We start from the raw sequence: 525019 nt of genomic DNA on the forward strand, positions 1-525019 counted from the left end.
TCTTGTCAAAAAGACAAGTTGTAGCTGCCATTGGGTAGCTGTGTGATGCCTGGCATCCCAAAGGAAAGAGAGTAGGTGCTAATTTGTAGGAATGGTAAGAATGGCATAAGCTTCTGAGAAATAAATAGTTACTAAATGAAGGACTCACCTTAGAACACTGCTTTGGGGTTCTGAGTGTTTATCCATCCAGCAGAAGAAGATAACCCTAAAAATAGATGGTGGAAGTGGTCAACTGTTTTCAGTAACTGCTTGGTGAAAGGACAGCAGAGCAGAGCAGTATGAGCACCAGGCAAAGTCTCAAAGACTGAACTTCTCATTCCAGATCTCCTACTAGATGGCACTGTGATCTTGGGCAATTGCCTTAACCTTCTGGATCTGTTCCTCCTCTCTAAAAAGAATCCAGTACCAGGGCTTCATTATCTGTAATATTCTTTCTATCTCTAAACTATAAGCTATTCAAGAGGCAGCATTCAGAATTAGTATTAGAAGAATCATTTACCTAAGAAAGAAACTAGGAAAACCCTTTGTTCTTTGCCTTGAGGTGGTCCATTTAGAGTAATAATTCCCTTTAGAAGACTATGTTTCATGACAAAGAATTGATTTTTTACCCTTTTCTCACAAACCAGAAAAGATTAATCAAGGCAAATGGCATCTTCTAGACTTTCCACCCGATTCCACATCCTTCAGTACTAAATGAAATTATGTAAATAATTTCACCACAGAACCTGGCTCTTAGTGGCTGCTCAATAAATATTATTTATTCCTGCTTTCTCTAAGGGTGTTGGGTATCTAATATTTACTGCATTGTTGAACTTGTCCATTTGAAGTAGATATTCTTTAGTCTCTGGTTAAAATTATAACTAGAGATACAGGGAATTTGTTCCTTACCAGAGATCTCCACTCAGCTAAAGAGATCTACTTTGCCAGTGACTCTTAGGTTGGCCAACATTGGCTTCCTACAAGACCCTCCAAAATTTCACTCCACATCTCTTTCTGAGTTCCAAAAATTTTGAGAAATAGAACCAAGAGTAAATCAGAAGTATTAAACATACCAAAAAGCATAAAATACGATCTATAAATAGAAGAAATGAAGAGAGGATAAAGGAAGCAGTTAAAGACTTTAAAAGTTATAAATATCAAAAAATTAAGGGAAAAAATAAACATAATAAGGAAATAAATGCGCTATATAAAAAAACACATGGAACTTTTAGAACTGCAAAATACACTTCTACAATGACAATTTTATTGGATGGGCTTATGATCAGATTAGATGTTGCATAAAAAGGGATCAGTAAATTTGAAACATAGCAATAGCAAAAAGCCAAACTATAGAGCAAAGAAGAAAAAAAAATTTTTAAAGCCATGGACTCAGTGACCTAGGGAACAATAGGAAGCTATCTACGACACATAAGTTGCATCTCTGAAGGGAGAAGGAGGAAGAAGTGTGGAAAAATAGGCAGAAAAAAAAAGTTTTGGGTAATAATACCTGAAATTTTTTCTAATTTGATAAACTATAAACCTATATATTAAAGAAACTCACTGAAACCCATGAAGGATATACCCCAAGAAAACCACACCAAGGTATGTCATAAATTAGCATAAGTTCAGCAAAGCCTACTGCAAATTAGTGATAAAGACATAATCTTAAAAGCAGTCAGAGGAAAAAAGACACATTATATTGAGAAGGAGAAAATATATAAGACTACAGTATTCTCTTCAGAACAATGGAAACAAAGAAGATAAAGTGCTGAAATAAAACAACCAATGAACAAATAATAAACTTGCTAACCTAAAATTCTATAACCAGCAAAAGAATCCTTCAAAAATTGAGTTAGGACTTTTTTTCAAAAAATTCTACTTTTGTTTTAGATTCAGAGGGTACATGTACAGGTTTATTATGTGGGTATACTGCATGATGCTGAGTTTGGGGGTATGTGGTATTATGATTATACACTGGTTTTCGTCCATGGTTTCCAGCTCATAACTCTCATAGCCCTTTTTACAATCTTTTATTATAAGTTTGGGTATGTTAAGTCTCAGGGGCAGGCCTCTGATCTGCCCTCCCTTCACCTGCCCCAAAGCAGGACTCTAACGTTCCTCTGCCTTTCTGATTGTGGATCTTAAGACCTTCTCATGAGAAGGTCCCATCCTACAGCCTGAGGAAAGAAATGCTTCCATAAAAACCCAAGAGGACAGGGTTCAGTGAGATTCTGGATAGCTGAACACATGGATGTTCCTGGAGGGTGGCACACCTAGGGAGGACATGGAAGCTCCACGCCCCTTCTTCCATACCTCACCTTATGCGTCTCTTTATTTGTGTCCTTTGCAATATCCTTTATGATAAACAGGTAAATGTCAGTGTTTCCTTGAGTTTTGTGAGCTGCTCCAGCAAATTAATTGAACCCAAAGAGGGAGCACCCCAACTTGAAGCCAGTCAGGCAGAAGTTCTAGAGACTTGTGACAGGGGTGCTGGGACAGAGGGATAGTCTTGGGGACTGAGCCCTCCACCTATGGGATCTGACACCATCTCTGGGTAGATAGTGTCAGAACTGAATTACAGGACACCCAGCTGGTGCCTGCTGTTTGGTGTGTGGGGAAAAATCCCGACACATGTGGTCACAGAAGTCTTCTATGTTGATGATTCTTATGGTATGGGAGTACAGGAAGAACACAGGTAGAGAGAGTTTTTCTCTAAACAGGGTACAATTGATCCCATCACCCAAGGAGTGAGAATAGTACACAGGTAGTTTTTCAACCTTTGCCTCCCTTCCTTTCTCCTCCATCTATTTGTCCCCAGTGTCTACTGTTCCCAACTTTATGGAGTTAGGTTATTTTTAATAAAGTTAAGGTTGAGAGAATGTATTGTTAGAAAATGTGCATGTCAAAGAATTTGAAAGGATGTTTATTAGGAACACAATATTATCATTATTTTATATCAGTAGGGAAATGACATAATGTGTTAAAAATGTAAATATATGGGTAAATAGAAATGATTTTTCTACATGTTTTATTTTAAAAATATATAATTGACTATTTAGAACAACGATAATAATGTAATGGGGGATTAGGACAATGTAGACGTAAAATAAATGACAATAACACAAAGATGGGGATGGAGAAAAATGGAAGTATACTGTGATAACAGTGGTCCCCAACCATTTTAGTACCAGGGACTGGTTTCATGGAAGACAATTTTTCCACAGACTGGGTAGTGGGGTGGGGGTGAAGGGCAGGATGGTTTGGGGATGATTCAAGTACATTTATTGTGCATTTTATTTCTATTATTATTACACTGTAATGTATAACGAAATTACAAATCATCATAATATAGAATCAGTGGGAGCCCTGTGCTTGTTTTCCTACAACTAGGCAGTCCCATGTGGGGGTAATGGGAGACAGTGACAGATCATCAGGCATTAGATTCTCATAAGGAGCATGCAACCTACATCCCTCACATGTGCAGCTCACAATAGGGTTTGCTCTCCCATAAGAATCTAATGCCACCACCGATCTGACAGGAGGCGGAGCTCAGATGGTAATGCTTGCTTGCCCATTATTCATCTCCTGCTGTGTGGCACAAAGATGGGGATGGAGAAAAATGGAAGTATACTGTTATAAGAGTGGTCCCCAACCATTTTGGTACCAGGGACTGGTAGACAATTTTTCCACAGACCAGGTGGTGGGGTGGGGGTGAGGGGCAGTCTCTACTAAAAATACAAAAAAAAAAAAATTACCCAGGCATGGTGGCGGGCACCTGTAATCCCAGCTACTGGGGAGGCTGAGGCAGGAGAATCACTTGAACCTGGGAGACGGAGGTTGCAGTTAGCAGAGATTGCGCCACTCCAGCCTGGGCAACAGAGTGAGACTCCTTCAAAAAAAAAAAAAAAGCCAATAGACTTAAAAAAAAGACTTTTCTTTCAATTTTTAAAAAATTTTCAATTGTTATTGAAAATTTCTGCATTACTCTCTCAGTAATTAATAGAGCAAGGAGGCAGAAAATGAGAAAGTATATAGAAGAGTCAAATAACACTATCAATCAAGTTAACTTAATTGATGTGTGTAAAACATTTCACCCCCCCCAAAGAGTGAAATGCACATTCTTCACAAGTGCATCCAAACACTTAATGAGATAATATTTTATAGGCTAAGCTATGAAATATGCCTCAACATTTTTAAGTTGACAGAAATTACATGAAGTATGTTTTTAAGACACAATGAAATTAAACAATCAAATCAACAATTTAAAAAATCTTTAAAATCTTCCAAAATTTGGAAATTAAGCTACCTGCCTCCAAATCAAATGATCCATGGGTCAAAGAAGAAAGCATGAGAAAAACAGAAAATATTTTTAATGGAAAGATAATAACAACTCAACATGAATTAAGATTTTGAGATGCATTTAAAGTGGCACTGAATGAAATTAGATGTGATTGTCCTTAAATGCTTATGTAATAAAATAAAATAGGCATAAAATAAATTATATAAGCTTTCACCTTAGGAAATTAGAAAGAGTAAATTAAACCCAATATAATTAAATAATATACATATACAATTTAAAAAGTGTATTTCATAATAAAAGTAGATATAATTTTATAACCATATTTGACACTACTTAGAAAAACTGGAAGGAGCTATATATTTTTTCAGAAATTACGTGTATAATTTGATTAATAAACACTATGTGCAATTTAATTATAAGTTCATTCTCTAGCTGTAAATAGATATTTATTTGTCCATATATGTCCATTTCTAATGGTTTGCTACATACTTGTAGCTTTAGTTTTGTTTACTAATCAACATTAATGATGTGCCTATTATGTGCAGCTTTTGCGAGATGCCAAAACCATGCATGTGTAAGTATCACTCATGCCTTCACATACAGTATATTACAATCCACCACAGAAACAGACAAGAAAACAAATTACTACAACACAGCAGGTGTATGACTAGGTGCCAAGGCAATCTGAGGAGAAGGGAATGACGAAGGCTCTCTTTCACTTGGCTCCCTTGCTTCAGGTACAGTTAGAGATAAGGCCGTGCCTGACATGGGGTCATGAAGCACAAAGTCTTTACATGCTGTTCCTTCTCTTTGAAGGCTTTGGCTCCATAGTAGGTATGAGGAGGAATGAATCAACAGCACATATAGGAGATTAAAGACAGAGTAATGATCTGTGGTTAAATTGGCAAGTAGGATTGGGATTAGGCAGGCCAATGGGGAAAGCAGCCTAAGGAAGGAATATGGTAAGGCCAGTGATGCAGATGGAGGCAGATTATAAAATTCCAATCTGATCTTTGGGAAATTTATTATTCATCTTTATGACCTACCATTCTCAACATGGCCAAAAGCAATGCATAGAAGGGATTCTGAGTTCACCAGATTAAAGACACCAAAGGAAAAGTTGCAGTCATGTTTAAACTAGCAAGGAAAGGAGAGGATGTGCTATTATATTGAATAGAATTCTGAAAGATTATCTATTTTAGCATTATTTTTCTTAATATATTGTGTTTAGGCAGGTCTAACAAGGTTTGATCATTTTATCTATTTAAAGACTTGCTCATTTAAGCAACGGTTAAACCCCAGAACATTTTAATACCCAATAAATCCATCAGATGTTAGGTACATGTGATTTTTATATGGTAAACTTGAGACTTGCCTCTGTCTGTATCATTCCTAGCCAAGCCAGTAGACTACAGGTCTCTGATTCTACAGGTATCAAGTGGGGATGCTTATTTTTGAAATTACTTATTTGAAGGACCTAAAAAAATTGAGACTCTCAGTGAAGAGCTTTTCACTATTGTTTTGTAGGGAGTCCAGGCATGCCAATTTTATTTCTTAAATAAAATTTATGTATATATTACAAGTAGGAATAGCAAGCAACTGATTTTATAGACCAGTTAATGTGGCCTTTAAAATATACTTTAAGTAATCAAATGTGAACAAAAGTATATGTCTATATTTTGGTTAAACTAAAAAACAAAAAAATGAATTATGCATAAAATGTATTTTAGTAAAATCAAAATAGTTATTAAAACTAAGAATGAAGGGGACACTTATAACAACATTTGCCTTGCTCCATACTAATTACTTTCATATTAAAATAATCCTCTTTGGCATTTTAATCCTTGAAAAAATCTCCACTTAATTATATGGGAAGTTCTGACCTGTAATGTGTTTCTCTTTTGCCAAAAAGCACTTGCTGAAGCTAAATATGATTGTGGAATTTGGGGAGCGCTAATTTCAGTTCAGTTTGGCTAGGCCAGTGTCTGTAATAGTTGCAGTGCTTTGGGTTTATAATTTTTTGCTTCCCAGCCCAGGATGTTTTGTTTCCTTTCCTGTTGCTGAAAAGCAATCTGAAGCAATAGCTTTGAGCTGACCAACATTACCATTGCAGTACAGAAGGAAGAGAGTTGCTTCTATATAAGCAGCAGCACCACTAGATGTATGGGCTACTGTTACACTCAGGTGGGAACTTTGCTTTGCTGCAAGTGAAGGTGCTAAGGGTCTGTACAAGGAAACATTCATAAGTCCCACTTTACCAATATTTTCTCCCTCCCAAATAACAGCCATGAGTCCCTTAGCCAACACTGTCTGCCTTGGGATTGAGGTTAATTACCATGATATCATTTAGATGTTTGGGTTTGGATTTGTTTTGGGTAAAACAAATTTGGGGCAGCCCAGATTGATGTGAATGAATGATTTAATGTGCCAACTCTGCATTTCAAAAGAGCATTTCCATGCTAGATTTACCTATTGAGAGATAAACATTGGCATGGGTACATATCCATATTTAATCATGGAATATGTCAATAGTCTCAAAAAGCCAGTTGCAATAATAAAAGGCATACCTCTGCAATAGGGATAGTACCAAAATGCATTTCAAAGCCAAATTAAAATGGAAGCACCCAATTACAAAATTCATTCTATTGGCCTGCCTGAATACAAATGCTAACAAGCAGTCTGAGTACAATCAGTCCTTGTAAACTGTTCAAACCAAAATGAATAAGCAAACCCACTCCCCTCTTTATGTTTCCTTCTTTATGAGAACATCGAGTGTGGAGGCATTAAATCATTTGTCCTCATCCTCAACAGCTTCTTCATAATAGATCAGTTAAACTCGGGAATGTTCTTCTTTGGCATTTTTTATATCATCTGGCTGACTGTGCAGGAGCTCCATAAAATGAAATTGAAAGTGGCTGCATTTTAATGAATATACTTTATTTGATAGTAAATGAACTTAATCAATAAAATTCAGCTTACTACATAGTTTACTGCACTTTTGGTGGGAAATAGATCCGGAGGTCAGTTAGAAAAAGGAATTAACCAGCAGCCCCTTTTCTTCCTTAAGGCCATTTATTTTTCTCATTGGACAAGTAAAGGTGTGGGGAAAAAATGGCCTCAGTTAAATATTCTGATATTGAAACTGTGTCATACACTTTTGTATTAGGAACCGTGCAAACACAGAATTTAAGGCAGAGGCAAGGAAGAACCTAAAAGGCAACAGAATGCCCAGAATCTCATATGAGATTTCCCAGTATTTTAAGCAAAGTATCAGTGCCTAAGTTTTTGACTCTTATTTCTCTTTTAAATAGACACGGAAAAGAGTTTTCAAAAATATCTTTCTGAACAATTAAACCCAAGTATTATATAATTTTACCTGTCATAATATAGCTTCAGATTAGCAAGTACAAAAAAAACTTAAAGTTCAAAAGGTCATATTTTCTTTATGCCTTTATCGTTATATCCTTTTGTACCACACACATTCAAAGTTTTTATAGGATTTCAGAAATATTAAATATGGGGGTACTATCATGGTCAAATGGAAGAAGGCAGTTTTATTGTCTATTAACATTCACAGTACAGTTCAGAAAAGTGGCAAAGCATATAGTTCCTTTATCAGGTCAAGTTTCTTGTGCTTAAGAATCCTAAAAGCTGTTCTTCAGGAAGCAAATATTAGAGCAAGCAGTATTAAATTTCTTTCTCATTTTGACTAAGTGAAATGGAAATTTCAGGCCTGGGGCCCAGCTACTGCTCCTTCAGTAAAATGAAATAATAAAGGACAGCGGACATTTTGGGCTACCTACCCTTGTCCTGAAGGACCAAGATACTCAAAAAGTTTGTGTGTGTGTGCAATGTGCCCAGGGTGCAAACCTCTGGGCCAGGGGATTGTCAGAACCTAGGGATCCCTAGTCTACTGGCAGAGGGAACTCCAGGAATTGAGAGTGCTGGGGCCAGGACCCTATCACCGCTCAGCCCCGTATCCCTAGATCTGGGCTCTGCAAGTTTCATTCAACCCGAATTCATGGACTATAAGTTGTCTCCAACTTTTTATAGACTTTGAGGTCCTCTAGAGCAACCTCTTAATTATATAGATGAGAAAACCTAGACTTAGGTCTCCTTGGGCAAGAGAATTAAATGGAACATTACCTCCTGTTAGATTGTATGGCCTGCAAGAGCAGGGCCAGTATTTCTCTAGTGTTATGGAGCTCTATGTCTCATTGTTTAATTATTGAGGGGATATTCAGGAAAGAAGGGTAACGGAGGCAAAAGCATTCACTTTACAGCTTACCCTCAGAGGTAGTGCCATCACTTCCATCTGCCTGTATTTTTCTAGCAGAGAGGTTGTTATTGATCCATAAGGGTGGGAGCTGGGGTGAAAGGGTGGTAAGCCAGGAGGCAGTGCAACCATTTAGGATTTACAGCCTGGAATATCACGTTTTAGCAATTTCTATTTCAGATTTGAATTAAGAGCCCAGGTGAGAGATGTTTATTTGGGTTTGTGGAAATTCAGTTGCAAAACCAATGAATATTATTTCCTGAATTGTTAGTCCCTACATATATCACTACTGTTAAACATTGGCTAAGAATTTACGGCCTCCTGAAAAACTCCCTCTCAGGCAATAAGATATATCACCTGTCACTCTGCCATCTGGACCATAATCTCCCTCCATTGGTGGGATGGAAACCTTAGTTGAAATTAACTTTTCAGAGGGATAGTTCTCCTCAAAAGTGTTGGAAGTCTAGAGAGAATAACTGTATTTTCTTGGCTTTCTCTACATCTGCTTTATCACTTGACTACATGTTCTCCCAAATCTATGATATCTTTCCAAAGAGTACACACTGAAAAATGCCTCATGACTCAAATTGCTTTTAAAGATATTAACTCCTTTTTACCTCTACTTTGAAACATACAGATCCAAGATGTTATTCACCGAAGGCCCAACTTTAGAGTTTTCCACATTCTGTAACTACTTTCACATGACAATTGCATGTGTATTTTTATAATACTGGTGGGGACATTACTAGATTGATTTTTATGATTCTGTAAATATCATCTGTGCCCATTGTTCACTTGGAACAATCAACAAGAATCCTGCTGGATTTTAGTGGCCACCTTTTCTTCCCTGAAATAAAACTACCAAAAATTGCTTCAGTGAAAATTTCTGTCATTTATTTAAGTCATCACTTCCTTATTTTATGCCTATTGCTCCCATCCCCTAGTGTACATTAAATTTGATTTATTCTCAGAAAGCCCTTAGCATATCTTGTTTGCCTGCAGCTTAGACTCAACGGGAAGTCTTCCTTATAACTTTTGAAATCTAGTTAGGCGCTAGAGCTAATATATTTTCCAGTGCATGGATATGAAGGATTATTCTTTCCAAATGACTTTTTTTCCATTCAATTTGAAATTCTCAAATTGAGTACATATTATATCTGTTGGCCTCTCCTAAGAATCATCTAATCTGTCTTGTCCTTCAAGAATAGATTTAATTATATTTTTTGGTTGTCCAAAAATATGACGACAAAATAAAAGTTGAATCGAATCATGAAGTGGAGACAGGACTGAAAGCCATCCAGTTCAATATTGTCATTTTCTGGATGTTATCACTGAAACCTGAGGTCACATAGGCTGTTTGTGATATGATCAGAAGTAGAACCCCACACTCCTTCTTAGATTTAGCTTCTCTTTGGACTCTCACACCATGTTATGAAAACACTTTCTCAACCAAGTTAGTTTATTTAAATATGGCTATCTAGAAAGTGCAGATCATTGCATACATCTGTCTTCCCTACAACATTTTTATGCCACATTAGGCTGCAGCTTTGAAGATCAAAATAATAACAACATAGTGTCTCTATGGAAACAGGAGTTTCATCAACTCTGGTAAACCCTTGGCACTTATTAGATACCATTAATGGGATAATTAAATTGGATTGATGTAAACTAAACTGAGAAGCTTTATCTCCTGAAATTTCCATCCAGTTTATCTCCGGGGACCATCCAAACCAAAATTAATCTCTTTTCGGCTTGAACACTATTCCACTAATGAGAAAACCCATGTTCTTCCTTGTAGCCTGAAGAATAGCAGTTCATTAAACTATTCTTTGAATAATCCAGTTTTCAGTCAAGCTCTTCCACAATCCTGATCAATATTCTTTGGTGTTAAGAGCTTATATAAAGTATGGGAATTCATAAAGGGCAGAATTGACCTAGACTCAAGACATTGAATACCTGCAGACAATTGTTTTGTATGAGAGGTCTTTAAAGTATAGAATGTCTTACCATTATGCCTTGAGCAAATGGTCCTTTGCCTGACACATACTAGGCTCTGGTGACTATGTCTAAATGACTGGATCTAGCACGGTCTTACTGCTCCCTTAGTTTTTCATGTTGAGCCTGTGGTCAAATACCACTCCCTTTCACATAAACTTCAGTTAATTTTACATACTAAAGCTTAAAGCTTTTAAGGCTAAGCATTTCACCCATCTCAAAGATGAGCATTCTTTTCCTGCTCTCAGTGTTACTACCTGCCAATGTAATTCAGTCTACTTCCTGAATTCAGATTTTATATAATTTATTCCTTCCAATTTCTTTTCTCCTAGAAAAACAGGAAAAAATATTCAAGACAAGTGAAAGAAGGAAGTGAAAGATCTAAGACCTATGGAAATGTCAATATTTTGCTAATGTAAACACAGAAACTTTGTGTACATACCAGGTGCCATCCAGAGAGGTAGCCAAGGAATACTGGCCTGAAAAAAACCTGAGTGACTAATAGGTAATACAGTAGATGATTTAGAGCAAAAACCTGAATCGAAATCCCGGCTTGGCCCCTTTCTGTATGTTATTGGGCAAACTATGTAATCTCTCTGAGCTTTTGTCCTCATTTTAAAAATAGAGGCAATATTTATATAACTATCTCACAGTAAGAGCTAACATTTATATAGTAGCTACTATGAGCAAGGTACTATTGATTTATTAACTCACTTAATCCTCATGTAGCCTTTGAAGTGGGTATTGAATTCTCATATATCCCCTAAATAGTGGGTGTTATTACTGTCTTCATTTTATAGAAGAAAAAAGCAGGTTCAGAGGGGTTAACTTTCACTAGGCACACAGCTATTAAGTGGTGGAGTTGAGATTTAAACCCACGCAATCAGCTCTAGAGTCTTTGCCTACAGGCAGTACACCATACTGCCTATACCAACATGAGCATGAACTCCAGGATATCAACTTTATTATTCCTTTTTTATTGCCATCACTCCCCTCAGCAACAGGAAAGAAAAGAGAGCACTAGGCTAGAAGGAAGACTGGAATCCATTCACAACTCCTTCCTGACTAGCTCTGGGACTGTGGGCAAGTTATTTTATCTCTCCGAGCCTCAGAATCCTCATCTATAAGATTAAAAAAGCATGTCCAGGAATTCATGAATTCATGCTTAGAGATACCCAAAGAGTAAGGCAATGAATGGAACAGGCTAAGGTAAACTCTGGCAAAAGAGAAACACTTTACCTCCATATTTAGTACATAAATTACATGAACACATAGAAGCACTCAATAAAATAGTAGCTAACATCATCATTATTTTTACCTCTCTATTCCAGCCCTTATACCTACAGACTTTTTAACTGCAGGAAAAGTTAGAAATACTGTTATCTCTGTTACCATCACCACTGCACGATTCCAGAGAAAGCTGTTGGTATAGAAGAGAAAGACCTTCAAGAGAAAGACCAGAGGAAGGCCAGCCACCAGCCCATTTCTGAGCCTGTTTAGTCTTCCAGCAAATTGACCTTGACTTTTTGGCCAGCTCTGAGCCAGCCACACAAAAGACTCTTTAGACCCAAGACTATAAATGCACAGTGTTCTGGAAGCAGTCATAACCTCCTAAATCTACTTAATCCCTTAATCCCCGCCTCCCAGCAAGGCAGGAGCCCACACAGGATGCCTGCCTCAGCTTTCACCGGAGAGCATCATCAAGGGCCAGAGCCCAGTCTCAGCCTCTCTGCTCCACTCATGAGGCCTCTGCTCCAAACTTCTCAAACCCTACACTTCCTGCTTTCAGAGGAAATGTTCTTGTGCGTTGCTGGAGTTTGCTAATATGTAAGTGATGAAATCCAAAGTACATTTGGTATTTGGACAAATGTCAAATGTTTTCCCTGTGCACCAGATATGAAATATAAATGAGTTAAGTAAAAAAAAAAAAGTAAAAAGCTAGCAGGCTGCTCAGTGAAACACTGAACCTCCTATCTGCACTGCTTCTCTCCTCAAATAGAAGACTCTAGAAAGGTGAATAGGATTCCCACTACATTTCAAAATATTATCTGCATTATACCCTCACTATTGTCATTAGTCCCCATGACAGCAGGAACAAAAAGAGAACACTGGCTAAAAGTTAGTTAGAAAGCCTAGGTTCCATTCACAGCTCCTTCCTGAGTAGTTCTCTGACCCTGGGCAAGCTACTTTACCTCTCTGGGCCTCAGAATCTTCCCTTGTAAAATGATAACATCTGGAGGTTCCCTAAGCATGGAACTCATGCTGAGAGAAGCCCAGAGAATAATGCAATGAGTGAAACTGACTCAGGAGTCTTCTTTTGACAGAAAAACACTTTGCAAATTTAATACATAATAATATTCTCCACTTTAATAAAGAAATATGCTCAATTTCATTTCTTAATAAATGTTTTGTTTTAGAATAGCTTAAGATTTACAGAAAGGTTGCAAAAATAGTAGAGCCCCCATATACCCCACTCCCAGTTTTCCCTTTTGTTAACATCCTGCATTAGTATTGTACATTTATCAACATTTCTTTCTCTTAAAATATGCCGCCCTCTGAACCTATCTACAGAGGTGGATGCACAGGAATATTTCTCTGCTATACCCAGATAGAGAGACAATAGGGAGTGGAGGAGACTGCAATTAGCAGGCACAAATCCCAGCTATGGGAAGAGCTGCAACTCAGAGTCAGCTGCTGGCTGTGCTGCCACACCAAAATGGAGGTTATATATTTCTATGTCTCTGAGGAGGGGAGGAAATTATTTGTTTGTTTGTTTGTTTGCTTGCTTTAAGAGAATCTAGAAATGTAGATTTTTTGTGTGTGTGAAATGTACCAGTTTTTAAAGTTTGGCTCATTTTTCTTTTCCTTCTCAAAACACTATTCTGGCCAAACAAAACAGACATGCTCATGGAATTTTGCCTGTGACTTTCCTTTTGTGATCTCCAGTCACATTAGTTTTGATGGGCTAAGGTCAAGGTATCAGCAGGGCTGGTTTCTTCTGGAGACTCTGAGGAAAGAATCCATTCCTTTGATTTTTTTCAGCTTCTAGTGGCCACTTGTATTCCTTGGCCTCCTTAATTCTTGCTCCATCTTCAAAGGGCACCACTCCAATCTCTGCTTCTGTTACTAATTACATCATCTTTTCTTCTGACTCTGACACCTCCTGTATTCTTCTTCTAAGAAGTATTATGATTACACCGGGCCCATCTGGATAATTCAGAATAATCTCCCATCTTAAGATGCTTAATCACATCTGAAATTCTTTTTTGCCATATAAGGTAACATTCACAGGTTCCAGAAAATTAGGGTATGTGGACATACTTCAGGGGGTCATTATTCAGTCTACCACATTAGTTTAGAAGCAAAGTTCCCTTCCAGCTTTTATAAGAAAATATTCTCTCCCAGCTCACTCCTAACCACAGAAGTCATTCTTATGATTCCATCTTCTTGGACTCCTATCAGAAAAGCCACTTTGGCAAGTATTTGTAGGGCAGATGCCGTGTGCCCAGTAGTGTGCTAAGAACACAAGGGAGGAATGATTATAAAAGAACAAATATTCTCTTCTGTTCCAAAGGTTTCTGCTGTACTTGTGAAAGGCCAAGAATTACAGAAGGTGCAATGCTCTAAGAACTCACTTGACTTGAAAGATTTTCATTAGATCTAGAGGAAAAAAATTAGAAGGTACACATTTATTTTTGTAGAAGAATAGTGTTTCATATCATCCATTTACTGACACTTGACAGAGCACTCATGAGTCACCATTCCCACATAATAGAAGCTCAATAATCCGCACTAGGGAAGAGACAGACTGTGAAAACATAGGCCCAGGATGAGGGTTATAAGAAAGGTCAGCATCTCTGAGACGAAACTTTTGAGGGTGACCCAGCCAGGACCACTTTATTCCTCTAACCTAAGCCTTATACCTGAATACTTCAGCCATAAAATATCAAGCAGGAGGGGCATCTTTTCATTGGAGCCCTGAAATGGACATCTTTTGGAGTATCTGTACCATATGTAAATCAATTGGGCATTTTTTGGAGTATCTGTACCATATGTAGATCAATTACCTACCCATTTTTCTCAGGAAAATACAGCTCCTTCTAAGTCACCGAAATACATTCTTGGCATTTCTTTGTATTGCTGACTACACTTGATTAAACCAAAGTAGGTAACTGATGCATACAGTTCCAACCCTGGACATTTAGAATCAAAACCAGGAGTCAAGTTAGTTGAGGCCTTTAACATAAAACTTTGGAAGTAGAAGCACCATCACCTTTTCCCATTGTAGACTGGGGATGTAAGAAGATAATCAATTGAGAGAGCAATCAAGGCATGAAATCATCACACACAGAGAGTAAAGTGATACACAGAGAGGCTCATGGCTTTTACGTTTCTACTTCCAGTCACTTCCTGAGGATTTGCTGCAATATTACCCAAGTTCCAAGAGCCGGCCCTGTTTCTTCAAAATAAATTTCCTGTCTTTCCTTAGATGAGAACAAGTTGGCTTCTATTACTTGAAACCAAAAGTCATTATAGTCTCCTGAGATCTCTCAAAGAGCTTCCCGTGAAGGCTCCCACCCATGCTGTCTCCACTAAAAATGTCTTCCACTATGACTGCATTCAGATCTCTGTCCTTTAGGAACTATTTCAAAAGGATTTGACACCTGGCGCCTGTAAGGCTGGAGAACAGAGGACCCTTAGCCAACAAAATTCTCACATCAGAGTAGCAGCAGTGAAATGTTTGGCCTAATTTCTCAAAATAAAGTCATTTTTATGAGTGGTTAATTTTCTCAAGCCCCAGTAGCTGAATGCTTTCAGGTAAACCTTGAAAGTTTGCAGGGAATTTATCTACAGAGTCTGGACACTGTCCAAATTCTAAAGAATAAACTGGGGCTTGATATACACTTATTTGGTGCTTTCACTTATTAAACAATTATTGAAAGTATGTAAAGACAGATTTACTCAGTGTATTCCACTTATAGAATATGTTCGCCTACAGTGCCACATTGATACACACAATTGTCCAATGAGAAAGATACGGCAAGATCCTGTATTCCCATTTTATAGATTAAGGAGGAGTTAAATAATTTGACCTAGGGAAATGGCACTGAATAATATGGCACTGAGCCCCTAAAGAGTAAGTATCAAGTTGAGCTAATCTTAATATGTGTATTAGTCCATTCTCAAGCTGCTATGAAGATATACCTAAGACTGTGTAATTTATAAAGAAAAGAGGTTTAATTGACTCTTGTTTCCACATGGCTGGGGAGGCCTCAGGAAACTTACAATCATGGCAGAAGGCACCTCTTCACAGGGCAGCAGGAGAGAGAATGAGAACCAGCAGGGGAAATGCCAGACGCTTATAAAACCATCATATCTCATGAGAACTCACTATCATGAAAATAGCATGGAGGAAACTGCCCCTATGATTCAATTACTTCCCACCAGGTCCTTCCCGTGACATGTGGGGATTATGGGAACTACAATTCAAGATGAGATTTGGGTGGGGACACAGCCAAACCATATCATTCCACCCCTGGCCCATCCCAAATCTCATGTTCTCATTTCAAAACACAATCATGCCTTCCCAACAGTCCCACAAAGTCTTAACTCATTTCATCATTAACTCAAAAGTCCAAGTCCAAAGTTTCATCTGAGACAAGTCTGTTCCACCTATGAGCCAGTAAAATCAAACACAAGTTAGTTCCTTCCAATATACAATAGGGGTACAGGGATTGGGTAAATACACCCATTCCAAGTGGGATAAATTGGCCAAAACAAAGGGGCTATAGGCCCCATGCAAGTCTGAAATCCAACAGGGTAGTTATTAAACCTTAAAGTTCCAAAATGATCTCCTTGACTCCATGTCTCACATCCAGGTCACACTGAGGCAAGAGGTGGGTTCCCACAGTCTTGGGAAGTTCCACCCCTGTGGCTTTGCAGAGTACAGCTTTCATGGGCTGGTGTTGAGTGTCTGCAGCTTTTCCAGGCACATGATGCAAACTGTCAGTGGATCTACCATTCTGGGGTCTGGAGGACAGTGACTCTCTTCTCACAGTTCCACTAGGCAGTGCCCCAGCAAAGACTCTGTATGGGGTCTCCAACCCCACATTTCCCTTCTGTACTGCCCTAGCAGAGGTTCTCCATGAGGGCTCCACTGCTGCAGCAAACTTCTGCCGGGATATTCGGGCATTTTCTTACATCCTCTGAAATCTAGGTGGAAGTTCCCCAATCTCAATATTTGACTTCTGTGCACCCGCAGGCCAAAAACCACATGTAAGCCACCAAGGCGTGGGGCTTCCACCCTCTGAAGCCACAGCCTGAACTGTACCTTGGCCCCTTTTAACCTTGGATGGAATGGTTTGGAAACAGTGCACCAAGTGGGATTATGGGAAATACAATTCAAGGTGAGATTTGGGTGGGGAAATAGCCAAACCATATCAATATGTTAATCACCCTGCACAGTAACTGACACATAGTGTTTCAGGGGTGACAAAGTAATTGTATCTCACGCAGAACCCTAATTCCTAGATAGCAGCTGCCTGCAATACTGTATTAAGAAATATTCCAACAGTGTATCTGGACTCTTTGGGAAGAGGTACTGTGACTGAGTTGAGGTGCCTGGTGACAGGTAACAGAGCGGAAAGTAACAACACAAGCCTCAGTATTTCCATCCCTATAGTAAATGCTCAATAAATGACCAAACTGGCAGACTCAGGACTGAATACCATGTCACTTGGCCTTTTCAATTCCAACACACTATGAATGTCTCCACTCCTGTCCCTAATGTCCTAAACCACGAGTAAACAAATTATAACCCAAACACCAAACCTGGGCTTTTTAATAAAGGTTTTTAAACCTTTGTTAAGGTTTTTAAATAAAGGTTTATTTGAATACAGTCATGTTCATTTATTTATGTATTGCTCATAGATGCTTTTGTGCAACAATAACAGAGTTGAGTAGTTGAAAAACACTTGGGGTAGCATACAAAGACTAAAATATTTACCATCTGGCCCTTTATAGAAAAAGTCTAGCTAGGAGGAGCCAAGATGACCGAACAGGAACAGCTCCGGTCTACAGCTCCCAGCGTGAGTGACACAGAAGATGGGTGATTTCTGCATTTCCAACTGAGGTACCGGTTCATGTCACTGGGGAGTGCCAGACAGTAGACGCAAGACGGTGGGTGCAGCGCACTGTGTGCGAGCGAAAGCAGGGCGAGGCATCGTCTCACCCGGGAAGCACAAGAGGTCAGGGAATTCCCTTTCCTAGTCAAAGAAAGGGGTGACAGACGGCACCTGGAAAATCGGGTCACTCCCACCCTAATACTGCACTTTTCCAAAGGGTTAAAAAAGAGCACACGAGGAGATTATATCCCTCACCTGGCTCAGAGGGTACTATGCCCATGGAGTCTCGCTCATTGCTAGCACAGCAGTGCCAGATCAAACTGCAAGGAGACAGCGAGGATGGAGGAGGGGCGCCCGCCACTGCCGAGTTAGTTGTTTGAATAGGTAAACAAAGCAGCCGGGAAGCTCGAACTGGGTGGAACCCACCACAGCTCAAGGAGGCCTGCCTGCCTCTGCAGGCTCCACCTCTGGGGACAGGGCACAGACAAACAAAAAGACAGCAGTAACCTCTGCAGATTTAAATGTCCTTCTCTGACAGCTTTGAAGAGAGTAGTGGTTCTCCCAGCATGCAGGTTGAGATCTGAGAATGGGCAGACTGCCTCCTCAAGTGGGTCCCTGAACCCCAAGTAGCCTAACTGGGAGGCACCCCCCAGTAGGGGCGGACTGACACCTTACACGGCCAGGTATTCCTCTGAGACAAAACTTCCAGAGGAACGATCATTTGCGGTTCACCAAAATCCGCTGTTCTGCAGCCACCGCTGCTGATACCCAGGCAAACAGGTTCTGGAGTGGACCTCTAGCAAACTCCAACAGAACTGCAGCTGAGGGTCCTGACTGTCAGAAGGAAAACTAACAAACAGAAAGGACATCCACACCAAAAACTCATCTGTACATCACCATCATCAAAGAACAAAGGTAGATACATCACCATCATCAAAGACCAAAGGTAGATAAAACCACAAAGATGGGAAAAAAACAGAGCAGAAAAACTGGAAACTCTAAAAATCACGGCACCTCTCCTCTTCCAAAGGAATGCAGCTCCTTACCAGCAATGGAACAAAGCTGGACAGAGAATGACTTTGACGAGTTGAGAGAAGAAGGCTTCAGACGATCAAACTACTCCAAGCTACAGGAGAAAATTGGAACCAATGGCAAAGAAGTTAAAAGCTTTGAAAAAAAAATTAGATGAATGGATGACTAGAATAATCAATGCAGATAAGTCCTTAAAGGACCTGATGGAGCTGAAAACCAAGGCAAGAGAGCTATGTGACAAATGCAGAAGCCTCAGTAGCCAATGAGATCAACTGGAAGAAAGGGTATCAGCTATGGAAGATGAAATGAATGAAATGAAGCAAGAAGAGAAGTTTAGAGAAAAAAGAATAAAAAGAAACGAACAAAGCCTACAAGAAATATGGGACTATGTGAAAAGACCAAATCTACGTCTCATTGGTGTACCTGAAAGTGACGGGGAGAATGGAACCAAGTTGGAAAACACTCTGCAGGATATTATCCAGGAGAACTTCCCCAATCTAGAAAGGCAGGCCAACATTCAAATTCAGGAAATACAGAGAACTCCACAAAGATACTCTTTGAGAAGAGAAACTCCAAGACACAAAATTGTCAGATTCACCAAAGTTGAAATGAAGGAAAAAATGTTAAGGGCAGCCAGAGAGAAAGGTCAGGTTACCCACAAAGGGAAGCCCATCAGACTAACAGCTGATCTCTTGGCAGAAACTCTACAAGCCAGAAGAGAGTGGGGGCCAATATTCAACATTCTTAAAGAAAAGAATTTTCAACCCAGAATTTCATATCCAGCCAAACTAAGCTTCATAAGTTAAGGAGAAATAAAATACTTTACAGACAAGCAAATGCTGAGAGATTTTGTCACCACCAGGCCTGCCCTAAAAGAGCTCCTGAAGGAAGCACTAAACATGGAAAGGAACAACTGGTACCAGCCACTGCAAAAACATGCCAAATTGAAAAGACCATCAAGGCTAGGAAGAAACTGCATCAACTATCAAGCAAAATAACCAGCTAACATCATAATGACAGGATCAAATTCACACATAACACTATTAACTTTAAATGTAAATGCGCTAAGTGCTCCAATTAAAAGACACAGACTGGCAAATTGGATAAAGAGTCAAGACCCATCAGTGTGCTGCATTCAGGACTCCCATCTCACGTGCAGGAACACACAAAGGCTCAAAATAAAGGGATGGAGGAAGATCTACCTAGCAAATGGAAAACAAAAAAAGGCAGGGGTTGCAATCCTAGTCTGGGATTAAACAGACTTCAAACCAACACAGATCAAAAGAGACAAAGAAGGCCATTACATAATGGTAAAGGGATCAATTCAACAAGAAGAGCTAACTATCCTAAAGGTATATGCACCCAATACAGGAGCACCCAGATTCATAAAGCAAGTCTTTAGTGACCTACAAAGAGACTTAGACTCCCACACAATAATAATGGGAGACTTTACACCCCACTGTCAACATTAGACAGATCAACGAGACAGAAAGTTAACAAGGATACCCAGGAAATGAACTCAGCTCTGCACCAAGCGGACCTAATAGACATCTACAGAACTCTCCACCCCAAATCAACAGAATATACATTCTTTTCAGCACCACACCACACCTATTCCAAAGCTGACCACATAGTTGGAAGTAAAGCATTCCTCAGCAAATGTAAAAGAACAGAAATTATAACAAACTGTCTCTCAGACCACAGCGCAGTCAAACTAGAACTAAGGATTAAGAAACTCACTCAAAACCGCTCAACTACATGGAAACTGAACAACCTGCTCCTGAATGACTACTGGGTAAATAACGAAATGAAGGCAGAAATAAAGATGTTCTTTGAAACCAATGAGAACAAAGACACAACATACCAGAATCTCTGGGACACATTCAAAGCAGTGTGTAGAGGGAAATTTATAGCACTAAATGCCCACAAGAGAAAGCAGGAAAGATCTAAAATTGACACCCTAACATCACAATTAAAAGAACTAGAAAAGCAAGAGCAAACACATTCAAAAGCTAGCAGAAGGCAAGAAATAACTAAAATCAGAGCAGAACTGAAGGAAATACAGACACAAAAAACCCTTCAAAAAATTAATGAATCCAGGAGATGGTTTTTGGAAAGGATCAACAAAATTGATAGACTGCTAGCAAGACTAATAAAGAAGAAAAGAGAGGAGAATCAAATAGATGCAATAAAAAATGATAAAGGGGATATCACCACTGATCCCACAGAAATACAAACTACCATCAGAGAATCCTATAAACACCTCTACAAAAATAAGCTAGAAAATCTAGAAGAAATGAATAAATTCCTTGACACATACATCTTCCCAAGACTAAACCAGGAAGAAGCTGAATCTCTGAATAGACCAATAACAGGCTCTGAAATTGAGGCAATAATCAATAGCTTACCAACCAAAAAAAGTCCAGGACCAGATGGATTCACAGCTGAATTCTACCAGAGGTACAAAGAGGAGCTGGTACCATAACTTCTTGAAACTATTCCAATCAATAGAAAAAGAGGGAATCCTCCCTAAGTCATTTTATGAGGCCAGCATCATCCTGATACCAAAGCCTGGCAGAGACACAACAAAAAAAGAGAATTTTAGACCAATATCCTAGATGAACATCAATGCAAAAATCCTCAATAAAATACTAGCAAACCAAATCCGGAAACACATCAAAAAGCTTATCCACCATGATCAAATGGGCTTCATCCCTGGGATGCAAGGTTGGTTCAACATATGCAAATCAATAAATGTAATCCATCATATAAACAGAACCAACGACATAAACCACACGATTATCTCAATAGATGCAGAAAAGGCCTTTGACAAAATGCAACAACTCTTCATGCTAAAAACTCTCAGTAAATTAGGTATTGATGGGTCGTATCTCAAAATAATAAGAGCTATTTATGACAAACCCACAGCCAATATCATACTGAATGGGCAAAAACTGGAAGCATTCCCTTTGAAAACTGGCGCAAGACAGGGATGTCCTCTATCACCACTCCTATTCAACGTAGTGTTGGAAGTTCTGGCCAGGGCAATAAGGCAGGAGAAGGAAATAAAGGGTATTCAATTAGGAAAAGAGGAAGTCAAATTGTCCCTCTTTGCACATGACATGATTGTATATCTGGAAAACCCCATCATCTCAGCCCAAAATCTCCTCAAGCTGATAAGCAACTTCAGCAAAGTCTCAGGATACAAAATCAATGTACAAAAATCACAAGCATTCTTATACACCAATAACAGACAAACAGAGAGCCAAATCATGAGTGAACTCCCATTCACAATTGCTTCAAAGAGAATAAAATACCTAGGAATCCAATTGACAAGGGATGTGAAGGACCTCTTCAAGGAGAAATACAAACCACTGCTCAATGAAATAAAAGAGGATACAAACAAATGGAAGAACATTCCATGCTCATGGATAGGAAGAATCAATATCGTGAAAATGGCCATACTGCCCAAGGTAATTTATAGATTCAATGCCATCCCCATCAAGCCACCAATAACTTTCTTCACAGAATTAGAAAAAACTACCTTAAAGTTCATATGGAACCAAAAAAGAGCCCGCATCGCCAAGTCAATCCTAAGCCAAAAGAACAAAGCTGGAGGCATCACGCTACCTGACTTCAAACTATACTACAAGGCTACAGTAACCAAAACAGCATGGTACTGGTACCAAAACAGAGATATAGACCAATGGAACAGAACAGATCCCTCAGAAATAATGCCGCTTATCTACAACTATCTGATCTTTGACAAATCTGACAAAAACAAGCAATGGGGAAAGGATTCCCTATTTAATAAATGGTGCTGGGAAAACTGGCTAGCCATATGTAGAAAGCTGAAACTGGATCCCTTCCTTACACCTTATACAAAAATTAATACATGATGGAGTAAGGACTTACATGTTAGACCTAAAACCATAAAAACCCTGGAAGAAAACCTAGGCAATCGCATTCAGGACATAGGCATGGGCAAGGACTTCATGTCTAAAACACCAAAAGCAATGGCAACAAAAGCCAAAATTGACAAATGGTATCTAATTAAATTAAAGAGCTTCTGCCCAGCAAAAGAAACTACCATCAGAGTGAACAGGCAACCTGCATAATGGGAGAAAATTTTTGCAACCTACTCATCTGACAAAAGGCTAATATCCAGAATCTACAATGAACTCAAACAAATTTACAAGAAAAAACAAACAACCCCATCAAAAAGTGGGTGAAGGATATGAATAGACACTTCTCAATGGAAGACAGTTATGCAGGCAAAAAACACATGAAAAAATGCTCATCATCACTGGCCATCAGAGAAATGCAAATCAAAACCACAATGAGATACCATCTCACACCAGTCAGAATAGTGATCATTAAAAAGTCAGGAAACAACAGGTGCTAGAGAGGATGTGGAGAAATAGGAGCACTTTTACACTATTGGTGGGACTGTAAGCCACTTCAACCATTGTGGAAGTTGGTGTGGTGATTTCTCAGGGATCTAGAACTAGAAATACCATTTGACCTAGCCATCTCATTACTGGGTATATACCCAAGGGATTATAAATCATGCTGCTATAAAGACACATGCACATGTATGTTTATAGCGGCAATATTCACAATAGCAAAGACTTGGAACCAACCCAAATGTCCAACAACGATAGACTAGATTAAGAAAATGTGGCACATATATACCATGGAATACTATGCAGCCATAAAAAATGATGAGCTCATGTCCTTTGTAGGGACATGGATGAAACTGGAAACCATCATTCTCAGCAAACTATTGCAAGGACAAAAAACCAAACACCGCATATTCTCACTCATAGGTGGGAATTGAACAATGAGAACACATGGACACAGGAAGGGGAACATCACACACCGGGGACTGTTGTGGGGTGGGGGGAGGGGGGAGGGATTGCATTAGGAGATCTACCTAATGCTAAATGACAAGTTAATGGGTGCAGCACACCAACATGGCACATGCATACATATGTAACAAACCTGCATGTTATGTACATGTACCCTAAAACTTAAAGTATAATAATAAAATTTAAAAAAAGAAAGAAAAACCCCAATTAAAAAGAAAACATAGATCCAAACAGATGACACCTCACCAAAGAAAATAGATGAACTGTAAATAAAATATGAAAAAAATGCATATATTTGTTACTGGGGAAATGCAAATTAAAAACAATAAATGAGAAACCACTAAAAAAAAAAAAAAAAAAGAAAAGAAAAGTCTAGCTAACCTCACTCCTAAACCAAATTAAAGTTCAAAGGAGTTCAAGAGAGATAAATCTAACCCTATATTTTCTTTTCCATGCAATAAAGTTGCCTACATTTTTGCTTTGATGACCAGAGTAAAGCACACACTGCTATCACTAACCTTCTAAGATAAATCAGGCCAGTGTGTATTCCCTATTGGGCTATTAATAGATTGGCATTTAAAGAAGAATTAGCTCTAATATGAATTAAGGACTTTAATTACTTGTGCCTAAGGTGTTTAATTCATTGAAGGGTAAAAGAAAAATACAATATAAAATGGGTAACAAAGGAATTTAAACCTACTGTAAACTCCTATTCACCCAGAAATCAACCAATCAGAAAGCCATAACTTTATTTTATTTTCCTTTTTGCTGGGAGATCACATACAAATTCTGGCTTATGAACTTGATAAGAGAATCAGTTTTCAGCATACCTACTGAAAATAACTGATTGTCATAATTACAACACCTAACTCTTATGGGTCATGTAAGAAAGATTTGGTAATCTTTGTGAGATTTAGATGGCAATATTAAATTAACCAGAGTTAATGAACCAAGTTGTCCAAATCCTGAACAGAGAGAATAGTATATTGGGTTATCTTACAATTTTAGGGTTTTATGCAATATTGTAGGAGTTAAGCCAAGAAGTACAAATAAGTAAAATGTATTCTGGTTAGTTCTCTATTTGTCTAATAATATTGTTAGTTACAATACCACACATAACGATGCTCACATAGGTGATCATTAAATACTTTTGAGATAATTTAGAAGGGGCCACCAACTACAGAAGGACTCCTAACCCAATTTACCTACTGTGATGGAAGAAAAGGGTTGGCAAGATACGGTCCAGTGGTTCGTTCCATAAAACTAAGCAAGGTGTAAATAGCAGATGCTTCAATCCAGTGAGCACTGTGTGTGTCATCAGAGTTTAAATACTAGAGTCTTTTTTTCAGAGGGTTATGAAGATTAGCGCTGGGAAATCATGCTCTAAATAGGTCATCATTCTCAGGTCCTGACAAAGGAGCTCAGGTATGGAAACTGAATGAGAATCATGAGGAACTAAGAAAACCTAGAAACAAGGGAATGGTTAGGGAATTAATCAGGAGGCAATGGGCTAAATTCATCTGTACAATCTGCAAAAGTTTATAAAATACCCATGTTTGGGGTTTCAGAGATAATATCTCCCTCTTCCACTTATAAGGCTAGAATCAATATAAAGATAAATACAGGAATCAGGCAATCCAAACCTCACTTTTATTATTGATAAAGCTTATTAGAAAATGTAAATTTATATCTGTGACAAAGTCTTAATACTTTGCTGAAGTAAACAGACAATGATCTGGTCATTGCCTAACTGGGGAACTGCAGATCATACTGATAGGGCCAGACCCCTTACCACATGGCAGAAGGAAGACTAGAATGCAGATGACTGGGTAGCTCTGAGAAGGGGAGAGAAAAGAGTCCGAGATGAACATTATCAGTTCATTTCAGCAGAACCCAATCAGAAAAGTCATTTCACTTCTCATGGGGAGAAGTAAGTGAGAAGTAGAGAGAAGCAAGGGAGTTATTCAAGAGGAGGACACTCTCAAAACTCAAGGGGAACGAGTAGTCACCCATTAGCACCAAGTATGTGCCAGCACCGTTTTGGGTGCTGGAAATATAATGGTGAACAAACCAGACAAAGGCTAAGTTCTCATGGAGTTTATAGTCTAGTAGGATAATGTGACAATAAAACATCAAACAGAGAAATATACAATAAAGTATCTGATAGTTATGAATGCTGAGAAAAAAAAAACACTTTGCAATAGAGACCTTCCTGGGTTGCTTGAAAATATTGCAGCAAAATAATTCCTCACATCCCTGTACATGCATCTCCTTCCTCTGAATAAGCAAAGTTATCTTCTTTCCCCTTGAATCTGGGTGGGTCTTGAGACTTACTTTGACCAATAAAATGTAGCAGAAGTGACACTCTAGAATTTTCCAACCAGGTGTTAAGAGAAATCTCTCTCTCGGAACTCAGCTGCTGTGCTGTGAAGACGCTCAAGACAAACTCCCAAGAGGCCATGTGGAGGACATCAACACTCCAAAAAGCTCTTAGTTGAATTCAGCTGCCTATACTATGAGGAGCAGAAGAATCACCCAGCTGAGCCCCGTAAACCCACAATAATAAATTGTTATAAGCCACTTTATTGTGGGTTGGTTACACCAAAATGGATACCTAAAACAGAGACTGATTTTGTGGGGAAGATTATTTAGGCTGTTGGTCAAGAAAAGGTCTTATGAGAAGATGGTATTTGAACTAAGTGAAAAGAAAATAGCCATGAAACTCTGGTGTCAGAGTAATCCAGGCAGAAGAAATAGCAAGTGTGAAGGACCTATGGCAGAAATAACCTGGGTGTGTCTGAGAAACAATTAAAAGCCTGATATCACTGCAATATAATGAGAGAAGTTGAGTCAGAGACAGAGGAAGAAGCTAGATCATAGAGGACCTTGTAAGCCATAGTAAAGGGTTTGGAATTTTTTAAATTAGTAGAAAACCACGGGAGTTTTTCAGCAAAGAAGGACACAAACTGACTTCTGTTTTAAAAATATCTCTGGTTTCTGTGTTGAGAATAGATTGGAGTAGTGCAAGAGTACAATTGGAGAAACCAATCCTAGCATCCTGAAAAGGGAACGCCAAACAAACCTCATGGTAGCTTAAAAAATTACAAAAATAAAACAGAATTTTTGAAGCCACCATAAAATCCATCCATTTCAAATGAGCAATTCAGTGAGTTTTTGTAAATGTATATAGTCATGCAATTATCACCACAATAGAATTTTAGCATACTTACATCACCTTAAAAAGTTCTGTAATGTTCCTTTTCAGTCAAACCACACTCCTACCCTTTGCCAAAGCAAACACTATAATTATTACTTTCCATAAGAGTAAAGATTTACTTTCTATAAGGATACCTTTGCCTTTCCTGGAAATTTCTCATAAATGAAATTAAACAAAATGTCTTTTTTGTCTGGCTTCCTTCACTTGGTATGATTTTTTCTGAGATTCATCTATGTTGTGTGTGTCACTAGTTAATTCCTTTTATGGCTGGGTAATATTCCAGTGTGTGTGTATATGTGGGGGTGTGTGTATATGTGGGGGTGTGTGTATGCCACATTTTGTTTATCACATTTTATATATACATAAAGAATTATATATGCCACATTTTATAAATATATATAATTATGTATATGTGCCACATTTTGTTTATCCATTCACCAGTAGATGATCATTTTGGATGTTTCCAGTTTGGGGCTATTATGAATAATTCTGCTGTGAACATTTACATAAAAGCCATTTTGTGGGCATATGTTTATATTTCTGCTGGGTAAATATCTAGGTAAGTGGATGCTTATGTAAAGGCATGTTTAACTTTTTAAAGAGACTGTCAAACTGTTTTCTAAAGTGGCTGTACCATTTTACATTCTTACCAGAAGTGAATAAGAGTTCCGGTTTCTCTACATTCTCATCAACACTGAGTATTTTCTGTCTTTTCAATTTTATCCATTCCAAGTAGGTGTACTGTGGTATTTCATCATGGTTCTAAATTGCATTTTCCTATTGATGAATGATGAAGATTCTTTATTTGCTTTAGTGTGCTTCTTTGAAAAAAATCTATTTAAATCTGTTTCCCATATTCTATTTTTTTGTTTGTTTGTTTGTTTTGTTTTGAGACGGAGTTCCACTTTTGTTGCCCAGGCCAGAGTGCAATGGCGTGACCTCAGCTCACTGTAACCGTAACATCTGCCTCCTGGGTTCAAGCAATTCTCCTGCCCCAGCCTCCTCAGTAGCTGGGATTATAGGCGCCTGCCACCACACCCGGCTAATTTTTTGTGTTTTTAGTAGAGATAAGATTTCACCATGTCAGCCAGGCTGGTCTCGAACTCCTGACCTCAGGTGATCCACCTGCCTCAGCCTCCCAAAGTGCTGGGATTACATGGATGAGCCACTGCGCCCAGTCTTTTTATTGTTATAATATGTTGTTAATACATGTTCTTCATCAAATATATGGTTTACAAATATTTTCTCCCAGTCTGTGGCTTGTGTTTTTATTTCTTAATGGAATCTTTAAACAGAAAACATTTTAAATTTTGAAGAAAACTACATTTCTATTTTTTTGGTTATTGTTTGCTTTTGTGTGCTATGTAAGAAATCTTTGTCTAACCCAAGTTCACAAAAAATTTTTCTCTATATTTTCTTCTAGAAATTTTATAGTTTTAGCTCTTACATTTGGATCCATTATTCATTTCTTTGGAAGCATTTTATGTGCTATGAGATCACATTTTTGGGGTAACCCTGCTTACTTTAAGGAGGCTAAATTTGGGGGATATAATTTATTCCATCTTTAACCTACAAATATTTTAACCTATTTTACTCTAACTCAAAGAAATAAAGAGTCATTTTTAGAAAAGGAGAGACCCATTCATTTTTTAATCATTCTATCTTGGTCAAGACTGTATTGTTCCCTGGTTATGGCCTCATTTGCTCTATGACAAGCATCTGGAAACCAACTAATGCCCTCCAACCTAAATCTTCTTAACACTGGGGGAGGGTCAGGAAAGGGAGTAGGGAATGTTCTTCCTACTCCTGATATTCCTTTCCTGTGGTGGGAGATCTGCTGGCATAATGCTTCTGAACTTCTTTGGCCTCTTTGCTTGTCTACCAAGGAAGAAGAGTGATATCCCTGCTTATACATTTCTAGCCCTGTTCCTTGTCTCCCCTCTTCTTGGAAGGTGGCCCATATGCAGAGAATATGTGTTCTTCACTGCCCTCAACCATCCAGGAAACATGGCCTTCATGGTCCCACTGACCATGGATGTGGCTTCAGAGACCCACACTGCCTGTGACCACATGGTAAGTCTCTCTACACAGGGACATATGCCCATTTGCACATAGCTTTATAAATATAGATTCAATATCAGCTTTAACTGTAATAAAGATAACATTTTGGTTCCATTTGCTTAATCCATTGTCTTTTCTTTTTAACTTTTATTTCAGTTTCAATGAGTACATGTGCAGGTTTGTTACACGAGTAAATTGCATGTCACTGAGGTTTGGTGTACAGATCATTTTGTCACTCAGGTACTCAGCATACTACTCAACAGGTAGTTGTTCAATCCTTACCCTCCTCCTGATCTCTACCCTCAACAGGCCCCAGTGTCTATGTATCTCTTCTTTACATCCATGTGTACTCAATGTTTAGCCCCCACTTATAATTGAAAACATACAGTATTTGGTTTTCTGTTCCTGTGTTAATTCACTTAGGATTATGGCCTCCAGCTCCACCCATGTTGTTGCAAAGGCCATGATCTCATTTTTTATAGCTGTGTAGTAATCCATGCTTAATCTTTTCTCTGGTTTCTCATTTGGCTCAGAACTCAGATTGGGAAGAAAGCTGTTATTTATTGGAATACTCTCAAATATACCCCAACCTTCTATCCAGTGGGTTTCTTAACTCTATCCCTCTGACCTTGGAAATCCTCTTTGTCCCTTCCTGCCTTAACCAGATTGAAAATTCATTTTGATAGACAGTGGAATTTTTGTCTTTAAAAAATTATTACAAAATTTTAGACTATTTAGAAGATACAAATGCATAAAAGACTATTAATTTTTAGAACTGTGCAATACAATAAGGTAACCATTTGCTCTCTATAGCTATTTAAATTTAAATTCATTGTTAAAAATTAAAAATCCAGTGCCTCAGTCACACTAGCCACATTTCAAGTACTCAATAGCTACATGTGGCTCATGGCTACTGCATCAGGCAACAAAGATAGACCATTTCTATCATCACTGGAAATTCTAGTGGGCAGTCCTGCTCTAGAGAAAATTTAGTATTTAATATGACCTTCCATATTAAATTATATTATCTATATACATATATACTTATATATGTGCAGGTTTATACATATATAAACTTACATATGTATATAGATATAGGCTAGGATCCTAAAAAAATAGGTTCAATTGTACATACTGTTTGTAACCTCACATCTCTCCTAATTTGTCATGAACATCTCATACATTCATCCTTCTATAATATTATTTTTGGTGACAACAAAGTATTTTTCTGTATCGACATACTGTAATTTCTGTAACCAAATGTTAAACATGGCCTTTTCCCCCCATTTATTACAGCCAAAATTACAGTGACTATTCTTGAATATCTTCATAACTGTCTTAAATTCTTAAAGTAATTTACAGAGTCAAAGGGCACTCACACTTTTAAACTTCTACAAGGCATTGCCAATTAGAAAAGGAGCCCTGGCTTGGAACACACATCCTGCCCTTGTCATCTGAAAGAAATAGATGAGTTTGCTTCTCTACAGAAAGCTGTTTGAAAAACAGTAAGGCCAAAATGTTAGCTGTTAAGCTAATGTGCTAAGGAGTCCTGGGAGTTTGTAAATGGCAATCACATGAGCACACCTCTCAGAAGCTGCTGTTCTTTTTCATTCACACTCCAGTAATGTTTCTAGAGTTCCTTTAACACAGTGAGAATCAGTTGATCTCTTAGAGATGTTTGACATTGTTCTCACTGGCAACTTGATATTAAACTTAAGGCTAACCACAGATATGTTCTGCCACTGGCATGTCCTCATTCTTTAGCATCTCCTGCTACTTCATATGTGATACTGTTGACACTTTGGTTTCACTAGGGTGGCTAAGTGTGGCTCTCAAGGTGGGAAGCATCTTTCCAGCTGTGGTAGGTAAGCATACAGACCCTGGGGACCTGTATAAGTCTGTTCTCATGCTGCTAATAAAGACATACCCAAGACTGGGTAATTTATAAAGGAAAGAGGTTTAATTGACTCACAGTTCCACATGGCTAGGGAGGCCTCACAATCATGGCAGAAGAGCAAGAGACATCTTGCATAGCGGCAGGCAAGAGAATTAGAGCCAAATGAAAGGAGAAACCCCTTTAAAAACCATCAAGTTTCACGAGACGTATTCACTACCATGAGAACAGTATGTGGAAAACTGCCTCCATGATTTAATTATTTCCGACTAGGTCCTTCCCACATGTGGGAATTATGGGAGCTACAGTTCAAGATGAGATTTGGGTGGGGACACAGCCAAACCATATCAGAACCAATTGGTCAGGTCGGGATCCTAGTTCTGCCACTTGCTAGATGTGTGACTTTTGCCGTGTTACAAAGTCATTCTTGTTTAGATTTCCTCATCCACAAAATGGGATAATTAATAGCATTATTATAGTATGCATGACACAGAATAAACATTGTGTATGTGTCTGATAAATAAATAGCCTAATCAGTTAAAATAGAGTAGCATTATCTTCTACCTTTATACATTATACTTTTGGTGGAATGAGAGAACATCAAGTGCACTCCACCTTACCAATATGCCATATCATTAGCTAAAACTGAACTTCAGTCAACTAAACACCTAGATCAGCATTTCCAGGAGTTTGCCACGTGAGTGGTACATTCTCCCTGTAGGGAAAAAGGGTCATAATTAAATACATTTGGAAAATGTTGTTCCTCCTCTAGAGTTGCAATGTATGTTAGTATATTTTGGGTTCTGAGAAGTCCTGCAATAAAGAAACCTGTTGAATTTTATTGAACTAAGCATTTTCCAAAACTTTTTGCTATGGACACTTCATTTAGAACAGGCTTTGGGCAATACTAGCTCCTATTAACACAGTGTTTTTAAAGACATCAGTTTGTGAAATCAAGCCATTAGCTGCACTTTTCCTTAGAAATATCTGTTAAACCTCCCTCCCCACTTCCATCTTGGGCTTGTATCATTGGTTTGTTGAAAGTTTTGGCAGAACTTTACATTTTTTTCTACTCACTCTTATCTTGTTAGCTTTTATCTTGCTGTTTTTTATTCTAGCTTATAAAATGTGGGAAGATCTTATGATTAAGTGTTCATCTCAGGTTCATCTCCTGAGAAACTATTAGCTTAATTTTATTTTGTCTCCTCCAAGAATTTGGCAAAGATACTAGGGAGAACAGGTTCAAGGATAGGACAAGTGCTGCTCTGAATCATTTTCTAATTGTCTGTGTCAGTGATATCTAACAACTGTGAAAATAATTCTCACTAACATGTTGGCAGGGACAAATATTAAAGTTAAATATTCTTTCAAATATTTCAAATATTTTTATAGGAACCTTATGAAGACATTAGCTTTGATGGAAAGAAATATTGGTGTTATTACAAGTACCTACTAATCAGTTGGTGGCTACCAGGGGCATGCTTTAAGACAGATTTGGAAGCCACCTCTAGGATCTATAGTTCCTGTCTAGATATGAAAGAGGAGTTGGAGTGTGTCACAGTATATATGTCACGTATTTGCCAATTCTGCCTAAGGACCTTATCCGAAAACAAAGATTTTTTTTTTTTTTTCTACTCAGCCCAATGGCAGGCTTTGCAGACATTTTGGATAAAATAGGATTTTGGAAACTCTTAGCTTGCTTTCACCTAATCTGTCCATACCTAGCATTACTCCCAGCAATGTTTCATTGATTAGCTGGATAAAATTTCTTTAGCAAAGCACAATTTATATTAACAAAGCATAAATTATAGTTTAATAAAACTGCCTTAAACCCAAAGCAATGTAACCAAAGTCATCAGAACCTGTAGTCATAATAATGCATAAAAACAAAAAACAGAAACCTAGGTTGCTGTTTTTTCCATTTGCAAAGAGCAATGGAATTCTATTAAAATAGAGCTTATAGTAGTATTTCATATTCAAGGGTGTTAAGGTTAAAATTATGCCAGGGTCCCTTCTAAATAATATTATCATATTTTAAGAGGTATATTGAAAGTTTGTTTTTAAAGGAATATTGAGAAACTACAGTGTCTTTGCACCACATGAGTAATTGTGGAAAAAAAATGAGCAGGATAAGACAAATGTCCTAAAATATTTGATTAATGAAATGTGCTTTGTTTCAATTGTACTGGCAATCACTAATGATAACCAAATCCTTAGGTCAAGCCCAAACATTTCCCTTGTTCTCCAGACCTGTATTTCCAACAAACTACTAACATTTGTCTCTGTGGGATTACAGAGACATCAAAATCCGCATGTCTGAAACTAAACTCATTATATGGCTCCTCAAACTAGCTCCTCCTTTATTATCTATGTTGGGAAAGCTACTGACTGCTCCTCATGACCAAATCAGAAACATGGTATCATCTTAGACACTGTCTTCTCCTCATCCCCACCACCAGTCCTAAGAAAATCCAGGTGCTACAAAAACACTGAATAATAATAACAGCAGTAACTTATACTTTCTGAGTGCTTCTACATACCAGGCCTCATTTCAAGTGCTTTACACACATTAATTTATACATTGTCTTAAATATTATCCAAGTCCACTTTCCCTCCACTCCATTCCTACTGCCAACTTCCTAGTTCAAGGGTTCATCATTTCTCCATTCAATCATGACAATAGCTTCTTAATCACATCTCTTGCTCTGGCCATTCCAATCGATAATCTCTCCTTCATGCTGTGGCAGAGGCACTTTCTAAAACCAAACCGTAACCTTGTCATTTCTCTGTTCAAAATCCTTACCTGGTTTTCTGTGGGCTATAGGGTAAAATTCAAATTCCTTAGTCTGATGATGAACAAGCCTTCTTCAGTTTGCATTCTTTTTACTCACCACCTGCACTTGATTTATAAATCACTTGGATTTCCTAAAACACAGGTGCAGATTCACTCCCCAACCCCTGCCTTCTCACATAAGTCTCTATAGAGTGATATGCCTTTCCCTGCTCTATCTTGTCTTAAAAAAACTCAGAAAACTCAAGAGATCATTTCATTCTTCAAATTCCAGTTCATACTTCACCATCTTTTTGAAACTTTCTTTGGCTCACTCCAAAGTGCTAGCTCTGTATTTGTATTTACTTTCTTTACAAATCAGCCTCCCCTGATAGACAGTGAGCTCCTTAAAAACAAGTTTAAAAACTTTGTATGTTTTGATATCCTCAGGGCCTGGCTGTGCAGCCTCCTTTCAGAAATTAAAGTTATACTTTATGGACAGTAGGACTATATAACCTTTCTTCTGGTTCTAATGTTCCATAATAATACATCCTTCAAGACATAACTATATATAGGGAATGCTTGATATTACAGAGATATGAATCCCACCTATCCCTCCAGTTGCTCATCCACAGCTTTCTAAAGATAAAGTGTGGGTAAGTGTACCAGACTGCATTTCCCAAAAATTGCCACAACATCTCCCATGCCACATGTGCTTCTTACAAGGTGACATTGACAATTTTCCCATTGAGAGGCGTGACTTATGTTCCTTCCCCTTGAATCTGGGTAAGCTTGTGACTACAGATGGAGTATACTATGTGACTTCCAAGGCAAGATCATAAAAGGTGATACAACTTCTGTCTGGGTCTCTCAAGATACTCACTCTTGGATTCCAGCCACCATGCTGTGTAGAAGCCCAACAGTCACAAGGTGCTGCCATGTGTAAGTGTCCCACCAACAGCCCCAGCTGAGCTCCCAGCTCCTCCAGACATATGAGGGAAAGAGGCTCCAGATGATGCCAGCCAGCAAGTCACCCAGAGAGTCAGAGTCTTTCCAGCTCAGCATCCAGACATCATGGGACAGAGACAACTTGACCCTGCTGTGCCCTTTTCAAATTCCTGACCCACAGCATCTTGAGTGTCATATAATGGTTGTTCTTTTATGCCACTTTGTGAGGGGTGGTTTATTATGCAGCAATAGAAAATGATACAACAAGCAATAAGTTAGGCCTACATTTCTTACACGACTCTTAGAGAAACCCTAGGGTTCTGGGGGATACCACTAAGATTCCTAAGGAAAAATCATAAAGGCAGGGGTGAGGTAGTAGTTCTGTGGTCACTGCTATTATGTCTGCTTCTTGATCCCATTTATGCCTAGTGTTCCATTATTGGAATGCTAAGCATGTGGGAGTTATTTATTTCCTACTGCTCAAGGTCATCGCCAAGGTCTGATTGTAAAAATTCAAAAAATTGCAAACTCAGGCATAAATGGGTTAAAGATTGCCATTGTACAAGAGCAAATTAATAGTTTTGAGAAGTCCAGAAGGTACAACACAAAGCACCACTTATGGAATTCCCCAAACGGATTTGATAACGGACTCCTTTTGTTATAACACACAAAACTTCCCCAAAGAAACAACTGTTCTAGCATTCGTATTACAGTCTGAAACACTGGGATACATTAACTCAAACTCACCAAACCAAACTATCCCAAATGTTGGCCAATTATGTTGTTGCTAAGGCCCTGTACTCAGGAGGGACAGCCTTAAATAAGAAGCATTAAGCAGTCAGGTTGTGGTTGAAATGGCTCAGCCACTACATTGTGCTTCCCTTCAGCGGTTACTATAGGAAAGCTGCACCTGAGAGGTAAGAAGAGGAGGGCGGGAAGGCATTCAAAAGACCCTGTGCATGCATATTTTTGCACAGAGTGTGCACACCCCAGTTTTAGCTGTACTAATAGTAGCATGGGGCAAGGAATGGCAGGTCTACATGTGGTCAAGGAAAGGAAGGAAGGGAAAACAGAGAGAAACTTGCTCAAAGGGAGAAGGAATGCACTTTCAAACTGTGGATGCCCTTGTTTTTCTGCACAGCTCATTTTTATTTTAAAATTAGAACAATTCAATAGCCAGAGCTAGAAAGTGATCCTCAGATGGCCCAGAACAGTTAATCTTGGTTGCTTACAGGCAATGGCAGCCTTGGAATCAGTGAGCTGGTCTCACACTTGGGGCTTGAGGCTAAAGTGGCATTTTCAGTTCTCAGGTTTCTCATCCACTTATGTTATTAATGTTCTGCATCAAAACACCAGAGCCTTGCTCTTTCAGCGTGATTCAATGCTGATAGCCAGCAAGGTGGTATACAAGGTTATCCAGCATCTCGTTCACAGACCCTGGCTCACAACAAGGATTACCTCTGCTGTGGGTGTGCACCACTGCCACCTCGTGGCCACCTTCCCAAAGCTCACTCATTCCTCAACGTGGCCTTCCAAGAGTCCCGACTGCTGCGACTTTAAGGGGGTGAAATTCTCCAGGCCAAGAAAGGCAAAGTAAAATATCTTCAGCTTTATTTCAAAAATGGCCACCTGCTAGCACCTCAAGATTACCTTTAATTTAAAAATCAAGAGGCAGACCATATAGCAGAAAGCTCCTGGACTTTGTCTAAACAGAGCTGGATTTGGAGTTTAAAGATGGGTGGTTCTGAGCAAATCACTGTATACCTCAGAGGCTCTATTTCTTCTTAATATTTCCCTTCTTAAAACCAGGGAAATATTATATATTAAGAAGTATTGTAAACATTGTTAAATATATGTGTGTATACACAAGTTAATATACACATATATGTGTGTCCATATATATTATATATGTGTATCTAGAATATATTTGTATATGGAACAAAACATTTAACTTTCACAGTCAGTAAATTCAGTAAATGGATATTTGCAGTATGTGTATGATGTTTCAAGAACAGAAGGGGAACAAAAGCCACTGTCAATGTATTACTCTGCAAAAGAACTATGTGATCTTCAGTCTTTGGCATGGGGTGAGGGTAGAGAAGAACCAGGCTAACTACTGATGCATCATTCTCTTTACTTCCCACAGTAGATCTGTGACTTCAGTATAATTTTCCCCCATTTGAGGGATGAGTACATTGAGGCTTAATGAGGCTGAACCACTTGTGCATAGTTTATAGTCAGTAATAAATGGTGGTATCATGATTCTAGTCTAATTGGTCTGGCTCCAAAAAGTGAACTCCTAAAAATTTGACCTTTTAGAAAGTATATTAGGCAAACTACAGTATCCTAGGTAGTGAAAAAAGGTCAAAACTGATGAGAGCTCAAAACCCAGTTAGTGCAGGGTTTGCAATCTGAGTTCCGTAGAGAGGCCTTAGTTGTCCTGGTCACCTCACTCCTGTCATCATTCTCCGTATCAATGATTTACTGTCACAATGATGCTGAGTATCAAATGATCACAAAGCCCTAATGGCACAAAAACCAAAAAGCATTTGTTGATCACAGGTCTGAAGTCAACTGGATTTTGGCTGGGTAGTTTTAGTGATCTATCTGGGCTCACTCACATGTTTGAGGGAGGCTCAGTTGCTAGCTTATCTAGGATGCCCCAAAGGAAGATGACCAGGCAACTTAGATCTGCTCCTAGTTCTCTTATCCTCCGGCAGGCTAGCCTGGGCATGTTTCTAAGCAAGAGAAGAGGCACAAAAGCAAAGGCAAGTCCAGTCACGCAAATACTTTTTTCAACCTTCTGCAACATCCACTAACTGAAGAAAGTCACATGGCTGAGCCCAGAGTCAGTGGGAGGGCACTGCAAAGTCTATGGCTGTGTTAGTCTCCTGGGGTTGCCAAAACAATTACTACAAACTGGGTGACTTAAAACAATAGAGACTTCTTCTGTCCCAGTTCTGGAGGCTAGAAGTCCAAAATCAATGTGTCAGTAGGGTTGGTTCCTTCTGGGGTCTGTGAGAAGAATCTACTTCTCTCCAAATTTACAGTGGTTTCCTGTAATCCCTGGTGTTTTTTGACTTGTAGACACATCACTCCAATGCCTGCCTCCATCATCATATGATGTTCTCCCTATGTGTCTGCATCTCTGTTTTCTCATGGTATAAGGACATCAGTCACTGGATTAGAGACCACCCTAATCCAGGATGACTTCATCTTAACTAGCTGCAACCACAAAGGCCCTATTTCCAAATAAAGTTACATTTGGAGGCTCCATATAGACATAAATTCTGGCAGGACATTACTCAACCCAGAACAATGGCAAAGGGTATGGATACGGAAAAGAATGAGGAATTGAGTCCTTCTTGCATAAATCACACTATCACATTAGCTATAGAGTCTTCATGGTTTTCTATTTTATTTGAAGTGGATTTGCTACTTTAAAAATTTGAAAATTAATGGTCAAGAGAATTTTTTTCTTTAAGAGATGAAGAAAATGAAATCCAGGGCTAGAAAGTAGATGGCCCAATTTAATGGCAGAGCCAAGAACAAGACTCAAGCCTCAGGACACCAGATCATCTCTCCTTCCACAACTCTGCAATACTATACAAGGAAGCAGTTCCATTGCTGTTGCTCCTACTGTTGTTGTTTTATAATAGAGTAAAACATTGGGCACTGTGCTAGGTAGAAAAATGCCCTCTCCTCCACCTCTAAGATGTCCACATCTTGATCTTTGGAACCTGTGATTATGTTAGGTTACACAGCAAAGGGGAGTTAAGGTTGCCATCGGAATTAACATTGTTAATCAGATGGCCTTGAAATAGAGGAGATTATCCTGAATTATCTAGGTGGGTCAAATGTAATTGCAGTAATTCTTTTTTATTATTATTATTATACTTTAAGTTTTAGGGTACATGTGCACATTGTGCAGGTTAGTTACATATGTATACATGTGCCATGCTGGTGTGCTGCACCCATTAACTCGTCATCTAGCATTAGGTATATCTCCCAGTGCTATCCCTCCCCCCTCCCCCCACCCCACAACAGTCCCCAGAGTGTGATATTCCCCTTCCTGTGTCCATGTGATCTCATTGTTCAATTCCCACCTATGAGTAAGAATATGCGGTGTTTGGTTTTTTGTTCTTGTGATAGTTTACTAAGTATGATGATTTCCAGCTTCATCCATGTCCCTACAAAGGACATGAACTCATCATTTTTTATGGCTGCATAGTATTCCATGGTGTATATGTGCCATATTTTCTTAATCCAGTCTATCATTGTTGGACATTTGGGTTGGTTCCAAGTCTTTGCTATTGTGAATAATGCCTCAATAAACATACGTGTGCATGTGTCTTTATAGCAGCATGAATGGCAATCATTAAAAAGTCAGGAAACAACAGGTGTTGGAGAGGATGTGGAGAAATAGGAACACTTTTACACTGTTGGTGGGACTGTAAACTAGTTCAACCATTGTGGAAGTTAGTGTGGCGATTCCTCAGGGATCTAGAACTAGAAATACCATTTGACCCAGCCATCCCATTACTGGGTATATACCCAAAGGACTATAAATCATGCAGTAATTCTTAAAAGTAGATGAACAAGGCCAAATAGAAGCAATCAAAGGAAGATGTGGCCACAGAAGAGAGGCACAGAGAGATCGATGTTGCTGGCTTTGAAGATGGAGGAAGGGGGCCACAAGTCAAGGAATGTGGGTGACCTCTGAAAGCAGGAAAAAGCATGAAAACATTCTTCTAGAACCTCCAGAAAGTAACATCGCCCTGCCAACACATTGAATTTAGCCCACTGACACCATTTTGCACTTCTGGAACTGTAAGGTAGTAAGTTTGAGTTGTTTAAGACACTAAGTTTATGATATTTTGTTACAGCATCAGTAGAAAACTGATTTTAGGTAGAAATGCTTTTAGCTGCAAGTGTCAAAAAAACAAATAAACACAAAAAACTAGTGACCTCAATAACTATGGACTTATGATTTTCAATAACGAGAAGCTTGGAGTTAGTGGCATGGTAGTTCAGCTACTCAATGATGTTACGAACGACTCAGGTTCCCCATTCCCCGAAGACTCTCCATCTCTTTTGCCAATCTGACTTTATGTCTTACTGGAAACTGGGTTATACAGCTATACCTAGCTGCAAGGGAAGGTAGAAAGTCTAGTAAACAGTAATAGCATTATCAAGACTAGATCAGCCCAATCATAAATAATTGCTTGGAGCTGCGTATATTGCTGCCCTGAAACAAACTAGCAAGGACACGGGGAGATAAGGAGGTAAATAATCTTTGGCAAAGACATGGTCTAATATCTGCCTGACTCTGAGCAACCTACAAGTCACAAGGGTGTTGGGACAATTATTCATTTCTGCAAGCTCTACAAATCTAAATAGGGCACTTAAAACCAGTTGCATCCAAACAGAGGCATACTACATGTAAAGGGAAGAGGCTAGGGTACATGAATAAATCATGCATAAGAATTAGTACTTAAAATAGATATAAAGGATGAAAGTTACCATTACCGTTTATGAGATAAGGAGACTATCTCCTAGGCCAAGAGAGGTTAAGTGATGTGCCCAAACCCACCTAGTGGGCAAAAGTCTAAGTCCAGAATCTCCTGCTTTCTTCTTCTGCTTTCTTCTGGTTGCAAGAGTAAGTGGATAATCAGTGCTAGCTGGATGCTAGTAGTTTAGAACTTCACAAATCTCTCTCAGAGAGCATCTGAAGGAGGGCAGCCAAGCTGCTATTACTGTGGCCACTGATTGAGGCCAGTTCTGAGGACTGACAAAGGAAAGCATGGAAAGTGGTGTATGCTTTTTGTCCACTTACCACTGGAACTCTTGAATCAGGGTATGATTCCCCTTCTGCCAAAAATAGTTAAGCTTTGCATAATTGCAAACTCTACAGAAATTGAAGGCAATTTATATTCTTAGTTATAAAAACTAATCATTCCTTTTCCGTGGTGTGATGGCTAATTTTATGTCTCCACTTGACTGGGTTAAGGGATGCCCAGATAGCTGGTAAAACATTATTTCGGGCATGTCTGTCAAGGTCTTTTCAGAAGAGATTAGCATTTGAGTCCATAAACCGAGTAAAGATCCTCCCTCACTGATATAGTCAGGCATCATCCAATTCTTTGAGGGCTTGAATGAAACAAACGTCAAGAAAGGGCAAATGTACTCTCTTCTCTTGAGCTGGGACATCCACCTTCTGCCTTCGGATATCAGAACTCCTGGTTCTTACGCTTCACATTCCAGAACTTACACCACAAGCCCCCTGGTTCTCAAGCCCTTTGAACTCAGGTTGAATACCACTGACCTTCCAGGTTCTCCAGCTTACAGATGGCATATTGTGAGACTTCTTAGCTTCTATAATCCTAGGAGCCCATTCTCATGATAAATCCTCTTTTATATATCTATATCTAGATATCTAGATCTATCCTACCAGTTCTGTTTCTCTGGAGAACCCTGACTAATATACCTGATATCAAAGAGTTATTTCAGGATTATGATCACTTCCAAGAGGGAAGGAAAAAGAATGGGATCAAAAGAACTCCATAGAGACTGTCAAGTAAAACTGTAATGTTTCATCTTTCAGAAAAATAAAACACCTGTATAAAAAACAAAACTGGCACAATATTAAGAAATATAAAACTAGTTGATGGGTATAAAGGGTTTTTTTATAGTACACTCTTTTCTACATACTTAAGGTATCTCCTTATTGGGAAATATTACAAATAAGAAGATAATCTAAACTCCACAATAAAAAGGAGGTTGTATTTATGCATTAAGTATGTGTGTGTTGGTGCTGGCTATGAGCTAGGCACTCTTCTAGAAGCTAAATACCTGCAAAGTCACTACCCTCATGGAGATTACATTCTAGGCAAGGCAGACAGAAATAAAACAAATTCACTTCAGTAAATGTTAAATAGTCTGAAGGAATAAAACAAAGGAATGTGATAAAAGTGACCCAGAAGATGTTTTCTATGAGGTGGACCGAAAGACAAACATCACTGAGGAGGTAGCATTTGTTCTGAGATGTGAACAATAAATCAAGTCATTCAAAAAATAAGAATAGTACTCCACAAAAAACAATCAGAAAATGCAAAGGCCTGGAGACCTTTTAATACTGCAAGAACCAATAACTAGCCCAAGGCATAGCAAGTAAGGTGATGAGAGATGCGATTAGAAAGACAGTTGTGAGGGCTTTGTGGTCATGGCAAGACATGTAGATTTTATTTGAAATGCAATGGGCTGCCAATGGATGGAGGGCTGAGGGAAGGGGTTGTAAGGAAGGGAACAAGAACATATTTTACATTAATATGTTATAATCATTTTTTAATAGCACTCTGCTCAATGGGCAATTCAGGAAAAGCAAGAAAAAACAGGTACATGATAATAGGCTATAGTAGTAATTCAAGCAAGAGATGACGCTGGCTTGGAAACAAATCTTAGATTTCTTGTACAGACTTACAAGTCTGACATATGAGAAGGTTAAAGAATAGTATGATAGTAACTTATCATGTTTCCCAGAAAAAAAAATGCATATTCTTTACATGGCAGAAGGTTGGGAAATATTTATATGAATGTGATGAGATTTCAGGTGACTTTATTATCTTCTCTAGATGATTATTTATATATTCTTACTTTTTTTTAATTGACCAGACGTTATTTCTGATTTCCAAATCAGTACAATGTCCAGGAAATCATAATACCCTCTTCCATCTGGCTGTCTTGACAAATGCCTTAGAGAGAGTTCTACTTACTGGCCCTTAGACTCGAACTTTGGACTTCATCCCTATGAGTGCCTGATTTTCACGGCCTGGGAGGGAGGTGATGGTAGGGCTTCATATTTATTTATTTATTTATTTATTTATTTATTTATTTATTTATTTTTGAGATGGAGTCTTGCTCTTTCACCAGGCTGGAGTGCAGTGACATGATCTCAGCTCACTGCTACCTCCACTTCCCGGGTTCAAGTGATTCCTCTGCCTCAGCCTCCCAAGTAACTGGGACTACAGGCACGCACCACCACGCCCAGCTAATTTTTGTATTTTTAGTAGAGACGGGATTTCACCATGTTGGTCAGGATGCTCAATCTCTCAACCTAGTGATCTTCCCACCTTGGCCTCCCAAACTACTGGGATTACAGGTGTGAGCCACCGTGCCTGGCCACGGCTTAATTTTAAATATGTTAAGTGTAAGATGTCCACATTGGTTTGCTAGGGCTGCCGTAACAAAGTACCACATATTGAGTGGCTTAAACCACAGAAATTATTTTTCTCACAATTCTAAAGGCTAGAAGTGCAAGAACAAAGGAATCTTCTGAGGCCTCTCTCCTTGGCTTGTAGATGGCCACCTTCTCCCTGTGTCTTTACATGATCTTTCCTATTTGTGTGTCTGTGTCCTAATCTCTTCTTCTTCTAAGAGCACCAGTCATATTTGATTAGGGCCAGCTAACGACCTTAGTTTAACTTAATTACCTCTTTAAAGAACCTATTTCCAAATATAGTCACATTCAGAGGTAATAGAGATTAGGACTTCAACATACAAATATGGGGGGTAGGGTGGACACAGTTCAGCCCATAACAAAGTCTACCCATGCTGGGCAGGTGGAGGAAGATTTTTAAAGGTTATCAGAAACATGACTCTGCAGTTCAGTTTAGTACACTTGCTGGGAGGTAAATGCGTTAGAGTCTTTCATCTATAAATATGAATGAGCTCACCCTAGGAGAGCTCATAGCATGAGAAAAGTCAATGACAGAAGGAAGCAGAAGGAAAAAGCCTGAGAAAGAGATAGACAAGCTGTGGGCCAAGCAGCAGGAGGAAGACTAGAAGAGAATAAGGACATGCAAGTTTCAAGAAGGGTGGTCAACAGTGTCAAACTGCAGGTCCTGAAAATGTACCCTACAAACAACCCATCTAAGGCCCCTCTTGGATGAAACTTCCAACCTCAGCTCAAACCTCCCACCATGGCTTCCACTGGCAATAAAACAAAATGTAAGCTCAGCCTATCATCCAAGGCCCTCCAGAGTATGATTCTAATTCCCTTTTAAACTTTATGTACCTTTAGTACCCTTCAGCATCCTTCAGCATTAGTGACACAGCATTGTTCCCTAGCTCTGACCCAAAGCTCTGTGGTCTCTTCCTTTTGTGCATGTTACCCCCTCACACAGGAATGCCCTTCCCATTCATCCTGCACACCCTTCAAGGACACCAAAACCCTTAGCAATTTTTCTATACCAAGTTGATTTCTGCATATGTCTATCTGCTGCACTGGGCTGTGGACTCTTTAGGGAAAATCTTGTCTGCTATTTATCGTTGGCACCTCTTGAAGCCTGCCATGGTTCCTGGTACCTAGCAGGTGCTCAAAAAATGGCTTTTTGAATCAATGAACTAATGCTGTTTTGCTCCAAACAGAATTAAATAATAATCCAGCAGCTGACATTTGAAAATGTCGATGCTATTGACTCACCTGTTTGGGGGAAGGGATAAGTTTTCTTTGATGACTTAGTGGCTTTCACATCTGTCAGACGTGTCGTATCCCCTTTAATGGTGGTTGCTTATTACAAGGAGAAACAGTTACTCAGGATTCAGGTAGTTTTGTACAGTGGATTATTATGTCTAGAATTTAATAGCACTCTGCTCTTTGATATTTATTTCAGGGTCAATAGAAATGTAACCATTCTCACTCCCTATTTGTGTTCAATCTAACCATTTAGCAGGAGGATTAGACCTGCCACACACTGGGTTTTGAAGATTTAAGAATGATTTGTTTGATTTTGATGCTATGTTTCCCAAATACATTCACAGGCAATAATTACATTATTAATATTTTAATCTTTTGAAAGTGTTAACATTCTTCTTAACATGTTAATCTCTGAATATTGAGGATGATGTGTGTATCAGGTTGTTGGCTTGTGTACAAATTTTTTTCTACAATGTTTTAGGGTGATTATGTGTAGAAATAACATAGGGTACTGCTTCCTTCAAGGCCTTTATCAAAATCAAATTGGAATTCTATCGTGAAGAAAGGGTGTTAAGGCATTCACTACTGTAATATGTTCTGTATGATATTGTTCAAAACCTTTCTGTGTCCATTGACACAGGTGACAATGCTTTGAGATAGTTTGGCTACAGTTATTGTCACCATTTTCTTACAAAAACCTTAGATACAAAGAAAGTTTATTTATTTTTCAGAGACAGGGTCTCCTCTGTCACCCAAGCTGGAGTGCAGTGGCATGATCACAGCTCGCTGTAGCCTCAAACTCCTGGGCTCAAGTGATCCTCCCACCTCAGTCTCACAAGTAGCTGGGACCACAGGTGCATGCAGCCATGCCTGGCTAATTTTTATATTTTTTGTAAAGAAGAGGCTTGACTATATTGTCTAGGCTGGTCTCAAACTCGTGGGCTCAAGCAATCCTCCCACCTCTCAGCCTCCCAAAGTGCTGGGATTACAGGCATGAGCCACTGCACCTGGCCAATGTTGCTGTTATTATTATCATCATTACTACATTCTAGGCTATATTTGTACTCTTAGAACAATGTTATAAGGGTATTAAGGATAAATTAGTCAAATGTCTTCCTTGTATGAATTTTATATAAACTAGGATCATGAAATATAATTAACTAATTGATGATATTCTAGAAGATAGAGTATTTAGATGCTCCGGAACTGGAATTCAATCAACTGTGAGAATTAAAATATCCAGTCTCCTCAATGTAATAGAGACAAATTCTCTAGTGGAAATGGTTCAGCAAGGATTTATTAAAACTTTTCTATAGGAGAAAAAGGCTCAGAGGATTTCACCATAAGTAGAAAATATGTAGAATCAAACTTAAACCTGAAGGCTTTGATCTTTCCTTTATAAAATTCAGCAGAAGTCCTTTCAAGAAATGTAATCCATTTTAAATATTTACCAAACCTTATTCTCAGCTGAAATGGGTGTCAAATCTCAAATTAGAAAGTCTCCTTTTTGGTTCTGGTCCCTTTGGATTTGGTTGCAGCATTTCCTATTATCTGTACTATAAAGAGAAGAGCCTTAGCACAAAAAGCTTCACTATCAGTGATGGAAATTGACAAATCAGTGAAAGAAAAACAAGGCAGCCAAAGAGGAAGTGGATCTCCTGTGTGTTCTTTAAAGGGGAAAACCACTTTTTTGACTATTAAGAACACAATGAAAGTAAAGCCTTAAGACAATATTTCCACCACAGACACAAGGGATGAATATTAAGCCTCTATTATGAGCCAGATAATACATATATCCTATGAATCTATCTTCACATAACCTTATAACAAAAGAATATTATTTCTCATCAATCTAAAATGCTTCAGAGACTCAGAGAAGTGAGTGGCCTGTGGTCACACAGCTAGTGAAACACAAAAGTGAATTTCAGTCCCAAAACCTGAATCCCCTCAGATACCTCAGGCTGTCCTTTTTCAACTGCTCAACAAAAGTTTACAGAAGTGCATCATTTTAAGCCGATTAGGAAACAGCTGGAGAAACGATAATATATAGATTCTACTCTCTGGGTGTTTATAGCCCCAGAAGACAGAACAGCAAATGTGTTAAGACAGCCGTGAGAAGACTAAAAAAAGGAAGCCACAGAAGAGCAGCCGAAACTCATACCTGCTCGGTCATTACAGGTCTCAAAAGGGATTGCACTTTCAAAGACACATCTGTGACACCATATAGATTTATAAGTATGCAAACTGAGAAAACATCATGAATTAATTTCATTAGCAGAACCCCAGAAATTCCATCCCTAAGCGGCCACCTAGGGTTGATCTCTAGGCATTTTTGAATTTTACTTATTTACTTTTTTGAGATAAAAACATTTTGCCTTTAATAATCTTTAAGGTATCGACTCTATTATTCCCTACACTTATGGTATTATAGTTTTCCACATTAGTTAGCAAGGTTAATTTATTAAAATACAATAAAAATTTATTGCCTACTAAATACATAATATTAATTATAAAACCAGTACCTACAGAGTTACCAACCCAGTATGGATTGCAGAATAAGGATGAGAAGAAGGTAATTGAATGACTACCAACCATGTTTTAAAACACAAAGACAACTTTCTTCTCAGAGATACCTGTTAACCTTCAACATCTCAGTTAAGTTTTAAAGGATACTGTTCTGTTTTGGTTAAAGAAAAGTATAGATTCATACAACTGTATCTTAAGCTTCAGACAAATTAGAATTAACTGCTTTATAATTTCTCCTACATTGGCACACCAGCCAGAATAATGAGGGCTGATGCTATGCTGAAATTAGAGTGAATCTAAAATCATAAGTCACAAAGAGTTTTTACAGTCTATAAATTGTCTCTTTTCCTGTCACGCCTACCCCATATGCAGTCACCATCATAGTAAACTATCATTCACAGTAAACTATCATTTTTCCTACCATGTTCTTTTATCTCAGTCAGGATGATAGGATTTTCAATTCTTCTGTCTTCATCCATCATCAAAACTTTATTGGGCTCCTGCTATGTGCTAGGCAACATACCATGAGCTGGAAATACCGGAAAAAGAATGAAAGGACCCATCTTCTCCCAGATATATACTAACTGTTTACCCCAAGAGCAAATCTCCTTGCTTAAATAGTAGTAGCAAGAGATGAGTAAAGTGGTTAAGCTAGCCTAGGAATGGCAAATAAGATAGCTCAGCAAAGCAATTAGGAGCCCTGGAGTCAGATTGTTGACACTCAAATCTTGATTCCACCTAGTTGTTTGACCTTGAACAAGTCACTAAAGTCTTCTGTGCCTGTCTCCTCATCATTAAAATATAAATAATAATAGTACTTAGCACATATCATTGTTCCAGGATTTAAAAAGAGAATACATGTTGATTACTTAGAATAATTTCTAGCACATAAATGTTCCATAAATGTTGGTGTGTCTTTCTTGCTAAGCTGATTAGTACTTATAACTAGTTGGGGTTTTAGGGGTACAGACATGATAAATAGGGATGCAAAATATTTATTAGAGAGTGATACCTGTAAAGGAAAATGAAGAAAAGGAAGGAATGGGCAGGGAGAGTGATCTTTACTTGCCTATCTGGGAGCTCTGGAGGACAGATTGTCCTTTAGAGGTGTCCCACATTGGAGAGAAATGGCTGGGTCCTTGCACCACAGCCCTGCTCAAGCATTGGAAAGGAGATGCCCATGGAAGAACCTCAACTCAAAAGCCGAGACAGATCCTGAAGGACCTAATAGCTGAAGGCTGCTAGTAACTCTACTCTTGGCAGGTAGGCAGCAAGTCCTTTCCCAAAGGGAGACCTGAGCATGCGTCTCCCTCCATCTTGGCTACAGGGGTTATTGTCTGGTGTGTTGGCCTGGAAGGGTTCTCAGGAAGTGTTGAGATTCAATGGACAAAGGCAAGTGGAGACATCATGATTGACTGAGACGTCAACCACAGGCCTTGAGCAAGAAGGAGAAGCCTACTTGCAGGAATTGGTTCTACTAGAACAGATTGTCTCAAAAGCTCCCCCACCTCTGACAAGCCCTGTTCTCTATTCCTTCTCCAGTAGTTTCTCTAAGACCCCAAGGATGGCAGAAGGGCCCGGACGCTAGGACCCTTCCTGCTTCCTAAACACTGTACTGCATATACCATGCTCTTCTGAGGGAGGAGTTACAGAATCCTAGAGTATCACCCAAGCTCCACCCTCAGCCTTGGCTATGTGTGCTCTTCCTGGTACCTCTTCTAAGGGCCAGAAATTCTCAGATGCATTCGGTGTCAGTCCACACCTGGAAGAGCCAGAGCTTGACATAGACAGAGCACCACTAATTATTTGCACCCCACTTTATTCCAAAATGGATTTACAGAATCTTCAAAAACAGTATACTGGCTCAGGAGATAGAGACCATCCTGGCTAACAAGGTGAAAACCCGTCTCTACTAAAAATACAAAAAATTAGCTGGGCATGGTGGCACACACCTATAGTTCCAGCTACTCAGGAGGCTGAGGGAAGAGAATCACTTGAACCCGGGAAGCGGATGTTGCAGTGAGCCGAGATCGCACCACGGCACTCCAGCCTGGGTGACAGAGTGAGACTCCATCTCAAAAAAAAAAAAAAAAAAAAAAGTATACCTAGGTGAATTCGTCTAATAAGGACTTTTATCTAAATTAATGGTATACAAGTGAAGGGAAACTAACAAAATATAGGCAGTGCAAATGTGGGGAAAGTTTCTGCAGAAAAATGGCTTTGGATAAAAGTAAAATGCTATCAGGGAACAAAGTCAGAATTATCATCTCAAATAGGTAATAGATAATTTAAACACTTGGGTATTTTCTTGTTTTGCAACTGTGCTCTCAGCAGTAGGAATCTGTGATTTAGTAATAGGGCTCATTTTTGCTGTCCATCGCATTTCATTTATGGATAGGCACAGTGAGCCTCCAGGTTGTGGCGGCTGCGTGTTCAGCTGCACCTGCCAGAGAGCAGGAAGGCTGAGCAGCTGATGGCAATATCTAGTTCTATCTCTCACCTGGTGGCAGCCACCTGCACTGGGGTAAATCTCCTAGGAAAAACTAGAAGTCTTAATTGCAGTTTTAAAGTCTTAAACCTCAGAACTCCAAGTATACAAAGGAAATAAGACAGCCTCTGATGTTGCTACCTGAATTTCTGATTCCAAATGCCAGTTTACATTTTAAAGAATATTTCTTTGTGAAGTCTAACTCTCATGGTCATAAGCAGTGCCTAGAATGGATCTGGTTTATCAGTTCAGTAAATGCTTGCTGACTGTTCAAGAAATAACAAGGCAAAACTGTTCCCCATCCTTGAAGTTCATGAAACAGGTTTGTTAAGTTTAAGACCAACACTCGTCATATATTATATGTTGGTCCTAATGTCCTGTTAATGAGTTTGAATCACGGGTATACCTTGCCCTTTTCCCCCTTACTCACCACCCTCATCTATCTAAACCATCATCAACATCTCACTGCCTCTCGAGCCCGTTAGGACACCTCCCCTTGATTTCTGTTCTCTAAAGCCTTTGATAACAACCTAGCACAGTCAAAACAGAGGTGCCAGGGCCTTCAGATTGGGCTTCCCACCCATCACCTCACCTTGGAAATTTAGACTGCAACTTACTTCAAAGGTCAAGAATGCAAATGGCCTGGAGGTGAGCTTTGGGATAGTTCCAACTAAACTGCTAATTGGATTCCTTCAAAATGCTACAGTCATGGTCGTCTTTCCCATTTCCAGGCAACAAAGTACCAGGGAATGCTCAGTGACTCATCCTCTGCAGCTGATTCGAAGGCACCTGAGCACCTCAGGCTGAACAGGTGGGGTCTGTCTTCTGTAATTTACTTGATAGAGCTCTTTGCATAGTCAAGTGCTAGAGGAAATGAAAACTACAGACATTAGTTCTCAAGCACCTTCTGAAGAAACCCAGGGATGACCTCAGCTACATGTTTGATACCAAGAAACTGGGTTTTAAAGGCCTTTCAGCTTTGTTTCCTGGCAGTCTTCTTGTTCTAAGATGTCCTTGAAGATCACACTCCACCTCTCCCCTGAACATATATACCCAGGTACCTATTAGAAAATATCTGTGAACATCTTTGGAGAAGGCTGCTGTGACCCTTCTCCTGACCCTAGGGATTGGTTGCTCCTTTCTCTGTGATTTTATAGCAGGCAGAACATCCTGTAGCCCATATCATATTGCATTATTATCTGTTATCCATGTATTTCTCTATCTTGATGGATTATAACTTTCCCAAAAGCAGGTACCAAGTATTGCTCGTCTTAACCTAGCACATGGTAATCTAGTCGAATTGAATTTTAACTCATTTCCATTGACTCATTAAAAGAAAATTATGAAGAAAATGACTTATATTTGGCTATATTAAAATTCTTTATTAAAATAAATGTAATTCTTTTGCACATGTAAAAGTGACCAAATGAGACGAACCAACAATTCTCCAAAGAAATGCAAATAAACAAATGAGAAAATGTTCACTAGTTGTTATGAAAAAATGCCAACTATAATTTTTTATCTCACAAACTGGCAAATATACACGCATGTATACATGCACTCAAATTGATGAAATTAAGATGACAAGCACCCTCCTATATGCTGCTGAAAATTTACAGTGACTATCTTAAAAGAATATATATTTTCCTGTAAGCACAAGATGGAGAGAAAAAAAGTATATATGTATATATGTGTATATATATGTATGTGTATTTATATATATAATATATATATCCCCATAGTAGATGTAGATATGGATATGGATAATAATATGGGCATAAATGTGTGTGTGTATATATATATTATATATATATATGTGTATATATATATATATATCTTCCTGCAATCCTACCTCTAGTAATGTGACCTAAAGAAAAAATCAGAAATGCAGATGAAGAATAAGGTAGTAAGGATGTTTACAATATTCCTTGTAATCATGAAAAACAAATGAAAATAACTTGTTTAATCATAAGAAAGTGGTTAGATCAGCCAAAGTTCATCCAACAATAGAAAATAAGTTTTATAAAAATATTCAATAACATGGATAACAGTTCATGATAAAATGTTAAATTTAAAAAGTGCAGGGGCCTGACACAGTGGCTCACTCCTGTAATCCCAGCACTTTGGGAGGCCGAGGCAGGCAGATCGCTTGAGGTCAGGAGTTCGAGACCAGCCCGGCCAACATGGTGAATCCTCATCTCTACAGAAATACAAAAATTAGCTAGTGTGATGGCGGGTGCCTGTAATCTCAGCTACTTGGGAAGCTGAGGCAGGAGAATTGCTTGAACTGGGGAGGCGGAGGTTCCAGTGAGCCAAGATGATGCCACTGCACTCCAGCCCTGGTGACAGAGTGAAACTCCATCTCAAAAAAATAAAAATAAATAAATAAAATAAAATAAAAGTGCAAGAAAAATTATTTTTCAAAGAGAAGGAAAGTAGTCAATAGTGAAATGATATGTGAAAGTCATGTAAGAGAAAGCCTAAAAAGTGAATAGCATATCAATTTGGCAATTTAGAAGGTTAAACATACTCAAAGTATTTTTTTCTTTGTCTATACCTTTAAAAAGAGCTGGTTGTTTTCTGAGTGTTTAACCTGCTCCTGTGTTCTCTGAAAACCAGATGCAGAGAGAGTGTAAACAATGATGTGAGATAAGGGTTTACGTCTTGATTCTACCACACATTATCTTGAGACCTTGGATACATTACTTCAGCATTGATCCTCACAAAGAATCTAGCATAGTAACTAATAAATATGAGACAATCTTTTTTCTTTTCTTTTCTTGTATATTCAATACATTTATAATTACTAGTCCCATTATCAGCTCCTGCTAACTGGACATTAACCAGGTGAACTTAATCCTTGATCATATTTAATAGGACAAGATTAACTGACCCTAGAGGAGGCACATTCATAAACTTATCTAAACATTTCTTTTCACCTGAAAATCTGTATAAGAGATGGAAATTCCAGCAATTGGAAGAAAGTGGGCTAAAATATCAGCATATAGACTTGGAGCCGATATCACAGAGTCATGTACAGGATAAAACGCAATGAAAGCCCACTAAGAGAGAAGAGTAGGAACAGGTATGAAAAAAAAGGAGTGAGGGGAGTGACTGTATTAGTTTTCCATTGCTGCTGTAACAAATTATCACAACCTTGGTGACTAAAGCATCATACATTTATTATCCTACAGTTCTGGAGCTCAGAAGTTAAAAATAGGTCTCACTGTGCTAAATTCAATGTCTTGGCAGAGCTGCACTCCTTCTGAAGCATTAGGGGAGAATCCATTCCTTGTCTTTTCCAGCTTGTAGAGGCCACTGCCATGCACTGATTTGTGGCCCCCTTCTACACTCCAGTGATGGATGCTGTGGCATCACTCCAGCCTCTGCTTCCAATATCATAGCTTGCCTCCCTCTATTTTTGTTGTCACATGATCTTCTCTATTATGTCCCTATTATAATCTCCACATTGCTCCTTTACATTGAACCCACCCAAATACTCCAGGAAAATCTCCTAGTGATTACATTGGACCTACCCAGATAATCCAGGATAATATCCCCATCTCAAGATTTTTAATCACATCTTAAAAGTCTTTTTTGTCCTCTGTAAGGTAATAAGGCAAGTTCTGGGAGTTAGGACACAGGTGGCTATTGTAGTCTCGTGTGGCAGAAACAATGCCTCTTACTGATCACATATGAAGACTATGTTTCTTGACCCCTTTGCAGTTAGGCTGAGACCAATAGAAGGCTTTGGCCTAATGAGATATGTGCAGAAGAGAGATAAGCCCTTGCTTCTAAGGGACAGTGGCATCATCATCTCCTTGACAATTGTTAGACATGCAGAATCCCGGGTTCCACCTGAGACCTCCTGAGTCAGAATCCTCATTTTAACAAGGTCTCAGGTGATTCTAATTCACAGTAAAGTCTGAGAAGCACTGATACAGGCCACTTCCAGACCTGGCACTTTATTTTGTTGTTGCTATTTTCCTATGATAATAATACATTTAGAGAACTCTTGCTAACTGGTCTAGCAGAAAATAAATTGCAACAGTTTTGCAGAATTATAGCCTCATTCCACATAGAAATAAAGGGCTATGCATAATAGAATGGGGAGCCTCTGGAGGGGCCGGATCAATTGGGAGGGAGGTGAGGGCCCTTGGCTGTTACCCATGTGCCAGCCCAGGTGACCACAGACTCTACTGGCAGCAAAACAATAATTTTGTTTATGTATTTTTTTCTTCCAACTTTTATTTTAGGTTCAGCGGGGTACATGTGCAGGTTTGTTACATGAGTAAGTTGCGTGTCACTGGGGTTTGGTGAACAAATGATTTCATCACCCAGGTAGTGAGCATACTACCTGATAGGTAGTTTTTCAATCCTCACCCCCCTCCCACCCTCCACCCTCAAGTAAGCCCCAGTGTCTATTGTTCCCGTCTTTGTGCCCATGTGTACTCAATGTTTATCTCCCAGTTATACATGAGAACCTGTGGTATTTGGTTATTTGTTCCTGTGTTAATTCACCTAGGATAATGGCCTCCAGCTGTATCCATGTTGCTGCAAAGGACATAATTTCATTCTTTTATATGGCTGCATAGTATTCCATACACACACACACACACACACACACACACACACACACATAACATTTATATATATTTATATATGTATATAACATATATACACATAACATTTTCTTTATCCAGTCTACTGTTGATGGGCATCTAGGTTGATTCCATGTCTTTGCTATTGTGAATAGTGCTGTGATGCACCTAAGTGTGCTGGTGTCTTTATGGTAGAATGACTTATATTCCTTTGGGTATATACCCAGTAATGGGATTATTGGGTCAAATAGTAGTTCTGTTTGATTTGAGAAATCACCAAACTGCTTTCCCGAATGGCTGAACTAATTTACATTCCCACTAGCAATGTATAAGTGTTCCCTTTTCTCTGCAACCTCGCCAGCATCTGTTAGTTTTTTACTTTTTAGTAATAGCCATTCTGACCGATGTGAGATGGTATCCCATTGTGGTTTTGATTTGCATTTCTCTAATGATTAGTGATATTAAACATTTTTTCATGTGCCAGACCTGGCAGTTTAAAACACTGTGGAAAATCTAACCCTACAGCTATCTTTTCCTCTTGTGCAGTAACCTTAGAGTCCAAGAGTTCCAGACATCAAATCTACAACATGGAGGTCTTCCAACCAACAAGGGACCACAGCATAAGCAAAAAATAAACTTCTAAGTAAAGGCACCAATATTTCAGAGACTGCCTGTTTTAGCTACTCATAATTATTCTGGTTTTCAGTAAGATATATTTGTTTGAACTAGATTAAGTAGATTCCTATTTTTTAAAACCAAGAGAGCTTTGCCCACAACACTGGTTCTCAATTGAGTATGTATCAGTATCACCTGAAGGACTTCTAAAACCAGATTGCTGGGCTCCACCCCAGAGTTTCTGATTTAGTAGATCCAGGGTGAGGCACAGCAATTTGCATTTTTATCAAGTTCCCAGGTGATGCTGATCCTGCTGGCCCAGGGACTACGTTTTGAGAAACACTGGTTTACAACGTTGCTGTTAAATGCTTTCCACCTAGAGAGAGAGAAATATTATGCAGCATTAAAAAAGAAGGAAGGAAATCCTGCCATTTGTGACAACATGGATGAACCTGGAGGACATAATGCTAAATATATATATATATATATATACACACACACATATATATATACACACACATATATATATACATACACACACACACACACACACATATATACAGATACATATATATGTATATGGCCAGGGAGAGAGAGTGAGAGGGAGGGAGAGAAATATTATGTTAATATAATGAAGTGGCATCATTGTCTGGGGTAAATACCTAAGGTTTGTCGTCTCATGCCAAGGCAATCAAGTATGCAGACACACAAGAAGTGAGTTGAGGAGTGGAGGTTTAATAGGCAAAAGAAAGAGAAAGGAGAACAGCTCTCTCTCCTGGAGAGAGAAGGGCGCCTGAATGGGATTTCTGGCCCACAGCAGAGTGCACAGGGTTTTATAGACACGAGTGAGGTGGTGATGTCTGATTTACATAGGGCCCAAAGATTGGTTGGACTAAGTGTGATGGTTACATAGTGCAAGAGGAAGCTGGCCACCACACTCTAATCTTTTATTATGCAAATGGAGTCTCCACTTGGCCAGCGCCATGTTGTCTGCTCCTTACTGTGCACGTGGTTGACAAGGAAAAGGGAAGATGGAGCCTCCATGTTGGACATGCCTAGCCCCCAGGTAGCCTTTTCCTATAGGCACAGCTGCTGGCATTCACCACTGCAAGCTTCCAGCTTCCTTATCTATGTCTATGGCTTGATTTTACAGGTTGCTTTTTGTTAGAAAGAAATTATTTTGGGGATGCTTTTCATTAAAAGGAAAACCTTACTGAGGACTTTCTTACTCTCACTATCTGCCTAAATAAGTTCTTTTTAACTCCTGCATCAATAATATTATATTTTGAAAATGTGGTCTGTGTATATATGTGTGTACATATATACATATATATAAGGATATACACAAACACGTATACACAGACCACACTTTTTTTTACCCATTTATCCTATCTATGATAGACACTTAGGTGGTTTTTGTATCTTGACTATTACGCACGATGCTGCTATGAACGTAAGGGTACAGATATCTATCTCTTTGATACAATGATTACTATTACTATTATGTTTCTAGAAAGAGCCATTTGTTATCAAGGGTAAGTCTCTCCATATATAGAACTGAAAAGATTCTCAGTAATCAGTAAGAATTTTCAGAGATCTACTTGTGCAAAAGTTGGTGTTGTTTTGTACATCTGAGGCAGGAGCAGGGGTGGCAAGAATGAAAACCAGGCAGTTGCTGCTGCGGCAAACACTCTTAATTACCTCACAACCTATCTGCTCAAGTTACAAATCACAATGGCCTTTTTATGTCTCTTATCATTCTAGGGTCAACTTAGTTTACTAAAATTAAGCTGCTTGTCATCTTCCAGAATAGTACACGAGACTATAATATATGCTCTTTCCACCTACTTCAAAAGCCCTATGACCTATATTTTTTTAATCCTTAAATGTACCAACTCACACAAAAGCACTCTTTAAAAAAAAAAATTATTCTTTCAGGATTGTCCCTTTAAAAATAGTAGTGTCTGTAGAAATGTCATATCAAAAGAAATTGCTCAGAGATAGAAGTACTTAGCTTTTTTGTTATTATATTAGAGATTTGCTGATCTGAGAATGGAAAAATGACTGATACTGAATAAAAATACCATGGTGCCAAAAGGGAGATGTATTTACTTTATTTATTTATTTGTTTATGTTATAAAAATTTCATTTCATTTTTTCTGTTTGTTTGAAAACACCTTTATTTTGCCTTCTTTTCTTTTTTCTTTTTCTTTTTTTTTTTTTGAGACAGAGTCTCACTCTGTTGCCAGGCTGGAGTGCAGTGGCACCATCCCGGCTCACTGCAACCTCTGCCTCCCAGGTTCAAGTGATTCTGCTGCCTCAGCCTCCCGAGTAACTGGGACTAGAGGCATGAGCCACCACGCCCAGCTAATTTTTGTATTTTTAGTAGTGATGGAGTTTCACTATCTTGGCCAGGATGGTCTCGATCTCCTGACCTCCTGATCTGCCCGCCTCAGCCTCCCAAAGTGCTGGGATTACAGGCGTGAGCCACTGCGCCCATCCTTGCCTTCATTTTTTAAGAAACTTCAACTTTTAAGTTCAGGGGTACATGTGTAGGTTCGTTACATGGGCACATTGTGTGATGCTGCGGTTTGGGATACGATTGATCCCATCACCCAGGTAGTAAGCATAGGACCCAACAGGAAGTCGTTCAGCCTTTGGCCCTCATCCCATTCTCCTTTCTCTAGTAATCCTCAGGGTCTTTATGTTCATGTATACTCAATGCTTAGCTCCCACTTATAAGTGAGAACAGGAGGAATTAGGTTTTCTGTTCCTGTGTTAATTTGCTTACGATAATGGTCTCCAGCTGCATCCATGTTGCTGCAAAGGACATAATTTTGTTCTTTTATATGACTTTGTAGTATTTCATTCATCTCATATTTTAAAATCTGAATAAGATTCTGTATTGACTGGAGCCTGGTTCTTTTTGCTTTTAAAAATGAAAACCCTCTTTGAATCTCCCCAGAATTGATCCCTAAAAGGAGCTAGAGCTAAGACATTAAGCTGGTTAGCTGGCATTCTTACTAGTTGCTACGTAAAGTTATGGTCTCTGCTGCACAATTGTCAACCACATGCCCTTTTAGAATTTCTTGCACTCTGAGCTCTGAGAAGGTGCTGTGTTCTCACTTTTCTCTAGGCCTTTGTACAGCCTCCTTTTGTCTAAAAAACCTTAAGTCTGCTATTTTGATGAGTCCTCTATTACCCTATGACACACCCTATGCCCAGATTTTGATGGCCCTTAGCCCCTCCTTTTCCCACCATCGCGGTGAGAATCCTAATGTTCCCTTCCCCAAAGTGTCCTCAACTCTTTAGGAGGTCTACAAAAGGGTGACTCATATGCCCATCAATCAGTTGTCAGTTTCATTCTCCCCCGAATGTCTGCCATGTTTCCTACCCTTGCTCTAGCTCTCATTCCCTAGGACCCGGGAACTACTTGAGAGCAGTCCTCACTGCACATGATGCCAGCTGCATGAATGCCAAAGTTCTTGCCAACAATGCTGGTGTTGAACTACATGAATGGGAGAGGGATGCTGGCTTCCCTGATGAAATAGAAGAATGCTCCTCTCCCTCTAACGCTGTGCCCTACTTTGTCACTGAGCCCCAAAGAAAACAGTTCTTTCATCTGCCTTGAGCAAGACCCCAAGCAAGAGCACACACATCTTTCTCCAACTATAAGGAACAGTTCTTCCTCATCAGGACAGTCTAAGTCTAGTCATTAAAAAATATATTGCTTTAAGTTCTCATTTTACCAACAGGCTATTTTCCTTCTAAGTGGTCCCCCCAGTCACACTGCCACAAAAATGTCCATTTTATAAGAAAGGCTCTACTCTATGTAACCCCTTTCCTAGACCCACAGCACTGAGCAGACATAAGGGCAGATGAATACAATACAGTAATGGAAGCAAGCTTCTTGTTAATCTCTCAACAACACACATAAAAAGTCATTTAAATTCTTCATTTTTCCTGATCACTTTAGACCTATACTGAGTCAGCACTTGGGAATCCTCTCATCTCCCCCAGCTTCCCTTTTCTACCCTTCTGCTCCTGGCTTGCTGTTTCCCTTCTCTCAGATCAAAGTCATAGATACATTTCTTCCTAGTTCCTCCATAGCTGCAGGCATTCTTCATAGCTGGGCATCTACAATCCAAATATTCCCTTCTTACCTCCAGCAGCACACATCAACATACTATGCTAGAAGACTGTTTTTCTACCAACACTGGAAGGAAGAAGAAGGAAGGAAATGGAGACAGAACATCCCTCATGTCACATGTATGTTCATCTAGAAAATTCTGCACCAAAGATGCATGAAAATATCCAGGTTTTAGAAGACAAAAAGCTGCAGTCTAGAAATGGCAATTTCATCAGTTTTGATATTTCTAAGATCACAGGGCCAGGATTCACTCTCAGGCTAATCTCAAGGGACCATAGGCATTCTCTGCCCTCCACAGACTCTATCAAGGATAATTATCGTACATATTTGACCTAAGAATCGGATCTCTGCCCTGAGATGATGACTTTGACTACATTATTTTGTTTGATTATTTTTATTTTTATAGAGACAGGGTTTTGCTATGTTGCCCAAGCTAATCTTGAACTCCTGTTCTCAAGCGATCTTCCAGCCTCAGCCTCCTAAAGTGCTCGGATCACAAGTATAAGCTGCCATGCCCAGCCAAAATACCCATTTTAAAATTATTATTATAGTTTAAGTTCTGGGATACATGTGCAGAACCTCAAGGTTTGTTATACAGGTATACACGTGCCATGGTGGTTTGCTGCACCCATCAACCCATCATCTGCATTAGGTATTTCTTCTAGTGCTATCCCTCCTCTAGCCCCCAACCCCCCAACAGGCCCCAGTGTGTGTTGTTCCCCTCCCTATGTCCATTGTTCGACTCCCACTAATGAGTGAGAACATGGGGTATTTGGCTTTCTGTTCCTGTGTTAGGTTGCTGAGAATGATGGTTTCCAGCTTCATTTTTGAGTTAGATTCATTCAACTAAAAGTAACGGAGACCCAAAATATTGTGACCTAAATAGAATACAGATTGTTTCCTGTCTTATGTGAAATTCTAAAGTTACGCAGTTTAAGGCTGGACTGGTAGTTTTGAAAAGTCCTTGGCAACTCAGGTGCCTTTTAGGTCACTACCCCACCCACTCAGTATCTTAGCTCAAGACGACATATCCACATTACGAGGAGCAGTATGGAGAAAGTATGAAAAAGAAGGAACAAAAGTTGCTTGCCACCTATCTCCTACAGTTCCTGAAAGCTGCCACACAGCATTCTACTTACATCTTGTTCCTCAACGCAAGGCCATTCCTGGCTGCAAGGAAAGTGGAAGGTGGAACATTGACTCTTTTTCTGGGCAGCCATATGCCTGCCTAAAAATTCTATTCCTATGGCAGAATAGAGGGAGATTGACTATCAAGGGACAATTGGCAGTCTCTGCCACATTGTGCTCCTAACGTTGCTACCTTTTTCTGTGCCAAAAATAGACTCCAGAGCCACCCAAAATAGAATGCTTTAAATTACATGTTTTTATAAAAAGTCTGCCATTCAATATAACCATAGGCAAGTCACTCAGGGTTTTAACTCTCTGCTCTGAGATGATGACTTTGACTACATTATTTTGTTTGTTTGATTATTTTTATATTTATAGAGACAGGGTTTTGCTATGTTGCCCAAGCTAATCTTGAACGCCTGTTCTCAAGCAATCTTCAGGTAATGTTTACCCTCCCACCTTAAAAGATTGCTCTGAGGAAATTCTGGGAGTAAACTGAGATTAAAATGTGAAAGCAATTTTTGAAATGTGATATAAATAATTCTAGAAACAAAGTAGAATTAAAGGAGTAAATTATTTCTCTCTCCTTTAAAATCCATTCTTTCATTCAAAATTATCTCCATTCTCTTTTGGGGTTCCTTAATGAATGTGGCAGATAAATGTCAAGAGAGCAAGGGACCAGAAACAAAGGAATTGGTCTAATATTAGATGATTCGGTGAGGGGCATTGGTCTATCAAAGAGAGAAAATAATTTCATAGAAATCACCAATATTTATGAAGACTCGTAGCATCAACCTGTTGTCTCAACCTGCTTCCTATATTTGATTGTTATTATTGTATACAGGATTAGATTTTTATAACATAAATTATTTTCCTTGGGCAAAATTTCAGATTCTAGCAATCTTGTTTGCAAAGGAGGCTACCGTTGGCCATTTAGGACAAGCAGAGTAGCTATAAAATCAGCTGGTAGTTGTTTTTCTTTTTATAATTTTCTGGAGTATTAAATTTTGCTGTCATTGTTGCTTCTGTTACTGTTTGTTTAAAAGCAATGGAAAGATAGAAAGCACCTAGTAATTCTAAACTGCTTTAAGGGAGGGAACAAATCCAGGCAATAGAGTTATGTAGATGCTATAGTTTTATTCCTGCTCTGCTGGAGGATCAGAAGAGGCACAGAGTGGACAGAGTCATGATATGGATTGAGACTTGGAAAAGCAAAGAGGACAATTCTGAAAATTATGTTACAGAAGATCCTGGCTATACATATATACACTGTATATACCTTCCGTCCCTGTGGTCTGGCATCATACAAAGTCAAGCACACTGCTGAGATGCCCTCCAGGTAAGATATCTATTAGTCGGAATATACTGGATTATAGTGCACTAACAAAAGAACCTGAAATTCTCAATGACTTAACACAATAAAGGTTAATTTCTTTTCCATACTAAATATCTAACATGAGTCAGAGGAGATTATGCTTCACACAGTCACTCAAGGATACATGCTGCCAGAATCTCTGCCAACTTTTAGCTGTAGCACCTGGAAAATAAAGTCCCTACAGTACTCACAGAAGAGACTTTTCCACCTCAGTCTATGTATAATACAATTCACTTCTGTGCATAGTACATTGGCTGGAACTAGTCACATGACCCCAATCTAAATACAAGGAAGCTAGATAACGCAGGCTAGTATATGGAATATTTAGGGTGACTTGTCTATGCTCTAGTGATAGTTAAATTATCTAAGAAATACTTCCCGCTCCATTTTTTTCCTCATGCATTCTGACAATGACAGGTTTTATTATGAGGAACTTTCTTTGGTAGGTGGAAAAACAGATCTTGGTCTTTTAGCACAATTTCCTCTACACACAGATGTGTGTGCACATATGCACACAGAGGAGTAAAAATTCACTGTCGAGGGCATGGAGAGGCACATATATTTATTCTAAAATGGGCTCGATTTTATTCTGAAAAGAGTGGGTGGTAGAATGGCATAGTGGTAAAAGTGCAAGCACTAGAACTAGACACCTGGAGTTTGAATTTCAGCTATCCTGTTTACCAGCCATGTGGCCTTGGTAAAGATATTTGAACTGTCTGTGTCACAGTTTCCTTATCTCTAAAATAGAGATGATTATAGAACTTTTTTAGGGTTGTGAGGATTAAATACATTTAAATGACACATATAAAGTGCTTAGCATTAAGCCTGGCACTTATATCTTAAAAGATAACTCATTCTTTAGTATCTAACTTTCTAATGCACCTACTTGGATTAATGATTCACTGTACAGTTTGCTTATCTTTTTCTTCCATTTTCTTCCTAACGTTCTGTTTCTCCAGTCTCCCCAGTTGGTCCTGCTTTTCCTGGTGAAGGAATCAAATAGAATTTATCCAAAAATTCAAAAAACACACCATGTTGATGTTGAATAGTAATGATGCCCTTCAGTCCTTGGATGCTTCTCATCCACTAAGTCAGTCTGTCTAGCAAAGTTTATGAGACTGAAGTAATATGAGGGATGCTGGAGTCTCCTTGCATAGTCTGGAATTAATGCTTTTCTACTTACTATTACATTGGCCACCTTAATGCACTTCCCTGACCCTCATTTCTTTATTTGTAATGTACAAATAATTATAATATGTACATCATACGGCTGGTGACAGCATTCAGTGGTACAATGCATATAAACATTTAGCACAGTGATTGCTACAGAGTAAGTGCTCAATCAATGTTTATACTGTGTAGCATGAGGACAACACTTTCCTCAAAGGATATGCACAAACTTAAGATGTGAACACACCATAAACTGTCACTTCAGTACTTTATATGTGTGTGTGTCTGTATGTGTGTGCATTATATATTCTGCTCTTTCCTAAAACACAAATATATGAAATCAACTGGCATTTGCATTTTGTACTGGGGGTAACTGCTGGCCCATCGGTGGATTACTGTCCTTTCAGCATAGCCCACATGAAGCATCAATATATTGTTAATCACTTGGATATACACATCATTCTCAGTGCTTTATGCTAGAAACTTGCCAACCAGCATCAAAACAAAATCAAATTCGTAAGTATTTATTGAATGCTTACTTTATGCAGGTTCCAAATGCTATCAAGCCTAGGAAATATTTTTAGCTTCATGCATTATCAGTTGACTGATACCAAATGTACTGACTTCTTACTGGAACATCATCATGGAATATTCTGAGTGCCATTACCTGCATTTAAAAGAGCTCCTATCAGGAGCACTCTATGCCATTTGCTCCATATTGCTCTAAGGAAAGAAAATACAGTAGAAATGGACAGCTGATTTTGTATTGTTTTTCTAGCGTCTCATCTGATGAAATAGTTCCATCTGACTGCCTCGATGGATGAGAATAAGAAGTTTTCCTGCTAATACGAAGATTGAATCTCACTGAAAAATATACAGTACATTATTGTGTCTTCATATTAATAAACATTGGCAACCAGTGGGCTTCTTATTTTATTATTTTTTATGGTTATATTAGTCCACCTAATCTGGCAATGTGTAATGCACATGTGCCAGACATTAGACCAGTAAGCACATCTTGTGACCACTGCAAATTTACTTATTAGCTGGCAAGTTCTACATCAGTGCTGTCCAATAGAAACATAATGTGAAAGACTTACGTGATTTAAAATCTTCTGGTAGCCACATTTTAAAGGCCAAAATAAAAAGGAATAGGTGAGATCTTAATAACAATTTTTTAGCCTAATATATCCAAAATATTTTCATTTCAAATATAATCAAGATAAAAAGTATTAATGGGATATATTATATGCTTTATTTTGTCTTTGAAACCCAGTGTGTATTTTACACTTATAGTGTATATCTTAATTTGGACTAACTGAATTTCAAGTGCTAATGAGCCACCTGTGGTTGGTGGCTACTACACTGGACAGTGAAATGTTATATTACCATTGTTGTGTTATTAGATAGGGTAAAAACTTAATAAAATGTTGGCACTTTCTATGGAAATGTATATCATATATGTTATTTATTACTTTATAATTTAAATAAAGTAGATATTTCTAAATAATATTTTAAATGACAAAAAAGAATAAAATAATTAGAAAATAAAATATATTAAACATTTAAAACCTTACATTGTAAAACATATATCACATGGGCAAAGGAAAGGAGGAAAGGATCCGAGAACATAGAAGGAGCAGGTAATTTATCAAGGCATGAACACGGGTGCTTAATTTCCTATTTTGAGGCCAGGCATGGTGGCTCACACCTGTAATCCCAACACTTTAGGAAGCCAAGGTGGGTGGATTGCTTGAGTCTAGGATTTTGAGACCAGCCTGGCCAACATGGCGAAATCCTGTCTCTACTAAAAATACTAAAATTAACCAGTCATGGTGGTGGTGTGCCTTTAGTCCCAGCTACTCTGGTGGCTGAGGCACAAGAATCACTTGAACCTGGGAGGCAGAGGTTGCAGTGAGCTGAGACTGTGCCACTTCACTCCAGCCTGGGTGACAGAGTAAGATTCTGTCTCAAAAAATATGTATATATACACACATATAATAGATACATAAACATATATAAATATATAATATATAAATATATATATTATATATAATATATAAACATATATAAAATATATATATATATATATATATAAACCAAACATAAAGGAATAATTTTGGGGGAAAATCTTCATAAATGAAAGAACAACATAGGCTGTTGAGTATATGCACAGAAATTCAAGAGATCTTCCAGCAATTGAAGACATTGGTTTACCAGAATTCACAAAAGAAGTCAGCTGTGCATTTAAAGTAGAATGTGATGAGTGTTACCACTGAGGTAGGAACTGGGAACTAAGGAAGCGTAAGACAGAAAGTGCTGAACTGAGAGTTGGGCATTGGAGGCTGTGTAAGGCAGGGTAAGTGAATGTCTCCTAGAAGCTACCTTTAAATGGAGTTTTGAAGTACTTGTAGGAGTAGCTTAGGTGAAAAGAAGAGGAGAAACATGTATCAGGCAGAGGGACTAGAACCTTATTACCTTCAAAGAAGAAGCAAAAAGAATACATGTGACTTTGAGGTGGTGGGAGGTGCTTTAAGCCAATATAGGTGAATTTGACATAGGACTTCCCTAAATAATGTTCGGTCATTTGTTAAATATTGAGTGATATATCACTGTATTAAAGCCCAAGAGTTGCTTTTATATAGAAAGAAGAAAAAAGCCCAAGAGAGTTTTATTTCTAGAGGGAATATTTTCTAGAAATAAAGGAAGGTGTATCAGCCAGTTTCTAGTCAGGAAAACAGAAATCACACCTGATATGCAAAATAGAGGAAAATCAGGGAATTCATTAATCCAGAGATTTGGTTGCTCAAGTATTAGATTGCTGAAAAGCCAGACAGGGAATATGAGGCAATCAGAGATAAGTATTAGTGACAAGCTCCATTTATGTGCAGGATTGGAGGGACATAGGTGGGGTTCCCAGAAGCCAGAAGGTGAGACCACCTAGCAGAAGCTCAAACCACAGCTGGGGTTTCCTCACAAAAGCTGGGACCACCAGGAGGAGCTGTCCAATGGGATCTGGAGCCAGGGAGATCATGCAGTCACTACCAGGAAGGGAAGCAGAATGTAAAAGGTAGAGAGAAATACTCCAACTGCTTCCTTGCATTCACTTTCCAATCTCCATTCACAAAGGCAAAAACCTGCTAATACAGCAGAGTGGGAAAAGCAGCCTGCCAAGGTCCTTTCTCCCACAAAACAGAGCACAAAACCAAGCAAAAACAAGGAATGCATTTGATAGCAAACAGGCTATGGACCAACCCAACATAAAAGAAATGATGAGTGATTTCTTTTTTCATTTGGTTCAAGAAAAGTATTTCAGTAACTATTATGTAACAGAAATTCTATTTATTTTGGGGAATTCAAAGGTGAATAAAAAAGAACTCTAAATTTTTATCAATAAAATATTTCAAAAACCTCAATGAGAGTAATGGCATTAACTAGCAAATATGCTAATGAGATGAGCTAGCCATAAGAGGCTTAGAATTGAGAGAAAGGTCTGGGGGCCTCTTGACAGGCCAAATTCAGAGCTGTTTGTGGGAATCTCTGACCTAACTGCAGGTGGAAATATAAATATGGGCATTTAGAATAGTGGCCCAAACTTTGGATGATTTCTGTCTTGGGGTCTCTCCAATTAATGGGATTGATGAGAACTGTAGACCACTGAGGTCACCATGGCTCAATGAATAGTCCCCTGGCTTTGGAGTCAAACTGACCTGAATATGAACCCCAGCTTTGCTACTTACAGGTTGCATTTATCCTCAGTTTTCTCATCTTTCAAAGAAGAACAGTAACTTCTTTAAAAGGTTATTGTAGGCTGGGTGCAGTGGCTCACGCCTGTAATCGCAGCACTTTGGGAGGCGGAGGCTAGTGGATCACTTGAGGCCAGGAGTTGGAAACTAGCCTGGCCAACATGGTGAAACTCTGTCTCTACAAAAAGAAATTTAAAAAATTTTGCTGGGTGTGGTGGCACACACCTGGAATTCCAGCTACCTGGGAGGCCGAGGCATGAGCATCACTTGAGTCTGGAAAGCAGAGGGTTGCAGTGAGCCAAGATTGTACCACTGTACTCAAGCCTGGGTGACACAGTGAGACCTTGTCTAAAAAAAAAAAGGTTATTGTGTTATTGTAAATATTGTATATGAACTTCTATTTAACATGTTTAGTTAAATGCCTGTGTAATTGTCCAATGTGCTCTTCTAGCTCACTGCACAGACAAAACTGATTCACTGAAATCATGGAATTGCAGCAAAGAACAAATCTAATTAATGTAGGTCAAACGGGAGGACTGGAGTTATTATTCAAATCAGTCTCCCTGAAAACTCAGAGGCTAGGGTTTTATGGATAATTTGGTGGGCAGGGGACTAGGGAATGGGTGCTGCTGATTGGTTGGGGAATGAAATAGTAAGATTGTGGAAAACTGTCCTCCTTCATTGAGTCTGCTTCCGGGTGTAGGCCACACGACCAGTTGAGTCATGAAGCATGCGTCCAAGTGGAGTCAGTTTGTTGCCAGAATGCAAAAGCCTGAAAAATGTCTCAAATGATCAACTGTAGGCTCCACAATAATGATATTATCTATAGGAGCAATTGGGGAAGTAACAAATCTTGTGACCTCTGGACACATAACTCCTGAACTAGTAAGGGATTATAAAAACCATGCCTATATCTTATCAGAATTCAGGTCCCCCCATAATCCTAATCTCACAGCATTTCATTTGTTTAGAAAGGCCATTTTCAGTCCCTGAGCAAGGAGGGGGTTAGTTTTAGGATAGGACTATTATCCTTGCTTCGTTAAACTATAAACTAAATTCCTCCCATGGTTAGCTTGGCCTACACCTAAGAATGAGTGAGAACAGCCAGCCTGTGAGGCTAGAGGCAAGATGGAGTCAGCCATGCTAGATTTATCTCACTGTCATAACCTTTGCAAAGGCAGTTTCACCTGGGACATAGGAGGTACTCAATGAAAAAGAAGCTATTAATATTAATATTTTAAAAATGAATTTAAGGAACTAATACTATGTACATATTAGTCATTAAAACAAAGTGGTTCATTTACATTCACACAAATAAATCTTGTGATTATACATAGGTAATATGAAAAACTTTGTTTTCTTTCATAATACAAGGTATTAGCAATAGATATAGTAATGTTAGCATTCCTTTGGAAAAAATGAAAAGATTTATAATTTTCCAAGAATCATTAGTATTTTTATTTAATATACATAATATAAAATTTATTCATTCTATAACTTGGAAATATGCTTGCTTACCAATTACTGACAGATTTCAAAATATTTCTATACTCACAATATTCATTTACATAAATATTGATTTGGTACTTACAATGTGTACTGCTATGCTAAGTTTTGTCTTTGTCAAACATATTTTATAAAATCATAATCCTAGATGAATCCAACTTTTGGTAACCCACGTGCCTGAACCCCTGCTGTTAACAGGCAAAGTGTGGTAGGTACAGATCTATACCTACCACCTTCCTCTACCCACCAGCATCTGCACCCACCACCCCTCCCCACCCACCATTATCTATACCAACCACCCCTCCCAACCTACCAGCATCTGCACCCACCACACCGCCCACCCACCACCATGTACACTCACCACACCTTCCAGCCATCACCATCTGCACCCATCACTCCTCCCCATCCACAAGCATCTGCACCCACCACATTTCCCTACCTACCAGCATCTTCACTCACCACCTCTCCACCCACCAGCATCTGCACCCACAACCCCTCCTCACCCACCAGAGTCTGCATCCATCACACTTGCCCACTCGCTAGCATCTGCACCATCAAGCTCTGCCTTCTTGCCTAATACGGGATGAGCTCTCCATGGTTCTGCCTAAAGACAATGCTTCCACTCCTCTTCTATAACCCATTTCCTTTTACCTCTTCAAGTACACTTCAGAACTTCTCTCTCCTTCTGATACCAACTTTTTCCACTTTACTCAATCATTCCTATCACCATACAAACGTGTTTATTTCTCCCATCTTAAAGTTAAAAATCAAAAGAAAATTGTCTGCGGCCAGGCACGGTGGCTCACGCCTGTAATCCCAACACTTTGGGAGGCCAAGGAGGGTTGGATGACTTAAGGTTAGGAGTTCAAGACCAGCCTGGCCAACATGGTGAAACCCATCTCTACTAAAAATACAAAAATTAGCCAGGCATGGTGGCACATGCCTGTAGTCTCAGGTACTTGGGAGGCTGAGGCCAGAGAATGGCTTGAACCCGGGAGGCAGAGGTTGCAGTGAGCCGAGATTGTGCCCTTGCACTCCAGCCTGGGTGACAGAGTGAGACTCCATCTCAAAAATAAAAAATAAAAATAAAACAAAAGAAAGTTATTTTTACCCAACATCCACATTAACCAAATACCCATTTCTTTATTGATCTTTGTAAAAAAAAGCTCTTGGAAAAATTGTCTATATTCACTATGACTTATCTCCTCCAAATCACTTAAACACATACCAATCAGGTTTTTGTTTTCATCATTCCAAAGTAACTTTTACAGCCAAGGACAGTAGCGAACTTTACATCGCATATGCATTGTGAAGTTCTTGATCCTCATCTTACTTAACCTGTCAGCAGTATCTGACACAGGTGTCACTGGCTCCTCCCTGAGATGCTCTCTTTATTTGGCTTTTGGGACACCATATTCTCCCCATTCCTACTTTCCTCAATGGCCCTCCTCAGTCTCCTTTGGAAAGAGGAAAAAGAAACTTCATTATCTCCTGGATGTAGTACAAACAACTCAAGCTCAACATGTGCATACTGAACTCCATTTCCTTTTCCCAAACTTCGACATTTACAGCCATCCCCTTTCAGCTGATAGCAAGTTTATCCTTCCAGCTACTCAAACCAGAATCTTTAGAGCCATCCTTGACCCTTTTCCTCCTCTCACACTCAACATCTATCCATCAGAAAATTTTGTTGGTTCTACTTTCAAAATGCATACAGAGTCAGAGCATGTCTCATTACCTCCAATAGCTACCATACTAGTCTGAACAAACATCATTTCTCACCTGGGTTATTGAACAAACATCATTTCTCACCTGGGTTATTGATAGCATCCTAACGGGTCTTCCTGTTTCTTGGTTCCCCTATATTAGCAACACAGCAGTCAGAGGAGTCCTTTTAGAACTCAATCAGATCATGTCACGTCACTCCTCTACTTAAAATCCTTCAATGGGTCCCATTACACAAAGAGTACAAACCAGAGCCCTTACACTGGTCTACAAGTTCCAACATTTGACTCCTGTTATCTCTCTGACATCATATTCTAATATTACTGCTGTTGTCCTTTTGCTCCAGTCACACTGTTTGATTAGTAAATATTTATTAAACAAAGCAATCCTAGTCTCCAAAGAGATCATAGTTTATTGGAGGAAACAAGAGCCTATAAATGGTTACACACAGAAGGTAGTGATTATGGTTCTCCCTCACCTCCCATCCTAAACTTTGACAGGTGAAACTCCCCTGGATGTTGAAGGTTGAGGAATTTGCCAGGGTTCAGGGTGGTGTTGGAGGAGGCAGGGAGGAAGCAAGGACATTTCAGGCAGGAAGAACATTACATGCAAAGATCTAAAGATATGAATCAGCAACATATTTATGGAATTACAAGTAAAGTAGAAAGTTCTTGCTAAAACATCAAAAAATAAAGATTTGTGATTAGGGGGCCAGAATGTGGGAGGGAAAGAGAGATACAGTTCACACTTTAGACAGGAGCCAGATCATGAAATGTTTTCTCTTTGTTTGTTTCTTCCTTCACAGCTTTTGATATGCTCTTGGAGCAATTTATTAACCATATTTTTTAATGCATCTCCTGAACAGAGTCAAAGCAATACTTGGAAAGGACTCTGAATTTCCTGATTTAAAGATACAAAAGAAAAATCTGGAGTCACAATTAATTTGAGAAGGTAAAGGAGTGGGTGTGCTACTGTATCAAATTTAATTTGTACAAAATCATCATCTCTAGTAACATTATTTTTTCTAATCTACTGCGTTTAGACTACTTTAGTAAAGCTTGATCTCCCTGTCTATCTAAACACTGATTCACTTACAGCAAGCTTCAGGCTAGCATTGGTCATATTAATACCCAACAAATCCACAAGGTGTTAGTTGCACATGATTTTGTATAAAAGGTGAACTGAGATTTCATTCAGTCTACAGCTCTTGCCAGGCAAGGCAGCCGACCACAGGTGAGTCTTGGCATCTACCGTTTTCAAGTGGTGACAGCTACTTTTGAAATTACAGATTTGTCAGGACATGGAGGACAAAACTAGAGCTTCTCACTACTGTTGTGTAGGAAATTTATGCTTGTCAACCTGGCTTGTAAAATATGGTTAATATAACGTAATCACTGTTAGCAAGTAACTGACTTTATAGACCAATATGCCTCTCTTCTGAAATGGTCTTATTTTAAACAAATGTGAGCAAAAGAAAATATTTATGAGATTCTAAAAATGAAGACATAATTTTGTAGTATAGAATTTTCTTGGCCAGGAATGGTGGCTCATGCTTGTAATCCCAGCACTTTGGGAGGCCAAGGTCAGAGGATTGCTTGAGCCTGGAAGGTTGAAGATGCAGTGATTCATGATTATACCACTGCACTCCAGCCTGGGCAACAGAGCAAGACCCTGTCTCAAGAAAAGAAAAGAATTTTATTTTTCTTTTCAGACAAAAATAGACTTTAAAATAATAATGGAAGAACAAATATGATGATCACAATTATCAGAGTAATTACTTTATGACAGTCAGCAATAAGATTCTAATCTTTAAATATTCCTCTGCTTAAATCATTATATTGGAGTTTTGATCTATAATATATTCCCACCCTGACCCAAAAATTGAAGAAGGACAAGGAAAAATGTTGTTCCAAGAAACAAAGATGTAAGTAAAAAGGCATAAGGAAGGAAAAAAAACTTTTGAAGCAAAATGTGATTGAGGAGGATGAGCAGACCAATTATTTTTGGTTTGGTCAGCTTACATAATGATTATCGTTCTTTGGTTTCTCAGTTTCTAGTGGGCTTCATTGTTTGCTTCCCAGACCAGGATGAAGACACTCCAGTTTTTCTTCCTTTTCTGTTGCTGGAAAGCAATCTGCTGCAATAGCTGTGAGCTGACCAACATCACCATTGCAATAGAGAAAGAAGAATGTCGTTTCTGCATAAGCATCAACACCACTTGGTGTGCTGGCTACTGCTACACCAGGGTAGGTACCATGTTTTGCTGGAAGCAAGGGTGTTGAAGGTCTGTATTAGGCCGGTTTCATTAGTTTCTACTTTATCAATATTTTATGTATTCTAAGTAACAGCCATGAGTCCTTTAGCCAAGACTGTCTGTGTTGTGATTGGGGTTAATGACCACGATATCACTTAGATGTTTGGGCTTGGATTTGATTTGGGTAAATTTAGGAAAGCCTCAGATTTAATCTGATCAATTTGGTACTAGTCCAACTTTGCATCTACAGGGAAAAAGTATTTCTATGTTACGTTTTTACACATAGAGAGATAAACATGGAAACATACATATATTTAATCATAAAGGACCTATAATATTCTCATAAAGGCAATTTCTTTAACTGACACTACATCTTTGACACAAAATCACACCAAAATATGTCTCCAAGTCACATAAAAACATAGACAGCCACTTAAAAAAATTGTCTTCCTGGCCCTACTAAATACAAATGCCAAAAAACAGCCTGAGAACACAATCAATTCTTGCAGACTGTTAGAACAAAAATGAATCAGCAAACCCACTCCCTTCGTTATAGCATTGAGAAAACCAAGACATAGAGGCATCAGTTGCTAGTCTGTGTTTGCAGTTTCCTTGCATTAATACAAGTAGAGAAATAGTTTCCATGGTGCTTTCTTTTTTCTCTGCAGCACCCCTAATTATCTATGCAGAATTTCATTCTATAAACTAAAATTGAAAATGGCAACTTTTTAAATGAACGATACTTTATTTGACGGTAAATGAGTTTGATCAAACTCCATTTATTACACAATTTATTGCACCTTCTTGGGATATACATTTGGTAGGATGATATTAAAATAAACAGAAGCCCCAATTTCTCTACGCAGTATAAATAATTTTTCCACTGGAAAGTGCTACTACAAATAATTTCTACCTGGATTAAAAATTCTTATATGCAAACTGCATATCCTTTGAAACTAGGAACCCTGCAAAGTATACAGCTTTCAAGGGAGAAAAATGTCCACAAGGAGTTGGAATATTTAAAATCTTATGTTAGCCTTAGCAAACATGTTAACTTAAGCATTAAAATTTAAAATTATATATTTTTGACCTTTTATAAATACTCAGGGCAGTGTATTTTAAAATATTTTTTCTGAGACATTGGATATCTTTGTTTATGGTTTGTTATTAATACAGCTTTCAATTAAATATGAAAAGTCAACTTAAAATCCTGTCATGTTTTTCATCATTTTTCTATGCTAAAATTCAAAGTTCCTTTATATTTTGAAAAATAGTTAATATTTTGATATAGCCATAGGAAGTAAGAAAAGAAATTACTTGTATTTTCTGGAAGATTTCAAGAACAATTTAGAAATGTAAATAGCATATAGGTCATTTATGAGGTCATGTTTTAATGGGTAAATGTTAGAGCAAGCAGTATTCAATTTCTGTCTCATTTTGACTAAGCTAAATAGGAACTTCCACAATACCATAACCTAACTCTCTTCTTAAACTCCTCAGGATCTGGTGTATAAGGACCCAGCCAGGCCCAAAATCCAGAAAACATGTACCTTCAAGGAACTGGTATACGAAACAGTGAGAGTGCCCGGCTGTGCTCACCATGCAGATTCCTTGTATACATACCCAGTGGCCACCCAGTGTCACTGTGGCAAGTGTGACAGCGACAGCACTGATTGTACTGTGCGAGGCCTGGGGCCCAGCTACTGCTCCTTTGGTGAAATGAAAGAATAAAGATCAGTGGACATTTCAGGCCACATACCCTTGTCCTGAAGGACCAAGATATTCAAAAAGTCTGTGTGTGTGCAATGTGCCCAGGGGACAAACCACTGGATCAGGGGATTCAGACTCTACTGATCCCTGGTCTACTGGCAGAGGGAACTCTGGGAATTGAGAGTGCTGGGGGCCAGGACTCCATCATGATTCAGCTCTATATTCCTAGGTCTGATTTCATAAGGTTTATTCAGTCTTAACTCACAGACTTGTGCCTGGTTTCTTCTTTAAAAATCTTAGAAATCTTCTCAGGCAATGCCTCTCTCTTAGGGGGAAACATAAGCCTAGAAGGAGGAAGCAGTAATGGGAGTGAGTGAAAGAACTAACTGCAGCAGTCTTCTGGTAGACTCTTGGGCCCTCTAGAGCAAGGTCAGCATCTTCAGCATTGTAGCGTCAATGCCTAGCACTCTGCCTGGAACTTAGAAACACAACAATGACTTCTTTAGATCAGAAAGGTCAAGGGTAGAAAATACTGGAAGACGATGTTTGAGGTAAGCTGATGAGGCTGCCCGCAGCCACACCAGTCCCATGAAAGTTAGTGGCATCAGTTCCACCTCGCCTTTTCTCCAGCACATGGAGTATTGAGACATGATGTATCTTTCTGAATTGTTTGGTACAGATGGGGAGTAACAGAGCTCAAGATTTCCAAGCTATTACTACCAAGCCTGTTAGTTAAGGGCAAAGGCAAGAAATTGTAATTTGGGGCTGTGGAAATTAGCCTGCCTCTATTCATTACTTAAACAAATTGATCACATGCTACTAGGCTCCTGCAAAACTCCTTTTTGAGATAAAGGGAAAAAACCAAACTATCTCACCCTACCCTCCCTAGGATCCACTTCTTTGGAATGACAAAGGATTTGAAAGTAGGTTTGAAAGCAGTTTCAGCAATTTAATAAATATAATTAATTTGTCTACAAATATATTTGTATAAATAAATAGCTCCTTTAGAAAGAATTAGCCATGGGGGACGAGGGGAAACTGCTGTTTTCTAGGATCCTGTCTACATCAATCTTCTATTTTATCCATCCATGTTCTCCCAAATCTGTGCTTTCTTTCAACAGGTTATATATTAAAACTATTTCATGAGTTGATTTCTTTTAAACGTGTTAACTGTCTTAGTTATGCACTCAGTTTCACACTCATATTGTTTAACTAATTTATTTAAATCTTATTTTTTTAATAAAGATGCTAGCCACCAGAGTCACAGGCTTGGATTGTTTTATGTACAAACAGATGACTTAGATATTCTGTATTTTATAATATTAGTGGAATGAAATCTTAAAATATAATTCCCAGTGTTTCTATAAATATTACCTTTCCTTATCTTTGGAGATATTAAAAATAATTTTGTTGGATTTCTGAAGTGTTTTGTCACTTAAATTTCCTGTCATTTTTTGAAGACATTTTCTGATGTAATTTGGGAGAAAAAAAGCATAGAGAGAATCACAGAATGGGTGGAGATACTAGAGTTTCTATAGTTTACTTCTTGAATTTTTGAGATGGAAAAATTAAAGCCCAGTGATATTAAGTGGCCCACCCAAGATCACTGTCCTAGTCCTTTTGGGCTGCTATGACAGAATACCTTAGACTGGGTAATTAATAAACAACAGAAATTTATTGCTCACAGTCTGTAGGCTGGGAGGTCCAAGATCAAGGTGCCAGCGGATTTCTTGTCTGGGGAGGGAGGGCCTGCTCCCTACTTCAATGCTGGTGACTTTTTGCTGCATCCTCATACAGTGGAAACAACGGAAAGCTCCCTCAAGTCTCTTTTATAAGAGCACTAATCTCATACATAAGAGGTCCATTTTCATGATCTAATCACCTCCTAAGGCCCAACTTCTTAATACCACCACAATAAAGATCAGGGTTCAACATGAATCTTGGAGCAACATAAACGTTCAGACCACAGCAATCACAAAGACTGTTTGTGGCAGAGCCAGGATTAGAATCCTAGCCTCCTTGCTCTTAATCCGGCTCTCCTTTGACTACTCCACCATAATAAGAAGTCATTTTGGTAAAGATTGAAGCAAAACTACAGATATTATTATAATAATCATCTCTGTCCCTTCTAATCTGGTATTGGGTGTGGCTTATAGCAATGCATTGAAATTAGGGCTATATTAACAATGTTGAATAAGATGCTTTAAATTATAGCCTTTTCCTTCTTCCTGTAGTTTTGCAGACCAAAATAATAAACCTTTACATTAGGGAGAGTAAAGGACAATGGCTTCAGATTTATGTTGTCTCAATCATCTTAAGCAGATGTGTCATCTCGAACAAGTTACTTAAATTCTCTGGACCTCAGTTTCCTCAACTGTATAATGGGGATAATAATATTTCCTGCTTTAGAGAGTTGTGTTCATGATTAATGAAATAACAGATAAAAGGGCTTAGAGCAGTACTTGGCACATAGTAATTCCTCAATAAATATTAGTTGATGGTTGTCCCTTGAGAGAGACAATGCAGTAAAATGGTAAAGTCAGATTTAAGTTAAGGACAACCCAGCTCATACTCTTTCTGGTCTGAGCAAACTAGTTAACCCCTTTGGGTCTCACCTTTCTCACTTTTAAAATGGAGTAAAAATGGTAACTATCTCACATAGTTGCTGGCAGATTTAAAAATATAATGCAGTTAAAGCACTTCAGAGGCCAACAGAGCTATAATCCTGCTGGAGAGAGTCCCCTTTACCACTTAGTTCAAATGGCCAAGGTCAAAATGCGAGTAAAAAGCAGAAGTTTCTTCTTACGGCACTCCCATGCCAAATAGGAGTACACTCCTTTCTGGAGCAGCAACAAAAACCTGTGAACCCTCCAGGTGGAGGCCAAGAAAAGGTCCATCTCCATGGGCTGTCATTTTAGTTGAAGTCTGATAATCCCTTCTCAGCACTATGGTGGACATCTCTTGGCTCTGGGCAGTCCTCGCATGACTTTAAGAATTGTATGTCTAGGCCGGGTGTGGTGGCTCATGCCTGTATTTCCAGCACTTTGGGAGGTCAAGGCAGGCAGATCACCAGGTCAGGAGTTCGAGACCAGCCTGACCAACATGGTGAAACCCCATCTCTACTAAAAATACAAAAATTAGCTGGGCATTGTGGTGCATGCCTGTAATCCCAGCTACTCAGGAGGCTAAGGCAGGAGAATCACTTGAACCCGGGAGGCAGAGGTTGCAATGAGCCGAGATCGCGCCATTGCACTCCAGCCTGGGCAACACAGCGAGACTCAGTCTCAAAAAAAAAAAAAAAATTGTGTCTAAACCACAACTTTGACCATGCCAATTAATTAATGAGCTTTCCAATTGTTTTCAGGAAAAAAAATCTTAATTCTTAGCTGAAACATGAGGCCTATCATGGTCTGACCTCTGATTATTTAACTTCTTACCTCTTCCGCTCCCCACAAGGGTTGCTGAATCTAGAGATTAGTTTTGAGGATTGAAGGATTGGGGGCCTTCCATTCCTGAAATGCTTTAACTAAAATACCATGCCATTCATCCCATGAGATATTTGGTGGACTATAATTGAAAACTGGTCAGTAAGTCAGCAGCACTTGAATCATAAAAATGTGAGGCCAGTACATAAGAATAATAAACACTGAGTTCATGGTAGTGAGGAAGGTGAAGGAGAAATGGAACTGTGGAAAAGTACCCAGAGAGCCTCAAACTGTATTTATAATGTTCTATTTCTTACAAATATGATATAATGTTAATATATAAAAAACTAGGAGACTGCTGTACAGGTGTTTACTATATTCCTGTAGGCATGTTCAGTGTTTACTAGTTGACAACTAACATGGCATCTTTTTATGCACTGTACATTTAATTTAGATTTTATGCCTAATATAAGAAAAGTGAAATGGGCCCGGAGCCTAGTCTGAAGTCACACAGCTAGTGTGCAAAGCCTCAATCATTAGTATGCATTTAGTGACAGAGGTAGAGAATTCAAATCTACTTACGAAGATATGTGCCTATGTCTTCCTGGGTATAAAGCTGGACAACATTTTCCCACCTTCTTTGCAATCAAGTGTATCTGTGTGCCAGCTAATGGAATGTGGGCAGAAGTACTGCACATATTTTCACACACAGCCCATAAAAACCTCTCATAAGTGATCATCTATTCTCTTCCTCTATTTGCTGGATGTCAATCCTGAAGGTGACTAGGAAAGTTTGTGTTGATGAAAACAGAACCATTGTCAACCTGGATCCCCGAATGTCTGCATGGAGCAGTGTGCCCAATATCAACAACCCCTTATAGCAGGCTGTGTGGATGCTATGCATCAACACCGTAAACTTCTAGTCACTGACATTTGTGAGTTTATTCGTTTTAAAAAATGCATTATTTTAACTTACAAATATTGGTACTGGAAGTGGCGTGTTGCATTAATGAAAACCTTAGCACATATGGCATTGGCTTAGTGGTTGTACAATAGGAGAAAAGAAAGTAGTAATCATAGTGGCAACCAAAATGAGTGATTGAAAGGCACGTCTCAGTCACCAAGGTTTATTGTGCCAGTTTGAGGATGCATCCAGGAAAAACTCAAGTAACAGACACATCTGTGGCTGTTTTTCCAAAGAGGTTCTCGGAGGTTTAATATTTATACATTTTCTTTTACAAAGGTAGAGGAGTCGGTGCGGCAATGAGACAAATGATTACATACTTGTGAGATTTTAGTTAGTACTCGGTAAATCTACATTTTATGTAAGATAAGGTGAACAAAGTAAATAGGAATGGAGGAAGCAGACATCTCAGCGTAGAGTGAAGGAATGATTACTCTCATCTTCTCTTTGTTCTGTACCTGGGAAAATAAACTAGTAGATATTATCAGAGTGGACTTTTTTTGAAAAAGCTGGTGTCTAGTTAGCTCTTAGGGAAGAAAGCCTAAGAGCTTGGAGGGAATATCATGAAGCCTTTCGGACCTCCCATCCCATCATGCCATGAACTTAGCTTCCAAGTTTTCTATGGGGTCCCCTTGGCCAAGAGAAGAATCTGTTCTGTCAGTTAGTGGTTTAGAATGTTATTATTTCTCAAGAGTACAACTTTCGGCTGGACATGGGGGCTCATGCCTATAATCCCAGCGCTTTGGGAGGCCAAGGTGGGCAGATCACCTGAGGCCAGGAGTTCGAGACAAGCCTGGCCAACATGGTGAAACCCCATCTCTGCAAAAAATATAAAAAATTAGCCAGGTGTGGTGGTGCGTGCCTGAGGCCTAAGAATTGCTTGAAACCAGGATGCAGAGGTTGCAATGAGCTAAGATGACACAACTGCACTTCAGCCTCAGGGACAAAGTGAGACTCACAAAAAAAAAAAAAAAAAAAAAAAGAGTACAACTTTCACCTGGGAAAACATGAAGGCTGGCCACATGCCTATTCAGTCCTTAGCTTTATGGCAGGGTCAGCAAATTATGCCCTGAAGGCCAAATCTGGCCCATCACCTTTTTTTTTAAACAAAGCTTATTGGAACACAGCCACCCTAATTTTTTACGTATTGTCTATGATTGCTTTTGTACTACAAAAGCAGAATTCAAAGACCATATGGCCCACAATGTAAATAAAATATAATTTGAAACTTTACAGAAAAATTTGCCAGCCTCTGCTCTAAGGGAAAGGCTTACAAAGAACCGGAACGTAAAGGGAGTTGGCTTTTCCTTTCTAGATATTAAAGAGATAGCTTTTTTGCAAAATGGAATGGAGAAAGTCCAGAAATTTTTGCCTCAATTGTATGTAAATGTCTATTGCTTCCTCATCCCAAATAGTAAGTGATAAGATGGATTTGAAAAACAAATACATAGTAAGACATAAGATGGATTTGAAAAACAAATGAATACTAAGAGATAAGACGGATTTGAAAAACAAATAAATAGTAAGAGATAAGATGGATTTGAAAAACAAAGGCTCATTAAAACTCGGTTCTGAGGTAAAGACAGATTTAGGGTATGGTCTTCCCATCTAGATCTTCTATCTCAGGTACTATCATGGTAGAACTACTAAGTTGTAAGGAAGCAAAAAAAAAAATCAAGATTGATAATTATGAATAAGAAAAAACTTTTAACATGTTTATAGGCACTAGAAACTAAATGGAAATATCTGAAGGAGCTGATTGTCAAAGAAACTAGGAGACCAGACTAAAAATGCCTTTCTTTGAACAACCTTTGGGCTCCTAAACTTGATGAGGAGAAAATAGACTACGAAACCTGTACAAGACCAAGGAGGATGACTCTCCAACATCCACTTTGAATGTGGTCATGGAAGGTAATGGATAAGGAAGAACTTTCCAGATGATAGAGCCAGGAGCCATGGAGAACAATGGACAAGGGAAGAATGTTGCCCCTAGTGAGAAGCAGCAGCATCTAATCCAGGAACTTCCTCCACTGGCCTGGCAAAAGGATTTCATAAAGTTTGCCCAGTAGGGTTTCATCATTGCTTAATCCAGTGAGCTGTGTCTCCCATTCTTTCTTCTTACGAATAGAAGTATTATTGTGAACGGAGTTATTGCGCAAAGTGTCCGTACTTCATCCCTGAATACCGGGGGGAAAGGGACAAGGAAGATAACAAGTCTTTTTTGTCCACAGGTTGAGTTGCCAGCTCATGAGAAGCCACATTTGGACATTATAAAGAAAACTGTGTATCATCCGGGTATTAAGGGCCTGGAATTGGACTAAAGAAGGGGAGGAGGTGGTTCCAGATGACAGAGAAAGATGAAACTGATATTTGTTCTCAGAAGGTTGGACTGTGACAGAGATTGTTACGTGTTCACAGAAACCTTCTCTATTTTTCCTGGGGACATAGTTTGCAGCCCCACTTGTAGAAAGGTATATTTATGTCACCAAGTTCTACCAATAACCAAGGTTATCAGAAATGATGTGTGCTACTTCTAGGTCTGGCTCATAAATCCTCTGACAGGTAAATCGTACTCTCTTCTACTCTCAGGTGACTGAGTACTAATGATTAAAGCAACCTTGGAAGCCATGCACAGAGAGCAGCAGAGGCTCTACAGCCTAAATCTCAGAATGCCCAGAGGACTCAAACATGCCTAAACACCTGTTCCCTCTGAAAGAACTTTGTATGAACAAGAAACAAATTTCTCTTGTGTTAAGTCACTGAGACTTGGGGGTTTATTTGTTACAGCAGGTAATATTACCTTAACTATTGTAGGGATCCACAGTACTTAAGGAGCTTAAATATAATGTTTCAGATCAACTCACATGAACCAAGTATAAAATTAGTTATCTAATAATGTATACATATATACCCAGATCACAATCTTCTGTTAAAATACGCAAAACAGCTTTGTTATTTAGTACTTTAAGTTTTTGCCTGGAGGAGTGTGTGTGTGTGTGTGTGTGTGAGAGAGAGAGAGAGAGAGAGAGAGAGAGAGAGAGAGAGAGAGAGAGAATTTCCCTAAATAAAATTTCCTCCTTCTTTCTGTCTGAAAGTGGCTCAGGGAATCACTGACTACTATTTCATATGAAATACTCAACACAAAAAGGCAAGCTAGTGCCTCCTACTGGTCCCGCTGATAAAGTACATATCCTTGAGACAGTGTATCACAGAGCTGTTAAGTGGGGAATCCAGGATCAGGGAGTTCTCATGACTTTAGAGCCTGTGTACCATCTACCATACTCCAACATTCTTTACAAGCATTATCATGAGGGTATTTCAGCGGTCCATGTAGATTACTTGGTAATGTTGGGCTGGGACTTAAAATTTGACCCTCAGTTTACTAATAAGGTTTTAAAGAAGCCAGACACTCATATCACACCAGGATAAAATGCTACCTTTCCAAACGAGATTACTTCAAAGCCTTAATGCATCTGGGGAAACAGAGGGTAACCCTGGGGGATATGTAATATTGACTAGACCAAATGCCAGAGATTAGGAGCAGGGAGAGAGTAGTGAAAGTACAGAGGAGACAGGAAACAATTAAAGTTATTAAACAATAATTCTTCAAGGAATCCCTTACATGGAGTATATTTATTTCCACCTTAAACATAATTTTCCAAAATCTAAAGCAAAAGACCTTTTTACTCCATTAGCATTTCTTTCTCGATTTCCAATAAAAAAGATCAGCTGAAAAGATCAGCCAGTAACATCTACAATAATAAAACAATCTCAGCCACCTTTAAGCAATGTACATAATAATCATATTTAAAGTCTATATATAGAAGGTGGTCTGCTTGTCCATGTGAAGACACAGGTATTTAGACAATCAATCCAGATTAAATTATTAAAGTAATAAATAACAATTGAGAACCAACTGAAATAATAGTAGGTGCTAAACAGTAGCAGCACTTAGAAAGTCAACTGCCCTTAAAATAAGCAGAAAACCAAAAGCCCATCACACAGCAGCTGAGATCTGAGTGAATTTTGAGGGTAAAATTGTGTGGGGTATGCAATGAAATCAGTGCCACCAAGTCAAGTTTATGGCAATCTTCTAATCAGAGGCTTTATTGGCAAAGGAAAGGAAGATTCTTTACATGAAAGGAAGGTTCTATTGTAATGATGTCCATGGAATTGGAACTAAAACTAAAATAGCTAAAGGACCAAAATGGTCATTCTTGCTTTAAGGGTTCCCAAGTCTCCTTCCTAACATTTCTCTTTCTCCCTGCACAGCAGTTCCAATCTCCACAGTATGGATGTGCTGTTAATTACAGGTGTCTTTCAACATAAGCACCCAGAATCAATCAGAACTTCTCTTTGAGTCTCTTAGCCTAAATTCCACTCCCCACCAAAAAAAAAAAAAAGGATTTGATTGATTCAAATGTTATCATTTCTCTTTGTGTAGAGTCTTTCACACAAGACCATGATGAAGGCCACTAGGTACCTGTGATGGTTAATATTGAGTGTCAACTTGATTGGATTGAAAGATGCAAAGTTTTGTTCCTGGTGTGTCTGTGAGGGTGTTGCCAAAGGAGATTAACATTTGAGTCAGTGGACTGGGAAAGGCAGACCCACCCTCAATTTGGGTGGGCATAATCTAATTGGCTGCCAGCGTGGCTAGAATAAAGCCGGCAGAAGAAGGTGGAAAGAGCTGACTTGCTGAGTCTTCTGGCCTTCATCTTTCTCCTGTGCTGGACGTTTCCTGCCCTTGAACATTGGACTCCAAGTTCTTCAGCATTTGGACTCTTGGTCTTACACTAGTGAGTATAAATGACTCTTGGACTTAACATCAGTGAGTCCACAGACTGAAGCCTGCACTGTCAGCTTCTCTACTTTTGAGGCTTTGGGACTCGGAGTGGCTCCCTTGCTCCCCAGCTTGCAGATGGCCTATTGTGGGACCTTACCTTGTGATCATATGAGTCAATACTCCTTAATAAACTCTGCTTCACTTACACATCTATCCTATTAGTTCTGTTCCCCTATAGAATCCTAACTAATACCCCAACAGTACACTTCTGGGTACCCTAATGATAGGCTGCCTTTGAAAGCAGGATACAACCATTGTCTCTTCAGTGACTTCCCAGGAGCAAAGAACAGCCTGATACTATTACTTTTTAGCAAAGGAGAGATTGAAAGACGGTTTAATCTAGAAAGAGAAGCTGACAATGACAGGCAGATTGATTTCCATATCTGAAACAAATATTTTTCTGAAGTCAGAACTAAGAATTTAGTGGCCTTGAAAAGCTCTAAGTAGTTTTTCTGTATTTGAAGAAAAAAGAAGTGATTCATCCTTTTGAAGATAGGCATATTGATCTGAATTCAGTCAATTTTGTGGGCATTGGCCCCAACATATACCTATTATTTGCCACTGTCATCAGTATGCTGAACAAACAGGACTCACAGAGTGAGATCCTAAAAGCAACTTTATTTTGCTCTCCCATTGTCCCTGTGAATTTGCTAAAAGGAAGCTGTCCTTCTCCTGCCACTGGATGGAAATCTATCAGGCTACATGGCCTGATGTATCAATGGTCACTTTGGGTAACAAAGTTTTCATTATCACTTCACAAGCACAATAGTAACCAAAAACCTTCAGTCTCTACTACATAAGCACAACAGTAACCAAAAACTGCCAGTCCCTACTAATAACAAAAGTTTCAATCAAACCTGAGTCAATATTAAACATATCCCATCCTTGGAGGAGTGGAGGTATAATTCTTTAACTCTCTCTCCCCATCTGGGATTTCTATTCCCTGTTCCTAGGTCACTGCTCCTTCTGGATTAGAATACAGAGTGGGAAAAGAGGAAGAGCCAAAGGAAATGGGTACATCCTCTCAGGACATGATAGCTGTTTGACAGTGACTCTTTTCTAAGCATGTGTCTGTGCTCTTTCAGAGGCACCTCTGCTGGGACCCTCCAACCATAATTCCATTGTCATGGGGAATGCATCTCTGGAGGCAGGCTTTCTTTATTTAACACTATATACCTCAAATCTCTGTAAAGAACTGTATTGAGCAGGAGCCTTTATTAAATAGACATTCCTAAGGTGAGGTTCCCATTCTGGCCCCAGAATTTTTGCCACATTGGCCCAATATTGGTGGGTGGAGAGGGTGGAGGGAGAGCAGTTGCTTTCTAGTTCCATTCCTCTACTTTGAAGCCACAGGAAGATTTAGATAACTTCTTCACTTTTAGCTTTCTCAGGCATGAGTCAGATATTAGTCACTGTATCTAACAATTCTAGGGACTGTTCATGAAGCTCTCTGAATGATCCCACTTAATCCTCCCTCCCTTGAATTCGAAATAAGGAGCACATACCTCTCCACCTTGCCTCCTTAGCAACAGGATATAGGGTGGGAAGTTTATACAACCTCCTCCAAAGCATTCCTCTTCATAAAATATTCTCATTTTCAAACACCCACATTTTTTTAAATCCCTTACTGACAGTGAGGCTCTCTGAGAATTTTTTGGCCATCTACTTTGAAATTCCTAAAGGATGGTCTGACTCACTTTGATATCTGAAATTTACTACATCTTGATGTCTTGAAACTTTGATTCTAACATCCTATTATACTGCCTAATACATTATAGGAAATCAATTGATCAAAAATGAAAAGAAACGTAATGCTTATGATTTTCATTTTTGCCCTATCTTTATTCCAGTGTTAGAAACTTCCTTCACCTGTACACTGACCTGCAGATCATTCTTGAGTTATCTATTCTTGATGGTCTCAAAAGAAATGTAGTGGGGGAGTTCTAGGACATGACACATGCAGGAAACTGAAATGGAAATGATATCCAGATAGACACAGTGCTGCTGCGAGATGACTGCTTCTCCACTGAAATGCAATTTCACTGTCTCCTAAATTACATTTTCCCCCACCAATTCACTTAATATGCACCTTCAGAATGCTGTCTCGGAATTTAATTTTCCTCTGGGCAAAATGTTACATTCTCATCTATCCTTGAGCATGTTTTATGCCCTTTTTTATTTTCTTAAATAAATGTTGGGACAAAGACAAATGAGCAGAAGCTGCAAGAAGGCGCATGGGCCAGTGAGTGAAAAAGGGAGAGAGACAAAGCCATTTTGGGAACTGTCTTACTTAACTCAGACTTTCATAACAAATACCATAGAACGGGTGGTTTAAGCAACAGAAATTTATTTTATCACTGCTCTGGAGGCTAGAAGTTCCAAATCAGGGTGCTGGCTAATTTGCTTCCCGGTAAAAGATCTTTTCCTAATTTGCCACCTTCTCTCTGTGTCTTCACATGGCAAGGAGATACAGAGATAGAGAGAGAGAGCAAGCTCTCTCTTGTCTCTTCTTATCAGGATACTAATACTTTCAGATCAAAGCCCCATCCTTATGACCTCATTTAACCTTAATTACCTCCATAAAGGCCCTATCTCCAAATACAGTCACATTGGGGGTTGTGGCTTCAAAACAGGAATTTTGAGAAGCACAAACATTCAGTTCACAGCAGGAATGATTATATAACCAGCTAGTTTAGCATTATTTTGCTCAATGTTGTGATAAGACTAGCAGTCTCTATAGCAGGAATGGCTAAATGCTCAGGCTCCATCGTGCTGCATTTCTTCTAGTGAATCACAAGCCATATCAGGGTTAACTTTAAGATTATGTAACCTGTGGCGGTAAGCAGGATAATGACCCACAAAGATATCTATGCTCTGAACACTGGAATCTGTGAATGTATTACCCTATATGGCAAAAGGGACTTGGCAGATATGATGACCTTGAGATGGAGAGATTATCCTGAATTATCCAAGTGGCTCCAATATTTTACAAGTGTCCTTAAAAGTGGAAGAGAGAGGCAGAAGAGTTGCATCACAGAGAAATGTGACTAAGAAAGAAGGTGAGAGATGCAATGTAAGAAGAAATTAACCTGCCATTGCTGGCTTTGAAGATGGAGAAAGAAAGCCACAAATCAAAGAATATGGGTAGCCTCTGGAAGTTGGAAAAGGAAATTGGTTCTCCTCTAAAGCATCCAGAAAGAAACACAACCTGATTGGTACCTTCATTTTAGCCCACTGAGGCCTTTATTGGACTTCTAATCTACAGAATAGCAAGATGATAAATTTGAGTTTCTTATAAGCTACCAAGTTTTTAATAATTTATAATAGCAACAATAGAAAACTGATACACATGTTAAAAGTTCTCACCCTCCTCCTCCTCAAAAAGTGGGTCTAACTCTTCCAGTCAAGATCCATAACCCAAATCTCAATTTACATGGGATTTACCTCCAGCTACACACCAGCACCACTAACTAAACTCATGATACATGGAACCTGAATCAGAGCAGTTTATGAGCTGTCTACACAATTCAGTCATAGCTTACAAAACAAATAGACTGGGGAAAGTGAAAACTTATTTGTTTTAAAAGCTAACGATGTTTTCAGGAGATAATTTATTGTTTGTTACTGATGCTAAGTCCTCTAGACTACAAGCATTTCTTGAGGATAGGGACCACTACTTGTTTGCAATTCCATCTTCAGAACCTAAGAGTTCAATGCTTCACACACAGTAGATGCTCAAAAATCACTAGTTGAATATATATATATATATATATATATTTGAGATGGAGTCTCGCTCTGTCACCCAGGCTGGAGTGCAGTGGCATGATCTCTGCTCACTGCAAGCTCCGCCTCCCGGGTTCACGCCATTCTCTTGCCTCAGCCTCCCAAGTAGCTGGGACTACAGGCACCTGCCACCAAGCCCGGCTAATTTTTTGTATTTTCAGTAGAGACGGGGTTTCACCGTGTTAGCAAGGATGGTCTCGATCTCTTGACCTTGTGATCCGCCCACCTCAGCCTCCCAAAGTGCTGGGATTACATGTGTGAGCCACTGGCGCCCAGCCTAGTTGAATATTAAAATAACTATCATAGACTCTAACTGGAATTTGACAGGATATGCCTTAAGGCACTTTATGATTTTTCACTCTTGACTTCATTTTACTATAAATAAAGCTATTGCATTTGTCAAAAAATTTTCAGTTTACAAGAACTAGAAACCCAAGCAAGTGAAGAAATTTGTAGGATGCATAATTAATAAGGGCCAGCATGGTGCCAGCTTTAAGAATTCCTAAGTTCAAAATAGTTCTTGCACTAGGTCTTCAGGATCTTCTCTCTTGTTTGAATAATGTTTCATGACTAAAATTTAAAATAGATATTAATAAACTGGGCAATCTTGATTATTCTATTTCATTCTAATGGCTTACTTTTCCTAAGAGAATGTCACTTGCTCACCCAGAGAAAACAACATTAAAATGTGTTTCCACCTACAAATCTGAAAGATCTCTCCAAAGATACACAAACAAAATAGAATTTGTCATATCCACACTTAAAGATATTCATTTCCCACACTTAAAGTCAGCAGATATAGAAAATTATTTTGTAAGATTGATCATTATAATATTGGATTGAATATTCCATGGGTGAAAGCATCTATCTTCTTTCCTCTCCTGTAGACTTTAGCAACAATGGAAACTATGCCAAATATAATACAGATGTTCTATCCTCTAACATCCTATAATGTAACAAGATAATTTACTAGTCACTGTGGGTATAACAAATGTATTTTCTGAACCAAGAGTTCAGAAACTATACCACTTGTATTAGTTCTCATGCTGCTAATAAAGATGTAACCAAGATGGAGTGATTTATAAAGAAAAAGAGTTTTAATGGACTCACAGTTCCACATGGCTGGGAAGGCCTCACAATCATGGTGGAAGGCAAAGGAGGAGAAAGACACATCTTATATGGCAGTAGGCAAGAGAGAACTTGTATAGGGAAACTCCCCTCTGTAAAACCATTGGATCTTGTGAGACTTATTCACTACCATGAGAACAGCAAAGGAAAGACCTGCCCCCATGATTCAATTACCTCCCACCGGGTCCCTCCCACAACACGTGGGAATTATGGGAGCTACAATTCAAGATGAGATTTGGGTGGGAATACAGCCAAACCATATCATCACTTTAGCCATTGCCTCCAATGTCAGCATAATTGTCTATTCTTTGCTTTAAATTTAGAACAGAAATTACATCTCTTTGCAACTATTAAGACAGTTCATCTCTCTCTGCAACTATTAAGACAGTTCATCTTACTAAAGAATTACAGTATTACTTCAATTATGAAATCCAGTTTGCTAAATCTATCTTATACATTACAGTGTTGAAATTCTGGGACAGGTTGATGGTTAGTGGAACAATGTGGTAGAACACTTAAAATTAGAACTGGACAGAAAGCCTGGAATATAAGGTCATTTTTATCAAGAAGAAGAGTTGAAGGAATGAAGGAGAAAGCAGATGAAGTATGAGGCTTCCCTCTGACGCATGAAGAAGTTTATATAGAAGGGTGAGTAAAATAACACTTAACCAGAGGAAATAAAGAGTAGAAAACAAAGTACAATCAAATGTTAGGTTTATAGTATAGATGATGAAAGTTACAGAAGAAAGGAGAAATACTCATTAATTTCAAATATTTGATATTAACTTCTACTTAAGTTCCTAGTGATGTTATGTTTTCTCTTTTCATAGCCATTCATCTGAGCATTCTGGCCAACTCAGTAACTGGGCTTCTTGTTAAATACTAATAACCTGACCCTTTATCTCCCTTTTTCCAAATGACAACCTGTGAGAATAGACTTTTCATTCTACTCATTTGTAACAGAACCATCTTAACAATGACTTCAGCAGATCCAAAAGTTAAATCTTTTAAGTGAAATGTATTTGCAAAAGAAATATGGTAACTGAAATATGTAGCCACTCATAATAATTCAGTATTTTATTAAATAATAATTTTTTCTTTTATTTTATTTATTACAATTATTTATTTTATTAAATAATTCTCACTTAAAATTGCAGTCATTGAAAAGCTACGATACACTAAAAACTACACTACGGACTGTGAAAGACGCTGAGGAGAATAAGGCAAATCTTACCTTCAGAGAATTTGTAATTTGGTAATTTAGCATATAAAATATCTCTTCCAGTCTGGACAAGATGGAATAAATCAATTTCTCTTTACTCCTCCCTTCTAAGCACAACTATAAAGCTGGAAAATAACATAAGAGATAATCAAAGGAGAACTCTATACGGTTGTAAAAAGAAAGTGAACTTATCTGAGGATCTTAGGACTGAAGTAATACAGCAGTGGGGCATTATACATCCATCCCTCTACCTAACAACAGAAGGCAAGCCAGACCCATATTTGCCAATTCCCAATGAAGTAGGCTCATTCCTCTCCATGATCAAACCATGGTCCCTCTGACAACATCAGGCAGGACCAACACCATCGAGTTGATCAGGAGCCCCTTTTGTTGTTTTCTGATTGAGAAAAAGTGGTCAAGGGAAGAATTCATCCCCACTCCTCCACCACCCCTTTCCATTTCACACAAGAGTGTATTTTAAAATGACCCAACTATATCTGTTTACAATAAAGCACTTTCAATCCAACAACATAGGCAAGCTGAAACTAAAAGGATGCTACATAGTATTCCATAAAACACTATGTTTTCATAAAATAAAAAAGCAGCCATGGCTACATAAATATGTGATAAAATAGACTTTAGAGCAAAGAAAATTAGTAGCGACAAATAGGGGGATGACATAATGACAAAATCACAATTAAGCTGAGTACACCAGCACCCCCTTCTCAGCATCTGAAAAACTACCAGAAATAAAAGCAGCAAGAATTTAAAAGATGTGAACAACACAATCAACTAAGAATTCCTAATGTACTTACATAGAACACTGCACCACCAACAACAAAATACACACTTTTTTCAAGTGCCCATGAAACATTCCTCAAGATAGAATATACACTGGAACATGAAGCAAGCCTCAGCAAATTTAAAAGAACTGAAATCACACAGAATGTGTTCTCTGACTATAATGGAGTCAAACAAAAAATCAATTTTTAAAGACAAGACTATAGGAAAATCTCTTAACATATGGAAACGAAACAGAAAACTTCTAAATAATCTATGGATCAAGGAGCAATTCTCAGAAAATTTTTAAAACTACATTGAACTGAATGAAAATGACAAGTACAACATTCCAAAATTAGCCTGGTCAACACAGGGGATCCTATCTCTACACAAAAATTAAAAAATTAGCCAGGTATGGTGGTGTAGGCCTGTAGTTCCAGCTACTGGGGAAGCTGAGGTGGGAGGATCACTTGAACCTGGGAGGTTGAGGCTTCAGTGAGCCATAATCACGCCACTGCACTCCAGCATGGGCAACAGAGAGAGACCCTGCCTCAAATAAATGAATAAACACATAAATAACATACCAAAATGTATGTGCTACAACTGAAGCAGTGCTAAAAGGGATATGTATATCACCAAATACTTACATCAGAAATGAGGAAAGGCCTCAAATCAATAACCTAAGTTCTTACCTCAAAATCACTAGAAAAAGAAGAGCAAAATAGGCCCCAAATAAAAACAAGATAACAAAAGTCAGAACAAAAATGATCAAAACTGAAAATAGAAAAAAAAAAATCAATGAAACAAAAAGCTGGTTCTTCAAAAAAATAAAATCTATAAATTGATCATCTCTAATAAGATTTTAAAAATAAATAGAGAAGATACAAATAAAAAAATTGAAATTAAATTGAGGTTGTGACTACAGACCCAGCAAACACTGAAAAGATAAGGAAATACAACAAACAGCTGTATGCTAAGATATTCAATAAAGTAAGAAAATTTGACCAATTCCCTGAAAGCTACAAACAACCAAAACTCAATAAAGATGAAATATGTAATATAGAGATCCTCATAACCATTAAAGAAATTGAATCTGTAACTTAAAAGCTCTCCCCCAAAATTTTCTAGGTCCAGATACTTTCACTGGAGAAGTCTATCAAAAATTTAGATAAAAATAGACTTTACACAATCTATTATAAAAATAGAATAAGAGAGAACACACACTAAACTCATTTTATTAAGCAAGTATACCAAATTAGACAAAAATAGGAAAAGAAAGAAAAAAAAACTACAAATCAATAATTCTCACCATCTTAGAAGGAAAAATCTTCAATAAATGTTAACAAACCAATTCCAAGCAATGTATAAATAGACTTATACACTATGACCAAGTGAGATTTATTTCAGGTACTCAAACTTGACTCAAAATTGAAAACCAGTGTAATCTATTACATCAACAGATTAAAAAACAGAAATTATATGGCCCTATCAATTAATGCAGAAAAGCATTTGATAAAATCCAGTAACTATTTATGCTAAAAAGGTAGCTACAGTAATCAAGAAAATGTGGTATTGGTAGAGAGATATAGATATATACTAATGGAACAAAATAGAAAACCAGGAAATAGACCCAGACAAATATGTTCAACCATTTTTTCACAAAAGTGCAAAAGCAATTTAATGGAGGAAGAGCCTTTTCAACCAATGGTACTGGGGCGATTAAACAATCACAAACAAAAGTAAAATGAATCTCCACCTAAACCTTACATTTATACAATAATTAACTCTAAATGAATAATGGAATTAAATATAAATAGTAATGGCATGAAACTTAAAAAAAAATTCAAGCAGTCAGATGTGGAGGTGCTCAATCAGGACAACTAGCCAAACTGAAAGTAACAATCCAACCTCTATTTACTTATAGTGACAGTGCAAGCAAGAGGCACTAGCTCCCTAATGTTCCATTTTTTTTCCTCTATTATTTCACTATGTGAGGGTCAGGTAGACACAGTACTTACAAAGGGAATTGTCTCACTGCTGAAAAACCCTAAACAAAAGATACTTGCCTCTCTATGGATTCACGGGCTGAGGAGATGGAAAGGGGAAAGGCTGGGAGTAGAAAGATACTGAAGCTAAGTGGAGAGAAGTATTTTAGCCAAGGCTCCCAATAAGGAGGTCTCAGCAGAGATGCCTGGGAAGTGCCTCAGCGTAGATCCTCAAAGAGGAGACCTCCCACTGGAGGTGCCCAGACTAGAAATGCAGATATGCATATAAATATGGTTGGCCCAGAAGGCCCTTGATTGCAACTTGCTCCAGAAAATTGCAATGCATTGGCTATATACAAAATCTGGTGTGGGGAGGTCAGCTTCTCCCCATGAAGCCTGCCAGGCTAAGCTTCGTAATTGCCTATAGTTGAATCTGAACAATCACGCCCATATCTGGATTCCTCAAAATATATGAGACAATCTTTAGGATCTAGAGATAGACGAAGATTTTTTAAATGATACCAAAAGCAAAAGCCATACAAGAAAAAATAGATAAATCATATGTCATTCAAATTAAAAATGTTTGTTCTGCAAAAGACACCATTAAGAGAATGAAAAGACAAGCTGGAGATCAGAAGAAAATATTTGCAAATCATCACTCTGACAAAGAACTTGTTTCTAAAATACAGAAAGAATACTCAAAACTCAACAATAAGAAAAAAACATGCACACGTATTTTTTTTCTTATTGTTGAGTTTTGAGTATTCTTTCTGTATTTTAGAAACAATTCTTTGTCAGAGTGATGATTTGCGAATATTTTCTTCTGATCTCCAGCTTGTCTTTTCATTCTCTTAATGGTGTCTTTTGCAGAACAAACATTTTTAATTTGAATGGCATGTGATTTATCTATTTTTTCTTGTATGGCTTTTGCGGCATTATTCACAATAGCAAAGACTTGGAACCAACCCAAATGTCCAACAATGATAGACTGGATTAAGAAAATGTGGCACATATACACCATGGAATACTATGCAGCCATAAAAAATGATGAGTTCATGTCCTTTGTAGGGACATGGATGAAATTGGAAATCATCATTCTCAGTAAACTATCGCAAGAACAAAAAACCAAACACCGCATATTCTCACTCATAGGTGGGAATTGAACAATGAGATCACATGGACACAGGAAGGAGAATATCACACTCTGGGGCCTGTGGTGGGGTTGGGGGAGCGGGGAGGGATAGCATTGGGAGATATACCTAATGCTAGATGACGAGTTAGTGGGTGCAGTGCACCAGCATGGCACATGTATACATATGTAACTAACCCGCACAATGTGCACATGTACCCTAAAACTTAAAGTATAAAAAATAAAAAATAAAAATTAAAAAAAGAAAAAAAACTAATAAAGAGAAAAAGCTATGAACAGACACTTTACATGAAGATACAGTTGGCAAATGAGCACTTGCAAAGATTTTTAATATCACTAGGTATCAAGGAAATGTAAATTAAAACTACAATGAGATATCACTACACATCTATCAGAATAGCTAAAATAAAAAATAATGAAAATGCCAAATGCTTATGAGCATTTGGTGGATCATTCATACATTGGTGGTGGTAATGTAAAATGGTAAAGCCACACTGAAAAACAATTGGCAATTTCTTATAAAAGTAAACATGCAATTATCATATTATCCAGCAATTATACTCATGGGCATTTATCTCAGATGTCTTTCAACAGGCAAATGTTAAACAAACTGAGGATATACATCCCTTGAATAACACATAGCAATAAAAATAACAGATTATCGACATATTCAACAACTTAGATAAATCTCCAGGGAATTATGCTGAATGAAATGGGTCAGTCCCCTAAAGTTGTACACTGTATGATTACATTGAAATAGCATTTTTGAAATGACAAAATTTTTGAAATGGAGAGTACATTAGTAGTAGGAGAGAAGGATGCTTGTAGTGTTAGAACTGATTAGTACCTTCACAGTGGTGGAAGACACATGAAAACTACACATTTGATAAAAATTGCACAGAACTAAACACGCATACACAAATATAAATGAGTGCAAGTGAAACTGGGGACATTTGAATAAGAAAGGCAGGTTGCATCTGTGTCCATATCCTGGTTGTGATATTATGCCACAGTTCTGCAAAATATTATCACTAGGGAAACAGGTAAAGTGTATAAAAGATCTCTCTGCATTATTTCTTACACCTGCATGTGAATCTATAATGCTCTCCATAAAAATCCCCAAAATATCATCAGTCTTTGCAACAAGGTACATATTTGTTCTTAAGCCAAATGTTTATCATAACCACTCTCAGTGCACTTCAGAAGCATAGACTCCTAGACATTAAAAGGCATTTATAGATTGATTATCCATAGATCATACTAACTTTTACCAAAATCGAGTTTCCCTTTCTTTAAGTTAAGCTTGGCCATAAGACTGGCTTTGATGAATAGAATATGTAAGGAAGTAGCTTGTGTCACTTCTGGGCAGAAGCTTTAAGAGTCAATGCATGCTTTGGCATCTTCTCAATTACCTTTGCTATGGCAACCATCAATGTTTCAGGAAGTGGCTGCTCTGTCAGCCTGAGTCCCAGAGTAAGGATGATAATGACTTGGGAACAGAGACCCCAGTTGACCCATGATGGTTATATAGTATAAGCAAGATATAAATGTTGATTGTTTCAAGCCCTGAAATTTGGAAGCTCTTCATTACTGCAGCATAATTTAACCTATCCCGTCTAATATAGTGCAACAAACTCTCATTTTATAGCCACTAAAATCAAGAGCAGGAAACTCTCATATTACAGCCACTAAAGCCAAGGATTATAGCTCATGCTACCTAGGAAGTTAATGATGGAGACATTACTATGACCTGCATAGCAAAAATCCCAGACTGCTGCCATTTTCCCATACACATTTTACCAGTGTGCTTCAGGCTATTTTGCTCATTAAGAATAAAACTAAAATACAAATAAAAGTTCTATACCAAATTTAATTATCAAATTAGTTTGCAGATTACTAAACCAAAAGTTGAAAGAACAGGTTTTTTAAAGTAGGCTGAATGAAATATTGGCATTTCTAATTTTATAATATAGTTCTGAATCAGCAGCCCATCATTCAAAGAAAAAAAGGGCACACGATTCACATGAGTCACACTGGAGAAATCCTTGATATTTTGAAAATTCAAATGTCAACAAGCCACATAATATGAGAAATGATAGTCACTGGCTCCATCCTTTTGAGCATTTCTACAAAATGAATCAAAATAAAATACCAACCCTGGAGGTTTATTAATCTACAAGATGTTTGAGCATTTCTGTAAAGAGATAACTTAATAATGGTCATTAATATTTGTGAAGTTAAAAGGGAGCTTGCAAAAATAAGCAGCATTTTTTTTCTGAGACAGGGATTGTTTTACCCAGCATGCTTTTTCATGAACATGCTAAGGACCTGAAAGATTTCCCATGGTATATGTTAAAATTTCAAATCTAATTTAAACAAACAAACAAAAAAAACAACACTTACAAGCTATGCCTATTACATAGATTATTTAAGAAAACAGCCCTCCATCCTTATTTGCTGCATGTCACACAGGAGAAAGAATTCATGCACTTCTCTGACTACATGACAGAACCTTTTAAAACCTGCCAGTCACTCAGTCAGTCAGCCATTCAGGTTTTATTGCAAATGTTCTGTTGGAAACAGTGAGCAGTTCATGAAACAAAAAAGATGTAGCTAAGATTTCCTTACGGAAAAACTTCACCTTGTCCCTGATTAACTATCCTATTTATTACTTCTCGAAACTACGAGTTTTTCCTCTGCAGTTTTAATTCTGATGTAAGTGTAATATGCTCACTGCAGATAATCTAGAAGGCTTAGACAAGAGAAAATGAAAGCAAAAAAGAGACAGAGAGAGAGAGAGAGACAGAGACAGAGAGACAGAGTTTTGCCATAGTCCCACTACTCCAAGTGAATACCAGCATAATTGTGGCAAATTTCCTTTGTCCTTTTTTTTCTGTGCCGTTTTAAAATACAGCTGAGATGATAACTCATTTATAATTCTGAATCCTTCTTGTGATCCAGTCGCCATGATGTCAAAAGTGTTCTCTCATATTATTAAAAACTCATTGTTAAAATCATTTTAATAGGCACCCAAAATTGAATTGTTTTGATAGACTGTCACCTATTTATTTATGCAATATTCCAACATAGAATATCTTGGTAACACAGAATATCTTGGTAATGTCTTCTTTTTTTTAATCACCATAATATATCTGAGTTTATTCAACCTTATTCCACATTTTTCATTATTGTTCTGATTTATCCTGGGTTCTAAAATGTATTTAATATGGTCCTTTCACTTCCATGCTGACCTGCTCCTTTCCTATAGCTGACTCTTCTCTAGATTGTCCTAAGAACCCTGAACAAGCTTCTTGCCACAGGTACATTTCAACTTCAGAATTCATCAAATACTTTCTGGTGCTCTCACTGGAACAGAGAGAGAGAGAGCACACATGAACAGTTCACATTCACAAAATAAATAAATATACAGATGATTACCTAAACAAAACAATCCCTCTTTATTTCTGAATATTTTCTAAACTTTTCAGTGATTTGAAGCTCATATTCATGTGTATTTTTAAAGGTAAATTATGTATGATAAAAATAAAAAAGCACTGGATTGAAATCAGATTCTTAATGCAATTCTACCTTTCTCATCTAAGTCACTATATTACATGAAGCCCATTTCCTCATTTGTAAAATAAGAAATTTAGATAGAGATCTCTGAGTTTTCTTCTAACTCTAACCTTCTCTGAGTGCAATTCTGGAACAGCTTCTGACTGTGCTCAGTTGTGTGACCTTAGGTATTAACCAGGCTTCAGAGGGGAAAACCAGAGCCACTCCTGTATTTCAGATAGGAAGGGTTTTAGTATGGGAATTCAAGCTTTTCCAAGGTTGGAAGAGTTGAGATGCAAAAGTCAGGAAAGCCACTACCAACTATGCCAGCCTGAAGCACCAGTGTGGATGGTTCTCAAGAGATGAAGCAAACACTGCTGCCAATCTGTCGAACCTCTAGAAAGCTCCTCACTCAAACTCTTCATTCTTCACCCAGGCAATGGGTGGTGATTGCAAGCATTCACTTAAAGCTATCATGAATCTCAAGAACCTCATGGACACCTCCACCAATCAGCTCAGTCTGCAGAATCAGTGTGACAATTCTCAAGATCACCTAGAAGCTGTTCGAGCCTCCAGTTGGCTCACACACCTGCTTGCAGCTGGTCCTGGAGCTTCTCTTTCTTTTCCACCTCCACAGATGCTCACTAAGGATCGTATGGCAAGGAGAATTCTGGGAAATGTAGTTCACACCTTTGAAAGCCTCCTAACTTCCTCTGGAAAATATTTATTAAGCAGATAGCTTAGTTTCTACTAAGGGCATAGTACTAAGCGCAGTACTGAAATAGGAATTCAACAGGACCAGTTTCCAAGACAATGGGTCACATAATCCTGCTGCTAAAATAGGAGACCCCATTGATAAGAGAGGATAAGTAAACAAACCAGCCTATGTCAGCTAAAACCAACATGGCAACTAAAACCAACATGGCAACTTCGCTCTGCTAATTACAACATATGCTAATTAAAACACTAGCACAAGCACCATGATAGTTTATAAATGCCACATGGCAATGTCCAGAAGTTACACTGTATGGTCAAGACTGGGGAGAAATCCCTGGTCCTGGGAGCTCCCTGCCCCATTCCCAGAAAACTTGTGAATAACCCACGCTTTGTTTAGAATATAATCAAGAAATGGCCATAAAATAGCCAGCTAGCAGCCCCCCACCTAGTGCTATTCTGCCTATGGGGTACCCGTGCTCTGCCTATGGAGCAGCCATCCTTTTATTCCTTTGCTTTGTAATAAACTTGCCTTTACTTTACTCTGTCAGCTCGCCCGTGAATTCTTCCCTGCATGAAGCCAAGAACCCATGTGGCCTCCAGGGGTGAACCTCAATTTTGGGATTCGCCTGCAATAGTACTATGAAAGGTACTAAGAAACATAACAGGCATGATCACTGCCCTCAAGAAACTCAAAACCAATTTGGTTTTGGGCTAGACACCCAGGATGTAGGGATCCCACATTTCTTTTAGTGCTACCCAGAACTCGTGCTTTTGAGTTACTGGATGTTACTTATAGGAAAAGGAGTAACAGGTGAAAATCAAGATAAACTCTCAGAGATTCCCTGCTGTGCCTGTCTCCTGCTTGAAGAAGCAGAAAGGAAAATGCTATGTGGAATCCCACAGTACAGAGACCATGAAACCTACAAAAGGGGACTCTTCAATTTGAGTTTTGAGAACAGAGACTAGTGCTTCTTTGTCATTCTCGTTCATTTTCCTTGCAATGTTGAAAATAATGTAAGATGTGTGAAAGTTTTCCAAAATCACTTCTGTGATTTATTTCTCAGGGACTTAACAAGTGATACTTTAGATACTCAGTGACTTCATGGCAGAGGGTCCTGGAAAAGCATGAAACTATATAAGGGCTGAATTATGCTGCCCTCACACCCTGTAAATTCATATGTTGAAGCCCTATCCTCCAGTACCTCAGAATGTAACTATAATTAGAGATAGGGCCTTTAAGGAGGTGATTAAGTTAAAATGAACTTATCTGAGTGGGCCCTAATTCAATCTGACTAGTGTTCTCACAAGAGAAGGAAAATTGAACACACAGAGGTGCCCCATAGGTACACACCCAGAAATAAAAGACCATGTGAGGACAGCAAGAGGCATCCACCTACAAGTAAAAGCAAAAACCTCAGAAGAAACCAAACCTACCCACACCTTGACCTTGGACTTCTAGCCTCCAGAACCGTGAGAAAATAAATATCTATTGTTTAAGCCACCCAGTCTATGGTATTTTGTCATGGAAGCAACCACAGGCATTTGCATGGGATTTGGAGCAGCAGCTGTGTTCATGGGTCTTGCAGCCTGAAAGAAGACTCCTTACAAGTAGGTTTTGGCCAATGATTAGCATAAATTAGTAGACTTCTATACTAGTTTTGCACCATATGTGGTCAAGTGCAGAGAAGAGAATATAAACTGGATGAAGACAAAGCCCTTAACCTATTTTATTGACTGCTGTATCCCCAGTGTAAGTGTACAGTTTTATTAGTTTTGAAAAACATAGTCATATAAAGCCATCATAATCATGAACATTTCTATCACCCCAAAAAGTTCCCTCATGCCTCTCTGCAGTTAATCTCCTTCCTAAGTCCCAGTCCTTGGCAACCACTGATCTGCTATCACTATAATATGCCTTTTCTACAATTTCCTATAAATGGGATCATACAGAGTACAGTCTTGGCTTCTTTTCATTTAGCATTTGATATTTATTCATGCTGCTTTGTGAATCAGTACTGCATTTCCTTTTTATTGTTGAGTAATATTTTCCTTATGGATATATCACAATTTTTTAATCCATTCACCAACTGATGGACATTTGAGTTATTTCTAATTCTGGGCCATTATAAATAATGTTTCTATTAGTGTTTGGGTACAAGTCTGTGTGTCTTTTCTTTCTTTACATTTTTTAAGAAAAAAAAATTGCCATCGATGATAGACCAGATAAAGAAAATGCAGTACATATATATATATACACGATGGAATACTATGCAGTCATAAAAATGAATGAGATCATGTCCTTTGCAGGGACATGTATGGAGCTGGAAGCCATTATCCTCAGCAAACTGATGCAGGAACAGAGAACCAAATACCGCATGTTATCACTTATAAGTGGGAGCTGAACAATGAGAACACATGGACACAGGGAGGGGAACAATGGACACTGGGGCCTGTCGAGGGGCGGGATTGGGGGAGGGAGAGTATTAGGAAAAATAGCTAATGCATGCTGGGCTTAATACCTAGGTGACGGGTTAATAGATGCAGCAAACCACCATAGCACACATTTACCTATGTAACAAACCTGCACATCCTGCATACGTACCCTGGAACTTAAAATTAAAATTAACATTAATTTTAAAAAGAGAAGTAGTATTTTGAATGCTCTGCAGCACTACATGGCAGAGGACCCTAGAAAAGCATGAAAGTGTATGGATCAGCTGAATTATGCCCGCTCCCTGCAAATGCATATGGTGAAGTCTATTTCCTAGTTACCTCAGAATGTGACTGTGTTTGGAGATAGGTCTTTAAAGAGGTGATCATGTAAAAATAAGTTTATATGGATGAGTGAATGCCTAGGAGAAGAATTGCTAGGAAGTATGTTAGAGTATGTTTAAATTGATAAGAAACAGGTAAACTGTTTTCTCAAGTTGCTGTACTATTTTACATTCCCTACAGCAATGTTCAAGGGTTCCAGTTACCCCTCATCCTCACCAATCCTTGTTACTGCAGCCTCTTTCATCGTAGTTGTCTATTGGTTGTGCAATGGCATCTTACTGCTGATGACTAATGATGTTCAGCCTGTTTTTCATATGCTTATTTGCCATTTGTGTATCTTTTGTGAAATATCTATCAAAATCTTAGCCCATTTTTAACTGAGTTGTTTTATTATTGAGTTGTAAAAGTCGTTTCTATATTCCGATATAACTTCTTTATCAGATAAAAATTTTGAAAATATTGCCTTCTGCCTATAGCTTTTTTTCCTATAGTTAACACTGTCTTTTGAAAAATACATTTTTAATTTTTATGGAGACCATATTGTCATTTTGTCTTTCATGGTTTATGTTTTTTGTGCCTTCTCTAAAAAATTGTTATCTAGCCCAAGATCACAAATACTTTTCCGACAGTTTTTTTCTAAAATTTATAGTATTAACTTTAATATTTATATTATACATTTAGCACATTTTCATATAAGTTATGAGGTATATTCTATACATTTAAGTATGTATCAATTTATTTCTTTTCATCTAGGTTTGATAATGATATAATTTTGATTTTTTAAAACTGTTTCCCTATCTTTTAGAAATCCATACGAAAAGTCTTAAAAATGAAATGATTACTGGAGGTGTGAGAGAGTAGGCACAAGTATAGTAGTTGTGGTAAAACAATGTTGACCACAAGTTGATAATTGCTGGAACTGAGAGATGGCTGTATGGGAGTATGCTGTACTAGCCTCTCACTTTAACATATTTGAAATTTTCTACAATAAAGTTTAAGAAAACATTTGTAACATGAAGAAACTAAGAGCTGAAGAAATATAATTGAGGATATTCATGGGTTTTAATTTATTCCTGGTGAGTCAGGCTTCAATTGAGTTATCTTATTAGAAAGAAAAAAAAAACAACCAAAACACACAAGGCACATCATGATTATGGTTTATGATCTTAAAATCCCAGATGTATTATTTACTAGCCTTATAACTCTACACAATTGCACTCTATGCAATTTGGTTAAAATGAGATTTGTGGTTATGCATTGTAAAGTCTTCACACTTGTGAAGATTAAAATTAGAAATAACAGCAAAATGTCTGACACATACAGGTTAATCTTATTTCTTCAATTTCATCCCTTATTCAAAGCCAAGCCAGCTACTGAGCATATGTTTCACATTTTAAAATGGATTTGAATAGGATTTAATAACATACTACTCTGATGGCCTATATTAGATGAGTGTAATATGAGTCAAAAGAGCATGCTTTTCAAGAAATCAAAACTCTTAACTTGGGTTTTGTTTATTTGCCTTAGAAAAACTCTGGTGCAGTCAGTGCTTACATTCTGAGCTCTTACTGTACAATTTCAGCAGCAGCATCTAATAGAAGTATTGAAAAAAATGATGCCTGCTTTATTTTTCTCCTGCAATAACAGTTTTATTAAAAATGAGAGAGGTAACCATTCCAAGAATTAATTTGATAATAAAAAGAAATATACATAATTTTCATTTCTTATAAGTAAATAGAAAATGCATAGTTACCTATTGGGCAACCTTTTACTATTTCTCATTTGTCTGTCATATCAACAGAAGAAAAAAAACACTAGTCCTGGGATCTGAGAGATATGAGTTCAATCTTGAGCTTTTTTCTTCCTGGCAAGCTTTGAAAGTCACTAAATCTCTTTTTTGCCACAATTTTCCCATCTGTCAACTGGAGTTTAACAACGAATGTTTACTGGATGCATACCATGTGCCAGGAACTCTTCTAGATGAATAAAACAGAAGTTCCCTACCAATGTACAGTTTACATTCTAGTGGTTAAATAACTTTCCTGGTCATACACTTACTAGGTGACAGAACCATGATTCAAAGACAGGTAGTCTTGGTATATAGAGTATATACTCCAAACCACTAAGTTATACCATGATTTGTGAAATTAATGAGATGATCTATGACAAATACCTAGATAGGATCTCAGTGAACACAGCAATTAAAATTACTTGTTTATTTTCTTTATAAAATCATCTTTACTGAGGCATAATTTACATAAAATAAAATGCATCAGTTTGTTAATTTTATGAGCTCAAAGTTGTTCCTAATATTACCTTGTTGTTATTTTCATATTTTAGTATCTGGTAATTGATAATTGGTATCTTTTTTTTTCTGAGCAGTCTAGCCAGATGGCCATAGATTTTGTTATTTTCCAAAAGACTAGCTTTTGGTACCACTGATTCTTCTGTATTGTTTTTTTCATTTTGTATTTTATCGTTTTCTATTCTTGTTTTTACAATTTTCTTCCCTTTACTTACTTTGGGTCTAATTCACTCTTTTTGCAGCTTCTTAAGGTGGAAGTTTAGATTATCAATGAAACCTCCTTTCTTTTCTAATGTAAGCAACTAAAGCTAAAAATTTCCCTCTAAACACAACTTTAGCTGCATTTCGCAAATTTCACTATGCTGTGTCTTTATTTTTAATCCCATTCATATAATTTCCTAATTTCCCTTGAAATTTGTTTTCAGGGCCCCCCCTCCTTCTCTTGTCATTCAGAATTTATTGATTACATTTTGGGTTTCATTTTATGTCCCCTATTGCATTTACTGACTATACATCTTTGTATTGTTTTAGAGATTGTGCTAGAGTTTATAATATACATCTTAAATTAACACAGTCTACCTTAAATACTATTATTTTATTTATAAAAATTTTACAATGGTATACTTTCATATCAACCTGCTATCCTTGCTTTCATACATTTTACTTTTATTTACATCATAAAACTGACAAAAAATTTATAATTTGTCTTTCACAGTTATCTTTTTTTAATTTTATTATTATTATACTTTAAGTTTTAGGGTACATGTGCACATTGTGCAGGTTTGTTATATATGTATACATGTGCCATGTTGATGTGCTGCACCCATTAACTCGTCATTTAGCATTAGGTATATCTCCTAATGCTATCCCTCCCCCCTCCCCCCACCCCACAACAGGCCCCAGTGTGTAATGTTCCCCTTCCTGTGTCCATGTGTTCTCATTGTTCAGTTCCCACCTACGAGTGAGAACATGCGGTGTTTGGTTTTCTGTCCTTGCGATAGTTTGCTGAGAATGATGGTTTCCAGTTTCATCCATGTCCCTTCAAAGGACATGAGCTCATCATTTTTTATGGCCGCATAGTATTCCATGGTGTATATGTGCCACATTTTCTTAATCCAGTCTATCATTGTTGGACATTTGGGTTGATTCCAAGTCTTTGCTATTGTGAATAGTGCCGCAATAAACATACGTGTGCATGCGTCTTCATAGCAGCATGATTTATAATCTTTTGGGTGTATACCCAGTAATGGGATGGCTGGGTCAAATGGTATTTCTAGTTCTAGATCCCTGAGGAATCACCACACTAACTTCCACAATGGTTGAACTAGTTTACAGTCCCACCAACAGTGTAAAAGTGTTCCTATTTCTCCACATCCTCTCCAGCACCTGTTGTTTCCTGACTTTTTAATGATTGCCATTCTAACTGGTGTGAGATGGTATCTCATTGTGGTTTTGATTTGCATTTCTCTGATGGCCAGTGATGACGAACATTTTTTCATGTGTCTGTTGGCTGCATAAATGTCTTCTTTTGAGAAGTGTCTGTTCATATCCTTCACCCACTTTTTGATGGGGTTGTTTGTTTTTTTCTTGTAAATTTGTTTGAGTTCACTATAGATTCTGGATATTAGCCCTTTGTCAGATGAGTAGGTTGCAAAAATTTTCTCCCATTCTGTAGGTTGCCTGTTCACTCTGATGGTAGTTTCTTTTGCTGTGCAGAAGCTCTTTAGTTTAGTTAGATCCCATTTGTCAATTTTGGATTTTCTTGCCATTGCTTTTGTTGTTTTAGATATGAAGTCCTTGCCCATGCCTATGTCCTGAATGCTATTGCCTAGGTTTTCTTCTAGGGTTTTTATGGTTTTAGGTCTAACATTTAAGTCTCTAATCCATCTTGAATTAATTTTTGTATAAGGTGTAAGGAAGGGATCCAGTTTCAGCTTTCTACATATGGCTAGTCAGTTTTCCCAGCACCATTTATTAAATAGGGAATCCTTTCCCCATTGCTTGTTTTTGTCAGGTTTGTCAAAGATCAGATAGTTGTAGATAAGCGGCATTATTTCTGAGGGATCTGTTCTGTTCCATTGGTCTATATCTCTATTTTGGTACCAGTACCATGCTGTTTTGGTTACTGTAGCCTTGTAGTATAGTTTGAAGTCAGGTAGTGTGATGCCTCCAGCTTTGTTCTTTTGGCTTAGGATTGACTTGGCAATGCGGGCTCTTTTTTTGGTTCCATATGAACTTTAAAGTATTTTTTTCCAACTCTGTGAAGAAAGTCATTGGCAGCTTGATGGGGATGGCATTGAATCTATAAATTACCTTGGGCAGTATGGCTGTTTTCACAATATTGATTTTTCCTATCCATGAGCATGGAATGCTCTTCCATTTGTTTGTATCCTCTTTTATTTCACTGAGCAGTGGTTTGTAGTTCTCCTTGAAGAGGTCCTTCACATCCCTTGTTTGTTGGATTCCTAGGTATGTTATTCTCTTTGAAGCAATTGTGAATGGGAGTTCACTCATTATTTGGCTCTCTGTTTGTCTGTTATTGATGTATAAGAATGCTTGTGATTTTTGTACATTGATTTTGTATCCTGAGACTTTGCTGAAGTTGCTTATCAGCTTGAGGAGATTTTGGGCTGAGACGATGGGGTTTTCTAGATATACAATCATGTCATCTGCAAACAGGAACAATTTGACTTCTTCTTTTCCTAATTGAATACCCTTTATTTCCTTCTCCTGCCTGATTGCCCTGGCCAGAACTTCCAACACTATGTTGAATAGGAGTGGTGAGAGAGGGCATCTCTGTCTTGTGCCAGTTTTCAAAGGGAATGCTTCCAGTTTTTGCACATTCAGTATGATATTGGCTGTGGGTTTGTCACAGATAGCTTATTATTTTGAGATACGTCCCATCAATACCTAATTTATTGAGAGTTTCTAGGATGAAGGTTGTTGAATTTTGTCAAAGGCCTTTTCTGCATCTATTGAGATAATCATGTGGTTTTTGTCTTTGGTTCTGTTTATATGATGGATTACATTTATTGATTTGTGTATGTTGAACCAGCCTTGCATCCCAGAGATGAAGCCCATTTGATCATGATGGATAAGCTTTTTGATGGGCTGCTGGATTCTGTTTGCCAGTATTTTATTGAGGATTTTTGCATTAATGTTCATCAAGGATATTGGTCTAAAATTCTCTTTTTTGGTTGTGTCTCTGCCAGGTTTTGGTATTAGGATGATGCTGGCCTCATAAAATGACTTAGGGAGGATTCCCTCTTTTTCTGTTGATTGGAATAGTTTCAGAAGGAATGGTACCAGCTCCTCTTTGTACCTCTGGTAGAATTCGGCTGTGAATCCATCTGGTCCTGGACTTTTTTTGGTTGGTAAGCTATTGATTATTGCCTCAATTTCAGAGCCTGTTATTGGTCTATTCAGAGATTCAACTTCTTCCCGGTTTAGTCTTGGGAGGATGTATGTGTTGAGGAATTTATCCATTTCTTCTAGATTTTCTAGTTTGTTTGCATACAGGTGTTTATAGTATTCTCTGATGGTAGTTTGTATTTCTGTGGGATTGGTGGTGATATCCCCTTTATCATTTTTCATTGCGTCTATTTGATTCTTCTGTCTTCTTTATTAGTCTTGCTAGCAGTCTATCAATTTTGTTGATCTTTTCAAAAAACCAGCTCCTGGATTCATTAATTTTTTGAAGGGTTTTTTGTGTCTCTATTTCCTTCAGTTCTGCTCTGATCTTAGTTAATTCTTGCCTTCTGCTAGCTTTTGAATGTGTTTGCTCTTGCTTTTGTAGCTCTTTTAATTGTGATGTTAAGGTGTCAATTTTAGATCTTTCCTGCCTTCTCTTGTGGGCATTTAGTGCTATAAATTTCCCTCTACACACTGCTTTGAATGTGTCCCAGAGATTCTGGTATGTTGTGTCTTTGTTCTCATTGGTTTCAAAGAACATCTTTATTTCTGCCTTCATTTCATTATTTACCCAGTAGTCATTCAGGAGCAGGTTGTTCAGTTTCCATGTAGTTGAGCGGTTTTGAGTTAGTTTCTTAATCCTGAGTTCTAATTTGATTGCACTGTGGTCTGAGAGACAGTTTGTTATAATTTCTGTTCTTTTACATTTGCTGAGGAGAGCTTTACTTCCAACTATGTGGTCAATTTTGGAGTAGGTGTGGTGTGGTGCTGAAAAGAATGTATATTCTGTTGATTTGGGGTGGAGAGTTCTATAGATGTCTCTTAGGTCAATTTGGTGCAGAGCTGAGTTCAATTCCTGGGTATCCTTGTTAACTTTCTGTCTCGTTGATCTGTCTAATGTTGACAGTGGGGTGTAAAGTCTCCCATTATTATTGTGTGGGAGTCTAAGTCTCTTTGTAGGTCACTCAGGACTTGCTTTATGAATCTGGGTGCTCCTGCATTGGGTGCATATATCTTTAGGATAGTTAGCTCTTCCTTTTGAATTGATCCCTTTACCATTATATAATGGCCTTCTTTATCTCTTTTAATCTTTGTTGGTTTAAAGTCTGTTTTATCAGAGACTAGGATTGCAACCCCTACATTTTTTTGTTTTCCATTTGCTTGGTAGATCTTCCTCCATCCCTTTATTTTGAGCCTATGTGTGTCTCTGCACGTGAGATGGGTTTCCTGAATACAGCACACTGATGGGTCTTGACTCTTTATCCAATTTGCCAGTCTGTGTCTTTTAATTGGAGCATTTAGCCCATTTACATTTAAAGTTAATATTGTTATGTGTGAATTTGATCCTGTCATTATGATGTTAGCTGGTTATTTTGCTTGATAGTTGATGCAGTTTCTTCCTAGCCTTTATGGTCTTTACAATTTGGCATGTTTTTGCAGTGGCTGGTACCAGTTGTTCCTTTCCATGTTTAGTGCTTCCTTCAGGAGCTCTTTTAGGGCAGGCCTGGTGGTGACAAAATCTCTCAGCATTTGCTTGTCTGTAAAGTATTTTATTTCTCCTTCACTTATGAAGCTTAGTTTGGCTGGATGTGAGATTCTGGGTTGAAAATTCTTTTCTTAAAGAATGTTGAATATTGGTCCCCACTCTCTTCTGGCTTGCAGAGTTTCTGCCGAGAGATCAGCTGTTAGTCTGATGGGCTTCCCTTTGTGGGTAACCTGACCTTCCTCTCTGGCTGCCCTTAACATTTTTTCCTTCATTTCAACTTTGGTGAATCTGACAATTATGTGTCTTGGACTTGCTCTTCTTGAGGAGTATCTTTGTGGAGTTCTCTGTATTTCCTGAATTTGAATGTTGGCCTGCCTTTCTAGATTGGGGAAGTTCTCCTGGATAATATCCTGCAGAGTGTTTTCCAACTTGGTTCCATTCTCCCCGTCACTTTCAGGTACACCAATCAGACGTAGATTTGGTCTTTTCACATAGTCCCATATTTCTTGGAGGCTTTGTTCATTTCTTTTTATTCTTTTTTCTCTAAATTTCTCTTCTCGCTTCATTTCATTCATTTCATCTTCCATCACTGATACACTTTCTTCCAGTTGATCTCCTCGGCTACTAAGGCTTCTGCATTCGTCACGTAGCTCTCATGCCTTGGTTTTCAGCTCCATCAGGTCCTTTAAGGACTTCTCTGCATTGGTTATCCTACTTATCCATTTGTCTAATTTTTTTTCAAAGCTTTTTACTTCTTTGCCATTGGTTCGAATTTCCTCCTGTAGCTCGGAGTAGTTTGATCGTCTGAAGCCTTCTTCTCTCAACTCGTCAAAGTCATTCTCCGTCCAGCTTTGTTCCATTGCTGGTGAGGAGCTGCATTCCTTTGGAGGAGGAGAGGCGCTCTGATATTTAGAGTTTCCAGTTTTTCTGCTGTTTTTTTCTCATCTTTGTGGTTTTATCTGCCTTTGGTCTTTCATGATGGTGATGTACAGACGGGTTTTTGGTGTGGATGTCCTTTCTGTTTGTTAGTTTTCCTTCTAACAGACAGGACCCTCAGCTGCAGGTCATTTGGAGTTTGCTAGAGGTCCACTCCAGAACCTGTTTGCCTGGGTATCAGCAGCAGTGGCTGCAGAACAGCGGATATTGGTGAACCGCAGATGCTGCTGCCTGATCGTTCCTCTGGAAGTTTTGTCTCAGAAAAGTACCCGGCCGTGTGAGGTGTCAGTCCGCTCCCACTGGGGAATGCCTCCCAGTTAGGCTACTCGGGGGTCAGCGACCCACTTGAGGAGGCAGTCTGCCCATTCTCAGATCTCGAGCTGCGTGCTGGGAGTACCACTACTCTCTTCAAAGCTGTCAGAGAGGGACATTTAAGTCTGCAGAGGTTACTGCTCTCTTTTTGTTTGTCTGTGCCCTGTCCCCAGAGGTGGAGCCTACAGAGGCAGGCAGGCCTCCTTGAGTTGCGGTGGGCTCCACCTAGTTGGAGCTTCCTGGCCGCTTTGTTTACCTAATCAAACAACTAACTGGGCAATGGCGGGCGCCCCTCCCCCAGCCTCACTGCCGCCTTGCGGTTTGATCTCGGACTGCTGTGCTAGCAATGAGCGAGACTCCGTGGGCATAGGACCCTCTGAGCCAGGTGTGGGATATAAACTTCTGGTGTGCCATTTTTTAAGCCCATTGGAAAAGCACAGTATTAGGGTGGGAGTGACCTGATTTTCCAGGTGCCATCTGTCACCGCTTTGACTAGGAAAGGGAATTCCCTGACCCCTTGCGCTTCCCAGGTGAGGTGATGCCTCGCCCTGCTTCGGCTCTCGCACGGTGTGCTGCACCCACTGTCCTGCACCTACTGTCTGGCACTCCCTAGTGAGATGAACCTGGTACCTCAGTTGGAAATGCAGAAATCACCCATCTTCTGTGTCGCTCACGCTGGGAACTGTAGACCGGAGCTGTTCCTATTCGGCCATCTTGGCTCCTCCCCCTAACAGTTATCTTTTAACAAAACTTAAATTAGAAAAAAATTTGATCTCTACTCTCTTATTTACCACTTCTAGCAGTCTTCATTCATTTTATATACATACAAATTTTCATCTGATAGTGTTTTCCCTCAATATTAAATTTTATAGTGTCTGGTGACACTATAAATTTTATAGTGTCTGGTGACAAATCTTCTGTTTATCTATTTAAAAAATCTTCATTTTGCCCTAATTTTCCAAATAATAAATATTACAGATATTGCATTTTTCTGCTGCGAGTTTTTTAATAGTTTATAATTCTCTTGTTATTTTCATGTATTTCATTATATCTTTAAACATTATTAATAATAGCTGTTTAAAAGTTTTGTACCATTTTAGTATATTTTACTGGATGTTGGCCATTACTAATTTTACATTTTGGAACACTGGATTTTGTTTCAGCCTTTAAACAGTGTTGGACCTGGTTCTGACAAGTGGTTAATTTATTTGCCAATAATTTTGATCTTTTCAAAGCTTCTTTTTCAGTTTGTTGTGGAAGGTCTTGAGTAGCCTTTACGATAGAACTAGTTTGGCCATACTTCTAAAGTATGACCTTTCTGAAGGGTCTACAGCAATGTCCTCGATGTTAAATGAGGACTCTCTGCTCTGGCCAGTCAAGATTTGAACATCTTTCAGCCCTGTGTAAGTAATGAGAACTTTCTCAGCATATTACCCAATTATCTTTCCCAGCCTCTTTGGTTTCCACTGTGTCAATCTGTGGATTTGTATTTAGCATCAGACTCAAGGGAACCCACCGATATGCAGATTTCTGGAGTTCTTTCTCTGACTAGCTCTTTCCTCTCCTGTAGTCCATCCTGCAAATCCTAGCTGCCCCATTTCTTCACACTGTGATCTCTGTGTTCTCAAATCAGTGTTCATCCTGGCAGAAAATGATGTTTCTCTGGCAGAAAACCAAAGTGATTTTAGGACTCACCCTATTTGTTTCCCTTCTAAGGGATGAGAGTTCTGGAATGTCTATTACCCAAAGTTCAAAAATATAATGTTCCATATATTTTATCCATCTAGTTGTTTAAAGTTGGAGGGCTAGGCTAGTCTCAATTATTCTGCCAAACCCAGAAGTCAAAATCCATCTCATTTTCTTTCTATATTGCAAAAACTATAGCCCCCAACCATCAAATGCCTCAAGAGAAACATCTTAGCAAAGGTGCAGAAGAATCATGTCTCTGGCACATACATTTCAGGAATTGATGCTGTAGAATCATGAGACAATCGTTCAGAGAAAGTTTAGGAGAAGAACAGCTGTTTTGGAATTCTTTGCTACCTGCTGGGAATCACAAGTGATTCATTGTTTTTTTCTGCTCCTAACTATTTTTGGCATAGGTCACTGAATCCAGGCCTTTTTTGTCAGTATTTTTTCTTCAGCTAGTAAAGCAAGTATATTCCACTGTTTGGCAGTTGGAACAAGCTGCTGATAGGCACTGTCACACTATCATTTGGTTTGCAACTTTGGTGATGGCACAAGGAAAAATCCCTCAACTAGGATAACCAGATGGAATACTCAAAGGCAGAGAAAACAGAGAAGACATAATGAACTAAAGATGAATTTATTCCCTCATTGTTTATGTTGTAGTGAAGAAATGCCATGAGAGGTGTTGGCAGAAGTTTGACATGAAAGAGCTGAGCATAATCACTTCATTCCTCTTGGCATAGGGCAGAGCAGTAGGCTGCTCTTGGAAAAGAAAGAGATGTTTCAGGGAAGAGCAACAAAAATAATCAGGCACTAAAAAAAAGAATCTGTGGGGAAAAAGGTTTATAAATTGGCATGGTTTATACTATAAAGAGCACTAAGGTGTCTTCACATTTGAATTAGGTTGCATTTATGGAGCACATTAAAGCCCTTTTACAATACACTGCCGTGTTATCTGATTTTATCATCATAATAACCTGTGAGCATAATGTATTATTTCTATTTTATAGAGACATAGACTAAGGAAAAGAGTTTAAGGGATTTCACTCCAGTCACAAAGCCAACTGATGGCAGAGACAAAAATAAAACATGGCTGTTCCAGTCCATTAGACAAGTGTATTCTTTTTTTTTTTTTTTTTTGAGGCAGAGCCTCGCTCTTGTCACCCAGGCTGGAGTGCAATGGCTTGATCTCGACTCACTGCAACCTCTGCCTCGCGGGTTCAAGCAATTCTCCTGCCTCAGTCTCCTAAGTAGCTGGGATTACGGGCACCCACCACCACACCCAGCTATTTGTTTAAATTTTTCGTAGAGATAGGGTTTCACCATTTTGGCCAGGCTGGCCTTGAACCCCTGACCTCAGGTGATCTGCCCTTGACGAGTGTATTCTAGCTAGTGATTCTTCATCTCAGTAAAGGATGCCACAAGAGAAAGTAGCTAAATAAATGGAATCAAAAGCATAACAGCATCACAAAAGAGTTTCTTGGCATTTTTTGGATTTCTAGGTAAAGATGGAAAAATGAATACACATGTTTACTTTCACTACCCATTCAAAATCTACTAAAATAGTGGAGAGATGTTTTTAAAGGACCAAATCCACAAAAAAAAAATAAAAAAACATAAGGAAACAAAAATAAATTTGGAGGAGATATAAAGCAGAAGAAAAATAAATAATATAGCAGATATAAGAAAACTGAATCCTTAGCTGGTAGCCATACACTCCAGGTCCCCAAAAGACTCAGAAATTGGTAGTATCTGTTATCATGAAAATGAGTGTAAAGGGGGAAAGGCTTCAAAAAGGGAATTATAGTAAGTCCTAGATCCCAACCTACTCTCTATAGCCAGGAAACTAGCAATGCTCTGCTCCAACAAAATACCTTTTTTGTTTTCTTTTTCTTTTTCTTTTTTCTTTTAATCCTTGAGAAAGGTAAAATAGAGGTACCTCCCTTCTTGACGGAAGTCACTGAGAACAATTATCCTCAAAAGACACCTTACTAAAAATAAAGATCTCTATCCCACTGGGCTCACCGAGGCTATCAGCTAGACTTCACCTTCCAAGAAGGAGACAGAAAATTTTTATTTGCAGAATCTCCCCAGCCCTAGAGGATATAAACATCAGCATTTCCTCATTCAAAAGGCCTAGTTAGAGCAACCTGCAAGGGAGCTCTCAGTTGACAAGCTACATCATGTTCATCATGTTCCTATATTTTTAATTAGCTTTTTAATTCCCCTTCTTAAAATCGAACAAAAAGTCACAGATTATACACATCTAAGGAAAGCTCCTAAATTAAAAGATGCAGGTGGAAGGGAGAGGGAGAGAGGAAGGAATGAGAGAGAGACTATGTAGAGAGAAGAACCCCACCACCACTACCCACTCACCCACACATAAACAAAAATCCCATCGTTGTGCTCAATCTCAACACTGTAACCTAGATAACACCGATAGAATCCTTTCTGAATTCCAAACAAAAATGATTTTCAACCTAGAATTCATTACCAAGCCACATTACTATTTAAAAGTGAAGAAAAAAATAAATATTTTTAAACATGCAAAATTGTTATAAAATTTGTCTTTTATGAGAATTAAATAGAAAAGACAAGAAAAATCAGAAACAGGCTATACAACACAGAGAAGAGGTAAAGGGCATCTCACAATGATTATGAACGATGGTCCCAGGTTGTCAGAGATATACCTAGCAGAAAAGGAACCAATCCAGTTCCTTAGGAATAAGTTAAAAGGATGTAGGAGAAACATCTTTAGGAAGGCAAAATAGAAAACTGAATATAAATTAATGCATTCAGAAGCATTCTAGACAGTTGGTGGATAGTCTGAGGTTGGATTAATTATAAGTACATAGAAAATTAAGCAAATAAAAGAAGACAAATGTAAAAATTATGTAGCAAAATAAAAGTAATCAGACTTTTCTACATGGTGCAGTTGTGATTAGGGAATACATTCAAAACATGCAAATGAGTATATTAAACCAAAGTTAAATCATCACCGTATTGGCAGAATGGGAAATAAAAAGGTTACATATATATAGCAAGGTAGGGAGAGGAAATAATTATATCTTTATTTTTCATAGAGAAAAATCCATAGCTTGGAAAATGAAAAAGTATCAATGAAAATATGTTATTTAGAGACACTCAGGAGGCACTGAAATAAATGTAACACCAGGTAGTCTGTATGTCTCCAGCTTTGCTGGGAAACATGGAGCCTACCCACCCTACACAACGTCAAAAAGACAACACAGTGTGTTTATTGAAAAGCCTAACCTACAGAGCTGAACAAATCTATATTCTAGTTCTGACCCCACCATCAATTGACTGTGATGCCATCGGCAAGTTCCTTAACCACTTTAAGCTGCTGTTTCCATTTATAAGATGAAAATATAATAATGTCTAAAACATTTTCAGGCACATAATTGGTACTCATACACATATTAAGTGTATATTAGTAAAGAGATAGTGCATATAATGTTTCTTACCTGATATATAATAAACATTAAATTAAAATTAGCTTTATGTTTAGAACTGGCCTGTTTATCAGCATGTTCTAAATCTAAGCCCTTCTCTTTTCTCATGGAGTTAATGGGGAAAATTAGTTATTGCACTGACTTTATTCTTAGAAACTTTGGAGGCATATTTGACTCCTGACATTCTTGACCAACCTCTTGCAACAATCAATCAATCACTATATTCTATCAATTCTTCCTTTATATCCTCTGCCACAATAGCTCCTTCCTCTTCTAAATACTTTTATTTTCTAGTACTTGTCTTCAACAAAATCTTCGTAAATGGTTTCACTGCCTCACATTATTTTCTCTTCAAATATAACCTCTATCTTTCTGTTAGAGTCATCTTTCTAAAAAGATAAATGTAATCATGTCACATTTGCACTAATACTTTCTAGAGCACCTCTTTACTTGTAGTAGGTAGCCCAAACTCTTCACAGCATGTCCACCAAGCCTCTATACAATCTAATCCAAATCTACCTTAATTTTGTCTCCTAATATTCTCAAGCTTTCTTCTGTCCAGCTAGCTTTCCTCCTCCATATTGCCCAGTCATATTCCGTTCTACAAGTCCATACCCATGCCATTCTCTTTCTCACTTTTGAGGCTTTGCACGTGCTACTGTCTCTGCCTGGAATGCTTTTCTTTCTTCCCTTTTTCACTTGGCAAACATGCTATACATTAGTTGATTGTTGGTCTCCCCAACTATACTGTAAATTCCTTAAAGTTTGCACTGTGTTATTTCTACATAGCCTGCCCAGCACCTAAGGCGGGCCTTTGCCCATAATAGGTGCTAAATAATTGCTTGTTGACTAAAGGAATGATAAAGTCCTATAATGAAAAATCACTCTTCTCTATTGTGTGGTTTCTGCCTGCCACTTCATACACAATAATTAAGGTGGTTGATTATTCATTCACTTTACAAAAAATCATATTCCTTTTTCAAATGGCGTAATCAAATTTGCAGGTTGCCTTATTTAATATTTAGTGTTTAAGATGTGGTAAATGTAAAGAAATCTAATTTACTTACTCTCTATAAATGGAGAAGAGCTTCCACTGTACCTTATTTCTATCTCCTCTAAAAATAATCCAACTGGTAAATGAAACATGCCTATTTTTACAAACATGAAATCTGCTTTTTAGGGCAATATTTTCTGTCTTTTCATTCTTTTCCTGGCTTTTTTTCCACCCACCCCACTCCCCGGAAAACTCACGTTAACAATGAGCATGTTTGCATTGCATTGTATTGCTATAACTCTATATATTTTTATCTCTAAATATTGAGATATATAGGTACATACCCATATGATATGGCTTTGTGTATATACAATAACTGTCTTTACATGCTTGTGTATGTCTTGCTTTTCTCACTCAAAGGAATATATCAAAAGTTCTCACACCTGGTATAAAAATTCATGTTGCATTGGCTGCATATGTCAACTCAGATTTTCCTGAAAGTTTCACCACCCTCTAAAGTTACCTTCTGGCCAGTGAGAATGAAACATGGTGAAACCTTCCTTACCAACCAAATGAAAGGCAAATCTATCATTCCAAATGGTGGGCAACTTCAGATCTCTGTTAGCCTTTGAGAGAAGAAAAATGTAAACGAACAAAATCTTAGCTGAATGTAATCAACTATGAAAGTCAGGTCAATGATTTATACAAAATGCTACTAGAAACATTTTTAAACTGCCTTAGAAATTTGCATTTTGATTCATTTATATTCCCTACAATGAAAATAGTACTGCAGTTTATAAGGTACCTTCAGGCATTTCATTTGTTAAAGTGATTTACAGTAAATTGGCTTATTCCAGCATAATAAAGAATAGTCTTTGCTACATGCCACTAAAATGAATTAATCAAGCAATTTAAAATTAAATTTGCACACCACAGTCTTGTTTCTTTACATATCTAAAATAATAGCATACCTCATCATTTAAAACCAGTAATATAATTTGTGCTTTACAGAAACCAACAACAAATTAAAAGCCAAACCTCTTTATTAGTTGCAACAGGAACAGCCAACAGTGTTTGAGAAATGAATATGGTTTTTCCTTCACTGTTACTATAGCACGTGAGATCTGGGAGCAAATGGAGCCTAGTGCAATCTCATGATTGGTTTAAAGGCTATAACACTTCAGGACAATGCAAATTGCTTCTCACATTAAAAAGACATTAAATCGTTCTGCAGTTTAGAAGAAAAGGCACACAACTGCTCTCAAATTTTAAAATACATTTCTGTGAAAAATCATCTCCGATTTGGAGGAACCCCTGAAGCTATTCTGATGTTCCTTTCCGTTTGTGTGGTAAATGATAGTAACCTTTCCCAGGTTTTCCAGGGTTGAGAAAGACAGTAGCCCTATAGCCTGAAAGTAAGTGATTAATCATGAGCTGTGTCACAGGCATATGCAGCAATGAAGATGGAAAAACTGAAAAACTGAGTGGCTTTGTGGAGGAGATGTAATCAACCCTTTATTAATTCTGCTAATGGAAAGAAGTCTTGTGGATAACACATCATTAATGCCAACAGAAAATCAGGCCTTGGTTTGCCACAAAAGTATAAATTGAAACTTGAAGATATGAAACACGTTTTCCCCCGAAGGAACTATGTTATCTTGGCAGTGGGTCTATAACTGAACCCAAACAATGCAGGAAAGAGTAATGCTTTAGAGTGTTAAAGAAGTTAGTGTAAGAACATTTCACAAGGAGAAACATACATTCCAGGTACTTCTTTATAGAACAAGAAATATTTCTCCATGGGCTGCCCTGATGCCTCTTCCTCATCCTTAACATAGAGAAACTAAAAACTGCAAAGGTGAAAACTTAATGGTAGGAAAATAAAAATTCTTCTAGGTTTTCCCAAAGTCACTGAAAATAGATGGATCTGCCACAGAGCTTAAAGTAATCCAGTTTTATTAGGGCTTTTCTTTTACAGGTATACAGATGTGGCTGCACCACACACATACATGCCAAAACAGGGAGAACAGCCCTGCTATTCACCAGCCATTGCTGTCTAGCCTGGAAGCATGGATTCTCCCTCAAGCTTTCAGCAAATAATATTCAGCAAGCATTATGTCCTGGGCAACATGCCAGATACTGAGGACAGGCTGGTGACCAAAACAAACCATGACCAGTGACCATGGTCGCCACCCTCATGGAGTAAAGCACTCAGCAATTCTTAGCATATAATAGATGCGCAATAAATATACCTTTTGTTTTCTCTCCCCTCAGCTTCTTTAGATTGTTTACTCTTCTGTTAAACAAGATTAATGATATATACCTTAGAAGATTACCAAGATTAAGGATTCTAATAAGATATTTAAAAATATTTATTGACTCTGAAATCTCTGTGGGCTGAACAGCCACCTGCTAAAATATCAACTTTATAAAAGCAGGGTGTGGAGCTTAAGCGTTTACGGCAACATGCTTGCTGTCACTTTCTCTATAATGGAAAATGCAAATAAGAAACAAAATCAAACCTAGTACAAAATCCAAGGGGAAAAATAAGATTTTAGAAGGGGAAAAATAAGATTTTAGGATTTCACTGGTGATTGTCAATATTTAGGATGTGAAATGAAAGGGCATCAGATTCCCAAGGAAACTGTTCTAAGTTTAGTGCCAACACAGTAGAAGAGTCCAAAAGAGGTTGGTAACATGTCAAGTGAAACATATGCAGAATTTAAAAATGATACTTGATTATGCCAAATGAATTTTGAGAAGTGAGGAAGAAGATAGGAAAAATCCTAGTCAATAAATCAGATATCAATCCTACATAATTTTATGGGATCCTTCATCATTACCATATATTGACTGGTTTTATCCTTGTAGAAACAAGAATAAGATTTTTGACAACCTACATGAAAACATCCATTCCTCTAGAATTTCATCTGCATGATTTTGCTATTTCCTTTTCGAGGCCATATATATGGAAACTGAATTTCCCAGATTTCAACCACCTACCATTTTGAGTATATATGCCAGTTAGTTATATTCTAGAAGGTTCAGTACCTAGTTGAAATGAACCCATGTAGTTGTTATGTTTATGTGTGAAGAAACACAGATTAGAACAAGCAAAGGTTTTTTAGTGTCCTCTCTGTACAACAAATAAGTTCAACTGGAAAAAAGAACAAGTACCAAAAGCCAGGAATATTATGAAAAAGAAAATGAAAAAGGATAAGCTCACTCTGATAAATAGATATGGTAAGATGCTATATTAATTAGTTTTAGGGACTAAAGAAGAAGCATATGGATCAACAGAATGTAAGAGAGAATTCAAAAATTGATGCAAATCCATTTGATAAATGAGTATTTCAAGTAAGTAGTCAAAGGAATAGATTGTTCAATAAATAATGTTGAGGCAATTAGGTAACCAATTAGGAAGAAAATATATTAAGATCCCTACTTGGTTTGTAGCAATTAAATCATTTCCAGAGAGATCTAAGATTTAAACACTCAAAATATGAAATCATCAGTGTTCTCAAAGAAAGAAACAGTGAATGCATTCAAAAATCTGAGAACAGGAAAGGTAAAACACAATTCAGAAGTCACATGACTACATAAGAAATTGTTTATAAAAGGCCAGGTGCAGTGGCTCATGCCGGTACTTCCAGCACTTTGGGAGGCCAAGATGGGTGGATTGCTTGAGCCCAGAAGTTCAAGACCATCCTGGCCAACATAATGAAACCTCATCTCTACTAAATTTGCCAGACATGGTGGCATACACTTGTGATCCCAGCTACTCCGGAGGCTGAGGCATGAGAATCCCTTGAACCCGGGAGGAGGAGGTTGCAGTGAGCCGAGATTGTACCACTGCACTCCAGCCTGGGCAACAGAGCAAGACTCTGTCTCAAAAAAAAAAAAAGGAAAACAAAAACAAAAAAAATTGTTCATAAAAATTACAGTTAAGACTTGGAAACACATTTATAGTACACATTACACAAAAATTTTCTTTAACGTATTCACAAGTTATAAGAATCAAGGGTAAGATAAGTAAACTAATAAAGAATAAACAAAAATATGAACAGATAATTTATAGTAAAATAAAAATAATGGCCAATATTTTTGGCCAAAAAATAGGCTGAGGAAAAATTTTATATTCATAATTAAAGAAATATAAATGAAAATAAGATGTTAGTTTCACCCACTAACTAAAAGTTTTAAAAGGTTTTAAAGTTTAACAATGACTAATGCTGACACTGTTGCTAGATATGTAAATTTACACATTTTAGAGGCAATTTGTGATATCTTCCAACATTTAAAGTGTGTTTACCCTTTCCCCTCTCACCTCTCAATTAATTGCAAGGAATTTACCTACATCCACACTTGCAAAAATTCATCCAGATAGATGTACAGGATATTTATTGGAGCTAAAAATGAAAACAACAAACGCTTTTTCAACACTCTAGTTCTTATTAAATAAAATATGACATCTCCAGACTATGGAATACTATGTAGTCCATGATACAAGGGGAAAGATCTATATTAGCTAATAACGGAAGGATGGCCAAGCCATATTACTGAGTTGCAAAATCAAGAGCAGAATAATGTGTAAGTATACTCTTTTTGTGTGAATGAAAAAATAGAAATATTTTATATACAGACAATGAACACATAATTTCTTTTCTGGAAGGAAACATGAGAAACTAATATGGTAGGTCCACATGTTCAAGAGACTATAAGTCATTTAGAACCTTTCCATACTGTTTGACTGTGCTTTCTATAAGCATGTCATACTTTATTTTCTATGTCATAGGCATTACGGGTCATTTCCTAAAATACACTTTTTCATATCATTAAAAATAAACAATGTTATTTAACATTTAAAAGTGACAAGTCAATTATTTGGAGCTCCACGTTATCACACGTTCTAATTTCTATTTCCAGCTGATTATGGGGAGGAACGAACACAGGTGGGATTTTCCGTTAGTAAAGAAATGGTAATCTCAAGTTCTCTCTGTCTCTCTCTCTCTGTGTGTGTGTGTGTGTGTGTGTGTGTGTGTGTGTGTGTGTGTGTGTGTGTTGGTATCTCTCTCTCTCTCTCTCTGTCTCTCTTTCCCCTCAAGAAAATAACTCAGAATTTTACTTCAAGAATGAAGAAAAGCTACTAGACTGTCTTTAGCAGGGGACTGATGTGATCAGATTTACTCTCTTAAGGGATTCCCTTAGCTGTTTGGAGAGAATAAACTTATAGAGTATATTAGTCAGGGTTCTCCTGAGAAACAGAATCCACAGGGTGTGTGTGTGCATGTGTGCATATGTGCATAAGGAGACTTCTAAGAAATTGGCTCTGAAAGTTACAGAGGCTGAGATGTCCCAACAACTATAGTCAATATGGTGGAGACCCAAAAGAACTGATGTTATAATTCCAGTCCAAAGCCAGCGGGCTTTAGACCCAAGAAGAACTGACGTTTCAGGTCAAGTCCAAAGGCTGAAGAAAACCAATGTCCCATCTCAAAGCAGTTAGGCAGGTGTGTATCCTCTTACTCATGAGAATATTCCCCTTTTTCTTCTACTCAGACTGTCAACTGATTGGATGAGGCCCACCTACATTAGGGATGGATGGTAGTCTGCTTTACTCAATCTACTGGGTCCAGTGTTAATCTCATCTAAAAACACCCTCACAGATACAGCCAAAATAATGTCTAACAAATATCTGGGCACCCCATGGCCTAGTGAAGTTGACATAAAATTAACTATCACACAAGGCAAGAATGAAAACGAGTAGACCAGTGAGGAGGTTCTTGCCATTTTCCAGGCAAGAGAGGATGATGGCTTTGACTTGGGTTGTAGCCATGGAAGTGGTGGAAAGTATTAGGATTCAGAAAACAACCTTAGAGTAAAATCAACAAAAATTGTTATTATTGTTCTGTTGTTACTGTTATCATTTTGGTAACAATAAATAATAATAACTAATAGTTAACCTTATTTTTAGTAGGGCTCAGGCACTTTTCCAAATGCTTTATATGTATTATTTCATTTGATCTTCTCAAACAAGGAAACTGAGGCACTGAAATTTTTAATAACTTGCCCAAGGCCACACAGTTAATCAATGAAAGTGTATGACCCCCGCTGCACTAAGAGCAGCTTCTTTTGTTTACTTTCCTTTGTATGGGGAGTGGGAGGGTGATGATAAAGTAGAAATCAAGAATTTGGTTTAAGACATGTTAAAATTAAGATGCTATTAGATATCCAAAGACACATAAAAGTCTAGACTTCAGAGAACACACTGGCCCTGGAAACATAAATTTGAAAAATACCTAAGTGGTATTTAAAGCTAAGGGATTGAATTAAGTGACCTAGGAAATAAACATAGAGAAGAAAAGAGGTAGAGGGACTGAGCCTAGGGAACCCCAACAGTTAGAGGTCAGAAAGATGAGGATGATCCCAGAAATGCAACTGAGAGCCAACAATACTTCAAGTAGAAAAAAAAGCCATAAGCATGGAGTATCCTAGAGGCCACATGTTCCAAGAAAGAGACCACTTGTGTCAAATGCTAAGAGGCTGACAGGAGTGACCACTGTATCTGCAACCTAGAGTTCTTGGGTATCCTAGCAAAAAAATTTACATTTTTTAGTTGTGGAATATTGCACATCATATAAAATTTATCATAGCATCACTGAATTTTATAAAGCTTATATTTCTTGCTTATAGACAATCTATAAACAGAAGAAAACTTCATAGTTTGTTTGTTCTGTTTTTTTTTTTATATATATTAAGGAGAAGAGCTGGCTAGCCACTCAGAAGGTCCTCATAATAGTATATTGGGAAGGGAGAGGACAAGATGGCTGATTAGATCAAAATATTGAGTAAAAAAACATATTTTAAAAAGATCCTCAGAGAGAAAACACTGAGAGTCAACAGAGAGACGATGCAGACACTGAGGCTGAAGAGGGAGGAAGTTAGGAACCCTGCACGGGGTTGCCAAGTGCTAGGACTAGTTCTCAGCCCTGAAGAGCTCCTAAGGGGAAGAGCAGAGTGAAGTGATGGCAAAGAAACCCATGATCGCAGAGGACCTCTGTGATCTTAACTACCAGAGATTCCACAACCCTCATACACATTAGAATTGACAGGGGGATCTGCTCAGAGAGTAGATAGAGACAGAGCTCCAGCCTGTGCAGAACCTAGGAGAGTTTGTGTGATAAGCAGCTGTAGCAAAATGCAGTAATAGGCATCGATTCCCCAAGGCTCTCCATCTTCCTCCAAGTACCTCTAACCCCATCTGATCACCAGGCCAGGAGAGAGCAGGGCCATCTCTCCCACGGGACTGGATCATGCCTCTTCAGCACATCTCTCCCTGCCCCTCCCAAGGCCCCTGCACGAGAGTGCTCCTGCAAGAGTGTGCATGCATCATAGCCTCCACCGCCCAGCATGGATGCTTTGCCAGTGGCCCTGTCTGAGTGCTTTCCCAGCAGCCTGGGAGCACTTTGGCTCCCTCAGCACAGCCAGTACCTGACCCCAAGGAGCCAGAGGAGAAAGCCATAGGTCTAGTCCCAGTGCCCCAGGCTTAGAGCATATAGCTCAGGGGTACCAAGCTGAGACCTATTACCAGAAATTAAGCAGGGGAAGAGCCCCCACTCTCAGAACACTGAGAAGAATGAGACATGGGTTTGTGGACTAGCATGGCAGCAGGGCATGCCTCCCTCTACAAGGCTGGTCCAGGAAGGATGTGGTCAGTCTGCCGGCCACAGCCTCTGCCTGAGGGAGCGCTGCATCCTGGAACACCTAACAAAGGAAATGCAGGTGCAGCACCAGTGATCGAAGGGGGCTCCCCTAAGGCACAGGAAAGGACATGGTGAGGGGGGTCATCTCTCCCTCTCTAGCAAGTGGTTCTTAATCAGATTAAAATGACTGAAATGACAGACAGAGAATTCAGAATCTGTATGGCAAGGAAGCTCACTGAGATCCAGAGGAAATCCAAAACTTCATCCAAGGAATTCAGTAAAATGATCCAAGAATTGAAAGACAAAATTGCCATTTTAAAAAAGAACCAAACTGAGGTTCTGGAATTGAAAAACTAACTAAAAGAATTTTATGATACAGTTGGAAGCATTAACAACAAAATAGACCAAGCTGAGGGAAAAAAATCTCAGAGCTCTAAGACCAGTTCTTCAAATCAACTCAGAGAAAAATAAAGAAAAATTAATTTTTTATAAATGAACAAAACCTCGGAGAAATACAGGATTGTATAAAGAAACCAAACCTGTGACTCATTGGCATTCCTGAGAGAGAAGTAGAGAGATTCAAATTCTTTGAAATTAATGAAAATAAAAATACAACATACCAAAATCCCTGGGATGTGGCTAAAGCAGTGTTAGGAGAAAAGTTAACAGTGCTAAACACCCATATCAGGAAGCTAGAAAGACCTCAAATTGACACTCTAACATCACACCTAGAGGAACTAGAAAAAAAAAAAACCCAAAGGTAGCAGAAGAAAAGAAATAACTAAAATCAAAGAATAACTGAATGAAACTAGGATGCAAATGTCCATATAAAAGCAAATTAAACCAAAAGTTGGTACTGTGAAGGGATAAACAAGATTGATAGACTGTTAGCTAAACAAAGAAAAAAAGAGAGAAGATCCAAATGGCACAATCAGAAACAACAAAGATGACATTACAACAAAAACAAAAACAAGCAATGCAGGGAAAGTTCCATATTCAATAAGTGGTGCTGGAATAACTGGCTATCCAAATACAGAAGAATGAAACTGGACCCCTACCTATCACCATATACAAAAATTAACTTAAATTAAAAACTTATATGTAAGACCTAAAACTATAAAAATCCTAGAAGAAAACCTGGGAAATACCTTTGCTGACATCAGCCTTGGCAAAGAATTTATGGCTGAGTCCTCAAAAGCAATTATAACAACAACAAAAATGGTAAGTGGGACCCAACTAAACTAAAGAGCTTCTGCACAGCAATAGAAACTATCAACAAAGTATAGAGACAACCTACAGAATGGAATGATAAATGTTAACAAACCATGCATCCAGCAAAGGTGTAATATCCAGGATCTATAAGGAACTTAAAGAAGCAAAAACCACTAAAATGTGAGCAAAGGACATGAACAGATACATCTCAAAAGAAGACATACAAGTGGCTAACAAACATATGAAAAAAAATACTCATCCTCACTAATCATCTGAGAAATACAAATCAATACCCCAATGAGATACCATCTCACACTAGTCAGAATGGTCTTTGTTAAAAACTCAAAAACATAACAGATTTTGGTGAGGCAGTGGAAGGGGCACTTATACACTGTTGGTGGAAATAATACAAATTAGTCCAGCCACTGTTGAGAAAAGTTTGGAGATTTCTCAAAAAACTAGGAACTGAACTACCATTTGGCCCAGCAATCCCATTACTGCATATATACCTAAAGGAAAATAAATTATCCCACCAAAAGGATACATGTACTCATATATATATATATCACAGTGCTTCTCACAATAGCAAAATCATGGAATCAACCTAGGGGCCCATCAACAGTGGATTAGATAAAGAAAATGTGGCACACATACACCATGGAACACTATGCACCCACAAAAAAAGAATGAAGTCATGTCCTTTGCAGCAGCATGACTACATTTGGAGGCCATTATCCTAAGCAAACTAACACAGAAATAGAAAACCAAATACCACATGTTCTCACTTGTAAGTGGGAGCTAAACGCTGGGTACACATGGAAATAAAGATGGGAACAATAGACAATGGGGACTACTAAAAGGTGGAGAGAGGGAGGGAGGCAAAGGCTGAAAAACTGCCTATTAGTATTATGCTCAGAACCTGGGTTGTGGGATCAATCATACCCCAAACCTCAGCATCATGTAAAATATCCATGCAACATACCTGAATATATACCCTCTGATTCTAAAATAGAAGTTGGAAAAGAAAAATAATATATTGGTAGATGAAGAAGATCCTTGGTTTTGTTGTCCTCTGAATTATATTTTATCAGTTTACTTAGAAATGCTTAGGCTCTAGAGAACTTGCCCTTAAAAAGTTGCCAGTTTAAATGGAGTCTGACTTGTCATTTAAAAACCAGTTTATCAATTTATATTAGGAAATACACCATTTTAAGACCATTGAAGGTAGAAGGAGCTAAATGGAAAGGCAGAATCTGCTTGCCACTAGTGAAAAGAGCCCTCCCAGGATCATATTACTTTGAGTAATTTACCATAGTGCAGATTCTAGTCCTTACCTTTCCTAATATTAGGTTGGTGCAAAAGTAATCGCGATTTTGCATTAAAAGTAATGGCAAAAACCGCAATTACTTTTGCACCAACATAATATAAAACTCCTACAGTAGATGTGACTTAAGATGGCTGTCACTAATCACATTCAAAGTATACCTAAATGTGCTAGAATGAAGTTGTTCATTTGCAAGACAAGCATTAACTAAAAATTCAGCAGGCAGATAATATGAGAAATCAAATCACAATCATATAGTTGTTTGGTGAAAATGGAATTTTCAAAAAATGTACTGGTTACATGATCCTTATGTTCAGTGACATATTTAATAGGCATCCCTGCCAGAATAGCCAAACAAATTGACTTTTGGACCCGAGCTGTCAATGTGTTTGTCATAACCCTGGGCTTATATGTGTGTTGGAGTCCAGTGAGTCCAGTAACTCACACATGTAGTCCAATAGGGTGAGGTATAACATTTTTGCATGGAGAGGGATTAGACTCCATGTTCTTATCACAGCAAAACATGTCACTCACATGGCAAACTAGGTAAGTATTTGGAATCACTTCAAAGCTACATATCATACTCTGGTTCCTTTGCCATCACTATGAGAACATGCCAGAGCTGGCCTGTGGATGATGAGAGACATGCAGATCAAGGACAAGTCATACCAGTCATCCCAGGTGGGGCCAACATACGTAGCTAACAGTCAGCCAAATCCAATGGGAATGATCTCAGGCAAGATCAACAAAGCTGCACACTGACCCCATATACATTAGCATTAAATGCTTTATTGTTTAACCTCAGAAGTATTGTAGGTATTGTGATGAAGCATTATATTACTGTAACAATAGATAAATGATACATCCACTGAACTGCAGTATAGAGGCCTTAATTGTATTTTGATTTAAACAGATTGTTTTTAAAAATGTGAGTCACTTGGGAAACATTAAACAGTGACTGCATATTTGCTGACATTATGAAAATATTCCTTTTTTCTGTGCTGAGATTATAGAGTTGCGCTCATTTTTTTGCAGTGTTAGTAGTATTCCAACCATGTATTTTTTAAAAGTCCTTGTCTTTTAGAGATACATCTTGAAATTACATGTCTTAGATTTCCTTCAAAATAACTCATGGAGGGTGTCGTGATAAGGATAGTGAAATAGACAAGGTTGACAATGAGTTGATAATCATTAAAAAGAAATGATGGTCACATGGGACTTAATTAATACTATTTTATCTACTTTTATAAGGTTGAAATTTTTAATAATAGATTGTACATGTGTGGAAAAAATATGCTTGCATCAAAAGAAGACAATAAAAACAACATACAGAAAGAGGAAAAAATAGGTTAATTAAAAAACAACCAGTTTATCTGAAATATACTATTTAGTCTTTCAGAAAATGTGGGTATGCCTAACACTTGTCAAGGATTGGTGATATAGGAGTGAACAAAACAGACAAAACTACTTGTCATCAAGTAACTTACATTTCTATTTACAGACAATAAATTAACAAGGAAAATACAGAATATATCAGATAGTGATCAGAGCTATGGAGAAAAATAGGGAAGTGGGGTTGAGAATACTGGGAGTTAGGAGAAGGTAGTTTGTAGTTTGTTTGATATTATTATCATGATAATTATTATTATTTTTAAGACGGAGCCTCACTATGTTGCCCAGCCTGGACTCTAACTCCTAGGCTTGAGAGGAAAAGTAAATACCTGGGTTTGGCCATAATTTTCATCAGAGAAACATAATCAACTTTCTATACACTTGGAGACACCAGCATTGACCTTTCATATGACAATGAAGCTCTCAGTGATTTTCATATCTCAGTTTGGGCAGTATGGGTTTACTATTTTTGCTTCACTCTCAAATCCTGATTGTTTACTGGCCATCTTTCCCAATTTCTCAGGATGCACTGCTGTCATTCTTTATGCACTACATTCATGTATACAGATAACTGAATAAGCTTTAAAAGTTGTATTTGATAGAGAATGCATAGCTGAACTACATGCTTTGTCTATAATATATTTAAAAAGTGACTAGTTTCCCTTCACTTCAACTGCTACTATAGGAATCCAAGCCACTGCCCATATGAAATTATTACAACAGCCTTCTACAAGTCATCATGCTTCCACCCTTTGGTACAATCTATTTTCAACACGATAGCTAGAATGGTCCTTTTAAAATATCAGGCTGATTTCATCACTCTTCTTTTCAAAACTCTCCAATATCTTTCTATTTTACTCAAAGAAATATCCAGTCTTTTACAATGTCCTAAGAAGCACTACTTAGCCTGCATCCTCACCACTTACCTCTCACCAGCTCCTACCACTCTTCTCATTGACTCTACTCCAGAGGCACTGACATCTCTGGTATTCCTCACCCTTTGCAGATATGCCTCCACCTCGGGTACTTAAACTGATTGTTCCTTCTGCCTAGAGAGTTTTCTCAGATAGCCCCATGGCTAACTCCCTTTCCTCCTTCAAGTCTTTTCTCAAATGACATTCTATCAGTGAAACCTTCTATGGATACATGGTTAATAATACCCTTTCTCTTTTTCCAGAATGACCTTGGGTTAACATTTAACACTGTTCCCCTGGAAACCTAATAAAGGCAGAAGAGCAACTCTGTTACCAAGCAACGTGCTTTTAGTTAAAAAAAAAAAAAAAAAGAAAGAAAGAAAAAGAAAAGAAAGAAAAAAAAATCCCTGATTCATACCCAATAACATCTGGAGTGGAAGCTATGTGTATGAACTATAAATACTTTATTGGAATACACATCTTCAGACTTCTCTGAAAGTGATAGTTCTTGTAATCAAACATGTTCCTTGCAAGAATCCTGGAAACTGTGCCTAAGAAAGTAATGTATGATACCAAGTCATATTTATGACACAAGGCCTTGAAGCTAGGTTGAATACAGTACTTACCCAGTTGGATCTCCTCTCTTCACAACTGAGCTAAAACTTGGGATGTGGGTATGGAACAAAAACGGCTGGCTCCTGGAAGACCGTATGTATTGCTGTGAAGATTTCTCCCACCAAAGAGAAACATTTGACTGCCCTCCTGGCATGCTATTTTTCCTGGCTATCCTCTTCTAGGTGAAGCTTATTTCAAGTCTGGCCTATGGTAGTTTTGTTGAACCAAAGAAGACTTTCCAAGTAGTAACCATGATAGGGCTGAACAGTGAATAAGCTGGGAATCTGCCATGTAGCAGACAAGCAGGAATACGGGAGAACTAGAAAGGCTCTGGAAGACAGAAGTGGGACTGATATGGACAGCCCAACAATGCAAGACCAGTAGGGAGCTGAAGTTTGCAGGCACTAAAAAGAGCAAATGCAAGTAAGCTTGTCTACACATCTACCCTCCTACGACCCACTCATGTCTAGGATGCTTGCATTCAGCTTCCTGGCCTTTGGACGGATACTAGGGAGCAAACTCATAAACTTCCTACTACTGCCGTTGCACCTACTGATGGGACTGGCAATTGTCTGAACCTGGCTGGAGTGGAAGCCACAGACAAGCAGCATCACCTCTTGGGAAGCCCCACCTAACAAACCACAGTGACTGAATCAGAGCCTTAAACTAAGGCCGGGCACCGTGAGCCAAGGCAACTCTGGAAAATGGGTGGGACCATGATAAATTGCAGTTCTCGTTCCAGGATATTGGATCCAGGGACTCAAGATTCATCTCTCAGACTCCTTCTGTTTCTTCCTCTACTTTCTTCTCCAGGTAGATCTTTTATTAGCTACACTCAACCCAGACATTCTCCTGCCATCACAAAGCAAGGGCTACATTCAGACATATTCCTGGCTCAGACTCTCAATTTATGAGGAGGGAATTTTTGAAATTGGACTGAGGAAAAAATACTTTTGAACCATATTTTGAGGAAAAAGGTAAAAGGCAACCTGTAAAATCTCCCTGGCACCAGCCCCTGTAGTTATATTTTTGTTTTCACTAGGGAGAAGTTTACATTGTTCAGGAATGTTTTGAAGGGTTTGGTTTCCTAATCAGTCAATAGGCCATACCTACAGGGGGACATCTGTTTCCAAAGATGCTTCACATTACAGCTCCTATCTGCTTCTCCACTCTACTCCAGGACCTTCTGGTTCTGCCTACTTCTTTGTTTTGTTTTGTTTTGAGGTGGAGTCTCACCCTGTTGCCCAAGCTGGAGTGCAGTGGCATAATCCCAGCTCACTGCAACCTCCACCTCCCACGTTTAAGCGATTCCCCTGCCTCAACCTTTCAAGTAGCTGGGATTACAGATGCGCACCACCGTGACCAGCTAATTTCTGTATGTTCAGTAGAGACAGGGTTTCACTATGCTGCCCAGGCTGGTCTTGAACTCCTGACATCAAGTGATCTGCCCGCTTCAGTCTCTCAAAGTGCTGGGATTACAGGTGTGAGCCACTGTACCCAGTCACCTCTGCCTACTTCTGATGCTGCACTTCACCATCAATTCAGTACATTTGGTGTTTTCACCCCTCCTTGCCATGTAAAATCTTATTCCCTCTGCCTGGCATAGAATTTTCCACCTACATTTTCTATCTGACTTGGAAAATGTCTGCAGGCTGGCTGTGTCCCTCAACCCAAAGTCACTTTTGCTGTAAGTGGCCCTCTTTCCAGGAACTACTTCCTTTCCTCCCCACCTCAGACCTGTCCACATCTTCATTAAATTCTCTTCAAACTATTCAATTTGTGTTTGCCAGCTTTTTTCTACTGGGACTTTGACTGCTAACATTTACAGAAATGTATTGAACTCATCAGTTTCTTCACTAGGATTATACTTTCCTCGAAAGTGAAGACTAAATTATTTTATGGTTTTGTTCAGTAGTTTGACAAGTATTTTTTTTCAATCCTGCTCCTTCTGTATTAACAAATATTGATGAGCTTCTCCACCATGTCAGAAATTGTGCCAGACCCCAGGAATAACTAACAAAAGAAAAAGATTATGCCTTCATGGCGCTTACTGCCTACTAACAGCATTAAAATACTTTCTTTGGTTGTTTTAATTTTGGAGGCCATACCACACATCATATTAAACATTTTTAAAGTAGCAGAAAAAGTTATAAATGTTTTTCAATTTTGTGTTTGACATCATTGGATATAAGTAACATATAATTTATGATTATGATTTAATAGCATTACACATACTGAGGTTTTGGAAATTAAGAAAGACACTTTTTGAATGCAGTGAAATATTTATGTATGCCCCCATTTAATGATGAAGTAACATTTAATTAACTATTAGTGTGGATTTTCTTTATTTTTATTTTGGGTTTTTATTAATTTGAATTATTAACTTGAATTTTCAGTTTTATTTTTATATTTTAGAACTTTTGGTAGATAAAATAATATCCACCAATCACTAGCCCTCCTCTCCTCTGAGCAAATAGAAAGCTACATGTTCCAGCTGAAAAGCTACATAATTAGTCCTGCCCAGTGAAAGGTAAATAGTGAGGCAGAGAAAAGTCCATGCCCAATCTTCAGGCTCTCTCTTCCCCAATTGCCTTGGCAATCAGGAAGGCTGTGTTTTCTAGATGGTGCAAATAAGACATGGCAGAGGTTCTATCAGCCTGGATTCTTAAGTGGCTTATTGAAGCCCAGAACCCCCAACCTTTCATCATTAACCTGCAAGGAACATGTAACATAAGCTAGAAATAAAGCCTTTTTAAAGTCGCCAACACCTGGGAAATAATTGTGATTGCAGCACAACCTAACCAATGCTATGAACACAAAGCCTCATTTCTGGTTTTGGGTTTTTTTGAGGGGAGGGGAGTCTCTTACACCTTCAGAGTCTCTGCCTCTTGGCTTTACACACTATGTTAACAGTACCTAATAAATAAGACAATCTTAAGTGCGTTAGGCCATTCTTGCATTGCTATAAAGGAATATCTGGGACTGGGCAATTTATAAAGAAAAAAAAATAATTGGCTTAGAGTTCTGCAGGCTGTACAAGCATGGATCCAGCATCAGCTCCTGGTGATGCTGGAGGCTTCCGATCACGGCAGAGGGCAAAGGGAGAGAAAGCATGTCATGGCAAGAGTGGGAGCAAGGGAGCAGGGTCGGGTAGAGGGATCCCAGACTTCTAAACAACCAGATCTCGCATGAACTGAATGAGATCTCCATCATCACCAAGGGGATAGTGCTAAACTGTACATGAAGGATCCACTGCCATGATCTAATCACCTTCCACCAGGCCCTACCTCCAACAATAAGAATCACATTTCAACATGAGATTTGGAGGTGATAAACATCCAAACCATATCACACTTGGGGAAACAGGAGATCAAATGAAAAGTTAAAATAAAGTTTAATAAACGCAATTTATTCAACAAAGATTTATTGAGCTCATATTACATGGAAAAAGGTCAATTTCTCTTGAGTCACATAGGCTACATGAAAGTATAGTAGATACTGGAACACATTCAGAGTTCTACTAAGCAGGAAAAAGAGGAGCTGATGCGCTGCAGGCAATCAGTCCACTACACAGCAGTAACTTCAAAGTTATAATGGACTTCTTTCACCAATGATCCCGAGTAAAACAAGGTAAGACACTTCTGATATGAAAGAAAGGACTATTTCTCTAGGAAGATAAACTAAGACACTGCACTGTATTGTTTAAGTCTGCAGGCTATTAGGAGAGGCTAAGGAGGATGGACTCCTATAAGAAAAAAAGAGGCCATTCCATTAAAGAGAGAGGAAAGCACTTTCTCTTCAAGTGGGGTATGAGAGAGAAAGAAGTTGCCTACCTAAGAGATGACGGTAACGAAAAAAAAATAAGAGACAGAATGCAAGAAAAAAAGCCCTCAAGGCTTCTGGCCTAGGAAGCTAATCTCTCTAGAGTATTTTCGGCTGCTAGGCATTCGATAGTTAAAACATTACCTTGTATAAGGCTCACAGTGAGGCTGAGAGACTGGGGCTCAGGCTCTTTTTTTCTATTGATATCTGTACCTTTTAAAATACAGTTTTCTGCATATACAACCAAAGCAGGTGATAATTTATTGCTTTTTCAAATGGCTTTATTAGGGTATAATTTAACTACAATAAAATGTATCAATTTTAAGTTTACAATTTGATGAGTTTTGAAAATATAAAGTCGTGTATTCAGTACTATCACCAAGATACAAAATTTTTAACTTGCCCAAAAAAGTTCCCTTGTATCCCTTTGCTAAGCACTCTTTTTAAAGTTTGGCCTTTGGCTGGGCACAGTGGTTCCTTCCTGTAATCCCAGCACTTTGAAAGGCCAAGGGGGGTGGATCACTTGAGGTCAGGAGTTCGAGCCTAGCCTGGCCAACATGGCGAAATCCCATCTCTACAAAATAATGCAAAAATTAGCTCAGAGTGGTGATGCGCTCCTGTAGTCCCAGCTACCCAGGAGACTGAGGCATGAGAATCGCTTGAACCCGGGAGGTGGAGGTTGCAGTTAGCCGAGATTGCACCACTGCACTCCAGCCTGGGTGATAAAGCAAGACCCTGCCTCAAAAATAAATAAATAAATAAATAAATAAATAAATAAATAAATATAATGTGGCCTTTGCCATCCTCAACCACATGAGTGGACTCTGATTACTGTTAGATTGCACCAAAAATGGTAATCTCATGCCACTTGCTGGTCATTGGTTCAGGAATTAATATGAAAATCTAAGTAATTCTGGCCTAAGAGAAGATGACTATAGACTTCCAGGAAAGAAAAACCATCCTCTTCTGGTCCTGACAGAGTAACTGATGCTGGACTAGGTATTTCAATATAAGCAAACAAAACTTGTGAAAGAAGTGTTTTCAGAGTCTAGACAACAGGTAGTGTAGGACTGTGATCCCTTTGTTTACCCCCAGTTTCTACCCTAAGGAACTGTCTGGATCACAAAGTGGAAAAGCGTAAGCCAAGCAGGGAAGACTCGTCTACAAAACCTTTGAGGTGGAGATCACAGTTTGGGAGGCTAAACAGCTGAAATTTGTGAGGCAGACCACCAGAAAGAAGGCAAGAGAACAAAGCAGAAAACATGATTGTTTTAAACAAATATCTCAACATAATGAAATGGGGAAAGGATAGTCTTTTCAACAAATGATGCTGGAAAATTGAATATCCATATGCAAAATAATAGTAATAATAACCTTTGTCAACATTTACTACAAACCCTACTGCTACATAATTCTTAATGCAGAATAAATAAGCATGCTGCCCCTAAGATCAGGAAGAAACTAAGTCACCTTCTATGTAATATCATAATTAATTAAGTTTCCTAGCTAGTATAATTGGCAAGAAAACAATTGCAAGCAAGTAAACTGTCCTTATAGATAGACATTACTACATAAAAAGAAAATTCTACAGAATGCACAGAAAACTACTAGAACTAATGAGTGAATTTAGCAAGAGTGCAGGATGCAAAGTCAAGATACAAAAATCAATTATAGTTCTATATGCTAAAAATAAAATAACTTTAAAAAGAAATTTAATAAAATATATACCTTATGAAAATATCAATAAAATACAAATTACTTAGGTAATAGAAATATGGGCCAACGTGGCAAAACCCCATCTCTACTAAAAATACAACAACTAGCCGGGCGTGGTGGCGGGTGCCTATAATACCAGCTACTCAGGAGGCTGAGGTAGGAGAATCACTTGAACCTGGGGGGCAGAGGTTGCAGTGAGCCGAGATCATGCCACTTCACTCCAGCCTAGGTGAAAGTGCAAAACTCTGTCTCAAAAAAAAAAAAAAAAAAAAAAAAAAAAACAGAAAGAAAGAAATATAAGCAAAATTTGGACACTGAAACTGTAAAACAATGTTGAGAGAAATTAAAGAAAATGTATATAGAGAAATATACCATGTTGGTGGTTGGGGGATTTAATATTTTTAAGATATCAATTCTTTATAGACACATAGATTCAAACCAATACCAAGCAAAGTTACAGGAAGATTTTTGGAGAAATTGACAAGGGAATCCTAAAATTGATACAGAAATGCAAAAGAGCCGGAATAGTAAAAACAATTTTAAAAATAAGAAACAATGTTAGAGGGCTTGCACAGTTAATATGAAGACTTATTCCAAAACTACATTAATAAGGATAGTATACTACTTACAGATCAGTGGAACAAAAATAGGTATATTGTTAAAAGACAACTGTTTTAAACAAATATCTCAAGGTAATGCAATGGGGAAAAAATAGTCTTTTCAACAAATGATGTTGGAAAATTTGAATATCCAGATGCAAAATAATCATAGTCGTAATAATCAATAATAATCTCTATTTAACATCAAATACAAAAATAAATTTATAAACATATATCAGCATAAAGGCTTGCATAAAAACATTTTTAAAGATTTATTTATAGTAGCCAAAAGCTACAAACAACTTAATTATAAATCAACAGGTTACATCAGGATTAACAAATTATGGCATTTCCATAAAATGACATACTACTAAACAGTAAAAAGCTATAAACTACTGATACATACAATTCGAGAGTCAATATCTATGACTCTCAAAAACATTATACTAAGCCAAGGAAGGCAGACAAAAATCATACTGCATGTTTCAATTTATATAAAATTCGAAGATAGGTGAAACTGATGTATAGTGATTGTTGTCTGGGCTGCAAATTGGAGTGGAAGATTGCCTGGCAAAAACCTTAAGAAAATTGTCTGGGGATAACAAAGATGTTCAACATCCCAGTCGGGGAGGCTATTACAAAGATGAATACATTTGTCTAGATCCATTGAACTTAAAAGTAGATAAAATTTATTGCATGTAAATTATATATCAACAAAGTTGATTTTTATAAAATACCTGCTAATGCATAATGCATATCTCTGAACAAACCACTCTAGTATACTTTCTCAGAATTCAAGGCTTGCCAATAAACTTAAATGTGATTAAACCCAAAATAATATAGCTCTCATCTAAGGAACATGGCCACAGAATTTCTCCTGTGTATTAAGATTAGAAAATATAACTTCTACAGAAGGGAAGTAAGCGGGGCACACCACACAGGGCTACCATGCATCAGGATTCATTCCTGGCCCCCAATGACTACTGGGGAAGGAGTAAGTTGAAAAGGTGAGGAACAACTCATACTTACCATGGACCTCTGGAATCCTGGCAGCAGGAGGCCCCATGATACCCATAGACACCTGAGCTGGCAGAGAGAGCTGCTTAGAGAGGTGGTAGGGACACAGCTCCTGCATGTGCAGAGCCCAGAGGGTTTGGTGCAAGACCATCTGCAGTGGAGCATGGTCAGGGATGCCAATCTCCCAATGCTCGCTATGCTCCTCTAGGAGACTTTAGCCTAGGGGAGTTGTCCAACTCAAACAAAGCAGGGTGGTCTTGCCCACGAGACGGGGCCAGTCAGATCTAAGCACTGGCCTGTCTGCTGGCCTCTTCCTGGGCCCCAGCCTGACCACACCCATTTGCAGTGCAGCCTCGGATGCCCAACCATGGTGCCTCCTAGGGTCCTGCCTCCTAGGTCCATCAACGGCCGACTGCAACTGACCATGGGGGAGAGCTCCAGAAGAGTGGACCCTGCAGATAGACATGTACCAACCCACCCTCACTCTCCCACCATCACAGCCTCTCCTGAGCTGCTCTGCCAGTACGCACTTACCCACAGCTGCACCCCCTTCTTTGTTTACATGTGGGTAGACCTTGCCTCCCTTTCCCAGCTGGCATGCAGTGCACCCCAATGCACCACTGCTGCTGGCATGAGCATACCCCACCCCCACATCACCACTGCCAGCATCAACTTGCAAACAAAGGCCGGTGGTCCCACACCCCACCCCCTTCCCTGAACTGCATCACCACTACCACTGGCAAAATTGCCCTACATAGAGGCCAGCAGTTCTGCATCCACCAGCACCCCAACCCCACACCAACCACCACCAGTGCAAACATCCACACTGATGCCAGTGGCCTTGCTCCCCTGCTCCAGGTTGTCACTGATGCACTGTGAATGCACACCTAGGGAGAAGCAGACTGGTGCCCACCAGCACCGTATCCCAGCTGATAAGCATTTACCCCACTGCACTGCCACTGATGGCACAGCACAGATCCTGCTGTAACTGCCCTGACAAAGCACTTTGGCTGGTATCATCCATCAGAGTGTTGTGTCAGTGGTCTGGGAATACCTCAGTCCCTTCAGCACAACAAGTTCCTAACCTCAAGGGACCAGAGAACAAAGCCAGTGGCCCTATACCAGCTACCCAGAATTAGAACACATAGCCCAAGAGTGCTAAGCTGAGCCTTGACCCCCTAAAATCTTTTTAAAATGAAGCCAGTAGACTGTACAAACCTTATATCACAATGAAACCCCCAAGGACATCAAAGGAGATAATAGAAAAAAAAAAAACATCCACAGGACAGCAACTTCAAACATTAAAGGAACATCTATCCACACAGATGAGAAAGAACGAGGACAAGAACTTTGGCGATTCCAAAAGCCAGAGTTTCTTCTTACCTCCAAACAACTACACTAGTTCTCCAGTAATGGTTCTTAACCAGTATGAAATAGCAGAAATGACCAAAATATAATTCAGAATATGGTTAGAAATGAAGATCATCAAGAGATTCAGGAGGAAGTCGAAACCTAATCCAAGGACTCTAAGGAATACAATAAAACAATACAGGAGATGAAAGACAAAATGGCCATTTTAAGAAAGAACAAAATTAATCTGATAAACCTGAAAAACTCCAAGAATTTTAGAATAAAATCTCAAGTATTAACAGCAGAATTGACCAAGCTGATGAAAGAATCTCAGAACTAAAAGACCAGTTATCTGAGATAATTCCGTAGGACAAAAATAAAGACAAAGAAGAATGAACAAAACATCCAAGAAATGTGAGATTATGTAAAGAGACCAAATCTACTATTCATTAGCATCCCTGAAATACAAAGAGAGAAAGCAAATGACTTGGAAAACGTATTTCAGGATATCATCCATGAAAATTTCCCCAACCTTGCTAGAGAAGCCAACATTCAAACTCAAGAAATGCAGAAAACCCTTATGAGACAGTACACAGATGACTATCCTCAAGACACAGAGTCATCAGTTTCTCCAAGGCCAAAATGAAAGAGAAAATATTAAAGGCAGCTAGAGAGAAGGGGCAGGTCACCTACAAAGGCAACCCCATCAGGCTAAGAGTGGATATTTCAACAGAAACTCTACAAGCCAGAAGAGAATGGGAGCCTGTGTTCAGCATTCTTCTTTTTTGAGATAGAGTCTTGCTCTATCACCCAGGTTGGAGTGCAGCAGCATGATCTCAGCTCACTGCAACCTCCGCCTCCTGGGTTCAAGCAATTCTCCTGCCTCAGCCTCCCGAGTAGCTGGGATTATAGGCACATGCCATCACACTCAGCTAATTCTTCTATTTTCAGTAGAGACAAGGTTTCACCATGTTGGGCAGGCTGGTCTCGAACTCCTGACCTCAGGTGATCCGCCTGCCTCAGCCTCCCAAAGTGCTGGGATTACAGGTATGAGCCACCCCACCTGGCCCTCAGCATTCTTGAAAAAAAAAAAAATTTCCAGGCCGGGTGTGGTGGCTCACATCTGTAAATCCCAGCACTTTGGGAAGCCAAGGTGGGTGGATCACCTGAGGTCAGGAGTTTGAGACCAGCCCAGCCAACAGGGATAACTCCATCTCTACTAAAAATATAAAAATTAGCCAGCCGTGGTGGTGGGTGCCTGTAATCCCAGCTATTCTGGAGGCTGAGACAGGAGAATTGTTTGAACCCCGGAAGTGGAGGTTGCAGTGAGCCGAGATCGTGCCACTGTACTCCAGCCTAGGCAACAAAGAGCAAAACTCCATCTCAAAAAACAAAACAAAACATCCAGACAAGAATTTCATATCCAGCCAAACTAATTAAGATTCTTTTCAGACTAGCAAATGCTAAGGGAATTGTTACCACCAGACCTGTCTTACAAGAGGTCCCGAAGGAAGCACTAAATATGAAAAGGAAAGACTGTTACTGGCCACTACAGAAACACACTAAAGTACACAGACCTTTGATACTATAAAGTAACCACACAAACATGTCTGCATAATAACCAGCTAACAACACGATAACAGGATCAAATCTGCACATATCAATATTAACCTTGAATATAAATGGGCTAACTGTCCCAATTAAAAGGCACAGAGTAGCAAGTTGGATAAAGAAGCAAGATCCAATGGTATGCTGTCTTCAAGAGGCCCATCTCACATGCAATGACACCCATAGGCTCAAAGTAAAGAGATGGAGTAAAATCTACCAAGCAAACAGAAAACAAAAAAGAGCAGGAGTTACTATTCTAATTTCAGACAAAACAGACTGCAAACCAACAAAGATCAAAAAATACAAAGGAGGGCATTACATAATGGTAAAGAGTTCAATTTAACAGGAAGACTTACCTATTCTAAATATATGTATACACCCAACACAGAAGCACCCAGATTAATGAAACAAGTTCTTAGAGGCCTACAGAGAGACTTAGATAACCACACAATAATAGTGGGAGATTTCAATAGCCACTGACAGTATTAGACAGATAATCAAGGCAGAGAAGTAACTAGGATATTCAGGACTTGAACTCAACACTTGATTAAATAGACCTAATACATATCTACAAAACTCTCCACCCTAAAACAACAGAATATACATTCTTCTTATATGCACATGGCAATACTCTAAAATCAACCACCCAACTGGCCATTAAACACTCCTCAGCAAATCTAAAAAAAATGAAATTATACCAACCACACTCTGGGACCACAGAGCAATTAAAATAGAAATCAATGCTAAGAATATCACTCAAAATCAATTACATAAAAATTAAACAACCTACTCCTGAATGACTTTGGGTAAACAACAAAATTAAGGTAGAAATCAAGAAATTCTTTCAAATTAATGAGAACAAAGATTCTCTGGGACACAACTAAAGCATGTTAAGAGGGAATTTTACAGCACTAAATGCCCACATCAAAAAGTTAGAAAAATCTCAAATTAACAACTTATTGTCACACCTAAAGGAACTAGAGAAACAAGAGCAAACCAACCACAGAACTAGCAGAAGACAGAAAAACACCAAAATTAGAGTAGAACTGAAGGAAATCGAGACCCTCCCCCTAAAAATACAAAAAAATCAATGAATCCTTAAGTTAATTTTTTGAAAGAATAAATAAGATAGATCACTAGCTAGGCTAATAAAAAAGAGAAGATCCAAATAAACACAATCAGAAATGACAAAGGGGTTGTGATCACCAAACCCACAGAAATACAAAAAAAAACCCTCACAGATTACTATGCATACCATTATACAAACAAGTTAGAAAATCTGCATGAAATGAATAAATTCCTGTAAACATATAATCTCCCAAGACTGAACCAGGAAGAAATTGAATCCCTGAACAGATCAATAACAAGTTTCAAAATTCAATCAGTAATAAAAAGCCTATCAACCAGAAAAGGCCCAGGACCAGACAAATTCACAGTTGAATTCTACCAGATGTATAAATAAGAGTTGGTACCATTTCTACTGAAGCTATTTCAAAAATTGAGAAGGGACTCCTAACTCATTCTATGAGGCCACCATCATCCTGATACCAAAACCTGGCAGAAATATGGCCAAAAAGGAAAACTCCAGGCCATTATTCTTGACCTGGATTCTTGACTAACTTTAGATACAAAAATACTCAACAAAGTACTAGCAAACTGAATCCAGCAGCATATCAAAAAGCTAATCCACCACAATCAGGTAGGCTTTATCCCTGGGATGTAAGGTTGATTCAACATACACAAATCAATAAATGTGATTCACCACCTAAACTAAGCTAAAAACAAAAAAACACACGATCATCTCAATAGGTGCAGAAAAGGCTTTTAATAAAATTCAGCATCTCTTCATGTTAAAAAAGAAAAAAGCCCTCAACAAACTTCAAGGAAGTATGTTCCTTGAAGGAAGGAACATACTTCAAAATAATAAGAGCCATCTATACCAAGCCCACAGCCAACATCATACTGAATGGACAAAAGCTGGAAGCATTCCCCTTGAAAACTGAAACAAGACAACAAGGGTGCCCTCTATTACCACTCCTATTCAACATAGTACTGGAAGTCCTAGCCAGAGCAATTAGGCAAGAGAAAGAAATAAAGGGCACCCAAACAGTAAGAGAGGATGTCAAACTATTTCTGCTTGCAGATGAAATTTTATACTTAGAAAACCCCAGTCTTTGCCCAAAAGTTCCTTAAGCAGATAAACAATTTTAGCAAAGTTTCAGGACACAAAATCAATGTACAAATTTAGTAGCATTCCTATACACCAACAACATCCAAGCTGTAAACCAAATCAGAAACTTAACCCTGTTCACAATATCCACAAAAAGAAAAAAGAATACCTAGGAATACAGCTAATCAGGGAGGTGAAAGATCTCTACAAGGAGAATTACAAAACACTAGTGAAAGAAATTAGAGATTACACAAACAAATGAAAAAACATTTCAAACTCATGGATAGGAAGAATTAATATTGTTAAAATGGCCATACTGCCCAAAGCAATTTACAGATTCAATGCTATTCCTATCAAACTACCAATGGAATTCTTCTCAGAATTCCAAAAAAAATACTATTTTAAAATTCATATAAAATCAAAAAAAGAGCCCAAATAGCTAAGGCAAACATCAGCAAAAAGAACAAAGCTGGAGGTATCACATTACTTGTCTTCAAACTATAGTATAAGGCTACAGTAACCAAAAAAGCATGGAACTGGTACAAAATAGACACATAGACCAACGGAACAGAATAGAGAGCCTAAAAATAATGCCACATACCTACAACCATCTAATTGTTGACAAAGTCAACCAAAACAAGCAATGGCAATGGGGAAAGGACTCCCTATTCAATAAATGGTGCTGAGATTACTTGCTAGCCATATGCAGAAGATTTAAATTGGACCACTCCTTTGAAACACATAAAAAATCAATTCAAAGTGTATTAAAGATTTAAATGTAAAACCTAAAAGTATAAAACCCATGGAAGATAACTTAGGAATTATCATTCTGGACATGGGACCTGGCAAAGATTTCATGATGAAGATGCCAAAAGCAATTGTGACAAAAGCAAAAGTTTGCAAGTTTGCTGAAGAACTCTGTAGAGCAAAAGAAACTACCAACAAGCTAAACAGATAGCCTACAGAATGGCAGAGAATATTTGCAATCTATGCGTCCAACAAAGAACTAATATCCAGAATCTATAAGAAACTTAAACAAATTAACAAGCAAAAAACAAACATAACCCCATTAAAAAGTGGGCAAAGGACATGAACAGACATTTTTAAAAGAAGACATACAGGCAGCCAAGAAGCATATGAAAAAATGCTCAACATCACTAATCATTAAATAAATCCAAATCAAAACCACAATGAGATACCATCTAACATTAGTCAGAATATCTATTATCAAAAAGTTAAAAACTAACAGATGCTGGCGAGGTTATGGAGAAAAGGGAACACTTATACACTGTTGATGGGAAAGTAAGTTAGTGAACCCATTATGGAAAGCAGTTTGGCAATTTCTCAAAGAACTTAAAACAAAATTTCCATTTGACCCAGGAATCCCATTATTGGGTCTATAACCAAAGGAATATAAATCACTCTACCACAAAGACATACATACATACAGCACTATTAACAATAGCAAAGACATGGAACCAACCCAAATGCCCATCAATGATGGACTAGATATAGAAAATGTGATACGTATACACCATGGAATACTATGTAGCCTTTAAAAAATAATGTGATTATATCCTTTGCAGCAGTATGGATGGTGCTGGAGAACATTGTCATAAGCAAACTAACACAGGAACAGAAAACCAAATACATATTCTCACTTACAAGTGGGAGCTAATCATTGAGTATACATGGACACAGAGAACAACAGATAATCCAGGCCTACTTGAGGGTGGAGAGTGGGAGGAGGGTGAAGATTGAAAAACCACCTATCAGGTACTATGCTTATTACCTGGGTGATGAAATAATCTGTGCAACAAACCCCTGTGGCATGCAATTTTCCTATATAACAAACCTGCACATGTTCCCCTGAACCTAAAATAAAAGTTTAAAAAATGAAAGAAAATGGAACTTCTTTTCTTCTAAGAATTTGGGTTATCGTTTTTGATGTTTGAAGCTGGTTTGTTCCCCCAGGCACAAAGAAAATAAGTATTATATACTACTTAATTCATGGAAGATTATCATGCTCAGTCTTTACAGGTTCCTTCTTTTATTTTATTAATTATTTTCTCCCTTCATCCTAGATGAACACATTTCCCATTATCCATCCAACTAGATAGCCAGTTTAGCATTTTAATTGAGGTCCTGACTATAATTATACAGCCTATAAAATGTGTTTTGTGCTTGTTTTTTAATTTATGTATTTTTCCCATTTATCACTATATTTTCAGATCTATCCATGTGGCTATATATAGATCTACTCAGTTGCTTCTAATGCTACATTCTCTGCAGCATCAATTTCTACAGTATGTGTCCCTCATATTTTACATATCAATTTCCCTAGTGATGACCACCTAGGTTACCTTTGAATACTAACAGTGATGAATATCCTTATAGATCCACATGTGGGAAGTTTTCCATGTAATACACACCCAGAAATGGTATTGCTGGCTCACAAGGTATAGTCACACTTATACTATTAGCTTAATTTCCAGAAATATTGTACTACTTTCTATTCCCACCAGTAATGCATTGTGTATTTTAACGTTAAGCTCATTTAAAATATATTCTGCCACCTAAAGTGGCAGATTACAAGATAATAGATTTTATTTTGTTTCTGGCTACTCTACATCAGTAAGAAAGAAAGAATAATTTTGTCTTGTTTCTGGCTACTCTATATTCATAAGAAAGAAAGAAAAGATATCATTAATTCCACCACCCAGGAAGGTAGTTCGGTCTTGACTTCTAAGGCATGGGCTGTTTTTAAGTTTAGAAAAAAATAAACAATGATATTGTGTTTTGGAGCCAGAAGGGTGAGTTGCTAGGCAGAGAACCACCACCATTGAAGACAGCTCTGAATAGGTCTTTGTGCTTCAAAGGCCTAGGTCCATTTGGAGAACCAAATATTTGGAAAGAAGAGAAGAATTGGAGGCTTTCTAGTGTTATCTGACAGGTTGATAGTTATTGATTCTCTAATATACACCTGCTTGCCATGGGTGTGAGGACTGATCCCACCTAAACTGCCTGTGTAGTGAAAGAACTGTAGAAGGCCATAATTAGGGAAGAAGCGCTACACTCCTTGAAGTCTAAGTGAGGGTCCATCTGGTTAAATTTGGTACAGTGGAAACAAACCATACACTGGAATGATTAACCTCAAATGAACTGTTGTGTCTGCCTTTAAGGACCTTCTAAGTCCCCAGGGTCCTTGTAAAACCCAAGCAAGGGGAAGGAGGCTGTGAAGTAAAATGTCTGATAACAAACTTTCAAGCAATCTTCGTGGATAAAACCAGATTTAGCCTTATTCAGACAAAAGAAAAAGTTTGCTTCTTAAGGGCTTAGTTTAGGAATCTCTTTTCTTATCTCTGTGTCTTCTTTCCCTTGTTGATCTTGTAAATTTCTACAACTTTAAATGCTATCTATGACTTTTATTTTTATATATAACTAATTCATGCACACACCACACTGCACATAATCCCTATGACCATACCCCTCACCTTTTCTTCTTTGCACTTTTTACTGTTTGTTTTTAACACGTTGGCTGTCTGCCTTCCCAATTAGGTTGTATATTAGCCAATGCAGGAGTCCCATCTTGTTTATTTACCAAATATTTACCTATTTGTGTCTGATGTAGTTCCTGATACAGAGTATATAATTAATAAATATTTTGGAATGAATAAATAAATGAATTAAAGCCCTAGAGTTGTAGAGCAATTCACATTTGTAACATAAAAAGAAAACACTTCTTCAAATCTCCTCCCATTAGTCATGCCATCTTGCTCTCTTCATTAATAATTCTGGAGCATAGGGGTCTCTATCTCCTTTACTCTGTCACTTTCCATTCTCATCTCTGATGCAGAGTCCTTCTCTCATAAAAATGCAACTATGTTAATGCTCTAAGGCTGCCTTATGATGCAAAGGAAAATTTTTTTGCTCTATACATGGTCCATTTAAGAAAATAGGAATTCACCATTGCCATCCAAACATGAAATGTGGCATAGGTTTCCTGGGGTAGCAAAATGTACCAGAACCTAACAGAGGATAGAAATGTGAAAAAACAGAGGCAATAAAAGAACAGAGAGTAACAGACTAAAAAGAAAGAAAGTATTTCTTGGTGACTATCTGATTATTACTCATTTTGGAGTGAAAGATGACCCCATGGCGACAGGAAAAAAATGTTTTGCATCATTCTCTGAACTGTGAATATATCAAAACAAGCCATTTGTATGATTCAATTTATTTCTTATTTGTAATATCTGGACTCTCACTTTCTAGATGTTTCTAGATGAAGTTACAGTCTCAAACAAACCTTGTGGCTCTCATTGAATTAGAATTATTCCTCAACTATCACTTTGCTAAGATCTGACTTAGGCACTGCAGGATATCCACCATCATAATTTAGGTTCTCATCACTCTATTTCAGATTAGAATAAGACATGGCAAAGAATGGAATAAATATGTAGGCCACTGTAGAAGGAGACTAGGGAGTACAAAGTCACAAGCAGTGATGGGTAGTTCAGAATGCGCACTTCAGCAAGGAACTAGGGAGGGAGATGAGTGGTTTTCAGATCCTGTCTTCCTTTCAGTGTTGGGGTCAGAGGACTTTCTTCCAAGCCAGCAAGTAAGACAGAAGATTCTGTCTGGCATCTTCTCTGCAGGGTACTCTGAGCTAAAAATAGCTACTCTAGATAATGAATGCTATGGCATTGCTAATTTATTTAAATGAAAAAGTCCTCATCTGTGATTTTCCTATTTTTGCCCAGCCAACTAAACTTTGCCTGAAGCAGACAACAAGCTGGTGGTCACTAGACTATTACTAATACTAGTAGGTTTAGCTCATTAAAATGATTTTAGAGCCTCTCAGTGCAATAAGCATGGCCTGTTGTCACTATTTCTATTTTTATTCCTTTGGGATATCACCTAGAAAGCTGAATTGAATTACAGCAAATGAGTCTGCAGCTAAGCTTGAGGGGATGTGAAGAACAGAGTATTCCTAAGGTTTTGGTACCTTCTCAAGAATAGGTGGAAAATGGCTATGAATACTTTAAAGTTAGTCAACCCTGGATCCTCTCCAAAGGGAAGTTATCTAACTATTCTTAGCCTTGGCTTTCTTATCAGTAAAGTTAGGGCAATAATATATATGGTGCAGAATTATTGTTAATAATTAGAAGCAACTTATATCCAACACACAAGGCATGTGATAGGTGGTTGATAAATGTTACCTGTTATTATAGCTCTCAGAAGTTTGCCCAAAATAAGGTTCATTAAATCATATGAATTTATCCAACACATTCCCAATATTTCGTTGAGGATTTACAGATACAAGCATAGTAGTAGTCATATTGATGCCACAGAAAAAAAGATGTAACTACACAGAAACATTGGTAATAATAAAATGACTCTCCTGTCAATATTGGTAGCTTGAACCAGAATTAACCATGACTGGAAATGAAGTGGAAGGGCTTCTATTCCCAGCTATTATATAACAGCATAACTTGGAGCAAACCAATGATGCTTCTGTCTTAGTTCATTTGTGCTACTATAACAAAATACCATAGAATGGGTAATTTATAAATAAAAGAATTTTATTTCTCATGTTTTAGAGGCTGGAAAGTTCAAAATCAAGGTGCAGACAGATTCCACGTCTGGTGAAGGCTTGCTCTCCACGTTCAAGGTGGCACCTTGTTGCTTCATCCTCACATGGTGAAAGGCAATGGGCAAAAAAAGGCCTGGCTACTTCCCTCCAGCACTTTTATAAGAACATTAATCCCATTCACCAGGCTGGAGCCCTCATGACATAATCACTTGTCAAGTACCCCACCTCTTAAGACCATCACCTTGTGGGTTAAGTTCCAACATGTGAATTTTGGAGTGACACATACATTCAAACAATAGCAGCTCCCACAAAGAAAAAAAAGAGATTTTTAAAAATCTCTATTTAAAAGCATTGAGAGCTAATTAGGCAGTTAGGACTTAAAGGCCCAACATCCTAAAGAGAAGTGAAGCAGAAAGATGTGAGCCAGTAAGAGTCCCCTTGGAGAATTTCCTAATTTTTGGTGCTGTGTGAAAGGCTATGTATCTAAGGAAGAGCATAATTGCTGAGAAGCAGAGTAGCTGAAAGAGTTTCTGGTAATTTTGCAGGGCGGAAAACACAAAAAGTGGAGTCTAGAGCTGCCAAGGCAGCAAAGACAGAGGGAGAAACAAGCCTAACACACACAGTTACATTTTTTTTTTTGAGACGGAGTCTTGCTGTGTTGCCCAGGCTGGAGTGCAGTGGCGCGATCTCTGCTCACTGCAAGCTCCGCCTACCGGGTTCCCGCCATTCTCCTGCCTCAGCCTCCCGAGTAGCTGGGACTACAGGTGCCTGCAACCACACCTGGCTAATTTTTTTTTTTTTTTTTTTTGTAGAGACGGGGTTTCACCATGTTAGCCAGGATGGTCTCAATCTCCTGACCTCGTGATCCACCTGCCTCGGCCTACCAAAGTGCTGGGATTACAGGCGTGAGCCACCACGCCTGGCCACAGTTACATTTTTAAGATACACAAAGCAACCGGCTAAGAATCTAAGCAGAATGCCACTTAAAGGAAAAATCATTTTCAATAGTCTGACAGTGACAAAGACAATTTACAGCATATGAATGAGCTAAAAAGAAGGGGACTTAATAAAAGATAAATACCCCAGCCTCTCAGTTAAGACTGTCTGAGGCTATGCTCCCAAGAATGAGGTTAAACAAGATGTATATTTGAGTTCATAACAACTGTAACACAGACAACTTAGGTTAATTCAGTTGTTGATTAAATTAAAGTGTATTTTCCTCACTGTAGTTTCCTGACAGAGAACAAGGTGAACCCTTTCTGGGGACAGACAAAATCATCTGAACACATGTAATTTTTTCATATAAAATATTCATCATTTAATAAAAAGATGCCAAGGAGATGGGGTTCAGGACACGATACACCAAAATATGGCACCTTGGATTTGAGAAAACAGCAAAAGGAATAAGGTAACTCTCACCCTCCCCTTGCCCCTTCTCCCCTGAAGCAGGCCATAAAAACCTAGCTGATCTTCCCCTGAAGCAGATCATTAGACCTTAATTCCATAGACCCCCTCCCTATACCTGGAAGAAAGGAATGCTCTTATCCTCAAAGATAAAGATGCCAAGAAGAATCTGAACAACCCTTCCTAAGTCTGCCCTCCGCCCCCAACTTGTAACCTTTAGAACACACCCCCTTTTGTCCACACTTCTGTGACTGTTCATTCTTCAGCAAACCTAAGCATAAAAATACAGTTCTCCCTATTTCTTTGAGTCGTCATTTCTGAAGGCTCCTGTGTCATAGAAAACTTACATTAGACAAATTTGTAAGATTTTCTCATGTTAATCTTTTATTATAAGTGACTCAGCCATGAATTTGTGATGGATGAGAAATCTTCTATTCCCTACAAAGGCAGACCAAGAAACAAGACAAAAATAAAGCCCAGATGATATAAATAGACCCACAGATTATCAAAATCAATGTTATCTAACAGAACTTTCTGCAATGATAGAAATGTTCTATGTATGTGCAATCCAATACATGAGTGACTGCACACATGTGGCTATTGAGTACTTGACATGAAGAACTGAATTTTCTTTTTTATCTTAATTGATTTACATTTAAAGAGCCACATGTACCTAATGGCCACTGTACTGGACAGCACAGCAGTAGCCACTAATGGAATGCATAATTCTCATGATGATAAAGGTAAAAGATAATTAATAGAAATATTTGATGAATTCATCAAAGGAAGAAAAAGGCAACATACAACAAATGAGACCCCCAAAAAAACAGATATTGTATAATGGTCAGCATCTACCCAAATATATCAGTAATAAGCATGTAATGTTACTCACAAGAAAAGAATATATACTCTAATCGAAAAACAAAGATTGTCAGACTGAAAAAAATAAACAAAGCTTAACTATATGCTGCTCATAACCGTGACACATTTAATTATGGGAATTTCTTTAGATATTGCCTCTTCTCCAATCTCATTTCTCATCTTCTACAACTCTTATTATATTAGACGCATGTTCAACCCATTTAGTCTGCCTCAATTTCTCAACCATTTTCCCCCTATTTTCCATTTCTTTATCTTTGCTGGATTTTGGTTAGCTTTTCCATCTCTGTCTTCTAGTTCAGTAATTCTCATTTTAGCTATGATCTACCTATTGTTTAACTCTTTCGTTGAATTTTTAATTTCAAAAATTAAAAAAATCATTTTTTGGAGTTCTTTCCTATTTTTCAAGTTCACATATTCTTATATAATAATATCTTACCCTTTCCTTGTGGTTTTTACTCCTTTATCACTTTAATTATGTTAAGCATAGTTATTCTGCAATACATTTCATATTGTTCTAGTTTCTCAAGTCCTTGAAGTTCTAACAGTCCTCTTCACTATGTCTAATTACTCTCTGTCATACTGAATTATTTTCTTCTATGATTTATAAATTTTAATCCCAAGCTCTTGTTGGTAGTTCTTTATCACCCTGGACTGTTGGAAGTGTAGCTATACAGAGTTTTGCTTCTGCCGGACACCCCAGAACTTCACTGGTGTGAAGGATTATTGTTTATTATAAAACCCTAGGAAGACTGTCAATTGAGACTTCACAGTTGAATATGGAAAAACCTTGAGCTTTGATTTCTCTGGGAGTTTTTTTTTTTAAGTTTTAGTGTTTAGTTTTTCTAATTCCTCCTTCACTGACAGACAGCAATTCTATGATTCTGCCTTTATGCTGGGGTCTCAGGTCCAACTTTCTGCCTCACACAAGTCAAAGCCTTATCTCTTGTCTCCAGGAGACCTTCAAAGCTACAGCCCCTAGTTCCTAGTGGCTAGATCCAGTCACCAGCCCCCTCAGCCTCCACAGCATCAGCTGGTAAGTTTATTACTCTGGCTTTAATTTTCCTTTTCTTGCACCCACTGACATCTATGTTATGACAAGTCAGTCTTTTGTTATTTTTTTTATTGATAACTTCCATGTGGTTAAAGGCGATGAGTAGCTCTGCTTAGACTCAGCCCATCAAGCTCCCAAAATTACCCCATGATTTTTAGACCATGATTTCTCCTTCTTCTGCCTCCACTTCTGAATTTATTCAGGTTACCCTGCTCCTGTGGCCCCTCATATCTAGAAGCTTCACCATCTTACACAAAATTTCCAATCACATTTATATTCTTTATAGATATTCTAAGGTTCTGTGCAGTCGCAGAGGTAAGAGAATCTCGTTGTGGTGCGCATTGCCATCTGCCATCTTGTTGCTCCAACCTTCCTTCTTTCTTTTTCTCAGCCAGACCCTGTAGGCTCTGACTTTTCCAAAATCTCGTGCTCCTACATGTCTTCTTCCTTAGCATGCATAGGAAGCTTAATTCTCCTAACAAAATGTAGACCTCACTTGACAAAAGCATATCTGTGTTCTCCAACGCCATGAACATTTTGGTGAATAGGATTTTCTTTATACCTTCAGACTCACAAAAGTCATGCAGAGAACAGAGACAAGACCAAACATTGCTAGAGACTTTTCTTTAATTGAGAAAACTGCAAGTTAATCTATACACAACAGAGAAAATAAGTTTCCGCAGCTTTAAGGATTGTTTTGATATTCACACACACACATACACACATTATAAAATATGTCTATTAATTCAACAAAAATTAAGCACATAATAAGCAATGTGCTAGGTTTCATGGATATAATTAAAAACAAAACTACAGTCATCCATCACTTAATGATGGGGATACATTCTGAGAAATGCATTGTTAGATAATTTCATCATTGTGTGAACATCACAGAGTGTACTTACACAAACCTAAATGTATATAGCCTACTACACACCTAAGCTATATGCTGTAGCCTATCGCTTCTAAGCTATAAACCTGTACAGCATGTTACTGTACTGAATACTATAGGCAATTATAACACAATGGTAGGTATTTGTGCATCTAAACATAGAAAAGATGCAGCAAAAATACAGGAATAATCTTTTTGGACCACTGCTGTATAGACACTGTGTCATTGACCAAAACATTGTTACATGGCACATGACTATATTTAATGGCTTCCCTTTCCTGCTAAACTGTAAATCCTAGGAGGGCAGGGCTGTGTTTTACTTATTTACCTCAAGATCCAAGTGCTTAGCAGTGTACTGGCACTTAACGATATCTGTTGAATACATAAATGATTGATTATATTAATACATCAGTGAGTTTTGTTGCAAAGATGAAAATCTAAAGGGAAAATGATATGAAATTGTTCCTTAAACCTGCAGATATATATTTAAAAAGACACTAAGCTCTATCCTTTTAGTTCACTCACATTGGCAACTTTTCCTATTTAGCAAGATCTTAATAACCTCTGCTCATTAGTTTCCTTCACTTTCTCCCAGTCATTTTCTCCTCCCCTGGTTTTGTTTCCTTGCCTGCCTATCCTGACGCTCATGGCTACCTTTCTGAAATACTCTCTTGTCAATGTACTTAGCACATTGGACAAGCTTGATTTATGGGATCCAACTTTGTTTTTTGCCTCTTAATGGCCCTTTAAAGTTATTCAGAGGAGAATCTTTCTTTGTGACTGAAAAGGAGACTTCATGGGCCTCATAACTTTCTCAGTTTAGGTAACCGATGGCTCTGTGGTCACTCAAGTTACAAACCATTGTCTCAGTTCAGAAAGTGGAACTGCCAAGTCCACAATATTAAACATCTCTTAAGCTTTCATTCAAAGCAGTTTCCCCTCCCTTCCTCTGCTTAAGGCAGGTGGGTAGGCAGGCCACTTGTACTTGTGGAATGGGGTAGGTCAGCTTCTACTCTCTTTCTCACCTCTCCTTTTCTCTCTCTCTCACTAGCCACTGTGATTTAAGTGCAACTTATAGACAGTAATATTCACCAATTTGTAAGTATACCATTGATGAGTTTTGACAAATAAATTCAGTCATTTGAATATCACTACAATGATAATACAAAACATTTGTAACATCTCAAAAGTTTCCTCATTCACCACTGCTGTCAATCCTCTTTGGCTCCTGGCAACGACTGATCTCCTTTCTATCTCTATACTTGGGCCTTTTCTAAAATTTCATATAAATGGAATCATGTAAAAGACTACATACTCCATCTGGCTTCTTTTTGTAGCATAATGCTTCTGAGATTCATACATGTTATGCTTATCAGTAGATTAGCTTTTTTCATTGCTGAGTGTTATTCCATTGTATGGACATACCATTATTTTTTTATCCATTCATCATTCAATGGACACTTTGGTTCTTTCTTTTTTTCAATCATTACGAATAAAGCTGCTATGAGCATTCAGATCCAAATTATTGATTAGGTAGGTGCTTAAACTTGTCCCTGATAAATGCCTGAGAGTGAGATTTCTAAGTGATCTGTTTAACTTGTAAGGATTGTCAAATGGCATTTCCAAAGTGGCTGTACCCTTTTGCATTTCCACCTGAAATGTATGAGAATGTCATTTGCTCCATACCTCCTCTTAAGTGCTTGATTTTATCAACTATTTTTAAAAATTTTAGCCATATAATAGATGTGTAGTGCTATCTCATTGTGGCTTTAATTTGCATTTTATAAATGATTAATGATATTGAACATCTTTTCACATACCATTGCCACTGATATATTTTCTTCAACAAAGTATGTCTTCACATCTTTAGCCAAGTTTGTTTTAAATTGTGTCATGTCTTACCATTATTGAATTATAAGAGTTCTTGATATATTTTAGAAACAAGTTCTTTATCAGACATACGTCTACAAGTATTTTATCAGACTGTGTTGCTTTTCTTTTCATTTCCATTGGTGTCTTTTGAAGAGTGAGAGTTTTTCATTTTCATGAAATCCAATTTATCATTTTTTTATTTTATGGTTCCTGTTTTTTTGGTTGTATCTAAGAAAAATTTTGTCTAACCCAAAACTACAATGAATATCTCACATACTTGCTTCTAGACCTTTTTTTATAGTTTAGATATATTTGGATATGTGATCTATTTTGTATTAATTTTTGTATGTGGTATGACATAAAAATCATTGTTTACTTTTTTGCATCTGGATATTCAACTGTTTCAGTACCACTTTGTCTTAGTCCATTTAGGCTGCTATAATAAAGTACCATAAACTGGTGGCTTATAAACAAAAGATATTTATATCTCACAGTTCTTGAGACTATAAAGTTTAAGATCAAGGAGCTGGCAGATTTGGTGTGTATTCTCACATGGTGGAAGGAAGAACTCTGACCTCTTCAGCCCCTTATAAGGGCATTAGTTCCGTTCATCAGGACTCTATATCTGTGACCTAATTACCTCCCAAAGGTACCATTTCCTAATACCATCACATTGGGGATTAGGTTTCAACATATAAATTTGGTGAGGAAACACACATTCAGTTTGTAGAGTACTTACTGACTCATTAACTATATTGGGCAAGTTATTAGGTGGCAATTTCATATGGTTCAAACTAGCATTTGGTCTCTTTAATCTTCTTTTTCCCCCATATGAAAAACAGGAAGAGCTGTGGTACATATTACACAGGTGATTGTTGTGAAATTTAAATAAGATAATGCATGCAAAGCACTCCGTCCCCTGCAGAGCACATAAGTGCTCAGTAAAGGAGGATATGTTATAAAACTCATCAAGTCCTGACTATTGCAAAATATATCTTGAATTTATCTCCTCCACCTTATCACTATTTACTCATTCACTCATTTATTCACTTAACAACTTTTTATTGAATCACCATGTGTTCTGGGTACTAAGATAGGCATTGGGAATTCAATGGTAAACAAACTAGACATGGCCTGTGCTCCAGTGGGACTTTCAGAATGCAAGAGAAGACAGACTGTTAAATAGCAATTAAAATGCAAATAATAAAAAGTCATAACTCTGGGCTTTGCTCTGGCTAGTGAAATAATACATTTTCTATGTCCCATCTTCTTCCCCCAGGTTCCTGGGTAAGGGAACATAGGATAAGCCCAGAGATAAGAGAGAACTATTGAAGAAACTCCTGCCAGTGTGATCTATCTAAACCACATATCTGACCAAGTCACTCACTGTCTAAACCAGTGTAAGGCTCTTCACTGCCTTCAGGGTAGAGTTAAACTCTTTAAAATGACATATCTCTCACCAAAGCTCTTAGCACTCTTTCTCTCTCATTTTGTTTCAAAAAAACTAAACTATTTATATTTCTCTATACATGCCATGCTTTTTTATGTCTCTGTGGCTTTGCTCATGCAGTCCATGAAATGTCCTTCACCCTTCCTCTGCCTTGGTAACTCTTCATACCAGCTGGGATTCTCATGGCTGCAGAAGAAAGCAAGCCAGTTCAAACCAACTGGAGGCAAAAAGAGAAATTTACTGTAAGGATACTGGGATGCTTCCTGAAACAGAGAGCAAGGACGTGATTGTATATCTATTGTAGGTAACAACAGAATGCATTCTCTGGAAGACGCATTCTCTTCAGTTTGTCTCTGCTTCTCCCTGTGCATGTCAATGTGACTCACATTGTGGTTATTATTGGTTTTCCTCTATCAAATGGCAGAAAACATAGCAATTGACAGTTCTCAAGCTTCAGTGAGTCCCATGTGGAAAAATCCTAGGGAGGGACATTGATTGCCTCAGCATGTTTCATGTACTCACTCATGGCCCAAACATTTGGGGCCCAGGGATGCAGTGTGATGATGTACAGAATAGCTGCTCTCACCATAACCATGTGGATGGGGGAGGGAATAACCCAGAAAATTTTTGGAAAAAATTACAAAAACATTATAGATATTTTTGAGATTCCTTGAAAAAATGTCATTTGCATAAATGAATTAATATAAATTAAGCATAAATAAGGAATCTCAGCTCAGATGACCCTCCTCCAGGAACCACTCCAGATTCCCTTTATTGGTTTGGGTGCCTGTGTTCTATGCCCACTTACTGCCTCATGAATATGTCTAACACTACTGTTAACATTTTTGATCATCTGTTTCTGTGTCTGTCTCTTACGAATTCTTAGAGGACAAGTATGTAGTATATTCAGTTTTGTACCTCAAAATTTGAAGATACAGAAAACAAAGCAATAGTGAATGTGGAAATGTATTGAAGATTTTTGGAAGAATGAGTAGGTGATTACTTCAACTAACTGGCACTTGAATTTTATTTCTAAAACTCTCATTATAAAAAGTCATCATTTTCAACTTTCTTTTGAGTCAATGTACATTTGCCCTCTTACATAGCAACATCAAGTCATTAATGAGATAATCCCAAACCTTGTTATTACATCGTAACTTTCTCTTAGCAGTAATTATTGGAGGTGAGAGAATCTATATTAATTGACTTGATTATATATAATATTTAAAATCACCTAATTGACACAATTATTATAGAGAAAAACATGTGAAAGCCACATAAATAAACTCCGACTATGCTTAAGAACTGTCTAACCCAGCTCATTTGATAGCCTATTGACCAGTGAGTTAAACAAAACTCTAATTCAATGATAGCAGCATCCTCTGCCCTTTCCAAAAGTGCAGGACAGGATAATATTATCTCATGGTCAAGAAATGTATTAAATATGTGGAAAAATAAAATGTAAAAGAGCATGAGGAGAAACTTAGTGAAAATTAGCAAAACAATGTTCTGTTCTCCCTCTGCTGGCTTTTAGGCAGTATTGCTCTTCAAAGATCTGTCCAAAGGCCCATATGAAATTTTTTCAAGGAATCTCAAAAATATCTATAATGTTTTGTAATTTTTTCCAAAAATATTTAGAATGCTCATAATGTTCATCTAAATAAGCTCCACCAAAGCTAGAGCATCCCCACCAAAGCCATCATTACCTTCTCTTCTTATCACAGATAATGACTAATACAAAATAGATAGAACAAGTAGAATCTAGTGGCTTGACCAATTTTCCAAAAGAGCAATTCAAAAGAAGTAATTGATATTAATATTATAAATAGATATTATGTTTTCTAGTTTTCTAAGAATATGATTCTTACAGATTGAGATGCAGCCTGATTGAGTAGGAAAAACACTGCATTTTTAGAAAGACAACCTGGGTGTGAGTCTTGACTATCCCTATTACTTACTGGTTGTACAAGCTTTACAGATTGTCATTTATATGTTAGTTGTATAACATTACCATTTACGGAACTAAGTCTCATCAACCTCTAAATGAGGAAGCTATGCAACAGAATTGTTAAATCCTTTTCCAGTTCTAGTTTTTTTGTTCCCAGTGCTGTTGAATTATTAATTTTTAATAATTAATTTCTGCATTTAATTCACACCATTTTGGTCATTCGAAGATGTAACCAAAATGGTTCCTGTAACCATCAGCTTCCTTCCTTGACGTTGTGCCAAACACACTGTGGACACCCAGATGAATCCTAATTGACACAATAATGATTGTGATGGCAATAAAGAGCCCTGGGGTTTTTATTTGAGCCAAATTCTTTCCTAGTTATATGGCTAGTATTTTGAATAGCAGCTGTGAACAAATCTGTATTTCCTTCCCCTACGCCACCCCCACAACAGTCTGAAATCTTTACTTTAAATGAGACAAATCAGAAGAACTGCTGAAAAACACAGTTTCAATCTGTCCTTCTGCCCAGTCATTAGTTAAATCCCCTATATCACATTTCTTTAAATCAACTGACTCTTAAATATTGTTATAAGGAAAGCAAGGCCAAGGTGGGTGTGAGGTTAGGGGATACTAGTTCAAATAATGACTCCACTTCTTTTAAATTTAATACCCATCTTTCCAGATTGAAATATACCATGTCATGAATGAGATAATACATGTGAGCTTATCATTCCAGTGTTTTCAGACATAACTGGAGGTCCATAAATAGTAGCAAGAATAATTATAGCTACCACTTATTGAGAACTCACTATGTGCCAGGCACTATGCTAAACTATATATATAAAAAGTTATACACAAACACACACACATACACAAACACATATTCATTTATTCCCCACAAAAACCCTATAAGGCAGATGCTACTTTCTCTATTTTACAGATAAGAATTTGAAGCTTAGAGAATTAATGTAATTTCTACACATTATCCTACTAGTGGCTAAGCCAGGATTTGAACCAGGCAGTCTGATTCCAGAGCCCACTTAGAGTTTTGTTTCATGCCCCAAGGAGGATACTGAAGCTTTAGAAAGCAATTAGTTACGCACCCTCCAGAATAACTAAAATGAAAGCCAACAATAACAACTGAGAACTCCAAGTGGTGGTGAGTATGTTTATGAGTGTAAATTGGTGCTAGAAGGAATGTAAATTGATGCAACCACTTTGAAAAACTCTTCAGCAGTATGTACTCAAACTGAACATACACATTGCCTATAATCCAGCAATTCCACTCCCTACTACATATCCAAATGAAAGTGTAAATGTATGTGGACCAAAAGACAGAATGTTCAAATGTTTGTTGCAGCATTATTTGTAGAAGCCCCAAATTGAATGAACCCAATGTCCATCAACAGTGAAAGAGATAAAAGAAAATGTTGTCGGTTTCACGTAATAGAAATACCACTCAGCAATGACAAATATTTAATTGCTTACGATGTCATACAGCATCAATGAATTTCAAGGACATAATACTGACCACAAGAAGCCAGACACAAAAGAATATATGTGGTACAATTCCAAAGCTCAAAGTCCAGAAATAACCAAAACCAATCTATGGTCAAAGAAGTTAGAATGGTGGTTACCTTTGGTAAAAGGTGCTCACAACTAGGAGACAGCATACAAGAGACTTCTGGGGAGCTCATAATTTCTTGACCTGGGTAGTGGTTATACAAATATAAAAATGTATCAAGCTATAGACTTAGAACTTGTGTACTTCTTTGTGGTATGTCAAAATTCAGTATGAAAGCTTACACAAAGGAAATGAAAACAATTACTAAGAATTCATTCCCCTCATTCCCTTTCAGAGTACATGCCATCTCATCCCAAACTTGGGATTCTTGCATGCAAATGTTTCTCTTTTTTCCTAATTCTTGGCTCCTTTGCACTTTCCCAAGTGCGTTTAATGAGAAGCTGTGAATTTCTCACAGGAAACTACCTCACTAGCTGATATCCTAAACTTCAGTTCCACTCTCTGACCACAACTGTTCATTGTTTCAGTTTGATCACAGATTTCACCTCCTTGCCTTCAATTTTGATTTTGAAAGCTCCATTTCTTTTCATTCTCAACCAGCTTTCCCTCTTTCGTTCATTTGTTTATTTGAAGAGATTTATCACTTCAACAATTCCACTTACTCAACTAATAGTGCTAGGCTCCTGGAATACTATAGTAAATTAAACTGACCTTATGTCTTATCTCATGATTCTCACCATCTAATGACTTCCATGAAAAAACCCTAAACTCTCTTGTCTCTTGTCCTTCTTACACATCTAACCGTCAACTGCTCTTGCTTAAATTAATTCTGTTGTCTGCCTTCACTGGTCCCACACAAGGGCAACTATACACTAGGAGAAAAATTGAAATTTTCACATCATTAATTTATGTCTCTGCATATTCATGGTCTCTAACTTCATCTAGGTCCTAAATGCTGTTCTATGTCCCTAGCAAGCTTTCTCTTTATTTTTCCTAACCTCTAATTGAAATTTAGCATTTCATTTATTTACAAAAGGCAGGCAACAAATAATAGTATTAGCAGTGCCTATTAGTACTGCTGCAGTACTAATAACTTTGTTTACAGTGTCTATAACTTTGTCACCAACAGAAATCACATAATTTTTTGTGTCACATTATAGTTGTTACAGATATCTCAGGATATATTCATATTCATTACTACTTTGCAATTATGGTAGTTATTAGATTTGACACCAGACCATGCTATTGTATGCATTAGGATAAGTATTGTAGCATTTTAAAAAAATATGTTTTTTGACACTCCTCCCATCAAGAGGTAAAGATTATGTTTCTTTCCTGTGAATCTGGGGCAAGCTCAATGACTCCCACATAACCAAGAGAATTCAGTGGAAGTGACGCTATGTGTTTCCAGGGGCTAAGTCATGAAAGGCAAAGAGGCTTTCACCTTGCTTCCTGGAGCACAAACCCTGGGAGCTCTGAGACACCATGTAATAAATCCAACTACCTTCTGGCTGTCATGCTGTGAGGAAGACCAAACTAGCCTAAGCAAAGAGCCCACGTGGAGACAGAAAGAGAGAGAGAAAGACCAACCTGGCCCAGCTCCTACTGTTACTTTGATTGGTAGAAACAAATAAGTGCTTCTTACAAGGTCTGTCAATCTGCTCCTGCTTATGGGAAGACAAACTATTCCCAGCCCTGTGTAAGTACTAGAAACTGTTTGGCCCACTGCTTTTTGGTGTCTTTTCCCTAGCCTCGTGGAGTTTCATCCTTCCATTGCACAGATAAGTACTCAGAGCCAAAGGGAAGTACGCAATACAAAGGAACACTCTTGCAGATGTCCAAGACTCTCCTGTGTGCCATGTCCTCCTCTCAGATACTCTGCCCATCAGCCTCTCCAACTTCCCATCTCTGTCACCTCCATCTCTGTCGCCTCCATTTAGTGAAATCACCGGTTTTTGTTTGGGTTCCCCTCCCTGTTCTAGGCTCTGGACACTGCCTCCAGATAGTAAGCTGGGGTCATTATGGAACTTAATTCATTCGTTTCCCTTCTCTCAGGGATCACGATACTGCACTGCCTGTTGGCTAATGTCTGAAAACAATGATTTCATAGATACATACATATATGTGTATATGTATATATACAACCCTTTCCTAAATATGTATAAGTATACATACTTATGATTTATATGAATGTATATATGTGTGTATATATTATATATCTTATACATATTATATATTTATAATATATATTTTATATATGTATATAAAATATAAATATTATATTTTATCATATGCATATATTTTATATATCTATATATTTATATATTATATATAACATATTCAGTATATAAATATATATAAAATGATATATACATATCATATATTTTATATTATATATATGCGTAAATACATGTATGTAATATATAAAATATATATTTTTTTCAAGTGATACTCCCATCTCAGCTTCTCCAGTAGCTGGGACTACACTTGTGAGCTACCGTGCCCAATTCATTTCACATATTATGCTCAATTTTCCAGATATTTCTAGTGATAGGGTAATTCTGCAGAAGCAGAAATCCAAATGTAATTGCTAAAACCTAAATTAAAACTGAATTGTGTTCTTTAATCTTAAAATTCACATTCAAAGACACAAAAAAGGGGTGCCTCTTTATACTTGACAGTAAAGCTTGTTGAAGATGTTCTCTCAGGTAGCTGTTAGCATCTCTAACTTCCCGCTCTTTAATTGGGTATATTCTGACTTCTACCATCACCATATCACTGAAACAGGTCTTATTACACCATCTATAACTATCTTATTAGTACAGCTAAGGAATATATTTAGTTCTTTTTATTTTCCTTCTAGTTCATTTCAGTCTGAGCTGGAAAATGAGTTATTTCCTTACTTGACTTTCTACACCTGTGCTATCCACTCTGGTAGCCACTAGGCACATGCGGCTACTGAATATTTGAAGTGTAGCTAGACCAAATTGAGAGGCACTGGAGGTGTAATACACACACCAGGTTTCCAAGACATAATATGAATTAAAGGACGTGACATATCTCATTAGTTTTTATGTTAATTGCATGTTAAAATGATAATGTCTTAATTATTGGGTTAAACAAGCGCTATCTCTAAAATTAATTTCATCTGCTTCTGTTTACCTTTTTATATCACTACTAGAAAATTTACAATGGCTTATGTGACTCACATTGTATTTCTAATGGCCAGTACTGCTCTATAACAACCTCTTGCACCGACAGAGCCCTGCTTTAAACTTTCCTTTCTTGGTTTGTGGGTCTCTGTTCTTCCCTAGTTTTCTTGCTACCTCGCTGTCTGCTCCTTCTCAGACTTTTCTGAGACCTAAATCTGTTGTTCTAAAATCGTAGTGTGCTGCAAAATCACCTGGGTTGCTTGCCAAAAATGCAGATTCTTGGATCTTATCTGCAGATATTATGATCTGGTAGACTGGCTTGGAGGACCGAGATTCTGATTCAGTAAAATAGAACGAGAGCTCAGAAATTTAGAATAATCTTTAGCCCTATTCTTTCTCATTTTACCCTATACATTCCATAGGTATCATCTTCCCTATCCCACCCAGCTCCAAAGATAGAACTACCACTCACAGACTAACATCTCCCAAAACTCTTATCTTCCAGCTGAGATCCCTCTCTTATCCTGCCCTCTTCTTCCAGCTGCCAGCTGTATATCTTCACTTGGAGGTACATTTGATAAGTTTGAGAAAACTTAGCGTATTCAGTATTTAAATTCTTATCTCTGTTCTCCCTAGCCCATTCCTCCTTTTGACCTCCCAGTTATCCAAGCTAGAAACCTGAAATAATTATTTACTACTTCCTAACCTCTATATCTAATCAGTTAAAAAATCTGACCAATTCTTACTTAACTTCTATCATCTCTATGCCTTTTAAATGTCCTTCATTTAGGGTTTCTCAATCTTGGCTCTACTGAAATCTTGAGCCAGTTAGTTCTTTGTTGTTGGAGGAGGGAGGTTGTCCTGTGCATTGTTAAGTGTTTAGCAGTTACCCTGTCCTTTACCCCTCTAGATACTAGTAGCACCCCTTGCTGGTACAGCCACAATGTTTCTAGACATTACCAAATCCAGTGGGAGGAGGTGAGTGGGAGGGAATCACATTTCAACCCATAGAGCCACTGCCTCACTTGATGGAGGCCCTCTTCTTAATCATCTGCGTTAGGGCAAGAGTTTCCACCTGGCCCTCTAGCCCAGGACCGCACCTCTCTTCTATTCTCTACACTCCTGATAGTTTTACAGTTTTCACAGGTTAAAATTCAGTATCTCTAATATGGCATAAAAAGGGCATTATTTGTTACCTATGCGCCTTTCCAGCTTTCCACTCTACCCATACTGAAAGGCTTTGCAGTTTCCTTAGGGATGGATGAAAGGCGTAAGAAGTGTTAACTATAGACAGTAACTAAGCTAGTAGCTTATGAGATAAATGCAAAACTCCTAGCATATTTTAAATATAGAATATGAGTAAGCATGTACTTTGTGAAACATAGGCAGGATTATGTAAAATATATAGAGTAAGTTAGTAAACTATAAGACATGCCAAAGTTAAATAGAAATATGATGGAATAGAGAGTCACTGATAGCCAAAAAGGGATGGAAAAACTAAGCAATGAGCAATCATGACATCTCTGGGCTATTAACTATGTCACCTCTAAATCAGCCACCCATTGGTCACACTTAGAATAGTCTCATATGTGCTCTGCCCAGGAAATGCAAATAAAACCTGTATCTGTTCAACAACTTACCGAGTAAGCTCTGGCTGTGACCAGGCATACTTCTCTGCGTCTATCCAATAAAGCAGGTGTGTACCATTGGCCCAAAGCACTTTCCACCTGTGGGCCTCCTTGCTGACACCTCACCTCTGGTCCTCGTAAGTATACCACCAGCGGAGAAGGCTGTTGTGGCAGATAGGATATATGAACATTACTTAACCCATGATTCAGGTGATGGCGTCCTTCCACTTGCTTGCACCTTATCCTAAGTGTGTCCACTTACCACAACTCTTTCACCTTTTCACTGGATACTTAAATTGAATAGGCTATATTATTTAATAATCTTAATTTGATCTGTGAGCCTTCTCTGTTTCATTACCTTTAGGATAGCTTGCCTAGTTTACTAGGAAGTCACAATTGCATCAAATTAAGTTCCATGCAGGCATTAATCTCCTCCCAGAACGCTCCTGCTTTAGCCCCTATCATTTTATCCTGTTTATATCCATGTGTTTCTGTTATGACACTTTTCACACCACACTGTGATTAACTGTTTATTCCTCTCTCACTAGTCTGTGAGCTCCTTGGAAGCAGAAATAAATTTTGTTTTTGTCTAATCATTGCTTAACAAAGTGCCAACCACAAAGTAAACAGTAAAAGAATTACAGAATGCAACCTCCTGCAGACACAGTTGAAGAAACTATTCATTGTTTTTTCCTTTCTGTCATTCCCTAGTTCTAGGCATCAAATCGCTTGCCTAGTCGGCGAGCAGTATGAAAGTGGTGGGAGGACCATAGACGCACTGCAGAAAACAGCTTACAGTAGATGCAGAGAATTACTAGCACGCTTGGGCCTTGGTGGGGCTTGTCTTATTTACCTGTTCCTCATTTTTCACTGGGAGTTTAAAACAAGTTTTTGTTTCCCTGCTATCCCGACCTTAAGATAATTAAAAGGCCAAGAATCTTTAAGAGACTTTCAGTTCTCCTGGATTCTAGATAATAAAACCCACTTTAAAAATTAATGAGCACCTATACTGTGACAGACAATAAGGATACAATAAAAATACCATTTCTGTTCTGAGAAAATTTACAAGCATCTTCCTGGAGCCTACATTTTACTCGAAGTAATAGCTATTTTTATAGCTTACAATAAAAGATGCATTTTGGAATATATTTCGCTTGAATTAAAGAAATAGAATGTGAGACCTTAAACAAAGGGTCCGTTCTTCAGATCCTTTTAACTCACACTCTCCTTCAGGGGTCGGGGTATTTGGGTGCAAAAGTTTACTATCACGCACAGGTGTAGAGATGTACAAATACGATCCAATTTAGTGGAAACTGTGTCTTGTAAGAGATGGCCCCCAGGGACCTCCCACATCCCTAACCTCTCGGAGGACTGCAAAAGACAGCATCTGAAGCACCTCTTGCCTCGCCTTGAATCATTTGCCACTTCACACCGCCCCGCCCCTTCCGTCCCCGGAGGCGGCCAGCCTCGTGTCCGCTCTAGGCTTCTCCCGGACGTCTCTTTGTGGTGGCGTTGAGCTCCTCTAGCCCGCGCTTGCCGTCCTCTCAGTGGTAGCGCGGGGACTGGCTGGGAAGCGGTCGGTCGAGTGTGGCCTGTGTGGACTCGCATCTTGCCCGAAGCCGGGCGGAGGAGAGCTCAAGCTAAGGTGGAAGGGGAACGGGGGAGGCCCTGGAGAGGAGTGGGAGAGTGGAGACAGGCCCCTGGGTGGCGAGGGAGCCCGGCGGCGTAACGGGGGAACCCGGGGAGAGGTGGAAGAGGAGGCCCGCACACGTGAGGGGGATTTCCAGCTGCTGGCCGGGGCCTCTCACCCCTACCCCCGCGTAGTTCATCTGCGACGCAACGCCTTGTGTCAAAGCCCAGCACAGGTTCTGCCGCCTCTGACCTCTCTGAGGGTCGTCGCCTGTCCTGTAGGCCCAGGACCTTCAAAGCTACGATTTTGACGTGAACTACTTAGGGTTATTGTGGCCTTGAACTCCGTAGACAGCCTTTATCTCTGCTATTTTTGTTTTTAATTTTTCAAATCAGAATCCTTTCAACCCTGGCCGTTTGAGGCCAAAGGCTAATGTTTATTTTTCCATCCCGGTACCATGAACTTAGTAGGTGCCCACTGGACGGATCTGGTGGTTTTAGTCATTTGTAAATAGCCGTGAACTAAGGAAGAAATGTATGTGGCCTCTTACAGGGTTGGGTTGGGAATCATTGCAGGGTTTGGGGGCACTCTGTTAGGCATGATAACAACAGCTCTAGGCTTGAGTTTCTTCATCTGTAAATGAGAATGATAGTACTTTCCTCAGGGTGGCTATGAAGGTTCCTGAAATGATGTTTGCCCTAAGCACTGTACCTGGCATGTCCTGACTACCACACTTGAACCAAATCTTTTCAATGGTGTTATGGACTATATTTTTGTTTTAAATTGCCTTTACCTTTCTTATTGTACCTAGATCTTCCTGAGGATTGAGACTCTCCTCTTTGCCTTTGGGCCAATTGTCATGTTATAGGTAATCAGTATTTGAAGATGACAGGCACAAAAAGTTCACAGTTGCAGGATGCGTGACTTTTGTAGGCGTATGTACCCATAACTAAAGCTCCTGATTTGGGGAGTAGGGGTAGATTAAATTATATTTTTATTAAATAAGAGATAATCTGGGAAGACGCTGTGTAAGTTGTAAGACCCTATGCCAAGAAAAGCCTTTAATTTTTTTCATAAAACATTTCATGAAAACTTTTTTTATGTTTTTCATAAAAGAGACATCAGTTGACCTAAAAACGAAGTAAATTTTTTGTTTTGTTAAATTTCCTCTAAATGTTACTTTTCCCACTAATAAGGAGACTGGTAACAAACTAAAAAACTATGTTAAGGGAAATTAACATATTGGAACGGGTATTTCTGCATCTCCCCTACAAATTTAGGAAGAAAAAGTGAGTTCCCTAATTAATCCTCAATTCCCTCTGCTGTTGTTTTGTTAGTGGCTGTTTTGCTGTTTTGTTAGTGGTGGGGGGGGTGTTCTGCATTAACACCCCGAAACCCCTGTGATAATGTCCTAGACCTTGCAAGCATCATGGCCGCGTGTGAGTTTTCTCAGCTTCCTCAACCTAATCTACCTTCCTTACCGTTTGGTAATGGGCAGCAAGAGAAAATGCTTAAGAACTCTTTAAAACTACTGATGTTTTAAAGTAAAGCTGGATAATTCCCTGAGCTGGCAGCGTTCAAATTGTATGAGGAGCAAATACTTTTGTTTACTGCCTAAGGTAGTAGGAGAGGTCTAATCAAAGTATTCTACATTTATTTCATTCTCTTTTGATTCTTAGGTAGTGCTACAAAAATATTAAATGTTAATCTTAGAATACAAAACATGCTGTATTTAGGCACTAAAGTAAAGTGATGTCAATCCTAAGGCAGCAGAAAGTCTTAATTTTCTCCTATGCAGAATTTTTAAAAGACAATGTCAGATAAGAAATCTGGACTTAGGAGAGACTTTATTCAAAAGGGTTATCACAAAAGGAGAAAAGGGACTTTTGCAATGGGTAGAACCAAAAGATCTGCAAGAATCTCCAAGGAGTGAACTGTGCTAGAAAGTTTTGGTGTGAGGAAGTAGGATATAAGGGTGGCTTGATCTAATAGTAGATCTGAGAATGTTATTCCTTGGCTCTGGCTGAGAGTTGGCCAAAGCTCAGGAACCTGGGGGAAGGAGAGAAACTAAAGTTTGATTAACAAGTATTTTGTTCCACTTGATCTGTAGGGCCAAGCAGATCAGCAAATTATTCATAAATTCATAGTTGAAGCAAAAAATGAGAATTTGGAGGGTCTTTCTTTTGCCTGGTCATAGGTAAACAAGGGGGGATCCTTGAGTCTTACCTAACTCAAGGGTGGGAGGATTTTTTAAATTATAGCTAATAAGGAGCCAGCACAGGGCTCAAGCAAAATTCAACTTGCCAAAAAGTGTTTTTATTATTTGACATTGAAAAGTATTGAAAACCTGGATTTTATTTATACCATGGTGAATCTTTCTAAAACTGGGGTTTTTGTTATTGGTTTGCTTGTTATCCTATAAGAAGCTGGATTTTTTTTCTTCCATGAAGAGTACTAGGTTTTATATTGACCAAAGTGTTTGGAGCAAATTAATCTTTTCTTGCGTTAAAAGATTATTAAAATAGGAACTGGTAAGATGCTATAACCAGTTTAAATGACAATTAAAAGTAGACATGTTTATAGAGCAGGAATATTGAAATAAATGTGCAAGTGAGGGCAAAATTGGCTGCTTCCACAGTCAGACGGAAGTCCATTGAACCTTCAGCAGATAGAATTTACAAGAATACAGACAATTATTTTGCATTGCTGTTGGTTATCTACAGTTGACAGTTGTAAAATAGCTCCAAGATGCTGAAAGAATCAGACTTCCCATGTAATCAGAATGTGAAAACCTGAAAGGCTGTGCTCTCAACAGTGCAGTTTTCTATTGAAGCAGATGTTTTTCTCTGTCCTTAGTGTATCGAATTTAAATCTCCTCTCCCTCAATAATCTTCCCTAGAGTTAGACTTCCTGTAAGGCAAATACATATCTGTGTTTTTCTTACTCTTTTTTGCTATCTTCTATAAAATATAGAAGATATCAAAACATTTTAAATTTAAATTTTTTAATTGAATTATCTGAAGCAGTACATAGCAAACTGTAATGTGCTTACAAATCACTTGGGTATCTTTTTGAAATGCAGATCCTGACTCATTGGGTCTGGAGCTGATACTGAGATTCTGTATTTCTACTGAGGTCTCAGCTGATGCCAGTGCTGATTCAGGGAGAGTAAACAGTAATGCATTTCCAACTATATTAAGGAAGGGGCCAGATAAATCATCGTTATGGAAGAACATAGCACTGTACTGTAGGTGAAAGGAACAATATGAACTTGCTGGACTGTCATTTGAAGAAAACAAAATATAAACTGTAGGCCACATTGCCAGAACACAGACCAAAATGAGCAAAAACAGTTGCTAGGAAACAGGCCCAAATGCAGAACTTTAGCTTATAGGAGGAAGTCAGAAAGAGCTGGAAATGAGAACATTGAGGAATATAACAGAGGAGGAACAACCAGAGGGTGTGATTTTTAGAATGCAAACAGTGACCACTTAGGATCAGTGTCTGAAATTTGGTGTTCCTTGAGCTAGCTGGACTTGGACTCTTTGACAGTATGTGAACAAACTGCCTAATCGTAGATCAGAAAGCTAACCTATGGAAGACTTTAAAACTACCTTGACTCAGGTGTGTGCAGTTTTACTCAGGTGTGTGCAGTTTTACTCAAGTGAGTGGGATTAGTTTGCCGCTGAATTTTAATCTGTGTAAAATTTAGTTTTTATCACAGTTGGCAATGTCTTCTATCAGATAGGATATTTTAATTTTAAAATGAGCTGATCCTGTAAAGAAGTAATTCGTTGTCTGAAATTCAAATCTAACAGGGCATCCTGCGTTTTTTATTTGCCAAGTCTGGTGACCCCATTTTCTGCATCCAGTAAGTAGAGATCTTTGGTGCTAGCTCAATGTGCTGCCTGTTACTAAGAAAAACTGAACTTCCTGTAAACAACTTACAGGACCCACCTACTCAGAAGGCTGAGGTGAGAAGATCACTTGAGGCCAGGAATTTCAGAAATAGGTATTCAACTTCACTGGCACAAGTTACAGAGTCTATTCCATTAGTTTCCTTTAATCATGATGAACTCTGTTGAATTTTGTAGTAATTTAGCCATGAATAAAGGAAACTAATGGAACAGAGACTCCCCAATAACTAAGGAAAAGAATTTTTTACCTAAAATTAAAATTAATAGAGTAAATGAAATTACCCTAAAGGGTAAAAATGTATTATTACTATGGACAGATAAGGTTTCTAAAGTAATTAGTTTCCTAAATCCAAGATGCTTTTCCTATCAAATATGACCATGGTAGCCCAAGTTTTGAATATTAGGAAATAGCTTTATGGCAAAAAAAGTTCCATTATAGATCTGTGGCTAAAAACTGGTGATGATTACCTCCAAATAAAAAGAATCTCTGGCATTAACAAAATACTAAGCATTATTTTCTGTACAGTGATGAGGGATAGTTGTCCTAGTTTCCCTTGTATTAAGAAAGGTCAGGCCAGGCACGGTGGCTCATGCCTGTAATCCCAGCACTTTGGGAGGCTGAGGCAGGCGGATCACGAGGTCAGGAGATCGAGACCATCCTGGCTAACATGGTGAAACGCCATCTCTACTAAAAATACAAAAAAAAAAAAAAAAAGCAAAATTTAGCCAGGCGTGGTGGCGGGCACCTGTAGTCCCAGCTACTCTGGAGGCTGAGGCAGGAGAATGGCGTTAACCCGGTAGGTGGAGCTTGCAGTGAGCCAAGATCTCGCCACTGCACTCTAGCCTGGGCGACAGAGCGAGACTCCGTCTCAAAAAATATATATAAAAAATAAGAAAGGTCAAAGCCAGATTGTGTCCCTTATTTGCTAATATACATTGCCACATAGTTCGTTGCCTTGTAACTTTACCTCTGATTTCCTTTTTCTCCTCCTTAATTTATCTTAATCCAATTATCTGTTTGAAGAAAAAAAAAATTTTTTTTATTTTTTTATTTTTTGAGATGAGAGTCTCGCTTTGTCGCCCGGGCTGGAGTCCAGTGACACGATCTCGGCTCACCGCAACTTCCGCCTCCTGGGTTCAAGCGATTCTCATGCCTCAACCTCCCATATAGCTGCACTACCACACCTGACTAATATTTTTGTATTTTTAGTAGACACGAGATTTCACTATGTTAGCCAGTCTAGTCTAGAACTCCTGGCATCAAGTGATCAACCCACATTGGCCTCCCAAAGTGCTGGGATTACAGGCAGGAGCCACAATGCCTGGCTAGAAGAAACTTTTCTAATTATTACTGTGATAGAAGCCATTTTATCTGATTTGATTGGGACCTGTATTAGTTCATTTTAAAAACTGACTAAAACACAGTAAATGAATATAAATATACTCTGTTTTTACCAGCTTTAAAACTTTTTTCAGTTAAAATGTTCAGTAACATATTTTAACACTTTAAAGTGTATTTTATTTTTTAACTTTGTAAATACAGTATTTTGACCTAAAACACAGACATTTATTCGCCATTTTTTGTTACCTGAGGCCAGAGTCTTCTTTTTATATGATTTTGCTGATTATTGTTTTTCTCTGCAGAAACCATATCAAAATGTGTTTAAGATTTCTCTCCAGTTTTTGTTTTTTTTTTAATTTTGCAAAGCTTAAAAACACTTGTAAAATTGCTGAATCCTAGACTTCACAGTCCCTCCCTACCACTCAGATTTCAGTGGTTCACATTTTTTCTCAACAGCAGATTTTTTCCTAATGAGTTGCATTGGTTGCATATTTTCTTGAGAATCCAACTTTTTTTTTTAATTTGCTTTGAAAATTATTTATGAAAAATTTCAAATAGAAAGTATGGACAGTAGTGAAGCACTTATGTACATGTCACCAAACCTTATTTTCTGTAAATCTTTTTGGGGAAAATAATGTTTTTTCCCCTCAGAAGTATCCACAAATGTGATATATGTTACTCTTATGTATATTTTAGTATATATTCATGTTTCATCTGTAAATCTTATGTACTATCTTATCTTTTTAAATTTTACCTTTAATGATGATACTATATAACCTTTACAACTTTTTTCACTTAAGATTGTCTTTGAGATTTATTCATGTTGATTCACGTAATTCATGTAGTTTATTCATTTTAACTGTTATGTGGGAGTCCCTTGTATGAGTAACGATTTCACATCCTTTACAATTAGGTTATTTGTCATCTTTCACTGCCAAAGGCAGTGAATGCTGAAAGTTTTCGTATATAACTTGTGCTCTTATTGGAGATATTTTTCTCCATCTGACACCCAGAACTGAAAAGAGCTGAGTCCCAAGGTGTATGCTTCCTCAGTTTTACAAGAAATTGCAGAAAATGTTCTAAAGCAGTTGCAGCAATTTACATTCCTACCAAAGTTATTATAAGGAGCATGTGAGAGTTGGACACATCTTAACCAGATATCAGATTTTTAAATTGATTTCAAGCAAATGTTTAATAAATGATATTTAATTTGCATTTTCCTAGGAACTATGGGGGAAACAGTTTGTATGCATGTATTGGCTTTTGTTCTCTTTCTCTGTGAATTGCCTGACTATATTTGTTTAGTTTTCCAGTGGACTCTGTCATTTTCTAATTGATTTTTGGAAGTGAGGAGTTACTCGAATATTTATGATAATAATCCTAACACCTTTCAAGTGTCTTTTTTTTTCTCCTTTAGTTATACAGAAATGTGTAAATTTTACATATAATCAAATATATCCATCTTTTTATTTATTTATTTTTTTGGTATCTGCTTGCTTGTTTGAAAAATTCTTCCATACTTCCATGTCAGAAAACCTTCTTTATTTTCTCATAAACATGTTTAGTTTTTCTTTTCATGTTTAAATCTTTAATCCACTTGTTATTGATTTTTGTTTGTGCAGAAGAGATCTAATTGTTTTTCCATATGGTTAAAGTCCCTTCTTCATTAGTGTGTGATACCCATCGATTAATAGTACCACATGTCATATACTGAGCCCTCATCTACTCATGGATCTGTTTGTTTATACTATACCAATACCATAGTTTTAATTAGAATAGGTTTAAAGTAAATCAATATGTTACTGTATTTTCCTTCAGGATTACCTTGGCTTTCTTAGACCTTTGCTCTTTCATATAGACCAGCTTGCTAAATTCCAAGGGGGTGGCAGTAGAATATCTGATGGAACTTTGATTGTAACAGAACTGAATTTACAGATGTATTCCCAGATAATTGACATATTTTTTATAATGAGCCACTCCATGATATATAGCTGCATTTATTTAGGGTACCGTTTTTGTCTTGCAGTTTGATAATTTTCTCCATGAAGGTCTTGTTGTATGTCTTTTGTAAGAGTCACATATTTTGTAAGATACAGTGTTTTTTGGTTTCTAGCATCCCTGGTGAATTCTCTTATTAGTTCTAATAGTTTGTTAAACCTCTTGTATTTCTCATGTATCTTAGGATAATATTTCTTATTTCCTCCTTTTTAATTCTTATGTGGTCTTAAATATAATCTGTAATTGCAGATGTTTTCGTGAAGTTCTGACTTTACAGGGAACGCTTCTGTTTGATTATTAAATGTCTATTATAAGACTTCGATAAATACCTTTTTTATTCCTTATTTTCTTTTAGATAGGTGTTGAATTTTATCAAATGCTTTTTCAGTTTCCTAGATAAACTTGCAGCACAAATTTGATTCTCTTTAATATTTTCTCTAGGGTGATCAGCCCATGACCTAAACCTCCAGACAAAATAAAACGGAAAATTTGCTAGAATCAAGAATGATGGATCCATGTTCAGTTGGAGTCCAGCTTCGTACTACAAATGAGTGCCATAAAACCTACTATACTCGTCACACAGGTTTTAAGACTTTGCAAGAATTGTCATCAAATGATATGCTTTTACTTCAACTTAGAACTGGAATGACACTTTCTGGGAACAATACAATTTGCTTTCATCATGTAAAAATTTACATTGACAGATTTGAGGATTTACAGAAGTCATGTTGTGACCCATTTAACATACACAAGAAATTAGCCAAAAAAAATTTGCATGTAATTGACTTAGATGATGCCACTTTTCTGAGTGCTAAATTTGGAAGACAGCTTGTACCTGGTTGGAAGCTTTGTCCAAAATGCACACAGATAATCAATGGAAGTGTGGATGTTGATACTGAAGACCGCCAGAAAAGGAAACCTGAGTCAGATGTATGTGTAATAGTCATTTTTTTCTACATTGTGAATTCTACCATGTAGGATTTTGCTTAACTATAAGAAAATCATATTTACATTATTACTAAATTTGTTAGCATACAGTGAATTAAAAGGAGGGGTGAAAGTGGATGATGTTTCTAAATATTATTCACATATACTGAAGGTCAAGATTGGGGGATAAAGAAAGTAGGCCTGGGAAAGTAATAATAAAATATGCCTAAGACTCCAAGCTACAACTTTTAGTGCGAAGACTTTAGGAGTGGGTTTTAGAATATTCTGGCCAAGCCAGGATTTAGTTTCTTTTCTGATACCAAAGTAACTACACGGGACATGGCAACCACCAAGGGTCTTTGCAGCAGGATGACTTCGCCTTTATATGAAGGACTTGGAAATCACTGCTTTAAAAGGAACATTAGAGAGGTGACTTACAGTAATTGTTTTTTATTTCACTCTTTTTTTCTCCTTTGACACTGTCTCGTTCTTGAGTTTTTTAAATGCTTGTGAATTTTCTTTGCTTCTAGTTCTGAATTCCTACTTGATATGGTCAAGGCTAATTTTAGGACTCCTTGAGGTAAAAAAAAAATAATACATTTTTACATTGTAAAGTATTAAATATTTTACCTCTATTCCTATTGACATGCCTACATGCATATTTAACCATATCAGAACAACTTAAGTTTTCATAAAGCTATCTTTTGTGTAGGACAAGTATATCAAAGAAGCACATCTCAGAATTTTTACTTGTAATTATTTCATAATTCTTACTGCTGGAATATTTTTCTCAGTTTTCTCCTTTTTATTAAACCAAGTTAAAAGATAGTTGAAATTTGAAATTATACTATTTTCCTGTTGTTGTCTTCTCAGAGGAACATCTTGAGGGCCCAGTTTATCTGTAGTTCATACTAGATACTTGCTGATAGTGTCATTGTAGATGTCTTCACCTTATCTATCCAATGTTCTTGTAGAATATATCAGCTGCAGCTCTTTCCTCCCCAAATAACAAACATAAACCCTTAAACACCGAAATTTTGTTTCACCAAAACTTTTCAAAAAGATTATAATACTATTCTAGAACTTGAAATCATATTCTCTGCTCTTAAAAATATATAAAATACAATAATAAGGACCCAGGATTGTTAGGAAATCAGTTATGTGCCACTGGATTATATAGCAGTTTTTGTGCCTTCTCTCCTGTGTTGGCAGCAGCCATTGCAGTTTTCACAATGCCTTCCTCCTCTGCTCCTAATATACCAGAGACTAAAATAAAATAATGGAAATGTTACTAATACATTAACCAATATGCTTTGAATATGGTCTAGGGCCATGTAAATTTTCTTGCACTTAGGCTCTAAAACCTTGTTTTCTTTTTTGTGTGTTCCAGACTGTCTTCCATGTTAGGGAATCGTCTGGTTTAACATTAAATAAAATGTTAATCTGTTGTCTGTTGTCAAGATTTGAGTTGATAATTTGTTTACCTTTCTTCAGGGAAGAACTGCTAAAGCTTTGAGGTCATTACAATTTACGAATCCAGGAAGGCAAACTGAATTTGCTCCAGAAACTGGTAAAAGAGAAAAAAGAAGGCTTACAAAAAATGCAACCGCTGGTTCAGACAGGTAGGCTAAGTGTTACTGAAGACATGTTAACTTGCTGCTTCACATCTGCATTGTTCCCCTATTTTTCTCTTAAATTTTGAATTTTCTGGGTTCATATTTTAAATTGGATAATGTAGAATTAGTAAAAACCTATGAAGGCCTTTGTTTTTATTCATATAAAATTAAGGTATCCCTTTCAACTACAAAAATTTGTTTCTAAGAAGGTAGCAGTGAACTGAAGAAATAATTTTGGCATGAGAGTTAAAATAATTACAATTAAAGTAATTCACTTATTTGAAAAGCATTGTTATTATATATATACGGACATACCTCATTTTATTGGTGCTTCACTTTATTCTTTACAAGGTGCTATTTATTTTTACAAATTGAAAATTTGTGGCAACTCGGTGGTAAGCAAGTCTATTGGTGTCATTTTTCTAACAGCATGTACTCCCTATCTCTGTCGCATTTTGGTAATTATTGCAATATTTCCAGCTTTTTCATTACTGTATCTGTTATGATGATCTTTGATGTTACTATTATAATTATTTTGAGTCACTAGGAACCACACTAATGCAAGGTGGTGAACTTAGTCGATAAATGCTGTGGGTGTTCTTACTGCTCCACCTACTGGCTGTTCTCTAGACTCTCTCCCTCTCCTCAGGTGTCCCTATTCCCTGAGAAACAAATATATTGAAATTGGTCCAACTAATAACCCTGCAATGGTCTCTAAGTGTTCAAGTGAAAGGAAGAGTCAAGTTTCTCATTTTACAAAAAAAGCTAGAAATGATTAAGCTTGGGAGTAAGGCACGTCAAAAGCTGAGACAGGCCAAAAGCTGGGCCTCTTGTGCTAAACAGCCAAGTTGTGAATGCAAAGAAAAAGTTCAGGAAGGACATTAAAAGTACCATTCCATTGAACACAAATGATAAGAAAGCAAAACAGCCTTATTGCTAATATGGAGAAACTTTAAATGGTCTGGATAGAAGATCAAACCAGCTACAACACATTCCCTTAAGCAAAAGCCTAATCCAAAGCAAGGTTCTAACCCTCTTCAATTCTCTGAAGGATGAGAGAAGTGAGGAAGCTTCAGAAGAAAAGTTTGAAGCTAGCAGAGGTTGGTTTATGAGGGTAAGGAAAGAAGCCATCTCCATAACATAAAAGTGCAAGGTGAAGCAGCAAGTTATTAATGAAGGTAGCTACACTACCCAACAGATTTTCAATGTAGACCAGCCTTCTTTTTTTTTTTTTTTTTTTTTTTTTGAGATGGAGTCTTGCTCTGTCACCCAGCCTGAGGTGCAGTGGCGCAAACTCAGCTCACTACACCCGCCACCTGCTGCGTTCAAGCGATTCTTCTGCCTCAACCTCTTGGGTAGCTGGGACTACAGGCACGTGCCACCACAGCCAGCTAATTTTTTGTATTTTTAGTAGAGACGGGTTTCACCATGTTAGCCAGGATGGTCTCGATCTCCTGCCCTCGTGATCTGCCCACCTTGGCCTCCCAAAGTGCTGGGATTACAGGTGTGAGCCACCACGCCCAGCCAACAAACAGCCTTCTAATGGAAGAAGATGCCGTCTTTCATAGCTAGAGAGGGGAAGTCTATACCTGGCTTCAAATCTTCAAAGGACAGGCCGTTTCTCTTGGTAGGGACGAATGCAGCTGGTGACTTTTAAGTTGAAGCCAATTATTTACCTCTTCGAAATCCTAGGGTCCTAATGATGCTAAATGTACTCTACCTGTCCTGTATAAATGGGACAAAGCCTGAATGGCAGCATATCTGTTTACAGCATTGTTCATTGAATATTTTAAGCCCACTTGAGAGACCTCCTGCCTAGATAAAAGGATTCCTTTCAAAATATTGCTACTCATTGACAATGTACCTGATCACTCAGGAGCTCTGATAGAGATGTCCCAGGAGATAAATGTTTCATGCCTCCTAACACAACATTCATTCTGTAGCCCACGGATCAAGGAGTACTTTGACTTTCAAGTCTGTTATTTAAGAAATACGTTTTGTGAGGCCAGAGCTGCCATAGACAGTGAGTGATTCCTCTGATGGATTTGGGCAAAGTAAATTGAACACCTTCTGGAAAGGATTCACCATTCCAAGAGTTTGGAAGAAGATTCGAGTCCTCATGGATGACTTTGAGGGGTTCAGGACTTCAGTGGAGGAAGTAGTTGCAGACGTGGTGGAAATAGCAAGAGAACTAGAATTAGAAGCAGAGCCTGGAGATGTGACTGAGTTATTGCAATCTTGTGATAAAACTTGAATGGATAAGGAGTTTCTTCTTAGAGATGAGCAAAGAATGTGATTTATTAAGGTGGAATCTACTGGTGAGGATGCTGTTAACATTACTGAAATGACAAAGGACTTAGATTATATAAACTTAGTAGATAAAGCAGAGGCAGAATTTGAGAGGATGACTCCAATTTTGAACATTCTACTGTAGGTAAAATGCTATCAAACACCATCACATGCTACAGAGAAATCTTTTGTAAGAAGAGTCCACTGATGCAGCAAACTTCACTGTAGTCTTTAAGAAATTGCCACAGCTACCCTAGCCTTCAGCAACGACCTCCCTGATCAGTCAGCTGTCCTCACTGGGGCAAGATCCTCCACCAGCAAAAAAACTACAACTCATTGAAGTTTCAGATCATTGTTAGCATTTTTTAGCAATAGAGCATTTTTAAATTAAGGTACATACATTTTTTTCTTAGACATAAGGCTGTTGCACACTTAATAGGCTATAGTGTAAGCTTAACTTTTATATGCACTGGAAAAGCAAAAAAATATATATATATATATGTGTGTGTGTGTGTGTGTGTGTGACTCACTTTATTGGGGGTGGTCTGGAACCAAACCCACAATACCTCCGAAATGTGCCTGTAATTCATATATCTCCGTTCTATGGGTAGCAGCTAAAAGGTAATTACATTTTATGAGAATGCAAGGTTTTTATTTTTTACATGTCTGAAATAGAAATGCAGTTCTGTATAGTCAACATAATGAATGGGAGAACTAAATTGTTTAGAATATGACTCTAAAACAAATGTTAATATAATCATTCAGAATTTTTTTTCTAAGTTCAGTCAACATTTCTATATATGCCATGTATTCCATCTGTTAAAATTTACCATTGAGTCATTTAAATATTTTTAGGCCAAATTTACTAGAGTCCATTAAAGAACAAGAAACATTAATTGTAGTATAAAAATCTATAGAGGTGGTATACTATAATAAAAATAAAACTGTGTTGATAAAACAGTGAAGAGGTTGGTAGCTAATAAAGTGAACCACTATTAACCTGTCATTCTTTTTTGTTTGTTTAAAGTAAAGGGAAAATTATGCACTTCAAGAAGCGTATTCAGAATTTTTAGATTTGTCTCAACACTCTATAGAGTTAGGTCTCCTCTTCTCACATGGAGTTCATTTACTGCTGACGATAGAATAAGCCTTGAGCCTGATAAATTATAGATGATTTTGGCATGACCTCATCTAAAAATATTTTATCTCCTTTTTTTTTTTTACTGTATTTTCAATTAAATCAAAAATAACATATTTATGAGGTATAATTCATTGTGTTTTATTTTACAGACAAGTGATACCAGCAAAGAGTAAGGTCTATGATAGCCAGGGTCTCCTGATTTTTAGTGGGATGGACCTCTGTGACTGCCTGGATGAAGACTGCTTAGGATGTTTCTATGCTTGTCCTGCCTGTGGTTCTACCAAGTGTGGAGCTGAATGCCGCTGTGACCGCAAGTGGCTGTATGAGCAAATTGAAATTGAAGGAGGAGAAATAATTCATAATAAACATGCTGGATAATCTGCGGTACCAAACTATGGAGCCTTTAAAGGTCTTTATTTCTAAAAATCTGTTACTCTAAGATACATTTTAAGCTTGATTATCATATGACAAAGATTTTAAAACCATCTCAGTGTGCCCTAATTTTTCATCTTGGGTGCTTTAAGATTCACTATTTGATATAAATTCAGATAGGCTATTTTTCAGTAGTCAGCGTTAAGCCTGTCTGGATCAATATAAACAAGTAGGGTGTAGGCAGTCCTCTATTTGCATGTTTCCCATGGGCACAAATTTCAGTGACCTAGATTTAGTTTAAATACCAGTTTCCTTACCAGGAAGGAAAGAAAACTGGTAAGGAAACTGTTGTTGTTAAAATCTAGGTTAAAATTTTAGTTAGCACATTGTAACTGAGTAATTACATGAAGTACAAACCTCTCTGCTAGCTCTTCAGTCTACAAATCGCTATGTAAATAACAGATATGCTTCATGATTGTGACCAGTCATGTTATTTCTTTCAAATTCTTCCAGTGGTTTGTCCCTGTGCATCTGTTAATTCAGTTCACGTACAGCAGAGCATGTAGTTATGCTGTCTCTCTGTCATCTACTTGACATTCTATAGAAGTGAACACTCGAAAGAACTGGTCAACAAAGATGAAAGTGCAGCAAAGCAATGAAAAATGATAACACTGGAAGTGAAATTTTAATCAAACATAAATGAATTTGTAGAAGAAGTCACTGACCATGGGAATGTTGTTCTTGCTGCTGTGTATTCATAGGAGCTTAGTGAAGGCAAACTTACCAACACAAATAAGCAAAGTGGTTGCAATAAAGACAGATACGTCCCAGAGGAAGTGATGGTTAAAAAAAAAAAACTTTACATTAAAAGATATTTAATGTGAATATAGAAATATTTCACAACATTGAAAGCACAAGCAATAAAAGGGTGGAAGCTGACCCAAACTTAGAAGGAGTATGGCAGTTTGCCGTGAACATAAAAGATGCTTACTCAGTATGGTAAGTTACTTGCCAGAAAAAAAGGCAAGCCCTATTCAAACTACTTTGTTTTTACAATGAAATAAAACACTTTAATTCTATTTCTAATGTTTTAAATTACAGTGTACTAAATATTTTTAAACATTTTTGCATTTTTTTCTACATTTATAACTGGTCTTAAGAGTTTTTAATATTTGAGCAGAACCTTAAAGGTCATGGAACAATCATCATTTTCCCTATTGATTATTAAGATTGCAGGACCATTTTTATGGTCCCACAGTACCATGTGAAATGAGGATCGCTTGTAGCTGGGAACAGTGCTTACTTCAGGGAAAACTGATTTTGATAGAACCGACTAGTTGAGTATTAAACTGTTTTGGAAATAATTTATATATCTAAGTGCTGAAATATATTTCTCTTCTCCCCACTTATTCAAATAAAAAAGTTTTAATACTATAAACTTTTCATTGTTAGCGCCACGCAGTCCTTGTCAAGATTGTTCTGGGGGACAAAAACTTGATGTATAAAGCATGAATATACACACAGTACTTAAACAGATACCATATCTGTGGTATTAAAATTTTGGGGGTGGTTGATTAGGATTGTAAAAAGACTCCTTAGGGAGTGAGGATGGAAAAGAGAAACACTGGTTAATACAGAGTATAAATAAATTTTTTGGAAATTGATTGCATCTTGATGTTGGAATTTGCTTGGATGCTATTTGGAGGATGGGGGAATGGTATCGTCTCTTTGCTTTTATTTTATTTTTTTTTGAGACAGTCTTACTCTGTTGCCCAGGCTAGAGTGCAGTGGCTCAATCTCGGCTCGCTGCAATCTCCATCTCCTGGGTTCAAGTGATTCTCCTGCTTCAGCCTCCTGAGTAGCGGGGACTGCAGGCGCGTGCCACCACGCCCAGCTTATTTTTTTGTATTTTTAGTAGAGACGGGGTTTCACCATATTAGCCAGGATGGTCTTGATCTCCTGACCTCATGATCTGCCCTCCTTGGTCTTTGCACTTTTTTAAAGACAGCTGTCATTTTGTCTAAAAGCTTTTTGTCACATGGGACATTGCCACTAATCTGGGTTTTGGGGGGTTTTTTGCATCCTAAATACAGTCCTTCAGTTAAATCAAATGTGCTCTTAGCAATTTGAAAGATTTTGTAGCCATTAAAACTCAATTTATGCAGCCAGTTTGAATTGACCATTAGAGGGTTTGTTTGTTTTTTAATTTTTTTGCTTTTAAAATGACTGGTTTTACTTTGAGGGAATGGCATATTCAGCCTTGGAATTACATATTTTTAATAATTTTAACTGTTCACTCACCTGTTACCAGAAGTACATACAGTTAGCTTGTCAGTTCCTTGATCTGTATGATTTACCTGAACACTGGCAAAAGAATATTTCAGCTTTATTCACTTAAGTCAGATGCTAGATTACTTTCTCTAAAGTAAGGAAATACTTCATTATTGAGGACATAAACACTCCAGTTTTATCTGAACATTAGGATCATTAGATCTTAATTGTTTCTACCATCTTTTAGTTTTTCTAAGTATGACAGTGCTTAGGCTTTTCGTAGGGACAAATTAAAATCAGGTTTTTTACTTAAAATAGGAATATTTTTGATGGAATGAATGACTTTAAAATTGCCATATTGCAGCATTTTTTAGAACAGACCTGTAATTTTTCAAAGACTAATACGTTTTTCAAAGGAAAATATTCTTGAGCAATTTTGCTAATATTTGTTCATCATGCCCATTTAGGGAAGCAAACTTTTAATGAGCATACAAAATGTTTACAGAGAAAGGTGTATCTGATTTACAGTAAGCTGTAATAAAGCTATGTTTTGGAAAAATTAAATAATGAGCCCACTTACTATTTTGTAATATAAAATTACAGAAATATGGAATATAATGAAATCATCTAGAGCCTCTTTATATTGTGCATAAATATTCCAGGTGACTATAAATTATTTTAGAATTAATCTAAAAAGCAAAGTTTTATAAACAATTTCTGTTGTGTGTAGATCCTAGTAGAGAAGTTAGGTCACAAATGTTGGTCTCACACAATGTTGGTCACAAATATTAAGGTAGAAATGCATGTATATATTTGAATAAAATGTCATCTCGTGATCTTTTCCTTTTTTTTAAAATATGGAAATAGCTATTTACCTTGTAACATCATATATAGGATTCTTCTCTTTTTAAAGTATTATGTTTAGTTCTATATAACAGGCTGTTATACAACCTGACAGTCTACTCTAAAACTGCCTCCCTGGCGTGATTTCAAGCAAGTAATTTTTAGCAAGTGAATTTTGAAATATCCATATATATATATACAGTGATTCATTATTAAAAACATAATTTTAGTGAGTTCTATTATAGTCTTAACTTTTTGGAAGTAAAAGACCCCTGTGAGAAGGTGATGAAAGCTATGAACTAACTTCCCAGAAAAATATCTGCATTCATGTACTCACAAATATCGATGTTCAGAATTCCTGAACATGTATTGCAGTACCTGGGTAGTATGAAATATTCTGTAAACCATTTTACTTTTTCAGTTGAGTATGGCTAAAGTGTCGGTTGGTTTGTTAAATAGTGTTGTGGGTGGCTGTTTTCAAGAAAAACAAAACCAGAACAGCTCAGTCCTTGAGCTATGACTGCCCTGAAAAATCAGATCCCACTGGCCTCATATACCCCTTCCACCTCCAAAAGGTGATTACACATTGAGTCACAATGTAGAAAACTGATGTCTTATCTGGACTGGATTTTGGTAGAGGTTTTCTACCTCCATGATGTTTGCCCTGCTTATAGCTTAACATTCTTGTGCAAAATTCAGGACACTGCCTTAGTTTTGCTGACATCTGGTATCTTCATGAAAAAAACTGCTCTCAGCTATTACTACTTTCCTTTAATCTCTTAACTTATAAATTTAACTGTGAACATGTAATTATATAATAACCTGCTGAAGTGGATGTTTTTCAAAATCAAATGGTTTCTCTATCATTCTTAGGTCTTGCCCAGCAGCAGTCAACCATATTGGGTGTTAATTTTCAAGAATGTGAGTGAGGATACAGAAATACACACAGGCAATTCTGAGTCTCTTTTCACTTATTTTTATAAAGTGGAGGTACTTGGGAAGTAATGCTCTTATCTATTTTTTTTAAATCATGAAACACAACTGAATACTTAGTTCGAAAGGTAATAGACCTCTGCAAAGTATATGTCCCAATGTGTATTTTTAATGGTATAGTTGTGAGGATTTACTAATCTTATTAAGATAATTTAACTTTTAGAAAAATACAGGAAATTTACTAGATAAAGCAGATTATTGGGATAGCAATAAAACACCTTCAAATACAAAAGGTATTTAAATTTGGAAGTATTACAGTTCTGTGAAATGCCACAACTAAAATGTGTTTTTTCCTCCTCGAAACTACAAGGGAGTGATTTCTTGGTTAAACATCCAGTGATTAGAAACTGCATTTCATGTCATTACAAGCAAACAAACGTTTTATTTTTTAAAGAGTTGCTGGCCAGGCATTGTGGCCCACACCTGTAATCCCAGCACTTTGGGAGGCTGAGGCGGGCAGATCATGAGGTCAGGAGTTCGAGACCAGCCTGGCCAACATAGTGAAACCCCCGTCTCTACTAAAAATGCAAAAATTAGCTGGGCATGGTGGGGCACACCTGTAGTCCCAGCTACTCGGGAGGCTGAGGCATGAGAATAGCTTGAACCCGAGGGGCGGATGTTGTGGTGAGCCGAGATCGCACCACCACACTCCATCCTGGACGCAGAGCAAGACTCTTACCTTAAAAAAAAAAAAAAAAAAAAAAAATGTTACCATAATCTACCTATCCTATCTTAGGTTTTGAAGCCTAAGATACGTTTTATAATAAATAGACTTATTAAAACTAATGTTTGCAAACATTGCTAAACTTAACAAATTGGCTAAGTTTCCCTTTGTTAACAAGCAATCAGTTACGCTGAAGAATTTGAAAAATGCAAATTAAATTGTTTTTTGTTATATTCTGACACCCCAAATTTATTATTTGGTCTTGAAGGTAATTGAAAATTAAATTGGTTATTTTGTCACATAAGATAAAGTAACCAATAGTAGCAGTACTGGTACCATGTAAATGGAGACTACAAGATTCTGGATAAAATACAAATTGAATTTTGGCATTAAGAGAGGTATTCAGGATTGCTTAGTGAATTGTGGTATATTGAGGTTTTTTAAAAATGCTAGCAAGCATCTAGCCATTTATGACTTAGTGAATGAGACTATGCAATGAAAATTTCTGCATAAAATACAGGCCCTACAGTTTGGTGTATGAAAATAAATTTATTATTCCAAAATAGCTCCTGACCTCTCTAAATTGGATGATAGACTTTCCTATAGAAAATGTTGAAAAAGAAACATTTTCTAATTTTTTCAGTAAAAGTTTCCATCTCATCCCCAAAAGCTGTAATTGAAAAAACATGCTTATTTTTTTCCTTGTGTCTTTTAAAGAACTACACATAGATTTTAGGGTCAGTGCTCAACTACAAATTCTTGGCAAACAAAGCCTCACACTGTGTGACATACCGACAACCCATGTTGAGAGGCTCCTTACACCTCTTGATGGGTGGGTGGATGGATGGATGGATGGATGGATGGATGGGTGGATGGGTGGATGGGTGTATGGGTGGATGGATGGATAGATCAATATATCAATTGACAGGCAGGCAGGCAGACACATCCAGTTGGTTCCCTTTCTCTGGAAAACCCTGACTAATACAGTAACCTAATTTGTTTCTATTTCAACTTGGTTCTCAGGTCCTGGCTCTAAAAATCAAATAAATTATAAACTATTAGATTGTTTGCTGTATCTGGCCTTAGATGAGTCAATAAAATATATAGTCAGTCATTTTTTACTCCTTTCTCTTGTTCATATTATCAAGTCCATTTGGTCACTGCTTGGAAAATTCTTGAATCTGCTTTGGGTTTTTGTTTTTATTTTTGTTTCCACGTCAGTTAAAGTCTGGTAGTGTTTTGCATGCCCAGTATCACTTCCCCTTCTGGAATTAGCACTCTGCAGTTGGCCTTTGAGAAACCACCCTTGTAGTCAGCCCATGTGGTTCAGATACAGTTGGCCTTACTTTGTGGTTGTAGGGTGGGTTTATCACAAGTCCTGGCCTTTGAGAATGTAGCATCTCACTAGCCTTAATGAATGTTAGAAGGGTGGATGTATGACTAGCCAGGTCAATCAAAGCCAATCAACTTCAGGCTTACTGAGACTAGAGAAGAAGTGATGCTTTTTTTCAATGAGGGTTGCTAAGTTTACAGGTTTAAGACCAGGCCTACTGGTGGCTAATCTTGGCACTAAGTGAGAATCTGCCTTAGAATGTAAACAACATACGTGAAAGTGGAAGCCAGAGACCAAGATAGATAGAATTTGGGTATCTCGATCCAGTTATGTCTGAAGTCAAACCTGGAATTTTCAGTTATGTGAGTCAATAATTTTGTCTTTTTGCACGATTGACCATTAAGTGAATACAAGGTAATGACTAGATGGAAAGTTAGCTCTACTCATTTGAGGATAAAAGATCAAGGGTAGAATGGCCTGTTTGAAACTCATGCCCTTGGGAACTTTTATCTTCTTTTTTTTTTTTTTTTTTTTTTTTTGAGACAGTCTCGCTCTGTCGCCCAGGCTGGAGTGCAGTGGTGCGATCTCGGCTCACTGCAAGCTCCGCCTCCCGGGTTCACACCATTCTCCTGCCTCAGCCTCCCAAGTAGCTGGGACTACAGGCGCCCAGCACCACGCCCGGCTAATTTTTGTATTTTTAGTAGAGACAGGGTTTCACCGTGTTAACCAGGATGATCTCGATCTCCTGACCTTGTGATCTGCCCACCTCAGCCTCCCATAGTGCTGGGATTATAGGCGTGAGCCACTGCACCCGGCCAGGAACTTTTATATCTTTTAAGGAGAGCAAACAGCTGTGACTTACCCCCACATCTTCAATCCTGCCCTGCAAAATCTTCTCATACCATTCTCATGGACCTTAACCTCCTTTAGACAAATGTAGCATGGCCTATGGTAATTTACCATGAGGGTCTGACATTCTGTAATAACAATAAGGCACTTGTAATTAAGTTACCAATTTAGGGTATTTGTATTGGTGTTACTTGCTTTTAAAGTGCTTAGCATGTTTGAAAATTGGAACTTGGACTTCTCACCCTCCAGAACTGTAAGAATTAAATTTCTGTTGTTCATAAGCTAAACAGAGAATACTTGGATAATTTTCTCTGTCATCCTATGTTTCATAGCTAGAACTCAATCCTAGGTCAAATGAATATAAATTTTTAATAGCTGTATCTGAATTAAATAACTTGTCAGGCAGTTAAAGGCATATCATTGACTTAAATTTGTGGTTTATAACACTGCTAGCAAAATGAAGTTAAAGCATCAACAGCTCCTGTTCTTCTTCCCTTTTACCCTTACAGGACTCTCAGTTCTGTGGTGTGAAAGAGGGGAAGGTGAAACTGGTTCCTGCCAAACAAAAGGGAACTCAGCACACACCTCAACATTTTCTATATGTCATTTCCAGAAATAATGATGCCAAAAAAAAAATCAAATGCATAATGACTTTCTGATACTTGACAGTGTATTTTATAAAGCTGGATATTCTTAATCATTTGTGATACAGGGATATTTAAATGCTTTCATCTTTTTTGATATTTTAGTGTATTGACATTTTTTAACTTTTTTTCAGTTGAAATTACATAAAAATATAGAGTATATTTGGTTAGACGTTCATAGGTTCACCTATTTCTGAGGTTCCTGCTTCAAAACATCTTTATGGTGATATCGACTTTCTTGAAAAAATACACAGTTCTAAAATTGGATAAATTTAGAGAAATAATTTGGTTTGCTAAACCTTGGCTATTAGCCAAAATTTGGGTGAAAATAAAGTAGGACACTTTAGAAAATGAAATTGTTTTTATACTTTATATGTTAGTCCTTTTAGGCTGCTATAATGAAATGTCATAGACTGGATAGCATACAATCCACAGGAATTTGTTCCCCACAGCTCTGGAGGCTGGGAAGTCCAAGATCAAGATGCCACCAAATTCAGTGTCTAGTGAGGGCACTTCCTGGTTCATAAACAATGTCTCTTTGCTATAAACCTCTCACAGTGGGAGGGGCAGGAGATCTTTCGGGAGCCTCTTTTATAAAGGCACTAATCCCATTCATGAAGGCTCTGTCACCATAAGCTAATCATCTCCCAAAGACCCCACCTCCTAATACCATCACTGTTGGCGTGAGGATTTCAATATATGAATTTTGGGGGAACAAACATTCAGACCCTAGCAGATATTACCACATTTCTTTATTCCACCTTTCCTAATAAGTGGCTATTTTTATCATTTCACAGATGAGGAAACTGAGAGCTAAAGAATTTAGATAACTTGCCTAGGGTCACATAGTTTATCAGTGGAAGAGAAGGGAATCTAAATAGATTGTTTGACGCCAAAGTTCCAATGCTGGTGGATATTTTTCTATTCTTCTTTGACCATTCATCTTATACATGTGAAATTCTTTCTGTTCAGGATTCATTGAAGCTATGTGATTCTGATGACTTAGGTATTATTGCAGTTTGGTTACTTAAGGTGTGTCCTGGAAGTAAAGATTTTGCCCACTTCCATGCCCACCACTCAGCCAGCTCCATAAACATGGATGGAATATGTTTCTCAGCCAATTCTAACATGTCTTTCTGTTTTCGTTCTGAGAAGTCACAGTGAAGAAGGTGTACACTTAGTGACAACAACAGCTATTTATTGTGTGTTTGGATACATAATCGAATTGTACTTTTGTCCTAACTCTTAAAAAGCCTTTGTATCATTGTTCTACCATAAAGACACGACACATGCATGTGTATGCTCATTGCAGCGCTATTCACATTAGCAAAGACATGGAATAAATCTAGATGCCCATCAACAGTGTACTGGATGAAGAAGTGTATTGGGACATATACATGATGGAATACTATGCAGCCATAAAAACAACAAAAAGAAGTGTACTGGGACATACACACGATGGAATACTATGCAGCCATAAAAACAACAGTATCATGCCCTTTGCAGCAACATAGATACAGCTGGTGGCCATTATCCTAAGTGAATTAACACAGGAACAGAAAAGCAAATACCACATGTTCCCACTTATAAGTGGGAGCTAAACATTGAGGACACGTGGACACAAAGAGGGGAACAATAGACACCAGAACCTACTTGAGGTTGGAAGGTGGGAGGAGGATGAGGATCAAAAAACTATCAGGTACTATTATAGACTACCTGGGTGACAAAGATTTGTACACCAAACCCCAACAACATACGATTTACCCATGTAACAAACCTGCACATGTATCATGCGAACCAAAAATAAAAGTTGGAAGGAAAAAATTAAAAAAAAAAAAAAAAAAAAAAAAGTCTTTTGTATCCATCTCCATTGAATGATACCCATCTGTCCAGAAGAGGGCGATATTTTACTACAAACTTCCAGTGAAGCGCTCAACCACTTTGAACAAAAACTATACATTTAGAAAATGAGTATCTTAAGGTAGAGTTGGAGGAGTGCCATTTGTTCAAGTGCTTTTGGGATAAAACGTTTCTTCTAAATATTATGGGAAGAAGAGCAAAATTTCCTCCTTCTTACCCTCCTTCTTATATAGATTGTTCTTTCAATTTGAAATCAAATATTCTACTAAAATACAGTTAAAGTGGAATATTCCAAAACTAGTCCATACTTCAATTATAAGTACTTATAATCCAGAGGAAAGAGCATGGACCTAGGTGTCAGGTGAACCTGAGTCTGAATGCTGTCTCCACTACTTGCTGGCTTTGGGACTTCAGACAAGTTATTTGTTTTCTAGAGGCCTCCATTCCCTTGCATATAAAATGTGGATAGCAATACCTACATTATAGAGATGTATAAACATTAAATGTGTCAGGTTAAGAGCCCAATGCAGGCCAGGAGTGGTGGCTCACGCCTGTAATCCCAGCACTTTGGGAGGCCAAGGAGGGTGGATCACCTGAAGGAATTTGAGACCAGCCTGGCCAACATGGCAAAACCACGTCTCTACTAAAAATACAAAAATTAGCCAGGTGTGGTGGTGGGTGCCTGTAATCCTAGCTACTCGGGAGGCTTAGACACAAGAATCACTTGAACCCGGGAGGCAGAGGTTGCAGTGAGCAGAGATCGTGCCACTGCACTCCAGCCTGGGTGACAGAGCAAGACTCTGACTCAAAAAAAAAAAAAAAAAAAAAGCCGAAGGCAAAGACTCAATAAATGGAAAATTTCTTATTCAATAGAAATAGAGTTGCCAGATAAAATACAGGACATCCAGTTAAATTTGAATTTTAGATAAGGAACAAATAATGTTTTAGTAATACTTGGAACACACCTATGGATATTTCATGAAATATATTTAAAGGTATTTGTTCACCTGAAATCCAATATTAATTGTGTGTCCTGTGCTTTTATTTGCTAAATTTAACAATGTTAAACAGAAAACTCCTTGGCACAGGGGGAAAACTAAACTAAAAATGGCTAGAGACTTCAAAAAACTTAGAATTTATTAGTAAAGGGCTTGACATTTCTAGTAGCTAGGAAAATTAATATATTCAATATTCTAAATTTTTGAATAAGCAGCCAATCTAAGCAAAGTTATGTAAAATTTTTCTTTCAGTAGAGCCTCAGTCATTTCCATTCCTATTGCATTAAACAGTGCTTTGTACATAATACACATTCAATAAATTTTGTTGAGTAAAATATTTTAAAATATGGAGAAAAAGTCATACTTTAAAGAAAAAAAAGCACAAAGCAGGAGGTGAAACTGGCAGTGCAGTCTAATTTGTGTGTTTCTACTTTCTCCCCTTCTTGCCACAATAAAAGAAGGTATGCCCCTCCTTTTTTTTTTTTTTTTTTTTAAGACGGAATTTCGCTCTTGTTGCACAGGCTGGAGTGCAATGGCGCGATCTCGGCTCACTGCAGCCTCCACCTCCCAGGTTCAAGCGATTCTCCTGCCTCAGCCTCTCAAGTAGCTGGGATTACTTTAGTAGAGACGGGGTTTCACCACGTTGGTCAGGCTGGACTCAAACTCCTGACCTCAGGTGATCTGCAGGCCTCGGCCTCCCAAAGTGCTGGGATTACAGGTGTGAGCCACCTCCTTTCTTTCTGATTAAGGAAGGTGAGTTTAACCAAGTAAGAATAAGGTTTGGGAATGAAAGAAGGGAAGAAGAAATAAAGTGTTTTGCTGTGTTTTATTTCCTGTTCAATGGGTTGGAAGTGTGCCACAGAAAGAGGGCCACACCTTGGGGTCTCAGGAAGTGCAGTATCCATAGCTCAGGCCCCACCAGGTGACAACCTTAGGTATTAAAGCAGATGCTGCCCTGTGTGGCAGCCAGCAGTGAGCTCTCAGAACAACACAGCTGTCTCTAGTCTGCTCATCCCTGCCTCCTGTGGGAAATCCTCACCAGGCTGAGCCCAGGACAGCACCAAGGGGAGGAAATAGCTGCAAGTCCTCTCACCTGGCTGGAGTTGGCTTTGGTCTGGACACTCACACCCCAGGTCTGGCTGGGTCAGTTCCCAACAAATGCAGTGTATCAGTTCCATCAACCTGGTCACACCATGCAGATCATTGTGACCGAACAACCAGAAAATGTAAGTGATGACACTTCTTGTGGAAAAGAAATCACCTTTAAATGACAAACACACCTGCCATTGGTGTCAAAAGTAGTGATTTTGTACAATGATGTTCATCACATTTGTAACACCAGAATTTGGTAACTGCTTAATTTTTTAACATGAGAAAAACAATTGGATAGCTAATGGGATATCATTATATATGTTTTATATATTATATTATGTATCAATATAATATAACCAAATAAGTTTTTGGCGAATTTTTAAAGTAATGGGGCAACATTCATAACAATGCTAATTATTTTTAAGGCAGAGTATAAAATAAAAAGAACAATTCCAAATTTGTTAAAAGCAGGAAAACACCCAAAGTGAGAGAGACTCTAAAATAATAATACAAGTTATATTTGACTTCATATGATTTTTCATTTTCTCCATCAAATGTTCTGTAATTTTCAAATTTCCTATACTGAACATGATTACTCTTATAATCATGAAAATATATATAACACTATTAAAAGGTAGTGGAAGTTGTTGGTGCTAATGATTTGTATCTTTTTCTTCTCATATAGCAGATAAGCCATGACTTTTGTGGTTAAATGTTGCAGGACCTTGGATGAATATCTTAACTCTTACCCTCAGTTACTGCATCCTTAAAATGGGAATAATTTAGGGGTTCAGAGGAGCTTCACGCAGTTGATGTGATGATTAAGTGAGGTGATATATGTAAAACTTTGTTTAGCCAGTGCTTCATGCAGAGGAAGCATTCAATAAACTGTAATTATCATTAAAGAGCAGAATATATGAGTCGTTACCTAATTCTAGCCCTCGCTTCCACAAGATTTTTCCCCCATTCCTTCCCCCTTTTTTGCTTCCTTGCTTCCATCCTCCTTTGCTTTCTTCCTTTAGGTCAGAAATAATTGACATTGGCAATTTCATAAAATTTGACCTTGCTTCTTATTTCACCTCCCATCGCAAAATGTGGGGGCAAAGAAATGTAAAAGGAAATGTTTTGCTGTTTTTTATTTCCTGTACGGTGGGTTGGAAGTGTGCCACAGAAGGAGGGCCTCACCTTGGGGTCTAAGGAAGTGCAGTATCCGTAGCTCAGGCCCCACCAGGTGACAATGATAGGTGCTAAGGCAGGTGCTACTGGGAAATGAATTCCAAAGGATGAAAAGACAAAGGAAGTAAAGCAGGAAAGCATGATACTCCAGAAGTGGGAGGAAAGGATAGTCCACTTGTCTATCAGAGACAAAGGGTCTCTGTATCTGTGTACCAAGGAAGGATGGGCCCACACACAGCCTTGGGTTCTGATGCGTCACAGAGAAGCCCAAGGAATAGCCAAGTACCCAGAAGACCTGGGCAGAAGTGGGTTAGGTTGTCCAACTCAACCCTCCACCACTGAGACCTGGTGGGCAAGAGGAAAGAAAATGAACTGGAACCACAGCATCAGGAATTTCTGTTAAATGCTTCATTTGAAACTCTTTAATAGTATTCCTGACAAATAGAAACTCTAGAGGGAAAGTAATCTCAGCACAATCCCTTCAGAATAAAACTGAAAATGAAGAGCCTCTGTGATGATCTATGCCAAGGCCGCCTGAACACATTCTGGCCATGACTCAGTTTACCAAATGCACTCATGCGGCCTGCTGCCCTGCCTCCTACCACAGCTCCTGCTTACATAGCCCAAAGAGCCAGCTACTATTTATCGTATCTGCCAGGCCCCATCAAAGGAAACTCCACAATAATTTTCTGAAAAACAGGGTTTGAAATGGCTCAAAATATAAACAAATGAACCATGAAGTATTTTAAATCTAGAATGGGGTAAAACATTATTTTGTTTTTATACTAATAAGTATGTGCCAGGTACCAGGCTCAGGTGTAATCCTTAAACAGCCTTATGGGCGAGGTGCGACAAATTACTGCTATATTTTGCAGACAAATGGAAGCACCCCGAGGTAGTTTTGTTTTGTTTACTCCTTTGTCTTCAGTACCTACGAAACTGGCTGGCATGTAGCAGGTGCTCAGTAAATATTTGTTGAATCAATGAATGAAGTTAAGTAATATAAATAAGCCACAACCAGGTTTATGCATATATGCACATACCCATATTTATGCAGGAATATGCAGGTCATGCCTAGGCTGGCTTAACTCCAAAGCTTGAGTTCTCAATCACTATCTCCAGTAACCTCTTTACCACTGATTATGTGAGTCTGGGAAGGAAGACAAGGCCTTGCTGGTGCAGGCACTTTCCTGCATGACACAAAGATAATATGTCCTTAAAAATAACTGGATGTGGAGCGCTTTCCCCAGGGTCAGTGTTTAGGCATCACTAATAATCCAGTCCTTTTCTGCCTTAGGAATATGTTTACATATCAGCTATGAAAGCTGAAGACTTCTTTATAATATGATTCTCCAGGCTTTCTGTTATACAGAATGATAAATTACAGGCTAGTACTCACCAAGTCTCTAGATAAAGGCAAATGCATTTCTAGTATCACTTTAGCAATTGCTTGAGGGTTTTGAAAGTCTCTTGAAAACAGGCAGTTGAAGAAGTTTCCCCTAAGAAATTCTTAAGATTAGGACTTGAGAAGTTAAATGGAATTTCTATACCTTTTAGGCGCTATCTATTCGAAGGTGAACAGATTGAGCTTGCATTTCTCCATGTGATTAACATCAAGCGCCCTGTGTTGGTTGAAAAGGTTCATTAGCTGGAAAAGAACTTAAAAGGCAGGATGGACAACTTCAATTTAGATAATTGTTGGATGTGATGGAGTGCTCTGCAAATGGGTCTGCATGGGGCTGGGGCGGGGAGGAGCACCATCTACTAAGCACTGTAAAGGGCTCTCAGAACCCACAGGCCAGTAAATGTTTGAGTGGAGGAAGCATGACATATGGGATCAGAGGCTCTGAGTTTCAGTCCCGGCTCCATCACTTACTAGCTAGGTGACTTTAGGCAAAATCACTGTCTCTTTGAGGTTAGTACATCATCTGTAAAAGTGACAAGGATCGTGCCTAACTTTCAGGTTGTTCTGAGGATCCAGGGAGATAGCTGAGGTGCCTTGCAAATGCTCTATACAAGGGTTGGAATGATTGTCATCATCATCATGGCAATCGTTATTACCAAGTGAGGTTGCAGAGGATTCAAACACGAGCAAGTACATCCATCCTGGGTTCTTTTAGGATCTGAAGTTAATATAAGTTTGAATGCTTCTTTTACAACAAGTATACAAAATTATAAATTGCTGCCTTGAAAAAAGCTTCATTGGCTTCCCAGTAAATACTCCTCTGCCTCCACAAAAAGAGGTATAATTGTGGTCAATAGCATGGACTCAGGGAGGCACACTACCCAGGATTCAATCTTAGGTTAGCTGTATGACCTTTGGCAAGTTACTAAACCTCTCTGTGCTTCTGTTTTTCATTTGGAAAAAGGTTGTCATGAGGATTAAATAACTTAAAATATGTAGCAGGGCTGGCAGAGTAAGAAATATATGTGTTTATCATCACCATTTAAAAAAAAATCTCATTTCAAGGATCTTTTCATCTGGGAGAATGAAATATAACAAGTGCAACCATGACTTAAGACAGAATGTGGTGAGTGCTATAAAGGAGTACAAGACATGAGTTCTGGGGATGAAAAAAAGAAGTCGCATTTACTTGGGGGGAACCAGGAAATGCTTTGTAAAGGATGAATAGGGAAGTTTTCAAAAAGCAGCCCATTACAGGCAGAAAAAAAAAAAAAATAGCCCAAGCACAGGCTCAAAGGTGAGACTTGGTTTGGCATATCAGGGGACAACAAAAGTCTGTATTTATGGACTTAGAGAGAAAGCAGGAGAGGAACCTGGAAAGGCAGATTGGGGCCATAGAGTGAAGGGCCGTGGGCGCCTGTTTGAGGAGTTGGCAGGCAGTGGAGAGAGGACATTTGGCTTTCGAGCAGGACAAAGTCAGGATTAGCACATGTGGGCTGGAGGAAAATTAGCCCGGCAGCATCAGCAGGAGGGACGGGTGGGTTCAATGCCACCTACTCATCCTGGCAGAAGGGGACAAAGATGACTGGAGTTCCTCCACATTAACAACCCAAACAATTTGGAACATGCCGCCAACATTAGGCAGGGCAATCATTTCTCTGAAGTCTGAAGAAAGAACTGTCGCTTTGTAGCTTTTCCTTTCTTTCCCCTATTCATATTGGTGTCAGAGTTTAATTTCCCATTTCATCTCATCAATATAAAATGTGGGGAGGGCACGCCTCTGAGAATGGAGCTGTCACCCATCCCAGTCCACTGCCTGGCACTCATGGGCTCTGAGCAAAGGGCTGACAAAGGCTTTTCTGGCACAGGCTTATCTTTTCCTCCAGTGGAAACTTCTTCCATCTTCTCTCATTTAGACTAACATTTTGCAAAACTTCTTTTTCTGCCACATTTTGGAGTACATTTCTTTTTAGAAATGAACTGTTTTTGTGCAGGCACCTTGCATTTTAGCTTTCTCCCCAGCCAGGTGGGGCTGCTGCATGCAGCACACTGCACAACCTAAACAACTGTATGTGGCAGCCAGTGACCTAGTCAGGGCCTTATTGCAGAGGACAACATTTGGCATCTGCTTCAAGGCGTTCCTACTCCTCTGGGAAAGGCAGTTCCTATGTGTCCCCACGAAGATTCTGCCTCCTTGGTTCCAGTTGGTCCAGAAGTGGGTATCTGACTTCAGCCAAACCAATCAGCATCCTTCCCTGGAATGTTCAAAACTTAAACAATAGAGAGAATCAGCTCCTCCTGGTTGGTAGAAACAACAGGATTTGAATGGTGGGAGCACACATAAGCCAGGTTCCCAGCACAGGGAAGAAGACAGTCTACATAACAGAAGAGGAAGCTCTGCCATGAGAAAAGTGAAGTTATGGTTCGATTTGAGTTCCTTTTCCAATTTTCCCTGAGGACCATCTCCCACCTTGTTCTACTCTAGGTTAAGTGTGATGCCCTTTTAGAAATTTCCTTCTTCTTTTGCCTAAACTATTTCAAGTTGGATTTCTATCCATTTTGAACAAAGGGACCTGACTCATATACTTATGCTCTCACCCCTTGCTCATCAATCAAAGTTTACTCAACCTGTCTCCTTTCTTTTCAGTGTTCCAAGGGGTGAACAGATAATTTTACTGCTTCTAACATAGATAATAATGTATTAACCCTTAATAATCACAGTAAGCACTTATATATTGCTTTTCCATTTTCAAAATGATTTTTCAATCAGTATTTCAGTTGATCCACATAAAGATGCAGAGGAAAGGAGGGCAGATAATATCTTCCTCATTTTATGGAATAGAAAAGTTAGATCCAGATAAATTAAGTGACTTGCCCAAGTTCCCCATTATTTTTTGCCAGAGCCTGAATTTCAGACCCTTTCTCTTGTTTCCAAATCCTGCATACTTTTCCCAACACCTTCTTGCTTTCGGAAGTAACTCCAGGCTTAGACTTTTGGATATTGGTGAAGGCCAGTGAGGAAGACAGTGTGATCAAGGGGACCTTCAGAGGATCCTCAGAACTCTGGTGAAGCAGCTGTCTACTCTGCCTATAAGGAAGGGGGTACTCCTGTGGCTTATGTTCAGTGGGACCAAGGAAATAACACATGGCTAGAACAAGGATGAGGCAAGGGAAGCGCCAAGGGCAAATGATTCAAGGAGATGCTTATTTTCAGGATTGTACAAGGGCCTGCCCTGGCCCCATAACATCATTAAGGCCATAGCTGCAAAATTCAGACTTTAGAAGTGTGTGAGATTCTTCCTGAAATAAACACACATCTTCTAGGCTGACTTAGTTATAGGAAGAATGTGGGATGGAAGAATCAGAAGACCAGAAACAGGCACTGGTGGTCAACTTTACCACGCCTAGCATCTAGACATCATTGCCCAACCCCTTTGCTCAGTGCCTGCCTATATGATGGATTCACTTGACTAACCATGCTCTCAAAAAACATATTTTTTCACTCACTCCAGCCCACAAATGTCCTTAAAAGTAGATTCTGAAGTAAAAGAAAATTACAATCACATTCTGTTGGAAACCCAGTGAAAGCAAAAGAAATGCTTTAAAAAAAATCAATATTTTTAACCCTAAAGTAGATCCTAGAGATAATCTATTTCACCTTGGATTTCTGTCACTTTTGACCAAAGGGTCCCAATTACTATACCCATGCTCCTAGGCTGCTTTCATCAATCAAAACTTACTTGTCCTGTTTTCCTTTCTTTCAGTGTCTAAAGGTTTATCAGATCAGAAAATTGAAGCTGATACAACTTAAGTGGCTTTCTCAAGGTCACCCAGCTGGTTAATGAAAGGTGCTGGGTTGGAATTCAGGTCTACTGAGGCACAGTGCTCATTCCACTATACTGTGAGTCCTACACTGAGTCCTGGACTGAAACAGTTATTTCTCAGCTTTAATACCAATCATTTCACGTATGTACAGTACTTAGAAATTTTCTGAGTGCTTTGCATTTATTATTTCATTTCCAACTCACAGACATTTTGTGTGTAAATTATACCTGTGATCAAGATAAGAAAATTGAGGCACAGAAAGGTCATATGACTTATCTGAGGAAACATACTGAGGCAAAAACACAGCAGTTGTCATCCTCCACCATTGTTTATGTTTTTTTCCTGCCTATGTGACAAGCCAAACTTATCTAGAATTATTAGTTTAATATTTGTTCTCTCCTACCCTATATTAATTATTTATTGCCATATAATAAATTACCCCAAAACTGAGCAGCTTGAAAGAACAAGCACTTATTACCTCACAATTTCTATTGGTCAGGAATCCAGCTGCCACTTAGCTGGGTGCCTCTGGCTGAAGTTCTCTCATGAGGTAATAGTTAGGTGTCAGCTGGGGCTGTGGGCTCATCTGAAGGTTCAACTGAAAGATGATTCACTTCCAAACTGTTGGCAAGATTCAGCTCCTCATGGGTTAATGGGCCAAAGGCCTCAATTCTCAACTGGTTACCGGCCAGAGACCTCCCTCAGTTACCACAAGGCCTCTCCATAGGGCTGCTCACAACATGGAGGCTGATCTCCCTCAGGGTGAACATGTGAGAAAGCAAAACAGGGAAGCCCAAAGCAGAAGCCACAGTACTTTGTATAATCTAATCTTGGGAGTGACATGCCATTACTTTTGCTGTGTTCTATTTATTAGAAGCAAGTCAAAATGTCTAGCCCACAACCAAAAGAGAAGAGTTTATAAGAGTGTGATATCAGGAGACAGAAATCATTGTAGCCATTTTAGAGACTGCCTAACACATGCTCCAAATGAAAATTACACCTTCAAGATGCCTAGGGTAAAATAGAGGTAAGTTTATGATTTTTCAGTTTTTAAGGAAAAGTGTTTTTTATATTAAGCATAAAGGATTATTCATCCAAAAATCATAGCTGGATGCTTGTTTGATATTTTGAAGCCACTGTGCAAAGTGGACACATATCCCAAAGGAATAGATCTGTGATTCTGCCATCCATCTCTCCCTCTCCTCAAAGCATACTAATTTCAGTTTGATTTTTTTTTTCCATCTGAAGTGAAAGTCTTGCCTTCCAGACAAAACCAGTGAATGACACTGCCTGCATGTCAGAAATTGCAACTGACATTTCAATTTTGCTTAATTTTTTTTCTTTCTTTGATAGTATTATGGTGAAAATTTACATTTGAATAAAAAGCAAATAGTGCATGTCAGAGTAAGCATCAGGGAATGTCAAATTGTTTTTTTCCAATTACAACTCTATTTCAAATAGGGTAATGAAATTAAAGGATAATTACTAGAAGCACAAAGCCAAGGTTACGATCAGAAATGGTTACCCTTTCACTTTAAGTCCTGTCTTGCTAAATAAAATATTCCTGAGGGGGAAGTTACTGTTTGCAAATAAAATACACTCATCCAGGACCACCCAAACACTTGACAATGTTGACCAAAACACCTATTTGTGCGTAAATACAAGTGTTTAAAAGAGATGAAAGGACACTAAAGGTAAGCTGCATTTTCCTTGGCTTTATCACTCTGATTAATAATGTGATAAATTAGCTGTAGGATGCAATATTAATTAACAGTATATTAGTTGCATTTTATTGCCAATAATATAACAAGCTCTGAAATAGTAGTCAGACTAAACTGCTGACACGGGCTTTTCTGCAAACTGAGCTGTAGTTTGATTTCTCATTTGTCCAAGTGAAGCATCAGCAACTGAGTAAAACCAATTACCTCAAAGCCCACCAAGCCCTCGGCAGCAACTTAGTGCATCTAAGCTTTGCCCAAATGTTATTACTTTCAAATTAGAGGCTGGTCTGAAATGGGCCATCGAAGAATTTCTACTGCTGAAAATAATTCAATATGGCAGTCCAGTTGTGGAACACTTTTCAGGGCCAAATAGAAACAAAGCTCCTTCCAATTTTGACACATCTTGAATCCATGGCTGTCCACTTCTGGAAGGCAAGCCTGGAAGTACAGAAGTCAGATATGAAAAGGGAGGCATTTTCCTGCCTTTTATGTTTATTTTTGAGATGAAGTCCTGGGATGGAGGTGGGGGACACTTTAGGAAAAAGGACCCAAGGTCAAGGATGAAAACAAATAAAGACACTCACCTAATGGGAGTTATCTCACCTCACTAGGTAAAGAGAAACTACAGCACAAGAGTTCATCAAGTACAGAGATATGTTGTTGAGTGAACACTTGGCCAAAGGTATTAAAACAAGTAGGGCAGATGCATTATAAGTACCTGAAGAAATCTCTGTTTATATTTATTCATTTGTCTCACCCATAGACCTTCACTTGCTATACTCTTTCTTCTTTCTTTCTCTTTCTTTCTTTTCTTTCTTTCTTCTTTTTCTCTCTCTCTCTGTCACACAAACATATACAAAATCACTTTCGATCCTCTTATCTTGCTTAATATCTTTCATGGAACTTATTACTATCCAAAATTAAATTTCAGACAGTTTATCCATTCATTTACTTCTCTGTTCCTGTATTCCCACCAAACTGTACACTCCATGAGGTCAGGAGGTGTGTCTGTGCACTGCAGAATAGTGCTTGGCATGTAACAGGCACAAAATTAGTTGAATCAAAGAATGAACCCATTCACTGAACTTACATTTACAAAATGCCCAATGTCTAAGTGCGAAGGATTCAAAGATGATGATAATCATAACTACCATTCACTGAAGGAGCCCTCAATGAGCTAAAAGCTTTACATACAGTATTTTATTTGAATCCCTCAACAACCCTTTGAATCATGTGTTTCTATTTTCTTTCTTTCTTTTTTGCAAATGAAGACATAGAGGCTCACAGAGACTGACTTATTACCACCAAGCTAGAAAGAGGTAAAACTATAAATTAAACCGGGTTTGTCTGGCCCTGACTCCAGGAATTGTCATATTCAAAGATTAATAAGAGACAAACATCCTCCCTGAGAACCTCAAAGTCTCATGCTTTGGATTTGAAGCATCATTGTCTTAGAGGATCCTCCTAATATTCTGTGGCTGGAGAAAGAATCTGACAATAATTCCTGGAGAACTGGAGTTGGGACATTTGCCATCCTGGGGCCTTCAGGAATGTCCTTGTCCATGGCAGGATCTGGTATGCCATGCTACTTTCCCTTTGGTGAGGTCAGATTCTGCTGTAGAGGTTTGCCAGGGCTACCCATATTCTCATATCCTTGGCTCCAGGTCTGCATATGAGCCCAGCAGCTGTCAGGGATCCTATTTACTTTTAATAAATCTAACAAATGAATGATAAATAAGTGGTGATTCGTCTGCCTCAGAAAATCCAGCAAGGGCAGGACCCAGCCAGGTGCATGGGAAGCTAAACTCTTTTCCAGCCTTCACAACTGAATTTTAAATTGCCAACACCAAGCTCCAAAGTCAGTTCAGACCCACAAAGTTTCTATGTATTTTAGAAGTCACAGAACTACCCCTCTCTCTGGTCTCTTGGAATAAAAGAAAGTTCCTCAGCCTATTCATTCCATGAATTAAAAAAAAAAAAAAGATTAAAAAAGGTCTCCTCGGTTACAATGCCATTCATATCCTTTGACCAGAAAGAGTTAGAGAAAAACTTCGGGATTGATCTGAGGGACACAGAGCCCAGGTTCCATTAAAGTGTATTAATGCCAAGGTCTGTGCAATTAGTGAAAAGTCAATTCCCATTACTAGTTAACACTATTGAATATCTGCTTTCTTTAATAAAAAGCCATGTCCAGTACAAAGAGAATAAATCAATAGGTTGGCTGCATTTAGATCTATTCTGCCTTCTTCTAAAATGCACAGAGAAACTCCCTGTCAGAGCTCCACTGTCTGTCTGCCAAGCTCAGTTTGTAAACTGGCAGCTGGCCCTGCCTTCTTTGCCTGGAATCTTTCATTAGCACTTTCTCACTTTAGCTCTCATTTCTCTCATCAGGAAAATTAAGTTTTATCCCATGCCTAAAATTCTTCTCTTTGAGCTTAATCTCGATCTGCCTCCGAATTGGACTGGTTCAGAAAACGAGCTGCAAAGCCACTGTGGCCATACATCTAAACCTCAGCCTTCGCCAAGCATCGGTTCTTCCTCAGGCCAGGAGAGTAGGGTACACACAATTTCTAACAAGGGTCCAAAGAGTCCCAAGAGCCTGAAAGACTTTTCTCCTCCAGAGATACCCTTTGCGTTCTTTTACATCTGGTAACCTTCCTTGCTGCCAAGGAGCTGGAATGTTCCAGATCCTTAACTGTGAAGAGCAAAAGAAGGATACACCTGTCCGGTGAAGTTTGCAAGCCCTCCCAATTCTCAGCACCACATGCAGAAGAAGGATGCATTCACCTCCTGTCTGTGGAGGCTGCCTTTCTGTAGCTAAGCCCATCTATTTATCTTCTTTGGTGCGGACCACTAAAAGGAGAAAGCTGTTTAGACACTATCTTCATTATAATGCTTGGTTTATTAAAGACTAAAAGGATACTTTGATTCCCACTGTACATATAAGTTACTCATAAGTTGGAAAATTGTGTTTCCGTGAAAGCAAATTACTGTACCTTAAATTATTTCATTAACCAGAATGCTCAGTCTTTGATGGGAAAAGGAGGATTGATATAATTTTACTTTAGTTCAGGTTTACTATGCAGAATTATTTGACATTCTTCTTTAATCCTTTGGTCCTTATTCCGCATCCTCTCTCCCTTCTCAGAGTGTGTGTTTGGTGGGGTGGGTAGGTTTGGTGGTGATATTGGTTTGGGTCATGGTTTCGGTAGATGAATAGATTTGGAATTGCATTCTTTTCAGGACTCAGCAAATTGGTGTGTATCGTTCTGGGTTTTTTCAATTGGTTCAAGTCTACTATTTCTCCACTTAAGCAGGTTGAAATATCTAATGAAACAAGCACTGCTAGAACCAAATCTGTTTATTCCTGTTGCTGAGATCCTTTCATGCCACTTTCCATGGCCCCATTTCTGGTCCAGAGGCCTGGTCTGCCATTAGAGAGAATCACAAACCAGGCCCTACACTGTGAAACCAACGAATGATCCCCAGTACTGTCATGGATGTTTCTTGAAGCCACTGGAGTCGTCCACTGTGGTCGGAGAACTCAGGGAGGGAACCTTCTGCATTGCTTCCCAGAGCAGCTGTGGGGTGACAGTAACAGGCAAACAGTGGAAATGCACACCATCCTAATACAAGGGTGGAAAGTGTTCAGTTGTGAAGAGGCATTTATGTTTACACAAACAGCCAGTTTTTCCTCACATTCAAAGTTACAGAGTTGGACAAGGCAGGCTCACGAGGTGACAAAGAAAAATTTAACTAATCAGGCAGGCTATCCCCAAGTGTTCCAATGGCATGGATGATTCTGCCAAAGGGACTAACTGATGAACAGGTAGCTGGGTGAGGAGACTGCAGATCTTTGTCATCCCAAGCAGATGAAGGTTCCCCACTTGATCAGAGGCAGTGATTGAATTCCCATTTGGGGATCCCACAAAGAAATGGATTGACATTGTCAAGCAATTAATCCAAGGTGAAGTACGATTTAAAAAAATTGGGAAATGAATAAATGCAGTCCCAAGCAATCTACCTGTGTGACACTGATGCAGGAAAATTGCCTTTGAAGAGGTTGGCAGTTGTCTTTGGTCCTTTAGCAAATCCTTCCACGATAACTCTGAAATGAATAGAAGGAGCAGAATTGGATTAAACAATTTTAAATTTTACTTTCACAAAACATAAACAAGGTTTAAAATTTTGAAATTCACAGAATCGCCTCGAATGTCACAAACCTTATGAAGCACCAAGGAGCTAATCCCTCTTATCTTTAAGACTGGGATCAAGGATTTTTTTCCACTCTGTAGGAGCTCCTGAGAACCAACTTTTGCAAAAGAGTCAAGTTGCCAAGCCAGAGCTGGCAGAAGAGTTGCTCCATAAAGTGAGAACAGAATGGAATGCACTCTCACCTTTGAGTTCAAGTGCATGTTGAGATTTTTATCTGAAATGAATTCTGATTAATATCACCTTGGACTAAAGGAGAAAAACATTCAAGCATGTGTTTATACTTGTTGACATGAATAAAAGATACACCTTAAATCTGAGTCATAATACTAGAATAAAAGATGATTATGAAATGCATACCACTGATATAGTCTCACCAAGAAAGTCAACATTCAAATTCCCTAAGACATAGAGAAATTTGTTTCAATAACTTGTCCAATCACTCTTTAGCCATAAGACCAAACTATGGTCCCTACCCATACCACTTTGTTCTTTTGAGTTATTGTCTGTTTCTCACTCTAATTAATCACTTCCCAATCATATTTAAGGAGAAAAAGAAATGGACATACCTTTCAGGGATGCTTTAAAAGCTTCATTATTGTTACTGAGAGAGGACAGCAGGTTGAATTCCATGTTCTGAGGAGAACATTGCATCCATGACAATGTCACACACACACGAGAGCATGAAGCACACCCAGGTAATCAGATGGTGATGCATAGTCCTGCAATCAGCTCTCCTTATTGACCCCGAAGCCTTGCCTTCAGCCAAGTTAGATCTTTCAGTGGAAATAAGATGGAATTATTTCAAAATAAGATGGAAATAATTTGGAAGTTGGCTGGGTAAGACCTGTTGACATGGAAAAGCAGGTTTTTTCCATTTTTCCACTCTCAACTCTATACCCCCTAGATAGACACTCTTATATTTCCTATTTCACCTTCCACAATTTCTTGTCAAAGATTACTTTAAAGTGTACAAAACAATGATATCTAAAGGCTTCCCATCTCACTTAGAGTAAAAACAAAGTCTCTATAATCCCTCATCACCAGGCCACCAGCCAACCACTCACCCAATGTCTTAATTCCTTCTCCAGCCTCCTCCAGGCACACTGGCTTACCTGTGAGTCCTTGAACATTCTGGGCACATTTCTGTTTCAGGGCCTTTGCACTTGCTCTTCCCTCCATCTGGACTGCCCTTCAGTGCCTACATGGCAAAGTCAAGTCTTAATTGTCCCTCTTCGATAGAGACTTCCAGATCTATCCTATCTAAAATTTCAACCTCTCCCACCTGCCAAACAATTTCTATCCTCTTTCCTAACATATCATATAATTAACTTTTCCAATCTCATTTATTGCCTGTCTCTCCACTCGAATATAAGCTCCATGAGGACAGTATTTTATACACTGCTGTATCCTTTGTGCCTGGAACAATTCCTGGCATGTAGTAATGGCCCAATAAATACTAACTGAATGAGTGCATAAATAAATGAATGAATATCAGTGATTCACTAAACCCACCTCTCCTTCATTCACACAAAAGCCAGGTCCTTTCACAGGGCACTTCCAGCATTGCCACCATGATCTTAATTGCAAATAGTTACTAGCTGTTACCAGGCTCCAAGCATTGTATGAAACACCTTACATACACTATCTTATCTTCACAAGCAACTCCTGAGCTGAGTGTAATCATCCCCAGTTTACGATGAATAAATGATGAGCCAGAGAGATCAAGTAACCTGCCCACATTGGCTTGCTAGTATGTGGTAGAGCTCAAATGAAAGTCAAAGTTAAAGTTTGTCTAACACATGAGGTCTTAACCAGGGATGATTTTGCCCCCAAGGATGCATGTGGCAATGTCTGGAGACATTTTTTGTTGTCATAACTGAGGGTTGCTACTGAATTCTAGTGGACAGATAGCGGGGATACTGCTAAACATTACTACAATACGTACGACAGCCTCCCATAACAAAGAATTATCCTGCACAAAAGGTCAATTGTGCTGAGGTTGAGAAACCCTGGTCTAACTCCATAAACTGTTTTTAGTCCCATTGCAGTTTTGCTCGATTAGCTGCTAGCGGCAGTGCAAACTGCACCAACCCTTTTATAAAGCAGTATGACAATATTTCTTGAGAGTGTTGAATGTTTTCATACCTTTTGACTCTGCAATTCTACTTCTGTAAATCTAGCCTAAGGAAATAATCTGAAATGTGGAAAATGCCCCCAAATATTGATCATGACATTATCTGTAATACTAAAAAATTAGAAACCAGTTAATGTCTGGTAATAAAGAGATCATTAAGTAAATTCTGGAATATCCACTTGCTGGAACATTAAGCAGCCATTAAAATGATATTTATTAAGAATTCATAATAACATGAGAAAATGCTTACATAGAAATGTTAAATTTTAAAAATTGTTTTCAAAAGTATGTAAGCAGTATGACCATTAAATAACTGACAAAAATTATGCATATAAAATAAATGAAACAGAAATACATTAAAATATTAATAGTATGGTAGCACTAAGGTTGGTTAATTTCTTTCTTTTATTTTTCAGTACAGTACTTCCAAAACAATAATATAATAATAATGTAAAAAATATAGCAACAATGTATTCATTTTATACAGGAGAAAATATCATTTAAGAGATCGGGGTTTTTTCTCTTAAAAAAACGTATTTTTGTTTTAGTCTCTCTAAAACAAAAAGACTGGACCTGATGGAGTTCGAGGTTACAGTGCGCTATGATCACACCATTGCACTGCAGCCTGGGCAATCTTGGATGAGGCTTTGATAGCTAGTGTCATAACTTTTGTGGGCTGAGCCTCAAGTTTTGTTGAGATAAGAGCGTCTGGAAAGTGGGTGAAGGATGAGAACCAAGGACTGGGCAACAGAGCAAAACCCCTGTCTGTGAAAAAAAGAATAGTAAATACAGCAACTGTGGTGGTGGATTTGCCTCTTATATGGATTAATTAACTGTTTATTTCATGTTTATTATTCCTCCTAAGTAACTGTCTTTGTTACAGGAAGCGAGAAATGCTTAGTTATGTAGTAGTAGCTGGAACTAGCTCCATCTTTGCCAGTTTATAGCTATCAAAAACATGTTACTCACTCATCTTAAGTGTTATCCTAATATTTGAAAAAGGTTTGATTCTATTAGGGCAAAGAATTCTCACACTTACAACCAGGACTGCCATCAATGCAGTTGGGGTTTGGGACGCAGAGGGACACGTGAAAGGTGGGTGCCATGGTCAACCTCCTTCACATGGGCATCCAAAACAGGGAGCCACAAGTCTAGGACTAAGAGTCCTAGACTCTTAGGGCTCTGGATTCCAACAGGCCTTGGATCGAGTCACAGCTGCACACCCACCACCATGTCTTTGAGTGAAATCTTAACCCCTTTGTGTCCTCTCTGAACTCAAAGTCCATGTTTAAAACTGCTGTGAAATGTTGTTAATGCTTGCAAGACTCCTTGCTCTTTGCACACTGTGACCTGGGACCATTCACTTGCAGGAACCTGCCCCCACAACTAGCCAAGTCCTTGGTTCTCATCCTTCACCCACTTTCCAGACGCTTTTATCTCAACAAAACTTGAGGCTTAGCCCACAAAAGTTATGACACTAGCTATCAAAGCCTCATCCAAGATGTTCTATCTTTGGACTTGGTTTTAAATTAAACCTGCCTTCACCCTCTGGACTAATAGAGATAAGGTTGGCTTTCCGGTCAGCCGTGGACTGCAGGCTAGAATGAGGAAGGACCACAAAAAGCAGCTGCAGAGACAGCATCTTCACTCATTCAGACACTATTTGGGCAATGAAAGAACAGAGAACTCGGTTATTTAATTAACCCTCCGAGTCTCTGGAATGTAAACATTTTCTTTTGTAAAGCTCTGAGACCTCTCTTGTTTCCAACCAGCAGGCCTTTATTTCTGCCTCTCCTTCTGTTTCTCTGCTCTTGACCCTCTTGTAATACATTGTTGGATGACTTGTTTGCACAGAGGGACAGGCTTATTTCCCACCCCCCTCCCAAATTCTTGAGGCATTAGAAATTTTCTCCCTTATCAATTTTCCACGGACTGGCCCTCTATTCCCTAATGGTGCTGGATTGGCACACACCACAGACACCGGCTCTGAAACAAAAGAAAAAGCAAGAAGATAGAGATGCACACAGCCAGCCTCCCTGTCTATTCCCAGTGTGTCCCACTGACAATGCTGTGTGGAAGGGAAATTGTTCTATCAGCGACTGTGTTAGATTCATGACCCCACCACAACCTTGAATTGGCCTTTAGTTGTCGCTGATGGGAACTGAAGAACAGCGCCTGTCGACATGATTGCTACTCTCCAATGAATCAGAACATACAGGGCGAGGAGCAGCACATTAAAGTAGCAACAGAAATATATCACTGTACTTTTATATAGATGTATTGCTTTTGCCCAGGCATATAAATGATTGGGCCAGCCACTTAATTTTTTTCAGGGACTATAAATTAAAAATAAGCTAAGGGTTTTAAAATTATGTTCTTTTTTAAAAACCAAGGTAGCTATTTTAAGGCAACAGTCAAATATTTAAAGATCATCTTATGTGGATATTTCAGCGACTGTCATTGGGAGGAAAATCAGCCCTTGCCGCCTGCACTCCGGTTACTTAACACATGGGCGCTGATTTATCATGGGTTGTCATTTGCTAATTGATCTTTTTTTAAAAGTAAATGTTCCCCATGTTTACTTCTCTGCCTGCTTACTGAAGAAAGTATAGTTCACAGATTTAAGTTGTGATTTAAATAGACAGCAAACATATTTACCAGCCTAGAGCAAGATGCTGGAAGAGTCAAGGTGTTCAGAGAAAGCTGAGAGCAGGGATCAATGATTCTGAAATTGGGAGGTGATAGGGCCCCATTGAGAATAGGCTGGAGCTCATGGAACCTCTCTCCAGGAGCACACGTGAATGCTTGCACTTCACAGCAAAATTTTTCCTTTTGCTTCAAGGACTCACAAACTCTCTGAAGCCCCTCCCTGGAGCCCCTGTTTTTGAGGTTATCTTGTAAAACTATAAATTTGTGACACACTGGGATGCGGTGATCAGCTGTGATGTATGTCTCAAGTAACTGCTTACTAATAACAGGTCAAATATAGCTGTTTGCAAATGATTTGCTTTTAGAAGTATACACATCTGAGAAGATTCAAAGGTTTACCAATAACAGCATTACTCTCACGTAGTCACCATAGCCAATAAGACCTACATGATCTAGCCCCTGCCTATCTCCCTGATATTACCTCTCACCACTTTTCTCCTCACTCTACAAGATTCAGTCACATGGCCTCCTTTCTGATTTTCAGCCCACTGAGTTACTTCCTGCCTTGGGGTATCTGCAGTGCTGGGCAATGTTCTAGGCACAGACCGAACAAGACCACAAGATCTGTCTTTTGTGGATCTTACATTCTGTGGAGGGAAACAGCCAATAGGCATATGATCAAATCCCTAAGTTTGATCATTTCAAGTGTTTTGAAGCAATTAAAATGGAATGAGGAGGGGCTAGAGTGTGACCGATGCATGGCCAGGTAAGGCCTCTTTGGAGAGATTGTAGCTGAGATTTTAACTGAGATGGAGAAGTGAGAAATAGCTGCAAGTCAAAGGGAAATATTTGTGGGCAAATCCAGTAGTAAGTGCAAATACCCTGAGGCTAGAAAGAACTTGGTGGGTTGAAAGGTCATCAAGTAGGTCATTTGACATCTGATATGCTCTCTCAGGGAGAAAATTAAATTATCCATGCTGCTGCCCAAATGATTGATATGCTATGAGCAGTGATGGTGACTACAAATTAAGTGTTTTTTTCTCTGCAATAATTTTGACTTTTTGTCAAATACTTGATATGCAAATTGAAGTCATTTAAGACCTAATTAGAGATGGGGGGAGCAGGAAGTCCAGAGAGGTAAGGTAGTTTACCCAAGGTCACACAGCTTTGTTATTAAATTAGTTTAGTGGACAGACCAAAGGAAAGCCCTGGCCTCTGCATTTGCAGGGTGGTATCCTTGCAACACTTTGCCTCCCTATTATTTTCATGTAATTTAACAAAGATCATTTTGTCTTGAAAACTAGTCTGGTGTCTGGTTCCATATGCTGTTATGGTCCAGAGACACACTATCATTACACGGTTTTCAGCTTTTACAAAGTTTTGTTAAATATCTAGCTCAGGATTCCTGATTTCTCCAGAGGTTGATGAAGCCAGTGGTGAGCTAAAAATCTCTCACCTCTAAAGAAAACCAAGTATCACTGTCTCCTCTGGGCTGAACATTGAGATCTGTGAGACTCTAATAAGTTCTGGGTCCTTACCTGCCTCTGGTGGAGCCTGTGGTTAGGACAGATAGACTCCTAGCTTTGTATGCCTATGTCAAGAAGGCTAACATTGGCACCCCCCATACCACTTTCCATGCGTCCCAGTGGCCCCCAAACAACAAGTGAATTGATAGCAGTCTTGATTTTAACTAAGTGTAGGAAGTCTTTGATCTGATGGAACCAATGTTTCTAAAATATTAGAAAAAAAATTGGAGACGAGTGAGTGAAATATTTTCAGTAGCTGTAAATTGGCAAAGACTGAGCTAATTCCAGCCACCAATACATAGCTAATCAACACTGTACTAGAACTGAACACTGTTGTTAAAAAATTCCAAGAAAGAGTGTGGCCCAGATTGATATCAAAATACCCTTTTAGTTAAAAAGTTTAGAAAAATGAACTCAGCCACTTCTGCACTACCTCTGACAAAATCTATATTCACAGTCCTCTCTTTCGACATCTGAAATCTATCTTCTCTCCAGCTAGTTTCTCTCTCTTTTCTTATACTGCTGGTGAGAATATAAATTAGTCATTCCTTCAGGAGTACAATTTGGCTAGTGGGTGTCAAGAAACTCTACAAACTGTGTAGTCATTGACTCAACAATTATATTTTTGAGATTTGATCATAAGGAAACAGAGATACTTGTAAGTTTTATACTGCAAGATTTATATGGCAAGATAGTCACAACAGTATTATATATGATAGTGAAATATTGCAAATTATCAAAAAGAGATTGGAATCTCCCAAAATGTGTTCTGCAGAAACAAATTTCATAAGATGCTCCCCCCCCAACACACACACACAGGACTGTGTGATCAAATAAATTTAGGACATACATACTATATATTTTGAGAAATCACAAGGCATATTAGCAAGAATCCTCTCAGAATTCTTACAAAAAAAGAAATCTATTATGTGACCTCATTTAACTCAGAGCTTCTCAAATTCCTTTGGTCACTGAATCCCTTTATTACATAATACTTCTTAATATACTACAGAAAAGAGGCTCTGCAATATATACTTCAGGAAATACTGAGTTAAATAAATTTACATATCTGCTTTCAGCTTTTGTCTCGAAGGAGGCCAAGGTGTAACTTTCTTCGGTCGTCCTGAATCCAGGTTCATCTGACACCAGCGGCCTCCACCATGCCACCGAAGTTCAACCCCAGCAAGATTAAAGTCGTATGCCTGACGTGCACCAGGGATAAATGTGGTGCCATGTCTGGGCTGACACTCAAGATTGGCCATCCTGGGTCTGTGTCCAAAAAAACTTGGTAATGACATTGCCAAGGCAATCGGTGACTGGAAGGATCTGAGGATTACAGTGAAACTGACCATTCGGTACAGACAGACCCAGAATGAGGTGGTACCTTCTGCCACGGCCATGATCATAAAAGTCCTCAAGGAACCACCAAGAGATAGAAAAAAACAGAAAAGCACTAAACACAGTGGAAATATCACTTTTGATGAGATTGTCCACATTGCTGGACAGATGTGGCACTGATCTTTCGCCAGATAACTCTCTGGAACCATTAAAGAGATCCTGGGGACTGTCGAGTCTATGGGCTGTGATATTGATGGCCACCACCCTCATGACGTCATAGATGATGTCAACAGTGGTGCGGTGGAATACCAAGCTAGTTAAGAAGCACAAAGAAAAATATTTCAATAAAGGATCATTTCACAATTAAAATAAAAAAATAAATAAATTTACATATCTGTATATGGAATGCTTTGCTGCTGTTTAAAACAATATTAAAGAATTTTGATTCTATGGGATAAATGCTGGTGATATTAAGTGGGGAAAAAAGCAGGTTACATACGAATGAATATTTTATTAGCATAATTTTGGAAACTAATGTATGTGTGATTATGTCAAAATAAGAACAGATTTGATCTTGTGGTGACGGCATTAGTGATGTTTGTTTTTAAAAAATTGTGCTTCTAAATTTTCCCAATTTGCTATAATTAATAAGCATTACTTTTATAAGGAAACATACTATATATTTTAAACTTTTTATCTTAAAATAATTTTAGAGTTGCAGAAAAGGTAAACAAAATAGTAGTTTTCATATGCATTTTCCTCAGCTTCCCCTTGTATTAACATCTTGCAAAACCACAGTACAATTATTGAAAGCAAGTAATTAGCATTTTATATGGTTTGACTGTGTCCCCACCCAAATCTCATATTGAATTGTAGTTCCCATAATCCACACATGCTGTGGGAGGGAGCCAGTGGGAAGTGATTGGATTATGGAGGCAGTTTCCCCCATGCTGTTCTCATGGTAGTGAGTGAGTTCTCATTAAATCTGATGGTTTTATAAGTGTCTGGCATTTCCCTTGCTTGTACTTCTGCTTCCTGCTGCCTTGTGAAGAAGATCCCTTTCTTCCCCTTTGCCTTCCACCATGATTGTAAGTTTCCTGAGGTCTCCCCAGCCATGCTGAACTGTGAGTTAATTAAACCTCTTTCCTTTATAAATTGCCCAGCCTCAGGTATTTCCTTATAGCAATGTGAGAATGGACTAATACAGCATTGATGGGATATTCATTTGAATTTCACCAATTCTCCCACTAATGTCTTTTTTTCTGGTTCAGGATCCAGTCCAGTGTCCCACATTGTACTTAGTCATGTCTCCTTAGTCTCCTACAGTCTGTGGCAGTTTCTGTTTTTCATTTTCTTTAATGGCCTAGACACTTTTTAAAGAGTTCTGGCTAGTTATTTGTAGAATGTTCCTCAATTTGAATTTGTCTGATATGTTCTCAGGTTAGATTCAGGCATTTTTGACATTTTGGGGAAAATGTCAAGAAGTCACGGTGTGTTTTTCTAGGTGCATCATATCTGGACTACATGATGTCAATATATTTCATTACTGGTCTTATTAACTTTGATCACTTAATAAATGTCCCATGGGAAGATATTTTGAAGCTATTCCTGTTTCTCATCACACTTTTTGTAGCCTACTAATTTTGGTATCCATTAATAATTCTTGTCTGCCAAAGTTATCACTGTTCTATTTTCCTAATGGTGGTTTTCTATTTTCATCATTCTTTCCACATTGATCTATTGGACATCTACTGTAAGGAATATTTATTTATTCAAATATTTTATGTAGGTGTGAACTAATGGTTGTTTATTTTATTCATGAGTTTTGATTTTTTTACTTAAACCATCCCAGATTTGGCCATCAGAACCCCTTCAGATTCATTCTTGCTTGTAACATGTCCCCATCCTTTTTTTGAGCACTTCTTTCCTTTCTGGCACACAAGATATTATAAGTCATCTTGTACTTTCCCTTTCTCAGCCCTGTAATCAAATATTTATCCAGGGAGTTCTGGTTCCTTTTATTGGAAAAACCAATATCTAGGCACTAAGTGTGCTCTTTGCTACTAGGGTATCATTGTTCTAGGCCTTCTCAGTGGACAGGGCTAGAAAATAGACAATGTGTACTCACACACATTCACACGGAAGCATCTTTGTTTTTATGTTTTTTTAATATATTTTATCTCTTTATTTTATATCTATTTTTATAGATTTTTATACTATCTATTATATATCTCTATAAATCCATCTTTTATCTATCTGTCAGTGTTTTTCAGAGAAACAATCAATAGGAAATATGTATCTATATATATAGAATCAGCAACAAAGATATATCTATATATAGAATCAGTAGGAATTATATATTTATATATAGATATAAATAATATATAGATATAGATAATATATACAATCTATTATAATATATAATCTATATAACTACATATATCTATGTATATAGATATATATTATATATAGATATCTATATCTATATAGATATAGATAATTTTGTGAGCCAATTCCTTATAACATATATATATATATAATATAATAAACCTCTCTCTATATCTATAGATATAGAGAGAGATTTATTATATGGAATCGGCTCACACAATTTATGGAGACTAAGAAGTTCTACAACCTGTTGTCTGTAGGAAAGCCAGTGGTGTAGTTCTAATCTGAGTCCCAAAGCCTAAGAGCCAGGAGAACCGATGATATAAGTCCAAGTGCAAGGGAAGACTGATATCCTGGTCAGGGAAAGAGAGATAATTCTCTCTTCTGTTACCATTTGGTCTATTCAAGCCTCCAAAAGATTCAGTGAGGCCCACCTACACTGGGGAGTGCAATCTGTGTTACTTAGTGCACCAATTCAAATGTTAATGTCATCCAGAAACACTTACAAATGTATGCTAAATAATTTTTAATCAAATATCTGGGCACCCTGTGGCCCTGTCAAGCCAACACATAAAATTAACCATTATTCTATCTATCTGTCTATCTATCTATCTATCATCTATCTATCTATCTATCTATCTGTCTATCTATCTATCTATCTAATTTGTCTACGTGATCTATCTAGAACCATGATTTTATGCTGATCCCTCTAATTTCAATTAAACTACAATGTTCATTCTAGCCTTTTCCATTGTCTTACTTGTAACCATTTCTCTGATAGTGAGGGACCTGGTATTCATTATCCACAATATATTTGCTTATTTGTTCAATCCTGGAGCATACATGAAGTGTTTCAGGATTGCTAGCCTTTACCTCTGTGGAAAAAAACAAAAACAAAAAACTTAATTTGCCAACTTGAATACAATTTTTTTGTAGAATTCGTTTCATTTTTAGCCTAATAATACACAGTCAAAATATTGTTTGACAAAGTTACTTAGGTTAGTTCTTTTCTTCTCCTTTCCTTTGGTGTAATTATATTATTAATTTGTCATATATTGGGATCATGTTTATTGTTTGTATTTCATTGGGAATCTCCTCACATCTTGGTTGATTTTAACTTTTTAAATTTGTTCTGGGGATATGCTAAATATACTAAGAGTCAGAGCTAGACACTAAAAATGATATACTCAGAGAAGAGTCATTTTCCATCATCTTTGCTACCCCATACCCAGTGCCCCATTCTTTCCACCCTGTTCCCACCCAGCACCTTTCAGTAACTATTGCCGGTAGTGTCTAGTTTATCCTTCCTGTATTTCTTTTTCACAACTTAGCAGATCCCAATATATTTTCTGATATCTCTGTCTTTCTTACATGAAGGTTAGCATGCTATAAATACACTTTATGCTTTGTTTTTTTGATGTAACAGGATATATAAAAATCAACTGTTTTTTTACAGTTACATGGTACTCTACTGAGTGAATGAGCCATAGTTTATTCAACCAAAACCACTCTCCTATCTGACCATTTTCCTTCCTAATATTTTGCAATTACAACCAATGCTGAAATGAATAACCTTTCATGTATGTATTTCCATAGTACTGAACATATATTTTCAGTGTAGGTTCCTAGAACTGGAATTCCTGGGTCAAAAGTAAGTGTGTATGTAGTTTTGTCAAGCATTGCCAAATTATCACCAAGGATGGTTGTGCCAGTTTGCATCCTCATCAGCAGTGCAGAAGAATGCTTGTTTCTCTACAGTCTTGCCAACAGAATATATTGTCTGCTTGTTAATTTTCACCAATATAATAGGTGAGAAAAGTTACGTAAGTTAAGTATTGGTTTAATTTGCATTTATCTAATAATGATTGGTGATCTGAACTTTTTTTGTATATCTAAGGGCTATTTTCTATATTTTTGTGTGAACTGTCTGTTCATGTCTTTTTTTTTTTTCATTTTCTTAGCATGCTTTTGGTCCTTTAACCCTCAATTTTCAAGAGTTCTTTATGTAGTAAGTAGATCAATTTTTGTCTGTGTTATATGTCACAAATATTTCACCCCTAGTTTTGGTTATCTTTTGGTCTTTTTAATATGGTGTTTGTTGTCCTGCAAACTTTTTCTCTATTTTTATGTGATCAAATTGATTAAACTTTTCTTTTGCCTATAAATTTTATGTATATTTTTAAACATGTGCCTGTTCCATCCCTGAAAGTCTTAGGCATTACTGCAGCACAAAAGAGAGGAAGAGCTTACTCTAGGAGATTTTAAACCAGAGAGAGTAGGGAAGTCGAAAACCCCAGGGCTCTGAAGTCAGGTGGATTCCATTCCCACCTACTTTCAGTGACTTCTATTGAGCTGTGGGACCTCTGGCGAAGTATTTAACCTCCCGGAGCCTGGTTTTTCTCATTTGTAAAATGAGATGATAGAACCTACCTTGCACTGCTATGAGGATTTGAAATGCTTGTTTCAATACATGGCACTAAGGAGACATGTTATTATTATTATTATATTCATAATACATCAAATGCCAAGTAATATTTTAATGAAAACCTTGATAGGTGTCTGATTTTTTTTTCTCAACATTGTCTCATCAAGGCACCACCACTTCCATAAGAACAATGAATCTGAGAGATTTTCACCCATTCACCACAATTGTTCTTTTTTCTCTCTGAAATACTTTGTCTTTTGAAATACTATCATGTCTCTGTTCTATAATGAATTCAGAGAAAAGTTATGAGGATAAAGGAGTTAACATCCATAACGCACGCTGAGCTGGCAGATAAGAGCATCAAAATGAGTTCCAGAAAGAATTCTAATTAACTAAATTTATTATCACCTTATCTCTCCAAAGCCCCTTCTTGCCCCCAACCTCAAGTTGAAAGTTTTGTGGTCATTCCCCAAAGGACACATACTCCTTCGAACCAGGAATCAGCTGGCACTGGTTATTGTCGGTACCACAAAAGTACTCACTAGAATTCCTGTTGCCAAATGTGTTCTTCCTTTAACAGGCAATTCCTTTTCAGTTTCCCTGTGAAACTAAACAGAAGCCCATAGGGAAGTCTGATGTCACCTTTGATGTCAATACCATTCAAAGCAAACACAACCAAGACTATTTCCTTAATCTTTGGCAGCTACTTCTTCTAAATTATTTGAACATGATGAAGTTCCCATCTACCAATAAGTTAATCAGGTGGGTGTGTACCTTGATAGAGTACAGATGTCTTGCAGGACAGAAAGAATATCTAAGGGTCCATGGATAGGAATATATATATTTTTTATATAGTTAACTGACGTTTGTTTTTCTCATTGCTTTATCCCCAGTGGAGTGATTTGGAAATAGTTGTTTTTCTACCTTTTGCAATTCCTCAGAGCTTCAGGGCACATGCAAACGGATGGGGAGGGAAAAGACAGGAAGGGAAAAAGGAAAAGCAGCTAATTTGGATTGCAATTCTGTAATCTATGCGCTACACTAGCTACTTAGAGACTGCATTATTATTATTATTATTATTGACATAGTCTTCCTCTGTCACACAGGCTGGGGTGCAGTGGCATGATCACAGTTCAGGGTAATCTTGAAATCCTGGGCTCCAGTGATCCTCCCACCTCAGCCTCCCGAGGAGCTGGGACTACAGGTACATGCACTACCAAGCCCGGCTAATTTTTAAATTTTTTGTAGAGATGGGGATCTCTCCATTTCCCCAGGGTGGTCCCAAACTCCTGGCCTCAAGTGATCCTCCTGCCTCAGCCTCCCAAAGTGTTGAGATTACAGGCCTGAACCCCAGAGCTTTATTATTTTAGTGGCTCTCAGTCAAGGGGATGCCACCTCCAAATGGCATTTTGAAAATTTGTGGAACCACTTTTTTGTTGTGATAAAAATGGAAGAGTACTGCTGCCATTTATGGGGTGGTGTATTATATAATAAAAATAAATATTTTGCTTTTTGTCCCCTTTTCTGGCACATAGCTTCTAAAACTCAGTCTCCTGAGTGATAATTATCTTTTGTATGCTAATGAGATATTTCTTGGGGTGAAGAGCCAGAGCTAGATAGCTTCAGGATGGGAGCTGGTCACCACAAAGACAAAACCATGATTAGAGGGCTGGAACTTTCAGCTTACTCCCAACCTGCTGCACCAGCCCTCTCTAACCTCTGGGAAAGAGAGAGAAACTAAGAGATTTGAGTTCAATCACCAATAGTCAGTGATTTAATCAATCATGTCTACGTTATAAAACCTCCAAGGAAGTCTGAACAACAGGGTTTGGAGAGCTTCCTGGTTGGTGGACACATCAATGTGCCAGGAGGGAGGTGTGCCAGGCCAGAGAGAGCATGAAAGCTCTGCCCCTCCCTCTCTCCCACCCCAAACCTTGCCCTACACATCTCTTCCATTTGGCTGTTTCTGAATGTATCCTTTATAATAAACTTGTAATAGGAAGTATAGTACTTTCCTGACTTCTACAAGTTGTTCTAGTGAATTTTGAAGGGTGGAAACCCCTCTATTTGTAGTTGGTTGAACAGACGTCTGGGTAGCTCGGGCACCCCATTTGCAGCTGGCATCTGAAGTGGGACAATTTTGTGGGACTAAGTCCTTAACCTGTGGCATCTGCACTAATTCCAGACAGTGTCAGAATTGAATTGAATTGTTGGACACCCAGCTGGTGTTGGAAAAAACTATACAAGTGGGAACCAAAAATGCATTATGCTCTATAACCTGCAATGCCTGGAACAGCTCTGCATGAGGAAGAATTATCCTGCATACTACATGAATTTCAAAGGGCCCACTGGAACAGCTTTGGAGGTAAAAACTTGTTTGCGACTATCTAGGCCTAGAACCTGCGTTCATTTTACTTACGAAGTATTTTTTGCATAGTTTTTACATTCACAGTTTTTACATACATATAACTTTCTAGGAATGCAACTATGATGTAAGCTGAAGGAAGACCGCACTTTATTTTGTGCTCTGTGATACTTGAGTGTTAATACTACATACCTGTGCTGGTCTGCATTTGTACCTGTCACATATATGGTGAAAAATGTAGGTGCAAAATCACATCACTTAGTTATATCATCTAGTGTAGTTGTGCCTCAGCATTTAAACTTTATTTCATTATAAATTTCTTTTATATCTTTATGTCACATGTGGGCATTATATGGATTTTTTATTATGTGTGTATGTAGGTTACATAATTTATGAATTTTCTGTCAAGATAGCAAAGGAGGTATTTGCAAAATATTTGCAATAAAATTATTACAGCATCTGTTCCAAAAGGGTTGAGACTCACTGTATTCTTTCATCAACTGAACACAACAATTTTGAGAAGATCTCTTATTAGCCCCATCTTGTAGGTGCAGGAACTCTAGCTCAAATGGTTAACTCTCTTGCCCAAAGCCACACAGCCAGTAAGTGGCAAAGCCAGGAGTCAAACTCTTTCTGTTTCCAAAGCCCTGAACTTGGTGAAAACAAGAGGACAAAAGACAGAGGGATGAATTAAGGCATAAGGATAGAGGAAGAAAGAGGAGAAAGGGAAAAAAGAGGAACAGTATGAGAACAGGAAAAAGATACAAATCAATTTTTGTTTCAATTTTTAAACTCTATAGAGTACTTTAAATATATTAAAAAGCTCTCATTAATAATGTTGTATGATGCCTGCTATATACAGGGTATATTAATGCTGAGGATAGAAAAATAATTTTTTAAGAATATGACAAAATCCTATCCCTGAGAAATCGGAAGCTGAGTTGGGACGGTAGAATACATTCTTTTTAAAATAAATAAATGAATACACAATATCAGCCAAGATACATTACGTGCAAAAGGAGAGAGGTAACATCATCTATTCATCTAAATGTATCTAGTTTCTAGATAGCCTTTCCCTTCTCATGCCATAGACAAGAAACAGGGAGCTAAATGGTTATGTGCTCAATGGAAATGTTATGTGACTAGCACATACATTTTTCCCTCCTAAGTAATATTGATTCCTGAAACCATGGTTGATTCTGGCTTTATAAGACACAATTTAACACCAGTTTTTCCATTCCACAGTTAAAGCCTTGAGGATGCAAGGACTTTTACTGGAAGAAAATACAACAGCCCCAAAAGTGCGGATCAGTCAATTTGCCAGTAAATGCATATCGTGTTTTGTGCCATGTCCAAATGTTGTAGCTATTACAGGGCACGTGACTGGCTTACTTCCTGATCCTATGCAAAGCTACTGGTTTTCTCACTCCTCACTAGTCCCTAGAACTTATTGTAAGGGGAACTGGAATCTCTTTGTCCAAGTGGGTTTTTTTTGTTTGTTTGTTTCAAGGACTCACAGGCAGAGGCAGATTTCTGTGAAGACAATGAAGCTCAAGATTAAGGGCCTCTTATTTACACAGGTCCCTCCTGAGGCCTAGGGAGAAGGCCAACAATAAGTTCACATGGTCACCAGTTTTAATAGCATTTCAAAAGTAAGATATTGTCACTACAACTGGTTAAGGCTATTGTCTCTTTCCACTTGGGTTCCCCCTCCTTCACATGCCCTTTTGTTTCAGAGGGCAATGGAGCAGCCATGGGTATTTTCATCTCTAGCTAGGGAGAACTTGAGATGAAGATACATTTAGTTTGAGTGTAGTAAGATATATCTTTGTGGTTTGCATTCACTTCGGTACACAGTTAAGTAGGTTTAGCTGTCCTGGGGTAAAAATGTCTTCCAGGAATATTTCTTTCCTTGACTGGCTGGCTCACCCATCTTCAACTGTGTCATGAAGATACAAGACCAGCAGCTGTGTGAACTACCAGTGTCATATAGTGCCTGGCATCTGATGCTTATGACTAGTGTAGAGAAGCAAGGTGTGAAATGTTTAGAGCCAGAAGTTGGTCTATGGAAAATTCTTCCAAATCTTAGAGCTCACATATAAAAGAAACATGTAGAGGCTTGCACGAATTTGACAACAATCCTAAAAATTTATTGATATTACTCATCACAACTGGTGTAGCTAAAAAAACTTTTCTAACCTACCAAAATAAAAAAACAAATTCTGATGATAAAGACAAGACTGAATTATCTCTTTATTTTTGCTTTAGAAAATAATACTACAAAATGATTGTTAAATAAGAGTTGATTCAAAAAATGTAGGAAATAAAAATAATAAAGAGATTAGACAATTAATAAAATTATGTTATTTTTCTGACTTTTGTGATGTCTGGATTATTGTTAGCTTTTTAAAATCTATACTTTATTATGTTTTTCTATTCAAAATAAAATTACTTTTGCACCTAACTTTGTAATTACTTTTATATTAGTTGTCTTAAAGAGAGCCTCTCAAATTGTATAAATGTTGGGTCTCATAAAACTTGAATTCATCCCTGTTCATGAGGCCTGCGTTAGCTATTTTCAAAGTGCTGTTAGGCAAAGATGGTTAGATTTGTTTTATACAGTACCAGAAGGCTAGAACTTTAATGATGGGAGTTACAGAAGGACAGATTTCAGGTCACTTTAAAAATATATTTTTAAATTCAGAGGCTTCCGAAGACGCAGAGGGAAGCTATAAGGAGCAATGAGTTCTGTGAACAGTGGAGCTACTTAAGTAGAGGCTGCACAGTCATTACCCATGGCCATTGTCTCCCAGGCTCAAGCTTGGAAGACTGGGTGTTAATGAGTTTTCAGAGATATCACGCTGCAGAGTCTCTGCTTCTACCTGTCTGTCGTACTCTCATGCTCCTCCTTCTGTCTCCAACTTTGTTCTCACAGTAGAATCTTGGGGAGGGGGGCTGAGAGAGATGGGAATAATGAGAGCAGAAAACACGAAACAACAATCTTTTTATGAAGAGGAACTGAGGGCTCAGAAGTGAGATTAATAGCATGGCATGTTCAGCAGTTGAGAGGGAATCCACAGCAGACAGCTTCCAGAAACACCTCTACAAGCTTCTCAAAGACCTAATCACATCCTGAGGGAAAGGCTCAGCGATTCACTAAACGGTGGAGGCAGTTGCTTTGACATTAGCCTTTTCAAAGTGTCACTTCCACACCATGAGCCCAACATGCCACCCAGAAAATGTAACTGAACATCAGTTTTGCTTTTCCTCTTGCTTAACTGTTTTAAATGTCCTTGAACTGCATTTCTCCACCAGGCTTAATTTTATGGATTGTGGATTACATTTACTGCTCAGCACTTCTTGCTCAACCCTGGGCAATCCCAGACCTACTGAGTTGTTAACTCACATGGTCAGCATTAATGTCTGAGACTAGTTATAGCAAATGACTGTAGCATAGCGCGAATAACACCTGGCCTTACAGCATCCCAATGAAATCAGCACTTTGGTTCTTCTTTTGCACCCAGCAAAAACCCAGGAGGAATGTGAGAGTAATGACTTGGGTTAATTGTGCTTGTCTTCCGAAGAGTTCAAATTTCTATCCCAGTCTTACTACCTCCCTTATCTTGGAAAATTGTATTTGAAAGCCGTAGAATGGATAGTTTCCCCATCTTACGGGCATGTTGTAGAATTCCATAGAAAGATTGTAACTTCTTCAAAATCACACAAAAAGTCATTATGTTATCCTGCTTCTTCTTTTGTCTTGTTATGTTTTCTTTCACTAGCCCAAGTCACTTGGCTATAATAATTCCAAGAAGTGGCTGTAGAAAATACAAATGGTTTTTGAACCATAAGAATCATAAAGCTGAAAAGGACCCTAAGAGATATTTATTGTTTGCACCTTTATGTTTCGAACATCTTCTCAGATAAAGTTGACTACGACTTGCTACATGTATGACCATCTTGAAGCCACCTTATCTAGTGATGGAAATGAAAAACCCACTCATGTCAGATGAATGAATCCAAGAAAGTAGAGTACGGTGAGTATAGCTAGTCTCTGAAGCTCACTAAAATCATTACTAAAATATTCCCAGTTCGGTGTTAATAACTTTACCAACTTTTCTGTTTTTTTTATTATTATTTTTTCAGCCCCATTTGGTATAGATTGTTGTACTGTGGAAGTCTGTCACGTGCTAGGATGCTCAGGTTAAGAATGTCAGCAATTGTATTTAGGAGGAGGGCTAGCTGCAGCTGCTGAGGGTGGGAAGAAAATTCTGAATGTCCTCTCTTGATTCACTCAACCATCCCTCCCATTGCTCCCGTGAAGGGGAGGTTGACAAATTCCTGATATCAAAACCAGCTGTCAGAACAACATAGGGTAATAGCTGTCCTTGTCAAATGTACCAATTAATTCACCTGACTGTCAATGCTGGGATTATTGATAGACTCCACAATCTGGCTGAGTAATGAAAGTTGAAGGCATTACTAAGTCCATTTCACCTCTGAACAGGTCTTGTAGTAGAACTGGGGCTGTCAGAGCTGGACAATATCAATAAACTTTTACCAAAATTGAAGCTTGATTTTTAAAAGTATGTGTGTAGGCAAGGGGTGGGAGTATCTCCAACCAAGTGTCAGTTACTATGAGACCAGTTCCCAAGAATATTACCAGAAAATGCTCAGAGGAAAGCACGGCAGATAAATAAACATTCTACTTGTTTATTCTGAAGTTTGTTTGCAAGCAGAAAAGAATCAACACCTCATTATTTGAGGATACTAGTTAAGATTGCAGTAACCTGGAACTTCCTGTACTACTTACTCAGCTAAACATGGAAAACAGAAGTTTAGATTATCAGGAGGCTAGCCAAATGATTTGGTAGGAAATATTCCTTATTCCTACATCAGGTTAATCCAGAGCCTATCATGAATGAGTACTCACGGCTAAAGATCTTTATTAACATATGCTGATATAATGTAAAATATTGTGAATTCCAGGATAAGGGTCACAATTAGATAGTACCAACAGGGAGGACCAGGGCAGTTAAAACCCTGATTGATTCTCCAGGAAAACAAAGGGTCATTTCTAAGGAAGTCAGCTAAGACAAGAAGGAGCAAGTAGGTACAATAGTATAGATGGATAAGATGTCAAATATAAGGATCATAAGATCAATATCTATGAACACGGTTGAACTCTGGTCTCTGCATTCTAACTTTGTTGCTTGTTTCTTCTACTAATTTATACTATTTGCCGAGCATGGACCATCATCAGCCCAAAGGTAATAGTAATAAAAAATACAATTTATTGAGCACTTGCTACATTCAAGCACTTTGCTTAAATTCTATATACATTATCTCATTTAATCATAACAACCTTATGAGGCAGCTATGAGAGCATAAACATTTTTAATGTTCATAGACTTCTAGCCCAACAAAGAGACATCTGTAATAGCCACCTAATCTTTCCTTGTATTCCTCCCTTTCAAAGGAGAAGGATTCTTTCTTGCTGGGAGAGAGGCCAAACATTGAGATAATTAATAAGATGCTGATAGAAGAGAGGGGTAAAGAGTGGAAGAATGACATGGAGATGGTGGTGGAGGATGGGTTTAGTTTTTCATAGTATTTGAAGGGAGAGTCTTTGGAGCAGCTGCAGGGAGTAAATTAAGTGGATGGGAAAGTGCAAAGGTTGATTTAATATTGCTGTAAACCAAGTATTAAATCCTCTATAAAGTCTGCAGGATTCCAGAAAAAATGAGGATATCTTTTCAACAACTTTTGGGCTGTTGAAATCAGTGCTTATGATATGTGACATTACTCTAAAGCAAAGCTACATGATCTCTGAGTTCATTAGGATTAGGTATAAATATTATCTGTTTAAAGACAATGATATCCAAACCCAGAGAAATTATATAATTCACCTAAAGCTTTCAGTACATCTGTGTAACTATGATTTAGCAATAGGGACAAAACTACCCATTTTTACATTCCTACCCATGCCATTCTGGAACAATCTCATATTCCAGGATGTTCTTTGGTCAATTATACAAATTTCCTTCAGAATCCCAACTCAGAATTGAACTGCTTTTCTCTCAGTAATAATACTTTCAAACATTGAATGCTCACTATGTGACAAGCTGTGCCAAACCCTTGACTTGCATTTTCTCACTTAATCTTCACATAATGCCCAGGTAGGTATGATTATCTCCAATACACAGAAGAGAAAGCTGAGGCCAGAGGAGATGAAGTAACTTCCCCAATGTTGCACAGCTAGCACAGAGCCGAGTCAGAGCTTAAACCCAGCTCTGTTTAGCTTCAAGCCTCTGCCTCCCTTTTATCTTTAGGTTCAGTTTCTTTTGCTCCAGGCAAATGCAAATTGTTGGGAGGAAAACATCTTGAATTTTGTTCATAAACACTGTAAGCATTCTTCTCACCTCTGCCTGTTTTTTTTTTTTCCAGTTGTTTGGGTTGTCTGTTGGTCTAAAATTGGCACACCATTTGAATAACCTGTGTACTCAGAGGAGAGAAGCATAGAGCAAAAGAGAGAGCAGTGAATGCCAGGCAGGCTGGGGCACAGGGGTCCAGCGCTTGGATTAGCTTCCTCCCAGCCGCCTGATTGATAAGCTGGGATTTGTCTAGGCAGGCAGTCTTCAATTTGGATTTGTCAGGATCAGGAAGATTTGTTTTCTTCTGTAGTAATGTGAGGCTCAGGGTGAGTTCAGTGTAAGATTTATTCACCTTGACTATGATCTTTAAAATCATGACCATGTTTCTCAAGTCATCCACCTAAGAAAACACAAGCATAGATTTTTGTAGCTTTTTCCAAGGGAAATAGCTTCTCATGAAAAGAAAACTTCCTTTTTTCTTTTTATACTTCACCTTGAGAGAAGTTATTTATTTATTTAAATTCATTAATTTTTTTCAGATACGAGGTCTTATTCTGTCACCAAGGCTGGAGTGCAGTGGCACAATAATAACTCACGATAACCCTGAACTCTCATTCTCAAGCGATACTCTTGCCTAAGCCTCCCAAGTAGCTTGGACTAAAGGCACGTACCGCCACTCCTGGCTATCACTTTTTTTTTTTTTTTTTTTTTTTTTGTAGAGAGGAACTCTCACTATGTTGCCCAGGCTGGTCTTGAACTCCTGGCCTCAAGCAATCCTCCTGCCTCAACCTCCCAAAGCACTGGGATTACAGGCATGAGCCACTGTGCCTGGCCTGAATTATTTAATAATAATAGTTTTTAAAAGATACAAAGGAAGGAAGAAAAAAGGGCGATCCTGTCCTGATTTTTGTCCCAAGGATCATGACTATGATATTTCCCAATTAGATTTAGCTTCATGTATGAATGAAAAATAGATGTTTGGTATCCAATAAAGTCATCTCTCTCTTCTTCCCCAATACCTCAATTCAGGAGGCTTTCATTTCATTTCATTTTATTTTTACTTTGGCCAACTGAAGCTGTCATGTTCGGGGGCTAAATGTGTTGTCCTGCGTGGGCATCACATCCATCAATTAACGTTTCTGCCTTCTGTGCTAAAGGAATTATCTCCAAGTTCATCTTGATGAATTTTTCTCTCTACCTCATTACCCAAGCTGGATACAGCAGACTTTTCATGTTTAATGGCTGCCATCTTACACACGTTCTGATTCTTTTGAACACACACGTGCCTATTTATGGAGGCCCATGAACATTCCATTGACTACTTTTTTGCATTAGAAACACTTAGATTACAATAGCAATACAAGTCCCTTATAAAATAAAATAAAACATTATATGTATTTTTTTAAGCGAGAGCCCTTGAAGAGATGTTCAATACATAATCAAGAGTGAAGTCATACTATATATATGTATACTATACTACATACTCCTGCAATTTGATTTTTTCACTTACTTTATTTTTCAAATCGGTGTAATGGCAAAAACCGCAATTACTTTTGCACAAATGATACATAGTAAATCAGAAGAACATGAGTAACTGACAGTTTTCTTTATAAATTTTATTACTTAATAAACCTTTACATCTTTAGAGTGCATTTAACTTTGAAACACATTTACATTTAATTTTCTAATTATTCCTTAGATGGACTTATGAGGTTTTATTAAATGACACCCTCAGTCACCAAGATTCTGAGGTAAATTTCTTATGCATTTCCATGTTTACTTGCTTAGTTTCTAACTATACCAATTGAATGTGGATTTTATGAGGGCAAGGGATTTTGTCTGTTTATGCCATGTCTGTTTTTCCCAGTGTAGAGTATGTGATCAATAAATATTTCTGTATAAATAAACAATACTTTATTCTAGATAGCTCTATTTTCTGGATAATTGACAGTTCACGTTTTAAAAATCTAAATGAGTTTATTGCTGAGACATGTAAAAGGCTTCCTTGCCTTTTAAAATAGAGCATATTGTCCATAATCTATTTATTTGGGGTACAAGATTAATACTTGGTTGTGTATTTTACTACCATGATTTTAGGAAACAAGCCATTTCAGTTTCTTTGCCCTTGCCCTAACTGACCTAGACATTCATTTAATTCTATTTGAATCCTTGAGTTTTCTGCCTTAAAAAAAAAGTGACAATTGATAGCATCAATTTTATTTCAGCAAACATCTACATTGAGTGCCTATTACATGCTAGATATCATGCTGATTACAAAAAACAAAGACACTCCCAATACACAGAGACATGTAATCTTATTTCCTTGATGTTAGTGCACAAGAATCTTTCTCACTTTGAATCTGCTTCTACTCTGTAATGTTATGTATTGAGTTCAGGAATCAATAACCAAGTTTGTTAGCAACATGTATAAAGTATGACAAAGCAGGTATGGAGAGAGGACCATTCCTATTAGTACTGTTAGGAAATTTTAAAATGTGGATTGAATAATACCTAGTTTGGTCTTTGAGGAGGATTTTTTTTAATTGCATTTGATTCTCAACCATGTTTAGGATACCCAAGTTCTTTTTTCTTTTTTCTTTTTTTTTTTTTTTTTTAGACAGAGTCTCGCTCTGTTGCCAGGCTGGAGTTCAGTGGCACGACCTCGGGGCTCACTGCTACCTCCGCCTCCAGGGTTCAAGAAATTCTCCTGCCTCAGTCTCCCGAGTAGCTGGGACTACCACGCCCAACTAATTTTTGTATTTTTAGTAGAGACGGGGTTTCACCATGTTGGCCAGGATGGTCTCGATCTCCTGACCTTGTGATCCACCCGCCTCGGCCTCCCAAAGTGCTGGGAGGCATGAGCCACCGCGCCTGGCCAGGATACCCAGGTTCTTTTAAAAGGAAGTATCACTCTATGTCCATATGACAAGATGAAACTGAGACTTGAAAGAATAAATCTCTTGTCCAAGATTGCATTGCTAGTTAGAAGCAGAGCCAGAACTAAATCTCACCTTTCTTGATTGCTAATTCCATATGCTTTCCACCAGACCACAAACTGACAAGAATTTGTCACAAAATGACAAGCCATACCAGTGTGCCCTGTATGTGCCTGTGTGTAATACTCCTAAAAGTTTTATAACATAGGGGGTGAGAGTCATTATTTCCTTTCCTACTAAGCAAGTACCCAATGTGAATTTGTTAAAGTCAAATCCTTTAAAAGCAAAGAATTGAGACAAAGTTTTGTAACGTGTGTGTAAGGGACAGGAACTTAGGGAAAACAGCCACAGACATGGAAGCCAATTCAAAGGATAATCAGGTGTCATCTCTTGCTTTTCTCAAATTGTAAGCTTTTACAGATTCTCAAGGTACTAGTTTAGGTGAAGCAAAACCCCTAAGCAGGTAGGGAATGCAATCAATGTCAATATGGTTTTACTTCAATGTGAACTTGTCCTGAACACATGCTTTTTCTGGTCTTGTTTATATTGCTTTCTAGGGGCTGGGTCTTTGTAGCTTCAGTTTCCTATTGGCTTGGCTTTCCAAATTTTCATGATGGGTGGGAGGGGGCATTTGTGTTGTCTGCTGCTGTGAGGGATCTTCATGCAAGCACACTGTTACTGAACACAGTCGCCAGATGGGCTTTTCCAACATATCAATCCAATCATGTCATTGACCACCCCCACCCCCGCCAAAAAACCTTCCACTGTCTTCTTATTGCAATTATAATGAAATCTTAACTCTCATCAAGGCCTGCAAGGATGTTGATGAGTTAGCACCTGCCTCATCCCCTATCTTTCTCCTTACCTCCTCTGTTCTCTGGCTATACTGGCCTTTTTGCTACCTTCTTATACAAAAAGCTCTGTACCTGCTATATTCTCTGCCTGAACACTTTTGTCCCAGGTCTTCAAGTGGCTGCCTCATCCACATCACTTAGACCTTTACTTACTGGGTTTTTTATCAGAAAGTTTCTCTGTTGTCACCCTCCTTAATGTCACTCACCCACTCCACCCTGCCATGCCAGCTAACTTCTATCCCATTTCTTATTTTCTTCATAGGGTTTATCAAAATTTGAGTTTTTTTAACTTATTTTCATTTTTTCTTCTTTCTTTCTCAATAGAAGATGAGTTGTAGAGGGGCCAGGACCCCTTCTTATTCATTGCTTCTGTTAGTCCATTTGCATTACTATAAAGGAATATCTGAGGCTGGGAAATTGATAATTAAAAGGGAAGCAGAGCATAAAAGTTTGGAAAATTCACAAACTGGTTGTGTGGTGGAGAAGGAAAGAACATTTTCAGGAGTGAAATATGAGCAGGCTGTGGAGCAACCACTTGCTAGACAGATTAGCATGGCTAAAGGGGAGCCAAGTGCTAATAACCAAGACAATGGGAAAAAGGCCTTGAAGGCATTTCAGAGATTTTCAAGGCCACCCCCCCATCACAGGCCTAGAGGCCTAGGAGAAAAGAATGGTTTGGGGGGCCACATTCAGGACCCCACTGCTCTGCACATCCTTGGGACACTGCTTCCTGCATCATGGCAGCTCCAATTCCAGTCTTGGCTCAAGGTATAGATTAGGGTGCTGCTTGAGAGGGTATAAGCTGTAAGCCTTGGCAGCTTCCACCAGGTGTTAGGCTTGCAGAACTGTGATTTAAATAAACCTCTTTTCTTTATAAAATACCCAGTCTCAGGGATTCCTTTATGGCAGCAAAAACAGACTAACACATGACTGTTTTCCCAGCACCTAGAACAGTGTCTAGCACAGAGCTGGGGTTCAGAATTTGGATCCCAAATAAATGAATGAACAGAACTCAAATCAGATGAACTTCAGTAACTCTTGTCGCTGCTTGTCCTGCCCTTGAATTCATTCACAACAGTCAAACCCTCCTGATTATGCTGGGTGCATAGTCCATGATTCTTGCCTTCACTCATATTAGTAGGATTATTATACAGGTCACACATAATAGCAATAGCAAAAGCAATAGTAGTAGTAGTAGTAATAATAATAGCCAACACTTATTAAGCATCTGCCAAATGTTGGGCATTGCACTTGCCTCATATATGCCTAACGTTTACCACAGTCCCGCAAAGTAAGCAATACAATCCATGGCTTGCAGATCAGAAAACAAGGCCACATAGTTAGTAGTGATGGAAGCAGATCTGAACCTGGGAGCATCTAACTGCACAGCGTGCACGCATATAAGCACAGCTGGATTTCAAAGCCACTATTATCTCAATACTACAATTAATTACTCTGAGCATCTAAGCCACTCTCTCATTAGTGAATCACACATAGACACAGTAAAAAACAAACGTCTACAGGGACCTCTGCTGTCAACAGGCACACAACATCCCCATGGCTGAAATGTGAACTCTGAATAATTCTATGACTAAGTTTTCCTAAAATCTGCAAGCAGATGCTGTGTGCTTGTCAGAATCTTTGAAAATTCCATTTTCAGAACGTTTCATTTCTTTGAAACATTCATTATGTTTCAGGCATATTCCCAGTCCCCCATATTCCTTTCAGCATGCTTATCAGTACTTATTGATAAATTCCTACTCTGAACAGATAGTCTGTCAGGGGCTGAGGATAAAGGAGACTGTCAGGGAGGGATAGGAAACGAGAGTAGCCTCAGTGCTGCTGACCACACGGGGTTGGAGAGACACCATCCCATGCTCTGCTCCCATCAGAAAAGGAACGGAGCAATGGGATCAGGGAGCATGTGGAGGTGGTCCCTAGAACACTCAACGTTAATGAATTTCATTTTGGGAGAAATATGTGGGAGCTTGGTAAGCATGCCAGCTTCTTTGAGGTTCTGTGGTGCATGATTCCATCTTCTTTTTTTGTTTATAGTGAACAGTCCCAGCAAAGCCCCATTTGCAACAGAAATTTCCATGGTCCCCCCCTCTCTCCAGGCCTCCACTCCACTGCATTCCACACTGTGACAGTGACAGCCCTAATAGCAAGTAAATACCCAGACCTGGCCCTTTTAGAGTTCAACAGTAGGGATCAGCAGGGGAGAGGCAGCCACATCGTGTCCTTGGCAGATGCCTGACGATGATGCTGGCTTTGTAGGAGGAAGGTGGGAGCTGGGGTGTGCCCAGCTGGAAGCCGCCCGTAATTTAATAATCGCAGATGGAGACTGAGGGTGATATGATACCCCCAGCTGTCTACCACTGCCGCCTTCAAGGCCCCCGTCGGCTGCCTGGGACTTGGGATGCTTTGGGAAGGGCCTGGTGCGGGTGGGGGCGGCCTAATAAAGCAGCTGGTCTATTAGAAGATAAGCTTTGTGGAGAATCACACAATCATCCTGAATCCCCCTAATCCTAAACTTTATTGCCCTAGATAATAAGCTTTGGTGGCGACGCTCCATTGAAATATGGAATTGTCTTCAGGCTGGAGGCACCTGCTGTGTCACTCAGCTCCAGGCCGGCAACTGCCGCACACAATTCAGGGGCAGGTGCACAGTGCCTGCCTTGGCTCCCGGAGGGAAGGGGGACAGTTAAGGGGGCCAGCCGCTCTCCCACAGAGGGCTCCAAACATTCTGTGCTGGGAAGGCCTGCCTTAGGCCTGAGAATGTTCTCTTTGTGGTTTGGGCATGAAGCTGTTTAGAGGACTTGGGAGAGAAGGAGCAGGAGGGACTGTTGGTAGGGGATGCCGAGGCTTAGAGAAGGAATCAGCTCTGTCTGCAGACCTGGGGTGGAGGGGGTCATCAGTGACTGATCTGTCTTTCCTTTTCTCCTACAACCCCTTCCTGCAGTGGCCCTTTATGCACTGGCCCCACCTCCCCAGTCTGTTTCCTCTTCCAGCAGAGCCCTCCTCCGCAGTCTTTCCTGTTGTCCACCAGGTGAGCTTCCCTGTCGCCTCCTCCTCATGCCTTCTTTGTCTTCACCAAGGAGAGGCATCTTCCTTCCTTCCTGTGTGCCTCTCTAGTTCTTGATTCATGCCAGGATTGTAGCTCACACAATGCTAATTCATCAGATCATCAATTAATTGTGTCTATGCCAGTTTCCTCTAGACTAGGAAGTTTTTGAAGGCAGAGAACATATTTTTGTCCTCAGTGCCTTGGAGATGCTCACAGGGTTTACTAAAGGGGAGAGAGAGAAAGAGAGAGGGAGAGAGAGAGAGAGATGAACATGACCTAAATTATTCAGTTTTCTCTCTGATGGTGTCTTGATTACCTTCCCATTCTCATAAACAACCCCTCAGCACCTCTCTAGAGGACCAACTGTGTTAGATTAAGTTCAGAGCAATCTTGGCTTTTAACAAGGCCCCTCCACCAAGCAGTTGCCTTGCAAAAGTGATTAATGAGTTTAGTGGCCTCTAGCGATGAAGCTGACCTCTTCCTCCAGCAGAGCCTTTTGACAGCTTAGACTGAATTCGGGAGCCTTGACTGAGGTTGGGTACATTCCCAACTACAAGAGATAGGATATGAGGTGGAACATAGTGTGTGTGGTCACCCGCAGAACCAAACTAAGAACTCCACTCAGGCAAAAGTGGCCAACCCTTATATTTGAAAATGATGCCCTGGGGATTGTCTATTCACTGAGGGTTAATATGAAATAGGAATTCTTTGTGGTCCTCCTGCTAAGCTGCTATGCCAGCTTTTGCTTCTATGTATTCATAAAATGTATGCTGGTGGTTATGATTCTGAAGGGCAGAAATTCAGGGACTCCCTGCTTCCTTTCCTCAGGTAGGATTTAGGTTTAAAATAATTCTCAGTTAACCAATGACAAATTTAATAATCCTGAATGGCTTCATTTACATATCCTATCATACACTGTGCCACCACAATCTTCTGCTTCTCTAGAAAATATGTTGTTACTTTTCTATTGTCACTCTGCCCAATTTGGTTGCCTTGACTCTGGATCAAGGAGTCTCTGAGAGGCTGAGGCAGGTGTTAGCCTTTTCAGAAACTGACTCAGGTAGATAGGGAGCCCTTAGTTTTTGGAACCTCACAGCTAATGTTCTCCCTAAAGACCAGATAACATAACACAGCAATAATTTGGGGCATCAGAGTACAAGTTAATGGTCAAATACACAGAGTTCCCAAGTCCATCAACACACAAAATACCCACAGCTACTCAATATCTTCATGGGCCCCAGATCACCTGCCTTTTAGGAAAAAAGCCTCTTATATCATCTATTCAAGAATAACAGTCCACATTAAATATATTTAGTATGTAAGTGTCGAAATGCAGGCATCTAACTAGCATTTCTTACATTTCACAGATATTCAACTAGATATTTACTAATTTTGATTCTCAGCTTCTTTTAAAATATGCCAGAAATATGAACTTCTAACTTCCCACTTGAGTTCAAATAACAAATTCAACAACACTTTTTGAGCACTGGCATGTAGAAGATAGTGATTGACTCCCCTCTAACAGTTTCTTTGTCTGATTTTGGGGTCTTTGCCAGAAGCCACAAAAATAGTAAGCCTCCACTCTCTTGAAATGTCAAATGTGTTTTTGTCCTTATTGACTGTTCTCACTGGTCTGTCTCTTTAAGGAAAAGTTACAGTACTTTTTCTAGGCCTCAAATGTTGACAGCCTAATAGTCTGGGTATCCACTTATGTTGGCCAAAGTATAAAAAAGCCCTGAAACCATCCTTTGGTCCCTGGAGGAGTTTATGGTAATGGAGGCCGGAGTCTGGAGAATATATCACTGCCATTGATTGCCCTGTGGCAGGCGCTGAAATATGTCAACCAAGAGTGCACCCTTATGCTGCTCTGAACTTCAAAGAAAGACTGTTTCGGTTAGCCTTTGCTGTGTAACAAAGTACCCCAAAACCTAGTGGCTTAAAACAACAACTTATTGTTATATCTTTTAGGATCCTTTGGTTTGGCTCCAAGGTTGCTGTGCCAGTTTTGCCTGGCAGCTGCATTCAGCTATAAGGTTAGCTGGGCCCAAAGGTTGAGATGGCTGCCCCTCTCACATGTTTGGCAGTGGTGCTACCTGTTGGCTAAGGCACCTCCCTTCCTTCCATGGGGCCTCTTATCTTCTAGTCAATGAGACCAGTTTCTTTGTATGGTGGTCTCAGGGCAGCATTCAAAGACGATGGAAGTGAACTGATCAAAGCAAGTCACACCACCAGCCCAGATTCAAAGGTGTGGAGAAATAGACTCTAGTCCCTGACAGGAGAGTGGCAAAATTATAGTGCACAGGGGCCTGGATCCTGGAATGGAAAAAATTTGCAGCCATTAAACAACGTACCACAACCAGGCCACAGATAGATTGCAGATCCCAGAAGTGAAGAGATGGAACTGTCTAGGGGCTTCAAAGAAGCTAGGGAATTGATTCTGAACTGCAGGCCCAGTGGCTTTGGGCCCCAACTCCCTTTATAAAGTGGCTTCCCTCTGGAGGGAAGCTCAGCAGCTTTTTTGCTGAATGGCCTAAAAGACAAAGGCTAATTGCTCTTTGGTGTGGTCATTTCAGTCTTTGTCTTGCACTGCTCATACACTCTGTACTTTGGACGTGATTGTAGACCAGCCCTCAGGTTCCTCATTGAGGAAATCTGGGCCAGGTACCTAACGTTATCAGTTGGTGGGGCAGGCAGTAGAAGCCATGGTCTCTGAATGAAACAGTTGGTGGGATAGTGGGCTCTCACATAAAATTGCTTGGGTTCGCATCCTGGCTCTACCACATATTGCCTGTGATATATGAACAAGAATTCTCTAAGCCTCAATTTCCTTCTCTGTAAAATGGAATGATTGTGTATGTTTCTAAATGTTTAATCATATGTGTACATGTGTGGATTCAATAAGATCATGTCATTTTGCTTCAATGTCTGGCATTTATTAAGTCTTAACTATTAGTTCTCATTATTTTCCAATCAACATAGAAGCCAAACTGAAAAGTGTTGTTTGAAATGAATTTCATAATATATATTTATAGAATCAAATATCAATTTAAAAATGGAAAAATTCAACCTCCCCAGTTACCTTCACATCTAAAGCCCCAACATTAGGCTTTAAATTAATGTGATTCAGGAAGTCACATGAAAAGGGTCTGCATTTTCTAGTCACACCAACCTGGATGCTAATCCTGGCTCTGCCAGTTACTAAGTGTGTAATCCAGAGCAAATTACCTCTCTAAGCCTCAGTTTCCTCATCTGCAATGGTACATATAATAGTAGTACATATAACTACTTCAAAGAAGTAGTTGTGAGAATTAAGGTAATTATGTAAAGCACCTGGTGTATGGTAGGTGTTCAAACTATACTATTTCTCTTCCTTCCACTTTGAATTTCTAACTTCCCACTTGAGTTCAAATAACAAATTCAACAACATTTTTGAACACTGGCATGTAGAAGATAGCGATTGACTCCCCTCTAATGGTTTCTTTGTTTGATTTTGGGGTCTTTGCCAGAAGCCACAAAAAGAATAAGCCTTCTCTCTCTTGAAATGTCAAATGCTTTTTTGTCCTTATTGACTGTTCTCACCGGTCTGTCTCTTTAAGGAAAAGGCCCTGAACAGGCTGCTTACCCCATTAATACTAAAGGCTGTGAGTTTTTCAGTTCCACTGAACTCTGTGTGACCTTCGCAGACAATAATTACTTTAACATAGGGTTAGGCAACAGCAACAAACTTGTCTGAAAATAAGCCAGGGCTTAAAATACAACTTAACCTGGGAGATTTAAGCAGGTAAAGAAGATGGCTTCTCTCCGGAATTGCTTCTTGATTAATCACCCCATCTGAGGTCGTTGGAAAAATGACAGTTTTCAAACAGGGCTTTAAATGTCTCCTGCTCTACTTTTCTACCCTGGCAGAAAGCCAGTCCCTGCAAGCCACTGGTTCTTAAAGGGGACGGGTTCCCTTGGATTTCCCTGAGCTGGAGCTCAGGAGCATGAGATAGTAATGGATAGACAGATGGGAGAGAGTGTTCATGCTCCCCACTTAAGGTTTGCTCACCTCCAAGATAGACTCAAGGAGCAGTCACTGAACCAGGAGGAAGGAAGCAGCAATATCTGAGGAAGAAGTGCCTATTTTAAAATGTGCTCAGGGTTTAAGGCAAAGTGTGTCCACTAGCTTCTTTCCAAACACTTTATCCGGTATCTTGCCTTCTATGCTTGGGTCCTGGCATTTTGTCAGCTTGGTTCAAGTCTTCCCTCTGTTCCTCTTGCTGGCCTCTTTCCATCCTAGGGTTCTTCCCAGCCACTACTTCCCTGAACATTCACTCCTTGTATTTGGGAACCTTCAATTTGTGCCCAATCTGGAGATCACCTCTCATCGACAGTTGTTTCTCTTTCTCAAATTAACTATGAGTCATGTGGGTCAGAGTCTTGCCTCTCCACCACACCTGCTGGGTACTCAGGACATCACTGGAAGCCCACAGCCAGTGTCCCACCCTCTGTGTCCTTCCTAATAGACAACCCTATCTCTGCTCTCACTACATCCTGGATACAGTCTCTAATAGACAACCCTATCTCTGCTCTCACTACATCCTGGACAGTCTCTGTGGTCTTTAGATGACTTTGGCTTTATCATCCAGGCCTAAAGCATGCCTCCAACTCAAAGGATTTTCAGACCAGAGTTCCATCTTGGCCTTGGGTAAGAGATTTTCCATAGAAAATTCCCTTCCCTTTATCTCAAACCAAATCAGCTCTGTCCAGGGATGGTTTGGCACAACCTCCTGCAATTTCCTATCCTGCTTACCTGAGTATGTATACCATCTGACATAGTATATAGTTACTATTTATTATAATATAACCTCCCAGGAGTTTTTGTTATGTTTAGAACTTCATCCTCTGTGCCTAAAACAATGTGAACACATAGGTAGTGCTCAATAAACATTTGCCCAATAAATAATAAACAAATTATATTTAAGGACTCCCAGAGTTCTGGGGTGTTATGCCTTGTTTATCATAAGTTAGAATGGCTTCTTGCTGGGATCATTTTTCAAAATATGTTTAATTTTATCCTGTTTTTAAAGTTAATGTACAGTTAATCTGACTTGTTTTTGGTGTGCAGTTCTGAGTTTTAACACAGTATAGATTTGTGTAGCCACTACCACAATCGGGATACAAAACAATTTTGTCAGCCCCAAAAACTCCCCTGTGCTGCTCTTTTGTAGTCATGCTTTGCCCCCATCCTAACCCCTGGCAACCACTGATCAGTATAGTTTTGTTTTCTTCAGAATATCATACAAGTGGAATATATCTTTTGAGACTGTCTTCTTTCACTCAGCATAATGTCTTTGCGATTCATCCAGGCTGTTGTGTGTACCAATAGTTTGTTCCTTTTTATTACCAAGTAGTATTCCACTTTATGGATGTGCAACTGTTTGTTTATCCCTTTACCTGCTGAAGGATATTTGGATTGTTTCAGTTTTTGGTGATTATAAGTAGAGATACTATAAGCATTTGTATGCAGGTTTTTGAGTGAACATGAGTCATCATCTCTCTAGGGTAAATATTCAGAAGTGAGATTGCTAGATCATCTGTAAATGTATCTTTAAATTCATGAGAAACTGCTAAGCTGTGTTCCAGGAGGCTCTACCATTTTTCATTTCTATAAGTAATGCATGGGGATTCCAGTTGCTCTGCATCCTTGTCAGCACTTGATATTATCAGGCTTTTTTTTAAATGGCCATTTTAATAGGGATGTAATGTTATCTCATTGTGGTTTTAATTTGCATTTTCTTAGTAGCTAATAAGGTCGGAAATCTTTTCTTATGCTTATTTGCCATCCACAGATCCTCTTTGGTTATGTGTTTATTCAACTTTTTACCCATTTTTAATTTGGTTGAATTTTAAGACTTCTTTATATATTCTAGCTACAAGATCTTTGTTTGATATGTGATGTGAAAATATTTTCTCCCACTCTGTAATTTGTATTTTTATTTTTTAAATAGCATACTTCACAGAGCAAGTTTTAAATTTCAATGAAGTTCAACTTACAAATTTTTTTCTATCAGGTATTGTATTATTGGTGTCATATGTAAGAACTCTACCTCATTCCAAGTTATGAATATTTTCTCCTGTTTTCTAGATTTATGCTTTACATTTAGATAATCCCTTTTGAGACAACTTACTTTTTTCTGCATGTGAAGTTAAATTGTTCAACACCATTTCTTTAAAAGACTGGACTTTCTTCTTTGAATTGTCTTTGCACCTTTTTCAAAAACCAATTCGTCATACTTGTGTGGCTTTATTTCTGGAATTTCTATTCTACTCCACTGCAGTATGTGTTTATCCCTTCACCAGTACCATAGTATCTTGATTAATGTGTATTTATCATAATTGTTCAAGTAGCATGAAGCCTCCAACTTTGTTTCTGAATCATTTTCTAACCACTATCATCCTGTGCTACAAAAGGAGAAGGAGAATGTGAAGAGAAAAATGGGCTTTTATTGAGTACTATGTGATAGCTAATGGACCATGGGGATTTACAGTATCATTTAGTTTTTAAAATAGTATATTCCAGGTCAGTACTATTTTCCCATTTTTGAAGATAAGATAACTGAACCCCAGATAATTTTAATAACATACCCAAGCCTACTTAGTTAATATAAGCCAGAGTTAGGACTCAATCCTAGGTCAGGTCAGGCTGACCCTCAAGTTCATAACCTTCCTACTACACAATGGTTCATGTCAACTCTTCTGGATTCTGGGGATATGGAGTAGACCTAAGAATACCTTGGATGCTCTGCATGGATTCAATTTTTCAAAAATCATTTATATTAGAAAGAAGCCTCTCATGAGTTCCCAAAGGATATTGTTCCCATGGTTGAGATGCAAACATATTCCTATTTATACAGTCTGAACAGACGGCTTAGTTTGGCCTCTTAAAAATACAGTGGTGAGTTAATAATCTAAGAGTAGATTGTCACACTGGCTACAGGAAGATAAATAATCAAGGATTATAAGTCTTTAATTTAATATAACTTATTCTCATTAATTAAATGCCAATTACCTGCTTGTCTTTCCTGGGAACTGGCCTTTGCAATCAATCTTTTCAGAAACGTTGTACACACATGTTCACGGAGGTATTAATATCACTCTCAAGATTTACAGGCACTGGACTCTTTGGCTTAAACCATCCTCAAACACTCTACACTGTAACCGCAGATAATCGTCATAAATTTCCTGATCTTTGACCTAACCGGTTCTTAAATTTCCATTCCCTAACGGGCTTGAGGAGATCGTATTTATCATACTGAGATGCTTGCTTTTAAGGACAACGCATTCCAGCAAGGCTCTGGATTTCAGATCTCTGATCCATCCTCCTACCTTGGGCTTTTGCTATTCACAACAGATGAGAATCCTTGGGGACTAAGAAAGGAACACTGTCCTCTGACTCCCCTGTGCAGGGACATAAAGCAAAATCATTCATTCATGGACAATATAACCTTGCAAAATATCTGGAGCAACTTGACCCCTCAGAAGCCTTTTGAATGCCCCACCTGCACTGATTTAAGCATTCAATGGCAGCAAATATCCACTGCTAAATATATTCCCACTCCAGCCTTTAGCAGCTGCCTGTATATACCTGCAGTTTTTCTTAAATTTCTTACCCTCTAGACTGCTTATTTCTTATGCTTAGACATAACTATACATTTTATGGTTGCTGTACATTTAAGTCTTGAAAGTTGTTGGTAGTTTGTGTTGCAGAACTGGTCTGGAATATGTGCCTTCTAATTCCATATTTCAGCTCAATGAAACAAGGAGAAAGAGAAGGAAACCAAATTTAATTAAGGAAAACCCAGGTTTACTTGCAAGCTCATAGTCACACCTTCCTACATCTGATCAGCTTCCACTCTTTTTTTCCCATAATTTCAATTTAGGTGCCTGAATAGAATTATCTCCATTTGAACCATGAGTTTGAATGCTCTTTTTTCAGTTTATTTTTAAAAATTAAAATAGTAATGCATACACATGCAAACTAGAATTCATAAAGTGTAGAAAAATAGAAAGGGAAAGTAAAATTCTTCCATTTCTTGTCCCAATCCTGGGGCAACTACTTTAGCAGCAATTAAAATTTACATGGTATGTTTATGCCTCAATTTCTGGATATATCAAATTAGGTAGTAACTAGTGATTCCCTGCAAAGAAAGACAAGACCACTAATATGCTCAATCTTCTATCTCTCTTCTTTATTCCTATATGTCACCCCTAATTTTTGTTAGGTATATTGTTATTGTCACATTTTCAAGGCTTATATTCTGTTCTGTAAGTGTAATTCAGTTTTAGTGCTTTGTATGTAAATTGTAACATTAAAAACCAACAATATTGTGGGTTGTGATTCAGAAAATATTATTTACTGTGAAATAAACTAATGTAATTAAGAGAAGTATAGAAGTTAAACCCTTAAAAGAGAAATTTCTAAGTTTCTCAAATGGATCCTCTTCCTTTTCTACCTTCTTTTCCATTTTCTGAGTCATACTTATCAGCCACTATTTCTTGTATGCTAGTTTGTTTTTCACTTTGGATCTTGTTATAAGTTTTCTGGAGCAACTCCTCTAGTAAATTTCATATGGAGTACACAGGTGGTAAGCATACTATAGTTCTTACATATTCAATAATGTATTTATTTTGCTGTTAAATTTGGTTGATATTCGTTGACTTCGTAATCATTAGGACTCAATTATCTAATTTTGGCGATACAAACTATAACATTGACTTAACTGTTTCACTGACTGCTCTAAGTTCATCGGATTGTTCTGAGATTCAAGGAAGATAAGTCATAAAACAACCACTGACATTCATAAAAGGTCTATATAAATGCTTGATAGTAGTAGCTCACATGTGTCAGGTACCATGCTAGGCAATTTACATTTGTTTTCTCACTGACTTCTTTCAACAATCCTGTAAGATCAGTACACTTATCACTCCCATTTTAATGATGAAGAAACAGGCTCCAAGAGATTAAGTAATTTGATCAATAAACACCTCACTAGCTAGTGGGGAGTAGAGTCTTGTCCTGCTGTTTTAACAAATCCCATGTTAAAAATATGATACTAAAAATGAAAGCTGTTTACCACCATTATCATCATCTGAGGTTCATTTTTTCAACCATGTACCCTGTGAACTGACAACCTTGTAATTAAAAATCAGTCTATTATGGGTCTTTAATGTAGACCAAACATCTTGCAAGATCTCTTAGCTTGACCAATTCCTTCCTTGACTTTGACCAATTCATTTCTCCAATTTGTAGGAAACAAAAGAAACTGGGATGGAGATTTGGTATTAAGTCATTATCCTTGCAGATAAACATGGTACTAATGATTCCTATCAGTACCTCAAGGGCTATGAATTATCACAGCTTTTTCTTCTTCCATAGCAGAGTTAAATTTGCCTCAATTCACTCATATTCTTTCAGCCAATCTCCACAGTCATGCTAATGAGTTACTAAGTGATAGGGCTGAAATTGTTTGGGACTGTGGATAAGAATAATGAATAATGAATAATGTTTATGAGATTCACCCTCAAAACTTGTCCTCATTAACACACTACTCTGACCCAAACTCTACCTACCCCACTCATTCCCATAAAGGGGTAGCTTTAGATCTCACCTTACTGGGGTTACCGTTTATTAGATCGGGGTGAACACATGACCTGGGGGTACCATTCATTCACTAGAAGAAAGCTGATCAGATGATTTTTTTACTAAGCTGATCAGATGGTCAGATGATTTTTTACTAAGAATCAGATAGAAGGTCCATGAACAACTACTGAGATTACATGAGGCTACTAAGTTGCCTGAAGATTCTTGGTTCTTTCCCTCTCTGGGCTTCTTGTTTCTTGAAATTTATTATGTCTGTATCCTGTAACAAACCTCTCTTTTATTGATCAAATTGGAGTAAGTTTTAGTTCCTTGCAATCAAACATCACCCAGCCAAGAGAAAGCTTTTAAACTTTCCTTAATATCAGAAAAAAACTCTCTGGAAGTACAAATATGCCAAAGTCCATCCAGTAAGGAGCATGAAATGGTATGTATCAGACTTGAAAGAGTTAACTTGCCAACCAAAAACTGAAAACTTGACTTCCTTCTCTTCAGTTGGGCCCAGGTTAATTTTGGTTGATGATAATGGTTATAAATGTTTTTTTATTTGAGAGGCATGGGACATACGTGATGAATGTGAGGACGATCATACATCTTATAAGGAGCTAATTGTTTGTGAAAGATGCTCCAAAAGTGACACACACAAGTCTGATATACCCTGGCGGCCAGCTCTTCTACAACAATTTCATTAAACCAACCACCATTACATGAAAACATAATGTGACAAAACAGATATTGTCCTCTTTGACCTTGGCAGGATATGGAAACATTAAAAAAAGATCCAATACTTTTTTTTTTAATAAACAACATTGTGAAGACCTAATCACCTTGCATACTAAATTCAAGCACAGGACTTATGAGTCAACCATTTTCTCATTAACACTGTTGTTAATTTTTCATGCTGCATCCAATTTTCTCCATGTCTCAGACAAACCACTTACTCTAATTTATTAGCCTAAGAATTGCCAAATTACAAAGGTAAGAAAAAAATATATGTTTCTCCTTTCCTCTAGAATTAAGACTTCCATCACAGAGAAATGGAATTCTTGATTCGAGAAATCATTTCTTCTAATCCTTTAAATTGGTATTTTATCAATACTCTGTCCTCTGGAATGTTGGCAGGCATCACACAGAGTAGAACGTAATGTACTGTTTTGTGTCTTTGTAAAAGTCATTTTGCATTTATCTTCAGAATTATTTTATCCTTTTATGAACAGATTAACATATTTACTCATGTGTAAATGGACAATGGGTGAAGATTAGAAAGGTTTCCTTTGTAGCAAAGACCTCATTCATGTAGAGTCTCAGTAAATAAATTCATAGAAATAGGTTGAATTACCAGCTAAAGTTTATAAACTGCAGATACCAAATTAAGGTCATAAACTCTAACCTTTAAGATTTTGTTTAAACAGAATAGATAAAACATATTGGGAGAAAATATATATATTACAAGGATATGTACATATTTAAACTTTTTAACATGTTTGTATCCATATATACTTTTTAAAAAAATACCAGTCTGACAGCAAAGACAGACTGAAACCTCAACACTGTATTTAAAACATTTAAAGTATTAAGCTTGTAGTAACATCTTTCACTGTAATTAGAGATAAGTATTTGTGGAGAGTCTATTTATTTATTTTTAACATTTTTTTAGGTGCAAGAAAGATTTTATGGCAGTCGAGAGATCAGGGTTATACAGCATATTACTTTTTAATTTCTTAGAGATAGGATCTTGCTCTGTCATCCAGGCTAGAGTAGAGTGGCACAATCAATTCACTGTAACCTCAAGCTCCTGCATCAGCCTCCTAATCAGCCTCCTGAGTAGCTAGGACTACAGGTTCCTGTCACCACATCCAGCTAATAAAAAAATATTTCTTTTTAGAGATGGGGGTTTTGCTATGTTGCCCAGGCTGGTCTTGAACTCCTGGCCTCAAGCAATCCTCCCACTCCTGCCTCCCAAAGCTTTGGGATTACAAATGTGGACCACTGCACCTGGCTCTATGGAGAGTATTTTAAGTGCCTTAATGGAATGAAAAGGAAAATACCCTAAAACTGTAGGAAAGTCTAGGATGTGTCCAAAGCTTCAGGATGATCAAGGCCCTAGCCATTCTTTATTATTTGGATGTCCATTCCAATATTACTTTGCAGATGTCAGTGTTAATATTAGCCAGACATGTCCTAAATCTTTGAAGACTAGAGCATGCACTCATTAACCTGTCATGAGACATCATCCAAAGAGTGAAAAGTTTAAAAGGACTGAAACTTTAATTCCCAAAATTTAACATTAGCCAGACTTCTCTGGCTTATAGACATGTACTCCAAACTACATCATTCAAGATCAATTACTTACCATTCATTTCTTTTTCCAATACATATCATCAAACATTTTTTTTTTTTTTTAGATATAGCATCTTGCTCTGTCACCCAGCCAGGAGTGCAGTGGCACAATCATGGCTCACTGCAGCCTCAACCTACCAGGCTCAAGCAATCTTCAATCTTCTTGCCTCAGCCTCCTGAGTAGCTGGGACTACAGGTGCATGCCACGACCCTCAGCTAATTTTTTTGATTTTTAGTAGAGACAAGGTCTTGCCAGGTTGCCCAGGCTGGTCTAGAATTCCTGAGCTCAAGTGATCTTCCTGCCTCAGCTTCCCACAGTGCTGGGATTACAGGTGTGAACTACTGTGCCTGGCTAAACAATTATAAATGAATTTACTGATACCTTTTTCCTGTTTATACATATCATGTCCCCCAAAAAGTGTTATAAAAATAGTTTGGTTTTCGAAAAATCAGTAGAGAAGATTGTGACTGTGTGTTATAGGATAGCAGATGGAGAAAACAGAACAGCACCACTGATTTTCATTCCCATCACTTGGAAAGAAACAGGCTTATTTGCCCTGGTGCTGTGGTTAAGGCTAGTAGTTAAGGCTTTGGTTGGGTTCTCTCTTTGGCCTAACTCTGGACTGAATCTTATGCTAAGTAAAGTGCCCAGCACAGGAGGGCCTTATGATATCATTTACCTGTTGCATGGCTGAGAAGATACAGATGTCCAGTGCTGACCTCAATCTAACTTCCTTTAAGTGCAAGTCACTGGACACTAAAAGCACATGAAAAGATATGTACTGGGTGTGCCATCACACTTCTGAGCCTCATCCCTAGAATAGGGCTAAAACCGAATATTTTTACCTTTCTCTGGGTAGCAGAAGCATTTTCTTACAAACTAAAGGAACTATATCCATAGATTCAACTGAAAGAAGGTCAATTGTAATTTTTCAAAATTTTCTGATGAAAGGGAACTACATAAGATTTTTTTGTTTGTTTGAGACGGAGTCTCGCTCTGTCACCCAGCACCCAGGCTGGAGTGCAGTGGCACAATCTCAGCTCACTGCAAGCTCCATCTCTCAGGTTCACACCATTCTCCTGCCTCAGCCTCCTGAGTAGCTGGGACTACAGGCACCCGCTACCATGGCCAGCTAATTTTTTGTATTTTTTTTTTTTTCTTTTAGTAGAGACAGGGTTTCACCGTGTTAGCCAGGATGGTCTCGATCTCCTGACCTCGTGATCCGCCTGCCTCGGCCTCCCAAAGTGCTGGGATTACAGACGTGAGCCACCGCCCCCGGCCTACATAAGATTTTTAGAAGGGCTAACGTATACCTCCTTTCAGAATTGCCTCTAGGTCAGCAATAATTATTTGGGGGGTTATGGAAGGAGAATGTCTCTACTGAATTGCTTTTAACATTGGTCCAAAGTGGTGGTGATGAAGGGGTTCTTTAAATAGCTTTGAGAATGCTGAGCTTTAAAAACAGTGGGTGATGTCCTCAGCATCCCAGCCAAGCTATTCACTGCAAATACTACGAACAACTGCAGCGCTACTGGCCTGGATATAAATATTCATATCAATAAATTGAATACTGCTGAATCCACAAGTATAGCAAGAATAACCTGCATATTGTCACTTCGCTGGAGATACGTGATTTATTTCTTGAGAAAAGTCTTCTTTGAGAGTAACATCCTCACAAAAGTCTCTTATGTGCCATTGTGTTGGAAAAGCCCATCACAGACAGATTGTGATGAGAAGTCCAGCTCTCCTGGTCCCCCATAAAAGCTAGCAGACCTCACATTAATAAAACAACCAGGCTACTCACCTGTCCTGAGATCAGAGAGACAAATCTATTAATTTATAATTTTGAGAAAGATAGTGATCAAAAGATGTACAGAAGTCATACATATTGACCTGGGAAATCTAAAGGTTCATTCAGTTTTGGGTCAGGACCATTTTCTCCTTCCTATTCCCATTCTCCCACCCCCATCTTAGCTTTTTATTAAGTAAACTTCTTTGCATAATCTCTGAACTCAAACACATTTTATTGTTATTCCTGGATGCTGTACTCATGGATATCTCACTTCTTTGGGAAAATGACCTATTAAATAAAAACGTGAGAAGTACAATGCCAACTTACCACAGTTTCTGAATCTCAGAACACAGATTCCATTCATAAGATGTGAAACCAACATATTGCTTCCACTGCAGCTTACGATTAGCTCTGGATTTTTAATTTTGGTTATTCAGCCCATTAGAAAACAATGTAGGCCGGGCGCAGTGGCTCATGCCTGTATTCCCAGCACTTCGGGAGGCCGAGGCAGGCAGATCACAAGGTCAGGAGATCGAGACCATCCTGGCTAACATGGTGAAACCCTGCCTCTACTAAAAATACAAAAAAAATTAGCCGGGCATGGTGGCGGGCAGCTGTAGTCCCAGCTACTCGCGAGGATGAGGCAGGAGAATGGCGTGAACCCGGGAGGCGGAGCTTGCCGTGAGCCGAGATCGCGCCACTGCACTCCAGCCTGGGCGACAGAGCGAGACTCCGTCTCAAAAAAAAAAAAAAGAAAAGAAAACAATGTAGGAAGTTGTTATCCTTTGTACACCTTATTTCAATTTCGCTGGTACTCAGAAATATAGCCAGTCACAGGAAAGAATTAATATATTAGACATAGCATCATTGAGGTAGATACACACATACATTCACCGAAAATACTTTAATGCAGAAACAATGTGTGATGAGTATTGTTATTTTTCTTGTTCCTACAGAATTGATTTCAACAAATTTTCTTAGGTGAAACCTTCCAAGTTACATGTTTCAGCTGTTTGAAACAAGAACTAAGGAGGCAAATATAGTATTTCAAACCTCATCACAATTTATTAATGCTACAGAGAGGAATACTGTGTTTAATGTCCCAGGATCTCTATGCCATTTGATGCTTCAAATCTTTTATCTTCATTATCACCATCGTCTAATGAAACAAAAGGTATGTGGAGTGGCCCCTTCTGTTATTTGAGACAGTAGTAGATCCTAAAGATGCCATACTTCGGCTTCTCTCAAGGAATTTTCAGCTGGTAAGAATTACCTTGATGTTCCTATTTATTTTCCATTTCTGATCTACTACTATGCAAAACTCACAGGAAGAAAGGGCTATATGTCTTCAGCATGGGGAGATGGAGTTCAAGGAAGTGAGATGAATTAGAAAAGGAAAAGAAAATGCACTCAGATATGTAGTACCCTTTCTCTTCCTGTTATGAGTTCCAGAGAGCTCATGAGGGAATCTCATTGCTTGTTCAAATGCCCACTCATAGCCAAAGGCCAAAGCCCTGGTTTTCATTTCTCATCATCCAACCCTAGTAGCCATACCCAGAAGAATACAAGGTCTTGCATCCAGGAGTTATATACCACCATGGAGACCTGGCCTAGCTTCCCAGGAAACACTGGTCAGGAGGATACCATTATAGCCCAGACCAAAGTCACCCTTCAATACAAGTTGAGAGATGCACAAAGAAATAAGTGCTCAGGGCAGTATTTCTCCAGAGAGCTATTTTGGATTCCACATAAGAGTAATGGTGGCCTTGGATAAATCATTCCTCTCATTTATGTGCTGAATGGGAGAAAACGAGTCAACAACTGATGCATGCAAAAGCATTTGGAGGTGATGGATGGAGACATTATGGTGCATTTCGTCAATGGCATGCCATTAGAGAAAACCATTTCATAGAGTAAATTAAAAAACAAACCAGCTACGTGACACACTTGGAATTGCCACTGGCCATGTGGGTTTTTCTCCTTCAGGAATGAAGCTACTTGGGATTGACACTGCCATTAGCAGGCAGACTCCCTTTCCTAGGCTAGCTGCCTGTGCTTGTCTGAGTTTTATGCCACACCTCGCACGTCCCCATATCTATGGCCACTCATGTAACTGGAGAAACCTGTGTATTCCAGACCCCAACTTTCTTTTATTGTTGTCTTAACTATTATTTACATCTTTTATTACCATTTACCTTCATGTGTCAATATCTTGTTTTCTTCATCTAGTTATAAAGACTCTTTCATGGTAAATACTGGGTCTTACAAATGAAGCTTACTAGCACAGCACCTGGCTTATGGTGTTCAGTAAATATTTGTTGATTTCATCTGTGATTGATTTTGCCTATTTTTCTCGCATACCTAGCTGTTATTTGCCAAATAGTGATTAATTCATTAAGAAGGTGTTTCTTCAGACCTAGATGCTGGGAATGCAGATAGAAGGCATGGTCTCTGACCTTGGGGAGCTCATATGCAGACACGCAACAATCAGAACGTGGCACAGCTGGACGTATATGTGGGAGGCTATGGCAGCACCAAAGGGGGGTGTTCTGGGTCAAGGTAGGTTGGGGGATCCAGAAAAGGCTTCCAGAAAATAGGAGTTCCTTTTAGGATTATGTAGTTGCTACCTAAACATGATAGCCCATTTATACAAAAGGCATGGTGGTGAGCCCATGCAAACAGGGAGCATTTGGGTTCAAGTCATTTGTGATTTCAGGATCTTCAACTGAAAAGCTCAACCTATTCCCAAAGTCATCAACTAAGGTTGGGACAGAAATGGGCTATGAAATCACAGGCCCTTTCCCCATGGCAAGCAGGCTCTGGGAGTGTTCAGATGCACCTCATGGTAACTATGGCTTCATAAAAATCAAAGCTGATTGATGGGAGGAGGCTCTCTGTGTTCATGTGTTTAGTCTACCCATGCTTTTAGTTCCACTGTGGCTGTGCTTCCTAATGGAAATGCATTTCTCTCTCTCACCATTATCCAGATATAGATGCTGTCAGATATGAAAGAGCCTTTTCACCTCAAGATTTTTGTCTTGTAAGGCAACCCTAATTCAGGAAGGAAATGAGGAGGAGTCGACAAAAACCCACCACAAATGTTTTGTCAGATAGTTCAGAGAGAGAGAAAGTTAAAGAACTCATTTTCTGTATGGTTTCTTACACAGTCCAGTTCAAGGAATTAGCTTTCTCTCGTGACGGGCTGTGGCCATCAGAAAATAATATACATTTTTATTTTTGCCCTCTGCCCCTGCCTTTTTTTCTTTTTTTTCTCTTTAGGAAATTACAATTGACAGAATAAAAATCCTCCACCCAGGGTCCTGTCGATATTAATGTATCAATTCTGACAAATCCACTGTGAGATGGGAATGATTCCTTTTCTACAAGTGTGGAATCTGAGGCTGAGAGAAATAAAAGAGCACATCCAAGGCTACCCAGCATGTCTGATTCCAAAGTTGGGGGCTCTTACCAACACCCAACAGCTTCCAGACCTGACATACACATGTATGTCAAAACGCATGACAAACAGCCATCATGTTCTGAGGTAGAAAAGGTAGAAACTGAGCACCCATCTCTCTTGTAGAAGGAGGAATTGGAAGCCTATTGGAATTGTTGCAGGTGGACGGGTTGAAGAAAAGGAAAATGAATCCTCATGGGAACATTCATGGGAAACCTCAGATTCTGAGGTTTCTTTCAAATAATCTTGTTTTCTCTTCACAGATTGGCAGCTGGTCCTGTGCTACAAAATCACACTATGTCAGGCCAAAACTGATCTCTCCATCTTTGATTATTTCTGAATGTCAAGCTGAAAAATCAGTTCATGCTCAAAATGGAATGTCCAAATGCCAAAGTGGGGCATTATCTTTGAATTGCTCTGTGACCATGGTGATACCACTGATCCTCTCTGAACCTCTCCTGATCTCCAGAGGCTGACTTTACTGGGGCACCAGGGAAGATTGGAGCTTCTTAGGGAGTTTTCTGAATCAGTGTTTTTCTCTCCCATGGAAAAGCAAAGTAAGAGGAGGAAGGTAGAGGGGACACTTAGAAAAGGGAGGGAAAAGTAGCTCTAAACTTCTGGAAGAGCCATGCTAGAAGGCCGACACATCCTGCTATTGAATGCAAGATAGGAGAAAACAAAATAAAACAAACAAACAAACACAGAAGCAAACAACAACAAAAATGTTTTGTGCTAAGAACCTGACATCCAGAAGTGGTCCTGGGGCCTTCCGTGAAACCACACATTAGGACCATCCCATCCTGGAACCTTCCCCACAAGCAATTGTTCCTACCCCATACCTAGCAGTGTTTCCAAATGCCTCACCTCATGGCCAAATCCTTAAAAGTAGATCTTAATTCACTTTTGTTTAATAATTACACAGAAAGCATCTTAAAACTTTCAGGAAAGTGGGAATAGAGCATGAAAAGAGACTAGGAAGCAAAATAATATCTGGATGTTGATTCTGCCAAAGCTGCACATCCTTGCTGGATGAGAGTGGGGAATGGGGCATTATTCTGAGACACAGCAAGTGTTTTATCTGCAATTGACAAATCCCAAATCCTCCCAGCTTCCGTTTCTCCCTACTTAAGACCTAGGTCACGGTATTTATTTACTTAAATGATGGAGATGAAGGCAGGCTTAAGGCTGGCCACCTGTCAGAATAACAGTGACCTGTTTCTAAAGGGATTTCAGCAACCTCCCAACATAAGACAAAAGGGGATTGTGTGAAAAACAGAAAAGAATTCACTAATTGCACTAAAAGTGGATGGTGAGGTGGAGAGGAAAGATTGCAAGGGCAGAGAGATGCTGTGAGAAATAAGCAGATCTGTGGGTGCCCTTCTAAGCAACTTGAAAGAGGAGAAACCCCCTCCTCTTTGGAGATTAGAAGTGATTTTGCAAAGAATGATAGCCAAACTGGGAAGTTAGGCTCCCTTATCCGCCTCCCACTAATGCCCTTGGGCTTCTTCCTATCCTTATGAAGAGAGGCTTGTTACGGTTCCTAAGCAATGCAAACAAACTTTCTCAGAAACAATACCGCTGCTGCTTTCGAGGTTGGAGAGTCAACAGACAGAACCCTGACTGAAGGCCAGGGACGGTGGCTCAGGCCAGTAATCCCAGAACTTTGGGAGGCCGAGGCAGGCGGGTCACCTGAGCTCAGGAGCTGGAGACTGTCCTGGGCAACATGGGGAAATCCTGTCTCTACAAAAATTACAAAATTAGCTGGGCGCGGTGGCACGAGCCTGCAGTCGCAGCTACTCAGGAGGCTAAGGCAGGAGAATTGCTTGAGCCCAGAAGGCGGAGGTTGCAGTGAGCTGGGATTGCACCGCTGCACTCCAGACTGGGTGGCAAAGCGAGACTCTGTCAAATAAATAAGTAAATAAATAAATAAATAAATAAGTAAATAAAATTAAATATATTTTTTTAAAAAGGTACAGAATCCTGCCTGGGGAATCTAAAGACAAAGCATGGGTGACCTTATTTAACAAATACATGTGCACCACTTACTAGATGTCAGACAGTGATCTCCAACAATGAACTCATATGGCACTTAGAACAACTTCCTCCTCCTCATCACCCCCGTTTTACATAGAAAGTGAGTACCCAGGCAAAGAAATCAGCACTAGTCCGAGGTGGGGCCAGTATGTGGGCAGCCACACTGTCCCAAGGGTCAGTGCTCTTATCCCCTGTGCTGTGCTGGGCCTCAGCTGAGAGGATGAGGTGCCATGTACGGCTGTCAAAGAGCCACATTGCAGGGTGTTTCAGCGAGCTGCTACTTGAGGGATAGGATATATCCCCAGGCTTGTGCCAGTCTCTCTTTTTTTTCTGACAGAGTTTTGCTCATCTCCCAGGCTGGAGTGCAATGGCACTCTCTCGGCGCTCACTGCAACCTCTGCCTCCTGGGTTCAAGTGATTCTCCTACCTCAGCCTTAGGAGTAGCTGGGATTACAGGCATGTGCCACCACGCCCAGCTAATTTTTGTATTTTTAGTAGAGACGGGGTTTCACCATGTTGGTCAGGATGGTCTCAATCTCTTGACCTTGTGATCCGCCCGCCTCAGCCTCCCAAAGTGCTGGGATTACAGGTGTGAGCCACCGTGCCTGTCTTATATCAGCTCTCAGAGGGCATCCATCAACTTATCCAGTCCAGACAAAGAATGATTAAAAGGGCATGGGCTATGGACAGATCTGCTTTTGAACCTTCCATTTTTCCTAGGGAAAGTTATTTAATTTTGGTACATCTTACTTTCCTATCTGTAAAGCGAGGCTTATGTGACCTTACGCAGGATTCTGTGAAGATTAGTAACAAAATACACAACCTGTTCAACAGGGTGCCTGGTGATGGACGGATAGGAAGTGCCCAATTTGTAAGAGCTGTTTTGAATATTTTGTTGTTGTAAGGCCCAGTGTAGAAAGCTCTGGGCATCTGGACAGTGCTTACAAATCCCTCAGAGGCAGCTCGTGCATATGAAATGGTGGACTGGCTGAAGAAAGCTTTATCCACAAATGAGTCTGCCTTCTAGTTTTAGTACACTGGGTAGCTTCCTGCCTCCACAAAATGGAAAGCAATTTTAGTAAGTGCTTAGCTCAATTAGTTTGTGCCCAGACGTACTCTCAAGGGCTGGGCATACATACTTGTGATCGTGATTACCCACCTATCTCTGGGAGGCTTGTTTTTCCAGAAGCCAGAGGCCTGAGTCTCTGGCTTCTAGTACACTAACCAGGTGAAATTTCCATTCAGTAGTGTACCTCTCACTCCAACCCCCTAGGATGGGGCTTGAAGTGAACACCCTCTTCTACTGATGTAGAAGGTCAAGGAAGTGTTGTCCACTTGTCATAGCACCTCTTTCGGTCCATGTTAGCTGCAACAGTCATGAGCTCCCTCTGGGAAGCCCATGGGAAGCTCAAGCATCTGCTCTGCAAGCTTGGACCCAAATGTCCAACACAGCCTATGGTGACATCCAAGATACTTAATAACTATTAACAACTACAACAGACCAAGATGGTTACATGTGACTCTGAGCAGGAATTCTGGCTTAGAACATTCTGTCAATTCTGCTGGTACTGAAATCAAGAACACCTTTCAGAAATTGCGCCAAAGGATCCACAATAGGTAGGGAGGAAGGAACATATATCCAGAATACAATCCAATGAGCCCTGACACATAAGACTTTGAGGGTGCACTGCAGATCCAAGATTATGCTGTTTTGCTTCAGTGGTTCTTCTGGGTGATGTCTTTTTTATTTTCTCTGGTTTTCGCCACCCTTCTGCTATCCCCTCTTGGTTGCCACAGCATTTTGTGGGTGGGCATCATTACAAAAGTGAGGAGGAGATGGTGACTGCTCTTGGGGAAAATGAGAATGTGCAGTGATTACTCTGTCATCAACGGTTTCCCCAAACTCACTATCACAAACTTGCCCAAAATAAATCCACAGCCTTAACTCCAGTCTCTCTGTTCCTGTAGAAATTACAACAGCCAAAGATGAAACCTAAGGCAAGACAGATGACAGCATGATGGAAGGAAAGAGTACACTGAGTGCCTTATCGATCTATCTGCCAGCCTGTGAATGGTGGGTAATAAAAATTTATTGAAAATTAGGGAAAAAAATCACTTATTCTAATTCTTCTGAAAGGCATTACTGATGTTGCATATGAATAAATCCCTCCTTCCCCAGGACGAAACTACCATCCTCCACCATCCAACCCTCTAAACAGCACGAATTTAAAAATCTTGCAATTTTATTTGCATATAAAGGCCGCTAGATATAGAATATCACAATAAATTTAAAGAAACAACTGCTTTCCTAAATTTCATTAACAAAGTAACATAAAATAGAATAAAGCTCAACAGCATTTACAATGGGAAAACAGAAATGACTATTAGCGACAATATTTTGTGCTAGCGAAGATTGCATCGACACACAGTGCAAAATGGGAGAGGGGAGAGGAAGTAAGAAGACAACTTGGGGTATTTAAATAGAAAGGACAACTAAGCCTTATTTTAGTTAGCTTCCATTGCATCCATTTAAGTCTATACATGCCTGTAACTGTACCTAGATTTAACTCAAGCTCTTTAAGACCTTGAGCTCTGAGAGAATGTGTCAGTTCCTTCCGACTTCTGATGTGTTGCTATACAGCATCCCTTTGCAGTTGTACTGTCCTTGACAATAATAAACTCCTAACGTAGTCATAATACACAAAAAATACTTATATATATAAACCCATATTGAAAAGGAGTCTGCATGTTCATTTTTTTAACCGTATGAAATACCTGCTCTTGACAGATTCCATTTCTGTATTTTTAAAGCTGAAATAATTTAAAAGAAACAAACAAACAATGAGACCTTGTATAACCACAATAGGAATCTCACTAGTTAAACCATCCTTTAAATGACAGCCATTTTCTTCTCAATGCAGCTTTCTTTATAGTGAGAGTATGAAAAGAAGTCTTTTCCATGCCTACTTCTGTTGAGAAGATTGCTATAAATTGGGACCACATCTGCAAAAAAGAAGCATTACCAAGAAAACAACAACAACAAAACATTGAAAATTAAAATATTTCAAACAATACTCTTAAACAGTTGTGCAAATCTGTGTTGGTTTTTAAAACACTGCCTGTTTCTTATTTTTTTTTCTTTCAGCTTAAAGCATATTAAAATAAGACTTTTATCACTTTTTAAAAGAAAGCTTGGCTGTCCTTTGGCGAACACTAACAATTTACAATGGCATGGCCTTTGAGAAAACAGAAGTCATTTTACAAATTCACAATGTTCCTCTGATTTCAAATGGATGCCCCATTTAAAATAAAATAAAATAAGAAGCACAACCTCTAGCATCATTTGTGTTCCAACAATTTACAAAAAGAACTCACAGGGTTTGTAAATAAGTAAGAGAATGTAAGTTTATAATTAGAAAAATGGCAGTTTATAGACCTTCCCTCACATTCCAATAGGGCATTTAGAGCTTCAGGAACCCTGTGGGTTTGGAAGGTCAAATATAATTGGAGGGTTGGTCGGTTGAAAGCTGACTGTACACGTCGAGGCATTGATGTACGTTGTGTAACCGTCGGTCATGATGCCATAACCTGTGGGGAGAGCGTGTCACATTTACTGTAATATATACAAATGAGAGTGATGGAATGTAGGGCTGTCAGGCAAGGAAAACAAAAAATTTTTGTCAGTGGGCAGTGAGATGAAATTCAGTTGAGCCTCCTCAGATATAATGACTTTCAGAAGCTACTGCCCAATTTTACTCTATTTTCTTTAAATGGTAGAATCTTCTCCTTCAACTAAGAGCAATTTTTTTTTCTTTATTTAAATGCTAAACTTGTTGAAGAAGGGCTGTGATTTCTTTACTAGGGAGAATAAAGAAAAACTTTTTTCCTCCTTTTAAAATAGGATTTTCATTTCAAAGCCTTGTGTTAACTATTGAGTTCTAGGGAATAAAATGAGTAATATAAGGATTACTCCTCAGGGGCAAACACAACTAAATTCCAAGTGGGATATGGGGCAGGTGAGGGGGGAAAGGATACTGCATTGAGAGTTAAGAAATGTAGACACTCAATTTACTTATTTATGAAATAATCTCTTAACTGCCTTTACGAAAGTCAACCATATATGATTTTTGAATTGTGTGGCTTTAATACTAAGTTCCATTTCATTCAAAAGTGTCAGCTAATCACATGTCGAAGTGATGTGTAGAAACATCACCCTAGGTCACTGTTTCCTAAGCTTACCTGGATACTAGATCAAGCAAAAACACTTCCCATATGCAATATAAACCTTTTGTGATTTATTGGGAGAAAGTTGTTTCCCTAGGTCTTTGGTATATATGTTCCTTTGATAATTTTCAATATGATAAAATGTTTAGCATGTTTGCAAGTTGGCACATTTCCCTGAATACCTTATATTTGCCTTATAGCCTCTTCAACTAAGATTCTATGTTGGTATCAGGCTCTTATCGCATATAAAAACATAGCTGTGAAAAAAATAAAATTACCAAGATATAGAGAAGTAACTGAAAAGGCTTTTTTCCACATTGGCTAAAATTTCTCCAAGTAAAGCCTGTGGAGAACTTAATGAGGGTCAATGGAAAAATCTCTTAAGAAAAGAAAAGAGGCATTTAAAATCTGCGCTGTTTAGTTCTGGGGTCATAAAGTCTTGTTATCTCTCTCCATCAAGAGGTTGGTATTTGCCCTCTTCCTGCCCTCTTCAGCTGTCTTAAGTGAATAAAAGTGAGACAAGTTTATATGAATATGATCTCCTCCCTTTTAGGCAAGTTTATTATTTTGGGGCTTCAGTGGAATTCCCCAATTGTCTGGCTAGTTTAAAGGTAATTAATGATTTTTTTCAAAGATAAAATGCAAACTCATAGGCATGCTGCACGAATTCAGACCTGTTTTCAGAATAACAGTCCTCCAGAAATGTTGCTTAGTTTAGATATGAGGTCCCACCTCCCTAGTCTCCCCTCCAGGCATTCCCCCATCACTGGTGTTCCCTCCATCATACCTTAGGGCAGTACCCTCCTTTTCAGGGAGCATAGCTCAAAGCCAGGGCAGGCCGATATCCACTCTCTGGGAGCTGCACCCTGCTTTCCACCCACTCAGCTGGTACCTGCCCTTGGAGCAAACTGAATTTTCTCTGGCCTCAGTAGGATGATTTTCAATATGCTCTTTATTACCCACCTAACCAGGAAGCCACTGAATTTGTGGGCTTTGAAAAAGCAAACTTTGTTTTTTGCTTCCTCAGGCACACAGCCTTAAACACCTCAACTTGACTGCATATTCATAAGTAACTCCAGAGAGCTGCCATAAGCAGGAGCTAGAGAGAATATAGCGGCTGCCCACGTAAACACGGCCATTGCACACAAGCGTGTGTAACTGGGAAAATCTGCTAGGGACAGAAATCCTTAGGCTTGCTGAAAGAGGGCTTTGTGTCTGTCTCAAAGCCCAGTTACCCATGATTTGAAAAAGGCAGGTCGGAGAAAACCCAGATCCCTTGAAGATTCCTGTTAGGCTTTCGGTTCTGTGAACCTGACTCAGCTTACCTTGAAAGGCAGAAAAATGGCAACTGGACCAGTTCCTATTTAAGAGAGATTTAATTATTCTGCTTAACCTCAGCCTGAGCTAATAGCTCCGATGATTTCTGAGAAGTCTGAAATAGTTTTCTGAGGTTAGTAAGGAAAAGTCTACCTGCAAATGTGCAGGTTCCCGCCACTTCTGTTACATATCTTTCATTGCATGTCCTAAGCTATTTTTCAGAGAATGCCTTGTCTTCCTGGGTCTTTGTGTTAATTCCATATGAAACACAATATTTACAGGTAGGAGGGGACTATAGAGGCTTAAAATAGCTTCTAATATCCAGACCATTTCTTCTAACTCTCTTAAGGAGAAAATGACTCCTTGTATACCTTGGGGTTGCTCTAAAGCAGTGGTTATCAAACATTCCTCGTTAAAGCCCTGAGATTCCAGAAGCTGCCAGGGGGAGTGCAGGGTTTGCAGTTAGTAGACCAGACGTGCTTCCTACTTTCCACTCTGTTTACAAGAGAGAAGGTCCATATAAAATATTTATCAGCTTTATATTCAGATGTTTCTCATAAGACTTCATCTTATAAAAGGGTCCCGCTGCTAAAAAGTTTGAAAACAACTACTCCACTTATTCCTAGTTGTAGACTGAGATAGTGGACAGGGGCACAAAATGTTTTGAATTCTTTTCCGCTGTTCTTACCTTCATGGATTCCACCAAACACATGGAGCTTGGGCCGGACTCGCCTCTGAACCGTGTTTAACAGCTCCACACAGCCCACTCTTTGAAGCTCCTTTGGAACCCAGTCTCGAAAACCTAAGGGCAAAATGCAATCAATACACTTAATTTTCTTTCTTCAGGTAAGGTTTCATTTAGACTTTCAGGAAGCCATAACTCACAGAAGGTTTATTACATTATCTGTAATCCTAGCCTCTCCATTAAAGCTCACAATGGCTTTTAAGAAACTTTTCACTCGTCACTTTGTCTTCTTTAGGTTCTTGAAATTTTTTTTTGGTTTCCATTTTTTTTTCTTCCTGTTAATTAACATTTTTTTTTCTGTAGGAGATTTGATTTATTCAGCCATGGGTTTCAAATCTTCTTCATGAGCTCAATGACATTTATTCCCGGCAGTCCCATAATATCTCTTTCTCCCTCAATTCAGTTACTTTCGCTATTTTATTATATCTTTCTTATAGCAGTTTACTTCTAAGATGATTCAAAGAAGGACTGAGAGGAGCTGCCTGTAAACTGGTCACAAGATACCCAGCTCTCTTTAGATACACTAAGTCTTACCCCTTGTGGTTCCGGATGACCAAAGCTTTGGAAAGCTAGGTTGCTCCTGTGGTCCTGTCCTCTCCAGCGACAGGCAAAAATGTGACCTCACAGTGGCATCCAGCAAGCTGGGGCTAATTGACTACTTTTAAAGTAAAAGCCACTTAGTTCTACACTTAATGCAGAAAATCCATAAAAACTGACATCAATTATAGCAAAAGTCAGCTATCTGGATGATTATGGCCTGGAATGGAATCCATACGCCTCAGCAGGATAGGGCATAAAGAAGGCAGGTAGGATGAAAGGCTAAATCGTAATCTCTGGAAACCCATTCCACAGCGCCATTAGGTTATTTCTATTATTTAGAAATAACTGGGCAGTAAGGAACAGCTTTCTGCTTTTTCGGGCCAAACTGCAGACATGAACGTTTAGTGTCTCTGTAAAGACATATTCGCTGGGGTTTAAGGAGTGACTAGAGAGTCTGAAAATAGATGAAAGTGGGGTCCCCAGCAAAAATCTATCCAGCGTTTTCAAAACTTTTTTAATAGTGGGGCAGAATTCTTAAGCTACATTGATTGGCATATTACCTCATGCATGTGTTTTTCCTGAAGGGGGAAAATATTCCATTTCATATGCAAACATCTGAGAAAGCATCTTGCTTATACCATAACAGTGAAGTCTCACGGCACTGTGGCATCCCTCACCAGCAGGAAGAAATTCAAGGCCAGTCTCTCCACTCCCCTCTCCAATGTCACGTTTTCACAAGAATCCCAATAGCTATATTAACTAAGGTTTAACAATACCTTAGGAAGACTTTGCCTGACCTTTTATTTGGGAACTCCTTGATGTAGCTGTCACTCTGCTCTACTCACAGCCACTCTCTCATTTACTCCACCTTTACCATAAAGAGAGGGATGCTAGCTTCCCTATTAAGAGTTCCTGGGATGTCTGAAATCCTTGGAGTCTACAATTCAGACTTACTCTTATTGCCATTTGCTTTTATACCAAAATCAATGACTTGATAAGTTTGTTCTGTTCAAAGTTGTATTCCAAATAATACTCGAGTCATGTAAATGTTTCTCTGCTGAAGATGTCCAAGTCCCTTGAAATAAATAGCCAAAGGGAAATCATGCCTGCACCCAATTAGGCTGCTCAGGCAAAAGGATGAAGGTAGCTGAAATGATAACTCTGTAGGATGCTCTCACTGGGTAACTCATGCTGATCACAATATTTAGCTAGCAATTTAATGATGTAGCTACTCTAATGGTTGTAAAATAGGGAACTTAGTTAATTATGACTTGATAAAGGTTGTTGACAAGTGTAATATTTTAAAACATGGGTTGAGGTGGTCTGGGGATGATGAAAAAGCATGGGAATGGTGATTCTGAAGTGTTAAAAGAAGTCAGGAACTGCTGATCCTGTGCAAATCTATATAATTCCCATGTCTGCAACAGAGCTGGCTCTTCTTTTCTTGCTTCCCCCATCACTAAAATGTGCCACTATGGCCTCCGCCATGGTGCTCACTTCCACTGTTTCTTTGTGAAACATGGGCCACTTCCCTTGTAAGAGAAGGAGAGCAGCACCAAGTGCCTTGGAGGAGAAAATATCTACAAAAATTAAACTTGCATTAGGAAATGAATGTTATTTTTTTTTCTTTTTATTTTTAGGGATGGCAAAGGAGGGGGGTAACATGGATAAAAACTCCAAACCACAGGAAAATTTGTGGAAATTATTTATATTTGTATAAAGTGTTTTTTCCCTCTCTCCAAACCAAGATGATTAAGAAACTCTTTTAGCATTGTACACTGAAAAATGTGTTAAAAGGGTAGATTTCATGTTATATGTGTGTATGTGTGTGTGTTTAGCCACAATTTTAAAAAGAAAGAAAAAATCGAACAGTCTTCTATTAAAAGTGAAACATCTGAATTTCTTGAGCACACCTTAGTCATTTAGAAAGGGTCCTGGCATAATGGGTACTGAGTAGATGTGGGATCAGGGCGGTAGTCCTTGTTGAAGGATGTTCTGTAGCTAAACCAACAGATAACAAGTTCGTGAAAAATTAAAAGGTAATAAGTCAACTGATCATTCTTTGGCCCATAATGTGGCTCACTAGTGGGTAGGCTTTGAAGCACACAGACAATATAAATCTGGATGCAGCCTCCATGTGCCTGTAGGGTAAGTATCCTTAAGTAACTTTCAGTGTAAGTTCTTACTGAAATACCTCAGCTTATAAAAAGGATTCTTTTCTAAAATTATCAGCTCAAATGTTAAACTTTAAAGGTCTTCCAGGTTCCAGCATTATATGGAAAAGGAAAATGAGCTCCTTTGAATAAAAATTTCCATCATTTCATTGCCATTCAAAAGCCCTGTGATTGGGAGGTCCGAATCTTCCTTCCTTTCTCCACCCCACCCCCTTACTCCAAAGTGAATACAGTTCTTAAAATAAATTATCAAGCTCAGAAGACTGTGGCACACCATACTCATTTGATTTTTCCCTGACTTGACTAAATCAAAAAATTTAATTTCAAGAACACCTGTAAGCCCAGCAGAACTGCTGAGTTTAATTATCATACTGAGTTTCTTTAAAGACATTGACTTTTCTTCTCGTATTCACTTTTTTTTTTTTTTTGGAGGAAAATGATTATGTCCCTGAAGCATTATTCATTATGCCTGGAAAAAAAGGCATCTGGATGACAAAGGACAACCTTTGCTTCACTTACCTAGAGGAGGTCCATGTGTCATGAGTATGTCAATGCCCTCAGGGATGAGGTTCCACTTGTCCAGCAGAGACTGACCTCTGGGTAGGTTAAAGCCCCATCCATTAAACCACGGGGTCCTTTGGGGGAGATAATGCACATGGTATCAGGCCAGCAGAGCCACGGCTCCGCTCTGCAATATTTCTCTCTCGCACATTCCCCCACGGTTTGCATTGCTCTCTTTTCTCTTTTTGATGGTTGGCCCTGGCAGCAGGATGCTTTTTTGTTGACTGCTTCAAAACCAATCCATTTGAAAGTAAGCGTGGAGCCTACGAATTGTTCCACTAGAAAGGGGCACAAGAGCCTTTACAGTGGAGACTTTCCCAGCAGGCCTCTATCAAAATCTTGACAATGCTTTGTCTTCCCCTAAATCTCAGTGCTTCCTAAGATACCCAGCCCCGATCCAAAGCATTTCCACCCTTCCTGTAGCATCTCACAGCTAAGAAATTCTGCAGTACTCCTTCTCCCTCACAATCACTGTGAGGGGAGGAGTGAGGAGGGAGGAGAAAATCTTTCTACTTTTCCAGAAAGATTCTCACTAAAGTCCTTGGAGAAAAGGATGAGGGCTCTGACACAGGCACTCTGTCCATTAAGATGGTTTGAATACCCTGGAGTGAGATTTCTGAAAAAATACGGGGGCTCTGAAAAGTGAGAAGGAACACAGTAAACAGAAAGTAAACACAGAACTTTTCTTCTGCCACCAAAGGGAAGATTTGGGGACATCCCTGGTCACTCTGGAATCCACTCTCCTGACAATGAACATGAGCCTTTTTCCATCCCAGGAACTTCTGCTCCAAGAATGAGTTTTTGAGATTGATGTTCCATGTAGAAGGGAATGAGTCTTTGTCCATCCATTGAGCATTTCTGATCGGTGCTGAAAATGTCTCTACCATTTAAGATACAAGTAATGGGAGACTGATCAATTTCTCTCTGCAAATACTACAGGCTAAATCACATTAGAACTAAGTAGTTCCCAGTGTTATCCTATTCCCAAACATCTAGATCTTATCAGTATTCTTTAAAACTGTTCTATTTTGTTCTGTGGGTAAATTCTAATTTGCTAAGGCATACATGTAACAGACAAGTCGGTCAATTTTCTGGCCAAGCCCAACTTACCCTTTCAGTTTAACCTGCCCCTTCCATGCCAAATGAAAGAGGTAAACCTGTGTATAAAGTGACCCTAACCTTGTCAATCACAGCTAATCAAATGGAGTGCACACTTACTTAAAGCCAGTCACTGGCCAGACTAATCAGATTCTTTCAAGAATTTGAATTTAGAAACACTGACACAGCTTTCATTTGGTGGTGGACATGTATAGTCAAGACCAGAGCGAGAAGAATGGTCATTGAAAGCCATGCAAAAATCTGTGGCATACGTGCAAACCTCAGTTCACGCTGATATGGTGGAGAAAGTTCCAGAGAGAAGAGACTGTGTAGCCCTAGCCAGAAAAGGAGAAACTAGGAAAGTATCAGACTTGCTTCCTAACCACTTTCCAAGTCCTTAAGCCATGCCCGGGGTGCTTGCTTATAATAGAAATAAGAATATGAGGAGAATAATTATATTGTGTTATTTAATGCTTTTTCTGTGTCAAGGTACTATTCTAAGCCCTTTATTTGTATTAACTCATTTAAGCCTCGCAGCAAACTCATGAGGTGGGCACTATTATCATCTCTACTTTACAATGAGGAAACTGAGGCACAGAGAGGTTAGGTAAACACAATTAATAACTTGGATATAAACCCAGGCAGTCTGGTTCCAAAAACAATGTTTGCCACCATATAATTCCTCTTCTTATATACTATCTGAATTAATTTACTCCTTGCTCTGGGTGAGACTCTTCTGTACTCTTTCAAGCTTGAGTATCTTGTTGCTTGAAGCCTAGTGAGCTCTGAACTGGAATAATATATCAATTTCATGGTTCTGAAATCCAGTAATAACATAGTGGAGTGGATACCTGTTGCTTTTGTCTGTTCAGATCTTTCCTCCGTCTTTTGGTGACAACATCTGAGTTTCTTTTGGAGAACCACTCCCTTTCCCACTCAGTACATGTGCTTCTGGTAAGACTGATTCCATCCCTGTTCTAGAATGAGTCTTAGGGATGTACATATGACCCAAGTTGTGTCAATGAGAGTCACCCTCAGGATTTGGCTGGTGCTATCTAAGAAGAGGTCAGGGTTTTCTCTCTGGGATCCTGAATCTTAAGACTTATATGAGCCTGGAATTGCCAGGGAGCTATTTTATCTGTCCTATAGATAGCCCCTGCTTGAGAAACCACCACAAAGAAACCCAAGACAAAAAAGAGAGGACTGTAATGATGTTGTTGAACATGTGCATCCAGCTGTACCTGAAGCCAACTGAACTTTTCCTTCTAAGGGCCAATAAAATCTTGTTCTTTTTATTAACTTTAGTTAGATCCTGTTTCTTGAAACTTAAAAAGTCCTAATATATACAATCATTGTATGTACCTGGGGTAAGCAATAATGTCTCCTCCACTCCAAGATGTCTACATCCTAATACCTGGAACCTGTGAATGTTACTGTACACGGCAAGGGGAAATTAAAGTCACTGATGGAATTCAGATGACCTGAAAATAGTAAGATTATCCTGGATTATCTAGGTCGGCCCAGTGTAACCCCAAGGGTCCCTAAAACTGGAAGAGGGAGGTAGAAAAGAAGATCAGAGTGATGCAATGTGAGAAGGACTCAACCTGCTATTGATGGCTTTGAACACAGAAGAAGGAGACTAGGAGGCAACAAACGTGGGCAACCTGTAGAAGCTGGAAAAGTTACGAAAAACCCAGATCTTCCTATAGAGCCTCCAAAAAAATGCAGCCCTGCTGACACCTGGATTTTAGTCCAGTGAGACCCATGTCAGACTTCTGACCAACGTACTTGTAAGATAAATATGTGTTGTTAGAAGCTACTAAAGTTGCTGTGACTTGATAGAGCAGAAATAGAAAATTGGTACAGTACCTACAACGTCTGAGCTGCCTATAAAATGCAGGGACCTGGGAGTGGCCCTGGGCCTCAGCTGACATATGGCACATGGTCAGTCAACACAGCCACACCGCCTTGCTCAGCTAGATGCAGTGCTTTTAGAGAGGAGAAGGTAGTGCTCTCTTTCCTACCTCAATTTGCTTGGGAGGCACCTGGCATTGGAGGCCTGGGGATAATGCCAGGTAGACCCTTCTAGAGTTCAAAGAATCAGTCTTTCTCTCTCTTGTCCTTTAAGATTCCTCACCTTCAGGTTCTTAAACATTTTTATTAGAGTCTAAAATACAGCTTTTCTCATTTGGGATGCCCATCCTTCCCCTTTATTTTACAGTGACCCTCTTCTAAGGTTTGTTTTAAAAGTAAAAACAAAACAAAAAGGCAACTTCGAAACCCAATGAAAACTCAGTGAGCATTTTGGACAAAGAGAGACAGAGAAAAACAAGCAAAAGCATCTGTTTTGCTAGATTTTGAAAACAAGCTTCTGGGCCTATGGTTCTCATCTGGACGTCTAATAAAGAAGGATTTTAACAAGTCTCAAGCACACTCAGGTAGTTGTTACAACGAGGAGATCTGATTTTGCTGTCAGCGAGGATAGTGAATCTCTGAACCCACAGGACACCCAGGGGCTTCCAGAGGCAAAGGAACAGGGCTTAAATTTTTCAGTCTTTCCTGTTTTCCCTTGCAGAATTTTCTCTTAAAACCCCACAGCCATATTCCCCCAGGAAATCCTCAGTTTTATAAGTGCTCTGTAAAAGATAAGACAAACCTATGGTCTATATTTATAGAGACCCAAAATTTCATTTGGTTAATGTTAAGCTGTGACAAAATCCAGAAGTTTCCAAGTTAAGGATGAAGTTTAACAATGTCTGTCTTTTATTTCAACTCAGATCCATATGTGTATGAGAAGAAGAGCAGTTATATTCCAGGAAAAAAAAAAAAAACATTTATCATGGCCTTGATGTGCTTTTACCTAGAGCTTTTACGTAAGTTATTGGATTTAGTTCTTCACAGCAATTTTTAAGGTAGGTATTATCAGCTCTATTTTTAGTTAAAAACCTGAATATCAGGGATATCAAGTAACTTGTCCATGTTCCCAGGACCAGTAAGTAGTAGAGCCAAGATCTGAACCCAGATCTGCTGGCTCCAAAGCCTGGGTTCTTCCCTTGCACAATGCTGACCAAAACCTACTAGCACAATTTCAGTTTTTGCTCTCATATATGTAAAGTAAAAGTAAGGCTGCTCCATACAGAATCTTAGTCTGTGTACTGTACAGCTCCAAGAGGTGCCATGGAATTGTGCAACCGAGGTGGCCTTTAGTAAAAACATAGTATGATATGGCTGTTCTGGGGGCTTTCCAGTCCTCTAAATCCTCTAGGTAAGGTCTTTCCACAAGACAGTGGCAGGCAATGGAAAAAGCAGCCCACTGATGGATTCCAGAATTATCTCAGCGTGGCATAACAAATGGGGCATACAGAAGTGGGGAGATGTGTGTGCTAATTCTCATGCTGAAATTAATTCACTGGCTCACCTGAACCTTAGGTTAGCAAAAGGTCCTCACTGGTTCAGTTTCCTCACCTGAGCAATGAATGAGAGTGGACTCAATTACTGGATTTCAAGATTGCTTTTAGGTTGTAGAAATCTTACGCAGAAATGCAATGCACAAAGCAGGCAAATGCAAAGGTGGGGACTGGGAAGAAGGAACTTGGAGCCTGCTTACTCACTCAGCTCCCTCCTCCTTTCCAACCTGCACCTCTGAACACAGCTGGCCAAAGCTGGCACTTGATGATCTTTCCATATCTAAAAATCCTAATATTTTATAGTTCTGTGCAGATTATCCATGTTCTGAGTAACTGCAGTGAATTGCTCTCAGTGAATTACCTAAACTGCTTGTGAGGGACCAAGTCTAGTGTGAGAGAAATATCTACACAGAGCAGAACACTGAATGTGTCAGTGCCAATGAATAATGCTTTATCCAGTTGAGTTTCAACCTGAAACATGAAACCCCAGCAGTGAGCCCATCAGGGGTTCACTGGAAAATACGTGCACAGCCAACCTCCAGAGCCCCACAATGGGTTTTGTTGTGTAGCAATGGGGGTGAGGGGGGAAAGGAGGAGGAGGGAATCCAAGGGAACAATGTCTATTGCTTCAGCCAAAGGACTTAATAATTAGCTGTGACTAACAAATACCACATGGGAACCAACTTGTAAAAAAATGTCCCACAAAGCACCCTATTGCCAGTGGGCCAATTTGAGCCTGCAACCTCTCCCCTTCTAGGGAGAGATTAGAAAACTAGAAGGAAGGAGAGCAACTCCATCTGCCTGAAGCCACTGGACCAAAGACTCAGATGGATGGAAGCTGGGGATGCTTTCAAAGCACCCTCCCCCTTGCTCTTGAAATTGTAAGCACTTGGCCTCCCTGGGCTGAAATTCCAGGGGCAGGGGCTAAGGGAGTTAACATAGGCAGAACTTACTCCAAACAATGTCAATACAAAACAGGTTTTCTTTATGGAAGCAAGTTAGGACGAAATCGCTGAAAAGGTCATCTGTGTTTGCAGTACACAGTACGGTGGTGCAGGCAGAAGGGAGGTGCCAAGCCATAAATCCAGGGAGGCTTGGACAGGTGAATAGCAATTTACTCCCCCACAAACTTCAGTGGGGGCTGGGTGCGTCCTAGGAAAGCAGGATTTGGAAACAGGAAGTTGGTGCCTGTTATCCTCAGGTGGGCTACTCAGGGTCACAGCCCTGGTGTTACAAATCAACGTCCACAAATTTTCAATGCACAGACAGGTCCTGAGCTGGCTGCATCAAAAAGACTTGGGTTCTTATTACTATAGTCTTCTGGGCACCTTCTGCAGGGATTACAGCTTGGAAGCCTTGGGGCAGCTGTGCTCGGATTTGGCACAGAAGCTGTGAAGGGGAAAGTGCAAAGATCACATAGCACCCAGACTTTAGGAGCTGGCAGGTTGGCTGTGCCAGTTAGCGTAACGAGCACCTGCAGGCTCTTTAAAAGTTAGCCATTCTTATTTTGAAGGCAACGGTTAAGAGCATGGATTATGGAGTCAAACAGACCCAAGTTCAAGTTCCAGACTGGCCAATTATTGGCTTCTCTGGACTTCAGTTTTTACAAATAAAAACAGAATGTTTGCCTATGTGGATAAAGTGAATGAACTTTTGTAAAATTTTTGGCACAGAGGGTTAATGTACAGCTTTTAATTTACATATGATATATATTAACACATACATGTATGTGTGTGTACATATATACATACACAGAGAGAATTGCTCACATTATTTTTTTCTTCCTAGAATTTCCCAAGCCATGGTCCATCAAATCATAGACCCTCCTGCTCCAGACTTTTGAAAGTCCCCAATGCATAGGCAAGCATTTCTAGATGGCTAGACAGAGCCTGATTTCCTCTGGCTGATTACTTATTAAAAGGTACTTCCTCAGTTCACTTTTGAGTGGAAGTTTTTCAGAAAGCCATTCGCTCACTCGCTCACTTGCTCGCTCCCTCACTGGCTCAGTCTTGCATGGACAATCCTGTGGAATGCAAGAGCACAGGGCAAAACGGTTAGTCAAGGCTGCTTAGCCAGCTAGTACAGGTGGTCAGATTTTGACAAGATCTTAAATTGGGGAAGTTCAGACAAGCGGTTACTTTGGGTCCTTGGAATATTTATAATAGGGGGTGAAGAGAGGTTCACCGAAGGAATTGACAAGCTACTAATTAATGCCATCACTGCTGCCTGGCACCTCTATTAAGCAAAACTCAGAAACCGGGAGCCAATTTTCACATACGCTTTCTTTTCTAAATGGTAGCCCTTCTGAATTGCAACCTTCTTCACGCCTGGCACTCCCAGCCGCCATCGGCCCCTCTCCGACTGCACATCACACCAGGTCCAAGAGAAGCTAATTTAACCACCGCTGGTTAAAATCATACTGCACTTCACAGCGCCTTTCACATGCCATGAAGCTGTCATGATAATTCTTGATCTCTAGCTCACCTGACAGCTCAGCCCTCCCTTGACTGCAAAGCTTCCCCGTCAGTTAGAAATAGCAGTTTTCCTGGCACCAGATGTGTCATCTTGAATATCCAGATGAAAGGCAGACACCTGGCCCCTGCTCCCTCCCCTCCCTGCCTCGTTTTCCCTTCTTAGCTCTGGATTTTGTTTAGGAAGGCCATGTACCACCCCACCCCCAACTCCCAAGTCCCTCCTCTGGGCAGCCTGGAAGTTCCTCTTCTGCACAATTCAAAAGATGTCTTGCATTAGCCCACAGAGCAACTTCACACCTTGTGCAGCAAAGAGACACACACACACCAATTGACATCGCTAGGAGAGGGAAGGAAAACTTAACATCAGGGCAAGATTTCCACCCCTTTGCAGCTGCTTGGGAAGCCTGGCTAGCCCAAACCACCAGCCCAGCTGCCTCCAAAGGGTAGTGCTGGCTTCTCTCTCACCAGCTGTCTGATCCCATCTCTTCACTACGACTTTGTAGCTTGGTCTTTCGTTATGAGATCCTTGGGATGAAAAGAGATATTGTTTTGATAAAGGGCAGGCCTGGGTGAATAATGTGGTCTGTGTGTCATGGACAGGAAAGGAACAAATTGTGCCTGAGGTGGTCACCTGAGCCCCATGAGCTACTCATGGGGGCTTCTTAAACCCAGGCAGCACACGTGGACATCTTTACAAACACACCCGCTGTGTCCCTTTTTTGTAACTAATAAAGAACAAGTGTCAGCATTAAGCCTCTGTTACCGATTTTCTTTTCCTCTGCTGGAAAGGAGGTGGTGTAAGCAGAGTTTACTGTAGAAACCAAGAAACAAAAGACAACATGACCAGTTTTCGAACTTGGCGTGCTCTGAATTATTAAAAATAATCTTATAGTGTCCGCCCAGCCCTCTCAAGCATACCTGCCTTTAATCTTGTAAACAAGTTCATAGCAGGAAGGGGAATATTTTCAATCTGTTTCCTTCTACATGGCTGTAAGAAACATGACGCCCATCCATCATGCAAAGAGAGCCTGACGAGGCAGAGGAAAGATCATGGCAGGACTTCTGTCTTGGTGGACAGGTGAGGCAGATTTTGGACATGACTTGGTGCTTACATAAGTGGCTCTTTGTTTTGCTGCTGCAGAAATCAAAGGACAAGGTACCAGGGTGCCTTCAGTTAAAACAAGGGCTGGTCCTGCTCAGCCCTGGGACCCTGAGGAGAGGAAACGCGGTGAACTTAGCAGCCCCCAGTGGGACCTGCACTAATGTCCAATCCTCAGCAGTGAGAATTCTTCAAAGAGGAATCTCACAGTTCCCATCATCCAGGTTTGAAAGAAAAAGGGAGGCTTAACAGATGGAGAGAAGTAGACGTAAAGAAAAGGGATATTTGTCTTCTCTTTTCCTTTTTTCATGGCAGTCTTTTTATTGTGGTAAAATATACATAACACAAAATTTACCATTTTAACCACTTTTAAGCTATAATTCAGTAGCAGTAAGTATTAGGTTGGTGCAAAAGTAACTGCGGTTTTTGCCATTACTTCCGATTACTTTCACCACCACTATCCATCTCCAAATTCTTGTCATCATCCTAAATAGAAGGTCTATACACATTTAACACTAACTCCTCCATTCCTTCTCCCCCAGTCCCTAGTAACCACTATTATACTTTGTCTCTATGAATTCAACGATTCTAGGTACTTCATGTAAGTGGAATCAGATAGTAATAGTCCTTTTGTGTCTGGCTTATTTCACCCTGCATAATGTTGTCAAGGTTCTTCCATACTGTAGCATGTGTTAGAAATTCATTCCTTTTTACAGCTGAATGATATGCCATTGTGTGGGTATGCAGAATTCATTTTTTTTATCTAAGAAGGTTTCTGAATGCTCAGTAGGTGCCAGGCACTAAGCTTGACCACAGGGAGACCCGGATAATAAGTCCCAGTCCCTTTCTTTGTGAAGTGCACAGTTACTGGATTGAAAGCCCAGTGAGGATGGGCTCAGTAAGGTACCTCCCAGGGTATACACTCATTCAACAGACATCACCTGGATGCCTATAATGAGCCAGGCTCTAGCATGGCAGGTGCTGAGAAAATGAAATTGAATACAGTTTCCAGAACAAATCCATAGCCAGCCAGTTCATAGGTAGCAGTGCCCTGGACAGAAGTCTTTAAACTTTGGCCTTCTTTTTTAAATAACCTAATTTCAGAGGAGCTTGGGGAACATCAGAATGATGTGAAAATTAATCCAGCAGTTCCAAATGCAGACAGGCCCTGAGGCCAGGAGGTGACCTGGGGCATCTGTGACAGGACTGGTGTGAGCGGGAGGGAGGTCCTTCCGTTTCCTCCTATACATTCCATAATAAGGCCCTGCAGCTGAAACCAGGACCACAACACACAAAAACCCACATCCTACCAGAGACTGAGCCTGCAAGGGTGGCGTGTGTCACATGCCTGGCTGGCTCCAGAGCACAGGACGAACAGGACAGGGGAGGAGGTAGGAAGACTGCCAAGTACTCAGGAAACTCACAGAGAATACCTGTGCCTCCTCTTCCCCATCCTACCCTTTAGACATGTCACGGCAACCAGGCAGGTAGATTGTTTTTCTAACTTAGATTTCCCAACAAAATAAGAAAAAGAGGAAAGGTAGGTTCGGGAGTAGCTGGATTTTGTCTTGTTACATAGCGAACTCTCAAGAATTGATGTTAATAAACAAGTAGGAACTGATGAAATCTCTGCCCCCAAATACAGGAGAATTCACAATTTTATTACGTTTGATTTCATTTACAATGAGTGTGTGTGTTGTCACACATTTATGTTGCTAATACTGGTTTCTTTTGTATGCTATTTAATATTCTAGGGCATTATCAAGGGGATATACAGTTGGGGAGCATTTTACTAGCAAGAAAGCCTGCTACCTGCAAAATAGACCCAAAGGGGACAATTGATAAGTGGACAATAAAATACCATACAGCCATTAAACATAAGGTCAATTGGAAACTCAATGAGTCTGGCTCACTACTGTGTCCCCATCACCTGGCACAGAGAAGATGTGTATTTGTCAGCTGAATTAAGAATGAATGTTCATGAAGAGTTTGTAAGTTCATGAGAAAATTCCTTGATGGTCAGTGGAAAAGTAAAGTATTACCTTTCGTGTATCAGTATGAATTCAAACATGTAAAAAATGCTTTGAAGAAAAAGAAACAGACGGACATGCCTAATGGTTAGGTTATCTCTGGGGGTGAAGGGAGAGGGGAAAGATTATGGGTGATGTGAATTTTTTTCCCTTTCTATTTCTTTTTTTATTTAACTTTTTCTATAATGACTATATATCATTTGGAAGAAAAATTATTCAATGTAAAACTCTCCAGATGGCTAAATGCAAGTGGAGCATGGATGGAAGAATTTGGAGAATTCAACATCTACTTCGACTCTACTTTTTCTAAGGTGGTTTCTTCCCTAGCTACATCCCATTAATGCCCTAGAATATTAAGGGGGTAGGGAAATTAGTGGGTGTGGGGACTTTTGCTCAGGAAGCTGACATACGGCCTGCCTTCTTTCTCTTTACCACCCATTTCCATATGTGGCAATAAAAAAGCATCTTCAGCAAAGGAAGTCTTAAATTCATTCATGGAATGAATATAAGCCACATTATTGAGCACCTGCTTAGTGCCAGACATCACTCTGTTGCTGGTATATATCTCTCATCTGACTGAGAAATTTCAGTTTAAATGCACACAACATTATATATCTGTATACCACTTTGCTGCTTACAAATAATTCTCACATTTATCAGTTTACCAAGAGGTGAGCAAAGTATTAATTTTGGGAAAAACAGTCTACATAAATAGGATTTTGGGGGCCAGGCATGGTGGCTCATGATTGTAGTCCCAGCTACTTGAGAGGCTGAGGTGGGAGGATCCCTTGAGCCCAGGAGTTTGAAGATGCAGTGAGCTCTGATACACCACTGCACTCCAGCCTTGGCTGTCTCTAAAAATAAAAAATAAATAGAAGTTGTAGCGACTTGTCTAAGGTCATCTAAGCTAAGTTGGCATGAACCAGAACTTTGTAGTGCAATGATTAAGTTAAGAGGGTTAGAAGTTAGGTCTGGATTCAAATTCCAGCTGCTTTCTACTTAGCAATATGACCTTGGACAAGTTCATCTGTTTGATCTCAGTTTTCTCATCTATAAAACGGAGATAAAAATAGCAACCATACACGTATGTTGTGCAGATTAAATGTGATAATATATGTAATACATTTAGCAGACAGCCTGCCTATATAGATTAAAAATTAAATGGTGACTCTTATCATCATCATTATGAATGTTAATATCATTATAGATATTAATATCACCAACCCTTTGGTTTTTGTTCCCTAACTTATCTTCTCCATACTTCATATGACCTCCAAGTTTACCTTTTCTCTACTTTTCAGATGTAGGATGTGGATACCAAAGAATTGAGTAGATCTGTCACAAAGCAATGGAAGATGACATTTGATATGGGTGGGCCAACTGCGAATAAAAAGAAGACGTTCACTTGGGAGATAGAAAAGAGAAGTTCTAGTCATGACTTTTCCAATTTACTTGCTATATAACCTTGAATAAGTACCCTCTCTGAATTCCTGTCTCCTTACCTGTGGAATGAAGACAAAAATTCCTAAGGCTCTAGCAAGATTGTCAAACAAAGGCCTATATGTGTGAGTTGCAAATAAAAGGAAAGCACCTTCTGATAAGTGTCTTCTAATTCCCATGTCATTTCTTGTCCCTGTGGCCTGTTTGTGCTGTTTGAAAGCTCGGGGGAATTGGAATAAGTGACAAGGAGGTCAGATGTAAGTTAAAGTGTTAGCCCCCATTTATCTACCATTTTGGCTCTAAACGACTAGTTTCAGTCCAGACCGATTTAGTAAAGTGAGAAAACTGTGACTGCAAACTGGCAGTACACACAATCAGAGGAATGAGTAAAAAGCTTAGACTGCCCTTCAATTCAGAGGTTAAAGCAAGCACACAGACCCGGTGTCTCCCTCACTGTGTGCCAGCCAACCATATATTATTAATTGGGCTCAACAAACATTATTGAGCACCTTCTACTGCAAAACTCTGGCAGGGCGCTCTGGGGAGATCTAAATGCAATGTGAGGCAATGCCCCACTCTTCACCAACCTGCCATCTGGTTGGGATAACAAGATCATCACAGGCAAAACTGTTCTCCCATATCTCTGCCCATTAAAATTTCACTGAGCCCTCAAGGCTCAATTCATAATTAGATTTTCCCCAAGAAGCTTTCCCCAATCCCCTCAGCCCTTTGTTTAATCCTCATTTCTGGAATTTGTCATGCTCTGCATTATAACTTGCTTGTGTGTGTCTTTTTTTCTCAAAATTATTTCCTATCTCATTCCGACAAGCATTTGAATCCACGTTGTGTTATGGGTATGTCTATCTTCTCCCAGTGGGTTGCAAACCATGTCCTATTTATCTTGGTGTCCCCCAAGATCTAGCACAGTGCCTGACACAAAATAGAGGTCAAGAAAATATTCATAACAATGAAAAAGTCAAGACAGCTTAAAATAAGTGCCCAAGGGAATGAGCCAGATACTACGTGTAACTGGAGGAGGTTAGGAAAGGGCAAGGCAAATTAAGATTGGGCTTTTAAAAAGCAAAGGTCATTTAAAAATACTGGATTAGACATATCACAGGCCTGTGCTGCCCAATATGATAGCCGTATTTACTGAGCACCCGAGATGTAGCTAGTCTGAAAACGGAGATGTGCTGTGAGTGCGAAACACACATCATATTTTGGATGCTTCATATTAAAAAAAAGAATGTGAAAATACTTTAATAGCTTTTATATTGAATACATGTTTAAATGATTGCTTTCTGATAACTGGGTCAAATAGAATATATCATTAAACCAAATTTTATTTTATGTTTTTACTTTTTAATGTGGCTACCAGAAAATGTAAAATTACCTATGTAGTTCACGTTATATTCATATCGGAAAATGCTGTCACAGGCCATATATAATGCTTATACTATGATTCAGTAATCCCTGTCTAGAAATTACATCCTAATGAAATAATCCAAAAGTAAGTAAAAATGCTATGCACAGAGTTGTTCACACAGTGTAATTCGTAACAACAAAATATTGGGAACAATTATTTCTAAATTCTGCAGAAAAAAGAATGGTTAAAAAATTTGCCATGATTGGAATATCCAGTAAAATACATATTATGCAAATGTTAATTCTGAAGACTAGGTGGCAACACAGAAAATCCTTAAGACATCATGTTGCTTGAGAAAAACCAGCCCACAGCATACACTGCACACCATGTCTATGTTCAATCTGCATCTGGGCATGCTCTTCCATTCACCCATCATACATGTGCAGAACTATGACTTCCCACCAGGTTCTGTATTCAGGAAAAATCAGAATTAGAGATGAAAGAGGATGAGGAGGCAGCCAGGTAAACAGACAATTGTGTATAAAATATATGCAATATATATATGCAAGGTGAGATGAACACACCTAAGTTTTCCGAAGCTAAGAAATGGCTGCGAAAAATGTGAAGAAAAACAGGAAAGCTATTCTTTTTGTCATGGATGATGTGGGGCTTTTTTTGCAGCGGGTTGGGGGGGATTCCTAAGCTTTCCTGGATTATTACGATAAAAAGGCAGACTAGAGACCAGCCTCTGTCTCTACATTGAGCCTCTGGCACACAGCGTGTGTGTATTCTCTGTTGGTTCACTGTTGGCTCCACTTAACACTAGGTAGCACTTAACAGTGCAGCTCTGAAGTCAGACCTGTGTCTGAACCAGCTTTAACACCTCCAAAGGTGTGAACTTGAGTAAGCTGCTGCACCTCTCTGAATCTGTTTCCCAATCTGTAAGATGGAGATAATTATATTATCTATGGCAATGACACATTGTTGGGAACATTAAATGAAATAATCCACATAAAGCTCCTAGCAGAGTGCATGGCACATAATAACCCCTAAATAAATGTTGGTTTTATTGTTATTGTAAAGATTAGGAAACAGCATGATACAAAATTGATCAGAATGATAAAGCAGATGGTGGAAACTGCCTGTTTCCTACACTACATTCTAGTTGTATTGGGTCATTACTTTCACTTTCTAGAATCTTCTATAGCCATTGAATTTACTCAACCACGTTTTCTTCTGTGTTGTTTTCTGTTTTGTTTTGTTTTTTTGTTAATGCCTTAAAGGATGATGAAATTATAAATGTTCTATATAATGTGATATTGAAATGACCTGATAATTATTTAGGTCCTCTGTCGCTTACTCAGTGGCATAACTCATAAAAGACAGACTGCATTTTCATTTCAAATTCCACTTTTTTTCAGCCGGGCACGGTGGCTCACGCCTGTAATTCCAGCACTTTGGGAGGCCAAGGTGGGTGGATCACCTGAGGTCAGGAGTTTAAGACCAGTCCGGCCAGTATGGCAAAACCCCATTTCTACTAAAAATACAAAAACTGTGTGGTGGCAGGCACTTGTAATCCTGGCTACTTGGGAGGCTGAAGCATGAGAATTGCTTGAACCCAGGAGGCAGAGGTTTCAAGGAGCCGAGATCGCGCCACTGCCCTCCAGCATGGGGGATAGAGCAGGATTCTGTCTCAAAAAAAAAAAAAAAATCCAATTTATCAATCTCCAGGTAACCTCTCATAGTCAAAACTAAAACCAGGTCAATTGCTTTGTTGTGTCTTAAAGAGATGCTGATGAATTCAAGGAATCTTGAAAACAGAAACATTTCATTTTTCCGATACTCAGTCTTGCTCTTTTCTCTTATTACTAAGCAACTTTGCATGAAAACAGACTCTGTTTTATAAATAGAACATTGTGCAAGGTTTTCTAGAGGTGTCTGCTAAAAATAAAGCAGGTTATAGTTTACTTCTTTATAGCTTTCAAAACAAAACAGCCTAAGCTTGACTAAATTTGCTATATTTCATTTTTGAAAGGTATCTTTATGTGAGCCAGGTCTGATTTCTTGAAATGAAATTCCCCAGAAGTTAGATTTCCTATATTTACACAAGGCATGCCTGTGCAAAGTAATGACACTAGTTTTTTTTTAAAAACATACGCCCTAGAATGAATACAACTTAGTGATGCTATACTTCCACCCTATAAAATACACAATTCTTTTTTGAAAATTGCTTATTTGAAGAGTAAAATAAACATTTTGATGTATATATTTCTAGGTTATCTGCTCACAAATCAACAGCATTACTTTGAAGCTAAAGTACAGGTCCCCAACTTGTGAATTACATTCTAAACTATTTCTAGGTTGCCTGGTTGGAGCTAAAGTGTCATGGTATGGAAACAATGCTAGGTTCCCAGGCAAGTCCCCAGGAGCCAAGCTAACTGATATGATAACATACAATGTTAGAACAATGTGAACGTGGAAAAAAGCCTCTAATCTTCAGCTTTTGATACTAGGCACATGTTTCTCCTTGCACTGTTCTGATGGGGGTCCCCAATCTCCAGTTCGGTGATGGCTCTAGAAGCTGGGTACAGGGACTATGAGTTGGAGAGAGGTGAACCAAGGTTTCCTGGTGTAACTTTTAAGGGTAGTGTTTCTCATACTATGACCAATAAATCTGATTTGCTGAGATTGTTACAGATCAGAAAGGGTTCTATGGTTAAATAAGTTTGAGAAATGTTCCTGCATTTTCCCTCCAATTTTAAGGTATAAAGTGAACATTACCATAGTAAAGATTCTGAGATACCCTGCAGAAAAGAAGCCTGTTTGATGTAATGGATCCTGTTCTAAACATATTGGACCCCCTATAAATTCTGTTTCACTTTTTTAAAATAATGGCTATTCATAAGAGCTAACATTTACATAAAGCTTGCCATGTAGCATGTACTATATGAAACATTACACACAGCATCTCTTTGAGGTGAATGCTGTGATTAACCTTATTTTACAGATGAGGAAACTGAGGCAAAAAGAGGCTAAAGATTTCCAAAGTCACAGGGAGATGTGCTTAACTACCATGCCAGAATAAACCCTGGAAGCCGATCTCCTTGAATGTCACTTTAGGAAACATTATCCAAAGGGCAGGTCCACCCCGTCACTGCTTTCTTTTCTCACATTGGTCCCTCGCTATCATGTCTCAAGCCCATGATTATTCTGAAGCTGTAGTGGGAAATTTTCAAAGGGATAAAAGTTTCTCTCTTTTGCAACAGAGATAGATAGAAAATTCGTTCACATTTCAGAGGAAATCTAGGCTTACTCTATCCTAGTATATTGGTTTCCTATGGCTGCTGTAACAAAACAACCCACATTTATTATCTTATAGTTCTGAAAGTCAGGAGTCCAAAATTAGTCTCACTGTACTAAAACCAAGGTATTGGCAGGGCTGGTTTCTTTTGGAAGCTCTGAGGGAGAATCTAATTCCTTGCCTTTTACAGCTTCTAGAGGCTTCCCACATTCCTTGGCTCCTGGCCCTAAATTACTCTGACTTCTGCTTCTGTGGCCACAACTCTCACTCTGACCCTCCAGCCTCCCGGTTGTGGGGACCCATGTGATTACACTGAGCCCTCTCCACTAATCCAAGATAATCTTCCCATCTCATGACCCTTAATTTAATCACACCTGCAAAATCCTCTCTTCCATGTAAGGTAACATTCACATATTTCTGGGATTAGGATGTGGACATCTTTAGGGCAGGGTCATTATGCTGCCTACCACATTGGCATGTCACTACTGATGAGCTGAAGAGGAGGTGGGCAGGGATCCAGAATTCGCAGGGGAAGGGGGAAGAGACAAGGTCATGGGGCATATCCCTTCCTCACTTGCCCCTCTTACCATCACCAGCTCATCCACAATAGCCCCTGAACAGCAGAGGTGAGATAAAAAGAGGAGTGCAGGGCTGTAATTCTCAAACCATGGTGTGTTTACCCCCAGGAAGTAACAACTGGATCCACAGATCATCCTGGTTTATCATCCTGGAGCAATAATTTTCATTTAAGATATTGAGAATTTTCTAATTTAAATCACAATTTTCATATTAATACAAGCTTGTGCATTTCCAGTTCTGCATAAAAACATTTAAAAGCTCTTCCTAGTTGCCAGAGTACACGGAGATAACACAGTCTAACTCCAATAATAATAGTGATATTTAAATAAATTGATACCTATGAAATGCTTAGATCAACCTGGCACATAAGAAGCTCTCAGTAAGTGATACCTTTCCGTTTTGTTGCTATTCACCATCACTGAAACAATTGTACAGTTATCTGCTGGGTACTTTCAATGCATTAGCTTCACAAGAACTCTGGAAGATATAAAGTGCTAATTTTTTTTTTTCAGTTTTACAGACGATCGAATGAGGAAAGGTCCACAGTGTTTAATCACTCGATTAGGGTCATGCATCTGACTGGTAAAGTTGAGATCCAAACTCAGATTTGGTTGCCTTCAGAATCCCCAGTTTCAATATTTCTTCTTCTCCTTCAAATTTGCTACCCAAGTTTCTCTGGGGCCAGGACAATGTGTCAGAATCATGAGTTAAACCAGAATTAGCATAGTTTGCGAGTGCATTCCTAACAGGCCCTTGTTTGTATGCTTTCTGAGTTATTAGTTCTGCAAAGAACACATTTCTTACTTCCTTATTTTGCCAGTGTTTTAGAAGGCGAGGGACCAGAATTCTGTTCTCTGGAAAGTGGGTTATAACTGCATGGTATCCCATTCTCCCCAGTCCCCTCTACTCTTTATCTGGTGACACACCATCTCTTATGTGAAATGTCTGCTAGCCAGTCAAATATCTTCTTCTTAAAGCCTTTTAACAAGCACACTATCAAAAGTGGTGCTGTCTGCCTTTTTCAATAAACGGAAATTTCCAAAAGTCAGGTTTTTACTGGCTTTCCCTGAAACAGAAAACTCTGAACCAGTGGCAGTGACACTCGATCACAGTGGCTATACATTTGGAAGCATATCTAATACACACACAAAATCTATGCTCCTTCTGAGGACTCTGGCTAAGCATACTGCAGTGAGAAGGAGAGAAAACTGTGTTTCAAAATCTCACAAAGTTGAAGAGCAGGAAGTTTTGTGAGTCCAAGAGCAGTGACAGACACTGGACCAACAAAGCCTGACCACCCATCATTCACATCCCTTCCCTAGACTGGAATCTCTCCCAGTTTTGTGAGCTGGCAGGAACTGTGGACTGGAATTTCCAGCTCTGCCTCTACCAACCACTGTCAACTCTGCCCCCAAACCCCAACCTCATGTCAATCTGTGTGCAATGAAATCAGTAAGTGGCAGAGCTGGGATTTGGTCTCAGGTCAGCCTGTCTATAAACCTCATGTTTTTTTCCCCCTAACAAGCTACAGGGCAAAGGAGATGAGGAAAACATGCTCAGCATAGCATAGGAGAGATGCTAAGATCAGGAACCAAGAGACCTGGGTTTGCAACCTCAGTAGTGTCACCTGAAGTAAGCTTCTAAACTCCTTTATGCGGTGTTCCTTCCTCTGGCTATTAGTGTTAAAGTTTAGCATCTTTTTTTTTTTTTTTTTTTTTTTTACTAACTGAGAATGTAATCTGCCAACCTGAGATAAGAGAGCTTAGTATTTTAGTATTTGAATTACTTAATTTTCTTTAGAGTCTGTAAACTCTCTAAACTGTAAACCGCCAGAGGGGAGGCATTTTTGCTTTTGCTGTATCTCCAATAGTCCCTGCCACTTATTGAGTACTTGATAAATATTTATGGAATGTAAGAACCAAGTCTGGAAAAGTAGCATCCTGTAATGCAATGTTTCTCAAACTTTAGACATCAGTCACTTGAAGCCACTCCAAGGTTCTGTGGCTATAGGATGGAGCCAAAGAACTTGCACTTCTAACAAGGTCTCAAGAGATGCAGATGCTGCAGTCTTGGGACCAGAGTTTAAGAAGCACTGTTGCCGGGGTTAAGAGCCAGAGTCTAAGGCAACCCTCCTGAATTCAAATCCTCGTTGTTAGCTTCATTTACCTCTCCAGGCATCAGCTTCCTCATCTGTAAAAATGCAGATAACAAAAGCACCTACCGCACAAGGTCCATGATGAAAAAGACTTTGAACAGCCTGGAATTTAATAAACATTTTGTTTGCTATTATTATTACTGTGGGAGTTTTCTCTCCTGCTTTGATGTTTTAGCCTGTGCTGTATTTATATTTGTTCTTCAAACAACAAAATGAGTATGTATAATTCAAAAATCCTGGACACTGCTGGGACTCACATTTTTCCCATTAAGTCCTAGATGGATTTAGGTCTAGCTGAGTAATGGAGGAGATTTCATATTCAATAAAGCAATATACTTTTAGACTTTGAAAGTGAGCACCTATATTTTCCAAATCAGGCAACTTCTAGGTTCTAGAGATAAATAAAGACATCATCTCCTGCCTAAAGAGTGTGACATGATGGCATTCTCTGGTTGGTGAATGCCGTGATGGCTGTCACCTCCCTGAAACTGCCTGGGCTGGCTGTGGGAGGGGCAGAGAGCTTCCTCTATTTAAGCGAAGGAAATTAGCAGTGAAACAAATTAAAACAACAATCAGATTTAAGTGGCCTCTATCAGGAAATTAACTTTAATGAATATTGTCATCACCAGGCCTACCTCAGCATCGCTGGGCTCAAGCATTAGGATGCAATAAAAAACTGGGACCTAAACACTAAGTTACCTACCCACAACTCAGAATGAATTTTCTTTTAACTCCCTTGTGTTTGTTTTAATACATCCCATTCCCTGTTCATTTAGGTTTTTCTATGATTCTATTAAACAGCTTACACATCTTTGCAAATACGTAAAAGTATGTTAACTGAACTAGAAGCTGAAAAAGGGACTGGGAGACAGATTTCCTTGTGTTGTCATTGACTCTTAAGTGAGACCTGAAAGCTTCTATTTTCCCCATCAAATTTCAACCCTAGAATGGCAAAGAAGACTTGGAAGGGGCTACTCTCTGTTTCTAAGTAAGTCCTTTCCTGTTAGGAGAATAAAAACCTGGCTTGTCACCTAGGCATGACTCTGAGCTGGGGCTCTTCTGGATCCACACTTATCTGAATACTAGCCTAAATCTAGTCGCCAGCCTTCCTCTACCCAGTTGACTTTTGCACAACCTTCCCTCTTCATTTAAAACACCTCTAGACTCTGTGCTTTGAAATTTAGTCCTATGGTTCAGCTATCATCTTGAATTATTAACCCTGGAAAATCAAGAGCAGTAAAAGGGAGGCAGATAGAAGAAATCTGACCTCACCAAAGAATCCCGACTTGTTAACAAAATGTGCCTCCAGAGCCAAGGAGCAGGAATCTCGGGGGAAGCAAAGCTGATGGGGCCTGAACAACCTAACCCAGTCCAACTGATAGCAGCCCAGGATGAGTAACAGCATAGACTCTGGAGCCAGACAATTGGGTTTGAGTCCTAATTCCACCACTTAATAGTTGGGTGAACTCTGGCATATCTTCCTGGGCCTCAGTTTCCTAATCTGCATAATGGGTATAATAGTAGTTCTTCCACTTCAAGGGATTATAATAAAGCTCAGTTAAAATACGCAAAGCACTTAGAATGGTGCCTGACACACCATAAGCGCTAGGTGTTTATTAAATGAACAAAGTATATTGAGCCCTACTATGTGTCAGAGATGACCAAGAAATGACTCTTTTTCTCAAGGAGTTCATGATCCAGTAAAGGAGAGAGACTTGAGAAGAAGTGTGGTGAGTGAGCATGGAGTGATATACTCATTTATAAGAGCTTCCATTTATTATTTCATTTATCCTATTAGGTACTTTCACATTTGTCCTCTAGTTAATCCCTGCCACAGTCCTGCAATTGACTTATTGCAGTCTCAAATTACCTATGAAGAATAGGAATAAGAAGGTTTAAGTTAAATTACTGACCTAACGGTCAAACCAAAGTGGCTGAGCTAGGTTTTGGATGCAAAGTTGTCCAACTTCAACATTTACACTCTTTCCCTTGACAAGATAATGGGGTGAGACACTTGGGAATCTATGTGCCATGTGCTGATGCATCATGGTAAAAAATAGGCGGGGCCAGGGGGCAGAAGACCTGCTATTATTTTTTAAACCCATACATAACTGCATAACCTTAGACAAATTGCCAAACTCTTCTGAGCTTCAGCTTCTTTAGGTGAAAGACATTACTATTCTCGATCCTATCTGTACTACCTGCCAGAATTATTTTGAGATCAATGAAGATAATAAGGGCAGCCCTAAAAAGCAATTAAAGTGCTAGAGAAGAGTAGGATGCCCTAACTCTAAATCTCAGAGCACAGCAGACTTAAGTGAATCATCTGCCACCCTATCTCTTCTTTGGCTGTTATCATGAAATCATATCTTAACTAGACTATAAGCTCCTAGCAGGCAGAGATACCATCTTCCCCTTAGCATTTGGCTCAGTGTCAGACTCAGAGAAGGAACATGCTAAATAGTTGTTAAAGTACAAGACTCCAGCCAAGGAGAAATATCTAAATAGAAGAAGACAAAATGCTTACAAGAAACTCATAGAAAGATGTGGAATTTGGTGGAAGAAGACAGGTAGGACTAAAACAAATGAATTGGGAAAGGAATGGAGTCTAGTTACGAAGTTTCCTGGGTTCTGATAAATTCAAGATTAGGCCCTTGTACTTCCAAATTCAGAAAAGAACAAAACCTTCAAACCTCTAAAAGTTTGCCAGTCACTAATTATATGGCAATTATTCTATTTTAGGCATTTGCTAATGAGATCTGGGAAGTGTCTTAATTACCCAAAATTATGAAAATAATTTCAAACTTGACTCTAGGGCTAGTTTTACTCCACTTAGGAAGTAAAACCTAAGTGGATGTACACAGGGTTATTTTTTATTAAGAAATAGTCTACATTTGCTGGAACTGTAGACTCAGATGTTTCCTATTACACACTCAAGTCTACAGCATCCTGGCACCTTAATGTCTGAAGGTTCGGGCACATTTGCAGTGTCACTATTATGTTCAATAGGCTGCTAGTGGATTTTGGTAATTTTCAGAAAAAGGCAATTTCTTTGAATTACGGTGCCCTAGAAACCCCAGTCATTGCTGAGTGAGGAGAAGGTAAAGCATAGTACAGAAGTGGCAGTGGAGACAAAAGGGCATAGTAAGCATACTATATAATACATGCTTCTTCTCATGAATTGCCTCCTATAGCCCAAGTAAACGAGAACTTCCTCAGATAATACTACATCCTATCTACATTTATTTACCTTTGTAATTTGTAACCTGTTTTTTGATGTCATAAGAGAAGGGAGTTCAGTATGGTAGCTAAGAGCACAATTCTTAGACCTACTTATTAACTATATTGCCTTAAGCAAGTTACTTAACATCTCTGTGTCTCAGTTTTCTCTGGTATAAATCTAGGTGTTCTGTTAATCCTACAGGCAGAATTAGCAGTAATATAGGTAAAGACCTTGACATACGTTAGATCAGGAATTAGCAAGCTATGGCCCGTGGGCCAAATCTCTCTTGTTGTTTTTATAAATAAACTTTTACTGGGGCTGGGTATGGTGGCTCACACCTATAATTCCAGCACTTTGGGAGGCTGAGGCGGGGGGATTACCTGAGGTCAGGAGTTCAAGACCAGCCTGGCCAACATGGTGAAACCCCGTCTCTACTAAAAATACAAAAACTAGCCGGGCGTGGTGGCAGATGCCTGTAATCCCAGCTACTCAGGAGGCTCGGGCAGGAGAATTGCTTGAATCCGGGAGGCGGAGGTTGCAGTGAGCCGAGGTCGCGCCACTGCACTCCAGCCTGGGTGACAGCGTGAGACTCCGTCTCCAAAAAAAAAAAAAAAGTTTTACTGGGACACAGCTATACCTATTCATTTGCATATCATCTACAACTGCTTCCACACCGCAATGGCAGAGGTGAGTAGCCATGACAGAGACCATATGGGCCGTAAAGTCTAAGATATTTATTACACCTTCTAGTCCTTTACAGAAAACATTTGCTGACCCCTGTTCTGGACTCTGGAGCACTGAATGAATGATGGTTATTAGGGCAGCTGTAGGGCAGGTAATAGCCATTTTACAGAGAAAAGAGAAGCTCAATGAGGTTAACCTCTTTACTCAAGGCAGCAAAACTGGTAGTGCCAGGCCAAGAATAGGTTCTGACCATCTGACTCCAAGCCCAGTGTTTTTTCCACTGCAGTCTACTGCTGACACGTTCATTTCACTCAATAAACAATCGGAGCTGCCACTAAATCTGGCTGAGGCCTCTCCTTTGACTTCTGCATGAGGCATGACTGCTTCTAAGTCCTATCAGCTCAGAGTTACCACAATGATGCATGCAGAGGACGCTAAGAAATACCATTACTACCATGTTTCCCAAAGTGTGTTCTGTGGAATCGTAATATGTCTGGGCTTAAAAACGGGTGCTTTGCTCAAACATATATGTGAAATGCTGAGTTAAAGAGGTGTCTTTACTGCAGGACTTCTCAGAGCCTTTAGTACATTGACAAACTCGTGAATCTCCAAGAGGACAGAGTGAGCAGCAAATCTCAAACCAATCCATTCTCTGGGTTACCGAGCAGAACTAGTGGTCTTCAGAACACTCTTTTGGAAATACTGCTTTTTGGTCTCAGAAATCACATTTTTCCACATCTAGGAAGGGACTATAACTCCCCCTACACAGACGGCATATTTTTTAATTAATTAAAAGAAATTAAAACCAAGGAAATGCCCTTTTAATTACAGCTGAAGCATATACTGACCAAATAGTTCCCAGGAGTTATTGCTGGAAACACATGCTTTCCAATGCTGCTGAGAAAAGGTTTAAGTAGCAGTTTATTCTCCTCCTAATCTTCCCAGACTGTCATAATTCTGGGTTGACCATGACACAATCAAGATCATCTGTTCTATGTGGAAAATCAGAAATGGAACAAGTGAGAGGTCATATTTTTAAACAACGTCTGCCACAATCCCCTTCCATGAAACCAATCACTTAGAAACATCTGTAATGTATGAAATACTAACAATTGACAATAATCTTGTGGTAGTGACTTAATTATGGATCCAAAAGATGCCCCCCTATTCCAGGAGCCTGGCAAAAGATCTGTGATTCTGTGGTTTAGGCTCATATTTCTCTCCCACTTTGTCCTTTAATTCAATCCCAACTCTGAAAGTAGGAAACATTTCTAAAGCTTCGGCCTCAGCTTTTCCAGCATGACAGCCTTCATTCTCTTGCCCCTTTTTTTTTGCATAGGTTTCCCCATTCCTGATTCCCAGTGGGAACAAGTGCTGAGGCCTCATCACAGTTGTCACAGCCCATTCCCCAGGCTAGGTTAGGCTGCTTCTTATTCCTGATTTATCCCTCTGAAACTCTTATTCACAACCCATGAAACTGCTCCTTCACAGGAGTGTAAGTTCCATGCGGCAGAACCCTGTCTTGTTTACCACTGTATCCTTACAGCCTAACTCAGTGCCTGGCATGCAGAAGATGTAAAATAAAAAGTTCAGTTTGTTGATCTCTGGCTCATAGTAAAACTGGCTCAGAGATGGCCAGAAGGAGCATTTTGTATCTTTTCAAGACACATCGTTTAAGATAAAATGCAAAAACTGTTGGAAAGAAGGTGGGAAGAATGTGAAGAAGAACAGAGAAGAACTCCCAAAGATGGCAGTTTAAGAAGAAAATTCTGAAACTCCGGAAGGAGAAAAAGATAGAAGAGTGGTCTCCAGACTGAAATACTCAGGGAGTCTTTTAGAGAACAGAGAAATAGAGCCCAACTAATTAGATCTACATGTGAGTATTTAGTCAAATAAAATCTGTGAATGTTTGGAGACATGTCTCTAATAGGAAAGAGTCTACAAAAAGCAATAGGGGAAGCTTTGCTGATTGCCCACTATGTGTGAAAAAGTATGTCAGGACAGCAGGGAAAACGGGAGAGACAAGACTCCTTTCCAGATCCAACCATATCAAGGTCTGATCAGGGAACCAAATGTGAAAATATTTTAAAATAAAGTGATGTGTTGTCATTCACTTATTATTTCACTCATTCAGCCACATAACAAATATTACTGAGCATTCACTGTGTATAGCTATCGAACAGTGGCTACAGTGACACAGAGGCTAGAGTGACCAACTCCACCTGGGAGAGTCCCAGAAAATATCACATTATAGGTAACATTTCAACTAGGTATCAGTTGGGGCTCTTTTCAAAAAAAAGTTATCACCATTAAGCCAGGCACGGTGACTCACACCTATAATCCCAATACTTTGGGAGGCTGAAGGAGGAGGATAGCTTGAGCTCGGGAGTTGGAGGCCAAGCTGGGGAACATAAACAGATCCCAATTCTACAAAAATTGTTTTAAAAAATTAACTGGGTATGGTGGCTTGAGCCTGTAGCTCCAGCTACTCCTGCTTGGGCCAGGAGTTTGAGGCAGTAGCGAGCTATGATCACACCACTGCACGCCAGCCTGGTCGACAGCAAAATCCTGTCTCAAGGAAAAAAAAATATTGTCATTAAGCTTTCATCCTTATCTTTTTTTAATCAAGTCACATAAGAAATTCTTCAGACACAATATAAATTTATACTTTCTCTGCTCATAGACACACAGACTCCTGAAACCAATCCTCCACACCTGCTTCTCCATCCACTCTGCTGGGAACCTAGTGGGAAATGCTACTTTAAAAAAATAATAAATAAATAAAGCATTTATGATGGGAAGATCGTAAACATAATAGCAGTTAACACTAACTGAGGCTTACTGCTTGCTCCACGTCAGGCATTGGACAGAATTCTTTAAGTGTCAGAGCTTATTATTATTACTGAAGTATCAGTATCTTCTGTTTTCAGTGGAGGCACCTGGGGTTTAGTAAAGTTAGATAACTTATCCAAGGTCACCCAGCACAGATGGGAGTCAAGCTCTGGTCTGTCTGACTTCAGGGTCAGGCTTTTGTCTCATTGTCTTCCTTATATATCACTTTCTCATTGTAGGAGGGGAGGGAGAGAAAGAGAGAAGACGGGGCAGGGATTGCAGGTGGGAGGGTGGGGAGTGAAAGCAGACAAGTGATAGACTAAATAATCCAAAAGATGTCATGGTAATTGGAAAGTATCCAGATTGCAGTAGTAAGGACCTGGGTTCAAATCATGGCTCTGTAGAATGAACTCAGGGAATGAGAAACACTTTGTAGGCAGGTGGAGATAATAAATACTCATCTCCCCCACCATCTTCTATCCTAAGAGGATGACCAGTAACTAGCGTGATGGATTTTTGTGTTTACTTGAAGATAGTATGAATTACTGACAGTTCTCACCATACGAATGACTGCATAACGAAACAACAAACTCATCTTAAGCAGAGATGAACCCACCTTATGCTTCTCCATAGTAATCCGAGGCTTGGAACAGTACATTGCCCTCAATCCACATTTGATGAATGGATGAATGCAAATTGTTAAGGGATACAAGACCTTCTGGAAAAAGCACTAGTTTCAAAGCAAAATAAATGTCTTTTTTGTGTTATTGCTATCTCACAAGAGTTAAAGCCAAAAAATTATTTTAAAAGAAAATTGACTAAAGCTTATTATAGTAAGTTCAAAAACAAGTCGATAAGCAAATGGCTATTCACTGGAAAAGCAAAAAAGAAGCCAAATGGATAGCATCCTTGTGTTAAGTGAAAAGTTTGCTCTTAAGGCACAGAAAGGTAGAATAAATGATACTGAGAGAGAGAACTGACCCGGCATGATCTGCATTCCACCTGCGTTATAACGTAATGAAAATGAAGCCATGTGCTCGGGGCAGGGTTGTCACTTTCAATTGCTCCAAATTGTTTTGCTTGTCTCACAAAATGCTTCAAACACATCAAAAGCACTTACCTTCCTGAAGAAGGAGTCCATAACAGGACTGGAAATTAACAGTGGTTTCTAAATTACTCTCAAACACACAGAACATCATTCTATTTTTTTTTTTTTTTTTTAGAAAAAACACATTTTTCCAAGATGACCTAATTCCATGATGGCTAAATCCATTTAAAACAAACATTCCAAATAAACTCACCTCAGGGCTGAAACAAGAAATAAAATGTACATTTACTGTGATTTCAAATAATGTTACAAGTTAAGACTTAAAAAGAGGAAATAAATTAACTCATTAAAAATATTTATTATAATCTTGCTCCTTTCTACGTTATTTTTTGGTTCTTTATCTGCACATTTTGGGCTGTGTTGGTTTCTGAGAATCTTCCCCACTTGTTTAATTTCTTCTAGCTAAAAAATATTTGCAGTAAAACATTAAACAATTTTAGATGTACTGATGGTAGCATTATTATCTTAAATCCCCATCACCATGTTTAATATGGAACCAGCCCCTGCACTACCTTAATTAAATAAATTTCAGCATATTCTCCGATTTATTTCTCAGGGATTTCTGGGAGTCAATGATCATCCACATTGGGATAAAAGAACAGGACATATGGCAATTTCTTAACAGCAAATACATTAATTTCTTTTCCTCTTTGGGAATTGTGAAATTAAGTTTGGGAGAGATGAACAGTTCCTTTAAAGCTTCCATCTTCTCTTTCACTCCTTTCCCCTGACAACACCTAGTCTAGGTATGCAGTCATTGCCTGAATGACCTGTGACAAAGAAAAAAAAATAAAGAGAGCAAAATCCAGGCTGGCTTCAGGACAATGTCCACTAGGAGACTCCCCGGGCTGAGGAAGGGCTCTGGGTATGTAAGACTGGCAGAGCTGGAATGTTGTTCAACCCTCTCTTATAAATGGAAAACAAGGCTCAAAGGGCTAACATGATTTGTTGAAGACCTTCGACTAATACAAAGGAACTAAATTCCATGCCTGCTGACTCCCAGACCAAACATCTTTCCATTCTATTGTTAGACTGGTATTCAAGGGATTTGCATTCCAGTCTAGTTGTCACTAATTAGTGTAACCTTTTTTCTTAATTATGGTAAAATATGCATAACAAATAATTTATCATTTTAACCATTTTTAGTGTAGTTCAGTGGCATTAAGTATACTCACATTATTGTGCAACTATCACTACCAACCATCTTCAAAATTTGTTCATCTTCCCAAACCGAAACTACGCATTAAATGATAACCCCCTTCACCCCTAGCCCCTGGCAACTGCCATTCTACTTTCCATCTTTATGAATTTGACCACTCTAAGTACCTCATACAAGTGGAATAATACAATATACGTTCTTTTGTGTCTGGCTTACCTCACTTAGCATAATGTCTTCAAGGCTCATCCATGTAGTAGTATGTGTTAGGATTTCCTTCTGTTTTAAGGCTGATTAATATTCCATTTTAGGTATCTATGTTTTGTTTATTCATTCACCTGTCAGTGGACACTTGAGGTGCTTCCACCTTTTGGCTATTGGGAATAATGCTGCTATGAACCTGGCTATACAAATATCCGTTCAAGTTCATGCAGTCTTTAAGCAACTACTCTCTTCCCTAGTGTCACTATTACCATCTCTAAAGTGGTGACAGTGGCATGTGTACATGTGTACGTTCTTGAGGGTCCTGTTTCTAATACCATCATTTCTCCATGGACCACCCAGTATTTCACTCACTTGGTTGCAGATAGCTGCAAACTCAGCCCAAATTTAGACCAATATAAAATGAATAGCTTTGCAGGCAAAGTCAAAGGCTATGAGTTCCTTCCAGGCCCTGGGAATTCTGTGTGCGGTTAGAGGAGACTGGCAAGTCCCCTCTCCTACTCTCTTTCTAGGGTTTCACCCATTGAGAATTTCTCCTGAAAAGACTCATCATTCAGCTCAGCCTGCCTACCACTTATTGAGCACCTAGCAAGTACCAAGCTCTGCTAAGAATTCACCGGCTTGATCTTGGCATCACTGAAATTATTTTTCTTTGGAGGAAGACACTGTAATAGAATGGCATGTTTCTAAAAGTGCCAGATGTTAGTAGGCATGCTTTAAAATAATAAATTAACTCACTCCAAAGGGAAAAAAAAAACAATACAAGTAAGCAGAAGAAACAGCCTTCCATCTCTGGGCATCTTTGTCCATGTGTGTTCGCTTGCTGCAGCCTCCATGCTCTGCAAGGCTGTTTTATTCTTCTTTGTAGGCAGGATTTTAAATATCTACAGAGCCTGCTCAGTAAAGCAATTAGAGAGCTCCTTGTATATTTCAATCTGGTTAATGGCTTCCCAAGCCATTCCCTCACTAAAGAAGTGCATAACAGCAAAGGCAGCCAACGAGCACCCCTCGGAATCCACACTCTCTTAATGGAAAGCAAGCAGCCTAATTTGTTTGCCAAGACTGTCGGAGCCCCCCCCGACGCCAAGTCCCAGTCTAAAATGACTTTTTATGTCCAAGTTACCGATTTCTCTGAAAACAACAACTTATAATGGAAATGTGGACATTTAACTCAAGTGCTCTTTTGTAATGGTTTTGCATTAGCGTTCTGAGAGGCAAAGCAACCACAAAGTTAACGTATTGGGTGTTCTAGCAGGGAAGGAGGGATGGAGGGAAAGAAAAGCTGTGGAAAACAAAAGGTGATTTTATTTGATAACATTAAAAGAACATTAGATTTGCACTCTATGAACTGGGCTGCATAAACGAGAGATCATTCAGGTAGACAGGCGGCTGTTTGTCAGGTGGGTTCTCCCCTGCCCCGCAGTGCCTGGCATTCAAGTCCTATCTGTATGTGACAGATTCCACTGGACCAAAAGCCATCCTAGGCTGCTGCTGCTGCAAGCCATGGAATTTCATACAAGTTCGTAACTTCCGACAGTCTGATTTGATAAAAACCCCAAACCCACAGTAGCCCATTATATGGGCAAACTATTCATTTTATATCCACCTCCTTGTCGTGTCAGTGCAGAGGTCATCTAAAGAGGAGGCCTAATTAATCAATCTGTCAGAGGCAATGAGGAGGAGCATGTTAATAGGACTTTTATTTCACCCAGGAAAGCAGTGGCCTGACAGGGACCAGAAAATATGGCTTTGGTGTTGCTGTTTATTAGCAATGCTGAGACCAGTTGTAATAGGAGCCGAGCAGTGTGTGGGTGATAAAGTGTGGGGTGTCAAGAAGCGGCAGCAACCAGAAATTAGACTGACAAGAGCCAGCACTCGCTGGATATTGATAGCTGATAAATAGGAAGCCAGGTGCAAACGGGCATACGAAAGAGAGTGGCACAGCAAACAAGAGTTTGCGCAGTTAAACAGGGGCAAGTAAGAAAGGCCGAGTGTGGATTTTGTCCTTTGCTGATAGCTAGAGGGGTCTGCTTCAGAATGAATCTTTACTTCAATCAACCGGTATTTCCTGAGAGGTTTCGTGAGTCCCTGCCCTAGGTGCTGGAGATACAAGGATCCACGAGACGTCACCCTACCATCCAGTACTACATTTATGATCTTAGGGAGCAGATCCCCTTAAGAATGTGAAGAAAGCTATAGACCCTCGAAAGATAAAATTCATATTTACACCAAGGACACACAATTTACCTACAATTTCAGGGAGTTTACAAAACTGAAGCCCACTCTGAGATGTTTTCAGAGAGAAGCCCTGGCTTAAGATGAGGGAAATCCCTGTCTGTTGTCACCATTTACTATACAGGGGGTATTTTTTCAGACGTGAATGAGCATCATTTCTTGGGGGAGAATGAGTCAAATCACAAGGGCATCATTTTCCTAAGAGGGGAAAGGGTTTGCAATGGAATACTAAAGGACATCTTGATGTCACTCACATCAAACCCTACGCATGTCATGCTTTCAACAGCAACATCCCTGTTGTGGGGAGGGAGCCATGATGTTCAGCAAAGTCAACCAGCCAAGAAATCAACAGCTCCCTGGATTGAACTGGGCGCTCAGACTTGAGCCTGCAGCAGGAGCACCTGATGAGTTCCACAAACACACCCTTGCCAGGGTCCCACCTAGAAGCCTCACTCCCTATCTATGGTCTGAAGCCCAGGCTTCTGATTGTTACACGGGTTCCACAGATTATCCTGCTACACACTAAAGTGTTACGGCTTTATCACATCTATCCTTACAACTGCCATTCAGGAGGTTACTGCTATAAGTCTATTTTGACCTACAAGGAAATGGGCTTTTTATGATAACTTTATTCTACAAGGATGAAAGGCAAAGGATTAACATTTTTATGTTTAGAAGGCCTTTCTTGAAATCTCAGAGAAGCACTCCCCACTATTTTTTTTTTTTGAGACAGTCTCACTCTGTCACCCAGGCTAGAGTGCAATGGCATGATCTTGGCTCACCGCAACCTCCGCCTCCCGGGTTCAAGTGATTCTCCTGCCCCAGCCTCCTGAGTAGCACCACCACGCCTGGCTAATTTTGTATTTTTAGTAGAGACGGGGTTTCTCCATGTTGGTCAGGATCTCGAACTCCCGACCTCAGGTGATCTGCCTGCCTCGGCCTCCCAAAGTGCTGGGATTACAGGCGTGAGCCACCACCCCCGGCCACTCCCCACTATTTTTAACCACATGCTGTATGTTTCCTTCATAGTACTTACCATAATTCATAACTCTGGATTATTTTGTTTTAGTCATCTGTTTACTTGCCTGTTTTTTAGTCTCTTCTACTAGATTTTAAGTTTACCACAGCAGGGATTGTGTCTATTTTATTCCTTAATCTATATCCACTATCAAACACAGTGCCTGGAACATGGTAGTTGCTCAGTAAATGTTAAGAGAATGAATGAATGAATGAATGCCCCTATGTATAGCTAAAAATTACATTAATCAGGATGTCATAAATGTTAAAGTTCTGCTGTGTTTATATATTGAAGGAGTCCAGGATATGCCACCCCCAACTATGCCGCTTTGTCATAAGGAGTATTTTTGAGCTGAAAGCAACGGAGAATCAACAGATAGGACAGGTGCAGTGGCTCACACCTGGAATCCCAGCCCTTTGGGAGGCTGAGGTAAACAGATTACTTGAGCCCAGGAGTTGAAGACCAGAGACCAGCTGAGACAACATGGCAAAACCCTGTCTCTACACAAAAATTAGGGTGTGGTGGCGTGCGCCTGAGTCCCAGCTACCTGGAAGGCTGAAGTGGGAGGACTACCTGAGCCCGGGAAGTAGAGGCTGCAGTGAGCTATGATCATGCCACTGCACTCCAGCCTGAGACAGAGGAAAACCTTGTTTCAATAAAAAAAGAAAGAATCAGCAGATACAGGAAAAGTTATCTGTTCTCCCCTTTTCTGCCTAAAAACAGGGCATAAACTTCCATTTGTGATGGTGGTATAAATTTCCCTTCCTCCTAAACCAAGATAAAGAGAGATACCCTATCATGAGAAGTGAGGAGCCAGCACCAAGATAAGTCTGCTTAAACAGACCTTACTAAAATTACCCTTCTCTTCCATTAGTTTCCCCCAAAATTTCCAAGTCATGTTCTCACAATTCATCTGCCCTAGATGCCCAAACCCCCTTTCCTCTGTCTAGTCATATCTCCACAATTTACTGCCATTTGTTCAATGGTATAAGCCCCCCAAAACCACTTTTTTTGGTTTTCAATTTTCTGTGGAGCCCCTGTGCATGTAAAATTAAAAATATCAATTAAATCTGTATGTTTTTTCTCCTACTAACCTTTCTAGTGTCTTTTGAATTCACAGGCGCCAGCCACAAAACATAAGAGGGTAGAGGAAAGGGTCTTTTTTCCCCCTTCTTTATTCCCCTACAATATGAACTCATTACTTTTTTCCAAAATATTAATTGAGCATCTGCTACTGCCAGGCCTTGTCAGACCTGAAGATGCAGTGGTTAATCAAAGAGCCTAAAACCCGCCCTCATGGGGTTCCAAGAGTCCTACTCCTTGTCTATATCAGAATAATAAAGACAACAACTAAAGCAAAATGAGTAAAAATAGACATTGTGTATAAGTTATTCCTTTATTTCAGGTGTGACACAGAGTAATTTGTATATATTATCTCATTGATTCTCACAACTCTCCTATAAATTAGATGCAGTTATTGGTCTCATTTTACAGATGAAGATCTCAACTTGGAGAAGTGAAGTAAACCACTGATAACCAGAATTGAGCAAATGGGGGAACTGGGATTTTTGACAATAGCTGACTCTGGTTCCAAAACCTGCATTCATAGGATAAGCAATATGGCCACTCCTAGGTGCTTCTAAACACCCTATAAACAAATTCACAGAAAAATAATAGCTGCATATGTGAACTTCCTAGGGGCCTGTTCAGCACCCAAGTTTTATATTTAAGAGTTTAACAGCATATGTTTTAGTGGAGTTTTCCAGTTTGTACAGCATTTCCACATTAAATGACACATTTTAACCTCAGAGAAACTCTGTATCGGGTACAGATAGATTATTAGCCCCCTTTTTCAGAAGAAGTAATAAGCTCAGAGGAGATCTGGCTCAGGGCCACACAGCCAGTAAACAGTAAAAATACTGAACCCGATCTCATAGGCTCTCTGGCTTCCCAGTATTATTTAATTTTTGCATTTAAAGGATTCATAAACTATCCCAGTGGATCCATGGGAAATAATCTGTGAGCACAATTGTATCATGAGACATGAGAGCAACAGCTTGGTGTGGTGACAAGAGCCACGTGGCTTCTTCATGCTAGCGTCACCCCTAACTAGCTGTAGGGGTCTGGGCAAATCGGTTCCCCTCTCTGGGACTAGACTTCTTTCTCTGTAAAGATGAGGATGGGGACTTTGACTACATGATCTATAAGCTGTCTTCCAGCTTTGAAACTCAATGTGAAGCTGTATCTCACCCCCTTATTTTTTTCTCCTTTTGGGCTTCCCTTCTTCACCTTTTAGCTGCTTTTGTTACATTCGAGGATTAGATGTCACAAAGCTTAGGCCCCTCTTGTCTAAGGACCTTGGCTGTCAAGACTTAGAAATGCAATTCCCACTGCTAACCTGGCCCCCCTGCAGTTTGAAGTGAGAGCTCAGACTGAGGGATGTGGTCTTTGCCAGAGGCAATATTTGTTATGATAGATAATGAAGATTCCAAATGCCCAGTGTCCTCTTATTTATCATTCAAACCTGGCTGATTCAAAGATTTTGCTAATAAGGAATCTTTAGGGCCAGAAGTACAATCTATTTGGAATCTCAGGAACCCCACCACTACCACCCTCACTCTCACTCCATGGGAGACGTTATTTTAATGATAAAAGAAGCCTGTATTTCAAATGTTCACTTAACTTTTACTATTTCCTTGTGTATTTCAAAAACATTAGAGAAACTTTTGAAAGAATACAACTGTTTTCTGCTGTAGGACTCATTATTATGCAATTTGAGGGGTGGGAGGGGACATTTTCAGGTGTCTGCGAATGACTGCAGATTAATTTCACTGACTGACAGGCTGCGGTGGGAAGTCAGCTGGAGATCTGGAGACAGCAGACCTATGCCCTAGTTCCAGCTCAATGCAATTGTGGGCAAGTCATTTAACCTTGATTTCTTAAATTGAGAATGGAATCACACCAATTAATTCGGCCTCAAAGAAATGTGGGAAGTAGGAGGGAGCCGTAAAACGATTCCCATTTCCTGCCTCTTCTCATTTTGCCCTTTTTGTTCACTTAATGCTGCCCAAAGCCACCTCAGCTTCACTTGTGGTCACTGTGGAAAGAAAGCAGAAAGCAGATTATTTCTCTTCTCTACTTAAAAATCTTCAAGGGCTTCTCACTGCCTAAGACTAAACTCCAAATTCTTGAGCTCCAAACAGAATCCTCCCTGCACCCAGCACTCTGGCTGCACTGACCCCTATGTGCCCTTTCCCCTTTCACCTCAGTCACCTTGATCTTGTTTCCTGTTCAGAAGGCCTTCCCTCTAGCACTGCCAAGGGTCCACAGTTGAGTCATCCTTCAAGATCTGGCTTAAACACGATCGTGTCTGTGGGCCCTGCCCAGGCCCATCCTGTGGCACCCATACCTTCTCCATTCCCACAGCACTCTGACTTTCCTTCAGGCGGTTCCTGCAGTTTTGTAATTCATGATGTTTCTGTGTTCCCTCTGCCTCACTACATCAGTATTTCTCTTGAGGTTTTTCGCATCAAAATCACTGCAGTGTTTGTGAGAAATGAAGATTTTGGGGTCCAACTCGAACTTACTAAGTCACACCTCTGGGGGTAAGGTATGTACTGCACACGCTAAAGCTTGAGAATGACTGCACTGGTTCATGAGCTCTGGAGTGGCAGGATTATGCCTGATTCACTGTTGTGCATCCAGATCTGTATCCTTTTCTTGAAAAAGCTGCCTTTGGTTGTCTTGAGAAAGATATTCTGTCTAGCAGTGTGAGGATACAGAAACCACTATTAGGATAAAAGAGCTAAGAGAGCATCGCTAAGTTTCTCTGCCAACATTATTCTACGTGGCTCTGCAAAAAGGATGGTGGAAACTTACAGCAAAAGAGGGATCTGGGAAAAAAAAAAGAGCCTTGGTGGGGGCAGCTAAAGATGGAGACATTGCAGAAAGGGCCCTTCTAGCTAAGAATGCCCAGCACATACTGCACCTTGCCCAAATGTGACTTCCTGATGAAGTTAGCAGGCATTTGCTGCAAGGATGCAAAATGAGTTATGTGCAGTGAGCATTGAAGGCAAACACAACCCTTGAACTTTTCTTCCCCCACTGAGAACATTAAATAAATATAAAAGACTAATCTCTCAGCAGCTAAAATTAAGCCTCTGGTGACCACCAAAATAGAAGCAACAGATTCCCTAAGACCTTGTGAGTTCGGGGTTCAAGCCTAAAGGGATACACTGTTATGTCAAATTGAAGACTCAGTCGAAGAAGACTCCACACCTCTAAAGCGTTCCAGGTTCAGAAAGATACTAAGGAAACTGCAGATGTGGATGGGTTGCCTCTAGATCATCTATTGGCTCTCAAGCTATCCTTCAATTTAGTCTTTTTCAACACTGATCTCTTTGAATTGAGGCTTTCCAGGAGCCCTAGCAAAATGAAGACGGAGACCACTTTATTTTATTTCTGGGACAATCAAATTTCTCTCCAATAGGGCAATTTCAAGACTGCCTGTTTTTGTAAATAGTGTACTGCAACCCCAGTGGTTAACGCCAAGCCCTACGTACCTACTTCTGGCTGCGTATGGAGACGTTCTCTCTGAATTCATTTCCTTAGACATTGGGGAAATAACTGATTTTTCCTTCCCATGGGGAAAATTGAATGCACAAGAATTTCTGGTCATTTTCTACAGTTTGTTCTGTGATTTCAAAATGGTAGATCTCATTGAACACTGATAAGATCAAGCAAAGAAGACTGGCTCTGTTTCCCCACTTGGCTTGAAAGGGCAAATGCCCTCCTGCTATGTCTAACTTGATTACTCTCTTCAAAGGCTGGCCAGGAATCTCAGACTAAGTCTTTCTGAGGCTGGCTTTGCCCTCCTTGAGGAGGGGACTGGGACCACATTTGAATGGCATTCACATGCAGCAGCAGGTATGAACAAGGAGGCTTTGAGGGCTCCAGGTGTGGCTGTGATATACAAAGGAGTTCTGGGGAGTGTCGTCTCTTTCCCAAAGAAGTCATCTCTGATCTTGTCATCTCCTGGCCACACACCCTTGTTTCATGCATTCCTCTGAGCAAACAACAACTTCCTCAAAAGATTCATTTAAAAGGGAGGGGGCTTCTTTTTACCTTGGCAAGGAGACTATTGTTGCTTGAAAACAAAAGGAATCTGCACCTTAATCCTGATGACATTTCTATAGGAACCTTATTTACAGTATGTCAAAATCCCGTTCTGCTCTTACAGCCTCATTAAATCTAAGCCTCATTTAACTAGTAGGACATTTTTACAATGGGTTTACTGGCGTACTGTGATAAATGGCTGTCTAACATCCTTCAACAATAGCCGGGCTACAGCCATAACCACGATGTGTATAAACACTACATCAGTTTAACAATACACAGTGCTGAATAGCAGGAAGTGAAGGCAAACATTTTCCCCGAGCATTTTTTGTATGTGTGGGGGTGGAAATAAAAGAAAAAAAATCACCAGAGGAAAAAAAATTATAAATTTTTTTTTACAAGTTTAATGTTTCTGCTGAGGATAATAAAGATGGCCTTTGAAAGTCATGACCTAGTTTAAAAAAAAAGTTGCCTGAAATTTGATAATTTGATCCCTGAAACATAAAAAGCGTTTGCAATAGAATGAAAATGACCCTGTTCTCTCTCCTTTTTAAAAAATCCTGTATCTGAAAAATGAATAGAATGGTGTGTGAATATATGCAGCTCACCCTTCTAGAGCTGAAATCCTGCTTGCTTATTCAAGAATATGGGTTAGGTTGCTGGGCAAATCAAAACAACTAGTGCTGGGCCAGATTCTGAAGACCAAAGCACTTAAAAAAAATCAGAGAGCCTATAAGCTCTTCATTTTTTATTCTGTGATAGAGAATCTAGCGATCATATTCCTATTCAAGACTGTTAGGGCCTCTTTCAGGTAGTTGTCAGTGCCAAAGGGTGGAGAAGCATAAGGTTTCCTAAATTAGAGAAGAAACTTAAATGTACTCAACACATTTAGATCCTGCCTGGATTTTCACTAGCCTCTGATTTAATTCCACACCAAATGCTACTGCATAACTGGACAGAGCAAAGCCTCTAGTATTTACACTGGAGGCTAAGGTCTGACATTCTGTCTAAATGAAATTTCCCAGTTGTCCCAAGAAGTTTTTACCTTGTTTCCATGCTAGCAGTTTGAAACGTCACTACATATTGCTGCAATGACAGGTGAGCAAAAACCAACCCTGGCTTGGCTGGTGCTCAGAGCAAACAGGCCTGGGAACCAGCCTACTGTTTTCTGCCCCATTCCTGCTGAGGCACTGGCCCATACTCTGTCCCACCAACCAACATCGCCAAGGGGGCCCACAAGCTCTGCCAGTGACCCTGTCAAAAGGCCAGTTAGCAGGGACTACAAGCAATTATCATGGAAAAGAGAAGACACTTGATCTCTCCTCTCTTTCTCTTTGTGCTTTAAGAAAAAAGGCTGCCTTCTGGAGTGAATTTTGGCAATAGTTCTATTTTTATTATTAAAATATACATTTGAAGCATAAAAGGTGTTTTCCATTCATACATTAAAAAGAAAAAGCTAAGTATATATCCTTATGTTACTCCAGCGCCCTTTGTTTTTTAATGCCAAAAGGTGGCTTCTACAACTTACGCTTTCCTCCCCATATGGGATGGTAGGCAACCAGAATTCATGCCTGTGCGCTTCATCAACGGTGTAAATCAATTAAGCATCCCGATTCTCCCCTGGAATGTGTCCCTTTCCAGATCAGCTTGGCTTAACATGATGAGGTATGGGAGCTCCCCACTCACAAAGGTAAAGAGCCCTCACCTGGGTAGTCCTACCATGCTCAGAACTGCCTCTGGGCACATGCAGCACTCGTTAACCTGACAGCCGTTCTGCTCTGCAAGATTGACATAGTGACGCTTTGACCAAGAGGCTCCATGACTCTGTTTCTCCACTCTAACACAGACAGGACGCTGCCCTGGGTAATGTTTCATCACAGCTTGCATTCAAAACCTCTGTGTCTTGCCTTTCAAGTACAGCATACTTTCTAAGAATTTCACTGTCTCTGCAGACATGTCTTTATTTGTCCTTTATAAATATTGCTTCTCTATGGAAAAGCTGCATTATATAAATAATGGAAGGAACCTACAGCCATTCCTTTAGTTTTGCTGGTCATTCTCAAAAATAAGGAATGAATGAAGAATCTGGGAAAATTCAACTGGAGAAGAGACGATTAAGGAAAATGCCAAGTTCCCTTTGACTATTTGAGGAGCTGTCTGACATGTGAACAAAGACATTAGATGGATGTGGGTTCAAAGAAAAGGGGTTTGAGTAGGACACATATCCTTAACTGATGAATGGTTCAGTTGAGGGGAATAAACACATGGCAATGAGCAGAAGAGGGACTGGTACCCAACCAACAAAAATCAATCTTGACCATATATGGGGTAACAGATGTTGGGGTCACATTCCATACATCACTTGGGCGGTAAAGCAGAGTTGATAAATTCATTCATTCTCATTTTCTTTCTCTCTTTCTCTGTGTTTCTCCCCAATCCTGTGTGTGTGCGTGTGTGTGTGTGTCTGTGTGTGTGTAGTACAGGACTGTTGTAGAGGAATCCATGTACTTGATGGTTAGATAAACTTTAAGCAATATTACAATCCTGATATTCTGTAACCCTAAGAATCAAATAGAAAGAGGACTAAAAAGAAGTAGCCTAGCACTCACTTTCTGTTTTTTAGCCCAGTTTTTTCTCATGGGTACAGAATATTCTGGACCTTTCCAGTGCCTTAAACAGTGCCATAATGGTTTCATATATAAGACCCTTTACACTAGCACTGTCTTTCCAGGAAGGTTAGGCTCTTAAAGCACTCCATGGGCACTAATTATTCATGCAATCATACAGCTAGCAATAAGAACAAAAATGGTTTGGAATGACAAATACTTCACAATAGGAACTAATTCACACCTGGAAAAAAGTGATCCGTATTCCTGTTAAAAATTAATACTTCATCAAGAGGAGTAAGCTATAGAGAGAAAATTCCATTCCTGGTGGGGGTCAATCTTCTTCTCACTCTTTCTTTGATAAATTTTCTTCTCTGTCCTTTCACTTATATGACTTCTGTTGGTCTGGGGAAAAAGCTTATCAGCATTTATGGAGTACAGCAACATGCTTTGAGAATGCACATCCAGCAATGTTCCCTGGACATGTTCTAAAGGAACTCTGAGAACAAGAAAAAGTGGAGACACAATAAGGGAGAGGTTTCCTGCCCTGGTCTGTGACAGGTTCCAATAATGAAGGGGCTGGATCCTTACTGATGTCATAAGCCCGTACTATAAAAGCTCAAAAAGAGCTTCGCATTTATAGATGAGTCTGGCATTTTGACTTCCTAATTTTCCAAAAAAAAAAAAAAAACAGTTCCTTCTTTTTAAATTGCTGAAAGCTGATATCGCAAGAAGCTTAAAATTACCCCCTTTGTATTTTCAAATTGTTGGTATGTGTCCCAAGTTTGCAAAGTTTCAAACTCTAATAATACCAACAAGTAAAGAAAGATCCATGAGCTGGTATTTACTTGGTGCCCATTAAATTCCAGGAATCGTTACATGTAAGATCGTATTTAATCCACAAACTAGTTATTTCACAACCTTTATGTTGATAAGGCTCAGAGAGGTAAGGTAACCTGCCTAGGGTTCCACAGTTAATAAATTCCCAAACCAGGATTTGAACATAGTTCGGAGTGCAAAGGTCATGCCCTTTCAAGTACACTGCAAAAAAGTTCACAATATATGCTGTTTGGGTATTCTAGAATTAGTAACAAGAGTCATCTGGGGTTTACTTGTGGCCAGCCAAACTCATACGTGAGTCTCCCCAGAATCTCTGTCCCCAGATACAATTTGATGACACATATGAATCAATCCTAACACATTAAATTCCTAATGTCCAAATGTTGAGAGCAACCTCTGCTGCTGCCGTACCAAATACTTATCGGGCAGGGCTGGAATGTAAGAAATGGAGCCCCACATACGATAAGCAATTCATGCCACAGTGCAAGGAGCTCTACTGTGAGAGCTGAAGCCCCAGGCTCTCATGTGGGCTCTTTCAAAGCAGCATCTCCAATTTGTTCCTCAGCTTATTTTCTCTCGTGCCTAATGAGAGATTAAGATGAAATGATCTCAAAGGGCCTTTCTAGTTCTATGCATGGAGAAAATGTTTTGAGGGTGGAAGAGAAAAAGTTAGAAAATAAAGAAGGAAATCATAAGATGCTAGAGATGGAAAGAAACACTGAGATCAGAGAGTACAACCTTGCCATTTAAGTACGAAGAAAGTGAAAGTCAATGGGAAAAGAGGACACCCTAAATTATGGAACCAGTAATTGAACCATGTATATAATTGGAGTCTCCCTAAGTTTCACATCAACCCTCATTCTATAACACAGAGCAGAATGCACTTGAAATCCAACAGATAATGAAGGGAAAATATTTTAGAAATCAGCAAAAAGATCACAATTATCCATGTCCCAATCAACTCAGAACCTGAATTAACTGGATTTTAATTTAGTTTGCCTTCCATTTTGGAGGAAAGAAACAGAAAGATGTCCTCATCATCAAATTACACGGAGCAATTCTAGGGATAAATACGCCACCAACCCAAACACCTACAGCTTCAAAGTCAGTTGTTCTCACACTTTAGTAGGCATAAAAATCACCCTGGGTGCTAAAGTGCCAATTTCCTGCTCTACCACCAAAGGTTCTGATTCATGTCTAAGAAGGGCTGAGGCACTGGGTTAACAAGCACTGAGGTCAAAGCTGAGACTTGTATTCAGGAACCATGTGTTCTAAAGCTGGATGAGTGAGAACAATAAAATTATGTTAACTACGGACATCTAGAGACTAGACTACTTAAATTTTTTTAGGACAATTTTGCACAGTTCTTTTTTTTTTTTTTTTTTTTTTTTTTTTTGAGACGGAGTCTCGCTCTGTCGCCCAGGCTGGAGTGCAGTGGCGGGATCTCGGCTCACTGCAAGCTCCGCCTCCCGGGTTCACGCCATTCTCCTGCCTCAGCCTCCCAAGTAGCTGGGACTACAGGCGCCCGCCACTACGCCCGGCTAATTTTTTGTATTTTTAGTAGAGACGGGGTTTCACCGTTTTTTAGCCGGGATGGTCTCGATCTCCTGACCTCGTGATCCGCCCGCCTCGGCCTCCCAAAGTGCTTGCACAGTTCTTAAGGTAAAGGAGTTTTTGTTCAATCCTCAGAAATTTAAATTTACCCAAACACCCCACCTACCAAAGATGCCTGTTTATCTGTATTGTGCTACTTTCTGTGCACAATGTTAGCACATTCATAAAGAAATCCATTTCCTAAAGTGAGACTTTGCTGCGACCACAGAATATCTGGTTTGAAATACACAACATCACTATGACAACTCTAATTTTATAATAAGAAAACCCACAAACATCCCAGCCTAGAAAATAAAACCTAAACTATGGCTTTTGAAATACTGAGTCTCTTGAGGTTTTTCTGCAACTACAAATGTTCAAGACTTCACAAGATGAAAGCCATGGTAGCGCCTTGAGGTCACATGATAAGGGGAGGCCTTGACAAGATCATAAAATATTCAGTATAGCAGTTTTCAAATCCACAAAGCTTCACATAGAAGCTCTCTCTCTCTGGTATCATATTATTCCAAGAAGTAGAACGAGTTAACAGTTACCTGAAATCAGAACTAATGTCCTCCTGCTCCCTCCTCTTGGCCCAAACCTGCCATATGTGTGGTCAGGTTGGGTAACATACACCAGTATCAAACATTTCTTTCTCTTTGGAAATCCTGAACTGAACATGTGTATTGTAGTTAATTAGCTTTGCCCAAAGGTGGCAACTGTTTTCAGAAAGCCAAACTGACACTCTTTTTTTCCAAAAATGAAAGGAAATGGCTTGAACTATCTGGAGGCAAACAGCAGCAAGGAGGCTTTATTTGAGAGTCAGCCTGGCGTCTGCTTCACTTTGTAGACCACATGGCCACTGTGGGAATGAGAAAGCACTGGGAGCTTGGCCGTTACAAAGGCACACGGGGCATTTTGTACTTGGCACACACAAGATCAGGTACACCCTAAAAGGAAGCAGCAATGGACAGATGGGAGTTTCACACCCTGCTTATAGCATTTTCTGTTTAAATCCAGAGGGTCCTGTATCCTTTGTGAATGCTGGCTTTTCTTCTGCATTTTGCCATAGTTTTTGCTTTTTTCTTCTTGTCTTCTTTTGATACATTTCTGCTTCCCGTGGCGACAATATAAGTGCAGTGTCCAACTTTCCCCCTCACCCCAAAAATGGAGAAAAACCTTTACTGACAAGAATCAGGCTGGGCGTGGTAGCTCATGCCTGTAATCCCAGTACTTTGGAAGGCTGAGGTGGAAGGATCACTTGAGGCCAGGAGTTTCAAAACCAGCCTGGGCAAGAGAGTGAGATTCCTGTCTCTACAAAATTTTTTTAAAAAGTTAGCCAGGAATGGTGGTGCACCTGTAGTCCCAGCTACTCTGGAGGCTGAGGAGGGAGGACTGCTTGATCGCAGGAGTTCCAGGCTGCAGTGAACTATGATAGTGCCACTGCACTCCAGCCTGGGCAACAGAGCAAGAGCTTGTCTCTAAAAAATAAAGACATTAAATAAACAAATAAATATTTTTAAAATTTTTAATTTTAAATTAAGAAAAGAATCAGATGAATACTGGTTTTATATTGTTGAGAGTAGGGTGTGATGGGAATTATGTCTGCTAAAAAGTAGCTTACAGATTGCTGGTGGGAATGTAAAATAGGGCAGTCACTGTGTACAGTGGTATGACAATCCCTAAAAATACTAAGCACAGAATTACCATGTAACCCAGCAATTCCACTTCTAAGTATATACCCAAAGGAAGTGAAAGCAGGAATCTGAACAGGTATTTGTACAACCACAATCATGGCAGCATTATTCACAATAGTCAATAGGTGGAAGCAACCCATGTGTCCATTGACGAATGGATAAACAAAATGTGATATATAAACACAGGGGAATGCTATTCAGCTTCAAAAAGGAAGGAAATTCTGACACGTGGATGAATCTTGAGGGCATTAGACTAAGTGAAATAAGCCAGACACAAAAGGGTAAAGATTGAATGATTTCCATTTATATGAGGCACCTAAAATAGTCAAGTTCGTATAGACGGAAGGTAGAATGGTGGTTGCTAGGGGCTCGGGTGAAGGAGGAATGGTAGTTATCATTTAATGGATACCGAGTTTCAGTTTGAAATAACGAAAAAAGCTCTGGAGATGGATGGTGGTGATGGTTGCACAACAATGTGAATGTACTTAATGCCACTGAACTGTACACTTAAAAAATAGTTAAAAATGGTAAATTTTATGTTATGTATATTTTACCAATAAAAAAATGAAAAGAATATATTAGGAAAAGGGTGACGCTGCACCAGAGATGCTACAGAACTGGCCTCGGTGAGTACTGCATTTGTGCCACAGCGAAGTTGAGAGCCAGCAAGTCTACCCTTGCTCGAGTGGAAAGCACTCCGTAGCTGCTGTGACTCAAACTACAACGTCTGCATTAGGAAAAGGAGTCCCAAAGACTGTCAGGCCTGTTGCAGGATAAAAAGATGGAGACTTGCCTGACCTTACAGTCCAAAGTTCAGCACCCTGAGGCAGGCATATGATGAAAAAAAAGACCTTGAAAAAATAGAGATGTTCCCTGGAAGTTGACTATGGGGGCTAAATCTTATTTATGAAGAGTAAATGTTCCTCCGGCCCTCAGATATTTAAGCAAAATTCATCCTGACAATTTTATCTCTAGAATTTTTTGTCTAATCTTATTTCAGATTCTGAAGGGAAGCAACATCTATTTCTTACCACAAATGAAAACTTTGCTACGTTCTAGGAGATTATCCTGTGTAAACATTGAGGCAGAGATGCTGGGCACTCACTGTCTTGCATAAATTCATTTGATCAACTTATCAATTGTAAGTTAGCAAGTTTTCATGGCTCCTTCAAGTGCTGTCAAACTCAGAGGCCTGGGATATGGGTGCTGGAGGGAGACCAGGGGAAATACTGCAGCTATCAATACAATAATCTGCGTTAAAAAACTTGGAAAGCTTTGCCCTACTTTTGGGCACATTTCTGAGAAAACAAAACTGAAAGTTCACATTGAACACCTGTTCTTCATTACCTCCTGCTTTCCAGGGTAAAGATGTCCCCATTACCAGGGAGTAATCAAAGATAGAAGCATTCCTTTAACCTAACAATACACTGAAAACAGCAAAAAGCAAACAAAATGGAAAATCTACAAGCACTAAGCCCCAGTATGAACTCATTTGTGTGATTCTATGACACAGCTGGAAAGAGAGCAAAAATCACCCACAACTTATACACTCAACTTGGGCGGGAAGGAATAATAGACTTCAATACACGCTCTGCATTAAAAAATCACTGCATAATTGTAAAATAATATGAAGATACCAAGAGTCTTTTAAAAGTATGTTCAAAAATACTCTTAAAAAGGAAAGGGACAATTAGTCTTTTTAAAATTTTTAAGTATTATTTTAAACAATGACTTCCTTTATTAAGGGGAAAAAATGCTGTTTCTATTTCTGGCCAGCAATCTATTTTCCTGGACTGGATCTCCAAGAGAAGTTTACTAATGTCCAAGTACTCGCAAACAAGAAGTCTAATAATGTTCCATTCCCATCCCCTCTAACTTCCATATAATCGATTAAATAAAAAGCCACTGTAGTATTTTTAATTGATGGAAAATGAAGTAAATAGATGTATTTATTATCCACATGGCAAAAAGTATGGAAAAGGGCACAGTCCCTATCATCTGGTATTTATTTGATGAATGGAAAGTTTAACAAGATGTTTTAAAAGGCACATATGAAGAGATTTTAAATCTGGAAAGAAAAGGGTCATACAGAAGGGGAACAGTTGGGAAAACAGCATTAACTATTGGAGGGAGAAAAGTTGACTTTCCTAAAGAACCTGTGGTTTTCCTAAAAGGAAACAAGAGTCAGCAATAGTTCAATGACTTTGCAATTGAATCTGTCCATTTTTATTCAAATGGTAAACTTACAACAGGGGTATAAGAAGTGAGAAATCTCTACCACCTTGTCTTTGTACAGATTTATCTCACTACGAAGGTTTTCTCGGCTATCCACTCAGGGCAATTTTGAAATATCAATTGCAATGTAATCCTGATAACAACTGAAGAAAATAAACACCAAATGATTGTAATTGTGTAAAGAAAATGAGCTTCAAAGACAAGCTGTTTATTTCCTACCCCCAGTAAACAGCTCGTAGTGGACATTTGTTAGTTGGTTTCCTATACTCATTCCTCCATTTCCTCTCCCCAACAGCCCCAACTTCCATTTGGGGATCCACAGTGAAGTGGCTGCACTTCAGGCCCAGCAAGATGGCACTTGTGACCCAGGCTAAGGCCATTTGTGCATTCCACCCCTTTAGCCCTGGAGGTTGGTGCAGGCATGAGCATAGGAGCCAAATCAGCCAGCAGGCTCAGTCTCTGGATTTTGCTCTTTCCTCCCAGCTTAGTTCTGCGAAGTGGCTGGCCATCATTTTGAAAGCCTAAGGAGACAGCATGCCTGAGGATGGAGCCAACCTGTGAGAAATGGAGCTCAGAAGTGTAAAGGAAGAAACAGTATCTGGGTTACATGTTAAGGCCACATCAAAATCTCTAAAGCCATATCTACCTTTGAAGTTTTAAAATATGGAGACAATAGATTGCATTTGTACAAGATTGTTTGGGTTGACTTTTCTTAACATAAAATTGCATGGAACATAAAAATCCTAACTGATATGGGATTATGTCTAAACTGTTATTTTATATATATATATATACACACACACACACACTTAAATGAAATAACACATAATTTGAACCCTACAATGGTGAATTTTAGAAAATATAGGTCAGGGAAGAGCTAGGTTGAAATTTACCCACGCAATACCTAAAAAACAAAATTCAAAGAGACATTTAAACTATTTGACTAAAAACTGGTATATAGCAAGTGTTCAATATAAATTTGATTAGTTATATCGACATATATCTATGATACCTTAATAACAATGTAAATATTATCCTAACAAGTAAGTGATATGATAAATACATCAGCTTGTTTAAGTTGATCTTTTATCAGAGGCAGAGGTTATCAGACTTGGATCTCATGGACTAGTAAAATTTCAAGGAATGTTTAGGTACTAATAAGTTGTTAATTTTTATTCTACCATGAAAGGATACTAACACACACACACACACACACACACACACACATACCACTTGACTATCGTCTACATTTCAATTTTAAAAAATTTAAGCCTAAAAAGTAGGATGGACATAATTTCACAATGAGGGATCATCCTTCCCAAGAAAGAGAAATTGATAACACTACATTGAAAACACAACCTACTTACACATGTCATCCTTTCTTTCTCACTTTGCCATGGTAATGTCAAAAAGTTTACCTTTAGTTTCTTGTTGTACTTGATTTTAATAAGCCACTTTGAAACTCAGGCTTTTCACTTCTTCAAACTGGCTGTTTTCTAATCATCTGGATAAACAGTTGGCATTTCATGTGTCTGTTTTGTGCCATTGGGCAGAAACCTGCTAAGTTATTTTGCTTATCAGAAGAATCTCTGATCAACTTCAGAGACAAACCTGGGAATATTCAAAGCTATGATTTGTTGTTTTATCTCTAATCAATTCACTTTTATGGTTTATAATTTTATAAAATTATAATTTCATAATTTGTGTTTAGTTTCTATTGTGATAATGTGGGGATTTAGACGAGTAACTAACTCGTCTTCAAGGAACTTATCAGGTTGGGGAGGCATTGCTAACACAAATAAGACACCACGGATATCTATCACAGGCTCGTTCAATTCAACTCAGTTAAGAGATAGGCTTTAGTAGTAAGCAAACAGTCCTATTTCTACTACTCACTAGCTATATAGTTTTAGGCATGTAATCTCTAGGTCTAAGCAATGTGGTCTGAAAATTAGAGTTAGTATACTTTCTTCACAAAGTATGTTGTGAAGATGAACTGTTCAGCAGTATCTGGTATATGGTAAGTTCTCAAACGGAAGTGATGCTAAGCAAATTAAAATGATCTCAAATTCACATTGGAACTGCATTTGGAGTTCATGTAGATATGGTAAGCTGGTGAGGCTGTAATATAAAACAATTGGAAATAGTTATGGGAACTACCACACACTGGACAGTAAATGTTCCACAAGAAGACCTTTAAACTTGTTTGGTTTTTGTGTGTTTTTTTTCTTTGGAGATAGGGTCTCACTCTGTCTCCCAGGCTGGAATGCTGTGGCATGATCTCAGCTCACTGCAACATCAGCCTCCCTGGCTCAAGCAACCCTCCCAACTCAGCTTCCTGAATAGCTGGGATTACAGGCCCACGGCATCATGCCTGGCTAAATTTTGCTTTTATTTTTGGTAGAGATGGGCTTTCACCATGTTGCATAGTCTGGTCTTGAACTCCTGGTCTCAAACAATCCGCTCACCTGGGTGGGCCTCCCAAAGTGCTGGGACTACAGGTGTGAGCCACCATGCCCAGCCTAGCCTTTTCTGCTTTGTTTAAATAAAATACTGCACATGGAAAACAACATATTTAGATTCCAAATGTAGCCCTAATTTGTGACCTTTGGTAAGTAGAATCTGAAGCAGCAGCAAAAACAGTACAGTTGACCCTTGAACAACACAGGTTTGAACTGTGTGGGTCCACTTATACACGGATTTTTTTCAACCACACACAGACTGAGAATACATTTGCAGGATGTGAAACTCATGTATATGGAGGGCAGACTTTTTGTATATATGTGCTGATTTGAGTATACATGGGGGTCCTGCAACCAATCCTCCACATATACTGAGGGATGACTGTATAGGGCTTCAGTGTCTTTGAAAGCTACATCCAAGCTTATAGTAATTACAAGGCCTTCCCCAAATATTAAAATACCATCCTATTTTACTCCTGTGCACAGCACTTCTCAGTGCCTGATATTCTTTTACTTTTCTTTTCAGTTGGCCTGTTCCTTGCTAGAATGTAACTCCATGAGTGCACACTCTTTGCTCTTAAGCCTGCAAAAGAAGAATAGATCTATAACTATTGAATGACAAAAATGAAAGGTATTATTATTTGTTCCTGTGGATTTCTATATAGAATCTAAGCTTCTGACCTACAAATTTTAGTCTCTGAAACTTAATAGACTTATCTTCCCCCTTTGAATCAGGATTCAGCTAAGAGAGCAAGGTATGATAGAGTCAGGTAATTCAATCTAGGAATTAATATTAAATTGGAGCATTACTTTCAAAAGTGTTAGAAGAGGAATGTGGATTTAGCAACCGAAAGATGCTGCACCCTGCCATGGGGCTGGAGTGATGAAAGGAAGAGGTGCTGCTCAGCTGGAGGCCAGGAGCACCCTGACATCCGGTCCAATGGTGGGCTGTCCAGCTGGATCCATTGAGGAAAGGGCCCTTCAGGGATCGCTGGACCCTAGATGGCAGAGGTCAATCTGCCCTTTGATGCAGAGGGGAGCAGGGCAATGAGGAATGGGGCTGAATGCAAAGAGCAAAGGATCAGGGTAGCCATTGAGTTTTAAAACATCAATACTGAAGGGGCAGTGATGCAAATGAACCAAAGGTTAGACCAGAAACTGGGCTGATTCTATTATTTTCTCCCAGTTTGAATGCTTTTGCAAATTCAACTGAAACAGTGCTTTGTGGCCCCAAATACCTACTGCATTTTTGGATAAAATGCATTTGGAAGAGATAATTGTTAAGGCCTATACAAGCATAACATTTAGATTCTATAATTCCATGCCAACTCTGGTAACAACGGGAAACCATGCTTAATACATATGCCTATTTGAACACACTTCTGAGCCTCTGAATTGAATACGTGTGTGTATGTATGTGTCATATTATAACATACCCTTTATGCATATACAAAAATTTCGAATTTTTCCTTCACATGACAGAATTGTTGATAGAGATATTAATCTGTGTTTGATTTTCTCTCCCTTATTCTAAGAAGACCTCGTGCCCCTTTGCCTCAGGGGTGTTTGTATGTGATGGTTTAAACAGAAGTTGCAAAAACACCCCACCCCCACACTTTCTGGCTTTTGCTGTCACTGAGGGCACAAGGCTAGATCAACACATATGGGAGGAGAGCCAGGTGAGTGCCTTTGGAGACAGGGGTGAGGGTGAAGGGCTTCCAGACACAGTCAAGATTAAGCAGGAGGGGGATTCCTCTAGAATGAAAAGGGAGGGATTGTCTGGAGTAGTGAGGACTCAGCTGGAATTCCTGGCAAGGGGGCAGGCTTAGTGGGGGAGTGACAAGCTCTCAGCTGGCACAGCTGTGTGATGTCCCAAATCATGCCATCACTCCCAGCTTGGGAAGGGATCCCCAAGCCCAAGTCAGTGAAAACAGAGACATTGCCTGATTTTAAGGGCCCAGTACCTGATGGATACTAACAGAGGACCCATCAGCAGTGGCCAGTGTGGACCACAGTCCAGAGGGCTCCCACCAAATGGCCTGGATCTCCCCCAGGCCCTGGGCTGGGAGCCAAGGTCGAGTGAACCCCCATTACAAGTGCGATCTAATTCTTTCCCACTCCAAGAGACAAGACTCAGATTTAGATTTACTTCTACTCTAAAAACAAACAAACAAATATATTGATGTGAAATTTCTTGCATCTGCATATCATAGAATAACATTCACACCTGCTACACATGTTTAAATGTTTAAAAACTCGAGTTGCTGGTGCAGAGTTATTGCTCACGCCTTGGGCTTTCATCAAGAGATGCAGCTGTGGAACTGTTGGGGGTAGGAGGGGGCTGGTTTTATTCAGAATCCTTAGCTCCAAGATGTGCTTACTGATGCTATGGCAGAACCAAGGCAAAACAACATGGAGGCTCCTTGGAGATCACTTGGAATGGACCAACAACCACATCCTACAGCTCTCCCCAGAGGCCCCCCGATGCAAGTAAAAGATGCCATGTATTACAACAGTGTATCCCAAGCTTCAGTCCTCATGTACTAGAGTCATGATTCATTAGCTACATCTGTGTACCACCTGTACTAATATTTACTAAGTATTTCTCTACATATGGTATCACTTTTATTACTTAAATAAATTTATCCTCATCCTAAACAAGAATATCCATGAAATCACAAATATGGCATACTATACACACACACACACACACACACACACACTCTCTCTCTCTCTCTCTCTCTCTTTCAATATGCATGCAATAAATACATAATTACTAAAGAACAAATGTGCACCTCTGCACCACCTAAGATTGTGTCACACTTCACCATGTGGCATAGCCTACCACTGTATGCATTGCTGTAAGAACTATAGTTGTTCTGGATATTCTAATCTCATTTTCTCTTCCCATCAATCTCAGTTTACAAACTTTGATAACTTTTTGATGATGACTAGTCTGAATATAAAATGGCATTAAGGGAGAGTGAAAGAGAGGCCAAGGGGAAAAAGAGGGTAAAAGGAGGAGAAGAGGTAAAATAATTAGGAGAGAAGCAGAAAGAAGAAAGGAGAGAGAAAAGAAAGAAAAGATGCCCAGGCAAGATATACAAATAAAAATATTAATCATATAGGAACCTCCATATTGTGTCTGTGTGTGTGTGTAACACAATCACACCAGGAACTCTGTTCACCAAAACCATGGCTACCTCATGAGGGGTCAGTATTATCTTCAATGATTACACAACACTGGTCCCAATCATAAACCTGAAAATAGGAGGCATTTATGCTCTGATCCCCCAGATTCTTCCAGGGACCCTTGTAATTCACTCCACCACTGGATCTTTGCCTTTCACACCATGCAGACTTAACAGCAAGCTGCATAGCCAGCCCTCCCTACACCTTCCCCACTTACCTTCCTTATCAGTTCAGGAAGAAATTTCTGCAAAACTCTTCCCCTGGTCACTGATATCTCTGGGAACCAAATCCATTAAGATATTTTTGATCCTTACTCATGCTATTTTGAATGTCTGGTGCACAGGAAGGAACCGATAAAAATAGAATTACAATGCCCTTACCGCCAAAGTAGCAAAGGAGCTGATTAAGATTGATGTCTGAATAAATATACAATAGCAGGCCCTACATTTAATAGTCTTTGATGGAAGTGGAAAAGAAGTGTAGTTTTCACTGACTTTATGTGTGTGCATTTCTGTTTTCTTACCATCTACTTTTTTCTTAAAATATGGACTATCTTTTTTTAATATCAAAAGTAGTATTGAATAGTAATGACAACAATAATACAAAATAATGGCTAATATTCATTAAGCACTTACTAGATGACAGACATGGTCCTAGAAAGTTTACATGTATTAACTCACCTAGTTCCCATAGCAGCAAACAACCTAATAAGGATGCATGCCTACTGTTACTCCTTTTTATAGATGAAAAATCTCAGAATCGGAGATGTAGCAGCAGCATAGCAGAAAGAGCCAAGTTCAGTCCTACTTCTCCAATTAAGTATATTCTCCTATTAAGTACATTACTATAATGTTAATATCTCTTGAACCTAGCCTCCTTTTCTATAGTTAAAGGTACTCAAGGAGCAGGTAGAGAACTAAATAGAGAGGTGTGTAAAGCCCTTCAGAGAGTGCCTCCCCCAGGAGTAAGCCCTCAAATGCAATGTGTTATTATCATTATCATTATCATCTTCACCATCATTATCATTATCATGATCACTCCTTCCATATCCCCCATTGATTAGCAGGCAAATGGTTTCCCTCTCTACACTTATTAATCTGATAATATAAAACAAGTAAATTTCCCTAAAGGAGCATGGTCTGATTCTTAAGAATTCTTCAAGGAAAGCACTTATGGCTCATTATCACTGTGTCATGGAAGGTACCCAGAGAACTCCATGGAGAGTAGCTTCAGCCCAGCTAGAATCATGTCATTCGACCAGCAATATCTAAATTATTTGCTGCAACTTCAACTTGTGAGTGGTTGTACAAGTGCTTGGTGACTGAATTTTTTATCTGTCCATGTTAATCACTTTATCCACTTTGATTTCAGCACTTTCTTTTATGAAAATTTATTATTCATTTTCATTTTTAAGGTACACATAGGATGGTCCATCATGAGGTGGACAGCTGGAGAGTCAGCTCATGATTCTAATGTAAGAGGTTTTGGAAAACCTCCCTTCACTTGTCCCCTACCCTACTGGCCCAGTATGGTCAGTCAAGCAAACAAGCCCCCATAATAAGCAGCAAGCACCACTTAAAAGTTGATTGAAGAATATATAAATTATAGTTAGATGGGAGGAATTTTTTTTAAATGTGTCCAGAATACTCAAACATATAGAGACAAAAAGGAGATGAGTAATCGTCTGGAGACAGGGGGTAGAGGGCAGAGAAATGGCCATTAGTAGAATTAGAGAAATTATCTACTCATAGTTATGAAGTTTCTTTTTTATGTGATGAAAACATCCTAAAATTGACCGTGGTAATGACTGCCTAACTCTGAACATACCAAGAACCACTAAATTATACACTTTAAATGGGTGATTTGTACGATACATGAATTATATCTCTACAAAACTTTTTCTAAAAGCCAACTGCCTTCATATCACTTACAGTCTTATCTAAATCATCTGTGCCCTGAGCTATTTTTATCTATATCCCCCAAATCTCCCACTCTTCCCAGCTAAGGGCCTGGTGGCTTATTTCTACTTCCAGACTCATGTTGCTACATTCTTTATCCTAACCCTTAGTACCATGTTCTAGTTTCAATGGCCGCTTCTTTCCTTGCTTCTTTCCCACCTCCTCTGCCTCTAGCCATCCTGCATAGACCAATTTTTAACCTCTAAGATTCTCTCCATAAATATACCTCCACAGATAATGGAAGAAAGAAGCTTGCAGGATGTGCCACCTAGAAAGGGTGCCCAGCTATATCCTGAGAAAATCATCAAACGTTTCTCACAATAGGGCTCCTTGGAAAAAGACTCAATTAATGGTTCATTATCAGATTACTAGAGAATCATTTAATATTAGCCAGCAAGCCAGAAATTTAATCTTAACTTCTCCCTTGCCCTCAGCCCATTAGTTCTAAACCTTTCAATTCTGTCTTCTCCGCTTGTCTTGGGTCTTTCTTTCCTGTTCACCTCACGTGATGATGCTTCAAAGTAAGATCCTCAACATCTTGTTCCTGGACAATTATAACATTCCTGGTCTCACTTCCTTCCCATTCCCTTCATCTTAGTCCACATTGCTGCTAGAGTTCTTTCCAAAAGATAAATATAGCCAAATAATTGTCCTGCTTAAAACCTTTCCATGGTTCACCAAAACCACAGGATACCATCCAAACTCTCTCACCCGGCACATGAGGCCCTTATGACCTTCTCATCTTACCACACATGTCCTGCATTCTAACTTGCTTCTACTCATTGGGCATGCTGCCCTTTCTGCCTTAAATATCCTCTTCCAGATTCGTCTCAGTCTTCCTGAAGCTTGTCCTTACCCAAGCTGAATTGGGTGCTCATCATGTCTGTCTCCCAAGTCATCTTACAAAATTGCTGTAGCACTTGTGACAGTCTGTTAAATGATCTACTTCTCTCTCTCTTTTACTAAGAGGCTAATAAGGTTTTCTGGGGACAGTATTTTAATTTGTCCATTCCCATATTCCCAGCACCTAGGACTGTGCCTGACATTACAGTGAGCAGGCGTTCGATAAATGGTAGTTAAGTTAATGAACAAATGAAACTTGAGAAGACACAGGAATAAGTTTCTACCATTGATGCAGGGGTGCACATGTGTCCTGATTTGCTATCTTTTTCTCTTAGAACCATAACCCATGGATTTTTGAAGGACAACTAATCAATTTAATGCCCAGACTCAGAATAATCTCTATAAACCACATGCAACCAAATGACAAAAAAAAAACATTTTTCAGGGTTGCTAAAGTCAAAGCGTGATTCTTGTCAATCCCAGCTACAGTGCACGCCATTTGTGCACAACATTTGGGTATATCTACAGAATATGTCTCTCAAATTAAGCGGTAAGGCTAGGCGCAGTGGCTCCTGCCTGCAATCCCAGCACTTTGCGGGGGCAAGGCTGGAGGACAGTTTCAGTCTAACAATTTGAGACCAGCCTGGGCAACATAAGATCCCATCTCTACAAAAAACTAAAAAACCAGCCAGAGGTTGTGGTGCATGCTTGTGGTCTCAACTACTTGGGGGTCTGAGGTGGGAGGATTGCTTGAACCTGGAAGCTTGAGGCTGCAGTGAGCCGTGGTGGTGCCATAGCGCTCCAGCCTAGGCAACAGAACAAGGGCCTGTCTCGAATAATAATAATAATAATAATAATTAAGCATGAAAATGAAGGGAGAAGAGGACCTTAGTTGCAGTTTAGGATACTGTGACTCAACAGAGATTTTCAACCTGATGCTCACAGAGAGGTTTCACACTTTTGCTCCAAGTACCTTCACAACCCAAGTGTCCATCAACAAATAAATGGATAAACAGCATGTGATGTATACATACAATGAAATATTATTCAGCCTTACAAAGAAAGGAAATTCTAACACATGCTACAACATGGATGAACTTTGAAAGCATCATGCTAAGTGAAATAAGCTGGTCACAAAAGGACAAATGTGTAATTCCACTTATGTGAGTTACCTAGAGTAGTCATATTCATTGAGACACAAAATGGAATGGTGGTTACTCGGGGCTGGGTAAGAAGGAAATGGGAGCTAGAGAACTGAGTTTCAGTTGGAGAAGCTGGAAAAGTTCTGGAGATAGTGGTGACAATTGCACAACAATGTACATGTACTTAATGCCACTTAAAATGGTTAAAATGGTAAATTCTACAATATACACATTTTACCACTATAAAAAATGTTGTAGAATAGAATCAAAAATATCAAAGTGCATATTATGTACAATGGATAAACATCCTCTATGAAATTTTTATTTCAGTTCAAATAGTTATATATACTTATTTTTGGTGTAAAACAGATTTCTTACTGTGAGTTGTGGTTAAAAAAAGTTTAAAAGCCACTGTTCCAAAAAAGTATCTTTAGCAGCTACATGGTATTCTATCGTATGGACACACTGCAATTTGTAAACCATTCCCTTGGTTTTGGACATTTTTTGGCTGATTCTCTCTGTGGTGAACACTTTAAATACAAGCCTTGGCATGTATCTCTATTTCACCTCTCGTCACGCATTTATTTTCTCAGCTTGTTTCTGTAATCATTTCTGTACCTCACAATCAAACTCTCTAACAGTTTCGGTTTTGTCTTTTTATCTGGTTTGCATTAGTAACCATGAACATAAACTCCATCTTGCCAAAGGTCCTACCTAGCTTCTGGAAATGCCTCTGTCCGCCTCATGTATCCAGTCCATGATTTAAGGCTCTCAACAGAAAACTTCAATGGCAAGAGATATTAGCAAAGTATTTCCTCTGTTGCCACTGCCACTATGATGGGCAGCCTCTAAGATGATGGGTAGCCTCTAAGATGTTCCCAGCGATCTCCCTGTCTGGTATTCATGCCCATATGTAATTGTTCCTCCCTTGGGTGTGGATATGAGCTGGACCTAGTGACTTGCTTCTAATAAAAAAAAAAAGTTCAGCCAAAGTGATGGAGTATTACTTCTGAGATTAGATTACCAAAAGACCCTGCTTTCCATCTTCCTGCATCTTTCTGCTCCTTCTGATTCAAGACAGTTACCATGTTGTGAGCTGCCCTGTGGAGAGGTCCATATGGCAAGGCATAGAGGAAGGGCACTGGCCAATAGTAAACAGAAAACCCAGAAAACCATGAGAAACTGAGGCCTTCAGTCCAACAACCTGTGAGCAACTGATTCCTATCAACAACCACCTGAGTAATGTTGGAAGTGGATTCCACCCAAGTCATGCCTTGAAATGAGACCACTATTCTGGACGACATCTTCATTACTGTCTTGTGAGAAAGACTGAGCTAGAGGACCCAGCTAAGCTGCACCTTGGTTCCTGACCCACAGAAGCTGTAAGATAATAAATGTTTGTTATTTAAGAAGCTGCATTTTGTGGTGAATTTTTTACATAGCTATAGCTAACCAATACAGCCACACTGTCAGATTGCTGGGCTTAATGGAAGTTTAAGAAGGCATTTACCATTCCAGGATTTTCAATTCATCATCACCACCACCACGGTTGAGAGTGTTCTAGCTTCCTGTGCCATGAACAGATGGCCATGGTCCTTGGAAAAAGAGGTTGGAAGACAACTAGGACCAGGAACTTAAAATTTTTTCCACTAGTGAGGTTCCTCTTAGTGACGTCACTTACCTCATGTGTTTATCTTTGAGAGAGAGGGTAACTGTGATTTTTGCCTGTGGAACATTTAAACCACCTTATTCTGGTAATAGCACACCAATTTTCCTTTGAAAACTCACTCCTATTCCACTGTTAATTTGTGTGGTACCGATGGGGTCCACCCTGCCTGGCTTGGGAAGGAGCACATGACTATACCTTGCCAATCAGTGCATTCCATCCTCCTTCCCACACTGATTGGTCCAAAGAAAAACATGCAAATCAAGCTAAAACAATGAGAGTCTCTTGACTGAATGTAAAGCTCAAACTGCCAGCAGCCACCACAAGAGGAGTCTGTCTACAGATGAAGCCAACACTTAAAGACCCAGCCAATAATAAGAAATAAGAAGTGAATTCCAATAATAACATTGGTATCTGGATCAAGCTATTCTCGGTGTTGGTCATCCCTGAGGACTTCTAAGTTATGTAAGCCAGTAATTTCCAATGTTTTGAGTCATTTTGAGTTGATGTCTTATTACTTGCAGCCAAAAGTGTTTTAACTAATATGCCCCTCTTGCTTTGCTGCTCCAAGATTTCAAGCACAACAAAACAAAAAACTGCATAACTTGACAGATTAGAGAATGTTGCTGATACAAACTGAAGTTTTCCCTTAATACTGAAAGCAATAATAGCCTTGAATGTAAGTTATGGTGAGCATGGTTCTAGAAAGGTTATTCTTTGATATCTAAGATGGATAGATATGAAATCTAGAATTGGGTTGTTTTGTTTAAGAAGACTTGGATTTATTTTCATCTTTTTTCTCTCCCACTACAGAAGTGACTGATATAAATTTATCTATCTTCCTTCCTTCTTACATTCTTCAAATATTTGTTAAATCATATCGAATAAATGTTTAATGAAATAAGCCCCAGAAGATGACATTCAGCCGAATATCCTTCTCAAAAAAATTTTATTGGGATAAAATTTATGTATGATAAGCTGTATCTATTCAAATTGTACAACTTTATAAAATGTTGCAGATATATACATACTATAATGAAGACACAAGGCCATAATTAAGATACCAATCATTTTTTTCACCCCCAGTATATTCCTCATACCCTTTGCAGTCTGTGTCTTTCCCTCTGTCCCCAGTCCAAGCGACCATTGATCTTTTCGTCACTTTAAATTAGTTTGTGTTCTCTAAAATTGTATACAAATGGAATCACAGTAAATGTACTCTTTTGTGTCTGGCGTCTTTCATTCAATATAATGATCTTCAAATTCATTCATGTTATCCCATGTTTTAGTATAGTTCATTCCTTTTATTTGCTGAGTAGTATTCCAATGTACAGGTTGTTTCCTGGTGTTGGTTATTGTGAATAAAGCTATTAAGAATATTTGTGTACAAGTCTTTATGTGGACATACATTTTTATTTGTCTTGAGTACATATCTAGGAGCAGAATGGCTAGGTTGTACAGTAGATGTGGGTTGACTTTTTAAGAAACTGCCAAAAAGTTTTCCAAAGAGGGTGTTCCATTTTACATTCATATCTGCCTCTATCTGTGGATCCATATATTTGTCATTCTTGGTATTGTTAGCTTTTTAAATTTTAGCCATTCTATTGTGTGTGCAGTGGTATCTTGCTATGGTTTTAATTTGCATTTCAGCCATGACTAATGTTTTTTAACATCTTTTCATATACTTGTTGGCCATTTGGATATATCCCTTTATGAAGAGTCAATTCAAACTTCTGAGCATTTTTTATTGGGGTGTTTGTCTTTTTTATTAGTGGGTTGTAAGACTCCTTTATGTATTCTGGATAGAGATTTACATAATATCCAGATTTATAGGTTGAAAATATGTTCCCCTAGACTATGTTCCCCAAGACTATGGACCACATTTTGATTTTTGTAATGATATCTTTCAAAGACTGAAAATTTTAAAATTTTGTCATTATTTTCTTCAGTGGTTTATGTTGTTTATGTTTTTTGTGTCCGAATCTAAGAAATTTTGCCCATTCCAAGGTTGCAAAGATTAAGTTTTCTTCTAGAAGTTTTATAGATTTCATTTTTTAAAAAAATTTAAGTGTAAGATCTGTTTTGTAATTATTTTTGTATGTGGTATGAGGTAAAGGTCACGGTTTTCCATATTGATATTTATCTGTCCAGGTACCATTTATCGAAGACTACTGTTTCCTCATTAAATTGCCTTGAAACTGTGCCAAATTCATTTGGCTGTATATATATGGGTCTGTTTCTGGATTTACTTTTCTTTGACATTGATCTATGTGTCCACCTTTCATATTACTTTGTTTTGAATAATCAAAGCTTCATAGTAAGCCTGAAATCAGATAGTACAGTCCATCAACTTTTATTTTTTTATACTCACTTTGACTATTCGAAATCTTTTTTTATTTTCAAAAAATATTACAATCAGCTTGTTTATTTTCAAAGCCCAAAAGCCTGCTGAGATTTTTACCCAATCAGTAGATTGAGCTGAATCTACAGATCAATTTAGGGAGAACTGAGCAGTTCGCAAACATAATATATCTTCATTTGTTTAGGTCTTCTTTAATTTTTTCAGCAATGTTGTTTGGTTTTTCAGTGAAGAGATTCTACATATCTTTTGTTATATTTGCTCCTAAATATTTTAAGGTTTTGGTGCTACTGTAATTAACATTTTAAAAAATTCATTTTAAATTTTATGCTGCAATTATGAAAACATACAATTGGTTTTTGTATCTTAATCCTGCATCCCATAACCTCATTCTTATTCACTTATTACTTCTAGCAGTTGTTTTGTAAATTCCTTAGAATTTTCTACAATGACAACCCTGTCATCTGCAGAAATGGACAATTTTACTTCTTTGTCTCCAATCTTCACTCCTTTTATTTCTTTTGTGTGTGTGTGTGTTTATTACACCATGGAGGACCTTCATAACAATGGTAAATAGCAGTATCAATCCAAGAATCCTTATCTTGTTTCTGATCTTAGTGTGAAAGCATTCAATATTTGCCATCAGTTGTGATGTTAAGTGTAGGACTGTAGTCTTTTATTAAACTGATGAAGCTTTCTACTCCTGGTTGCTGAAAGTTTTTATTATGAATAATATTGAGTCTTTTTGAATGCTTTTTCTGTATCTATTAAAATGGTCACATAGTTTTCCTCTTTTATCCTGTTAATAGGATGAATTAGATAGATTTTTTTTTCACTTTACACCCATCTTGTATTCCTGGTATAAATCCACATTGATCATAATCTATTAACCTTTCTATATGTTGTTGGATTTGATTTGCTAACCTTCCGGAAAGTATTTTAGTTTCTGCTCATGAGGCATGTTATTCTGTAATTTTTTTGGTAACACATTTTTGTTAGGTTTTGGTATTAATGTCATGCTGGCTATAAAACATGTTGGGAAGCATTTCGTCTTCAAATTTCGGAAAGATTTTCTGTAAGATTTCATTACTTCTTCTTTGAATGTTTAAATGTTGATATCTACGGTGGACGGTAGCTCGGATCTCAGTTTAGACACTTTCAATCTGCCCCTACATGCATGACTCAGGGTCCAGAGACTTTGTAGAATATACACAAAGAATTTGGTGTTTCTCTTATTTAGCTCTCTCTTTTTTTCCCCTAGGATTCCCCCTCACTCTGTGGTGGCTCTGGTTACTCTGAGCGTTTTCAAATGGTTTCTCCTGCCCAAAAGAGTATGGGCTGTCTGTCAGAATTTTAGCCATATCATGAAACCGTTTTACTAAACTGTGGCTACCCTCCAGAAACCAACAGAAATGAAAAACTTCATTGGAGTTGCTTCCTCTAAGTTTCAACTCCCCTCCAAAAACCTACTTGCTTCTGTGCACCTCCAAAGCCCTTGGGTAGTTATTTTATTTGTTATTTATAGTTATTTGCAGGAGACTTAGTTTGTTAGGAGCTTATTCCTCCATAACTAAAAGAGAAACCCACAGTAACTTTTGTATTAAGTTCGAAACCAATAACTATATATTGTTTAGATGTGTGTATTATAAGAAGCATCTAAATAAGCAAAAGAATGAAAAAAACAAAATTCAGATTAATGTATACCTGGAAAAAGAAGGCAGGAGATAAGAAACGAGAAAGCACATAGATAAACACAAATTATTGTCAATGTTCTAGTAATCAGGCTCTCTGTGGGTTAATGGATGTTCACTACATTACTCATAAATGGAAAAATAACATGATGATAACAAAGGCTAGGCACAGACCAATGATGGCAATGCATCATAAACAAAGGATTTTGATTAATTTACTTCTATCCATCTAAAAACAAATGTTGTCAGTATCCCCATCTTGTTCCTGGACTCCTGAAAAGGCTCTAAACCAACAAGATTCTGAGACGCTGTAGTCACAGGGTCTATGAAATGGCTAAGGATTTATGAGATTCATTTATAGGTAAAATTTATGAACCATTCAAATTTAGGCATGTCTTAGACACGTGGTTAATAACAACGAAACACCTTAAATAACGTTGTCGTTTTGAACGGAAGAAGGAGGAAAACCATGCCTGTGTGTAGTGTTGTGGGTTTTTTGTTGCTGTTCACAATATGAGCAGGCTGTTTGACAGAGAAAAAAGTTCTTGATGCTTTAGAAGAAAGGAACAACAAGAAAAGACATTGAACTCAAGAATATTGAAGCAGTCTCAAAGCAGGAGAAAACTTCAGCTTGCATGCCTAAAAGCTTATCCACATGTCAAGGGCCGTGGGACATTTTCCCAGAGGGCCTGGACAAGAAGCCTCCCTGGTCTTCTTATCCTAAACTAGGCTGAATGGAACACCAGGGAATATGCTGGAGGGAGGGAGATCACACTGGCCAAAAGGGTGGAAAAAGTGATGCAATCAGAGAGCTCTTTCCCATCTCTAATTTTATGACTCTAAAAAGGAAAGAGAATTCAAACCACTTCAAAATAAGGTCACCGGAGACCTGACGTAGATGACTGGATCTGTTGAAAAATAAGTTTATAAAGATGCATTTTTCTGGTTGATAATTACATATAATGTCAAAAGATATCTCCACTTAGCTACTGCTTCATATCAAATATACAGTAAAATTTTAAACTAAAGCAGAATAATCTCTAGCAATTGAGAAGAGTAGGGGGAGAATCTACAAACAATAACACTGAAAAGTAAGGCTTCCCTCCCCAGCAACCAAAAGCTTGACAAATAAATCATGCCTGTTGTTTCATTGCTCAGGATATTTAAAATAGTGTAAGCAGAAAAGTCTCTTCCACCTGCTTGCTACAAGGTTTGATTTTGAGGATAGTGTACTCCCAAAGACATACCTCTAAAGGAAAAAAAAATACCATTTGATTTTCTTTCCATTTTTAAAATCTGATATCACTAATAATAAATTTTATGTATTTTTCCTAAGTCAAAGAGAGAAATACCTTATTAGTAGCTGTCTGTTGCTTACACTGAAACAGCCATAAGAACATATTTTAAAAGCTATGCCTTATAAAAGTGCCTTTTTTAGAAAATAAAAAAAAGAGAGAGAGACTGAGAAATTTGCTAATTGCTCTCAAATTCAAATCTCCAATCAACTGAACACAATTGTAAGTAAATAGGGCCTCTTTGGGGGAAGGTAATCCTAATTATGTGGCAAGCTACAGGGACACCCAAGTTTATGTCAGTAGCAGATTCTGATAAGATATGCACCAAAGGAATCATGTCTGGACTGTTTCAACTGGGAGGGTGTTGGTGTAATGTTGGTGTTTAGCTGTGATCTAGAGATCAGCAAAGGTCAGGCTGGACAAAACAGCGCCTAATGAAGCTTCTCGTGTTTGGGGTGAAAGAGCCACAAAGCCTTTCAAATTAGCAGCTGAATCCTGACACTCATTAGTGATTATATATGCAAGGGCTGCATCTTCAGCCCCAACCAGTGAAACAGCCTAGACGCTCTGCATACACACAAAAGAAATAAAGTACGTACAAACATAAAGAACTAGAACCTTTTAAATGCCTTTCCCTTCACATTCTGACATTTTCTTTTCTTTCTTTTTTTTAAATATTAATGACAGGACTGCAGTGTGCTTACCTTCCAATTTCATGTTAAAATAATTACCATCGCCGTGACTAAAATGAGACTTTCAGTTTTTTATTTTAATCAAGGAAGGTCTAGTCAGAAATTGCTCTGCTAAGTTCTGTACAAGACATAATACACTCTTGTTAACTAACAAAGCCAATAAATCAAGCTGAAGCACTTATTAAACTATCTCACAGGACTAAATTTATCACTGATGACAAATTTAATTTGGAGTTTTGAGACTTTGCTCCTTGCATATACTTCAACAGATTTTTTGGAGGGGGCAGCTATTTCACAAGTAATGAATGCTAAATTTACTTGAAATTTTTAGAGATGTAAAAGACAACTTCCAATAAAAACTGTGTTCTTCCTAGAGTGTCGCTATCACTAGAAAAAAGTTATGCATTTCAATTCCTTTCCAGTGACGCTATCCTTTGCACATTAGAGTTAGGAGAATTTTTTAAATGGTGATAATGAGCATTTTACAAAGCAATTTATAACTATCACTCAGTTAGCCCACACTCTATCTCCACAGGTAGGTCAGTTTTTGTCCCTTGATAATGAAGATAAGAAAATTGAGATACAGAGTTTTCCCTACATAACAGGTAGAATAATTTTAATCTGTGGCAAGGTCATTTGGCACAAGGGAGGGTGGAAAGGAAAAAGTGAGGAAATGCACAAAATTGTATTGGGTCTTCTTACAGTAGCTAATACTGTAGCTAAAAGAATGATATTCCCACTTTAAGAATCAAAAGAATTACATTTCAAATCCACATAAAATTTTATTAATAGGCGACCTTTCCTTGACACCATGCTTCTAGACTATAATATGAATAATGCCTTATTTTCTGTTCCAGTCAACTGCACCGTGCAGTTTATTATACACCACAGCCAGGTTACATAAGTTATATTTTCCATAAACTTTTCCTCCTCCTGAAACATCACTCTACAACTCCACACTAGCATTTTCCTGTTGTCTTTTCAAACAGTATTTTCCTTCTTGACAGTGCAATCAGCGTATAAAAACCAAATTTCACCATCTGGTCCCGTTTAAAGCAAACCGAGCAGCCTGAACCACAGCCTGACAAGGAGAACACATTAAGCTCTTGAACAAAAGCATCCAAGTCGACCTGTTTTGCAGACTGATTAATAGAAACAAGCTCCAAGGACTAATCACAAGTCGAGCCCTGTTTTGCAGATTAATAGAACAAAGACACATGAGAGGAGGGGAGCTTACAGCACTAGAATACAAATAAGCAAAGGTAGGCACCAGGCTTTCCTTGACTGAAGTCACATCCTGTAAAGCCAGACCCAGGAACCCAAGTACCAGGGTGTCACATTCAGGGATGAATCAAAACGCAGCACCAAAAAGGTCTGGGTTTTATCATTCAACCCAGCACTGGATGAGCCATCTAAGTTCTTCTATCTTAGGAGACTCTGATTTAAAAAAGAAAACACATTTTTTCAGCTGAATAAATGCAGGGCTCTGGTGCTTTTGGGGGTTTCCTTGCATTTCAGCCAGGCAAACCACAGTACTTGTTGAGGACAGACACTTCCACCTTCCCATCTTTGAATGGGATAATCTGTGAAATATGTACATATGTGCCAACCCACACACACACCCGGATCATATACGTGATGACGGCACCAAGTTTGAAGGACAGGGTTAATTTCCAATTACTCATAGACACACATTTTACGGCTACAGAATGTGGCCTTTCTTCCTGACTGTAAAAATAAAACTTACCCACTGTAAGAATGTACAAAATCCCAGGAAAAGCAGAATAAGAGAAAGAAAAAAAGAACATTCATAAGAGAAAATCGCTGTTATAACTTGTGGTGTATTATCTTTCAGTTTTTGTTTTCTGACTATATTAGTATATGTTTTTATAATGCAATGATCCATCTGTACATTTTTGGTGAGGATATGGCTTTTAAAATGCTTACTGCTAAATATAAGAAGAAAAACATACTATTGCTGTCTGATGACTGATGCTAGTTCTTCAAGGGACAAAACCATTCAAGGTGAATGTAAGAATGCTTTTACTGGAATTGTGAAATCTTCATTCATGTGAGTATGTGGTTAACTGAGGAAAGTTTGCACAGCTTGGGAAACATAATTTTTAAGAATCGAGATGTCTACTTTTTGCATGATTTCTATTTTTGATGATTTTCTATATTTAACTATTTCCCTTTCATTGTTTTTTCTACTGTTACTTGTAGAAACTCAGACAAAAAGCTTTTTTGGTCTCGTTCAGATTATTTGATGCAATATTTTCAGAGTGAGACAAAGAGAATGAATTTTCTCTGGCATATTTGTATTCTGCTTAACCAATAATCCACTGATTCTGTTTATTGGAACAATCAACAAAGCAAAAATGCATTCATAATTATGTATCAAGAGTTACAAAGTCTCAGAACTGACTTTAGAGCACTGTTAAGCCTGTGGTTTACAGGCTAGCCAAACTTCAAAATTTCCTATGAACTGTTTCTATTTCTCTCAGACTTTTCAGAACAGAGTTCAAACTCTGTAGAAGGTAATTCCTACAGCAAATAGCCTTAAATACGAATACCCTCCTTAAAAACCAATACCTTGTGATTTTCCCTTCAATAGTAATCTTGAACGGCACATACAGTGTGAATGTAGCAAGGCACTCAATACCCTGAAAATTCGCTCGTCTCTCATGGGCCTGCCTCTGAAGCTGCTATGAAAGCCGGCAACCACACAGAATTTGCCTCCGGTAAGAATTATTTAAAAGCGTAAAGGTCAGACCCAGCATTGTACACACACATTTGGGTTTTCCATTTTTCTACTTATTCTACTGCCCAACAGGTAAGTACTTTTTTCAGAACTTATCTTTTTAAGGGAAATGGCTGAATGTGGATAAGAAAAGGAACTAGTCTTGGCTATTTCTTCTGAAAAACAGGAAGCATTAAGTAATGTTTAGCAACAGAAGCAGTAGCATCAGCATAGGCTAAAATCCTCATTCTCAAGTGCTTTCTTATTATTATTTAAAAATATATATATACAAATGCAAAACCCACAAATGAACCCTATGAGTTTTTAAAACAAACTTGTCTTCCATAATTTTTCCCCTTAAATCATAACACCAAAGGAAAAGAAGAAAAGTGGGAGAGAGACTTCTGCCAATAGCCTATTCCAACTAGTTAGTTTTGCCATCAATAATTTCTGATTAGGTTTTAGTCTAGCATCTTTTATTTTGTTCTTCAAAGATCAAAGCAAGAAAGGTTTTTCTACTGATGACTGACTCAATAAGAGGCCTGAATTATGGCTAGTGATTTAAGAGTTGAACTTTTAAATCATTAAGACAATAAAACATTTTTTTTTCCTGAGTGTCTGTCTTTGACAATCCTCTTTCTAGAACCATGGCGCTCCAAAGCTACTTCCCATGGCTCATGAAGCCTTGTGTGGCATGGAAAGTCAGTATATCCTATTAGGTTTAGCTTTGAGATTGATATATCCCAGAAATTCAGTACATATGGTAGCTTGAAATGTAGAGAGAAAAACAATAATCACAGTTTATTAAACCAGGCAGCCATCAGAGGCACGTAGTTCTATATGCAATCATTTTGTACATAATGTATAAAAGAAGTTCATTACCAAGTTTAGGAAAGAATGAAAAATCAATATGTTGACTCTGCTCTTCTTTTTCTTTCCTTTACAAATATAGCATTGGTTTCACTTAGTCTTCAATGTTGATTTACATGAAATTTTAGCACCATTTTTTATTTAATGTGATCCATCCTGTAAACCCACCACACCAAGACATTGGGCCTGAAAATATCTAAATTAATCATTAAATATCACTGGCACCTTCAGATGCTGTCTTAGGAAATTTCATCCTAGGAAGACTATTATTTAAGCTAGGTCTTAACCACTTCTTCTAGTATGCCCTTCTATACCAGGTACTTCTCATTGCCTGTTTATTTCTTTTCTTGCTACAAATTTTATACTTGGACATTATTAGTTATAGTAACTGTATTTACACTTTAACCAAGCTGATTTTTTATATTTAAGCAAAACAGTCTTCCCATATCCTCTCCTGAATTAATGCAGATTTGTAGCTCACCTTTGCAGCTCTTTGCAGAATGCATATGCATTCTGCTAAACCCAGAAACTTCAAAGTTTGACACTCACTTGGTGTTGGAGCAGCCCTCATGGAACAGTCCACATTTAATTTATAGTCACCATCCAAGATTACTTTTATTTTTCCTGGGTGGAAACACACTGCCAACATTACTCATACACTGAAAATGATACTCCATGTAAGTGACCTTCAAAATGCCCATATGTCTTCATTTAACAGACGTCTATCCACTCTTCCATGCCTTTTGACCAAATGCAGCGGAATATGGGGTTCCTTTCTTAAATGGTTTCTACGTATCCAGATCATAAGCAACCTGCCATGCAAAGAAACTGTACAATATTCACTTTAAACAGTTTCTCTCTTCCTTTATCCCCCTTCCCCCACCAATACACAAACAGGGGTAAGCATTTTCCTAGACTAAGTTTCCTATTTATCTCATTTCTACTCTTTTTTGCTTCTTCTCTTCTACCATGGTAATACCACCATAGAAACGAAGCAAACAAAACAAAACCAAAAAATAATAGCCATTACAAAACTAACAACTGTTACCTTTCGGGGAAAAAAATAATATTAATTGAGCATTCACCGAGTGCCAGGAACTTAACATACATGATCTTATTTTAATCCCATGAAAAATATACAGAAGTAGTGAAGAACATAAAGGCTTTGGAAGCAAACCGATTTGGGACTGATTTACAGTTCTTTGCAAAATAAGTGTCCTTGAGTGAATTATTTAACTTCTCTAACCTTTAATTTTCTCATCTCCCAAATGAGGGTAATATTTATCTCCTTTATAGGGTTGCTTTGAGGCTTTAAAACAATTTTACGTCTGGTACCTGTATGTGAATGATGCTCAATAAATAGTAGTTATTATTATTACTTATATACACATTTGACAGATGAAACTGGTTCAGAGAGATTGCATAACATGTGTAACAAGGTAAATAACATGTGTAACATTTACACATGTTACACATAACATGTGTAACAAGGTAAATAAGTTCTAAATAATCAAAGTGAGAGCCAAGCTTATTGGGAACAGCCTGTTTCTAAGGCCAAACCCCGCGGAGCTCTATACCACTGCCTCCCTCCTTCTGTAAGTAAAACAGAGTTGTAGATGTTTGAGCTATGCCCAATGTGGGGAGCACATGCCTTCCTGCTGGGGAGGCCCTGCCAGAAGTTTTGTAGCCTAAGGAACTGCTTGTTTAAGGGAAGAGAGAATTAGCAATAATTTTTTTGGAGAACAGTTTCAACAAAGCCTTCGCCATCAGAGGGGATGTCCCTAGGCACATGGTGGCTCTACAAGCCCGACCAAGCCTCCCATGGGCTTATAGATGAACCCTTGAGAGGGTGGGTGACATCATGCCTTGACATTGCTCTCACAAAACAGCCTAGAAGGCAGGGGGCTTCTCCTGTATGAAGCACATAACACAACATGGCTCTGATTATTAAGGCTTTATTGTGAAACAACTTTGGCAGCATGCAGGCTCATCAGAAGGGGCGGAAGGATGTCCTGCGGCTCTGCAGATGTGGTGCTGGCAAAAGAGGAGCACCCAGTGGAAGGAGCAACCTCATCTCTCCAAATATATGTGTGCTCCAAAACCCATCTCACCTTCATCAGAGATTAGGAGAAGGATGAAAGTATCCAGTGTGGTTACCTAAACTAACTTGTGAACACATCTGAGCCACAGAGGAGAAATGCATCACAGGAAGACAGAAGCAGCTAAGGCTGGAACCAAATAAATACAGGTTAAGACTGTCAATGGGACTCTAGTGGGCTCACTGTCTGGCAAGACCTGGAGAAGTTCACTCTTCACTTACAGTTCAGAGTACAAAATAAGTAATCAGTGTTTGTCAAGTAGCCTGAATATAACTGGTACAGAATCTACACGACGCTAAGAACTCAATCACTGAGAATTCAGCCACTGAGAAAAGGGAATACTGTATATTTGACAATTGGTTTTAATGTCCATAGGACGTTCTGAGGGCCCACCTGGTCTAGCTTCCGACCAATCTCAAACTTGACACCAACTACTTTGACTGCAGCCTTGAAGCGACGGTCTCTGTAACTAAGAGTGATTTCTAGAGCTGCTCACAGTACGGGAATAAGGTGTCTGAGCTGAAGAAATGATACCAAAAAGCCTAAAATTGCTGGTGGAGGCTTTCTTTGAAAACTCTCACTGCCGTACTGTGAGGTTTAATGTAAGATTTGTCCTACTCCCATTTCTCACTTTTATTGAACGATGCTCACCTGAAGAGATGCTAGATTTCTGAGTGTTCAGGAAGAATCTAGGTACATGTACCTTGTTAACACATGTTATTAAAGCCCATGGACATCATTTAGGGCTTTGCTTGGTTCCATTTTGCTCTATCATCTCTAGTCTTTCCGTTTTGTATGTCCATGACTGTGCCTGATCTTGTATTGGAAATACTTTCTTTCCTTTTGTCACTGGGTGTCTAATCTGTGTAAATTCTCAGTTCACCAGCCAGAGACATATCTCTACCACCACCACCCTGATTCACTCATTCATTCGTTCAGAAGACAGGGACCAAGCATCTACTATGTGCCAGGCACTGAGCTTGCCTAGGGTATGCATAGAGGACAAAGTACAGGTCCTTGCTCTGATGGAGCTTGTAATCACTTTATACTCTCTTTCTATCCACCAGCAGCAACTCTGGATTAAAAGGAGCCTATTAGTGTAATAGGAGAAAATGAAAGAACACCCAGCAGCCAGCCAGCCATGTCCCAAAGTGGAGGTCCAGGTCTTCTGTGGAGCACAGTGTGGGCCCATGGCAGGTCTGACTGCAGCCGAAGTACACTGCCAGCACTTCCCTCTTGGTGCATATGCCCAGGGCTGCTGTCTCTCTCCACTGCATGGTTCTTCAGAGGGAAAAAGCCACATGCAACCTATACTTGCCTCCTGATATGTGTTGTGGAGGAAGTTGCCTCTGTGGTGCAGGAACAGCAGGAGCTGACTCATGCCTTATAACACATTAAGACATAAATCTGTGTGTGTGAGAGACAGGGTTTCCCTCTGTCACCCAGGCTGAGTGCAGGGGTGTGCTCACGGCTCATTGCAACATCGACCTCCCAGACTCAGCAATCCTCCTGCCTCAACCTCCCAAGTAGCTGGGACTACAAGCACATACCATGCCTGGCTAATTTTTTAATTTTGTAGAGATGGGGCCTCACTATGTTGCCCTGTCTGGTCTCAAACTCCTGAGCTCAAGTGATCCTCCAACCTCAACCTCCCAAAGTGTTGGGATTACATGCACAAGTCACTGCACCTGGCCAATTTTTCTTTTTAAACCCTAGTGTCTGAGTCACTTGTTTTTTCTCTTCCCTCAATGATCCTATTTTCCCCTAGAAGCACACCTCACCACTTAATCCTGAGAGCCCCTGAAGGGTGCTGGCCTGGATTTCTGTACACCCTTTTTGCAACTAGATGAAAACGTCCAGGTCTTCTAAGATGAAAAGCAGCTACTTCCTGAGTTGCTCAGGCCACGGAGTAGACAGACATCTAGGATATCCTGGTTTAGTCTAGCAAACTCCGCAAAGGAAGCCTGGATTCTAGTCCTATTTTGCCCTCAAATTAAGTCTGTAGCTTTGGGCAAGTCACTTTCTCTGTCAAAAACTCTCTATGTTGGTCTCTGTCAAAAGGAGGCAATAATGAACAGCAGTTGACATATAAACACTGTAAATGCTGGCTATTGTTAATTATTATTAGTAATACATACCCTGGTTAAAGAATTGTTGTGAGCCCCAAATGAGATAATACATATGAAAGTTCTCTGAGTGAAATACACCATCCAAATGTAAATTTATTATTGTTGTTTGCCAAATGGCTCTCTCAGAATGTGCAGGCAAAAATATAAATTATGCCAACGGTTGCTATGAAGCATAATTGAATGCAGACAAATACTTCTTTAGCACCTCCACATTCTTCCATACAACCACCACCAACACATCAGATAAAGGCACCCGGCAGGCTTTGAAGGCTGAATTGGACAGAGCTGGCAGAAAGGGACGAGTGAGATCCCACATGACCAGTTCTGCATAAACTGGCTTTGGAAATGGTATTTACTGATTTGGTCATCAATGGCGAGGTAGGAAGCAAAGTGATCGGTTTTGCTTTCTCCTTTTTCAAATAAACAGGGCAGTTGTTAAACCAGAAGTGAATCTGATCCGGGCTTTAAGAGCAGTCAGCTGCATTCTGAAACAGGCAAAAATGTAAACAGAGCCCTGTAACTCTAGACTAGGGCAGAACAGCCATAGGTTTCATAATGGGAGAGTCTATGGGCCCTGTGCCAAGAAAAATGAAATGTTACCCTGGGCCTTTAAACAGAATCATGTAAGAGCAGAGTGCATATTTGTTTAACACACACACACACACACAAGACCTTTTTCTGTGCCAACACCTTTCTGAACCCTCCTGAATAAAAGCTGAAATCCCTGAAAACGTCGTACAGAACCAATATTGTTTGCATAGTCTCATTCTTTAGTGCCAAAGGATTTTTCTGCTGAACAAGGAGCTGTTTCTTTCTTTTCTTTTTTCTTCTTCTTCTTCTCCTTTTTTTTTTTTTTGCCTAAGTTAATTACAAAGTATGACTGAGAAAATAAAATAAATGAGCCCATTCCACCCATCCCTGTATCTGAATTCTATCATATGAGTTGCCAGTTGGTTTTCTAATCCTCTCACTCAATATCTGCTGTTAATTTGTTCACTATTTCAAGAACTTGAAGACTGTCAGCAAAATACATGATGCATTACAAAACTTATAATTGGAAATAAAAACATCTGACGCTTTCCTGACAGAGTAAACATAAAGTACTATTGCACTGATCAGAACAAGGGAAATGTGAGCAACCTTGTAGCTATTTGTGTGCAAACACAATTAGAAATGCTGCAGAGAGTGAAATCAACTCCCACTTTGAAAAATGCTGAGAAAATTACATCTAAATGAATGAATGAATTCAACATGGTTATGATAGGAAATGAGGGGAAGAGAGGAAGGGAAAACAAATCCTGCTCACACTTCCTTTGAAAATGCAACTCAACAGACTTTCTCTTCCTATTTCAGCCATTTTAGAATTGCACTGCCTAGGCCTGATCTAATTTTCCTGCTGGAGAAGTTAAGGCACTTCCTCCACAGTTACTAAATCTGACAAATTACACCTGGGTCCACTCTAACGTGAAAAAATGTGTTCTTTGTTCCTGACCCTTTGGTCAGCCTAGAGATCAAATTCCTGGACATTGGAAAGCCCCACTCATATTCATTAAAAGCCACGGGAGACCAGCTCTGTATTTCTGTTCAAGAGAAGAACAAGGTGCAGGCTTTCGCTGAACAATACAACTGCTCTGCTCCAGTCGGTGCAATATAGACCTTTCACTTTCTGCAGCTTGGCTGCTGATCAATTAGTATGTGGATTTTTTTTTTTTCTGCACAGTATCTTAGTATCAAAACAGCAAAAGAAGAGCCTAGTCCCACGAGTAAGTTTACCCCAAATTGCTTGTGTTAAAAAGCTGGCTACAGATTCAGTAATCAAAAATACAAAGATGATTTCAAAACTCTACCTTACCTCTACCCAGCCAGACATGCCATTAGTTACCACAGGGGCTAGTATTTGACAGATTAGAATTTTGTTCCCTTTCTAACCATACTCAGCCTTTGAGAAAGATGTTACAGAGCTGAGAGTGAGTCACAAAGACAAAATTGGGCACCACTGGTGGCAGAGAATCAATTTTAGGTATGCAAGCAATCCACAAGCTCTCCCATGGTACGAAGTATGTATGAGGCTGACCCACCTGCCTGACAACAAAAAACCTTCTTCTTCTGCACTCCCAAAAAAGAATGAGAAAAAAACAACAATAGGAGAAGTGAAGCAAATCTGTGGCTGAACTGTTAAAAAGATGCCTGATGCCTTTCTTCCAGATTCTTGGAAGAATGAGATGGTGAAGGAATACATACAGATGCCATAAAACCTGCCTTAAGGCCTCCTGAGGTAAGGGTGCCCCTAAAGAATTCATCAACTATTGCCTTCCCATTTGAGGGAGCCCCTTTCCTTCCAGACCTGGCATCCCACTTATAACATCTTCAGTTTAGGCCACTGGATTTTCCCAGACCTATCAAACCACATTCAAAGCCTCTTCCTTGGGGATCTAGTAAGTACTACAGAACATTACGGTTGCAAACATATATAAATGCTCTGGTGTGTTGTAAGTTATTTTCTACATACCAATTCCTGTTAAACTGTAAATTAGAAAACACTACTTTAATTCTCCCTAGTCTTGAGGTAGCTTTCAGCTGTGTTGCAAGTTATCAACATGTAACAAATACAGACTAATATTCTTTTTCTGTAGCTAGACCAAGCCACAATCCATATCTTCTAAATACATGAATTATAGCTATTTTCCTAGTCTGATGGCGATTACTTTTGAGAAACCTGTGAATCCTTAATATCAGGGTTCTTATTTTGATTTCTATTTTTAAAACCACTAGCGGTATCAGCAATGCAGAACTTAATACTTCCTCCAAAAAAGTCACTGTGAAAACAGGGAAATCAAACAATCAATTTACATTATTTTGGGTTGAAATATCTGTTGGGTTACTAAGCAGGGACTCACCTATGTGTAAATCTCAGAGATGGAAAAAATCTAATTTCCGAGGGGAGAAAAGTGGTACCTATGGTATAAGTTCTCCCAAACGTTGCTTCTTAATAATAAAAGAGGTTAAAAATTGTACAAGACATTAAAGGAATTCAAGCATGCTCACAAATATGTATTGTTTTTGAAAATTCTAACTTTGATGACCATTTAAGTGGGTGGCATATGAGAGAAACAAGGGCAGACCTCATTCCTCATGTTTTACAACTAAATGAAGAAGTTAAGGGACTTGCCTAGTGTCACCCAATGGGCAGAAGGTGAACTAGGGCTAAAACTTATCTAATCTCACTCCTAGTCCCATAGTCTCCTTATGAAGGTTGACAGAGGTATAAAGTAGTTTGGAAACATTAACACATCACTATTAGTAGTAATAGCTAACATTTATCAAATGCTTACTCCATGCTAAAAAGTCTTCTATGCACTGTGGATGCATTAATTCTATCTTCATAACAACCATGAAACCGTAATGTTTTCTCCCATTTTAGAGATGAAACAGAGGCAGGCAGATGTTAAGAAACTCACCCAAGGTCCCACTGAGCAAGTGGTAAAGATGGCAAATACTCTCCTCCCTAGCACAGAAATGCTAATGCAGACATTTCTAAATCGATGTTCAGATTATCAGTAGCTCTGGGAATATTAATTTTGATGAAATATCTTCACAGTGAGATCCAAACTACTGATGCCTCCCAAAAACAGATGATGAAACTGAAATATCATTTTTGTCAACCTCTGTATTCTTGGTCAAAATACAAAGTATCAACAATTCCAATGGATGGGGCAAAAATCATTTAAAGATCTCCCTCATTGTAAAGAGATGCTCAATAGGAAATGGTTGAAGCTTTGTGGAAATCTCAACAGACTTAAGTCTAAGGACACCTTTAGGAGAACATTTCAGAAGACTGATTAGTGCTTATTTTCTTGACTTTGCTACCTTGCCAGTATTAAAATTAAAACATTTTAAATGATATCAATCCAGTTCAGATATAAACTTTGTCTGCAGTTTGCAGCACCACCAAAAACAGATCATGCCCTGCCACATCACATATCTGAATTAGTCTGTTTGTTCGATTGCTTGAGATGCTGCAAGATCTGCCTGAGGACCAAAATCATTCCCTCATTCATCACAGCTACAATCTAGTTTAGCTGAACCCTGTCCTAAACAGATTTGAATCAGCTCAGATAATGGAGGAAGTTTGTTGCTGTCATCATTTCAGCAACTATCAGTCCAGGGATTTCTGAACATCTGCTTGCTCAGGAATAGCCTTAAATGTCCTGTGCCTTTTAAGGATTTTTTCAAAAGTAATCTTAAATTATTTTTAAACAATGATCTTAACTTGCATGTAGAGCACCTCTGCCAATCAGAGGTCATTCCTCAACTACTGTACTGACATTAAGAACTGGGCTGTGAAGCTGGAAATGCTCTGTCTCCTGCCCTTTACCCAGAAATGCTAATATCAACATCCTACATGACCCCAGATTACAGTTTGACAGGACTGATTTCTGCTGTTTATTCTCTTGCCCTTTACCACGTTCTCACACATTAAAAAAATAAATTGACGTACCTTACTAAATAAAGCTAGGTATAAACTGGATCTGAGGATTATAACCACCAATTACCACATCCCAACCCCTGCCACCCCTCAGTCATGCTGTACACCCTGGAATCAGACTTGTCAGGTTCAAATCAGACCTCTTATTATCTGTGGCGATTCTTGAGCAATTACTTAACTTTTCTGCACCTGGATTTTCTTATCTGCCAAATGAGAATCATAATAGTGCCCATCTCCTAAAGGTATTTTGAGGATTAAATAAGATGACACGTATACAAAAAATGTAGGACAATGCCTGGCATATAGGAAGTACTTAATTAAGAGTTCAAAATCATTGTCGGGGTTGATTTTAAACAGATATGTACTTCCTGTACCCACTCACCAGTCCTTCTGGATACCAACTCGTAAAGCTAGAAAAAAAATTATAGAAAATATCTCGCACTTTGGGAGGCCGAGGCGGGCGGATCACGAGGTCAGGAGATCGAGACCACGGTGAAACCCCGTCTCTACTAAAAATACAAAAAATTAGCCGGGCGCAGTGGCGGGCGCCTGTAGTCCCAGCTACTCGGGAGGCTGAGGCAGGAGAATGGCGTGAACCCGGAAGGCGGAGCTTGCAGTGAGCGGAGATCGCGCCACAGCACTCCCGCCTGGGCGACAGAACGAGACTCCGTCTCAAAAAAAAAAAAAAAAAGAAAATATCTCAACCTTTTAACTTACAGAGGACAAGCCAAACTGTTGAGTAAAGTGACCAATCTGAATTCAGTCTGCTTGTCTTTTTCCAGTCCTATCCACAACTCCTAGTGAAGGACTGGGGTACTTTTCTGTATTAAGTGAGTAAAGGTGAGTTCTTCTGCTCTACATACACACACACAGGTTAGTTTTGCTCTATATACACCCTCAAAAAAAAAAAAAGTCCTAGAACCTGCTGATATTGACAATCATTTAGTCTAACATTCTCATTTTAAAGATAAAAAAAAAAACTGGCTCTAGGGCCTAAATGACTTGCCTAAGTTCACATAAATACTTAGTGGGAGAGCCCAAGGCCAGAAAAATTATAATTCATACCCTAAGCAAACTATCCGATATTCTCTTCAGTCCACTGCAAACTTTACCTATTTTATCCTTATCATAACCCTCTAAAATAGGTATCATCTTCACCATCTTAGAGATGTGAAAACTGAGGCTCAGACACTGTGAAGTAACTCCTTTAAAACCTGACAACTGTCAACTGATACAATCAAGATTGACACGCTTCTTGTCTGGCCTCCAAGGATACATGTACCTGTTTCAAGTTTTCCAGAGCTTAGTTCTGAGAATTCTAGTGCCAGCTCTCAACCAGTAACTTTCAAACCACCTGTGCATCAGTCTTGCCCAGGTAACTTTAAAAAATACAAACTGCTGGGCTTCATCTCAGGAAGGACAATCAGAGTCTCTGGAGGAAGGGCTTCAAAATCTATATTTCTACAGAGACGGTAATTCTGATGTGTAGGGAGGTTTGAGAAACCCTAATCTAAGCAAGATATTTTATGACTGCTTCCAGTACAAAATGAGAGGGAAATGAGTTACCTAAGGCTGATGGAATGTTCAGAGCAGCTGAATCTATGTGAAGGGTAGCATGGTGACCTCCTCTCAAATCCTTCTGTGTCACACAGACATACACCCAGCCCCAGTAACATAAACATATACAGCCAGCCCTCCATAATCAGAGGTTCCGCATCCAGGGATTTAACCAACCAAGGATAGAAAATATTAGAAAAAGGGCCAGGAGCGGTGGCTTATACCTGTAATCCCAGCACTTTGGGAGGCCAAGGCGGGCCAATCACCTGAGGTCAGGAGTTCAAGACCAGCCTGGCCAACATGGTGAAACCCCGTCTCTACTAAAAATATGAAAATTAGCCGGGTACAGTGGCATGTGCCTGTAATCCCAGGTACTTTGGAGGCTGAGGCAGGAGAATTGCTCGAACCCAGGAGGCGGAGGTTGCAGTGAGCTGAGATCACACCACTGCATTCCAGCCTGGGCAACAGAGAGATACTCCACCTCAAAAAAAAAAAAAAAAAAAAAAAGAAAGAAAGAAAGAAAGAAAAGAGAAGAAAAGAAAAGAAAATATTGGAAAAAGGATTGCCTCTATGTTGGATATTTTTTGTCATTAATCCTTAAACCATAAAACATAACAATGATTTATATCATATTTACATTGTATTATGTATTATAAGTAATCTAGAGATGATTTAAAGTCTTCACGAGGATGTGCATAGGTTATATGCAAATACTACACCATTTTATATAAAAGACTTGAGCATGATGGAATTTTATCAGTGGGAGGTCCTGGACCAATACCCCATGGACACTGAGGGAGGCATGACTGTATATATCTAGGAAAGCTTTAACTCCTATTGATCTTGCCTAAAGGGATCTCTATCACAATGAAAACAACAAGTGTTGCATTTTGCAGCAGTACAGTATGTATTTTGTTGGAAATACAGCAATAAGGTTTCCTTTCATCCTAATCATTTTCATTTAAAGCATCTAAATCTGAGCTGTGTTTTCTTGGTACTGAGCTAAAAAGCAATGTGGAAAACTGTTTGAATCATCACTTACCAAGGTGCACCGTATATCCTGAATCCCTTCACTGTTACCTCCGAATCTTGTAAGTAAATACTGTTTGTCAGGAGGGACTGAACATTGTCAAAGTCCTCTGGTTTCAATTTGGACACAGAGGGGAAACGGTAGTAGTCCTGTTTAACAAGGTCTGCCATGAATTCCTTATCAAATGTCAGTTCATGATTCCCAGCAATCACTATTTTATATTCATATGGCAGGTTTCCTGAAATAAGAAAAAAGAGCACCAATTAGCACGTTCATTTCCCATCACAAAGTACAACAGCCGAGACTGTGTGATTAGCAGACAGCTCACCCAAATGAAATAGCTCGCAAATTCCTTTACATTTCCATGTGAACTGGAATTTATGACTACTACTTTATGCTAACAAAAATGACAATAACGGGAAATAGGAAGCTGCTAAGTAGCTAAAACGTTGCTAAAAAGACATTAAGTTTTCTAGTTCCATTTCCCTCTTCTGTATGCTATGTATTCATTGTGATGAATCCACAGGGTAATGAATCCACACTTTATATTTATCCAGTAAAAAGCTCTTTAATCACGATCCTTAAGAGAAGGTCTGTACCTAGTTTGGTCCTCAAAACATAATCTAACCAACTATTCTTAACAACTTAGATAACTACTAGATTTTTAGTATATGCTTCATACTAAAGACATGGCATAGTCAAACATTCCATAATTGACATACATTAAAGGAACCAGATAGTATAATTTCATATTTCAACTCTAATTTTAAGTTTCCTTTTTGGGTTGTGAATAAAAAGAACATTAGTAAGGGCCCCCTGATTAGAAGGCTAACTTTCCTCCTATTGGGATGGGAGAAGAAACTGTAAAGTTTAACCCTCTTTTAATATTTATGGTATGGAAATGTGAGTTCTCAGTGTGTGCTTTTTATGCAAAAGTTTCCTGATCAAAATGAGATAATTCTGGGAAGAAGAATGAAAGCTATAAAGGAAAACCCAAACACCAGACTTCTGCATAGATTTATAATGTTTGAATAAAGTACGGGTCATACATATTAATAACTCACCGTGATGCTATAAGAACGAAAATCCAAAGGGAGATAGTGCCGGGCAGCTGTCCCCACCTGAAATTAATGTTCTTTTCCTTACTCTGTCACTACCCATCCCTCAAGCCTCACTGTTCATCTGCTGCTTTTTATTTTATTTTATTTTGGAGGAAAAAAAGAGTGGGACAATGGCACCTATAATTCCAGCTTTCTGAGACCTATGGGTCTGATGTGAAATTAATGTTTCCTGCTATTCCAGGAAGAATTAAAGTTACCACTAGCAGGAAATTGGATACACTTGTTGTAAGAACTGGTCCTTACCAGCAAGCCAGAGTCTCAATGATTTCATTAAGGAAACTTAGTGGGGAAGAGAATTTTGTGGGCGGGGGGTGGGGGGAGGTGAGGGGAGCAAGTTCCATCGTCAGTCCACTTGGATTTCAGCAATTCAAACTGTAAAGATTACATTGTGAAGTCCACACAGTCTCAGCAGCACATCACAAACATATTTGCTAATATTGAAGCAGTTTTTAAGACTGCCAAACCATGTTTTGTATATTACTGCCTTTTCTTTAGTTATTAATTGTTAGATTTCTGACAATAATAAAATTGCATATATAGCAAGGGCAATAATGGGGAGGCTTAAGAGAGAGATGAAAGCAGTCTGATAGAAAATAACACTGCAGAGAGAGGAAACCAGAAACGCTGAGGCCAAGCAGCAATGGATATCTTTGACTACTAGCCCACAGTGCTGTATGTCACGTCTTTGGCCTCAGTTATTTGTAAGGCTATGCTGAAGAGTTCAAAAAAGAATAGGAAGCCTCCCTCAAATGCATGTTTATGCGAATTTGGTAATTAAGAGTATGATGTACATAGCAAGTTGTTTGGATAGAATGGTGGTATCTTGCACAATTCCAGAACTTCAAGTGCAGATGAAAGATATATCAATAGGGCCACAAATTCCCAGTACTGCACATGCTGGAAATTTGTGAGAGACCCTACAACTCTAATATCATGGCTCTGTGACCCTATGAGTCTAATAGTGCTCCCCGCCCCAATTCACCTGTGCTCCCAAAGCCGGAACAGGCTAAAACGTTTTCCCAGACAGCAATGTCTTCCAAGGCCGGTCCTTACTGTGTGATTCTTAGAGCAGAAGATTTTACCTGTACAAGTCACACTGTAGTTGCCCAGTTCCCCTTTAATCATTCACGATGATGGGACTCACTGTAAACCCTTTCATTATGTGCCACCGCTCTTGCAGGAAGCCTGGGTTTCTCAATTTATCCTCGTTTTAGGGCTCGGGTTCAGGGACAGCGTGGGTGAGACTAGCCACTATGGCAAAGGAAGTATATTTTCCCCCTTCAGACTGGGTTTTTCCTTTCTTTCTTTCTTTCTTTCTTTTTAGTAAAACTGCTGCAAAGTAAATCTTTCTCAGAAAGACAAGCATCTTTGGTGTCTTTTAAATCAAATTTTGGAGACTCAGCATAAAAAGGTAGCCACCAAAATGAAGAGCCACAAAAAAGGTGATGATATTTACACATCACCAACAAACTCATCTTTTTCCGAGAATCCAGTAGTAGCTTCCAACTTCTATCCTCTGTTACCGATGTTATGAGATTGTCTGACATATTTTCTTTTTTGCTGAACTGACCTTTCATCTATAATCTGCCAACCTTTATGTTTTATATGAAAAGTGTAAACAGGGCAGCTGACAAATCTCCTGTTACTTGACGGCATTTTCGTTGTTTTTTTTTTTCCAGACTAGATTAATTGGGAAGGCCCTGCAGTCAAGCTTCAAACTTCTTGGTATTCAAATAGCAACACTTTAAAATTGTCAGGCAAAGAGGTGCCTGCCTTTTTCCATTTTATTCAGATCATGCCAGCTAAGCTGACCTGCTTGTATAAAAAAAACCAAGGCCATATATATACTCTAACATGGAAAAAAAATCCTTGCTCTGAATGACCCAAAGAACTCTACCAGCCGGGCACGGTGGCTCACACCCGGAATCCCAGCACTTTGGGAGGTCAAGACAGGCAGATCACCTGAGGTCAGGAGTTTGAGACCAGCCTGGCCAATGTGATAAAACCCTATCTCTACTAAAAATACAAAAATTAGCCGGGTGTGGTAGCAGGAGAATTGCTTGAACCCCGGAGGTGCAGGTTGCTGTGAGCCGAGATTGAACCACTGTACTCCAGCCTGGGTGACAAGAGCAAAACTTGTCTCAAAAAAAAAAAAAAAAAGAACGCTACCAACCAACCAGTTTCATCGTTCCCAAGGCATGGTCTATGTTCTACTAATGGTACACAAGATTATTTTAGGTGAAATGGAAAGGAACCTTTGACAAAATGTCAAATAGTTTTGTATTTTAAAACTACTTTTAAGAATGCATTGTTTGGACAAATACAATATAAAAGTATAAGTAATGATATATAGCTTCCTTTTTTCTATCTTTATATGTAAAATAAGAGGTAATTTCAAGAAAATTACTGAGCAAATAGTAGAGGTAACTTACAGGGACAATAAAGTGACAATGGTAGGAAGTGAATTAATGAGATGTGGAAAACTTGCTCATCAGTTCAGGTTAGAGCTACAGAATGTAAGTGAGACCATAAAAGAGGCAGTTATTTGAGTTTTATCTATTCTGTATCTTCTGCACTTAGTGGTGTCACATAAGTAGATACTCATGAACTGAAAGTCAACAGGGTCCTCGCTGCTACTTGACGTTCTAAGTGCCCCACACTCCAGCCACTACCTCCCCAAAGCAGCCATCACAAAATTTGTCCAGGTTCCTCTCTAGCTCCCAGGCTCCAACTGAGCCCCTCTCCAGACATGCAAAATACCCTCTAACCACATGTGTACAGAAGGAGGGAGGTTCTCTTCACTTCTGCCTTTTCACTTTCCCATCACACCATCTGTTTGCATCTTCTTATCTTTCTAACAGAGGTTGAGCATCCTTTATCTGAAATGCTTGTGACCAGAATCATTTAGGATTTTGGATTTTTTCAGATTTTGGAATATTTGTGTTACACTGATTGAACATTCCAAATCCCAAAATCCAAAATCTGAAATGCTCCAATGAACATTTTCACTGAGTGTCATGTCAGTGCTCAAAATGTTTCAGATTTTGGAACACTTTGGATTTTGGATTCTCATAGTAGGGATGTTCAATTTGCAAATTGGCCTCTTAATCTGATTCCTCCCACTCCCATAAGCACCTTCCTTTTCCAGGCATCTCCTCTCTTTGATATTTTGGGCCTCTCTCTATACATTGAATCCTCCTCCTTGGTGAGTTTATATTTACCCACTCCAAGAAAACAAAAACAAACAACCCTTGACACATACACACACACATACGTGCCTCAAACATGATCGTAAACATTCCTTGACTTTTTTGCTTCTTTGAGATGCTTCCTCATTTCACTTCTAAACTTCTTAAAAGAGGATTCCATAAGCTTGCTGCTGGTGGGACCAATTCAGCCCTCAGATGTGTCATGCTTAGCCCTCAACTGAGGTTATTATTTGTTTGTTTGTTTTTTGTTTTGTTTTGTTTTTGTAATGAACTAACATCTAGAACTCAGGAAATATCACCCAAAAGTTTCTGCACTTCCAGCTTCTTGTGGGAAATCAAAAGATCAGGCAAAACTGACCTCCAGTCTGCCAAGAGATCTCCCCTCTCTGATTTCTTCTCATACAGCCCACTTACCACATTTGTTCTGCCTGATGGGCCACTATATTAATAGATTTAACAATGTACAGCCAAATGGTTACTCAAAAATTACTCAATGCAATCTGGCTTCTGCTTCTACTCTCCTTCCAAAAGCGTCCCTGGAATGTGACTAATAACCTCCTAATGGCCAAAGCCATGGCTTTATTTGAATTCTGACCTCTGTTGATCACACTACAGTGGTGTGATCCATTCCCTTGATTACTGCTGTGGCACTCTCCAAGTTCTCCTCCTCCCTCTCTGATATTTCCTCTCCTCTCTCTTCTTCCTCAGCTTCCTTTGCATCCTATCTCATCTGCATGCTTATTCCATGACACTCTCCTTATTCATCTTTACTTCTATGGGCAGTATGTAATAGTTTCTTACTGTGCTTCTCACATTTCTATTCCTAATGATTCGATTTTAAAACTATTACAATTTAAACTGTGGACGCAGCATGGGGATAAGAATGGGGACTCTGTAGTCTCTGCTACATGTTAGCTGTATGACCTTGGAGATTCCTTATGTTCTCTAAAGTGTGCTAGCAAAATGGGGATAATAACACCTACCTCATGAGTTTTGGCAAAGATAAAATGAAATTTAGCCTCTAAAGCACATGCATGGTGCAGAGTAAACCATCAGTGCACGTTCACTATTATTACTCCATTTTTGAGTTTTGCTTTTGCATGTGACTTGTATCCCCATAGACTTGAAGACATGGATCATGGCTTGTTGTTCCTTATTGACCCAAAGTACCTAGTCCCGTATCTTCAAAATGGCAGACACACAACTCAGATTTGTTGAGTAAGTGAAGGAACGAATGAACCTCCACAAGACTTCCTGGTAACTTCCATAGAATTCCAGGAACTCGGGTTGTCATCTTGGGCTATGGTAAGGTTTAAGCCAATGTCACATTTTCTTCCAACTTTAAGCCCGCATGAAGTGTCCTGTTCCTTCTCCCCAACATCCAGTCTAGCCGACTAATCTCCAACTCTTTTTAAACTACAGTTTTCTCAGATATAAATAGGGTAAAAATAAAATACTGCTTCTAAAGTATGGTGAGGATTAAACAACATCCTGCATATAAACAACCTGCACAGTTTCTGACACTCTATATTCACTCAACAGACATTAGCTGTGTTGTTATGTTATTGTCATGACCATCTTTCCCAATCGCCATCAATAAATCATTGGTTTATCCACAAATTGGACCACTCCCTGATGCCAGGCACAATGTCACTACTCTCAAAGCAAAGCATCTGAAGACGAAAAAGAACATTTTGATTTTTCTCATGGCAGAAACTGGCATGTTCCAACATGTCTTTCAAACTAACAAAAGTATTATTAGGGCCAATAAGCATTTGGATCTAAAAGTGAAGGTCAGTGCGGCTATGAGGTCTCCAACCTGCACACAATGCAAACACAGCACCTCTGTTGAGATAATCCTAACCTCGCACAATGTATTCCCTTAACACACAACTTTTTGCCTCCTTCTCTCATCCAGATATCTCTGTCTTCCAGTATTTATCAAATACCAAAAAATGTGCCGAGTGGCCTCTCATTCATGAATGATTAGTATAACCTGTAATAGATAGCATCCAGACTGTTTCTCTCAAGAGTGACTACTCATGCAGAATATCCAGAATTTCTTCTTAGAATCAGGTGGGGTTATTCTTCTATGAGCATGCAGCAAGGAATAGATGAAAAGTTTAAGATCTCCAGCTATGCACATGTCTGATGAACTCTATAACAATGTTAAAACAAACACATAGCAACTTATGTCAAAGTCAGCATAACTCCCTTATAAAACTCTGGACATTTAACATGCCACTTATAATGGCTCTGATGAATCACAACACATGAACCCCTAAGGGTCCTCCAAGACAATCTAGTGGTTTGAAGCTGTGCTCCGTGAAGCCTCCCCAGGGATGGAGAAGGGCAGAGGGGAACGACCTTCTCTGAGGTTCACCAGAGCAGCTATGCTTTCCTTGATTTTACCATCTGGGGAAAGATTTCATCATTCTAAGAAAGTTAACCCTGGCTTAAAAAAATTAAGAGGAAACCACTGATTCATGCAATTCCATTTTATGGATGAAGAAACTGAGTGCCAGAGAGGTGCTGCCACTTACTAAGTGCAGTCACAGGCCACAAGTGGGGCCAGAATCTAGCTCTTTGGCTCCCAGACCAGTAGTTTTCAGATGACCCCACATATGTGACAACTTGATAAAGTTTGACTTAAGGCCTACTCATACATGAATCCTCCTCATGCCATTATCCATCTATAGTAACCTTTTATCTAATATTAAGCATTTATGGCCCTTTTAGTTTGTACCCACGAAACAGAACTCTCCATTCTAGATGCTTCTCTGGCTATATCACAGACTTCTCCTGTATGGGAAATAAAGCAGTGTCAGCCTCATGCTGTAACAATTAAAACACATCCTGGCTTAATTAAAACATTCCCCGAATGCTACTGCAGCTGTTGGTACAATTTCTTATCTACAGGCTCCCAGGAGAATGTGGGAGCCTACCCAGTGAAGAGAAGGCCAACTTTATGTGAGGTCCCAGAATCTAAAAACTTGTTGCTACAATTATGAGGATGAGATTTTGATAGGAAAATGGAGGTCTGAGGTAATAAATTCAAACACCTACATGGACTAGGGAGGTAAAGAAACAATGTGAATTGAGCTGAACTAGGTGGAAGATAATAGAGAACAATGAGGGGACTGGGGGCACATGTGCATCAGCATTTTAAAATAAACATATATAAGCACTGCTCTGGCCAAACGTGATCTCCTCTCTAGCTTGCCCCTCTCCCTCAATACAAGTTAATGTTCCTCAAAAATAAGTATCAAACAACTGCAATCAGGTTTTCTGCTATAAATCATTATAGAATGAATTCCTCTAGAAAATTCAAGTTTAGGTCAAACCAAAATCCAAGGTCAATTCCAGAACATTTACTTTTCCCAGGAATCTGCCTGTGATATGGTTTGGCTGTGTCCCCATCCAAATCTCATCTTGAATTGTAGCTCCTGTTATCCCCACGTGTTGTGGGAAGGATCTGGTGGGAGGTAATTGAATCATGAGGGTGGTTATCCTCATGCTGGTCTCATGATAGTAAGTTCTCACGAGATTTGATGGTTTTATAAGGGGCTTTACCTCCTTTTGCTCAGCACTTCTGCTTGCTGCCGCCATGTGAAGAAAGACGTGTAGGCTTCCCCTTCCGCCATGATTATAAGTTTCCTAAGGCCTACCCAGCCTTGCTGAACTATGAGTCAATTAAACCTCTCTCCTTTATAAATTACCCAGTCTCAGGTATATCTTTAGTAACAGCATGAGAACAGACTAATACAGCCTGCCAACTTTCAGAAGACAACTCTTGCCTCATACTCTTCATTCCCCATGAACAGGGAATATGGAAAACAGGGTCGATCACAATCATCAGGTCGTGGTTAACACCAAATATCCTTTCTCCACACCCTTTTTTTTAAAATCAGAGATCTGGTCAGCAAGGCTAATTGATTACTATCTCCTATTTACTCCTGCTAAAACCAAGAGAAAAACCCCAGCATTCAGCAGTAGTTCTTTGTGAAAGAGAGCCTCCAAAAGCAAACATGGCTTGTCATTTTCCTGTATAAAAGAAAACCTAGTTCCATAAAGCTGACATATTTTAAGACTGCCAATCCCTATGCCCTCTCCCCTCTATTCTCCCATATTATAGATTTTTAAAATATATAAGGAAACCAAAAATGTCTGGGGCATAGCACTCACAGTCAGTAAAGCTCATTCTATAGCAGGAGGAAAAACAACAGAGATGACAGGACAGAAGAAGAACTTGCTATGGCTCCCAGGTGCCCAGGAAAATCAAATTCACAGGGCACAGCCTTCAGGCTCACTTTCCCTTGGTAATGTGCTAGAAAAAAAAGCTAACTTGTTGGGATTTAAAAGAATCAAACAAATATATAGTCAGACCTGTTATCACAGGACTGTTTCTAAATAAGAGATATACAACAATTTGATCACATTTCTGAAACCTGCCTGCAATGGGGCAGTGCCAGATGCCTGTTTTAAAACCCTGTTCCCTAATGCCAGTGATATAAAGTTACTTTGTTTCACCCAAGGCACACAGAAGGAGGAAATTTTTCCTATTTAAAATTATTATTATATGTTTAATATTGTAACTCCAGCAGGAACAGGGAAAATGTTAAAACTTTTGAAGCCTCTCTATTTCACTGAGGAATGAATAAGAATAACCTGGGCTTGAAAACTGGCCAAGCAGAAAATTCTGCAGGAAGATGAAAGGAAAAAAGTAATACCAACTGCTAGGAGCATGGAAGAACTATGAGGCTCAGGATGGGCTAAGGAGACATTTCATCTAAATTCCTTCCTTGGCAATTACTGGGGGCTGATAGCAGAGAAGGCCTGAGTCCAGCCTGGAGGTGGGGAGGGGGTTCTATAAGCTATGAGGAGGCAGAGCCAACTTTTTGCTGCTGTACCCCTGGCACCTAGAAGAATGCTTAGCACTTAGTTGGTACCCACTGCATACTCCAGAAATCCCCCTTGGCTCCACAGTTTGCACTCACTTGACTCAGCTACAAAACCACCAGAAACATTCAGTCAGGGCAAGCTCTGTCTCTGACCTCAGTCTGTCCCCCGTCAGGCTCCATTAATTTTCACAAGTCCTGACAGCTCTAACGTTAATACTCACACTTGCTGATGGAGCCACACAGCAGGTTCAGACTGCTACCTTCTCCTCTGAAACTCATGCATTAGGGTTTCTTCCATGCTTGCAATGGGAAACCAGGTCTAAGAAATATTAAACACAGAAAACTATATTACAATAATGTCAGGGCTGAGCCAGAAACCCAGGAGAAGGCAGGGGATGCGGAGTGAAAGCCCGGTGGTCCACTGCAGGAATGAGCACCAGTGTAAGACACCACAGCGGAAATGCTCCCTCCTCCGCTTCAGCCTCCTCCATAAAGAGAATCCCAAGGCACCAGGAGATGTGATAAACCTTAGTCCACACAAAGAAGACAAAAGTCCACTCCCCATCCCTTACAGTAGTCACTACTGCATTGCACTGATGGCAGGTAACAACTGACAAGTGCAAATGATGGGGAAGCAGGCCATTAATATCCACAATTTTTAGACCACGAAAACTGCCCAGAGATTTTATTGCTGCTCAGCAACTCCTTATTTGTAAGCATTCTTGCCTCAACCATGGCCTTATTCCAACACAACTTTTTGTGACCTAAACACACACACGTACACACTCGCACATACTCATTCACGCTTATATATATTTTTAAGACAACCACAAGGTAGTAGAAATGAATGACACTATCCTCCTTGCTTCCCAACCGAGTATCTCTAAGTTGCCACCCAAATCAACATGGCATGTTCTAAATGGGAATCCCTAGTGGTAACCGTCCACCTAAATGCAACTCCAATTATATTCCAGTATTGCCATCTGGCTGGACAAAAGAATCATAAGGTAGACTCTTCCACTGTTTATTTTATCCAAACTTTCCTTTACAAATGAGGGTCTTGGCTTATAAAGAAAGATTTATACAACAAATTCGATCTGAACAATCAGACTAGCTTCTAAAGACCCTTCAATCTACTTCCTCAAGCATTAGAAAACCGCATCCAAATCAAGGTTCCACCAGATAATCACAAGAAAAATTGGTAAAGACATTGTCAGGTTTCATCTGGATCAGTTGTGTGCATGTTTATACAACCTGAACTTACAGGAATATGTGGCATAAAGGAAAGAGTGTGGACTTTGGAGTCAGACAGATTTCGGATCAAGTTCCTGCTTCTGTCACTTATTACCTGTTAAACTCAGACTCCAAACACATAATTTTAGCTTCACAATACTCATCAGGAAAAAAGAAAAAGAATAATTGTACAATCTACCTTATGAAGTGGGTATGGGGAATAAGTGAGAGCAGGAAAGGACCAAATACAATACCTGCCACATAAAGGATGATAATTATTATTGTTATTATTATTATTATTAATTTTTGAAATGGAGTCTCACTCTGTCACCCGGGTGAGAGTGCAGTGGCGCGATTTCAGTTCACTGCAACCTCCGCCTCCAGGGTTCAAGGGATTCTCATATCTCAGCCTCCCAAGTAGCTGGGACTACATGTGCCCACCACCACCCCCGGCTAATTTTTTATATTTTTAGTAGAGACAGGGTTTCGCAATGTTGGCCAGGCTGGTTTCAAACTCCTGACCTCAGCTGATCCCCTCAGCCCGCCTCAGCCTCCCAAAGTGCTGGGATTACAGGCATGAGCCATCGTGCCTGGCCTATTACTGTTATTTTTATCCTGTCTTCTGTTTTGCAGTGTAACTTAGATCAGAATAAGGAGCCCATCTCCTATGTTCTACCTCTTTAAAAGAGTATTTAATAAATATCTTTAATAAACTAGTAGTGTTGGCTGACAAAGTCTCTGATGAGATGAAGAATGATATGTTTATTTTTCCCCCACAAAGCCTTTAAAAAGCAACTGAGAAAAAGGTGTTCCTTCCAGCAATAATTATAAAATAAGTGGCAATTATTCTACTGAATAACTAGAGGAACAAATGCAAATCCTGTGTGTTTGCATTTTAAACCATTAAGTATGGTGATGATCAAATTAAATAAAAATAACATAAGGCATAAAGGCCATATCTTTTAAAAGAAATAACCATTTTAGAGGCTTTTTAAATTCCTCCCCTCCTTAAGCCTGCAAATAAGAATTTTAAAAATCTTTTTGTAATAACTACTGTCATTTTTGCATGCTGAAATAACATTTGGGCAGATGATGCAGGATTTCCGAATGCAGGAATTCTGCGGGGCAGGGCTGCAGAAACCAGAATGGAGGGTTGACAGTGGAAATAAAATCTCTGCGTTAACAGCGCCACTGGGGCTAAATGAAAATGGTCTTCCAGAACTTGATTAAAACTAAATTGAAAAAGAACATATTTGGCTAATATTACATTAGACTAAAATATAGAAATGAACCCTAATACTCTCAAAATCTAATAAGAAAAAGCCATCTCAATTTCCAAACTTTCAAAGCATCTTCTTTAAATGCATCACAGATCAATTTACATGGTACTTTTGTCAATAAGCAAAACCAAATCATGGGTTCCAATTGGCTTATATTGGAAAGTGTAAGAGCAAATGCTAGAAAATGCAATTACTGCAAACAAACTCCATTTTCTTCCCTCTGAAGGGAATTTCGGGGAATATTTTATTGCCATCAAATAATATTTCTGAAGGCATCAATACACAGTTCTATTCTCCTTTCTGAATCCCCACTCACTGTATAATCTAATCCACTCTACAGAATATCCTGAAATTTAGAGAAGTGCCTACGAAAGGGGATATTACCTTGCACACACATCCTATGTCAATTTTAATAATATCCACGCTGGACAGGAAGCTGCATAGAGCAAAATTTAGGAGCCAGTAAAATTGATTCTTCCCATTTTATAACTCAAAATTTGAGTGAAGCATTTCAAGTACAATATTTACAAAGAAACCCCTCAGAGAAGGTTATTTTGATCAATAGTGGCAGTGACAATATAGAGGGAATGGAGACCATATTCATTTCCTTTTCCATTCTGCTTTCTCCACCCCTCAATGGGCAACATTTACTACTATAAGAGCTACCCTGAATCAGAGCCACTAAGACTTCCTGGGGGGTGTGAAATCATGAAGTCTCCTTTGGATAATGTTTTGGTTCCACTGGAACACATTTCCAATAGTCTCCGATATTTCTTTGGCAATGCTTTTATGGCTTTATCCCACAAGCCTCCCGCTGGTATGAAGCAGTAAAAAGTACGTAGTATAATTCCTCAGGAAGAAAGGATTTCTGGAAATTCCATCATGGCCCTTGGTACCCAAGGTTCCAAGAAGCAGAATTGGAGGTCTATTTTACTTTCTACATTTTCATTCCTTACTCATGGGTTTTCCAATTTCTAGAGATCTAGGCCTCAGCATCTTAAAATTTATCAAGAGATAAATTTACACTGTCTTCCTAAATCTGTGTTTTCTCCTAATTAGTATAATTAAGGCACAAAGTATTCCATAAAGTTCTTCCTTAAATAATTTGAATTAAGTATTTTAAGGAATTCAGGTAATCGGAACACAGTTGGAGAGCATACTCTGTCTGCTGAACGTTGTTCCAAAGCAAGACACAAAAATAAATACATAAAAAGGTGTTTGGCATGACAGTAAAATGAAAAAATTTAAAAAATGTGTTTGTTCTATGAGGGTCTTTGTTCCTAGACATGTGAAGTCAGGTAAATGCATACTACATTTGCCTTAAATTGTTCATTAAAAAACATGTAAATTTCTCTCCCTCCTCATACATATGCATACACTCTGTCAAAGAGCAGATTTCCCCTACTTTTTGGTTTGCTTCTTTTATGGGCTGAATTGTGTTCCCCCAAAATGCATAGACCAAACCTGCTAGTAGCCTCCACAACTGTGAGAAAATAAATGTCTGTTGTTTAAACCACATAGTCTGTGTTTCCATGGTTGACAGCCCTAGCAAAGTAATACCCTTCCTAGAAGGCTGCCTTGGCTTAATCCTTCCTACACTAAAGCTGGGTGATCTCATCAAAATACAAATCTGATCATATACACTCCCTCCACACACTTAAACACTCACCCAACTTAACATCTTCCCAGATTCTCTATTATTGCCCACAGACAAAGGGCCAAACGTTCTGTGGTATGGTGTGTAGAACTCTCTGTGCCCTGCCAGCCACTTCCCCACTCATATCTGGAGGTCTGAGCTTGCCAAGTGCTTGCAGTTCACAGAATGAGGATTTGTCTAACGAGTTCTCTTTCTGCCACATGACTATGGACCTCAGGAGGGTTCGAACTATATTCTATTCATCTTTGCATTCCCAGAAGGCCTCAATCATTACTTATCAAATAGATGAATGAATGAAGAAATAATTCTATATTGCCTGAGAATCATGTGGATATGATTAGCGAAGACCTCAATTTTGGCTACAAAATGGCCTTTAAGTGTTATAAGTCCTATTTTTATTTTATTCAAGGATGACACCAATTATATACATCACAAAGTATACTGTTAATTTGCTATTAATAAACTAAATCTGATTTTTAAAATCTGTTATACAGGGGCTTTTTTTACTGGGAAAGGCAAAAGAGGGCAAAGAAGTTGGCCCACCTGTAGTAAGGGCTCAATTTTGTTGAATGAGTGAACAAATAAATGGATGAATAAATGAATAAATGAACTATATACATGACACAAATAATGTTACAATTTCAAAAGAGAAGGGAATTATTGCTGCATGGTTGACACTATGCACTTAAAGATTTTTCCAGCCTTTGTTCCCGGTAGCTCAGAGGAGTAATCAATAGATGGAGTTAATGGAATAGTCATTCATTATTTGAGGAAGGTGCCTGTATTTCTTCATTGTATCCCTTCATCTGAAAGTTTTCACCCCTAGGCCTCTCAGGAAAATCACTGCTGTTTTGACAGCTGGCTTTGCAGAGGCCACTCTTTATAAATGAGCCTACTGCCTAGGCCCAAACAGGACACGTGTGTGCATCTTCTCAGGCCCCCAAGTCACTGGGTCAGATGAAAGAATCCATGCTAATTTATGTGCAAGGCCAGTTCTATCCTTTTGCTTCCAACAGAAAATCAAGGGACAGCAGGGTGCTCCTGACCTTTTATCCTTTAATTCCAGGCTTACCAAAATTCCAACCTAGCAGAGTCCTCAGAGATTTGAATCATTCCTTCCATGGAATGGGAAACTAAGACCTAGCAAGGCTAAAATGACTCCTCCAAGGTCACCCAATGACTTAGTTGCAATTCAGAACTTCTGATTTTGCAGACCAATCCTCTCCTTCTCCACCATATCACATAATCACCGGGTCAGAGATTTAAATGATTCACTTTGTAGATCAGAATGTTTAGGTTCAGAGAAGCTAAGAAGTTTTTCTAAAGACTGTGCCTACAATCATGAATCCTGGGTCCTAACATTCATCTGCCACTACCAGCAAGTATCATGCAGTAACACCCAAGACATATAGTCACTCATTTCTTCTTATTTCATAGACACAGAGGACTAATCAAATTTCATTGTTAAGATACTCTTTTGTTTTTAACCTGTACTATCACGGTTTAAGGCCATTTTTTTTTCAGTTGACTCATGGAAAGCATCTATTTAGCCATCTTAAACATGAGCTTAAGCCAGGGAGTAATTTAAGATGATAGAAATTATCTTTCTGTGTCTAGCTACTGTTCTTCCAAGCTTTTCTTCTGTCTCTGACACTATCACTGAGTTACCTTTAATGAAACTCAATGGTAAAGTTCTTCCATGATACTAACATCACAACTTTTACTTTTATTTTCATCAATAACTAAGGGGCTACATTTGCTTATCCTCAGCCAATACAGCACCTCTTTTTCATATCAATACCACCAAGGTGGTTTCTCAAGGTTGAGAGCAAAAGATTTTCTAGATTGGTATCTTTTTATAATATGTAGGCTCATCTCTAGCTTAGTATTTCATTTCTACATGTCTCTAACATGCCAGCTTTTGTTTTTCACTAAGATTATTTTCCTCAGAGTGGAAGCTAAGGCTCAGATCATTGACTCTTAAATGGTGAAAATGAAGAGTGACTTTCTCTGAAAACGGCTACTTTTATTTATTTTTTAAAATTGAATTACTTTGGAGCGTTCTGACCGGAAACTGGAGATTAGATACACTGGTTTAAAAAGAAGGTATTTTTGCAGGGCTTAACTTAATTCTCCAAAACTGAGAACTCCAACCTCTTCTATTCAAACCCATCCAAAGCTTGTAAAGTTGATCCCTTACTAGGAAAGTGTGGCCAGATTTCAGTTCTTCAGGTTAAACTGTTTTTACTTTTTAACTCTGTCATGTGGCATTTCACTTTCAACCCCACATTCTCAGATTCACCCACTTTGTGGTTTAACTCTCTCTTCCCTCACTTTTCTTTATGTTTTGGCTCATTTCAAGGGTCTTGCAAAGTCAGGTCTCAACCTAATTTTCGAATCCTGTAGCATTGGATAAAAGAAATCCCATTAGATTCCATTAAATCCCACTAAGCTTCTGACTCTCTCAAAAGTCAGGATGAGATTTGATAATGAAATAGGGCCCCAGAATGCCATGAAATGACCACAGTCTTTCTACAACCTCCAAGAAATATTCCCTGGGGTCCTAGGATGTGACTGGCAGTATGATGGGGCTGGCTGGGAATATAATAATGCAGCAAACAGAACAGGGTCTCTGGCCTTATGGAACTTATATTCAGGTGGGAGCAACAGATAATAAAGAAGTAAATAACCTATCAACATAACTCAGATTATAACTGCAAGGAAGAGAATTAGCAGGTCCTATGAAAGAGAGTAACAGAGAAAATTACCAAGATATGGCAATCCAGGAAGGTGTCTTTGAGGGGGATAAGTCAATATTTTCTGTCTGTCTAGCCCTTTTTCAACGAACAGTAAAGATAGCTAAGAAATAAACTTCCTTGATTATGTACGGCACAATGTAAGAAGGCAGGAAATACATGCATGCATGCACACCACATGTGCACGTGCACACACACACACACCCCAGAGATGTTTAGAACAGTATAGCAAGCACATAGTTCCTTGTAAATCTCAATTTTCATTAGAACGCTCAGTGCAATCATCTATAGTTGATTAGCTGACAATTAATTAGACAATATTTTTTAAAAATCTACCCTTGTGATGAAAATATTTTCTAAAATATTTAATTTTCTACCTTCAGAAGGCAAGCTACTAATGGTCTAATGTTGAAGCAACTTTGCGGAGATTAAAATGCAATCCATTAGCAAGATTGGGCTAAATGTGTGTATACTCTGAACGTCAATTACTGTTGTTGTCCTTGTGGTTATTGTCTGGGTGTGGTTTGGAATAGTTCAACAAAGCTAGCATATTTCTTTATTTTCTTAGGCTCTATTTTTGTCTCCTTAAAAATTCTCATTATTATAGGGAATTGGACTCTGGGGAGTTGAGATGCGCCACAACACAATGACTTCACTGAGGAGACACCAAATAGGCAGTAGTAACGGTGTCCTATGAGAACTCTATTGTCATTGGGCTTCTAGAAGTCCTGAGAGGGAAGATGTCCTCATGACTAGGGCCATGCACCTTGGTTCCAGGGTCCCCTTCCAGGGTCATTCTACTTGGCCACCATTGACTTTCCATATCTTGTTCATGTGACCTCAGACATTCAGTGGCCTTGATGGGATTTTTCCCTCGGCTCTGCCAAGATGGCCCAGATAATGACATTAGGAAGCCATGGCACCTAATGTGTCTTGGCCCAGAAACAGATCATTTCTCGTTGCATGCTGGGGCAAGTGGGGTCAAGGGAAAACTTTGTTCAAAGAAAAGTTTATGAAGAAGTTTGAATTTACAAAACAAACAAACAAAAAAACTGAAATTAGGTCTGCTCTTGTTGTGGGGGGAAGGAGGGAGGGATAAAGTTTTACCCCACAACACCACATTTCTAGCCCCTCAGGGCCCTTGGAAAAATCACTGCCCCAGAACCGGGATTGTACAAACCCTTTAACGATTATAAAGCCTGAGATAGTCACTTTAGGCCAGTAGTTCCCAAACCCGTTTGATCTTCCAAATTATGTACAAGTTAAAAAGTAAATCATGGCTGGGTGCAGTGGCTCACGCCTATAATCCCAGCACTTTGGAAGGTGGAGGCGGGCTGATCACCCAAGGTCAGGAGTTCAAGACCAGCCTGGTCAATATGGTGAAAACTCGTCTCTACTAAAAATACAAAAATTAGCCAAATGTGGTGGTGTACACCTGTGATCGCAGCTACTCGGGAGGCTGAGGTGGAAGAATAGCTTGAATCGGGGGGCAGAGTTGCGCTGACCCAAGATCACGCCACTGCACTCTACTGTGCTCTAGTTTGGGACAACAGAGGGAGACTCTGTCTCAAAAGAAAAAAAAAAAAGTAAATCAGTTTCCAGGCTTTATCCTGAAAGATTCTGTTCTCTAGGTCTGAGTGGGCCATGACCTTAAAAAAAAACATATTCTTCCATTTTTTCTTTGCATCTCTAATGAGAGACAAGATCTCAGTGACCAGCATTACCCTAGCAAGGAGGGATAATGGGGGCCTCCTGCCCTACTTTTATTCTAGTCCAGAGACAGGAGTCCTCAGTCCACCCATGGTTAAGCCTAGTTCCTCTATAAAGGGAAATGAGCTCAAAACCATTAAAATAATACAGATGACTGTTTCTCTTTCTCTTTTTTGGTCAGGCCTTGTCTTCTGTGCACATCTTTGTTTCAAGAGGTCTAGCCAGGGATTCTTGCTACACTCTACCAGTGGGCTCAGATATCAACCAAGTGTCTTTCCATCTCTTCGTGGCCAATTGATGGTGACAGATAATTAGCTTGAATTGTTAAAAGTATAGTTCCTATGGTATCTTCAGAATCTCAATATGCCAAATACGTGATCTTCAGGAAGTAAACTATTCAACTGTAGATGGATAAGACAGAAGGTTAAACTGCTCCAAACAGCCATGAAACATAACAGGTGATGATAGGTTAAGTCTCTCAGAACTTTGGAATCTGACCACATAACAGGAACCTGTAATCTTCTCTTCTGAGATCATTTCTATGGGAAAGGGACACAGGTGGCTAGAAGTCTGTCCTATACATGGATCCTGGTATAACATGGACAAAAGAGGAAACAAAAGAATGAAAGAAAAGAGAACAAGGAACATAAAAAAAGGAAACAAGAAAAGTAAAGATTTCAGGATGAAAATAGGAAACAAGATATTGAAACAAGGAAACAAGGCATGATATTTTAAAATGCTACCCAAGCCTATCTCAGTCACTGGCCAAGCCTCACTACAGTGCTGTCTCCTGCCATACCCAAGGGACTCCATTCTAGGAAGACCATAGGCTACTTTCCTCAAGGTGCCATGCAAAGATACTTCATTATGAGACTCATTAAGCAGATGCTATTGATGGCACATTCAAATCTTCACCCCACCTTTCCTCAATAGCACAGCCCCCAGTTTTATTCATGTATTCATCTTCCCCTGGGAAGCCTGTGCTCCAGAAAGGTAAACTTATTCATAGACCCAGGTGAGGGTATCTTGATTAGTTAGTACATCTATTTCCCTTGCCAATGACTGGTTTAAGGAGGTGCGGTCACCCAATCCTGGCCAGCGAAACATGAAGAAAAGTCTGTGGATGGGCTTCAAGGAAATGGTCATCACCTATACAAAGAGACATACTGGAAGGAATGACCTTGTTTTTCCAATGAACACTGTCATTACTTCATGCTATACCTGGAACTTCGGCAGCAGTCATTCTCAAACCTTTGGGACAAAGCCACCATGTAAGAGGAATACTGAAAGAACCCGAGTTCCTGGTATCATCACTGAGCCCCTGAATTACCAGATGCTGAAAACTGCTTTGTGCCTGGACATTTTTTTTTAATGAGAGACTAAATTCCTTGTTTCTTACAGCGTTTTGTTTCTTACAGTCAAAAGCCTCCTAACTGTTCTATGTTTACATGTTCATAAATTCAAAAAATAGTGTTTCAACCAAGCAAAGCTTTTTGTATACCTTCTGCTTCTTACAACAGCCTGGTAAGATATTATAATTTGATTTGCTGCCTCTGGCAAAGATACTCAGTGTCCCTGTAAATGAAATCAAATGATGATGACAATTATGAGATTTGGAACCAACACATCCAATATTTACCTCTGTCAGGCACCATCCTAAAAAACTTTAGGTCTGGCGCAATGACTCACTCCTGTAATCCCAACTTCAGGAGGCCATGGTGGGCAGATCACTGGAGGTTAGGAGTTCAAGACAAGCCTGGTGTGGTGAAACTCATCTCTACTAAAACTGCAAAAATTAGCTAGGCATGGTGGCACACACCTGTAACCCCAGCTACTCAGGGGGCTGAGGCAGGAGAATCCTTTGAATTTGGGAGGCAGGGGTTGCAGTGAGCTGAGATTGCACCACTGCACTCCAGCCTGGGCAAAAGAGTGAGACTCTATCTCAAAACAAACAAACAAAAAACCTTTATACGTTAACCTACCTCATCTTTACAGTAACCTTATGAGGCAATATCTATTATCCTCTTTTACAGAGGAGCTAAATGAAGTCTACAGGGGTCATCATGAAAAGAGAGTGGAAAAGAATGGCTGGGTTTAGGATAATAGGAGTATGCAGAATATATCCCCAATCCCGGCAATCCATTTTATCCATAAGCAAGAAGGTGGTAGTGCACTGGCTGTGAGAGAACCAGGGAAGAGCTCATTAAAGCTCCAATTATGAGGACTCGTCAGTAGAGAATTTGATTTAATAAGTCTGAACTAGATTCCAGGAATCTGAATGTTTAACCACCTGCCTGAGAGATTCTGATGGGCAGTCAGGCTTAGGAGATAGAAACTAGGGGCTAGAGAAAACTGAGCTGCCCAAGATTTGGGGGACATAACAGGATAAATTGAATTGAATTGTCTCTCCTGATCTCTGAATTCCTTTCCAAGTAGGTATGCAAAACAGCTTCACAAGTTAACCACACCATCAGAGTGGTTGTACAACCTTAATTCTTACTATAGATTTAGCATCACAAACCAAAGTTAATTTGCTTCCTAAATCCTACAGGACCCCAAAAGTTGTATGTGTTTTCTTGTCTTCTTGACAACCTTACTAATGCACTACCCCCAATTTGCCTTACAGACAGCTAAGAACCTCTTGAAACAGACATAGAATAGCCTTTAATGTGAAGAAAACTTTAAAATCCCATCAAGCGAAGATCACAATCATTTCAGGAACTTAGTATTGGAGATATTCCAAAGTCTGGATTGACTCTAAAGAGTTAAAATAAAGTAGGCATACATTTCCACCACAGCAATTTTCTGCCTACCACATTCATAGAGCATGAATATGAACAAAGATGAATGACACTATAGCAGGCACAGCAAATGCATGGTATGAGTAACCACACCCCTACCCCATAGCATGAGAGACACTGCTGATAAATCATAACATCTTTCCCACTGAGTTTGGATATAGCATGAGGATCCTTCTTAACAAAGTGCTTCAGGGAGCCACTTTAGATTGATCAGAGCTGGCAAGTGTGATGAATTCTCTCTGCCACACCTGTGCTGAAACCCCTTCAGAAAAGGAATAAAAATTAAGCTCGCTCCCTTCTAGAAGGAAAAAACAGTGTGCATTCATTTTCCAGACACTCTTCTGATGCATCCAAGTCTCGTTATTATTATTATTATTTCTATACGTCTTCATTTCTTGTTCTTAAAGGGTACTTGGATAAATGTTTGCTGAATTTAATTTAATATTTTTACTACTTTGGCTAAAGGACGTAGCATTTCCCTAACATGAATATTAAACTCAGAAGAGCCCATGAAGCACTGGAATGAAAACAGTTAATTATCAAGTCACCAAGGCTGGTAGCAAGAAGCAGGAGGCACGGCTTAGGAAGCTGCCCATTTTTCTTGCAATAAAGAAAATAAAGACAGTAATTCTAAGAACATTTATTAACCCCCCAGTATGGGTAATTGCCATCAGATGTGGGTCTGTCAGTCTTGCATTAACATAAGCTACTGCATCTTGATTTTCAATGGCACTGTAATGCCCATGATACTGTAGATAAGTGCTAATGCTGGAATTTTGAGAACCAAGTCCTGTGTCCAGCAAATGCTTTTAAAAGAATTTCACTCTCAATGGTTGCTTGCCCAGAAGAAATTCATTTTGTGTTAAAAAAAAGAAAGAAGAAAGAAAGAAAACAAGGAGGCATTCAATTGAGCAAGCATTTTCTTAATTCATTTTAAGATAAACTCTTACATTCCCCAACAATTTCTCCAATGGATGCAAATGTGGAAAGAGACCCTGTATGGATGGGTTGGCTGTATGCTCCATTCTGTATTGGTATATGACATCAAATAATGGAATGGCGATAAAACAACAACAAAAAAAGGAAAGGCTTTATAATAGTCAGGACACGCCAACCAATTTTAAATTGAATTACACAGCCTGCTAATCTTTATGATGGGATAGAATTTCTTTCAACATTATGCATTATACTAAAATTTGCAGCACTTCTCCCTCCCCATTTCTTAAGCTGCTATCCCCCCATACTCCCCATATATCTCCCCAGTGGAAAAGCTTCCCTTCAACTCCAAAAGCATTGTTACTGCTGACTGGGAAGGCAGGGCACAGCTCTGTGCAAGATTTCATTTTTATAGCTATTGTTAGTCGGTGTATATCTATATTCCATGCCAGGGCATACACAAACACTTTTATGAACACTGGGCATATTTCCCTAATAATCACAAGCACAAAATTTTTAACAAGGTAGATTCAAGCCTATGTATACGGTAAAAGACATTTTTTAAACCAACAATATTGAGGAGCTTTGTTATATTTTACAAATGAATGGACAGAACACTATATACTATATATTTGATGAACCAATCACACTTCAGAAATTCTGGACTATCCACGTCGAGAAGACGTAGTAACGCTGCTAAAGTGTAGGCCTATGTGTCTGGGACGTGTCCTTCCTCATCCTGCATGTTTCTCTCTCTTTAGGCAATGGAACAGGGTACTAATGAGAAGGGAAAGAGCTTGTCCTGTAAGCACGGACACCCTCATACTTCAACCCCTCTGGCCCTGATGAAAAGAACTACCAAAGGACGAAGAAAGAACTGCCATGCCAAGCTTCTTGATCTTTCCTCCTTCTGTCATGGGAGAAGGAGTCTCCATAATTACCTTAGTAAAATCATGTATAAACTATTTCTAAGAAATAAAACCCTTCTTAAAATTTAAGTTCCTCTCTGATACCTTATACTATGAATTCTTACTCTGCGATGCATTTTGGTTTACTTATGGTAAAAACGAGGAACTCACCATGTACACTGACTTGTGAACAACAAATTCACACTATTACTGAACTATATCCATGACATTTTTAAAAAAACAATTCCCAGGCAGGCAAAGAAATCAAACATTAGATCTGAGAACTACTACAAGAGTTTATGGTAGATTATGAGCCACAGAACAGCTACCAAGAACCACACACAGTCTCTGCTTAGGATCTTTCTAGATATTCTAGACACTCTTTTAACCGACAGTCTCCAGCCTCTCTGAGACACATACTGTCTGCTGCCCAACATGCACCCACTAACAGCAGCCAGGGGCTGTCTCTAATAGTCACCTGTGCTCTTCTGCTCCATGCACAGTTGTCCTAGAGCCACCTCTGTTTATCTCCAAACCAGTTTATCCAGCTGTATTTTTTAATGTAATCATCTCATGTAATTATAAATGACTTTAAAAATCATAGCATTCTAGAAAGATTCTGCACTCAGATTGTTTCACAAGCATCTTTATGTTCACCAATAAATATGCCAAAATGAAAATGTGATACGTTTTTAATAAAGATGAGAAATTAAATGTGTGATTTACCCAAGAAAGACAGTGCTGACCTATAATCACTGTGTCCATACTTAAAGGGAAGGCTTCAGTTCTACCTCAGGACACTGACCAAAGCATGCACATCTTATGCTTCACATTAAAATAAAACTATTTAGCTATATGATTATCATTTGTATGGGTTCCTACGTTAGCTGACTTTTTTGATGAACTGAACACTTTTCTTTCCTTGTCAGGTTGGATAAGAAGGCTTTAACTGGACTAGGAGCTGCGTATGCACAGGACTGTGAAGATAGAAGTCCTTCCTGCCTTCCCACCACCCTTAACTCTTGTGTGGCCTTTTCAAAGGACAAAATCTCCAGATGCGTTACAAAAGACATACATTTTGGTTTTGCATTTTTTGTTTCTATCTATTTTTATAGGCAAATTATTAGTTTACTCACTTTCATAGTATTAAATGTGTATGCTTAAAATATTCATTTTGGAATTCATATATAAAATCACATTCAGGGCCAGGCATGGTGGCTCACACCTTTAATTCTAGCACTTTGAAAGGCCGGGGCGGGAGGATCATTTGAGGCCAGGAGTTCGAGACCAGCCTAAGGAACATAGAGAAATCCCCATCTCTACAAAAAATTAAAATATTAGCCAGGCATGGTGGTGTAAAATTATGGTCCCAGCTACTTGGGAGAATTGCTTGAGCCCAAGAGGCAGAGGTTACAGTAAGTGGTGATCATACCACTGCACTCCAGCCTGGGAAACAGAGCAAGATCCTGTCTCAAAAGCAAACAAACAAACAAAATATATACGTACACACACAAAAAAGTATGTGTGTGTGGGTGTGTATACATGAATATGTATGTGCATATATATATACACACACTCATATATATACACATATATATGTGTGGGTGTGATTTTAGCATTTGTAATAGCCTATAAAATATACACATATAATAGTACTGATGGTGGTGGTAGTGGTAGTAATAGTAATAATAGTACTGGAGCTACCAGTAGGAATGCTAGGATACACATATATATGAGTGTAAAATCATAAAAAATGATGTTAAGGAGATATATATATGTGTCTATATATACACAAACATTTTCAGGCTCTGTGGTTACATTGCTTCCTAAATCCAGGATTTCTATGAATAATGGATTCACAAAATGAAGAATACACAATGAAAATACTAAAATATCAGTTAGGTTTCCTAAATTCCTAAATTACAGCTAACTATTCTGGTATTCCTACTAGTAACCCCAGTACTATTATTACTATTACTACCACTACCATCACCATCACCACCACTAACATTATTATATGCTCTTGGTTGATTAACAATTCTAAATTGAGGTAATAAAGGGAAGAACTATACAGGACTTGGTGGGCACTGAGTCTCAAACGACTAGGGAATAGGATTAATTTAGAGTCAGCAAGTGAAGAACTTCCTAACATTGTTCTCAACATTTTACAGACAAATCAAAGCTCAGAGGTTGTATATTTTATAGTTAGATGTCTGCCCTCACAGGCAAGTACAGTCTCTTCAAAACCAAAAGGAGCTTTACCTCCTAATTTCCAAACAAAGAAGGATAAGTGAGATTCATAAAAACGGCAGCGAGAAGGGAGACAACACAGTTTAATTGTACACGTTTATCCTGAAATTAGAAAAAAAGAATGCTGCTTCTTTCCTGCTCTTAAAATTTGAACAGCTAAAAAAAATGTAAAAAATGTAAAAAAAGTTTACCCCAGTTTCATAATGTACACAAAACTTGCTGCAATAACATCTATGATAGATCAATAATGCATGTTATAGTTAGCTGCTTAATTATTCATTTAGGGTGTACTATAAATATGGCATTAACACAAATTCCGGATGTGACAAAAGCTGGGAAATTCAGGCAATGTAACCAAAATTAAGTCATTTTTTCCCTACATAAATGCTAAAATAAGGCAAACAAAAAGAATGTTCATTTGGGGGACAAATCAAAACAGAAGACTTCCTTTTGTTTGCCTTTCTTTTCACTTTTTATTACCTATCTTTGGTTAATGTTTTGTGCTAGCATTTATTTTTATTTGTCACCTATGACTTTTTGATATTGTCTTATATGTCATTTTCATATACAGTAAGTATTTGGAAATGAAGGGAGTATTTACAGCATTTAATTTTAGCATTTGTAATAAATAGCCTATAAAACATACATCATTTCTTAAAATAATTATCAATTTCCTTAGTCAAAATGTCACTTTTTACGTTAAAAAATAGGGGAGAATTTTATGATGTTCCAGAAAATAATTATGTTGGAAGAAATGACTTTTAATTTTGGTTGCAAAGGTTGTTCACTGTACAAGAAGAGTAGCAGCCAAGGGGGTAAGTGGGAGCTATCTGCCATTCACCGAGTATGTACCCACCAGGCCCAGGGGACTCCTCTTTACACTTTGTAGAAAAGCACTTTACAGATAAGCAGCAGCCCCAACCAGAAATAACATATTGGAAAAATACTGAAAATTTTTAAATGAAAATGCACAACTATCCCCACTTCCTTCTCCAAGTGGTGGTGATGGTGGTGGTAGTGCTAGTAATAGTAATAATAGTACTGGGGCTACTAGGAGGAATGCTAGAATAGTTAGCTGTAATTTATGAATTTGGGGGGAGATTTAGGAAACCTAACTGATATTTTAGTATTTTCATTGTATATTCTTCATTTTGTGAATCCAGTATTCACAGAAATCCTGGATTTAGGAATAAAACAGAAAGGAAAGAAAAAAAACAAGAATAAACAAAACCAAAACCAAATATAGGGATGTAACCATATGTCTGGAACTGAATCATCCCCACCAGCCCCATTTAGGCTAAATTACGAAAGCTTGCTAATCAAACGCCTTTGTAAGGGCCATTCAATTCACAACTCTGGAACATGACTTCAAGTTTCCACAAGGACTAACAGCCAGGCCAGAAACACACAGAGTATCTCAACATCCAAGTGTCCAGTACCACAAGCCAGGTTATCAAGGCTCTTTGGATTTCATTATTTAGCACTTTCTGGTCAGCAGTCTAGCAGCATTCCATTAAACAAACCTAGTTTATTTGACATTTGTTACAAATTTCATTAATTGTTAAAATTAATCAGGACACCACGCCGTATCTTTTGAAGTCAAAATACATATTAGGTAACTTTCTAATGTAAATATATCTTCTGACCTTTGCCAGTAAAATGTAAAAACTAGAAATGAAACAAATATAACATCAGTCGTTTCCACGTGGCTACTAGTCTCCAGGATCCTGGAGTCCCACCCTTCTTGTATGCCGCAGAAGAATGCAGGATGTGGGACATAGATACTGCCCCTTGGAGCTCTGTGACCCAGAGCATGGTGACCTCTCTGAGTTGCAGCATCTGGAGCTGCAGATCAAGAATAACTTCCTTGTATGTTTGCTGGGCGGGCTGAATGAGATAAATGTGTTTGCAAAATACACACCTAGTGTGGTGTCTTGTCACTTAATATACAGCAATTCTCATGATTATTAGAAATGTAGGTCCAAATCCTAATTTCATAGGACCAAGTTTCCATTAAGAAATCCTTATTCCTTAAGGCAACAAAGTAAGAAACAGTGTTTTGATTTGGTTTGAGTTTTAAAACTGACTGCAGTGCATGATTCTGTATAGAAGCCTGGAATAGAAAAAAAAATGTCATAAATGGCATGATTAAGACAACTGGAAAAATATGAAAAAGGTCTATAGATTACATAACAGTTGTATTAATTTATATTTCTTGATTTTGATAACTGTAGTGAGCTCATGTAAATGAATATCCATGTTCTTAGGAAAGATACATTGAAATATTTAGGGTAAAGGGGCATGATGTCTATGACTTAAACTCAAATGCTTCAGGAAAACATACACACACACACACACACACACACACACACACACACCTAGAAAGAGAATAATAAAGCAAATGTAGCAAAACATTAACAGTTGGGGAAATCTGTGTGACGGGTATATGAGTGTTCATTGTATTATTCTTGCAACTTTCCTGAAACTTGAAGAAATATTAATTAAAAAATAATTAATCAATGGAGGCCGCCCACCAGTGTGAGAAGTGCTGTCTACACATTTAACAGGCCTGATGCGAGGCTCTTCTGGGACTTAACCTTGGGCTCCACTCCACTTTCACCTCTCTAGGCTAGTGGCCTGCCCTGCGTGTGGGAATGGCTGCATTGAATTACGTGGACAGTGCTATAATTATGTCGTCTTCCCTTTCATCTTCCTTGCAGGACTCCAAGTGAGAATGTGTGGAGTGAGCTAATGATTTGCCACATATCTCTGATGAGTACTATATTATTTGCATCATAATATTTTCATTTCCTCCCCCTGCACATAACGCCACATTGACAGCAAGGTCAGTTAAGTTACTATAAGGGATTTTTAATGAAAACAATTATAAATTTAAAATAACTGTGTTTAAAGCATTTAACAATCACTAGGGTCAAGTGATTACAGCAGTTACAAGCCCCATGGGACATGTTCACACCAAAACAAAGTGAATAAATTACCTCAGCTGGCACATGTAATCACTAAGTGACCACAGGGGTCAGGCAGAGTAGAGCCCTGAAGACTTTCACGCAAAACCAATAATGAAAATTTATCAGTCAAAGGTGGGGGCGGGTGGCAAACATCAAGAATTAGTGAGTCCAGTGATAGACTGGAAGCGGAAATGACTCTCCATACAGCTTGAAGGGCCAGGAAAATGGCATTCAAAAACCCAGGGGACAGATGGAATCAAGATTCCTGGAAACAATATACAGGCAGGCTGGGGGGAGGTGGGAAATTAAGATGAAAGTGATCTATGGAGTACTGGGAAGTTCAAAGCCAAACCAAATGCCACGTTGGTATAAGGATGACTATCCTTATCCAGAAACCTGTTGCAGGGACTGGAAATGCATTGGGAGGCCTCCTACCTAGGGCAATGAGGGATAGGACAGGATATTAACAACAAAATGATCATGTCTAACATTTACATGACATTTGACATCTTCCAATAAGGCGCCTTCAATTTCATCCTCACGACTCTGTGACAACTTCCCCTTGTTGTAGAAAAGAGGGGGCTGAAGCCCAGGGAAGCAACACATCTTTTTTTTTTTTTTTTTTTTTTTGAGACGGAGTTTCGCTCTTGTTGCCCAGACTGGAGTGCAGTGGCGTGATCTCAGCTCACCGCAACCTCCACATCCCAGGTTCAAGCAATTCTCCTGCCTCAGCCTCCCAAGTAGCTGGGATTACAGGCATGCAGAGCTAGCATTCAGCGGAGGAAAACTAACAACAAAGAAGGATATGCAGAAAGAGGTAAAATAAGAAGACCTCACCAAAGAGGTGGCATTTGAGCAGAAATTGACAGACTGAAGAGATGATTAAGTACAAAAGTTCGAGGTGGGAACAAACTTGGACCGGAAAGTTGCTGTGGTCAAGAAGAGAGAACAAGGGGCTGGGCGCGGTGGCTCATGCCTGTAATCCCAGCACTTTGGGAGGCTGAGGCAGGTGGATCACCTGAGGTCAGGAGTTCATGACCAGTCTGGCCAACATGGTGAAACCTGTCTCTACTAAAAATACAAAAATTAGCTCGGCATGATGACCAGTGCCTGTAATTCCAGCTACTCAGTGGGAGGCTGAGGCAGGAGAATCGCTTGAGTCTGGGAGGCGGAGGTTGCAGTGAGCTGAGATAGCGCCATTGCACTCCAGCCTGGGCGACAAGAGTGAGACTCTGTCTCAAAAAAGGAAAAAAATAAAAAATAAAAATAAGAGAGAGAACAGGGGAGAAAACAGTAACACACAAGTCCAAAGAGTGAGGGAGAGGCCAGAGAGAAGTGTGGTGGGAAATTAAGGTGGACAGATAGGTTGGACCAGTTCATGAAGAGCTCTGAATACCACAGTAGACTCCATTCCATCTGTTCATGGTTCCTAAAATGCATTCCACAAAAATATCAGTATGTTGGGAGGGCCCATAACAAAGAGATACCAAGTCTTCATCAGTAAAAATGGTGATAACAGCATCAACCAGCCTCAGAGTGTTGTGAGGATTAAATGAGTTAATGCAGGTAGAGGGTCAGGCTATAGTGGGTGATCAACAAGTGTTAGATATTATTATTGGGGGATTCCAGGAGAGATGAATGGCAAGTTGGGGTTTGGCAGTCTTTTTAGGCACCATAGAGGTCAGAAAGACACTCAGGAAGTGAAATGAATAAAATGTAGTCATAGTTCCAGGAGGTTCAGGTACCTGGATTAATGGTACTGTGAGTCAAAAGGGGAATTTAAAAGAACAAGCAATATTTGGAGGCGATATATTTCAGTTTGAGGTATTATTGGTTTTGAGGTGTCTGTGTACTTTCTACCATCTATGTCAAAATATCTGGTCTCCAGTTAGATGCAAGTATTTGGAAAGAGGGAATGATTAAGATAAAACCAGCACTCCATTCTAACAATAAAACCTCAAATAATTAGAATAATCTCCTAGGTTTTGATAGGCAGACTTACCCTATGATGAGAAATGTCATCATATCAGAAGGAAAGACAAAGCCCCCAGTCCTAGGCCTCCCACTGACAAATCTGTGCAAAATTGGGCAAGATCTTTGAACTCTCTGAGTTCTAGCTGCCTCATTTACAAAATGGGGAAAAAATAATGACAATCAGAGACTGGATGCTAAATGCAGTGACTTTGCTTCTGCATTCTCAGTGCCTCCCACAAAGCAGTAACCTGGCCCTCAGGAGACACTTAGAATATACACAAATAATCTTCTGAGGATGAAGTCTCTTCATGTGCTAGGACACAAGAGTCCTGCTCTAGGATTTAGGGGGCTTCAGTGTTTCCTCTTGGACCAGATAGTTTGGAAAAGTTGAGAACTTTTTTGTTTTCAAAGAGCCGCTTTTTTATTTTGTTTAACAGTGATACAATTTTCATACAGTAAAATTCCTAAAAGGTCACCCTTTTCAGGAAAGTGCTTTCCTGGCTTTTCTGCTAAGCTGATGAAGTAATAATTATGTATGTCTTGCCTATGTTTTTTTCTCTTTAGGAGATGGGGAGATTTCAGGAAAGGAGAAAGTAGGAAGCTTAAGAATTGAAGGCTGGAACACAGAGTCAACTCAGTGACTTCAGCTCTAATGGTGGCTCCAATGTGACCCAGCCTGTCCTTCCACCTTTCTGGATCTCCACCCATCCATCAGTAAGACAGAGATAATACTATCTGCCCATATCAACTCCCCTGAAACAATATAAGCATTAATGATCTAATATACTCAAAAGGTACTTTGAGTCCTTTGGAGGAAAGATGTCATATAAATTAAAGGCATAATAATTTATGTAATTTAAGAAAATGGCTGCCCATAACACAGAGGATTGGGTTCACATGGATCACAAAAGACCTAGTCATCTTGTCCTCAGGTCACTAATGATCCTTTCTAATGGAACAAAATCCAATCTTACTTATTTGAGCATATTCAACTATGCTGTGTTTGGGTTCATTATTTTCCCCCAAGTACTTTACTTAATTCTGTTATCAAAATTGAACTACACTTTAATTTTGTCCTTATTGGAAAGATGCACTTTTATATGAATTAGACCATGAAGTAATTCATATAGGAAAAAAATTATTCAATGTAAAGAAAGACACACAGATAATAAGCATGAATCAACTGTTACTTGTATTAAGCAAATACTCTTATCCTGTACTATTACAGACAAAACAAGCTGTGTTACAGCTACCTGATAGAACATACAGGCAACTCATAGACACCTACTGAAATCCTAGAATTACACACCACGACAAGGACAACAATGATGATGAGAAAGGGGAAAGAAAAAAAAATAGAAAAAAGGACCCTAAGTGGATTTCTTGAACTAGAAAGAGAAGCTTTCAATAAATCATAACTCTAGGATGGTTGCTAGGAAAACCAAATTATGAATCAAAAACTTAAAAGTATAGCATTTTAGATACTGTTTTTGTGAACAAGCTAAAGATTAAGAAACTACTTGAGTATTAAACTCTCAACAGTAAGAATCAGAGATCTTGACTCTAGGGAAACCTCTGGCATATTCTCCTTTGTAAATCATAGGAAGAGTTAATCTTATCTGCCCTTCCTAAAGCCTTCTACCTGGTGGAGGTTGCAGTGAGTCGAAATCGTGCCACTGCACTCCAGCCTGGGCTACAGAGCAAGAATAAATCTCAAAAAAAAAAAAAAGGCTCCTACCTTTACCTCTTTATTAGATATGACTGTTAGGTAATCATAAACTTGCATGACTATAAACATTCCAGTGAGGCTGCTCTGCTCAAATCCTTTCTGAAGTGATTCTTTGGGAAGTGCCAGGTACTTTACTAGAGAAAAGTTGCCAGGTATCAATCTCTATTTTCTATTTTTTTTTATTTTTTTAATTTTTTATTTTTTTGAGATGGAGTCTCCCTCTGTCGCCCAGGCTACAGTGCAGTGGCCCAGGCTAGAGTGCAGTGGCGTGATCTCGGCTCACTGCAAGCTCCGCCTCCCAGGTTCACGCCATTGCCCTGCCTCAGCCTCTCGGAGTAGCTGGGACTACAGGCGCCCACCACCACGCCCAGCTAATTTTTTTTTGTATTTTTTCAGTAGAGACGGGGTTTCACCGTGTTAGCCAAGATGGTCTCGATCTCCTGACCTCGTGATCCGCCCGTCTCGGCCTCCCAAAGTGCTGGGATTACAGGTGTGAGCCACCGCGCCCGGCCTCTATTTTCTATTTAAAATGGCATCTCCTACCTTGCCCAGTTCACCAGCTCCAGTTCCTAATATTTTTTATTGTTTCAAAAAATCAGAAATCTTAAATGTGTGAACCATGCCTGGAAAGTATTATGTGAAAGAGTTGTTTTTTTTTTTTTTAATTAAAAACTGCCCTTGGTAACCTGGTGAATAAAGCCTGGTGCTGGAGATTGTTAAGACAGGAGCCGGTGGGCAAGGGTGGTTTCTGGAAGGAGGGGTGGTGACGCTGGAGGGGAGAGAGAGTGGGTCAGAATAAAGAGGGGAACAGAGGGGAGAGGACAGGAAATGGGGAAGAGGGAAAGGGAAAGGAGAGGCCCTGCTGCCCTGCTTCTGTGGTTCAGATGTTAATCAGAGTCTAAGGAGAGGTCTATGTAAGTTTGGTCTGGGGTACTTGGAAGGGGACAGCATCAGGTTTCTGGTGGCCAGGTAGGGCCACTGTGTCACCGTTTTCTCTGTTGCACAGGCAGAGTGGGCCACAGGCCAGCAGGTCGCTATGACACAAGAGACTTCAGGGCCACCTTCTCCAAGTTCTCCCCTCCCCCTGTCTCTCCAATTCCTGCCCTCCCCAGGAGTAACAGAACCTCAACAACAGAGCATGAAAGAGCTGTCACTGCACAGCATGCTCGGAAAATGTCACAGCAGCAAATAACATTTCCTGACCATTCACTACTTGTACACATTGGGTCTCCTTTATCTTACTTAACTTCACAGCAATCTTTAGAGGCTGGATACACTAAGCATTAATAAGTCTCCTTTTACAAATGAATACATTGAAGATCACAGAATTAATAATGTTGAAACCAGGATTTAAATATAGGCAGGCTCAATCCAATACTCATGCTTGTAACCTAATACCACACTGCCTTTTTATACACAATACACACACACACACATGCACATCTACCACACCACAGGATACACACCAGCCATTAACAGTAGTTACATGTGAGCTTTATAGGATATATTGGCAATTTTAATTTTTTTCTGTATCACTATTTACTTTCTTTTTTTTTCAGACGGAGTCTCGCTCTGTTGCCCAGGCTAGAGTGCAGTAGCACGATCTTGGCTCACTGCAACCTCTGCCTCCCGGGTTCAGGTGATTCTCATGCCTCAGTCTTTTGAGTAGCTGGAGCTATAGGCACACACCACCACACCTGACTAATTTTTGTATTTTTTTAGTAGAGACAGGGTTTTGCCATGTTGCCCACGCTGGTCTCAAACTCCTGACCTCAAGTGATCCACCCTCTTTGGCTCCCAAAGTGCTGGGATTATAGGCGTGAGCCACCGTGCCTGGCCTCATTGTTTACATGTTTTTACAATGAACATGTGAGCTTTCATAATTAGAAAATCGTTTACAGGTTTTTATTTATTTATTTATAATTGAGACAGGGTCTCACTATGCTGCCCAGGTTGGTCTCGAACTCCTGGGCTCAAGTGATCCTTAGGCTTCAACCTCAAAGTAGCTCAAACTACAAGTGTGTGCCACTGCATCCAGCTATCGTCATCTTTTAAAACCCTTTAAAGGGTGAAGATTTGCTGCCACTGAGGGTACCCAAAAATATGTGACACGGACTCTCAAATACTACTGAGAGTATCATGGAGAAATTGCAATCTTTATGAAGAGAAATTTGATAATACATAATTTTTTAAAAATACACATCATCTGAAGAAACAATTCTACTTCTAGGAATATATCCTATGAATATAATTAAGGATGTTTGCAAAGAGAGAGCAAGAAAGATGTTCATCACTTCAGTGCAAGTAGAATAATAAAAGAATGGAAATACCTTATGTATCTAGCAAGAGATCTAGCTAAATAAAAAGTGCATCAGTACAACAGAATGCTATGCTGACACAGAGCATGATGTGTTCATTTTTTAAGTTACAAGATTACACTCATAGTTTTATCAATTTTAAAAAATAGTCCTTAATAAAGACCCTAAATGGGTGAAGATTTCCTGCTATTGAGGATATTATAAAAAGAAACAGAAAGTAGAAAAAATTTTGAAATGTTATACATCAAATAGTAAGTAATTACTTTGGAAATATAATTATGGAGGAATGTATATTTTATACTTTACACACATCAAATATTTGGATTTTTATAATGTTATGTGTATCTTACAATGAAAGTATTCTTCTTGGGAAAAAGTATTTTAACCACATTCAGTGATGTGAAAAGTGGTTCATAATATATCGTTAAGATGAAAAAGAGACTACAAAGCAATACAACTGTAAGACTTATATTTTGGCAAAAGATATTTGTGTGTGTGTGTGTGTGTGTATTTATAGAAGACATTCTACATGAATTCACACTAATGTTAACAGTAGTTACATCTGTTCATAGGTAATTTTGTTTTCTTCTTTTCACTTATCTCTAAGTTAAAAGGAATGCACATGTATAACATATATTATAAGAATAAAATAAACAGCCTTGGCGGTGAAGGTTTTTCCTAAAGACCAGCTCCAAAACTTTGGGCCAATAGCAGGATCACTAGAAAGGGAATATAGTCTTCTGAGAGAGGCAAAAATTGATTTGTATGTCTGCAATCTGGGATGTTGGTTACAGTCACACTCTGTTACAGCCATGTCTAACAAAATGCTCTTACAAATATGAATGACCCTCTTCTTGAGATTTTCCTTGAAGCATTTTTGTTCTCCCTTTTAGGGCTGGAGAAACTGAAGCTCGGAACTATTAAATGACAATCCAGACCAAAGAAAGGCCATAATTGAAAGGCCATAATTAAAAGTTCATGGCAATGATGCTGTGTTAAAAGGAATTTTTGACTGACTGGATTGTTATACGTAAACTTTTGACTGAAAGAATAGACCACCCAAAAACTCTGCCTTTCTAATTATAAAGTGGGAAACTCAACAGCAACAATATACCCTTCTTATTTCTGCACAGTATATAGGAATCAACAACAACAGCCAATGGGATATTATAAGTTCTTTGAGAATAAAAGAAAAAGGAAGGGGAGGGAAGGATTAGGCACTATACATACATAATTTTAAAGTTTGGCCAAAAGCGGAGGCAGGAAAAAACATCTTGTACCTTTATGTTCATCCACTCACTCAATGATTCAACAAACATTTGTGTACACCAACAATGTTCCAGGCCCTATACTCAGAACCAGGCATACCAAGAGCACTCATTATGCACACTGCTGTCTGGTAGGGCAGAGAAACAAGTAAACAATGGCATAGCCATGGGAAGGGATGCACAGACTGGTGACTGATGTGTTAAGGAAAGTAGCTTACTGTGAAAGAGAATCTGTCATAAAGGATGAGTTCTCCTAGAGACGGTCATTCCAGGAAGTGGGAACAGCGTTTTCAAAGGGAAAGAGGTGTGAAGGGACATGTTGCATTTGAAAAATGGGAAGAAACTGGGTATGGGCATAAGGGAAAATCAGAAATAAGAAGGTGGATGTGCAATCAAACGATGAGATCTTCTAATGCCTATTTGTGTAGCATCCATGAGCATAAACTGCAATATTCAAGAAGGCTACCAAAAGTATTCTGAAGATGAAAGCACAACAGGGACAAAATTGAGGGAACAGTAAGTAATCTCAAAGAAGCACAGGTGGAAGGAACACAGGGCCAACGTGCAGGAAGAACACACATGGTAAGAGGCCTTGCAAAATGTACCTTTAGAGAATGTGGTATTAGAAGCCACTGATGTTCAAGGCAATAAAAATAATCACATTTTAACTGACAGGTACTTTATCTAGTTCACAAGTTTATTTTTAAGCCAAGTCTGGGATTGGTATGCATTTTTGCTAAGATAAGAAGGAAAATGTTATTAACTATTAGGTGGCAGGGTCCCAGTTCAACTCACCAAAGCCTATTCATGGCTTACCTAGAACACATCTTAGCTAAAATGTTAATGAGACAATAGGAGCTGACTATCACTTTAAAAAGTATTTCTTTAAGAAGGATTCATCTGTACCTCTCTCCATATACTCTGGCAATAAATCTTTGACAATAAGAAGCCACTTGTCCCTCTGACCCTAGACTAGATGCCCTGAAGACAGCACTACGGGCAGCAGCCAGGTGAAGAGAGGCACAGGTTGTCTGGGCAAATGGAGGACTGGGATGTCTGATTAGCCAGACTGGGGAGAGATGGAAAACAGGGGCTCTGTCACTCCCTCCAGCTGTCTGATATAGGGATTCAAAGTTTCATTCCCCAATCCATGGTAGAGATTTGGGAGGAAAGGGGCCAATGCGGTGGTAGCTGCAGTTTTTAGAATATCCTGATCATTTCAAGTGTTCATAAGTGGGAAATGCTTGCCCAAAAAGACGATATTTCCAGGCTACCATCAGTAGCTACTCATTTCCAGGACTGGTCAATGAAATGCTAATGTCATAACATAATTTAGACTGTTCTTTGGAGCTTACATGACTGGCTGCATCTGTAGAATTCTTTACGGGTATTTGCTTTGTTGTAACTCACCAAAGTTGTCTACACCAAATGGGGAGAATACTTCCCTACCTCATAATGCTCTTCCATCGGCCAGCTTACGTAGAGAGGCTGTGCCACAAAACAGCTTTCTCAGGAAATAAACCACCTTAGGCCCTGAACATATGTACGTGTAAGTACTTGTGTTAAAAGGAGGCAGTTATTCGAAGAACCATGGTTTTACCCAGGATGTAGTTCCTCCAACAGATTTCAAGCCCCACTCTGGGAAGAGAGGTAAGGAAATACACTTGGAAATTGGAGTCTGATGGACGTAAGTCCAAATCCTGAGGTCACTGCTGAACTGTTAAGTTCACCAAGGCTCAGTTTCCTCACACGTTAAAAGGAAGCTAATAATACCTACTTCACAAGTTATTGTGGGGGTTGTATGAAATGACACATGTAATGCAGGGGTACAGCATCTGGACCTTACCTCCCATAGACAATACATGTTAATACATGTTAGTTCACCCACCCCATCCTGCCCCATCCAAATTCTATCCCAACTTGGCTATTAATTATCTGCGAAACCGTGGACAATTCATTAAATCTCTCCAGTCTCAGTTTCCACTTCTATCAGATTAGGAGGTAGGACTCCATGGCCTTCAAGGTCTCTTCCTGTCCTAACATTCTGTCTGGTTAGTGTCACTGTTATAAGGGAGGCTCATTTTTATACATTTTGGTGCTCCCTCTTTACACTCTGGATCCCTCTTTAAATGCCCAGGGCCAGCTCCTTTTAACTTCTGCTTTTGGGATTCTATGCCACTGGCTCTGTTGGTTTCCTCTACTCTATTAGTTGAAAGTTGTATACAGGCCAGAGGTTGTTCTAAGAACAGTATGAGCTTTATCACAGAGCATATCCTCACAACCACCGTAAGGTGTATTATCATTATGATGCCCATTTTGGAAATGAGCAAATCAAGGCTTGAGAGTTTACACAACTTAACAAAGGTAGTGAATTCAAAACTGGCTGGGTCTTCCCAGTTGCTCATAATCATTACATGTTATACTCCCCTTCCATCCTGTAGTGATATCTGGTTTGAGTTCAATCTTCTTATGACCTAAGATGAAGCTGTGCTCGATTATCTGATAAATTACGCATGTTAATGACTTTGCCTGTTACTCCTACTAGGTGACATATGTACAGATTAACCAGGGATCATCATCTCTGAACCAACAAAGAACTCATGATGGGATTCCCTGGCCTTGCAGTTGCTAAGTCAAGGGTGAGATTTAAGATGGGCAGAGCTTAAACACATCTTTCAAATACGTGCAATATTAGCACATAGCCAAACAGCTACTCAACTTCCACATGAAGCTGCCAGAAGCTACAGCACTTTCTAGTACAAGCTTCAAATGTGCATGCTTCCAGATGCCACAAGCCCTGTCATAATATCACAGAATGACAAAGGAAAAGGGCTCACACTTTGGAGTCAGACAGCCCCATGTCTACTAGCTGAGTGTACTTGGGTGGATACTCAGCCACTATGAGCTTCTTACATACTAAATGACCTTGGGTAAAATGGGGATAACATTAGCAACTTCAGAAGGATGTTACAGGTATAGAGGGAGTGCCTGGCCTATAGTAGAAACAACTTAGCTCAGAGACAGAATAAAGGAGCTTGGGGGACAGTCAGGTTGTTTTCAATAATCAGGGTAGTCTACACTAGAGTAGAAAGCCAGAAATCAGAGATTCAGTGGACTCCAAATGCCTACCAAATCTGTGAGACCCATGCCCCACTGACAGTCGGATGCCCTATTATGGAAAAAGCCCTAAAACCCTAGATTGATCTGACCTCTGACTCCACTCTGCCAGGCCACCTGGCAGCTGCTGCTAGAAGCACCCTTTCAGAAAGGGTCCTCATTGAGCCAAGTGGTAGAGTGTTATCACACACCATCTCTTACCCTCTGAGCACCATGAGGTTGCCTGGGTAACAGTGAGCTATTCTTGGCCTTCTCTATGGGATCCCAACTTCTCTAACCATATCCCAGGGCTCCCTTCGATCTCACATTCTGCAACCCATGCTGAAACCTCTTCCTCCTGTCTCACCAGATCATAGGGGAAATAGGAAGAGAAGGCACTGACCATGCAGCTGTGCCTTGGCATTTTATTTCCTTATCATTGTATTTCCTTAGTTATGACACATTTCCATTTATGGAGTACTTTCCCTTATAAAATCTCCCAGTGTTTACTTCTGATCTACTAAATAATTCCTCTGGCCTCTTCTTTTTACCCTTTAAATATATTTTGATGGTTCATTTGGCACATTCCCCATTCAGTTATTAATGGCCCACAAAAACTTACTAGCAGCAATCATTTACTGATTAATCTACACAACAATCCAGAAAGACAAGTAGTATTAATCCTTCGTCCTGCAGAGGGAAACCAAGGGGAAAAGGAAGGTTAACTCAGTTTCCCAAGGTCAGTGGCTAAACAAGATTATAACCAGCCCTAACCTGTCCTCCATTTCTATAAACACTTCCCACAGTGCTGTTGTCTTCCTTTAAAAATCAACATTGTCAACGCAGCTCGATAATTTCTGTGTTGAAATTCCATTGACACAGACTAGTTCAAAACTCTCAAGATTTACCAACAATAATTTTAACTGCTAATAGTTCATGGATGAAAGTTGCTAAAATAAAGAGATTATTGTAGAGAAAAAAGACATAAGCGAAAAGATCTGGATTTAGAACCAACTCTGCCACTATGAAACTGAAAAAATCACTTAACTTCTCTACATCTCTGTGTCATCTGTAAAAATGAGATTATGCTAAATAATATTTAAAATATCTTGCCATTTTAAATAACATGATTAAGTACCTACTAAAACAGCACAAAATATAAATGCTCCAACATCCAATGCTGCCAAGACCATGATAAAACTAGTACCTATACATTCATTCACTGCTAGTGAAACACACAGCTACAGTGCCCTTGAAAAGCAACATGCCAACATGTAGCAAAAACCATAAAGAATTTCATATCCTTTGACTTAGCAAATTAAGTATAGTATTTTTCCCTAAGAAATAAATCAATAGAAACAAAACGACATACACAAACAAAAATGCACATTTCAGTGCTAGCTACCAGAGGAAAAATTGTTATCAATTTAAATGCTCATTTTTAGAGAGATGTCTTATTAAAGAAAGGCATAGCCAACCATATGAATGCCATGCTGCTATTAAAAAGAATATGAAAATTATGCAAAAACGTTTTAAGTCTTACCAATAAATACTATTAAATGAAAACAGCCAAAAGTCAAAAAGCAGATATGTACTCAGATGTCAACCATACAAAATGTGAACAGATGAGCAAAGTCACATGAAAAATCAAAATAATTATGTTATTAGTTAAGTTTATTGCTTACAATTCTAAAATATCATCTTTCCACTAACACGTCTTATCATTTAATCGAAAATTTAAAAAATTTTCAAACCCTGCTTTAGTTTGATGGAAAACAAAGTTGTAATGTTTTTGCCTAAATCTCCCAAGTTATTTTTGTTGGCTGACATATTATTGACAATGTTACGCTCCCAGAGTGACGTCTGCTCTTTACTATATAATTCTTTCGTCTTTAGGGATTCTAAAATCTCAGAACATTTGCACTTCTTTCCCTCCGCTAAGAGGAACCAGGATCCAATATTTTGCAGTAACTGACCTGTGGGTGCCTCCACAATATCCAGAAAATTGCTATTATCCTTTTTACAGGACACAGGGCAACTTCACATCCCAAGTTTTTACTTTACAGTAATATATCTCATGTTTTCAGGGGTCTAGAACACCCTCCAGCTCACTTAGGAAATCCGCTCCCAAGCAGCACTGTGCTATAGGAATTTTGTTTCATATAAGGACTTTTATAACCCCTTCATTTCTTAGAAATGTTCTCTTACTAGTAGGTCATTTGTATATCTTTGCTTATAATATCTGGGGAAAAAAAGATTGCAGAGCCAATGAATTAAAAATATGATTCTAGGTCTCCTGTGTGCCAATGAATGCCCTCATTAAAGCAGAATGAGTGAGATGAGATGGGTTTCAAAGCTTTCCATCCCTTTGCCCCAGAGCCACCAAGGCCAGGCACTGAAAGGATGCACAGTAAAATTAAATATCTAAAAATTCATCTTTAATTAACAGAATTGGATTAAAGCTAGACACCACCGCATATCATACGAGAAATGGCTGAGCTGGCTTCCAAGTGCTCTAATTCAATTAGGACGCAGTGAGTGACACTCGGACGGGAAAGGTTAATTGGGGCCGCCAGAACGCAATCATTCCTTACCTAACCAGTCATTAAACTTCTTAACCTCTGAGGGCAGTCCCAGCTCGGTGAAATCGCCTGTGTGGAGAAGGATGTCCCCATAAGGCATCTGGATACCATCTGTTCTGGAGTGTGTGTCTGAGATGCAGACAAACCGCGTGTGGCCCGCTGGTTTTGGAGTGTCATATGGGATGGGGTCGACCCTAAAGTAGACATAACAGATCCCATAACAGTTAAACATATTAGAACCCTTGAAATTGTCGTCGCACATACATATTTATTATTATTCGTGAATGCACCCAGACAAACTGACGCAAAGGCAGAAGGGCCCACTGTAATTAAGGACACTTCTGGGTGTAACAGAGACAGCATCACCCATTTACAAACCCACTGGGCAAATTCAAAAGGACTTACTTACCTGGTAGGAAAATTAAAAGGAATGAATATCTTACATATAGATCTGAAATAACCCAGGAAACTGATAGAGTGATTAATGGTGAAGTTTAGGGATACTGAACCTCAACTGGGGAAGCAAAATTATGCTATTTCTCTCTCATCATGCTCCAATTGATCCCACTACTCATTAGGAAATAGATAACTAATTTATTCCTTCTTAAACATGCATAACTTAAGCAATGAACTAATTTACAGAGAGCAGTCTGCACATGCTCTGCCAACTGAGATGTGGAGAGATAGCACTTATATTTAATTTCCTTTCCACAACCATTCAACACCTGTATCTTCTGGTTTTTGCTATTCACAAATCAAACCGTAGGGAGAGAAGGTGATGCCAAAATAACAGAGCTTTAAAAATTAAAAAAAAAAAAAGACACTGGATGTTAAAAGAACTTTGTCAAACTCGTTTTTACTGCGATGAATTATCTGCAGTCCCAGTTACACCTGAGGTTACCAGGAATGCTCAAATGCCTTGGGCAAAGATTCTATTCAGTACAAATATTAAGCCTTTTAATGGGATGTATATATCTACATATACGTTAATATATGTATAGTTTTAGAGACCTAAGCACTGTGAAATTACACCAGGGCATAAGAATCAAAAGGCAAAATGATCAACCCAAAGCAAAGAAAATGAAACAGAACATCCTCATTTAATTGAGTGTAACAAAGTGTACTAAATAAACTTGGTAAAGGAATGCAAATCTGACTCTTCAAGCATACAGTTTTAATTATTTAAGGGGTTTGTCGCAGAGTTAAGGATGCTTTAACTATATTAACTCTACACTGACAGCCTCCTTTAATTTCTCTGTAGGAATGTACACTTATTTTCGGATTATAGGTGAAAAGAAGCAGTTATAAATGCAAAGAGAAGGTCACAAGAGAAGCAAATATGCAATGCAGAGATTAGAGTGTGAAACATTAAATAAGGAACAATATTTCATATCCCAGCCCCAACCCTTGATAGTTAACATGCAGCAGAGAACACACTGAAAGCTCCACACAAGACTCCCTAAACATATTGCCTCTACAGGCTTTGTTTAATTTGTTTTCTCTTTTCCTTTATTTATTTATTTTCTTAAAGAAACAATCTGTTTTAACAATGACAATTTCAGTGAGGGAAATAGAAGAGATCAGTGTGCAACCTGGATAGTCCCACATTTCTTCAATGACTAACCTTTTTATTTCCTCTTATCTGTGTCGGAGAAGGAAAGTAAGAGGAGCAAGAAGGAAGGGAGGAAAGGAGGAGAGTAGGGAGGAAGGAATTGTGAACTGGTTATCACAGTGGGTCTAATTGGAAGCCCAAAAAGAAAGTTTAACTTCCGCAAAAAATTAATGGATTTTTTCTGTTAGAAAGGTTAGAAATTAATATGCTGTTACCACGTAGAAAATTCACTAATCCACTGTGATCTCATTAGTAACCTGGAAACCCTCCTCATTATAGCCGATGTTGCTTTTTTAGATGTAAAAATGTTTGATGTCTTCCTTTCCATCACTGAGACTTGGTTACACTCAGTCTCGGTGCTTACAATCTTAGCAACATTTCCTGTCTTTGAAAAGTAGTTTTCCCAGAGAATGAATGACTGTTCCCTGCTGGGGCTGACTGTGTCACTCTCTAAAAGTGATAAGCAATATCCCTATACCAATAGTTAAATGCTCACTAGAATAGGACTGTTTGCATTTATACTTAATGCACCAACATTTGAATGAAAATTTAATAAATCAGCCACTACATCTCTAAATATATGAATAAATGTAATATCTACCTATTCTAGTGTTTGTTTTCTAGCTTTCATTCTAATACTAACATACAGACACAGCCCCATTTCTCCTTTTCTGTAACTCAGCTAAGCTACAGACCCAGCTACTGCATCAAAATCCTTTGGGAGGTCATCTCAGCTTATCAGACAGACATCATTGTCATTATTTTGAATTAGACTGAAAGTAGCACAGATGTAAACCTCTTGTTGTAAATAGTTCCCTGTTCTATGAATCTACCCACTTTAAAGTAGCCAATCATCACATGGTACATAATTGGTTCCTCATCTTGACTTCATACTAGGCAATAAATTTTCTGACATTATGGGGAACACTAGGCAATTTCTGAATCACTTCAACCTCTTTCTCCACCTCCCACCTCCTTCAGAGAAACATTTAAATATCAAAGTCCAAGGAACAGCTGAGTAGAGGGGACAGTAAAAATGGGAAAAGTGTTTCTTCTCAGCTTTGAGCTGAAATAGTAAGTGTTTCTTCTCAGCTTTGAGTCCAAAGTAGACAGCAAGACAAGCAAAGAAGGCTCGCACATCTACACCACCACCATGATGCCATCAAAGAGAAATAATGTGTAGACACTAGGGAGAATGCACAGAAGATCGATTCAAGGCAGGGGATGGGGGAAGTGAGGCGTATACAGATGCAGACTTTATATAGATATCCTGACCCAGAGGCACTGAGAATCTTTGCTATCCATAGGAATAAGTACAAAGCAAGAGATGGTTTCAGAAGACAAGGCAGTGCAACATGCCAAAGCCACTCTGTGAGATGGTACAACAAATATCACCTGGAGCTCATAGGAAGAAGACATTTCCACCCACAGGCATAGAGTTGAAAATAAGACCTCTAGCAGAGTGGGCAAATTCCAGTGGAGATAATTAAAACTGAGACCACCCTCAGGAAACTACTCCTCCCAAATTGGGCATTTGATAAACACCTGGAAAAGTCAAGACAGCCAAACATTTTCACTATAAAAGTACATCTAAGGGAGACTCCAACTGCTACTGGAAGATCCTATCTGTTCATATTGTGTGAAGGCCCTCACACTATATTTTCATCCTTAGTTTACAACTTTACCACTTACTGTTTATGCTGCTGAGTTCTCAAATGACCTAACATTTCCCCTAAGGCATCGTGTCAAATATCCTAGCAAGTGAGTATCTTACCAAGGCAATCTAAACCCCAGAGCCAGATTCAAATATTAGAGTGATATTTGCACATATGTTTGAGTACACCTGGGGGACAACAAGGTGACATGGGAAGATGAGAAAAAAACATAGCAGCATAAAATCCCAAAGCAGGACTAAACCTTATGGGGCATCTCGTTCAATGTTTTACATGACATCTGAATCTCCTCTATCCCTTCCCTCTAGACGACATAATGTTTTGTGTTTGTTTGGTTTGTTGGTTGTTTTTTCTTTTGTTGTTTGTTTGTTTGAGACAGGATCTCGCTCTATCACCCAGGCTGGAGTGCAGTGGTACAATCATAGCCTACTATAGCCTCGACCTCCCAGGCTCAAGCAATCCTCCCACCGCAGCTTCCAGAGTAGCTGGGGTTATGGGCACAGGCAACCACACCCAGCTTATTTTTCTTGTTATTAGCAGTAGTACAGGTGAGGTCTTGTTATGTTTCCTGGGCTAGTCTTGAACTCCTGGGCTCAAGTAATCTTCCCACCTCAGCCTCCCAAAGTGCTGAGATTATAGGCGTGAGCCACCCCCACCTGGCTTCAATTTTCATTCTGAGGTTTCCAGAGAAGGAGAGCTCCTTCCTCCCCCTGTGCAACCCATCCTAGTTTTTTCATAGCTTTACTTGTTAGAAAGTTCTGTTTCAGATTCTGTACCTCTGAGAAAGCTGAGCATGGTCCAAAGACTTTGGCCTGGAACCTGAAGACTAAGTAACAATTTTAGGTCAGTCATTGGCTTTGGGCAACTTCCTTGATTTCTTTAAGCTTCACTTTTTCTCATCTGTAAAATGGGAATAATAATGCCTAATTTTCTGTGTTGCTATGTGGATGCAAACTATCAAGTACAGCATCTGACACACAACAAATGCTCCAAAAATAGAGTAGCAGAATAGCGTAAGGGTGAAGGATGTTTGGCTGCAGAGCCAGACTGCCTGGCTCTGAAATCCACTCCACAACTTATTAACATGCAACACCAAGCAAGGGGCTTAACCCTTGTGCCTTGGTTCCCTCATCAGTAAAACAGATATAAATATAGTACCTATCTCCTAAGATTGTTATGAGAATAAAAAATGATAATGTACTCAAAGCATTTAGAACAGTGTCTGACATGAAGTAGATACCCAATAAATGTTAGTATTTTTTTTTTACTAGTAACTAATAGTATTTTTACTACTATTAGTAGTAGTATCATTTAACTTCTATGACCTCCATCTCTTTTTCTGTTGTAGGGAGATAATAACATCTACCACTCACTCAGGGACTTTGTGAGAATTAAAAGAAATCACATACACAACACCCAGCATATACTGGGAGCGGAATCCATGGTCTTTAATATATTTATTTCCTGCCTGTCCCTCCTTCTTAATCCTAGTTCTGCACTCTGAAATAACAAGAAAATAAGAACCCAGTCCCTTTTCCATTGGACAGTTCTTCAACTATTTGAAAACAATCTATTATAATCCCCGGAAATCATCTCCACTCTAGTGGAGTAGCTACAGTTTCTTCCATTTTTCCTTGTGTGATAAGATGTCTAATGTCCTCAGAAGGCTATTTCCTCCCAGATACAATTTCACTGGGGAGAATCCCTCCCTTTGTAGTGTCAGAATTCATGGTCTGTGTGAATTCATGAACCAATGAGCTGTTCATCAAAGACAGATGCTAGCCCAGGCCATGGGGAGGTGGCACTGCTGAACAAATTGGCAGATTTTTCTAGAGAAGGCCTGAGCTATCATCTTAAACCATTTTCCAATGAACTTTCCAAGTTTTGTGCCAAGCCTCAAATCTTGTTCTTGAAGCTTGATCATCAAATGCTTACATATCTCACTGCATATTCAAACAAATAAACCATTCTTGTTTATTCAGTCTTGACATATTAGGGTTTTTTTACTCACAAAAAATATGATAATATTATGGCTTCCATTCTGATTCCTCTTCCGGCCATATTTATTATTGTTTTTCCAATAACAAATGAATACAGTATTGCAAACCTCATTGGTAGATCTTCAGAAAAGCTGTCATGTGGTTTGTTGTGACATGGATTTCTTCTTTAGACCATGTGTGCAGTATAACCTTTGTGTATACAATCAACCTATAATTCAGTGAGAGAATAGAACTGTATCCTTACAAAGCATTTTAAAGGGATTTCAGTGCTTTTAGCAACCCCCATTCCACTTTAAAATCCTCAGGCTGTGCTTATGGATTCCACTGAGGTTTTCTTACTTTTGTTTTTGCTTTTTTTAGACAGTGTCTAAACTCAAGTACAGTGGCATAATCTCACCTCACTGCAACCTCTGCCTCCTGGGTTCAAGCAATTCTCCTGCCTCAGCCTCTCAAGTAACTACGACTACAGGCATGCGCCACCACGCCTGGCTAATTTTGGTATTTTTATAGAGACAAGGTTTCACCATGTTGGCCAGGGTGGTCTCAAACTCCTGACCTCAAGTGATCCACCTGCCTTGGCCTCCCAAAGTGTTAGGAGTACAGGAGTGAGCCACGGTGCCTGGCCCACTGACTTTATCTCTAAAAACTTTCCAATGTGATATCAAGGCTTTCCTTTTCACCCAGAAAATTTAGATAGCATTAATGCTAAACTTATATTTGTGATGTTCTATCATCCAACCTGGACATACTATTTGATAAAGACAAGTAAAACCTGCCAGCACAACAATGAACAAATAAATAACAGGTTTAAGTTACCAGAATTACAGAACTTTTATGTTTAAAGGAACTTAGAGATGATCTGATCCTGTGTTCCACTTCTTTGAGGATCATCTTCATGGCCTTTGCCTTACTCACTTGTACTAGTCCTTAATTTTTGTTAGATGCTTAATAGTTTTTACAGAAATATTTTTTAGTTTTGCCCTGAAAAACAACATCTTTGAAGTCATCAGTCAGATATGATGGTTTTACTTTTTTAATGTGTAGTAACACATTAAAATAAACACGAGCCAGGTTCGGTGGCTCATGTCTGTAATCCCAGCACTTTGGGAGGCTAAGGTGGGTGGATTGCTTGAGCTCAGGAGTTCGAAATCAGCCTGGGCAACATGGCGAGACCCCATCTCAACCAAAAGTACAAAAAAAAAAAAAAAAAAAAAAAAGCCAGGCATGGTGGTACATGCTTATAGTTCCAGCTACTCAGAAGGCTGAGGTAAGAGGATCACTTGAGCCCAGGAGGTCAAGGCTGCAGCGAGCTGAGATTGTGCCACTGCACTCCAGCCTGGGTAACAGAGCAAGACCATCTTAAAAAAATAAAAATAAAAATAAAATAAAATAAACATGTAAGTGTTCAATTTTTGTTTAAGGTATGTCTCCTCTAAAGTGTCTTGCTTATTAATACTAATGATACATAGTCCATGCTCTGGAAAACACTGATCTGGTTTAAATTGACTCATTTTACCATGAAGAATCTGAGCCATAAGTAGAACTCAGATTTTCTAACTTTCAATTCACTTATCTTTCCACCCACTTAATTTTGCAAGCTAAAATATACCTGCACTTGGAGAATAAAAATAATTTTAAAAATGACAAAATACTGGCAAATCAGTCACCTAACTCTGGCAACCATTAATATCTAGAGAGACAGTCCAAAATTATTGGAATTAGTTGTCAAAAATATCCAAGTTTTAGTGCTCTCTATCCAGTCATGGATAATTTACATGAGAAGTGAAGTAATGACTTCTCCTAAACTAAATAAGTCTCCTAAGTTTACCAAAAAAATAAAAATAAGTCTCCTAAATGAAAAAAATGCATATTACAGGGAGTGAACAATACAGAAGTTTGTTTTTTAAAATGCTGATAAAGATATAAAGGTTCCTCATTCTCAAGGATCTCACGTCACATGCACATATGGATTTTGCTTCCACATACAGGTCTCTTCAGAGGGACTAGTTCAGTTGACTGATGAGTCTCATTAGAAAGAGCCCTGGCTGTGGAATCCAGTGGCTTTTGTGTTCTTACTACATATATCATCAATCAGCTGTGTGACCCTGGGCAAGTCACTTCCCATCTTCTAGCCTCTGTCCCTCTAGTGTGAAAAGAGAGGCAAGACCAAATGACTCCAAAGTTCCATGATTAGCCACACAGTTTACACACCACTATTTACCGATGAAAGAGCAGAAACAATTCAGGTTCTGAAGTCACTCCAAACCTGTTTTTCTCTTTGCAATTTTATTTTATGCTTTCCCAGACAATGCAAAGATAAATGCCATCCACATCCATCCACATATAATCAGAATTAGCAAGACTTTAAATAAAGAGAAGTGAAATTGCAATTTACGACTGTAGACTGAGCTTCTAGATATATCTATTCCAACAGAGAACAAAGAAGCCAGAATTCCAGTTATAACAAAAAAACAAAAATGACAGAATATGTGATTGAACTAAGGCGTTCCAGAAATGGCGTTGTTCTTTTTTTTTTTTTTTTTTTTTTTTTAAACTAGGAGCTGGTAAAATTCTTAGTTTAGCCATTATGCCCCAGAACAGTAATGGTGCTGAAACACAGTAAGCAGAACAGAACCAGATGTATAAAGATATTCACATTTGTACCACAGGCACTGCTTTTCTTTAACTGCTGAACTGCTGTATCAACACTGTTCTATTACCAACTAATTATAGCTAACAAAGCCCACTGCACGGAGTGTGTCTCCTCTATTTTTTCCTCTTACAAAAGTACAGTGCCGACATTCAATGAATGTTAAGTGGTAACAATTTAATTCTTTGAGCACTGCATGCAATATGAATTCATGGTCCTTCTCCTAGTGCCATCTGAGGTGTTTTTATGTGCATCAGGCTAACTACCGTGTCAGCCACTGAAACCTCTCAGATGACATATCGCTGGGTCATAAATATCCCACTGGAGATGTATTGTCCAGGGTTAAACGTTTCCCTCCCTTCTAACATGGCAATCACGTTAATCAGCTTAAAATTCTGGGTAATGGCCTTGCATTTGAGAAAAAAAGCCATGTAATACTGTACTGAGTGCCCATTATTCCACACAGTATGTTGGTCTGTCAGTTGGTCAAGCAGTAGGTCAATAACCATGTCTTAAGCACCTACCTGTGTACCAGGTACCCTGGTATGTATAAAGAAGACAAAGAAGCAATAAAGATGGTTCCCTCAAGGATTCTGCCAATTTACTATTCAACAAATGCTTACGAACATGCCTGGTAGCTGCTCTGTCATCTAGTCATTTCATAAGCATTTATTGAGCACCTTTTATGGGCCACAGACTGTGCTAGTTGCTGGAGAGACAGCTACCAGCCAGTCTGAGATGGTCCATGTGATATGTAAATAGGTGATTTATGAAATAATGCACAAAGTGTTATAATTAAGAATGTTTGAGGTGCTATGGAGTAAAAGGAAAAAATATCCAGCACTGCCTATGGGCTAGGAAGAAGGACAGGTAACATTGCAGTGGGTACAGAACACAAGGTAGTATGTCGATTTCAAATGCACGAGACAAAGGATTGGCACTATTAGGAGCTCAGAAAAAAGACGCATGAGAGTGGCCGGAAGCTGGGACCTCACTTGGAATTAAAATAAGCACAAGACTTGGAAACTCAGGAAGAAGGCCATCTAGAGAACTATTAAGAGTGGTGTGAAAGCACTTAGCATGTTCAGGGACTTGTGAGTAAACAAGCATGGCAGAAGCAGAGTCACTATGAAGGTGAGCAGAAGAAGATTTGAAAGGCCAGCGGGATTAGGGTCTGAACCTCAGGGAGTCAGACTATGGGGCTTGAACCTGGAGGGCATGGAAAACATCTTTCTCCCTCTACCCAGTAAGAGGAACAGAGGGCCACAGGGAAAGCTGAATTTTAGGAAAAGTGGGGTTGCTCCCTACAGGATGGGAGGTGGGGGGATTCTTGAGGAAAGGTTGGTTTGTAATTTATTGCTAAGAATCTAGGTATATAGTGACAAAACCAAATCCATTTGAGAAGAAAATACAAAGGAGAGAATGTGAAGGCAACAGGAAATTGATGGTTATCGTAAACAGAAACCATCATGATAATCACATAAATGTCTACTGTAAGGGAGAAGTAGAGAAGTAGTCAAAAATGAACTACAACATCCTACACCGAGTCTCCCGTAGCTCTATCTTACAGCCATCTATACCACTGATCAGGACACGAACATCATTTTTTGGCTGAATAGAGTAATAGTGATGATGATGATGATGAGAAATGGCAGCAGTTTTCATTGAGAAGCCAGGCACTGTACAGGGCACTTTACATGGATCACTTTCATTTGACCCTTACAGCGATAGGCTCTTTTTCCCATTTGGCACACAAAGACACTGAGACTCAGATTAAGCAATAGGGCAAAGGTACAGGGATAGGCGGTGGCTCTGCTCCAGTATGACTGCTCAATGTCTGCTTTACTCCAGCTTCTACAATCTCCTCTTACACAAAACAGCACACAGAGATCTAAGAGCAGATTCTGTTCTAAAATGGGACACATAGTTTTAGGCATGACTGATATACATATATATATTTTTTTTAGACAGAGTCTCGCTCTTGTCGCCCAGGTAGAGTGCAGTGGCACGGTCTCGGCTCACTGCAACCACCTCCCAGGTTCAAGCTATTCTCTTGCCTCAGCCTCCTGAGTAGCTGGGACTGCAGGTGTCTGCCACCACGCCATGTTGGCCAGGCTGGTCTCGAACTCCTGACCTCTGGTGATCTGCCTGCCTTGGCCTCCCAAAGTGCTGGGATTACAGACATGAGTCACCGTGCCCGGCCACAACTGATTCTTAAAAAGTAAGTTTATCAATTCAACCCAAAGTTCGGAAAAAACAATAGAGACATGCCTAAAACTATTATTTTAAAATCATAGTTTTAAATCAATCATTACAACATCATGAACAAAATGTGGATTATTTCCAAACACTGCCCGGCCTCAAACATGTCTTCACTTAGCTCACTCCAGTAGAAAGAACATTAAGAGCCATCAAACACACGAGCTTGTTTTTTTAATGTTGTAGGGGAGAGAGTTGGGAGTGGGGTTTACAAAGAGCATTAACTGACCCTAACTGACTCTACAAGATTTCTTTTTTATTAAAATTCAGCCCAAATTGAGAACAAATTCTGTCTTTTCTTCCTTTCCAACTCATCAAAGCCCAGTTCCTCAAAGCTTAATGTCCCACAAGTAGTTGTTAATGGGCTTCATTGTTTAGTTAATTGTGCTTATTGGAAGTGCAGGTGACTTCATATTTGCATGGCTAATGGGCCTTCTTTAAAGTGTGTGGCCATTTTAGTTGGCTTTTAATGGTCTGTATTGTTTTTTCCCAACTTTGAGTTGAATTGATAAACTTACTTTCTAAGAACCATCAATGCCTAAGACAAAAAGACCATTTTTTACTACATAGGGGACATCATTTATGTGAGTTTGAAGACAAATGCTTATTTGTAAGACAACATGATGTCAACAGTTAACCACCTTTCAAAATTAATTCAATACAATAATTATTAGACTTAATATTTGTTTCTCTGGAGGTGGTTTTGTAACAATAAAGAACTATTTTACCCTACCTCTTTATCCCTTGCAGAAATGGCTGGTTCACTTTTTAGCCACAAAACTCACATAGTTCCCACTCAACCAAAGAACTCATGAAAGACTACTTTCTTCCCTCTCTGGAAATGCATACTTACTACCTTGGCAGAGTATATCATACTTTCCTCATGATTTTCACAGGGTTTGTATATCCAAGTTGTAGACATGATGGGTTGACTTGCCCAAGATTGCCCAGCTAGTACATGGCTGAGAAGAGAATCAAATCTAGGTCTAACTGCAATTCCAGTGTTAAGCAACTTCAAACACTAACAAAGAGAACTACCATCTACTGTGTTGTGCTACAACAGGAGTGGCATGTCCAGAACTCTTTCAACAGGGAAAAGTTTGTTCACTCCTGATTTAGTCACTCAACAAACATTTACTAAGCAATAACTAAATGTTAGAGCTCTGATAGAAGCTTTATTACTACTAACAATCACGCCTAATATTTAGCAGTATTTACTATGTGCCAGGGGCTTTTTCTAAATTATTACCTTTAATCTTCTCAAAATCTCTGTGTGATGTTTGTGTATGGCTATGTGTGTGTGATATTCTGAATTCTCCAAACTTCACTTAAGGTCAAACATTAAGCTTGGAAGTTAGAATCTGGATTCTGGCCTATCTAAACCATGAGCCTATGTTCTTTGTATTGTATAACTTTGTAACTTATAGATAATGAAAAGCAATGCAAATAATTTTTGTCTACAGATGCAAATAAATTATGTCCAGTGGAGGTTCAATCGACTTCCCCTCCACTTTTGATCCATTTGCAAATTAATTTCAGCATTTTTTTATTCCATATAAATTCATGGTTCTACAAATCTGTTACAACAACTTTCTTGGTTCCCTCATTCATTAACAACCTAAGTAAATTTTCTGACAGGTGTTTGCATATCTGTATTTGAGTCAATTTTAAAAAAAATATTCTTTTGCAGAGGTTACGAAGATGCCATTTTTACTATCTTGAACCTCACACTTTCATTTGGGAGGGCATACATACCAAACTGTAATCAATGTGACCACAAATTATATATACCTATGTACATACTGGGGAGGGAGAATGGAGAAAGAATAAAGTGATTAAGAGGTCACTTCAGCAAACAGTGAGGTCACTTACAGAATCCACAAGACCTGGCTTTGGACCATGGCTTTCCCACTACCTGGGTATGACACTCTGGACAAGTTTACTAAACCTCTCAAAGCTTCATTTACCTCATCTATAAACTAGGGATAATAATAGTACTTGCCTCATAAGATTGACTATCAACACAAAAATTAAGTAACTATCTTTTTTTTTTCTTAACTGACGGGGTCTCTCTCTCTCCCAGCCTGGAGTGTAAAGGTGCGATCATAGCTCACTGCAGCCTTGAACTCCTGGGTTCCAGGGATTCTCCCACCTCAGTCTCCCAAGTAGCTGGGACTACAGGCATGTGCCACCACACCCAGCTTGTTTTTATTTTCTGATTTTTTGTACAGACAGGGACTTGCTATGTTGCCCAGGCTGGTCTCCAATTCTTGGCCTCAAGTGATTCTCCCACCTTGGTCTCCCAAAGCACTGGGATTACAGGTGTTAGCCACCATGCCCAGCTTAAGTAACTATTGCTTGTAAAGGGCCCAGTGCATATCGAATGCTCAGTAAGTGTTAGCCATCATTATTGAGATTCTTCTATGAGAAATATTGATGAAAGAAATTAGTTCTATTTAAAAATGGGTAGATCTTCACAAAAGAAGGTGCATTTTACCTGGGACTTGAAAGGTTAGGTCACCAAGCAAAGAACTGGAGTAATGTCATTAGACATAAAAGAAACAATTTAAATTGAAGAGGGAGAGAGTCATGAAAGGATCAACAAAGGTGAGTCATAGTGCCAAATTTACAAAGAGGTTAATTCCCAGGGGGACACTGCGTTTGTCAGGTGACCTGAATTTTTCTAAATTTGTTAAAGCTTGTGCCTCTCTACTTCACAGTTGTATGAAGATTACTAAAGCCAAATAGGAATGCATTATCCAGGTACCAATTTACATAAAAATCTAGACACCAAATCATCATGACTACAGTTGTGACTACTCACCAGTTCAAATACCCTTCAGGAATAAGTGGTTATTTTATTCTAAACTTTATAAGCAACAAAAAAATATGAGTTCAAAGTACAAACCACATTTTATACAGATCGAACTTTATACAACATACTTTAACAGTTAGCTCCCATTCAGTGTGTACGCATATGCATCCCTATACACACATGAAAATAACACACAAAGCCAATTACATCCTTGCTCTTATCCTGGACGTAACTGCTTTCTTTCTGTACCTGGTTATATGTCATTTCTACATTTTATTAGTCTTGTTATGGTTCACATCAAAATTTCCCCTGCTCTATTTCCAATCAATTGCTTTCTTGGATACTTTGGACAGGAGAATAAACTTCAGATAATTCTCAATTCTGTGTCAACATTTGCTAAAAGTTTACTAGAAACTCTTAATGCACCATGTTTGCATAATCCCATCTGTTTGCTCCTTTTTATTCCTTCATATGCTCAAGTGAATGCTAAACTGTAAAAGGCCCACTATCTATACATATGAGTTCTACAAAGTTGCCTACTGTAGAGACTTGCAGGTCTCCTATAACTCAGGAATATCAACTGTCTCTGTTAAGAGCAATGATGGATAAGATGGAAAAGATTTAACTTTCAATTTTGGGCAGGAAGATTACTTCCTCAAAAAGCCTTCTCCTAAAAACAAAAACAAAAACCTCACAGGTACTCCCTGTGCCCTACTATTAGAGCTCATCCCAGCTCTAGTCTCTGGAGGTTCTGCCCTGTGATTGTTTCAAGCTCTCTTCCTCATGAAGAGGTGCACACGTGACTGCCGCCATCGATAAAGGCTGAAGTGAGTGTACTTAGCTAAAGGGCATTGCAATAATTTTTCTCTTCCACGTGAGAAAGTTAGCCTTGAAAATTCTCTGGCTCACTGCTTGTTTTTAAATCATCTTTTGGGGAGGGGTGGCCAAGGGGGCATGTTAAGTTCAAATCAGCCCCTCTTCCCACTCCCATATCAATTGCTTTTTTAAAATAATAATAAGATAGTAGCACCTATCAAGCCTTCAGATTTGCTTTGAAGACAGTGCTAATGACTCAACATTTTAATGGGCAATGCCCCCCAATGTCCATTGTAGGAAAGCAGTCCTCGCTGATAGATTAAATTTGATTAGCACTGGGGCTGGCGCTGTTCCGTGGAGGCAATGTGATTCCTGTAGGAATCTAGGGTGAATGGTAGCCTGAGAAACAGTCAGTGAAAAGATTTATAATCTCCAACAACAAATCAGCCCCTGGTTCCAAAGAAATCATTGTGTCTTTCCCACCCCTGCTGTAGCATGTCATCTATACTAGGAAACACACTGAGTATCTTGAACCCATTTCAATGACTGCAGCAGGACTAGAATATAATTTTTCTTTGTTTGCCCTGACTCTTAAATGTTTGCTTCCAGAGCCAAAGCCCGTCAGTACTCCCATTATGGCCTTGCAGAGGGGATGTGAGAATAGTCAGGAATTTTGATGGGAGTTTACCACAGCAAAACTTCCCAGAGCACTGGTGGCAATTTAGGAAGCAGGTAATTTTTAAAAGCACTTGGCCTGAAGGGTATGGACAAGTTCACACACACATTTGATGTTTCCACGGCTTGCACGGCTGAAGAAATGAGCTATTTCCATTCTCCTCTCATTCCGGAGTGAAAGAGTAAAACCTCAGCCAGGTCTGTCCGGGACACTTTACTAACCAGAAAGCACAGCCTGGGGAAAAAATGCAATAAAATCTCCCGCCAGGTCCAGTTCAGGCCCCTTCATGATGAGAGGCCAAACATCAGGAAAATTTGGTAGCAGTAATGCTGGGTTTCTGAGTTACAGTGTTTTCTCACAAGTGATTGAGTATAATTCACTCAACTTGTTCTATGCAAACTGGACTTGTGTTTAAGTCCCAGTTAGGACTTAAACCCAAAGAAAGTTAACTACTTTGCCCCTCTGACCTGCCTGCTATTCCCTTCCATCTTTATCATGTATATTGGTAGAATCTTTCATACTTTTTCAAAAAGTTGACTCATACATAATTTCAATTCATTCTCATCTTATCAGTAAAAAGGGCATTGTAATTATTCCCATTGGAGTCTAAGAACAAGAAGGGTTGAGTGACTTGTTCATGGCCAATGTTAGCAGCAGAACTGGATCCACACTCTATACTTCCTAACCCCCAGTAATAAAAATAATCACTAACATCAATGAACACTATTCCCACGCTTAGGCACCATGCCAAGCACTTTATGAACATTACCTCATCCATTCCTTGAGAGAACCCTATAAGGTAGGTATTATTAATCCCATTTTACAGATGAGAAATACTGGACTTACAAGGTTACATAATTTCCCCATAGTCAGAGATGCTATAAATCATGAGGCCTCTGTTATAAGAGGAATAGAATTCCTCAGCTTACCTATAGTCCCTCCCTGTCCAATGCTTTTGTCTACACAAACTCAATGCTAAGTTGAAAAATTGTAAGTTTTCTCCTGATTTCAAATAAATTCCTTTTAAAATATCTAATAAATTTATGAATTCTAGTTTGGTCCATTTTGATACTGTCAAAAAGAAAACACACTACAAACTGAAAAGTGCTGTCTTTTGTCAGGTGTTTTTACTGATCCAAGTATTATTTGCTTCTATCTCTTATTTCGTTTAAAAGAAAAACAGATGGTTTAATATAAATTCCTGCATGAAGTTTTCTAGACTCCCCAGCAAACTTTATGAGCATAGTAAGTTCTAGAGACAAACAGCATGGATTTAAATCCCAAATACACAAACGGACAACCTCTGGAATATGGGCAAGTTACTCAACCTCATACTTCAGTATTCTCACATCTGTGTTAGGGGTAAAAATACTTCATAAGGATGTTATGAAGAAGAAGTAATGAGAATGCACTGAGCACGGTATAAATGACCCATAATTACTGGAATTGTTTTGTTGTTTTTCTGCCTCTGCAAAATTTCTCAGGATTGCCCTAATTTCACTAGGTTGAAAAAACCTGAACACACTCCTTGATGAAGTGTTCCAAATACAGGTCTCTCATAAACAGATAATAAAGCATCCTACACCCTAACTGGGAAAAAAATCATGTCATTTTACACTTCATAAGTCAATTCCATCTCTTAAAATTATTATTCATCCGGTACTATTAAAACTGTCATCTTCTATAGCACCTCAGTACTCCTATCAGATAGGTAGGTGTTCTTGAACACAATGTCCTGCGTTAATCTGGTCAAACAGGAGCCATCTGCGAAGCCAGAATGGCAAGGGACAAGCAAATTTCCCCGATCCACAAACGGGAGTTTCCCCAAAATATAAGAAGTTTTATTTTTACTGTGAAAATGCTTTTTTTACCCTAGTTATGTAATATATGCTTACTAAAGTTAGGGATAATTAACGTTAGTAAAATTAAGAATATGTATATAAAAAGCAAAGAAAGATGAACCCATAATTCTGCCTCCCAGAGATAGCTACTAGTAACATTTTGGTATCTTTCCATTTCATCTTTCTGCTATGCATTTTAAAAATATAATTGGAATCATTCTGCATGCAAAATGTTATATTCTGGGTTCTCTTTCTTTCTGTTTTTGTTTTGTTTTGTTTCGTTTTGTTTTTTCTCTCTCTCTCCGTTTAGACCATTATAACGTCAGCATTTTCCATGTTACTGCAGACTCTTTATAAACGTTTTCACTGGCTGTGGGATATTTCACAGGTTAGTTTTGTCACAATTTTCTTAACCATTTCCCTTTGCTATACCCCCCAAAGGCTTTTAAGCTGTCAGGCCCAGACAAGATTTCTAGACACACAGCCCTAAGGATGGGGCCTGCCTGTGGTCATAAACCAAGCCATTTTGGGAACTAGGTACATCACTTTTCACGATAGGTAAGAATCACCATGAGTCCTACTCTTCAAATGCCAACAGACCCTGAGTCCAGTGATGTGTGAACCCCAAATGCCAGTAGTTCTGGTCAACAATTACAGCAACTCCTCTAGGATAAATAAAATAATGTTCTCGACAGGCCCGGCCACCCACGGTGAGCACAGGGAAGAGCACAAACACCTCCCACCCACCTCTGCTGCCTGTGTTCCAATGCAAACCAAGGGTGCAGATGTGAATTCCTTCTTTTCTCCTCTTGCCCTACTCAGTTTATTTCCAAAAATCACTGTTCCATCACCACTCAACACCATTTGCCATGAACTGCACCATAAAACACACTTTTTAAATAACAGACCACGTTCATTATATTTTCTTTTTTAAAAAAGAAGGCAGAAGGGCAAGCATTAGGTAGAAAAAACAATGTAGAACTTGCAATAGTCATAGACTGTAACACTGAAATCAGAAATCACAATTACCAAGGCTCTTTTAACACCCTCATGCACATGTATGACCATCATCTAAAAATCCAAGATTCAAAGCTAAGTCTTTGAATTTAAAAATGGTTGTGTGGTCTTACAGAACAACTTCTAAGTTGCATTTGCATTTCTTATGGTTCAAACAAACAAACAACAAACACGAATTTTTGTTTTAAGCAGTTAAAGGTTAAGCAAATACAAAAGAGCATTTTTGCACTTCTAGGCACAGTAGCTGGAATTTTGAAAATCTTCACCGTTCCTGTTAAAATAAGATTGAGAAACAGGAAAGAAACTGCTTCAAGTTGAAAGTCAGGATGGCTTAATGGAAAACAATGGGCTTTGTCAGGATAAGAGCTGGGCCTGAATTCTGATTCAAGCCACATGCGGGAGGGATAAGCAGCCACTTCAAAGGGTTCTTTGAGTGTTAAACATGGTACCTACAATGCCAAGCACCATCTCTGGCACAGAGAGTGTAAGGATTGCAGAATTATTGTCAACAAGAAGAAAAGCCTATACTGCAAGGAGGAGGAAGCTGTCAGGGAGTCATATTGCACTGACAATTTATGAGTGTAAATAATCGTAAGCATAAGGTCAAGGACCTAGAGATTAAGAACCTAGGACTATTGCTTCTTTTTGTTAACTTCATGAAGCAAACCAAGAACTGAGAACAAAAAGTACACTCTTCCTAGACTTCTTGGTTTGTCTTGAGGCAGCCTGCCCAATTTAGAGTCCTTGGGTACTTTGTGAATTTCTCAGCAACTGCAGAGACTGGTTCTCCGCCCTCATGTCAATCCCCTACACAGAGCCGTGGCAACTTTATGCCCATCACTCAGTTTAGTCCAAGGCCAGGCTCCTAAACCCACCCTGATTGTAGGTGGCACTCAGAAAAATCCTAATGCAGGCTTCACACTGCTCAGAGACAAGTCATTCTGCTTGTCTGCCACTGCTTGTGTTTCACTTCAATTCTAGTAAATGGGCTTCTGCCTCTTTCCTGTTGTTAAGCTTTGCTATCCTACCACAACTCCAGGGACTGCAGTATGTCCTTGTCCTGTTCCTTGAAGGGTAGTCTCCTGTTTTAAAATTTTTGCTCTGAAACTCCAAAATATCCATTAGATGTTTGCCACTTGCTCTGCATTTTAGAGGTTGTTTTGTTTCATTCTGAGATAGAGTCTCACTCTGTTACCCAGGGTGGAGTGCAGTGGCACCATCTCAGCTGCAACCTCTGCCTCTCAGGTTCAGGAGATTCTCGTGCCTCACTCAGCCTCCCAAGTAGCTGGGATTACAGGGGCCTGCCACGACGCCCAGCTAATTTTTGCATTTTTAGTAGAGATGGGGTTTCACTGTGTTGGCCGGGCTGGTCTTGAACTCCTGACCTCAAATGATCTGCCTACCTTGGCCTCCCAAAGTGCTGGGATTACAGGCATGAGTCACCATGCCCAGCCTGCACCACATTTTCTTTGGGTTAGAAGATCCCCACGTGTGTCTGTCCTTAGGCCTGACGTCACATGCTGGCTTCTCTGACATCAGTTCTCTAAGTACACTGCTCATTGTGATTTCTTGTCCTCTCCAAACCCACAATTCACACCAGCCCCAAATGCAGATAGTCTCCCAGATTCCACAGCTGTGCTGGTTTAGACTATTCTGTCTCCTCCACCATTTCCCAGATGCCATGGTATATGAAAGCAGAATTACCATCATCTACTTAATTCACCCCACAGGACAAACTATTCTCACTCAACTACAAATTATTTTCCTAATGTTGGACTTTTTTTCTTCCTCCTCATGGAAACTATTTTAGTCCATGTCCTCTGAACTGGTCACTCAGCCAGGACTCAGTCCACTTGACAGTCCAGGCACCCCAAACACCACCTCAACACTGTGACTCTCTTGCTATAGTGATATCAAGATACCCCAAATCACAGATTTGTGGCACCAGAAAGCAGTTTTAGAAACTTACTTTATATCTTACAGATAAGAAAATGAGACCCAGATATTAATATCAAAGTGTGAGTCAGTGGCAAGGCTGAAACTAGGAATTTTCAGACCTAGAGTACTTCAGGCTACTGTTCACATGGTTCTTAGATGAGTGACATGGTTTGGCTGTCTCCCCACCCAAATCTCATCTTTAATCGTAGCTCCCATAATCCCCATGTGTCATGGGATGGACCCAGTGGGAGGTAACTGAATCATGGGGGCAGGTTTTTCCCGTGCCCTTCTCATGATAGTGAATAAGTCTCACAAGATCTGATGGTTTTATAAAGGGCAGACCCCCTGCACATGCTCTCTTTCCTGCCACCATGTAAGACATGACTTTGCTCCTTCTTCACCTTCTGTCATGATTGTGAGGCCTTCCCAGCTGTGTGGAACTGTGAGTCCATTAAACCTCTTTTTCTTGATAAATTACGCAGTCTCAGGTATTTCTTCATAGCAGTATGAAAATGGACTAATACAATGAGTATGTCTATGAACCAATGAAAAAAACAAATCCTCTGCACATTCCCCTGGAATCTCAAATTCTTCATTCCAGCCCAGTCTCCACATATTTTTTTAATACTCCCATACTGACATGTTCTTTTAGGAAATCTCTTTCTTCCACAGGCCAAAGATTCCTCAAGGTAGAGAAAATCTTTTCCTTCTTAAATTTTTCCACTCAGTTTTAGATGTTCAGCTGAAAGTTAATAGCCTTGAGTGTTCCTTCTGTAATTCCATGACTTACGAGAGTGAGGTTTCCATTTGCCACTCTCTCCTGCATTATCATCAATCCCTGTAGCCTTTCAGTGGAAAGTCCGGGAACTAATAATACAAAGAATTTTAAGTAACTTCAGCCTAAAAGCTTAGAATGCTTGAAATGTAAGGATCCTTGGAGACCATCTTCTCTAACCAGTATTAGTCTCATTTTACAGACTAAGGAATGGAGGCCTACACCATTTGACTCTTAACCCAATATGCTCTTCTCCATGCCATTCCCCAACCTCCAAACAATGAATTCCTCCATATTTGTTTCTGAGTGAAGATGTCATCCTAGGTCATGCTTCTCTATAGAATCTCAATCAGTGGAACTATCCCAAAAATATGTTTGTGGGTCTGGATTGCATTTACCTCATGCTTCTTCATGACTTCAATTCCACATGGTTTTATCATGAACATTGTTTGGAAAAGAAAATAAAATAGTCAAATCCAAACCTTTAATCCACAAGTCTGTCACTGCTTCCTTGACAGATTAGCATGGCCTATAGATTCAGGCAAAGTTGTGTGTCATTGACAAGCTGTAAAACCCAGGTCACCCTTGGCAGCCTCTTTTAGCCTTGGTTTTCTTATCTGCAAAATGGGAATAACACCACTCACTTCCTAGGGTTATGATATAATATATTACAACAATTAACACTTGGCTTGGTACACAATAAGCATTCAATAAATGGTAGCCATATTATTTATTATCATTACTATTATTATCATTTCTGTAGATTTTGCCTTGTCTGCCTTGGCTCTTTTTGACTGGTCTCCTTGTTCTAACTTAAGCCATATGACCCTATAGGCCAGAAAATGTAAGAAGAAAGAGAAGGGATTCCCCAAAAGCAGTGTTGAACCAAGTTAGGGCAATAAGATGAGGAAAAGATCATCAGAATAAAAAAAAATCAAAATCATAAGGGGGTTAGTTTTACACTCTAGGCTATCACAAATTTTGCATCAAGACTGATACATTGGGCATTACATTGAAACATTTTCCCCCATAATGCATTTATGAGATTATCATTTCAATTTTGTTAAACAGTGCTAGATTCAGTTTGTTTGTGTGCCTGGCACATAGCAGGAATTCAATGAGCGAATGAATAAAAGAATGACTGTGCCAAATAAGCAAATTATATATATATAATATATATATCAAAACTCTGAAACAGCTGTATTTGCTATTTCATTTATAAGGTTAAAGTAAGTTTTAGAATATTTCTATCTTAACTGGAGATATCAATTAAAACGCTTTGTTGGAGAAAATGTATCATTTCCTATAATGCAAAATATAAGAATTCAAATATACTTTGGAAATTTATAGGTATTTTCATTTATTCATGACTCATGATAGCTCGAAAGCAGCTATTATGTCAAGGCAAATTATTAGCTCTCACTATTGTATAATAAACAGAGCTATAATTCATGTTTATTTACAAATATTCTTTCTAGTTATGAGATTTAGCACATGTCCATCCATTATGATTGTTAGTTTCCTTTTGTTTTCTTTTAAGGAAAGGCTACTGGCTAAATAACCAATCAATAAACATCTCTAACCAGCTACCTTGGTGCTGTTAACAATGGAATGTGCAATTATTTCCGTCTCCCATATTCCCATTTATATAGAATGATCTGGATCAACTGCTGGGTCAACATTCTGACAGTCAGTCCAACATATTTGAAGATAAGTGAAAAGTTGCTATAGTAATATGTATGTGAGAACTCTTCATGGCAATGACCATGAGGGATCCAATCAAAGAAACATTAGCCTGGTAAGAAGAGCCTCATGGTCAGAGGGAGAAAGTCAAATGTGAGAACTCACTAATGAATTTTATTCCTTGGGCGTGTTGAACTGGAACCTAAGGGCCTTGCTAGGAAGATATAAATAAATACGAGTAAAGATAATGTCTGTGGCTGGAAAATATGAAGAACTCTTTCTTTATGTGCCCATGACCTGGCTCCAAGGACAATCCTCAAAAAGTGGTTTCACAATTGTTTTCAGTGATATTGGTATTGCAGGAATTGGTCAACCAATAGAACATGCACACACACATATACACACACACACGTATATATTTTGTATGTATTTTATTATTATTATTTTACCTATTCTGGTAAATTTATTAAAAAGAAAGAAAAGTCTGGCTGAGTGGTTTATAGTCACACTTCAAACCCAATAGTCGTTCTCATGCTGAAATTCTGGGATCATCCTATATCTTTCTCTTTCCTCAAAAGCTATAGTTCAGCTATTCCCAGGTAAGAACTGCCTTACTTATATGTACTTTGTAAACTTTTTTCCCCTTTTTCTTTCTCTTTCTTTTGCTTCCTTCTTTTTTTTTTTATTTTTTATTTTTTGAGACAAGATCTTGCTCTGCCACCAGGCTGCAGTGCAGTGGACTGATCACAGCTCACTGCAGCTCTGGCCTGCCAGACTCAAGCAATCCTCCCACCTCAGCCTCTCAAGTAGCTAGAAATACAAGTATGTGCCACCACACTCAGCTTTTTTTTTTTTTTTAATTTTTGATAGAGACAGGGTCTTGCTATGTTGCCCAGGGTAGTCTCAAACTGCTGGCCTCAAGTAATAACCCTGCGTTGGCCTCCCAAAGTGCTGGGATTACAGGCAGGAGCCACCTTGCCCAGCCCTTCCTTCTTTTCTTCCTTCTTCCTTTTCTCCCTCCCTCTTTCCTTCTTTCTTTCTTTTTTTTTTTCTGGCTTGGGAATACACTAAAATTTGAAGAGAAAAATTGAAAGCAGAAAAATGCTTTGAGTCACAACCAATTCTTTTCAAATAGTCCACAAACCTGGTCCTCCTCATTTGGACAATTACAGCCAAAAGAAGGATCTAGTTTCAAAGTGCAGCTGCTCATTTGAAGTGGGATAAGCATGGTTAATTTTTTCAATGAAAAAATGGTGATGAATGGAATAGAAAATAAAGATATCTTTAAAGCTAGACCAAAGAAAAAGTTGTTTTAACTCCAGAAGGTCATCAATTTGGAAATATTATCCAGAGAATTTTTCAAATCACAGAGAAGAGCTTCCAGGAAATCTTAAATGACTACTAATGAAAAGTATTCCTTAGAGTCCAGTTGAAATAAAAGTCACAATAGTCACATATGTAATTCTATGCCCTAAAACACCCAGCTGCAGGGGAATCTATAGGAACCCAACGGGATCCCAGTGTTCACAATTATCTTCTTTGTAAACCACAGAGCAATAGTAACAAAGGTCTTTACAACTTTTATTAATAAAAATGTATTGTAAATTGCAATCATATTTAAATTCTTATGACTTCATAATATTATTTTGCAAACTAAAACAAAAAAATGATCTTTAAAACCATAGTTAATTGTGATCACATGAGTATTTTGCTTTGTGGAAATTTATTGCATGAACATGCTTAATTTGTATACATTTTAACTTGCATGATGTGTCAATTAAAAGCTTACTAATTAAAAAGAAACTATACTCAATCTTCTCCTTCCGAATGAAATGTTTTTCCTAGATACATTCTTTTAAATAATATGGGAACACAAAATTGCGTATCTCCTTCAAAGTCTTATAGAAAAAATTATAAGCTATGTTTGAAAGTTATTTTTTTAATTTTAGTTTTTAAATATAATTTCAAAAATAAATTATTTTTATTCCATGTGAGGCATACTAAATTTAATACCTCTCCAAATAACCAAAGGGCATTTTGTATCAAGCACCTACACTGTGTTGGTATATCATTATGACTGGCATGCCTTTTCTTTTTGAAAATAGTCTTCACATGTATTTCCTTTTTGAAAATAGTCTTCACATTATGCCCTATTTTGAAAATAGTCTTCACATTATGCCAAAGGGCATAATGGGCACTATAGCTGCCTGTTGCCTTGTGGAGTTTTATCAATAATGTAGCTAATAAACAGATGTTTTGTGGGTAACCACACTGTGTTATAGGTTATCTAAGAACTCATACCTTTGCTTTGACTTCCACCAGCATTCACGAATTAAGAAAACCTCAGGGGAGAGGGGAGGTGTTGTATGAAATACAGCATTCTCATTTGTCACCAAAATTACTGACTTTTGAAGTCAGTAATTATTTTTATTGTGTTTATTTGTTTTCAAGAAAATAAGTGGGAGAATCTTACAATGACTTCTGAGTCCTCTGTCTTAAGGATACCTCTTAAAGGGTCAATTAAGATATGTATTTCATAGTAGTTGCTTAAAAGATGACTAACAAGTTTTTTTTTTAAAAAAAAAAAATATGTTAACCATTTTCTGTGGCCAACTGCCTGAAAAGCTTCAGATTGCTTTATATTTCCAACCAACACTGACTGGCATTTACTCTTAGTAAGCAGAAGTTGTCACAAACGACAGAAAGTGATTAGCAATCACTTGCTACACGGCATGAGATAGTCTTAAAACTCCCATTTACCCCCTACTGAACCAATATCTTAGCTTATTCTAGAGGACATGAACAAGTATTTCTCTAGCAACTAACATAAGTGAAAATACAAGCCCTAGCTCCGTAGAATGCCACAAATTTGGTCACAAAGGAAAATGAAAGCAAGCACCCTAATACTAACTCAAGACACTTTACTTGGAGAAAAACAGCCTGCATCCCATAACATTTTATGATACCAAATGAGATGCAGGCAATGTAATTTCACTTATGTGATTCACTTACAGGCGATGCAAATGCAATCTTGCTGATTACATTTAAAACAAAGGACTGAATCTGCTTATTTATAGAGCAGGCCCATAGTCATGCAAAAATCATGCTACCCCCCACCTGGTGTGGAAGAAAAAGAAAACAATCAGGCTGAAGACCTTTACATCTCCACAGAAAGAAAAATGATGTTAACGTGAACCCTGGGTTGACCCAATATGCTTAACAACGTGGCTTCTTGGTGCCCTGAATAGAAAACAAGGTCAACTGTGTGAGTAATCGTTAGCTGAGGTGTTCAACCCACATGCAAACATGTCCAATGTTTTATTTGTTTTTTAAATAGCCAAAAGGAGTGTTCTGCAAGCATTTTCATCTATGTTTAATTTTAAACCTTCATGTGGGTGTGCATATACACACACACACACTTATTTCAATATGGACTGCATAGATATATAATTTCTACAGTGAAATAAATACTGCTACAGCCAGTATATTCACTAGTTGGACTCTGCACAATGTGTATTTTATGAACTTCTCTGCCTACTAAGTTGGGGTCTTGAGCATTCCAGAGCCACTGTTTTTAATCATCACCAAAAACTAGAGCTTTTATTAGATAATTTCCTCATTATGAAGTTCAATAGTTCAACTTAATGTGAAGTTCAACAGTCTCAACTAAATGTGAATGTACTGCCAAATGCCATCTCTGAACTTCCCAGAAAAGCAACAGAGCTGGAAGAATTCTAGTATGTCCTGAGATGCTCAGTTTTTAAAGGTCTAACAGGTAATACTGGCTCAATGCTGGCAAATAAACCAATGCCCAGCCACCAGCCACTGTGCCAACATCCTAGGAGTCTGGCTGCAGCCTTACTGATAGCTAGATCGTAGCAACCTAGGCAAAGAGGGTTATTATCAAAGCCAACTTGGGCCCAGCTGCAGTCCAACATAAAGAAGTTTAATGTGATACCTTACACCTGCCACCCCACATTTTCCAAAAGGAAAATTGCCTGTGGCTAAAAGTGCTCCTTGTGGAGCAACCTGTGACCACAGGGTTTCTCAACCCTAAAGAAGAAGATGCACTTCAGTAGCCTACCAAGTGATGCCAACACCAATGATAGAGAACAGAAGCAATTTTCTGTGCAGTAACACCACTTCCTTTTGGTCAGAGACATCATTTACAAACAGTAACCTCTGTGAACTTCTCAAAAATGGTGGTGCCTTTGAAGTTACCCTTGATCTTTGATACTCGACCATAGTCAGATCTGAAAACCACACTCAAACTGAGCTTTGTAAAATGTACTGGGTTGAAGCATCCCACCTTTCATCTTCATGTCTCCAAATGGAAAAGACCTAGAAGCATATAGGTTTGCTCATTTCCACACACAGCAAGCAGTGGGCCAGAAACCACCTAACTTGTTTGAAATGTAAGCCATTATCCAAGCCACAGCATATGGCCACATACTTCTCAACTCCCACAACCAAGCAAAAATGCAATTGCTGTCCAAGTGTGCACAGGCTCTGAATAGGAAATGGCAGTGGTTTCTGGAGCCCATAAGGCCAGAAGATGCTGCCAGACTTGAGAAGAACCAAAGGACAAAAGAGTGGTAGAAACAGGAGGACATATTCTGAAATGAAAGTAATGTGTGATCTTCCAGGGCAGAAAATAGCTGCTCCTGTTTATTTTAAACTGCTTTCCATCACAGGCTGCCTCCTACGGGAAGCCTACCTTCTTTCACGTTTGGGAGAAGAATCAAACCTGATGCATGCCTACAGGGAAAAACTAGGAAATAACATTGTAAAGCATTTCAGTAGAACTAAGGCAGACGCCCAAAAAATCTTATTTTAGACATGTTCTTGAATTCTTCCTTGCTTCTCCTACTCAGTTAGCATTTATTGTGCCCCAAACTGTAAGTTCCTTAGGCACCTACAGCTTATTAAGGGTCATAAAGAGTCACATTCTGTACTAGAAACCAGCAGTTCTGCTTGACCTTGAGCACATCACTCAACCTCTCTGGGCTGCCAGTAGGCCATACGTAAAATTCTCTACTTCTGTTTCCTTCACAGTGAGTACAGCACAAAAGTACTTTAAGAACCTTGATATTCTATTACCAATAATGCACACATGATTATTTTATTAAATATTATTTATTTCAGATGCATTTGATTGTCTCTGTAAACAGGCAAGACACGCTAGCAGACAAGGATTGGGGGTTTATGGTTCTATATTATCCTGACTGCTAAACCAAATAAAACATTCCTTCATTAATTTGTTCATCAATAATTATTTATGCATCAGGCACTGTACTATGCATTGGGGATAAAACGAGAAGCAAAACAACCAGGATCCCTGCATCCCATGCTACTTCTAATAAATACTTATTGATTTACTGTAACATTTTCAATGACACCCAGCTTCCCCCAGACATCCCACTCTCCTTGCTCATTTCCTCCCTCCCTGTCCTATAGATCAGCAGTCCCCAGCCCTTTTGGCACCAGGGACAGGTGTGGTGAAAGACAGTTTTTCCACAGATGGGGGTATGAGGGGGTACGTTTCAAGATGAAACTGGTCCACCTCAGATCATCAGGCATTAGATTCTCATAAGGAGTAAGCAACGTAGATCCCTCGTATGCACAGTTTACAATAGGGTTTGGGCTCCTATCAGAATCTAATGTCGCAGCTGATCTGACAGGAGGTGGAAGTCAGGCAGTAATGCTGGCGCAGCTCACCTCTACAGAATACCCAAGGTAGCCTCAATCACTTAGTGCCAAAAAATGAGAGCTCCCAACAAACCATTCTTAAGGTATTGATAAGTAAGTGACAGGAGATAGTAGGGGCAATTTCAGCAAACTGTAAGGAGGGACACTGAAGCAAGCATGATAGGCCATTAACTAGTGCTTAGGTAAGCATGTTAGTAGCAGAGGCAACTCTAAAGAGGGTGGGGAGATTCTGAGTTCAGAGAGAATTTACTGTGAGGACAAAATGACAGGAGAAATACATATTGAAGACTGTTTATTGATTTGTCAAAGATGAATTTGTTACTGAATCATGGACAAGGCAGAGGATTCAAGATCAGCCAGCATCAATCCTGCCCTTATAGGGCTTCCAGTCTAGAAAGGGCAATATTGCTATGTGTGGGTATCCCCTTATAGGAGCGAATGTACATGTCAAAATGGAGGTAACTTGTGCTGGGAAATTGATGGATTTAAGTCATGAGACACTGTGTAAGGCTGATCTTTTGATCTTTCTCCCACATGCTTCTTTGTTCTGGGAACAGGCCTTGAGAAACAACTGGGAAAAGGAAATTGACAAACTCTTTCTTCTACTCTGGCTAGAGGAAAGCTAACTCCCTCTTGCTACTATGTCTTAACCTTTTCTCAAGATCTCATGTTTATCTCTGTGAGTCACCTGGGCTGGCAAGATACACATCTACTAAGCATTTTGTATTTTTAGTGGCTTCTTCTAATTGACCCCAAGGTAATCATTCCCTGACTTTGTCTGCCCTCAGCTTTCATGTATATCTATCCATTCAAGCAAACATAGGCTTATAAATTCAGGCTCTGGGTGTTCTATACCTAGTCATGCCCAGCTGCACTGGAAGGTCTTCTACCTCTGATCATGACGATAACACCAAATGAAACACTTCTATAGAACTTACTACGTCCCCAGAAAATTTGGTAGGTACTATACTTAAAGCAGTTGATTTAACCTTTGCAATGGCCCTTTGAGAAAAGTACTATTTGCTTCCCTCATTTATGGATGAGAACACAGAGAGGTCACATTTATGGATAAGAACACAGAGAAGTCAAGTAACTCACTCAAAGTTGCACAGAGAGTAAGAGGGAGACCAAGATTCAAACTTTGGCAGTATGCTTCTGGAAACCACGTTCTTAAACACTATATTGCTTCCCTGTCTCCTCAGGCAATGAAGCTCAGAAATATATTTTCAGACCCTTAGGCATTTATTACAAAACTATTTATTGAAGCCTTATATGTTAAACTCGACTACATGTTCTTAATTTACTGAGCATTCACACTTATTTTAAAAAATCTAACCAAGAGACCAAAATGAGGGAGAGAGTCCTTGAAACAAATGCACTCAATTCTATGTGCATGGAATGCATTCATGCCCCCCAATCTGACTCCATGTGTGAGCAAACAAGATACATAAATCTGAGTAGCGTGGCTGTTCATGTAAACAATTCAGAACCTTATCATTCCTCTCTGAACTGACTCCAATTCATCAAAAATGTAAGAGTGAGTTATATATGACATCCTCCATTAACTGAAACACACCAATAAATTTCCAAAATGTAGGACTCAGCACCAAAAAGAAAAAAATGGGTAGAGAAATCCCCACATATATTGTGGAACTCCGTGCAGCCTGTGTCTCCCCTGTGCAGTCTTGAATCATGCATAATGCAACACCGCAACTGCTAACAGCAGGCGCGCACCAGATAATTTACACTTGTTTTTATGGACGCGAGGAACTGATCTTTGAAGCTGTCCCTAATGAGATTCCGCTTGGCCCTAACAGCATCCTGAGAGAGTGTTCCGGTTTTCTACTTGGCATCCGGTGCATATTTATAATGCAGAATACAGGCTCATTTAAATTGCGCATGTGGATTTTGGTGTCTTCCCTATTTTAAAGAAAGATTTTCATATACTAAGGAGCACTGACTCCTCAATTACTAAACCATAATTTACCTAAACAATGTCACTGCCAGCCCTACAGGTACTTATCAAAGACGTAGGTCCATCAGAGCCCCTTTACCTACAGGGCAAAAAGCTCCTCCAGCTCCAACCCTGCACTCAAGTCCAGAGACTCAATTAGGTCTTCAGCCAAAGGTCATCTCCAGAAAGTCTAATTATACAACACCTTCCTTAGTAGACACAGCCACAGGGAAAGTTAGAGAGAAAACCTGAAGTCAGTCATCTAAATTAAAAACTTCCTGCCCCAAAAGTGCTTGTGATACAGACTTCTCTTTCTTAGTATCTCCCCTCTTTTAATTTCTGTGCCATGTAAAATTTTCTTAAGCCTGGCAGTTTACAGCAGGATCTTTTCCTGATCATTTGCTTTTCAAGGTGTTGACAGTTTAGTCACCCACAATTAGAACTCCATTGCATACTTACTTTGAATTTCCTTTGTTTTACCTTTAAGTCAATGTTTTTAAGAATGGTTTTCAACCACTGCCATACCAATACTGTTATGACGGTGTTATCTGTATTTAACCCAAATCACAGATTTTTGTCAAAAAAGTTGTTCTGTAAAAATTTTAAGAGTTTACTATTAAAAAAAAAATGTAGAGTTGTTAAACATCAGAGTACAGAATAAAAACTGGTTCGCCTTATTCAAAACGCATGATTCCCATGATGACAGATGACCCGTTTTCATGGTCTTCATTTCAAGTAAACTCCACATATTAGGAGCAGTTGTCACGTTCCAGGTAAGTGGGCTGAAATATATCTTAATTAATTTAATGCTTCTGACCGATAATTGTTGACTCCAAATATGATCAATAAGTGAGCACTTTATAAGGAGTTAAAACAATATACTTTCCGATGCCTCCATTTTAAAATTAAAGAACAATATAGAAAACCCAAATCTCTAGGGTCACATTGAAAGTGGAAGCTTTGATATTTTTTCCTATGTTAGAAATGAGAGTTTACTACTGTCAAAGCAAAAGTCAACTGAAGGCAGAGATGATAGCATTAGTGTACGAGTATCAGAAATACTCACTCTGAGCTTCATCCAGCTCCATCCTGAAAAAAACACGGGAGACTTACATAAGTTACCCTTTTTAAAGCCAAGTACACCCTCAAGTCTACATACATGCTCTCAAAATGAATGAGTGATTACAAGGCAGCACTCACTTCCTGGGGAAGCACATGTTAATTCCTCGAATCCTTGCAAACTCAGCTTTCATTCATTCATTCATTCAACAGGTGTTGACAGAGTCTCCAGAACATGCCTAGCATTGTGATAGGTGTTGTGAATACAGACAGCAAAAAATAAATAAAACGAAAAAGATAAGGTCACTGCCCTCATAGAGCTTATATCCTAGTGGAAGACACACATTTCACCAACAATTCAAGAATATATTTAAGATAAGTGCAGCCAAAGGACAGTATCACTCACAGGTTCTGGGAGTATGTATAAGGGGACACCTAATCCAGAGAGAAGGACAGGGGCTCCCTAAAAAGGGGACAAAGCTAGAGAGAGAAAATAGTGTTTAGTGAAGAAGACTGTCAACATTCTTTTGTGACTCAAAGTTTACGGCCACGGATCAGCCTGTTGTTCTCTGGCACCTCTCAGTATCTCTCTACTTGAAAAAACAAAAAATACAGGAGGTGTGCCTAGAAAGCTGGACTTATAATGCATCTTTCCTTCAATGTCAGCAGTAAATCCAGACGGTTTTGAAGACCTTGGGAAAAATTCGGTGGACAGATCACCAAAGTTGGCACTAACTCTTGCCAAAAGTCTGGCTGGCACCAATGCACAGACCAAATTGGCCATAAAAACCTCACTGTAGTCTTGTTCCTCTCAAAGGAAATCATTTTGCGATCAACAATGAGGCTTACCCAGAGGCCAGTCTTAGGGGCAGGCCTAGAATTTTGAGCTTAACTCAATTGCACGGTTTAGGGCAAGAGTTTCATGTTTCAGATGTGCAGTCAAGTAATTTGATCCCATCAGAGTTTTAATGTCTCCTAAAAAATCCAAAGTGTTAAATCCTTTTTCCCAGCCTCCCCGAGAGCAATCAGGGGGTGCTTTTTTTCCAGCTCCCAATCTCCTCCCTCCAGTTTCTTATTCTCATACTCAAACAGTTACTAAGTGACTAATTTAATACATTGGCTACACGTCTTAATCCCAAAGTCTGATTATAATCTGTGTTCTAAAGTAGTGCCCAAGCACTTATCCTGTTCTCTTTGAAAAACACTGAGAAAGAAGACATACAAGGATAGTGAAAGTGGAATATTTAGAAATGGTGCTTTATTTCAGGGCCAACACTATTATCATGAACCCCTATAAACTTGAGAACATTTTCACCCAAGCAAATTCCACAACTCCAGTAAAAGACACATCACTGAGAGTTACACTGTCTCAGGCAGCAGGCAAGGAGCTAAGTGTTTATTAAGTCTCTGCCCCTGGCTACCAGGTTAACAGAGACTCAATCCTTCCCTCCCTGTGTCTCCCTTGGGAGAGAGCAAAACCCTAAAAACTTCTTCACAAGAATAAAACAGACACACCAAACTTAAAGGCACGAAAAAACTTATAGTGATGATGGACTACATATCACTATTAAAACTGCAGAAGCTCATGTTAATGTTTTAGAGGCAATAAAGACACACAATATTATTAACAATAATAGCCACCATACATGGAACATTTAGATACTGCACTAAGTGCTTTACTGGGCACTAAGCATTATCTTCTATAACCCTCACCATTACTTTTTGAAGCATATATGATTATGATCCCTGCTATAAAGATAAGACACTAGTAGTAGTTCTGGGTATACTTTTTTTTTCTTTTTGGAACTTCTCAAATGACTTCATTTTTAAATATGTTAATGGTGCCCAGATTTCTGCTTAGCAACAGTCACTCTATTCTCAAATGCTCCCTCTAAAATACAAACCTTCATTCTTTCCCTCTCTCTCTCTTTCATGTTCTTTTGTTTACCGTTTTATGAAGATGTTAAGCTCAACCATGGTTCCTGCAGCCTGTGGTACAGCACCCTGCAAAACAGTGCTATCTGTTTATAACATGGCACGACCCTTCCTGCAGAGTGTGAGACCAGAACTAAAATCCACTAATGACTAGACAGCTCATTTTAATTCTACACTTGACAAAATAAACCCCTCATAAAGACAGGCAGGCAGAAGCTACTTCTCACTCTGGACTGCTTTGTATTAATAATCTTTAAAAAGTGGCTGAAGGGAACAGGCCCTAGCATACAAAAAACGCAATTATGGCATAAAGAGATTGGGATAAAAAGCAAAACCCCTTATTTAAAGTTAAATTATTTTTTCCCTCCAATGGGGGGTACCTGTCACTAATGGTCTGTCTTAGACCACTGCTGAATTGCAAAGGTTCTTTCAGTGCAAATCCTGGCTGCACTAGTGGGATCTCACTGAGCCCATCTGAAAAACCAGGGCACTTGATTTCCCTAAAACCAGCTCCCAAAAGGGCTCATTTTTTTTTGTTCTCTTTTGTCCACAGAAAATGAAGCTCCACTTACATGTTGGAGGAAATATTTCAAAACATTCCCTTTTTTCTCAAAGTGCAAAATTTATAGTAACAGATAATTAACAACAAATGACAAACAATCTGAGCAGTAAAGGTCCCAGTTTGGTTGCCAAGATGATGGGATCAAATTCCAAGATAAACAGTGGAGCGTGCCGACAGCCATTAACATCGTGGTGGGGTCGAGATGGAGAGATGCAAAACAGGGGAGCCATCCACCACCACCGAGGGGCACAACGTGGAGCAAACAGACTCCCACGGGATTATTATTTCCCTTCCGAATTCTCAGGAGGATCAGTTGCAAGAGGGGTTAGAACAGGACTCACACCACTGTACCAAACAGGATACCCAAGCCTTTACATGTATTTTACATGAAGAAAGCATTAGACTTTTTGAATTGCATTATGGAAGAATTAAGAATTAATATCCTTTAGGAGTCAACACCTCCTAGCCTGTTTGTTCTTTCCTCACCATTCTTCTCTCTAAGTTTATTGAGTCAAGAAAGGTTTCAATGCTACCGGCTGTACCCAAAATGTATGGGTGAAGAATAAAGTGAAAACAAGTTAACCTGTAAAAGTCAGAATTTGAGCACAACATATGGTAAGTCTCCCAGATACTAACAGATGGCGAACCTTGGGAAATCACAACTTCAGATAGTCTTACATCTCTCGAAAGTCAGTTCAGAGTTCACTATTTGTCAAATGATTTTTTAAAAAATATTGAAATACAAGCCTAAAAGTTTTGAATTATCCCAAAAATCATTCCTTCTCAGAGATCAACATAGGTCAAAGTATCAAAAGTTGCTATCCTGATCCTTTCATATGCTAGATTCATTGGTATATTGAGTCGGCACGTGTACCCTAGAAAGCCAAGTTGCAATTTTGTCTCATCTCCCTGTTGACTGAAGTCTAGGGATGCTGACCTGCTCCCGGTGCTAAAGTCAAGCCCAAGGTCAGGACATCGTAACTGACAAGGAAGAGTTATGATCTCACAAACACATCTGCTATATATTCCCTCCTACTTTTTCCCTCTCTCCTTCACAAATACGCCCATTTCTCCTCTTGTTCCCTCTATAAAATTCATCTTCCCATTATATTCCCTGCCTACCTGCCTTGGGCTGTTTGAGATGCTATTAACAAAATAGCGTAGACTGGGTAGCTCATAAAAGACATGCATTTATCTCTCACAATTCTGGAGATTGGAAAGTCCATGATCAAGGCAGATTCAGTGTCTGCTGATGGCCCAATTCCCAGGTCACAGGCAGGCATCTTTTCACCGTAACCTCATATGAAAGAAGAACAAGGGGTTACTCTGGGGCCTCTTTTATAAGGGTTCCATCCTCATGAGAAAATCACCTCTGAAAGTCCCCACCTCCTAATACCACCACCTTGGGAGTTAGGATTTCAACATATGCATTCTGGAGGGGTACAAATATTCAAACCATAGCACTATCCAAGCAGAACCAGTACATAAAAGTCGTATCATTCTTAAACATAGAATGTATTAAATAAAAGGTGCTAAGAGCAATAGTTAAGATTTTATGATTAAAAAATCGAATACAGTTTGATAGGCTTCGGTGGTTATCTTTGAAGTCTCCAGGCAAAGCAAAATAAAACAAACTGGAGAAAAATTTCCCAAAACTCAGGACTTAAACGAGCTAGTAAAATGCCTATGTCATAGAAGAAGGCTAACTCTTTCAGTAAATTAGGGAAACAGGCTGAGCTTGCTTAGCTGGTGGGAGACTTAATTTTTTTCTTGATTTCAGTTTAAAGTCTTTGTTCAAAACATATTTTAAACTAAGTGTACAAATATGTACAAGGTTTGAAACTTGGTCCTTGGCCCAAATACCTAAAGCCAAATACCACAAGTAAGCCACTTTTCTTAGCCAATCAGTATAAATGCCAAAAAAGCCCACAGCAAGACAGGAAAGGATATTTTTCCAATCCAAGAATTATCAAATCTTTGAGCTGGAAGGTTTCAGAGACAGTCTGTACAAAGAAATAAGTGAGTTTCAGTAGAGTCCATGTTTTGATGTAGAGTCCTGCAGTTTTTTAAGGAAGCCACTACCAACAGAGGAACTTCGGTAATGGTCTAATTCTCACTTAGGATTTTAAAGCTCAATACTATCAAATGTGAAAAAGTTATCTGTTCCCTATATTCCATGGTGATGTTAGCTTTCTTTTTCTTTTTTTTTTTTTAAACTAGTTTCAACAGCTCTGAGGCTTAATAAAAACTTGCACAAAAATGTAAATCAACTAGAGAAGCTTATATTCTTGATTTGTGGTAAAGAAGAAAAAAATAAAAAAATCTGCAAAAATGCATTTTCTTATTTGCATATATTTTGTCCCTTCTACAGGGACAGAAATTGAATAAAACCAATCTTCAAAGAAAAATAGAATAAAAATATGTAGACCCAAATAATGCAGGAGCCAATAAATTCAACAGAGTTTCCTCTTTGCAGAGTTAGTGTTTCCACACAGACAAAGCTTCTAAGTGTACCTTTTACATTAAATAACAAAAAAAGAAAAAAAAAGAAGACCAAGATGGTGGTCTGCAAAATTGCAGCAGTTTTGTCCATACTGATATTGAAATAATAGTCTAACCATGCTAGGATAGCTACTTAAACATCTAGTTTCCAGTAAGCTATGAAAGTCTAAAAGGGAAAAAGACATGGGAAGGAAAGAGCTAAGGCAATACTGAAAAAGAAGAAAAACAAACTGATGAATAGATCTTCCAAGACTCAGTAAGCTTCTCCTTTTTGGAAACAGTTCAGAATAATCTAGAGTTTGCTGTGCAGGATGCAGTAGATTTAGCAGCATTAGCTTTGTTTCTACATCTTAAAATCTCATCTTCATAAGCTTTGAAAGCTTAGAATTAAAATCGAGTATGTTGCAAACACAAACTACCTATTTCATTACAGCCTGTTTGGCTTGTCTTGCCACTTGAATAATTTTTACCAAAATATCCCCATGAAAGAAGTTTAGAAAACAAAAATTGTATTTAGAGCAGGAGATAGATAGATTCAGTCTGTAAGGAGAGGTGATCTGATGGCTCCTAGTTGCAGGATATGTCTATGAGTTGACGATGACTATGCTTTCTCTATGAGTCGTTCTTTATCCCTACAAATGTAGGTAACTTTCCAAACCCAAAATCCAGGTATAACATAGAAGATAGGATTTGTTTTATTTCATCAAAATTCTTTACCCTCCCAGAAAGTCAAGTAGCCAACAAACAAATAAACAAAAACCACTGTCCAATTATGCAACATACAGCTAGGGTTCTAGGAACAAATTCCTATGGACAAAAAGCAAATCTAATTTTAGATTGCTTCTTTAATGCTTGAGTGCAAACAAAGAAATGTACAGAATAGGGAAAAAGTCAGCTCTAAAATGAAGTCCAACTGTCACGGACCACAAGACAGGTGCCCTCAGGGAGTGTATAGGAAAAAGAACGTATTTTTAAGAATAAATGAGAGAAGAAAATAAAAATATCCAGTGTTTATATATAAAGTGCAAACTAAAAGGACAATTCAGCATTTCTATGATGAATTTCAGATTGAGAACATTTTACAAATTATGGCCATGCTAATGTGCAGGACAGTGATGAATCTGTAATGAAAATAAGAAAGTGGCTTACCAAGAAAGAAGTGTATGTTTAGAATTTTTTTAAAACAGCAAATGCAGCCCAACTCTGTAACAAAATAAATTTCTACCTTGTTAGTAAGTGCCATTTTACAGAGTCCCAGACATTCATTCATTCATCCACTGATATGACTTTTCCTCTGTGTGAGCGTTAGGGGTCATTTCTCTTCTCTCACCACCATATCCCAATGATGTCTCTATTATATTCTTTCCCTAAAGAATATGACTAATGATGTGGGATTTGTGTTCTTAATTTTACATGGACAAATGTAAAGGTAAGGAATAGGAGAAATCCCAGACTGTTAAAAGGGGAAGAGATGATGCTAAGACCATTACGTCTATTGGCTGGTAAGGAACCTGAAATTCAGAGAGGCCCTACTTGCTAAATATCAGAGCTGATTAGTGATCACGACAGGACTAGAATGCAGATTCCCTGAAACGCTATCAAGAAGTCTATTACTGTATACTCTTTTAGCTTCCCCAAATGGATTTGAAAATACAGTCATGAGCTGCATAATGACATTTTGGTCAATGACAGACCACATATATGAAGGTGGTACCATAAGATTACAATGGAGTTGAAAATTTTCTATCGCCTAATGACATTAGCTGTCATAATGTCATTGTGGTGTAACTTATTACTCATGTGTTTATGGTGATACTGGTGTAAACAAACCTGCCCTGCCAGTGGTATAAAGTATAGCACATCCAATTATGGATAGTACATCATATTTGACAATGAAATAAATGACTCTATCACTGGTTTGCTTATTTGCTGTATTATACTTTAGTTGTTATTTTAGAGTGTACTCCTTCTACTTATTAAAAAAACAAAAACAAAGTTAACTAAAACCCTGGCTGCCTCAGGCAGGTCCTTCAGGAGGTATTCCAGAAGAAGGCATTGTCATCACAGGAGATAACAGCTCCATGCCTGTTACTGCTCCTGAAGACCTTCCAGTGGGACAAGATGTGCAGGTGGAAGGCAGTAATATGAATGATCCTGACCCTATGTAGGCCTAGGCTAATGTGTGTTCATGTCTTAGTTTTATACACACACACACATTTTTTATTTCAATAGCTTTTGGGATATACGTGGTTTTTGGTTACATGGATAAATTGTTATAGTGATGAAATCTGAGATTTTAGTGCACCCATCACCTGAGTAGTGTACAATGTATCCAACATGTAGTTTAAATCCTTCATTCCCTTCCCACCATGTCTTAATTTTTAACAAAAAGCTTAAAAAGCAAAAAAATAAAAATAAAAAAGTTTGGTACAAAAGCAGCTTATAGAATAAGAATATAAAGAAAGAAAACATTTTTGTACAGCTGTACAATGTATTTGTGTTTTAATCTGGCTTATAAAAGAGTCAACAAGTTTTAAAAAATTAAAAAGCGTATAAAGTAAAAAAGCTACAGTAAGCTGTTTCTTACTTTATTGTTGAAGAAACAAAAATATTGTTTATAAATTTAGTGTAGACTGTTTATAAAGCCTACAGTAGTGTTTAGTAATGTCCTAGGCCTTCACATTTACTCACCGCTGACTCACTGACTCACTCAGAGCAACTTCCAGTCCTATATGCCCCATTCATGTAAGTGCCTATAGAGGTGGACCATTTTTAATTTTTTATACTCTACCTTTCTTATACCTTTTCTGTGTTTAGATATATTTAGATACACAATAGTTATTATTGTGTTACAATGGCCTACAGTATTCAGTACAGTAGGATGCTATATAGGTTTGTAGACTAGGAGCAATAGGCTATACCATATAGCCTAGGTGTATGGTAGGTTATACCATCTACGTTTGTGTAAATATACTCTATGATGTTTGCACAAAGACGAAATCGCCTAGAAGATGCATTTCTCAGAATGTATCCCTGTCATTAAGTGACACCATACTTCTTTAAAAATTTCCAATCAGTTATAAGACGACGAAGTAGGCAACACTGTTCTCATCTTCCCACACTTGAGCAAGTTGAGTTATACTGAACCAATGAACAGCCTTTGGCCTATTCCTTGATTGCAATATAAAATAGAAGAAGGTGCTACCCAAGAAAGTGAGTACAAAAGAAAATAGAAGATTTGCATCAGATCAAGACTTTAAAGCAAATATTACAGGCCAGGCATAAGGACTTGGAGACAAATTACATTTTTTATCAATTTAAAAAAGTTTTAATCATAAAAGTGTTACATACTTGTTGTAAGAATAATTCAAATTATATGAAAGTATAAGAAATAAAAAGTAAAAGGTCCTTATCCAACACTCCCTCCTGCAAATTCAGTTCCAAATGTATTCCCTAAAAATCACCAGTAATGTTATTTATCCTTCCATACACTTTTATATAGTTATTTAGCCAAATGACACCTTTTCTATAACACTCTTCTGTAACATTGTTTTTATACGTAAGCATATCTAATACAGAACTAAAACAAACATTTACTTCCTACCACATTCTTGAACTGAATAAGAATGAAATCTCAGATCAGACAAACAAAATCTTGTAGTACTTTGGCATGAAATAATCACCCAGATACCCTAAAAGCTACAGATTTTTTTTTTAACTAGCGATGGCCAAGCAACACTGACAGATACTACACAATACAAAATAAAACAAGTTGGACTTGTCAGGTTTCATATAGCCAAGTAGTTTAGAAAGGAAAATGTTAACAACTTATCTCATACTCATCAGCTGGTAGACAATACCATATATATTATCATAAAATCTATTTATCAAGTGGTATCTTTTGGGCACTATATGTCATTATATATCATTTCATTTAATGCTCACAACCATATTAAAGGGTCATTAAACCTATTTTACAGATGAGAAGACAGGTTCAACAATTTTTCCATCATCACCCAGCCACGCCAGTAACTGGCAGGATCAGTATTTGTATACAGATCGCTGATTTCAGACCATATTCTCAGCTACCATGTGTATATTGTCCTCATTCCCCAGCCCAAGCTGTGCCTTTTGCACTCAATCCTGGTTAATTACAGATAGCGCTTGATGTTTTTGTTTTAACCACAGATAGAGATAGGAAGTCTAAGAAACTGACTGGGGTACAGAGAACCTAGGTCCAGCTCATGTGGAGGAAGGCCACTGTGATTCCACAGACAGCAACCAGTCAGCACTCAGCTCACAAGATTCCATCCCCGCCTTGGGACTGCCACTCCCGTGGAGTAACTGGAGGTGGATGAGACACTCCTAGGCTGTTTATAATCTTGAAAGGCACTAAACCGGGACACTTGCCAACCCTGACAAACCAAAATCCCACCTAGAAAAGTTTCCATGACTCTTTGCTGCTCATAGCTCCATGAGGAAGAAAGGACAAGATTTAGCAATGACTTTATTTATTCATTTGTATACACTCCACTGCTTTTCAAATGAATTGGCAGTTTAAAATTAAAAACCCAGAATCAATGAAAAAATTATTAATGATAACAGCTAACATTTATTGAGCATAGACTATGTATGTATAAGCATTAACATGTAATACTGTTTCATCCTTCTATCCTCCACAGCCTTTTGAGATAGGCATTACTTTTATGGTCCGGATCTTACAGATAGAAAAATAAAACATAAGGAAGTTAGAGTATGTATTCACAGTTGGTTATACAGCTAGTCAGTGGTGCAAGCAAATGTTAAACCCGGTAATCTGATTCCACAGGTGATATTGACCACTATGCTAACCTGCCTCCACAGAACCAGGGTAAAAGAACAAGTGCAGTGTAAGATTCAAGGGGTGTTAACAACAGAAGGCGCAGATAAGGAAAGTGGCTAAAACTGAAAACAAGGCTTGATTTGAGTTCCCTAGTCGTCAATCCTTAAAGAAAAACATGAAGAATTAACCTGAGTAGGGTATCCTATTGTCCTATGGCATTCCAATAACACGGGGATTTCAATGCTAAAACTGAAATGGCTGGATACCCTACTAATAAAGTTTTGTAACATTTGATTAGGCCTCAGATTATGAAACACATACAAAATCTTTATGGTGTTTTCAGACCTACATTGGCTCCTTCAGCACCTCCTCCCACCATCATTAAAAATACTAAATAATTTTTCTTATCATTCTGCTTGGGAAAGATGAAGGGGTTGTGGAAAAATGAAACCCTGTTAATTGCTGGGCTTCAATCATCACATCTATTAGTATGCTCAAGAGTCTGGGTAAGTGAGGCACACAAATTCTAGGTTAAATTTTGCTCTGCCAACTCCAGCTGTGCTTTAATTTTCTTTCCCAAGGTCATACAGGATTGCTTTCTAAAAAAAAAAAACTTCCCTCCATAACAAGCAGAGATTCAAGCCAGTCATTCTTAGAGAGCTTGGTGGTAATCTTGTCAGAACTCAGAGATGAAAACTAAACCAATGCTTCTTAAAGCTGTTTGAAACATCAGCTCTGAAATCAGCAATGAGCTTCATGAAGATGGGGACTGGGTCTTATTTATTTTTGTTTCCTTAATAGCATCGCCTTGCAAATAAACATTGTCTTAACTGCAATCTTAATCTTAGCAAGTCAGAGCTAAAAAGATCCTTAACCATCATTTGGTGCAAATATTTACAGATGAGTAAACTGAGACTTGGAAAAGAAAATTTGTTAGTCACAAAGCTGAGCTGAGACTAATTGAATTAAATGGGAAGTGAGCTCTTCCTAATTAAGGTGAAAAACCCCAACTACCATCACAAGGCTGTAGAAAAGAAAGTAAGACATCATTAAAGGGATAGGGTTTTTAACTATAATCCAAGTGATCTGTCAGGGGTCTTCAGAAATCTCAAGTGTAAGTGAAAAAAGGAAGCAAATAATTTAACAATCCCATGCAAAATAAATGAGCAACTACGCAAGTGGAAAAGACAAAATATCTTTACCTCGGGGAGAGGAGCAAAGTTCTGCCATGACATGTTGAAATTTTCAGAAAAACTGAAGACATTTTAGACTAAATATTTTATAGATATTTTCTAGCCAATTAAAGTTTCTAATTAGATTAAGGCCAATTTTTGTTTCTTAACATAACAGAAATATGACATGATTAAATCCAACCAAGATCCCTGACCACCTACCATAGGTCAGTCACTGTGTGAGGCCATCAGGCCTACAAAACAATGGCATGTTCTCAAGCAAGAAAGAGTAAAGCCAGGGAAAAGGTAAGCCAGCCTCCTGACAACACGTACCATCATGAAAACATTCAAAATGTCAAGAACTGACAGAAAAATTCCAGTGAAAATCTCCAAGCATCAATCTATTCTCTCTATTCAATGCATAATCAAATCAATGGATCAATTGACCAGTGTTTTTGAGCATCTGTCACCTGCTCAGAAGAACAAGCCTTTCTTTAAGAAGTAAAAAATTAAAAGAATAAGAGACAGATAGGCAGATAGATAGATACAGATAGGTAGATAGGTAGGTAGGTAGACAGAGAAACAGACAGATTAAGAAAAATAATAATGGAGGTGGTATAAAGTGTTGCCAAGTAACTTGGGCAGGCATGATCATTTTGGATTGGAAACGGATAGGTAGAAAAGGCTTAAGTGGAGGAACCTAAACTAGCTTTGAGGCATTTGATGAGCAGAGCGTAAATGTGTTACGCTCTGTAAGAAACAGTGATGGCAATGGCACCAAGATGGAAGGTGCTAAGATGTGTTCAGATGACAGGGAGCCAAACTGTGTGGCTGAAGCAGAGGGTTCAGATGGGAAGCCCTTATTGGCAATAAAAGTGAAAAGGTACACTGGAACTAGCCTGTAGAAGAATCCTCTATTCCAAGATCAGGAGTCTGGTGAAAGCACTACACAGCTGTCTAGGTTGCCCCATTTTCAAGCCATTTTTTTCAAAAGAGGTATAATTTGATCCTTCAAATTTGTTATGGCTAGATAAAAGCAGATCAACTTTAAAGTTACATGATTTTTAAAATATCTCTGTGCATTCACAGTTCGCCAGTGGAATCTTGAGGCCAAGAACAAGTGAGCAGATGTCTGCAGACTTGAGAACTAAGCTGAGGTTCCCCAGCAGTCATTTTCCAAGGAATCTGGGCAAAACACACTTTGTTTTGCTTGAATGGAAACAGCATCTACAAAGTTCCTTGTAGTTCTTTAATACAAAAACATAACACCAGCAAAACAGAACTGAAGCTATTCTAAAGTATGGCTTACACAAATATTGTAACATATTTGAAGAAAAACAAGTAAATAGAAACAGTAGAATAAAAAGAATATTTGAATTAAACAGATATTTATTGTTCAGAAAAGCTATTTTAACAAAGAAAAACTTTATCCATTTTTCCTTAAAATCATGTTAGCGATCCTTCATAATCATGAATATATTCTCATTTAAAGAACGTATAAAGTTCTTTCAAATAGTTTAGCAGTAACCACTTACAAGGATTGTCTTTTCCTTTTTTTTTTTTTTTTGGTCACTCAAGCATGCTGCTTTAAAACGGCTGCTTTGCAGAAATCTCATCATAGGTAACTGACTCGCTCTCCAGAATATACTTGCAAAGCAACATCCTAGTATTTACACTAATATCCAGGCAGTCAATGGAAAGACCCTTTTGTTTGGTTAGCGTTTGTAAATTCCAGGGTGGGGGGGTGTGTGTATTTGGGGTGTCCTACTATTTTTTTTTAAATGCTCATGTAAAACAATTCCTAAAAAAAGAGCTTGTGACTTGGACATGCCCCGAGTTCAATTCTTCCAGGAGTGGTAAAAACAGTCAACAGAGCTCTAACCTCCTTTCTATCTTGACTATACAATAGTTTTCAAAGAGGTTTAGTCCTACTATGAAAGACTCATGTTAGACATTGGAAGGGTCTCATAGAGAATGAGCACCAGGCCTTGAATAAACAAGAGAGATGGTGACCTTTTGCTCCCTTCTTCTGAAAGCCCAGCACATCCTGTAGCAGAGGACCAGAAAAAAGTTGATGTGCAACCAGGTGCTGCAAAATCCTTGCCTCTGGGTTTCTGCCACACTTTGCTCCTTAAACAGTTTAAACCTCAACATGACTTAAATAGTATTAGGGAGTGAGAGGAAAGTACAATTCCTGGAACCAACTGTTCCACTGTCCCTTATTCCTTTGTTCCCCATATTGTTTGAGTCCTGTAGCATGCAGCACACGTTTCACTAGCAACAGGCAAGACAATGGATCTAGCAGTAGCTGGACAATTAGTCCCAATTAGGCCTATTTCCCAGCTGAATGTAAAGGGCTAGTGGGGTGAGGTGTGGGAAAAAAAAAAAAAACTACAGAAATTTTAAAGAAATATTTCAGAATGGAGGCAAGCAATACAATGTAAAGCAAATTGAACTAGGGGTCAGGAGTCTCAGGCAAATTCGCTGTGTGGCAAATACTTTAACCTCTCTGTTCTTTTCCGTTCTTATCTATAAATAGGGGCAACCAACCACCAGTCCTCAGAGGCTCTGAAAATCTAATTTCAATTGTGGTTGAAAGTGCTCTGAAAATTTGAAATGTTACACAGATGTATGGGATTCCTCCTGAGCTGTATTTGAAACCACAGATATCCATCTGATTTGTAAATCATTTACCTTTTAGTCTCCCTAGCAGAAGTTAATAGTGAATGCTTTTCTTTTTTTTCTTTTTATTTTCTTGATTGCTAATTTTGTTAAGTTCATAAGCGATACTTACATATGTACATGTGGAGGCTGGAATCTGCTCTGGTTGATGTTGTAGTGCGTGAATGCCTGGGTGGGGTTTGAGCTGTACTCATCCACCGTTATGGTAACTTTGCCTTGAGAAGGAATCCCATGTGCCATCCTTCCTCCCTATAGGCATGAGCAATTCACAACTTTACAGAGCAAAAGATGGAAGCAGGCATGGTGCGTTTCAGCCAACCTCTGAATCCAAGGATCTACTCATCAATACCGCTGTGCATTTCTGAAAGAAAAAAAAAATGTATATAAAATGAGAACAAAGAGAAAAAGGGTGTTCTAAGAGACATAAATTTAACATCTAGACATGAAACTAGTTCAGGGAAAATCTGAATATGTGTTGTTGGCTCATGGATACAACTGTTCCCAACTCTCTTCCCTTCATGCACTTCAAAGTGGATATTACACTCTATACATATTGCTGGGTGCTAGCAAATCTTCTCAATGGAGTTCAAACTAAGATTTCCTCTTTAATTATAATTATGGCACTTAGCGTGAATTACGGAAGGGGCATATCCACCGTTGCCATGGCATCTGGCTATACATGGTTTGTGCTCCAAGTGAAGAATCTTCCAAACCTGCCCTGCTAATTGGAATGTTTGGTCTTTACAAAGTTGGTGTCACGTAATCATTTGAAAGCTCCATGTTTAAAGCAGCTATATAACACAATGACAGATAAGAATTTAAAATGTTGTGCTTATAACAAATACATGTGTATTACTATAACATGCACATAATAACCACACATTACACATATTTTTTTCTTTCACAAGCAGCTCCCAAAATACACAGGTAGGCAATGCTTGGCATTCCTCACTGGCCCAGAACCTTATGGTAAGGCAAATCTTTCTTGTTAAATGTAGTGTCATTTTTTTCAACACTCCAGTCACTCAGGGGAAAACCAAACACCTCCAGGTCTGGACCACCACTTTGAATGCATTCATTACCTCCCTTCTTCAAGCCCCGATGGAGCGGTAAAGAAGGGCGGCCATTACATCTGCCACCTCATTCTTGGTGCAACGTAATTCTCAGTAATTGGTTTCATTTTTTAAAATTTCCATTAGTTCTGATTTTTTCATAAATGTCAATATATTATTTGCTGCACTGGGTTGAGAAATGAAGATGTCTATTTTTATGGTAGGTGTGCAAAGGCTGAGGGAAGCAAATTCTCATGTCCAAGTTGTTGCAATTGATCAGTGCGGTAGAGAAGAAGCCGTAGTACACTCCTTGGGTAACCCTTAGGTAACCCATGCTCTTACTTTAAGTGCACAACGTCAGAATAGGTTTGCCATGTGCACCATTAAGCTCTGAGAATCTTATCTGCTATTTCAAATAAAAATATTTAGAATAATAAGATGAGATTTAAAATTGGCATGAAACACCTTAAATATCGAGCAAAAGGCAGATGGCCTGCCATAGGCCATTTATTTTATTATTTTACAACCCGGGGCTTGAGTAATCCCCCATATGCTAGCTGGGCTAAGAAATTCCAGAGTGTTCTACTCAAATCATTGCCTTCTTCATATTAGCAAAGCAAGCTAAATAACACCCACCTTGCCTGCCTTCCTAATGTCAAGTGCACTGCCAAGAGATGAATCCCCGTGCTCTGGCATTTTAAACAAAGTGTCACTTTGGGTTCTCTTTCTTTTTCCTGACTTCATGGGAGGTATGAGTCTTTTAAGCGCCAGATGATAGACAACCAGGCCAGTAGGATTAACTAAATTAAAATCTTTCCCTGCTCCTCTGATGTAAGATATCTATAAGAACTGCTTACAAATCATAATGTAGCAGTTTTCATACCAAGTTTGCAGCTGTTTCCTTAATTTCTCCCACAATTATATTTTACTGTTATTTTGCATAACAGTAAAACACAACACCTGCTTCAAATTGCAGTCCTGTTCTAAGTACTGTAATTCTCTTTTGAGACACAAAGTACCGAGACACTACTGAAGCGCAAAACTGCATAATTGCGTCGCGCTGAAAAGTAAATACAAATGAAAACATCTTCCTGTTATAGAAATGACTGTCATTAAAAAGAATGTTAGCCATCAAAGCACAGAGGGGGAAAAATTCACATTTTCAGACTGTGAGAAGTTAGTGTTTGCATAAATTAGAGAGTGGTGTAAAAATTACTTGACAATTCTTATGTTCATTCTTCCATCAATGTCTATTGTGTGAAATACTGAACATTAAGAAGCAAAGGAAATCAAATTCATGTCTAGACCGCTGTGACCTCTGAGTAACAATCTCTGCACCCAGTACTAGAAAGATTTTAAATGTTTCTGGAGTAAACACACTAATTAAACCAAGCAAATGTGGCCTAGAAATAAAATATACATACCTAATATTTAAACATCTAGGTAATGACTTGTAGCAGTTAGCATGATACCCACCCAAGTTCTACTATTTGAAGCTAAGAAGAGACAGAATTTAGCAGCTGATCAATTTGCACTTCTACATGGTCCGCTTGATCCTAATGTCAACCTTCTCTATCACTGAACATCTATGCCTCTTTGCACCTTTGCCCCAGTAAGACAAATAGAACATCTTTTCATCAGCAAGCACAGGCCCCTGTAACTCTGAAAGGCTAAATGGGTGGCTGGCACCTCATTTGAATTCATCTTTGCCATGTTCCCTTTCAAATGTTTCATCGAAACAGTGCACCTGCAGCGTCTATCTTCTTTAATCTGGAGTCCTTTGAAGAAAATGTCAGACTGAGGCAGAGAGCTTCAAAACTTTCACAGCACCTTTACAGACAAGTCAAGAAAAGGCTTATTTTTTAAAATGCTATGTTCATCCCCACCCGTATCTCAAAATGAACACATCTTAAGAATTTTAAACACAAACACCTGGAAAAGACTTTTTCTTTTTTTTTTTTTTTTTTTTTTTTTTTTTTTGGTAAACTCTCAGAGACAAGGGACAATAGACAAAACCACTTCCTATAACCTGAGAAATTTGGAGAGAGCTTGAAACAAGACAGAAGGATACACTGCTTACAACTATCAAGAAGATGTATATTTAGGCAGTAAAACCTTCCAAATGATCAGATTTTCGTGCATCTCACCCTCTTCACACTTACTTTAACTTTTTACACACAATATTTAAAGACAGCACTATTCTTTTCATAAATTTTCATTTTATACTTCAACACACTTTCCACAAAACAAAGGAACCCAGGACGAAATATCAAGAAGCCGAAAGAAAAATCTAAAAGGGACTGACACTGCCAAACATTCATGCTGGTGCTAGTTTGATTTTTCTCTTTAAAAAGAAAATCATGTGAGTACATTTTGCATTTCCTAGACAGCAATCACTTCTGTCCTTTAAGCTGTACAACTAGCAATATTCTTTTCCAGGAATCTAGTTGGAAAACCTTTTAAAGTCGGCTGGCAATGAAGGGATTAAAAGCTGAGGAATTAAATAACTGTCTCCACCTCCTAGACACCAGAAGTCCAATTTACCAAAACTTTCAAAGCAACAACTCATGACCTCTCTACCCCTGCACTGCCCAGCACAGCCTATGAGAAAAGAGCCCGCGGTTTTCTCGTTTCAACAAGGATGCTCATTTTAATCACTTGCCCCAAGATCTCCAGACCGAGCCTGGCGGGACTTTGGAACTTGCCTGCTCCAAATCCGCCAAATTTCGCTCTCTCCTCCCTCTGCCGCGCAGATCCAGTGCGTTCTTAATTCACGCCCCTACTCTTTTATGCCCACTTCCAGTTACTCATCCCTGTATCTGGGAGCGATGCCCACACGCCTTCCCGGCGGGCTTCTCCGCCAGGGTTTTTTTGGGGGAGGCTGACATAAAGTTCCACGTGCTTCTGTCCACCGAGCGCCCTCCCTCCCACCGCACTTACACCTGAACTTGTCTCCAGCACTGCGGACACCCGGGTGACACATTCTTTCGGAGAGGGAGGGCAAGACTTTTCTCCGGAGCCTCTGGCAACTCGTGGAGTCTATATAAGGTGGGGCGGTGGGGGGCGCGGAATTCTCTACTTTGGATTGGTTTGTTTGTTTTAAATCTAGGGTGGTGGGCAGTTGCGCGAGGCGGGGTGGGGGGTGCTTTATGAACTACACACACACACACACACACACACACACACACACACCACATACACTCGCCCTGCCCTTCTAGGCTCACGGCTGGCTCTTCCCGGCTACAACTTCCCCTTCCTTCCTGAAACACCAGCGCCTTACTCGCTCAGTCCCCCGTTGCCACCTCCGTCACCTCCTCGGCCGCCGCTCCTGCTGGCACTGCTGGCGCTAGCGCTGGCGGCCCCGGGCTCCGCTGGACGCCTATCTTTTTTCTCTCCCTCTTCCCTAGCTCTGGATTGATTGATGACCACCGGCGGCCAATGGCTCTGACACCACGCCATCCTCGGTCGGGCATCACAGCCCCACGTCCCCGACCTCAGCCTCCCGGGCGCGTTGGCATCCCCGAACCCACAGCGCTGAGCCCGAGCCCGGGGCCGCCGCCTCCTCCCTGCTCTACGCCTGGGCGCTGCCAGGTTCCTTCCCTGGAACGGCGGAGAAAGGAAGGGAGGGAGCCAGCGAGCGTTGGAAGGGGGTGTGGAGGCCACGGGATCTCCCCCTCTTCTGACATCTTTTTTCACTTAAACTTTTGTTTGTCCCACCCCCCCGACCTGTTTGTGTTTGTTTGCAGCATCTCAAATCAATTATACATTTTTCATGACCCGCATTTGCACTTAATTTGGGGTGTGTGTGTGAGAGGGGGGTGGTGATGTACTATTATAAATCAACTTCACTGGGGCATCCTTAATTTATTTTCTTGCTGACGGATTCCAACCGGCTCCTGAGCCTCTAGAAAAATGCCCCCTTCACCTCCTAGGCCGCAAAACCCCGGAATTCAAAGGCTTTACAAAGATAACCTTGTTATACGTAAATAGCAAAGAAACTCCTGCCTCTGTAGAGAAGAAATCCGGCGGCAACGGTTACTTTTCCTCGGTACTCGTCCCCCGTCGCCTAGCCTCGACCCCAGCTTGGGTCGCCGGGTCGCTCCGCAGGCTGCGAGCGCGGAGACCCAGGCAGCGGCGGAGAGTGAGGTTGGGGCGCGGGGACGGGGTGAGAAAGAGCCCCGAGCGAGAGCGGCGCGCGCGGGCGGCCCCGGGGGCGGCCGCGGGGCGCAGCCGGAGCACAAAGCTGCGCGGTGCCTTCCCCTCGTCACTGCACCTGGCCTCGGGCCGCCGCGGGAGCCCGGGGATCGGGCCAACACAATGCACCCAGGCCTAGGCCGGGGCGGCTCGAACACATCACCCCGGGACTTTCTAGTAAACAGCTCGCTGAGCCCTCGTCCCCACCCCCATCCCCGCCGCCCGGCTTCCCCAGCTTCTCGCCGATACCCCCTCCTCTCCTCCTAAGAAATCCTGGCGGAGGAGGGAGCGAAGAGGTGGGGACCCCCAGAGGTCGGGGGACTGATGGCTGGAGGGGGTGGAGAAGAGAAGAGGCGCAGGATGGGGAGTCGGAGGGAAGACACCTCCTAAAAAAGAATTTGCTTTCGCTCAGGGGTTGAAAATCAGCCCTCCCCGAGCGCCGAATTGCCCGGGAGGCGCCCGCTCGTGCGGATGTCAGGGGCACCGGGGCAGCCCGGGTCCGCAGCCTCCGAGCCCCTCGCACGCGCCTCTGACAAGGCACCTCTCACCCGGGCTCCGCTTTGTGTGTGCATTTTTTTCCCTTCCTCTAGTGCTCGGCACCGGGCTCCCGGCCGCCTCCTCCCCCTCCCCCGCCCTCCGCCTCCCTTCCCGGGGCGGATTACCTTTCCCGGGCTGCGCTCCGGATCCCGGGGATGCCTTCAGCGCCCGGCGAGCAGGCGATCCATAGCCGAGCGGCCCGAGCCGGCTGGAGGAGCGCTGGGGGCGCGCGGGGGCGGCGAGGGGCGCGAGCGGGCCAGAACCTTCGACCCCGGAGGTCCCGCCGCAGGCTGGGGCTGGGGGCCAGGGGGCGCGGCGCTAGAGGGAGGCGGGGGGAGAAAGGACCCGAGCAGCCTCGATCTGGGGAGAGAGCGAGCGAGGGGGCGAGGAGAGGGAGCGAGGGCGCGGCGAGCCGGAGGGAGAGCGAGCGGTGCAGTGACAGGGACTGCCACTGGGGTCAAAGGAGCACAGCTCCAGGAAGCAGGGCGGCCGAGGCGCCGCTCCGTGCGCGCTCCCCGGCGGGACCCCGCGCCCCTGCACGCCCCTCCCGCAGTCCCTGCCCACTCGGACCCCCACCGGTGCCCCGAAGCCCCAGGGTTTCGAGAGGAGGAGGGAGCCGAGGGCGAGGCCCGGTAGCCTGCTGGTGCTCCCGGGTCAAGCAGGCGGCAGGAAGCTGAGCTGCAAGTTCATCATCATGAGTGCGATCTGCGTAAAAAATGATAGGGGAAGGAAGGCGGGCTACGGTGCCCCAGGAAAAGAAGGGAGCTTTCTCCCAAATGGTGTTCTTCTGCAAAGAGAACACCCAGCTCCCCGCCACCCACCGACCTGCCAGGCTCTGTCAGGAGTCCTGGCACCGTTCCAGGACGCAGGGCTCACCGCAGGGGTAAGGGGAGCGGCTGGGACACTTCGCTCAGACCTAGGAAGGCGACCCTAGGTTCCCTCCCATCTGCTGATCTGAGGCTTTCCTGGGGGAGAGCTGTGCTCCTTTTTCCCCAAGCCTTTCAACACGACAGACACACACACACACACACACGCTCACTCACTCACTCACACACTCACCTCTTTCTCTCTGCAATGTTGCTGAGAAAGAAAAGGCCAACCCAGCTGATCATTTTTTTTACCTCCATGAATTAAGGCAGATTCAGGACAGGAAGGTGAGGAGAGGCAAAGACTCTAATTGTTTCCATTTTCGTCTTTTGGATAAAATTTTCCCCAAAAGATAAGCATGTCAAAAGCATTTTAAAAATCAAACTTAGTCCAGTTTTGTCTGCTACTTTGGAAAATGGAAGAAAAGGTTTTCAGAATTTTGTACAAACAACACAAGGAAAGGAAATGCCGCTGAAATGCTGGAAGACAGAAAACAAGGGAGAGAAGGCTTTTAGAAAACTTGGTTGGCAGGGTTGTCTGTGAAAGATGAGGTGGCCCTGTGATGTTATGCCATTGTCATTGCTGAAAGATTGGGACAGCAACCAGATCTAATTCCTTTCTAGGAGTCAGACTGAAAGATCTGTGCATTCTCTGAAGGGAAATCCAATGTATATATATGTGTGTGAGAGAGAAGTGTGCTAAGTATACTATGTGACAACTGACTAGACATCCTGGCTGAAATTATACCCCCTAAAAATAAAAAGGAGCCATTGCAACCTGGTCTGTGGCCTCTGTGCTGAGACTAATTGGTTTCCAGGGTCTGGGGAGGAAGGGAGAGAGGCTTGTAGGAGCCCCTATAAAAAAAGATCAAACGGAATTCACTTGAAAATATTTCCCTTTTACAATGGGCTTTCCTGGCACTTGAATTTTAAGTAACCCATCTCTTATGCCTAGGCTGAAATGAAAAGGGAAATGGTCTTACTAATGTATTTATTTTATTTTACAGCATGCCCAGAGTGTCAGTGCTTGTCAAATGTGCTGGGGTGGAAAGGACAGTGTCTTTCCTTGCCCAGCACAAATCAGAACAAGTGACATTGACATTAAAGGATGCCAAAGATGGGGGCATAGAGGCACCTTTAAATTTTGTTTTCTTTTGTTTTCTAGCCCATCAGCGAACACTGACTAGAATCACGTTTTTGAAGAAATGCTTGGTTTTGTTTCCTTTACTCTGTGACTGAGTACTACATTCCTCATATCTTAATAGTTTGAATTTTTAGACTGATTTGGGCTGATTTAATCAGTTCAAAAAAAAAAAAGCATCACCAGCCAAATAATTTCTGTGGTTTCCTTCTTTAAAAAAAATTGCAGTCAAACAAAACAGACAAACTAGTTTGAACATGATTCTGAATCTAAATATGTGCACCCAGACAGTAAATAATAATGCTTTCTACTTTAGTGGTACATTTTACAGGATACTTAATGCCATAAAAAATCAAGTGGGTTATCCATTACAAAGTTGATGGAAATTTGTATACCATTTTACTGAGTGGGGAAAATTGAGGTAAAAAGGCTTAAAATTGTAATTTGTAGTGCTGGAAGAAGTCAACCTGCTGATAGATCAATTATCCAATAGTGACCAAGTTATATTTGGATTATGAAATTTTATTTTCATTAGGCTACTAGCAAGCTGGAGATATGAAAATGAATTTAAATAATAAACCAGGAACAAAAAGACACTCACTTTTCAAATAATTCTCTTTACGTGGATTTGAACATATTGCATTTTGTTAAATCATATTGTCTACAAATACAGCTACCTACACTAAAAGCTTAATTTAAAATTATTGGATGTGAACCATGTCTATCCCATCTCCCATATAAGCTTTGAAATGTTACCTCATTATATCAAATTTTAAATCCTATAAGCTTCAGCTTTTTTTTAAAGATAAGTGAGTCTATAAGTTCCATTTTCGTTGTTGTTGTTAAATTCAACTTTTATTGTGTATAATGGAAAAGAAAAGAAGGATGAAAATCAAATACTAAGTTTATGATTGGCTTCAAGGAAATATTACAATTTTTTTCTTTTAATGGAATTCAAAGCTGGACCCTTTCCCCAGTGATTTCATTGAAGGAACTGGTAAATATGCTTCCTGATAGCCCACTGCAATACCTTTTAAATTATCTTTTCAGAATGCATTTAGGAAAGAAAATGAGAAAGAGGAGCGTGGGAGAACTTTGGGTGGAAGCTTGGAAAGAAAATGATGCTTCCCTTGAAAGCTCAATACTTTATTTGGAGTTGGCTTTCATCTTCCCTATGAGAACAGGTTTTCCTGTACTTCAGAGATGTGTATGACTTAAAACTTGGTTCAATACTGTGGTTCTTCTTCTAAAAAGCAATCCATTGAAATTACTGCATGTTATTGAATAATTTCATTGAAATGATATGTACCAGTCTAACTGCAGGAACAAACAGCAACTATTTTATTTCTTTTTTTCTGTAAGTTGTAAGCATTTCTATCATTTTACAGCAAAGGCTAAGATGTATATTATCAGAAATCAGAGCCTCTTAATAGAACTACCACTATGATGTAATTAGAAAATAAAACTCAACAAACTATTTTATTTTTCTGAATTCTCACAGTTCTTATGTTCATTCAAATGTTTTTATTATGACCCCTCCAAGTTGAATAACAATGTCCTATATTTCTTTGAGTTCTTTATCTTTATGTTGGAAATAGTTGTTAAATGACTGTGTGGGTCAATAAATGAGAAAGTAAAGAAGAGAACACACCAGTGAATGAGGCAAATACAGAATTAAGAAAAATCCACACCAGATCTGTGGGAGAGGAAGTGATGTCATGAGGCAGTGTTGTAGGATAAGAGCTAAGGACTTCCCAAGGAGTTAAAATAGCACATTTTAAAGGTCTTGCTAATGCCTTTAGAAATATGGAATAATCCTAAGACTGTTTTACAAATTAATTTTCTTATAGAGAGACAAGCTTGTTATGTATCATGTCCATTTAAAGGCAGCCCTCTTTTTAAATACAGCAGGATGCCACAATAAAAAGAATTCCAAGTAAAACTTGTTCCTTAAAATGTACAGAAATGTATCAAGCCATTCTCAAAAGAAACTTATATAATTAATCTAATTCCTTGATTGATCCTTTTTGAAATCCTCAAAATAAATATATGATTTTTTTTCAAGGGTGGTACTTTGTATTGAAAATTTTCTTTGGTTAACCAGTAAAAATGTTTATGGGTCAAAAAAAAAAAAAGAATCAGGAAACACTAGAACTGATCAAATTTCATTTCATAAAATAAATGTCATGCTCATTATCATCTTAGAAAGGCTAAATTTAATTCAGTTTTGCCTGCAGCTTAAGTAGCAAGCATTGGGGAAGAATCTTAAAATTTAGCAAAACACTCACAAATTCTTAACATACTTACTAGCCAATATCTAGCATGTATCAAGAAATCAGATGAAAATTATTTATGCAATAATTAATTTTAAAAGTCTGAACATGATACTGAGTCTGGATTCATGTGTTCTTAGTGTTAGTAACCATTCTAACAGACATCCATAATCTCTGTGTTGACCTAAAGGGAATAGGCTATGGCACAAAATATAATTTAAAGAGTTTACTTGAGCCAAAGTGTGAGGACAACTGCCTGGAAGATTCACACCCAGGTAACATTGGATATGAGCTTCCTTTGGCCTTTGTTACAAGCAAATTTTTAAAGCCAAATATGGGGGACAGGGAGTAGGCTGACACAAAGTTCTCTGTAAAGAATTCTCATTGGTTTACAGAAAAGCATTGATTAGTGGTTGGCTAGACATTGTTAAGCTATAGGCTGTGAGTTATAGTTTCCAGTGCAGCATTATTAGTTAATTTATAGCTGCTAGGGACAATAACAAGCTATTTCAAGAGATGAATACATAGCTCAAAAGCTGGGGGTTAGGATGGACTTGCTGTCTCATTTTAATGTCTTTCTAGGCCTGATAATTTAAAAGGACTCACATTCCTCAATAAAAGTTCTTTTCTCATTTTAAATCAATTAATGCTTGCTGAGTCTTTCCCCATGTCATGGTCCCAATTTTGGGAAAATGGTAAAATTTTGTCGTACTTGGGATAGGCTTGTCATGGTGGAAAAGAGCTTTCTCATTGAAGTAAACTCAAAATAATCTCTCTTGAAAGATGAGCAGTATAGAAACCCCATTAAAACCTGGTAAAGAAAAGGTATGTGAGCATTTCCAAGTTTAATAATTCAATTTGGCAATCTAGCATAAGATATCTGTATTTCAAGAAAGCAATATATAATGTAACTTTCTTTCTCAGCAAAAATAAATCAATGAATGGATACAATTTTTTAAAACTGAGTTTGAGAGACCAGCAGAATATAAAACCTTTTTCTCACTATATTATTAATGTAATGGCTTGATTCAGTATTCAACAAATATTTTTAAGCTCTGCTCTGTGTGGGGCATAGTTCTTAAACCATGCTTATGGTCTAATGATGTAAAAAAAGCAGAGTTCTTTCCACATTATTAAGTATACAATCTCAGGGGGATGGGAGACAGTGACTTAAAGCATCACATAAATGAATGCAAATTATGGCTGTGTAAAGGAGAGGCCCCTCGTGCAAAGAAAACAAAGCAGGGAAACCTTTTCTCCTCTGGGGTTGAGTGAAGACCTTCCTAGTGGAGGAAAGGAATATAAAGAGGTCGCAGGAAAAAGAGAAGCCAGTGTGGCCAGGTACTGAGAGTGAAGATTTGTATGGTGCAAGAAGTGTCTGGGATTCATCTGGATGTGTAGGTAGAGGCCAGAACCACAAGGTCATGCCAAAGATATTTGAAGGTCACAGTAAGGCCCTGTTTAAGATGTTTGATATTATCCTGAGGGCAACGGGAAGCTGTTTAAAAAATTCAACTGGAAAGGGTAACATGATTAGATTAGTATTTTGAAAAGATCATTCACCCCATTTTGTAAAACGGATTTTAGGGAACTAGACTGAACACAGGGAGACCTTTGGGAGCTATTGCTGTCACTGGGTTGGAGTTGATGGTAGCCTTAGCCAGGACAGTTTTGGAGTAGAAGATGATACCTAGAGAGAAATGAATAGAAGAGATTTGAATACATTTTACATAAGAGCAACAAAGATTACTGGAATCTGGAACTACTGGCTAACAGCACTGTGGTACCCAGCCAGAGAGGTTGAGAGCCATAATCACCTAATGATTTTCTGAAGCATCTAATTCCACACACACTCCAGCCTCCCTATGTCTCTAAGCCATCTTCATCCTATCCTTTACACACTTCTTGGGATTCTGTGTTTCACGAAGAATTGTGGCATTAAATACAGCACTGGTATAAAATGTCACTAACTTTATTCAGACTTACAGATCCTAGAACTCACTTTATCCTCCTTTCAATGCCCCACACCTATTTTTGGCACACAAACAAACTTGTTCTTATTTCATATGAGATGTAATTGCAAGAGGCAAGTGTATTTGTGTTTTTCCTTAAAGTTTTTGAATGCTACATCACTTCCATATCTGTCCTCATCAGTACCAGTTTAATATAATTGAACTGCTTAATATTCCATGTACTATTCTAAGAGATCCTTAACAAAAGTGGTCGCTTTTTTATTCAGATCTTCAAAGAAAGAGATATCCTTTCGAGGCAACACAAGAAGCCAACTACAAATGAGAATATTATTCTCTTGGTGCAGGGATTGTTGCATGTGGACCCCATCAGCCTTGAAAAGTCCATGGTAAGGATGATACTCCAGTGGCTGTTTCCTTATGGATACAAGCTAAGTTACTATGGCCCTGCTCAGCAACTCAGACTGCTAAGGAAAGATGTGATAGAAATATGTTCAGAAATTTTAAGACTAATATATGACAACTATATTTTCTGACTTTATTCCTTTCTTGATATTTCTGCATTTTGAAAGTTCTATCAATTTCTTCTTCTGTTCTCATTACTCCCCATAGTGACCAACTGTAAACAAAGTAAAATCTACACACAAGAGAACAGTTCAATAGCCAAGATCTAGGGCACACGTTCTACTAGATGCATAAAATAAAAGGAAGGTTTACTGGAGAGCAGTTGAAAAAAAAAATCACAGTGCTACATCCAAATCCCTATTTCATGCTTTAGTACAAAGGGAACTTTAAAAAGATTTTTTTTCTTTTCAAAAGCACTCTATTGATTGTTTTGTGAAAAACTGGAAAATACAGACAAGCAAAATATAAAAAAATAGAAATTAACCATAATTATGTCACTCAGAAATATCCACTGTTAACATTTTGTAATGTAGTTTTTCAGTCAAATGTATTTCACAGAAATGGAACAATAGTGGAATATCAAAAGCAGAGAAAGGTTTGAATCCCATCTCTGCCTCGTAGTACCTGCGTGACCTCGGATAAGTTACTTAAGCCCTCTATGTCTTGGTTTCCTCATTTGTAAAAGAGAAATATTAAAGTTATCTACTTCATGGAGTTGTTACAAAAATTAAGTTGATATTTTTAAAGTACTTAGAATAATGTCTGATACATATCAATTATTATACAGTGTTATAATCCACTTAAAAATTTTAATACACAGTCATTGTAAATAAATTAAATACAGAAGTAATTAAGAAGTAAAAGTTACCCCTCTTTCTTCGTCATATCCCATCCCCTAGGTAGCCTGTATTTTCAACCGAATAAAACACTGAACATCTTCCCACGTTGTTACACATCTTTTTATGATTTCTTATGATTCCATCTTTTTATGAATCTAACTTTCATTTAAAAAGTGCTATGAATGTCATGAGTTCAGAATAACCCAACAGTCTATATTGCATTTCAGGATATTGCACACATGCTATAATCATAGAGATTACTTTAAAAGATTCAGTAATTCTAAAGCATATTAAGAAAACTCTTCTGATATTCATATTTTGGAGTTTGATTGAGTTGATGTTTGAAAGAGGAAAAGCTTTTCATTTAGTTTCCCATGAGTTTAGCACTGATTATATTAGTTCTTTTCCTTTAAGGCATAAACAGTGTTCTAAAAAACAAATTGAAGATAATATGTTTTGCCAGCTATAGACAGTTTTTATTTACGCTGTTTAAAGTCATAAGCAAAACAAGTTGAAAGTTTGTTGAAAAATGGTGACTGATATTTAAACTTTATCAACAATTATTGATATAAAACTTATTTGCATGCTTCAGAATTATCTGGAGTTTACTATGGGCCCTAATCTGTGGCATTTGACAATGGGAGCTTCAAGACGTGACAGACAGAACACAGAAAAGTTGTAGAATTTAAGAGAGAAGGGATTTTAGAATTCTTTTGAACTTGGCAGTTCTTTGGCAAATTGTATGGCTGCTGCTTTTCCATTAACTGGGATATGAACTGTATGGAAGTATATACAGCCATTGTTCATCTTATCATAACATTTGCACATCGAAACTAAATAGTTTGCCATAATCCTGAAACTTCACCATAGACCCAGGCTAATCCAGTTAAACAAATATGGTGTGTTTGGTTGTTAGGGGGTTGGCCTGGTGGGTTATAAACTTTTCATTTTAGAAAAGGCTATAGTAAGAGAAAAATGTAATCTACAGCAGCTATTATCTGGTATCTGAATTCACTTGTTGGCAAATTGGTCCTTGCATGTCTTTGAGGCATATGGAAATTGATGATGAAAGTGTCTAGTGTAACTAGAAATATGATTTGATGAAAACTGAAGCAGTGAACTGTGAGAAACTGTTAAACCAGTGTCATCAAACAGTGCTTCAAAAATAATGAAACAGGAATACTAGTCCTTTACGAGTAATATTGGGTAAAAAATGAGAAAAGCACATGGTGTGCACACAAAGTTTAAATATATGAGGTAATGTTTTTTAATTACTATTATTATAAAGACCACTCAAAAATTCTACACCCAGACTCCTTTCCATTTATCTCTAAGGAGACAATGACATCACGTCTTCTCTAAATTATTCAGACTCAGGGGATGGAATTGGCTCATTAATAGGGAATGCCATGTTTGGTATTGGCACAGTACTTAAAGCTTCTCTCCACGTTATCCCCAAACTGAAAAGCACATTTCATGGGAGCCAAATGAGTTAAAAAATTTTTCCTCTAGACTTTAAGCACTCAGAAACACATGAGAACAAAAATAGAACTGCACCATAAGGTATAATCATAAAACGTCATAGAAGGAAAAACTTAAGAAGCAAAAAACACTCCAGTCATCTGAAGGCTAGCAGTTCGTGAAGTCATTAAAAGTCATTCCATACGGGCTGAGTTTGAGGAAAAGTCAGAGGTTGCTTTGTTCTTGACTCTGAGTGAAATCAAAACCTACCCAGACTCTATACAAAGGCAACGGCAGCCTGCCTTTCTCTTGCTGGGTATATGCTACTAAACACACGTAAATGACTAGTGTTCAGAAAAGTCTGTGATTCTGTTCATATTAATCCATGTCGCAGGCTGGCAAAATGCCTAAGTACAATCAAAGAAGGGGGTAGAAGCCTGCCTTTTCAAACAGGCTAGAAAATTTGTACCAAAAGATCACAGGGCAACAGAGACAGCTGGAAAAATTGGAGCTGGGGCTCTGATTTTTGTGCCAGTGTTACACCTAATGCAAAGGGAATGCAGATGATAGATTGAGAGTTATGTATGTTGTTTAGTTCACCAGCTCTGTGCTTACACAGAGGCGAAAATGTAACTTTTTTTTAAGTAATATCATAGTAAACATAACATTTAAAACAACCTTACTGTAGCTAAGAATTAACACATCAGAATCTAGCAACAAGTTGCTAATAAAACAAGATAAACACATGCAAAGAATAAAGAGTGAACGGATAGCTCTAAAATTAGTCAATATAAAGATGTTTCACTAATGTCCTTTAATAATCATTTCTTTGGAAAAGTAGTCCCTGCAAGTGTTTTAACACACATAGAATTTTCTGCAAGATAGCTTAAGGTGCTTAGGCCACAAGGGGTTTTCAAATCAAAGGTTGTTGGGACATTTGTGATTCTAAAAAGAACATTGATGATTTTTCTTGGCTTTTAGTAGTGATTTTATTCATAATGTATAATAAAAAACAAGATATTGGGTATAATTCTCTGTATTATTTCTCTGTTTGAATGGACCTTTTCATTCAAGGTGTTATTTAATATAATTTTGTTCAGACGAAGTGTGTCACCCACAACTGAAATACTGTGTATAAAATGGAGATAATTGAAAGTTTTATTGAGATGCTGTTGAAAGTCTCTGGGGTCCGTGCTGATTCAGGCTGCGTTTGCAGGCTTCAACACTCTGTGGCCTTTGACAGGCATGAAGAAAAGCAAGACCAAAACAGTTCTCACAACACAGCTGGTGGTCACAAAGAACAGCTCATGGAGATGTCTGTCACTGAAAAGAGTGGTCTCTGGAAAAGAACCAAAAGTAAAAGAGGTGGAAATGGAGTTAGAAAAAGAGAGATTGAAAGTAGATGAAATATAATATTTGAACACTTAAAGGTAAAAATTAAATCCTGAAAAACACCAGTGGCTAGAATCATAGGCATATATTTTCTTTCTCTCTTTTACCTCCAACAGTGTTATCAATAAAAAGAGTTTGGAAGTACAGGTGGTCAATCAAACAATTAGGTTTTTAAAAATCTTCTAGAACATTCTGATATCTGAGGAAAATTGACTTATAAGTCCCAGAAGGAGGAATGGAATGTTCCTAGAAACAATAAACTTAGTCCCTCACTCCATTATTTTATTTATTTATTTATTTATTTATTTTCATCTTTAATAAAGCAATATCACATTTTACATATTAATTATCTCATCTGATTTTTTTTCTAAACTGTATTGTTGATATTCATGTGCTTTTATGTCAAAATTCTTTTCTTTTTAGGAGAAAAGGATCTTTTGAGGATCTTTAGGAGGATTTTTTGATGACTGACTGATAATATTTTTTGAAATATACATTAATTTAAAATACATACACACATGTCCTGAAGCTTTTTTAGAAAGATTAAAGGACTATAAACACACACAAACATATATGTACGCACACATAAACCCATGCACCCCTAATATGTAAATTCTTCAAACTAGCCTGGTTAAGATAAAATCATAAACTGGGCTTCTATTCTACCATTCTCTCACCACTTTTTTTTTCTGGTATTCCAAATAAACAGCAGGCCCTAAGGGCTCTTTGAAGTCACTAGAGTGTTTAGTTTAGCAATCACTGGTTCATGTAGCTTATCTTTTCCTGGTATTTCTATGTGATTTAATAGTTCCAGCCTGGCCCAGGGAATGAAAACTTCTGGGTCTGTTTCTGGAAGCAATGCACTCCCCATTGCCATCTGTGATAAACCAAATAACCTTTCTCTGCCTCAGCTCTTTGCTTATAATCGTGCCTATTTTGCAGCAATGGAGTGAAACTTGACAAAGCAGTTGCAGTCGTTCACCAGTGAAGCAAAGTCTTCTTCCTAGTCACGCAGGTATGTCTAGTAATTAATTAATTAATGAATAAGTACCAACCTCTCGATGGTGATGTTAATGAAATATCCAACATTAAAGTGGCAATTAATTGTCAAGGGTTTAATAAAACAGATCCTTATTCTATTAGATTGGGATTCTTTAGTTATAAGTAATAGAATCTGACCCTGGCTAAGATCAGCAACAGAAAGTTTACTGAAAATTAACAAGATTACATCAATCAGAAGGCTTGATGTGGTGGGTGAAATTTTCCAAAGATTATCGTACTAGTATATATCCTGTCCCACATGTTCTTCTTACAGTGTGATATTGTCTGTACACCATTGAGAGGTGGGTGAGTTTATGTTCTTTGCCCTTGAACCTGAATGGACTTCTACAGTACTTCAATTAAAAGAGTGGTGCAGAAATGACACGATATAACATCAGAGGCTGGGTCATTTTAAAAAATGATAAGAGTTTCTGTGTTGATCTCTCTTGGGGCACGGATCTTTGGATCCCTGAGCTGCCATTTAAGAAGTCCAGCCACCCTCCAGCGACCATGCTGGATAAGCCATTTAAAATTATGAGAGATGCTCACGGGGCCCCACCTGTTCTGGTCTTCAGCCGTTCGAGTCTTCCCAGTCCAGGCGCCAGACATTTAAGCAAGCCTTCAAGCCCCTGCCTCTGAGCCACCCTATGTGAAAATGAATAGAAGAGAAACAAGCTGCCTCTGCTGAGCTGTCCCTGCTAAAACCCTGCCCCAGAGTGCAGTCTTGAGCAAGACAGATTTTATTATTGTTATTGTTTTAAACCAGTAAGTTGAGAGTGGTTTGTTACACAGCCATAGTAATTGGAACACTTGGGTAGGAAGCAGGAATAAAAGAAGAAAGAGTGAGAAAGCTCGGAATCAAGAACTAGAGAAATATCTCATAGCATTTGTAGTGTTGTTGTGCTACTGCCACCAGGTTGACTCAACTCCAAATGTCTCTTCAATCTTTGTATCACTTGCTTAAGATTCGAAGTCCTGGACAGCATATCCACACACCAAGCTGAGACTGTAAATCTAACTCCTGCTTGTACCTGAGTGATGCAGGGAAGAGTTGGTAGAAAGAGCCCCCAGCAGCTCCAGTGACTCCCCAGTAGGAAGGCATGATTTTCTAGCACCTGGATTTATCACCCCCACTAAGACAATAACATGGAGGGAAGGAAATTCTCAGAAAAGAAATTGGAGTGTTTTTCAGAAGGGCAGATGTAAGTCAGAAAGTAAAAATACCAGTCAGGGTCCACTCAGAACACATTTTATTCTACTTAAATAAGCAATTTTCTATAGTAGTAGTATCCTTGAATACAAATGAATTGCAAGTAAAATGTACCATCTTGTCTGCTAATAGTCTTCAAGATAAAGTAATTCACTGGAGTTAGAAGATATTAGGCTGCTCTGTTTCTTTTTCTTTTTTTTTAAAAATGATCTTTAATAATTTAGTATTTAGCACCCAGTCTATAAAATATTCACAAACATAAGACAAGAGTCTGCAGATTATAAAAATACTTACAGCTGCCTTAAACCTCTTCCAGAACAAAATTGAGGAATAAATAAATAATAAATTAATAAAATACTGAAAAATTTCTCTGGGTCATTGTTTCTCAAACTCTAGTCCTTTTTCATTAGATTTAACCTGTTATCAAATGCTGTGGCCCAACACACACATACAGAATTGCCTCAATCATTTTCAATCAAATAAGCTGCTCAGCTTCTTGTAAATGCTAATAAGACTCACTGATTGCTGGACCACATTGGAGGTTTACAGCATTTGATTGAATTGAAAGGCCATTGATCCAGTGGCCTCATAGATAGAAAATGTAAAGAATAATTTTTCTTTATTGTCATTGTGCATTCAAGTTTGAATTTGCCTTAGTTATTTAACAGGAGACATTGCTCCCTTTTAAATGATAGTATAAGCAGCAGTGGCAAAATGATTCTTCATCATTGAGATTTCTCTATGATATTAAACAGGAGAAATAAAGAGTTTTAAAAACCATGATGCCCTTTTATTTGTAGAAAAAACAGCTTTAGAAGACTTATGATTTTCCTAAGTATTTCAATCAGATTACATACATTTAGATCAATATGTACTGAAACAATACACCCTTGCTAAGAAAGTTTATTATTGCACATGCATAGGATAGACTTGGGAATAGAACAAAATGTGACGTATTCATGCCAATATGGGAAGTCTTATATAGTTTCAGACTTTGTTAGTGAAATTATAAGATATATATATGTTTTAATTATATATATCTTATAATTATCTCTCATATGATTTATATATCATGTTTTATATCCTTATATCTGATATATATATATCTTAACAGCATTAAGAGTGAAAAGACCACTATCGTTGGACAGTCTCTTACTGTTGTTCTTTCAGTATTTTGTAAAAGCAAGATTTCTCAACTTCAGCACTATTGAAAATATTTTGTTGTAGGAACTGGCTTGTGCATTGTAGGATATTTGACCTCTACCCACTAGATGCTAGTAGCACCCCCCCAGTCTTTTTATTAAATTGGGGTCATAGATATAAAATATAAAATTTTCCATTTAATAATTTTTAGTATGCAGTTCACTCAGTTCAGTGGCATTAAATGCATTCAAATTGTTGTGCAATCATCACCACCAGCCATCTCTAGAACATTTTTATTTTTCCAAACTGAAACTACTCTATACATGTTTAAACAATAACTTCTCATTTCCTCCTACTTGCAGCCCCTGGTAACTACCATCCTACTTTCTGTCACTATGAATTTGATACTCTAGGTACCTCATGTAAGTGAAATCATACAATATTCGTCCTTTAGTGACTGATTTATTTCACTAAGCATAATGTTTTCAAGGTTTATTCATCTTGTAGCATGTGTCAGAACTTCCTTTTTATAGCTGAATAATATTCCATTGTATATATATCCCACATTTTGTTTATCCATTCATCTGAAAATGGACACTTGAGTTCTTCCACCTTTTGGTTATTGTGAAAAATATGGCTATGAACATGGGTATACAAATATCTGCTTGAATTCCTACTATCAATTCTCTTGGGTATTTACCTAGAAGTGAAATTGCTGGAAGATATGGTAATTCTCTGTTTTCTCCTTTGAGGCATGTAACCCCAGTCTTGACAACAAAGAATATCTTCAGACACTGCCAAATGTACCCTTGGGGTCAAAATGGCTCCCAATTAAGAACCAGTTGTCTGAAGTAACAAACTTTTGAACAATGGTGTTACCACAATCCTGGATTTTTGGTTTAGAAGAGACATTTGATGAGTTGAGTGAATCATCTCTGCCTACTCTCTGAGGCTTGTATTTGACGACCAGAAGTGCTTGGGAAGTCAATCACCCATAGGGCCACCTCAATCTTGTCCCATCAATTCTTCATTCCTTAATCTCTTTTAGTCTACTGGTTCACTCTTATCATGCTACAAACGTTTGTGCCTCTGTATCTTCTACCTTCTAGTCACCAACAGACATCTTAACATGCTAATCTATAAAATTTCACCTCCCAATAATGGATTCTTCAATCAATTAACACCTGAAACTGCTTTATATATAGTCACCTAGATTTGATCACACACTTTCTTTTATCTTTTTGTTTGACCTAGTCATGGCAGGACAAGTTTAGGAGTCATGACTCCTAGATTTGAGTCCTGGTTCTACCATGTGTTAGCTGTGTAAACTTACATGATTACTTAAACTCTCAGGCTGTCTGATAGAACTTTCTGTAATGATGTTCTATGTTTTATAATTTGAGCTGAAAAATACAGTAGCTGCTGTTGAGCACTTAGAATTGGCCTGTGTAACTCAGAGACTGAATATTAAATTGTATTTAAATTAAATTAAATTGAAATGTTAATACCCACATGTGGTGATATGGTTTGGCTGTGCTACTACCCAAATCTCATCTTGAATTGTAGTTCCCATAATCCCCATATGTTGTGAGACGGACCTTGAGGGAGGTGATTAGATTAGAGAGATGGTTCCCCCATGCTGTTCTCATGGTAGTGAGCGAGTTCTCACGAGATTTGATGGTTTTATAAGGGACTTTTCCTCCCTTCACTTGGCACTTCTCCTTCCTGCCATCATGTGAAGAAGGACATGTTTGCTTCCCCTCCCACCATGATTGTAAGTTTCCTGAGGTCTCTCCAGCCTTGTGGAACTGTGAGTCAATTAAACCTCTTTCCTTTACAAATTACCCAATCTCCAAAATTTCTTTATAGCAGTGTAAGAACAGACTAATACATGTGGCTAATGGTTACTTTTTGGATAGTGCATATCTAAGAATCAGTTTTCTCATCTATAAAATAATGACAATGATAATATTTGCCTCCAGGGATAGTTTGAGAATTAAATGAGATAATGTATGTAAAGTACTTAGTTTACTACTTGGAACAGCAAAAGAACCTGGTAAATATCAGCAATAAACTTAACTAGCTTTATAGGCAACTTACTTCACCCTCTGAAACTCAGTTGTTGCTTTTGTTTTTTAATCTAACGCTATGTAAGATCCTCTGAGTAATGGTGTATCTAATGATTTAGGTCTGCCATAAGACTCATGTGTAGGATGCATAATAAGGGTTCCATAACGAGGATCATAGGACAGCTTTTGTTTGGGGGATGGATTTTTAAAATCTTATTTGACCTCAATTTCAAAGCTCTTGGAGTTATGAAAGTTTAAATGTCTAAGACAATAAAAGAAAATACAGGGTGACCAAAAGAAACTTTGAGTAAACTAAAAATATTACTCTATACCAAAAGCTTTCTAATTTGGATATCAAAGCAAGCGTGAAGGTTTGTTGAGTTGATTTTGTCGTGTGTTAAAGTTTCTGATATTCTAGTCTCACTGTATCCAATAGCCTGCCTCTTTCCCTTAAGAAAAATGAGAGTTGCCATGAACTGAGTGCCTATGATATGCATAGTACTCTCCTGGTTATTACTGCTTATCTACAATTTTGCAAAGTAGGTATTGTTATCCCTATTGTGAAAGTTGGGAAACTGAGCCTTGGGAAAATTAAATGAGTTGTCCAAGGTCACATGACTAAAAGTAGAACCCTGCCTTACCTGGCTCTAAAGTTTGCCATCTGTCTACTACAGCACATTGCACCTCTTTAGGTGAGTATATTGAAACTATAATAGCTGCCCAATAATTAGATTATCCAATTAGTTTATAAGTTTGGCTTCATCTGAATCCACATAATTAATTTTTCTGAGTTCTTTCCAAAGCTGTTGTCAAGTATTATGAGTGTGTTTATTTGTATGTTTGGGAAAGTTCTGCTGTGAAGGATAGAAAACAAATTACTAAGATACAGCTATCACTTTTATAGCTAACATTTGTTGGTAATTAATCAAAACTAGGCTCTAAGTGCTTCACCTGGAATATCACTGTTAGTCCTTTTAACCCAATCCCATACGTGCCATTTTTACATTAATTTTATTGAAAAGTAAACTGGGGCACAGAGGACAAATAATTCATCTCAGATTACCCAACTGCAACCAGGATTTGGATCCAGATACTGTGTCACCAGCATCCAAGTTCAAAACTACTACACCATGTTACCTGCTGGTAGTACTAACATGAGGATTGAGCACTGGTCAGTACTTGTGTGTGTGCATTGGGCATACAGATTTCTTTAGCAGCATCCTTATCATAACCTTTCATACTCTTTTTGTTGCCTCCTTTGTAATATTCCTGCTATTACATTACTGTCCTCTAGTTGACTTTCTGTTCCAGTCTCTTTTATCTTCTGCCAATTTTACTACTGGGATACTAGGTAACATTAGAAAGTGTAGAGTTTTTTTTGTCAAAAAAGGAAAAAAGACTCTTTATTGACAAGAGTAATGAGCTTTCAGAGCACCTGGCATAAAAAATGATTTTGTGAATTAAATAAGTAAACAAGTCCAAATCTCAGTTACTTCTTTATTTTGCCACTATAGTTTGAAATGGTAAGAGCAGCTACGTTGTACTGAAGCTCCAATATTTTATGTTCTGTTAAGAGAGTTTAGTTCCAAAAGAGAATTTATGTGATTTTTTGCTTTTAGAAAAACTGCAATTCTCAGGACTACAATATTTAAGGGTATTAATGAGAAATATCCAAGGGAAACACTAATCATTTGAGGGGAAAATACATTTTCTATGTCAAGCAAAAAATATTCCAGTGTTGTCAGTGAGCCAAATTATGAGAATTATTCAGAGACCTTTTTTTTATAGCACTTACCAGAGCAGTTAGGATAATCTATGCCCTATTGCATCATAAGGTACGTTCAGGATTTGGCATTTAAGTATGATACATGCTAAATTGAAAATATGCACTTGTTAAAAAAAGAGAGTAAGAGGATTCAATGTGTGGTTTTTCACCTGTCAGGGGTTATCGGAAGCTGTAATTCAGGAAAAAATGAAAGGAAAAGATATAGGTTGCCCAATAGATTAACACTACTTAGTGAACTTTTAACCACCTTCAGTGGGGTTTTCATTTGACAGGCAAAGAAGTGATATACTTTGACGACAACAATCATGGAATCCACCATAAAGGTATTTGAACAGTTCCAGAATGTGTACAGGTCACTAAGATATGCAAAAAAAAAAAATCCAAAAAAAAAAAAGAGCTAACCTTAATTGTTTCTATTCTTTCAATACTGCCAACCCAGAAATAATAGAATAATGAGTTGGATGCTACATGCTGAACGACATCATTTTTAAGTTTGTATGAGAATTTACATTTATCTTAACAAACTGCCTTGGGGACATGCTTTGAGGCTCTATAAACTATAAGTCTCTATGTTTCTGTAAACTATGAGGAGCTTTCATCAGGGAGGAAATTATATATAATAGGCAATATGAATGATATTTTTATCTGATGTCGACATTGCAAGAAATGTGTTGATTCTAATAGAGTGAATCATATGAAACTGTCAATATTTGACTGTTTTTGATCTACAAAATGTCGATTTCATGTGGTTCAATCTAATATTTTAAGGTGTGAGTAAACCACAAAGCAAAAATGTTATTTTTGGGCTTCTAACAGTAACTGGGATTGCATTGGAATTTGTTCAAGCTTAAAGAAGCTAGGATGATTTGAACATTTTTATTTCAAGAATGTATTTCAAAGTGATAGACTGAAAAATAAATAGAATTTAAAGTGTACTCTGACATTCTTATTATATCAAATTTGTTCAACACAGCAGACACTTTCAAAATTATCAGAAACCTAAACAAACAAATCATAAATAGATAATGCAAAACATCTAATGATTGTATTTTCTGTGTCAGTCTGAATTACTATTATGGTAAAGAGGAGCACAGGTGGCTTTTCCTTTTTAGAAACTCTACAGCCATACAAAGGATCCTTGCCTGTGTAATAACAGGGAAATGAACGCAGGAAGGAAAAAGGCCGCTGACATTAGGTAATGTTTAAAATCCTGACCCCTTGATTTGGGCATATGGTATTCACTTTATCATTTAACCCATATAGAGACCTTTCCAAGAGTGAAAATAAAATGACTCATTAAAATGAAAATTACAAAAACAAAGGTCAGCTAGTTCCCAGAAATTATAATTAGTAAATAAACAAATTATTCCCTCCCCATTTTTTATTTTGAATTATTTTAAAACTACAGAAAAGTTGTAAAACAATACAATGATTATTCACATACCCCTCACCTAGATTCACCAAAGTACTAACCAATTGTTAGTATTTTGTTATCTCTCTGTCTCTTCCTCTCTCTCTCTCTTAATTGTTCTATTCTGACATTCATAAATAAGCAAAGATATATTTTAAGGATTTTTCAATACTCTTCAAGTCAGGTGTGCATCTCCCCCTGTCCACCAGGTTAACCAACATGTCACAGATTCATAGAATGATTCTGTCATTGGAAAGTACCCAGTTATCTCAGAAACTTACTCCTAATCTAGCCCATTCTGTACCACAGAGTTCTGAAGTTCATTCTTTCAAGAAAGAGGAAGCAGCGATGGTAATTTTATCATTTACCCACAGGGCATGTAGGTGACAGTGATATATTCACTTGGTACCCTCAGTAACAAAACAAAGCTCCAACAAATCAATTTAAAGGGGGAAGGGATTACATTATCTTCCTCCTATCAAGGCAGGGTCTAAGTTTCACAGCAAAACCCTTTAGGGAATTTGTGTGTTCTTCTCACCTTATCTCGTGCCTCTTCTGGAATAACCTGCTAATTGATTTCCTTGCCTCCCATTTACCCCTGCACTCTCTAACTTATCTTGCACACAGCTGCCAGCACAATCTTTAGTAGGAAATCCTACTTCGATCCTGTCATTCTCCTGACCAGAAATGTTCACCAATGTCCTATGTCAAACAGGATACATTTCTGACTTCTTAATCTAGGAGTGATGTTCAGCTGGTATGACTTAGTATGGTTATACCAGTTGTTACAGTGTTGAAATACTTCCATACCACTTGATAAAGAGAAATACTTAACTTACTGACTCTATAAATGACCTAAGAATCTAGCCTAGCATCAGCTTCGACAAAGAGTAATGGGGCTTGGGAATGGTGCTGACATGAAGGTGGCTGGTCAATGGTAATTGCTTAGTAGACAAAGGTAATGGAGGTGGTGCCAGTGGTGGTGGCCTGAGCAGATCCTGACAGGTCCAAGTCAAGATATCATCTTTGTTTTAGGTCTTGCCTTCAGACCATATATTCAGTCTATTAAAAATAAGTAAATAAAGCTGGGTGTGGCGGCTCAAGCCTGTAATCCTAGCACTTTGGGAGGCTGAGGCGGGATGATCACTTGAGGCCAGAAGTTCGAGACCAGCCTGGCCAACATGGTGAAACCCCTTCTCTACTAAAAATGCAAAAATTAGCTGGGCATGGTGGTGTGCACCTGTAGCCCCAGCTATTTGGGAGGCTGAAGCAGGAGAATCGCTTAAACCCAGGAGGCAGAGGTTGCAGTGAGCCGAGATTGTGCCACTGTGCTCTAGCCTGGGCAACAGAATGAAACTCTGTATCAAGAAAAAAAAAAAAGTAAATAAATGAGAAATCTGCCCATTTCTCACCAATAGCACTGGTATAATCTAGTCCAGGCCATCATCAGCTCAGCCTTCACATCAGAAGAGCCTCCTCCTCCTCTGGCCAGCCAGGGTGATCTTAATGCTTAAATCAGAACACACCAGGGCACTGCTGAAAGCAGCAGCTCCTTGAGCACTGTAGATGAATATCCACACTCCCAATCATGGTCTACAATGCCATATGGGCCCTGCCTCCTCTTTGCGTTCATCTTCTACTCTTCCCTTACTCTAGTCACACTGGCTTCATTTCCATTCCTCAGTTATGCCAAACTTGCAGCCCTTTTGGGACCTTTAGCATTTGGTTTCCCTTCTACTTGGAATAAACATCATAAAGCTTGCTTCATGGTTGCCTCCTTCTCATAAGTCAGGTCTCCATTCAAAGTCAGTTCTTCATAGAGGCCTTTCCTCACCAGCCTAGACAGCCTTTATCTCCCCGGTCTCTCTCTACCTCATCACCTTATTTTCTTTATTATATCACAGGCTTATTTTCTATCTTCCTCCACTGGATTCTAAATTTCTAGGAGTTAGGGTTATCTATTTTGTTCATTGCTTTATCCAAACACAAAGAACAGCGCCTGGCCTAACGTGTTTGTTGACTGACTGTCTGATTGACAAAAACACTGAGCACAGTGCCTGGCACTTCATATCTAGGTACCTGTTAGCTATTTTATCGTCACAGTATTCTATGTAGTTATAAATCTGGTAGCCTGTCCTAATCTTTTGGCTTCACCTCTCTTATATTTATATCCCAGCACCAGCACAGTGCTTGGCACTAAACTGATTTAGTGGAATCTAACTTTTTATTATAATAAATTATAATCAACCTGTTATAGACCTTGGACAGAGACTTCTTGGAGTAGCTTTATTCTTTTCTTTCTCTTGGCTTTGACTTTGGGAGTAGAAAGAATCAGATTCCTTATAAAGATGTGTTATAAATTTCTCAAGTTATGCATGTTGTCTATAAAGCAAATGTTGTAAACTGGCAGCCCAGAGGTTCAATATATTGCTGGATGTTATTTGTTTTGCTCAGTGGTGGATTAAAGTTTTTTGAGGGTGCATTTAAAAATCAAAAGAGTTCACAGTTTTTCATAGAAAAAAGAAATCATATTTCAGGTTTTTATTTTAAAGGAAGATCTGGACACAGCGAACTCAATTTCGTGCAACAATTGGCCAAAGCTGAGTAACAGTTGCTCACTTCAACCTGGGCATCAGCCCCTGGGGCTGTCCTAGTTACCACCTATCCTTTCTCATTCATTTGTCATCTGCCTGGATCCCAGGAAGACCTTGAGTTTGTGATTACTATTGTAAAGAAAGTTTCCATAAGGGGCGTAATTTTTTTTTTTTTTTTTTTTTTTTTTTACACCTTGCTGTGTGGAATTAGAATTTTCCCAGCTTTTCCTATCCAGAGTCTTGGTTTCATTTGATAGGATAGGAGTTAAAGAAGAAAATTTGGAAAAAGGCACTAACTTAGATATGAGGGGAAAGAGAGCAGTTAGGAAAGGAGCAAATTCAGGTTTTATGGGATGAGAAGCTTATATAATTTTTTGGATCCCCCTTTTTTTGTGCGTGTGTGTGTGTGTGTTCTCCTGGACTTAACTTTAAAAAAAAAAAATGGCTGGGTGTGGTGGCTCAGGCCTGTAATCCCAGCACTTTGGGAGGCCGAGGAAGGTGGATCACGAAGTCAGGAGTTGGAGACCAGCCTGACCAAGATGATGAAACCCTGTCTCTACTAAAAATACAAAAAATAAAAAATACAAAAATTAGCCAGGCATGGTGGCAGGCGCCTGTAATCCCAGCTACTTGGGAGGCTGAGGCAGGAGAAGCGCTTGAACCCAGGAGGTGGAGGTTGCAGTGAGCTGAGATCACGCCACTGCACTCTAGCCTGGGTGACAGAGCAAGACTTTGTCTCAAAAATAAAAAAAAAAAAAGGAAAAAGAACATATAATTGTAAATTTATAAAAAAAATTACTAGGATCTTTCCCAGGGCCTTGGAAGAGACTGGAGCAAGAGAGGTACCCTGAGGTTTATGAATTATTAGCTCTATTGTAAGTCCACCCCCAACTGGAGTGAGAAAGGAGATGGAAAGCTTTATAAGCAATCGTTTAGACAGTAACATCTGTGCTGTCTGCAATGTCCAACATGAAACTGAAGAACCGATGAAGTTCAATAAAGTTGATAGAGATGGAAGCACATAGGCTTTGTGCCAAAGCATATGTTAATTTTTTTCTTCATTATCCACTTTTTTCTGGATGTAATCCTCTTCTTGGATCTAAGGATTCTTAAATCCTCTGCAGTCTGTTTCCCAGGCTCCTATGTCAGATGCCTTTGGCCAATGGGAGCCACTGGCTGGAGATGAGAGGGTGGGAGAGTTTTTATCCAGACCTCTCTCTCTGGGTGGCATCTTCACAAGCAGCTGCATCTCCTCCTGTTTTTAGGTCTTACTGGATAAACCTTTTATGGATCTAACTTCCAATAGGAGACTTTAGCCTCTGGGCTTTGTTCATGGGCCCCTTCCCTTTATCTCTCCAGCAAAGTGGTAGTAGACATTTCTGGTTGTTGCTAATCTCTGGGTTACCTCACTATTCCCACTTTGACTTTTCTGCTCCTCTGTCAGCAGAGGAGCAAAATGTAATCAATTCCCTGCATTACAATCCTCTTGTTTTAAATACTCAGAGTGGATTATTTTTCTTTTTTCTTCTATTGGACTCTGATGCATTGATTGATGTTGGGACAATTTTGTCTAGCTTTATTCATACATTGTTCTGATGCTTAATTCTATGATCTTACGATTCTTATTAAAAACTGTCATTTTTAATATAAAGTCTTCATGCTTTTGCCACCATGTTCTTTACTTCATGAAGTTGACTGTGCTTGTTGGCTTGTTTGATTATTTAAAAGTATCTTTGAATTACCCAGACTATGACAAACTTAGGTTGTATGAGAGTGATTTTCTTGTACAGATATGCATAGAGCAACCCTTATGAATGAAATATTGAAATACTAAAGTATGTCCCAAACACTATTCTTATAAAGTATGTGAACTTGGTATGGATCTAATATAAAAACATATATTAGATGATGATATAAGTAGTGTTTGATTTTATGAACTTTTTTTATGGAAAATTTCAAAAATATACAAAGTAAATAGAATTGCATAATGAATCCATAGGTTATCATCACCCAGCTTCAACAATTATCAATACTCTGTTATTCTTATTTCACCTATACCTCCATCCAATCCCTACTCCCTCACCAAAATATTATAATTTCTATAGTTTTTTATAGTAAAATTTTACACATGAAAATATACAAATATATATACATATATGTGTATATGTGTGTGTGTGTGTGTGTGTGTGTGTATATATATATTTAATAGAGACAAGGTGTCGCTCTGTCACTCAGGTTAGAGTGCACTGGTGCAATCATAGCTCACTGTAACCTTGAACCTCTGGCCTCAAGAAATCCTCCCATCTCAGGCTCCCAAAGTGCTGGGATCTGCCACACCCAGCCTAAAATAAACAAACCTTAGTTGTACAAGTTTGACTAATGGATGTCCCTGGGTAACCATATCTTTACCATAATACAGAGTTTTCAATCTCCTAAGAAGATTGCCTCCTGTACCCCCCCAGGCAATTCCTATCCTACCCGTGAAGGAACCACATTTCTGATATTTTTTAACCCTTGTATTAGTTTTGCCTCTTTTATAATATATGCAAACATAAAAACATACAACATGCAGTGAAATCAGAAGTATGTACACTTCTGTGTCTGGCTTTATTTGGCCAGCATATCTGTGATACTCATTCATGTTGTGTGTATTAACAATTCACTCCTGTTGGAATTGCACTGTATGGATATACTTTGATTTCTCCAGTTTGCGGATCTGGTAAGTTTCCTGGTTTTGTGTCTTTTGAATAAATTTTTAATGAATATTCTTATACATTTTTTTTGGTGATCATTTTTCTCATGTCTCTCGGATAAGTAGGAGTAGAATTATTGGGTCAAGGGTAGATACTTAACTTCATACTAAACTACTAAAACTTTTTTATAGGTGAATTGCCTTTTTACTTTCCCATCATCAATATATGAGAGTTCCAGTCACGTCACAATGTTGCAAATATTTGGTATTGTCATGCTTTTTATATTTTACCATTCTACTGAGTGTGGAGTTGCACCTCATTGTGATTTGAATTTGCATATTTCTAAGAAGTAATGGTATTGCATACCTTTTTCATTTGCTTCATTCTTTAACTAGTGTTTTCAAGTGCTTTGCCCAATTTTTAAATTGAGTTGTTTGTCTTTTATTATTGAGTGAGTGTAGAAGTTCTTTATATATTCAGAATATGTATCTTATGAATGTATTCTTGGTATGTGTGGCTTGCCTGTATTTTATTTTATTTTGAAGCAGGTCTCACTCTTTCACTCAGGCTGGAGTGTGGTGGCACAATAATGACTCAGCTCACTGCAGCCTTGACCTTCCGGGCTTGGGTGACTCTCCGACCTCAGCCTCCTTAGTAATTGGGACTACAGGTGCATTCCACCACACCTCCCAGCTAGTTTTGTTTTTTGTTTTTGTTTTTGTTTTTTTTGTATTTTTTTGTAGACACAGGGTTTTGCCATATTGCCCAGGCTGGTCTTGAACTCCTGGACTCAAGTGATTGGTCCGCCTCAGCCTCCCAAAGTGCTGAGATTATAAGAGTGAGCCACCACACCCCGACCTGTTTATTTTAAAGAGTAGAATTTGAACAGCAACAACTTTTAATTTTGATGTAGTTTAATTTATTCATATTTTCTTTTACAGATATTGCTCTGTAAATAAATCTTTGTCTACTCCCAAGTTACAAAGATAATCTCTTATATTTTCTTCCCAAAGCTTTGTAGTTTTACTTTTAGATTTTTATCTATAACCCAGCTCAAATTAATTTTCATGTATGGTATGAGATAACGATTGTGGTTTATTCTTTTCCATATGTACACCAGTTGTTCCAGAACAATTTGCTGAACAGTTTTTCTTTCTTCATAGAATTACTTTGGAGCTTTTCTCAAAAAATAACTTATTGCCTAAGTGTAGGCTTATTGCTGGACTCCCCAGTCTGTTCCATTATCTATTTGTCTGTCCTTAGCCAATATGACAAGACTACAGTCTTTATTATGGAAGTTTTAATGTAATTATTTAGTATAGGACCTTCAGTTGTATTCTTTTTTAAAAATTGTTTTGGCTATTATAAATCTTTTGCATTTTAAAATACATTTTAGTATCAGTTTATGAATTTCTATAAAAATGCCTGAAGTGATTTTAAAAGGGACTGTGTTGAAGTTACATATTATGTTAGGGGGAATTTACATCTTAATACTATTGATTCTACAAATCCATAAACATAGTATATCTCTCCATTTATTTAGTACTTCTTTAATGTCTTGGTTTTCACGTAGAAGTTTTTGAATCTTTATTAAATTGATTCTTAATTTATATGTTTTATGCCATGTTAAAACATTCTTTTTCAAATATTTGTTGTGAATAGATATTCATTTGTTTTAAAAAAACTGACTTCATGTTGATGTGTCTGTTGGCTGCATAAATGTCTCTTTTGTGCACATGTACCCTAGAACTTAAAGTATAATAAAAATATGTATATATTGAAAAAAAACTGACTTTATATATGAGACCTTACTAAACTCACTTATTAGTTCTATTAATTTGTTTTCATGGAAACAATTATGTCATCTGCCTACAGAGACAACTTTATTTTTCCTTTCCTTTATTTTTTCCTACACTACTATGTTAAATAAAGGAGTGAAAGCAGACTTACTTTTTTATTTTTTTTTTAATTTTAGGGGAGAAAGCATTCTGTATGTCATTAGCTATGACTTTTTCATAGATGTCTTATATCAGATTGAGGAAGTTTTCTTCTTTTTATTTTTTTATTTTTATTTTTTTTAGAGATGAGGTCTCTCTCTGTTGCTCAGACTGAAGTGCAGTGGTGTGATCATAGCTCACTGCAGCCTCAGACTCTGGGCTTCAAGCAATATTCTCATCTCAGCCTCCCAAGTCATTGGGATAACAGGTGGGAGCCAGCTCTCCCAGCATTTTTGTTCCTCAGTTTGCTGAGAGTTTTTATCAGTAATGAGTGAGAAATTTTGTCAAATGTTTTTTCTACATATATTAAAATGACTGTATGTTTTTCCTTTGTTCAGTTGTATGTAGTATTGTATTTATTAATTTTCAAATGTTAAATCAACCTTGCATTCCTGGGATAAACTCTGCTTGGCTTGATGTGTTACCTTTCTGCATTTTTAAAAATTTCCTCATATATTGTTATTTATTTCATATATTTTCGGGAGACACTTTGATCTACAATTTTTCTTCTTTCTTTACTCTTTTTCTTTCCTTCTTTCTTTTGTTTCCTCTTTCTTCCTTCCTCTCTCTCACTTTCTTTCTTTCTATTGGGATATCAGGATTACTATTGCTTCCTAGAATAAATTTAGAGATGTTTCTTCTTTCTCTATTTTCTGAAATAGTTTGTGGAAGATAAGCATTATTTCTTTCTTAAATATTTGATAGCATTTACCAATGAAAATGTTGAGACTGGAGTGTTTTTGCTTGTTTATTTTTGTGTGTATTTGAGGAAGATTTTGATAACAGATTATTTTCTTAGATAGAAATACGAGTGTCCAAATATCCCATTTTATCATGTTTGCTTCTAAGTTGTGTCTTTTCAAATAATTAGTTGATTTTATTAAAGATGTCAAATGTATTCATATAATATTGTTAATAGTATGCCCTTATTTTCATTTTGATGTCTGAATGGTCTATAGTGGAATCTTTTTTATTATTGATATTGGTATTTTGTATTTTTTCATGATCAATCTTTCTAGGTTTAAATTTTTGTCTTAATACTTTCAAGGAACTAAATTGTTAATTTTGTTGATTTTATTCATTGTTTTCAATTTTATTGATTTCTTCTCTTTACATTTGCTTTTTCCTACTTCATTTAGATTAAATTTTCTTTTTCTTCTAACTTCTTAAGATTGAAAATATAGATAAATAATTGAAGCTTGTCTTTCTTTTTACTATGAACACTTAAAGCTATAAACTTCCCTATAAGCATTGTTTTAATTGCATCTTGTCATTTCTGATGTGCTAAATTTCATTATCATTCAGTTAGAAACATTTTAAAATTTCCTTTTGATTTCTTTCTTTGTTGACCCATGAATTGTTGAGAACTATGTTATTTAATTTCCAAGTATGTGAGACTCTCCAAATATCTTGTTGTTACTTAATTCTACTGTGGTGAGAAAATATACTCTATAAACTCTACACTTAATCTTTTGAAACTTATTTATTAAAATATTATTAGATTTTATATTTTTTGACATATAAAAATCGGTGTGTATTCAAGGTATACAACTTGATGAGTTTGGGGATAAGTATACATTCATGAAACCATTACCACCATGAAAGTCATACACATATTCATCACCTCCCGAAGCTTCCTCTCATGCCTTTTATTACTGTTATTTTTGTGGATGTGGTAACAACATAACAACTCTTTATTTGTCTTAACAAATTTGAAGTATGTAATACAGTATTGTCAGCTAGCTATAGGCACTATGCTGCATAGTAAACCCTTTTTTTTTTTTTGAGATGGAGTCTTGCTCTGTCACCTGGGCTTGAGTGCGGTGACAAGATCTCGCCTCATGGCAACCTCCATCTCGCCTCCCAGGTTCAAGCGATTCTCCTGCCTCGGCCTCCCAAGTAGCTGTGATTACAGGCAGCTGCCACCACGCATCGCTAATATTTTTGTATTTTTAGTAGAGACAGGATTTCACTATTTTGGCCCGGCTGGTCTCGAACTCCTGACCTTATGATCCCCCTGCCTGGGCCTCCCAAAGTGCTGGGATTACAGGCATGAGCCACCATGCCTGGCCGCCGCATAGTAAACCTTTAGAACTTATCTTGCATAACTGAAACTTTATCCTTTGACCATCACCTCCCTGTTTTCCCCTCCCCCTTACCCCTAGCAAACACTATTCTACTCTCTGTTTCTATGAGTGTGATTATTTTAAGTCCCATATATAAATGACATCATATAGTATTTTTCTTTCTGTGTCTGGCTTATTTCCCTTAGCATAATTTCATCCGGGTTCATACATATTGTCACAAAGGGCAGGATTTCTTTCTTTTTTAATGCTGAATAATATTCCATTCTATATACATATGCCACATTTTCTTTATTCATTCATCCATGGACATTTAGGTAGTTTCCGTATCTTGGCTATTGTCAATAATGCTGCAATGAGCATAGGACTGCAGATATCTCCTTGCGATCTTGATTTAAATTATTTTGGGTAAATATCTAGAAGTAGGATTACTGAATCAAATGGTAGTTCTATTTTTAATTTTCTGAGGACTCTCAATACTGTTTTCTATAATGGTTGCCCCAATTTACATTTCCATGAACAGTGTACCAGAGTTCCATTTTCTCCATATTCTTGCCAACACTTACTATCTCTTTTTTTAAATAATAATAACTAATAGACATAAGGTGATAGCTCCTTGTGATTTTAATTTGCATTTCCCTGATGGTTAGTGATGTTGAGCACATTTTCATATATCTGTTGGCCATTTGTATGTCTTCCTTAGAGAAACATCTGTTCAGGTCCTTTGCCCATTTTTAAGTCAGGTTATATTGTTTTACTGCTATTGAGTTGTATGATTTCCTTATGTGTTTTAGATGTTAATCCCTTATCAGAGATATGGTTTGCAAATATTTTCCCATTCCATGGGTTGTCTTTTCATTTATTGATTGTTTCCTTTGTTGTGCAAAACCTTTTTAGTTTAATTTAACCCCACATGTTTGTTTTTGCTTTTGTTGTCTATGCTTTTGGTGTCATATCCAAACATTCATTGTCAAGACCAGTGTCAAGGATTTTTTTTAGGAGTTTTATAGCTTCAAGTCTTATGTTTAACTCTTTAATTTTGAGTTGATTTTTTGTGTATCACATATAATAAAGGTCCGGTTTCATTCTTTTGCATGTAGATATAATTTGACCAACACCATTTATTGAATGAGCTATTCTTTCTCTATTTTGTATTGTTGGCACTGCTGTTGAAGATTACTGAATATGCTAGATTCTAGGTTCTGTTGTATTATTGTAAAGAGTGAGTTTTGTCTTAGTAGATAGTTAATATGGTTGAATTCAATACCTAAATTCTGTGACTCCTGTGATCAGCAGGGGTGGGAATCTATGCTCATTTATTTAAGCTTCTACTAAATTATCCTCCTGCCTCTATGTTTTTCTTGTTTTAATATAAGAGGACAAAAAACATGCTCAGAAAACTCTTTATATTGAGCTTGCCTCCTTCAGCGTTTGAGTTAATGAATGGAGAGACTATGGCATATACGATGCTGAATTCAAATGCTGAAGACTAATTCATTAATATTTTATTGAATAAATATTTCTTAAACCCGCTTTGTGTCAATTACTCTGCATTTTTGTATTCTAGGAATACAAAAATAAAGAAGATTTTCAAGGACCTTATAGTCTAGTGAGTGGGACAACCAATACATAGATTAATATAAAGGAATATAATAAATATTTTAATGGAGACACAGAGTGAATTTGTAGGAGCATACAGGATAGGTATCTAACCTAGCCTGGTAGTATTAAAACAGAAATTTTTGTTTGTCTGCTTTGTTTTCTTTTTAACTTAAGGTCTTGCTCTGTCACCCAGGCTGGAGTGCATAGTGCCATCATAACTTACGGCAACCTCAAACTCCTGGGCTCAATTGATCCTCCTACATCAGCCTCTTGAGTAACGGGGACAAGTGTGTACTACCATGGCCGGATTTTTTTTTTTTTAATGTATTGTAAAGCAAGGTTTATGTTGCCCAGGCTGGTCTCAAACTCCTGGGCTTAAGCAATCTGCTTGTCTCAGCCTCCCAAAGAGTTGGAATTACAAGCATGAGCCACCACACCCAGCCTAGAAAGTGTATTATAAGGAGGTACACCCTAAGTAAAAACATGGAAATATTTAGAGACTACAAGAATGAATACAAAATCTCCATACATTTCTAGCATTTTTGTAAGATATTTTATTTCATTTCAACTCAACTAAAATTTACTAAACATTTACTGTGTGTCTCACGTTGTTGCAAACACTAAGGAAGAAAATAAATTCTTATGAAGCATCTCACAATATACCCAAGGAAAAGGAAGGAAAAATGGACACTCTTTTTACACAAAAAAATCTTCATTAGCCATCACCATGACTTTTTTAAAAAATTTTTTTCCTAATTTTTAGGTAAGAAAATGGAATCTCAGAAAAATTAAATAACACAGATAAGGTTATAGAGATAATAACTGAAAGAATAAAGACTGAAAACCAAATCCATCTACTCCAATTCATGCTATTTCTACCAATTTTATAAGACAATATTAAGAACAATTCTAACTTCATCAATTTCTATTTCATTTCTAGAAAATAAAAATCAATATGTCACATGTACGTAGTTTTAAAAATCAAATAATTCTGACTGTTATAATTTAAAAATCTCAGAATAAAAAAACAAAATTCTCAACCACAGAGAAACATCTAAAATGGAGAATTACACTCCAAAGCTCAATAATTTATGTAAGTATTTTTCTAGTATTAATATAGTATAATGCTTGCAAAATGATGAAACATACTGGGTAGATATAAAATTCTGTGTAAGACCTAATTTAAGCTATTTGTAATGTGCCTTTAACTTTGTGTTTTCAGGGTTTGCCCTGAGATTTTGCTAGTTTATAATATGCCATTATAAAGATGTAAAAAAATAACAGAATGAAGCCATATGGTTCTATATCAGATATCTTTACAAAATAAACAATTAGCAATATTTCAAATAATTCTTGAACACACGTCTACAATTTCAAGGAATTAACACAAGCAAACTAGTACTCACTCACTTTCATGTCAAGAAATATTCAGAGTATATGATTTGAAATGATAGAACCTCACTACTGGGTTTACTATATGAAATATGCAGGATATTACAAGTGTCATTTTATCTAGTAGCTGAGTTCTGTGACATGGAAACTAAGTTTGGACCATCTGCCACACTCAGGACACCAGCAAGTCATCTCCTGTTATGGCTCAAGAGAAAAAATAATACATTTCAGATCATAATGGGGACACAGTTAAGTCCTTGGTTAAAAACAAAACAAAACAAATGTATTCCAATAAGAGAATAGCAAGAGAAATAATGAAGTGGGAAAAGTTAAAAATGACCAAATATTCCAAAGTGCATTGCACACTACTTTGTGCACTACCAGGGTTCTAGCACACATAACAATATTGACACTTCCTAACAAATGTTTATGTTTCAGAAATTTGTTTCTAGGGCAATTGTGTATAATCATAAACAACTTTCTAATTTAAACAAATGCTAAGTGGTGTTTCAGTTCTAAGTTTAGGCTAGAGAAACTCATTTAATAGTGAATAACTTGATTGTAACATAATGATACTGTACAATATAAGCACTATTGAGAACATTCAAGAAAACACATTCTATTTTCTCCCTTGAAACTCTAGAAATGTATTTTCCTTCATTGAGGAAGTAGCTTTAGTAGTCCACTAGGGGTAGGGAGAAAAGCAGAACAGGTTTCAAATTGGGAGAACAGAGGAAATTGCAGAAGGTAAGACTCTGGTAGGGGCAGTAGAAGTTGAAACACTGGATATGACTAGAATTTATTGGGTGGAGTTTCTGGAAAAGCACTTTAAAGAGGGCTAACTGAGCTTTGAGAAACACACTCTTTGCTCTTTGCTTATCCTGCCCTGAGTGCAGATGTGATGGCTGGAGCTGGAGTGGATGTCTTATAGACATGAGTGGACTTTAAGTATAGAAGTCATGCACTAAGGATGGGAAATAAGAAAGGATACACTTGGAAAATTGGTAAAAGTAGGAACTGTTTTTCAGCTTGACACTGCCTGCGTTTAAACTTCATTTATGTGAGACAAAATAAACATGAATCTTGTTTAAGTCACTCGTATTTTGGATATTTGTTCCTAGCAACCAAATACTAGTCCTAAGTGATACAAGGGACATAATGAAAATTTATTGAGAACATTCTCTTTGCCAGGCAAAGTGAATCTGTTCTGAGGATAACAGATGAAAGACATTACTCTTACTTTCAAAGTGCTTAGTCTATAGCAAGTAAACCAATGACTATAATAATGTGTGATGAGTGTTTGTATGTTAGAGGAACACTTAGGAGGAACACTCAATCTCACTTGTGGCATTCTTTTAGTTAAAAAAAAATCTTGTGTTATTTGGTCATGATCCTGATTTAGCTAAAGAATTTTATTATGTTACAGCTGCAAAATACTTGTAGGATTAGATTCTTACTTTTCATTTCTCCTACCCCAGTTTTTTTCATTTTGGTGAATGGCACCCACTCACCCAATTTAGATTTTCATTTCACCTTTGATTATTTGTCTAGCTGTGAAGCAGTTTCATATATCCTATTGGAAGTAGTTGAGGTTTTTGAATCTGTAAATTGATATCTATCAGCAGTTTTGAAAAATTCTTAGCCATTTTCTCTTCAAATGTGGCTTCTGCTTCTTATCTCTTTCCTGTACCCTGAGGCTCAATCAAATGTGTATTAAACCTCTCCCTGTCTGCTCTGTGCTCAATTCTGAATTTTCTATCCTTTTGTCTTTCCCTGCTTAATTAGTGATATTTTCTTCTATTTCACTAATTATCCCTTCAACTACATCAACCATCCATTGAATTCTTCATTTTGTTGTTGTATTTTTCAATTATTGAATTTCTATTTGGTTTCTTTGCCCATTTGTCTTGTCACTTTTTAAGAGTTTCTGAGTCTCTGTTTGAAATTATTAGGATTGAACTTTTCCTCCTTGAATATAGTTGATTTATATTCTGTGACTGAAAATTCCAAGATTTGAAGTATTGATTGGTTTATTTTTATTCGTTTTACATCTGCTAGTCATGTCTTCTCATGTATCTAATTAGGTTTGGTTTTATTCTTGGCTTGATCAAATATTTGTAGAAAAATGTGTAGAGAATATTATATTTCTCTGTAAAGGATTTTTGTCTCAGACAGGTACCTGTGCATTAGTAATTAAAGATTATCCTAATCCAGTTTCCATGCCTGAAATTTTGCTAGGTCACCCAGATGGCTAAAAGCTGGGTGCCATCCGTGCAAGTGCTATTTTGCCTTCAGTTCACCTATCTTTCATGATATATCCCACCAGGGTGCAAGGCCAAGGTAGAGATGGCTCAGCAGAGTTCCCACTCTTGCCAAACTTTGGACTGACTTGTATTTCCTACACTTCTTGAGGATATTAAAAGTACAACTCAACCTCTGGGACTCCTCTCCTGGATGGGCAAATACAGGGCAAAACCCCTCAAATATTTGGCTCATGTCTCTGAATTTTCATCCCTTTTTGGATGTTAGTCTATTGATTTCTCATGTATTTGTTAGCTCTTGGATTACCTTTAAAAGATTTTGAAAAAATAACTCTACCTTCCTTAGTAGTTGTTATGGTCTTAATGTGTGCCCTGCAAAGTCATATGTTGAAACTTTTGATGGTGAAAGTGAAAGTGATGGTATTAGGAGGTGTGGACCTTTAGAATGTGATTGAGTCATGAGAGCAGGGCCCTCCTGGATGGGATTATGGTCCTTATAGAAAGAGCTTCGGGGAATAGGTTTTCTCTTTTCTGCCATATGAGGACAGTGTTCATCCTCTTTTGCCCTTTCTGTCTCTTCTGCCATGTAAGGACACCATCTATAAAGAATGAGCCTTCACCAGATACCAAAGCTGCCAGCACCTTGACCTTGGACTTCCCAACTTACAGAACAGTGAGAAAATAAATTTCTGCTGTTTGTAAATTACCCAGCCTGTGATATTTTATTATAGCAGCACAAACCGACTGAGTCAGTAATTTTCATCAGTGATTTGAATAATCTGCCATTATCAAAACTAGAAGTCCAGTTCTATCAGTATTTCTATAAACCACATCTTGAGTCAATCCACTTCTGTCCACTTCAATACAAACCACTTTGAAAAACACCATTATTTCTACGTAGACCACTGGGATGGTCATTTAATTTAATTTCCCTGTATCCTTGGTTGCTTTCTTCATTCCACAGTTTCTCAATCTTTGCACTATGGATATTTTGGGCAGAATAATTCTTTTTGGGGATGGAGGCAGGAGATCTGTCCTGTGCCTTATAGTATATTTAGCAGCAGCCTTGGCCTCTACCCACTAGATGTGAGTAACACCCTCCCCCTTCCTTCTGTAGTTTTGAGAGCCAAAACCATCTCCTAGGGGGAGACATTGCTAAATGTCTCCTGGGGAACAAAATCACCCTCCAATGAGAACCGCTGTTCTAATCCATCCATTACACAGACAAAAGTAAACTTAAAATATATAAGTTATAAGCCGTCATTATTGAAAGTCCTTTAATGGCTCTAAGAAAATAATTTCAACCCTTTATAAAGCCCTTCAAGGGATTACATAAGAGGGTTTCTGTTTATATTCCTAATTACATCTCTTACCAATTTTCTCTTCAGAGTTTGTTTTGCAGCCACATTGACTTTTCTTTCTCTCAAATCTTTTGACAGCTGTAGGACCTTTGCATATGTGGTCCTTTTGCTTTTGCCCTTCATCTGTCTTCTCATCCTATAGATCTCAGTTTAATTAAATCAGAATGCCTCAAAACCGGCATTCTGTTGAATGAAAGAATGAGTGAATAAAGCAATTTCAGTTCTTAGATTAGATACTACCTTAGAAGAGGTACCTTATTCAAGACCTTCTTAACGAAACAAGCCAAATCAAAATGAAACAAAACCAAAATCAATCAACCTCCATTATCCTCTGTATCATGGCAACCTATGATTTTCTACTAATTTGCTGAGTCCCAGAAGACAGAGGTCCAAATAACACCCACTGACCAGTCATCAGGACTTTTCTGCTATCTTTTTTCCCTAATACTATCCCTCAGATGGTTCCATGAACTTATGGCCAAACTAATTGTTTCTAAGAAAATTAGAAAGAAAACCAAGTTCCTCTTTTTTTTTCTTTTATATTTTCCTCTACCCTTTTTCCATATTTCCACAAACTGCAATTTTAAAGCACACATTGAAATTATACAGGCAATGTTTCTCAATGACAGTTTTATTAAATGTGCTTTAGTTCATTTTTTAAAAATACAAATATTAATTTGACTTCAAATTTATTTATTTTTTCCTTTCTAGGTCTGGAAGGATGTTAACTGATAGAATTTTTATTTAGCCTATTATTTCAAGTTTCAGCATAGTGATGCCTCTGCCTTAAGGTAGAAGTTAGTTTGATTCTTGAAATCTCAGTTGAAAGAATTCTGGTGAACTCTATTCCAATCACCAGACATTCACATTAACTAACTTTCTGATGGAGGAGAAACAGTCTGCAAACGCTGAATATGGAAGGCAGGCAATAATGCCCATTCACAGTATTTTTCCACCACTTCTGCTATAAGTTAAGATTGTAACAGATAGAATATTAATTTCAATAAAAGAGTTTGAAATGATAAGACTGTAGTAGAAAATATTTTGAAACCATATACTGTCTTTTCATATGTATAGTTTATCTTCATTATTTATATCAGACTATGAGAAACAGATGCAAGATGTCCGTAGTTTTCTCTAGGGAGAAATAAGTAATACTAATGAAATACAGATTATGCTTAAACAGATAATCAAGAAATTAAAATTTACGGCATTGAACAACTCTTGGCATGGAAATGATCTACTTGAAGCTTCTGAAGAACACGTGTACCTGAGAAGAAATATTAGATGCACTGTGAAGAGAAAAAGAGTACTTGAATTGTATGCTTCTGAAATGTTAAGATGAGGCCTTAGGAAAATCTTGAAATACAAATGAGTCTAAACCCTATTTTCTCAATCTGCGTAATATACGTGGCATTAATCAGAATGTAACTAGAGGAACATCTGGGAAATTATAATTCATTTATGAAAGAGTAAGTCAAGCTCTACAAAGCAAAGGGCTCGTGACAAACAAATATTGTACCTAATTTTTCAGCATAAGAAACAAAATTAAAACTGACAGGTGAGTAGGATGTGGTGTAATAGGGAAACTGCAAAAAAGGAGCTTCAGCTTCAAGTATTTTCTCCAGTTGTGTGATCTTGGACGAGTCATTTACTTTTATCTTACTTTTATTATTTTATTATTTCAAATGAATAAATTTTATTTTTAGAGAAGTTTTAAGTTCACAACAAAATTAAGCAGGAAGTACAGAGAGTTCCTATTAATATATACTCTCTGCCCTTGGACATGCACAGACACCACCCCCCTCGCAGCTGTTATCAACGTCCCCACTAGAGTGGTATATTTACTATAACTGATGAACCTACACTGACACTTCATAATCACCTGAAGCCCATAGCTTATATTAGGGTTAATTCTTGATGTTGTACATTCTATAGGTTTTGACAAATGTATAGTGACATATCTTCGTCACTGTAGTATACAGATATACAGAATAGTTTCTTAATCACTGTAGTATACAGAATAGTTTCATGGCCACCAAACTTCTCTGCATTCTATGTATCCACCCATCCTTCCTTGCTCTGAAGTCTGCTCTGCATAAAATTAATATGAAATTAATATATAGCTACCCCGCCTTTCTTTTAATTAGCATTATCATGCTACATATTTGTCGATCCATTCACTTTTAATCAACATATGTCTTTATATTTAAAGTAGGTTTCTTGTCAACAACATATAATTGGGTCTTCTTTTTTAGTCCACTCTTACAATCTCTGTTTTTAATTGGTATATTCAGATTGTTGACTTTTAAAGTGATTATTGATAGAGTTAGGTTAATATTTACCATATTTGTTTCTGGTTTCTACTTGTTGCCATTGCTTTTTGTTTCTATTTTTGCCTTCCATACTTTTACTCCCTTTTATGGTTTTAATTGTTTTTTATGATTTCATTTTCTATCTTTCCTTAGCATGTTAGTTATACTTCTTTTTTTTTCAGTGGTTGCCCTAGAATTTGCAATATATATTTACAATTAATCCAAATTCACTTTCAAATACTGCTTCACGGATGGTGCAAGTATCTTAGAATGACAAAACATTCCTAATTGCTCCCTCCCATCCCTTATACCATTGCTTTCATTCATTTCACTTATACATAAACACACACACACACACACAGAGGCACACATAATTCTAATTCTATACATTGTTGATATTATTATTTTGAACAAACTGTTAATTGTTACATCAATTAATAATTTTTTTAAAAAGTTTTTATTTTACCTTCACTTAATCAGTCTCCAGTGTTTGTTCCTCATTTAAGTAGATCTGATTTTCTGACCTGTGTCACTTATCTGATGAATTTTTAACATTTTTTGCAAGGTGTGTCTACCGGCAACAAATTTGCCTGAGAAAATCTTTTTTTTTTTTTTTTTTGAGACGGAGTCTCACTCTGTCACCCAGGCTGGAGTGCAGTGGCGCCATCTCGGCTCACTGCAAGCTCCACCTCCCGGGTTCATGCCTTTCTCCCCCGCTCAGCCTCCCGAGTAGCAGGTGGCTCACGCCTGTAATCCCAGCACTTTGGGAGGCCGAGGCGGGCGGATCCCGAGGTCAGGAGATCAAGACCATCCTGGCTAACACGGTGAAACCCCGTCTCTACGAAAAATACAAAAACAAGATTAACTGAGAAAATCTTTATGAGTTTTTTCTTTCAGTTTAAATATTTTACACCACTTTCTTGCTTGCATGGTTTCTAAGAAGGTTATAATCCTTATGTTTGAGCCTCTATATGTAAAGTGTTTTTTTCCTCTGACTTCTTTCAAGATTGTTTCTTTATATTTATTTACTGAACTCTGTACATGACATGCAGAAATTTACTTTTTTTTTCTTTTGCATTTGTCCAGCTTGGTGTTGTTTGAGTTTCCGAAACTGTGGTTTGCTGTCTGAAATTAATTTGGGGGAAATTCTCAGTCATTATTCCTTCAAATATTGCTTCTCATCCTTTCTCTCTTTCTTCTCCTTCTGGTATTCCCATTGTGCATAATTACATCTTTTGTAGTATTCTCACAGTTCTTAGCTATTCCGTCTGTTTTTTGTTTTTTTGTTGTTGTTTTGTTTTGTTTTTGCCAGTTTTCAGTCTTTTTTCTCTTTGTTTTTCAGTTTTGGAAGTTGCTATTGTTATATCCTCACATGCAGAAATTTTTTTTCCTCAGCCATGTCCAATCGGCTAATGAGCCCATCAAAGGCATTCTTCATTTCTGTTATGGTGTTTGATCTCTAGCATTTCTTTATTATTCTTTTTAAATTTTTCATCTCTCTGTTGACATTATCCATCTGTTTTTGCTTGTTGTCTACTATTTGTGAGGGGGACAGAAACAGTGTTCTACGGTCCTGTGATCAGGTCCCAATCTTTGGGTGAGCCAAGGGCCCTAGACTGTGAACTTCACCAGTGCTTCTGGGTTTTTTTTTTTTTTTTTTATCCTCCCTTAGGTGGGACAGGATGGCTACAGTAGGCTGGAGTTGGGTGTTTCCTTTCCATAAGGTTAAAAACCCAGCAGGTTAAGCTCTGGTGAAATATTCCCATGAGGGCATTTTTCCTTAATATTCACTTTAAGGACCTGTTAGAGCTTCTGGGTATAATTCACAAGATTATTAAGGCCCTCCCAGGTCTGTGACCCCTGGAGTTTTATCCCTCAGGCTTGTTCACACTGAACCTCTGGCAGTTCATCAATTAGCTTAGATTTTTCTTCCCAGGTATTTGTCCCTGCAAAGGTTTCTGCTTGTGGGTTTCTGCTCTAACACATTGAGATTCTCTGTATATGAATGTCTAATGTCTATCTCCATAGTTTTGGAGGCAGAGGTTTGCCCTGTGAGCTCACTTCTCTCACAGATCTAATAAGAGTTGTTGATTTTTCAGCTTGTTTAGTTTTTAACTTGTTATTAGGATGGAGTGAAGAGTTCTAAGTTCCTTACATGTTGGGCCAGAAACTGGAAGTCAGATCATTTACGTTTTAAAGGCTCAGTTTCATTGGGTGTAAATGAATGAGTCTGTGCCCTCAATGATAATTAACTTTTGTTAAAGGAAAGGGCCATTCAGAAAAAAATCATGTTATAAAGACCTATTTGTTTTTCATTCCAAATGAAAATTGCTTTACCGCATCTCCTGGAAACTGTGTACATTTATCATTTAGATTACCTATTTTGTTGAACAGAGTACTTCAATGAGAATATTAGCACTGTTTTTTGCTACACTTTTAATAACTGAATAAAGAAAAGATCAGAAAATATGGAGGCACTTTTCCAATCATTCATGCTGAAATTAGATCTTAGGTCCTGTGGAGAATTTGGATAGGACTTGTTCTCTGAGAACAATAGATGCTCATCAAATGACTATGTTCATTCCAGGTTAAAAATTACATAAATGCTAAAATCTTATGTAATCCTACCACCCATTATAAGGTATTTAAAGCGCCAGGAGATAAGATTTTGGTGCTATTTTAGGGACTAGGAAAATTATATATGTTGGAGTTAGAGATAGCTCTATAGTAAGATACAACCAGAGTTTTCAGAAAATTTAGAGAACTGGGATGATAGTTCAGCTTTGTTTAACACTTTAATCGGTTTCTGAAAAAATAAGAATTTGCCTATGGACAAAAAAACTAAAATGAGACGTGAATAGAGAAAGCCCCGAAGATACCATGTAAACTTCAGAGCTCATCTGGTGTTCATTAGACGTTTCAGAATATTTCAGAACTGCAAAGGAACCTTGCTTTGTCAGGATGAGTGGGCGAGATGAAGGCATGAATGGCTCCTGGGATTTTCAAGAAGCGGGGTTCATTCATTCTAAGTGTTGACTGGAGCAAAGGGACAAGGAAGAAAATGATGATCACACAGAAGTAGAACAACCAAAAGGATTTCCTGAAGATCGTGGGTCAAGAGAATAAAGTAGATATGAGTGTTTAGGGATTTAAATTGAAATCAGTTGTTGAAAAATTTGCTTTTCACACATTGCTTATCTGGACCCAGGGTTGCAGAGGTAAAATGTTGGCCTGCTAATCTGATCAGGCCCCAAAGACAAGGAAATAAGCACCTAATTATGCAGGGGAAAACAGAGATGGAGATGATGCGGACATCCAAGTGATAGGGCTGTTGAGTCTTTGACAACAGAAATCCTTTATGTTCCCCAACACTTGGGGAGTGAATATTCTTCTCCCTAAGGAACTACCTGACTTTTGCTCATTATTTATTTCCGTAGGTTATATTATGCCCTTCATGATTTTAATTTCTCTATGAAGCATCAGTTCCTGAAGGAAAACACACAACCCCAAGCAGAAGAAGAGTTTCTTCTTTATATCCCAAAATACCCTGTGCAAATCTCTACCGTGGCTCTTGAAACTACATATAGCAGTGGGCTCAACTTTTTCGTTTTTGAGCATAGAATTCTCAGCAGAACATTTGAAGGCATTAACTCATATTTATCGATGTCACTTTGTTCACTGGGTAGACCTTTAGCCTTGTGTTTCTGTTTGAGAGGGGACACTTCACACCCTGATTTATACATTCAGGAGGCATACATCTGAAGCTTTTCAATAAATGCACACTTTCTCAACAGCTCTGCCTCAACGTTGCTTCTTTTACTCCCTATGGTTTTTATCCTGCAATACACCACATTGCATGAACTATTCTACTTATTTGTTCTCATAGTTTGTATCCTAGTTTGTAATAAATAAAGTTTTCAATGTGACTAAATTTTGCCACATGCCTGTGGAAGATGCACAGTACATCAGAGTGTCACTTTGCTGTGGTTGGGAACCAGTGTTCTATCAAAATTGTTGAGTTTTTTTTTTCCTATGGACTATGGTTAAATGAATAAAAGATTGAACTTGGTATAAGATACTGTAAATATTAAAGTCTATATATTTCAAATGGAGGAATTTAAGAGACTTTTTAAAAATATGCAATGCCCTGAAATTTTAGTATTTAGTTTTTAAAATCTCACAATTCTTGATTTATGCCACCACTAATTTTGGGAACTTTCACATAAAGATTTTGCAGACATGCTTGCTCTTTCTTCCTTCATTATGTTCTCCACTTTGTCTTTTGTTTGGCACAAACTCTCTCTGCTCTTCCCTAAAATTTCAGTATAACTCAGAAGGTTACATAAACTTCAGCATGAGAAACTTCAAAATATTAAACCTCTTTTTTTTTTTTTTAAAGCTGAGGAACGTATTTTATGGGGTCTGCCCAAGAGAGTTCATTATTGCAAAGTCAGTTGTGGCACCTAAATAATTAACCTATAACCAATATATGTGTGAAATTATTGCCTTAAGCTCGCCTTGGTGACTGTTTGCCATTAAATTAGTGGGATAAATAATTTACACCAAAATGTGGACCTGAGATAACACCATTAAATTGATAGGACTTGTTCATTAATTGTAAGGAATTAGATTAGATGAAACACAATTCCCCAAGTGTGAGCTATCCTGTGGTGTAAACGGTGTGTTAGTTCTATAGTTGCATAGAGGAATAGATGAAGACCCTGGAATTGCTCAGCTGATGCAATATCGAATTGAGTAGGGCATTTGTAAAACATTGTACTAAATATACATAGAAGGGGGAGTGTCTGTGAAGCTTTGAAATGACTAGAAGCAAGAGAAAGCACAACATTTCTTGGCTAAAAACAAAAAGAAATAGGACTATCCATTTTTGTTTTCAGTTAATGGTAATTGTTTTTGAACTCTGCTGGTCTAAAATCACCAGAGGTAATACTCCCCAAGAAAATCTGATTCTGTAGGTCAAGGGTAGGACCTAAGAATATTCTTAAACAAGCACTGCAAGTGATTCTGATGCAAGTGGTATGGACCAAATTTCAAGTAACACTATTCAGGGTGATTTGATAGGTTTAATCACCCTGTGGGCAAAGTCCCTGTCTTGTACAGCTCCAGTGTTAAGCTTGGTGCCTTTAATCCATAAATATTATTTCTCCAAAGAGTACTTTGTGCCTAGCTCTGTTGCAAAGAGTGGTCAATAAGGCAGATGAAGCTTTGACTGCTCAGATAGAGGGAGAGGTTTTTTAACACCTCATATTTCGCTTTTCTTGGCACATTCTCTCAATGTAGCTCCTTTCCAATAATTTTAAGGCAATATATTGACATGCTTGTGGGGGCTATGATAAAAATCTGTCAAAAGAAACAAATGAAACCAAGAGTTAGACTGTTTAATACACAATGGAAGCATCAGTGCTCACATGACGAGACAGGTAAGAAAGTGTTGTGTTGCCTTCTTTATGTTTTGCTTCCTCACAAGCCAACAGGGTTGACCTCATTACCTGGCTTATCCTCTCCCTGAAAATATTCTCCTGTTGTTAGAACCAGGCTGCACCCCAGCCTAGTGAAGAAAACAGCATCCAACAGATAGTTTTCAGTCTGATGAGTGTTACATAAAATATGCTAAAGGAGAATACAACGTGTTGCTATCTTAGGCTAGGATAGTCCAGGGAAACATTTCTGAGGAATTGCTGTTTAAGCTGAGAATTGAAACGTCAATGGAATTTACCTAAGCCAAGAATATGAGGGGAGGGATAGATGGGGGGGATTTCAATGGAAAGCAAACCGAATGTATGGTGAGATGACTTAGGAAGGAAGCCTCCTTTGTAAAAACAGCCAAAAAACCAGTAAGGTTGGATCTCTAGAGAGTGTTGGGAGGCAGGCTAAAAAGATTCACAAGGGCTAGACTAGGGAGAACTTTGCAAATCACTGAAGTTTTAAGCAGGATGACTAGGCACTTAGTGAATATTGCAATTGGGTAGATTTCTGAACTGTATCAAGATGCAAATAATCTCAAAGTTCACAGATTTCCTTGAAATCTGATTCTGACAGAACTTACTAATTTTCTATCCCCACTCTTACATGCTCAGAGAACTCCAGTTTATTTGAGACCAGCAACATACCTAGCCCAGGGGATTAATCAGAATAGATCTAACACAATCACATCTATTTTATTTGTTTGCCAGCTACTTATTGCCCCAGGCTCCCTTGTGTCTAGGAGTCACACATATGTAGACGATAACTGGCCAATCTGACATGTAGGAAAGTGTACTCAGGGACTCGTATTAGCTTATCACTGCTGCTATAACAAATTGCAGCAAATTTAGAGGCTTAAAACACACACTTGTTCTCTTATAGCTCTGGAAGCCAGAAGTCTGAAATCAGTCTCCTTGGGCTGAAGTGGAGGTGTCAGCAGGGGTCTTCCTTCTTGAGACTCCAGAAAGAGTCAGTTTCCTCACCTCTTCTAGTTTCTGGAGGCCACCTGAATTCTTGGCTCATGAGTTCTTTCTCATATCACTCCAACCTCCTGCTTCTACTTATCTCTCCTACTTCTCTTCTTTTGTGTCAAAGCTCTGGTTGTCTCCCTCTTATCAGGACACTTGTGATTATATTTAGGATCCACTGAGTTATCCAGAATAATCTCCCCATTTCAATTTAATCACATCTGCAAAGTCCTTTTGCCATATAAGGTTTCATTCACAGGTTCTGGGTACTCAAACAAGGATATGGTGGCCAGTATTTAGTCTACCACAATGCCTCTGGGTAAATTTTTATTTCCTGATAACCAGAGATCACTCTTTCCAGTCTCTCCCCTTTCTTCTGTCTAGGAATTTTTTTGGGGGAGATAACTTGATGCCTGGAGCTGCTGCTGCATCTTATGTAAATGACAACTAAGGATAAAAACCACACACAGTAAGTAAAGAAAGAGCTCAGAACCCAAGTAATTGGTAACAATGTTGAGCTGCTGTAAAGAATCATAAGGAACATGCCTCCAAATTTTCTGTTAGGTATGATCATTGATTGTCTTTCCTTTTAATGCCACAGTTCATTGGTATTATGACCTGTAGCTGAATACAGTAGTCCCCACTCACCCACTGTTTCTCTTTCCTTGGTTTCAGTTACCCAAGGTGCAGTAAAAGAAGATATTTTGGGAGGAAGAGAGAAAGCAAGAGAGAGAAACCACATTTTCATAACTTTTGTTACAGTATATTGTTATAATTGGTCTATTTTTATTATTATTGTTGTTCATATTTTACTTTAATTTATAAATTAAACTTCATTATAGGTATGTACAGGAAAAAATATGGTATTATATATGATTTGGTACTATCCTTGGTTTCAGGCATCCACTGAGGGTCTTGGAACATATCACCTTGGATAGGGGAGACTACTGACTTCCTTACTGCTCTATGTGACAAATGAAGTTTGGTCTTATTTGCAGCCAGGAAAATTTTATTATCAAGACTTTAATATTAATACAGAAATAGGAACTTCCAGGGATAGACAAAAATGAAGAGAGCATCTGTTCCAGCTTCTTTATTTTAAAGATTTGAGGCTCAGAGAGGAGATATACTTCTTCAAAATCAACAGCCTATTAGTTCACAACTGCGATTACAATTTCGTCTCCTGGCTCTGGGTTTAATAATATTCCCCCACATCATAAAACCTTGGAACTATCGAAATGATAGCTTTGAGGGGAAAAATAGGCAAAGAAGTAATATGTTAAACTTTCCCTGGGATGCAGGCTTTAATCAGGTTTCAAATTCTTCCAACATAATATAATTTAATGGTGAGAGCTCTTGACATTAAGAGGTGAAATTTATATTTAAAAGGCTAAGATCGTGACATATTAAAGCACTTCAAAAATGTTGGCAACAAATACCAAGAGTAACTGATGGTTGTTATTATACAAGAACAAAGAAGTTCATCCTCTGGAATTAAAGGTGTGTTAGTGTCATTGTTGCTCATGGGGAGGAGTAGGCACCTGACTTTCTTTTTTTCCTTACGACAGCTTTATCCAAATAAAGCACGGTGTGTTTCATCACCCATAATGGAAAGTGCCTGTCACTCCTTGAACAACATCATATGGTTGGTGGCCGGTGGATAATGGACCACTGAGTGTCAAGGTGACTGGCTTTCAATGCACACAAAACTAAAAATTATAGACCTGTCATTCCACAGGCAGGCCACAATTAGCTGTCTATGCAACTTGAAATTTCCATTTTGCCAGCTGAGTAATCATTTGACTAGAGTTTTTCATTTGGAAGCATTTCTAAGCCTTTTGTGTGCAAGTCTTTTAAAATGTGGATCCTGAAGTAAATAAACAGTGCACTTAATCAGATGTATTCTTTTTAGAAACACCCCTTCGGAAACACACAGGCAAACCCCAACATTGTTGTAATAGTAACAACAATAATGTGACAAAACAATATAAGCCTTGGGTATTTTATTTAGGGATCTTAAAAGTTCACAGCGAAAGGTAAGAATCATTTCTTAATACCTCAGAGTGCAGAATTTAGAAAAAGAAACTGAGATTTTAGCAGTCAGTAACTAGATAAGGTCACCAAAGGAGAAGTAAACTCAGAGCTAGGGGTCAAAACTTGGGAATTTCAGTGTCAGAAACATTCACTGATTCAAAACTATCCATTTACCAGTTTTCTATTTACATTTGGTTTCCAACTCCATATCTGAGTTCTGTCATTTCTCTGATTCTTTGAGGGATAGAGAAAATGATACCAAGTGGAGTCTGTTGGAAAATTGTGTTGTAATTTCCATTCAGTTGCTGTACGTGAAGTAAACTTCAGGATTCTACAATCCCAGATCAGATTCTAGACTGTCTAATTGAACCTGAATCTTCTTTTACCCTCTTCCTGCCCTGTCCCTGGTCCACATTACTCTCTCTCCTTCTCCCTCGGATGATTTATATCTACACTTAAATTGCCGAGCCACAAGGATACAAGTGAAGTTGACAATCAATATGAATTAAGGAAAAAATCAGAAGTCTGAGATCAGAAGTGTTTGAGTGAAATTCTCCCTACAAGTCTTGGCAACCTCATGATTTTGTTTAATTTTCCAACATGTTTTGGATTATTGGAAAGAGTTACATGGGATAAAAAGGATTTGCCTGGCAGAGTAAAAGAACTGAATTTGGATTGTACTGAAGTAGGTCCTAACTAGGCTGTTGATGGTGAAATATTGACGATTCTATTGTTTTGAATGAATGAGTGTCATATTTTACTGGGAATTGATTTCTGAACTTCAGTCAAGGAGTGACTGAATTTGCAATTAGAGTCACTCTGTTTTGTAACTCAGATTATGCAAGGATCATTCTGAAACAGCAACCAAGATATAAGCCCTTGTTGCATGGCTTTTCTTTAATTTCTAATTTTGTGTGTCTGTGTTCAGTTTTTAAAGGACCAAAAAGTTTTTTTTCCCCCATCTCTCTAGAAAAAAAAGGAACATACCCTAGGATTACAAGGGGCTTGATTATCTGTTTTATAAGAATCTTAACCCAGGAATTGGTTAATATTCTTTCTCCCATTTAGAAAAATAGTAGGCTTTGTCGTTGATTCCTAATGATTAGCACAAAAAGGGAAAGGCTTTTTAAAACCAAGATAAAATCACTTTAATTCCAAAAGTGTCCATTTAAGAAATATAAACTGTGAAGATAAGCAATGGCTATTTTCTCTAAAGGAAAGTATTTTCAAATGAACAGAACAGGCAAATGTAGACTTAATTAGGTGGAGTCAGATGGGTATTAATTATTCACCTTTCCAGGGTGAGAATAATAGCATTGTTGCTAAAGAAATGAAATAAGGCATGACACTTCTTTCTTCTTCATTCTGTGAAAGCTGCTCTGATCTGAACAGGTTAAAGATGGGATAACAGGAGGACAGACTGAAAATTTGCTCTTCCCTTCACAATTGAGGGTAGATAGTCTTTCGAGAGTGTAGTATCCTCCATTGAAATAAAATGTTATTGACTACCTGCTTGGAGACATAAAAACCTTCTCATGTTTGGAATGTACATGTACTTCTCTGTTTTGCTCTCTTGAACATTTTCAAAATAGCTAAATAAAATTTGTCCTCATTCTTAGAGTTCTGTATATTCTAGACTTGAAAATAGTGGCCAACAGTGAGTAGTAATTCACACTGATGATAATCACACCAGACTAGGTTTGTTTAATTTTGTTATAGCCTCTAAAAAGCATTTGTTAAGCATCTGCTCTGTTACACAGGTAAGATCTCATGATGGATGTGGAGTCTACAAATGAAAAATACTTAAACGCACTGCAGTAAAAGATCAACACTTACTCTAATATAATTTGTTAGTACCGAGTGTCAAAAAGTGGGGTTTGAAAAAACCTAAGGGTAAGATTTAGCAGGTGTGGGGTCTAGTCCTGACACTGATGGTGACTACTTGTTGCCTACCTCAATTCTGGTCATAAGAGCTATGAGTGTGAATGTGTATGTTAAGTAGTGTGAGGTTGTGTGACTGGAAGGGGCTGGAGGAAATAGAGGCAGAGAAACTCAGCAACCCTGAGTTGCAGAGAAGCTTTTTTAGTGTCCCTGAGAAGTGAAATGACTCTGTTATTATGTCTGCATGCTAATTATACCTCTACTCTACATACTTTTAACTTTAGGTAACCTCATGTTAACTGCCTTTTTAAGCTGAGGAAACCAATACCCATGGAGATAAAATGACTTGACCCAAATCGGACAGCTTGTCAATAGCAAAGCTGGAACCAGACTGTAAAGCTTCTGCTTTCTTGTGTAAGATACATTTTTCCCCTAGATGACTTCTTAAACCAAGGGGCTCTGAAAATAAACAATCTTTTCAAAGTAGCACTGTATCCCTGTAGGTTGTTGCAAATAGTTCTTCAAAACTTGAAATAATTATATCATCTTAAAAAGTCCCTTATAAATTCCAATTCAGTATAAAAATATGATTTAGGTATATGTTAATTAAACTATCTTTTAAACTCCATAACCATAAAGGAAAATAATTGTAGATATACAAAAAAGAAATCTATTCTTTATTTAAATACATGTTCCTTCTGGGAGAGGTGTTTAAACAATAGAATCAAAAACACTGAATCAACTTCTGCAAGGGCTGTTTAGGTAAAAATCCTTGGTGAAGCTGAAAACTGCTCAAAGAAATGTATATCTGTAGAGATGTGGCAGAAGTTTGTCTTAAACTTGAATCAGCCGATACTATTTTGAAAAATAATATTCCATTTAGCAAAGCCTGACAGTCATATAACAAAGTATGTCTTCTTTTGAAAGGTGTTAAATTAGACCACAATTTTCTTTAAAAATTTGTGAGAAACATACTGTGAATCACAATTGGTAAACATTCTATTTCTCTAAATATAACTGAATTTTAGGCTCTAAATTAAGAGAAATTACAATACTCCTCTGTAAACACTTTTTTTGTATTAGATTCCACATTTGTAAAGAAGTAGGTGAGTCAGAAACAAAATAAATGCTATGGAGAAGATTATTTTATTTATAGATGAATGTAATGAATAAATTAAGCTCCAAATTAGTACAGAACTAATGACGCATTCTACATGTCTTCCAGATCTCAGTTTATTACCATTTTGTAACAGACTTTCTGCATATTCTAACTCACTGATGCCATGATGTTGTTTTTGTGGGGAAAAGAACCTTTTTTAACAGAATAGAGGTTAACCAAGTTTTATGTCTTAAACTTTTTTTTTTGCAGATCACCAGAATTATGCATTACTATAAGTAATCTTAAAATTGTATGTACATAAAGATTGGCCATTTAATGAGTGTATTATTCTTTGTTAATATTACAGGTAGGCTCATATTCCACACTAAAATGGTCATAAGTAATATAGTGACTGCTAAGTCAGGTTGATTTTAAAAGCAGAGTTTTGTGGTGCATCTTAAATACCAGCATTCTCAGTGCTATAGTTAAAAAAAAAAAAAAGTCATGCACGTAGTTTATACCCCCACCCCTTGCCCCCCAAATTCATCTGGATAAGTTTTGTGGGGCTTTTTCTTTTCATGAAAATTATTCTGTCACGTCATGTGCGTGTATCTGTCACTTTATCTGAATTGCATGTGAATTATACCTTGAATAGATTCCCCAAACTGGAGAAGCGAAAATGTTCCCCTTCTGAATATTTTAGACTTGTATGAGTTCTCTAATATTTTGTTTTTGTGCAAGGCCGCTTGTAAGGCGGCCTGGAGCCTTGAATGCTGACAGCCTCCATTAGCATTAATGCTGTTCTCTTATCTCCCGTTGCTCTCCTCCGCTCCCCCCTCGCTCTTTCTTGTCTGATGGTTCACTGACACCGTTGACAAGGCTGACACCACCAATCAGCTTCGACTCAGCAAGGTCACTGTTCAGACTTGACTCGTGATTGGCTGCTGCGCTTCAGCGTGTTATTACTGTCTGATTTGATCGGAGGCAGGGGGTGGTCTCCAATCAAACAGAGAAAAGGTCCTAGAGAAGGTAATTAAATCCTGTCAGAGGCAATTATCGGTTCCAGGGCCATGACTCTGGCCCTGAATGCAGATGATCTGAAACTGTATTCTTGTAGAAATTCAAGAGGGCTCCTGGCATGGTTCAGTTAGGCATAAAAGAAGCAGCAGGCTTTCTGCAAACAATGCAGCCCTGTATTTTGAACCTTTCTGCCTCTTTTTCCCTTTACCCGAAGACTTCTGTTTTCACTGATCAAAAATATTCCTTTTCAGGCCACATTCTAATTAATTTAATAGACAAGGTTTTTCTTTCTTGTACATAAATAATGACAAGTTTTACCCAAGAACTTCTGCCCCCAAACACGGGCTGTGACAAACAGCCTTTATCAAAGCAAACCAAAGCATTTAATGGAAGGACACCAATCTGTAGTTTAGACCAACGGAGAAAGAAATTTTAAAGACTCTAACATGGATGTTCTTCCTGTGGTGGCTTTTGCCCTGTCTGTTTATACATTGCCGTGCACATGATAGAGTTTGCTGCTGTGACAAATCTTGAAGTTCTACAAGGTAATCTAGTGATGACAGCATGCATTTAATGGCTACAGGTTTTTTTTTTTTATTAACAGAGAAAATCTGCAGCAGATTTCAGTATGTGGGGTAAGTGCCTCCCCAAAATATTTAGTAGAGTTAACATTTTAAAACTGAGGCCTGAAAAATAAAAACAGCAAGAAAGAAGTGCTGTAGTTTTAATTGGGAAGAGAAAACAAAGACAAATGCCATAGGTGTACTTTTGCTTTTAAATAAATAGAAGACTTCAGTTTTGTGTCCTGTGTGATTTCTCAATTGCTATTAAATAAGCTTTGGGATGTTGCTTTGCCCAAGAACCCAAGACTGTAAAGTAAACCTCTCTTCATATTCTGAATAACAGTCATTTTTCTCCATAGTATTAATCAGTTTAGCATGAAAAATAGTTGATCCAGTATGAAGGTGTATCATAGTTTCTATATCCTCACACTACTGGCTTTAACAGACTTTATAAAATATTGCACTCAATAAATGCCAACCTTACAAATGGACAGCCTTGATTTCAACCTTTATGTTTTGTGAGCATGAGTATTATTTTTGCAAGAATAAGATGTTCAAAACACCATTAAAACAATTTCTGTATTGTCGCTGATGAAACAGTTTAACCACTAGGGTTTCTCCCCGGGGAACAGTTAACTTTCCTCTAATCTTGGTTGTTTTCTTTGTTCTAAAACACCATATTCTTTAATATGCCTGCCTTTATTTGTTTTGTTGAAACATAAACAGATGCTCTAAGCGAAACATCATTTTAAAAAAGTAGTCCCTGCTACTAGTCCATTAATCAGAATGAGGTACCAGACTGGGAAAGAAATTGGTGGGAGAAGATGTTAATAATAATGAAAAATGCTTTGGACACTGGTTGGCTGGATTAAAAAAATCACAAGTCCAAATCTTTACACATGACTCTGAAAATGATGTTTAATTCATTCCATATTGTGTTTTTGGAACATCAAAGGCTTCATCAACTTCCTTAATAAAGATAAAATAGATATGTAGAAAGAAGCAAAATACTCATGAATCTGGCAGCATATTTTAGATCATTAGAACCAAGGTTCATTGCTAGTACCAAAATATTTCTCTTTCTTCCATCTGAGTGACAACTCTATCTGTATCATTTTTGAGCTAGGGTATTTATTTTTATTTGACCCGTCATTGTATATTATTGTGTGGTTAAGTTATTTTATTTTGTTTTGTTTTGTTTTGAATTGAAGTGCTGGCTGTTTTAACGAAGACATTTCTTCAGAAAGAAATCTTTATTTGTGAAAAAAAGGAACCGTCCTTGTAAGAAAACAAACAAACAAAAATTGATATGTTTTCCCCTGATATTTAAGATCAGTGCTTCTAAAAGAGAAAAAACAAAAAGAAAAAGAAGAAAAAACGCTGAATGATCTGAAACTATATTCTGGTGGTAATTCAGGAGGGCTCCTGGCATGGTTCACTTAGACATAAAACTATACCTAGCTTACTGAAGAGTCCTCTGTATTCCAGTCAACATCATTTTATTTGCCCTGGTTGCATCTTTCAAGAGTCTTCACTGTATTGAGAGCTACTTAAGGGTAGAAATGGTATACTATTCCATCGGGTATACCCAGGAAACCAATAAGTAGAAGACTGCATCAATTCCACAGACCTTTATGGGCACCCATGTAAGCCCCATGACATAGACCTACCCCCAAGTTGGAATCCTGGAAATCAGCAGTAACTACATTGCAACTTGATTCAATCAGAGAGGGATTAACTAAAATATCTTATAAAGGAGTGGACCCTGGTGTGGCTGCTATTACCCGTGTCAAAGTCTAATTTGCTCTCTAAATAAATATAGGAGCTTCTTTATGCTATTACTTAATTCTGTGAGCATTCAAGTCCTAAGTATCAGAACTGCCTTAATGCAAAATATCTGAGGTCATTTGAATTATGAAGGTGGGCTGTCTAAATGATGTGTCTTTAAATGGTTTGTAAACAGAACTCTCCAGGGGACATTATGTTCATTCAGTATTAAAATGTATTTTAAAATTTACAGTGTTTATGCAAAACATAGAAAACAATTCACATTTATCTCCTTATGTTCAGTTGCTTTGGTCAGCATTATTGAAATGGGAAGAGAGGATTTGCCTTTTAATTGGTCTTTTCCAGATTTCTGGTGAGACTCCTAGCACCACCAACTGCAGGAATACACATCCCAAACAAAGCCCACTGGGGTACATTCTCAGGATGGTGCATATGGGAACAATAATTTATGAACAGTAATAGGAGCTGGGTATGCAATTCCCTCCCCAACACCAGGATAAGTGTACCCCACTGATTACTGAGTGCACTGAAAATACTTGAGTAAATAAGATAAAAGCCATCTGCACATCTCTTTATTTGTAAGTTAGAATTCCTCGAAAGCAATTGAAAAAAAAGACATCAAAATCACTATTAAGCAATAGGTACTAAGAAATATATATATACACACACATATTTTAAAGAAATGTGAAAAATTAGCTGGGCCTTGCTACATGGGGAATAAAAAAATTAACTTTCACCGTTCTGTGATGTTGCTGTGAATTCTATGTATTTCAGGCTTCATATTCGCCCCTCGAGGGATCTGAAAACTTATCAGGTTTTATTAATTTATTGGCTCTGCACTGAGGTGTACTCTAAACCAATTTTAAGTACTTCATTTTGGTATTTATTCACTACTCACTAAAAGAAGCAGCCTTTCCTATAAACCCCGAGGGTTTCCATAATCAGTTGTATTATGGTTTCCTCAACCTGAGGATATGAAATCTAAATACATTTAAATATTTCATTTGATATTTCTTAATGGGTGTCACCTTCCTTCTTGATTTGCAAAATTAGGAACACATTCTTTCAGCAGCAACATCAGAATTGCAGACTTGAGGGTGTGATTCAAGAAGATTCTCTTCTCCCTATTTATTGGAGATGGCAATTATACCCTCCTTCCAGAGACAAAAACTGGGAATGTGATTGGTGGGATAGATAAGCTAACTTCATAACAAATTTGAAGTTGAACTCTAGGGTCAGAGAATGGTGCACTGGACTGAAAGTAGGAGAACTCGGTTCCAGATCTGGTTCTGCCCTAATTAGCCGCCTGTTATGTTAGCTGTGATTAGTACTACTCGGCATCTGCTTCGTTTCCTTTCCTTACTCCAAGGTTGCCACATAAAATACATGATGCTCAGTGAAGTCTGAATGTCAGACAAAGAACAATATTTTAGTAAACATATGTCCCAAGTATTGCAGGGCATATACTTACACTAAAAAGTTATTTTATGTTTATGAAAGATTCAAATTTTCCTAGATACCTTGTATTTTCTTTGCTAAATCTGGCAGCTCTGCCCACTCTACCTGCAGAGATATTCTAATCCTAGTGCAGGCCAATCCAGAAGTTCTCCAAATATGGGGGCGATGTCAGTGTCAGTGCAAAAACTGCCCCTTGATCAAATTTCTACTAAAACTTGGAGGTTAATTTCTTGCCTGTTATCTTTATCATCTTCAGATATCCCTGCAAATATTCTCTTTTATACTCTAATATCCAGACTCGTCTATTCATCTGCTGCTCCCCAGTTAATCGTTTCTTTTTGTTTCCTTCTCCCAATTCCTTACACAATGTTTCCAGGGGTTCATAGTCCTGTTATTCATGAAGTCCTCTTTATCTCGATGTTGGAGTCTCCTCCTTTTGTCAGAGGCCTTTGAACCAGAGCAATTCCATCTTGAGTAGGGACTGGGTAAAATAAGGCTGAGACCTACTGGGCTGCATTCCCAGAGTGTTAGGCATTCTCAGCTGGGATAAAATAGAAGGTCAGCACAAGATACAGGTCATAAAGACCTTGCTGATAAACCAGGTTACAGTAAAGAAGCTGGCCAAAACCCACCAAAACCAGGATGGTGATGAGAGTGACCTCTGGTCATCCTCGCTGCTACACTCCCACCAGTGCCATGACAGTTTACAAATGCCATGGCAGCATCAGGAAGTTATCCCATATGGTCAAAAAAGGGGAGGCATGAATAATCCACCCCTTGTCTAGCATATCACCAAGAAAAAAATGGGCAGCCCGCAACCCTTGGGGCTGCTATGCCTGTGGAGTAGCCATTCTTTTATTCCTTTACTGTCTTAAGAAACGTACTTTCACTTTACTCTATGGAGTTGGCTCAAATTCTTTCTTGCACGAGATCTAAGAACCCTCTCTCAGGGTCTGGATCGGGGACCCCTTTCCGGTAACATCTTTTTGGTAACCATGAAGGGACAATACTAAGGAAACCCCTGACCGAAAGGCTAATTTTGGGTAAGTGGTGGGGTCTGATAATATCTTTCTGGTGACCATGGAAGGGAGAATACTGATGAGACCCATGACCTAAAGGAACATCATCTGCACACATCAATTGGCTGATTTTGGGTAAGTGGGGTGCATATACCCAGGTAAAGGGTTGCATATACCCGGATTGGTCTAGAGGTCCAACTTAGGGGAGTTAGAGTCTCTCCTGAGACAGAGAGGGTTAAAGGCTCCTCTCAATAAAAGGCAAGGATGCTTGACCAAACTTGGGTTTCAGGCCCGACTTAGGAAGGTTAGAGTCCTCTGTAAGATTCTGGGGATTAGAAGCCCCTCTCAGTAAAGTCCCTCTTGGCTAAGAATGGGTTTGGCACCATGGAATGTTAACTGTTATTGTCTTTGAATTAATCTACCTTACAGTTTGCTGACAGCTGTGGGTGACAGGATTAGGCATGTACAGGGCCATGGGACATAGGGAGCTTTTTTCTCCCTAAAAGGGAAAACTTGAGAGCTAATGGGACTGCTGGAAAAGATCCCTTCACCACTGACAAGCAGATGCCTGACCTTTTCAGTGTCACAGGGATAGGTGGGTCTTTTTAGTGTCACTGGGATGGGTGGGTCTTTCTCTGGCCTCTGTGAGCTGCTCACTTTCCCCACCCTGCTACAGGCAATGCTTTTCTCTCTCTCTTTCTCTATCCTATCTTTTCTATTACTCAGGGTGATCATCTTGGCCAGAGACCACATGTTGAAAAATGTCCTTGGGAGCTTAACCTTGTAACCATGTGGTCGTGATTTCTGTTGGTCTCTGCCAGCACAATGGTGGCCCAGGTTGAATTCCTGGCTTAGAGAATGAGGTCCTTTCTTATTTAATATTTATCTGTGTGACCTTTGCCATTTGTTGATTCTCTTCCCCGCCACAAACTGTCTTGAATTTTCCTTTCTCCCAGCACCTGTGAGGTTACTTTTGGTAAAGTTCAAAAGCCAGACTTATCAGCCGTTTGGCCTGACTAAAATTGGGTAAAAAGAAATTTCAAAAGGACTATTTTTTAGAGCGCTGTGGTTAAAAGTCAGCTTAATTAAAAGCGTATATTCAAGCTCTAACAGGCTGGGACTCAGGAAAAGCAGACGAGGCACCACAGACCCTGTTTTGGGAAAAACCTCTGTTTTCCTCATGAAACCCCAGGAATTGGAAGTGGATAGATCCCTTGCAAAGTCTAAGGCTTTGTTCTCTTTTGCATTATGTTATCTGATGTTTTTGATTTTGGGGGTTATCAGAAATTACTTTGCATTATGAGAGAGCTTTAGTGTGTAATATCTAGGTAGGAAATATAGTTTTGGAATGGGCTGATTCCCTCTTTTTTGGGGATCCAGCATCTGGTATAAAAATGGGACCCTTGGCCGGGTGCGGTGGCTCTCACCTGTAATCATAGCACTTTGGGAGGATGAGGCAGGCAGATCACCTGAGGTCAGGAGTTCAAAACCAGCCTGGTGAACATGGCAAAACCCTGTCTCCACTAAATATACAAAATTTAGCTGGACATGGTGGCAGGCACTTGTAATCCCAGCTACTCAGGAGGCTGAGGCAGGAGAATCGCTTGAACCCAGGAGTCGGAGGTTGCAGTGAGCTGAGATCACGCCACTGCATTCCAGCCTGGGCAACAGAGCAAGACTGTCTCAAAAAAAAAAAAAAAAAAAAAAAAAAAGAGGACCCCTAATTTTTGGAGATCTGTTTTTCCTTCCAACTGTGTTTGCTTATTAGGCCCTAAACACTGCATACTTTCCTGACCCTGTTACTCCAAAGGCTGCACCCTAAAGTCAGTAATCCAATTAAAGAACTGGTGAATGAAAAATCTTACAACTACTGGATCTTGTTCTGTCTGCCTGTGTATTTATATGTATTATGTGTATGATGTTTATATATGAAAGAGCTTTAATTGGCTTAAAAATAATAACCAATTAAATATTTTGTGAGAAAAGTAAAAAGTGTAATGCCTTTTGGTTCACATGGATTTAGTAATCTTTGGGAAATAAAAATAGTTTTAAAGATTATTGGTAAAAGTTGCTAAGAATTAACATTATACCACGTAACTGAGACTACTGAAGAAACAGTTTTACATGCAAGGTATGTAAAGAAAATGAAATGTGTTTTTGTAAAAGATTATAAGAAGGCATGGAAATGTGGATTTTTTTTTTTTTTTGCCTAGATTAAAAGGTTAAAGGATTGTTTTAAGTTAGATAGAATAAAGCTGAAGGTTTGAGCAAATTGTGAAAAGTTTGTGAAAAATTAATCTTGTAAAAAATTCTGTGTGTGAACATACTGGCTAAAGCTAAAGGGGTATTACTCAGTTTTTCCGTAAATTGAGCCTTGGACTAAAAGCACAACAAGGTTTTCTAAGAGTACTCATCTGCTCTTTATGAGAAAATCTGTAAAGGCTTATAGAAGGTTTATAAAAATCTTATCTTATGGTCAAACTGATGAAGATTGGATAGATTTATGTATAAAGTTTTATTAAAAATTGGAGTTTAACATTAGTAGTATACTAATGTAAAGGTGAAATTTGGCTTATTTGGTATAAAAGTCATACAGGAAGCAGTGTCAAATATGAAATGATGTTTGCTTTTCTTTGGGCTGTATTTGTATAAATGTGTTATTGGTCTGTGTTCCAAAATTATGAGAAACTCCTATAAATCTGATATGGCTTAATGTATGTTATTAATAATTATAATTGTTATATAAAATTGTTATATGCCACAGAAGTAACCAATATTTCCTTTTCAGTTGTGGCTTTAATAGCGGCTCTCCTAAGACATTTTATCATCCATAGACAACTGTTGTCTTGTTTTGATCCTTTTTAAAAGCTGGTTTATAATCAGCCATAGGACTCTAACAGGTGTTATTAAATGCAGGTTTCTGATAACTTTGGTGATTGTGACATTAGAATAGAGAAAAAAACTTTCAGGGCTCTCATGGAAAGCCAGAATGTTCATGACTATCAAGCAGAATTGGAGTTAACGGAATAGACTAATGGAAGACTGAATTAATATTTTTTTACTTTTTTGCTTAAAACGTTGCTGATCCTTTGCTCTGTTTTTCAGAGTCAAGAAAACTTTTATTTTGAGCTATTTCCAGCTTGTAGCAATTGAGTAAAGTATACTCCTGTGAACAAAATTTGGAGCATATTTGTTTCTCTCTTTACCTAATTTCTCCAGAATTTGAGAACTATTTGTGAGTATTTTTAACTTATGGCAATACAGTTCTTTGTATAAGTGCAATAAGAATCTGTTTCCTTTTGCAACAGGGCACAATTGGAGAAACTGGTTATTTTACAAAGGCTTTGACTGGAATGGCATGCTCACAGGATTCCTCAAGAATCCTGTGTTAAGTAAGGGACCTCAAGAGAAAAGGAATTTACCCAACTCACAGGTATTTGAGGGTACAAACCCGTGGTTGGGCTTGGCTTTAAAAAAGTCTTATCTAAAATTCCTTCTATGGAACAAAGTTCCGTCAAAGCCAATTTAAAAAGCCTATGTGAAAAATAATTATTCTTGCTGCACTTTATACAAATAATCAGGCCAAGTATAAAACTAAGGCTTATATTTACAAACAAATCAGTCCTATTATGATTTGCCTTTAGCAAAAATGGGAAACTGGAGAGAAAATATTATGTTTCAAGAACTATGGTACACCGGTTATTAGATTCTAGTTTTATCAGTTTTTTTTTTTAAGTTTTTTTCCTGCTTTTTAGGCTGACCTTGAGTATTCCTGTGAAGTAATCAGTGATCTCTGGCTGCTGCTGAAAAGAAACAAGAAAGATGGGTAATGTAAAAATCTGAACCAATATTCTAATTCTAGGCATATTGTAATCAGCTAGCAACTCTATAACAGCTTGGTTCCAACAGTAACCCAGTTCATAGAAAGCCTTCTAATTTAGTTTACTTGGATAATTTTACTTATTTTGCTTTACTGTTGTGGAATATATTGCTGTTGTACTCTATGTGTAGGAATGCAGGATAAGCTTACTCACCGTTTTCTTACACTGAGCACTTATTAATCTTCCAGATATCACCTTTTGTCAGAACTCGAAAATTATAAGTGACCCTTGCCAACCACGGCTTTCTGACTGAGCTCCTTTCTATCCTGAATACAACAGACCCAATAGTTAGGTAGGAATACTATCACCCTTGTTCAGCATGAAGAAGTTACAGAAGACGGATCTTTGTCTCTCTACAACCCCTAAGATTAAGAGTTCTCCTGGGAGGTGGAGGTTGCAGTGAGCCAAGATTGCGCCACTGCACTCTAGCCTGGGTGACAGAGCAACACTGTCCTGGGAAAAAAAAAAAAAGAAAATTCTCTTGTAAAAGAGAGGGGGGAGTATGTCAGAGGCGTTTGAACCAGAGCAACTCCATCTTGGGTAGGAGCTGGGTAAAATAAGGCTGAGACCTATTGGGCTGCATTCCCAGACTGTTAGGCATTCCAAGTCACAGGATGAGATAGGAGGTCAACACAAGATATGGGTCACAAAGATCTTGCTGATAAAACAGGTTGCAGTAAAGAAGCCGGCCAAAATCCACCAAAACCAAGACGGTGATGAGAGACCTCTGGTCATCCTCACTGCTGCACTCTCACCAGCACCATGACAGTTTACAAATGCCATTGCAACATCAGGAAGTTGCCCTGTATGGTCTAAAAAGGGGAGGCCTGAATAATCCACCCCTTGTTTAGCATACAATCAATAAACAACCATAAAAATGGGCAACCAACAGCCTTCAGGTTGCTGCCTATGAAGTAGCCATTCATATTATTATTATTTTTTTAGACAGAGTTTTGCTCTTGTTGCCCAGGCTGGAGTGCAATTGTGCGATCTCGGCTCACCGCAAACTCCGCCTTCCGGGTTCAAGTGATTCTCCTGCCTCAGCCTCCCGAGTAACTGAGATTACAGGCATGTGCCATCAAGCCTGGCTAATTTTGTATTTTTAGTAGAGACGGGGTTTCACCATATTAGCCATGCTGGTCTCTTGGCCAGGCTGGTCTCGAACTCCTGACCTCATGATCTGCCCGCCTCGGCCTCCCAAAGTGCTGGGAATACAGGTGTGAGCCACCGCACCTGGCTTTATACATGAATTTTATCATTATCCTTGAGAATTTTAGCATCCATATAGAGATTTTACTGATATCCTTTCTTGGCATGATTTTGCTTCTTCTAAAAAAAAAAATGCAACTGACACTAATGGTTAGGATGTGGAGAAAGAGGCAGAAAAGGAAAAAAAGGGGAGCAGGACCTCATCTCAAAGTTGTGATCTGAAGAGGTGAAATCCTTTTTGGATTGGTAGCAGAATTGACAACAGGCAAGTGGAAACCTGTTAAAGGATAATCATGTCTAGACAATTTTATCAAAAGTATCTAAAAAATACCTTCCCCCAAATGCACCATGAGCCATCCATCCCCAAATTAATACCCGATAGAATGAATTGGACAATCATTGTCAGAGTTTGGTTCAAATAGGTTGTAATTAAAGAGTACCTATAATTATGGGGCCTCAAATAATCTAACAATGCATTTTTTTACAGCGTAATTGACACTTTGAGGTCTGCAGAGATGAGATGCCAACAGATGTGTTTCAATGGCTTCCAGGAATTAGTATGGGAGTGATAAGCCCCAATAGAGCTAGATTTGAAACTTAAGAGATAATAAGATGATGACAGAGTGTAGGTAAATGTTATCAACTAGGAAACCTGATGAAGAACTGGCATTGATAGTGAGGAGGATGCTGAAGGAGAATGGGCACTATTGAGCTTCGTTAATCTCATGAATCAGCTGGGACAAAAAAATTCTTGACATGTTTACCACCATATTTGCTTTTCATGGCTAGGCCCATCTTTAGTAATCAATTATAACCTAGTGCCCTGTTCAGCATGTATGGGGCTTCTGAATGAATCTCTTTCAATCCAGCAAGCCAGGCAACTCAATCAATACATTAAAAGTGACATATGAGATAAAAACCCATTTCTTTACCTTAGACTAGATTATATGAAACAACCTTTACAGCATTAAAATTCTTTCATGTTTAACATGAAAAAAGTCTCAATGAGTCTTTCTCTGCTTTAGGAGATGATACAGACTGTAGCATATTATAATTAGGCCACTCACATGAAATTATTTCAAGTTCCAGAAAAAAAAGAAGATACAGACATTTGCTATCTTCAATCCATTTTTCAAAATTTTAAACATAGAAAACCGAAAAAGACATTTAAATTTAATTTTGTCAAGATGAACGGGAAATTTCATTTTTGACATGTCTAACCACCACATTATCAGATATATAGATTTCAAGGATCCAACATTCAATTTTATGAGCTTTTTTCCCTTTTCCATATATGTCATGTTGTAAATCAATTTTGAAGATATAATGAGAGTTGTTTTTTTTTTCAAGATTTCATTGGATTTTTCTGAAACCAGAACCCAAATCTAGCTTTGAAAACAAAAGTAGTCTCAAAACACAAGACCAATTCTTCCCTCAAAGATCATCTCCACTTCTCCTCTTTGTACTGACAGAATGTGGCACTTTCCAAATTATCCATTGTGTTGGAAAATTGTACAGCAGGGGGGACACTTATTTGTTGTTGTTGTTGTTGTTTTAAAAGCTTATTAACCTGTCTTGAATAACTTTGCCACTCCTGATGACACCAAAGGTTGAAGAAATGTAAGGTAAGATACGTTATGAATTTTATTCCTGAACAATATTGAATAAACCAATATTGAATATATAGTTGAATTCTATGAAAATCTGATTGTCACACTTTTTTGTGTCATTTTACACTTTTAAAAATACACTCTTTGCCCTCTTCGCAAATAAAATTAATGCTCCATGTGGAAGACTTGGAAAGACAGAAAACAAAGGAGAAAAATAATTCTTATTTCTTTCACCCAAAGTTTCCAGGCTTATTATATTTCCATGTTTTGTCCTTTTTCCTCCCTCTCTCCCTGCCTGCCTATTTCCTTCCATCCTGCTGGCCCCATGAACTATCCATAGTTATTGCTTCTGTTTTACCTCCAGCACCATACTACGAAAACTATTTCCACAAAAAATGTACATCCCTTCTTTATAAGTTTTTAACATAAATGTTACAATGAAACAGATGGTGCAATTTGATGAGATTTATAAATGTGTACAACAATGAGACCTACATTAAAATGCAGATATAGAACTGTCCCACCTTCCAGTTAATTCCCAACACTAACCCCAAGATAACTAATGTTTAGTTTTTTCTGTTCTTGAATTTACTTAAATGGAATCATACAGTGTGTAGTGCTTTTGATTTGGCTTCTTTTGCTGAACATAATGCTTTTGAGATTTGTTCATGTTGTTGCACTAAGTAGTTCAATCTTTTTTTATTGCTGAGTAGAATTTTATTATATGACTATTCCACAATTTGGCTAGGTTATCTGTTCTCCTGTTGATGAACGTCTGAGTTATTTCCAGTTTTTGTCTATTTTGAGTGAAGCTGCTGGAAACATTTTAGTACAAGTCTCTTATAGATATATGCATGATTTTCAGTGGTCACACAGTATACCACTGAATTTGTATGTTGTATATACTTAACCCAACCCCTGGTGTTGCTCAGTAAATTATTTTCTGTTTTAACAATCAGAAACAATGCTATCTTGTAAATCTGTATGAGCTTTATATTCTTTTTAAAAATAAATAAAATATAGATAACATAAAATTTACCAGTTTAACCATTTTAAGTGTACAGTCCAGTGGCATTAAGTACATTGTGCAACCATCACCACTATCCATCTCCAGAACTTTCTTGTCATCCCAAATAGAAACTCTACGCTCATTAAAAACTCCCATTCACACCTCCCTCTAACCCCTGCTAACTACTATTTTATTTTCTGTCACTACGAATTTGAATATTCTAGGTACCTCATATAAGTGGAATGGTACAAAGTTTGTCTCTTTGTGTCAGGCTTATTTCACTTAGCATAATGTTTTTATTATTCACCTATTTTATAACATGTTTCAGAATTTTATTCCTTAATACTTAATATATGCAGATAGTAATTTTGTTTATCCATTTGTCTGTTGATAGACATTTGTGTTGATTCTACTTTTTGACTATCATGAATATTGCTGCTATGAACTTTGATGTACAAATATCTCTTCAAATCTCTGCTTTCAATTCTTTGGGGTCTTTATCTAGAAGTAGAATTGCTGGACCATATGGTATTTCTGTTTAATTTTTTTGAGAAGCCTTCATATTGTTCTCCATAGTGGCTACACAATCACATTCTCACTCCATGAAATGCATGAGGGTTCCAATTTCTTCACTTCCTCAACAACACTTATTATTTTTTGTTTTGTTTTATTTTCTGATAATCATACTGGGTGTGAAGTGGCATCTCATCATGATTTTGATGTTGTGAATTTTTGTGCCTAACTTTGAATATATTCCGGATTATGTTTTAGGCAACATTTCTAGAAACATTGTGTGTCCAAAGTTATGTCCATTACGGTCCCATAATATGCAGAGCCACATTTCATTCCAGAAAGAGTATGCTACTTTATTCCATCAGCAGTGATATGAATTCTTTTTAGCTTGGTAGTTCCTTTCTTTTTTAGACAAGTCTAAATTATTCTAAACCATTTTCTTGATGGTTTCCAATATCTGGGTATTTTGCCTTCATTGTGGCAATTATCCAGTTACTTGGAAATATTTTCATATTTTGCTTACTGGTGGGGATCACCAATGTTTGTGCTAATGGCCACTAATTAACTATTATCTATGAAGAACTTGAAATTTTCTCATCAATTAACTTTTTTTTTTTTTTTTTTAATGGACAGAGTCTCGCTATGTCATTCAGGCTGGAGTGTAGCAGCATGATCTTGGCTCACTGCAACATCTGCCTCCTGGGTTCAAGTGATTCTCTTACCTCAGCCTCCTGAGTAGCTGGGATTACAGGCACCTGCCATCAAGCCTGGCTAATTTTTGTATTTTTAGTAGAGACAGGGTCTCACCATGTTGGCCAGGTTGGTCTCGAACTGCTGACCTCAGGTGATCCACCCGCCTCAGTCTCCCAAAGTGCTGGGATTACAGGCGTGAGCCACTGCGCCCGGCCATCAGTTAACTATTATTAATCAATAATTTGTAGATTGTGCTTTACTTGTTTCCCTGTTCTCCATATAGTACTTTGTCTTCTTAAGGGATCCTGCTATGGTCTGAATGTTTGTGTCCCCCAAACTCATATGTTCAAATTTGAATCCTCTAGATGATTGTATCAGAAGGTGGGGACTTTGAGAGGTGATTAGGTCTTGAGGCAGAGCCTCATAAATGTATTAGTGCCCATATAAAAGAGACCCCTGAGACATTCCTCACCCCTTCCATCATGTGAGGACACACTGAGAAGATCCCATCTATGAACCAAGAAATGATTCCCCACCAGACACTAAAGTTGTTGGCACCTTGTTCTTGAACTTCCCAGCCACAAGAACTGTGAGCAATGAACTTCTCTTGCTTATAAGCTGCCCAGTTTATGGTATTAGGTTATAGCAGTCCAAACAGACTAAGACAGATCTTCACAAATTATAGTAACGATAATTATTTATTGTATTTGCATACTGTTTTAACTATTTATGCACTGCATTATTTAAACTCTTTCACACACATTATATTTCTAGAGTCTCATAACATCCCCTCTAGGAAGGTAGGAAACATACTACTATTATTATAGGTGAAGAGAGAGATGCAGAGAAGTTAACTGTAAGGCCAGCAAGCTAGTTAGTGACAGAGGCAGAAGTAGAGGCTGACTCTTCCAATTCCTATTTAAAGATCTTTCTTGGATACTATACAACCTTCCATAAATATATAAAAGGAGTCTTTTTTAAAAACACCATATGTATAACATTTAACATAAAAGAAGTGAGCTCAAATAGAATTTGCCACTTTGTCAGGCTCAACACACATAATTTTGATATGATGCCAGGATCTAATGAGGATAGGCATATAATTTCATCATTACACTGAAAATAGACATTTTGAAGCAAGCACAGTGGACAAATTAGCTCATCATGGACAGATGATAGTTGTTATTTTCAATTACTTCATGAGTATTTTTCTCAATAATGTTGTACAGTTGCAACTGTCTCATTTTATTTGGCGTCCAGTAAGACGTGGCCTCTAGGGCAGGAAAAAAATCTCTGTGATGCTTTTTTAGTCACAGAAAACTTATTAATATGAAAGGTGTCATACCTTTAAAAACTAAAATATGAGGTTAAAAAACAGAACCGAAATTTTAAAACATTTTTTAAATAAAAAAATGTGAAATGATCACAGCTGAACAAAAGGCAAGAGTTTTCCAAACTCTGAGCCTAGCTTCCTTCTGTAGGAATGACATTCCTGCACAGGTGTCTGCCGACTCAGTTTTGGCTGTATACTTGGAAACCTTGCAGAGGTAAATAAATTCCTAGCTCATGGCTGTCAAACATATTAAATTATTTTTTAAAAAGGAAATCTTTATGGAATTTCAATGTAGGAAATTGAGAAAAGTGGAGCAACTCCAGTCAAAACACAGAGAGAGTTAAAGCAAAGAGAGGAAGCTGCGTCCCTATGCACCTCAAGATTTGTATAATTTCATAACATTGAGTTCTTGCTATGATTGGTGATGGGGACCTAGTGAAGGACAAAAGTAACAACGTCCCTGCTTTCATGAAACTTACAATCAATCAGTCTAGTAGAGGAGACAGATAATCAAATTATCATGACATCAAGCATAAAACTACAACTTTGATGCTTATGCACAGAAGATGTGCACAATAAATTATAATGAAGAACATGGCCTAGTTGAAGAGGTCAGGGAAGTCTTCTCCAAGGAGGTGGTACTTGGGCTTGGAGCTGAAAGATTAATAAACATTTACTAAGTGAAAAGAGGAATTAAGAGTATGCTAAGAAGGGGGAAATGTATGTTATGAGAAAAGGCCTGTACCCAAAGGTAAACAAGAGGAATTGAAAAATTAAAAATTGGGCCTGGGCCAGGCACTGTGGCTCACACCTGTAATCCCAGCACTTTGGGACGGCCAATGTGGGAGGATTGCTTGAGCTTAGGAGTTCAAGATCAGCCTGGACACATGGCAAAACTCCATCTCTACAACAAATACAAAAATTAGGCAAGTGTAGTGGTGCATGCCTGTGGTCCCCAGCTTCTTAGGAGGCTGAGGCTGAAGTGGGAGGATTGCCTTGGGAGTGGGGGGTGCAAGGCTGCAGTGAGCCAAAGTCCTGCCACTACACTCCAGCCTTGGTGACAGAGTGGCACACCTTGTCTCAAAAAAAAAAAAAAGAAGGAATGAAGGAAGGAAAGGAAGGAAGGAAGGAAGGCAGGCAGGCAGGCAAGAAGGAAAGAAAGAAAGAGAAAGGAGACAGAAAAGAAAGACAGAAAAAGAAAGAAAGAAAGACAAGAAAGAAAGAAAGAAAGAAAGAAAGAAAGAAAGAAAGAAAGAAAGAAAAGAGAGAGAGAGAAAGAAAGAAAGAAAGAAAGAGAAAGAAAGAAAGAAAAAGAAAGAAAGAAAGAAAGAAAGAAAGAAGGAAAGAAAGAAAGAAAGAAAGAAAGAAAGAAAAAGAAAGAAAGAAAGAAAGAAAGAAAAAAAGGAAGGAAGGAAGGAAGGCTGTATGGGGGGAAAAGAAAGGAATGTATAGCCTAATAGAAGGTGAGGCTAGAGGGATAGGTACAGCTGAGCTATGTAAAGAGATGACTGGCTGTGTTAAGGAGTTTTGTCCTTGTCATAAAAACAATAGGAGGGGGCTGGGTGCTGTGACTCACGCCTGTAATCCCAGCACTTTGGGAAGCCGAGGCAGGCGGATCACCAGGTCAGGAGATCGAGACCATCCTGGCTAACACGATGAAACCCTGTCTCTACTAAAAATACAAAAAATTAGCTGGGCGTGGTGGCGGGCGCCTGTAGTCCCAGCTACACAAGAGGCTGAGGCAGGAGAATGGCGTGAACCCTGGAGGCGGAGCGTGCAGTGAGCTGAGATTGTGCCACTGCACTCCAGCCTGGGCAACAGAGCTAGACTCTGACTCAAAAAAAAAAAAAAAAAAAAGAACAACGGAAGGTTAGTGAGAGTCAGTGGCATGGCTCAATGTGCGTTTTGAGAGGATCACTCTGCTGTGGTATATAGAGCACTCTGGGAAGAGGCTGACAGTGGATGGGAGTAGACAAGTCAGTAGACTAGTGCTGTGATCCAGGCAAAAGAGGATGAGTGGATGGATTATGCTTGTTTAGGAAGTAAAATTTGCAGGACTGAGAGGATATTAAGGGAGAGTCATGAGAGGGAGGAAGATGTTATGTTAAATGCAGGATTTTGGCTGGTGTAATAGATAATGCAACTGATGGGGGATAATTCCTTTAGAGCAGGGGCCAGCAAACTGTGGCATATGGGACAGATCCTGCCTACTGCCTGTTTCTGAAATCCAGTTTTATTGGAACACAGCCATGCTCATTTGTTTATGTAGTGAGTATGGCTACTTTTGTGCTGTAAATGCGGAGCTGAGTAGTTGCGACAGAGCCTGGCTCACAAAGCCTAAAAAACTTATTATCTATGTCTTTACAGAAAAAGTTTGCTGACCTGGCCCTAGAAAGAATATGTGTGTGTATGTGTGTGTATGTGAGTGTATGTGTGTGTGTGTATATATATATATATATATGTACACATATATATATATATATATATACATACATATACATATATATTTAATCCTTGTGGTGGGCCATTCTTGCATTGTTATAAAGGAATACCTGAGACTGGCTAATTTATAGAGAAAAGAGGTTTAATTGGCTCACAGTTCTGCATGCTGTATGGGAAGCATAGTGCCGGCATCTGCTTCTAGGGAGGCCTCAGGAAGCTTATAATCATGGCAGAAGGCAAGGGGGAACAGGCATCTCACATGGTGGCAGTGGGAGCAAGAGAGAGTGGGAAGTAGGTGCCACACTTTACAATAACCAGATGTTGGGGGGACTCACTCACTATCACGAAGACAGCACCAAGCCATGAGGAATCCACACCCATGACTCAAACACCTCCCTTCAGGTCCCACCTCCAACACTGAGGATTAAATTTCAATGTGAGATTTGGGCAAGGACAAATATCCAAACTATAGATCAACCCTTGAACAACGCAGATTTGCTGAGTGTGTGACATTTGATATGTCAAGACCAGCCTCTCCTTTTCTTCCTCCTCCTCAGCCTACTCAATGCAAAGATGAGAAGGATGAAGACCTTTATGATGATCTACCTCCACCTAATGGTCAATATATTTTATCTTCCTTATAATCTTCTTAATAACATTTTCTTTTTTCTAGCTTGCTTTATTGTAAGAATACAGTATATAATACATATACAAAATACAAGTTAATTGTTCATGTCTTTGGTAGGCTTCTGATCAATAGTAGGCTATTAGCAGTTAAGTTTTTGTGGAGTCAAAACTTATATGTGGATTTTCAACTGCATAGGGGGTTGGTGCCCCTAACCTCCATGTTGCTTAAGTGTCAACTGTGTGTGTGTGTGTGTGTGTGTGTGTGTGTGTGTGAAAAAACATGAGATTGGGAGATAATGAGTTTGGTTTTGTTTGTATGTGTTTGAAGTGCTCTGAGAAAGCCAAGGGATGAAGTGAGTAAGGCGGTTACATATAGGACTTCAGAGGTGTTATCAATGTAGAAGTCAACTGTATGAAGGTTGAAATGGTAGTAATGAGTATGGATTAGACTACACAGGGGGAGATTAGAGTGAGAAAAAGAAGATGGCTAGGACAGAGCCTGGAGAAAGTTCATCATTTAAGAACCAGATAGAATAGTGATCAGAGAAAGTGTGAGGCCAAAAATGTGGCAGTATGGAAGTCAAGTACATTTATTTCCTAGGGCTGCAGCACCAAAATACCACAACTTAGTGGCTTAAAAGAGAAATTTATTCCCACACAGTTCAGGAAGACAGAAGTCTGAAATCAAGTTGTCAGTAGGATCGGTTCCTTCTTGGGGGCTCATAAGGAGAATGTGAGTGCATTCCATGTCGGATTTAGCTACTGGTAATGCCATCAATCCTTGGCATTTTTTGGCTTATAGATACATCACTCCAATCTCTATGTCTATTGTCACATAGAGTTTTCCCTATATTCTGTCCCTGTGTTTCTTCTCTTCTTCTTATAAGGTCACTAGTCATACGGGATTAAGGACCCACCCTACTTCAGTGTGACCCTGTCCTAATTAATTGCATCTGGAATGACTCTATTTCCAAATAAGGTCATATTCTGAGGCTCCTGAAAAGGACATGATTTTGGGGAGACACTATTCAACCCACTACATTGGAGGAAAAGATAATTTCTAAGAGGAAGCAGTGTGAACAGCATCTGATGCTGTGGAGATGTCCAGAGAATGGTTTTAAAGGAAAGTAGATACCCAAAGATGGAATTTAAGCAGGTTATACTTGCATCTGAATGTGCAGATTCCCTTCCTGTTTCCAGTCATCTGCAGTTTTATTGATGACTTGCATTGGAGAGCCTGTCTTAATTTTTGAGAGATATCCCAGTTGGTGTCCCTCATGTGGCATAGGAGTCTTGGCTCTGGAGCAATGTGAGAGTAGACATGCCACCTTTGGAATTTCTCTTTTTGATCTTTGAAACCACTTGATTTCCCATGGAGATCTTTCCTTAAGTAATATCCAAGCCTGTTCCTATTTAGAGTGCACAAGGGCTAATGGGATCACTAGCTGAGGTGAAATGGTTGCAGATGGTAATGTGAAGACTAATTTATTTTCAGAGGCTTTTAGGAATTCATGTACTTTTAATGATAGCTTACTATAACCACAAATCCCTCATTTTCATTTTTTAAAGGGAAAGGATATTGCCCATTATTAACAACACAGGAAGACAGAGTAGGCAGCTAATTGACCCAGCTAAGCTAATACAATTGTGGTGGGGTTATGAAAGCCGAAGAGCTTTACTATGGTCCTAGGACTTTTGTCTCATTTTTTACATTGACTTCTCTGACCTCTCTACAAGCCATTTTCACCTGCTCGTCTCTTTTCCTCAGTCGAGCTTCCATCTGGCAGACCCACAGTGAGGTCTGTTGGGTAGTGTTTTCTGTGATCCTTTCTTTTTTTATCAAAAAGCTGAAGCTGCCCGTGCCCCTGCCAATAGGATGGTGACTTTTTCTTGGAAAGGGCAAAAAGGGGCGGGATTACATCTTGCCCATCACTCTGCTCTGTGGTCCTATTATCTGCTGCTTCTTAAACCAAAAGGTGGGAATGACATGTTGGCTGACACTAGCCTCAGAGAGAAAAGGAGGGAAAAAGGAAGGATGGGAATAGAAATTATATATATATATATATATGCGTGTGTGTGTGTGTGTATAAATATATATATATACACACATATATGTGTATAAATATATATATATACACACGTGCATATATATATATATTTCTTGACATGAAAGGAAAAAAATAAAGTCTTACATAGTCATAAATTGTTAATTCCAGGGGAGAATATGTTAATTCCTTCCCTGGTGTTTGAAGAGAGCTGGATTGCTGATACTATAGATCTATAAATTCATAAAGGCCAGAGGCCTCCCAGACAGTCTGGCAGGGCTGGAGTTATCCTTTGCTGATCGCTTCTACTCCTTCTGCTCCCATCTCTTCTGATACTGGACTCTTGGCCCTGCTCCCCAGATTTAGGTCTGTCTCTGATGAGTTGTAGGCTTATTCTTAGTCTTTCCAGGTATTGAAGCTTGGGTTTTTTGGAGGGATTTTAACAAGGGTTGCACTCCTGGCTGTTATCCATGGCTCTATACTGCCTCACACTCCACCCATCCCACCCAAAAAAGCCCTATTGCTGACACAGGATAACAGTCTGGGTCTGAAACCTAGAGATCTTCATGGTTTAGGAAATGGCACATAATCATTCATGGTGGGAAAATTGTGGATTTTGAAGTCAGGCCCACCCAAGATGAAATGTCAACCTGTGATCACTTTCATTTTTACTTAAAAAAAATTCCACTAAGTACATTCTAAAAACAATACAACAATGTTTGTATACAAAATATACATGAAAAAACACGGGCTGAAGAATATGTATACAATGGACGATCATTATTGCCCTGAGGTGAATCTGGAAACCAGGTAGTACAAGGCAGGGAACAAAGGAAACTTCAGGTTTTTCAGTAACAACTTAGGTCTTTTCTTTTTTTAAAAAAATCTGAAGCTATTAGGGCAAAAAGTTAACATTATAAAAAATTCTGATCCTGGGTTATGTTATTCTCTCTATTTTTCTACGTTGAGCATCCTTTCATAAATTTGTTTGCTGTTTTTGTTTTTCTATGAATTGTTTGTTCATAATCACCTTCTGTTCTTCTATTGGGCTGTTTATCCTTTCCACATTGCTTTGAAGTTATTTATTTCAGTTGAATATGTGTATTGTAGCATCTGTCTATGGTTTATATTGTCTTTTGTTTTTTGAGTCTTTTGACAGGCAGTGAGTGATAGAAGAGATAACAGAAAATAACTTATTAAAACTTTTCCTTTATGCCTTGAGCTTTTGGTGTACTGCTTAAAATTCCTTCTTACCTTAAGTTCATAACGTTTGCTATTTTCATATGTTTTCTTCGGATAGAATTAAAGTTTTGTTTTTCCTATAAGTCTCTAATCGGTCTGGAATTAATATTTTTTTGGCAAGAGTAATTTACAGATTTAGTTTAATTTTTTTCTATTTGGAAGTCCAACTGTCCTAAAACTATTTAATGTTTGGTTACAGGAACACTGTTGATTTTGTATCCAAAATCATGCTGAATTCTCATACACTTTAATAACCATAGATTTTACTCAATTTTCCACGTAAATTAACCCCTAGTACTGCAAATAATGACAATTTTGTCTATTAGCCTCATATATCTTATTTCCTTCTCTGGCCTTATTGTAATGTCAGAATCTCTAGTACAATGTTAAATAGTAGTGAAGATAATGGGCATCCATATCTCATTCTTGACATTAATAAAAATGCTTTCAAACTTTTACTACTAAGTAGAAGTTTGCTAGAGGCTTTTGTTAGATATTCTTTTATCAAGTTAAAGAAGTTCCCTTATATTTCCAGTTTGCTGAAAATACATTTTTAAAAAATTATAAATGAATAGGACAAAGTTATGTCTTTCTTTCGCATGATGTGAATGCTTTAAACTGGTTGTTTGAACCTGCTGCTCCTTGAGTTCATTGAGGAGCCCAAATAACTGCTTTGCCTTTCCTTAGACCACTGTTCTCATTGGGGGAGCAGAGAAGAAAGACTTGGAGGAAGCATGAAGATCTGAAGACCCAGGCCCCAAAGTAGCATACAAAAATACTATTCTCATTCCACTGGGGAGAATTTAGTCATAGGGTTATACATAACTGTAAAGGAAGCCAGAAATTGTAGTGTACAACCATCCCTGCCTAAAATATATGTATTTTTTATTTGTTAAAAACTTTCTATTTCTAGTTATTTTTACTAACATCATTGCTTATTTGTGTTTATCAGAGACAGGAAAAAACCAAAGTGTTTCTGATACCAGATGTGTGGGGGCTGTTTCCCCACACACCAATCAATTATTTAGCAGATTCTAGCTGGGCACCCTTTAATTCAAGTCAGTTATGACACCACATACCCGGAAATAGCATTAGGTCCCATGGGTTGAGTTCAGTTCCATGACTGGGCCGCTCCAGACGCCATCCACAAGCCCCCAGTTGTCATCTGTTCTTCTGACCAACCAGCTGTAAATCAGGGTTTCCACAATCCCCTTCCTCAGGTTCCACTAATTTGCTAGAGGGCCTCAAATAACTTAGGGAGACATTTTACTTATGTTTGCTGGTTTATTAATAAAGACTATAATAAAGGATAAAGATAAGCAGAGATACATTGGGTGAGTCTGGAAGGGTCCTGAGAGCAGGCATTTCTGTTCCCATGGAGTTGGGATGTGCCATCCTCCCAGCCCAGGGATGTGTTCACCAACCTGGAGGCTGTCTGAACCCCATAGTGCAGGATTAATCACATAGGCATTATCAATTATTAACTATTTACACCCCATCTCTTCTCTCTGAAGAATGCGAGGGTGGGGCCAAAATCTCCAAGCTTATTATCATTGCTTGGTCTTTTTAGTGACCAGCCCTCAGCCAGGTGCCCACCAAGAGTCACCTCATTACAACAAAAGATGTTCTTATCATTCAGGAAATTCCAAGGAATTTAAGAGCTCTGTGTCAGATGCTCCTATCATTCAGGCAATTACAAAGACCTTAGGAGCTCCGTGTCAGGAATCAGGGTAAAAGACCAAATATTAGAATAAAATATTCTCCTAGCATCCCTGTCTACAAGGATATTAGGAATTCTGTCTCAGGTACTGGGGCAGAGACCAAGTATTAGAACATTACAGGTGTGGTGACTCATACCTGTAATCCCAGCACTTTGGGAGGTCAAGGCAGTGGATTATTTGAGGTCAGGAGTTTGAGACCAGCCTGGCCAACATGGCGAAACCCCATCTCCACTAAAAATACAAAAATTAGCCGGGCATTGTGGCATGGGCCTGTAGTCCCAGCTACTTGGGAGGCTGAGGCAGGAGAATCGCTTAAACCCGGGAAGCAGAGGTTGCAGTGACTCGAGATCGCGCCACTGCAATCCAGCCTGGGAGACAGGATGAGACTCGTCTCAAAAAAAGAAAAAAAAAAAGAAAAGAAAAGAAAAAAAAAAGATTCTCCAGCATTGCTATAACTCAGGAAATTACGAGGGCTTTAGAAGCTCTGTGTCAGGGACTGGAGGACTGGAGACAGAGACATATATATATATATATATATATATATATATATATATATATATACACATACATATATGTTTCTTATAATTTTATTGCTATTTTCTTCATGTATATACACACATATGGAGAGAGAAAGACAGAGAGAGAGAGAGAGAAAGAGAAAGATAGAATCTTGCTCTGTTGCCCAGGCCAGAATACAGTGTCACAGTCACAGCTCACTGCAGCCTCAACCTCCTGGCTCAAGCAATCGTCCCACCTCAGCCTCCCAAGTAGCTAGGACTACAATCATGCACCACCATGCCCATCTATTTTTTTTTAAACAAATTTATAGAGGTGAGGTCTCACTGTGTTGCCCAGGCTGGTCTCAAACCCTTGGACTCAAGCAATTCTCCTACCTCAGTCTTCTAAAGTGCTGGAATTACAGGCATGAGCCACCATGTTCAGCTTCATTACGTTTTTTTCTCGATCAGTTGTTAAAGTTTTTTTTTTTCTCTTATAAACTCTGACATTAGTGAAAAAACTGACAAAAATCCAAACGAAGCCTGGAGTTTAGTTAATAGTAATACATACCAAAGTTGATTTCTCAGTTTTGAAAACTGAATCATAATAGTGTTAGACTCTCACATTAGGGAAAACTGGTTGAGATACATAATTTTATCTCTGCAACTTTTCTCTAAAGCTAAAATTATTCCAAAATAAAAACATTCTTTTTAAAAAGCCTTCAGTTGTGTTTATCATTACTACTCTAGTCTTGTTTTCTTTTTCATTGATTTGTGTCTCTCTTGGTACCACCTCCTTCTTTCTAGTTGCTTTGGGCCCAGTCTGTATTTCTAACTGTTAAGTTTGAAGGGGTGGGTCATGTTGCCTAAAGGCTGCTATTTGAGCCATATGAACTGTCTCAAATCATGTAATCTCTCTTAACCTGTTACTCCCTCTTTATATAAGTACCTATAAAATAAGGTAATAATGCCTTCCTTCTAAAGTGGATACAAGGTTAAATGAAAGCATACATTTAAAACACTCATAACATAGTAAGCAGTTAATAAATAATTGTTGCAATCATCATCATCATCATCATTCTTACAAGGAGAATCCATGACAAAGTGTTTTGGGTGTTTTGAATACACACAGTGAAATTTGATGGGGTTAATTTTTGGGTAATACTAGTTTTATTACCTGCATGAACACATTTTTTTATATTTTATTCACAATTCTTGTGCCATAAAATTCCTTAGAATGCTAATCAAAACTGATGACGAGTTATGTGAAAGGATGCAGAAATATGTTTGTAGGAAAAAAATAAGTAAAGAAATTGCATTTGCTTTTGGTCTTGTATGTTGTATTGGACATTCTCTATTTATCTTTCCATCCCATGCTCCACCCCTCTATACTTCTACATCCTGTTCTGCCTCGCTGGGAAGCTAATCCCTATGTACTGAGTCAACCGGATTCCCTATTCTTTCCCAAGGAGAGATGTCAGTAGGAGATTGGAAGGTGAGAAGAAGGAATATGTAGAGTATTTTTTTCCCCTGGCTCCTCTGTTGAAGACCACCGCTCCTTTTAGGTAGTTCTCCTTACAATTACCACTATAGATGTCTCCAAATTCAGGAAACCTATTTTTTCCTTATTTCCTCTCCACTGGCTCTTCAGACCTGAAAATGATAACATCCTAGAGGTTGCCAGTATTAGGATATTTCATTCTTCCTTTCAGGTTTCTCTTAACCTTGCCAACACCTTTATGTTGAAATTATGAAATCACCCCTTCACTAAACTCTTCTCAATTAACCTGTTTAAGTGTGCTACCAGTCTTATCACTAATGCATGTTTTTCACTATTTACAATTCAATTTGCCACCATAGCTGAATTTTGAAAACTGTTGTTAAAAACGGCACCCAAGGGTCCAGAGGAAATTAGTCCAATATACTTACCTGCAAACCTGCAACTCCAAATATTAATAAATGAAAGCACTGAAGTGATGACTGCCTACACTCGTCTTTAGATATATTGCCTTTTTTTAACTACTATTTCAATGCCTATTCCCAAGGATAATACAGGGCGCATGAAGACATAATTTAAATAGTCAACATTTCCAAGCATTTGCTATATTCCAGGTGTCCTTCTAAGCTATTTTAATCATTGAAATTGCCCCATGAGGTAGTTGCCACTAGTATCCACTCTGTTTTATAGATGAGAAAACTGAGATGTAGAAAAGTTAAGAAATTTGTTTAGGATCAGATGATAAGCAAGTGGTCAGGATGTGATTTCAACCCAAGCATTTGGATTCCCACACCAGCACTTGGAACCATTGAGTTGCAATTGGCCCAACAATGTAGTTGTGAGATGACTTTCAAGCCAATTTCAAAAGGTGCCAGTCAGAGTTTCAGCATGAAATAGATGGCATACTGAAAACTGGCTATTTGAGGAGTATTTAATAAAGATCACATTACAGGGTTTAGGGAGACCAACAAGCGATGGTGCAATGCCTCAGGGCTAGTAATAGTGAGGAAATGTTACCATACCTAGTCCTAAAAGGACAAGAGGAGGAAATGAATGGTTATTGGAATCTGGAATAGTTACTAGCTGTAGCTTTAGCTATAAGAGAAGGCTGCCAAGCAAGAGCTATGGCATTTGACTGAAAAATGCAGCCAATATTGCCATGACCATATAATGAAGGAGCCAGGAGAAGAAATACTTCCCTCTCATTTCTCTTCCATCTACCCATCTCCTGCTGATCTCTCTTACTGTTCAAACCCATTGTAAACCAGAGAGCCAGGAGCCCATATGATATAATCTATAAAGCTTTCCCTCCCAGGGGCCAGAGGCCAGAGCAGGGTGGAGAATGGTATAGAGGGGAAACAGAAAATACCCAGTAGAGTGAATTTTTCTAATTAAGGAAATATTTTTGCTCCTGGAATAGTTTTATACAAGACTGAAATCTAAAATAAAATGGTCATATTCAACAAGGTGTTAACAAAGATTCCTTCTCCTCTTTATTTTAACTGCTTTTGAAAAGGAGTTAAGCTTTTGTGAATATCCACACATACTGTTTGTTTAGTTAAGTCTCTGTGGCAAAAATGTTTATATGTCTGTGAGTCTGTAGATATAACCCAGTGGATAGAAGCCACAGTTCGGTCTATTATCAACTCAGGAATAGCGATTCTCCTTTAGGCTACTGTGTAGCATTGTCACAATACATAAAGAAGTGCTATAGGCTAGAATAATTTAAACTCATTCACGTCTTTAATGCTGGAGCTTGGTAGATCCAATCATAGAAGTTTTCTGAAACTTCAGCAACGGTATGAACTTTCTGGATTATCTGTTTTAACTTCCCACTCATGGAGGGAATACTGTCCATAAGAAAATTCTAAAGGATCATTTTCGAATCTATAAATCAATTTTCCAAACCATGAACCCACAAATCAAGGAGACAGAACTTTCTGAAACTCTATAACACTACTGATCTGCAATTCTCACCTTTTTCAGAATGGGTTTTTTTCCCTCTCCCATTATTTTTTCTACCATATCCTACTTTACACTTAATTTTTTAAATTTTTCTTTAAGTTATCTATGTTTTTCAATAAACAGCAGTCAGACTACAGCAATGTGGAATGGAAGAGTGAATTAAAACTCTGTTCACCTATCTAAGCATTTTTCAGAGAAACAGAAAAAAAGTTAATATCTTATGCTTGGTGCAAGCTAGCATATTTACAAGGAAAGGCTTATGTGTATATCAAGGATTGTGTATTACATGCTTCATTTGACTTACACAATAAGGTAGATACTAACATGTCCATTTTTACAGGTACGAACATTAATTAATTTCCTATGAATAAACAGCTAGACCCAAGCCCTAATTCTGTCACTTTAACCAGTGTTTCCGAAGGAAGTAAAGAGAAAGAAGGAAAAATGCCTCTGGAGGGGATGCCTGAAAATATTTGTGTGTGGGCATTTTTTTAAATGTCACAATAATTGGGGAATGCTATTGGTGGCCAAGGGCAGCCTTAAGTATCCCGCAATGCTCTGGACAGTCTAACATAACAAAGAACTCATCTACACAATCATGCTCAATTAAGAAACACTGACCAATATCACCCTAAAATAAAATGGAAGAACACTGAAATTGTTTGTTTTTGAGGTAAAAATTAGAATGTTCCAGTATTTATTATCTTATGGAATTTGATTATGTATCTATGTCTTTTAAAAAATGTGATGGGGGAAGAAGTTAGATTTTCATAGAGAAATCTTATGGACATGGATGACGAAAGTGAAAGCTGAAGGAAAACTGTTATACTCTAAAGCAAATAGAGGGCCATGTGACTGTAAAGTCACATTCTGGAAGCCTCATTTTACATCATGGTTAAAATTGGTATGAGAAAGGAAAGAACTATTGTGTAGATTGACAGTATTTATTATTTGTTTCAGGCAATACTCTGTAAGCAGTTGAACTGGCTCTTGAAAAATGTTTCTGGGAAACCTTATTGTTAGCTCATCTCTTCTTTCCCAGTGGATAAGTTATGCCTCAGCCATTGGCTCGTGTGCTTTTTTGTTCATGTCAGATAAGGTAAATTGCTGGGAAAGTGGCGAACATTTTGAACTTGCTAAGAGGGCCTCCCTTTTGCTCTAATTAGAGAGGTGCAGACAAGAGAGGGATCTTCTTCAATGATTCAGCCGCCATAAATCTTCCCATTTTCAGGCCCTTCCTACTTCATGCCCACCTCCACACATGCAGGGACTCTCTACCACAGTGATTTTAAATTGGTATTCAGTGGCTACCACACTTTTCCTTGGGTGTAGGGATTGGGGTGTAAATGAGGGGTAGAGGGAGTGTGGACTCCAGGCAGTCTGATTCCAGAACACCAGAGTGTATATCAGGTTCAACCCTAGCTCTACCACTTATTAGTTATGCAGCCTTCAGCTAGTTACTTAGCTTCTCCATACGTAAATTGGAGAGAAAATAGTAGCACTTACATCATGGAGTTGTTGTGAAAATTAAATGAAATGATGGGAATAAAAGTATCTGACCCATAATAAATAGTCAGTAAATGCAAACTATTAGTATTAATCATCTGACCCTATCCTATCTCCACAGCTTCAACTCCTTTACATTTCCTCACGGTATACTTTGATTATATCAGATTAACCAGTTAGCATTTCCCAAATGTATTAGTCCATTCTCATGCTGCTAATAAACACATACCCAACACTGGGTAATTTATAAAGGAAAGAGGTTTAATGGACTCACAGTTCTGCAGGGCTGGGGAGGCCTCAGGAAACTTAAGGAATCATAGCAAAAGGGGAAGCAAACATGTCCTTCTTCACATGGCTGCAGCAAGAAGTGTAGAGCAAAGAGGGAAAATCCCCTTATAAAACCATCAGATCTTGTGAGAACTCACTCACTATCATAAGAACAGCAGCATGGGGGTAACCGCCCCTACTATTCAATTACCTCCCACTGGGTCTCTCAGATGACACATGGAGATTATGGGAACTACAATTCAAGATGAGATTTGGGTGGAGACACAGTCAGACCATATCACCAAACTACCTTTCTGCTGTGGCTCGTGCTGCACTTCTTGTAAGAAATACCACTCTTCTCTTTGGGCACAACCCCACTGTCTTTTTAAGTTCAGCTAAAATGTCCACTAGGTTCACTTATCAGAATGAACTTCACTCTCTTGACTTCTGTGTTAGGCACACGGCAAATATTCAGTCCCCAACTCCTCTTTTCTGACGTAGCCCGACTTTGAGGCCCAATATGCCAAGCCCCAGTAAGGGTCATGCTTGCTTTATAGCAATTATTAGGTTGGTGCAAAAGTAATGCAGTTTATGCCATTAAAAGTAATGGCAACAATCTGTTTTCTGTGTTCCCAAACCCCACTGTACCTGAGAGTGCTCATGTGACTCATTTCTGACCAATAGGATATAAGGGCAGGGCGCTGGGGCAATCTACCTGGAAACCTTTGCTTTCCTGTTAAAGAAACTGGCGTGGCTGCAGTGCTTCTCACACCTCCCTTTCCTCTTTCCTTCATTGGAGATGGTAACTCCATACAGCAGTGGCTGTCTGTGACAATGGGCTGTAAACACGAGGGAAAAGTCAAGACAATTGATGAGAGGTTGGCTCAAACATGACTGAGTTGTTAACCAAGACTTGAAGCCACTTACCCTCATATTTATAAATATGTGAGAAGATCAGGCTTTATTTTTAAAAACGGTTGAAAGTCAAATTTTCTATTATTTGCAGCTAAATGAATTTCTACTTAAAGAAAAGTAAAATTCCTTAAAAATCAACAGCTCAGATATTTTTCTGTTAATAAATATTGTATATACTCATAGAAAATTTGTGAAGTACAGAAGGGTCTTTGGTAGATTAATTTTCTAAATATTTTGGGTCTCTCCTTATAGGGGGAATATGATTCCTCCTCAAGAACATAGGATTTGGCAGTGTGGCTTGTTTTGATCAATGAAATGTGAGAGAAGGGACATGTGCCACTTTCAAGAAAAAGCCTTTATTTTATTAAACCTCTGTTACGAGACTGCAGTATCCCAAATCGAGGCGTATCCTTCAGGCATGAATAAGAGAGAAGAGAATGTAGACCTGTTATATCCAACCCCACAGTGGACATGAAGATGAGACAGAAATAAGATTTGGGATGATTTCTTTTTGAATCATAACTGAACCTAAGCTGACAGATTTAGAACAAGAAGAAGGAGAAGGGGGAGAAGGAGGGGGAGAAAATGTGTAATTCCCCTAACAGGAAGCAAATACTATTAGTGATTTTCTTCATTAAAATTACTGTTAATAATTTGGTTAATTTACTAAATTACTAATAGAAGCTATTATTACTATTAGCACTAAATTACTATTAGTAATCTTATTGCATATTTTAAATATTTGAGATAGGCCATATTTTTCTCAAAAGCCTATATAATTGTTTTCCCTTGCTATTAAAAATCTGTAGATTGTACTTAATGATAACTTAATGTCTCATTGTTCAGAAACCCTTTTCACAGACCACAAAGAGGGCATTTGTTTTATTACTATTCGTGTGAACATAGAGTCCTCCCTAGAATTCCTTATTTATTTATGTAGTTAAGAACCCAGCAGAATACCCGTATATAAGCTCTCAAAATTCTTTCTTCGAGAGAAGTAAATAAGAAATGAACAAAAATCATAAAGCAGACAGAGATACAACAGGAGGCATGGAAAAAGTGTCAACAATACATACCACATTTTGCCTGGTTCCGTGTTTCATTTTGGAGTTAATCATTTATAACTTCTGGGTCTATATTCCCATTATAGCCCATTTCTCACTACCTTGTGAATATTCATGAGAAGATTCCAGAGAACCAAGTGCTTAAAGGAGACTGGTTTTTGGTCATGTCATTAATTAAGTAATTTATTCATATATTTAGAGTAAATGCCTGTTATGTGCCAGGCCATGTTCTAGGTCCGGCAGATACAGCAGTGAATATGACAGGCAAGATCTCTGCTTTTTGGAATTTTGCATTCTGCTAGTGATGGAGGGGAAGCAGAAAACAAAGAAGTTAAGAAATAAATGATGAAAAATTTTGTATAGAGATAAGTGTTATGAAGAGACTAAAACAGGGAGTCATGAGAGCAAATGGGGAAGTAGGAAGGGAGTGGGTGGCTTTAGCTTGGGTGGTGAGAAAAGTCCTCTCTCAGGAGGTGACAATCGAGTTTTTGGCCTGCATGACAAGAAGTATGCAGCTACATGAAGATGTAAGGGATGAGTATGCCAAACAGGGAACAGCAGATTCACCCACGAAAAGAAAGAAGAATAATGTGATGAGTGAGGAGAGTAGGAAGAGATGAGCTGAGGTGGCCAAGAGTTACCAGAGTTTGAAAGACCATGGTGAGGACTTTGGATTTATTTTAAGAGGAATGGAGAAGCCAGTGGAAGGATTTATGCATTGGAGCAAAATCAGAGTAAAGTCTGATTTATATTCTAAAATGTTCACTTGGCTGCTGCATGGAACATGGGTTGCTGGAGGATAAGAATGGAAGCAGATAGACCATTTGGAACCATTGTCATTCTCCAGAGAAGGGACGATAGTGGCCTAGACTAGGGTGATGGTGGTGAGATGGAGAAAAATGAATGGGTTGGAAACATGTTTTGAAAGTAGAGCCAGCAGAACTTGTAGGTAGATTATACATGTGTTGGGTCTCCTTTGTGACTTGTGCAGTGTTACTGGATGTGGACATTAGTGTCAAATGTCTCTGCTGGAATCCTGGCTCTACCACTTACTAAAATTGGGCAAGTAATTAAACTGTTCTTCAGTTTGTGTATCTGTGAGAAACTTCATAGAGTTGAATAAATGCGTTAACGCATGTGAAGTGTTTAGCACCTGGCCCACAGGCAGCATTTGATAAATTTTAACTATTACCATCATCATAGTTATTATTATTAAAACTGTGCAATCTATAGATTTTTTTTATTCAGAAACAAGTGTACCTAAAGCACTTAGCTTTAAGTGGGTAGTGAATAGAGGACATGGAACAAGTAATGCAGGAGATTTATCTCAGGAGACTCATGTCTCTCAAAGGGATAACTTCTCCAATTTTTCTCTGTGCTGAATGGATGGAGACTTATTTTCCTATGCCAGTGATAAGTCAGTGTGGGATATAAAACCTGTTCAGAATGAAGCATAATACTTTTTTTCATCTTTGGTAATTCCCCCTAAGATCTTCCTCTTTATTCCTGCACATTATTCATCTGTAATATAAAGGAGATAATATGGAAATTAAAGTGCTAATTTCACTTGCTATGGGAATCAGACCACAGTATGGGGATTAAGAAACAAAAGAACAGAAAACACACACACACACAACACACACACACACACACACACACACACACACATCACCTTCCCAGAGAGATTGCTTTGACCCTGTGGATTTTTATGAACAATTTTCACAGCATTGAGTGGAAAAAAATCCCCTTTTATTGCTAAATTTCTTAACACCATAAGGTTTAGTGGTACTCACAGTAATTTGTGGTTCTATTCATGGGTTTCTTAACCAATAGACTATGAGAAATGTTGGAGGCAAGGTATATACTTTGAAGTCTGTCTTATTGTTAGATTTTTTTCACTCATAGTAAAAGCTACCATATGTTGACTACTAACCATGTGCCAGACACTGTGCCAAGTTTCCCACATATCCGATCTTATTTAATTCTTACCATAACCCTGCAAGATAAAAATTGTTATTCCCATTTTGGAGAAGATAAAACTGAGGCTTAAGAAGTTAAGTAACTGGCTCGAAGTTACTCACAGTAGGTTGTAAAGCTGGGGACTTGAACCTAGATCCATCTCTAAATGCTATGCTCTTAACCACTGTGTTGTAATACCTATACCTGCCAAATGTTTTATTGAACTTTATGTAAATTACATATGTGCTTTATGTGAAATGAAAATCCATGAAAATAAAAATATAGCTTTTTAGAGGAGTAAAGGCAAACAGATTTACATATGATAATTCAGGTTGCATAGGATACCTTGTTTGTAACTCAATTTTAGAATCACTATCTTAAATTGCTTACCCTGTGGTTTAAGCACAAATGTGTAAAACTTTCTTCTTTTTTTCTAAGTTAAAAATCACTTGTCCTGCAGTTTGAAGACAAGTGGACATGGGAAATAAACCTTGAAATATTAGATTCATGTATGGCTTGGTTTTGTCTTCAAATCACTGTTCTAATCACTTCTGACCATGAACCTTGTCAATTTGACATTTTGTTTATTTCAGAAAGAAATAATATAGACTGAAGTCATAATGTCAGGAGAGTGTATAAAAATCCTCCCCTACTCCATCTCATCCCAAGGAAAAGTGCAATAGTATTACCTTTCACATATTAACTCCTTCAGTTCATAAGAGGAAAATATCCTAGGACTGCACTCTCCAAGATGGTAACATTAGCCTCACAGGGCTATTGAAATACAGCTAATCTGAACTGATATGTGCTCAAAAGTGCAAAATACACACCATATTTTGAAGACTTATAAAAAAAAAGAACATAAAATATCTCAATCATTTGTATTGGTTACATGTTGAAATGATAGATAATACTTTAGAAACAGTGAGTCAAATAAAATAGATTATTAAAATTAATTTCACTTACTTATTTTTCCATTTTTAATGTGAATACTAAAGAAGTGAAAATTGCCCATGGAGCTCACAGTATTTTTCTGCTTGATAGTGCTGTTCTACAGTCCTATATTTAGCATATTTATTTTGAAACCCATTTTGGAGGTTAATGAGGGAAGAATTCACACCTTCAGATACACAAAGAGAGCTTGTATAATGCTCCAATTCTGATATAGTGTAAAATCAATACCAGATCCTCATCTAATTGCTGAGGACAATAAACTCATCCTTAAGTTCCACAAAGCCAGACACCTTCTTGGAAACCAATGTGAATTATGGAAGGCATCTAGGCCTTGCAGTTAGGCAGGCTTGATTTGAAGTATTGAATAGTCATATGACCTCGGGCATTAGCCAATTCTGTGTATCACTGTATGTCTTCCTAGCCCCACCTTTTGCTACAGCCACTGCCGTCCTGGCCATTTCTGCACAGGCTTCAACCAGCTTTGCACAGATCAAATAGGTCAGTGTCTGCCTGACTCCACTCATATTTCTAGCTTCCTACCCTAGGGTTTAGACATGGGGTGCCCATGGGAACACTTTTGGCATTTGTACATGCAAATCTCAACGTGCAAGGGAGTAAGCAGCTGTGGGGCCACCTTGACCAGTCAGAGGTAGAAGACTAAAGATCAATGCTTCTCCCTTTTCTAACCCAGGTGCACAGTTATGTGCCACATATCACAAGCCTCCTAAGAAGGGATGAAGCTCTGTCACCTTCAGAAGTGGGCAGCTTTATAATGCATCCATGTACTGGCTTTTCCTTCTTCCTGGTTCCTTTCCCTTTGTCCTGCTCCCTGGATCACATCCCAAATGAACTACTTGCACACAAACCTTGTGTGTCAGGCTTTGCTTTAGGGGGACTTAGGCTGATGTACTTTGGGAAAGTGCACCTTGGGAAATTAGGATATCAATTTTCTCGTATGTAATTGGGGATAATAATATTTATTTTGAAGAATTGTGGGAATTAGAGATAATGTATAAAGCACCTAGCAGAAATCTTTGGTATCCATTATTATTGTCTCCCTTGATATTTGTTAGGGTAAAATTTCACATCAATGGCAAAATAGGGCCCTATATAGATGTTCTTTCATGTGAGCCTTAGGAATGGCAGGGATTTTGAAGAATTTTCTGATGGGAGTCTCTGCTTTACATTCAAAGATAACCTAAGTGGATTAGAAGTAGAAATATATTCTTAAGGTAAAAATATATGCTTGGGAAACTCCTCCATGTGGAAATGAAAGGGATAAGGAAATGATGACTTCATGGGACATGGCTCTGATCTGGGGTCTATCACCCTCCCCTTCTGTCTCTGAAGTATGAATGTGGGAAATATAAGCACAGGAGAGATCATACACTCCCAATGGGTTTAGAGAAAAAAGCTGCTCTTGCTAGTTTGTTTTTAAAAAGTGTGAGAGCTTAATGTGCGTTAAATATAAATATCAGATATTTTTTGTATAAATATACCTAATTTTTATGTGTGGCCCCCAACTACTGATATTGGAAAATTAGTGTTAGTCAGTTCCAGGGAAACTCAGTTGATTTGGTGTTTCCTGTTTCCTTTTCTCCTTGATGTTATATCTAAGTTTATCGGGGGAAAGGAAAGGCGTTAAATATCACAAAGTCACTGGGGTCAGGAGAAAAGAGGATGTCTTGTGCTTGGATGTCACATTTCCATGCTGGCAGCTGCTGACATGTACATAGGAGTCCCTGGTACCTAGTTTTTCATTCTTACCCGCTGGTACACTGTATAAATCTCCTGCTGTATTTTCCTGAGTTTGATAGTATAAACTCTCTGGGTCCTTCAATATTTCATGCCCTGGCTCTGCTATTCTCAACTTCATGAGGAAAAACATTTTCTTATTCCCTGTGATGCCTTGGGCATTCTGTGACGTTGTGCCAGGCATCACATACAGCTGTGGTAGTAAGAATAATGACCTCCTGAAGATGCCTATGTCCTGATCCCTAGAATCTGTGAATATGCTATGCTTCATGGCAGAAGGAAATTAAAGTTGCACATAGAATTAAGGTATTTAATCACTTGACCTTAAAACAGGAAGATCATCCTGGATTATCCAGTGGGCCTCATGTAATCACAAAGGCACTTAACAGTGGAAGAGGGAAGCAGAAAAGTCAATGGTACAGTGATTCAGTGTGAGAAAGACTTGGCTGGTTATGGTTGACTTTGAAGATGGAAAGAGGACTACATGAGCAAAGAAATATGGAAACCACTAGAAGCTGGAGAAGGCAAGAAAACAAATTGTCCCCTAGAACCTCCAGAAAGGAATGTAATTCTGCCCATACCTTGATTTTAGCTCACTGAGACCCATTTTTGTCAACTCTGGACTGGGGAAAAACAATAACTCTGACCAGTTACATACTCTTTCAGATATACTAACTATGCCAAGACCCCTGCAAAATCCTTTTTAGCTGTATTTTCCTCCCCTAAGTCAGAAAGTTTGGAATGCCCTAGCTGCTGCTTGGATAGGAGAAGTGTCCAGAAATAAAAAAAAAAAACAAAGCAAAACAAAAAAGATCCTCCAGTTAATAGATACACGATATTATTTTATTATATCAGCCAGTTATTTAAAATACCGTTTTGATTGAATTCAATGATTTTCATTTTGAATATGGATTGTATGCGTGTATGTGTGTTTCTATACAACACACAGAGGTGCAAATGTGCATATACTCATAAACAATGAAAGAAGGGGAGAGGAAGGGCAGGTAAGAGCAAGGCAGTGAAAAGAAGATAGAAGTCAGGAGGAACTAGAAAGATGACAGTTCAACAGGACAGAGAGAAAGAAGCAAGTCAGTGAGTGAGGATCTGCTAAACAGCTGCCCAGAGACGCCTGCGCAAACCAGAACCAGACAACTCCTGGCTGAGGATAAGTAGGCTTCCCCAGGGTGTCCTCTAGGAAATAGTGACTCCCTCTTCCCACCAATTCATATGAATGCCTTGATATTTATCTTTTTGCTCAGATTTTCTACCTGTCTTCATTAATTTATTTTCCATAGCTTTCTAATCTTTATTCCCGTTACTAAAATTTCCTAGGTATTCCACTGGAATTTTATAACAGTTGTCAACATTTAGGAAACATTTACATTTGTTGAACACCCCGTATGTGCCAGGTGTAGTGTTAAGCAGACAGTGGAGATGAGACACATGCTAATTTACTAAGTCAAGTAAGCAATGATAATTGTTTTTCTTACTAAATTCCTGTAAATGGCAGAAATAATAATATAAATAGTCAAAAGAGACATAGAACTATTTATCCCAGCATTTTTGCCACATTCAAAAAATTTATAGCTCTTTAATAAAGACAATTATAATTTATTTATGCAATGTGACATATAGGTGAAATGTCTGCATAAGGGTTTACAGTTTATTCTATACAGAGTACTCTTACCAAATTTATGAGCTATTATTATTATCATTTTTCCAGTTGTGAAATAAAGAAAACTGAATCTCAAAGAAGTTAAATGTTTTGACCTGAGTCATTTGAAGCTGGGGCTTGAACCCAGGTCTTTAACTTCAAATTAGATGAGTATTTTACCATACCACATTACTATATCATATACCAGATTACTAAATAAATGTGAATTTTATTATGTATTGTATTTTACATTTTTTATAAGATGTTGAATTTATGTACATAGTTCATTCAGTAGCCATTATGTGTTTGGTAGTAGTTTTTACACAGACTGGAGCACTAGAACTAGTTTTAATGCAAAAGAGTTTACCTTTCCACATTTAATTGATAACAGATGCTCTTTCATTGGGTGGAAGGACAATTTCAAAGTTTTCCTATGTAAAATCTTCCAGAGTGCAGAAGTGTGGATTGTCCTATGTCAAATAGTAAATTCCAAGCCTACTATTAAAAGACTAAAAATGTAAAAGCCACTGGTAAGGTAGGGCCAGCGAGCAACCATTCTCAATGTCAGAAGTTTTCTAATTTGTCTTCATTGATTATATTGAAGAAAGAAAAATTTTATGAGAAAAAAAGTGTGTACTTAAAAACTTCTGCATAAGATTGACTGATAGATTCATAACATTAAAAACTGTAAATTTTAAGAAAATTCTTGGGGGGTTGGAGCCAAGATGGCCGAATAGGAACAGCTCCAGTCTATAGCTCCCAGCATGAGTGATGCAGAAGCCGGGTAACTTCTGCATTTCCAACTGAGGTACCGGGTTCATCTCACTGGGGAGTGCCAGACAGTGGGTACGGGACAGTGGGTGCAGTACACGGTGCATGAGCCGAAGCAGGGTGAGGCATCGCCTCACCTGGGAAGCACAAGGGGTCAGGGAATTCCCTTTCCTAGTCAAAGAAAGGGATGACAGATGGAACCTGGAAAATTGGGTCACTCCCACCCTAATACTGCATTTTTCCAATGGGCTTCACAAACAGCACAACAGGAGATTATATCCCGCACCTGGCTCGGAGAGTCCTATGCCCACGGAGCCTCGCTCATTGCTAGTACAGCACTCTGAGATCAAATTGCAAGGCGGTAGCTGGGGGAGGGGTGCCCGCCATTGCTCAGGCTTGAGTAGGTAAACAAAGTAGCCGGGAAGCTCAAACTGGGTGGAGCTCACCACAGCTCAAGGAGGCCTGCCTGCCTCTGTAGGCTCCACCTCTGGGGGCAGGGCACAGACTAACAAAAAGAGAGCAGTAACCTTTGCAGACTTAAATGTCCCTCTCTGACAGCTTTGAAGAGAGTAGTGGTTCTCCCAGCATGCAGCTTGAGATCTGAAAATGGACAGACTGCCTCCTCAAGTGGGTCCCTGACCCCCGAGTAGCCTAACTAGGAGGCATCCCCCAGTAGGGGCGGACTGACACCTCACACAGCTGGGTACTCCTCTGAGACAAAACTTCCAGAGGAATGATCAGGCAGCAGCATCTGCGGTTCACCAATATCCGCTGTTCTGCTGCCACCACTGCTGATACCCAGGCAAGCAGGGTCTGGAGTGGACCTCCAGTAAACTCCAACAGACCTGCAGCTGAGGGTCCTGACTGTTAGAAGGACAACTAACAAACAGAAAGGACATCCACACCAAAAACCCAGCTGTACATCACCATCATCGAAGACCAAAGGTAGATAAAACCACAAAGATGGGAAAAAAACAGAGCAGAAAAACTGGAAACTCTAAAAATCAGAGCACCTCTCCTCTTCCAAAGGAATGCAGCTCCTCACCAGCAACGGAACAAAGCTGGATGGAGAATGACTTTGACGAGTTGAGAGAGGATGGCTTCAGAAGATCAAACTACTCCGAGCTAAAGGAGGAAGTTCAAACCAATGGCGAAGAAGTTAAAAACTTTGAAAAAAAAAATAGATGAATGGATAACTAGAATAATCAATGCAGAGAAGTCCTTAAAGGACCTGATGGAGCTGAAAACCATGGCACGAGGACTACATGATGAATGCACAAGCCTCAGTAACCGATGCAATCAACTGGAAGAAAGGGTATCAGCGATGGAAGACGAAATGAATGAAATGAAGCGTGAAGAGAAGTTTAGAGAAAAAAGAATAAAAAGAAACAAACAAAGCCTCCAAGAAATGTGGGACTATGTGAAAAGACCAAATCTACGTCTCATTGGTGTACCTGAAAGTGACGGGGAGGCTGGAACCAAGTTGGAAAACATTCTGCAGGATATTATCCAGGAGAAGTTCTCCAATCTAGGAAGGCAGGCCAACATTCAAATTCAGGAAATACAGAGAACACCACAAAGATACTCCTCGAGAAGAGCAACTCCAAGACACATAATTGTCAGATTCACCAAAGTTGAAATGAAGGAAAAAATGTTAAGGGCAGCCAGAGAGAAAGGTGGGGTTACCCACAAAGGGAAGCCCATCAGACTAACAGCTGATCTCTTGGCAGAAACTCTACAAGCCAGAAGAGAGTGGGGGCCAATATTCAACATTCTTAAAGAAAAGAATTTTCAATACAGAATTTCATATCCAGCCAAACTAAGCTTCATAAGTGAAGGAGAAATAAAATACTTTACAGACAAGCAAATGCTGAGAGATTTTGTCACCACCAGGCCTGCCCTAAAAGAGCTCCTGAAGGAAGCACTAAACATGGAAAGGAACAACTGGTACCAGCCACTGCAAAAACATGCCAAATTGTAAAGACCATCAAGGCTAGGAAGAAACTGCATCAACTAACAAGCAAAATAACCAGCTAACATCATAATGACAGGATCAAATTCACACATAACAATACTAACCTTAAATGTAAATGGGCTAAATGCTCCAATTAAAAGGCACAGACTGGCAAATTGGATATAGAGTCAAGACCCATCAGTGTGCTGTATTCAGGAAACCCATCTCACGTGCAGAGACACACATAGGCTCAAAATAAAGGGATGGAGGAAGATCTACCAGGCAAATGGAAAACAAAAAAGGCAGGGGTTGCAATCCTAGTCTTGGATAAAACAGACTTTAAACCAACACAGTTCAAAAGAGAAAAGAAGGCCATTACATAATGGTAAAGGGATCAATTCAACAAGGAGAACTACTAACTATCCTAAATATATATGCACCCAATACAGGAGCACCCAGATTCATAAAGCAAGTCCTTAGTGACCTACAAAGAGACTTAGACTCCCACACAATAATAATGGGAGACTTTAACACCCCACTGTCAACATTAGACAGATCAACGAGACAGAAAGTTAACAAGGATATCCAGGAATTGAACTCAGCTCTGCACCAAGTGGACCTAATAGACATCTACAGAACTCTCCACCCAAAATCAACAGAATAGACATTTTTTTCAGCACCACACCACACCTATTCCAAAATTGACCACATAGTTGGATGTAAAGCACTCCTCAGCAAATGTAAAAGAACAGAAATTATAACAAACTGTCTCTCAGACCACAGTGCAATCAAACTAGAACTCAGGATTAAGAAACTCACTCAAAGGCGCTCAACTACATGGAAACTGAACAACCTGCTCCTGAATGACTACTGGGTACATAACGAAATGAAGGCAGAAATAAAGACGTTCTTTGAAACAAACGAGAACAAAGACACAACATACCAGAATCTGTGGGACACATTCAAAGCAGTGTGTAGAGGAATGGCCATACTGCCCAAGGTAATTTACAGATTCAATGCCATCCCCATCAAGCTATCAATGACTTTCTTCACAGAATCGGAAAAAACTACTTTAAAGTTCATAAGGAACCAAAAAAGAGCCCATATTGCCAAGTCAATCCTAAGCCAAAAGAACAAAGCTGGAGGCATCACACTACCTGACTTCAAACTATACTACCAGTATAGCACTAAATGCCCACAAGAGAAAGCAGGAAAGGTCTAAAATTGACATCCTAACATCAGAATTAAAAGAACTAAAGAAACAAGAGAAAACACATTCAAAAGCTAGCAGAAGGCAAGAAATAACTAAGATCAGAGCGGAACTGAAGGAAATAGAGACACAAAAAACCCTTCAAAAAATCAATGAATCCAGGACTGGTTTTTTGAAAAGATCAACAAAATTGATAGACCACTAGCAAGCCTAATAAAGAAGAAAAGAGAGAAGAATCAAATAGATGCAATAAGAAATGACAAAGGGGATATCACCACCGATCCCACAGAAATACAAACTACCATCAGAGAATGCTATAAACACCTCTACACAAATAAACTAGAAAATCTAGAAGAAATGGATAAATTCCTCGACACGTACACTCTCCCAAGTCTAAACCAGGAAGAAGTTGAATCTCTGAATAGACCAATAACAGGCTCTGAAATTGAGGCAATAATTAATAGCTTACCAACCAGAAAAAGTCCAGAACCAGATGGATTCACAGCCGAATTCTACCAGAGGTACAATGAGGAGCTGGTACCATTCCTTCTGAAATTATTCCAATCAACAGAAAAAGAGGGAATCCTCCCTAACTCATTTTATGAGGCCAGCATCATCCTGACACCAAAGCCTGGCAGAGACATAACAAAAAAAGGGAATTTTAGACCAATATCCTTGATGAACATTGATGCAAAAATCCTCAATAAAATACTGACAAACCGAATCCAGCAACACATCAAAAAGCTTATCCACCATGATCAAGTGGGCTTCATCCCTGGGATGCAAGGCTGGTTCAACGTACAAAAATCAATAAACATAATCCAGCATATAAACAGAACCAAAGACAAAAACCACATGATTATCTCAATAGATGCAGAAAAGGCCTTTGACAAAATTCAACAACCCTTCATGCTAAAAACTCTCAACCAATTAGGTATTGATGGGACATATCTCAAAATAATAAGAGCTATCTGTGACAAACCCACAGCCAATATCATACTGAATGGACAAAAACTGGAAGCATTCCTTTTCAAAACGGGCATAAGACAGGGATGCCCTCTCTCACCACTCCTATTCAACATAGTGTTGGAAGTTCTGGCCAGGGCAATCAGGCAGAAGAAGGGAATAAAGGGCATTCAATTAGGAAAAGAGGAAGTCAAATTGTCCCTGTTTGCAGATGACATGATTGTATGTCTAGAAAACCCCAAAGTCTCAGCCCAAAATCTCCTTAAACTGATAAGCAACTTCAGCAAAGTCTCAGGATACAAAATCAATGTGCAAAAATCACAAGCATTCTTTTACACCAATAACAGACAAACAGAGAGCCAAATCATGAGTGAACTCCCATTCACAATTGCTTCAAAGAGAATAAAATACCTAGGAATCCAACTTACAAGGGATGTGAAGGACCTCTTCAAGGAGAACTACAAACCACTGCTCAAGGAAATAAAAGAGGATACAAACAAATGGAAGAACATTCCATGCTCATGGGTAGGAAGAATCAATATCGTGAAAATGGCCATACTGCCCAAGGTAATTTATAGATTCAATGCCATCCCCATCAAGCTACCAATGACTTTCTTCACAGAATTGGAAAAAACTACTTTAAAGTTCATATGGAACCAAAAAAGAGCCCATATTGCCAAGTCAATTCTAAGCCAAAAGAACAAAGCTGGAGGAATCACGCTACCTGACTTCAAACTATACTACCAGGCTACAGTAACCAAAACAGCACGGTACTGGTACCAAAACAGATATATAGACCAATGGAACAGAACAGAGCCCTCAGAAATAATGCCGCTTATCTACAACTATCTGATTTTTGAGAAACCTGAGAAAAACAAGCCATGGGGAAAGGATTCCCTATTTAATAAATGGTGCTGGGAAAACTGGCTAGCCATATGTAGAAAGCTGAAACTGGATCCTTTCCTTACACCTTATACAAAAAAATAATTCAAGATGGATTAAAGACTTAAATGTTAGACCAAAACCATAAAAACCCCAGAAGAAAACCTAGGCAATACCATTCAGGACATAGGCATGGGCAAGGACTTCATGTCGAAAACACCAAAAGCAATGGCAACAAAAGCCAAAATTGACAAATGGGATCTAATTAAACTAAAGAGCTTCTGCACAGCAAAAGAAACCACTATCAGAGTGAACAGGCAACCTACAGAATGGGAGAACATTTTTGCAACCTACTCATCTGACAAAGGGCTAATATCAAGAACCTACAATGAACTCAAACAAATTTATAAGAAAAAAACAAACAACCCCATCAAAAAGTGGGCAAAGGATGTGAACAGGCACTTCTCAAAAGAAGACATTTATGCAGCCAAAAAACACATGAAAAATTGCTCATCATCACTGGCCATCAGAGAAATGCAAATATAAACCACAATGAGATACCATCTCACACCAGTTAGAATGGCGATCATTAAAAACTTCAGGAAACAACAGGTGCTGGAGAGGATGTGGAGAAATAGGAACACTTTTACACTGTTGGTGGGACTGTAAACTAGTTCAACCATTGTGAAAGTCAGTGTGGCGATTCCTCAGGGATCTAGAACTAGAAATACCATTTGACCCAGCCATCCCATTACTGGGTATATACCCAAACGATTATAAATCATGCTGCTATAAAGACACATGCACACGTATGTTTATAGCAGCACTATTCACAATAGCAAAGACTTGGAACCAACCCAAATGTCCAACAAAGATAGACTGGATTAAGAAAATGTGACACATATACACCACGGAGTACTACGCAGCCATAAAAAATGATGAGCTCATGTCCTTTGTAGGGACATGGATGAAGCTGGAAACCATCATTCTCAGCAAACTATCACAAGGACAGAAAACCAAACACCACATGTTCTCACTCACAGGTGGGAATTGAACAATGAGAACACTTGGACACAGGAAGGGGAACATCACACACCGGGGACTGTTGTGGGGTTGGGGGAGCGGGGAGGGATAGCATTAGGAGATATACCTAATGCTAAATGACGAGTTACTGGGTGCAGCACACAAACATGGCACATGTATACATGTGTAACAAACCTGCACATTGTGCACATGTACCCTAAAACTTAAAGTATAATAATAAAAAAAACTGTAAATTTTAAAATGTAAAATCTTTTCCAAAAATTTAAATTTTACTCTGAGATGAGCTCTCAACACTGGTCATCTGCAGACATCCTCTGACCCTGCTGAGGGAAGTGTTATGCCTGTGATGTTTTCCTCCCTGGAGAACTATTGGAAAACCCCTACTTTGTCAGTTAGTAGACCTAGGTCTTAGTCTAATCTCAGTCCCAATTTAGCCATGTGACTATGAATGAATTACTTAATGTGTCTGGGACTCAGTTTCTTTATCTAGAATTTAATTGATTGAGAACATATTTATTGAGCCTTTGTATGACTCTCATTGAGCTCTTACTATGTACCAGAATATTCTAAGTGCTTGATATATGTATTTTTTGATTTCCAAAACACTGTGAGTTATGAGCTGTTATTATCATTTCAAATTTACAGATGAGGAAACTGATGTCCAGAAAGATTAAGTCACTTGCCCAAACTCACACAGCTAGTAGAAGTGCTACAACTAAGACTTGAACCTAAGAAGTTCAGCTCCAGCATTTGTTCAGTTAACCATCTCATTACATGTCAGTTAGGGTGGGTACAGCTGCAAAAAATGGGAAACTCAGCCAGAAGAAAGTTTACAATTAGAACATTTATTATCTTACAAGATTGAGATTCCAAAGGCTGGTGGTACCAGGGTTGACTTAACTGTTCCATGATATATCATCAAGGACCTGGACTATTCCCTGTCTTCCACTCTGCTTCCCTCAGCATGTTGGCTTTTGTCTCCCAAGCTTGACTCTTTCTGTTCAAAGGATAGCTGGTGTAACTGTAGGCACCACAAACTATTTTTATTGGGGAGGAAATCTTCCCCAGAAGCCTCCAAGAGACTGGTCAAAACTGGGTTATATGTCCATCGTTAAGCCAGTCACTAACAAAGAAGAATGAGATTATAATTTTGCTTACACCATTTAGGGTTAACCCTTGGGTCTTGGGCAGTGCCTGTCTTTATTGAGCACTTTTTCTCTGTGAGGATTTTATGAGTAAGAAGGGGTGGGATGCTTGGCTATTGGGTAGGGATAGGACAGTGACTGCCACTGTGGTTAAAAGCCAATTCCCATGTTCATTGGATTTACTATCTTCTCTCTTAGCTTCTTTCACCTCCTGGATCCAACAGTCACCAAGTCCTAATCAGACTATCCTCCAGATTTGCAAACATAGTATAGTTCTTCATTCACTAAAACATGAAGTCTAATCTTAAGAGAACACAGAAGGCCTGTCCTGCCTGGGTCTGCAATCCCTTTACCTTTCTAGTAACAACAGTTTCGCCCCACCATGGTATATATAGCCAAAGTGGAGGAGAATTGCTTGCAGTTCCCTATGCACACAGAGACGCTGTATGTTCGCGTCTTCATTTCATACTGTTCCTTCTGCCTTGACTACCCTTCCTCTTTTGCCTCCCTGGGGAACTGCTACCTAATGGTATCATGTACAATTTAGTGAGAGATAGAGACTTTGGGAACAGGACAATCCATGTGCAAAACAATTTTTTATCATCTGAGAGATAGGGTGGGGAAGTGGATCCAAAAGGAGGTTTTATAGTAGTCCCCTCCTCATCTGCAGTTTTGCTTTCCAAGGTTTCGGTTACATACCATCAACCATCAATCCAAAAATATTGAATGGAAAATTCCAGAAACAACCAATTCGTTAAGTTTTCAATTGTGTGCTGTTCAGAGTAGCATGATGAAATCTGTCCTGCTCCACCTTTCCTATAACATAAATCATGCCTTTGTTCAGTGAATCCATGCTGTAGATGCTGCCTATCCATTAGTCACTTAGTAGCCTGACTTGATTATCAGATGGACTTTTGCAGTATTGCAGTGTTTGTTTTCAAGTCACCTTTATTTTGCTCCATAGTGGCCTGAAAGCACAAGGGTAATGACCCTGGCAATTCAGCTTTGCCAAAGGGAAGCCATTAAGTGTTTCCTATAAGTGAAAAAGTGAAAGTTCTTGACTTAAGGAAAGAAAAAAAATTGTATGCTAAGGTTGCTAAGATCTACAGCAAGAATGAATCTCTTATCCATAAAAAATTGTGAAGAAGGAAAAAAGAAATTTATTCCAGCTTTGTTATCACATCTCAAACTGCAAAAGTTACAGTTATGGTGTGTGAGAAGTATTTAGTTAATATAGAAAAGGCATTAAATTTGTGGGTGGAAGATATGAACAGAAATGTGTTCTGATTGACGGCAACGTGTTGTGCTAGAAAGCACTGGGCCTGTGTGAAGACTTAAGCAAGGGATCCCCTGAAATGAGTGACACCAAGCCATCTGCTGCAATTAAGAGATGGTTACACAGATTCGGTAATACAGAAGGCCAACTGGAGCCTCACGCTACATCACAATGCCTACCTCATTCACCTCACATCATCTCATCACATCGGCATTGTATCAGCTCACATCATCACAAGAAGAAGGGTGGTACAGTACAGTAAGATATTTTGAGAGACAGACCACATTCACATAATGTTTTTTCACAATATGTTGTTAGAATTGTTCTATTTTATTATTGTGTTGTTAATCTCTAACTATACCTTATTTAAAAATTAAAATTTATCATAGGTGTATATGTATAGGAGAAAACATAGTATATACATCCAAAGTTTCAGGCACCCACTGGAGGCCTTGGAATGTATCCCTTAAGGATAAGGGGGACTATTGTGTATGAAGAAGAATTTGCTGAATTAAAACTGACAAGTAGGAGGAAAGTGTGAAACTTGGTTGTCTTGGAGAATGGTGAGGCCAAATAACCAAATAGAGAGTGGACATGGAGGAAGGTCAGTTCTACTACGCATGTCTTGTAACTGAAGTAATCGTGGGACCACTAGGAGGAAATTGTCCAACAAGAGCTGAATGAGAGAATGTGAAGCTCAGAAGATAAGTTTGACCTAATGATTTAGAAGTCATACGATATGGTTTGGCTGTGTCCCCACCCAAATCTCATCTTGAATTCTAGCTCCCATAATTCCCACGTGTCATGGGAGGAACCCAGTAGGACGTAATTGAATCATGGGGTTGGGTCTTTCCCATGCTATTCTCATGATAGTAAATAAATCTCATGAGATCTGATGGTTTTATAAATGGGAGTTCTCCTGCATAAGCCCTCTTGCCTGCCGCCATTTAAGATGTGACTTGCTCCCTCTTGCCTTCCGCCATGATTGTGAGGCCTCCCCAGCCATGTAGAACTGTGAGTCAGTTAAACCTCTTTCTTTTATAATTACCCAGTCTTGGGTATGTCTTTATTAGCAGTGTGAGAACAGACTAATACATCATAGTATAGATATGATAGATGGAGCCATTTTTCTGATTTTCTTCTCTTTACAGAGAGGATGACGAAAGTGGGCATGTGTGAGTTCATGGAACTAGGCCAGGACATAGAAACAGCCCTTAGCAGAAGCAGTGGAACATGAGTCATTGGACCAGAATGGAAGCTAAGATTAGAGAATAGCAAGGCCTGGTGGAAGAGTTAAGTCTAAAGTAGTTTATAAAAGTTGAGAAGATAATAGGTTATTGGATGTGAGATAAAAGTGAAAAAAAATTCAAGAAGGGTCTGAAATGAGTATTGAAAGATGAAGTGTGAAGTTAAATAAAAATTGGAGGGCTAAGAAATTGAAATAAAGGAAAAAGAGTTTATAACATCAGGCAGAGGTAGTCTGAGTGACGCTGGCTTGAAGACATGGCTGGCGCCCACTGTATAGCTTTGCCATTCTTGTTTGTGGGTGGATGGGTCAGGATTATTTCGAGGAGCAGAACTCATTTGGATGCACAAGCAGGAACAATTTGGAAGTTACTCCTCAAAAGTTGATAGGATAAAAAGAGAAAAAGAAAGAATACAAAAACCTGATGAACAACACACTTACAAGGTAGGCAAAAGAAGAAAAACCACAAAATATCCTAAAACAGGTCAATCACCACGAAAGAGAAAAAAGGTGGAGGGAAAGAATAAGATAGTATCTATGATCTCCTCTGGCTCTGATATTGTATGATTCTTACCTAGAAAGAGTTCAGAAAAAAAAGATTTAATTCATCTAATCCACTTATTAATTTATGGTTATCAGTAGTGGATTTGGGGAGAGCAGGCATAGAGACATAGTACTCCCTTTTGAAACCAAGAAAGAAATACCATCCGTAATTCTGAGCTTTTATGTAAAACAAAAATATCCTCAAATTTAGTATTTCTTCCCTGCTTCTCCAATGAGGGATAGCATGACTGCTTGTTCTCCAGTGATAGTAAATAAAATGCTGGAATTCAGGGACTCCAGTTAGCAGCTCTGACTGCTTGTCTGCTTCTTCTGTAGGAAGGGAATTGGTGACATCTGTCTCAGTGAGCATCTGGTGACAGCCCAAGAACACACAGGCACTGAGAGGGACCACATCCTTCTGAATCCCTTTGGATTGAAGAGCTTGCCTCTGAAGGCCTTGGGAGTCAGAATCAGCTTGGAAGATTTTTATGAGGTAAAATGGCAGGCAAGTTTGGATGAATTAAAAGAAAGAGAATTTCACATGCCATGAAAACTTTTCTTTAAAATAACATATGATTTCATCATATGACATACCGTTGCATCCTGGTTTGATTCACAAACTTTGAAGAATAAGCTAACAGAGGGAGTGGCATAAATTTCTGGAAAAAGCTTCCCTGATTCCTCTCTGGCAGGGCTGCCTTACGACTTAGGCGGACCCCAGAAACATCTGCCTTCATGGGCCCCTTCTGCCATTAAAAAAAATACAAAAATTATTCTTTACAGCTGTGTTAGTATAAAGGCAAATCTAATACAGGCTGGGTTGATTACTACATATTCATTATTATTAGTGTCATTGTTTTTCTTCTGTGAGAGAAATAACAAAAGATGTTTGTGGATGCCTAAAAGTATTGGTGCTGGCCTGCTGTGCCTGTTTGGCCCCTGGGTGCCAGCCCGGTTGCTAGGAACACCTTTCTGCTTTTCCTGACCATGCTTGAGTCCCACTGCCAGACCCTGTTTCTCCATGGAGCCCTGCCTGACTGATCCTGCCTGTGGGAACGCCTTCAGTATTTATTGTCTGTCTGATTCATTATGCAATTAGTGTAGTCTGTGATCTATTAGCATTTATCTTTTATGTATGAGTCCTTTTATCCCAAATAAATTTTAAGTTGTTTGAGCCCAGGGACCATGGCTTATACCCCTTCTTCTCCTTGGTATTTACCACATTCAGTGATAGCTGCCATTTATTGAGCACATGCCATGTGCCAGGCACAGTTCTGCTTACACATGGAATTATTCTCACTTTCCAGAAAAAATGCAGCAAATGGAAGAAAAGAAGCTTGCTCCAGGTCTCCCATCCAGACCCAGAATGTCAATCTAAGTTTCTCTGGTTCTGAAGTCAACCATTTGTCTACTCAATAATCTCCACATGTGGGTTGTGGTGATGATGACAAAGATGAATGGGGGTGGGGAGAAGGGAAATAATATGAATCAGTGTAAAATCTCAACAGGTACTTAAATTCTGTATAGTAAAGCAAATTTAAAGTGCAACTTGTTCAGCTCTAACAATTTTTTTCATAACTTACTTAAAATCTTTATTCTAAGTGTTTTTGATAAGAGGTATTCATTTACCACAGTGACAACAATGGGATAAGTCACTTGTCTTTGCCATAAGGAAATCCCTCACTTCAATATCTTGAAGTGCACATTTCAATATCTTGTCTCCTTCCTTTATTTTTTAAAAAGAGAGACTAGAAATAAAAGTAATTTCTTCCCAAGGACAATATGATCAGGTACTAATTCTTCCTTTAATACGTCATAATCGCACCCCATGTTTCAATGAATGTTGGGTGATGTCAGAGTTAAACCCAAAACATCTATTCAAGTAATTCCAAATTTGAAGCAATCAAACATCAGTATGTTCATATCTTAT

The 525019-nt window shown here is 38.6% G+C and overlaps 3 protein-coding genes, 3 long non-coding RNA genes and 1 pseudogene across 49 annotated transcripts in view, besides 15 other annotated features; 4 read left to right on the top strand and 3 right to left on the bottom strand.

Annotated features, from left to right (window-relative positions):
• Window positions 1-162103, bottom strand: part of ARL14EP-DT (ARL14EP divergent transcript) — a 279977-nt gene extending 117874 nt beyond the window's left edge. For 4 of the 10 annotated variants that reach the window (NR_187431.1, NR_187433.1, NR_187435.1 and 1 more), the window contains exons 1-3: window positions 162075-162103; window positions 160727-160876; window positions 156047-156117 (exon numbers count right to left, since the gene is read on the bottom strand). This is a non-coding gene — a long non-coding RNA (ARL14EP divergent transcript). Of the gene's footprint in view, window positions 1-155862; window positions 156118-160726; window positions 160877-161895 lie in introns of those variants that run through there. The other 6 variants (NR_187432.1, NR_187439.1, NR_187438.1 and 3 more) reach the window with 6 other exon arrangements.
• Window positions 36475-37674: an enhancer, noted in NCBI's record as "BRD4-independent group 4 enhancer chr11:30218865-30220064 (GRCh37/hg19 assembly coordinates)". NCBI's record gives its function as "activates an origin of replication core promoter dependent on BRD2, P300/CBP, MED14 and CDK7 cofactors, and independent of BRD4, by STARR-seq in HCT116 cells {active_cell/tissue: HCT116}" and the evidence as "EXISTENCE:reporter gene assay evidence [ECO:0000049][PMID:35650434]".
• Window positions 45936-46015: an enhancer, noted in NCBI's record as "active region_4554". NCBI's record gives its function as "activates an Ori minimal core promoter by ATAC-STARR-seq in GM12878 lymphoblastoid cells {active_cell/tissue: GM12878}" and the evidence as "EXISTENCE:reporter gene assay evidence [ECO:0000049][PMID:35858748]".
• Window positions 70171-74351, top strand: FSHB (follicle stimulating hormone subunit beta). Of its 3 annotated transcripts, none has more exons than NM_000510.4 (3): window positions 70171-70235; window positions 71054-71218; window positions 72727-74351. In NM_000510.4, the coding sequence occupies exons 2-3, from the start codon at window positions 71060-71062 to the stop codon at window positions 72955-72957; spliced, it is 390 nt and encodes a 129-aa protein (NP_000501.1). In that variant the 5' UTR covers window positions 70171-70235; window positions 71054-71059; the 3' UTR covers window positions 72958-74351. The 3 variants fall into 3 exon arrangements, with proteins under 3 accessions (NP_000501.1, NP_001369218.1, NP_001018090.1); NM_001382289.1 differs by having other exon boundaries at window positions 70171-70205; window positions 71023-71218; NM_001018080.3 differs by having other exon boundaries at window positions 70171-70205.
• Window positions 107526-108026: an enhancer, noted in NCBI's record as "H3K4me1 hESC enhancer chr11:30289916-30290416 (GRCh37/hg19 assembly coordinates)". NCBI's record gives its function as "activates a minimal SCP1, AML or CMV promoter by ChIP-STARR-seq in primed H9 embryonic stem cells {active_cell/tissue: H9 hESC(primed)}" and the evidence as "EXISTENCE:reporter gene assay evidence [ECO:0000049][PMID:30033119]".
• Window positions 150031-150200: a silencer, noted in NCBI's record as "silent region_3213". NCBI's record gives its function as "represses an Ori minimal core promoter by ATAC-STARR-seq in GM12878 lymphoblastoid cells {active_cell/tissue: GM12878}" and the evidence as "EXISTENCE:reporter gene assay evidence [ECO:0000049][PMID:35858748]".
• Window positions 160647-160706: a silencer, noted in NCBI's record as "silent region_3214". NCBI's record gives its function as "represses an Ori minimal core promoter by ATAC-STARR-seq in GM12878 lymphoblastoid cells {active_cell/tissue: GM12878}" and the evidence as "EXISTENCE:reporter gene assay evidence [ECO:0000049][PMID:35858748]".
• Window positions 161923-162528: an enhancer, noted in NCBI's record as "H3K27ac hESC enhancer chr11:30344313-30344918 (GRCh37/hg19 assembly coordinates)". NCBI's record gives its function as "activates a minimal SCP1, AML or CMV promoter by ChIP-STARR-seq in naive H9 embryonic stem cells {active_cell/tissue: H9 hESC(naive)}" and the evidence as "EXISTENCE:reporter gene assay evidence [ECO:0000049][PMID:30033119]".
• Window positions 162041-162290: an enhancer, noted in NCBI's record as "active region_4555". NCBI's record gives its function as "activates an Ori minimal core promoter by ATAC-STARR-seq in GM12878 lymphoblastoid cells {active_cell/tissue: GM12878}" and the evidence as "EXISTENCE:reporter gene assay evidence [ECO:0000049][PMID:35858748]".
• ARL14EP (ARF like GTPase 14 effector protein) lies at window positions 162261-177380 on the top strand. Of its 2 annotated transcripts, NM_001441289.1 has the most exons (5): window positions 162261-162359; window positions 166163-166215; window positions 170043-170531; window positions 172023-172150; window positions 175724-177380. In NM_001441289.1, exons 3-5 carry the CDS (start codon window positions 170106-170108, stop codon window positions 175950-175952), a joined length of 783 nt encoding a protein of 260 aa, NP_001428218.1. In that variant the 5' UTR covers window positions 162261-162359; window positions 166163-166215; window positions 170043-170105; the 3' UTR covers window positions 175953-177380. The 2 variants fall into 2 exon arrangements, with proteins under 2 accessions (NP_001428218.1, NP_689529.1); NM_152316.3 differs by lacking the exon at window positions 166163-166215.
• Window positions 162361-162490: a silencer, noted in NCBI's record as "silent region_3215". NCBI's record gives its function as "represses an Ori minimal core promoter by ATAC-STARR-seq in GM12878 lymphoblastoid cells {active_cell/tissue: GM12878}" and the evidence as "EXISTENCE:reporter gene assay evidence [ECO:0000049][PMID:35858748]".
• Window positions 182125-182174: a silencer, noted in NCBI's record as "silent region_3216". NCBI's record gives its function as "represses an Ori minimal core promoter by ATAC-STARR-seq in GM12878 lymphoblastoid cells {active_cell/tissue: GM12878}" and the evidence as "EXISTENCE:reporter gene assay evidence [ECO:0000049][PMID:35858748]".
• LOC102723403 (uncharacterized) lies at window positions 194223-202338 on the bottom strand. Of its 5 annotated transcripts, none has more exons than XR_001748162.1 (4): window positions 200948-202338; window positions 200402-200608; window positions 199645-199728; window positions 194223-196058 (listed from the first exon to the last, which is right to left on the bottom strand). It is a non-coding gene; the product is annotated as an uncharacterized LOC102723403 (long non-coding RNA). The 5 variants fall into 5 exon arrangements; XR_931154.3 differs by lacking the exon at window positions 194223-196058 and adding an exon at window positions 198504-199201; XR_428889.4 differs by lacking the exon at window positions 194223-196058 and having other exon boundaries at window positions 198504-199728.
• Window positions 207217-207845, top strand: RPL12P30 (ribosomal protein L12 pseudogene 30; annotated as a pseudogene).
• Window positions 223236-426147, bottom strand: MPPED2 (metallophosphoesterase domain containing 2). Of its 27 annotated transcripts, none has more exons than NR_165348.1 (8): window positions 425199-425510; window positions 419403-419651; window positions 375151-375332; window positions 343893-343990; window positions 334453-334678; window positions 256675-256790; window positions 253385-253498; window positions 249381-250743 (listed from the first exon to the last, which is right to left on the bottom strand). NR_165348.1 is itself a non-coding variant. In XM_017018231.2 (8 exons), exons 3-8 carry the CDS (start codon window positions 380533-380535, stop codon window positions 250625-250627), a joined length of 858 nt encoding a protein of 285 aa, XP_016873720.1. In that variant the 5' UTR covers window positions 380536-380631; window positions 395693-395827; window positions 419403-419651; the 3' UTR covers window positions 249381-250624. The 27 variants fall into 27 exon arrangements, 13 of the variants coding, with proteins under 13 accessions (NP_001364885.1, NP_001138871.1, XP_016873720.1 ...); NR_165340.1 differs by lacking the exon at window positions 343893-343990 and adding an exon at window positions 395693-395827; NR_165338.1 differs by lacking the exon at window positions 343893-343990 and adding an exon at window positions 405623-405645.
• Window positions 246302-246852: an enhancer, noted in NCBI's record as "NANOG-H3K4me1 hESC enhancer chr11:30428692-30429242 (GRCh37/hg19 assembly coordinates)". NCBI's record gives its function as "activates a minimal SCP1, AML or CMV promoter by ChIP-STARR-seq in primed H9 embryonic stem cells {active_cell/tissue: H9 hESC(primed)}" and the evidence as "EXISTENCE:reporter gene assay evidence [ECO:0000049][PMID:30033119]".
• Window positions 262060-262560: an enhancer, noted in NCBI's record as "H3K27ac hESC enhancer chr11:30444450-30444950 (GRCh37/hg19 assembly coordinates)". NCBI's record gives its function as "activates a minimal SCP1, AML or CMV promoter by ChIP-STARR-seq in naive H9 embryonic stem cells {active_cell/tissue: H9 hESC(naive)}" and the evidence as "EXISTENCE:reporter gene assay evidence [ECO:0000049][PMID:30033119]".
• Window positions 284254-284755: an enhancer, noted in NCBI's record as "NANOG hESC enhancer chr11:30466644-30467145 (GRCh37/hg19 assembly coordinates)". NCBI's record gives its function as "activates a minimal SCP1, AML or CMV promoter by ChIP-STARR-seq in naive H9 embryonic stem cells {active_cell/tissue: H9 hESC(naive)}" and the evidence as "EXISTENCE:reporter gene assay evidence [ECO:0000049][PMID:30033119]".
• Window positions 384681-385651: an enhancer, noted in NCBI's record as "OCT4-NANOG-H3K4me1 hESC enhancer chr11:30567071-30568041 (GRCh37/hg19 assembly coordinates)". NCBI's record gives its function as "activates a minimal SCP1, AML or CMV promoter by ChIP-STARR-seq in naive and primed H9 embryonic stem cells {active_cell/tissue: H9 hESC(naive and primed)}" and the evidence as "EXISTENCE:reporter gene assay evidence [ECO:0000049][PMID:30033119]".
• Window positions 385652-386621: an enhancer, noted in NCBI's record as "OCT4-NANOG-H3K4me1 hESC enhancer chr11:30568042-30569011 (GRCh37/hg19 assembly coordinates)". NCBI's record gives its function as "activates a minimal SCP1, AML or CMV promoter by ChIP-STARR-seq in primed H9 embryonic stem cells {active_cell/tissue: H9 hESC(primed)}" and the evidence as "EXISTENCE:reporter gene assay evidence [ECO:0000049][PMID:30033119]".
• On the top strand, window positions 423307-472485 carry MPPED2-AS1 (MPPED2 antisense RNA 1). 2 transcript variants are annotated; one of them, NR_183760.1, is made up of 5 exons: window positions 423307-423390; window positions 431593-431712; window positions 436363-436435; window positions 469216-469300; window positions 469507-472485. It is a non-coding gene; the product is annotated as an MPPED2 antisense RNA 1 (long non-coding RNA). The 2 variants fall into 2 exon arrangements; NR_183761.1 differs by lacking the exons at window positions 431593-431712; window positions 436363-436435; window positions 469216-469300; window positions 469507-472485 and adding an exon at window positions 423750-424118.
• Window positions 425415-425464: a silencer, noted in NCBI's record as "silent region_3217". NCBI's record gives its function as "represses an Ori minimal core promoter by ATAC-STARR-seq in GM12878 lymphoblastoid cells {active_cell/tissue: GM12878}" and the evidence as "EXISTENCE:reporter gene assay evidence [ECO:0000049][PMID:35858748]".
• Window positions 472486-525019: the final 52534 nt, after the last annotated feature.

The sequence above is a fragment of the Homo sapiens genome, chromosome 11 (genome assembly GCF_000001405.40).
Source record: "Homo sapiens chromosome 11, GRCh38.p14 Primary Assembly".
Taxonomy (NCBI): Eukaryota; Metazoa; Chordata; class Mammalia; order Primates; family Hominidae; genus Homo; species Homo sapiens.

Coding starts and splice junctions, on each gene's coding strand:
- ARL14EP (NM_001441289.1), top strand. CDS start 170,106: ATGATGGATCCATGTTCAGTTGGAGTCCAGCTTCGTACTACAAATGAG. Junction 170,532..172,022: donor AAAGGAAACCTGAGTCAGAT/GTATGTGTAATA, acceptor ACCTTTCTTCAG/GGAAGAACTGCTAAAGCTTT. Junction 172,151..175,723: donor GCAACCGCTGGTTCAGACAG/GTAGGCTAAGTG, acceptor TTTATTTTACAG/ACAAGTGATACCAGCAAAGA.
- MPPED2 (NM_001440302.1), bottom strand. CDS start 419,530: ATGGCACATGGGATTCCTTCTCAAGGCAAAGTTACCATAACGGTGGAT. Junction 375,333..419,402: donor CAGCCTCCACATGTACATAT/GTAAGTATCGCT, acceptor TGTCTACTTTAG/GGTCGACCCCATCCCATATG. Junction 256,791..334,452: donor AGGATATACGGTGCACCTTG/GTAAGTGATGAT, acceptor TCTCCCCCAAAG/GACCCCGTGGTTTAATGGAT.
- FSHB (NM_000510.4), top strand. CDS start 71,060: ATGAAGACACTCCAGTTTTTCTTCCTTTTCTGTTGCTGGAAAGCAATC. Junction 71,219..72,726: donor CTGGCTACTGCTACACCAGG/GTAGGTACCATG, acceptor TAAACTCCTCAG/GATCTGGTGTATAAGGACCC.